General features: G+C 30.1%; 9 protein-coding genes across 14 annotated transcripts; 6 read left to right on the forward strand and 3 right to left on the reverse strand.

Annotated features, from left to right (window-relative positions):
• Positions 1-7,015: 7,015 nt before the first annotated feature.
• On the reverse strand, positions 7,016-56,948 carry LOC129977151 (zinc finger CW-type PWWP domain protein 1-like). Of its 5 annotated transcripts, none has more exons than XM_056090539.1 (11): positions 56,827-56,948; positions 33,344-33,518; positions 27,618-27,825; positions 22,590-22,698; positions 21,131-21,197; positions 16,333-16,428; positions 15,169-15,261; positions 14,936-15,002; positions 13,472-13,549; positions 11,390-11,467; positions 7,016-8,632 (listed from the first exon to the last, which is right to left on the reverse strand). In XM_056090539.1, the coding sequence occupies exons 2-11, from the start codon at positions 33,419-33,421 to the stop codon at positions 8,286-8,288; spliced, it is 1,221 nt and encodes a 406-aa protein (XP_055946514.1). In that variant the 5' UTR covers positions 33,422-33,518; positions 56,827-56,948; the 3' UTR covers positions 7,016-8,285. The 5 variants fall into 5 exon arrangements, with proteins under 5 accessions (XP_055946514.1, XP_055946512.1, XP_055946515.1 ...); XM_056090537.1 differs by lacking the exon at positions 56,827-56,948 and adding an exon at positions 43,803-43,852; XM_056090540.1 differs by lacking the exon at positions 56,827-56,948 and adding an exon at positions 37,736-37,795.
• On the reverse strand, positions 48,582-62,603 carry LOC129975112 (uridine diphosphate glucose pyrophosphatase NUDT22-like). Its single transcript, XM_056088052.1, has 5 exons — positions 62,346-62,603; positions 58,830-59,026; positions 56,864-57,026; positions 48,797-48,908; positions 48,582-48,670 (listed from the first exon to the last, which is right to left on the reverse strand). The coding sequence occupies exons 1-5, from the start codon at positions 62,601-62,603 to the stop codon at positions 48,582-48,584; spliced, it is 819 nt and encodes a 272-aa protein (XP_055944027.1).
• Positions 62,604-67,366: 4,763 nt separating this feature from the next.
• LOC129975117 (radial spoke head protein 9 homolog) lies at positions 67,367-89,615 on the forward strand. The gene is made up of 5 exons (XM_056088065.1): positions 67,367-67,566; positions 70,725-70,857; positions 75,794-75,923; positions 85,923-86,078; positions 89,455-89,615. Exons 1-5 carry the CDS (start codon positions 67,367-67,369, stop codon positions 89,613-89,615), a joined length of 780 nt encoding a protein of 259 aa, XP_055944040.1.
• A 13,290-nt stretch (positions 89,616-102,905) lies between these two features.
• On the reverse strand, positions 102,906-485,528 carry LOC129962736 (adenosine receptor A2a-like). Of its 2 annotated transcripts, none has more exons than XM_056076713.1 (2): positions 485,488-485,528; positions 102,906-104,839 (listed from the first exon to the last, which is right to left on the reverse strand). In XM_056076713.1, exons 1-2 carry the CDS (start codon positions 485,507-485,509, stop codon positions 103,626-103,628), a joined length of 1,236 nt encoding a protein of 411 aa, XP_055932688.1. In that variant the 5' UTR covers positions 485,510-485,528; the 3' UTR covers positions 102,906-103,625. The 2 variants fall into 2 exon arrangements, with proteins under 2 accessions (XP_055932688.1, XP_055932697.1); XM_056076722.1 differs by lacking the exon at positions 485,488-485,528 and adding an exon at positions 325,060-325,152.
• LOC129962760 (cystatin-S-like) lies at positions 148,850-154,881 on the forward strand. Its single transcript, XM_056076758.1, has 3 exons — positions 148,850-149,108; positions 152,293-152,406; positions 154,618-154,881. Exons 1-3 carry the CDS (start codon positions 148,920-148,922, stop codon positions 154,726-154,728), a joined length of 414 nt encoding a protein of 137 aa, XP_055932733.1. The 5' UTR covers positions 148,850-148,919; the 3' UTR covers positions 154,729-154,881.
• LOC129962770 (cystatin-C-like) lies at positions 164,452-170,189 on the forward strand. Its single transcript, XM_056076769.1, has 3 exons — positions 164,452-164,695; positions 168,280-168,390; positions 169,922-170,189. Exons 1-3 carry the CDS (start codon positions 164,507-164,509, stop codon positions 170,030-170,032), a joined length of 411 nt encoding a protein of 136 aa, XP_055932744.1. The 5' UTR covers positions 164,452-164,506; the 3' UTR covers positions 170,033-170,189.
• Positions 179,549-184,543, forward strand: LOC129962780 (L-cystatin-like). The gene is made up of 3 exons (XM_056076777.1): positions 179,549-179,788; positions 182,711-182,821; positions 184,308-184,543. The coding sequence occupies exons 1-3, from the start codon at positions 179,597-179,599 to the stop codon at positions 184,407-184,409; spliced, it is 405 nt and encodes a 134-aa protein (XP_055932752.1). The 5' UTR covers positions 179,549-179,596; the 3' UTR covers positions 184,410-184,543.
• On the forward strand, positions 190,470-195,392 carry LOC129962747 (L-cystatin-like). The gene is made up of 3 exons (XM_056076733.1): positions 190,470-190,745; positions 193,590-193,700; positions 195,157-195,392. The coding sequence occupies exons 1-3, from the start codon at positions 190,485-190,487 to the stop codon at positions 195,256-195,258; spliced, it is 474 nt and encodes a 157-aa protein (XP_055932708.1). The 5' UTR covers positions 190,470-190,484; the 3' UTR covers positions 195,259-195,392.
• On the forward strand, positions 203,539-211,742 carry LOC129962754 (L-cystatin-like). The gene is made up of 3 exons (XM_056076746.1): positions 203,539-203,764; positions 208,799-208,909; positions 211,496-211,742. Exons 1-3 carry the CDS (start codon positions 203,573-203,575, stop codon positions 211,610-211,612), a joined length of 420 nt encoding a protein of 139 aa, XP_055932721.1. The 5' UTR covers positions 203,539-203,572; the 3' UTR covers positions 211,613-211,742.
• Positions 485,529-564,052: the final 78,524 nt, after the last annotated feature.

Here is a 564,052-nt window from a genome sequence, read left to right on the forward strand (position 1 = left end):
ATTACGAAACTCCATCAATTTGAGTATCTCACTACTGTTAAATATTTTGCATTAATTATAATACAGTTTAATGTCTATTTACAATGTATTCAAAAATTGCAAATAAATATATAAATTTCTTTTAGAGTTAGGCTTAAAAGGGATTAAGTAATACTTTTAAAAAGTATTGCAACCATTTTCTTGTGATTTACAGTTTGTGAATATTTAGAAGAAACATAAATAAATTTTTTGTCAATTTATAGAATTTTGTTTCATTGCAGGTTCCATCACCAGACACTGAATGGGGTTCAGTGAGGAAAGCAGGGGTGTTTGTGGGACCCCAAAAAATCCCCTGAAACTTTTACGGACTTACTACCGACATTTTGGAGTTTCGAGAAGGGGGGGGGGGAAGAAATGAAAAATTACGATTATGAAGTATTGAATGACCTAATTATAAAAGTTCAATTAATTACTTTTTTTGCAAAATTAATAACCATTAATTTTGCAAAATTAAGACCTTTGAACCCAGGTCACGTGATCGCACATCTGGTCGAACGAAGTCTCTCCCTTTTTTTTCTGCCGCGCCTACTTGCCGAAAAGAATCCAGAAGAGAATGTCCGAGAAACGGGGGAATGAGTCATAACTCGCAATAAGGAAAGAACAAAAAAGAAGTTTTTTCCCCCTTTTCACGCATTATCACTGCCTTTGGAGAAAGAAAGGAAAAGTTTTCACCACACACACTGAGCCTGCGTTTTCTGCTTTCAAAGCAAACAAAATTACCCAGATCAAAATACATAATTCATTATTATTCCTACTTCCTTTTGAACGACTTTCCCCGGAATTTCCGGGTATCGAAGTTCAAAATCCCCGGAATTCCGGGGTTTCCCCGGAGCACAAACACCCCTGGGAAAGGTTTCTTTAACAGTTGGAACTTCCAAAATTGTTATGTAGAAATTGATGAGAAGCATATTTTAATTCAATCTCCCACTAAATGTGGACCCCAGTTTTACAATTATAAAGGACATCACAGTGTTCTTCTAGCATTATTTAACTGGGATTACTTATTCATTTACATTAACAGGGTGCGTAGTGAGAAACTGCTGTAAAAATTAAGTACTTTTTAAGCACCTTAGCCCCCCAAATTAAGCACTTTTATAAAGTATGCATATGTAAACTATGTATTTTCTAAACATAGTATTTTTTTTCTGTTTTATAATAATGCATAATTTTTATTGAAAAAAATTATTATAAATTAAATTTAAATGCTTATTTTTTAAATTTTAATATTTATTTCTGTATTTACACAACATCTTCTATTGTAAAATTATGCCCTTTTAAAATTGACAAAAGCATAAAAATGAAAAAAAAAAAACTATTAATACCAAAAAAATTAAGTCAACTTTTATAAGATTAACAATAAAGATATGAGAAGTTTTTTAACATTTCTTAAAATTAAAATAAAATATCAGATAGATACGATATTTCTGAAAATCTCGATAATGATGCAGAAGTTCAGTATGACCACAGATTTTGCATTTGATTTTTATACAAGCAACAACAATTAAGATCCAGCATGGCGGGAATGGAAAGAGTAAATTTCTTCTTGCACTCACTCATTCTATTAAGTAATTTTATTTGCAATCTTATATTCCTAAGAACCTAAAGAATTCCTATGATGATTCCTATTCCTATCATCATATGAATAGCAAAACTGCCATGGAATTGATGATAGAACAATGCCATGTTCTAAATAAGTTTTTAAAATCATTTTTAATAGAAAATAATAGCAGCATTCACAAATGATCAGACTAAAAAGAAACTGTCTTACTGCCTCTTATTTCTGTAGTAAAAGTCTTTTTTGAACGTTTAACGTACCTAGAATTTAATGAAAACCTCCTTTTTAACCTACAAGGAAAAAATTCTTACCTAAAAGAATTAGAGGAGAAACGTTATATAAATATTTTACGAGGAGAAAATGCTTTTAACAAGTCCCAGTTTTCATAAATAACAAAAACAAATTAATAAAGTAAAAAAAAAAAAAATTAAAAAAATCAGATATGTAGTTAGAAGCAAAATGGAAACAAATCAGCCAGAGCGGTTGAAAGTATCCGAAAAGCGAATATGGGTTTTAGATGTATTCTTCCCAATTGATTAAAACAAAAAACTGACTCAAAAGTACACTAGTAGTCACAAAATTACACACCAAATTTGATATATTTAAGTCACTACATTATTGAGTTATCGCGCTTGCATAGTTCTGAAAGAACAGACCAACATGCGACAAACTCCTTGTTGGATTTGGCAGATGTTTATATAATAGATATTAAATCTGTGTACCAAATGTTAACTATCTAGCTCTCTTCATTTTGTAATTACCACGCTAACTTACATTCGAACAGATTTCCTCTGTACTGATGTTTCTGAAAATTTGAACGAAATCTACACGTTTGATGTGAAGACGATATACCAAATTTCATCCGTCTAGCTCAAAGTGTTTTTGCGCTATCTTTGTCACAGACAGACATTTTTCGAAAATGTCTTTTCGAATTCAAAGAGATATGAAACGTGGGGATTCATTGAAATTTCGAGTACGAATTTTTTGACGAATTTACACATTGGCAGAATGTTTAGAATACGTATCTGAATTCACGAGATTAAAATAGCTCGAATACACAATATTTTGTAATTTTCATTAGGTGGTTGCTGAGCTATATAAGCAATTAAAAATTTGAATTTCTCATGTTAAATGATAATTTCCGTTTTTTCAATATATGAGGAATCTTTCACTTTTTAATTTACATTAAAATGCTGTTAGTAAGACTAAAGTTTTGCACTTTTAAAAGACATGAAAGTAACATTTTATATTTTTAATTAATTTTTAAATTTACGTTAAAAATATTTGAATAGAATTTCATAAAAATTTTGATGCGAGACTTAAAACAATGTTCTTCCAAATTTTATCCATCTACGTCAGATAGATGTCTGAATTTTACGTTCTACTACTAGATTCTTTTTTAAGAACTTGGGCGTCTTAACTTTGTAAAAGAATTATCTAACAGAAAGGAAAAAACCAGTTAAAAAAAGAAAACTGTAAACAAAACATGTCTTCCAATGCTGCTACAGATTTTTTTCCCCTTTTGGGACAGAAGGCTACCGATTATAGTTGAAAAGATAATTTTGAGATATCTTTTATTAATGAAAACACACACACAAATCTGTAGTAAGTATAAAATTTATATAGTGTGAAATATTTTGTTACAAACCTGTTATGTTTCTTCCCAACACGATTAGTTCAATCACTGTAAAGACCATTTTACGATCAGCTCTGTTGAGTGTTGATCGGGTGCCGCACCAATGATCTTGGAGCTTGGCGAAAAATAGATATTACTGGAAACTTCCAGAATTTTATCAATTGAGCCAAATAGGATCGTGTCCTGAGGTTTATTGTAGAAGCAGCATCGAGCCATGTATGGAGTTGCTAGTCATGTGTCGGCAGTTGGATAGAGCTAAAGCCAGGGCCGCCGCGTGGGTATTAGGCGCCCTTTATGGGGTTGTTTCACTCTTATAAAGTATTGCAAATTATATGTGAAACACTCTTTTATAATATTCAAAATTTGACATTCGAACTGCAAATCTTTAAAATTATAATATTAAAACATATTTGTCTTATTGTTTTTTATTATTTCATACATTTTAAAAACAAAACAATGATAAAACATTTTTTAAGTAAAATATAAAAATTAGAAAATATATTTAAATATTGATTCTCCTAGCTTTAACAATTACAAACGCTCGTATCAATTCCTTTATATTTAATTTATCCAAAATTTCGCTCTCTATGGATATAATTGACAAGTCCGATAATCTCTCCTGCGCCATGGTAGATCACACGTAGTTTTTTTTATAATTTTAAGTTTTGGAAAACTTTGTTCTCCAGTAGCCTAATTCTTTACAATGTTTTAAAATTTCATTGTCACTCCAGTTTTTTAAATTAGGTATATAGTGGTAGGATATTAGGTATATATATACAATTACTACCTTGAAGTAATTGTAATGTTATTTTAACTGACCGAGTCTTTCAGTAATTGAAGAAATAGCAGTCTCTAATATTATATTGCAAAATTCAAACTTAAATTTTTCTCTTGGTTTGTTCATCTTGAAACAGTTTCTTTTTAAATCTGTTTCGACTTTGTGGAAAATCAGTATCCACCCCTAAATCATCAGCAACGATACTTGCATTGGCAATTGCATGTTCATATGCTTCATCTGATCTACGATTATTTAGTTCTGATATAAGATTTTGTAAACTGTCAGTCACGATTTGTAAGTCACATTTAGAATTTTGCATTATTTTATTTACCACATTTACAAAATTTAAAATATCGTGCCAGATGTTAATGGAACAAATGAATTTAAACGAGGAAACGTTCTGAATCAAATGTTTTGCTTGAGTACTTCATTCCATGTCTCTTGTTTGATCTTCTTGAATATTTATTAACGCTCTCAAAAATCCCTTCAAATCGTTTTTCAACGGTCTTAAAGCTGGAAATCTACTTTCCCGTCTGGTATTAGAGAGTGGCTTTAAAGTTAGATTTTCTACATACTGTTGCAAAATAGACCAACGTTTAACGGATGAAGAAAAGTAGTTGTAAAGCTCATGCAGTACTCCGAAGAAATCGTTTCGAAGGAAATTTTTCCTGCATCATTTAAAATTAAATTTAGTGAATGGGCAGAGCAGGGGATATAGAGTGCCCTCGAATTATTTTCAATAATTTTTTGTTGCAATTCTTTGTGATTTCCTCTCATATTAGCACCATTATCGTAAGATTGGCCTCGTACATCTGATAAATTTAGTTCTAACGATTTTAAATGTCCATTTATGAATCCAAACAGACCCTGTCCAGTAGTGTCGTCGACAGATTGAAATCCTAAAAAATGTTCTTCAATTTGGGCTTTATTGGTTTCCTCGTTCTTAAACAAATCGAATTACAACAGTCAACTGTTCGGTATGACTGGCATCAGGTGTAGTATCCAGAATAAGTGAATAATATTTTGACGGCTTAATCATATGTGATAAATGCTTTTTAATTCCTTCTGAAGTAATGCTTATATTTCATTCTGAATTTCATCCCCTAAGTAAGGAGCAATGTTCTTCTTTTGAATTTTGTGGAGATGTTCAGCGATTATTGGATCAAATTTTGCTATGGTTTCAACCAACTTCAAAAAATTTTCATGATAACTGTGATACAACTATTTCGAAGAACCTCTAAATGCAAGGCATTGCCGGGTTAAAAATTGAATTAAATAAATAAGCCGTTCAATAACCGATTGTCAGTAAACTTTTTCTGCATCACAAAGTCCTTTTTGAGCTGCATCCATGGTACAAAATTGCAAGCGTATAATTAACAAATTTTATTTAAGTAACATTAAATTAAAAAACAATAAGTACTCTAAATTTTGGCGCCCCCCTGGCCCAGGCGTCCTTGTGTGGTGAATAATTTAGTCACCCCCACGCGGCGTCCTGTCTAAAGCAAAGAGACAGTGGAGAATTGCAGACATTTGGAGATCGTAGAGCGAAGCTACGCAAATTTCCTCCTCCTGCTGAATTGTCAGGCCACTTTGTGTGCTGTGGTTGTTTTTACTACCGATTACTACTTGTGGACAATTATTTGTTGTAGTGTGCTGCTGTGTGTTTCCTGTGTCCGTTTCGGTTGTATATTTGTCGTCTTCGTGTTAATAAAAGTCCTAGTCCGTCACTTAAGAACTGTTTATTTCATCGACCAACAAATCGCAAAAGAACCGACGGAAGTATCCGTAACAATATGAATAAATAAAACATTACTGATTAAAATATAAAAGCTACATTTTTTGAGTGTATATGGCAGAGTCACTGGGCTTTAAAAAAAATACCATATTAAAAAATGAAACCAAAGCTGATAAACGTTTCGTAATTATATCCGTTATTTAACAGAATTTCTAGTTAAAAAAAAGTATAAAATTGATTTAAAGTAACGTTTGGTAAAAATTCCAACAAGCAAATCAACAGCATAATATTTTTTTTCGCGTGTTCCAATTATAAAGAAACTTTTCAGAAAATAAGCATCTGATATGCATTGCAGTTTCAGCTGCTCTAAAACTTTTAAGATATTTTTTTAAAAATATTTGCCGCTTTTGGCGATCAGCTGGTTTACTGGGATTAATGCTCGATAAAATTTCAATTAAATGTTAAGAGACCAAGTTACACAAGTAACATATATATTACATAAGTAACAATTTAATAGTTACTTAAATCATAATATTATATATATATATAAACTATTTTTGTTTTAAATGCAACAGAATAATTGAATTAATAACATAGATATTTTTTTAAGAATGTACATAAATCTTTTTTTTCCCCCATTATCTTGTTTTATGTTTATTTCATTTTTCGATACAAGAATGCTGAAAATCACACTTTTCTCGGTTTAGTTCACATAAGAGTTAACTTAAACAATTTGACTTATAGCTAGCTAGCTACCTAACTAGGTCCATATATACTTTGGAGAATGAAAAAATGCATCTCGGAAGTACTTTTCTTGAAATTTAAATTAATTAAAATTTGAGCGACAATTTTGTTTAAAAATATCCAACCAAAAAGTATTACTGCACAAAACGATTCATCATTATCTTAAAATTCTAAAAATTATCTTTTCCATGATATTAAATTTTTCAACATATAAATTAAGTTTCTGTTTTCAATCAATTAAAAAAATATTTTTTAAGCCTGTTTTCTAACAATATCTTTCACACAAAATAAAAATCATCCGACAGGAACATGTTAAGAGTGCTTGGGCAAGAGCTGAAATTAAAAGATTAAGTTAATGCTTTTTACCTCTCATGCTCTTTAACTGTAAGTCACAGAAAATTAAGGACTCGGGTGTAATAAAACACAAAACATTTTTGTTATCATGATACAAATAATTTAATGATCACTTAACAACAACAAAAAAAAATTACAAAGCAAAATAACTTTTTTTAAAAATTCTTTTTCCACAGTTTATGAATTTGGGCATCAATTTTTGCAAATTTTTCAGTCATCAGTTTCATGGAGCTAATCCTTAACAAATAGGGAATGACATTTTTGCCTGATGTACATTTTTTAGCAGTTTCACTTTCTGTAAACATAAGTGAAAATACTTCCGATATATCATTGAATGCATTAAAAGACGAATGTGATGCAATAAGTTTTAATACCCATGAAAATTCAGCTTTAAATTACTGTTCTTTAATTAAAAAGTACGAAATCGGTTTATTTTCGGACATTAAATTTGACGTTTTCGGATTTGACATGTTATCTTTTCCTGCATTCCTTTTAGATACTAACTTCAACAACAACGAGGACTCTTTTGGACTGGCAAGCAGTATTACATGTTTTCCTCTTTTGGTATGCCTGTTTCCCCATATTACTTAGGCTTATTATCTTCTTACAAAGCGAGCAGTAACTTATAGAAACACATTCAAAAAATTAGGATTGCTTTTATTTTATCTGTTCAATTCGTATTAAATACGGATTTCGAACAGCTCATTGTTAAAAAAATCTCCAATCTACTTTGAATAAGCTGACAGTCTCTGAAATAATAAACAAACCATTCAATAAATTCAAGTATGGTAGACTAAATACCACCGCACTACTTCAGTAGCTTGAATGTTCCGGCCAGACAAATGTATTCTATTCTCTCATGCAGTTACAGAAATCTCGTGCATACTTATTAGCTGTGAATCGAGAGTCTTATGGAAAAAAGGACAACAGTCTCGCAAATCGAAACTGGACTGAAAAAAGAGAATAGAATAGAAAAGGGGAAAATTTCTGCATTACACAATCCTGAATGGCATTGTTTCGATTTCGGAAACTGTAATTACGATCTTTTATTCTTGCTATCTTTAGAGATTGGCATTTTCTAGATGGGAAAAAAATAACTAAGAAACTTAAAATTCTCTGCATTTTCTCGGTTTTTATGAAAATTTCTGAATTTCCCGGTTTATGTAGATTATTTTAAAATTCCCTACGTTTTCTCGGTGGCGTGGCAACCCTGACAGACTTTATAGCTAGTTGCTACAGCTAATGCACAATGATATAGTCAATTATAATTGCATGATTATAAGTATCAATAGTAACACTAAACCACCAAAATAAAATTTCCAACTCTCTTAATATATATAAACAAACTAAAATTAAAAATACATTTCAAAAAGATTGATGATGATAAATGAAATAATAAGGGAAAAAAATCACAAATCCATTACATAATAAGATTATTGGACACCTATTCCAAGAAATCATATCCAGCTAGAATAACATGAAGCGTTTTCACTTTGGAAGTGAATCGGCCTTGTAAACCAACATATTTTTCATCACTACGACATCGCTTGATTATCTCTTTCAAAAATCTTTGTAGATCAGTCAGATTTCCTACGCAACTGAAAGCAAATGTTATTATTTTTTTCTTCAATCTTCCATCAGTTACAACCATTTCTTTTATGGCATTTGCTTCAATGATACAAGTTCCACAAACTTCATTAATAAGTTGCTCTGCTAACGGTGGCAATACAGTATCTGACTTTCTGACGGTATGTTGAACACTGGGTCCATTTTTGGAAGGGGACCTGCAAACTAAGATAGAAGATTTGATAAATAATAAAATATTATCAATCGGTTAAAATAAAAACTGAAAGTATATATGTTATAGTGAAAACCAAAATCAGTCAAAACACGAATTAACTAGTTTCAGTTTAGTTTAGTTACAGTAACATACCGTTTAACAGCACTAGGGCTATTTTGGGGACGAGGACTACGTCTGAGCTGACAATCATGCTTGAAAAGCCTAAAATTTTATCGAATATATCTTTTGCGGAATGGAAGCTTTTCAATGATTTGCCCCTTCTTATGCTTGCACTACAAATTGCAAAACAAGATACAGTGATAGAAAAATTATACTCGCATTAGCAATTTACTTGAGAAATAATTTCAGCTCAGATGTTCTTTTAAAACTTTGAAAAAAGAAATTACAATTGTTGTTTTATTAACTTATGTATATCAGATGCATAAAAAGGCAAAAGTAGGTAATCATTGATAGACTGGAAGAAATGGCTTAATGTGCACTGCAACACATGTGAAACCAGCTAAAAATATCTTTCCCTACTTCACTACACACTCCCTAATGATAGTATTATCACCTCACCCTCCTGTGTAAAAATTGGGGAACTTGGGAAAGGCTATAAATGGCACACGCACACAGATTTTATTTTTAGAGTCTCAATATTGAAAAAACCAAATTTTCAGGCCAGAACAAGTAAGGTCAAACTTTTAATTTTGTGGGGAACTTGAATATATTCTAAAACTTTTAACTAAACCAACTGAATCTAAAATTTATGAGAGAGCTAATATTTAGAAACAAGAAAATGTAACAAGTTTTATTTACATAAAGTCTTATATGCATAAGAACATAAGACTGACGGATTTGGTTTAAAATTTTTATATGGATCTATACTTTAGATGCTAAAAATGCATGCAAAATTATACCAATGTAGTGGCTTGAATTTGAATTTACCCTGTTCTAGTACTCAGTCAAAAAAAAAAAAAAAAAAAAAAGTATGAAATTTACAAATTGAATATTAAGAAATTCCAGCTCAAAACTTTCTGTTATTGTGTTCTCAGATCGACATAACTCCAATAATGTGTTATTTGGAGGTTTAAATCATGGAGATTGGACAAAATCTTGCATTCAACTTTTCTTATGATTATAATTCATTCTCTTTGAATTACACATGAACAAATGAAAAAGGAATTTATTTTTGTTTTTTAGTCTTTTGGAAAGAGCAACAAAGGGCCTAGAAGTAACTTTGAAGCATTATAAACATTTTGCATTACTTTTATTTCGGACTTTAGTATGTTTATTTAAAGTAGTCCACAATGAATGAAATACACAATTTCTGCCATATTGTAAAAAAAGTTCTAAACTTTCCCACAAAAACTAAGTGAAGTAAAAATAATTAATTCACTAATGGCTAGTCATCGAATGATTGTGTAATATAATTAACACACAATCACATTTAGAAAAGCAATGATGAACTGTAGTTACAACTAAAAGCCAACATTTGTGGTTTTACATGAATACCATCTATCTAAATAAGCCAAAGGAATAAAAAGACCTAAGTAAATGAAAAGAATGTTTTTTAAATTCTATTATTAGTTTCGTAAATTGAGATAAAACCTTTTATTTATTGATCACCAGATTTATTAAATCCATTAAATATTGAAAGATCTGACACACAGAGAAAATACAACCTATAAAAATATAGATCTAGCATGTTGAAATGTGTGTTAGTTTTATCCAAAGAGAAATATAAACACCTGGATAAAAATAAGCACTTTTAAGGCCTATTTATTAGGAAAAGCAAAAATAAGCAGCTTTTAAGAATTTTTAATGATGCTTCACACCAGGGGTGGGCAAATTTTTCAGGGTACAGGCTACTTCTAATTTTTTCTAGGCGTGACGAGGTTAAAAAAAAATCTACAATATTTATTATTAGCTTAATAATAGATATGGAATATGTACTTATATACATAACATAATAAAAATAGCAAGTAAAAACATAATAATAATAACCACATATATAATAATATAAAATGAGGCATTTATAATCCAACAATTCAGAATACATAAAAAAATCATTTTCATCTAAAGTCAGTTCTTGTAATTATAGTTTGCAGAAGATTTAGGCTACACACAGTCCGCCAATCTTGAAATATCTCGGTATATAATTACTAACCGCTAATTTTGCACTGTATTCTAATTGGTAGTCAGTGAGACAGGAGTGATATATTAGCTCATTGTTGAAAACGCAGATTCGAACAGGTAGCTAGAGCCAAAGAATAATGTTAAGTGATAAGCAACTTTTTTTAAATCAAGATACTTTATTTCATCCTTTAGATTCCTAAAGTTATTAAGTTCTGAATTATGTGCTTTTGAAATTATGTCATTTAAGGAGAAAAAAATTCGTTTTCCTCAACAGATAAAGAAAATATAATGCTCCAAAAATATGTTTCTTTTAGATGGGTATCTTAGGTCTTAATAAAAGGAGTCACCCCAAAATGTCTTGGTGGCTCACTGATCGATCGCAATTGACTTTATGCCCATCGCTGCTTTACATCCTGACATTCTATCAAATGAATGGGTTTTAAACCATTAAAAACAAAAAACTTTGAAAGTTTAAACAGCTTTTAGGCATAAAAATTACAGTTAGTAAGTAAGAGATGCTCAGATGTGATAATAAAATAGTAAATTAACTGTTCTGAGTATAAATTTAAAAAAAGTAAGAGAAAAATAACCCCTATAAATTTTAAAAAATAATTTTTTTTTTGCATTACCAGTATTTTTGGAGGAAACAGACTTTAGCTCAGCTGGCACATCACTGCTGCTTCCATTTTCTTCATTGTAACATTCTTCTGAAATTAAAGAAATTTATAGAACGTTTCAATATGGCAATTAAGGTATCAAAATTTTACGAAAACATTCTAATTAATCTGAGATTCTTTTAATTTCTAGAAGAAATGATCGTAGTAATAAATGTAGGTGAAAAGTTCAGTCGTATTTAAGAAGTGCATCCGAAGTTATTTGCATTTTTTACGCGACAAAAAAAGCAACTAGTGAGGAGATTTGGTTCTGGTTTAAATGTAAACAATTAGATATAGCGAATTCCTCATATATTTATTTTTTAAAAAAATTACTTTCTTTCTGATACTTAAGATATCTTAACTCTTTGTGGGCTGTGCTGTTGCAGTAGAAGCATTTACATATGGTCATAGAAATCTGCATTTCTGCAGTGGGGACACTATTGTAAAAAGCATCACTACTACTGAGGCGACATGACCTTAGTGATAATCATGCTACATGGATAACGGATCAGTATGTAGATGTCGAGGTTACTGATATAAGGTTATCAATGTACCATGCAATCTGGCGATTGCAAAAGGTTAAATTTGTGAAGAATAAATGTTTTCATTTGCATAAATCAATGTGATGGAAGAAAAGTGGCGCTAGGAGATAAGTGGAAAGGATCACCACTTATCTTCTTTTTGCAAATTTAGCAAAATGAAGGGCGAAAAGCTGAATTTTTCTCAATAAAATACATATAGCTGGTTACAACAAAATTAGTTTAAACTGGAGACTAAACGGTAATACTAGATGTTAAAGACATCAGATATGTTAGTTATTGTATGAGGAAAATGTATTCTTCTTTCTTTTGTAAAATTTCAAAAATTGTAAGTTATGTACCTTTCCTTTCAAAATGAGCAATAACCACTTTATATATTTTGCAATAATAACGAAAATTTATTTTCATCGTGTCTTTTATTTGCAGTTGTATTTTACAACTGACTTTCTTGAAATATTCTCAAAAAATATGATATAGCAGCAATTTTCTTTTGTAAAGAAAGCTGTGATGATTGAAATATTTCAATCTAAAAACAAATATTCTGTTTTTTAAATTCTGAAAAAATATATTGAAATTAGATTTTGCAATTTATGATCTTTTAAAAATTTATTGTTCAAGATAAAATTAATCTTAAAAAAAAAAAAAAAATCTTTTTCAAAGAATGAATAATTTTTATTCCTGGTTTTTTTTTTTTTTTTTTTTTTTTTTTTTTTTTTTGCGAGAACACTAAGAAAAACAAAGTTATTTTAAAGCATTTCATTTGCTTCTTACTGTAAAAACGTCGTTTGTGAAAAAAAATTGTCTAATTCGGCGAATTTTGAAATTATTCTTATTAAATAATAAGGCATTTAAATTTACGGCTATGCCTTAAAAGACTTTAGTGTTCTTTGTAATTAAATAGAAAATAATTTATTTTTTGATGAGGAAATTTTTTTTTGAATTTTTTAAAAGAATGTTGTCTTAATTAATTAGGGTAAGTAAAAAATTGTAAATCTTTTGTAAAGTATTATATGTAGAAAAATGACAGAAAGCAAATTCTTTTAAAAAATTCAAAACTTGAACTTTATTTTATTCATTAGATTCCAAAAGTAATTAATTTTTGAATTATGGGCTTTTGAAATTATGTCATTTAAGGAGAAAAAAAATTCGTTTTCCTCAACAGATAAAGAAAATATAATGCTCCAAAGATATGTTTCTTTTAGATGGGTATCTTAGGTCTTAATAAAAGGAGTCACCCCAAAATGTCTTGGTGGCTCACTGATCGATCGCAATTGACTTTATGCCCATCGCTGCTTTACATCCTGACATTCTATAAAATGAATGGGTTTTAAACCATTAAAAACAAAAAACTTTGAAAGTTTAAACAGCTTTTAGGCATAAAAATTACAGTTAGTAAGTAAGAGATGCTCAGATGTGATAATAAAATAGTAAATTAAATGTTCTGAGTATAAATTTAAAAAAAGTAAGAGAAAAATAACCCCTATAAATTTTAAAAAATAATTTTTTTTTGCATTACCAGTATTTTTGGAGGAAACAGACTTTAGCTCAGCTGGCACATCACTGCTGCTTCCATTTTCTTCATTGTAACATTCTTCTGAAATTAAAGAAATTTATAGAACGTTTTAATATGGCAATTAAGGTATCAAAATTTTACGAATACATTCTAATTAATCTGAGATTCTTTTAATTTCTAGAAGAAATTATCGTAGTAATAAATGTAGGTGAAAAGTTCAGTTGTATTTAAGAAGTGCATCCACTAAAAACAATAAAAAAATAGATTAAAACTGATTTTCAACAAAGGCAAAAAGCAACCAAATTTCACATCTAAATTTGAAATTCGATTAAGTAAAAATAATGGTGAAGCAATGAAATCGAACTAAATTTTATGACAATAAAAAAGAATTATAATTTTTATTTAAAAATTAATTTTATATAATATTATAATTAAGAAAAAAAAATATCACAGTAATAAAATTTACATTAGAGCAATAAATAAAGAAATAAAATAAAATCTAAAGTTGAATTGAACAAAGGAAAAACAAGCAATTGATAATTTTGGTGAAAACAAATTCCACTTTCATTATAAAATTAAAAACACTGCTAGAAAGAAAAAAAAAATATGTTAAAATTTCTGAAAAGGGGGAAAAGAAACTTGTACAGTTACCAGGGGTGTTTGTGGGACCCCAAAAAATCCCCTGAAACTTTTACGGACTTACTACCGACATTTTGGAGTTTCGAGAAGGGGGGGGGGGGAGAAATGAAAAATTACGATTATGAAGTATTGAATGACCTAATTATAAAAGTTCAATGCATTACTTTTTTTGCAAAATTAAGACCTTTGAACCCAGGTCACGTGATCGCACATCTGGTCGAACGAAGTCTCTCCCTTTTTTTTCTGCCGCGCCTACTTGCCGAAAAGAATCCAGAAGAGAATGTCCGAGAACCGGGGGAATGAGTCATAACTCGCAATAAGGAAAGAACAAAAAAGAAGTTTTTTCCCCCTTTTCACGCATTATCACTGCCTTTGGAGAAAGAAAGGAAAAGTTTTCACCACACACACTGACCTTGCGTTTTCTGCTTTCAAAGCAAACAAAATTACCCAGATCAAAATAAATAATTCATTATTATTCCTACTTCCTTTTGAACGACGATCCCCGGAATTTCCGGGTATCGAAGTTCAAAATCCCCGGAATTCCGGGGTTTCCCCGGAGCACAAACACCCCTGAGTTACTAAACTGATATATAAAAAAAGATGAATTTTTAAAAAAATTACGATTTAAAAAGATGATTTTTGACCAATTGTGTTAGAAATTACACACATGAAAAAAAAACATATAAATCACATATAATTTCAAAAACATTCTAACTCTCTAAAGTATGATATATTTAGCCATTCTACGTGCAACAGTCTGCCTTGTAGAGCATTAACATATACACAAGATCATATTTGCTTTTGTTTTCAATATATATAAAATAATACCTAAATCAGATACTGCAGGCCAGGGCCCTTTATATAAATGCACAAAACTATAAGTTTGCAGGCGATCCTAGGAAGGATATAAAAAAATTGTTACATTCTTGCATAAAATCAACTACATAATTGTTAACTAAGTAACTGTTTTATGATTTTTAAATTTCAATTTTGTAATTAGTTAATGAATACACACATGAAATGATTTAAAATTTAGATCATAAAACAATATAATTAATAACCTTGATTGTCATTCCCAAGGCTTTTTCTGCTCGTTCTTTTGCTTTTGCTATTGCTCCGGCATATTTGTTCTTTCTAAGTTTCTGGAGATATCCCTGAAATAAGATGTTTTGAAAAATTAAATAATGCTGAAAATTGCAATTTAAGATTTATTTCATTTTATTTGTTTATAGAGTGAAAGCCATTTAGGCTAGACTCGTTAGTCTAATATCTTCCTTTTAATTGCTTTTCTAAAACAATTTCTAAATTTAATGAGTTTTTCAAATTAAAAATATATACTTACAAGTGAAATCTGAAATAAAATTGTATTTCAGTATAAGAAAATATATTTTCACATAGCAGAAAACAAGTCATATTTATAAAATTGGCAGTTTACCTAATATCAAACCATAAAGCAGATTTTGAAACCTTATTTTCATTAATAAAATTCATTCCAAATATAACAGACCGTGCATCCAATTAATAAAATTCTTTTTTCTTTATTCTAGTTTAAATCATATATCAGTGAAATGTTTTGTATACTATTTCTTCCTTTCTTTGAAAAAGAATGCATAAATACTATACAGAAAATCAATTCAACACATACATAATACTGAAAAGTTGAATTGTTTGACAATAATTAGTAACAAGTATTATGAAAACAGTATATACTTATATTAATATTATTCAAAAATATAAATACTCAATAAAAACATCACTTGCAAGTCACAAGTGTTGTGGGAATAAGATTATAAACAATTTCAGAGCAGAAAATGTGAATAAAAATTGTTTCAAAGTATTAGGAAGTGCAGAAAAAAGTGGTTCATTTAAACTTATGTTTAACAGCTTATTAGACAGATATAACTGATTTAATTATTGAAAATATATTTAATAAATGGAGTTTTATAGAGTTTTTTAATGTGAAAAAAAAATAGTTGAAATATCTAGAATATAATGTTTTTAAAGCAGTAATAAATCAATTTAAAATATTGCCATTTTAATAAAAATGGCAATATTTTACAGTAATATGGTATAATAACAGTAATATGATTTAACAATTAAAAATATTTTATATCAAAATTTAATTTTCAACGAGTTTCATTTCATTTTTTTGTCTTTAGAAACTTTTCAGTAGCGAAACAATTTAAAATATTATTTTGCAATAAAACAGAAAATATAATACATGCCTTTTCCGTTTTTGGAGTTTCTAAATAAGGGCAAATGTACATGTTAGGTATCCATGCATGAGTAGGCTTCTTATCCAAAAAGGTGACATTGTAGTACTATAATAATTTATTTTTAAATGTTTCAATTAAAATTTGTTTTATAAAAAATATAATTTGATATCAAATATAAATTTAATATAAAAAAAAACTAATATAATTCAAATAAAAAATAAAAAGCTCAAAACAAAGATCTTAAAAATAATATTTTCTAAACTTTTAAATGGGAAAAATTTTGGAGTTATTTAATTGTTTTTGATTCTACAAAAACGTATCTTATTGATGAGACAAAGACAAATTTTCAAGTAAAATATATAGATTTCTTTAATAATGACTAATCTACTACTGCAATTTCCATTAATTTAGAACCAAAGATTTGATCCACATTTTCTAATAGTTAAGAAGTTTTCCATTCCATCTTTTTTTAAAAAGCCTGTTTCTGATGATCTTTTAATACCTTTTTTTTTTTGCTCAATCTCATATTTTCAGAATTTAAAAAAACAAAACTAATAATTTTTATACACAATGGCAAGAGAGCAAAGAATTTTGTTGACAGTTAATATATCTATCGCTATATATAAAAAGCAAGGTTCATTTGTGTGTTCACTACAGACTAAAAAAAACTACTATACAAGCTTTATTCAAATTTTACATACAGATATATTGTAGAACGTAACATGATAATTAACAAAATGATTATTTTTTATTAATTACAAAAATTATTAATTAATTTTTAATATCTCTATCTTGAATCTTTCTTTTTCTATGTTGATGGAGAAAAGCTGCAGATTTTTTTCCATGTCAATGCGGTGAAATCTAATGAATTGGAAAATTATTCATGCAAGCACAGTGTATTAAATCTATTTTTCCCAACTGTAGAATTTTAGAAACTTATATACATGCCAATGAGAAACCAAAAAAAAAAAAAAAAAAATCCAAAGATTATGTGTATTTAAAAATTGAAACATTCAATAATATCCTTTTTTATATAATGAATGCTACATGAACTCTATAAAAATGCTTCAATCAGCATTTTCACACACTCTGAGTGGAGGGATAAAACAAATTCCTTTTCAAAGATAACTGAATTCCCTAACCTAAATCAAAATGTGCAAAAAAAATCCATATCAGAATCACATAGTATAAAATAACTGGGGAAAAATAATTTGTCACGCTTGTGTCGCACTGTAGATTGATGTAACTCATTGCTTCTTGCTTGTACATAAATTATGCCTCCCGGGATGCAATGAATTGAGTTTTAAAAATTCAAAAGTGTCTTCTCTCCTCAGCCAAGGAACTGCTTAAAAATATGTGTTGATTTTACATTACATATATATTATACAAGCATTTTATTTTCAGATCAATTTCTCTACTAATTCACAAAATGCTAACTAATTAGTCTTAATGATGTATTTGTTAACTCTTAACTGAGGAGACCGCATTTTCTTTACACTCAAATTAAATTTTCTAATAAAAGTATTTGTATGAAAATCTGTCAATATACTCTTCAGATATTTTTCTTGATATATAAATATGTTTTAGAAATTTTTCAAAATAAATTATCATTGAAAGAACCAACTGCCTTGGAACATTTATTTTCTCCTCAAATTACAAAGGTATATAGAAAATAATATAAGGAAAAATTCAACAATTGACAATGGGTAAAATTGAGCTTTTTTTTTATTGGCAGCATCAGTTTTCGAGGGCATTTTAAGCATTCAGGTAAAGCACAAGTATAAAAAGCAGCCAATAAATTCTGCAGATATTTCTTTTGGTATACTAATATATTGAAATTTTTTTTTTCCAAAATACATTATTACTAGAAAAATTAATTATATCGGAACATACACATCATAATCAGCCGAAGAAGAACTTTCACTGAAAACATCTTCTGAACAATTATCCTCACCACTAAAATCACTTTCTGCTTCACTTAAAATTCTCTGGAACTCTGCTTTATAACGAGGATCAGTAAGTTGGATGATGTTTCGAGCAACAAATTTTAGAGCCATCTGCTAAGCCTCTTATAAAACCGGAACATTAAAAGAGAGGTGCAGTCTTACGGACATCATGCTAAGAAATAGCCGAAATATTTAAAAAAGCATCTGCTGAAACCAGCTGAAAAAGTGCGCGTGTAGTAAAGATCATGAAACAGGAAGCTGCAGGGTCAATACATTCGATTGAGCTAAAAATAAAATAGGGGTGACTGAAAGTCCATCTTTAGCGGTCTGACAGACCGCATCTGCCCAGTTAAGAGTTAAATGTTCAAAATTTTTCCAGCACTTTGTGGATGATTATTACTTAAGCATTTCATTTCAAAATTAAAAATAATGTTTTTCAAAATTTATTGTATATATTATTATTATGGTCTGATTTTTCAAAAGGAAACTATGTTATGTTTGATTAGCAAAAAATGGAGACGTGGTATACGTCTATGATGTGGAAATTACAGGGAACAGCATCTAAATGCAATTATCATGAATTTAATAAGTAAACACAGTTTAGAAACACACATCTTAGTCAAAGGTTTTTCTACAGTATGTCACACTACCTTAATTCATACTGATTTAAAATTGATGAAGTGGAATTCAATTTTTATAGTATAAAGTTAAGTGATGATATACAAAGGTACATTAACAAAATATGCAACAAATGCAAGAGTATAAAATATTATCATTTCATCTTGTGGTCACAATGCAAGCATGTTCATCTAATTAAAAAAATAATCTTCTCACACTGCTTATTGTAGGTTTTCCATAAATTATATTTTGCATATGATGTTCTGTGATTGAAGGTTTTATCGTCTGTCTCTATGAATTAAGCTATGTGTTTCAATGTATTTCCTCTCTACATTGTTGTTGGTCCTTTACAGTGGTCTTTGCAAATATTTTATACCAACAGTTTTCACCATACATGTATTATTCCAATGCCATTTACTGTTTTTCAATACATTAATCTATTTAAACAGGAAGAAAAAAAAAAAAAAAAAAAAAAAAAAAAGGGCGATTCAAGAAATTTTTGCAAGCTCTCTTGTTTTAAATCATCATAATTTAAATCAAATACCTTCAAATAAATAAAAATATCTTTTTGATTAGATAAGGTACTATGAGGCTCACATATTAAAGTTATTTCTCTAATGAAAATATTACACTATATACTCAGAACCATCTGGACAACATTATGGTTTGCTTAAATTGCAGATACATCAATAATTGATGGCATTTACTATATGGCTATTTATTATTTTGAAGCCTTTCAGAACTAATCATGAGTCACTTTTGCAAACTTATATAAGCTTTGTTACTAGTACAAAATGTTGTGATTATGTAAAAATCCCAATGTTCCACTCATCATTACAAATACTTTAACAGAGTTGAAAGAAATATGAGCTACTGATGTTTTAAAATTTCATTTAACTGAATTTAAATTTTCTGTAAGAAACAAAACAGTGCATATCAGTGTATGTGTAAAATGACATTTAAAAACAAGAAGGAAAAATTAACTTGTTTTTCTTTTAACAGCATACAGACAACATGCAATATTATATATGTGTAAATATTAATATAATTGCTTGCACTTTCACAATTTCAGTTTAAATGACTATTCCAGTAAATTTAACAAAGTTCTTAAAAATACAGAATTAGTAATTTCTCAATGCATTCCCACTTGGGAGTGGGGGGAGGGGGAATCATGCTTTTTGGCACAATTTTTCCAGGACTTGACGATTGATAGTAACATGTTCCCCATTGTTCATAACATCTGCTGAAAGATGATTTTAAGGTGGGAATAATTAAGATATTGTTTAAGGCTATTTTAAAAATATCATCAAAGGCCTGACCTTTTTGGAAAAATTACCAATCTAATTGAAAATTGATGATGATTTAGAAAGAACCATGGCAAGCAAGATACACAATCCAAAGTGGAAGATAAAAAGCAGGAAAAAGAGGAACAGTGTGAATAAACTATAAGTTTATATAGCTTCCAAAGGCTAAAGAAGTAGCATTTATTTTATGCACATGTGGATTGAAAAGTATGGAAACTATAAATCTATATAATTTAGAAATTAAAGTAAAGCCTCAGATAAAACAGATATTTTTGGAAATCAGTAGAAAATTTGCCATATATAAAATAAAGAATACAGTTAGGTATCATATTTAGAACTTATTGCCTTTAAAAAATTGCACTTTGGCAATTGTACCATATTCTTTGGCATAGCCAAACCTGATTCAAAAGATTAGAAAATGATTATTTTTTAAAAACATGGATAAATTAAAGTTTAGGTGTTAGGGATTTTTATCCTTTCACTCTAAATGTGAGAGACCACAATGGCAAGTAATTTTTAGAACAATTTTATAAATAATTAAACAAAAAAAGCTGGATTTTGATCAGGATATAACAGAACATTTTGGAATGATGTAACACAGACTAATTTAAGATAAAAATTAGTAAATTAATTAGGATTTAAATTAAATTAAGAAATACTATTATCTATCTATATATATATATTTGAGAAAGAATTTGAAGAGTAAAAAGAAATTTCAAGGCTCTTACTTAATAGATATTTTTTTAGTTTTATAACAATAATCATACATACATAATATGGGTTTTTTAAAAAAAAGCAGCAACAATGATACATTTTGAATTATTAATGTGTCAAAGATACATAAAAACAAATCAAAAGTCTTGTTTACAATGTGGATGCTTTAAAATGTATAGAATATATCCAATTATAAGGACAGCAATAAACAATATATTTACTTACTACAGTATCCTTTTCTTGCCATGCATATTCATCCGTATCTGGATTTCCATCCACCATAGCTGGCCACCTAATTTAAAGCACACAGGATAGTTAAAAATGATAATTTTTAATTGCAGTGCAGATATCTGTACTATATATACTGTTAATCTTCAACTACTTAACCGATTTTAATCAAATTTGCACACCGTGTGCAGTTTGATCTAACTTAAAAGATAGGATAGCTTAAATCTCAATTTATAGCCGCAATATTATTTTATTGAAAATTTATTAATTAAAAACTAACTTTCCCGCCAAAAAAATCTTCTTTTTCCCCACGGCCAAATGAGTAAGGCTTCAGCTTTTTTCCCCAACAGTAATGAGGCTAGGCTTAAGGTTTTTCGGCTGATTATTTCAAACGATTCTGTTTATTTTTCAATGTTTGATGCATTTAAAACTAAACATTGTTAATTAATCGGTCTTTCAGATTCCTTCTGAAGTACTTTTGAATTAAAATAAAACAGAATAAAGGAAATTAAAAATTTCTAATCTGCATAGCGTTACCCCAACTGGCGTAGAAAAACTCACGCATTTGCGTTACCGTAACTGGCGTTGAAAATTCACGCATCCGCATTGTGTTCTGATTGTTGACAATATTATCAACGGATGATTCTTGATTTAAATTATTTTTAGGTTAGTTGTATGCTTTTGTAATTAAATTTTATTTATGTTAGTTATATATTTTTTGTACATGCTTATAGTTTTAAGTACATCATTTTTTAAGAAGTTTTTTTAAACCTGTTTTCGAACGATTATTTAAAACGATTCATTTTATTTTCTTAGTGTTTGATGCATTTAAAATTAAACATTGTTAATTAATTGATCTGCTCATGATGAATCTGAGAAAATTTTGTTAACAAATTCTTGAGATATTACATAAATTAAGATATATATTCTTTAGTGCCCATAAAGTTTAAATGCTCAGTGACTCTGTTTTCAGTAATCATATTATAAAAAAATGCTATGTTTCAGTAAAAAATATTATTATATTAATTGCAGATTCATCCTTTCCACTTTAATTTAAAGCATAAATTCTACGGACGCTAACAGAAACTTAGAGAGATACATATTACGTTATGACTGAAGGCGTTTATAATATTATGAGTAAATTATATGACTATCAAAATTTGAAGTTTTAAAATATTTTGATGATGAAGTTATTAAAGTAGGAATTGCATAAAATATTTAATTATTAAAATTTTAACGAACATTAAGATTGGTGAACCGGCTGGTCGCCAAAGGCGGCTAGTGTTATATATATTGTATAATGTACTATATATATTGTTATATGTACTATATTGTTAATGTAGAACACACACTGAATTTGAATAATAGCAAAAAGGGTTTCAAAGTATTGTTTAAAAATCCATTAACTAAAATCCACTACTTTAAGGAGAATCTTACAATTATGTAGTGACCTTACCAAGGATAGCCTTCTAATTTTGCCCATACAACTGAACCAGGTGCATACTCCAGATATCCCTCAGCATTTTCTTCTTCAGGATCAATGCAACTTCCTTTTCCTCCATTTTCTGTAAAGCAAATGCATTGATGTAATTAAGCACATTTTCAATAAATTTGATTACGTTTGCCAATTCCATATAATTAATACTAAAGTTCAGCATTTACATGAGACTAATATATAGTGGTATATGTGACAATTTCCTTAAATAAAACACTTACGTACAGAAATCGTTCTTATTACTTTTTGTTGAATGGCAACTGTCAAATGTAAACAAATGATTGTACGAATTTCAAATCGTTTTATAGAACGTACTTATAGACACACTGAATTCAACACTTTGCTTAGATAGTTAATGGAGGTGCAAAATATACTAGAAAGATTTTAAAGAATGTTTGCCCTGTCATCTAAAGGTCAATACCATCAGAAAAGATATAAAAGAAATCAAGATGCAGCTCCAAACAGAAAGTTTAACTGAATGCGAAAATCGGCTTAACCATCGCTAGATGGGTACACTATGAATTGCCTATTGAAATTGAAGTTCACATATTCCAGAAAGATAATCTAACAGAAAATTTTTTGTATTATTTTAAGACTCAAAATTTTTTTTTATGATATCAGTTTATTTCTGAACAATTTGACTCTTAATTTTAATAAAATTGTTTTAAGTCAATTTGGTAAACAATTAATTTGACACAATGTTTTTAAATGTTATGATGGAATTAAAATTTGTGTTCCATCAAAACTTTGGACAGCATACTTTTGCTAAGTATGAACTCCACAGTAGGGTTTTTACTCCTGTCTTTATTTCATAAAACATTTAAAAGATCAATATTAAGAATTCATGTTTGAAAAGATAATAAATAATGTAAATGACTTAAAACATAAAATCAGGAAATATAATAATTATAGTAAGAGAATTCTACAGATAGCTTATCCAACATATTATTAAACAATTGCATGTATTGCAAACATATGCACATACTGGCATTCATATTGCACTACATCTTATGTCAGTTTAATAATAATAAACTTAAATAAAATAATTACAAAACAGTAAACTTGCATATAAAAAGGATTTTAAGAAGTGCACATTTATCAGGGGTGTTTGTGGGACCCCAAAAAATCCCCGGAAACTTTTACGGACTTACTACCGACATTTTGGAGTTTCGAGAAGGGGGGGGGGAGAAATGAAAAATTACGATTATGAAGTATTGAATGACCTAATTATAAAAGTTCAATGAATTACTTTTTTTGCAAAATTAAGACCTTTGAACCCAGGTCACGTGATCGCACATCTGGTCGAACGAAGTCTCTCCCTTTTTTTTCTGCCGCGCCTACTTGCCGAAAAGAATCCAGAAGAGAATGTCCGAGAAACGGGGGAATGAGTCATAACTCGCAATAAGGAAAGAACAAAAAAGAAGTTTTTCCCCCCTTTTCACGCATTATCACTGCCTTTGGAGAAAGAAAGGAAAAGTTTTCACCACACACACTGACCTTGCGTTTTCTGCTTTCAAAGCAAACAAAATTACCCAGATCAAAATAAATAATTCATTATTATTCCTACTTCCTTTTGAACGACGATCCCCGGAATTTCCGGGTATCGAAGTTCAAAATCCCCGGAATTCCGGGGTTTCCCCGGAGCACAAACACCCCTGATTTATACATTAAAATATGTAACAATGTATTTTTACCAAAAATTCTGGTGGCTAAAACAAATTTCATAAAACCTATAGCTTCGACAGAAATATTTAAAAATGGATTCTATTTATTTTCATAATATTGTTTTTTAATGTATCATGCTCTTTCAGTTTTTACTTTGATGATCAGATATGAAGATTATAAAGTTTGCGTTTTTTACATTTAAAAACACTAATCAAGATACACAAAACATACACACACTTTTATATTCAATATTTCCTATTTTTTAAGTTTTTAATGCATTTCATAATTTTTATTATAATCAGCAAGGAATCTTGCAATCATTTTTAAATAAGACTCAATAATAACAGCCTCTTGTGTGGTATCAAAATTCATCAATTATTTATTTGATAATTCATTTCTGATATATTATACCACCAGAAACACATAACTATGTCAAAAGAGAGAGAAAATTCCAGAACACGAGGAAGCAAATGAGAATAAATAAAAAAATTATAAAATTTTATTTTATAAACATTAGAAACAAGACAGCAACAGTGAATTTTGAGCTACAGCTATCACACTGAAGATATGTATCGTATAAAAAGAATCTTACATAAAGAAATCCTTAAAATTGAGTTTTAAAAAATTTCATTCGTACAATTAGAATCTATCCAACAACCAAATTAATAATACAAGAAAAATTTTAAAACTAACAAAACAATCACAAGGCAGATTTAAATGGATGTAATATAAATATTAGTTACAAAAAAATTATGGTAGCTTTTTGAACTTATAACAAGTACTAAAAACCGACAGAAATACCATTCAAATTTTTGCAAAATTACAGTTCATTTACATAAATACAGGATTTTTTAAAATACTTTTCAGCATTATTCAGTGCCAGCGTCCTGGCCTAAGGGTAGCACATTTCCCTGTGATCTGGGCATCCCGGGTTCAAGTCCTGGTTGTTTTTCACCCTATGTTCTACCTGTGAGGTGTGTGAAAGCGCCCCCCCTCCCTGTGTAAAAAGGGTTCGTGCAAGCGAATGAGTGAATGTCATCTTCATATGAGCTAGAAGTCAGACATCTGCCCTCTGGTGCTCAGGGATCTTTACCCTCAGAAGCTACTGCATTCCCCTTTCCGTGGTAAAGCAGACATGACATCATCATTATTCAATATTTTTTCGTTGTAGCATTTGGTTTATTCCTCAATGGAAATTCCAACAATCTATATAATTACATATTTAAAAAAAAATCTTGTGCTCATCCTATCAATTTTTTTTCTTAGCTAATTATTTTATTTTAAAAATCATCTCAATTCAAAATTAAACAAATTTTTTGATTACTATATACTATATGACCTTGTTTCTTCAATTGTCCTCTTAAGATAATTTTTCAGGGAAAAAAACATTTTTTTTGAAAGTGAAAAAGAATAAATACATTTTTAGGTATGATTTTCACCGATACCTGGGAAAAGTGGATAGTAACATGAAATTCATCTAAAGTAAAAAACAAACATGAAATTCATCTAACTTAATTCTGTTAAATGCATAATTTTAAAATGTACGCATGATTCAAAACATTAAACCTAGTAACGAACTAATAATTCAGTTTAATAATCAAAATGCATACCTGGGAGGGGGGGGGGTAAGAAGAGATGACATTACAATTCTCTTTCTTTTTTGGACAACCCATTTTTGAGTTGGTTTGATGCCTGCATTTTGTATTTCATCACAATTATTTCACAAATGTTTTAAAAGAATAAAATATAAGAATTGTTACTAAATATAAAATTCATTGAGATGTCAACTGAGACACGAGATAATAACTCCAAATAAAAATATAAGAAACTTTAATGCAAAGAATTTTTTTTAAATATTTTTTTTATGTTAGAGATCGACACAAATTGTTGAAAAAGTGGCAGTTATCTCATTAATTTGAAGAAGGAATAAGTTATGTAAGTTTTATGAAGACTTTTGTCATTTTGAATAAATCACAAGTATAATAATTTTTTTAATAATAATCAACTGTTGCTTTAATAAATGTGAGTAAATAAGTAAACATTTTCCCCTTATCATTTAAGTATTTCAAAAGTGTTGTCAATATTCAAAACAAGTCGCGTAGATTTGGGTGCCCCTTCGATTGGCGACAAATTTCAGCGATACAGGGGTGTTTGTGGGACCCCAAAAAATCCCCTGAAACTTTTACGGACTTACTACCGACATTTTGGAGTTTCGAGAAGGGGGGGGGGAGAAATGAAAAATTACGATTATGAAGTATTGAATGACCTAATTATAAAAGTTCAATGAATTACTTTTTTTGCAAAATTAATAACCATTAATTTTGCAAAATTAAGACCTTTGAACCCAGGTCACGTGATCACACATCTGGTCGAACGAAGTCTCTCCCTTTTTTTTCTGCCGCGCCTACTTGCCGAAAAGAATCCAGAAGAGAATGCCCGAGAACCGGGGGAATGAGTCATAACTCGCAATAAGGAAAGAACAAAAAAGAAGTTTTTCCCCCCTTTTCACGCATTATCACTGCCTTTGGAGAAAGAAAGGAAAAGTTTTCACCACACACACTGACCTTGCGTTTTCTGCTTTCAAAACAAACAAAATTACCCAGATCAAAATAAATAATTCATTATTATTCCTACTTCCTTTTGAACGACGATCCCCGGAATTTCCGGGTATCGAAGTTCAAAATCCCCGGAATTCCGGGGTTTCCCCGGAGCACAAACACCCCTGGCGATATAGCACTAATTCTGGTTTCCATAACATTTTGTTTTCATTGACGTTACTGTTGGGATATTGATCTTGGCATATTTGTCCTCCTCCTTGGCGTCAAAAAAATCAAGGGGCACCCAATTGTAAACTTTTACCCCCCCCCCAAAAAAAAATTCAATTAACAAAGTAACAATATCTGTAAATAGCAAATGTTACATTTTCACATTGATTCCTGTGATACTTATATAATCTTATTTTCAAACAGCTGACAAATCATACAAATGAACTATCTAAAATTATATGGATTTGTCGACCAAAGCGTAAAAGATCGTTTGATCATTAACTTTGGTAGTTCACGACTTCTACAATAGTGATGATATATACAAATTCATATTCATAGTGTTAATAAATTATAGGAATATAAAAATAAGGACGAAGCTTTGATATACAGTCATTTGGCGCCTTTGTGAAGTTGGCAATTTTTCGGTGGCGCTTTTGCTGCCGTTACGCTATTGTTGCAGTTCGAGCCATATTCGGCCATTTCGCTAAAAATTGACAATTAACTTTTTTTTTTTTTGGCAAAAATGATTGTATATCAAAGCTTCTCCAAAATAAGTTACCTGAAGTAAGCATTGAACAGTCCCATTCCATTGGTACTTCATGCGACTCACTGTATTTTAAGGACTTTCGCCATTTTTTACACTTGGTGCATTCAATAAAAATACCAAAGTTTTTACTACCATAATACCTCATCCACTTTAAATGCCTCTCACGTGAAGACTTTTTTGGTATCTTCTGATTTATTTCAGTCATCCTTTTTAAAATTACCTGAAGAGAAACAGTGTATATTGCTTCTAAATATATATTAAAGTATAAAATACAAGTGGATATTATTAAACATAATTAAAAGATAAAACACCGAAAAATTGCTGAAAATAATTTTAAGCGAAAATTATATAAATGTTCATGATATAAATTCTTCACTATTGATTTATATAGAAAAAGAAAATAATACAGTAGAATTCAATACCAAGTCTTTGAAGTTATTCTATTTCTAAATAAAAGAAACCTCAAATATGAAAAGGCATTGTTTAATTATATGAAATAATATCTGGCAATATTAATTCATTGTTTTAAATTAATAATAAAACAAATAAAGGGATCTGAAACAAATGTCAAGTGTCATTAAGTGAAAATTGAAAATATACTGAAAAAATGCGCCGTTATTATATAATTAGATTAACAAAACAAGATATTTTAGCACTATTTTTACTAGTGAAGTGCTATTTTCTCTAAACAACATTAACATAAGTAATATCAGCAAAAATTCAATACAGTTTGGAATAATTACAAGGCCTCAAGATAATTAATGGCCTCAAGATTTTATAGTTTTTAAATCCTCTAATTTCTGAGCAAATAAGTAATCAATAATTCAAAATACTTAAACATCAATAAACAAGAAAACTATTTCTACTCTCTACTTACATTTTTATCTTGTTATTTTTAAAAAAAAGATTTTTAAACACCATACTTTTATTAAATATGTAAAATAGCGTCAATGGGAAACACATATAAAAATTTCTGACTAAAACATCTTTTATCCGTAGAAAAATAATAACGTTAAAACAGCGTGAGAGGTTTCCCGAAACTTTTTCACATACTCGAATAAAATCGTTATCTCCCCCCCCCCACCACCTGCATACCGACATGGCCATGATTGCTCGACCCCCCCCCCCCTCTTTCCCAAAGCTCCATATATGAGAGTTTACACTTTTAACTTACATACATGCATATGAAAGCACAGGCTGACAAAATATCAAGCTTTCGAGAGATCTGGTTCTAAATCTGAAAAGGTTCTATACTTAAGATGATTAATATGGATATCAAAATTTATCAGGCTCTTTTCATCTTACAGTTATTAGACTAATTTCTATTTGAACAGATAAACTTCCTCTGAATGCATTTCCTTCAAATTTTGATAGAAATAAAGATTTGCCAAAATCTGAAGTTCGATTTTTTTTGAGGATTATAAAATTTTTATTTTGTATTCTTCATATACGAGAAAGTAAAGAATTGATAAATATTCTAGTTAGAAAATAATTTATATGGAAACAGAATTAAAAGCGTATCAAAATATCACGAAGTTTATTGTTCTAACTATTAATATTAAATAAATGAAAGAATAATTTGAAGGAAAAAAAATCTTCAATAAAAATAACTTGATAGAATGACCTAAAATGATTATTCAAAATATTTACATACTGTTGTATAATATGAAGAATTAAAAATTTAATCTGACAGATTAACAGCGACATTTGCAAGTCACTCTGAAAATCTTCTATCAAAAGGTTTAATAACTTCATTGTTCAAATCGTCTGCGAAAGGAACTTTACACAAAAACAAGAAATGAATGCGCGGGAAACATAAATCTGATTATATGATATAAAAAAAAAACTATATTTTAAAATAAAAAATTAAAAAGGAACCTATTTAGAAGAAAAAATAATTTTTCTACTTCCATTAAGTTTGACCGAAAGCAATTAATTAACATTACGCTTTGTTAATATTATGACAAACTGGCTTGATTCATCCATATTTATATCTAAGTTGCTGGCATTTAACAAGAATAAAGTTCCATTATTGGAATTTAATATTAAAAAGAAAGAAATGCCATTAGTTTTTAGAATTATTTCCTACCGTAATTTTGAAGAAATTTTGGTTCGTTGAGGTAGAAAAAATCGTTTGCATTTTCCGTAAATGCAGCAGATCGAAATTACTAATGTTATATAAACAATAGCAGAATCCGAAGCGCTTCTGTATGAAAGTTGCTTGAATTTACTCTTGGTGAGAAATCAAAAATATTTAAGCTCAGATTTTGATCAACGAAAGAAAAAGTAAATTTTATATTATAGCCCGGGATTGCCATTGAAGCATTTTACAGACAAATTCTAAACAGATAATATGAAAACGTAAACTATATAATATGCAAATTATGTATTTCCTACATTACAGAAAAGCATATTAATTTAGAATCCATTTATTCTTTAGAAATACATACTTAAAAAAAAAATAAGGAAATAAGGAAAAATAAGGACTCTAATTCTAATGCTGCTTCGCTACTTACCGTTACCGGTATTCAACCTCAACTGTTCGATTTGTTCTATTCTTCCAAAATCAGCACGCCAGAAAAACAGAATCCTTTCAATACCAGAAATTCTTGATTCTTGTGAAAATCAAAATCGGAACTACGAACACCGGAAATTAAGTTGATTCTGATACTTCTCAGAATTTATCCCTTTTATTAAATAAACAAAAGATTAGAAGTGCTTTTTTTTTTTAATATTTTTAATTTTGAAAAAGACATTTATTTAATATCGTTTATTTATTTTTTATCAGTTTTTTTTTTAACGTCTGGGTTAGAATTTATTTCCTTCGCCTATTTTTATTCATTCTTTTCTTTATTTCCCCCTCCCTATTTTTCTTTAAATTAAGTCTGGCCTTATATTATGATAACGTTATTATTTTTTTCACTCTACTATCGATGAATAATGAAGATGAACCCAGTGGATTGTGTGTTTACTTCTTTTTGCATTAATCATCGTATTGCGAAAGAAAATGAAGCATATACGATTGGTGAAAAGTTGTGAAGCCTAGCATTAAATATGTCATAGCTAAGAAATTTGGTAAGAAATATCAAAGGGAAAGTGATAATTATGTCACTTCCTATTAATGCTAATGAATGATGAATTGAGGCAATGGCCCAATTTCGAGAATTAGTGTCTGGATTAAAATATTCACCCTTTCAGTTCATGCAATTTTGTGAGTTTTCAGAGGCTACTGGTTACATACACCATTTTGAACATCTTGATTCGTTATGATTGGAATTCTACATTTCAAGAAGATGTGCTATTTATTATATAGTAAATCTCTTTCAGACTGAAGTATGGTTACAGAAAATATACTTGCACGTCTGGTGCAATCTTTATTATCTCACAAAGGTGCAATATTTTGAATAATTTTAATCGCATCCCAAGTAAACACATTGCTATCTATATTGCTATGCGCTTATAGTTAAATTTATATGAAATGTTCAGGTGATCCAAATTACGTGTTCACATCTCTATAGAGAATGCTATTTAGTCAATTTCTCCTAAATTTCATACATATGTTCGTCTGATTAATTTTTTTTTTTTTTTTGTTAGGGATGAAATAACACTGCCGAGCAGGCACATACAGTGGCTCAAAAAATTGAGAGTACACCTTACTTTCACTTCATAAATCCGACTTTCAATATAAATAACACATTACCGGGAAGTGCAAACATGATTTTATTTTTACGCATAACAAATGGTTTAATTTAGAGTAAAAATAAAGAAAAATCAACAAAAAATTTCTAAATTGAAAATTTTCAGAATCATTTTAAATAAACATGCGTAGAACTTTGCCTCAAAAAATTGAGAATACACCAATGAAATTTTTGCATATTGCAAAAATTTCATGCATAGAAATAAAGTGTCAGTATTTAATTGCATGTCTTTTAGCTCTTATAATGGCCTCTAAATGTCATGGTACCGATTTGACCCATTTTTTGTAGTATTTGAAGATATTTTACCCTATTCTTCTTGCACCACTTGTTTTAAATGGGTTTTGTTTCTAATTTTGTGTTTTTGAATCCCTTTTTCGGGTATGGCCCACGAATATTCAATGGCATTGATGTCGGGGTACTGTGGTGGTGTGTGTAACTGCTATTTACAATGAAAAAGACACCATATTTTGAAGTTACGTGTATTCTGTTTGGGGTCGTTGTCTTACTGGAAAATGAAATTTCTATCTAAACCTAAATTTTTAGCACTTTCCTTTAGATTGCTTTAAAGTAAACCGTATAATATATAATGCCATCTATAAAAATTAAATTTCCTACCCCGGATGAAGCCATGTAACCTCAAATCATCACAGAGTCACCATCATGTTTAACTGTAGGACGTAAATTTTTTGGATACAAAGCAGTATTAGCAGTATTATTTCTCCGTACAGTAAGATGGTTGTCACTGCCAAAAATGTTGAGGTTTTTTTCATTACTAAATATAGATTTCTTCCAAAGGTTATTGGTCTTCAATTGATGAGTTTTTGCAAACTTCAAATGCTTTTTCTGAATTTGCAAGCTGGTGAACGGTTTTTCTCTAACAATGTTACTTTTATATCCAGCTTGTTTAATGGCATTTAGCACAGTTTCAGCACTTACACTTCTGCCTATGATTTGAAAAGTTTCTGCAACAAGTTGGATGAACCATATGGTAGCAGCAACCTAAAGGAAAATTTGGGTTTAGATGGAAATTCCATTTCCCAGCAGGACAACGACCCCAAACAGAATGCACGTAACGTCAAAATATGATGTCTTTTTCATTGTAAACAACAGTTAGACACACCACTACAGTACCCTGACATTAATGCCATTGAATATTCGTGGGGGATACTCGAAAAAGTGGTTCAAAAATACAAAATTAGAAACAAAACCCATTTAAAACAAGTGGTGCAAGAAGAATGGGGTAAAATATCTTCAGATACCACCAAAAATGGGTCGAATCGGTACCATGACGTTTAGAGACCATTATAAGAGCCAAAAGACGTGCAATGTAAAATTGACACTTTGTTTCTATGCGTGATATTGCAAAAATTTCATTGGTGTATTCTCAATTTTTTGAGGCAAAATTCTGCGTATGTTTATTTAAAATGCTACTGCAAATTTTCAATTTAGAAATTTTTCGTTGATTTTTCTTTATTTTTACTCTAAATTAAACCATTTGTTATGTGTAAGAATAAAATCAAGTTTGCACTTCCCGTTAATGTGTTATTTATATTGAAAGTCGCATATATCAAGTGAACGTAAGGTGTACTCTCAATTTTTTGAGCCACTGTATTTCTTAACATGGCTAACGGTTGTTAATGTACATTCAAGATGGCCAACATTTCTGTTTCATTTTCTCTGATATTTCCAAGTTTTATTTTAGAAAAATTTATCCAACTGTTTTCGGATGCATCTAAAATCTTCAGAATAATTTAGATTCATTTTCGTTCCTTTATTTATTGCACAATATGCTAAAGTGAATGCAGAATACAAGGATGTGATTCATCCACCTTTGTCCTCTATTTTGGGGACTTCTCATCCTTCAATCCACCGCCTTTTAAGAAATCTGCAGTTAATTATATAAAAAGAACTATCTTAAATATAAAATGGCGAAAAATCTTTACAAAGCACGATTCAGCAGCAAAAAACTACAGAAAAGTTCTCAGCAAAATAAATAAATAAATCGTGACAAACAATCAAAAGAAACTGCAATGAAAATACCTGGCAAAGCAACCAAATAGCTGAGAAATACTCCTTTAAAAAAAACGAGGTCCCAAGTATCAAAAATGTCTTCCACATCTGAACGTTGTACACAAAATGAAGCTGCTTGTTGTCAATATGGCTGATGATCAAAAGCAAGCTATGAAACGCCTATTGAGTCATGCCAATGAAAGACCTAAAAAAAAAAAAAATTATCTGAGAAATGCTGAAATGGTCCATCACCGTTAAAGAAATATTTATTTAATATTATTAAAGAAATATTTATTAAATATGCTAGTGGGGCATATTTTATAATGGAGTACTGATTATCCTTTCATATTAGTTGTCCTACATACATTTGAATTTGTCTTGGACAGTATACTCCTTAAAGTGTTTTCAGGAAATTCATCCGATTTACTGATTTCTTACTTTTATAAATATTTTGAAATATAAACCAATTGGGCTGACGCTTTGATAATTTTTTTATGCACATTAAATAATTAATTCATACTTTTTTACGTTTTCTTTCGCGCGCTGTTCCGTGTCACCTTTTGGATTTAATCTTGTCTGTTGGTTAATCACATCCCAACGACTAAACAAAATTTAATGTTGAAAAACAAAACAAAAAGTCATTTTCGCATATTAGGTTTAAAAAAGGTTACATTTTTGTATTTTCCCATATTTTTTTAAAACGAAACTCACATTTTAACGAACATATAAGAAAGTATTTTGAAATGAATATAAAAAAACAAATTAGGTTACATTTTTGATAATTTTGTTTTTCGTATTGCGCTGTTTCGTGTAGCTTTTTGGATTTCTTATTTTTATCCTTTGGTAAATCACATCATTGTAGTAAAAACTATAGTTAAATATAAAACTAATATTAAGTACGTATTTCACTGCAGACGATTGACGAGCCTTTTAGATTTTCTCTTTAAAAAAAAAAAAAAAAAATCCATTTAATATTTTTCCGAGAAACACAAATCCAATAAATTAACGATATTTTGGAAAAATATTTTATAATAGTAACGAGTAGACGAGATTTGCGCTTTGGATTACTAAGTTCTACATTGGTATGTGTTCCATATTGTAACTAACATTGTACAACTTAAAACAACGCTTCTTTACTATATTTTAGAATAGTTTCATTTGTTTATTTTACTATCAGCCAAGAAGAATTAATTTCTCAAGCTATCATTATAAAAGATAAATAATAATAATAAAGCAACGCAAGTGCAATCTGCAAGTTAAGTTGGAAATGTTAATATTAAGTGTTTAATTACTCAGTTTACTGTTTAGAGAATTTTTTTATTGTTTGCTTTCACAAAAAGATCATTTAAATTTATTTTTCGAAAATAAGGGCGAAGCCCATTTCTATTTTCCGCATATATATATATATAATAATAATTTTGGAATCCTGTTGGCTAAATAATATATATTAATTAGCCTGCAGGATTCCAAAAATATATATTATTTAATTCCGTTTTATTCTCTCTCGGGGGGCAAACATGATTATTAACATGAAGGAAAAACACGCCACACAAGCATAAGTAAAGAAGAGCAAAGAGGGAGAAACAAATGATCACGTCTTATATAAAATTGGATTTCTGGCCATGCGCCATTGGAATACATGTGTTGACCTTTGACACCTTTTCAAGGGCACACCGAAGTATCACTCTCATTTGAAACGTAGTTCTGATGGCGCATTATTTTTACAGAAGAATTAATTAAACCGAAAGTGGAATTGGATCACGAAATAAAAGAATATTTTAGAATGAAGTTACGATGGGTTAAATTAAGATAAAAGCTTGGAAATTAATTTGTATTAAATTAAGAGTTAAAAATATCATTATATATATATATATATGCAAAACACTCATAATCATAAAATTTTTACAAATGGCAAATTTTACACCTCATGTTTGATTTAAAGCCATATTCATATTCTTCATACATAAGGTATCTAATCCCATCATACAGCAATAGCTAATTTCTAAATCGTTAAAGATAGACATGTACTTATTTAAACAATTGTATTATTCATTTTTATTTATTTTCTATGCTACACGAAGTTAGAAATTAATACATTTGAATATTTAATGTTGATTTTTTGAAATTCAACATCAGAATGATACCCTATGATAATTTCTCAACAAAAGTTTAATTTTCAAGAGTCATTTCGGTTAAAAATAAGAGGCGAATTTAATTGTTCTTTAAGAATGAGAAATAAGCAAAACATTGCATTTTAATTTGATAATAATCAGATATATAAAATAATGATAAATGATTTCGCCTTTATAGACTTTACTTAGCTAATATGATTGTTTTATTTCGAGTAACAATATAATGGTTTTTGTGACATAAATGTTTTGTTTTATTTCCATACAAGTATTTCAATTTTTGAATAAAAATTATCCATAAATACATCAATATTACAATTTTAAGAATTGAAATTTTTTGATAAGCAATACATTTTACAAAAAGTTTGCATGATTTAAAAAGATTTTACTCATAATATTTTCAATAGTGTTTTGTTTATTAAAATACTAGCAGCCATTGGCGACCAGCCGGTTAGCGCATCTTAATCTCTTTATCTTAATGCTCTTTAAAATTTTAATAATGAAATATTTTATGTAACTCCTATTTTAATAGCTTCTTCATTAAATTATTTTAAAACTTCAAATTTTGATAGTCATATAATTCACTCATAAAGGCCTTCAGTCATAACATAATATGTATCTCTCTAATTTTCTGTTAGCTGCCGTAGAATTTATGCCTTAAATTAATGTGGAAAGGATTAATCTAAAATTAATATAATATTTTTTACTAAAATAAAGCATTTTTTATAATATGATTACTGAAAACAGAGTCACTGAGTGTTTAAACTTTATTGGGCACTAAAGAATATCTTTCATAATTTATGTAATTTCTCAAGAATTTGTCAACAAAATTTTCTGAGATTCGTCATATGCAAATCGAATAACTAAGAATGTCTAATTTTAAATGCATCAAACACAAAGAAAATATACAGAATTGTTTAAAATAATCAATCGAAAACAAGTTTAAAAAAACTACTTATAAAAATCGATGTACTTAAAACTGTAAGCATATACAAAAACTATATAACTAACATAAATACAATTTAATTACAAAAGCACACAACTAACCTAAAAATAATTTAAATCAAGTCCGAATCCGTTGAAAATAGTTGTCAACAATCAGAACAAAATGCGCATGCATTAATTTTCAACGCCAGTTGGGGTAACGCTATGCAGATTAGAAACCTTTAATTTCCTTTATTCTGTTTTATTTTAATTCAAAAGTACTTCAGAATGAATCTGAAAGATCGATTCATTAACAATGTTTAATTTTAAATGCATCAAACAGTAAGAAAACAAACTGAATCGTTTGAAATAATCGGTCGAAAAATGTTAAGCCTAACCTCATTAGCGTAGGAAAAAAAAAAAACTAAAGCCTTACTTTTGGCGGTGGGGAAATCAAGATTTTTTGGCGGGAAAGTTAGTTTTAATTAATAATTAAAATTCTAATTAAAAATTTTAGAAAAAAGGGATCCCAGTCACACATTCCCGACCTCCAAGGTATACATGTACCAAATTTGGTACTGTAGGTCAAACGGTCTGGCCTATAGAGCGCCAACACACACACACACATTGAGCATTATAACAAATATAGATATAGATATTGATTAAAGAAAGTTTTTTTTTTTTTAAAAAAAGAACGAAAATAACAGAATTTATTTGATGGAAAATTAGAATAAAAAATTAACTAATTAAAATAAGGAAAATAATTAAATTTTCAGCAATATGAATAAGATAATTACTGATCTAGAACAAGGATGGATGTTTCGGAAATTGAAAATAGAAACTGAAAATTTGAATACTAGTTACAAAGTACGATATTAAAGGATGTTTTTCCCCTTTACTCTTAATATGAATTAAATTACGAGTTCTAAATTGCGGTCATCTAATATCAAATTATAATTTTATTCGTATAAATAAAAAAGGAACTAAAATTAGGATGGACACCACAAAATGGAGAATTTTGGCAAACCGTATAGTTATTACTAAAATTATAAATATCAGGGAAATCTATTAATTTCATATAAAATTACGTATGGAAAATTAAACGCAAATTACTATATTCAGCGAAAACAAAACATAATTGTAAAATTACTAGACCACAGCCACTTATAAATAATACACTATGAAACCACACAAAATGAAAAGCTGTTGCAAGAAAATAAGCAATAATAGCCTAATAAATAAAATAAAAATAGCACTCCTTTTAAAATAAAAGGAGTGTTGCATAAAAATTAAAAAAATAATTCAGTGTCAGCCAGACTGTATTAACTTTTCACCCACAAACCATAGCAATAAAAAAAAAAACACTTACATATTGGTAAAATGCTTAATCCATTTGAATTAGTGAATTGAAAATCACTTTCACCATCACACAGAGAAAATTGGGAAACAGATCCTTATAACAAAATATTTTCTTTACTGTAGAAAGTTTTTGAAGTTCCAATTAAGAAAAAACAATAACATGAATGAATTGCATAATTTTTTTCTGGAAAATGGTTTCATACGCAACAACAAAATCTACAAAAAAAAAATGTTCCTTTTTAATTAACTTTCTGAATTGTTTTTTGAAAAATTTAGGGAAAAATATATACCTATAATGAATAACAAATTTGAAATTCAGAAGCATTCTGTTTAAAGCACCTTCTCTGAGGTTCAATGTAAAAGCAAATTTAAAAATACAGAAAAAAAAAAAAAAAAAAAAACCTGCGAAAGAAGATATTAGTAATAACATCCGTTTTGAAGATTCCTATAACCTGTTTCCCAATTACAAAGAAAAAAAAAGAGAGAGAGAGAGAGATTAGCAATAACGTAGTATATCACATAATTCAGCAACAATAAAATATTCTCAGAAGTGGGAAAATGACTTACTTTCAGCAGAATATTTATTTTTTACATCAAACTGATTCTGGATTATAATTCTGGTGCAAAATTTTAAATCTAGTCTAATGTACATGTACCTCTCAATATTAATAAATCAAAATTTATACTTTCAATTTTTTTTTTTTTTGTAACTCGAGGTATAATGGACTTGACATTCAAAGAGAGAAGGAGAAAAAAAAAGTTGCGCTATTTTTTCTTTTCTTTTTTTTTTTTTCTTCTTATAAATAAAAGATGACCACTACAGCTGAAAATCACAAGAGTAATGTGAGTTAGGTTTTCATTAAGTTGCTTTTTTCATAGAATGCAAAAATAAAACTAGTTTCGCTGAAAAAAAAAAAAAAAAACTTTTGTAGAACATATATGTATATGGAGATTAATCGTCTGCACTGCAGATCCGAATGTTTACATAAAATAAATTTTATTAACATTCTAAAATTATTTTGACTTCCAACATGAAACGCTAAACGGAGTCTTAATCTAAAAACAATGAATTAACAAATATGACCAATAGATTATTACTGTAATACCATAAATTATGTAAGAAATCATTCTGATAAAAATTTTAAACTTTTAAAAAAAATTTTAATTATTAAAAAAATCGTGCTGATAAATTTTTTAAAGCAATATATTGATAAACATATCGTCGGCTTGGTTTTAAAAAAACCCACGTAAGTCGAAAAAAAAAATTAGGAAACATTAATAATTGTTTAAAATTCACACTAGGATAACTAATTAAAGTTTTTATAAATAAACGATAAACTAATTTAAGAAGATTTAAAAAAAATAATATTCCTAGATTTTTTTCCTAGTTAAAATCCAAGTAAATAGTATTTTCAGAACTTTGAAACGTGTCTATTATATAGAATTTAAAACAAGACAAGTAGTCGATTAGTTTGTTGATTCAAAATCTGATGTCTCGGAATTTCAAGACAATTCCAGGGTGTGTAGTGAGAAACTGCTGCAAGAATAAAGCACTTTTTAAGCACCTTAGCCTCCCCCCCCCCAAATATAAGCACCTTTTTATATTTATGAATACGTAAACCTGTAAATTTACTAAGCTTAGAATGTTTTCTTTGTAATAATGCATTGTTTAATTTCCAAAAACGTTTAAACTTTAACATGTATTTAAATGTGTAAAATATTAATTTTAAATATACTTTTAAATTTTAACTTTATTTTGGAAAAACTACAGAAAAGCAACATCTTCTGTTATAAAAAAAAAAAAAAATCAATTGCAAGACTTATTGGACGAAAATGAGAAAAAGAGTAGAAAAAGATGGAAAATATTTTGATTGATATATATTGGACAAATTTTTCTCAATAAAGTGAAAAAATGATCAAAATATATACAAGTACCTCATATTTTCCGCTCGTGGGATCAATCCTCATATTTTCCTTAAACAATAAAAAGATTAAATATATATTTACCTAGAATAACTAAAATAAATTCTTTACCGTATTTGAATTTCACTGAAGTTCGTTTTTCGAGTCGCATGACATAGTACGTATTTTTGCATTGCCCTTTCGGGATAATTTTTCTAATATTTCAACGAACAACTCGGCACATAGATAAAGAAGTGGAAAAAAGTTGTTATCTTAATACATGTAGTCACTCCTTAAAACGTTTTCTTTGCACTTCCCAGGTGCTTAAATCACTTTTAAGCACTTTTTAAGAACCGTTTTCCAAAATTATGCACTTTTTAAACGCTTTTCCTGACGCTACACACCCTGCGTCTCTGTTCAGCTGGCCACTCTGGTAATACCAAGAAGAGACAGGATAAACATCAACAATGAAAAAGTGTTTTAACATATAGTAACTTTTATTGCATGTTAAAATTTTATTAATTAGGCAAAAAAGAGATTTGAGCAATAACTTTATTGCCATCCTAAAGCGGAACCATATTATCATCACAGATACGATTTAGTACGTCCTCCGATCCTTCGCTTTAGAAATTAAGATTCGAAACAAAACATATTCCACGGCAGACCGTAAGTCATTCGCTTAGAGGTGGGATACACGTTGGAAAATTCTGTCTTTTAAGATAACTAAATTCTAAACATTATTGTATAAATGTAGTTCTTAAAATATGCCTACAGTCAAAAGTCGGTAATCGAGGCAGCCAGAATGTTGAAATTGATATATGTTTGCCATAATATTTTGTTAATATAAGTTTGCCATAATGGACTTTGAATGGGTCTTGTGGGGGCGCACCATCTTGCGTGTTCATTGTGATGTGAGGACAATTTTTCTGTCGAAGCGATAAAATAATAAAATTCCGAAGCATCCACTAAGCATTCATTTTAGAACCAATATGTCATTAGCTTTGAGACCATATTTACTTCAAAGAAATGTAAATCAACGATTAAAGATGATGTGAAGCCGCAGCACACTGTCACCTTGGAACATACAACATAATTTGTTGATGAGCGTGAATATTTATTTACGCCAGATCAAATACAGCAGTTATGTGCCTTTACAGCACACATTTTGAAGCCACACCATTCAGTAGTAACCTGCTAAGGCATTTTTGATCTGTCAATGAGAATCGAAGCAAATGTTTCCAACAATTCATTATAAACAGAAAGTAATTGTTGATAATGGGATATGCTAAACGAATAAAACTTCATGACATTTCTCATAACTCTTCTTATTATCCTAATGGCATGTGCAATTCCTATAATATTGCTTCTGAACTATTGCTACCATGTGGACTTGTTGCTTCCAGCTTCAACCTCTTGCAATCGAGTTGGTATTGCGGTCTCGTATGGGATGCGAATGTTCCTCTCTTTAAAATGCAAGATTATTTTCATTAGATTTGTAATTGCCAGAAAGCCTCATCGCAATTCTTTTACCTGCTAAAATGCTTAAAGTGCAGCAAAAGCATTGCTGCTTCATTGATAAAGAAAAATAACGTTCGATCCGATAAAATCAGCTTCATAATGGAATCTTCATTTGGCAGAAGAATACTTTATATGCTCCGCATGTTAAGAAATATGTGAAGTGCCTATTCCGCAGCGTCCTTTCAGCTCTTAGCAGAAAAAATATGAAGGTTTTTTTTTTTTTTTTTCCCACTTTCAGAAATCGAAATTGAATACTCAGGAAATCATTTTTAAGAAATTTGGGTGACAATTATCATGTAATTTCCCTTATCAGCGAGGTCTAATCACCTTCCGTTTAATTTTGAATCACTCTTCATACATCAGAATGTGTTATACTTTAAAAATGATACATGTCACAAAAACAAGATAACTTATTTCAAGATAATTTTGATTCCGAGAAGACAATACTTTTTTACAATCTGAAGTTAGATAGTTGTTGCAAGAGAAAATATTGAACACACATTTCAAGTAAAAAAAAATGAAAGACCTTTTATTGGTTCCGTAAAGATAATGTTTATATTTAATTTCAGTTGGATTGCTTAGCTTTCATTTCAGGACCATGATTCCGTCAAATTGTCAGACCTTAAAAACGTTATTTTAATTGTCTTACATATGATCTGTTCATTGTGTACATGAATTTTTCTAAAGGCGACCAATTCCATTATATCATAATTTTATTCAAAGATATCATAAATTGATTAAAGGCGTATATGTCCGATTCCTCTATCTTCCAAATTTGGCGATATTGTAAGTTTCATTTTTATCCGTCTTGTAAATAAGATAAATATTAAACAGAATCCTTCTTTAGCTTTCAACAATTGAAGACAATCGCATAATTCGATGAAACAATAAAAACAATTTGGGTTATATTCACAGCAATGAAAATATTGCTGTGAAATATATCGAATGAATGTTTTTTAAATATTTCAAACGATGAAAATTTTAATTGTACCGATTTCAAATTTGCGTCATTGAAAATACAATTTTGTTGTGTGGGTGATAGGAGGGGGGGGGGAGTTGAAAACGGAGTAAAAACCGTTTTTATTAGAGAAAATTTTCGGAACTCATCACGAAAGAATCTAGCTTCATTTTTAGTTAATTAAAATTTCAATTCCCATCCTTCATTTTTGCAAAATGATCTGTGTTCTGAGAATGTTTAATGATCTTGAAATATTCGAAATGAACCAAAAGACAGAAAATTAGTTTAATAATATAATATATCAATATAGGAGTCGCTCATCAATTTAATTTTCACCAAAGACATCTAAGAATTTTGAATGAACAATAAAGGCATCATCAACAAGAATTTAAATAAATATATAAGATTCTGTGAAAACACATAAAATTGCCAAAAGCCAATATTTACACTGCAGACTTTTCTTTCAGTCTCTGGATTGACATAAAATGGACCGTATAAATAAATTACTGTTGCTTTTCTTGATTACACAATAATTTATTTGATAGTGAAGATTGTGGTCTGGGTGAAATGACTTGAAGACACATATCGTCTTTTATGTGGTTTATTGATAACATCAACAACAAAAAGCACATGATTACGCCATAGTGTAGCAGGCCTAGAGAACTACACATAAAATTTCTCGGGAGAAACGAGATCACACTCTCCCTAGTACACAAGTCAAGTTCGCTTCTATTGGAAAAGAAAAAATATACTAACATCAACAGTGAGATCACGTGGTATTTATATGATTGGCAACTAGCTCCACCCAAGATGACCACGTGGTTAACTGAATTCCTAACAGACCGAAAACAGTGCTATTATTTAAATATACTTCTCACACTGCGGTAAGAAAAACTTTTGCGCATGCGTAGAGGTAAGATCGAGTGCATTTACATTCAGATTTTTATAAAGTGAAGGTTAAATTTTATAAATCTCCGTAATGCTTAATTTTTTAAATATTTTATAAGTTTCTTAATTAACTGTGATGATTTGGCTGCATTACGAAGTGAAGTTAATAACAAAGTCACTTATTGCAAGCACACAGATTAATTTTGGAGACTTTGCTTTTCTCATGGAGCTGCATGCTTATTTGTTGTATATATGCGAAAAAGGATAACTAAAAGCATCATATATATAAAGAACAACACAGAATATGGGACTTAAAAGATGATTATAATGAATGAAATCCAAAACAAAAATAATAATATATGTAAATATCTGTTTTTAACTAAATACAATATTTGGTATGTATTTACAACTGCACTATTGATATAATCTGTTGTTGTTTCTAATGGCATTTGTCATAGACAAGTCCACTGACTTCATAATTTTTTTAATCTATAAATATACACAAATCTAGCAATAACAAAGTACTACCAGGTTCAACTAGTATGTTGTAAAATTGTGTAATGGGATGTGGCAGCAACGTTACACAATATAGTGAACATAGAGTAGTGGCTAAAATTACAGAAGCCTTTTGGGAAAATGCATTTTGGAAGTTTAATAGTTAATAACAACTGTATTTACAATAATATCATAAAGCTATACATCAGTTTAAAGATAATTTAATCAAGGTCGAAATGCATTTCATCATGTTCACTGAGAATTATTTTTTTAAAAAGTTATTGCTATCTAACCACAAGAAAGAAAGGTACCTTACTTCAGTTGATAGAATATAGAGTTTTGTGGATATACTTTTCCTTATTTGAGTGTAACCATTGACAATGATTGTTTAGATAGCTTATGAATGTGTTACTTTCACTCCACGATAGGGCGCTCTGCATTCTTGCGATGATAGCTAGAAGCCACAGTTAGTTCGGAGACGTCAGTCGAACTGGATTGGACCGGAACTCGAAGAGATGATCCTCTGAAAAAGCTGCAACTGGAATTTTGCATAGAAGAATTCCTCGGCAAATATCCAATGTACCACGCGTAGGTGGAAAAGATCATTTTGAAAACATCACGTCCTCTATCAAGTAATATAAATTCCGTCTTCATCATAAAATTCTCACTTCTCAACATCAAGTCTCATACCAAAAAAGACTAAGGGAAAAAACAAGCACCGCAGTCTCCTGTCACACATTTCAATCAATCAGAGATTGTCTTCATTTCCATTTCTCAAATTATTTTCCATCTGATTTTTTTAACTGCATCCTGGTCTACTATATCATAAAAAATAAGTGAACACAGATTATATGTATATTTTTACACATTTTATCTCTCAGCATTGTATTTCTAAGTTTATTTCTACAAATTATATTTCTAAGTTGAAAAATTATGTAAACGGTCTCATCATGATATAATTTCTTATATAATTGTAAATTCTGTATATAGTTATTTGTGTTTCGTTTTCCTACTGTAAATATTTTGTTAATTAAATAAAATTCCCGTAACATGCCCACCAAACCGTTCAGTAACCAGAATGGTCACGGATACGGGGGCATGAGACGGCGTTCTGTTCTGTAAAAATCATCATAGTCATCTTTTTTAATCAAGAAATAAAACAATTAAGTTATACAAGTGGACTGATGCATTAAAACCCATCACATCTGCAACTTTGGGGAGGGGGGGGGGGGCTCCGAGCCGGTACTGCGATGCTTCAGCTTTATATTTATTCTGTCTGTCTTATTTCTGAAAATGATTATCTCTATATAATATAAAAAGCTAATGAAACGATAACACACAGCCAATCACAGAAGACATAACAATCAGTTGCACCAAACAGCCAAGCAAAACACACATCTGGTGAAAAGCTACAACTCAACTCAACATAGCATCACTTCTAAATTCAAATTCCAAAGAATTTGTTTACATTGTTTGTGAGCATTAATTTTACTTCAAAATGGCTAATAATCTGAATAATCGATTATTAGCCATTATAATCGATATGTAATCAACACGAGGCAAAGAAATTTATTTTATAGCAAAGGCAGGCATTGTTTTCTTATGATATACAATGAATCATTGGATTCATTCAACCCCAGCAATGCACTTTTATAGAAACAAAAAGAATCAGCCGTATTGTTCTATAATGGAATACTCGATTTTGTTTGTGTAGCAATTATAAAGATTATTGCATAGTAATTATATAGAATTGGCCAGCGGTAGCGAACAGGCGGCTCTGCTCCTTAGTTTTAAATAATTTAAAGAAGTATAATTCAAAAATAATTGCCGAAGAGCTCGAAGAAACTGAGTCAGAAAATGATAAAATTTAGGAACTTAAAAAAAATTAATTGCAATTTCTGATGTGTTCAAGAATTCGTCCGTGGCGTCGTCAAATCGGTCGACTAAGGCAGCTAATGAACTATCTAATTTAGAAATTGAAAAATGAAATTGGCCCGATTCGGGAAGGAGATTAAGCTAAGAAAATTATTATTAATAATAATAATTACCTGGTTAACGAACAAATGTGCTATTGAAAATGTAATCAAGAGCATAAAACACTAACAATTTCTTTTCCTGAGAAACTCGAGGTATTGCCTCTTTTGAAAAAGCATTCATTACTAAAGAAGTTCCTAGAGGGTTACAAGTCGAGATATCAATTAACTTGTTAGAGGTTAAAAGCTAATACTATTTTAAAGTATGCAACTGAAAAGAATTGTCGGATCGGATTATGAGAAATTAAAAGAATTATTTTAAGCTAAATTTCAATCGACACGTTTCAGCCAGAACGCTTTTAGTAATTTCATAAATGCTCACTACTTACCAAATGAATCACACGTATAATTTGCATCGAAATTAACTGCAACATTAGAATACTATTGCCAGGTAAGGGAAATAAAGAAAGGTTTTAAAAAATTTTGTGATTCAATTGTTGCAGATAAATTATATGAAAGAACATAATAATCCGTGAAGAAAAAGCATGGTTTCCTAAAGCTCAATTAGGTCGCGAGAATGATTTATTTTTTTCAACTCGTGGTAAAACATTATCTGAAGTAAGTAATTCTAAAGAACACATTAACAAAATCAGGATCTCATAATCAAGTGATGAAAAGTGGGTTATTCCATTGAAATACAATTCAAAATATTAAATCGGAAAAGATTTGCTATATATGCGGGGGGAAAGGGATGAATTTCATTTTATTCATAACTGTGCAAAACGATTTGGGAAAACTAAAAATGAATGTGAGACAGGAAATGAATTTGTTATACTGGGAACTCAGTCAAAAAATATGATGTGCTATAAACTAAAATATGTTGATAATCTCGTAGATGGGAAAAGAAATTTCAAAAGATTCAGGAAGTGAGTTTATAATTGTGAAGAATCATATTTTCCTACCAAAAGAGCACCAGGAAATATATATGAGTAAAAACTTTTTTTTTGGAAATTTAATTTCTGCTGAAACTGCAATTTCCTCATTTGATTTTAATGAAGAATATAAATCTGTTGAGATTGAGGCAGTTGTAAGTAGTCAATTAGTAATGGAGGGAATTTTCTCGCTAAAATGTATGAATCTTATTGAGCAAAATGAACTGACAGAGTCCAGAATAAACAGTTTAATTCTAATTCTACAGAGATTAGGGGTAACATTATTATTATTATTTTTGCTGTAATAATTGGGACGAATCGCTTGATGGTTGTTTACGAGATGAGGTTCTATAATTAGTAAAAATTAGGAACCAACTAAACAATCTTGAGATACTGATTTACGTTTAAATGATGTGCTAAATGATGATATTTTAGTATAGTAAAAGTCTCGAGGATTGCCGTTCGCAAAGCAAAAAATTATCGGCAAACAAATAGATGAATGGTTACAAATGAGTATATCCTACATTCTTGTTCTAAATATGTATCCCTGTCATGCAAAAAACGCGATGGTATGCATTGGTTATGCATGGATTTCAGACAACTAAATAAAAAAGTAGTGAAAGATTCTTTTCTTATGTCTGAGGAGGAGGAAGTGGTGGATCATTTAGATGAAGCAAAAATCTTCTCAATCTTAAAACTTAAAAATTCTTCCATGTTCCAACTGAGGAAAAATGTACCAAATATTTGGCATTCATTTGTCATGCTGGTTTATTCGAAATTTTAAGGACACATTTGGTTTATCTACAAATTCTAGTATATTTTTAAAGATTTATACATCATGTTTTCAGGAATTAATTAGGGATAATACAGTTGTAATTTATATGAATGATTTTATCATACTTTCCCATAATAAGACAGATGGTTTGGATAAACTTAAACGTATTTTAAAAGTGGCTTCCAAATATGGATTAGAAGTTAATTTTAAAAAATGCAAATTCCTAAAACGAAAAATTGAATTTCTTTGCTATGTTAAAGAGGGTACAATTTGCCCCTTACCAAATAAAACTATTGCTGTTCAAAATTTCCTTGAACCTAAGAATATCAAACAAATGCAAAACTTCCTAGGTCTTCGCAGGATATTTCAGGAAATTTGAAACAGGATATTCTAAAAATGCAAAACCACTAAGTGATATGCTTCGTAGTGGTGTAGAATTTAGACCATTACAGAAATGGGCATTTAAAAGGCTAAAAGAACTTTCAGGCCAGAGTCCTGTACTCTAAGTTTTCCAGCAAGAAAAACCTTTTGAATTGCATAATAATAATCATGCTTTCGAAGTAGTTTTGTTATTACACTCAGATGATGGACAGTTACATCTAATATACTACATGCGTAGAAAGACATCATCATCATCATAAAAAAAAACCCTATTATGTGCTTGAATTGCTAGTGATTATAGAAGCATTGAAGAAATTTTGAAGTTATATCTTGGGGACAAAATTCAAGATAGTCACTAACTGTGCTGGCTTCCAAACAACGGTGGAAAGGAAAAGACCTGGCACCTAAGATGGCCACATGGGCATAACTGCTTGAAGAGCTCGAGTGTGAAGTAGTCCACAGAGCAGGTCAACAAATGAAGCATGCAGATGTATTGAGCAGGAGTGAAGTGTGAACGATCACCCACTCAGAAAACGAAATTACGGCTGAAATCACAACTGCACAAGAAGTGGACGAGCGTCTTCTATTTCTGAAAATTCCGGTTGAGAAATGACTAAGAGAAGATTATATTAGAAGATGCCTTGTACTTACAGGAAGATGGTCGTGAACTAATTGTTGTACCGGGAACGACTGAGCTAGAAATTATTCGTGGGATCTACAACAAAGGATATTTGTTGTACAGAAGACTACAGATTTTCTGAAAAGAGAATTTCATACCCCGAATGCAAAGAAGAAACGAACTAAGTTGAATGCCTCCTCTGCAATAAAAAACGAGGCTAAAGAGAAGGTCTTTTGAATCCATTTCCTAAGGACAGCATTTCTTTCAGCACATACCATATTGATTTCATTGGTCCCCTACCATCTACAAGCAAGAGGTATTAAGCAACACATATTTGCAGTAGTGGATGCCTTCATCAAACTCGTTTGGTTCTACCCAGTCAAAGCAACATCAGCAGCAAAGGCAGAGCAAAAACTCAAGATCCAACAAGCTGTTCTTCGGAAATCCTTCGAGAATTATTTCCTACTAAAGTTCTGCCTTCACTTCTAAAGACATTGAGCACTACTGCAAGGGCGAAGGAATTCAACTCATAAAAATTACAACAGGAGTACCGAGAGTAAACGGCCAAATAGAAAGGACATACAGGATCTTTATTACAATGCTTGCAAAATTGTCAATAGACGATCTCACCAAATGATTCAAATTCATACCAGATGTCCAACGAATCATTAACAGAACTATCAGCTGATCCACTAGATTCACTACCTCTGAGTTGATGACAGAAGTGAAGATGCGAAACAGACTTAAGAATCAAGGAAATTCTTGATGAAAAATTCCTGCATGCCATGATGCAAAAGAAAAGAACTATTCGTGGGGGGGGGGGGGGGCACAGCGAAAATCTTCAAAGTCGAAGAGGAGAGCTGACGCCAATATAATAAATGTCGTTGAATTATTCCACTCTACAAAATAAAAGACTTGGTAGCAATTAAAAGAAAGTTAAGAAGAGATCTGAAACTAAGACCCAAGTTCTTAAGACCTTACAAAGTGGTCAAGATAAAGCCACATGATCATTACGACATAGCAAAAATAGGATCTCATGAAGGGCCAGAAGCCACTTCCACTTCAGTTGTTTACATGAAACCTTGGACTGATGCAATTGCAATATGAGATCAATGCAATTCCAACTTTTTTTTCATTATTTGCTCTTTTTTTTTGTTTTTGTTTTTGACCTTTCTTTTCAATTCTCTCTCCTCCACCCCATTCATTTATGTGATGGCCGAGCGATGTGGTAATTTCACTCCACGACAGGGCGCTCTGCATTCTTTCGATGAGTTTAGCAAAAAAAGTTAGTTCAGAGACATCTGCCGAGAAGGGTTGGACCAGAGTTCGAAAAGACATAATCCTGAAAAAGCGCAACTGGAATTCTTGCATAGAAGAGTTTCTCTGCAAATGTCTAATGTACCATACGTAGGTGGAAAAGATCATTTTGGAAAAATGATCTTTTCCTTTAAAAAAAATTTCAATACATTAGTTTAGACAATTGTCCATGTATCTTTTAGAATACATGTTTCTGCTTATAAATAATATTACCTGTTTACTGAATATTACCGCATGTTGAGATTTCATGTTTTTGCCAGACATGAAACAGATGTCAGAAATATTAGCATTAGTTTCGGAAAAAAGCAAGCGTTTTCTTACGGAATTTCGAAAACTGAGATAGTGTTTCTTACTAAGTGATGACGTATGATCTCAAAAATAAAATTGCAAGGGCTATCCAGCTTCCAGCAAAATTATGTTGATATATTTGAATTAATCATCTCATTTCTTCAGCAAGTTTATTTTCAGACATGAAAAGGTTTTGTAATGAGTATTACTTGTGAAACCAGCGGGAATGGTCTCCTCAAAACTTTCTCACACATTCTTTAATAAAGGTATTATACCAGTGAATACCTTCCATGGCACTGGCGTACAATAGTTATGAAATGTTAACATTTGGCATGAATTTAGCATTGCTACTGCATCCATCGTGGGATCCTTGGCGAGGGTTTTGGCGATTAATCACTGGCATGCCGATAATAGTAAACGAAAATCGAATTTGGTTTTAGATGCTTTTTTCCCAACACAGTTTTCTTATGTATTCTTTGTTTAAACAAAATTAAACAAGAAATTTTGAACAAAAATTTTTAAAAAAATGATAAATACGATTACAAAAATTGGACGAAGGAAGTAATTACTAAGATCCACCTGTTTGAAGGTGATCTGTCCCCTACCAATCCTTATTTAAAAACAGAAACATGTGCAGTAAGCAATAAAGCGTTTAAATGTGTTGATCATATGCACAGGGCAATGATTCATTTTCAAGAGGGTAGGGGGAGGGGAGTAGGAGGATAAATGTAATTGTTTTTAAAGAAAATGTAGACGGATTTCTAATATACTCGAATATATATATATAATTTTCTCCAAGAACCTTGAATTTTCTTTTAAAGAAATAGTTTCAGGTTATTGAATAAAATAGTGTCAATATATTGAACAAAACTTTTGACAATTTTTATTCACAAATGAAAACTTAATTGTGGATGTCTATCACAGCAATCAATCCATATTTGATTCTGTTTTCATCATGATGGACAATAAAACGAAGGTGATAATAAAAATGAATTACTTGAAAAATTATATAGGAAATAAATAAAAGAAACATTCTAAAACTTAAGATACATTTCTTAATTATCTAAGAAATTTTTCGATTTCTGAGTACAAGTGAACATTATTCTGAAATAGTGCCAACAAAATATAATGTTTAAAAGAAATTAAAGACTAATTTAATCAAAATAGATAAAAGATTTGTTTCTTGTTTACATGTGAGTACATATATATATATATTAGGATAATGAAAATAAATTTACAAATTGCGCATCATTTAAACCCCGCGTTTGTTTAATTTTCTAAGTTTTCTTTAATGCTAAAAAAAAAAAAACTTTGATTATGTATAATTGTTTTTAGTAGCAAAATAATGAAAAATTTGAAATATATATTTCTGTATATCGATTGATACTACCTAAAAAGAACTTTAAGCCCAAAATATGGGTTTGAATGTATCACAGAAAAATGTTAGATTTAATATTTTAATCTGATACTATTTATTATCTTATTATAACTGCTGTTAATGATTATCTGCTGTTAATAGGAACCAATTAAAAGTGCTGAAAATATGATAAATTAAGTATGGCAATCAGCATACAGTTTAGATAAATGTGCACAAATAAATGGTTGAATACATTAAATTTAGAAATGAAAATTAATCTAATTCTTATTGAAAGTAAGTACAAATTATTGAATGCTCAGACTAACTACTAAAGAAAGCATAAATCTGGAATTACTTATTAACTAAGAAAATAATTTTAATTTTAATAAAACTTGTACACATGGATGCTCAAAGGAAATACTTTATTAAATTGGCTACATCTCTACTGATAAATTGAAAGTTTTTATATATTTATATAACTAAGAAAGCCTCAAAACCAGTTATTTTTTTATTTTGCTAACATTCAATGGATTTAACCCTTTATTTACTAATTATGTTGCCATCAATTTTTCAACTTCATTTTTGCACTAGTAGTTAAGTTTTCTTGCAGAATAATCCCAGGGAACCAAAGAAAAACATTTTAATTAATAGAAATATTTTAATTAAATTAATTAAATATTTTTAATTCCTACTTTTAGCTTATATCAACTTCTTACTATTTGGGTTACATTCTCCGTGTTCTTTAGAATACCATCAGCAAAAATTGTCATATTACGAAGATATAAGCCAGATTTAAATGGTACCTTTAAGTACTGTCAGTAAATAAAGAGTAAAGTAAAAGTTTTCAGTATATACATATTTGGAATTTACTAAGATTAAAATAACTGTGCAATAAAATTAAATCCCAAACTAATTTTTTAAGAAAAATTATTGAAAAACCAGTAAAAAATAATTAAAATTTTTAAATAGATATATATTAGTTGCATTATTGGTTTTGGTTTCCTGGTGCAAGCACCATCTAGGTCAAACTGCACCCACCACACATATGTTCAATTCAAATAAGAAGGAAGTAGAATACAATTTGAAAATATTGAAGTCATAAGTAACTTTAGAATTCATGAAAAAGGAGATGAAAGACATCATTATTCAACATGAACAAATGCAAAAAACATTAAAAAGTTAAAAATATTTGGGTGGTGTTTCTCACTTATCAAGTCTAGGAAGCTAAGAGAGAATGAACAAAAATAATAATGACAATTAAATGATGGATATTCAACTACAATATCTTTAACTTGAAATTTGGGAGAGTTAACAAGCTACAAAAACAGACAGATGATTTATCAAGATTATCTGCATACAAATGTCATGGAAGTGTTACACTTCTAATATCTAAAATTTTAAGGGTGGTTAAAAAACTTTTTTTGGGGAATTATTTCAAAATTTTCCATAATTGCAATTTTTTGTGAAGTTGGAAACTGTTTTTACAATTAAATGAATGCCCAGCTATTGTGATTATTTCAAACAAAAGACTTTTGTTTCAACATTGCCTCAAGATTAAAAAATACAAATTGTTTCCTGTCAATCATTATTCTACAAACTAGCATCACTTGAACATTTGAGCATAGTCCAACATTTGATTTTCACTTATCAATTACATTTCTTTTATATTATAAATAAAATTTGAGCTAATTCGTCAGAATAAAGAACAGCATTAACTCTGATTATTTTAAATATTTAGATTCCAAACTAATTTTGAATTAAAATAATACAAAAATACAAGCAATAATCAATGGAAATTTTGAATTATTGAGTGAAATTAAAAGAAAAAATAATAATAAAAACATAAAAAACAACAAATGTATATTTAAAGGATTACAGTGATTAAACAGAGAAATATTTTAAATCCTACAAAACTTACGATAAAAATAACACCACATTGAAAAATACATGAAGTGTTACAAAACATGAATACATATTTTGAATAACTTAAATAATTACTAATGCCCATTAAAATCTGAGAAATTACTTTATATAGATAATCTAAACTAGTACTTTTTATTAATTTATATACAGCTTGTATACTTAAACTTATTTAAAATAAAAAAAGTATAATTTAAATCTTATAACAATATACTTAGGATTATTTTTCATATCATTAAATTCACCTATAATGAGATCCAACATTTTGACAAAGTTTGATCATATTATAATCCAGTTTTTAGTTATGTTACATTCAGTTCAGAATTTGGATTATGCTAAAAAACGTTTTATAATTGTTTTAGTGTTTTGCTCAAAATTATTTTAAAATTCTTTCCAAGCAAAAAGTATTGAAACCAACTCTCCTGAAGATAACCTAGAATCAAAAGTTTTGTTATTTAAGTTTGTTTTAACATCTGACAAAAATTGTTTACACAGACTCTAAATTGAAATCAATAAAAAATAGGAGGTTCTGAAATTTAAGAAGGAAAAGAGGCCATTAAATCTTGCAATTGTTTTCTACAGAACCTAATCTGACCTTTGTGAGGAATTATTCTGGTATACAGACTGGTAAAGAAGTAATATTAAACTATTCTCATCATCACTTATCAAATCCCATTTTAATTATTTCTTTTTTATGTAGGTACATGATGTAAAATGTGAATAGCCTATAGCCAACTACAATCAATCAGTTTAGAGCATCTACTGAAAGGAAATGAATCAAATGCCCATTGGCATATTTAATACCTTGTACAAATCTATTGACCAATTTTGTAAGCATTAGATAAGTAACTGCAATTTAAATACTTCTTTTTAAAATAATTCTTGATATATAATTTCTAAAATTGTAAAAAGTACTTTAGCCATGATGTACATTATTAATTATTTATATAATAGTAACAATTACTCAAAGTGGATATATAGTTTTGGTTCAGTCTGTATTTAAGAAAATCTTAGTAGCAATTAAAGATATAAAAGGGGATACTTCATCCAGACTATCCTTCATTCTGACTATATATCAGGGATTTTATTCTAGAATAATCCTTGCAACAGTTACATGGAAAGTGAGAATGAAATCTTATAACTGGTTATACCTTAATCCTTTCAAAAGAAATTATGTTTCCTCATCAAATGGAAGTAACACAATCCTACATAATTATTATACTAATAAGGGAAGCAAGAACCAGCTTACTTATATGGTTCATTTATTATAAGTGAAATATCAAGTAAGAGATGTTAATCCCCCTGGAGATTCATATGAAAAGACTTTTCATACTTTTTCCAAATTTTAAGTTTGCAATTTATTATCACTTTCCAACATATAATCTTAGCTAATTTTGTAAAAAAAAAAAAAAAAAAAAAAAAGCATCACTTGCTAATGAGATGCTTACATAAAAAAACAGCACAAATCAGTAAAGCATACAAATTTTAATATTTTTTGTTTGTTCCATAATGTTTAAAATATGTTATGGTTTGATTATTAAATGCTGGGATAAAAAAAGGTTTAGAAATATAGAACTAATAAAAGAATATGCGAACATTTGGTCTTGGGGATTTCTATAATACAACAGCCATACAATTTTTGGTTGAAGTGCTAAGAACATATTTACTTTTTTTGACTACAATCAAATAATAAAACAAAAATTGAAAAATGCCAGAGTATTTAAAAAACTATTATTGACAAAGCAATTATAAAGTTAGAAAATCAATGATGATTATTATGATTTGAATATTATGTTAAAATAAGGAAATAAAATACTATGAATACCATACTATACTATTACATGGTAGTTACTAAGCACTATTGCCCCCCCCAAAAAAAACACATTACAAATTTGAATTTATCACTATTGTCTAAAAATATGTAAATAATTATTTAACTATTTAAAACACTAAATAAAACTAGAGTGTTTTTTGTCTTCAAAGTTTCATAAGGCAGAAACAAATTTTATGCCATCTATCAACAAATGAATAAATTTAAAGAGATTACCATTCTACAATTAAAATATATTATAAAGGAGAAAAAGCATGCAAGAAGAATGAAATTTTATTATAGTTTTCATACAAATGCAGCAAACAAATTTAATGTAATTATTCAATTGAGACAAAAAAACAATTTAAATACATAGTAACATTTTTGTCTATTCCCATAAATGTATCATTGCATCTTAAAACTATCCAACCTGTAATAAATACAAAATATGAAGATACATTTTTTTTTCAGGTTAATAAATAGAAATGTTAATAAAGTAATGAAAGTTAATAAGAAGATGTTAAAAGAATAAAACCGAAATATGAAAAAATATTAATATTTCTACAATTTGATTTTGAAAATTTATGCACTCTGAATGATGAAAATGTGTTTTATTACAAAAGTCAGTACTGGAAATCTTTTCATTAATTAGTAAAAAATATAAAATAAATGGAAAATATACAATTAATTTTGAAAATTGTCCAGGAGGTAGTTATGGGAAATAAGAATTTCAGATTGTTTTCAACAGTGATTAAAAAATTGTGATTATAGTGTTAAGGATTGATACGAAGCAACTTGCATTTGCCTTCCATTAAGAATATTTCTAAGATTAATTATCTTTTCACCTATAATATTTATTTCAGGAATGAATTCAATTATTGTATGGACATGGAAATTAAATATATTGTGTAAAAAACATTTTTTATCATAAAAAAATTAATGTATACTGTATTATACACAATGAAAATATAACTAGATATTTGACAAAACATTTTTTTTATAATCTATTTGTGACAATATATTACAATTTATTAATTAATTTTTCCAAGTGATACAAAAATTTAAATTTGCTATTTTTCGACATTTTTATCAAAAACAAATATAATCCTTTTAAAATTGTTTAAATCTATAAACAAGCTGTTTTACTGTAAATTAAGATATCTTAAAAATTTTAAATATTCAATATGGCAGATAATACAACATGAAAGAAATACAATATACCAAGAAGAGGGAAAAATAAATGTTGTAAAATATCTAATTTCATACACAGTCTTAAAAATATAAACAAATCTCATTTAAGAAACTAAGTTTGAAAGCAAGCAAATTTTCATATTCGAGCATTCTTATCACATACAGTAAATGTATTAAAAATAAATAGCTTCTCAGCTGTGAGACAAAAATTATTTGAATGCTGATTTTATTATAATAATTACATTAAAATATGCCCCAGAATAATTTTTACTTCAATCATTACTTCTAGAAAAGATAATAATTTTTACTTCAATTACTTACTTACTTAATCAATATTTCCATGATAGAATTACAAAATATATCCAACCACATAATTATATGTTTAGTCCTTTTAAAATAGATTAATGAATAATTTTCCATAGTCAGTCTTGGAAAAAATGAAAACAGTAAAGTGTGATTATATGTGATGAAAGAGGAAATTTTTTTTTTCTTTTAAAATAAAAATATTATTTTACTTTTTTTTTTTTTTTTTTTTTTTTGTAAAAATTCCTCAATAAAGGCAACTTTAGAGACAAATGCAATGCAAATTGCCCAAATTTCCATTAGATAATAGAAAAGTACAATCACATAAGTCAGTGTACAAAAAATATCAAATATAATTTTATAAAAAAGTTAAAAGAGGTGTTTTATTTTGACAATCAATAATAAAAAGTGTTTTGGAAAATTCAATCAATAATTAAATGATAAAATATAAAATTAAGCAGAAAATTTACGTACCCTATTTTGAAGAAAAAACTTTAAAGAAGAAAAGTACTGCTTTAGCTCCAAATGTCAATTGATCATAATATTTGAGCTTCTCCAAATCATTATCTAAAACTTCTTCAACAGGTATAATGATTAATTCAGTAGATTCTTCAATATCAACTTTAATTAGTCTTGTGTATAATTCTTTAATTTCATTGGTACTGAAATCACATCTGAAATAAAATTAAATATGTATAAAAATACAATTTGACAAACAAACACGAAATATGTTTTAAGCAAAGCGCTCTGAATATGCAAACAATTTTGTTTCCTTGAAAATATAAGATATACTCTTTGGATAATACTCTTCATCAGATAATTTACAGCTATAAAGGATTCATAACTGAAATATGAATGTAAACAGTAAAATAAAGTACTATATTCATAACAAATAATTCATTAGAAAAATAAAGATTAACCAGTGGGAGTGATTTTCTCAGAATTTTCTCATATATTATCAAATAAAGGTGTTATCCCAGAGAATGCTTTGCATGGCACTGGTGTACAATAATTACAAAATATTAATATTTGGTATGAATTAAGCATTTTCACCAAATCTATCATGTGACCCTTGACAAGATTTATGGATATTAATCCCTGGCATGAGGTTAATAGTATCTGAAAATCATATTTGCATTTTAGATGCATTTTTTCCCAACCGACTAAAAAAAAAAAAAAATTGACACAAAACTACACATGTAATCGCAAAATGCTATACCAGATTTGATATATTTAAGTCACCATGGTTCTGAATTATAGCATTTAGATATTCTTGAAAGCACAGACATGGACACAATCAGCCTCTTGTTAGATTTGGCACAAACTTTAAAAGTATCTACACTATAGATGTTAAGTCTATCCATTGAATTTTATTAATCTAGCTCTTTCCCTTTTGTAGTTAGTGTGTTAACTTAAATTTGAACTGTTAGACAGACAGACAGACTTCTTATCTGCAAATTTGGTATAAAGACTGTGTACCTAATTTTACTGATCTAGTACAAAGTGTTTTTGAGTTATCTTTGTCACAGACAGACGCATGAATGTTTTCCAAAAATACATTTTTCAAACTGAAGTAGGCCTAAAATGAGGAGATTCATCAAAATCTCGAGTTTGAATTTTTTGATGGTTACAATACTTGCTCTATATTACGTATAAGAGAAAGTAGAAAAAGGAAATCATTATAAATGTGGAACTCAAAATTTGCATTCCAAGAAAACAAAAGCAAACACATATAAAATTTAATGCTGTAGGTATCCCTTTTAAATAATTTCTTAACTTAATTTTATTTAAAAATATTTATTGGAAAAATGTAAAAAAAGAAGCACATGAATCAAGAAATATGCAATATGAGATGTAAATGTTATTGGCTGTTAATATTGTGACATTTTTTTTTATTGGCTGATAAATTCAGATCTTTAAAAGATATTAATTAACTAGATAATAATTTATTATTATCTTAATTTTCATTGAATAAATTTCATATTAATTTATTCAATACTTTGAAGGTTAAGAATAAGTGTATATATATATTTTTCAACATATACTAAAGAATACAGCACATCAAAATCATTACACTCATTTGAAAAATATTTACAGGTTTTAACATTTCATTAATCAAACCAACACCTTCCATTTAAAATATTTTTGTGTTTGCAGATGGATATGGGTTTGTAAATTAAGTAAGTCACATGAAAATGAAATACTTCTCTGATATTTGTCTGAATAATCTGAAGTAAAGAATAAGATTTTAATTCTGATAGTCACGTTTAACAAATTCTTTGGAATAAAATGAAATTCCAGACATGGATCTTCAGAAAATGCAAAACTAAACAACAGTTAGCAGTTTAATTTAAATAAAATATTAGATTTTAATATTAATTAAACCTGCACAGATTTTACTTTCCTCGTTAGTTAAAGCAATATTTATGTAAAGTAAAAAAATAGCAAAACATATATAAATTGAAATAAGTACATACTTAAGATAAAACTCCAAAGATGGGGTTCTCATTGTTAAAGGATTATAACTAACACCCAAAAGGACAGGTGAAGAAAGATTTTGTATGGGAATATTCACTTCTTCAGTAACTTCTTTTAGAATGGAATCAAATATTTCTTCAAGAATCAAAGATGGGTCCATATTCTGAAAATCTTCCCCAGCTTTAGCAATGACATCCTATTAAAAGTGAGCATTCTATAAATTTTCAAATGAACAGAATATGATTCACACATACACACATATATAAAGCAACAGCAGAATATTATATAATAATATAAAAACAGCAGAATGACATATAACAATACTAAAACAGCAAAATGCAATTTACATGTTATAAATTTAATTTATCCATAGCTTTAAAATAAATAATTTTTTACAGTATCTTTGAAAATCTAATATCAATAACTTTAATTGTCTATTGCATATTCACTACTGTTGCTCAACACATTGTTATCATTTGATTCTTTTTGCAATTCTTTAATTTTACTTTTTAAATACAAAGAATACCCATATGAATTGATAAAAACCTGTGGGTATGCTTTTCCTGCTCTCTTTTTCTAACTTCTATCTTCACAGCAATACATTTCCCTCTAATATACTTAAAGTATTGTTAAATTTTTTGTGATAATCAGTATAAATTACAATATCAAGTTACAAGTAAATAAATTTCTTGATACACACTATCTTATCTCTTTTAAGAGATGCTTACTGTACAAATAAACCTCTAAATGCTACATACTTTTTTATGATGTCTTTATGCAACATAAATTTCTACAAAATATATATGTGTTGCAAGCCAATAAATTTTCAGTTATAATCATAAAGATAGAAGTATCAACAAAATCAAATAAAATCTTTTTAAGTACTAAATGAAAACCATTTTCACTTAAATACAACCAGTTTTATTTAAATACAAATACAATATATAAAAACAGTAACATAAATTTAAAATGTGACTTTAAAAAAATCTTTTCAATTTTAAATAATAGCAAAAAAATATTTTCCCTTCTTTCTAGAACTTTTAAGAAATATTATATTAATCATTAGATCAATCTCAAAGTATTTAGTGAAATTAGAATTATAAGAAACTGTTATTCAAATAATTATAAATTATTATTTCAAAATATTATTAGAACAAATGCAACAAATTTTAATTATACTAAAAATAATTTTACAAGAGAATCTATAAAAGAAATGTAATGAAGATAACATTAGAATAAAGATTTAAAACATAAATATAACAAAGATGCTTGAGTAAATGTAATAATTTTCTAACAAGTAATGAAAACCTCCAGCAAATCTGCAATTAATAATGCAAAAATAATAATTTTTTAAAAATAAGAACTTTAAGGGGCATATTTGTTTGTCAATGGAATTTAATTTATAAATAGAAGTGGGACTGAAGTAGAAATTTAACAAATATAATTTCAAATTATAGTATTTTTCAGATATTTTAATTTTCCTTAGAACTTATGAAAGCAAGCTAATACAAAATTTACATATCTTATAATTAAATTTCTTATAACACAAAAGAAGATATAACAAACTAAAAATAAATAAGCACCAGAAAAAAAAAGAAACAATAGAAAACACAATTTTCTATGACCTATAATATTTTTCTTTTTCCATTTCAAATATTGTTTCTTATTGCAGATAGACATTGAAATAAATTTTTATTAGCATAATAGACTAATTGTAGCTATTCAGTGATAACTTAAGAAAAATGTTTAAGAAAATTAAGAACCATTGCATTATTGGAGAAAAACAAAATATATATTTCCATCTGGCCATTATCTCTATGGAAGTGAGCAATTTTATTATGTCAAAAAATAGATAACTAATCTTACAAATTTATGTTTGTTCAAATAAAAAATAAATAAATAAATAAGGCTTTTGGTTCTTCAGAGTACACAATAAAGAGAGGGGGAAAAAAAAAATCCCTGTGGTGCTCATAATGACCTAACAGACCCAAGTAGATATTCTCAAAGAAAAAATTTAAGATTGGGAAACAATAAGAGCTATCTAGTAGCAATAAGATGAACATTTAAACATACATTTTATCTTTGATATATTAATTCTTACACAATAGAAAATACTATTATGGGCAGCATTTATTTTCAAATGGACAATGTCAGCTGTTTTGATCTACCAATGATATGCAACCCTCTTTCTTTTTCAACTCACAATGACCAGATTGATAGAAGTGAGTCTTAAGAGAAAATGACCCCCTAACAATAGGCAGAAGAAAATAATTCAGAGTAATTGTATAGATCCAATTGATAATAGCTTGTCCAGCTGCCAGAAAGCTATATAAAAACTCATAGTCCTCTTAAAATTTAAAAACATAATACAATCATTTAAAAATACAGCAAATACTCTAAGCAGAAAGTCAGCAAACTATTTTAAAATCAAATTTCAATATAAAAGTATCCAAAATCACAATACTCTTTCCCACATGCAACTGAATGCTATTCCCAAATGAGTAAAAAATAATGGTAAATACTATTCTCAACAAATAAATGATTCCTTGGCAAAAAATATCCCCTCTGACACTTTACAGGACTGTGTATTTCAAAAAGTTAAATACATTAGGATTTTATTGATTGAAATTTGATATTGTGTAGCATAGCTTTTGTAATACAAGCTTGAATAATTACTGAATGCAATATGCTAAGATAACAATTATTTTCATTGATCTGTTAGCAGACTATAATCTCTAAGGAAATGCAAAAAGCAATAGCATATTATAAAAATAATTAAAACAAAAGTTGTGAAAAATAGAAGAAAATGAAATAAATAAATAATAAAAAAGAGTCTGGGAAAAAGTACATGATGTGTATTAATATTAGCCAGAATTCATATTTTTTCATATAAAATTAATGTCATTCTATTAGCAAGGCCTTAGACAAAAAATTCCTAAATCTTAATGATAACTCATATCATCAGATTTTAAGAATGAATATTGATACTAAAATAACAGTGTTCACATTAATTCTTAATGATGATTGGGACATCATTTATCTTAATATTATTTCATGAGTTATATAGGATGATTTCATTATATTGTACTACCCCTAGACAACGAAAGAAAAAAATGTCTTTTTCTGATACTTTATTTGAAGTTTAAGCCCTAGCTAACAGAAGGATATTTTAAATGTAAATGGTTTAGATAAAACCAGTCCTTCATTAATTTTTCTATATTATGAGTATACATTCATTAACTCTCTAAATCATTTATCTTATTATACAATATTAGAGTTAGAATTAGAGCCTATGTTATTTAAAATATGGGGTCCTTTAAGAACTTTACGAATACTAGCTCACTCTAGACAATTTTTTTAGAAGGAGCGCACTAAGTAAGTACTAAAGTGACAGATTTTGTACATAAATCTATCATTGTATCATTTACATCTCATAAAAAATGCTAGGAACTATTTATAAAAATAATTCTTGATTTAATAAAATTACGAAATAAATTATAGACATAATTATATACATCTGGTTCCGGATGGCCTCCTGGACGATCGACCATAAATGGGAATTCAGCACACTGTCCACTTCTTCTAATAAAAATAATATTGTTATCATTGGTTACAATCAAGGCACCAACACCCAGAGGATCAGATGCATAGGCCTGAGAATTACCATGATTTTGCAATCCTAAATTAATCAATATTTCCGATTCTGAGGCACAGTTTGTCCCAATAAAATCTTTATAAGATGTTAATCCCAACAATAATTTAATTTGAGGCATCCGACAGTCATTTCTTTCAAGAAGCTGGATTTGATGTAATCGAAATTTCGAACCATTCCATATAGAGGGACAAAGAATGCATTTTTTATTCCATTCATTTTCAATTTTGTCATTTATAAACGGAAGTGATTGTCTGTCATAGTCGTGGCTCCATTCCACTTTAACTGAGGATATCTCAATACCTTGACCCGGAGTGCATAAAATTTGAATATAATCTGTAAATTCCATATTAAAAAGATGAAATCAAAATGACCGATGAAATTTTATCTAATAATATACTTAAAGAATTTCGATAAAAAAATAATGATTGAGCTAATTATATTAGAGAATATGTTTTCTACTATGCGCGAGAAATAAATAACTATTTTGAATTTCGTAACTTTCGTTTATTTATTTACATGGTTGCAATTTTGAATTGCCAGATTTAATTTCATTATAGTTAGATGAGGAATGACGTTATTCTCAAGGCTGGTTCATAGAGCATCAATTCCTCATGTGATATATGAATTCATATCCAATAATAACAAAAAACACTGGGAGTAGTCTTCCCACGCTTTCTCACATACTCTGTAATAAAGGTGTTATCCTCTTCATATCGCATAAAATTTTGGACCTCCACGAATGCCTTGCATGATATTGGCGAACAACGAGATACTGATCATTGTTGCAAATTTTATTTATGTATTTACTTTGTTTCGTAATTATCATGTTAAATTATATGCAGATAGTTGAACAAACAGACTTCCTCTGAATGGATAGGAATAAATCTATAATTTGGTGTAAAGCTAAATACCAAATTTCACCCGTCTATCTCCAAGCGTTTTTGAGTTATTTTTGGGCCAAACAGGCAGACATAATGTCAAAAATGTGTTTTTTGAAATCAGGGAAGTGTAAAACGTGGTGATACGTCAAAATCTCGGGTTCGAATGTTTAGATGGTTGTAATACTTCCTCCATACTTCAGACACGAGAAAGTAAAATTGCTACCAATTTGGGGGAAATATTGGAAGTTTTGTACTTCAAGAATTGCACTGCCTATAATTTTTTTTAACATATACGCTTTCTTACTTTCTCGTATATGAAATATGAATGAAGTATTTTAATTGTCAAAACAATTCTTGAGTTCAAAAAACTTTTTAAAATTATGCCTCTCTGTCATTCATTCATTCTATCTGTCTATCTGTGGGCACGATAACTAAAATCGCGTAAAACTAAACGGCTAAAATTTGATGTATGGAATTGCGACCTAATTTGTAGATTTTTATAAATTTTGGAACGAAATATCTGTTTATTAGAAGTTTGTTTCATTAAAATAAATAGTTTTTAGTCAATTTATGCTATCGAAATGAAACGTTGGTTGAATAACTTCCATATGGGGTAATTCCGTGCATCAAATGCACCGTTTCACTCCACACAAAAATTCCTTTGTCTAATGGATATTTCATAAGTTTTATAGATACTTCGAAATTTTAAAAGGCGTATTTAAAAGTGATCTTAGTACTAGACTCGATTGAAAGTAGCTGTTGAAACGGTTTTATAGGGAGACCAAAAAATCAGAAAAGAAGTAGAGATCTGTAGAAATTCCTGGATCTACGTTATAAAAGACAAATTTCTGCAATTCTCTTTGTATGGGACGTAAGATTTTTTTATTGATTCCAAAAGAGTAAGACCTTGCTGAGAATGTTTTGAAGCTAACCAGGCTATTCTGCGAGCATAAAAAGTTGAATTTTTCTGAAATCAGTCAAATAAAAAAATTTCAATAAATTGCCAAATATAGTCAGTTTGAATTGGTTGACGTTATTTCTTAAATGCACTCTGCCCATATAGTGAAACAAATAATCAAACAAACAACAACAAAAAGAACCCAAGGAGCAAAAATTAACTAAGAGGAAACCATATTAATAGAAAAATGAATCTACAGTGTGAGGGAAACCGAATCTATTGATCTGAATTGATTGCGAAAGTATTGAGGCAAAAAGTCAAAAGTGATGAACCAATTTCATTCTTTAGAATCTTGAGCCGGTGCAAATAATGTCGTAGTAGTTCGTACTCTTAATGCTGGAGAGATCAAACTTTAGAAAATTGCAAAGAATGATGATGAGATTGGTTACTCAATTTGCTCTGATGATATTCATAAAAATTGTTTTGGGTGTGAAGGATATTGGAATTTGATTTTAAATTCGTTAATAATATTCGTTACATTAATAATTTGTTCTTTATTTTACTAAAATATGCGAATTTTAGATCAAATTGGATTAATATTTACATTTATACTTATAAAGTTTCTAAGAAATAGTATTTTTATTCTCTTAATTAAAAAAAAATTTAGCGCAAAGTCATATATACGATATTTTCCTATTCAATGTACGGAATTACTAGTCAAAGAGTTTACGACTTTTTTAAAAAACTGCCAATTTTAAAAATAAATAAACATGTTGAATAAAAAAAAACTGCTTTCACTTTACACTTAACGATTTTACTTACCGAATATTGCAAAGTAGTCAGTGAAAAGTCATATTTAAATCTGCTAGTACGAAATCTGCATTTGGTGCGAGATTATGGCATTCTTTCTTAAAATCATTGAGAAGATAAAATTTCGAATTTTAGAAAGGCACAAAATTATTTTTCTTGCGGAATAATTTGCTCCAAATTTATTGTGAAAAACGGCAAAATTGGGTTGATATCGAATAAATTCAACTTTTATTAATTTGTGTCTTTTGAAAAGCTGACAGTATTCTTTCTTTTGTCTTAAATAATAAGTGCATTAAATTTGGTGACAGTCGACATCTATTGTTTAGGGGGAGATGTAGGGCATATATACATACATAACCACAATGATTTTCGTTTTTATTAAGATTATAAATATTTCTGTAAATGCAATAGATGAAATGCCATTGACTAAGGCAAAGAGAAAAATTTATGTTTAAGTTAAGTTGAATTAAGCCAATAAAAATCATGATTTTGTGTGAATCGACAAATTATTATGCGAAATAATAATAAATGTTTATTCAAACCTAAATTTAAAATTCTTATTAATTCAGTGTTCGATTGCTAAGAAATAAAAGGAAGCGCTGTTTAAAGGTTTAAAAGAAATGATGGAGCACAGGATGCTCGTTCATTAGGATGAAGTGTTGCACAACCCATCTGAAATTATTTTTAGAATTTTTTTTTTTATTTTCCCTCACTTAGAATTCGCTAAACAATGAAGAAGAATAAACAAACCAGTGTGGGTGGTCACCCTAGAACTTTCTCCCATATTCCCTAATAAAGGTGTTATCCCACTGACCACCATGCGCAATAGTTATGAAATATTAACCTTTGGAATGAATTTTTTTTTTTGCAGAATCTACCGTGTAATTATTGGCAAATTTTTTGTATTAATTCTTAGCATGCGATTTATAATATCCGAAAATTGAATTTGCATTTTAGACATTACTTTCTCAGCCGATTGAATCAAAAATTTCACATAGAACTACACTTGTAATCACGAAATCACATGCTAAACTTGATATAATGAAGTCCTTGCACTTTTGAGTTATCGAGTTTAGAAGATTTTAAAATTACAAACCGCCAGATGGTAAAACCTTCTTTGGATTAGGCTCGAAATTTGGTAGGCGGTCTACACTATGGATTTTAAATTATATGCCGAGTTTTGTATAATTAAATCTTGTAAACTGAAATCTTTTCCTTTATAATTAACGAGTTAAGTTATATTCGAATAGCCAGACAGGACTTCCTCAGACAAGATTGTGCTCAACACGTAATAGAAATCTTCAAATTTGATTTAAATCCCTTATACCAAATTTCATCCGTCTAACTCAAAGCATTATTGAGTTAGCCGGATGCAAGCGAAAAATCCCCAAATAATGTAGATTTCCACCAAATTTCTTACACCAAATTTCCGTTTGGTTTACAATCCGTTAGCCGGGCGCAAGCGAAAAATCGCCAAATAATATAGAATTCCGTCAAATTTCTTATGCCAAATTCGAGTTTGGTTCACAATTGGCGACATTTGCGCCCAACTAACAGAAAAGTACCGAGTTATCTTTGTCACAAACAGGCAGACACTTTTCAAATAAATGTTTGTCGAATACAGGGAGTTTTGAAACGCCCAGACAACATTGCTGTTAGATTTCGAAGAAAGGAAATTCAATATTCTTTGAACAATTGAGTGTGATAGCATTCCAGATCACTGCCATATTTAAATAAGTGAGATATTGGAAATATTTCATATAGTCGATTATTTTTTTAGTAACTGTGTCTAATTGGTTAAATTTAACGTAATTATCCAACTGGAAACCGACTGTCATTTCATTGCATTCTCACCAATTAAATTTGGAAATATTTTCCGAAATTCTTATTTGATACTTAAGTCGCAACGTATTGAAAGACAAGGTATAGTTAAATGATAGGCGCATTAATATATCATGTAATCATGTCATTTCGTGCATATACTATCATAAATTAATTTCTTTGATTTGATCTAGTTTATTACAGGGCGATAAAAGTTTATGAATAAAATTTTTTGAAAATTCCTTTTTTTAACAGATGTGAACAACAAAATTGATGAAAGCAGGTGTGTCTAGTACAAAAAATTTCTGAAAATAATAAATTCGTTGGCAATATACGATGCTAATTGTATTATAATGCAAGTTTGCTAGCATTGTTATAGGATTTTATAGTACATCTGAAAAAAGATTTAATTACGATTTCGTTTCTTTACAAGAGGTGTTAACGATGTTGAAAAATAAGTTGAACTTAAACATGGAACATTTTTATTCATCTGGATTATTCTTAACAACAGAAGAACAGCTTGTGCTTCTAACATCTCTACCTGTTTTACAGCAAGAAAACAAGTTCTTATCAGTTGCATTTTGGGGGAAAATTTTTGGAACTGAAAATGATTACTACATTGCTCAAGGTCGAGGAGAGGACTTTATTAGAAATAAGATGAGCTTCTACAGGTATTATTTGCATGATAATTTGGTTGAAGTTTAACTTCTTATGTCCCTACTATGCTTACGATTATTTGTTTGTAAATTGATTGAAACGATGTGATCATTGAGTTTGTCATCAATGGTGGTTTGGCATTTTCCACTGTATTAGGAGGTGCTTTAAGATAGATTTCAAACAAAGTCGAATTTTCTTCGTTATTTTGCCTTCTTTTGTATTTTTGTTTTTGCTTCAAAATATCGTCTTAAATTAAGAATCAGGTACCTTTACTATGATAAGGTGTATCACACCTCTCAACAATAATCCAAAAAACCAATAACCTGTAGTGAAACTATTATACGTGAGGCTATAATGCATCTTGTTGCAAAATCATGATTCCACAAGAAATCTTGAAAAGATTTAAGTACGAGAATTTTGCCAATCTCGCCAAAATATATCAAATGGGGTGAACCGGAGTCTAACCCCCTTCTTCGCCAAGTTGTGATAACACGCCAAAGCTGGCAACTTCCAGATTGGCAAACCTATTATCTTTCACCTTTATTATGCGCTATGCTTGGACAATTGCTCCCTCGCTTTTGAACATTTCTCAAAACACGGCGCAAGACTGTTGTTGGCGAGTTGGCGGTTTTTGAAAATTGCGCCAAGCAGGGGAGTTACACTCAAATGTTCCAAGCCTTCTTCTGGTACCATCAGTTGGGTTACCTTAAATGACGAGCTATCCCCACAGAAAAAATAAAGTTTGCTTAAGATACCGTACTATTTAATTTAGCCTTAAGTGTGTGTTAAGATATATATATATTTTGAAACCCAGGATCAATTTAAAATAGAGAACAAAATATCGTGGCCAATTGTTTGCAAAACTTGAATTTTTTTTCAAGCGATAACTCTTCAGATATGGTTCTAGGTTTAAGATTGTTAAAACTAATATGATGAGGTCCATCGTCGTTATTGGTGACTGCAAGTATCGATTCTTACGGTTTTTATTTTTACTTTTAAAGTATGCAATGATTACTGTCGTCATTAAAAAATTCGAACTCGAAATTTGGACGAATATTAACTGATGAGACTTTCTTGAGATCGAGAAATCCATTTTTGAAAGTGTGTCTGGCTGTCTTTAAACATGATAACTTGAAAATGCTTTGAGTCAGATGCATTAAATCTGATATATGGTCTTTACATCAATTTCTACTCCAACAAGCATGTCCGTCTGACTGTCCGAACGCAGTTTAATTCTATAATTAAAAAACGTAAAAAGATAGTAGATGCATAAAATTTGGCACACATTTTTAGCATGTAATGCAAATCGATATAAAGTTTGGAACCATATCCGTAGAGCAGTTGACAGTCTGTCGCACTGTTTTTTGCATGCGCGTATACGCGATTATTAAGAGTCGTCACAACTTAGGTAAATGAAATTTGGATCACATTTTTAACAACTAAAGTGTAGATTTTTTTATCAAATTTTGAAACAAATTTTTCAAAAGGTTGAAAGACTGTTGATCTCATGAATGTGAAATTAATAATTCAAAAAAAAAAAAAAAGCCATGACTTAAATGCATGAAATTTGGTATATGATCTTGTGATTATAATTGAAGTTCTGCGTCGAATTTTGGTTTCAATCGGTCTAAAAAAGGTGTTCAAAAACATATTTTGTTTTCTGGTATTTGTATACTAACTGCATATTTGCATTTGGTCTTAAAAAATGAGAACCGTCAAATTCAATTTGCCGTAACTATTGTTTGCGAAAAGCATACAGATAATACAAAAGTGTTGGTTTCATGTTCATGACGTTCATGGTTTGTTCAACATCCCTAAATTTATGCGGATGCGGAGGAAAACATTTTATGGGCGAGTGGGCAAGAAAGTCTTTGGTGAACAACTTCCGCTAGTTTCTTACCATATGCATCTTTTAGAATTTAATACCTTTCTAGATACTGTCTTAACCGCATGTCATTGGCGATCATCCCTTATGAAAGAGCCTATTAGGGCGCTATCTTTAGAATAAATCTATGGTATACGGTTAATTCACAAGTGCCCGTGGTTGAAATTTAATTTAAGGTGGCCCTTCATTTTGCCAAGTATTTCAACAAAGCCAAGTCGCCAATCAAGATGGTCGAACAAAAAAAATAGTAATTTAAAACAACTATTGCCAGATCTATTGATATTTGATTTTGGTAACTTGATGTTGCCAGATCTCTTGATGATCCTTGGTGTGGTGAAGAGGTATTTTAATCATGTGGTTTTCTTCACTAACGGATGATAAATTGTGATTTTTACTTTTCCTTTTCTCGCATTGAATTATTTCTGTGCAAATGTACTACCTCCAATTATTTAATAGTTTGACAATTTCTCCAACTTACCATAGTGAGAAAAATCTGATTGTAATGCATTTACTTCACTCAGAATGAAAACATAATAATGCAACGGTTAGGCTTAAAAGCAAGATATAGCACATAAATATAAAACATTTAGCATATCACCACATGTATGTGAATTTACTCTGGAGTTGATTTGAGTACTGTGCATTTTGTCATAAATACTGTCCAAATCTAAAATATCACAAATTAATGTGTTTTCGTTTGTTACCTGCTCGTCCTTTTTGTATCTCTGAATACTCTGTTTTCCGATGTAGGAACAGTCCTTGCTTTTGAGCATGCGCCATTCCGCTTTGATTTTACCAAAATAGGGATGAGAACATAGATGGAGGAAGATGTATCTGTTATTTACCAAGAAATTTACAGACACATTACTCAAGTTTTGAAAGAAATCATAATGATGTGAATTAAAAAAATCAACACCTCAAAGAATAGCACACTTAATAAAAAAAAAATTCCAGAAAACGCTTTTTTTACTCACTGCTTATGACCCTTTTGGGGGTAAAATAATCCAAAAATGATAGGCGGAGTTTTGGAAACAAACCCTTGCAAATTCAGGGGGCATTTCAAGTCATATATACTTATTATATTTATTAAGCTGTTTCCAAAGCGTTTCAGTATATACATATAAGAATGAAACAGTTTTCGTGACGATATACTATATTTTTTAATCAAGGATAATTATTAACGCTGAATGTGTGTTTATTTGAAACAATATTCTGTGTTTAGATGTGCTGACATGAATGTTGAATGAATGATATTAATTCTTTTCACTTTTCTGTTTTTGTACAAAGTACCGACGGATATTCCTGGCGTTTACTGTTTCCACCACCTGAAGACAGTCTCAAGAATTTCCACTTGATCCGAACCCGATTCAATGGAGACCCTAAGAGCAAGCACAGATATTTTCATGATGGAAGTGAAAAGGTTTGAATTTTATTTTATTTCGACAAATAGCTGAAGTGAAAAAGTAACTCTGATATTTTCGAGTTCCAAATAATCAACTTAGAGTCAATTATCAGACCATTTAATCTCACATTTTGATGTGAAGTCATTGCCTTTTTCCCATCTGTAAGATGTGCATCCCTCAGCGGCTGGTTTCTTTTAGATGAGTACGGGTATCCCAATCCCAAGGTACCCAGGGATCCTTTCCCTTCCCTTCTTTTGGAAGGTGTAAGGTAGAAGAAGCCACCCGCAGGTGAATGCAGATGGGAGCTAAGAAAGCGGTTAACAGGGGATGGTGATTTTGGGCTGAGGATTGTTTCGACATAGCGTGCTTATGGAGAGAGGGGTTTTTTGTTTTAGTTACATTAACGTCCCGTTTGAAGCAACACTAGGGCTATTTTAGGACGGACCTCCTAATTTTGAACCGCGGTCAGATGACGAGGACGACACCTGAGCTGGTGCCCCCCTCTTCACACCAGCGGGAGGACGTTTGGTCAGGACGGATTTAACGTGCAACACACCCCCTTACACGACGGTTCTTAGGTGGAATCGGGTCTCGAACCTGAAACCTTCCGGTTCCGAGACCTTACCAACAGGCCACCGCGGCCTTATGGGGAGAGGGGAGGGATCAGACAAAGAGACTGTTCAAGTCTGGCAAATCGGTTGCCGGTGGAGTTGAATGGATATTATACTAGCAGTTGATCACAACAAATCTTATTGATATTGCCCTGTTCAGTGGTAATGGGGAAGTCGGCTGTACACAAGTGTAAAGTATGCAGATAATTAGAAAATTAAATCATATGGGTGTAGGACTCAGAAATCACTACCATTTTAGAACGCACATTTAATTACATTTAGGACGATTAGGATATATATACATTAAGATAAAAGAATTGAACATTCAGTAGATTTCGTCGAATACGTCGCGTCTCGTCTTTACTTTCGTCCAGATCCGTCTGATCTTACACGTCTTTACCCTCGTCCAGATCCGTCTGATCTGACACGTCTTTACTCTCGTCCAGATCCGTCTGATCTGCTCTCCGTCTAACCAGCGTCAACTCCGTCTAACAACCAGCAGATGGCGCTCGCCAACAGGCGCTCGTCACTACATGTAATATGAAAAAGAATTGATTCCTTTATTGACGTTCAAAGTAAGCTCTAAAATTAATTTAAAAAAACACTATTTGTTTGATGTTTTATATCATTTTAAGAAAGATATAAAACATCTGAATATAACTGGGGGAGTTATTAATGTTAAGAACAAAGACTGCGAAGCTTATGAGATTTTTCCAAAATCACTGATTAGTAATATTCTTTTCCCTTACTAGAAAAATCTGAGTTGTCCATGATAGGACCAATGTGAGCGAAATCAAACCGACAATAACAAAAAATAAAATTATTAAACGGGTTAAAAAATAATGAATTCATATTTTATTTTTACTTTCTTATATGCGAAATATGCAAAGAGAACATACTTTAATTGTTAAAAAAATTGAATTCGAGAATCACCCTATTTCAAATCTTCCTGAATTGGAAAACTACATTTTTGGAATTTTGTCTCACTGTCTGTTCACGAAAACTCAAAAATACTTTGAGGTAGATAGATCAAATTTAGTTTATGGTTTCAACACCAAATTTGTAGACATATTTTAAATGAAATCCATTCAGAGAAGGTTTGTCTAGCTAAATGTCTGAATATAAGTTAATACAATAATTACGAAACGAAAAATGATAGACAAATAAAATTTGGTATACAAATTCAACATCTAAAGTAAAGATATGTACCAAGATTTGAAATTAAATATATACAGGGTTCGACTGTCTTTTGGTCAATACTTCATAAGCGATAACCCAAAAATGCAATAATTTAAATATATAAAAATGAATGTATGATTTTGTAACTTCAATTGCATTTTTTTGTCCGGTTTTTGTTTTAATTTAATTTTGGTTTTAATCGGAAGGGAAAAAGGAGCCCAGAACATACAATCGCTGCCTGGTGCTTTTGCGTTAAACCTAATACAACGATTAATTGCCTAAAACCCATTAAAAATTATGCTCTAATATATTCTTTCGTAACCATTATTCGTAAATGAGCTGTGGTTTATAATACATATGTGCATTTTTACTTTCTCGTAAACCTAGAATAGAGAAAGGTACAGTAATCTTCAAACACATTCATACTCGTGATTGTGACGAATTGCCATGTTTTAAACATCCATGAGTTCAAAACGCATTTTTGAAAAATATCCATCTCTCTGTCTGTGACAAAGCTAACTGAAAAACACTCTGAGCCAGGCGGACGAAATTTGGTATATGGGTCTTTATACCAAACTTGTAGATTTCTAGCGAATTTTGTGCAAAATCCGTTCAGAGGAAGTCTGTCTGTCCGATTGTTCAAGTATCAGTTAACACGATAATCACAACACAAAGAGAGAGAGAGAGGTAGATGGATGAAATTCGGTACAGATCTTTAACATCTTTAGTGAAGACACCTATTAAATTTTGAGCCAAATCCCACAAAGGGTTGATCGTCTGTCCGTCTGTATTGTTAGAAATATGTAAACGCTTTATTCAAAAAGGCATTAACATAAATATATGAAATTTGGTGTGGGATTTTGTGTCAAATTTTTTGTTTCAGTCGGTTGGGAAAAACGAGTCTAAAACATAAATTCGATTTCTGGATATTATTAACCACATGCCAGGGATTAATCGCCAAAAAAACTCGCCAAGGAGGACACGATAGATTCAATGAAAATTCTAAAATCATGCCAAAGGTTAATATTTCATAACTATTGTAAGTGAATGTCGTGCAATTCCTTCTCTGGCATAATACCTTTATTAGAGGGCATTCGGGAAAGTTTTTGGGAAACCTGTCCCGTTTGTTTGTCTGCAATCATTAGAAAAGATTGTTGTTGTTTCTTATGTTGTTGCTGTTTCTTATGGCACTTGCCACGGACAAGCCCGCTGTTACGAAGACAGCGATTTTAAGCCGGAGGGAGAGCGTCTCTTGTTTTTATAGTAGTGCCAACTAGGGCCAAGAGTACGACTTTGCTACTCACGCATCACTCATTCGCTTGCACAACTCCTTTTTACAGGAGGGCGCATTCACACATCTCACAGATAGAATAACGGAAGAACAACCATGCTCAAACCGGGACGCCCAGATCACGGGGAAGACGTGCTACCCCTATGCCAGGACTCCGGCAGAATAGATTGTTGGAGAAATATGTACGGACAATAATCTCATCGAAATAACACAACGTATTGAATCATTCCTTCATTCGTTCCTTCACACAACGTTCCTTCATTCAATATAATTCAGCCTTCGAGGTATATTAATCACCATTATTATCACCATTTCTATGTGACACATTTCTTGGATAGAAGTGAGGTAGATTTGTTTGGACACAACAGAAACCAACAATTTCTATTATTAGTAAAATATTCTTACATTACTATTTTATTTATTGATCATATTTTAGTTTATATTCAAAAAGTTCATTTTGTAATTACAGTTGTAGTTCTTTATTAAATTTTTATTCCAATCGGCCGGAAAAGGGGGTCAGAAATCCACATTTGATTTTTTTGGTGATTATGTGCATTAACCATATGCCAACAATTAATCTCTAAAAGTTGCTCGGTAATAGGCTCTTTAGTAATTATTTCGCATCAATGGGATGCGGTTAATACACTAGTACTTTATTTTTTACCATACTACGAAGCATATAACTTCATGTATGGGACTCTGACGATAAAAATCTGAGCATTCTTGGTCTTCAAAGCCTTACCCAAGGTCCATGATTTTATCCTGCTGGAAGGGATAACACTTTTATTTGAAAGAAAATAAGAGATCACTCTTCAGCTCACTCCAGAATATTTAGAAAAAATAAAGTCCCCCAAAATTGTATTATATACGTTGGTTCCCTGTATCATAAATGCTATCATTTCTTCGTAAACATCCTGAAAATCTTTACCGAATCATCACTGCTTCTGTGTCTTTTTCTCTCCAGGTGGAAATTAAAGAATACAAATTCATGTATGAGACTCTGACACACACAAAAAAATATGAGCATTCTTGGCATTCACGGTCTTAGGGAAGAGAGAATCATCAGAAAAAATGAGAAAGGTTGGAGGAGACCATTCTTCCGCTCATTCTATAACGTTTTCAGAAAACAAAGTTCCTCAAAAGTTGTATTATTTTAGTTGGTTCCCCATATTATAAATGTCACCATTTCTTCGTAAACGTTTTGAAAAATCTGTGATCCATTTTCCGAATCTCCGCAGCATCTGTATCTTACTCTCTTCAGGTGGAAATGAAAGAAATATGAATTCATGTATGGGATTCTGACAATAAAAATCTGAGCATTCTTGATCTTAAAAGCCTTACAGAGGACACTTAATTTACCTTAGGGAAGGGAGATAACAGCTTTATTATATATATAAAAAAAAACTAACAGTACCCGCACAGCGTTACCCGCGGCATAACATCCAAGAGGAAAAATTAGCTTTAAACTGAAGTCTAGCTTCCACCGATATGACAAAGGCATGTCACGCAACATCAAATAAACATAAAGTTACATTTAGAATTTTTCAGAAATTTTTTGTATAGCACATATTTAGAAATATTTAGACTGTCAAAAAGGTAAAAATATGATATTTTCATACCTTTTCCAATAAATGCCCTACAAAATGGTACAAATATCACCAATATCAGTTAAGTATTTTTCGAGTTTTTCTCTTTCAAACATAGAGACAAACATTTCAGGAGACTTCATTTTATACTATGTATAGATATCAGAAATGTCACCGTTTTCTTCTTAAACATCCTGAAAATCTGTACCGAATCTAAATCTGTACCGAAGCCTGAAATTTGCCTGAAAATCTGTACCGAATCACCACTGTATCCTTCTCCCTCCAGGTGGAGATCAAAGAAGAACACCGCCTGAGCGCCTTTCTGAAGCTGATGGACTTCGAGACCGCCATGGGGCCCAAGAATTCATTAATGATAACACCGAAAGGGATCATTAGCAAAAATCCCTATTTTAAAGGTAATGTACCTCACCCCTCCGAGCACGGGGCCCAATCTTGGGATTAAGGCCGGCTCGATCGTAATCACTTAAGCGGCACAGAAATAGCTCTGGGAATGTCTCAGAAGGCTCTGCGGTAATGGTCCGAGAGTTATGTGTTCGGTCTCGTCCATTAAGAGGAACACTAACTATTGTGAGACAGAAAAAGAAGAAATCTGGGTTTAGAAGTGTTCGGTGATCGATGTCTGTCGCTCTGTTCTTGTGTTCTCCGATAAAGAGCATTCGAATTTCTTTCGGTTGAGTGGTTAGACCATTCGTTTAACAATGGAGTTCAAGGTTTTGTACATCATTCGTTTTTCCCGACTGAGAACCATCAGAGTTATTAAAAAATAATCGTGTTATGAAACAAATGAAAGGAAGGAATGAACTTTTCCGTCAGAATATGTCTTATTGATTGTTCGAAAATATGAAAAATGATCTCAAAATAAAAAGATTGAAAGTAAAATGTCCAAAACTACTACATTGTTGCAATGGTAAAACTTTGAAAACGGCAAAGAGTTTTCTCTGTCAGATTTAAAATTCATATTAATTCCCCCAGAAAAATCTCAATGTTAGCAGTGATTTGATATGTTTTGATATCTCGGTCCTTAATATTTCATTTTAAGAAGAGACAATCTGAAGATGGTTGCGCATAAGTTTCTACTTTTAAAAAATGTAAGTGATTGCTTTTGATTAAAATGAATTTTGTTTTGAAAAAAATTATTAGAAGCAGATACAAAGTAAAAGAATCAAAACTTTAATGTCATAAGCGATTCTGCCTACGAGAATGAATGAGTTTAAATTCTAAAACAGCAATTAGTTTTGTTAATAAATTGTGAAGTTCATTACAATTAAGCAGGAATCGAAAACAAACTCAACTTAATGTGTTTTTCAGAAGAGAATTATCATATAAATATAAAAAGGAAAAAAAATAATAAAGAAAAAACGGGAAGTTCAGTATGTACCTATATAAATTTGATATATAAAATATTAATGCATGTTTCTTTTATACTTCCTATACTTTTATATCGTTTTCTAAAATCATATTTCCCAAATTAGGCTATTAAATTGCGCAAATTCCGGATATGCTTAGTTTTAATTTTACTTTCTCGTTTACAATATATACAAAGAACATATAAAGCAATTTTCATATCAAAAATCGTCGCCAAGGGTTTGACGAATCATAGCTTTCAGCCCTTTCTGAATCTGAAAAATACATTTTTGGAATATATTGTCTTTCTGTCTCTGCACTAATCTCAAACACGCTTTGAGCTAAACGGATGAAATTTGGTCTGCATTTTTTAAACCAAATATGTATATTTCTATAAAACTTTAAACGAAATACGCTCACAATATATTTGGTTGTCCCTCTGTCCTAGTGCAAGTGAACACGTTAACACCAAATGATTTCGAAGTTTAAAAGGTAAAATACCAGAAATTTCGCAAAATTTTTAACCAATTAAAATTAAGGAAGCGTTTTCCCAACTTCCAAAGTATTTCTGTACCAGATTTAGTTATTCCAAGTCAGCCAGTCTGTCTTAGAGAACACCAAAATATCTATATTAATTTTTATTATTAGAATAGATCAATATGGCTGGAATTTCTAGGATTAAATTTAAAAAAATATGGCTGGACTTCCTAAAATAAAAAAAAAGCATTATTGTTCTACTTATTATAAAATTTAATTCATGACTTAGTTTCATATGACAAAATATAAAATAAAATTTTTTTGTACGAACAATATTTTTTTTTTAATTTTTAAATTTATATTATTTTGCGTACAAAAATCAAGCCTTAAAACATTAATACACTAATATTTTCGAATAAAAACGAGAATTTTCAATATTGTTTTTTAAATAGCAGTTTTTTTACATTAATTTATAAATTTGCATAAATAAACCAGGAATCAATCGTCATAATGGTAAATAGTGTGAATTTAGGAAGGAAACAACATGATAATTTATCAGTTGTTGACAGGACAAGATAGTCTTTTAGCATATAGATAAACTGAACTTTTGTTGAACTGAATTTTAGCCCTTTACACTGAGAAAAATAATTCGACGCATAATTATTCACCTAATCCGAGCACTTATTTGTTGTTCAGAAAAATAAATGTATATAATTGTTTTAAGATGAATTTCCCCGAAAAATTAATCTACATCTTCTTATCACTATGGAGGTAATTTTTGATGATCAAAATAAAAATAAATAAATAAATAAAACTTCAAATCATCATCTTGAATAGTGCTTGAGAAAAGACATCCGAGTTCAAAGGGTTAAAAATGAATATATTATGGCACGTGTTCGTGAGATTTTTGAGAATTAAGAATACTGCTGCAAGCAGGACGGAGCCCTTATACAACAGTACTGCGATATGGGTGTATCCTGAAGGAATGAATTCATCCAAACTTCCCGGATCTCAATCCGATGGATTTCTTTCTGTTGGAATGTATAAAAACTAGTTGCTTATAACTTCAGATGAACTACAATCGATGAGTTAAGAGTATGCATTGGAAGAGGATGCATACCGATGGGCATACTTAATACTATTTGCAATTCCATTGTCAGTTTTATCGATTGCCGCAAGAATTTAAAACTCTGAATTTGTTTAAATTTACATAGTGTACTCAATTTTAATCTCTACAATAAATTTTTTGAATACCGATACTTGTATAGAATACGAATGACTAATTTGAACTTAAATATCAAAGAATTCCCAATATTGAAACATCTTAGTGGATTTTATTGCGAAAAGATTTTTCCATGAAAGAAACATAATAGATGAAAACGTCGAATAGAATTCTTTGTAAAGCATGCATTGCTTTAAATTGCAAAACTTACAGAGGACAAGTGATAAATTGCTGCCGGCCATTATTTGCGTAAAAGATAACAGATGTATCTTTCAGTTTATTTGGAACGCAATTTTTAAAAGTGGAAATTCTCCTCTGTAACCAGGGCGAGCCGGCACGTTATTATCGGTTGTACCTGAACGAAAATGACCCGGAGCAGATATTTATGTAAGATGGTCGGAAATGGATCGTCTTTCGAGAATTATTCGGAACTTTTCCTGCGATCGGTTTCTTTTTCAGTAAGAAAGGAAAATCTGTAACATATATATATTTTTTTTGCGTCGGTAGAGTTTCTGGAACTCACTTTAAATAAATAATGGCAAAAAAGCACGCATAACCTTATTTATGCTAGAAAGATACTTAAATTTATTTTCTTCTTTGTTGAAATATGCAAAACAAAAATGTTATAATCGGTCAAAAATTTCGCCCTTTATCATTTTGCCAAATCTTCACATTCTAATGAATTTCTATGTAATGAGTGCGAACTAAAGATTTATGGAATTATGTTGAATAAAAGCACTGTAACACAGCAATCGAATGAGCAAGACGAATGAAATTTAGCATATCAGTCCGGTGGGTGAACAGTACAAGAAGTCCAAAAAATCCTATAAGTGGTAGCTGGGGTATTAGTAGGAGTACAGATGCTTTATTTTACAAGAAAACTCGAAGAACTGGTTGAAAAAGACAGCAGCTGTTGAAATCAACAGCACACTAGCCGATAGCAATAAATCATTAATTAAACAACAATACATAATAAGATCACTCAGTGTAAAAGAACTGGAGAATCATTCTGCAACTGGCATTTCGAAAAGAGAATTCCCTTTCATCTATACTTCTCCGCTAATATAGCCTTCATCATAGGATATAGAATTTTCTAGAAGAATCTCGTAGAAGAGAGATATTATCAAATGATATTATGCTCCCAAGAGAGATATTATCAAAATTCTTGTATTTTCTAAAACTTTCAATTTTGTAGCAAATTTCGTTGCCAAATGTTCGTATAGAGTTTGTTCAGTTTCCACTAAAAATACTAGGTGAATAATAAACAATATTATGAGAAAACAATAGTACAGATTTACAATACTACTTATCTTCTTTCCTGTTCGTCTATAAGTGAAAATGATAAATAAAAGCGTAACGTTCTAGACATAAGAAATTTGGTTTATGGTTTTATTACTAGAGCCATGCATTAGTATAAATGTATTAAGTATGCCCCATGTATTGAGTCAATGGGTCGATTATCTGCTTATTTATGCGCACATGAATGCGATAATTCAAGGAACACTGCATGTTAGGCAGATGAATATTTCTACATGAATTTGAAATTTTCCCTTTGTTTTAACTTCTCGATTCTCTCAATATACATCAGAAACTTTCCTCAACCAAATAAAACATCCTGACAGAATTTGGCTCTCCTGTAAATGCAATCCACCAAATGCGAATTTTTTTTTATTACCAAATATGTAGCAAAAGTTAACTCACAGAATGGCAGACATTTGGTTTCTCGAATTTTAAAAAAAGTTTAAAATCTGGCGATTCGTCAAAATTTCGGAGTGAAATGTTTTGGAAGTTACAGTAGTTTTTAGTTGCACACGATAAATGCATATACGGTAAAATAAGCAATGGAAGTGGTCTCTCCGAAATTTTCTTGCACACGACCTAATAAAAGGGTTATTACATTTACATATAAAATTATGTACCTTGGACAAACTGTAAGTCAACCAACCCGCCACGAAGGCACACGGATTTAAACCATAAAAACTGAATGACCGGACCGCCGCAACAACAACATTGGCGGGAACTGTAGTTGAGTCCTAAGGGCCGTCACCGGCCACGGTACAACTCTCCCCGAAGGAAGTACGTCCCGTCATCGATGGGAGGAGTAAGATCCCCCACCTATTATTGTACCTTCCAGGGTGACAAGATCACCAGGGACAAATTGTAAATACCAGGGACAAATTGTAAATGAGTACTCATATATTTATTTTCAGATTCCCATACATGAGTACTTTGTGCTGCTTAACATAGTAAAGAAAACAGAGGCCTTAATTTGAATGCCTTTTTGGCGACTCATTGGAGCCAAATGTTCACACAACAAAATAAAGTACCAAATTTCATTTATCGAAATGGTTACATTTTTGAATTATCACGTTTCCATTCATGAGAATGTGCAGGCGAGTGGATTGAAACTTTTGACTCCATATATGAATAAAGTATACTCATTAAATGCTAAGACTATATGCTTATTTTCATTAACTCATTTGTCATGTTCTTGAGTTTTCGCATTTATATGTATGCGGAAATACAGACTGACGGATGGGCGAATTTAATTTTCAAATTTGATACATATTCAGAAAGAACAAAGAGCAAAAAAATATCGGAATTAATCTATGATAAACGATAAATTTTTTCACTCCAAAAACCCCCCCCGCCAAATTCTACAAACGCATGCGCAGTAAGGAAATATATATATATATATATATATATATATATATATATATATATATATATATATATATATATATATATATATATATATATATATATATAATACAGTGCCATGTTGTTTTCCCGTCTGGACAATTACTTGCCATCGACCACCAAACAGCATTTTTCAGCTTTTATACGCATGTGCTGATTACTGGCCGTCTTATAACTGGCCGAGTATATACCCAGCATTAAGTTTAAAGCTAATTTTTCCTCTTGGATGCTATGCCACGGGCAACGCTGAGCGGGTACAGCTAGTTTAATATAAATCTACAAATTCTAAGTCTAACTATACAAATTCTACTAACTCGGCTAAGCGTTTATAAATTTCCGTGTTCAGATAGACAGATATAATTACAAAAATATAAGGAACCAAAATGTGGAGATTCCACAAAATTTCAAATTTTTTCACATTTACAATACTTGGTATAGAAGAAAGTAAAAATAAAAGTATAAATTCATTATATTTATCTCGTTTTAATAGCTTTAATTTTTGGTATTGTAACTTTGATTTCACTGACATCGATCCTGTCAAGTTTATATGCATGTAAAAATACAGAATGAAGAGAGGTCAATCTTCTGATGCATTTAGTTCAAAATCTGAAATAGATCTACAATTTCGATGCTAAATCTATTTACCAAATTTTATTCATCTAGCACTTTACTTTTGGGAGTTATCTTGTTCCCTTGTACTCGGACACAAGACACACAGACTTCTTGTGGATAGATTTCGTTAAAAATTTGTCAGAAATCTACAAATATGATGTACAGATCATGTATCAAATTTCATCCATTTAGCTCAAAGCGTTTTAAGTTATAATATTTGCAGTTAGATAGACATATGGCCAGACAGAGAGACATAATTCCAAAAATGCATTTTCGGACTTAATGAGATATAGAAAGAGAAAATTTGTCAAAATTTCGTATTCGAATTTTTTGACATTTTAATATTTTCTGAATATACACTTCTTATATCATAAATTAAAAATTAAGATCCTATTTGAAATACAAAATAAAAGAGAATTTTCAAATATTTATTTATTTGACCTTGAAAGAAATTTGTTTTCTATTTTAACATTTCTTTGAGTCCAGTTCATTTCACCGCCCCATTGGTGCTTGGCGTTTAACATTCTTCATTAAGACCGTTTACACTAACAGGCAAAAATCCTTCAGGATACTGACTTTTATGCTAAAATAGTGATAACTTTCCATTTTTCACTAATTTCCATTACATGAAACGAGATACTATTTATAAGTTTCGAAATTCGAGAGTGCTGATTATGGGTATTAAAATCGAACACTTTCCGAACTTTATGGTGAAAATACGGTAGCTAATATGGTATGGTGAAAATACGGTAGCGATAAATATCCGTAGCTGGTTTATAATTGGGTTTTGAGATAAGGCTGCGAAAAAGAATTTAACTCTCTGATGTTTAAAATTACGGAATCATCACAAAAAATGGTTTAAAAGTTCAGTCATTAAAGCAATCAAAACGTATAAGGAAACATAAATCTTTTGCAATAGGTTGAGCTGGACAGTAAAAGTTTTATGAGGTAATAAATTCGTATGTTTACGAAATTATTTCGAAGGTATTATATGTGGCATTGCAATGTTTGAAAGGGCAGTAGAATCTTTACTTCTTTTTATATTTCATTTCTAAAATCGTTATTTGAAGATATATGGCACTACATGACCAGAGGAGCATCTATTTCTGTCATTTTGTAGCTTAAATGCAGAGTATCCAAAAAACAACTCCGGGGTTTGTATACCTGTAACCGGAAGAGACTCCGAAGTTACACATTTTTTTAATTCAATCATAAAATTAGGTTAATATTTTGTATATGTACGTAAAGGCTAATTTATCAGTATTTTTACCATTTAATAGATTTCAAATATGTGTCCCGCTTGTGACACGGCACACATCCAAGCGGTATTCAATCTCTTCCAATGTCCTGGCCAGCATATCTGTAGTGATGTTTGCCACACAAGTTGCCTGAAATCCTGAATTTCCTCAGCGTCAACGAGATTTTTGACATGTCTCCAGAAGAAAAAGCCTAATGGAGTCAGATCCGGGCATCTTGGAGGCCAAGAATAGGCACTGTCCTTCCAATCCTTGTTGCCGAATCGAGTATCCAATGTTTCCCGTACACGCAAACTGTAGTGAGCTGGTGCTTCATTTTGCTGAAAGTAGACAGGGAGCATCAGCCTTTTGTCGTGGCGTCGCCATCGCACTGTGGAATTAGCATCTACTACGTTACTTCAAGGTCAGTGACGCGCGTCGCTACGTGGTGTTGAAAAAACGAACTGAAAATGATATGAATAAAATTTGAAGAGCTACTGATTTCTTCAAAATTTATTGATCTGACGAAACTCATATGAGTCGAATGATTCGGAACTCGATATGATTTTTTAACACCTCGGAGTTCTTATATGGACACCTTGTACTTCGCCATTTTCTATTAATTTATGTTATGCAGTTCGTCTTTGGTGATCATCCTTTTCGTAGAGAATATTTATTGTGTGAAATCTCTTACGGAGATTACATTTCCTCAATAAGCATTTTTAAATTCGTGATTATCGATTGTCGTGATCGTATGATTTTGATAGCCTTGAATATGTTCTGTACATTATGAACATGAACGCGTCTAATCACATATCGCATGACATAGCTGTCTTTGCCATCTAATATCTAATGGCTCATTGTCCGTGTCAGCTTCACTTTCTTATTCCGTACAAAATATATAATTTCAGCATTAAAATGGTGTGGTATATATTATATTCAACTATATTTTAGTTCGATTAAAACATATTGGCAAGTAAAGGAATAATAATCATTCAGCTTAGCAGGTATATTTCCTTTTATATTTAATATCCCAGAAGGTTTCATTTACAAATTTCACAGAACAATTTCCCGAAATAAAGAAGGAAATGCGAGAAAATACCATAGCTCCTCTGAGTCCTTGAGTTATGGATTGTACAAAGCGTTTTAATACTGGATAGAAAAACTAAAAGTTTTTTTCAGTAGACATCAAGAGGAACACAAATTGCAATGGAACAATGATGCCGTAAACCACGTAGAGAGCGTGAAAATTGCAAAGAATTCGCGCAAGTTTCGACGGGAAGCTGGAATAACAAACCGAATAATAATAACGGCAAAGAGATTGATTTAATTAATTAATTATTATTAGAGTTGTTGGAAATGGCAGCCACAGACATCATTACATGATTTACAACGTCATAAAAACAAATTTTGTAAGCGCTTGAAGATGTCCAATAAGCTTTTGATGTCTGCAGCAGCGACGAGAATCCATACACTGAGGTTCTTGTTTGTGTTCATAGGCATCGCATAAGCGATTTGCCCATTTGAGGGATGTGTCACGGAGTTCTTGAACTCGAAGTCGATTGAACAAGTGATATGTGTATTAACGTGGCACTAAGATTATATGGCAAGTGAGTGTGCTGTATCAAGTGAATATTTTTCAAAGAACAGTAAACAGATTAAAACTTATATTTCATAAAAAAAAAGATGGAGGAGGCATAATTTTTTCGTCAAAATCAGTCCAGAGCCAAGTCGGTGTGGTAAGGCTGTTATAAAAACTTAGTCCTGAATGAGATGGCAAGGTCTCTTAGCGTTCTTCGGTAGCATTAGCTCGTAATCTTTGTTTTTTTTTTGATGGCGATATTTTTGTTTCTACCTATTTTTTCGAAGAATCTAGTTGAAAGTTTCTTGTGGAATCCTTGCGTTGATTAGCCGAACTGTCACATTTTGCAATCGTCCTAATGCTGTGTTGTGGGTCCTTGCAGATGTCGCCCAAATAGGTGATACATATGAGATTAAGGGCCAAGAGTGTGGTCTTGAAGATTAGAAGCTAATTCTTCTGAGAAAGTTCTGACTTGGAATTTCAGACGGGATAAAACTTGGTTTCAGCTCCTTTACAGTTGTTCATAACTATAAAAGAGCTAAAAGATATGGCATTTGATATGGCTTTTGAAAGTTAAGTTTTTATCTAGTGTAACGCCAAGGTAAACTGCTCATTGCTCCATGGAACAGCTGTTCGAAACAACTTTGTTGGTGCTGGAGAGGTTCTTTTCCAGGAAAATAATATGGCTTGGCATTTGGTAATATTAATCTAGATTTTTCTCCTGGATAAGTCATTTCTCACTTAATGTAAGAAGCTCGGTGAATTTATTTAATATGAATTCAGGATCTTTGTCAGTGCATTGCTGAACTTGCTATCAACGAATTACCTTTAAAAAGGGCCTGGTTTACACTAAATTTGTTGTGACGAATCGCTCTATTGTTGTAACTTAGAAGAATGGATAGGGTGCCGGATGGGTGTCATTCGACCCATCATTCTACTTCTGCTCAAAATTATCAAATCTGTCGTATTGGTTCAAAACGAGATGTAAATATCCGTAAACCATAAAACTGAATTTGTATAATTGATTTTATAGAAAACGGAACTAATTGCAGACGCATAAGAATTATTATTTTTTTCATAAAAAACATCTTATAGTTATTTTTGTTTTGTTAATTTCGTTATCTTCTTGTTAATCTAGTTATAATTGTGTTTTTCCTCATATATCTTTTACCTTTGAATAATTCATTTTCAAATATATATATATTGATAATTTGTGTCATAGGGTTGCCTGTAGAAGATGCTCTGAAGCTGGAATCCTACTTGCACTACAGATTACCGGACAGTGACGTCAGTTTCGCACCCACGACCTTGATCTGTCCTCCAGGTGGAGACAGAGCCTTGCAATTCCTCGAGCCCATTAGCCGAGATTACCCACCTGGTAAGTAGGCAAGCTTTCATGTTCATAAAAACAGAAACATAAGAATTTGAATGTGAAGTCTAATCTCATTTCCATTACCTCAGATACATCATATACTCTATTGTGCATTGTTGTCCATTTGACGAAGGGCATATCCTATTTTTTGTTTGGAATTGGTAAAATTCCTCCCTTTCTGAAAATTCTCACTACTTAAGCAATCTCCGAATAAAGAGGAAATTCTGTAGTAAGTCTTGTATATGATTATCATAAAGGCCTATGCACTTGAGCCATGCTAATACGTACTACGAATTATACGGATTATACATAGTGTTCTAACTGTTAAAAAAAATTGAATTCGAGATTTTGTTGAATCTCTACGCTTCTGACCTTCCCAAATCCGGCATGCATTTTTGGAATTATGTCTGTCTGTAAACATAACTCAAATGCTTTGAGCTAGTAGGATGGAATTTGGTATATGGTCTTAATTCAGTATTTGTACATTTCTATCAAATTTTGAACGAAATTTATTCATCTGACTAAGAACAAGTGAACTAGAGAATATAGAGAATAGAATATATAATAAACCTACCAGATTTCATAAATTTTACATATTGAGAAAAATGCAAATCGCGGATATAATTTACTTTTTCTCATTGTAGATATTAATATTTTTAAAAATCTTATTCTGCCTTTTGAATGTTTTTATTTGGTGATCTGCGGGTCCCGGGTTCGAGTCCCGGTTCGGGCATGTTTTTTTTTCTTCTGTCCTCTATCTGTGAAGTGGGCGAATGTGTCCTCCATGTAAAAAGGGGCTGTGCAAGTGAATGTGACGCATGAAGTAGCCAAGTCGTACTTTTGGCCCTAGTTGGCGCTACTGAAAAAACAAGAGACGCTCACTCAGCTTAAATCGCTGACAAATCTGTCAGCGGCCTTGTAAAGCGCCTTAAGTAACAACAACAACATTACACTCGAATATACAGTATATGAATTTTGGGCTCCATTCTTTTCGTCTACTGTATCCAAAATTTTACAGCCATGTACAATTTTGCCCACAAAATTGAGAAACAAATTTTATTTATATAAATTTTGTGTTTTTGAGATATCACGTTCATAAACCCGCGATTATGCAGACTAGCAAATATCCCACCTTTGACGTAGTTGGTCCAAACTTTAATACGCATTTACGATTTCATAAAAAATCAATTATGACAAATTTCATTCCTATACCTTACCGTGTTTACATTCGTATGGATAGATAGACTTTCGTTTGAGAGTTTTCGCCCAAAGTTAGACAGGAAACTAGAAATTGAGTGTAAGAAAACTACATATGAAGTTTTATATCTCTGGTTCAAATTGTTTTTGAATGATCGTACTCGTAGACACGCAAAGATAATTTATAAAATAATTTTTCAGATTCTGGGAGATCTGGGACGTGGAAATTTGTTAAAATTTATTGTTTGAATTTTCTCTTCGCTTTGTATTTTCTCTTATTTTTTTCTTTTTATAATTCGCATGCAAGTAATTTTATTGATTCTATCTACATATTTTATTATAATTCATTGTTTCCTGATGGAAAAATAACATGCAGATTCTTGTTGATTCAGCTTTTGTTATAAAAGTTTTGTATTTTCTAATGGATAAGCAACATGCTGATTCAATATTACTGAAGGTTTGGTTATTTGGTTTGGTTATCTTAACGTCCCGTTTGAAGCAACACTAGGGCTATTTTGGGACGGACCTCGTAATTTTGAACCACGGTCAGATGGCGAGGACGACACCTGAGCTGGCACCCTCCTCTCCACACCACACCACACCACACCAGCGGGAGGACGTTTGGTCAGGACGGATTTAACGTGCAACACACCCCCTTACACGACGGTTCTTCAGTGGAATCGGGTCACGAACCTGAAACCCTCTGGCTCCGAAGCCGAGATCTTACCACCAGGCCACCGCGGCCCAATATTATTGAAGGAAAAAATAAGCTGATTCTTTTATTACAAATTTTTATAATGATAATAGAAAAATCTGTTATTCTTTCTAACTCATTATTTTTACTTTCTCTTTCAAGAAGTATAGAGATAATATGTAAACCTCAAAAAATTTGAACTTGTGATCTTGACTTGAGAAACTTAAGAAGAAGAAGATAAAAGACTCGAGAAATTCCACATTTTACACCTTTTTGAATTCGAAAACACATTTGAAATTTGGTATACGGTCTTTAAATCGAATTTTTAGTCTTCTATCAAATGGTGAACAAAATCCATTCAGAGGTAGGTTGTCTGCCCGGCTATCCGTTTATAAGTTAACACGATGAATAAAAAACCAAGACAATTAGATAGATAAAATTTTGTACATAGATTTAAACTCTGTAATACACCTACCAAATTGTGAGCAAAATCCAACAAAGGATTGACCGTCCGTTGGTCAGTATTTTCACTCGAAAATACATAAAATATATCAAGTTTGGTATGGGATTTTGTAACTACAAGGGCAGTTTTGAGTTAAATATTTGTTTCAGTCGATTGGAAGAAAGCGTCTAAAACTCAAATTCGATTTTCGGATACTTTTAATGGCATGGCAGTGATTAATAACCAAAAAACACTAGAGTGAGTGAATATTATACTAGCGCAAGATCCATTCTTTGGATAAACTGCGCAGCAACTAGATGAAAATTTTGGTGCTACGTCTTAAAACTCTGTTTAAAATGTTTATAATCTGTTTTTAAAAAATACAACTACAAATTAAGAAGAACGAAAAAAAAAAAAAAAAACTCTAGAAGGATTACATGATAGATTCAGTAAAAATAATAAATTCAATGCAAGGTTAATATTTCGTAACTATTTCACCCAATGCCATTCAAAGCATTATCTGGGATAGCATCTTTATTAAATGATGATGATGTCGTGTCCGCGTTACCACGGAAAGAGGGTGCAGTAGCTTCTGAGGGTAAAGACCCCTGAGCACCCGTGGGCAGAAGTCTGACTTCTAGCTCAAATGTTCTAGCACATAGACACACACATTCGTTTGCACAATCCCTTTTTACACGGGGAGCAAATTCAACTTCACACACCTCACAGATAGAACACAGATGAAGAACAACCATGCCCGAACCGGGATTCGAACCCTGGACACACAGATTGCGGAGAAGATGCGCTACCCCTATGCCAGCATCTTTGTTAGATTGTATGCGAATAAGTTTTGGGCAGATAATTTCCTCAAGTTTATAACAATTATTTATATTAAAGATTGGTTTATTCCCGTTTTTGAGATTTTTACCATCAACGGTCTTACCATCAGGTGTTATAATGATTTCTGCACATGTTTTTAAAGAGTTTTGATTAATATCTTGAACGAAGAGTAAATTTTTCCTTTCCATTTTTTTTCTTTGTTTCTGTAGGTTGCTGGTCACTCCAGAGTGACGCTTTGCAAGAAGTAGTGACCATCAAGAGTCTCTGGTGGCCAGGGTTCACTTTCTGCCATATTCCCGAAACTGGGGAGTACAACAGCATTTATATGGGATACGGAGAAAGAAACGACGACTTGCCATTCATGGTGTAAACAGCTGTAGTTGGCATTCGAAATTGTATGCTGTGTCTGAGATTTTAGTTAGGTAATTGTAGAGAATGGAATGGGGAAAAAAATTAATAACACTTCTCTTTCTTTAGTGGATAATTCGCTCATTTTCGAGTGAATTTTTCACTTATTCAAAATTAAAGTTCTCTGTTAATATGTTTTATTTATATTTAACAAGTTTATTAACACTATATCAATCAATGTGTGAGTTCTTCCAAAGACTTTCTTACATACTATCTAATAAAAATGTTACCCTCTGCAAAAAATCAAGGAGTTTGGGTAATTCAGGGTAATTAGTGCATGGCATTGGGGTACAGTAGCTACGACATATTTACGTTTAAAGTGAATTTAGTATTTTTTCTGAATCTATTGTTCACTCCTTGGTAAGTTTTTTAACGATTAATTGTGTTAATATTATTTAGAAATAGAATTTGTCTTTTAGAAGCGTTTATGACAAGCGATTGAAATTAAAATTTCACACAGAACTACTATTGCACAAAATCACATACAAAATCATTACATTTTTGAGTTTTCGCGTTTACATGCTTCTGAAAATACAGACCGACAGATGGTCAATCCTTTGCTGGATATGGCTCAAAATTTGATAGGTGTCTAGACTAAATGTTGAATCTGTGCACCAAATTTTATCTATTTAGTTCTCTTCGTTTTATAGCTTACATTCGAAAAGTTGGAGAGACAGATTTCTTCTGAATGGATACAAATTTGTTGTAAAGGCTGTACCAAATTTTATCCGTCTAGATTAAAGCGTTCTTGGGTTATCTTTGTCACTAAAAGACAGACAGAAAGACAAATATTTTTTAAAAAAGTGTTTTTCGAACTCAAGGAGGTTGTGGCGAGATGTGATGTGCGAGGATAGAATCTGGGACGTCGTGATTCGAGGTCCAGTAACATGACCACGATGCAAAAGCAATTCGTGCAGCGTAGCTGTTAACTGGCTTATAAGCTTTTACCACAGACTCTCCCTCCAATGAGTCTGAGGTGAGTCGAACGACATGGCTGTTGAGTGGTGATGTATTAGCTGTTGATTCTGACGCGCCTGTACCTATTTGAGTAGCACCAAGCGTTAGGGCGAGCGGTTGCTGATGCTGTTGCTGAGCCAAGTGAGTCTGACGACTTCGCTGAGGGTAGATGGCGCCACAACAGCTGCACTAAGGTTAATCAACCGAGGTCACCAGTGTGGCGGATCGGAACGAGCGAGGATAGAACCTGGGATCTTGTGGTTCGCAGTCCAGTAACATGACCACGATACCAGAGCAATTGCTCGTTCGGTGTAGCTGTTAACTGGCTTATAAGCTTCCACCACAAGGTCTAAAAGGTGGAGATTCATCACGATTATTTTGCGGATTACAATACTTTACCAAAGTTTTTTATATGAGAAAGTAGAAAACATGTGATAATATTTTGCTTTGTCCAGTGGCAGTATATTACAGCCACTGAGTTAAATGACTATGGTATGATAAAAAAATCCACATTATAGGAGATTTTTAATTTTATTACAATATACATAAAATATAGCAATCATCCTCACGATGAAAGAAGTTATAGACTAAAGCTCATGCCAGAGAATGGTAACATAAAATCTGCCATAACTAATTTCACATACTTTAATTTTCTGTTTGCTGTCTTTGCAGGAAACCCGAAAACTGGAAGCATAATTTTTTTTTATTAAGTTTCAAAATTTTAGGAGCTTAAATGCAGTTTGCATTCAGTTGAGACTCAAAAAACATCAATCTAAACTATATTATAACTAAAACTCTGCGAGCTCATAAATCTTCGTCTTTATTAAATTATAAATTAGCTGAGTTCAAGCTTCTGCTACTTATTGATGTTTGAATTTCGTTTTTGCACTGAAGCAACAGCTGTGGCGTACGGGAAGCTTCAAGGCTGACGATAGCCAGCTGCTAACACGTTGATAAATGATCCTTGAAAATTTTACTTATAACTTTTACTGTCTGACAGTATAGATGGCTTGTTTATTAGTTACTATTTTTTAATGTAATTTAAACTATTGCAGTCGTGTTTTATCGATTCAATTTTTAAAAACCAAAACTATAATTATCTTAACTATTTTTAAGAAAATCAATTAATATATTACTGTGTAGTTCAAAATTTATATTCAAATAATTTGATCTAGGTTGGGTTTTTGTATTCAATCCACTGATGATTCGCTCAGAGAGACGCTTATAGTTATGACCTAGAGGGACTGCATGAGGTGAACTTGTGCGAATGATGCAGTTCAGTTGTATAGATTAGTTGTATCCTACTAAATTATTAATTGATCCAGTTGTATTGCTGAGTTATATGTGGATTGTGTTTTAGAAGATATATAAAGATTCTTTTTATCATAAACACTTTTTATTTTCTCGTTTACGAAGTATAGAGGAAGTTATTTTTTCTTATGGCACTTGCCACGGACAAGCCTGTTGTTCGAAGACAGCCGATTTAAGCCTAAGGGGTAGTGCCTCTTGTTTTTATCGTGGAGCTTTTTTGGGCCAAGAGTACGACTTGACTACTCACGCATCACTCATTCACTTGCACAACCCTTATTTACAGGAGGGCACATTCACACATCTCACAGATAGAACAACCATGCCCAAACCGGGACTCGAACCCGGGACGCCCAGACCACGGGGAACACGCACAACCTCGATTTACAGGTGGGCATATTCACACATCTCACAGATAGAACAGAAAGAGCAACCATACCCAAAACGGGACTCGAACCCGGGACGCCCAGACCACGTGGAACACGCGCTACCCCTATGCCAGGACGCCGGCATAGAAGACGTATTTTATTGGACGGAAAATCTGAACTCGAGATGTTGACAAATCTCCAAGTGTTAGATCTCCCTGAGCTCGAAAAACACATTTAAAAAAAAATGTCCATCTATCTGTCTGTTTGTGACAAATATAAGAAAAAGATCTGTAATCGACATTTCCATTGAGATTTTGGCATTTCCGTGTTTCAAATATCTCTGAATCCAAAAACACACTGCTAATTTTACGTGTCTGTCTCTGAACACGATAACTCAAAAAACGCTTTGAGATAGACCATTGAAATTTGGAATACGAAATTAAGACCTAATTTTTTAAATTTTAATCACATTTTAAACGAAATCTATTCACAGAAAGTCTGCCTGTTTGGCTATTCGGGCACAAGTGAGCTTGTTAACTACGAACAACTAGGTTATCAAATTTGGTGTACAAGCTGAGCATCGAAATGATACCTTATCAAAATTTGAGCTAATCCGCCGAATGGTTCACCATCTTTCGGTCTTGTACATTTACATGTATGTAAACACATAAAACTCATAAATGTAGTGACTTAAATCATTGAAATTTGGCATGTTATCTTGTGACTGTGGTGGTCACTTCATAAGGCAGATAACAACATCTGAAGAGTCTGTACACTTTTGTCTAGTGGCTTTGTTACTCGGCTATGAACCCTAACGTTGCGAGTTCAAACCTCAACCTGCACAGTGACTTTTTCAAATTTTGTTGTCAATCGACCAGTAAAAAAGGTGTGAAAAGTACATATTCTCAAGACAGATTCCATAAAAGCGATTAATTGCGCAAAAGATCTATGTTTTGTAACTATCGTGAATACCATGCATGGTATTCGCGATCTTACTCAAGGTCCCCAATTTTAAACGAAGAAAGGAAATAAGACTTTTATTGAAAAATATGCGAGAAACTTTCGGTGTGACCACTCTCCCTTATTTCTATGCATTTAAATAGAAAAACGCGTTTTTAGAAGTAAAGAGAAATTTGAATATCGCTAGTATATGGAAGACAAACCAAACTTTCGTTCTCGGGAATAGGATTTATTTCTATCAAGCTATCGAGTCTCTAATTTGGGGGAAAACTCATGTTTCCGTCCAGTTTGTGTCTCTGCTTTCCAAAGTAAACTTCACACCTACTTATTATCAACAGGAATGGTCTCCCCGAAACTTTCTCGCATACTGTCTAATCAAAGAATGTGCGTGTTATTAAACGTATGCCATTGGCTTAGAATAGTTACGAAATAGTAAAAGCGTCCAGTTTTTGGCAATGAGTCGCTGGTATTCGGTTAATACATAAGTTCCAGAAAATCAAATATGCATTTTACGCATCTTTTTTTCCGATGTACTTTTGCACCAAATTTGACATAGAACTACAATTGAAGTCACAAGATCACATATATAATTACATATATTGAAATCCTTACGTTTTTGAGCTATCACTTTTACAAGTTTTCTGGTTATAAATTTGATAAAAGTCTCCACTTAAGATGTTGTCTAAATTTTTAAATTTTTTAAGTTATATATGGAAGAATTAAAAACGACAGAGAGTCAACCCCTAGGCTGATTTCTTGCCAAATTATATACGCATCTATTAAATCTGAGTGCCAATTCTGTCCAACCTGCTCATTTCAATTCGTCTTTATCACGGTAACTTGTATTCAAATAATCAGACAGACAAACTTTCACTGAATGGATTTTTTTTTCAAAATTTGATAGAAATCAACAAATGTAGTGAAGAATTCATATATTTAATTTCACCCGTCTATCTCAAAGAATTTTTAATTATTATGATCTCAGACAGACAGACATAATTCCAAAAATATGCCTTTGGGTGTCGTGCAAGTCCGAAACGCGAAGATCCATCAAAATATAGAGTTTGAATTTTTTGATGAATACAATGCTTTCTCTTTATGCATAAGAGAAATACGAGAAAGTAATAATAAAAAATTAAAATGAAATGTACGATCGCACATTTCAAGTTATCATGCGAGAACATTATTATTTTTTGTCATTATTTGTCTTAATTCATTTAAGTCATTAACCAGTTTAAACCGGTTTGAAACAATCACCAGACTTCTCTATCAATCTCTCTATATATTTAATAATAATTTTTTTTTAAACTTTTATTTTCAATTTTTCTAGCTGGCAAACAAAGTTTTGGAGCTCGACCGATTTTGAGATGAAATAATAGCTATGTTGCAATAGTTCTAAGTCAATCTTTTAAAAACGCATCTGCTGTCAAAGAAGCATACGTAATAATAAAGCAATACTGGTAAAAGCAGATCATCCTTTTAAAAACGGATCTGCTTTCAATGAAGCGTACATAATAATAATGCAATACTGGTAAAAGCAGGTAAAAAAAAATGTATGATGATGAAAATTGCCATTTATGTTTTATTCATTGCCTACGTGATTTTGAGTTTTAATATTTGTTGCATACGCGATTTCGAGTTTCAAAACCCCCTAACCAAAACAACATCATGTTCTCACATTATAATAATTTCTCGTATACGAGAAAATAAAAGTAAAACAAAAATCGAACGACTCCTTTTTAAATTTTTATTGTTTCTTGGTTAAATACAATAAGGAAGACATCAATGAAAAGCTCCTTTTACAACACACACTATACAAATATATTTTACAACATCGTACTTGGTACATACTAGCCGACAAGAGATTCAGTACGGAATGCAGAGTTAAATATCACACAGCAGCAAATGAGGCTTCAACTTGGTGCAAACTGACAGTCGATAAAAAAACATTACCATCCACAAGTATTCACAATTCATGATTGCTTTCACACAATAAAAAGGGTTTCAAAGTTTCCACTTATTTGCTAATAATATTTTTTATTGCAAAAATCTTTACATTTTCTTTTAAGTAGATAAAAATTATTTCGTAGTTATAGCATACAAATATTTTATTTTGAATAAATGTGGTAAATAGTGTTTAAAATATTTAGACTAACCATAAAAGAATTTTTACACAGAATCTTCGGATTTTTTAATGTCAATATTGTCATCATATACCGAATTTTTTTAAAAAAAATATCAAACGCAAATTTTATATGTTTAAAGGAAAGACCTAATTTCTAAACAATAAACTTGTATTTATTTTCCTAATATAAGAAAATTTTAAAAATTCTAACATCAGCTGCTTAGATTAATATCGTTTGGATGATTGGTGAGTTGATCAGCATTCTATTTTAAGAATACTCGAGAATTATTAGGGATGAAAATTGCATTTTTGAGCCATGGTCAGATAGTAAAAATTCACATAATTCAAAACTCACATAACTACTGTTCTTTTCAATATACCAAGACTACCCGTTTTCGTTGAATCTACTTCGCTAAGGGGTGAGACGTGAAAGGATGAGAGCATTTCCGGAATTTGATTTCCGCTCCATTAGTCGTGTCATTTCTAATCGCGCTATTTTATTTTAATTCAAAATTACGTGCTGATTATTTATATGGCTAATACAAGTAACAACAACAACAACAAAAAAAACATTCAGAAGTGGCATTAAAAATATTTGAAATAATATCATTAAACGTGAGCCGAGATTTTTTACTTTTGCTGATATCAAAAAATTCAATAACAAAAAAATTTAACATAAAAATTATTATACTTTTGTAAAAAGCCAAATTTTAAGAACAGAAATCCTCCATTTATACATCGTAATTTAATGTTTCGGTTTCTTACAGTAAATAAAAATAGCTCTAAATTATTTTAATTTGAATTAGCATTTTTTTCGGACAATATTACGAGTTATCCGCAGTTTTTGTGCATGAATTATCCGAATTAACCCTAATGTTAAATATAAATATCCCCTCCTTTTATCTTTCCTTTCACCCCTATTTTGATTAAATAAATGCGCCCTGAAGCATGCGCAAAAACACAGTGGGTTCTCGAATTCATGAACGGACAGTACAAAGAAGTTTATTTTCAATATTATCATATCTACATATCAAGCCTTCTGTGGAATAGAGCTTCTAACTTTGATAACTTAATAAATTTGTATATTATCCAAATTTGAAACTATCCGACGGCCATTTTAAGTGAAGCTCCTAATTTTGTATCTCATCTAGATGATGAGGACACATCGTAATTTTATATCCTATTTTCAGAATTTCCAATCACATTATCCAATCCAATTTTTCACCTTCTAAATGTCCTTAAGAACTAATCTGAGGATAATTAATACCTGATCCTGTACTCCTTTATCTATACTTTTCGAGCACATTAATATGAGAATATTTGTCACCTGGTCCACTGTTTTACCCTCTAAACATTAACCCAAGGTTATTTGACATCTGATCGTATGCTCCAATATCTGAACTTCAGTGTTACTTTAATCTGAGGATATTTGACTCAGATCCAGTATTTCACCCTCTAAATTTCTCCATCACAATAATCTGATGATATTTGACCACTGATCCTGTACTCCATTATCTAAATCTCAATGCTACATTAATCTGAGGATACTCGACATTTGATGCATTCATTTATCTTTAAACTTCTCCTTTTCTTCATCCTCATTTTTTAAAACCCATTTACCCTTTAAACTTCTTCGTCACATTAATCCGAGGATACTTGACACCAGATCCAGTATTTCACCCTCTAAATTTTATCATTAGATCAGTCTTAGGATACTCGACATCTGATACATTAATTTATCCTCATTTTTTACATCCTCATTTTTAAACCCATTTGCCCTTTAAACTTCTTCGTCACATTAATCTGAGGATACTCGACATCTGATACATTAATTTATCCTCATTTTTTACATCCTCATTTTTAAACCCATTTGCCCTTTAAACTTCTTTGTCACATTAATCTGAGGATATTTGACACCAGATCCAGTATTTTCCCCTCTAAATTTCTTCATTAGATCAATCTGAGGATACTCGACATTTGATGCAATATTTCATTCTCTAAACTACCCTATCGTATTAATCTGACCACATTTAATCAACAAAGATAAGTTATAACATGCATCACAGAGAAGTTTTTGTTGAACAGGGTCTCGAACTCGACATCTTCTATTCAGTCATTCATAAAAATTTGAATTAGAGACGAAAATCTAAGATTTTTCACATGGTTGTTTCAAAATTATTCACTATTATTCAATATATAGACTTTACAATTAACAGAGATGTATAGTACCTAGACGAAAGATTTATTCACAGGAATTCATTCCGAGAAATTTATTGTACTCTAGAATTCAAGAATGTATCATTACGTATAATTTGAACACCAATGTAATCATAGTTCAAAGTAGAGCTAACTAATAGTATTATGGTGGATTATGATAAAGAGCATATCAAATATATGTTAATAGGATTCTTTCTCTCCCAATTTGAATGACAAATGCTTTACAAAGTCACAATCTGCTTAGAACAGCAGAATAGTTCATGGTTTATTGAACTAATTAGATACTAGATGTTAGCTGTCCGACTGGCTCTTTTATAGTAATAAGACAAAAGGATTCCATGATATTATCGTTTATTATTTCTAAAGTTAGTAAATGAAACTCTCTCAATTGGGGAAATGCAAGAGAGTAACATTTTATATTACGTTATTTCTTCTTTCCTTCGATTTTTATTTCAACAAGGACTTTAAATAGAAAAAAAATTAATATGAAAACAAATTTTCAAACTTATGTTTTGTTACAAGTTATCTAGGATAAATTATTCTTAAATAACAAAACAAATAAATGCTTAGTTAATAAATTTATTATATATTATTTAGTTAATGATATATTAGTCATAAATTTATATTTATCATTAATTATATGTATCATAATTATTTTAAACTTGAAAATGTTCATAAATTGGAATCTAGCTTTTGATTCCATCGTGCAAAATATAGACATGTACAATGCAAAAACCGTACAAAACTCTTGATAATGCAGACGGTTGGGCAAAAGGTTACCACATTTAGCTTTTTTTACTTCTTGGCTAATAAATGCTCACAATGAAACTATTTTTTAACTAAATTTTTTTTTTTGAAATTTTAACGAATGTATTCCTGATGAACCAGCTTATCACTAAATGTAGATATTAAAAATTGAAGATGATTCATGCTGAGCATTTTTATGCGTATAGATTAAGCGATACCTGTATATTGATTGTATACCGGCTAACAATCGCCAAAAAGATCGCCAAACGCGTCTTGTTAATTATTGACTACGCTCGCCAATGACATGCGATTACGCTTGAAGTTCGTCAATGGCATATAGATAGAACACAAGTACCCATAAAGCGATGTAATCATAAAAACGTTTAAGAAGGTAGGATTGGTCTGGTAGAATCTATTCATCCAGAATGATATGTGGATGGTTTTCGATATGATTTTCGAATTTTTTCCAAGTAATTGGAATTAATGCATGTTGATTTTTTTCGCGTAATGCTCTTATGTGAGTATGGCGAAGAAGTGTGGTAGTATATACCGACTGAGTACCACCATTGTCATCTCAGTATTGTTAAAAATTTATCATGACTAGTAGACTTCGAGCAATTTCAAAAACGGAAAAAATATATTTTTAAAAGTCACTTTATCTTTATAGATAATCGCTTTTTTTTTGGTGGTGGTGAGGTCTTTCGATATTTAATCTTAATAAAATAAGGATACCTTTTTGACGTCTGTTGCACTTTTAAGCTGGGAATGTCTTATTATTTAAATTTTCTGCTCTATGATTCTGAACAGGTTACTCAACTTAATCAAAACAAATTTTGGATTGCGCAGTATTTTTTTTTAGTTAAGAAATAAAAAAATATGGAACCTTATTTAATTATGAATATGCGCAAATTATTCTCCTGAGCTGCCTTTTTGATGAGGTTGAGGTGTATGTATACACTTGAAACTTCGAAAATCGTTCAAAATATCGAACATTTTTTTTATTGCTTAATAATGTTCTCTGGTCCTTTAGTTTTCAAACGATACCAAGATGTTGTCAATATTCGAAATATTTCTCTAGTTATAATTATTTTTCTTGAGGTGCTTTCATTAAAAACTCTAGTTACGGTGTTTTTAAAACTCATTTTATGAAGAATATTTTTCTACTATGTTGCTTCATTCAAACAATCATAACTCAACAAGAAATTAACCAAATACAGTTATTTATATATAAAAATAATCTGTATGAAATAGCAGATGTTTTGTGCCTCCATCAAAGTTATATTTATAGAAATAAATTTTTAATAGCTGTTTAAAAGCTAAAATGACAGAAAAAATCTCACTTTTTCTATTTATCATTGATGAAAAAATTGTTTAAAAAACTATACATTTTTATAACTTGTTTGAGGCAGATAACATGAAGACTAATATTAGGCATAACTTCCAACTAGAATTGTGTGTCTGTACAAATTAGAATTTAAGATATCATGTTTCAAAAAATAGGCTAATTAACTCATTAAATATTATTTAATTAATTAATAATTAGTGTAATATGGTTTTTTCTCACTGAAATGAGTTTAAACATATATTAACCTACTGTAAAAAAAGTGAATTTTTAAAGTTAAAATTTAAAAATAAATATCTTCAAGTGTGTACGTACACCTTAATTCAGGCTTATAAGAAATTCATCAAATGTGCATAACCCATTTAATTTTGGCAGGCATAGCGCATTTTGGAATAGAAAAACTGACAACATGCAGTTAGATTCTAGATGTTTAGTGCAGTTACATTTGTCACAAGATTTTGACGTATGAAAATAGTTTACACATTCTGCTACTTCATTATCTATTTTTTTTCTACAAATTTAAAACTATTTTATTTTTAAAAGTGTTGAAATACATCGTCGTTTTTATAACAAAATATATTATGTCAAAAACCACACACAGATGAATATGCAAAAAAATTGACGTAATAACTAGAACTTGATACCGGCATATAGTATTTTGGGACAGCATATAACAATCTAACTCTACATTTAGCTAATCTACACAAGTACTTTACATCAATAAAATATTTTGGCAATTTTGACATAAGATATTTTGATATAATAACGACAATATTGAATCTTAGAATTTTTCTAGTCAGCTCATTTAAATTTGCGACTAAAATTATTGGTGAAAATGCTTCACCTTTTATTGAATATGAAAGCAACCATGGCACATTTTTATAATTCATATCCCTGATATGCAAAAATCAATTATAAAAAGGCAGTTAAGCAATGCAAGCATTAAAATGACTTATTTACAATTTCGCACAACGAGATGTAACACACACAGATATATATGTACAAATGAACACCAAAGCTCAAAGGAAGGAGGGATAACAACTGGGTTGCTCTAAAGTTCGCTATGTACAAACAAAGTTATTCGAAAGATAATATTTTTATAATTAACAAAAAAAAAAATGAAATAAAATTTTGGAACTATAAACAGATCAACAGTAGAGTCTCAATATTCATGCTAAAATGTGAAAATTAGACAGTTTGAGAAGTAATGAAAAATTCATATTTCATGGATTTATTTTTCATCGGGTATATTACTCTTTTTGACAAACCGCATTCCTTGTACATTTTTTAAACATTGATAAATTTGTGTATAGTTTTCAAACATATATCAATTTTTTTTCATTCACTACATTATAAAGCCTCTTTAATTTGATACTTTAAAGTGAAAAATGTCTTTGAATTATTTTCTGGAACTTACAACGTTAACCGTTTTAATCTTTTGTTTTCGTACTAAACTTTCTAAATGAAGAAGAACAAAAACGCTTTTTTTCTAATTTCTGTAACTAAAATTCGAAATTTTTTCTCGATTTTGAATAGACAAATTAAGTTAAAAATAAGTACAAAATATATTTGATATTTCTATTCTATATTTTCTTACAGCTTCAAAAATAATACAATGGAATTAAATAATTTTCGTTTTAAATATAGAATTTAATTGCATATAATATCGAATAGTGAAACTTATCTCCTCTCAGACATACCATTCATAACTCAAACATACCGCTTAATAACAATTTCAGTTGAGACATATTTCCTATATCATTATACTGGAAATCATTCGCTATAGTGTGGCTCTAACGTGAAGGCGGATGACCTTTGACTTCAGATAGACAAGTACATTTATTTTCAGAGAGGAAGTGTGGGGTTACTAATAATACAAGTGTGCACTTGAACTCGGAGCATATTCCTCTTTCCTTAGTTCTGCTGTTTTCTTCACTTGTTGCTCATGAGAGATATGCAACCAAATTTGGCAAATTTTGATTCACGGCATGTCCTAATTTATCAATATAGATTCCTCTAATATAATGCAGCTCTTGCGGTACGTAACCAGCTCATCAGAGTCAGCTATACCCATTCTGGTTCAATTTGTTTGTAAATAAAACAAAAATTTGCGCAAAAGGATACGTCAGGTGGAAAGAATATTCATGTTTAGTAGAACATCAGAATTTAGAATTGTTGTTGATACTATGAAATATTTATGTTTCAAAATAATCTAAATAACCAGATTTTGAAAAGCTCAAACGAACACCTGTACCATGACAATCGACCCATTTGTTGAAAGAAAACTTTTTGATTCGTTCTTATTTTAATTCTTGGTTTATTTGAAGAAAATGTTCTTCAAGAACAAAGCTTAATATACTTAAAAAAGAAAAAAAAAATGTACATTTGAAAAGTGAGGTAGTTTAATTTAAAAATAAAATAGAATGCCTTATATTTTAAATTAGATTAAATAGAACACAGACCTTCGAATAGTTGTGACTCTACTGTATTTTTCACATATGTTATTAAGTATGAAAAAAAAACTATCTTACAAAAGAACATTTCAAACACATCATAAAAGAAATTAAAAATTAATTGCTGACAAAAGACTAATAAAAAGCATAATTTAAAATTAAAAAAATAAAATGAAGTTGCTGCCATTTTTAAATATAAAAATATTATGGAATAACTACGAAAAGAGGTATCTGTTCAATTCGTATTCACAAAACATTTAATAAGATTTCTACTATCACAACAGTCGAAAGAATACTGATGCAAATACTATTTATCTACAGATAATACTGGTTTAGCATAGAAGCTTGTTTATTTACTCAAGTGAATACTATGAATATTCGGTAAGATTTAAGAAGAGCGCCAAGTTCACCAAATATCGAGCCAACCGTCCCAAGTTCGCCAAAATTTTGCTAACTTTGATGACAGGACACTATTCTAAAGTCTGGCCAAATATTTTTATAAACATGCATTTAATACTTTAGTCTGAGAGGTAATCTGCTATAGTTATTGCTATTGCTTATGCTTCATGAGAAATAATGCATGAATACAAAAATATAAAATATTATTTCAGATGGTAAAAAACAAAATGAGGAATTAGAAGAAAAATTAATCGAGATTTCAGTGGATTCAGTTATGCAATTGAATATCACCTGCCATTTTATGAATATAGGTCTGATTATTGCAAATTCTATATGTGAGTATAATTTATTATAAAGAATCTTCTGAATGTAGGTGTATGTTGTTATATTTAACTCATTGTCCAACAAACTACTTATAATGTAATTATTATGGCAACGTTAAAGGTTCTTTTTAATTATTTTTCGAATGCAACTACCTGTCAAAATACGAATTTAGTTGATGATTGACTACTGCATAACTGTGCCCACTTATAAGATATATATTAATTCAAATACAAGATCGTAAAAAAAATGTCATTATAAAAACAACTATAAATGATTTTTATATTATGCTCGCATGAGATAATAAAATAAATAATAGGCATGTAAAATGATCATAACTTTTTTTGTGATGATTCAAAACTTGTAACAGATTCTTGGTCGTGAAAGAAAATCTTAAAAAGTTGGCTGTTTATCAGTTCTGTTCTATTTTTAATACTCTAATTCTTGATTATAGTTACTTCTAATTATTAAACTATGGGGCAAACATCATTCACACATTTGATTTCACAATAACTAATTCGATTATTACTATTTAACAAATGATATTACATTCTAGAAGAATCGAGACCAGCTTAATTCTTCCTTTAGTCTCCTAGAAGAATACTTTTCACATTCCTGTAAAGTTTGGATGAATAATTCATTAATCACCCATCAGGTTACAACATTTACAATTTCCAAGTTACATGCTTCTTCTTTTTTTATAACTTATTTCGAGTAGAACAGCAAACTACTATCATGAAAGATTAAATATTCTTTTATAATTTGAAAAACCCTATCACAATTCAGCCACAGCCGTTTCTTCAATTGATCTCGTCAACATCGGAATTTCAATGAAGGTAGCGCACATGGTGTCTGCAGTATGGGTTGGATGATTCGGCGTGATTCCAAAACGAACATGTGACGCACAGCTGGCCAAGCTGGCATGTCTGACTGTTGGCTTGTGCAAAGCCCCACTCAGTTGTGGAAAAATGGTTTCCAAGATTCTCAAAGAAGCAAGACGAAATTCAGCACTTCTGTATCCGTACATCCATGGATCCGTAGCTGCACTGGCGATGGCAAGCAATCCTAAATAAAATATAGTTCTTTCATGTAAAGAATCTGTGAAAGCTACTGCCTGGAATGGCATCCACAGTAAACAGAAGAGCCCGACAGTGCCCGCAAGAGTCCTGCCATATTTAGGACCTGACAAAGGATGTTGCCGGAATGACAACTCAGCAGAAAATATTGCTCTGGCGTGAGATCTGGCCACAATATAGACATATCCGTAACTGCCTATCACTAGGAGGGTGCATGGTACGAACAAAACGCAGAACAGGAACATACGCGACGGCCAAAGGATCACAGATGTAAATGAACAATTTTGGGTGGTGGACGCACCTTTAGCAGAAAACCAATACAGCATGGGGAAAGACGACAGCAGGAATGAATAAATCCAAAATAGAGCTATGTATCTCACCACAGAACCGTGTGTTATGATATTATTATACCGCAGTGGTGAAGCCAGAGATGTGCATCGATCTACAGCAACAGCAGTTATGCTGAGCAGAGCCACGGAGCACAGTAGAATGAAGAGACAGTAGGGAAGCAAGCACAGCAGGATGCATTTCACATGAGTTCTAGTGAATTCAAAATATAATCCAGGAGGCAACAGCAGCCCTATCCCAAAATCAGCCGATGCCAATGAAGCGACGAAGTAGTTGCTTGGATTTCTAAGTCTTTTGAATCTGTAGACAGCTATCAGAAGCAGCGCATTGCTGCAGATGATGGTCGTGGACAATAAGAAGACCAGAAGCACAGCAACAGAAAGTTGTCCAGGAGAAGTCCACGGATCATTGTTAGAGGGCAGGACCCATTCCATTACCTCTGGACTGGTGGGAGTTGTGAGTGCAGAGCCACCTGGATCTGAGGGTGGGTCCAGATCGGGTTCTTTGATGGATATGGTTATATTTACCCTTGGTACCATGGCTACGTTTTCTTCTGAAGTAAAACCTGCAAGAAAAAATAAATGATCATTTATTTGATGAAGAGAATAAAACAAAAAGTTTTAAAAAAAGGCTAAGAACATCTTAAAGAATAATTATAAATTTATATGAAAAATTATTGAAATCATTTTCTTAATCTGTATACGCCATTCAAAAAGTTTCAAAAGTATATCCATTTTTTAAAATCAATGTTATTGAAGTATCCAAACGAAGTATGCGCAAAGATACTAAGAAATAGTCATTGGAAATTCAAAAGTGTTTTAAAATTTAAATCAGAAAAATATGATATATATTCCCCCTTCCAGTTTGGATATATTTGAACCATAATTACATTTCCACTTGAAAATTAGCATATATTTACATCTTCAGCCATCGAAAATTTACCAATTACTTTGAATTTAAAAAAAATTCTGTGTCAAAAAAAAAAAAAAATCATTGCCTTGTGCAAAAATTAATTAAACAAGCCGCGTGACTCAACAAAGAAACATTTTTTTTACCATTGCCATTTCAAATAATTAAATTTATTCATTAATATTTATTTTTAATCAGTGCTTTCCCAATAAATAAACAATACATTGCACTATAGACGCTCGGGTGGGGGGAGGCATTTTAAATGATACTCACTCATCTTTTCCAGCACCCAAGTTAATTCTTAATGGGATTTGGTTTAACTTCCGAGTTCAATTGGATTTTGCTCCTTTTTCTTGTAGGAAGAGCTTAAGTGATCCAGACAGCCAATCGATACTTTAAGTATTTATTCTCTTCGACGATAAGAAGCTTTCATTTTTAGATGCAGGAGGTCTGCTTTTAATGTTGCAATATTATTTAGCTTCATTTATAATAATTCGATATCTTTGTAATACTTTCTTGAATGTTTTTTGGTGATTAATTATTTTTCTTTTTCAAAAAGATAAAAAATTATTCGAAGTTCTAAAATATATAGTTTTCGGTCTTGAACATTTAACAGACGACAGATAATTTAAGAATTTTAATAATTACAATTACTCATTCAATCATCACAGTTCTTAATTTGAACTAACAAATAAGCTTAATTCCTCTTTTGGTATCTAATCATTTGAAAATTGAGAAATTAATATTATTTTACTTAATTTAGTAAAGTTAAAATACATTTCGATACGATTAAGTTACGTTTTGCCTCGCTGTATTAATATTTCTGAAAGTCATTCCTGAAATCTTGAGAAACAGACTCATAAATGTGATATTGCAACAAATTTTGGTAGATGGATAATATGAGAAATTTTACTTTCTTTTCTTTTTATTCTGAGTTTACTTTTATTTATTTGGAATTTGTTAAAATATTTGGGAAACATTTTATTAAATTCCCGTAACATCAAATTTTAAACTAATAAATATCATACCATTATTGATTGGAATTGTACAACCATTTTTTCATTGGTTGAAATAATTTTTACTTTTTAAATGCATAATTAATTTTTATTTTGCATTTCTATCAATTTTTATTAAATTTAATAAAAAAATTATGATTAATTTTTATATTTTTATAAAGTTAAATTCAAGTTCATTTTTTTACGATATTTAAATTTTATTTCGTATAACAGAATTTTAATTTATTGATTAGATGTTTTTGTTAGTTCTCTGATTTTGCATAATTTTTATAAATATATTATTTTAAATTTTCTTTCGAATAATTTGTTTGGCGCAAATCTATAATTTTAGTGATAAACATATTTTTTATTGTATCACATAATTATTTATTTTACTTAACTAATTCATTTGTATAATCCCTATTTTTTATGTATATCTGTATTTTTTTTACCATTATTGTGATAAATATATTTTAAACCCTATCACATAATTATCTATTTTAATTAACTAATTCGTTTGAATGATTTCTATTTTTCATGTATATCTGTATATTTTTTTCATATTAAACATTATTATAATTCACACAAAATGAAAACTGTACGTTAACACAATAGAATTAGAAAATTCATTTCAAATTTTGCAATTCTTAGTTTTAATAATTCATTGTATTTAAATGGAAACTTGAAAAATATTATCGTATGACAATTGTGTTTCTCTTTCTAATTTTAACAGTCAAAAATCAAACGATAATTAATTTTTTATTCAAAAATTCACACAAAAAATAAATATAAGGTAAAATGTTATCGATATGAACATCCACAACAAATAATCGTTGGTATATATTTAGATGCAATTACGTTTATCATGTGACTGTGATGTAAAATAAATTGAACTCATTTATTAAAATTTATAAATGAAAATTTGCTATTTAAAAGTAATATTTAATGACGATCGAAATTGTTGAAATAAATTTTGTTTGAATAAATAGTAAAACAGTTAAGAAGAAATTAAAGAATTTTAATTCAAAGAATATATTAAAGAATTTTAATTCAAAGAATATATTAAAGAATTTTAATTTATTCTTTGCATTTTGGCAACCAAGCAAATGCTATTAAATTTGAAATATACATTATCATTCATTTCATTCTATGTTTTTTATGTTTCAAATCATTAGACATTTCTACTAAGCATAATCTTTAAATATGATTTCGAGTATTTAACACCTTTTTTTTTATATCCGCAAGTCAGACACTTTGTAAAACATGTGTCTCTAATAAAAATTTATGATTTTTAATTAGACATTAGGTAATGTAATTGCACTAAATCCAGTATTAGAAAATTAACGAAAAAGAATCATGGTAATAAAAAAGAGGAGGAAAAAATCTTTAATTAAATATAAAATTATAAGCCACAACAAAGACCCAGCAAATAATTAGGTTAAATAGAAAATATAAGTTATGCACCGCCATTTTGCAATAATTGCTATTTTGGAATATCAGGTTCCACAATATTTCACTTCATCTCTTTCATCCACCCCTTTACCTTACCCTATCTCCAACTTTATTACCTTCGCTAGAGTGGTCTCCTAGACGACAAATTACACTTAAATATCTCTTCGAACAACGTAAATGTTCTAACTACCTTTATTGGAAATGGACGGCATAAAATATAATTAATGTATTCTGGCTAATTTTTGTTTCTCTATTTTAGAGCTGTAAATGCACACCCTGTAATTATATTCATTCCTTGTTTCGTTCCCGAGAACGAGTTAATCTGGCGAAACCAGAATCATATCCTATTTCATATCCCAAATATGGGGACTAAATTTGATAACGCCGTTCAAAGCTGAGCTTTTATAGCCCAATTCGTTTCAACAAGCAATTCCATTTGAATGACCGAATGAAAGTTAATTACCGTAGGATAAGTATGCGGCGTGGATTGTGAAAATTGCACAATGAAGCTGTGTAAGAGATATATGTTGACTTGGCTCTTCTGTTAATGCGAATTATTCATAAGTTTTTGGTATAAATGTTTCGAAATGGTATGTTTTATTCCAAAAAAAATACTTATTAAATAAAATATTTAGGAGCAGAAATTCATAATGAATGTTTGTTGCCATAAAGAAAAATAAAGAGGCAAGATTTATTTATAAAGATTAAATAAGATTTATTTAGAATAAAAGAGCAAACGATAATGATATAACTGACGATTTTATGGAATATACTTTTTTTCAAATATGAATTAAACATCTTATTTATTTATATGTTTTTTCGAAGCTGTGTGATTGAATCTGTCATTTAGATATACTACTAAATTTTACATAGTATGACACAATACACGTGTTCTTGAGTGATTTTGCGTTTTATTACATCTAGCACAGCATTTTTGAGAAAAAAAATGTATTATTGCTCAACTTTTGGAAATAATAAAGCAAAAGAAATATAGGATTGATGTTTGAAAAATCGCTTTTCAAATATCCACTAAATGTTATTAAAAAATTGGATTTTGAAAATTCGAAGGTACATTTTCAAGCTTACATCATACTTTTCAATATTATTTATTTTAGATATTATTAAATATATTTAGAATTATTTTAGACTAGCCGCCTTTGGCGACCAGCCGGTTCGCCAGTATTACCGCTCGCTACAATTTTCAATTAAATATTTTAAGTAACTGGTCTCTTAATAGATTCTCAAACAAAACATTTTTAATCTTCAAATTTTGATAGTCATTCCAAACTTATACTGTTGTTTAGATCGTTTCGTTCAATTTACTATATATATTTTCCTAATTTGATGTCATTTCCGGTAAAACTTCAACTTTAATTTAAAGTGGAAATGCTGAAATTGCAATTAGTATAAAGATATTTTTTAATAAAACCAAGCTTTTTATTTTTTTATCATTTTTATTGTTATTTTATTATTATAATTATTATTGAATATGAGTATTGCAAACAGAATCGCTCGGTATTTAAGTCTTATGTGAACTACAAAATATTTGTCATAATTTGTGTAATATCTCAAAGAATAATTCAACAAAAATTTATCAGATTCAGCATAAAATTCAGTTTTTAGTTTTTCTTCCAAAAGGATTGAAATGAAATCAATAATAATATTTTGTTCCGGCCTATAAATATATTTCAAAAATTATGAAGTCTAAATTTAATGCAGTAAGGTATCATATTCTGAGAAATATTCTGGACACACCAAATTTTAAATAAATGAATGAATGTTTCTATTTTCCACGATCAAATAAGACTTATTTATGAAGTTTTGAATGTTAAAAATTTAGAAAAACTCAACATTTTCATAATCTTAGGCCAATTAATCTTGAGAAACCTGCGCGCTGATTAGCGTATTTTCTTTGAAACGATCGATGAAAAATCTAAAATTATCCTTTTTTTTTATTGAATAGTGATATATAAATTTTCATAAATCAGTCCGTTTAAGTGATTGATTTAGTTGATTGGAAATTGACTCTTTTTATTTAAAATATTAGTGTTTCAAGAACATTTTTTTATTCGTGATTTCCACAGCAGAAGCTTTATGTAAAATCAAAAATTCGTTATTTATTAAAGCATTTATTGAATCAAGTTACATAAAATATAATCATTTTCCATTTAGACCATTTTAGAAGATCTGTGTCTTACTAAATGTTTACAAATTAGCTGTGTGGCCCTGATTTGAATGGATATCCTGTTCATATTAAACAAAACTTGCCTTAAAATAAAACTGATTTATTGGATTAATAATATAGAGAGTGTAAAAGATCATAAAATAACTTTTCTTGAATTTATTTTTTAGAAAAAAAATAGTATTTCATATTTGTTTCATTTCCTACAGACACGTGCCGAAAATTATATTTTTGCAGATTTCATTTCCAAAAAGATTTAATTTATTTTTAGTTGGAGCTTTAAAGAATGCGATGGCAACACTTTGAAGAAAGCTAATTTTTCCCGATGAATGCGAAACGTGCTCGTGCAGCTTAAATTTTATCCTTATATTGTACGAAAAAAATTGTTGAAAAATATAGTTAAAATATTTATTTAAAAATTCATTAAAAATAGAAATTTAATTTTAAGGTTAAAACATTGGTATCATTTAAAAGATAAATTTTTGATCTTAAACTTGATGTAAAAATCTTTTTTGTGCGGTAATATTTTCGGAAGCTATAGCAGAAACACGCCAAAATTTCGCTTAATTTTTAAATAAATAAAATTTTAATTAAAAATTCGAAAAAATAACCCCAGATGCACATTTCCGGCCTCCAAGGTATACACGTGCCAAATTTAGTAGCTGTAGGTTTGAATGGTCTGGCCTGTAAAGCGCCAACACACACACACACACACACGCACGCACGCACACACACACACACACACACACACACACACACACACACACACACACACACACACACACACACACACACACACACACACACACACACACACACACACACACACATTGAACTTTATTATAAGTATAGATTATTGGGACATTTTCTAATAGTTTCTAACCTCTTCATTATTTTTAAATTTATTATTTGAGATTAAATTTTAATGCAAAATTTTTTCATCAGTCACTTATTTATATAGATTTAAATATCTATGATTAAAAAAAATAAAAAACCATACATTATGAATCATTTATCATGCAAAATATTTACTATCATATCGCATTTATAATTTAAATTATTTTTATTAAAATCAGGAGAAATAAATGTGTTTCATTAAGGAAAGCTTTTTATGTTGATTAGATCTCTCTATATTATAATGGCACTTTATTCTAGCAGCAATAGTCGCGAGTTAAGAATTCACGAGTTAGCGAACTTTGAAATCCTTTACCTCAAGTAACAAAAGCAGGCCATTGATTTCGTATTTTTAATTTTAAGCTTTTTTTTAAACAAACTAGCTAAGAGCACTTCGATGTTAACGTCTTTTCAACAAATTATGTATAACTTAAGCCATTAAGGTACAAGAAAATGCGCTTTTTAGTATCTAAATATAGGGCGAATTCATTATTTAGTGCTTATCTCAGTGCAGCCAAGAAAAATATCATTCGTTATTCAAATTTAGCCTAAACATTTTGGTCTATATAATTATTTTAAGTGAATAAAGTGTTATAAAATTTTATTGAAAATAAATTTTGAAAAATTTATTAAAATTAAAGAAAAAAATTGCGTGAAAAAATAGGTTGTTGTCTTTGAAAAACTAATTAAAAAAAAATTAAAGTAGTGTAAGGTGCTTTTTATTTGGTAAAATGCTCTAAAGTTATAGAAGATATAGTTAAAGTATTGATTCATTTTGGATTAATTAGACTTTTAAAATTACTTTTCTAAATGATCACCTACTATCTAATAAATAAGTACACACTGAATTTTTTTGGTTTAGTTCCAATTGTCTACCTTATAGAGCATTTTGAATGATTTTTGCAAGCAACGATTTTTGCATATGCCAGCCTATAATAATTATCATATTACTAAGTTGTTGCATCGCCTGTTTTCGCCAGCTTTTGAGAAATTTAATGGACATTTCAAGCCATAGCAAAAATATTGAATAATATAAAAGGATAACGCTTCCTTTTACTGCTAACGTTAATGCATAAGTACGCACTGAAACTAGAATTGCGATAAAAGATATCATCAAGGAATTAAGTTTAAATAAAAATTTTAAACTTAAACTTTAGAATAATTTTTTTTGAAATTGCGCTACATAAATTTAAGATCTACATGATAAACTTAAGGGCCCACTTCCCCAACTCCAACTATTGCTCCAATTTCGTCAATTTTTATTTGATATGAAAGTTTAGGATTCTAGATAAAGTCATCATTTCCCGCGTGTCCCTACCCTGTTCTATTTCCGAGAGAAATCTCAAAACCTCTACTTTATAGTATATTTTCTACGAGAAAAAAATCCCACCTTAGTTCCCAACTCTATTTCTGAACCAATTTTACCAATTTTCAATTCATATGGAAGCTCATGACATCTAGATAAATCATCAAGCTCCCCCTCCCCCCACTTTAGCGAGAAGTTTTAAAAATATTACTTAATTGTGCATTCACTAAGGGGGGGGGAATCTCACACTATCCAGTCTCATCATGGTTTCGGTATTTTTTTTTTTTTACTTTCTCGCATGTATAGAATAGAATATATTGTATATATAGAATATATAGTATAGTATTGAAATCGTCAAAGAATAAGAATTCGAGAATTCCAAGAATCTTCACATTTCAGATCTTCCTGAGTTCGAAAGATACATTTTAATTTTTGAAAAATGTCCATCCGTCTTTCTGTGACAAAGATAAACAAAAACCGCTTTGTGCTGGAAGGTTGAAATTTGGTATGCTGCCTTTGTAGCAAATTTGTATATTTCTATTAAATTTATGCAAAATCCATTCTGTGCAAGTTTGTGGAGCATATATTCAAACATTCTCCGGCTGTTTGAATATATGCTTACATGATAACTTCAAAAAGAAATTAGGTAGATAAATTTTAGCATACAAATTTAACGCCTATAGAGTAAAAACATCTCAAATTTTTAGCTAAATCCAACGAGAAGTTGACCGTCTGTTCGGTCTGTATTCTCAGAATCATGTACATTCGATAATTCGAAAACGCAAAGACTCAAGTATAACAAATTTGGTATGGAATTTTGTGGCTATAAGTATAGGTTTCGTTTCAATCAGTTGGAAAAATGTATTTAAAACCCAAATTATATTTTCGGTTACTATTAACCGCATACTAGGGATTCATTACTAAAAAAATCGCCAAGGTTGGCACGATATATCTATTAAAAACATTTAGTTGAAACCAAAGATAAATATCTCGTAACTATAGTACACCAATACTATGCAAGGCGATCTCTGGGATAGTATCTTTATTAGAGAGCACGCGAGAAAGTTTTGGTTAGACTCATTGGTTCAGTTCAGCTATATTAACGTCCCGTTTAAAGCTACACTAGGGCTATTTTGGGACGGACCTCGTCACTTTGAACCTCGGTCAGATGACGAGGACGACACCTGAACTGGCACCCCTCTCTCCACACCACGCCACACCAGCAGGAGGACGTTTGGTCATGACTAATTTAACGTGCAACAGACCCCCTTACACGACGGTTCTTCGGTGGAATCGGGGCACGAACCAGAAACCCCCCGGCTCCGAAGCCGAGATCTTACCACCAGGCCACCACGGCCCGTTAAATCCACTGGATTTCTTTCATAAGAAAGCTCAGGACCCTAGATAACTCATCACTGATTCTAGTCAATATGAGCGCCAATAACAAGAGCAATTGCGCCATTTAATTCCGCCATTCTGCAAACATAGCTTGAAATGCCGTATGTTTATTTTGAAAATATAATTTAAAACATAACTTTCTTTTATGTGAAAAGACGTAGTTGATCAGTATTGGTTGACGTAGTTACTATTATCATGTTAGGTGAGTAGAGGATAGCCGAAGGCGGCTAGAATCATTTTTTAGGATTTATCCAAAATTTTTGTTGAATGGTTAATAAATAAAAATATATCTTATAAGATCAAAAAAGTATTAATTTTATACAGTTACTCATTGATTTTAGATCTGGGTTCATTTCAAATGAGAAGACTTAAAGCAAATTTATAAATTGGATTTAAAATCCGACAAGGAGCCTCTGTATATTATTTTCGTTTCACATGGGGTATAAAAATTGTACATAAAACACAAAAATCAAATTCTCATGCGTATTATATATAATTTGAAAATATCACTATATGTATGTTGTAAATATTAAAAATATAAATGCAACATGAAATTGCGCCTTTTTTACTTTTTTAAATATATTTTGAGTGGTCTTTAAGAGCTAAGAAGGTGTATTTTTTGATTTTTCCATACACATTGTATTATTATTTGCATTTGGTAACAGATAATAAAATAATTCTTTTAGGCAAAAACTGATTCGTGATGAGTTAACAAAACGACAATCACGTGTTACCCAATGTTAGTGTAGAACTGCATTTGTTAAAAAAAAGTAACATGTTGCAAATGTTTAAAATAGTTAACTGTCTACAGAAGCAAGACAATTCATATTAGCATAAATTTTATATAAAGAAACTATTACACTGAAAAAGAGAATTTTGTAACCTAGTTACATACTGTTCATCAGTTTTAACTTAACAGCAGATGTCGAGCATTCCTAGAGAGAAAAGCGATAAGCGACCTGATGTGCCGACTAGATAACATTTGTTGGATAGTAAGAGTTAAAGAAAATGATGCGTAAATTTTGAGAAAGTAAACGGCTTATCTTTGGAAAACAAATCTTTATTTAACATGATAAAGTTTTAAAATTGGAATGCTATCTATAAATTGTGTGCTGCTGAAATCGTTACAATCAGAATACGACGTTCCATTGGACTTAAGAATTATCCAATTTAAGACGTAGAAGGAACTTTTCAAATTATGTTTTTAATTAATTAAAAATAAGTCAAACATTTTAAGTTTTTTTTTCTATAAATCCAGCGCATTTTAGTACTCAAAATCTATTTCCACATATTTTGAATGTCAAAAATGGCTCTTAGGTGATTCATATTTTATTTCTACACAATATTTTCTTTAAATTTTTAAAAATTAATTTTAAATTCAATTTATTATTTGTTTTATTGTTGTACAGAAATGAAATCGGTCTGAATGCTTATTTAATTTTTCAAACTTTTTTTTGATAATATGAGAGTTATATACTAAACATAATAATGCTTCCTTTGGGTATTTATTAACTGCAAAATGTAATTTTTATGTTCGTTTTAATTAATATGATAATGATTTTTAGGCCCGTATTCTTTCTGAAATATAAAACTCATTAGCTCAGAGTTCATCGACTAATGCAATCAAGCTGGTCGATTACAAGACAAACGAATCAAGTCTAAACTATTACTAAAGTACAATATTTAGAATGAATTTCCCCCTGTTACCCCCTGTTTTATCTGTTATAGGAAAAATGTGTATTTTTGAAAGCCAATAACCTTTAGGTTTGTTTACGGCAGTATTTATTTTTATAGTATCTTGAGAAATCTAACATACATTCAGCCATGAATTTTGTTATGTAGGTAGTCATAATAGTAAGTGAATGCACTTCGACGTTCGAATTTTAAAACTTTATGAAGAAAATTCTTATTTGATATTTTATTTTGTTTTGAATGATTTCTGCACTTATTTACATATAGTATAGCTCTTAAAAATTATAGAAAAAAAATCGGTGCACTATCTAAACAATAACTAATAGATTTTCTACGAAAATTTATTTGTATTTCCCACAAAATTTATTAAATTTGAGCTTTTTAAAAATTGGTTTTGGTCCTGAAACATTTTAAGAATTTAAAACTGAAATTCCTATATCCGACAATCTAATTTGGCAATCTTTTTCATTTTTTTTAGTTTGAACAATACTTCTTAATTTATTATAAAAACTATCAAATTATATTTTGTCATTGATTTTTAATTTATTGATTACATATTGAGTTCAAATACTTTCTTTGCTATTCCATGGATATATTATTGACTTATTCGCTGATATGGCAAGGAGCCAAATTAGGAAATCAAGAATTACGATTTTTTTTTACAAAATTTAAATTCTAGTATCCTTTTTGAAGCAAATGTTTTAATTTCATTATTTCTCTCTCACTCTCTCTTTTTAGGGAAATATTAATTTCAGTTATTACTTTTGGTTTTTATCTTCTTCTGTTAACCAGAGGAGTCACGCTCATTGATTTGTGATGATAATTAACCACTTCATCGTCACAAAAAATAAACAAAAATTATTAAAATTACAAAATAAATATTATCTTTTTAAATTTAATAATTATTTTGTATTATTACGATTTTGAATTCCCTGCTGTTCATAATGCCACACAGGTTCCAGTAGTGAAAACAAAACAGATTCTTCTGAATTCTAAGACAAATCTATTGCGTAAGATTACGAACAATTCAATGGGTTGTGCAGATCACATTTCTAAGGGATCGAGACGTCATCTGAATTGATATCATTAATATCAGCCGAGAAATATTAACAAAATGAAATGGAACTTGCATCTCAGATGTGTTAGTGCAATTGTGAATGAAAAAAAAATTCGATGTAAAACAATTAAATACAAATATATTTATTCCGAGTTTAAATTTAAAGTACGTGAATGAATTCAAAAATTACTTTCCTTTTAAAATTATTGTTATGGATGCATGTCACCTTTTTTAACAACTAATTTCTATTGCTATTAAATCATAGTTAAATAAAATTGCATAGAATTTATATGGAGAGAAGGAGCTATAGATGCTAAATATAGTGATCTTGGAATCATTTGTAAACAACGCGGCATTGAGTGTCTGAAAATATGCTCTTAGAGGAAAGGAAATAAGATCTTTGTCTGGAAAGTGTCTGACTTCTTCTCAAAATCTTTTCACAGGAATCTTTTCACGCTCTCACAAAGGCTTCACTTAAAATTTTCCAAAGAGTTTGATTTAAGTATACCAGCAGTCTTTTATTCATCTTAAAACGTGACTTTGGAAAGCCACGCCATGCCGCAAGGTCACTAGTTTATGTAAAATCCGGTGCTTTTAAAGAGTTTTGCATATATGGAACGACATTCAAAGGAGTGTTGAGTTGTATTGTGTATAGATTAGTTTAAAAGATATATAAGAGTAGATGGAATAATATGTATAAGAAAACTTTAAGATTGTTTAAATATAATAGGATAAATGCTCTTTAATTCTTCGTAATTATTACTCTTACAGAAATAAAAAAGGAAATTCTTTTAAATATTGTAGCATGAAAATATTTTAATTTTAAGCTATAAGATTTTTTTTAGCTTGGTTGCATCTTGGATTCGTTTGTTTCTACCATCATTTAGTCTGATTGCGTCAGTCATTGCATGATGCTATATGATTTTTATTTACTCATATATGAAGGACATAAAAAGAAAGTCATTGTAACCGATCAAGAATCAAGTCCAGAAGAATCTCTTTCAGACATTTCAAACTTCCCCAAGTTAAAATATATATATATATATATATATATATATATATATATATATATATATATATATATATATATATATATATATATATATATATATATATATATATATATATATACATATATATTTGGAGGTAATTGTTTTAAGCTATATGATGAAATTTTGTATTTCAAAATGACTACTCCTACCCTCTGGAAGACACACGAATAAACTTGAATAACCGAACCGCCGCAATAATAACACCAGCGGGAACTGCGATTGAGTCGTAAGAACCTTCACCGGCCACGGTACAATCTTTCCCCAAGGAAGTACATCTCGTCATCGATGCGAGGAACCAGACTCCGAACTTTTACTTTTCGTGTACACACAAGGGTGGCGAGAACCAGCCAACATGCAAGAAACTTCTCATCCTCAATGACGAGGGACATGAAATTTGGTATATTGTCTTTACACGTGATTTGTAGATTTTTTTTTTTTCAATTTTGCATGAAATTTATTGTGAAGTAGTCTGTCTGTAAGTCTTCCGAATACAAATGAACACGATAACCCCAAAACGAAGATGATTATAATTATAATTAATATATAATAATAATAAATATAATAAATATAATTTAGTACGAATATTTCTTTCTCTGATTCAGGTCTAAATTACGATCTGCGGATGAGTGAATTAAATGCATGAATGAAGTGTGCCTCGTAAAAAGGGTTATGACGTGTGTGTAGCAAAGTCGTTCTATTGGTCCTAGACGGCGCTACTGAAAAAACAAGAGACGTGCCCTTGGCTTAAACCACAAATGACTTCTTAAAGACAGCGGGCTTGTCTAGACAAGAGCTATTAGAAACAACAACAACGAATATTTAATATCTAAAATTAAAATCCAAATCCATTTAGAACCAAAAGCATCTAGAGATTGACCGTTTGTCGGTCTGTGTTTTCACAAGCGTGTCATGGGACAGGTGTAAAACGCATTGACTTAAATATATAAAATTTGGAATGTGATTTTATGGTTAAAACTGTAGCTCTCTGTTGGCGGAAAAAAAAAAGCACATTTGGTTTACTAGCATTATTTTACTAATCGCAACCTTGGCGATTAATCACCAAAGATAAATTTCTAATTGGCCCTTTCGGAATTATTGTTCGCCAATGGTGCGCGGTTGGTAATACACAAGTACATTAATTAGTGCATGCGAGAAAGTTTTGAGAAGACTACTCCTGCTGGTTATGTTGCTCAATTCATCGAAAGAATGCCAGCTTAAAAACGTAAAAATGTTAAAAAAAAGAGAAATCGAAAATGCTGATTGGGAATTAATATTCCAAGAAATACATTTTTATTCTGATTTTAACAATGGGAAACTCACAATTGAGGAAGAAATAAAATTGCCTAAAATTCATTAGAATAATAAAGAGTGTTATTACAAATTGCCTATAAAATTAATTTTGAAATAAACTTTATTAATATTAAAGTTAAATATTATATGAAAAGAAATAAGTGCCTCTAGAAGCATTTTTTTATTATTGAAGAAATTGATTATATTTAATGTTACATACTATGCATTAAGATTTTTATACCACGCAAATTTACACAAATATATTATGGCATTCTAAAAATTTGTTTGTTTGAAATTTTTTTCGACGTGAATTGGAATAGATATCTTACTTAAATGGGAAATTTGATGTTATATAACAGAAGAAAGAAGCGAGAAAATATATTTAATGTAAAATACGTTGTATGATGTATTAAACGAGGTTCTTACATGATAAACTGAAATTAAGTATTAAAAAACTATATTACCAACAAATTAATGCTATTTCAGAATGAGATAAGCCATTTTTAACATTCAGATTCTCATGATCAATAATATTTTTGTACCTATCATCATTTCAAAAGCGCAGCTTGAAATTTCAATTTCAACCATAAACGAATGAAAGGTCTGCAGTGATTATTCAAATTCATGCCATTTTCCCCCCCGCAAGTGGCAATATCGTTTGCATGAATATAAGATAAGAAATATTTCCGCAATGCGCATGCGCTGAATTCATCTCATTTCCTGATGTTTAATAAAAAAGAATGACGCAAGTATATTAAAACTCCAAAACATTTTCAAGAATTTTTGAACTTGGAGGAAAACTGAGCAAGAACAAATCATCCTCATAATAATATTGCAGTGTGTCGGTAGACAACATCGCAGCTTCTTCATTGTCATCTAGAAAATGGTTTTCTTACATTGGCGAAGTTCTAAATTTCAACGGTAAATAACATTTTTGTGATTTTATGCATTAGATATTCATAGAATAATCTTTTTTTATGAGAAAAAAGGTGAATAAATTTCAAAAGGTTTCTTTTGAGTAAAAGTACAAAAATGGTTTATAAAAATTTATTATTTTTTTTTATCCAAAAATATTGGGCAAACGATATATTTTGAGCAGTTTGGAATAAGTGTTTTTATGCGGAATATTAATAGTTCTTGATATTAAAATTTATTTTTGAATTAATCCGACAACATACACGAATTTATTTAGATTTTCATCATCATCATTAGTTTTGAATTTTTCGATAGATTTTGAATAATTTAATAATTTATTTATAGAATATTTTATTTGTTACATTTTTTTACTTGAAAACGTAGAAAATTACATAATTATTTTTAATAAAAAATTAGTGATTCTTAAAAAAAAAACAAAAAAAAACAGATTTTTTAAATTAAATAAATAAAAAAAATGAGAAATAAAGATTATTTCTATGTATTAAACAGGTGGCTTCCCAGTATTAAAAACCGAAAGAGATTTTTGATAAATCAGACAGTATTTAAAAATTATCAACTTATATTTACTTTCTTGTTTCACATCTTATCTTTATATTCTGTATCAGCATTAAATCTTTCTTTTGATAGAATTTGAAGTTACAACTGATGGGTTAAAAGGGCAAGAAGTTGAAATGAGCTTGGCACGTTACGGTGGGAATTTTCACCTGTTGTAAATATTTACTCTCCTAATCAGTGTTTAATCCTGATTACTTGAGGAAAAGTATCAGGAATAGAATCATTTCTCGCTCATGTGATGCGATTCAAACACCCGCGTCAAATTAATTTTGGCATAATTTGTACATTTTGGGTGTGGGTTGCAGTATAATGAATACAACGTGCATTTAGAATGGCATATGCAGTCAGGGTTGTTTAATGACTATAGAGTCTATTGAATTTTCTTCATTTAATAAGATTATTAAATCTTACATCTCCTAAACTGATTATATTTTTACCGTACAAGCTCATTAATCAGTCATCTTTGGCAACCAGTTGATTTGTCGAGAATACCGGTTGTATTTATTTTGAATTAAATTACCTATACATGGTTCCACCAGAAAAGTATTTTCACCAGTCCACCAGTCATGAAGTTATGATAGACTTTAGAACCATGTGTTTTAATAGCTTTACAGTTGTTCTAATTTATAGTAGAAATGAACTTTACTTTTATTTCTTAATGTAATAATGTACCATGGCTTTATAGTGCCATTAAAAACATAACTATCTGGGTAATCTGCCTTCTACTTGTACGTCATCTTTCACGTTCTACATTTTTTTGTATTCTCATAAAAATTCCGAGGAAAATACACATAATCTTTCTTTAACTTTCAGCAATAGAAGATCAAATATTTGATGAAACAATGAAAATTGTTTTAGATTCATTGCAACAATATTATTAAAAATTCTGCAAAAGAAATCTAAAAAAAAAAGTTGAAAATTCGAAAAAAAAAAATAATGCTAAAATTAAATTGATATTATTAAAAAAATAAATGTCTGAACCATAAAAACGCCCTAAAATAATTTTCCCTATATATTTGATGGAAATATGGTTAAATAGCTCCAAAATTATTTAAAGTTAAGATTAAAATTAACAAAAGAAGGCTGTAACGTACATATTTCCATTCTTCAAAGTATATTTTGTCTCATTTAGTAACTCAGGGCCGAATGGCCTGTTTTCTCTCTCTCTCTCTCTCTCTCTCACACACACACACACACACACACACACACACACACACACACACACACACACACACACACACACACACACACACACACACACACACACACACACACACACCTTTAAGATAGACTTTCATCTAAAATATATTTTCTTGTATAAATTATTAATAAATGAATTTTAGTTATATTAGCCGAAGTAATTACATGGTTAGAGATTACCTAGTAATGACGTAGCCTACGTAACTGCATAGACCAAATAATTACATAGTTAATTACATAGACCATGCAAAGTAACTAAGCAACATTACATTACATAGTCTATGTACGTTATATTAGTTTCTGTAATTACGTGTTATCGTAACAGAATTTCGCTCCATATTTCTAGAATAAGACGACGTCGGATATCCGGGAAATTGCTTGTCACTATATTTCTTTAACCACTTAACTGTTTTATTTTGTTTTACTGTCTAATAAGATGACACTTTCTATTTTGGGAATATTTTCTTATTGAAATCCATTGAATGCTTGATTTATCTATGTATTCGAAGCAATTTTAATATTGAATTATAATCATTATGAATGGTACATTTTTTGCTTACAACTGTCAAAATTAAATAAATCGATGCAAGTATGGCATACGAGCAAAACAGTTAAGGTTTAATGTTTTATTAGAATATTTTCAATATTCTTACAGATTTTATGATTAAAACACACAGCATGCAAGATCAAATCAATGCATTAAAAAATCTTTAAAAAATGGCATAAAAAGAGACACTAGAATATTTCGAATATTTGAAGTTATACTTAAATATATATATTTTTAAAAATTTATATTCCACTGGCGGAATGATTTTCGCCACCGATTTCTCTTTGTATCGATATCGCATGTGTCAATATCTCTTCTGAATTCCACTTTTTATTCATAAGTTTTAATATTAATATCCCTTCCCTTTTGAAGTTTCCGAAATGCAGGTGCTTTATATTTTGCAGAGATACATGGGGGTGACATCAACATTCCTGACAGTTTGCCAATACGTTTTAAAGGTGACATGCATATATATATGAATACAGAGTGCCCATAAAATAACTTTTTCCGGTTTAAAGGCATGTGCAGTGAAAACTTACAAAAGGAATGAAACTAAATTTCATATGCAGGCTGTGGATGGCATAGATATATAATTCCCCCCCCCCCCAAAAAAAAACCCCTCTCCTAATATGAAAAAGTAAGATCAGCACATTGAATCTGTAATCCTATTTTTGATTAATACAAGAATATTATCTGAGACATTCATATTTCATATCATTCATTTCAGTGTGTGCACTTTTTTTTGCCAGACGGAAATTAATAGAATGTTGCATAATCTATTTTATGTCCGTCATCTTCAATTATTGATTTCAGTATTTTCAGATGCCGCCGAAATCTTTCCTACAGATCATCTTTGCTACTATTTGTTTTTGTTGTTAATTTTTCTTTGTTGTTTTATTTTTATTATGAGAGAACATGATGTTGTTTTGATTTGGGGTTTTTGAAGCCACAAAATGAACGGGCAGAAAATGGGCGATTTATCGCTTTTGAGGCATTAATGTTTCGCTTTTAGGGTCACTAGAAAATGATAAAAAAGGTTGTCCTATTTGGTTATGTGACAACCCAAGTGGTAACTTTTGGTCACCAACAAAAAGTTACCACTTGGGGTGAATGTCCGCCGTGTACCCGATTCTCCTGTCTGGTCAATAAAGAGCAGAGTCGTAAGAAGTTGTCGCCTAGACACACTTTTTTGTTACAAAGCTGTTATTTTTAAATTGTTCGTATTGAATCAAATTAGGTCAACGAATAAGCAATACTCATAATTTTTTTCACTAATTGGAATTATTAGCAAGATATAAAATAAACAAATGTATTACTATGGAAGAACTTCAACTTCTCAATGATATAATGAAGAAAAGTGTCTTTTCCTTTATTATCATATCCAGTACGAGAAATTAGATCTATTCTAGTAATAGGTAATTAAATTTATAGCAAATTTTTTCGCACTTCAAAAAGCTATGCAAAACTTTTCACAATGCAATTTTACTGCATTCTTATCGTTTTTAGGCATCACAAAATGTAGCTAAAAATCTTCTTTTGAAAATTTAAATCACAAATCTTACATTGTTCCAGTTTTAGAACGAACTTAAATTATGCATTAAAGGTTAGATTATAGCGTAAAGCATAAAACAGATTTGTACTTTTACGGAAATACTGCCGACTGAGAAAGGATTGTTGAAACCATTAAATTTTCAATAGGAATGCTATATGTCGTCTTAAGCACAGATGGAGGACTCCAGAATAATTTATTAGGAATACAGACTTCATTTAAAATTTACTTTAAAACAGTATTTTTTCTTCAACTTCTGAGTCGAGTACGATGTGGAGAATTTAAAACGGGAAAAATAAATACAGAAATAAATAAGCAGTCAGATCAAATAAAAGCGCACAAAAATGTTTCCATTTTGTTCCGCTTGTTTCACTTATAAATGCAGAATACCCAATAAATTCAAAATATATACCAGTAATAGGATAAGTATTAATGCCTTTATTATGAAATGTAATAAATACAGCAATAGTTCTAAAGCGTGCTTAAGCAAACGTATTGCAAATTAATCTCTAGACTTTTCGAAGGGCGTGGTAGGCTGGTGGTTATGTCTCGGATTCTTAAACGGAGGGTTGTAGGATCGAGACCCAATTCCACGGAAGAACCGGCGTGTAAGCGGGTCTGTTGTACGTTAAAGAGTCCGTGCCAAACGTCCTCCCTATGGTGTGATGTGGTGGGGAGAGGGGGTACCAGCTCAGGTGTCGTCCACGTCTTCTGACCGAGGTTCAAAATTACGAGGGCCGTCCCAAAAATAGACCTAGTGTTGCTTTAAAACAAGACGCTAATATTACTAAACCTAAACCAAACTCTAAACTTTTCGCTTAACAACAAATAACTTTTTTTTTCCCAAATCATTCTGCTGTATATTACATTTTTTTCCTCGTATACGTAATATAGAGAAATTATTGTAATCATCAAGAATTTCAAACTCGAAATTTTGATGAATCGCCACGTTTTAGATCTCCCCGTGTTCGAAAAACTCATTTTTGGAAAATATCCGCATGCCTGTCTGTGACAAAGATAACTCAGAAATGCATGAAGCTAGAGGAATGAAATTTAACATAAGCGCATTATACCAAATTTGAAAATCTCTATCAAATTTTCAGCAAAATACCTTGATAACAAGTCTGTCTGTCCGACTGTTTGAATATAATTTAGCACGATAACTACAAAACGAAGAGAGATAAATAGATAAAATTCGGATACATATTTAACATCTTTACTATAGAGTCTATCAAATTTTGAGCGAAATCAAACAAAAGGCCAACCATCTCTCGGTTTGCAATTTCAGAAACATGCAAACGTAATTCCTGAAAAATGCAATGACTTAATGATATCGAATTTGGACTTTAAGAATAGTTCTGTGTCAAATTTTTGTTTCATTCGATTGAGAAGAGCGCGTCTGAAAGCCAAACTCGATTTTTGAATACTTTGGACTCCATGTCGGGCATTAATCGCCAAATACTTGCCAAGGACCACACGATAGATTCACTAAAAATGCTAAATTGACGCCAAAGGTTGATATTTAGTAACTATTGTACGTTATTTCTATGCAAGGCGTTCACTTTGATATCTTTATTAGAGAATATGCGAGAAAGTTTTGGGGAGACCACTTCCGCTGGTTAAAAAGTCCCCAAAAATCTTTTTCATTAATTCTTTGCAAATATAATTTTATTTCGTTTTCTGTTTGGATTAGAATTTTTCACCTACATTAGTTTTATTCCATTAAGCCTAATTTATGTTGCATTCATTTTTTAAAGAAAATTATTTTGGGCTTTATTATTAACATCACTTAAATTATATTTTATGCTGATTTTTTTTGTAAATTAGATAATAAATGTATAAATAAGGAAGGTGAAAAAAAAAACTTTTATGCTTAAAAAAAAAAAAATCCACAATACATAATGTAATGTAGGCTGAAAACTTTTTCTTCGAATGTTTGCGATATGTGTCATTATTACTTCAGTATTGTAAATAGAAGCTAGAAAAACGCTTTCGCATTTATTTTTTGTATTACAACAGTAAAATTATTAACGTTATCAATTATCAATCTGATATTTGATTTTATCTTTATTATTAACTAGCCGCCTTTGGCTACCAGCCGGTTCACCAGTATTACCGCTCGCTACAATTTTCAATTAAATATTTTAAGTAACTTGTCTCTTAGTAGCTTCTCAAAAAAACTTTTTTAATCTTCAAATTTTGATAGTCATACCAAACTTATACTGTTGTTTAGATCGTTTCGTTCAATTTACTATATATATTTTGCTAATTTGTTGTCATTTCCGGTAAAACTTCAACTTTAATTTAAAGTGGAAATGCTGAAATTGCAATTAATGTAAAGATATTTTTTAATGAAACCAAGTGTTTTATTTTATTTATCATTTTTGTTGTTATTTATTTATTATTATTATTATTGAATATGAGTACTGCAAACAGAATTGTTCGGTATTTAAGTCTTATGTGAACTACAAAATATTTTTCATAATTTGCCTAATATCTCAAAGAATAATTCAACAAAAATTTCTCAGATTCAGCATAAAATTCAGTTTTTAGTTTTGCTTTTAAAAGGATTGAAATGAAATCAATAATAATATTTTGTTCCGGCCTATAAATATATTTCAAAAATTATAAAGTCTAAATTTTATGCAGTAAGGTATCATATTCTGAGAAATATTCTGGACACACCAAATTTTAAATAAACGAATGAATTTTTCTATTTTCCACGATTAACTAAGACTGATTTATGAAGTTTTGAATGTTAAAAATTTAGAAAAACTCAACATTTTCATAATCTTAGGCCAATTAATCTTGAGAAAAAAGCGCGCTGATTGGCGTATTTTCTTTAAAACGATCAATGGAAAATCTAAAATTATCCTTTTTTTTTTTGAATAGTGATATTTAAATTTTTATAAATCAGTCAGTTTAAGTGATTGATTTTGTTGATTGGAAATTAATTCTTTATTTAAAATATTAGTTTTTCTGAACATTTAAACGTGATTTCCACAACAGAAGCTTTATGTAAAATCAAAAATTCGTTATATATTAGAGTATTTATTGGATCAAGTTACATAAAATATAATCATTTTTCATTTAGACTATTTTAGCAGATCTGTGTCTATTACTAAAGGTTTACAAATTAGCAGTGTGGCCCTGATTTGAATGGATATCCTGTTCATATTAAACAAAACTTGCCTTAAAATAAAACTGATTTATTGGATTAATAATACAGATAGTGTAAAAGATCATAAAATAATTTTTCTTGAATTTATTTTTTAGAAAAAAATAATATTTCATATTTGTTTCATTTCCTACAGACACGTGACGAAAATCATATTTTTGCAGATTTCATTTCCAAAAAGATTTCATTTATTTTTAAATGGAGCTTTAATCGATGGATGGCAACACTTTGAAAAAAGCTAATTTATTCCCCATGAATGCGAAACGTGCTAGTGCAGCTTAAATTTTATTTTTATTTTGTACGAAAAAAATTGTTGAAAAATAGAGTTAAATTATTTATTTAAAAATTAATTAAAAATAGAAATTTAATTTTAAGGTTAAAACATTGGTATCATTTAAAAGATAAATTTTTGATCTTAAACTTGATGTAAAAATCTTTTTTGTGCGGTAATATTTTCGGAAGCTATAGCAGAAACACGCCAAAATTTCGCTTATTTTTTAAATAAATAAAATTTTAATTAAAAATTTGAAAAAATAACCCCGAGGTGCACATTCCCGGCCTCCAAGGTATGCATGTGCCAAATTTGGTAGCTGTAGGTTGAATGGTCTGGCCTGTAGAGCGCCAACACACACACACACACACACACACACACACACACACACATTGAGCTTTATTATAAGTATAGATTATTAACTATATTAACTTTCAAATATACGATCTTTGTTATATGTGAACGAAATTTGAGGTCAGGCATATCCGTACTAAACGATGTAGCTGTATATTTAGAAGGCAAAAACAGTTACGTTTTTCATGTGTCTGTGCCGTCATTACCTAATCCACCTAAAATTATTATGTGTTATATTAAAATTCAACATATTTATTTGTTAAATGGTACCAGATAATTAATTTTTTATATTGGTATGAATTCCACCTGGTTCATTTTTTTTTAAAATATCGAAAAGTTTTCATTTTTTTATTTGTATAAAATATATATAAAAATGTTTTGGTTTAAAATCTTATTTGGTGCATTTTATAAATATATAAAATATTACCAGACTGAAGCACCTGCTGACCTAAAAGTGGTTCATGGATCTGTTTTTGAATGAAATTTCGTCTGAAAATACTCTATTTGAAATGAATGAAATTTCGAACAGCTTTTGAAGTGAGTGTAAAAGGATTTCTTATGCAGACGATGCCTGAAAGCCGAGAAAAACTTTATGGATGCCAGATGTTTCCAGTATTTGCTTTATTTTTGGTGAAGGCACCATTTTCAACGGTGCCAAGAAATGAAATTCGCAAATATTTCAGCTAAACTTCTTGATAAAATTGAAATGCACTCAGCAATTTTGAAATCATAGTTTGTATTGCCATTGAATATTAGAAATGATTTTTGACTCATAAATAAAATTAAAAAATCGTTTGGCTAAAATCAATAGTATTAATGTTGGAAAAAACTTTAAATGGCATTAATATTTTAAAGAGAATATTAATAGAAATTATAGATTGGAAAATACAATGAATAGAATTTTCAATTTTGTTAATACTCTTGAAATGAAAAGGATTGCATTCTTTTATTTTATCATGCACTAAATATTGCAATCTTCAAAAATTTCATTTCGATGTTTCAGAACTCGTAAAGTAAAAGCACGTATTTGGAATTAAGTTAATGAGGACGGTAAATTAAAACTGAATGAACTAGGCAATAAGTACATACTCCAACTAACAAATATTTGCAGACAGTTAGAAGAAAAATCTATCACAAGATAAATCTGATTAATTGTATGCGTGCATATGAACGTACCTGAGAGCAAAAGCAACAGGTTAGATGAATGAATATTTTGAAATATTGTCTAAATTACAGATATGCAGATTTATATCAAATTTTGAACGAATCAAATTAAAAAACGGGATTCAAAAATGGTCATTCGTACAAATGAGTACCAGAAATGCAGAAAGGAATGCCTTGTCTTTTGAAAATAAGTTTAATTTAATCTCAAGAAATTTATTAAAATTCTCAGTATTAAAAATACCAATAAAAATCCATGGTTTTAAAGAAAAATAGTTTTCATGAGCTTTCGGCGGTGGCATCAAGTCAATAAGTTGCATGTTATTTCGTTGACTTATGTACGTAATTGTATGGCATTAACAAATCGTATTGAAATTATTTATTTCCATTCATAAAATAAATATTCTTTTAATTGGATGACCAGAATTTGTAATCATAAATTGAAATTAAAATAACTGTTTTCGACTGTTTTAAAACTTGACTATGAAATATTTCCCCCAAAATTCATCCACCCGCCTTTTACAGAATTTGATCTACGAACCAGAATAGACAAGATGTTTTTCGTTTGCATATAATTATATGACAAAAAGTAATAAAGTTGATTCATTTCATGACACAATTCACATCACAAACGCAATAGCTCACATTATTTAAACATGAGTTTGCATTAATAAATGCGGATGCCTTCATCATTAATGCTTTGTTTATATTTTAGTAAAACATTTATGTATAGAGAAAAATACGTTATCGATTGATTTTCGTTTATTCCTAAATAATTCTCAACAATTCCGAAAGTCGTTTTCATCTTTCCACTTAACAGAATGCAAGAATGTGACAATTTGATGGAATTATTTTAAGCCTACTTCAGTCTGTGTTGGGAAGAATGGGGCGATTCTTCCCATCTGAGAGAGTTTGGCAATAGTAAATTTAGTACTGATTTTTCACTCAATTTTTACTATTCATTAAATCCAATAAAAAAGTTCGAAGCAAAAACAGTTTTTGTTTCGAACTCGTTGATTTTTTTAAAAAAAATATCAATAAAAAATTATTTGCAGATTATTATTTCTTATGACATGTAAATCTGCTTATTGAGTTGTGGAATGCCATGCATGTGGCTTTAGACTGAAATTTTTGAATCAACAGTAGACGCAATATTTCTTAGAAACTCTGTAAACAGGGGTGTTAGCATTAATACGAAAATCTAAATTTCGGACTTTTTATTAAAACTAATAAAAAAAAGGAAAAATAGGGAAAAAAGTGAAAAAACGAATTTAAAATAACGAAGACAAAATTTATATAGCTTTCACACCTGCAACACTCTTTGAGAATTCCATCAGAGCAAATTGAACTAAACAATAACATTTTCGATCGATATTATTAAGCTAAAATCATGAAATATCTAAAACTATACAAGTAGGCTGATTGCCGTGGGACGGGGCCTTACTTGTATTAGAACATGACTGAAGCGAATCTTTCAAAGTACATGCTCCTCCGTTTGAAACATTATTTTTTATTTAATTATATTTAATTATTTTATTTTAAGTGATCTTGAACAGTCCTTAACTTATAGATTCAAAGTATTTTATATTTAAAACGAATAGCATACGAATTCATAAACAGAAAGTATCAAAAAATTTTCTTTAACACTTTTTATTTCATTTTCGTTGAGAAATACAGTATCATCTTGTTTTTACATTCCCTCTGTAACGTTTCACCACCTTTTGGTAACTTCTTCAGAATTTTTAGATGAACTTCTGTGAAATTTTCTCCCCCAGTCTTTTAAACCATGTCAATCGATGTGAGAGGAAACAAAAAATAGAAATTAAATGTCTTCGCTATCCAGTTAACAAGTTTCGATTAATGATGACGATGCGAGGAAGGACGTGGAAGTAATTTCCAAAATCTTCAATCACTTGAAATAGAAATATAGGTCATAAAAAAATAAAAAAAAAAGCAAGCAGAACTCTGTTTTGGATTATATTCAGTCAGAAGCAGTAACTGAGCTTTTCTACTTTCTTAAAAGTCTTAGAGAAATTACAGTAACCGCCAAAAAATTCGAACTCGAGAACTTCGAATGAATCTCAAAGTTTTAGACCTCACTGAATTTAAAAATAAAACATGTTTCGAAAATGTCAGTTTCTCTGTCTTCTATCTGCTACAAAGATAACTAAAAAATGCTTTGAGCTAGAGGATTGAAATTCGGTATGCGGTCTTTAAGTCATATCATTGACTCTCCGAATCGCCCGAAGGCACACGGATAAATAATGCTGAATGACCGGACCGCCGCAACAGCAACACTGGTGGGAAATGTGGGGGAGTCCTAAGGGCCAACACCGGCTACGGTACAACCCTTCCCGAAGGATGTACGTCCCGTCATCAATGGGAGAAGCCAGATTCCTGACCTTTTTGTGTACTTTCCAGAGTGGCGAGATCCAACAACCATAACGGAAGCATCTCATTCTCATTCTGAGGTACTCCCCCCCCCCGAGGGTTGTATGTGGTCTTTAAACCAAATTTATAGATTTCTATCAAATTTTGAGTTTCAACGTTCTGAGGAAGCTCATCTATCCGGATATTCGAAAATAAGTTAGCACAATGAATGCAAAACGAAGCGAGTTAGATAAGATTAGATCTGTAGAGACCTGTCTATCTTAATATCTGTAGAGACCTGTCAAATTTTGAGTCAAATCCAATTAGGGGTTAACCGTCTGTCGGTCTGTTCTTTCAGAAACATGTAAATGCGCTAACTCGAAAACTTAATAAATTATATAGATATAAAATTTATCATGGGATTTTGTGACTACAAGTGCAGTATTGAGTAAAAGCTTTGTTTTAATCTGTTGAGAAAAACGTGCCTAACGCACATATTCGATTTTAAAATTATATTAACCGCATGCCAGGGATTCATTGAGAAATAACTCGCCAATTTTGGCACGATACATTCAGTAAAAACACTAAATTCTCGCCAAAAGTTAATATTCCGTGATATTGTACACCAATGCCATAAGAGGCGTTGTCTGGGATAAAACTTTTATTAGAGAAAGTGCGGGAAAGTTTTGCGGAGACCAACCCTACTGGTTCGGGAATAAATATTTGTTATTACTAGAAATATTAATAAATTATACATTTTACATAGATAAAAAATATTTAGAACCATAGGCTATAACATATTCCTATTATTAAAAAAATTTCGAATAAAAGAATATTTCAATTGCCCATCTCCTAGCCACATGGATAAGTCGAGAGTAATATTAATAATTATTGTAATTAGAGTAATATTAATAATTATTATTATTAGAGTAATATTAATAATTATTCAATGAATATTTATTTTTATTTATTAAGTATAGGAATAAGAAGGAAATACTTTATAATATTTTTTGGGTATTTTTGCTAATATAAATGGTTTTTGTCGATTCACACTTTCTCGCCATTATTTGGTCCTTTGGAGGGGTAATAATGCATAGTAAATATCTTATGGTAATTAAACTGTGATACATAAATTTTTGGTATCAACTATCTAGCGATACTTTCTAATCCTTAAGGCAATTTTATAGCCTAAAATTATCTCTGGATAATGAATAATGGAATCTATTTCTGAATTCTTATTTTCATGAAAAGTAATTCAAGATATTAATTTTTTTTTGTTGTTTAAAATTTAAGAAGTGGTAGGAAAAATATTATGAAACATCCAATCTGAGAAATGGACCCAAAATTCCATGTCACAAAAATCTTGAAACGAACAATATTTTTACTTTTCAAAAACAAATGCTCTATCGTGCATTTTTTTGACACTAGCAGATGTCTTTACGGATAGGATTTACGATTTTCCGATATAAGATACAGATAAACTCTCGTCTTGCATTTTCTGCATTTTTTGGGCCTTCTGTGGAAATTCAATGATTCTGAAAGTCTCATTGCCGAATATTTCAGAACATTCAACACTGGCATAAACTTGAAAAAAGGAAGGAAAATGAAAAAGAAAATCTTGACATTATTTCAAATTTTTGTAGCTGAGATATCAGTTTTGGATATATATAGTAGCTTGGAAACTGAATTGTCACCTTTGAAAGTTATTTTATTTTTTACTTTATTTCTTTCTCGATAAATTAATTAGAAGGAATTTTAGGTTAAATACTATATTTATTTCAGTTTAAACATGAGCTATTTTTTAAAGAAAGTATGTTATTAAATTATAAAAAACTGTTTTGTCAGAAATCAATGTGAAATAATATTCAGTTGAATCTTTAAGCTTCCACGTTTTGAATATAAAATACTTTTAGTTGGATTTCTAATTTTGGGAAATTTATTTCCCCGCCATTTTGAAAAAAAAAATCGTTCAATTATTTAAATTTAATTGTTGTTCTATTAATTCTCTAATTTCTTGAATTCCTTTAAAAATTAATTTCTAATTAGAGATATAACAGTTGCAAAACATATAAATGCATTCAATATTTTTTTTGACAGAAGGACAATGCGGATGAAAATAAACCCAATAATTCAATATATATGAGGTATTTTCATTCCATTCAAGATGTCTAACAACCAGAGAAATAAAAAACAGATTTTTTGCTTGGTACTTGGAATTTTTTTTATTGATCTGACTGTATTTGGTGTCCTGAATTCAAATATGAAAACGATTTTTCTGCACTACATCTACTTTTTGAAATTTAGTGTAATAGATTTTAAAAAAATTTATTCTACCCAATATATAGAGCAGTATGCGTTATTTTATAAAACACTCCAAAAACGATAAAAAAAACTTTACAAGTATTATTGAAAAACGATTAATTAAAATTCTAATTAAAATTTTGTAATGTTATTTAATAGTATACTACTTTCTGCCGTATTTCGTAATTCTAATTCGAACTGGCAAAGAATTTTGAAAGTTTTTTGCAACATGTAACTTATAGAAGGCATGGCAGTCAAGAAAATGATCAGACATGTTAAAAAAACAATGCCACACGAAATATCTCGCCCCTTCTTTTTCCTGGATGATTTCTTTTGTATTTGCACTTTTGTTTTTGCATCGATTCATCATTCATCAGTGTCACGTGACAATAGTGGGCGGTGAACTCAAAGGAGTGAACTCTCAAATAAAGCTTTTATTAAGAGTGATTAAAGTAGTTAAAAAGTTTTTAAGTTCCAGTGTACCACTCATTATACTTACATAAAACAGAGAAATTCTAAACTAACTATAATTGTATGTTCTAACTATCTTTAATGCAGGTCATTCATTCTTTATTATTTTCTAGTATACAAAGAGAGCGTACTGAACTTCTAAAAAAATTTAACTTCATGATTTTGACGAACATCCATTTTTCAAATTTAAGTCCGAAAAGCATATTTTTAGAATCACATTCTTCTATTTTTTGAGTTACTACGTCACCGACACGATAATTGAAAAAAGCTTCGACCTAGATAGAAGAAATATGGTAAGTAAATTTTGCACCAAATTTGGAGATATCTGACAAATTTTGAATGAAACCCATTCTGAGACATTATGTCAGCCATGCTGTCAGGGTACAAATGCACACAATAACCACAAAACCGAAAACGCAAGATGGATCAAAGTACACAAATTTATCATCTAAACTATAGTACCAAAACAAATTTCGAATCAAATTCATCAATGGGTTGTCCGTTCTGTTGATTTATATTTTTTTAAGTATGTAAATGGAATAATTCAAAATTGCAATGAAGGAAATAAATAAAATTTGGAATGCAATCTTATGGTTATAAAAGTAGTTGTAGGTGAAATTTTGGTTTCAAAAGGTTAAAAACATGTGCCAGCGATGCATAATTGGTTTCCTGGTACCAGTGAGAGCGATTCATTGCCAAAGACAGCACGTTAGTTGCAATAAAAAAGATAGATTTACACCAAAGTTTGATCTTTCGTAACTATTGTTTGCTGATGATATGCAGTTAATACGCAAGTGCTGGTTTTCTTTATTATATACGAAATTCATAACTCTGATCTGTTAAAGTAAAAATCTGAGGACTCGTGGCGTTCACTGCCTTTCCGAAGAGCCACCATTTTGTGCAGGAGCAGCAAGAAAGTTTCAGAGAGACCCTTCTCATCAGTTTAGGGCACGATTGTAAAAGAAAAAATCCGTTAAAAATAAAATGTAGCTACGAATTAAAAATAGAATTTTCATAAAATTTGAATGAAGTTTAAATAGTTGTAAATTTGCAAGTAGAAATGGTGGGAGAAAAATAATAAAAGAAACATTCAAAAATCGGCTTTCTTGAGTATTTATACAATTTGGTATTTTATCCAATAATTAAGAAAGTTTTCCATTTTGCAGCATTTCCTTTAAAAGTGAGTCCAAAATAGGAAACACATCTATAATTTTGGTGGCAAAGTCCATGAAGACCAAATTTCACTCATTATGCTTATAATATTTTAGAATTTTGATGTTCGCATATACAGTATGGACAGATAGTTATTCTATATATAGAAATGATTCAAAATTTAGTACAAATCTATAATTTTGGTGATAAAACCACAGGGAAAATCAAATCAAACTAGCTGATTGGCTTTTTCAGTCATCGAGCTTGCAAGCACAAAAACTGATAATTAGACAATATTTTCCATGGATGAATTTCATCCGAATTTCGATTTAAACATTCAACTAGTGTGTAAACATCAAGTAATAATTTCTATATAACGCTATGTAATAAACAAAATGCCGGCGTCCTGGCATAGGGGTTGCGCTTCTTCCCTGTGATCTGGACGTTTGTGTGTTCGAGTTCTAGTGCGGGAGTAATTGTTCTTCATTAGTTCTATCTGTGAGATGTGTGAATGTGTCCCCCAGTAAAAAGGGTTGTGCAACCGAACGTGATGCGTGAGTAGCTAAGACGTTGTAACATTCCCCGTTTCCCAGTACTGATAAGACATTTACAGCTAGCTGTGTCGTCGCTGTTACTTACTAAACTCCTCGAGATCGCCAGATGTTGGATCTTTTCACCTGGGTGGTCTCGCCTCTGTTCATTAGCGACTACAGTGAAAGACCACATGTGAAATTCCTCGTCCAAGAGGTATTGATGGTACCTTCAAAGAGAAAAGGGTGTCCAAACATGTGGATGCTAAATGTTTTTCATTTTGAAAGGACCTTCAAACGACTCACTGGCGCCACTGGATGAGCATATTGCTGAACCCCGATTGGTCGAAAGAGAGCTCAAATGACCAATGTAAATTAAGAGGTGGAGATTGTCACCGAAATAAAGTGCGGAGATTTTTTTTTAGGGGGAGAGAAGAAACGAATTGCAGGCGGACTGTTGGACTACGCCCACGAGTTCGGAGTCCGAGAACCAACTGAGTTCAAAAAAGCCTTCGACTTTGACTGTTGTGTCTTCTACTACAGGTGTAAATAGCTATTTATTTAACCAAGATTAGAACAAGTTGTTCTTTTGTATATATAGGGCTGTAAAATAAAGAATTGCATGGAAATTCTGCTTCATTATTTGATCAGTCTAGATCAAGACATTACAACGTACTCTTGACCCTAGTTGGCGCTACTAACAAACAAGAGACGCTCTCTCCCGGCTTAAAATCGATGAATTCGAAATCAGCCGGCTTGTGCCATAAGAAACAACAATAATAAACAAAATGTAATAAATTTGTGTAAATACTATGTGATAAATTTGGTGCTCCATTCGTGTAACTGCTCAAATTTTTGTGATTTGTAGATAGAATGATATAATTCCGATTATATTTTTTTTCATTATCGAGGGGATGTAAAATATTTGTCTAAAATATTCATTTAAATCTCGTAATCGAAGTTTTTGGTGATTGCAATAGTCTGTTTCTATTAATTTTGTATACTAGAAAACTAGATATTAGGAAAAACTTTGATATTAGGAAAAACATTTAAAATTGTTTATTTTTATTTCCTCGTGTACGAAGTATTGAAGAAGAAAGTATTGCAATCATCAAAAAGCTCGAGATTTTCACGAATTTTCATGTTTTATACTTCCTTGAGTTCGAAAAACACAGTTTTGAAATGGTCCATGTTTGTTTTATCGGTTTTTCTTAATAACGTAACTCAAAAATACTGTGAACTATATAAATGAAATTCGATATATGATCTCTACTTCAAATTTGTACATTTCTATGAAATTTTTAACTAAATCCCTGATTTTCCGAATTTAATTTAACATTATAACTACAAAGCAAAAAGAGTTAGATAAATAAAATTCCATGCATGTGCATTCATTTGCGAAAAATGTGCATTCATCTGTAATGAATGCATATAAGCCAGTTAACAACTATGCTCACCGAGCAATTGCTTTTGTATCGTGGTCATGTTACTGAACTGCGAACCACTGCCACACAACTCTGCCGTTTTTGTGGCCTGATTGAAACCAAAATTTCAGACAGAACTAGAATTTTACTAACAAACACACATGCCAAATTTCATTTATCTGCTACTTTTTGGAGTTATTGTAAATAAATGTATGAAAATGTGCCGATCGAGAAATGGTCCTTTTGTTAAGGAATTTGATTCAACATTTTATGCAGATTTATGCTTTAAGATAAAAACTGTTTAAAAATGTTTCTCAAATTTTATCCATTTAACTCTCTATCTATATCGCTATTCACTTCCATTCTGACCACCAGCTAGATCAACTTGATTCGAATGGATTTCATTAAAAACTTTATAGTAATGTACAAATTTGTTGCAGAGGATATGTACCAAATTTCAATTATCTAATCTCAAGCTGTTTTTGAGTTATCGCGTTCAAAAACAGATCGACAAGCAGACGTAACTCGAAGAATGTTCAAGGAGGTCTAAAATGTGAAGATTCAAAAAAATTTCGAAGTCGAATATTTTTAATGACTACAGTACTTTATATACCAGAAATTAAAATGAAAATATAGTTTGTAATACGAAACAATTCATCTATTTTTCATTGCTGTTCGTTTTAGTGACTAAAACTTTGAAATGTTCGGAAGGATACATTTCACTTCAGTCTCTTTGAAACAGTTTTGTGACTTCATTGAAAACACTTTAAGGGCAAAATAACTTAGATTTTTAAAGGGTTGCAGATGAGTTTTCGTATATGAAGAAAGCTTCCGCGGGGTAGCTCGAATTAATCTAAAACTAAGAAAGTGGTGACCAAATGAAATTTAAAAAAGCATTCATAAAGGAAAAAAAAAATATTGAAACTGAATTAAAAGTAAATATTTTATTTAATACAAAAAGCATAAATTTCAACATTTATGTCTAACACAGGATTAACAAATTTGCTGACACCATCCTTCCTACACTGGGAATGAAGTGATAAAATTCCTTAACAACTGTGCATCTTTTTAAAAAGATACCTAAGATTCCCTTGCTTAAATCGACACGTGGCACAGAAATCCCTATCAGAATCTCGTAGTAAAATCACCGAAAGGAAGAATTGCGGTCACTTTTGCTAAACAAACCTCATTTTGTCTTTTCCCTTGTACACATTATGACTTCCATAGTAAAATAAATCGAATTTAAAATTTCAATTTCTTTTTCTCCGCCATGCATTTGCAAAATTATGTTGACATATATCAATATCTATATTTATCTTTCTCCCTCTCTCTATATATAGTCAATTTTATACCCAAATATCATAAATAAAATTTACAAGCATTTTGTTGATATAAAACACTCATTGATCTAGCTATATCTGTTCTCAAATTATAGCATATGATATATAATTGCTATAATTGGCCACAAAATGTCGTATATAACTAATAGCATCAGCTATTACATCAACATTTTGTGTTTATTATATACAATTTTAGACACGCGGTATTTTGATATGATGATATAAGCTACATTAAATGCATTTCTATATTAACTATTTAATGAATTACCCAGAATTCCATGTAGAAGGTGGTGATTTAGTAAAAAAACATTGGATGCGAAATGCAATGTTAACTTTTTAAAACCAAATTTTGGTTTTTATTTCTAAGAAATTCTTCTGAGCTACATAATTCTGTATAAGTTGTCTTTCAACTATTCTTTAGCTATCCATCCCTTTAATCCAACCGAAATAATTCAAATCCATAACAAAGAAATTCTTGAAAATGGTATTTATTTTTAATTCTAAGAAATGTTTCTTTTTCCAAGTTGTCTTCCAGCAACCATTTTTAAAAAATTCAGCTTTAAAATTCAACTTTTATTTTAAATTACATTCTTTTAAAATACATAGGTTTTATACTAAAGAAATTCTTAAAGATATGTATTAAATGTATTCTGAGCTTATTTAATGACATATTAATAAACAGAAAACAAAAACGCCATTTTGAGATGAAGTAATCAAATATTTATGAAATTTCCCCGTCTCTTTAATGCCATTTATATTTTTCTGAACCGACATGTGTAAAAGAATAATTCTGTGTTACGAAACCTTGTATCGTCTTTAAAAAAACTGAAGAAAGCTACAAGAAACTGTGATATACCCATCATTTTTAAAGAACTCTTCACTGATTGAATAAATGTTAAGATAGGGAAGAATATATGGACGGGAAATGGGAATGTTTAATATTCAATGTATTCAACGTGATCGATCACGTGTCGATCTCTTTCGATCTTCATTCATTTCGGAAAGTGAGACAGTTACTGCGAGACAGTAAATGGACTTCGATTGAGACGAAAAGCTCCTCAGTCACATCATCCGTCACTTTTCTTTTTGTTGCCATTTTCTGTCAAAAACGGAACTAGACATAATGCGCAATGGCTTACGGAAACGCGATGAAATATTTCTTTTAAAAGACAGCCAATATGATTTTGAATTGCAATTTAGTTTTAGTAAGTATATACTCTTATCTATGTACATCGATGAAAGTTTGAAATTCCTCGTAGATTAAACACAGTATTAAAAACTCAACAATACATTTGTAAATACTCGAAATGAGTGATATTTCACGCAACAAAACCAGAACAACAAAACCAAAAATTCAGGTTCAACTGGTTTATCTTATTAATTTTTTTTTTTTTTTTTTTATGATGACTAGGTGTGTGCCAAAAATAGCGCCACACCGGTAAAAAGCTTATAATTGAAATAAAAAATATAGAATTTAAATAACTGTCAAAAGATTGGCTATTCAAAAAAAAAAAAAAAAAAAAAAACGGAAGCAAAGGAAGGTAAAAACAGCCAAAGAAATAAAAAAGCCGGAACAACAACGACAACAACAACAAAAAAGGAGCAGGCATTAAAAGAAAATGTAGAGAAGCTTTACGTGGCTCAAGCAGACGAACCTACATAATATTCCACAGTAAAAGTATCATTGAAACATAATTAGTAAATAATAAAACTTATCAAAAATAGGGCGGTTTAAACTTTAGATAAATTTAGGGTGATTCCAAATCCATGGAGTGTAGATAGAGAATAAGAATATAAATAATACTCACATAGGATGTTCAGGTCGCGACCCATTTCTTCAGTCATAAGTACAGGGTGTCTCAATTTAACTGACACAAAATGTTTGATTTCTAATTTCTTTATACTAGTGAAGATATTTTAATGAAATTTTCAACGGTGACACATTTATTTAAAACCATCGTCTATTGTATTGGTATGTATGGATGGAAGTGACGTAAATAAGAAATGAAAAGAAAGACTAATCGTTTAATGTCGGCGTCGCTGACAAGTGCAATGTTTACAGAACGTTTTCAAAACTGTTTCCACCAGCAGCGGACAAGCTTGTGCCTTCATTCATTTATATTAAAAGAAATGATTTTTAAGGAAATGAATATATTAATGAAATGATTATATTAATGAAATAAAGGTACCATTGTTTAAAATTTCATTTAAAAACCAAGTATAATTAAGGAGAAATATGCAAATGTTGAAATTTCTGCATTCATACATATGATTAATTATTGCTGTATGCACCAAAAAATAAAAATTAAACTTATATTCGGCGATAGGAAACATGATTTGATAAAACTTTAAACCAAAATCTGCTCAAATGTGCAATGAATTTAAAAAAAGTTGATTGCACAATACATACGATCCAAATATATGAATCTTCATGTATACGATCGATCCAGCAATTTCTATATCTAGGAAATAATTTCATATTATCTTTGAAAAGTTTTCACCGTTTAATAGTTACCGTTATTGATTCTTATCATTTTATAACTAAGTCTATAACTTTATATTTCCTTCAAATTTTCTTGTTTGAAACGTTAAACGTTTAACAAGCAATAAAACAATAAGAAAGCGTTTATTGATTTTATCATTTTTTCTAAGCCTAAATTTCCTTCAAATTTTCTTGTTTGAAGCGTTAAACGTTTAACAAGCAATAAAAAAAATAAGAAAACGTTTATGATTCTTATCATTTTTTCTAAGCCTAAATCCTATTTCCTCCAAATTTTCTTGTTTGAAACTTTAAACGTTTAGCAAGCAATAATAATAATAATAATAAAAAATAAGAAAACGTTTATTCATTTCTATCATTTTTTCTAAGCCTAAATCATATTTCCTTCAAATTTTCTTGTTTGTAATGTTCAGAGTTTAACAAGCAATAAAACAATAAGAAAACGTTTACTGATTCTTATCACATTTTTAAGCCTAAAACATATTTCCTTCAAATTTTCTTGTTTAAAATGTTAAGCGTTTAACAAGAATAAAACAATAAGAAAAAGTTTATTGATTCTTATCATTTTTTTTAAGTCGAAAACATTACTTCAAATTTCTTGTTCACTGAAGGTCTTGTTATTAAAATCTTAGTTTCGGGATCGGGGAGTTCAGAACACAATTTCAGCAATGATCTAATGTTTAAGGACTTGGAGTACATTACATTCAATGTGTAATAAAACTAATGATTTCTTATGTGTTCAAAAGTTCTCCTACATGGGAGGAGTGGAAATTTAGTGAGGGATGCCAGCTTAAGGGTCGTCTTTAAAATATGGTTTAAACTGATGAGGGTCGTTCCTAAAATAACGAAATTAGAAATGAATATTAAGTTTAAATTGAAAAAAAAGGGGAGAAAAATGGAATAAAAAAAATGAAGGAAATGATGAATCCAGCATGAAGACTTTATCAAGGGTCATACTCAGATAGGATTTTTTTTGTGAGGGATTTGACATTCGTCCAAGGATTAATTCCTCGTGACCCAAAAAATCCCAAGAAATTGGGGTTTTTTTTTGAAGACAAAAATTAATATAAACGAAGCAATGACTTTAAAATAAGACAATAATTAAAAAAAATATTAATTTAGAAGACAAATAATTATAAAATTCAAATCCAAGCAAAACCACAACAAAAGCAAAACAAACTAAACCATTATAAGACATTTATGGTTTGATATGATCATAAGGCCCTCTATAAAGTCTTCAGACAAGACCCATCAATTCGTTCATTTTTTTAATTTCATTTTATTCATCTTTTAAAAGTTTTTAATTCAGTAAATATTTATTTTAATATATAATTTCACAAATATTGCTTTAATTTCATGGTAATGGTTCCTAAAATAACACTCATTTTGCTACAAAATGGAAGTTTTTTAACCAGAAATTAATCTCAAATTATTTTAGACCTTGCAAAATAGGGGATGCCACAGGTGTATCCCAAATATGTTTATAATACTTTCTTTTTGCTTAATTTATCGATATATCATTTCTTTGAAAAAAGGAAACTCCACAGTATTTTTTAAAAATGCATTCTTTTTTAAGAATTCAATTTCAAATTTACATAAATTTAAAATAAAAGTATATTAAGAAGTTTATTTGAAAATATATTATGATTTGAACTAAAATTTAATATACTTTAGGGAACATTCACTTCTTCGTCGGGAAATCAGAGAAATTCCTTTTCATAGTACAAAAGAGTATCTATTTGAACAGAAATCCATTTGAACCAAAACTAGAAGTATTGTTCATTTGACCAAGAAAACAAAAAGAAATGATGAACTGTAGTAATCAACTTGCGAATAATAAAAAGAGTTCTTCGTTATGTAGTCTTTTTGAACTAACTTTTAATAACACTCCAGTTAAAGCAAGACTCTTTCATAGCAAATAAATTCCAAGGTTGCTTACTGAATTTCTCGCCTTATTTAAAACACCCAGAAATTTTAAATGAGTGTGTTATCTTTCTCAACTCGTTTTACCGGAGGAAACATAATTGCATTATGTCACCATTAGCGAAACGATAACGGAGTTTGGATCTGCGTTTAACTTTAATGCACTCTACTTATAATACTATTTCTGCGATCTCTAATGGTACAGCATATTACTTTTTGTTGACTAAAAGAAACAAAGCTGAAGAACTGGAACTGAACGTGACTTAAATAGAGTTTTGATTCGAGAATATAGTTTTCGAAAAACTGATTCCAGTTTTCTGACTAATATGGTAAAAAAAATCTATTTCGTAACAAAAGAGTTATCATTTTATAATCCTTATAAAAACAAATATATATTCTTACTAGCCGCCTTTGGCGACCAGCCGGTTCGCCAATCTTAATGTTCGTTAAAATTTTAATAATTAAATATTTTATGCAATTCCTACTTTAATAGATTCTTCATCAAAATATTTTAAAACTTCAAATTTTGATAGTCATATAATTCACTCATAATATTATAAACGCCTTCAATCATAACGTAATATGTATCTCTCTAATTTTCTGTTAGTTCCCGTAGAATTTATACTATAAATTAAAGTGGAAAGAATTAATCTGCAATTAATATAATAATATTTTTTACTGAAACAAAGTATTTTTTTGTAATATGATTACTGAAAACAGTCACTGAGCGTTTAAACTTTATGGGCACTAAAGAATATCTTTCCTAATATATGTAATATTTCAAGAATTTGTCAACAAAATATTCTCAGATTCATCATGACCAGAACGATTAATTAACAATGTTTAATTTTAAATGCATCAAACACTAAGAAAATAAAACGAATCGTTTAAAATAATCGGTTGAAAACAGGTTAAAAAAAACTAAAAAAACGATGTACTTAAAACTATAAGCGTATAGAAAAAATATATAACTAACATAAATACAATTTAATTACAAAAACATGCAACTAACCTAAAAATAATTTAAATCATTCGTTGATAATGGTTGTCATGTCAACAATCAGAACACAATGTGCATGCGTGAATTTTCAACGCCAGTTACGGTAACGCAAATGCGTGAGCTTTTCTACGCCAGTTGGGGTAACGCTATGCAGATTAGAAATTTTTAATTTCCTTTATTCTGTTTTATTTTAATTCAAAAGTACTTAGGAATGAATCTGAAACATGGATTAATTAACAATGTTTAATTTTAAATGCATCAAACATTAAGAAAATAAATAGAATCGTTTCAAGTAATCAGCCGATAAATCTTAAGCCTAGCCTCATGACTGTTGGGAAAAAAAACTGAAGCCGTACTCATTTGGCGGTAGGGAAAAATGAAAATATTTTTTTTGGCGGGAAAGTTAGTTTTTAATTAATAATTAAAATTCTAATTAAAAATTCAAAAAAAGGGCTATCCTATCATTTAAGTTAGATCAAACTGCACACGGTGTGCAAATTTGATTAAAATCGGTTTAGCAGTTTAGGAGTCCATCGCGGACAAACAACGTGACACGTAATTTATACATATTAAGATGAAAACTTCGTATTCAATTTTCATATTGTTCAACTTAAAAAGATTTAAAATTAAAAAATATGAATATGAAAAAAAAAATTTGAAATCTGCTATTACAAATTTCAAGTTATCACTTGAGAAAATTAATTTTTTAAGTCAACTGGTATCAATCCGACTGAAAAACATCATGTCCTCATATGATTCATATTTCACAATCACTAACATTTAGAAAAATGATGTTTTGGACTATCTCAAAATCTATCGAGTTCTAAAGGTTTTTCTCAAAAGCAGAATTTTTTTTTCTAGAAGAGCCAGTTTAAACCGGCTTGAAACAATCACGTGACTTTCAGAATACGGATGCATCGATATTTAGAAAACGTTGTTTTTTTTTCAACTCAAAATCGTTTGAGATCTAAAACTCCAACCAGAAAAATCAGAAATTATATATATATATATATATAACTTATACGACTATATATATAACTTCTTACGACTCTTCCCTTTATTGTCCATACATGATAATTATTTATATATGGTGGACATTTGCCCCAAGTTGCAACTTTTGGTTGGCGATAACTCTTTGTTGGACAAATGACCAAATGTGACAAACTTCTTTATCATCTTCTAATAACCATAATAATAGAAAATTGACGCCTTGAAAGCGATACATCGCTAATTACCTGGTCGGGCATTTTAAGACTTCAAAACCCCCAAACCGAAACATCATGTGCTCACATGACAATAAAAAATAAAAATATTATAGAATTAAAAACATATAAATAATATTTAATCTAAACCTACTTTTGGGATATAAACTCCACAATGACTTTTTGGAAAATTTGTTAGTATTAAACTCGATCGAAGAAATTTAAAAGAAACTTGAACTTCTGTTCCGAAATATCATTATATGATAATATTTTATGCTTGATTCGTCTGCTTTTATATTACTTTTAAAGCTTTACTTTTAAATATGGCAACGATACCATGTGAATTAAGAGGTTTTTAATGTCATCATAATTTGCGTATTTGAAAAATCGGTAACTCAAATAATGAAAAGCACTGTTGCTTAATATATGCTTAATGTGGGTTTACACTCGGCCAATTATAAGATGGCCTGTTGGCAACGCATGCATAAGAAAATGCTGTTCGGTCCATGGCAAGTATTTGTCCCCACAGGATAATTTCATGACGCTGTATTGTATTTTTTTTCTTACTGCTCATGCGTTTGTAGTATTTGGCGGTGTTTTTTTTGGTGTGAAAAAAATTGACCCCTAATGATAGACTAATTCCGATATTTTTTGTTCTTTGTTCTTTCTGATGCGAGACTGTGCTTTTTTTTCATTTTATTAGTCATTTCTTTTTCAATAGTTTTCTAAAGTTAGGTATGTTGACCTTTATATTTTAATTTTACCATGTTTCCTTGTGTAAAAATCCATTTTAATATACGTAGTGAAAAAAAATTCAGAGACACCAAAACGGCAATTTATAGCCTAGCATGGAATGCTTGAATCTTTCTTATGAAATTGCTGCAAACATAAATCAGTCCCTTTCTGCACTTGCGCTGCTTACTGGTCTTCTTATAACTGACCGAGTGCAAACCCGGCATTAAAACATGCAAAAAATTTATTAAAATTCGACAAAAGTTTTTTTTTCACACTCTTGCGATATTTATACAAACATCTAATTAAAGCAAATATTAAAGAAGATTTCATTTGCTCTCTAAACATGATAATGAAAATATTTCACTCATTATATCTCTTTACAGTTCTCTGTTCGGAATAATTTGAGAAGAAAACTCAGACAATTAATTGTTCCAAAAACTACTTATTGTTCCTTCATAATCGAATAATTTACTCTCCAAAGCAATAAATGAATTCTTCTCTCCAACCATGCTGATGAAATAAATTAGATCATTCAGTAAAGAGAAACACGTCCTAGGAGAAACATCTCTTCATTATTGAATTCCTTGTGTATGATGTGTCCTGTTATGTCCTCTGAATGTATGATGAATAGAAGTGTTACTCCTCATAAGAAGAAGGAAGATTTATAACAGCAAATTCTTTCTAATCTGATGGTAGATATTATGTACCACGGTTTTATTAATGGCATTTACTCTGTGTTGTAGCTTGATCATCATTATCTGCTTAAAATATATTTTCTAACATTTAAAACTAAAATTACATGTAATTTAATATTTATGCAGCATAAGATAGATACAATATAAAAATGGATAACTATTTTTTCTAAGCTCGCATGCCTAGAATTCAGATCGAAATGACTACCACGAATTTATTGATCAAAACATATGTGACTACGCTCGGGATGAAGTTTTTGATAAAACGTTTGAAAATAGTTATATTTTTGAATATTATCATAAAAAAGATTGAAAAAATATCAATGAAATCAGTATATACAATAAAATGGCAAAAGGTTCCTTAAAGATTATGAAAATGGCATTGGGGGGCATTGCTAAAAAGAGATATAAAGCAAAAAGTCTTCTAGATTAGACATTTATCAAATGATTTGCTTAAAATTTAATAAATAAGATAGCTTAGGAAATGTATTATTTAGTTCCTGAACTAAAACATAAGCTGTATTTCTATCCATTCTTTAAATATTGGAATTTTCGAGCAATAAATAACAATAAATTTGCAGTCTTTTTTAGCATCATGGAGCATCAAAACAACTATAAAAATATTTCTAACTGAATGGATTATTTATTCCCTAGTTCAGGAACTTCTAAACATATTGAGAAATCAGTATACCAAATTTGAACAAAAAATATTTATTAAATTTTAATTTGTGAAGTTTATTATAAAAAATTCTATCAAAGATTAAAATTTAAGAATAAGTCTTTAAAGATATGAATTAAAATTAAAATGTAGGTAAATACAAATGTAAAAAGCAGTGCAACTTCCCGAAAAAAAGACTTAGAAACAAAATTCTAAAGGTTTTATAAAGAAACCTGTTCAAACATATAGAATATAAAACATAATGTCATAATTTCGCAAAAAATCGTTTTTTTAACGTAATCACCAACTTTAAAGAGATCTGACATCAAACGAACAAATGTATGCAATGAAAGGATGTAACGGATTCTTCCATGTGAGGATGCCAGGGGCAAACGTCCTCCCGTTGGTGTGGTGTGGAACTTTGGAGAGGTAGTGCCAACTCAATTATCGTCTTTGTCGTTTAACCGCGGTTCAAAAGTAAGAGGTCTATCCTAAAATACCTCTAATGTTGTTTAATATTACTAAACAAAACCAAACCAATCCATGAGAGGATAAATGTTCCTTTAATTAACAGGAATAATAAATTGTAATAAAATTTTTATTCATCCGTTGCTTTTAAATGCATATAACTCTTTCACCCGAACCAAAAAAATGGCAATGTCTTTTAGAAAGAAATCTCGCATCTGCATAAAACTATTTTCGTGATTTGGGTTGCTTTAATATTTTAGTAGAGTGTATGAGGTATTCAAAATTTGGAGGCACGACTTTTAATATTTGAATATCACAGTTATATTATTTACTAGCCGCCTTTGGCGACCAGCCGGTTCGCCAATCTTAATGTTCGTTAAAATTGTAATAATTAAATATTTTATGCAATTTCTACTTTAATAGCTTCTTCATCAAAATATTTTAAAACTTCAAATTTTGATTATCATATAATTCATTCATAATATTATAAAGGCCTTCAGTCGTAACGTAATATGTATCTCTCTCATTTTCTGTTAGTACCCGTAGAATTTATGCTTTAAATTAAAGTGGAAAGAATTTATCTTCAATTAATATAATAATATTTTTTACTGAAACAAAGCATTTTTTTATAATCTGATTACTGAAAATAGAGTCACTCAGCGTTTAAACTTTATGGGCACTAAAGAATATCTTTTTTAATTTATGTAATATCTCAAGAGTTGGTCAACAAAATTTTCTCAGATTCATTATGAGCAGATCGATTCATTAACAATGTTTAAATTTAAATGCATCAAACACTAAGAAAATAAAACGAATCGTTTAAAATAAACGGTTGAAAACAGGTTTTAAAAAAACTACTTAAAAAACGATGTACTTAAAACTATAAGCATATACAAAAAATATATAACTAACATAAATACAATTTACTTACAAAAGCATGCAACTAACCCAAAAATAATTTAAATCATCCATTGATAACGTTGTCATGGCAACAATCAGAACAGAATGCGCATGCGTGAATTTTCTTCTCCGGTTACGTAACGCAAATGCGTGATTTTTTCTACGCCAGTTGGGGTAACGCTATGCGGATTAGAAATTTTTAATTTCCTTTATTCTGTTTTATTTTAATTCAAAAGTACTTCAGAATGAATCTGAAAGATTGATTCATTAACAATGTTTAATTTTAAATGCATCAAACATTAAGAAAATAAACAGAACCGATTGAAATAATCCGCCGAAAAATTTTAACCCTAGCCTCATTACTGTTGGGAGAAAAAAAAAAACTGAAGCCTTTCTCGTTTGGCGCTGGGGATAATGGAAGATGTTTTTGGCGGAAAAGTTGGCGGTGGGGAAAATGGAAGATTTTTTTGGCGGGAAAGTTAGTTTTTAATTAATAATTAAAATTCTAATTAAAAATTCGAAAAAAGAAACCCCAGGTGCACATTCCCAACCTCCAAGGTATACATGTACCAAATTTGGTAGCTGTATGTCAAACGGTCTGGCCTGTAGAGCGCCAACACACACACACACACACACACATTGAGCTTTATTATAAGTATAGATTATAAATATGAATATTAGAAAAAGAATAAATTCTTAGGAAATAAAAACAACATATATTAACCGATTTTAGCGATAAAAATATTATTTATTAGTTGACCCGCCAGTTATCTTTAGTTCCTCAAACAAATCATGAAAAATTGCTGGGTTTATCAATACCCTTCTACCAATATTTTCTTATCTTAGTAGCATCTAAAAGTCGTTATCGCCAACATGTGGCAGATCTTCAGGAAGTTTCACTTATGACAGTACTTCACCTGGCAGCTGTTGTATATAATTCTGAATCACTGAATGAAAACATACTCATTTGTCGTTAGACCCCAGAGTCAACTCGTCAAAAAATGTTGAAGGTTATCACGTTGCTTTTCCTCGTAGCTTTGAGCTACGCCCTTCTTGTGGCAGCCGAAAAAATCGACCCCAACGATGAAGAAGTGGTGAAAGCCGCCAATGAGGTCGCCAAGGTGTTGTCCAAGCAATTCGCTGGAAAGTACCACCACAGGCTCGCAAAGGTCCTTAAGGCAAATAAGCAGGTATAATTGCATTTGATATTTTTCTATATCTTTTCCTCGTTTCATTGCTAGTCTACTGTAACAAATTTAGAGCAGTTCCCCCTGTTGACTTTTTAGCGTACGTCAATATTAAGATGCCACTTATAACTAACTAGTGATGAATTAGGCAAATTCAGCAAATACCTAGCCAATTTTGTGAACGGAGGGGTTGCAAAACGTTATTAGTCTAGTGGCAGCGTAAATAAATTTGTAAAAATTGCAAATTCTATGAATTATAAAATATTAGGGTAGTATTAATACTTTGTAAACTTTTATTGGCCAAGTTTCTTTTTTTTTCTCATTATGTTCACTTAGTATCAAATTTTGTACCTATCTTAATCTATCTTTGTATAAAGATGTATCATAAATCAAAGTTAATATATGAATAAACCCATATTCATTTTCACAAAGTTGATGAAATAAAAAATTAATCTAAAACGAAATATTAACAAGTTGATTATGTTAATTAAAGTGTGTTGAAATGTTGATATAAACTAGCCATTTAATATAAAATAAAGAAATCACCTCATAATGTGCACTGCCTAAGATCACAAAATGTCTAAATCCGTCGCTGTTTGTAATACCATAATGAAATGCCCTTCAGCCGCATTTGTGAAATAAACTAATGCAGACAACGAAGACTTTTCTTCCTCGTACTCGAGATAGATAAGGGAACTCAAATATTTTTTTGCCAGTGAAAAATACATCCAAAATATTTAAATTCAAATGCTAAAGAACTATTTCTTTGGTATTATTGACAGATTTTGAGAGTTATAATTGTTTCATAATGTTAATAATTTATAAGCATATTTCAACTTCACTATTATTCGTAGTTTGTACCTCTCTCCCATACTAACTTTTTGGTAATGAAATATAAAGTTACCTACAAAATCACTTTGCATCCTCATACTCGGGAAAAACAAGTGACTATTTATCTGTGTAATATTTGGTCTTTTTATTATTTTTTATCGAAATAAACTATTAATATTATTTCCTCCTTTATTTATCGCCATGCTGCCAAACATATATTTCACTTAATCGTAATATAAAAAATAATCGTTATTAATTTTTAGCATAATAATACTTAAGTTAAATATACTTGCATATTATATGATATCGTGTGGTTGAGGCTGGAATTGTTCAAAGGTTCTACAGAAATTAGATCTAGAGCTACCACATTTGACATGATGCAATTATTTCATGCGTCACACATGCTCCTTAAGAAAGTTAAAAAAATTTCTCAAATGTGTTGAATTAAAAATGAATTTTAATGTAAACATATTTCTTTAATGACTTCGTGGCACATATTGCAAAAACATTATTTTAAAATTTCAAAAAAAATTAAATTAAAATATTAGCTTTTCTGTGATATCTGTCTAATTTTTGTGCAATTTCTTCCCATCTAATTTTAATAAATTTTTCAAAAAATTTTTAGATGCCAAATTTTTATTAACGCATGGGAAAAAGAATTGTGAAAAAATAAATGCAAAGATGGGCAAATTAAGCCTAAAACGCAATGGCCTGATGTTTGAATACAAGTGTTCGAATTTGCTTTAATTTTTTTGTACCATGCTAGTTGCCATCCACGCTGAATAAAAATGCCATACATATTTGTAATTACCGCGTTTCCATTTTGCTTAATTATATTAGAAGAATATTTAAATTTTTTTCTAACCAGATTAAGGATAAAATAGCATAATTAAGCGAATTAAATTTTAGTTCTTAAGGTGAAATAAAAATGGTTTTCTATTTTAAATAGAATTTAGGTTTGAAAATTTTACTTTGAAAATATCACTATCAAAAACAATAACCTAAAAAATTAAGAGAAAAAAAGCAATTGAATGAAGTGAATACTTATGGATTATAAAAAATATTTTATCATGTAACATTTTAACACAATTTAAGAACAAGCATTGTAAGTGACATCTTTTTCTTTCAAGTGCTTCTTAAAAAAGCATGAAGAATGCTTTAAATTTTCTTCTACTGGAAAATATGTTAAAGAATTATAATAATAATAATAGCAATTTTAAGATAATATTTTTAATTATTCTACTAGAAAGTACAACTTTTTAATCAAAATCTTTTCTTCTTTTTCAGTCTTTTATTTAGAACTCTTTATTTTAAATATTTTTTGAGTCAATAGTTTTAAATATTTTTCAATTTAGCTTCCAGGTGGAGCCACTTTAATAGAATCAAAATTAAATTGAATTCAATGATCTATTGATAACTAAGGTTTGAAAGTACTTAAATAATGCGTGAGTTGTCATTGAGAGAACAGATATGTAAAAAGTGTCAAAACTCTAACACGTCAGTAAGTAAGCGACAGATTGATTTCAAAACTCCACCTTCACAAATACGAAAAAAAAAATTGTCAGATAAATTTCTCTATTCTATTATCTTTCACTGGGGCAATTTTCATTCTTTTAATCGCATCATTTCGATAACTTCTAGTAATAACTTCAAATGATCCGAAGAAGAAATTTATTTAGAATACCTTAAAAATTGGAAAGCTATTTTTTCCGTTACTTAAATTTCATTGATGTACTATTTATTAGTTATTACAATGATATATTACAATATTTTACGATTTTTCTAGCCTTATAGCAAATTATTTACTTTTATGATAATAGTTTTACTACTCGTGTATACTGAATTCGCACACATACAAAACTTGTAGTTTCGAATATTTTGAACACTTTTCCTTAAATAATAACAATAATAATAATAAAATACCCTACACAAATAACTATATACCAATAAATTACCCCAAGAAAATAGCAGAGAATTTGTTGTTCCAAATGAAGAATGTACCGTATTCGAAAGATGTGTTAAATAAGATACCATAAATAATTTCGGTAGCAATAATAATTACCATCTAGCATCTAAGTAAAATTTGTAATGGTACAAAACTTTTCTTACAATAATATTCACTGTACCATTTTTATTCAATTAACTTGTGATAACTTTTGTTACAATACTATTTAATACTATAATGATATTAATTATTATGTATAAGGGTAATTTTTTCTGATTCGTAAAAAGAAAAAAATTAGTAAACTACTTCAAAAATAAGGAATGACACTGAAAAATCAGAGCAAAGAATCGTTTTCAGATTAATTAAAAATTAATATTTTTTATTCATAGAAATTACTACTTTCTCTACTAGGAATTTTTGGGCGGTACCAACTTCGAGATGGACATCGTAGTCGGGCAGACCAGCTGCGAGAAAGACGAATACGCATACGAAGATACTGCTGATTGTGATTTCAGGACCGGAATAGTGAGTACATTTTGTGTTGATATAAGGCCCATTTAGTGAATACATTACTTTTTTTTAGTAATTCTTTTATATGTATTATTGCTTGGATAATATATCGTCATTTTGTCCATGCATCGAATCGACAGCGAATTGTATATCGACAGTATTGAAGAATTTTTCTTAGGTTTCTTGCATTTAAATACAAAGAAAGCCTCAAAAACTGTGTTTCTTTAGGCACAATTAAAAATCCGGCTTAATGTATTCTCATAAAAAGAGATTTGCATAACGATTGAAACAAAATGTAAAGAAGTGACTCGTTGAAGGAGTGATGTTTCGCAGAATGAATGACGAAGAGGAACAGTAACTTCACATGCTATATTGCTTGTATTTGTCTGTATTGGGAAATTTTTTGAAGAGAGTCCTTATACCTACATTGAAGAGTACTTGATTGGATAGTGTTGTCGAATACGACTCCGAGGGCCTTAAATCTACGAAATTGTCTATGGTGAAGATTATAGGTCTAGAAATAGACAGCGACTACATTAACGAAATGATGAAAGGACATAGTTTGAATTACCAAGGAGAGCAGAGTTTAATGATTTTGTTCTTTTGCGTCACCGTAATACGCTGTGGAGGCGATTTATTACGTGAGGAAGAAACAATAGACAACAACGGAGCAAATATCTTTCAGTGAAAAAAGGGAAATGCCGAAAACGTAGAAAATTATGGCATCATACGTTGGGAAGCATCGTCCTAATAAGGCAATAACTGTGCGCACTACAAATTCATTTGATGATAATGTGTTGCATTTTCGGGAAATTTTGAAGTGTAGCCACAAACAAACGTCTTTAGATTACATTCTAATATTAAAAAATATGCCTTATGAATAATAAATTTAATTATTATAAAATTATGTAAGATTATTTTTTTGGTAGGAAACGCATTGTCTTTTTATCCTATTGATTGGATTAAAAAAGATTGTTGCGCTTAACGAATTTCGCATTACTATTAAATTCGGGAACAAATTATGTTCTACAAGGGAAGTTCTATTGTACTTGCAAATAGCCAAATTGTGGGAAAAATTTCTAAGAAACTTTTTAGATTAAGAGACAGATACCTGATAATTCTACTTTGTACAGGATAATTGTACAGGATGACGGGATATCTTTAACTTGTGTCTTTTTGTACAAGGTTATTATATCGGAGAACAATATATTCAATCTCTTCTTAAAAGATTATTGCCTTCAGTAATGTGAAATGGACTTTTACGGTTCTTTGAAATTCCTCATTATTTTGGAAGCTTTAATGCCCCTTTTCCTTAGAAAAAAATAAAAATAAAAATCATTCGGTTCTAAATCGTTTCCTCTGTGAACGGGGACAAGGGCGCAAGTCTGTTGCAACAAAAGATCCTGCTCAAGGAGTTACATGGTTCGAAAGAAACAGACGACGCTGGAAATACGGACAATGAGTTGACCAAGATGCGAAAATTACGACTTTGAAGTGTTAATGTTTAAACAGTACCACTCAATGCTTTTTGCTTAAAACAAATCTCCTCCAGACTAATGTGGAGATTCAAAGAAGCATAAAGACCTACCTCACATCACCAATAACAAGATTTTTCAAAGACGGGGATCAAAAATCTTGTCCACCGATATGACCATTACCTGAATCATTACGACAAACATGCAGAAAAATAACCTTGCTTGTAGATAAATTTTGGCGATAAAATCATTTTTTAACAATCTTTTCCTTGTTTTTTTACGCCATTGGAGCTTGAAAGAAAAATGGTCCTCATACGAATTGGCACCACTTGGTGGAACGGAGAGCTGCTTGTTCTTTGCAGCAGGAATTTATTAATATTGCCGCACAAATCAGAAAAAAAAAAAAAAAACAGCAATCGTTATGGCGCAATCGCTGAAGCATCTTATTTCTGATTGATTGGTTCATGGCTCGATTCCTAGCCACAATGTTTTATCCAAACATTGGAATTTTTTTAATTTAAAATTTTATCTATTGTTTATCTAAGATCTGGAAGGTTCTAGACCTTTTTTAGATATTCAAATTGGATTGTTCTAGAACTTTCTATATGTGTATAAAAGCCGAGCCCTATCAGTGATGGTTCAATTCTCAGTCTCGTGCTGTTGTGAATTGCTTCGTTCTAATAAATCTGTTTGCTTAAACCAGCGCAGTAGTTCTTTACATCTTCGTGTTAATATACTTTTTCTTTTCCAGAGCACCTTCAAGAAATGCATCACCAACGTTTTCCAGAACTCTGACGGCACTTACAAGGTGGGTGCTAAGGGATGCATTCTGGCCACCAAGAAAGAAATCGAAGGAATCTAAGCAGCCTTTTCTTAAAAAAAAAAAAAAGCAAAAGTGCATGCCGCTTGAATTGCCTGCAGTTTCTCAATTATAGCACCGATTGTAAAATGTCATTTCTAGTGAATATCTGTATAAATGTGTCTGGTCATCGAATAATTAAAACTTTTCTTTATCCTTAATACAACGTGCTACTTCTTTTTGTAAAAACATTTTAATCTATTACGAACAGTGGAGGTGTTTTAGAACATTTCCAATGGTTGCTTGAGATGTATCCCAGAAAACATGAAACGGCAGAAAAGGATTCTATAAATATAACAATGGTTTAGTTATTATCTAATTTTTCAATAGCCTAAAAGTTTTCTGGTATACTTCAGTCCAATGCTGTGGTGTATCTTTCTTAAGAAGCTTATTTAAAGACTCTCTAATTTTAGCATAAGAATCAATAAGCTGATCATAAACATTTACAGACCAAAGAGACCTAGAAGATGTTTTACAGTTTTTGGAGGTTGTAATTTTTTTATACTTTCAATATTGTAGTTATCAGAAGACAAGTATCCTTCTTTGATCAGATTTCATACCCTAGAAATTAATTTTGTTTTCAATGAATACATATTTAAACCATTTTTACTTATTGTTTTATTTTTCTTACATTTGGAAAATTTATTCCATTATTTTTTTTTTTATAAAGCTGAATAACTTGGAAAAAAATCCTATTAAAGTTTTTAAAAAATCATACAGATTTTCTACAATATCATGAGCATTAAAGGTAGAAAATCGATCAAAGAAAATTCACAAACACATAAATGGTGAATAAATTAATAATTAGAAAAAAAAAGCCTGACGCAAGGGAATTTTTCCGTGTAAAATGTTTATCCAAGCAAGAAATGTTACATCAACAGTCATTAATTTAATGCCTTCAGCTGTTTTTGCATCCTTATAATATCAAACAATTTTAAAAAAAGAGAGAATTTGTTCCCGGAACATAATGATGATGCGAAATTCTCCCTCGGTATCTCTTTTCTGTGCATAATAATTTGAGAAGAAAATTCAGACAATTAGTTGCTCCAGAAATTGCGTATTGTACTCCTTGATTGTTAGATAATTTGCCCTCCGAAGCAATAAATGAATTCTTCTTTAACTCCATGGAGATGAAATAAATTAGATCATTTAGTATAGGAGAAACATTTTAGCGTAATTAAGTCTTTTATAGGAATATAACGAACCGAATTGCTGTCTGTCATTAGAAGGTTGAAAACATATATCGGTCATTAACAATTTTGATTCTTGTTGCACATTTTATGCACAAACATTCTATTTACGTTATATGTTTTGGTAATATATTTTTTGATATACTGTTTCATTGCATCACGTATTTCTAAGTACTTAATATAATCAAATCATTCCACGGATTCAATTGCATAAACAAATGTAACTAACAAGACGGTGTATATACGTTGAGTATTGGATATTAAGTTTTATAGTAAATTTAATTAAATTATAGTAATAAATCCCCCTCCCTACCGAGACGGACATCACGAGCTCGTAAATGCATAACCGTAAAAAAAGACGAGTTCTTTCTTGAACAGGAAGGGTTAAAATAATAATTTTTTATTCATTTGCCTTCAATCCCCTGATGGGATTTACTTCTTAAAAGTGAGGTTCGGTGGCGGTCAAGGATGATTCTTAAGGTTCCACTCGCAGTTCTTGCATTAATAATCCAACGGTTATCATTCAGATTACCCCTATGCTATGGCAAGGTGGGAGAAACTCTTTCTTGATTACACGTTGTTTGTTTGGCAAAATACTTTTTGATTTAATATTGCATTGTACCTCTGGTTTTTGAATTCTATTTAGAGCAAAAATATACTACAGCTGAAAGAGTTATTTTATAATAAACATTTCAGGACAAATAAATGTAAATATAAAATCAATGCAATAATACAATATAGCATATGAACAGGTAAGGTAATATAATAGTTTATTGCAACTGAGTTTTGAATATCGCAAAAGTTATAAATTTGGTTATTACAAAAAGAATAATTTCCGTAGAGATCACGAAAAATTCACACACAAAAAATTCCATTCGAGTCGACAGGATGTAAATCTGATTTACATTTTTCAAAATTTCTTTCATTCATAATGGCTATAAAAAGCATTCATAAAAAAAATTTAAAAATAAAAACCCTCAATCGATTGTACATATTGTGAAAAATACATAATCTATCTGTCTTTCTATACATTATTGTGTAAATAGTAATAAAAAAATAATACTTTTATTTTTTGTAGCCATAAGTCTCCGAGACAGTAAACAATAAAATAACCTTTGTCACCTTTTGATAAATGCGATTAGAGAATTCGGAATTTCAGATAATCGGCTTTAGCGATTTCATGTACAGAAAAGATAATTTAATTTAGCATTTCATATTTAATGATGAATGTATGTGAAAATAGTTTACATGAGGTGTAATGAAATTAAATAAGCCAGCTTTGATCAGCGTGAGGAATAGTATAGTAAGCAGCTTGTAAGAATTCTGCTCAGACAAAATGATCTTATGACGATTTTTTATTGGTTAGAACTCGGACAAGAAGCATATGTGAAACTAATGCTTTATTTTGAAAAGGAGCGTTAGCAAATATATTAATGCATATTTTCAAGTAGCTACAATTCTGTTTGTTTGTTGGGGAAGTATACTTGACAAAGAGAGTATAAAATTTATATTACAATTTTTAATTACCATAGTTAATATATTCAATAATCCCAAAACTATCTGCAAAATTTTGAATTTATTCAATTCTTTAATAAAATATTTATATGTATATCTTTAGTATTCTGTATAAGCCAATGGATCGTCCATTAATTTTGATTTCTCATTTTTGAGCTCTAAGCAAAGAGCCTTTAAAACTCATAAACGATTGAATTTAATCAAAGCTTCGATATTTTAGAAATTCATTACTCGTTATATTAAAAAGGTTGAAATAAAAAAGATTGCCGTCAAAAAGATGAAAGCGAAGAAAGTGGCAAGTGATTTATTTGTACTAAAATTTAAAAATATTATTCGAATTAATGAGGGGATGGTTAAAGTATGATGGTCTATACTAGAAGTTCGGTTGTCCTTTTTTTCATATTAATTATCTACTACAAATGTTATGTATGCTTGTTTTGGCTTTTTCACGATTCTCAGAGTCTGATTTCTATAGCTTTTACTGTTCTACCAGAAGTGTAATTACACGTGAAGTACACACGGCTAAAATAAATCTCAGGCAGATAAATTTCTGAATAATTCTCTTCTAACTTATATAAGCATCGAATACTTACTCACAGAACTCTTTTCATTCTTTCTGTAATGCTTCGATGAAATATTGCTTTCAGGTCATGGATTTAACAGAGAACTTTGAATACATTCTAAAAATTAAAGTCTGCAGTCCACAAGGATCGAAGCAAATAGTAGTCTGAAGGAGCAACTTTTGGTGAATACGACCAGTTGGGCAATATATCACAGAAAGTCATTCTAAAATTTCTTTCATTATTCTGGCAACATGTAAAAGAACATTGTCGAATTCGAAAACAAGCTGGCAATATATATCGCTTAATCTGATTGTTTTTTTCAATGCCTTTTCTTTTTAAAATTTATTAAGTGTTTACTGTGCAATTCACTATTTCATCAAGCCTTCGCAGTGTGTAATAAATCGTCATTTTTAAATCGCCGAAACAATTTTTTGAATGCTGTATTGGATATGGCATGTCTGCCATAAATGTCTACAACATCTGACGTGTTTCTGCTGAAGTTTTCTTTGATGATGTAACACAACTACTCCCAAATGCTGTTTTTACAAAAACAAATTCTAATCGGAAAAAAAAAAAAATCTTTTAAAAATTTATCTGAGATCGGAAACTAAATTTTAAAGGTTCTTGTTAAACCTTTCAAATACTACCAACGCTATTTTAAATACTACTAAAACAGTTTCAAATACTTCAAATAATACAAAATAATACTACTAACGCCATCTATTAAAGGTGAGCGGAGTTATATTTATACATTCTAGATTTAATTATCCCATTAATAATCTGATATCATTTTTGATAAGATTATGTCGAGGTTAGATCTGAATATGACTACACCAAAAAATTCATTCAGTTTATTACCTCTATCAAAGTATTTGAATATCTTTCGAAGTTTCTGTAAATTTACAATATTTTTTTAGAAGAGAAAAAGTTTCTTTTGGAATTTGTATTAAACATTTATTTTCGAGATTCCATTGACAGTTCACTTAAATTAAAAGAAGAGTAAATGTAAAGACGGTTTTCTTTCTATAAACATCCTATCACAACTTTTGTTTGGAACCTTAATAGTTTGAAAACTCCGAAAACTTTTGAAATACTTTTGGTAGTAACTGTAACTGCTTTTGAGTGAATTCAATAATTTTATTTTTGGAGTATAAATGAAATTTCTTTCATGATATTAAATAAGACCGACGAGAATTTTTCGTTTCTTTCTCCGTGCGTTATTCCTTTTATAGAATGCAAAAGTAAAAGAAAAATGTAATAAATAACTTGATAATATTTTAAAAAAAACTTTTCCGCTGCATTTACATTTTGTTCTATTTTTAGCAACAATCAAGTTAAAACACTACCCAACCTATTTCACGTTATTAAAAGTTTTACAAAGATTTTTCTTTAAATTTCTCACGGAATTTAAAAGTTTCTAGAATGTTCTATTTTCAGAAAGTTAAAAATGAAAATATGAATATAAAATTTTTCTGAACTCGTTTTACCAGGGAAACATACATGCATTATTTCACCATTAGCTAAAAATAAATCGAGTTAGAACCGATGTTTTAACGCTAATACACACCATTATAATAAATTTTTTTGAAATTTCAAATAGTCACAACATTTCGCATTTGAATGTTTAAAAATAACAGAAATAAGGAATTGGAAATGTGCGTGATTTAATCAAAATTTTGTTTCTAAAAAAACGTTTTTTTAAATTTATTTATTTAATTGATTTTCTAATTTCTGATTTAAAATGGTTTAATTACTTCCAAAATTAAAACTTCTATACAATATTAAAAAAACTTTATTATTGCATATTATGAGTATGCAATGTGAGGAAAAAAATCATGCAAATGTTCGAATTTCTAGTTTGAAATATCGTAATATAATTGATGTTTCGCATTTGAATGTTTAAAAGCAATAGAAATAAGGAATTGGAAACGTGTGTGATTTAATATGAATTTTGTTTCTAGAAGAACGCGAGCATATTATGTGTATGCAAATTCTGAAATATGCAATATGAGAAAAAAAATCATGTAGATTTTCGAATATCTAGTTCGAAATATCGTAATATTTGTTTCACATTTGAATGTTTAAAAGCAACAGTAATAAGGAATTCGAAACGTGCGTGATTTAATTAAAATTTTGTTTCTAAAAGGACGTTCTTACAAAACTGATTTTACATAACCTGCTTTCTGATTTAAAATGGTATAATTACTTGGAAAATTTAAACTACTATATACATTATTAAAAAAAATTGCATTGCAGCATATTATGAGTATGCGATAATATGTAGTGCGAGAAAAAAATCATATAAATTTTCGAATTTCGAGTTCGAAATATCGTAGTATAATCGATGTTTCAAATTTAATTCGTCAATATTTATATTATTCTCTAAAATTTGCTTTTAATCAAATAACAATGAAAATATGTACATAAAAAATTATTTTAAAAATCATCGAAGCACATATTAGTATAAATCTAGTAACTAAAATAATGAAAGTAAATTATTTTTGGAAATATCTTAAATAGTTATTTGCAAAAAAAGTATGAAAATAAAACATAACAACGAAAGGTTAATATTTGAATTTTAAAAGGGTGCAAAAATGTCCTTTGTGATTACATATTCCGAACTTATTGAGAGAAAATACAATTTTAATAATTTCTTAATTAATAATGTAATGGAAGTTTTGCAAAAATGTATTGTTACGAAATTCCCGGGGTTCGTTTGGATAGTGGGGGTTATATGGTGTGAAGAACGCTCAATCAGCAGGCGGCAGTAGAAAATAAAACAACGACGTTTATTTACACGAAGACACACAGGACAGCACAAAGACGACAACTATATACAGCACAGAAGACGATTATCTTCAGCCGAGACGTGCAACATACAACAGATTCTATAGCAGACAGTAGCACACAGCTTAGTTCAGCACTAGCCTAACTCCGTCGCTGCTAAGCTTATCTCTGGAAGGCCAGTTCTTTACCGTCAATCCCGACTACTCTTCGACTCCACTGGTCCACGACCACTCTTCTCTGTCGCTTCCGACCACTGGTTCACCACTACTCGGCAGCAGCAGGACTGCTTCCTATTATAGGTCTTAGGAGGCGGGGCTAGGCGCCTCTCAACCAATCAGGAACATTCTAGGCGTATCTCCTTTCCTACTGGACGGATCGGGAAAATTCTCGATGTTTCGGGTATAATTTATTTTGGCTCCAAAGTCGCCAAGTTTGTCGCCAAACTCTGGGACTCCCATGGAACCAACTATGCTGGAAAGCCGCATCACAGATTCGTAACAGTATCTTAGTGGGTATATAGGAGCCAAGAAGTCCTTAGTATCAAATTTAGTAGTTTTTATTTGATATGTTTGTTTATATAGTATTTTGAATGATTTTCTTCCATTATGCATGTCACAATTGACAAATAATATTCATAAGTTAAAATAAAACATTATTAAGTTAAAATTTGTCGGAAAAAGATAGTAGATGATTAGACAAGACTTTTGATTAGATATAAAAACTATCAAGTTTTTTAGCAATATAAATACCATTAAAAAGAACTATGGCAAATGAATCTAGCGAGAGTGGTCTTCGGAACTTTCTCGCATATTTCCCAAAGAATTTTTATCCTCCCTCCCCCCATAAAATTATGGATCTTGATTAAGACGACGAATATCTTTCATGGCACTGGCGAACAGCAGTTACGAAATAAAGATCTTTGGTGTAAATTGAACATTTTTACTGAATTTATCATGTGGATATATGTTTTAAACGCCTTTTTGCCAAATTTTGGCCAATGTTTGTTACAGAACAATAATTCTAGTTACAAAATGGCGTGTAGAATTTCATTGATTTAAGCAATTCCGTTTATTAGTTATTGCGTTTACACATCATTTGACAAATTTCATTCAAAATTTGATAAAATCTATAGATATTAAACTTGTGTACAAAACTTTATGTCATAACTCTCTGTGTTTCGAAATTATCGTGTTCACTTCTAATCGAAAAACAAGACTTCCTGTAGATGAATCATTTTTTTTAAATGGTGATTGAAAGTTTTTTCAAAATTTGACACATATCAACAAATTTGATCGTAAATCCATATACCAAATTTCATTCATCTTGCTCAACTCTTTTTGAGTTATTGTATTCAGAGACAAATGGATGAACAAACAGAGAGATGGTGATAATGCCATAAATGTAATATATTTCGATTTCAGGAAAGTTTAAAAAGTGGAGATTCGGCCAATTCTCGAATTCAAATTTTTTGAAGATTATGATACTTCCTCTATATTTCATAACAAATAAGCAGTTAAACAACAAAAATTTCAATTCGAAATCGGGAGAGAAATTGTAAGAGATGCGTATAAAAAGGACAAATATTCAAAAACTATAATCTCATTAAAAAAAAAAAAAAGAACCTTTTTATGTAGGTAAACCAAGATTTGAAAAATATTTTTTTTAACATTGCTGCTTTATATTGAACCATAACCAGACGGAACAACAAAATGAGTTTCTATTATAAATTAAATCTACCACAATTAAGTATTTTTGAAAATTCAGATTTTTAAATAAAAACAATCACTTTTAACTAACACTCTTACATTTTATAAATGAATTATTAGAATAAAAAGATTATATTTATATAAGAGTCTTACGGTATTTAATTATTTAAACATGAAAGATAGAAAAAGCTTCCCTTACTTCCAATGATCTCAAGCTTTTTTTCAAGCTGTTTTTGCATTCTTACGATATTAAGCAAATAAAACACAAAAATTATGACTAAATTTAGCTCCAGAAATAAAATAATGACGATGATATTATATCCCTTAGTATCAGGTTTTCTCTAAATTCTTTATGCATAGTAATTTAGGAAGATATTTCCCAGATGGTGCCTATTGTTTCCCCAAATAGACCAATAATTTGCCCTCCGAAGCAATAACTGAATTCTTCTTTAACTCCATGGAGATGAAATAAATTAGATCATCTGGCCGAGGATTGCATGCGCAGGGAGAAATATTTCACTATGATTTGAGAGTTAGGTGGAAATGAAGTGAAAGGAATTTTTGTCCCTCGCCTAAGATGGAATATACAATCTATTTATTAATTTTTTCAAAATTTTCAGATGGCAACCCCATTTTTTTATTGGAATGGGTTCTCAATAGAAAAAAAGAAAAAAAAAAAGAATTTAATATTTTCACGATTAACATATGATGGCTTTAAAAATGACTCTCTTATTTACAACAATCTTCAAGAAATATGCCCTCTGGATTTTCTTATATATTTTCCCATTATTCCCATTTATGCTTGGTTTATTAGATTAATAGAAAAAACATTGGCTTTTTATATTTTGAGTGATTTTGTCAAACTTTTTCTAGAGTTCTTCAATTCCAGTTTGGAGCGAACAATTTCCTTTACTTAGCTCTTAATGGAAGAGATATTTAACCGATAAGAGACATTTAATCAAAATGAAAATATGTGACAGTATAAAAATATAGACCCTTTATTTAAATTTTGATTATTTAATTTGACATATATATGTTATTCATTTAGTGATATAATCAGTTACTTCTAATTCTTTCTAAACTTGATTGGAAAATACTTATAAAATAAAGTCAAATACAACTTGCACTGAATTGGTCTTTTAAATTGGAAATATGAAATTGGCACGCATTTGTTGATAAGTTCTTAATTGTTTGTTATAAATATTATTTGTAAAGTATTATATTATTTGACATAAACAAACTATTGACATTACATTTATTAGATAATCACAGTTATTTAAATGTTGAACTGCTTCCAATAGATTAAAATTGCACAGTTATTACAAATATATTTCCACTGACATAAATAAATCCTAGATAATATGCCAAAGAAGCAATCCATTGTCCAAATGTATGAGTCGGCATATGGTCGAATGGGGCCAGGGACTCAATCATAGATTAAATGCCCATGATCGACTCAGAACAGAGATTGGTTGAAATATATTATATGCCCGCTGATTGCTGTTGAATTTTGTCATATTTATTTCATTTTCGTATTTACTTCCTTCCTTCCAAACATATATTCATACATTCTCTTAAAAATATTTTCTAGCCCTAAATATATTTAGACTTATTAAATTAACTGTAATTAAATCGATAAAAAGCAAATGCGAATTGGAATGTTATAAAAATAGAAATAAAGAATTTTCTATCAAAATTCTTATCAGAAAAAAAAGCACTTGAATTTTGAAAAGGAACTGATAACTAAACCTTGATGACAAAGAAAATATCTTAACTACAACGCTATTATCGCTAATATTTTTCATAAATCTAAAAAGAAATGTAGATTACTTCATTTATTATCAAAATTCCTCTCTCCAAAATTTTCCTATGTTATTGAAATTTGCGTTTTTTATCACGAACATATGGTCAATCTGTGGGAAATTTCACTCGTGCCTAGATTTCACTTTGCATATAAATCTCAGCCATTCAGTGCTACATTACTCTTTCGCCGTACGGTCCAAGAATCAACTTGTCCAAGATGTATAAGGTCATTGTGCTGCTTTCTCTCGTCGCTCTTAGCTGTGCCCTCCTTGGAGGATACGAAACCGTCGATCCCAATGATGAAGAAGTGGTGAAAGCCGCCAACGAAGCCGCCAAGGTGTTGTCCAAGCAGTTTTCTGGAAAGTTCCACCACAAGCTCGCCAAGGTTCTGAAGGCTAAGAGACAGGTAGATACCGTTTGCTATTGCCTTGAATTTCGTTTCTTCCCATTTCTTGCTGAAATAAAACCAAGAGAGTTCTTCCTGTGACTTTCTCGTCTGCATCAACATTCAAATATTACATGTAACGTATTAATGAGCTCCTTTCTAGTCGCATCTTCTTATTGGAGAATAAGGCAAATATCTTCTGGCAACGGACAATAAAGAACTTATAAGGTGACTTCTCATTCTCACTTAGACAGGGATTGAAGTACTCCCAGAAAAGAGGTAACTAGTTTTGTCCAAAATATTTAAAATCCAACGCTGAAAAATTAATGTTATTCTCAAATTTCGGCCTTAAATGTGTAATTTAAATCAGGCTTTCTTACATAAATCATTATAATCAATGAATAGCTCTTCAGCAAACGTATGCAGATGCAGTTTTGCAGTATTTTCCAGATATAAGAACACGTATTCCAGATATAAGAAAAAATTCAGAATACTAAAAAAGTTCTGAATCAATTTCACCAATGTTGATTGTTATTTTTATTCCCCCATTTTAACCAAAGATACATTAAGTTTCAAATAATCTGAATAGTTGTTGAATCGAAACAATATTCATAAAAGTATAAGAATGGGAAGCAAAATAATTTAGCATTGAAGATGTGTACATACTACAGAATATACATCATCATTAACATAATATTTTAGAGGATTATTCAATAAAAATTTCTATTATAGAATAAAAAATTCAACATATTACAATATGAAAGCAAAAATGCAGGCTAAAATAGCGATAATATATTTTTATATATTCAATTGCATTACAGAAAAACAGAAAGTGTGTTTAAAAAGGAACGAGCTTTAATACTTTTTCATCACTACTTACTCCAGAGATAAAACCTAATTGTAAATACAATAAAATTTCAAAAGATTATTAAAAGCTTGCTTTAAACAGAAACCTACTTAATAAGGAAAAAGCAAGCGAAAACTTCATATTGTTTGTCATTTTGCATTTTACTTTATAATTTCCATTTTTTTACTTTAAAAACCAAAGTATTTTAAGTTTGGTGCACTTTATCTTTTGAAAATTCTGCATTAATTGTAGATTCCGTAGTTCCTAGTGTTTTCACATATTATTTGTAAATATTTGTATTCCTTTTAACGACTTTGTTAGAAATTATAAGATAAAGCGGGTATGAGTGCATTTGCTATTTCTGTCTGGTTTGTTCTGTTGATGCGGGCTTTCGTCCGATTGTTTGTAAACTATCCGCTTTTCCGCTTTAGATTGGGCGGTTTTCTCTATCTTGGAATATCTTGATTCGAATATTGAATTTCATGATGAAATACTTATGGGAATAAGGAAAATAAGTTGAGTTTTTTTAATTCTAATAATGCCAAAATTGCAGTGAAATATATTTAAAAGTATCTAAATTTTTTAAAATTAAAGTAAAAGATTTTTTTTTTTCAAATACTCTAGTATCACTGAAAAGTTATTATTATTTTATAAATTTCAAGATGGTATAAAATGTGTTTTTGGCTTATGATATTTGTGGAAGCTCTGCCAGAAAAATGCTTAATTATAACTTTAATTTGCTTAAAAATTCCAATAAAAAATAAAAAAAAATATCTCCAAGCATCCCCAAATTCCAAAATATTAAGTGCTTGCATGTATTTTGATAATTTTTTTCACTTTAAAAAGGCATATATTGAGAAAAATTGGTAAGTTATATATCAATCAAAATATATTCCATCATTTTCAACAACTTTTTTCCATTTTCGTCCAAAAAGTCTTGCAATTGATTGCCTTCGAATTGTTTTGGTCTTCCAGGTCATTCCTTATCATTGACATCGAAATCACCATTCTTAAATCGTTGAAACCAAACCAACAATTGGATATGACGGAACGGCATCACCATAAGTTTCTCAAAGTGTCTGATGCGCTTCGGCAGCAGATGTCTTCAAATCAAACAAAAAAAGCAACGAATATCGAAAATGCTATTTGGAGCGTTCCGGGATTGGGGTCTTTATACACTGAATAACTCAATAGTTCAAAATGATTACAATAAAATAATGGTAAATTGGTAAAACCCAAAATCATTTTCGTTGATATAGATACTTCGCATGTTTATCAATAGATGTCGCTGATTAAAATATATGCAAGCACCTAATATATATGTGCCAAATACAAACTTCGGGTAGCACAGATCTAGTCTTCTGTCTTACAGAGCTCAAACGTAAGTACACTCACAGAGACACTAATTCTCTTTTATCCTAAGTACATATAAAACAAATTTTTAAAATAAGCTTTTTTTTTGAAAATTTGTTAACACCATATTAATAAAAAGGCGATAACTTTATATAATAATATTATTATATAAATTGTTGATTTTATATTATAAATTAAAGTTACTAACTAGCTTTGCTTCAATATTATTTTTTGAATAGTTATTTTTATTGGCGCTATTATTAAATTATTTATTGAAGAGTTTAGTAAGATGGATGCTAAATGCTTTTTCCAATATATAATTTAGTGGTTGCAAAATAATAATATAATGTAATTTAAAATTTCTACTGTTTCTAATAAAGATTCCATGAGTTCACAAAAAAACAAATTACACTTTCTTACATACAAACTTGTGTATTATTGTTTGATATTAATTATAATATGAAGAAAATAACGAAGAAATAAAGTTTATCATTAAATTATCTTAAATAAAAGTTTGTGTTAAACACAATAAAAATTTCGACAATGTTTTGAAACAAGTAAATATTTAATAAAGAATGTATAAAATATAATTACGAGAATCAACAATAGGATGGATAAAAATGAAATAATAAATAAAACATATTCATCATGGATTTTTTTCCTCGAAATTTCAGTTAATTTCAAGATAACTAAATTTGTTAAAACACATTGAATGAATGGTTTTGTACAACAAAATTTATAAAGACAAAAAAAGAGAAAAATTGGAAAACAAACAGGAAATTAACCGAATAAACAGTTTTTCCTAACAGCGTTATAATTTTTAATATCGCAACAACAAAATATGATAGTGTGACATGAGGAATAAAAGAATTTATTTCTTTTAGATGAGTAAAATTTGACATTGGAAATCGATCTAAGAATATGCTTTTCAATTATAGAAACAACCAAATGCATTTCTTATTACTAACATGTTTTTGTTAACTCGCTTTCTGTTATGTCTGTTTGTTCGGTGAAGATTTTGCATTCGATTTTAAATTAAATTCCCAATGCAATAAAACCAAGACTTTAAAACATAGCTCAGAACTGGATGACATAGCAATATTAACTCACTTTCTTGTTTGTCTCTTCGATACAAATTTTGCAATCAGTTAAAAAATTTCCTCACCGATAGATGGCGCCATGTCAAATCGTTATTTCATCGAGAAATTAGTTTAAAATTGATGGAACTGGAAAAAATATATTTAAATAACTTTTTTTATAAATTGTGAAGTTTAAAAATTTGCAATAATAAATTTTGAAGATTATCTATATGAGCCTTTAGACCTGTATGGGGCCAGGAGAAATTATTTGATGCATTTTAGTCCGTTTTAAAAACACGGTATTTAATTTTTTTTGTCTTCTTCAGATCGTGGCTGGTACCAACTTCCAGATGGACATCATAGTCGGACAGACTTTCTGCACGAAGGATGAGTACGTGTACGAAAACATTGTTGGATGTGACTTCCAAACTCACCAGGTAAGTATCGTTACGGAACTAAGCATTTTATTCTTAATACTTCAGTTCTCATTTATATGCATAACTTGAGCATTTCTTCCACGCAACAACATTAAATATCAACTAAGATCACAAATGCACAGGGGACACTCACAAAAGAAACAATAGAGCACTCGTGGTGTTCATGTACAAAGTCCATAATTTTAGACGGAGGGTGGGGATAACTCTTTTTTTAATATGTGGGAAGTTTCAGGAAGGCTGTTGTTATGTTCTTTTATCGACTCATTCCAATAAAAATAATTAACGCATATGTCGCCAAATATGTAAACGGATTTTCATTTCTTTGGCGGGCTCAACAACGGTGTTTTAATCAAATTACTCATCTCTCCGAAGATTAGAGTGGTGAGAAAATGTTGGTGCATAGGGTGGTGATAACCGTTTTGTAACTGACTGAAATACTCGTCTTATTTTATTTGTGACAACCTGATGATTCAGGAACACTGGAGGCTTCGCCAAGTCAGATTGATATTATTGCAAAAATTCAAAATTCCTCTAAACTCGACAACGAGTTCGCTGTAGTGAGTGTATGATGTAACACAGTCAACAACAGGCCTCATTAACAAATAACGACTTTATTACCACTAATACACAGACACAAGTATACAACTGAGACATACACAAGCAATACACAGCAGCACTTACAATAAAAAGCAGCCCACAAGAAGTAATCGAAAATAAACAACCACAACAGCACTCAAAGTGGTCAGACAGAACTCAGCAGGAAGAGCGAATTCACGTAGCTATTTACTAAGGTCTCTTCAAACGTCTGCAATTCTCCAATGTCTCCTAGCTTTAGCTGTGTCCGACTGCCTACTCACTACTATACGACTGGCTACTCAGCACATGACACAATGCTGCTTCAATACTTGTTTGCAAGACAAGCCTACAAAGTTTCGGCGCACGGCTCATTACAACAATCACTTCAATTTCAATCATGTGCTTGCACTTTGCTGGACTGATCCAACTAACTTGTTGTTGACTCACTATACGACTGACTTTGGCTTGTACGGCTGACTTTTTATAGCTTCCAGAGCAAGGCAGAATAGTTGCTCGAACAATCGAGTATTATAACTCGTCTTCTAATGGTCCTATCGCCAAAATTCCTGAACATTTTAATATCACCCATTTTGTCGACAAATTCATTGCCAAGTCGTCAAATAATTGCCAAATTTGTCGCCAAGCCAGGGGGTTATTGATCTGGCATCCATTAAAGCATATAATAGAGCTAACCTTAAAACTATCTTTCCTACGATGGAACTTACTGTGCTAGGACAGATTACAGATACATTACAGATTTGTAAGAGTATTTTTAGAAATAATCGCTCTCTCAGACAGATAGACAGACAGATTTTTCGTTCCAAAACATGTCTTCGATTTTTTCTGAGAAACTGTATATTTTAAGAGATTATCTTTTTCATATTTCAATAATCAGATACGACCCATTTTGCTGATGAGATTGTCGACTTTTGCTATATCTACATTTCTTTTCCAGAGCACCTTCAAGAAATGCATCGTCACCGTCTTCAGGGATTTGAAGGGCAATCACAAGTTGGTGAGCAATGGATGCATCCTAGCTACCAAAAACGAAGTTTTCGGAATATAAACAACTTAGCCTTTGAAAGATCCAAGACACAGATGCAGTTCAAGCTGCTTGAAGGCGACTGGTTATAATGTTCAATGTGAAAGAAACCATCTTAAGTGAATGTTTGTATTAATGCGTCTTGCTTTCTATTAAATAATATGTTTATTTATTCCTATGACTTCCTGATGTATTTTTTAGTGGTATCATCTAACTCTGAGTTTAATTTCGCTAACCATTACAGAAGCCTCATCATGAATTTTTTATTATGATTGAACACGAGCCACACATTAAGAAGGAAACGTTTCATTATTCCTGCGTTTATTGTACGAGTATCTGGAAAACCAAACCTCGCTAAGAAGGGATTTTTTTGCTGTTGTTAATTCGTGTTTTTTAGGAGAAAAAATTTAGATAAAATCATATACTGATTACACATAAATATTTTCAATCATACTTACATAGTAATTGGTCATTTAAATGAAAAAATCATGAATGCACTTCAACATTTTCTTAAGATAAGTCTTGTCTGCGTAAATAAAAACTGAATGTTTTTCTCAAAGATTTCCTAGGCATTGTAAATTGCACAGATTGGCTACAAATACACATTATAAGTAAACCGTATGAGTTCCTTGGTTTAAACAAAGAAAATCATATCCAACTTTGCTTTAAAGCCCAAATTCGGTAATGTTATTTGTATGACAAGTTGATTGGTTGAAACGATAATTGCATTGCATGCTATTGGATGTGAGCCAACGTATTCGTATTCGGATAATGTCATACAGTGCCATCTTACAACAGTTTGAGGCACCAATAGGTTATCGTCCTATCACAACAATGTTAGTATCACAAAAAATTTAAGAGAGGCACTATATGATATTATCAACATGAGAGCAGACAGGAAAGTCTCTAATAGCTAATTATTAAAGAATGGAGGGGGGGGGAGAGACTTTTGTGTTTAAAATCGTTTGTGTAGCTTTTTTTCAGGGAAGACACCTCAACCTAAAAAGCAAAACCTCATCTAAAAATAAAGTTTGGTCCAAATCTTTTGAGCCGTTTCCGAGATACACGAAATACATTTATATATATGAAAGGATTACTCGTTTAAAGTTATAAGTTATTTTATCCAAAAACGTTTTATAAAAAATTTATAAAAGGTTTCTTAATTTAATAGTTTAAAGAAATGAACATTTTTTGAACACACATACGTTTCACTCCTAATTTAGATCACAGCTCTCTTTCCATTTATTCAGTTCGAAATAAAGCATGTAATTTGAGGCTTTGCGAGAAATAGATAGATAATAAAGAAAGCTCTTTATTCAGTTTGTTCAACAGGTAGTGAATGACATAATTAAATACTTTAAAACAGAGAAATCAGACAGACAACAGAGAAAGGAATGCACACCACTTTTTTTCTAGTTTATTCAGCATATAGTGAATTATAAATCTAATATTAGAGGGGAAATATTTCAGATTAATAATAACGTAAATAATGCTGTATCCTTTTTTCTATTTTCTCATACATGTAATATAGAGAAAGTACAGTAATTGTCAAAAAATTCGAAAATGAAATTGTGACCAATATCCGGAGTTCGAAAAACACATTTGTGGGGAATGTCCTTTTGCATGAATGTCTATCTCTGACAAAGATAAATTGAAAACGCTTTGATCTAGATGGTTGAAACTTGGTATACGGTCTTTACAAAAAATGTACAGATTTTAATCACGTTTTAAATAAAAGCGGTTCAGAAGTCGGTAGTAAATATAATTTAACATGATAATTACAAAATGAAAAGATCTTGATAGACAAAATTCGGTACACAGATTTAACATCTATAGAGTAGACACATGAAGTTTTGAATCAAATCCAGCGAAGAGTTAACCTCTGTCTGTCAAAATATGTAAACGCGATAGTTTAAAAAAGCAGTGACTGAAATATATCAAATTTGATATGGGAGATTTCGACTACAAATGCAGTTTTGTGTCACATTTTTGTGTCAGTCGGTTCTGAAAAACGTGTGTAAAACACAAATTCGATTTTTAGATACTATTAACGCATACCAGGAATTAATCGCCAAATAACTCGCCAAGGATGACACGATAGATTCAGTAAAAATGCTAAATGCATGCCAAAAGTTAGTATGTCGTAACTATTGTACGCCTGTGCTTTGTGAGACGTTCTCACGCATGACAAGCTTATTAGAAAGCGTTCTGGGAAGACGACCCCTTCTGGTTATTTTATAAAGCCTGGGTTAAATCATATCACCGGATATTTAAGAAAGAAAATATTTTAGGATAAAAAAATAGCTAAGTTATAGATAAGAAAAATAAATAATTATATCTTCTTCCATGTCTTTTGTTCTCATAATACTAAAAATTTTCCAAATTTTAAAAATAATCCAATATGTTAACTCTTTGTGCTCAGAAAAGTGATTCGATGCATAAATATTCATCTAATGCAAGGAATTTATTTATTGCTGCGAAAATTTTTTTAATTGAATTTCTCAAAAAATTAATCTATATTATCTAGTATTAATCGATACTATCTTTCCAAAAATTAATCTATCTTTTTACACTCTGAAGAAATTTTTAACTATCAAAAATATAAAAAATATATATATATATGTGTATGTGTGTGTGTGTGTGTAATGACATTTTAAACTCTTAATTTAATCCAAATCAATTTCCAAGATTTTATCTTAACTTAGCCCATCGTAACTTCATTCTAAAATATTCTCTTATTTCGTGATCCAATTCCACTTTCGGTTTCATTAATTCCTTTGTAAAAATAATGCGCCATCAGTACTACGTATCAAATGAAAGTGATACTTTTGCCCTTATCAGAGATCAAAATATGTATTTCATCTACACAGGGCCGGAAATCCTATATTATATAAGACTAGTGATCATTTGTTTCGGTGTTTTTTGCCTTCTTTCTTACTTCTGCTTTTGTGCCGCGCTGCGTCTTCTTGTAAATAATCATGTTTTCCTCCCGAGAGAGAATAAAACGGAATTAAAAATACCAAGTTTCTTCACTGCTTCGAACCTGCATTCTATTTAAACCAAAAATATGTTAAATATTATTTAGTTGACAGGATTCAAAATAATTTTTTACACACACACACACACACACACACACACACACACACACACACACACACACACACACACACACACACACACACACACACACACACACACACACACACACACACACACACATTCTATATTTTTATCACTCTGCAAAAATTTTTAACTATCAAAAATATAAAATCAATAAATAAAACGTCAAAATGATTCATTTCTTTGAATGGTGCCTGAGAAGAGACTTCGAGCTTCGAAGGATATATATATATATATATATATATATATATATATATATATATATATATATATATATATATGAAATGGCATTATTCGTATGATGCCACATTGCATTTCATTTTTGATGACATATATTGATTTATTATTGCTTGAACAAATTTTCTATTGCCATTCAAAAATTTTTTCGTGATTTTTTTTTCTAAAAGCATTGTCAAGTTTGAACCATTAGAAGGTTCATTTTCTCTGCAGCTGCCTGATGAAAGCGTTTTAAATATATACACTCGAGTGCATCATATCGGCTCCAATTATCCTAATGGAAATGTTAAATAATATAGACGTCTTTTCCTTAGAAAATCGAAGTTAATTCAGATTCGTAAAGATTTGTTAAAAGCATGCAATTATATCCAGTAAATCCGAAATGCCATAGAATTGTATAATAGATGAGATATCGCTTCTAGTTTATTGAGGGTTTGCTTTTCCGATAAAGAGGACTCACTATTAAGATTGAAGCGGAAACAGCATTTTTAAATTTTTTTTCTCAGATATGCTAAAATCTTCTCTTTTGAAATTACTATTAAAATAAATTTCTTTCATTCTAATATCCTTTCGGATTTTTGTAAAGCTCTTTTAAAACATTTTGATAGGAATTTTTAGCTATTATTTCGTTAGCGGTGTGTTTAGAGATGGATTAAATAATTTAATAGCACGTCTCGTTTAAAGATGTGAAATTTTTGGAGATAAGGAGATAGGTATATGTACTTAATTGAAAATATAACATTTTATTACAATATATTCATAATGAAGTTCTCGGGATATCATAGTAATAATGAAAGAAATCGAAGCAAGGTTAATTAGGTTAAAGACAAAAATATTAATTTATAGAGGATAGTCTTACGAAATTCTGCAATTTGAATCAAGGATATTTGAAATTTATCTTATAATTTGCTGAAAAAATATTATATTCTTTTTAGAATGATGGAATTGCTGCTTAAAATTCCATTAAAATTTGTTCCATTATAATTTAATAAAATAAAAATTTTAACATTTTGTCATATCACCTGGAGTGATTTTCCTAAAACTTTTTCGTATATTCCCTAATAAACACTTGTTTATTATTAACCGCTCGCACGCCAATTAGAGTGCAATCGTTAACAATGAATCGCTGAGATGCGGCTCATATACAAGTATTAGAATACCGAACTTGTATTTCGGACCTCTTTTTCCCCTTCCATTTGAAACAAAAATTTGATTAAGGTCTTCAACATTTTAATCACAACACCCCATACCCGATTTCATTTATTTAGATAAATCCTTTTTTGAATGATCAGGTTTATATATATATATGCCAAAGTACAAACCAATAAGTTTCGGTTAACCTCTTAATAGACTTGTATCAAGATTTGATACTACACTACACCTTAAATGCTAAATAGGCTTACTAAATTTAATCTATCTAGTTCTTTTCGTTTTATAGTTTTTGAGTCAACATATATTAGGTCAGCCGTACTTATAGCCTTCCTCTAAATGGATTTTTTTCTTCTAAAATTTCGTGGAAATCTAAAAATTGGATATAAAGGCCACATGCAAAATTTCATCTGCTAAGCTGAAATCATTTATGAGTTCTCATGTTTCATAGGCAGCCATAATTCCAAAACTGTATATTTCGGACTCAAGGATTTCTAAAACGTAAACAATCGGCAAAATCACGAATTCGAATTTTTTTGACGTTTTTAATTGTTTTTCTTTTGTATACTTCGCAAAGGAGAAAGTAAAAGTGCACACATTTAGTGGAGTCATTGTTACTTGATGCTTTTTTTATTTTCACTTACGGACTGAAGTAATTTAAATATCCCCCTTCCTTCCCATAAAAAAGTCAAGCTCCGTTTTTCACATTAAAATGTTAAATAAACAGTGCTTTGTATTGTAGATACGTGTAAAAGGCCTAATAATCCTTTGAGCAATTCATAAAGTGCCATTGAGCCCCCATGCTCGAATATTTTGTGGTAACTCGAATTGTATAACTATCTACATCACAATAGTTCGAATATTTTTTCATAACTTGTTTTAATATAACAATAACTTGTTTGAATATTGCAATGAATGATGAATTGAGCTCGAATATTTTTTCATAACTTGTTTGAATATAACAACAACTTGTTTGAATATAACAACAACTTGTTTGAATAAATAATATTTTTTCATAACTTGTTTGAATATAACAACAACTTGTTTGAATAAATAATATTCTTTCATAACTTGTTTGAATAAATAATATTTTTTTTCATAACTTGTTTGAATATAACAATGAATGATGAATTGAGCTCGAATATTTTTTCATAACTTGTTTAAATATAACAGTAACTTGTTTGAATAAACAATATTTTTTCATAACTTTGTTGAGTGCATAACTCTAATCTACATCACAATAGCTCGAATATATATATATTTTTGTGTGTGTATGCAAATCCCATAATTTTTGTTTCGGGCATTAATAGCATGGAAAACTTTTAGTCAATATATTTCAATTTTTTACCTGGATAAAAAAGTCCCTTGGTACAATACCTGTACGATCGAGATAAAAAGTCGTCATAAGTAGTGAATGGGGTATTTTTAAAGGAAGGGGAGAATAATAATAATAATGTTGGCTGGTTAATGGTCACATCGCCGACGTCAGGAGGTACTTCTTTGTGAGGGTTCAGCATCTGAGACGATTTTAATAGTGTCTGTTTTGTATAGTTAATATTTGCATTATCTTGCATTAGTTAATATTTGCATTATGGTCTGGTCTTTGATTATTTAACGTACATGTAAATGGGTCTGTAATAAGTAACAAATAAGTAACATAAGCTAAAATAGGCTTATTTTAGAGCTCGCCTCCGCGAGTCTTCTTACCCTGTATATCAAGGAAATCATATTGTTCGTTTTAAAGTTTTTTTCCCGGCAAGTCATGTGACAGATTTCAAAATTAAATGGATATTATACTTTTTAAGTTTCAGTTCTTAAAATGTATTCAAAAAGATCATGCTGTGATAAGGTATGCGATTAAGTCCAAAGACCTCTATTTAAAATAATAATAATTAAAACAATTTTTTTATGTTTTTTAGATAAAATTTATGCAAGCACTTAATATATCATAAGAAAAATAAATTCTTAATAATTTTTTTTCAAATATTTAAAAAAAGTTTTTTACGCTAAAACCTTTTATAAAACACTTGAAATCAAAACAAACTGAATCGATACATCCTTCATATATATATTCCTATATATATATTCAATATATATATTCATATATATATTCAATATATACAGGGTGTTCATTAATTATTGTCGGGGTTTCCGTACCTCATAACTTTCGAATAAAAAATATTACTCAAAAACCGATTACGTATTCGTAAATTACAACTCAAAGAATTTTATTAATGATATTAAAGAGTAAAGCTTGAAAAGCTTGAAGAGTAAAATTCGATTTCCCTCCAAGTGTTCTCTATCATATGTGGGGTAACATTTTGGATTGCAGTAACAATTCTGCGATCCAAAGTTCATCAAGGGAGGGCACAGGGGTTTTGTACACAATGTTCTTGATAAACCCCCATAGAAAGAAGTCCAGCGGTGTTATATCTGGTGATCTCCGACGCCATTCGATTGGTCCATCTCTTCCACACCATCTATCGGGAAAGTTCTCATCTAAAAAGTCACGTATAATCATGCCCCAATGTGGGGGTGCACCATCCTGTTGAAATATCACATCTGGCTGATGTTGCTGCATCTGAGGAACCGCATACATCTCCAGCATGTCAAGGTATGTCACGGAGTTTATTGTTGTTTCAGCAAAGAAGAAAGGTCCAATAACTTCAGTATGTGATACAGCGCACGAAACATTCATCTTTGGGCTATCTCTTTCCAATTCTCGATAATCGTGCGGGTTCTCCGAGCCCCATATTCTACAATTATGTTTATTCACTTTTCCTGACACATGAAAAGTGGATTCGTCACTGAAGAACCATTTCCGAATGTAATTTTCATCATCTTCAATTCGTGTCAAAATTTGTTCAGCGAACTCAAAACGACGCGGTTTATCATTCGGGTGTAAAGTTTGCACAATTTGCATTTTGTAAGCATTTAGATGAAGGCTGTTATGGAGAACGTTCCATATCGTCGTATGCGGCATATGTAACTGCACAGCTGCTTGTCTCGTTGATTTTCGTGGATTGCGAGTAAACGTTTCTTGGATGCGAACAGCATTTTCCTGCGAAGTGCTCGGTCTTCCCACTCCCTCTCGGTGTAGAACGCTACCAGTTTCCTGAAATTGTGTTAACCAGCGTCTGATAGAATTATCCGAAGGAGGGTCTTTCTTGTACGTGGTCCTGAAGCGACGTTGAGTAGTTATGACTGATTTAGTTTCGTAAAACCACAATACACACATTGCTTTTTCTAGAAACGGTCTCCATTTTTATTTATGACGTCATAATTACCCAGACTGCAAATGCACTAAGATCGCGTTGTTGCCACGTAAAATTCTTTGAGTTTTAATTTACGAATACGTAATCGGTTTTTGCGTAATATTTTTTATTCGAAAGTTATGAGGTACGGAAACCCAGAATAATTAATGAACACCCTGTATATTCATATATATATTCCTATATATATATATTCAAGTATATATATTCCTTGATGTATTGAATTACAATCTGAAATCACAATTTTGTTTTGAAATTTTGGCATTTTTTTGAAACCTTAAACTTAACATTTTTTCACCACTGCACTGATATTTTCATTTAATCCCTAAACAGTATTACAAACAAATATTAAATCAACTTTTAGTGTTATATTTATTAATTGTGTCTAAGAAATAAAAATATTATTTAAAAAAAATTATTCGAAAAATACTAGGCTTAAAGTTTATGTTTTTATTTTTAAATAAGACGAAGAAAAGGATTTGTCGTCAATACTTCCTAAATTTGTAAGCTATTTCTTCATTTATTCGATCGTATATTAATTTAAAAAATTTTCAATTTTAGAATTTTGCTTCTTTGTTGTTTTCGCGACTCTAATGAACATTTACTGTGATCAGCTGTACAACTGGCGATAAAGGTTTTAAATATTTCTTAAACCGTTTTATTTAAAAATGCATGCTAACAAAATTCTAGATACTTTTATCAATTAATATTTTCCATTACTACTATTTAAACGTTTTCGTTGTGTTTAATATCAGAAGTTACAGTATCTGTAAAATTATTTCAGTGATTCAGAATTATTTAAATTTGAAACAATGCCCTCAGGCACAAAGAAGTTCATACTGAAAGTAATGTCTAATATATTTTAAATGAAATGAAATAGGAAAAAAAAATAATTTTTTTAGTAATCTAAATGCAAACGATAAAAAACGGTTAATTTATCGTGTTGTTTGTAATTTCATTTTCAGCAGCAAAGTTTAATTAAAATGTCTTTAATTTCATTTCTACTTACCGCAGAAATAATGTAAAAACGTTTTTAAAAATTTAAAGATCCAGGCTTTTAATAAATTTTAAAATTTTGTGATTTTTGAAAAAAAAATGTTTTTTGTTAACGCAGGCGTATATCTTAAATTTAAAACTGAAACTAATGGCAATAAAACTATTTTATGCTTACATGTTATGTACCATATACTTTTTCCTCAACTTAACTTCGAAATAAAAAGATGCTTCAACTCTATACAGAATAAGATAAAATGTTTATATAAATTAAATGACACACATAGTTATATTTATTCTGTAGTGGTGAAATCTCTACTTGATCGCATTACTAAAGTTATGACGTATTTGACTGCTATGACGTCATGAATACTTTGTCCTTTCTTTTTTACCAACTGAAGTACTCATGCCATTACTTATCCATTCAAGTATGCTATTTACGAACAATTTACAAAAATCAAGACAAAAGAAAATGGCTTGTGATTCTTTCGAAATCCATGTCTTTGTTTTAGGACATCTTAATTTATAGTTAAACTATGATAAAATTGTTTTTCACACCAGAAAGGTGTTTCATAAATCTATTATTTTCTATTAACGTTAAGACCAAAGAAACAGTGATATTTGAATAAAATCAGACTTTTTGATGCAAAAATTCTCATGACACGGAAAGTTAAACGTTATCATCAACAGGTGCTGAAATCCGGGGAAGCATCACCATCTGTTTATCTAATCAGCAAAGTACTAGATATATAAAATTCATTCTTCCATTGAAACACCACTATTCTGTTGATCAGGCCAGGATACTCACTTGTTCAAAATGCTGAAGACTATCTTTTTGCTGACCCTCGTAGCTTTGGCTACTTGCTCTCTCCTTGGCGGTTTTGAAGACGCCAACGTTGATGATGAGGATGTGTTGGCTGCTGCCACCCACGCCGCCAAGGGTCTGTCCAAGCAATTTGCTGGCCCCTACCACCACAGACTTGCCAAGGTTCTCAAGGCCAAGAAACAGGTGTGATAGTGTTCATAACTTTATCTTTATTCCCCAATTTTTTTAAAACTGTAAGATGGTTTATCTTTCGTTCACATATTCCAAGTTTAAACTCCATTTCATGAAAATCATTTCAATTTTGCAATAGTTATGCCAATGTACATCAAATTAATTATTCTTTGTAAAATGCAAAATATTTGCTTTATGTCCTTTTTTTTGCCTTTATTTTACATTTCATTGGTGTGTACCTGTATTCTTGTGTTTGGTGATAATAGTATATAAAAATTGCTTTTAAGATTTTGCTTTGACAAATAAAAAAACCCATTTAATTATAATATAACGAAAGTTATCTTAAAAATTTCAGTTAAAATATAAAGCTTAGTGTTAAAATATGTAAAACATGTGTTAATCCGTCAGGGCACGAGATCTCAAGGAACATAAAACAAGATAAAATTAAGTTTAAGAAAAATAAATTTGGGTTTCTCATGTAATTTTCATAATTAATTAAAAATTTAACTGCACTTATACTATCAAGCTTACTGTAAATACCCGTCTTAAAACGAATTTAATTTTAAAATTAAATATCTATTAAAATGCATGAATAATTGAATTAAATAAAATTTCATTTCAAATGCCAAGATAATAATTCCATGGAAAATTAATAGTTTGCATTTTAAAAACATATATTTCAATTTCATAGTCAAAAAATCGTTTGCTTCATATCGTTCTTTTGATATAATAACAAAACTAAAATATATTTGTATATTTTATTTATTTATTATATAGTTGTAAATTTTATATAAAAGGTATCAATTATTAATATGCCGACGACATCATATCTAATCATAAATATCCTGTTTCTGTTGTTACCATATCCATTGGGTAAGATAGTGTATTGTCATTAGAATGATAATGGAATATGGTCTCCTATGGTCCGTAAAGAGGAGACTCCAGTATGTACCAGCTGCCAGGTTCTGTTACTCTTACTGTTAAACATTATTTACTTTCGTATGTTTTAATTAGAACTTTTATTTTTGATTACCCTATAGTTCGATAAGGTTACTCGCAATGAGCCCTTTGTGAAAGGAAATTTTATTAATACAGTTAATTAAAATTTAGTTTTTCTAGGTTAATCCAAATGAGACCATGGTTATCTTACTTTAGAGTCAAGCGATTTAAATTAATTTTATGCCATATTGTATAATCATTTTTGATTTTGCATTTTATTCTATGTTTTCTAAAAATAATTGTTTTACATCCTAGCAAAGAAAAGTAGACATCTAATTTCATAATACTCTAACAACAATTTCAATGGAATTCTTGAGCTTGCTTAATGAAGCTGAAGTTTAAAAAAATTAAATTTTAACGAAGACAGATAAAATCTCATGTTTGTTGAAGCAACAGAGCTTATTCGTTATTTTACTTTATTTTTCGAAACAAAACTCGATTAATTTTTTAAATGAACTTTTTGTATTTTCCTCCTTTATCAGCTCTACTTTCACTTAACCCTAAATGATCGACGATGAATGACTAGGGCTTGCATACCAATGTTTAGGAATTTCTGCCTTATAATTTTAAGAGGATTGCAATAAAAAATGCATTCTTTTTTTAATTATTTCCGAAATAGCTATTTTGGGGAGAATTTACTTTACTCTAAGCGAATAATTACGATTTTGATACGGTTTCTATAACCTTATCAACAATAAATAAAGTGCGTTAAATTTAAATATTTTTATGAAATATCCGAACTTTAATAGAAATATGCAAAATACCAACGATTTTACAGTACTACAACATTAATTGGCATTTTGCAATGCGATTTTATGCAATCAGAATTGGCCTTCATTGGAAATGTTATTTATTGTTGACGCAGTCTTCTAAGAAATCTAAGTAGGAATTTTATACAAAGGCAGTATGTAATTTTATCGATGTTATTTTATAACAATATACCAAGATTTTAAACAATCGAAGATTAAAAATTTTTTTAAAGAGAAGATGCGATTTTATCTAATTACATTCAACAAGAAAAATTATCTCTTTTTATTTATCTTAAGACATTGCGCATTGTACCAAAAAATAAAAAAACATTTCTTTTCTCATATAAAATTGATAAAGTACCGCTCATAAAAACAGAATTGATTACTGTTTCGATATCTGTTCTTCATAATAAAAAATCTAAATTATGCATGGCCAAAACTGAAGAATTAGATATATTTCCAAATAACTGCAAAAACAACAATCTATTACTAATTAATTACTATCTCGAAATTAATCTCCTTTATCAATAATTACGCAACAATAAATGATAATCTTTATTTTTTAACAGCAAATCATATCCATTTTCTTTTATTGAGAAAATATTTCATCTTTATAAAAAGTAAAACAGCCAATTATCCACTTTTTTAGCTTAAATAAGAATATAAAAATAAAGATCTTAACATTGAGAATTAATTTCAATAGCTTGGGACAGTATAACATAAGTTTTTTGCATAATAAAAGGCAGCATATTCATCAGACAATTGTTTCTTTATTCGAAATTTTTCACTTAGCTGTGGAATATCAGATGAAATTTTCAATAACAAGAAAATTGTTTTTTTTTTATTTAATTAATCGTTTGGAATAAATTACATTCAATTGTTTGAAGACAGGATTGTGTAATGAAACCGACGCTTTATTATTATCAATAAAGCATATTATTCAAAATATTATATCTAATAAATGATGACAATCTTTCAGATTACTATTCATAGAAAAATCTGAATTACGTAAGCTTCTCATTAAAATTAAGCTCATTCAATATTCTGAATTTTAATTGTTCGCAAAGCAGATGTTGAAATTGTTCGATGTTTTTAAAATGTGGTGATTAAACGGAAAGTATTAATTATTGTTTGCTTTTTGTGATTGAAATTATATAAAGAATGACTTCTTTGGTGGTTGCTACAGGTGGTTGCTGGTGTGAACTACAAATTGGATGTGATCGTCGGTAAGACCAACTGCAAGAAAGAGGAAGTTGAATTCGAAGATACTGCCGACTGTGACTTCCAAGATGGCGTCGTAAGTATCATTTAAACCCATTTTGCAATCTGTTGACGTATTTAATAATTTTTTTGTGTGGGTCTTTTTAATCAGGAATAAAAGAGTATAATTCATCAGAAAAAAAGAGCAATAAGCTTTTATATAAGGTTTTTCGTCTTTAGCTTTATTTTTAAAAATAAATATAAATCAGAGCAAATAAAAACAAATTTTATATAAATACTACTACAGGATTAAAATCCTTTCATGCATAACATTTTTTAGCTAAAAACTTATTTCCTTTATTAAATAAATTGGTAAGATTAGAAAAATTAAAATATACCAAAATCATTTATCGTCTGCTTTTAATAAAAATCAGATTATCAGTTGAATCAAACGAGTTTTAAAAGACGATAGCCATTTTTCACCTTAAATTATTGTATTGATTATATTAGAATAAAAAATAAGTAAATATTAAATATTCAATTATTTTTTATACTTGAACAAAAACAACTCTGATCTTCAAAAGTTTATTTTCTCTAATTTGATTAATTTGTAGTAGAAAAAATATTGAAATTTTTATATTCAATCTGAGTGAATTAATGTTTTCCACAAATTAATTGATTCTACTGCAAATGATTTCAAAAATCTAAACGTGCTATAAAATGTTTTTACACCTTTCATTGAATATTTGATATCTAAAAACCTATCTATAATTATTTGATATCTAAAAACCTATTCTATTCAATTGAACCTATCAATATTATTATTTTATCGATTCTATAATTATCTTTTCCTATTACTTCACCAACTTAATGTTTTAGTTTAATTTTTTAATTATATAATTCCAATGAATTTCACATAAATATTCTAAAATCAGATAACATTCCTCTTATCCACATATTTTTCAAACCAATGATCAAGCATACATATCAGAAGGTAACAATTTAATAAATGTTTAAAATTATATTATTTAGATTTAAAATTATATTATCAAAATTTCGTCATAAGCCTTCTTCTGTTTTTGATTCGACATATTCATACACATACAAAAAAAAAAAAAAACATAATTTCGAAATAGAGTTTTTTTTTTTTTTTTTGAGAATCCCGAATGTCTAAATTTTAGAAATTTATCAAAATCCCGAGAAAATTTTTTTTGATGGTTTTAATGTTTTCTCTTTGTTTTTTGCGAACACGATATAAAAAAAACAATATCAGCAGCAGAAAAAAAAAATGCTATGTAATGATATTTAAAGACATAAAAACTGAAAAACATTTGACCGAATTTTTTCTGATATTTCTCAACTGGAATTTTAAAAAGTTCCATGGCTTTCTTAATTTTAAAATAACCAATATATAATATAGGATATGAGACGTGATTTTGCAAATTTAGTTTGTCACAATTAAAACTAATTTTCAAAAAAATTAATTACTTATTAGATTGATTAAATAGTTTTATAGCACAATTTTCATAATAAGGGGTTGCTATTTATTCGGTTGAAAATTAACTGTTCTTTCTGTTTTTCAGAGCACCTACAAGAAGTGCCAAGTTGTGGTCTACAGAGATTTGAAGGGAAACCACAAGTTGGTATCCACTGGCTGCATTCTCGCTTCAAAGAATGATCTATAAGCACCTGGCTTGAAGAGGCAAGTCAACTAGGAAAAGTCTCAGTTTTCCGCACAGAATAGAAGAGAGCACCTAATGTGTATGCTTGTGTTAATGTGATTGTTCTTCTAATAAAGCTGTTCATTGTTTCTTTTCCACTCTCTTTGTATGGATGCGTTGATTTTTTAAAAAATAATTCACACTTCACTTACTAATAAATATAGAGAGGTATAGTATTAAAAAAGGCTATACATCATACCATATAGAAAATAATTTAATTGTTCATTGATTCATTAAAAGAAAAAAGGTAGCTAATAGAAACCATCTTGCATCGAAGTTTTTTGATAAATGGAGTCTAACATTTTATTGTTTCGTATGAGCTTTTAACGGATGTTAGAAAAAAACGTTCATATTAAGCAACATGGGTCTTTTTCTAATTTTTTTCTGTTAGAACAATTCAAATTCTTATTCATTTGTCTCATCGATAACATCATTTCAAATTATCATTATGGCTGACTTTTGGATGATTTTAAACCCAGTTATAACTAAAAAATGATGCATTAATTTACATAATTTTGTAGAATGTTACCCAATGCAAAATATTTATTACGTTTAAAAAAAAGAAAAAAAAAAAACCCAGACATTTCTTTTGTTTGATATATAGTAAACTTAAAATCTTATACAATGAAATTTCACTTGCTGCATAATTTTATAGATTCTTTAAATCAGAATATTTAAAGAAGTTATATTTAACGAAAAGATTTATATTTAAAGATATTAATAATATTTGATATTAGTAAATAAAATCAAGATAAAGGAATTAATTGTAGGTGTAAACGATTGTTTTACTTTCTTTGTATTTCCTAGTATTCTTAATTGAGAGATTTATCGATCATGTGACGTTTGATGCATTTTTATTCAATTATTACTTATAATACTTTCATGAATTGTACCACGAGGAATAAGATATTATTATGGAGAGAATTATGAGTTTCTTGAAATAATTTAGAAATGTCACCGCTTTTTTCGTAAAAATATCACTATTTTCATTTTTTTATCTTTTTGGATGCATTTTAACTTTATAATGTCTATTAATTGGCATACTTTATATTAATATTGTTACGTATAAAGCAGACGATTAATGTTATAAGTTCGAAAATTCGAAAATTTTAATTTTTTTCCTCAATAACCTTACTAGCCGCCTTTGGCGACCAACCGGTTCACCAATCTTAATACTCGTTAAAATTTTAATAATTAAATTTTTTATGTAACTCCTACTTTTAATAGCTTCTACTTCCTCAAAATATTTTAGAACTTCAAATTTTGATAGTCATATAATTCACTCATAATATTATAAAGGCCTTCAGTCATAACGTGATATGTATCTCTCTAGTTTTCTGTTACCCCTCGTAGAATTTATGCTTTAAATTAAAGTGTAAATGATTAATATGCAATTAATATAATAATATTTTTTACTGAAACAAAGCATTTTTTTAATAATATGATTACTGATAATAGAGTCACTGAGCGCTTAAACTTTATGGGCACTAAAGAATATCTTTCTTAATTTATGTAATATCTCAAGAATTAGTCAACAAAATGTTCAAGTCAACAAAATGTTCTCAGATTCATCATGAACAGATCGATTCATTAACAATGTTTCATTTGAAATGCATCAAACACTAAGAAAATAAAATGAATCGTTTAAAATAATCGGTCTAAAACAGGTTAAAAAAACTACTTAAAAACGATGTACTTAAAACTATAAGCATATACAAAAAATATATAACTAACATAAATACAATTTACATACAAAAGCATACAACTAACCTAAAAGTAATTTAAATCGTCCGTTGATAATGGTTGCCATGCCAACCATCAGAACACAACGCGCATGCGTGAATTTTCTTCGCCACTTACGGTAACGCAAATGCATGAATTTTTCTACGCCAGTTGGGGTAACGCTATGCAGATTATACATTTTTAATTTCCTTTCTTCTGTGTTATTTTAACTCAAAAGTACTTCAGAATGAATCTGAAGGATCGATTAATTAACAATGTTTAATTTTAAATGCATAAAACATTAAGAAAATAAACAGAATCGTTTGAAAGAATCGGCCGAAAAATGTTAACCCTAGCCTCATTACTGTTGGGAGAAAAAAAAAAACGGAAGCCTTACTCATTTGGCGGTGAGGAAAATGGAAAAATTTTTTGGCGGAAAAGTTGGCTTTGGGGAAAATGGAAGATTTTTTGGCGGGAAAGTTATTTTTTAATTATAAATTAAAATTCTAATCAAAAATTCAAAAAAAGGGGCCCCAGGTGCACATTCCCGACCTCTAAGGTATACATGTACCAAATGTGGTAGCTGTATGTCAAATGACCTGGCCTGTAGAGCGCCAACAAACACACACACACATTGAGCTTTATTATAAGTATAGATTAAAATTGAACTTCAGAATCAAGCATTGGTAATTTTTTTTTAAAGTACGACCATTTCTGAGCACTGCTGCTTTTTTTGTTATATAATGGAATAAATAAACAAATGGACAGAAAATTAAGGAAATGCATAGCACAATATGCAGATCGGCAAAAGGTTTCTAAAATAATATGAACTCGTATTTACCTATGAAAATTTGAAGTTCAAAATATTTTGCTGAGAAAGGCAACAATACTATTTGCGAATAAAGTTTTAATCTACATTTTTTATAATGAATTATATTCTGGCCAACTATCTGATCGTCAGAAGTGGATGGTTTACCATATTTTGTAAATCGCTACATTTTGATACTCCCAGAATAAAGAAAAGATATTACAGCAGTAATTCTTATTAAAAACGTCGAGCTGATAAAATGTATTGAGGAATTCTAAAGGGAGGAAATTCCCACAGATGAATCTTTTGGCGATTATTTTGTTTTGCTTTTGCATGTTGCCTATTCCAGAAAGTTATAAATATATACGAAATGCTCCATGGTTTTTGTTAAATGTCAATGCTCTTGTGATCTTCGCGTTCCGGTAAATAAAATTAGAAAACAGCGGAACAACTGTCCAGTAATGATTCATGCTGATATCAAATGAAAGAATTAGGCCTGAGTAGCTTTATAGTGTAAAGTCTCGATCCAATAAAAGGTAGCGTTATGATCAAATTCTTTATTTACAGCTTTATTTGCATAAATTTACAGTTCATCATCTAGGTTAAATGGGTTCTAGGTTAAATGATTTTTATTCGACACAACAAGGATAGTTCTTCGAATACTTCGGAGAAACCTCTTAAGGAAACAGCTAGCCGACTCGTAGCGTTCTCGCAAACAGGCGTAGCTCCAGGGATCCACCGAAACTTTTCGGGTGGAATTCTCGACGGACACTCCGCTTTCTGCTTCAGTGTCCACGATCCTTCTCTTCCAATCTCCTGGAATTTTTATAATCCTGTTCCCACCCTCATTCACATCAGACCATTTTCCCGGTTATCCAATAATCGCTCAGCAGCAACTTCACTGGTCTACCGTCGACCGTGGGAATCCGTTGGGGAGCCACCCTCCACAATGTAAAGAATGCAGGTTTACATCTGTTTCAAATACAATGCAGGTGGGGTCCCTTATCTGGACTCGCACTAATTGCCCAGATGTCCTTACTTTAAAGGGGCTGACCACCTGGCACTTCTGGAAGCACTTACACTGCGGTAGGGCGTCGCCATTGCTGATACTGCTGCCTGGATGCTAATTACGGAGCGTGGGAAAAGAAACGTCACCATGGTCAAACAGGGAAGAAGCTGAATCATTACAATAGTAAAGTTTTGACCTCGGTTCGCAACTCGATTTTACTAAACATACGCCATATATGCTGGAATAGTACACGTTAAATCTGACTTTATAAGCCAAAAGTCCTCCCATTTGGGTGAGGAAATTTGAAACCCCAGCTCAGGAATAGTTTTCATCATTTGACCAGGCAACAAAATTGCGAGGTCTGTCTCAACACAGACATAATATTACTGTTACATGGAATGCTAATATAATTAATCTAAACTCAACACCAATCTTCTCAAACTTTCTTGATGCTAATAAATTTTAATAATTAAATTTTTTATGTAACTCCTACTTTTAATAGCTTCTACTTCCTCAAAATATTTTAGAACTTCAAATTTTGATAGTCATATAATTCACTCATAATATTATAAAGGCCTTCAGTCATAACGTAATGTGTATCTCTCTCATTTTCTGTTAGCTCCCGTAGAATTTATTCTTTGAACTAAAGTGGAAAGGATTAATCTGCAATTAATATAATAATATTTTTTTACTGAAACAAAGCCTTTTTTTAGTAATATCATTACTGAAAACAGAGTCACTGAGCATTTAAACCTCATGGACACTAAAGAATATCTTTCTTAATTTATGTAATATCTAAAGAATTTGTCAACAAATTTTTCTCAGATTCATCATGAACAGATCGATTCATTAACAATGTTTCATTTTAAATGCACCAAACACTAAGAAAATAAAATGAATCGTTTAAAATAATCGGTCGAAAACAGGTTTAAAAAAACTACTTAAAAAACTATGTACTTGAAACTATAAGCATATATAAAAAAATATATAACTAACATAAATACAATTTACTTACAAAAGCATGCAACTAACCTAAAAATAATTAAAATCATCCGTTGATAATGGTTGCCATGGCAACAATCAGAACACAATGCGCATGCGTGAATTTTTTTCGCCACTTACGGTAACGCAAATGCATGAATTTTTCTACGCCAGTTGGGGTAACGCTATGCAGATTATACATTTTTAATTTCCTTTATTCTGTGTTATTTTAATTCAAAAGTACTTCAGAATGAATCTGAAACATGGATTAATTAACAATGTTTCATTTTAAATGCATAAAACATTAAGAAAATAAACAGAATCGTTTGAAATAATCGGCCGAAAAATGTTAACCCTAGCCTCATTACTGTTGGGAGAAAAAAAAACGGAAGCCTTACTCATTTGGCGGTGGGGAAAATGGAAGATTTTTCTGGCGGAAAAGTTGGCGGTGGGGAAAATGGAAGATTTTTTAGCGGGAAAGTTAGTTTTTAATTATAAATTAAAATTCTGATTAAAAATTCAAAAAAAGGGACCCCAGGTGCACATTCCCGACCTCTAAGGTATGCATGTATCAAATTTGGTAGCTGTATGTCAAATGACTTGGCCTGTATAGCGCCAACACACACACACACACACACACACACACACACACACACACACACACACACACACACACACACATTGAGCTTTATTTATAAGTATAGATTACGATTCGTATTTTACAGCTTATATTAGGCATCATGAGGATAAAGAATCACGATACAACATGGGGTCTCAAACGACGTTTAGGGGGAGAAAATCGCAAATATATAGGGAGTCTGCAAACTGTTGGAAACTGTAAAAAATTAATAAAAAAATAACAAATGGTGTTCCAACTATGAATTTTTTTAAGTGAAAGCACATTCTTAAAAGCTATTTTTCATGCAAGTGAACATGCCGATTTGATAAACCAGGGAGTCGTATATTATTGAAAACGAAAAAGTAGTTTAGAACCCTTATCTACAAAAATATTAAAACTGTAAGAATGAAAGATTGGAAATATAAGGAATTTGATACTCTTTAATTTGATATAAGTCTGTGGTGTGAAAACCGAGGTCGTTTTAAGATATTCAAGAAAATCTAAAATGTTTGCCGGGAAACATCGCTGCAACATCGGCATCGATGTTTACAGAAGGTTTTGCAAAATTCTGCCGAAAAATTCTGAGAATGATAATAGGCATCAAGGCGATAAGAATTTAAAAACAAATAAAAGGTCGCAACCGACAGTGAAAATGTATTTGATGGAATATAGATACAGCCTATATTTACAGCTCAGACATTTTAACATAAGAAAGGAGACGATGAGAAACTTTTATAAAAATTGCTCAATTTTACCGCCGCGATGGTCATTACACAACCGACACCGACGTTTAAAAGACCGCCGGAAGCGCTCAAACATACCAGGTGTGCTGCCGATTTCGCCAGCAGCGACTACGATCCGTGCTACGAGACCTCCTTCTTTCCTAAAAACACCTGTTTCATGAAAATTCATCCTTTCATTCAAACACCACTATTCTGTTCATCAAGCCAGGATACTCATTTGTTCAAAATGCTGAAGACTATCTTTTTGCTGACCCTCGTAGCTTTGGCTACTTGCTCTGTAATTGGCGGTTTTAAAGACGCCAACGTTGATGATGAGGATGTGGTGGTTGCTGCGAAATATGCCGCCAAGGGACTGTCCAAGAAATTTGCCGGCCCCTACCACCACAGACTTGCCAAGGTTCTCAAGGCCAAGAAACAGGTGTGATAGTGTTCATAACTTTATCTTTATTTCCCATTTTTTTAAACTGTAAGATGGATTATCCTTCGTTTACATATTCCAAGTTTAAACTCAATTTCATGAAAATCATTTCAATTTTGCAATAGTTATGCCAATGTACATCAAATTAATTATTCTTTATAATATGCAAATTATTTGTTTTATGTCCTTTTTTTGCATTTATTTTGCATTTCATTAGTGTGTACCTGTATTCTTGTGTTTGGTGAAAATAGTATATAAAAATTGTATTTAAGATTTTGTTTTGACAAATAAAAAAAAACATTTAATTATAATATAAGAAAAGTTATCTTTAAAAATTTAAGTTAAAATATAAAGCTTAGAGTTAAAATATTTAAAACATGTGTTAATCCGTCAGGGCACAACTTCTCAAGGAACATAAAACAAGATAAAATTAAGTTTTAGAAAAACAAATTGGGTTTCTCATATATTTTTTATAATTAATTAAAAATTTAACTGCGCTTATACTATCAAGCCTACTGTAAATACCCGTTTCAAAAAGAATTTAATTTTAAAAGTAAATATCCATTAAAATGCATGAATAATTGAATTAAAAAAAATTTCATTTCAAATACCAAGGAAATAATTCCATGGAAAGTTATCCGTTTGCCTTTTTTAAAAATATATATTTCAATTTCATAGTTAAAAAAATCGTTTGCGTCGTACAGTTCTTTTGATATAATAATAAAACTAAAATATATTTGTATAATTTATTTATTTATTATATTTATGCAAATTTTATACAAAAGGAATCAATTATTATATACCGACGACATCATATCTAATCATAAATATCCTGTTTCTGTTGTTACCATATCCGTTCGAGATAATAGTGTATTTTCATTGCAATCATATTGGAATATGGTCTCATATGGTCTCTAAAGAGGAGACTGCATTATCTACCAGCTTCCAGCTTCTATTACTATTACTGTTAAACTTTATTTATTTTCGTATGTTTTAATTAGTCACTTTTACTTTTGATTACACAATATTTCGATAAGGTTACTCGCAATGAGCCCTTTGTGCAAGGAAATTTCATTGATACAGTTAATTAAAATTTAGTTTTTCTAGGTTAATCCAAATGATACTATGGTTATCTTACTTTAGAGTCAAGTGATTTAAATTAATTTTATGACATATGGTACATTCATTTTTTATTTTGTATTTTATTCTATGTTTTGTAAAAATAATTGTTTTACGTCCTAATAAAGAAAATTAGCGAAGACAAAAAGTTAACAATTTCAATGGAATCCTTGAACTTGCTTAATGAAGCTGAAGTTTTAAAAAATTATATTTTAGCGAAGATAGATAAAATCTCATGTTTGTTGAAGTAACAGAGCTTATTCGCTATTTTACTTTATTTTTCGAAATAAAACTCGACAAATCTTTTAAATGATTTTTTTTTGTATTTTACGCCTTTATCGGCTCTACTTATCCCTAAATGATCAACGAGGAATCCTTAGAGCTTGCATACCAGTATTTAGGAATTTCTGCCTTGTAATTGTACGAGGATTGCAATGAAAAAATGTATTCTTTTTTTAAAATTATTTCCAAAATATCTATTTTGTGGATAGTTTACTTAACTGTAAGTGATAATTAACGATATAAATTACGATTTTAATACATTTTCTTTTACCTTTTCGTTATAGAAACCGTATCAATTCTTTAAAAAAGGACGTTAAATTTGCATATTTTTATCAAATATCCGAACTTTAATACTTACAAATAACTTACAAAACACCAACAATTTTACAGTACTACAACCTTAATTGGCATCTTTGCAATATGATTACAACAAAATACATTATGCTGTTTTATAGCAAAATACATTGCAAAATTCAAATGAGTCAAATGTTTAAAATTTTTTTAAAAAGAAACGTTATGGCATTATTTAACTACATTCATTAAGAAAAATTATCTATAAATTATCTCTTTTTCTTTAACTAAAGACATTTTGCATCGTATCTAGCAAAAACGTTTCTTTCCTCATCTAAAATTTATAAAGCACCGCTCATAGAAACAGAATTGATAACTATTTCGATATCTATTCTTCATAATAAAAAAATCTAAATTATGCATGGCCGAAACTGAAGAATTAGATATATTTCTCAATAACTGCAAAATATTAATTGATTACTAATTAATTACTATCTCGAAATTAATCTCCTTTATCAATAATTACGCAACAATAAATGATACACTTTTTTTTCTTTAACAACAAATCATAACAGTTTTCTTTTATTGAGAAAATATTTCATCATCATAAAAAATAAAACAGCCAATTTGCCGCTTTATTAGATTAATTAAGAACAACAAAAATAAAGATCTTAAGAATGAGAATTAATTTCAGAATCTTGGAACGAAGCTATCATAAGTTTTTTCATAATAAAAGGCAGCATATTCATCAGATAATTGTTTCTTTATTCGAAATTATAGCCTTTACTGTGAATATCAGAAGAAATTTTCAATGAAAAGAAAAATTCTTTTTTTTCTTTATCTAATAAATTAAGTCCAATCGTTTGAAGACACGATTGGGTAATGAAACTATTGCTTTATTGCAATAAAGCATATTATTCAAAGCAATTTATCTAATAAATGATAAAACGCTTTCTGATTATAATTGAAAAATATGAATTTCGTGAGCTTCTCATTAATATTAAGTTCAGGCATTCTGAATTTTAATTGTTCGCAAAGCAGCTGTTGAAATTGTTTGATGTTTTTAAAATGTGATGAATAAACGGAAAGTATTAATTATTGTTTGCTTTTTGTGATTGAAATTATATAAAGAATGACTTCTTTGTCCTACAGGTGGTTGCTGGTGTGAACTATAGATTGGATGTGATCGTCGGTAAGACCAACTGCAAAAAGGACGAAGTTGAATACGAACATTCCTCCGACTGTGACTTCCAAGATAGCGTCGTAAGTATCATTTAAATAAATTTTGCACACTGTTGACGAATTTAATAATTTTTTTGTGTGTGGGCCTTTTTAATCAGGAATAAAAGGTTATAATTCGTCAGAAAAAAAAAGAGCAATAAGCTTTTATATAAGGTTTTTCGTCTTTAGCTTTATTTTCAATAGTAAATATAAATCAGACCAAATAAAATGAAATTTTATATAAATACTACCACAGGATTAAAATCCTTTCATGCATAACATTTTTGAACTAAAAACTTATTTCCTTTATTAAATAAATTGGTAAGATTAGAAAAATTAAAATATATCAAAATCATTCATCGTCTGCTTTTAATTAAAATCAGATTATTAGTTGAATGAAAGGAATTTTAAAAGACGATAGCCAATTTTCACCATAAATTATTGTATTGATTGTATTAGTATAAAAAAAACAAATATTTAATATTTAATTACTTTTTGTACTTGAACAAAAACAGCTCTGATCTTTAAACGTTTATTTTCTCTAATTTGATTAATTTGTCGTAAAAAAACTTTTTAAACTTATATATTCATTCTGAGTGAATTAATATTTTCCCCGAATTAATTGATTCTACTGCAAATGATTTCGAAAATCTAAACGTGTTATAAAATGCTTTTACACCTTTCATTAAAAGTGAAAAGTTAGTTATTTGATATCTAAAAACCTATCCTATTCTATTGAACCTATCAATATTATTATTTTATCGATTCTATAATTATCTTTTTCTATTACTTCACCTACTTAATGCTTTAGTTTAATTCTTTAATTATATAATTCCAATGAATTTCACATAAATATTCTAAAATCAGATTACATTCCTCTTATCCAGATATTTTTCAAACCAATAATCAAGCATACATATCAGAAGGTAACAATTTAATAAATGTTTAAAATTATATTATTTATATTTAAAATTATATTATCAAAATTTCGTCATAAGCCTTCTTCTGTTTTTGATTCGACATGTTCATACACATACAAAAAAAAAAAAAAAAAGAAACTCAACACACAAAAACTCAAAATCTCGAGATTTTTTTTTTTTTTTTTTTTTTTTTTTTTTTTTATGGTTTTAATATTTTCTTATTACATTTTTCGAAAACGATATAATAAAAACAATATCTGAAACAGAAAAAAAAATTCTATGATATTTAAAGACATGAAAACTTCAGTCAAAAAAGCATTTGAGCGGATTTTTTTTGCTATTTCTGAAATGGAATTTTTAAAAGCTCCATGGCTTTTCCAATTTTAAAATAACCAATATATAATATACGATATGAGACGCGATTTTCTAAATTTGGTTTGTCACAAATAAAACCAAATATTAAAAAAAAAAAAAAGATTAAAAATTTTTTTAGATTGATTAAATTGTTTTAGCTCACAATTTTCTTAATAAGGAGTTGTTTATTCGGTTGAAAATTAGCTATTCTTTCTGTTTTCTAGAGCACCTACAAGAAGTGCAGTGTATTGGTCTACAGAGATTTGATTGGAAACCACAAGTTGGTATCCTCTGGCTGCGTTCTCGCTTCAAAGAGTGATCTTTAAGCAGCTGCCTTGAAGAGGCAAGTCAACTAGGAAAAGTCTCAGTTTTCCGCACAGAATAGAAGAGAGCACCTAATGTGGATGATTGTGTTAATGTGATTGTTCTTCTAATAAAGCTGTTCGTTGTTTCTTTTCCACTCTCTTTGTATGGATGCGTTGATTTTTTAAAAAAATAATTCACACTTCATTTTTTAATAAATATAGAGGTATAGTATTTAAAAAAGCCATACAACATCACCATAAAGAAAATGATTTAGTTTTTCATTGATTCATTAAAAGAAAAAAGGTATTAATATTAATTCAGTAGCTAATGGAAACCATCTTGCATCGAAGTTTTTTGATAAATGGAATCTAACATTTTATTGTTTCGTACGAGCTTTTAATGGATGTGAGAAAAATGTTGTGGATGTGACGTTCATATTAAGCAACATAGGTCTTTTCCTAATCTTTTTTTTTTGTTAGAACTTTTTAAAATTCTTATTTATGTGTTTAATCGATAATATCATTTCAACTGTACAATGCTGACTTTTGGATAACGTTAAATTCAGTTATAACTAAAAAATGATGCATTCTATAAATTTACATATTTTTTATAGATTGTAACTCAATGCAAATTATTTATTACGTTTAAAAAAAAAAGAAAAAAAAACCCAGACATTTCTGTTGTTCGATATATAATAAACATACAATCTTTGCAATGAAATATCACTTGCTGCATAGTTTTATAGATTCTTTATATCAGAATATTTAAGATGTTATATTTAACGAAAAGAATTATATTTAAAGATATTAATAATATTTGATATTAGCAAATAAAAGCAAAATAAAGGAGTTAAATGTAAGTGTAAACCATAGTCTTTCTTTCTTAGTATTTCCTTGTATTCTTAACTGAGAGATTTATCGATAATGTGACGTTTGATGCCTTTTTAATCAATTATTACTTATAATACTTTCATGAATTATACCACGAGGTACAAGATATTAATATCGAGGGAATTTGTTAAAATAACATAGAATTAATACTTTCATTTTTTTTAAAAACATTTTAGATGCTTTTAACATTATAATATCTATCAGTTGGCATACTTTATATTAATTACGTTATCTATAAAGCAGACGATTACTGTTATAATTTCGAAAACAAATCGGTTGTTGCTTCTTGTGCCATAAAATTTCACTAAAAAATCCTTTTCTTATTTTAATTAAAGTTTTATCCAAATATTAAATATATATATTTATTTATATATAAGTTATTCAGCGGTATCAGTTTTGTTTCCTCACGTTTATCTTTCTTCGATAAATATTTCACGATATTTATTTATACAAGCATTTTAAAATAATATTTTTCATTATTTCATTAATTTTGAATACACATACGAGAGCATTAAACATATTTTTAGTCTATAAGCTGTCATTATCATAGCTGCGAATATTTTTTTTTAAAATGAAATAAAGATATGCAAATCAATCCTAAAACATTATCATATTAAAAAGTTCAGGTATAGAAATACGAATTTCTTCACATTGCCTTTATTTGAAGATTGATAACCTCTTTATGTTGTGTAAATATACGTAATTCATATTCGTGTGAAATGCTAACAAATTTAATTAAATCAGCAAATGGATGATTGCAAAAATAAGAATACAGTCGTACCTCGCTCAGAGAGCCATATGTATAACAAGCACAACAAAAAGCAAAAATAAATAAATAAAAAAAAAATTAAAATTAAAAAAAAAAAACTTGAAAGAAAAATTAAAATGAAATCTACGATAGCGAATTTCAACATTTCATGGGAACATTATTAGTTTTTAATTCATTATTTGCCTTAATTAATTTAAGTCACTAACCAGTTTAAACCGGTTTGAAACAATCACAAGACTTCTCTATCTGTCTTTATCCCTCCCACCCCTCTCTCTCTCTCTCTCTCTCTCTCTCTCTCTATATATATATATATATATATAATTTTTTAAACTTTCATTTTCAATTTTTTCATCTTGCTAACAAAGTTTTGGAGCTCGATCGATTTTGAGATGAAATAACAGCTATGATGCCATAGTTCTACGTCTATCTTTTAAAAACGCATCTGCTGTCAAAGAAGCATACGTAATAATAAGGCAATACTGGTAAAAGCAGGTCAACCTTTTAAAAACGCATCTACTTTCAAAGAAGCGTACATAATAATAATGCAATATTGGTAAAAGCAAGTAAAAATATATGCGATTAAAAGATGATGATAAAATTTGCCATATATGCTTTATTCATTGCCAACGCAATTTCGAGCTTCAAAACCCCCTAAACAAAACAACATCATGTTCTCACATGACAAAAAAGTACTATTTATTAGCGAGCAATGTTTTGCAGACTGATTGACAAAGAGCCATCGTGACATCATATATAGGTTTGGCCTCGGGTACCACTCTATTCTGATCCTTTGTTTGAAAAGAATACTTATTTCTACATCTCCGGATTAGGGATTGCAATACCGGACCAAAATTTCAATACCGGTATTCGGTATTTTTTAGATCTTAATACCGGGATACCGGTTTTAATACCGGTATTAGAAATTTTAGAAAAAGAAAGAAAACACAGGTGTTCTTTGTTTTATTTGCCAGTTTTATAAGCGAGTGTAAATATCACAAAAAATAATACGTAACTTATAAATTATAACAGTATATAAAGAATCACAAAAAAGTAAAGGAACAACTTATTTATTTAAATCACAAAAAAATTGTAAATATCACTATTTAGTCTGTAGTATTATTACAAATTTTTGAAATGTGATCTTAAAAAACATAATGCATCAATTGTACTGTCATTAAGCCTGGAACGTAATTTTGTGCAAAAATGACCAGCTGTCGAAAACGTTCTTTCGGCATCTACGCTAGTTGCTGGTACTGTTAGCAATGCGCGATATACTTTTTCCAAGTATTTACCTCTAAATCCCTCATCTTCAAATAAATCGATTTCTCGTCGGATGGTTTTGGATATAGCTGATTTCTGTATTTTGGTTCGTTGATTTTTTTTTTTATTTATCGCTAATTCTAATTTTTGTTCAAAAGACAATTCCTTTTCACTATCGACATTAGTGTCATCATAATCTTCGATAACTGAACCGAATTCTTCTGAATGTGGATAGGTTTGTAAGTAAAAAATTTTAAGAAAATTTACTATAAACTTAATCAGATTTGAATTGATTATTTTCTTTTCTTCTTTTTCATTTTCAATTTTAAAATCATTATAATTATGTGAATACCATAAGACATTTAATTTTTCGGTATGCCTTTCTTCTGTGCGATTTTTCAATGTAATATATAATCTTCAGATAGTGATGTGTGCTGTTCTTTCATGACTGCAACATGAAATTTATTGTTCCATTAGCTGTTAATAAATTAAAATCTCTCCGACATAATGCCTCTATAGTCAGTTTTATTGGAAGTAGAGCTGATAAAGTTCTGGATATTAAGTCGAATTCATTATCTGAGAAATTAATTTACAGATTTAAGTCGATTATTGCTTTTTGGATTCGATTTCTAAATTTCAAAAATCATTCCATCATTAGGAGTAAACTGTTCAACGCGTCTTAGAATCTATTATTAACATATATTCTGTTTTATTTTCAGTTAGTATATATTTTTGTAATATGGCATTTTTTGTAGGGAAACGTTTAAATATCACAACAATTTTTCGAACTTTATAAATTATAGGAAGCAATTCTTGATAGGTAAATATTTCATCCTCATTAGCAATATCTTCTTCAACAATTACATTGTCATTATCTTCATTGTCAATATCATTCTCACTCTTACTCTCTTCAATGTCGGAATCCGAAGTTTCTATATCCACAGTATTTGGATTCTTCTGTTCTTTATTTTTTTGGTATAATACATCTATTACTCTTAATTGAATTCCATGACCATAGCACAATTGCTGATTTGCACCAATCAACTTTCCAACTTTCTTCATAACTGTTGCTCCATTTGTCGTTATGGATACCATATCTTCGTTCAGGGATAATCCATGTTTCGCTAATTTAGATTTAAGCAATTAATTAAACCATTAATTAGCTAATTAATTTCGCCCATTAAGGAGACATAAAAACAAAAACGTATAATATTTTGCTGTGTTGGCGATCCCTGAACATATAGTGGAGACAATTTTAAAAAATTCTAGTAAATACCGAAAAACCGGTATTTAAACTTGTGAATACAGGTATTACAAAATTGCACAAATGGCACAAAATATCGGTATTCGGTATCCCGGTATACCGGTATTGCAATCCCTACTCCGGATAATATTGTCGAAAATCCCTTTACTGTATTTGAGCACGTGCCCTTAAATATTACCCGACGTGATTACGTCTCTGGTTATGGGGATAAAGGTGGACAGCAAGGACATCAATGAGATGGTGAAAAAATGTAGTCACACCATCAAAGAGTTTATGGAGTTCACCGTATGGTGAAAGCCATGGCCCTAATCAGGCAGTAACTATGCTTTCTACAATTTCATTTAACTCTATTGCAGTGTCTTATTTCCGACAAATGTCATTACATAACTTCCTTGTGGAAAAAGTATTCATTAAAGGTAATAGATTCCATAGTTATAAATTGGAGTATTTTTTTCACAATGCAACATATTATTCAGTTTAACATCGATTCCTTTGTGTTTCTCGTCAATGTTTCGGTTTAAGTTCAAGAATTGGGAACGAACTTCGCTCAGTAAGTAAGCTATATTGAAGAATTCCGAGAAACGATAATTTTTAGTAAAATTATCGTTTGTTATGTATTATAATTTAAAATTTAAAATAAAAATGTATTTTGGAAAACATATGCGTGAGGATTCAAATTGTATTAAAATTTTTTTTTCAATTGCTATTTATTTAAAATTTTTTTTTGCTTCTTTTGTAAATAATCAAAACTCCCATCAATTAAAATATGCACCCGATTATGGCTGATTTTGAAATCATTTCAAGCTGAAAGCTTGTCAAAACATATGATTTAAAAGAAATATACACCTCCAATATGCAAATTAACTATACCAATCAGAATCTCACAAATGCAAGAAGCGTTATTAGAATAATTTTAATTATATTGTATAATTTCCGGAAATGGTACAATGAGTGCAATTCCTTTAGATTTATGAAAATAAATATACGGAATCAGCAAATTTTTATGTATTTTTGTATCAGAATTTTTCAGATCAGTATGTAAGTATGCATACATCGAGAGAAAACAAATATTTTTTTCTTCAAATATCTTGTATCCGGATATTTTGATTCTTTGACAAAATGAGAAAAATTCTATCTCATGTCCAAGATTACCTGCCATTGCACTGAAAAACATATGATTTCAGGAGTGTCATGCATTTTCAATTTTGGATGTTTTCAGTTTCCTACAGATATATTCGATAAAATAGTTTGTAAGGGAAGATTCGTTTGCATGCTGGACTGAGGGATTCTTCTTTTTGAAATTCTCTTTGACCAAAGAATTTCTTATTTTAGAAATTGTTTTAAAAATATATCTAGAATTATTTTTTATACCTTGATCTTAATATGAGTTTCGGTACATAATATTTTACTACTTTCATAGGAAGGAGTTTCCTTTACTATTATTTTTTCAAAGAAAGTGTGACAAGAACACAAAGTGTGCAAGAAAAATGATTAAATTTTTTCCATCTAAATTTGTTTAGCTTGATAACTGTAACTTATATGCAACTGTTTTTAACTTAATAACTGTAATATATGTTAACTAGAAGCATATAAAATGATTCTGGCCTTTATAATGCCAGTACACAGACACATATTCATTTTTATTATTAGGAAATATAAAGATTTAAATTTAATTATGCACAAACAGTGAAATTGAAAGCTTAGAAAAGTAAACTTTCACTTTATATATATGAAGTGTTACAAATTAGAACTATGATTAGATTTGCATGAATTTCCCCAATAATTTATAACGCAATTTTACATTTGCTACATTTTTACAATTACATTTTACATTCCTCTATTCATTCAATTCATTTTACGGTAAACAAAGACACTTATAATGTAGAGAGAAAGAGATAACTCGTGCCTCTTTAGTCAATGACACTTATTCGTTTTAAATATTCATAGAAAAGAAAGTTAAAGATACGAAAAAAATGTCGCAATGTTTATAAGTTCATATCTAAACGACTGATAATATTAATGGTAATTTATATTAGAAAAATTATTATTTTTTGCAGATATGTAAACACATTGAAAAGGTCAATTTTAGCTAAAACTGGCATTTAAAAATCTTTTATTGGATAGACCAGTCTTTGAACTATCCAAAACAGGTTTACTTTTGTCTCTGCATCAATTAGAAGTCAAGATATTAATATTTTCGTAATGATCGGTAAACTGGAAGAGGACATTTAAATAACACCGATTAAAGCACTGATTTAAAGGGCCAAAAATATGTTAAAAATTTGTATAAATACAAATTTGGTTTTAAATACGGAAAATTTTTGCACTGAAAAACGCAAAATGCCAAGGACAGTTTCAACGGTGTTTTGTGGAAATTTGTATCTAAAGATGTCTTTGTTTAGCTCCGATTAAAGGCATTTATGTCTGTAATACATTTTAACGAAGGTTTTATAGGATTACCGAATATCCTTAAGGTTGTTGGAGTGTATTCTATTGCAAATTCAGTTAGAGCATTTACTGAACTCGACAAAGACAGAATAAAAGAATCTAAGTGTCATTCACTGCCAAATGCAAAAATTACCAGAAAAAAATAAAATTATTAAAAGCTGAGGAGAAAGGAGGTATAGCCTATAAATGTGGTGAATTTTAAATACGTACACACATAATTTATTATTAAAACACGTTGCTATATACTTTAAAGGCATTTTTCTCAAAATTGATTTTTACTTATTTTTTGCTCACTTCAAATCAAATAACTCCATCGTTGGACGTTGTCTTGATACTATTTTCTAGAGAATGAACTAAAAGAATATAGATTGAGTGAATATTTTTTAATTTACAGCCTACTGATTGAATAATATCGTCATAAATTTACTAAAAAAATTCATCACAAATCTCCAATTGGTTCTAAAATTTGTATTTATTATTATAACCATACGCTTGAAGTTCATTCCGTGGAGAAAAATATGAAGTTTATTTTGGTATAAGTTTTGTTCGGATGAGAGTAATAGTTTTTGGTGTAAAAAATTTGAAGTTTTTTAAGAATTTGCTTAAATTTATGCTATTAAATGCCAATTTTCAAAAATTATTAATATTTATTTCAAATATTGACATTCTATTGCTAATTTTTAATAGTCTTAAACCCAGAAATATGGAAGTATGTCTACACCATGTTTTTCTAAAAAACGTACCCCGAAAGTGTCCGGATACCTTAAAGAAATTAATCCATAAAATATTCAATAAAATTTTCGCTGCTTTTACCTCGATTGTACCTTTTACAACCTTTTAAAGTTGTTTACGAAAGTATTTCGAGTAATATAATTTTTTTTTGAATTACCGAAATTTATATAAATTTTTCAATGAAATGTCAAATTCAGAATATCGAATACAAGATTATTGTTAATATTCTTTTATTTAAACATACTTTATATTAAAATTTTCTCAACTGCATGCTGTGCGCCTTGTTACACATATCTAAAAATATTACATTAGATAAACATTTTTAATTCTGTTCATAGTTTTATAAAAATAGATGGCAGTTTCTTCTTTTTCTCTGTTTATTCTATGATTAAAAAAATAATATTTAGAAAATCGCAATGATAATGGTACAATTTCACATGTAAAAGGTGAATAGTGATCAAAAACCATTTTCGTATTTGAACCAAGATCGTATTTGAAATATTGTTTGAACAACAATTTTTCAGTTGGTGATATTTATTTTATTTGGCCCACATTTGACTTCACTATCCTTAGTAGCGTCTATATCAAGAAGGCCATTTTTCTAGAAATCTGTGCAATTTTCAAAACCCAACATCTAACAATAATAAAAAATTCCAAATTATCATTTTTAGTATCATCATATAATGTCCTTTTTGGAACTTTAAGTAAAGTATTGATAAAAAAAGAAAACATCCGTTTTAAAAAAATAGTTGCATAAATTAATTTCATTATCTTAGGAAAAGATCAGGAAAAATAAAGATTGCGTTTCTCGAGATCAAATAGCTTCGAGAGCAAATTTTATCAAGTTGTCCAAATGAAACACCTTATCGAGATCACGTGATAAGGACCTGAGAAAGATCACCTGTTGATCAGAGATATAAAAGCATGAATTGTCCATAGAAGCGGTACTCTTTTCGACAATTGCATCCAATATGTTGAAGCTTATCTTACTGCTTTCAGTCGTAGCTCTTGCTGTTTATGCCATCCCTGGTGGCTGGGTGAACGCAAGCGTCGACGATGGGGATGTGGTGGCTGCTGCCAACCATGCTGCCAAGAACCTGTCTGCTCAGTTTAGCGATAAATACCACCACAAACTTATTAAGATCGTCAAGGCTAAGAAACAAGTAAGATATCTCTACTAATAATAAAGAAAAATGTATGTGTATTTGTGTTAGTGCCATGCATTTTGTTTTGGAACTACAAAATTTGGAATTTGGAAAGAAGGTAATAATATGCTTTTGGGGAGAATTTTCAAGAGCTTTAATTAGAATTTCAATGAATTAAAACTGAAGCGAGATTTTGGAAATAACTTAGCAATAACTTCCAAGAATATTCCTATACAAAAATTATTCATACATCGTTTTAAAGCTTAAAAATTATCTCTTCAATACTAATATAGTCACTTCAAAATTCCTAAATCTGTATTTAGTTGACTTTTAAAGATATTTTTAGTCAGAATTTATAATAATAATTTGCGTTAATAAGATATATTGTCAAGAATGAAACCCAAATCGTTTTCATTATTATTTTTATTTTTCTATGCTATTGTTTTTCTCACCTTGTTGAAGGTCAAACTGTGAAGATTCGGCTTATTTTTTCATATTTAAAAAGCTTCTTTTTAAAACATGCTTTTAATAAAATTTTCAATTTTTTTTTATATATTATGACAATTACAGGTAACGTTTCACTTCAAAAATTAATTGAATTCTTTAAAAAAAAATTCCTCTATTTTTAAATATTTTTACATTATTGCTCTTTCGGCTTGACACTTTTATTTCTTATGTTGATTTTAAGAAGCTCCCTGATTATTTTAATTGATTTTAAGAATTGTTTTGGATAATCCTCTTATATATTATTTAAATAATGAAATATATTCTATTTAAAACTTTTTCTTTTTGTTTATATATATATTTTTTACTAACATACGTTGATTCAGTAAACACCTTACATGATTAATTAAATTTTAATCGTTTCTATTTCAGAATTTAGCTTCAAATTCAAAGAGAAAAATATAAAAAATTATAGAGGCTTATAGCATAAATTCACAAAATTGTATTAGGAGTCCAAAATTGCACTAGTTAATGAATACTGAAATTTTGAATTTAATTCGTAACTGGAGACTGGAGTCAAGTTGTTTATTGGCTCTGATTATCACGTGATATTTTGCCCCTGAACACAATCATCCCCTCAGTACCTTCAAGTTGTTTTTCAGCAATATGTTGGCAAAAGTCTAAGTATGAACCCGTGCGTATAACACAGTTATTCTTTTTAAAAGTTCTTGTTGTTATTTATGTAGTCGTTGATTCCATGTGTCTGAAACTGCTTTTATTTTGAATAATGCAAAAAGAATATAGTAATATTCTTAAAATAATATTTTAAAATATTGTATTCTTCCTTTTTGTTTATTAAATACTAACAGTTATTAACTCTAGTGTCATTCCGTAATATCTAAATGAAATAAATACTTATTAAGAGGTTTTTCTTATAACATCTTTTCAACATTTAATATTATAACATTTGACATTTTTAATATTAATAGTTTTAATATTTTTGGTAACTGCATGATATCCAGAATAAATTGTGTTTCCAAAAGAAATTCCAGTGCTGTTTACAAAAGACAAAAAAGAAAAATAACAATGGTGACATTTTTGACTCTATGTCTCTGGCTGCGTGGGGTAATTCATGTCTCCAGTAACGGGTTAAAAATATTTTGTTGCGGAAGACATTGAGGATTATGCAAACCCCCAAAAAATGTAAACAAAATTTTACGTAGTCAATTATTCTGGTGAACTTGCTGATTGCTAAAAGCGGTTAATTTAATTTCGCTTCATCTTGCCTTTTGGCCGAAATTTCTACCTGGTTTTAACTATATTGACACATTTTCACTGCACGAGTCATCCTCGAAAGTTGCTTAGCAACCTCCCGATAATTCTTATTTTGATGATTTTGTTTAACTTGATTTGTTGCTGCATGTGTGTGTAAACAGAATTCCGTAATCGATATTTCTACTCGCTTCCTTGATCTGCTTTTTTTGAAATGCGTGCTGCCGATGATAATACGATAATTCTGGAATTTAGTTGCCAGTTAATGATAATGTTTCAAGCATTTAGCGTTCAATTAATGATTCATTTCATACCCTATGGAAGGTTTCATATAGTAGTAAGGGTAAAAAATTAGTTTTAGACATTTACAATATTTATAAATGTTGATTATTAAATGTAATAAAGAATTAAAAAGTAAAAATAATGTAATAAACGTAAATATACTGTAAAAAATAGTGTTTTAATCTGTAACCTAAAAATGCTTTTAAAGATATGGATGCTTAATCTAATATATATTAAAAGCGATTAAAATATTCAACAATAAATATTTTAATGAATGAAATTAGGGAAAGATAATTTGAAATATTCATGAAAAATTAAAGTGTATTATTAAATAGTTATATTTATTGACCTACCAGTTGGCAGTAGATTCTGATTATTCTAATTCCTCGAAAAATTTCCTGTTTCATAACTTTGTTGCCATGGTTACCTCTACAATATATCTTTAATCGTTAAATTGTGATAGACATAAAATCGAGTTACTTTATTAACTCTACATTTGTTCAATGCATTGTATAAACGAACTGTTCTAATAGAATCGAATCTTACAACATTATAAAGTTATAAAATACTTAATAATGCTAATCGTAAGTTTCACTAACAGATTCATAATATAAATTGCACATATAATGAGAAGAATGTTAGTTTTCAACAATGTAGAAAAATCATAAGATTTAAGGTTTGATAAAACAGTAATTTTTTTTTCTTCTTTTTTTTTTTTGCAAAAATGAGATATATAGTTAAAAATTATAAATAATTATTTTTAACTCATTGCATTTTATTAACGACATACAAATCAATTTTGTGCGATCATGTTTTTAGAAGTTATTGCTAAAAATTAAGACTAAAAAAATCGCATTTTATTCTTTATTAATTAAAACTCTTGTGTAGTTCTGTACAAATTTCAAGAAATAACACTGAGATGTACATTGGAATCGGGTATTAGAAATCTCGCTTTGATTTTTTCCGATAACAATTCATTGAAATATTTCGCGAAAAAGAAATTTTTGTTGCAAATTAGGAAAAAAAATTATTCTTAAACTTTTGTATTAACAGAGTAAAGATAATATATAATATATAACATGTACAATAATATTTTTGAAAATTATTGCAAAAAAACCCTAAAAGGCTCGCATTAATTTTTTATTAATTAAAATTCTTATGAATTCTGAGCAAATTTCAAGAAATTGCCTTGAAGTATACATTGGAATCACATTTCAGTCACTGAGTGATTTTTCCGGTAACAATTCACTGAAATACGCTGTGAAAATGAAATGTATTGTTACAAGTTATGAAAAAATTACTTTTAATTTTTTCATATTTTATTAATAGTATAAAGTTCAATCTTTTGAAATAATATTTTTGGAATCTACTGCGAAACAAACGATAATATCTCGCACTATTTTTTATTAATTTAAATTCTTGTTAATGACGCGCAAATTTCTAAAAACCGCTCTGACGTGTACATTGGAAGTGGGTATTGGAATTATCACATAGCAGCCACAGAGCGAAATATATTGTGAAAATGAAATATGTTATTGAAAATTATAAAAGATTACTTTTAATTTTTTTAACAGTGAAATGATCAGTCATGTGTTATTCAGAAAAGATATTAATATATATGACATTAATTAAAATTCTTATTAATTCCACTCACATTTCTGAAAATTACTCTGAGATGTACGTTGGAAGTGAGTGTTAGAATTATCACGCTACGTTCGCTGGATGATTGTCTTAGTAAAAGTGTATTCACCCACCGATAAACGATATGTGCAATAATATTTGTGGACGATGTCAAGGGGCCGCGGTGGCCTGGTGGTAAGGTCTCGGCTTGTGAGCCGTAAGGTTTCAGGTTCAAGACCCGATTTCACCAAAGAACCGTCGCGTGTGGGGATCTGTTGCACTTTAAATCCGTCATGCCAAACGCTCTCCCACTGGCGTGGCGTGGAGAGGGGTGCCAACTCAGGTGTCGGCCTCGTCTTCTGACCGCGGTTCAAAGTTACGAAGTCCGTCCCAAAATAGTCCTACTTTTGCTTTACAACGGGATGTTAATATAACTAAACTAAACTTGTGGATGTTACCGCGAAAAAAATTCTAACATCTCGCATCAATTATTTTATTAATTAAAATTCTTATTAATTCCCAGCAGAACTCAAAAAATTGCTCTGATGTGTACTTAGGCATTTGGTATTGGATTCTGACGTTATGGTCACTGGTCGATTTTTTCAGTAACAGTGCATTCATACTCTTTCACACACATTCATCTTTATTATTAGTAGAAATAAGACAATTCAAAGATTAATCTTCGAGTTTAGACACAGATATGTTATAAGAATTGTTATGATTAACTAAGGACTAAGGATTGTTCATTGATGTTTGACCACATAAAAAGAAGTTCGTCACTTGGGATTGATATTTCTTCATTCTAGGAATCGAATGATGTTAAATTTCACTATATTTGTCACATAATAAAGCATACATAATCTTCAAGCATGTTGAATTCGTGGCGGATTGGTATGAGCGAGGATGGAACCTGGGACCTAGTAGTTCGCAGCGCAGTAACATGACCACAATACAAAAGCAATTGCTCATGTACAGTAGCTGTTAACTGGCTTATAAGCTTTCACCACAGACTCTCCCTCCAGTGAGGCGAACGATGTGGCTGTTGAGTGGTGATGTATTTATTTGCTGTTCAGTCTAATGTGCCTGTACCCATTTGAGTATTTGAGCAGCTCCAAGCGTTATGGCGAGCGTGTGTGGGTGAGTGGTTGCTGATGCTGCGTCACGTGAGTGTGACGACTTTGGGTTGCTGCGTCAAGTGAATTTGACGACTTTGGTTTGCTGTGGGTAGATGGCGCCACAACAGCTGTACGAAGGTTGAAGGTTTATCATCCGAGGTCACCAATGAGGTGGTTTGGTATGAGCGAGGATGGAACATGGGACCTTGTGGTTCGCAGCCGAGTAACATGACCACAATGCAAAAGCAATTGCTCGTGTTTCGTAGCTGTTAACTGTCTTATAAGCTTTCACCACAAATTATTTCTTTTTTCCCTGCAGGTGGTTGCTGGTATGAATTACAAATTGGATGTGATCGTCGGTAGAACAAAATGCAAGAAGAACGAATTTCAATATGAAAATGTGGCTAAATGTGACATCCAGGAAGGCATCGTAAGTTACCTGTTCATTTTCAGTTGTATAGTTATGAATCTGAGGATTCTTTTTATTTGCTGGTCGCCTTAGGCGACTAACTGGTTTTCCGTGAACATTGGTTATATTTGATTTCAAATCAATAATTTTTTTTGTAACTTTATGTTCTTGATTTCATCGAATGGCTTGATTATTGTAGCCGTGTTATTTTAATTGTCTTAATTTACGCTTTTTGTATACATGCATTTTTTTTCATGTAAACAGTCCCATAATATCCTTGTATTATATCAATATTAAAAATGTAAATATTCGGTTCAACTATTTTTAAATTTTCCGATATTGCAGCTTTACTTTTTTATTTGTTTGGCAAACTACACAGATATTAATCAGAATTCTTCTTCTTTAGATCTCGATAATGCAAAAATATCGTCTGATTAAAGATTTGATGGAAGAATGAATACGGTTTGAATTTCAGGAAAAACAATATATTGCTGGAAATCTGGCAAAAAACATTTCTTTTAAAAAAAGTGCCAAAATTTTGCAACATTTTTCATATTTATTAAATTGGCACATTCAAAATTTATTAAACTGTAGTTTTGTGTCAAATTTTAGTATCAAACGGCTGGCATAAAGTTTTACTGGAAAAACAATTTTATTTACAATTTAACGATGGAAATTAAGCATTTGATTTTTACTATGAACTTCACCGAGGCAGCGTGGTCTAGAGCATTCCCAAGAGAAGGAGAGAATAGCTTTTTTAGAAGCATACCTGGATGATGAGCTGCGCTTCAATTACGTCACACATAGCCTCGACGGAGTCTGTAGTTTACAGATATCTAATATGATTTATGATAGGTATATGTGATTTATGATAGACATTCACTACAAGATAATAGATTTGAAAGATTTTTCATCGGCGTCCATAGTTAAGTCATAACGATTACCAATCTGACAATGGTTAAGTCTGTTTTCACATTCGATTTAACTTAGATCGATTTCTCTGAGTGAATAAAGTTTTTGGTGATCCCTATCCAGAGCATTTCTAATAATATTTTGCAGCTTCATTAATTAGATAAGCGTTGAATTATGTACAACCGTAAAGACATTCTATGAGACAATCTGAAACGTCTATATAATGATTTGTTTACATTTGACTATTGCCATTCAACAATATATATATATATATATATACACACACACACTATTATTTACCAATAAGTATTTGAATACCTATGTAAAAGTGGATATCTGCGGTCCTGATCTACGTCACGCCCCCTGTAATTAAATATCGTGTAAGAAACATCAGTGATATTAGTCGCATGCAAGACACCTCGAAATGCAGAGCTATCTGACTTTGAGAAAGGCGTAATTGTGAGATATCATAGAAATGGCCGATCCTTAAGTGACATATCTGGTGAGTTAAACATTCCAAAATCGACAGTGGCGTTTGTGATTAAGAAGTGGAAAGAGAGTGGTGATTGTCGGAATGTGCTTCGAACCGTCAGACCCACGGAACTAACAGATAGAGACCGACGCGTGTTGTCCAAACAAATTCGGAAAAACCGCACCAAACTGATGGCCCATATACTCCAGGAGCTCCAACAAGCATTCGGGGTGATTGTTTTAAAAAATATAAACCGCAATACTAAATACAAACCGCGCTGCCACTCAAAAGCATTTGTATTGAAAAATCCAACCGCGCTTCTCGGGTGAATTGGTGCAAATCATGTCGAAATTAGATCATAGAATGAGTGGAAACAGATTCTCTGAAGTGATAAATCAAGTATGGATTTGGAATATGCATGGAGGAATTTTGGAATATGCTCCAAAATGTTTGACAGAAGTGGAATTATGGTCTGGAGATGTTTCCCGTGGTAGAGACTGAGACCCTTGATCCCAATTCATGGTAAGCTCAACTCCAACTCCTACTTCACTATTTTAGGCAACAACTTACTTCCTACGCTGTGGAAATTTTACGAGTTGGGTCATTGTTATTTCCAGAATGAAAATGCCACTTTTCCTGTTGAGAAGCCCACCATGGATAGGTATGATGAGAATGGGATGAACTGACCGGACTCGCTTACCCAGAGTCCAGACTAGAATCCTATAGAAAACCTCTGGGACTCATTGGATAGCCGAATTCAGAAGTGCAGCAGCCTTCCAAAGTCGGGAAAAGAACTTAACATGTCTTCTCCAAGCCGAAAGCAAGAAAATACCACTGTCCATCATCCAGACACTTGTGAAAAGCATGCTCCGGAGGGTTGAGGCTGTAATTGCCTCAGTTGGAGGCTCTATCGACTATTGAATATGAATAAATTGTGTTTATCTCTTTTATCGCAGATATCCAATGACTTATTGGTAGATAGCGTAAATAGATAAATAGATAAAGAATTATAAGCTAAATACAAAATATAGAAATGATCAAGATCAAAAACAAGTTTTATATATTGGTACATTAATAATTTTTAATTGAATAATTTAAATTTATTTTTTGATTTGAAATGAGTCTTTTCGCTACATTATGCTGAAGAATAGTCTGAACTCATTCGAAAGCCTTAGCGAAAGGATTAGGCTGTTCAAAATCAATATGTTTGTCTTCTTTTTCAGAGCACCTACAAAAAGTGTCAAGTCTCGGTTCATGTGAACCTCAAAGGCGAACATCAACTTAAGGCCACTGGATGCATACTTGCCTCTAAGAAGGACCTCTTAAAACATCACTTATGAGCCACTGAAGTCAAAGACACTTAGAAAAACATAGAAAATGTAAAATTGCAGTGTGATATGAAACATGTAATGTAAAAAGAATATCTGTATAGGTTTGTTTGATCTTTTAATAAAATTCTTCGGTACTCACTGTGTTTGCTTGCTTTTTCTAAATTTCATAAAAAGAGTAAATTTTTTAACCAATAGTGTCTATTGTATAGAAATGGGGTTCTGTAACTTATTCTACATTGTGCTGAGGTACATTTTGAAATTTTGAACAAATTTCGCGTTCTCTAATAATTTTGCACAATTTAATTATTAAATGATTAAAAATATTAATTAAATATTCCATTTTTATTTGGTAAATTTTAACAAAGAAATTGCTATCCAATCATAATGTTAGTTTTTTTTTATTAATTTCTTTAAATATGAAACTTTAAAATAATTTCATCATATTATTTGTTACTGTTTGTAAAGATTTAGTTAAATATACCTGAACAACATAAAGTTTTAAGATTAAAAAAATGATTAGATATACCTACAGTTGTAGTCATTCACAATTTTTTTCTTATGCTGTTATTTTCTTAATTGTTTATTTAATTTAAAAAATCATTTCATATTTTTTATTTGCCTTCAAATTCCCGCTTCCCTAAAAATGGTTCTAACATTCTAATGTCACAGAAGAGACAAATATCGTTGCATGTCTGGGAGTTCTTTTCTATATTAGAAGCAAGAAAAACACATATGCTTTACTACTACACTTGCGCAACAGTGAGAACCAGTGTGGTATTTAATTACATTACAATAAGTAAAAACATTTTTAAAAAGATCAACTACCTTATCTTAAATCAGAATTTACGAAATATTTATTTTCTCCATTTACAAGCCAAAAAGAAGCACGGATTCCTAACTTCACATTATTGATTCCTTTTAACAATAATTACGATGACGTAATAAGGCCAGTCATAAGTCTAATAAGTAAATCATAATCAAAAAGATAAGTTCATCTCTTTGAAAAGAAACATTCGCATTTCTTTGAATATCGAAATTGAAAAAAAAAATACTATTAGATTGTTATTAGATTTAGATGAAGCGTGCAAAATTAAATGAAATAGAAATTATAATGATGTGTTGAAAAATGTCAAGGCTTCTATGGAATTACAACAGCCACAGCATTTTTTGTATACCCCAAATATTAGGTATAAAGTTATAAATTATCATTGAAAAAAAACAATAAATTTTTATTATTCTGTTTTTTATTACTTTAAAAACAGTGCGATTTAAAAATTATTATTTCATTAAACTTTTTAGTTAAAATTCTATTCAAGAAATTGTTGAAGGATATGGTTAAGTTACGACCGTCATAATGAATTGGAATTATTCATATTATTAAATAAATCGATAGATTATGTCCCTAATGGAAATTCGATGAGAAAAAATGAAAATATTGTAAAAAAATAAAAATTTGTCAAAATTTTAATAATTATTTAAATTAGTTAGTTTAGTTATGTGTTCCATTTTAAAGCTACACTAGAGCTATTTTGTGACGAACCTCATAATTTTGACCCGCACTCAGATGACGAGGACGACATGTAAACAGGCACCCCTCTCCAAACTTTCACATCACATCAGGGAGAGGACGTTTGGCCCCGACGGATTTAGCATGCACCAGACCCTATTACATGACGGTTCTTCGGTGGAATAGGACCTTGAACCAGAAATTCCTGTTCCGAAGTCGAGACTCTATCACCAGGCCATCGCGGCTCAAGAAAATTTGTACAAATTATATAGTAGAGCATTATATTTTTACATACATGTTTGAAACCAACTTAAAGCAAAGACTATGGCACGTAAATAACTAAATCTTTCATAAAATATTAATTATATAACCCACAAAGAAGCAAAGCATATTTTCAAATAAGAATTTTTTTTTTTAACTTTCTCACACGTTTTTATTTGCTCTATAATATACAAATATCAAAACTGAAGATCCAATAAAAAAATTATCCGGTTTCCTTTGATCACTAAACCTAATTCTATTATGGATGCAGTTCCAATTGCCTTCGTGCACAAAATTGGTATGATTTTGCAGATCAATCCGCATTTTGCAAAAGATGCTAGCGGGATTGGTGGAACTGAAACATTCTGGAATACTATCTTATTAAAATTCTCTTCCCTTCTCTTCCCTCACATGAAATTATGGACCTGGAGCAAGGTTGTAAACACTATGAATGCTCAGATTTTTATTTTCAGGATTTGATGTATGAAAGTTGAGTGTTTCATAGAACAGTCAAGAAAACGAAATTTTCATTTTGGACAATCTTTTTCGACAGATTAAAGAAAACCTGTCATAGAATTACAATATTAGTATTAAAATCACGCACCAAATTTCATTTATGTAGATCTTTGTGATTTTGAATAATCACATTCATATGTTTTCTAAAGAACAGATTGATAGATGACTAATTTCTTAATGTATTTGGTTCAACGTTTGATACAGATTTACTTATTAGATGCTGGATTTGTGTACCAAATTTTATCTATCTAGCCCCTTATGTTTTGTAGTTATCACTTTCATATGTATTTGAGCAGTCAACTAGTCAGATTTCTTGATAATGAATTTCTTTAAAAATTAGATATGAATTTATAAATGTGGTGAAGAAACTACTTACTAAATTCCATTTGTCTAGCTGAATGCGTTTTAAAGTTATTGTGTTTAGAGACATTATTCTAAAAATGTGTTTTGTCGGAACAGAAATGTGAAAATTCGTCAAAATTATGAGTTTGAATTTTTTGGTAATTAAATTTTCTTTTTGTATACATCATATGCAAGAAAATAAAAAAGTTATAATGTTATAATTTCGCATAGGACAACTCTCAGTCAGATATTTAATGAATGAACAATGACGATTCCCATTTGAATGTGACATCACATGATTTTATTGCACGCGAACTTTTGACGAACATGAACAGTTTTCTACAATTAGAAGTAAAGATAATTTACAACTATTTAAAAACTGGCAATAATTAAAAAAATAAACAGAATTTACAATTAAAGGGAATAACAATTAGAACGATAAAAAAAACCCTGTTAGGTACAACCATTTACAAAATTAAGACACTATAAAAGTTGTTAGAGCAACTAATCACATTGATTACTTAAAATGATTCCCGATTCTCTTTAATGACTTTACCTTAGGAATAGACGCCCGTAATGAATACATTTCATGGATTTCGATAGACTTGGGTCTGTTGGGTTTATTCATTAGTTAAACAAACCCTGACTTCCATTTCATTATAGATATTTCATTAGAAATGAAGAGGCTTTGATTCAGGAATTTCTTTGTGGAACGACTTCACTGTTTATTAGAACACAATTTGCTAAGAAGTATTGCAGACAAATGACGTAAAATCTTTCGCTGAAATGCCTAATTGTAAACTTCTGTCACATAAGAGCACATAAAGCTATTGTTGCGAATATTGCCATTTTTTAAAAAAAATAAAGTGGAAATACAATTTAGTTATTTTAAATTAAATTATATGTATATACTAGAAGCTCGCAAAGACAATATGTACGCAAGGATTTAACCCTTTGAAGGGTCCATTTTTCTAGTCATATTATGTTAAAATATTTTTAGGCTTGAAATGAGAATAAGAAAAGAGATTCATTTAGCTTATTAGATAAATTTAATTTGATTCATTAATTAATTTGGCTAATTAATAATTAAGTAACAAATCAAGACACATCATTTTGTCTGAGATAAAGAACTGAAGCTCTAAGTTTCTGTCTTTCTCAAAAAATGTGTCAGAACTTACGCCAACCTACATAATTTCATACAAATATTGATAAATTTGGTGGGAAGCATATTTCCCACGGCCCTAGAAAGGGTTAAGGTAAGAATGTGCAGGGATCTAATTTTTGAATTTTGAAGCAAATTAAATATTCTGTATGTGAGAAACTCTAATATTTTAAAGATAAACACACTTTGCTTGAATTGATTAAAAATTAGTATATTATATTTTATGCTTCATTATACTCTGAATCAAAATATATAATGGGAAAGCTAACACATTTATTAAGCAGATTATTAAGCAGTTCAAAAGAGAATGAGTAGTAAAACTTTATTGTATCTACAGTTTAGAGAAATAAAAAAAAAATCATCATTAAAATTAAAGGAAAAAAAATGTATGAATTTTGATATGATTGTAAAGATAATTGATTGAATTTAAAAATGGTGTAAAATGATTTTTGTACAGCTAAATTCCACAGACTTATTGAGGGAAACTTCTAAAATTATAATTAAATTAAAATTAATTAAAAAATCAAATAAAAATTTATAAAAACTTCTTTTTATAAAGCATCTAATACCTGTTAAGTAACTCTAGGTTCAATAATTTGCCCTGTAGAGAGTTTGAACAACTTTGCGACTTCTGCATCACGTAATTGCGGCCTAAAACTATTGTTATGTTAAAAAAAAAGTAAGCCATGTAATCTTTGAATCGACTTATGAATTTGTTTAAATACTGTTTTGTATTTTACAATTCTTTATAAAAATATAATCCATCAAATTTAATATATTTCTGTCAATTCATAATCATTGACCCATTTCCGTGTTAGTTCTTTGATAAGGTAGAAAGTTTTACAGATAGCTCTGATGGATGAAGAATGGATGCCAAGCCAATGACCCACGTCATTATCGCCACATTTGACAACAATATGACGACATAATGACTTTGGCAATAAAAATGAAAGTTTCTAAAACTGCTGGAATTTTAACTATGCATCGATTAGAAAAGAAGCTACAATATTTTTCTAAATACTTCTTTTCCTATTGCGAAAATTATAAAGAGAGAGTTCCTATTGAGTCATTGGAGAATCACAGATGTTCAAAAGGCGTCAATAGTTGAGTGAAGTCTCTTTCCTGTGTGTGCTTTGTACTGTTACTAGGGTTTATAATCTATTTCTGCTTGTGTGCTACTGTTTAATGCAAGTTCTGTTGTTATCTGTGCTTTGCCTATGTTTTGTTTCGGGTGTAATTGTGTTTTCGAGTTGAATTTAACATCGTTATTTGTTATTGACTCTGCTGGATAGTTTCAACCAAACATGCTATGAAATACACAAACTTTCAAAACTCTAATACACCAATAAGTAAAAAGAAATGCGACTATAAAGTTCCATATTTACAACCACTAAATATTTAACACTTTAAAGGGCCATTTTTTCTAGTCATATCATGTTTAAATATTTTTAGGCTTCAGATTAGAATAAGAAAATGGATTCATTTAGCTTATTAGATAAATTTAATTTGATTCATTAATTAATTTGGTTAATTAATAATTAAGTAACAAATCAAGACACATCATTTTGTCTCAGATAAAGAACTGAAGCATCTAAGTTTCTGACTTACTAAAAAAATGTGTCGGAACTGATGCCAACCTACATAATTTCATACAAAGATTGATAAATTTGGTGGGATGCATATTTCCCACGGCCCTAGAAAGGGTTAAAGTAAGCAGAAGTGTATATTTCGGGATTCATATTGTCAGAACAGAATACTTATTTTATCATAATTCTCCCAAAAAAATTGAAACAAATTTGCAACTTATTGCATGAGTGGCATTAGTTTCTTTTTTTGCTTGAACTAAGGATTCTTTCGAACAACGGAACCTGAAAACAATTTCGTGCTCTAAATCTTTTGATCCATAGCAAATGAAACGAAGTTTTATGGCAGTTTCCATTATCAGATCACGGTTGCGTAATTGACATGTTTTTTATTCTATCATGAAGGAAAAAAGTGCATTCTTCACAAGTAAATAGATATAAAAAATATCGTTTCTCCATTTTTTGCGGTGTATTGAGCTTTCTAAATGAATTCTTTAATCTTGATTAAAACTGCAGCTAAATAATTAATTATATGTTATTATGTCATTTTAAAAAGTTGCGAGCTCAGTTCGGTTATTTTGCTTCACCGTATGAAATATTAATTATTTTTATTTTCTCGTATGTTCACATATAGAAATATGGTAATAGTTGAAATATTTATCCTCGCGATTTTAGCGAATCTTCCATGATTTTAGATCCGAGATTTTAGTGAATGACTTATACCACCCTGAATTCGAAAAGAATATTTATGGAATTCACTCTGTCAGTGAACACAATAATTCTAAAATACATTCATCTAGAGAGATATGAAGTTTGGTATATATTCCTAAACATAAACTTGTAAATTTAAGCAAAATCCGTCGGGGAGAAATCTGTCCCTCTGTCAGTCTGTGTGCATGTAAACATAAATATCATCACTACAAAAGGGAGTACTATTTAGAATTGAACAATAAACATAGAACATTTTTATTGGTTATCAATGCCCACTAATGGAACTTCTGTCCAATGCTTGGGTGAGGGGTGGTCAGCCATAGTTTTATATTGCGTTATCTCTCGACAGATAGCCGAGACGAGAAGGAGCTGAGAACCGTTAATGGTGTATTTGGAAAGTCAAGAACTTTTTTTAAAAAAAATGAAAAAATTTTGTGATTGTGGCTGGAGAACTCTGTTAGAGGTTTATACTCTTTAAGAATGCATAGTAAAGTAGTTGATATGAGAGTTTTTCAAAAATAGTATGTGAGGGAATATAGATGACCATTAGGGATTGCAATACCGGTATACCGGGATACATAATACGGGTATTTTGAGCCATTTGTACAATTTTGTAATACCGGTATTCACGTTTAAATACCGGTTTTTTCGTATTTACTAGAAATTTTTTAAATTGTCTCCACTGTATGTTCAGGGATCGCCAACATAGTCACCGGCCACGGTATAACCCTGCCCGAAGAAAGTACGTCCCCCCATCGATGGGAGGAGCCAGATCCCCCACCTTTTTGTGTACCTTCCAGGGTGGCGAGATCCAACAACCATACCGGAAGCATCTCATAATCATTTCGAGGTGCCCCCGTTGGTATACTACCAAACTTAAGAGCAAAATATGGCCTACATTTTGGAAAATCGTTTAAAATACTCCTCAAGACAGTTGGGTGGACTCAGGTCTACTAAATTTGCCATGCAATTTCTTTGGAAGTAGGGAATTAAGGACCATGTCCCTCATCGTAATTAAACCCGGTCCCTCGTCAGAACAGGGTTCTCAAAGTTTTTATTTGATTTTTAATTAAAAAAAATTAAGCGAAACGATATTTTCTTTTAATAATAAAAAAAAAGTTATCCTTGAATATTTCCTATCTTCAAGAAATAACATTCCCAAGACACAATTTATTCTTGCACAATTTTTATCTTTAAAGTTTAAGTCATTTGTCAAAGTATATTTTGCAACGATACTCTTCAATGCTTAACATACATGTGGTATGTTATGACGGTATTAAATACATTTGTGTGTTTTTATGTATATATAACAGCTGCTCTATAATAAAGAGGACATTTGAAAATTGAAATGGGAAACAAATCAAATCTGAAACATTACATACCACGATGTTTTGGAATATACATTCGAAATCTACTTTAAAATATTCATTTTCATTATTTATTTTTAATACATTTTTAAAATTTTTTCAGTTCAATACTGAAATTTATACTTTAAAGTGTACGTACACACTAGAAGATTTTTTTTTTAAATTTTAACTTTAAAAATCCAGTTTTTTCACAGTAGGTCATTAATATATGTTTAAACTCATTTCAGTGATAAAAAAAACCATATTGCACTAATTATTAATTAATTAAATAATATTTAATGAGCTAATTAGCCTATTTTTTGAAACATGATATCTTAAATTCTAATGTGTACAGACACACAATTCTAGTTGGAAATGATGCCTCATATGAGTCTTCATGTTGTCTGCCTCAAACAAGCTATAAAAATGTATAGTTTCTTTTAAACAATTTTTTCATCAACGATAAATAGAAAAAGCGAGATTTTTTTCTGTCATTTTAACTTTTAAATAGCTATTAAAAATTTATTTCTATATATATAACTTTGATTGAGGCACAAAACATCCACTATTTCATACAAATTATTTTGATATATAAATAATTGGGAAATTTCTTGTTGAGTTATGATTGTTTGAATAAAGCAGCATAGTGGAAAAATACCATTCTTCATAAAATGATTTTTAAAAAAAACCGTAACTAGAGTTTTTAATGAAAGCACCTCAAGAAAAATAATGATAACTCGAGAAATATTTCGAATATTGACAACATCTCGGTATCGTTGGAAAGCTAAAGGATCAGAGAACATTATTAAGCAATAAAAAAAAATATTCGATATTTTGATCGATTTTCGAAGTATTAAGTGTGTACATACACCTTAAATTTTTAAACATGAATCATGTTTCACAGTTCATTATTAAAAAAACGGAGAGCTTTTGACTCAATTTTTTTCTCAGATTCACACCAGATGTCACCTTTAATATAAAATGAATATTTTATTAAATCAACTCATCGACTGCTAAATATTTTCCTCAAATTAATAGATTTTATTGGTAGTGCACAAAAATATATTGTTATAATATATAATTTTGTTTTCCTGCGCATTTAGTCTAACAATAAAGAAAAGAGATCTACAAATACTTTTAATAGATGTGGCCAGTTCAGTACATCCACCATCTCGGCTATAATCTGTGCGATTTGATAACAAACTTTAAGTATTTGACGATGGAAAAGAAGGTTCTCGAAAGTTCAAGAATAATAGCAATATCTCTATTAAGAGCTGAGATTCGAAATATTCTTTTAGAAAATTCTACGTTATGTTTCTAGTCAAACAAATGAATTATCTCTTGAAGTGTTGCTTTTAGTGCGATATTTGTATCTATTGGCTCTCAACGATTTGCTGTCTACTAATGGGTTAATGATTTCTGCAAATGCTGTTTTTGTGTAGTATAAAATTCAGGCATATTTTGCAATCTGTATTTCGTATTTTCTGTTTTTAATAATTGAGCATTTGGTCTTCTTGCATTATATACCAATTAAACGATTTTCGTAACGTTATTTTAAAACTCTACCGCCTCAGATCGTAACAATATTTTAAAACTTTAGCACATCGATACATCGGTCAAAAGTTCTTTACAGAATTTCAGTTTTTCAATTTAAATGAAGAGTGCGAAAACAGTGTCTTAATTTCAATCTAAGGAATAAAAAAATGAAGGTTTTATGTATAATATTTAGCTCAAGGCCTTTTCCAAGCCGATCTTTAAAAGAAAATATTTTATATATTTCGCAGGCAATCAAATGTTTTTCTTTAAGTTTTTAATATCCACGATAAGAAGACAGAAAAACCTTCCATTAATTTATCTATTTTTTTTATCCCACAAGAGAAGGTCAAAGGTTTACAGTTAACTGATTATTTACCGAAGAAACAAAAGAAGTAAAGGGTGGGGGGACTCTTAGTAACACAGCAGACGATAAACATTCTTTTGTACACTTATGAATAATGTATGTACATACTCTTGTTTACATACAACAATATAATCATATTTTTTTCTCCGGGCCTCAAGGGCCAAAAAATAGTGTCTTAAAAATGTTATCTCTGTTATAAGGTTAACGAATTCAATGGACATTTCTGGTTATATGCCTCGAAGAAATTCTATGAAATAAATAATTTATATGTTGGAGTGGAAGAGTCATTTTATAAGCTACGAACTTAGGAAAAAAAATATTCGTTAAAATAATTTAATTTATTTTTCACAAGAGTTTTTTAGAGATATTTTGCTATGTATATTTTAATTATTTTGATCAAAATAAAGAAAGGTTCGTATAATGAAAATCGCAATAATTTGTATCCCATGTCTAAAATTATAAACTTTGTCGTGAATATTAACAAAAGGAATCATTGCAAAGTTATTTTCAGGACTGTCATTTATTAAGAAAAAAATAATATTTAAATAAAAATATGTGAAAATATTCAGTAAATACTTTTTATAAAGAATTGAATGCTATTGATATTTTAATATCGTTAAATATAATTACTTGGAATTTATATATAATATTAATTGAATTAAACAAAAAATTTTACTCTTCTTAAAATATAAATTATTAGAATTATATTGTTATTTTCTCATAGTATAGGTAAAGCATAGTAATCGACAAAAATTCGAACACGAAATTTGACGAATTACTACGTTTTAGACGTCGCTGAGGACTAAAACCCCATTTTTGAGAAATGTCCGTCTGTCTTTGACAAAGATAACTAAAAAACGCTTTGAATGATACGGATGATAGGGTCTTTATACCAAATTGGCAGATTTCTATCAAATAGAGCAAAATCAGTTCGGATGAAGTCTTATCTGTCCGGCTGTTTGAATATGTTAGCATGCTAACTACAAAATGAAGAGAGCTAGATGGATAAGATTCTGTACAGAGATTTAACAATTATAGCTTAGACACCTATCAAATCCAATGAGGGGTTGACCATCTGTCGCACTATGCTTTCAAAAATATACGCACAAAAATGCACTGTGCACTAAAAAACGCAATGACTTGAATATATTAAATTGGTATGAGATTTTACGACTGCAAATAAAGTTCTGTATCAACTTTTTGTTTCAGTCAAAAAACGCGTCTAAAACATAAATTTGATTTTAAAATATTATTAACTTTATGCCAAGGATGAATCGCCTAGAAAATCGCTAAGGATAGATTCAGTAAAAATGATAATTCGTGCAAAAGGTTTTTTTATTTCGTAACTATTATATGGCAATCCCATGCAATGCGTTCTCTGGGATTCCATTTTTATTAGCATCAAGAAAGTTTGAGAAGATTGGTGTTGAGTTTAGATTAATTATATTAGCATTCCACGTAACAGTAATATTATGTCTGTGTTGAGACAGACCTCGCGATTTTGTTGCCTGGTCAAATGATGAAAACGATTCCTGAGCTGGGGTTTCAAATTTCCTCACCCAAATGAGAGGACTTTTGGCTTATAAACTCAGATTTAACGTGTACTATTCCAGCATATATGGCGTATGTTTAGTAAACTCGAGTTGCGAATCGAGGTCAAAACTTTACTATTGTAATGATTCAGTTTCTTCCCTGTTTGACCATGGTGACGTTTCTTTTCCCACGCTCCATAATTAGCATCCAGGCAGCAGTATCAGCAATGGCGACGCCCTACCGCAGTGTAAGTGCTTCCAGAAGTGCCAGATGGTCAACCCCTTTAAAGTAAGGACATCTGGGCAATTAGTGCGAGTCCAGATGGGGGACCCCACCTGCATTGTATTTGAAACAGATGTAAACCTGCATTCTTTACATTGTGGAGGGTGGCTTCCCAACGCATTCCCACGGTCGACGGTAGACCAGTGAAGTTGTTGCTGAACGATTATTGGATAACCGGGAAAATGGTCCGATGTGAATGAGGGTGGGAACAGGATAAAAGTGCGAGGAGATTGGAAGAGAAGGATCGTGGAAGAAGCGGAGTGTCCGACGAGAATTCCACCCGACAAGTTTCGGTGGATCCCTGGAGCTACGCCTGTTTGCGAGAACGCTACGAGTCGGCTAGCTGTTTCCTTAAGAGGTTTCTCCGAAGTATTCGAGGAACTATCCTTGTTGTGTCGAATAAAAATCATTTAACCTAGATGATGAACTGTAAATTTATGTAAATAAAGCTGTAAATAAAGAATTTGATCATAACGCTACCTTTTATTGGATCGAGACTTTACACTATAAAGCTACTCAGGCCTCATTCTTTCATTTGATATCAGCATGAATCATTACTGGACAGTTGTTCCGCTGTTTTCTAATTTTATTTACCGGAACGCGAAGATCACACGAGCATTGATATTTAAAATAATCATGGAGCATTTCGCATATATTTATAACTTTCTGGAATAGGCAACATGCGGAAGCAAAACAAAATAATCGTCAAAAGATTCATCTGTCAGAATTTCCTCCCTTTATAATTCCTCAATACATTTTATCAGCTCGACGTTTTTAATAAGAATTACTGCTGTAATATCTTTCCTTTATTCTGGGAGTATCAAAATGTAGCGATTTACAAAATATGCTTAACTATCCACTTCTGACGATCAGATGGTTGGCCAGAATATAATTCATTATAAAAAATGCAGATTAAAAATTTATTCGTAAATAGTATTATTGCCTTTCTCAACAAAATATTTTGAACTTCAAATTTTCATAGATAAATACCGGCTCATATTATTTTAGAAACCTTTTGCCTATCTGCATATTATGCATATTCCTTAATTTTCTGTTCATTATTTATTCCATTATATAACAAAAAGAGCAGAAGTGCTTTGAAATGGTCGTACTTTTAAAAAAAATTACCAATGCTTGATTCTGAAGTTAAGCTTTAATCTATACTTATAATAAAGCTCAATGTGTGTGTGTGTGTGTGTGTGTGTGTGTGTGTGTGTGTGTGTGTGTGTGTGTGTGTGTGTGTGTGTGTGTGTGTGTGTGTGTGTGTTGGCGCTCTACAGGCCAGGTCATTTGACATACAGCTATCAAATTTGGCACATGCATACCTTGGAGGTCGGGAATGGGCACCTGGGGTCCCTTTTTTGAAATTTTAATTATTAATTAAAAACTAACTTTCCGCCAAAAAAAATCTTCCATTTTCCCCACCGCCAACTTTTCCGCCAAAAAATTCTTCCATTTTCCCCACCGCCAAATGAGTAAGGCTTCAATTTTTTTTTTCTCCCAACAGTAATGAAGTTAGGGTTAACATTTTTCGGCAGATTATTTCAAACGATTCTGTTTATTTTCTTAATGTTTGATGCATTTAAAATTAAACATTGTTAATTAATCCATGTTTCAGATTCATTCTGAAGTACTTTTGAATTAAAATAACACAGAATAAAGGAAATTAAAAATGTCGAATCTTCATAGCGTTACCCCAACTGGCGTAGAAAAATTCACGCATTTGCGTTACCGTAAAAGGCGAAGAAAATTCACGCATGCGCAGTGTTCTGATTGTTGGCATGGCAACCATTATCAACGGTTGATTTAAATTACTTTTAGGTTAGTTGTATGCTTTTGTAAGTAAATTGTATTTATGTGAGTTATATATTTTTTGTATATGCTTATAGTTTTAAGTACATCGTTTTTTAAGTAGTTTTTTTTAACCTGTTTTCAATGATTTAAGTTATTTTTAGGTTAATTTCATTAGGTTAGTAATTAAATTGTATTTATGTTAGTTATATATTTTTTGTATATGCTTATAGTTTTAAGTACATCGTTTTTTAAGTAGGTTTTTAAACCTGTTTTCGACCGATTATTTTAAACGATTCATTTTATTTTCTTAGTATTTGATGCATTTAAAATTAAACATTGTTAATGAATCGTTTAAAATAATTAACAAATTCATGATGAATCTGAGAAAATTTTGTTGACAAATTCTTGAGATATTACATAAATTAAGAAAGATATTCTTTAGTGCCCATAAAGTTTAAACGCTCAGTGACTCTATTATCAGTAATCATATTATTAAAAAAATGCTTTGTTTCAGTAAAAAATATTATTATATTAATTGCAGATTAATCATTTACACTTTAATTTAAAGCATAAATTCTACGAGGGGTAACAGAAAACTAGAGAGATACATATCACGTTATGACTGAAGGCCTTTATAATATTATGAGTGAATTATATGACTATCAAAATTTGAAGTTTTATAATATTTTGCTGAAGAATCTATTAAAGATGGAATTGCGTAAAATATTTAATGGTATGATCGGAGTTTAACTCCCTGCTTGGCACAATTTTTAAAAATCGCCAACAATGGCCTTGCGAAATGTTCGAAAGCAAAGGAGCAGATGTTCAATTATAGTGCATAATAAAGATTGCCAGCTTTGGCGCGTTATCGCAACTTGGCGAAGAAGGGGGTTAAACTCCGGTTCAACCTATTTAATTATTAAAATTTAAACGAACATTAAGATTGGCGAACCGGCTGTTCGCCAAAGGCGGCTAGTAGTCAATAAAAGCGTTTCTTATACAGAAACTTACTCAATATGTGAAAATAAATAAATAATTATCCTCATTATTGTCATTATTAGATAGAATAATAATTACAAAAATAAAAATGATTTGAGTTTCTCTTCAACAATGATATATATTGTTGTAAAAATCGAGGTAAATACTTTTTAAAAATTAATTAAAAATAGACAGGAAATTGCATCGCAATTGATTTGGTTTGAATTTTGTTTCATTTGAATTTTAAGTAAATGAAAAAAATAATTTCTCTTTTGAAATATCTTAGGGTCTTAGTGCTGAAAAGCGTCAAGATTTAATTTAATTTAATTTAATTTAAATTTGAATTAAAATCTAAAACACTCTCCTAACTGCTCAGTTTTACCCTCCAAAATATTTATGTCCCGGATATGATGGCTTTAGGTCAAAGAGGTCTCAGATAGGTCTAATATGAGAAGATTTTTCGAATTTTTTTGACGATTAGAATATTTCCTCTGTACTATGTTTACAAGAAAGTAAAAAAGTGCTAAAAATATTAAATAAAATAGGAAGGCAATCAAATAGTTATAAATTAAAAAGGCGGATTGAAAAATTAGATTTGACCGATAATATTTTTGAAATTTATGGAGTACTAACATAAAAATTTCGTTTTATTTTTTATTTATTAAAATAAATTTAAAAGAAAGACTTTTGAAGGCAGCGATACATACAAATAAACACTTTCGCTTGCAGAGTTCAGAATCCTATAGCAAAATTTTTAAAAAAACGATAATTATTAACAAGTTAAAACTATTTTAATCCTTAAGTGCTTATTTTTTATCCTCCGATTATGCTTAATCCTTTAATTGCAAAACTTAGCAACAACAGCCTAAGAACAACTTACCAACAAACAATCTTCCATTAACTTCGAATAAATCAAAAGCGCGAAGTAGAAATCTTAATTAAAGGCCCGAGAATTCCGTGTACTTTGCCAGGCCTATTTAAATTTCATTATAAGCTCAGGTACCGTCGTCTATCACAAAGTAACTTTCCCTCTGAGTCCAATCGCTCATTACATCGGCTTAGATGATTTGGAAAAGTAATTGTTATTCTAATTTTGCCCCGGGGCGCATACAAATCGGTACATTTTGTTCGGAATCTCATTTATTTATAAAGTGCATAGATGCATCTGTTAATGGATTAAGGGGTAATCTTGTAAAATATGTGCGGTGCTTTTAATGGTAGAGGAGATTTCAAAATGATTTTTAACTCTTTTAATTATGTCTGTTTGATGTAAGAAAATATTTAAAAATTAATGAACATAAGTGGTTGAAATAAATGAAATTTTCTTTTCTAAATGGAAGATAAAGCCCCAAATTTATGCTTTTTGTAAAATAAAATTTTGATGAAATAGGTTTTAGAATAATGGTCTTCTAATTTTGTTTAAAAATGAGAGGATACGCACATTTTTATTATAAAAGTGTTTTTATTGTTGCCTTTTAAGATTACCTTGAAGCTATCTTTTTTGTTTTTACTCAATAAAAGCATGCATTATTGAAATATAATGACTATTGACAAGTATAAAATTGTGTTTAGAGATTTCATTGATTAGTTGCAAAAAGGAAAGCCAAACCATGGATACTCATAGACCTCGTTTTTAATTTTAATAATGCTGAAGTCTATTTATGTTAATTATCTGGCCTTGTTATTTAAATAAGGTTCATGACATTCCATATATAAAAAGTGTGTCCCAAAATTAAGGCAAGATTTGAATTGGCCACCATTCGTACAGTAAAGTGTTGGCAAACCTATTAAAAAACCATTTAACAGCTGATAGTTTAGCGTTAGTAAAAATGGAGCATTGCACGATAGAACAACGAGTTTTCATCGTTGAATAATATTTTAAAAATAATGAAAGACTAGCGATCCAGTTCGAAAATTTGAGAATTGGCCCCCTAGATCGTGTGATTTAACACCACTGGATTTATTTTTACAAGGTGTTTTGAAATTGAAAATCTATGCCAATAAACTGAATTGAAGGAGGATATTCAAAGCTGCATCAATGAAATTCAACCACATTTATGTAAAATGGTCATGGGAAATTTCGCAAAAAAGTGCGCATGTGCCAGCAAAGCTCTAGGATGCGGAGGCCATTTGCCCTATGCATTATTACATACATAACCCTATCGTGTATACTTTACAATTCAATAAAAATGTAACAATTTAAAGAAAAAAAGTTGTGATATTTTTATTTAATTCAAATCTTGCGTCAACACATTGCTCTATTGTGTAACGTTCCATCTTTACTAACCCTAAACTATCAGCTGTTAAATGGTTTCTTTAATAGGTTTGCCAACACTTTACTGAAAAAATGGTGGCAAATTCAAATTGTCTTAATTTTGGGACACACTTTAGTTTGATTTCGCATTTAGAAAATAATTCTAATAATATGCACATTAACATTGAATAAATAGTTTTTCTCCCTTGTTAAAACCATGAAACTTTAAACAAGGAATTTAAATTTATTATTCAGTAATTCAAATCAAATTCTACTCAAATAAGTAATAATAGAATAAAGGATTAATTAAACAACAAAATGGTAAAAATTAATTTATATATGTAGATGTTTCTCAAAATGAAATAATTTGATCAAAGAGAATGTTATAATTCCTATAAAACAACAAGTTTTAGGCTAACCAAATTTTGAAAAAAATCATATTTAGTTGAAAAGTCCATTTTGTCTGACTGCACGATTACAACTTTTGCTAAACGCCAGTTCTGTTTCTTCCAATTTTTTTCCTCTTTAAGTTAGTCGTTTTGGGAGCTGACAAGTACAACATGATTTATGACCGGACTTTTAATATTTTTCACTCGCCAATGATGGTTTCTGAAGAAACTGGAGAAATGTGATTGAAAATTTAGTTACCAATTTCAATTTTGTTCAAAATCTAGTATGAAATGTCCAGTTTGTTTTATTTTATTCTATCAGAAAATTCAAATAATCATCCTTTTTTGTGAAAGCATTTACATATTACATTTTTTTTCGGTCTAGAAATGTGAAGTTCTTTTTTAAAAAATTTCTTTTTGATAATATTATCTTTTAAATTATTTTTATTAATAAAAAAATCAATTTAAATATTAAATATTTAAGGCTTTTAAACTTTTAAGTGAAAAGTATAAAAGCATCGATATGACTAAATGCTGTATGTGAAATTTCCCGAAATATTTTATTGACACAAAATACTTGTAATTTAATAATATTTATCTTTTAAATAATTGCATGTTCTCAAAAAATACCATATGTCACTTGTGGCTTTTGTTGAATCGAAGTGTTGTACATTTTGCATCTTAGCACATACAACATTTTGACATAATATTGACAGTAAATAAAGTAAATGGCAGTAAAGAAAAAAAAATAGCGCCAGCAAATGTGTTAAAAAATTAATATTTGAATTCGGTACTTTTTATCCGTTAAGTCGTTTTCGTTAACACTATTATCAATGCCGGTTTCAACACAAATGATTTTCTGACACCAATTTAAATTGGTTTCTGGAGATGTCAGTTTAAACAATTTATTTCAACAAAAGCTTTCGAAACTTTTTTCCACAGTGAATTACTTTGATTGAAATAAAATAGAATTTCGAGTCTAGAACTTAATTGATTCTATTGAAGGAAATTCTTTGGAATTGAAAATGATTTCCTACGGAATCATACAGACAGAAAAATTGTATCTTTACATTTAAAAATTAAATCCATTCTATGCAGACGATATAGTTGCTGCAACATTAAGTTGTTTTGACGGAACATTATTTGACTGCGTTGTTCTTGATATATGTATGATAGTATTAATTTTCAGTAAATTGATGCAAGAAATTTTGTATTGGAAATTTTGGAAATTAATTTCTATTCAATACTTTGGAATCAATTTTTTTTATACAACAACAGTAAGATAAATTTTATATATTCCTTGAGCAAATAATATAAAAATTTAATTCAAATTAAATTTAAAAAATATATAACAATTATGTTTAAATAAATCTTTACAATGAAAAAAAGGAAATGAAAAAATGAAAAAACTTTAAAAAAACATTAAAATTGCAAAAAAAAAAAAAAAAAAAAAAAAAAAAATGTTAAACATTTTTTTGAATGGGAATAGACAAATTAAAACATGAAAGCATTTTGGGATTGATTAGTCTGTCTTATATTATTTTTTAAAATTACTTTCAGTTGCAATAATAATAGCGTACACATTACATAAATCTGTTTAAAATTGTTATAGTGAATGCTGTTTAAATGTACTAACTAAAAGAAAATAAACTTCTGTTGTAAAATATAATTAAAATATTTTAAGAATTTAATAAATAGAGAAAAATATAAGGAAATGAACACTAATAAATGAGAAACATGTAAAGAAAAAAACATATATCTTATAAAATAGTTTTTGCAACCAATTTACGAAATAGTTAGAACAAAAGTAAACAGCGGCACTCAGAACTAGGAATTTTCTCTAATATTTCTTAATAATGTGTTTTATCTTTTCTTTTCCACATAAAAATTGTAAATCTTGGGCAAATTTGTAAAGTGCTCTGATCATAAGTGCTCTGATTTTTATTTCCATAGTACCATACAGGAAAAACTGGCATTTTGTAGTATATTGTAAAAAATCGAGCATTCATGTTAGGCACTTTTTTGTTACTAGATTGAAGCCAAAATTTGACACGTCTCTATCATTTAGGTGATAACGCCATCTAAATTTTAAATTCTGTTTCTAAATTGTTTTGGATGGTGTTTATATTCATGTGAAAGGTTCGCTCATCTAAATTGTTGTGATTTTGACGCCCTTTATATGCATTCTATGTGGTTTACAGGAATGGAGAAGCGTAGATAAATAAATTGCCAATGCTAGATGGATTTGGTTAAAAATATTTTACTAATATACATTTTAAATGCAAACATTTAAAACTGCATACCAGATTTAATTTATCTAGATTTTTACATTTTGTAGTTAATGTGCCCACTTGACCCTTATTTTGTGTAAAATAAATAAATCAGCAATTTTATAAGTACAGATATCTATCGTTGAATAAACCATGATTGTATCCGCATATTTTTGTAAATAAAATTTATTTAAAAGCATTTCAATGCTGTTTTGTAACCTTATTTTCCATCTTCGGGTTATCTACGGTTGCCGCGTGCAAATTTAGTGGACAGTAAGAAATTTACATTATTCATATTTTTATTCACTTACATAAGAAAGGTAGGAAAGAAATGCCCTCTGAAAAATCCCTTAAAGCATACAAAATTGAGAACATTTTTGTGATAAAAATATTTCCTGCAACTGGAAGCTTGATTGAAATATTTCTTGAAACTTCGATTGAATTCATAGCATAGATATATAAAGATACTGGAAACACATTAAGAGTAATAAAAATTCCTAGACTTTGTTACTTGATTCCAAAACTGTCTCAGATCAAATAAAAACTGACATCAAACCACTCCATTTATACTTTTTCTTTTCCAGATGGATATTTGATGAAAACGTTACTATTTTGGGAACAATTAGACTCCCCTACTTCATTTCATCGCCAAATGGACCCTACTGAAACGTATTATAACTGGTATATTTTGATAACTGAGACATTAAAGCCTCATTCAGAGTACAGGCTTTAATAGGAAAGTAAGTTTTTAGACACTGGCAGAAAGTATTAAAAAAACACCACAAAACACAGCAGCTTTCTGTTAGTAGATAATTGCATGAAAGTTTTACCTTCTGGTATGGATATATTTTCAGAAATAGCGGGAACTAGAAGCATTCTTTTTTTTTCAAATGTTCGAAGCAGATTCAGCAGCAGTGTTAAGTCTAGAAAAATCCAGATCTTACTGTCTGCTTTACGAACTGCAGATAGACAGTGGTATGCAAAAAGTAATAAAAGCAAGAATTCTGCGGAAAAACTTGTCGCAGAAGACAGCAAGGATCTTAAAAAAGTGCTACGAAAAATTATTAACTTATGTAAAAATTAACCTATCTTAACCTGACAAAAATGTGATTGAGTTAAAACTAATGCATAATTATGCAGATTATATGAGGATTTGTTAACAATATAAATTTTATCATAGCAGTTAGTTCTTTTATGAATCTTCGAAATAGCTTCAATATTCACAAGGAAATCTACCTTTATAAGTTTGCAACAGTCATATTTACATTAATTTTCGCCAGAATTTGTGTACATTAAGTATGCTGACAGATCAAACGAGAACAACTGTTTCAACAAGAATATTTAAGACAAAACAGAATTCTACATTATTATGTGAAGAGTGTTGTTAAAAGAAAAAAAAAAATGAAAACAGAAGTCATGGCCTAATGAATTATAATTAATTATGAATGACAGAATGGAATATAATGAGTTGCTATAGAGAAGAATTCATTCAAATAATAAATAATATCTACTAATGATATAGATGAATACCTGTGTCTGTGTTTTTCTGTGTATTGACCTACTATAGGACTATTATCAATATCTTAGATTTACAGATTTAATAGAAGATAATCAGATTGGCTTAGAAATATGGAAATATTCGATTCTTCATAATTTATAATTAATTAAAAACAAAGCAAAATAAATTTTTTTTTTACTAAAACTTCTAAAACTATTGCGACACAAAAATTATTTTAACACCAATTGCTGTTATCTTGCAATTTTTTCCCTCAATTTTTATTAATTTTTTTAAATATATTTTTGTCTATATATTTTATATATATGTAGACTACAAACAATTTATAGACTATATATGCAAATATATTTTAATTTTTTTCATAGTTTAGGGAAATATTTCATCGCTTGATTTTCTTCCGTTACTGAAAGCTAAGGGAAAAAAAAATAAAAAAAAAATATTATATTTATTATCTGTGCAACTTGAGTCTGAAAACAGAAAGTGATAACCCAATGCTATTAATGTCCTGAGCAAACACTGCTCGTTGAAGACGGCTAGTAATCACGAAGGGGGAACAGAGTTACATTATTATCATTATTTCTTCTAATAATAATGAGGAATGTGTCTATGTTTCTAAGTGTCTATTTGTGCTTTACTTTTCCACTCGCCTGCTTACTGCAACTAAATTATTAAATTTGGCACATAAATACCTTGGAGGATGAGAATGTGCACCTTAAAAATATTTTTTGGAATAAAATTTCAATTAAAATTTTAGCTAATTAAAAATTAATTAGAATTTTGATTGAATTTTGGCGCTTTTTCTGAATAGCTTCTGAAAATCTTCCAACACTTAACAGAATTTTACAAACTTTTAAAGATCTATTTTAATCAAAAATTTTCTTTTTAAAGATATTAATTTAATTGCTATGAAATTCTTTGATCTAAATTTAAATCACTTTTTATAATATTTTTAAGTATACATAAATACTTTATATAGTTCACATTAATATTTTAATTGTTGTGAATATGCGTTAAACTGTTTTCACAATTTCTTTCAAATATTTAAAAGCGCTATTCTTTCCATTATTGAAAGCTGAGAAATAATAGTTTCATTTTACATCTGTATGATTTACATTTCTATTATTAGCAGGAAAGTAAGCGCCAGCAAAAGGCAAGCTTTTAATATTTTTATTCTTATATAGATTTAACTTCAGATTTAAGCAATGACAAAAAGAACAATGCACACATTTTAAAACACTTTTGTTCTTTTTCTATGTAATTCTATAAATATATATTTCTATGTAATTATATAAAGAATTCAATAAAAATTTAAAGAAAAGCATAGAATAGAACGTCGTAAGATTTCGTCGTAAAAAAAAATCTAAAAGTAGTGTGGAAAATAGTAAGAGTATGATACTATCAAAATTTGAAGTTAAAAGCTTTTTGTTAAGGAAACAATAAGTTGCATAAAATGTTTAATTGAAAATCTTAGACACGATCCCAGTGAATCTCTGATCGCCAAAGGCGGCTAGTGATGAAATAATATGAATTTGAAAAATTAATCTTTCATTAGTCTGCTTCAGTGGTACTCATTTGTCAAAAAATAATACCTTCTGCATATCTCTATTTAAAATTATTAGTAACTTCAAATATAGCTTGACATCATTTTTGAATTCATTGCCCTTTGAAAACGATCGGTCATGAGCCTCAAAAAAGTATATTAATCTCTTTCGTAAATAAAAATTCAAGGAAAAAATCTGAGGAGTTTTCTATAAGGAGATTAAGCCACAGAATTATCTGATGAAAAGTTTCCAAAAGTTTATTTACGTTCGTAAAATAGAAACAAATCAAATATTCTATTCACAGAAAATATATAAATAACTTATTAATGGTTTGAGAACACTTATTCATTTCTAAGTGAAACGTTGAGCTTATATCTGTGAAAATTATAATATGAAGGCTAGTATAAATTGTTCGAATACTTTAACCTTCGCTGAATTTCACATGAAAGAAGATATAATCAAAAAACTGAAATCTGCTATCGCAAATTTCAAGTTATCATTTGAGAATATTCTTTTTTTTAAGCTACATATTATCAATCCGAAAGAAAAACATCATGTTCTCCCAAGACTCATATTTCGCAGTCGCCAAATTTAGTAAAATTTGATACCTCACCTTGTTGTTTCGCGTTCATTCCCGTTTTCTTCTATGTGCTTTTTCGGTGATAACTTGTTGCTACCCTTTTCTTTATTTTCCAGACAGGAGAATCGGTACATGCCGAACATTCACGTTAATAGTAATTTTTTGTTGGCGATAAGAAGCCATTTGTGATAATCTTCTTTGTCATTTTATAATAATCCTAAAAGCGAAAAATTGATGTCTCAAAAACGATAAATCGTCAATTTTCTGTCCGCAGATTTTGAGGCTTCAAAAACCCCAAACCAAAACAACATCTTGTTCTCACAAGATGAAAATTAGATCTACGCAATAAATCTGTTCTCACATGATAATAACAATAACACTCCAATGGCTTCAGCATCTAACGCCAAAACTTCTCTCAACGAATAATTTCAAAAATAAAATAACCCTACCACCACATCTTTCTTCTCTGAGCGGATATTAAACAAAAAGGCCCACCTTCTTCGTCCAATTTCTAGATGTATTCTGCCAAAACGAATAATAACCACTATCTCTTGATGGGGAGGCATACAAAAGTTCCATTCCATTTCGAGAACAAGCTTTAATAAGGAAAGTCAGCTTTCAAACGAACTGAAAAGGGTTTTTAAAAACAGCAGTTTCGCTGTTTGGGGGATATCTGTCGGAAAAATGGGTCTTTAGGGGGGGAGGAAGAGTTTTCTGGAAGAGCGGGGAGAGGACACATTCTTTTGTCGAAAGGGATTCTGGGAGGCAGTGAATGCCATGAGAAATTGCCATCGCGATATATGTTCTGCTGGACGTAGAGAGACAGTGATATGCAGAAAGCAACAGAAAGAATCCCGCTTTAAGGATCTGCTGCAGTGGGTAGCTCAGATTTGGGAGTGTCGCTCGCTTTTATTTATGAAGCTGTGTTTGTGTTCTGCTGTGTATATGAATGAAATAAAGAGAGAAGTTTTTACAAAAGATATTATGAATATTAGAATTATTTTTACTTTTCTTATTTTTATAAATTTTAAATATTCTAATTTACTACAGGAATTGCAGAATTGTACTTGGTACGACAACAACAACAACAAAAAAAATCCAAAAAACAATTTTCTGATTAACCTATGTATATAATCGGATTATATTGATTGATTACTCACAATAATTTTTGATTAACTGACCTATATAAGCTGATCGGATATATTGATTCGTGTGGTGTGGAAGCTTGGAGAGAGGGTGCCAACTCAGGTGTCATCCTCGTTATCTGACAGCGGTTCAAAATTACGAGGTCCGTTCTAAAATAGCCGTAGTGTTCTTTGAAATCGATGTTAATATAACTAAACTAAACTACACATATTAGATGATTGCCGTAATTGTTCTTTTAACAAATTTATATATAGACAGAAAAAATGAATATTTGCACGTATGTTTTGTATATATTATGTCTTTTTGTTTGATGTTGATGAAATTCAGCACACTTGCTTTTCATGGTAAGAGAGATGTTGCTACCAATTTTTCAAAGTCAAAAACTTGATTGCAATATAAGTTAATTAAAAATGAATGAATTGTAATTTTCAGGTATATATGCCAAAATTATTATCTCCCTAAGTGATTTTTATTTCATCTTAAAATTCCTCCCACCCAGAGGCATCTCAGAAATGAGGATAAGAAACTTCAGGTATAGTGGTTGGTTCTCGTTACCCTGGTGAGTACAAAAATGGTGGTCGTCGGCTACCTCCTTCCGATGACGTGATGTACTTCCTTAGAGAAGGTTTGTACCGTCGCCGGTGATGACCCTTAGGACTCAACCGCAGTTCACGCCAGGGATTCAGTTATTCGAGTTTTTCCATGTGCTTTCCGGCGGTTGGGAGTAGCCAATTTGGGGTTGTGGTTACCTTAAAATTCCTCCCAAGGGGGGAGAGAGATCTCAGATGTAAAGATGAGGCACTACCGGAATGGTAGTTGGTTCTCACTACCAAGTGTGTACAGAAATGATAGGGATCGACATCCTCCTTCCAATGATGGGACGTGCTTTCTGAGGGAAGGGTTGTATCGTGGCCGGTGACTCAATCTTTGTTCCTTTCAATGCTGTCCATGTTGCCATGTTCACAAGCTGACAGTCATAATTCCATTTTAAGGAGGGGGAGGGAAGTAGTATTTAGAAAGGTTGGAACGTAAAGATTTGTCAACAACTCGAGGTACAGCTCTTTATCTTAGATATTTCAATACCTTTTCTCTATATTATTACAGTAATTTCTCTTAGTGTATTTCGTATATTAGAAAATGAAAAAAAGAATTGATAATCAGTTAACATGTCAATAAATTAAAAGTAAATTTTTTTTCCAAAAACGAAAAGTGTCAATTCGGATATTTTATTTTAATATGAACATTTATTCTTACTTTAAATCTACTATTACTGTTACAAGACAGGGTCAAAAGTTCTTTCAGATATGTTATATTTATAAAAAAAAAGTTAACGAAAAATAAATTCTTCGAACTTAAAATATTCAATCAAAAGGCTTTAGTTTTTGTGTTAGCTTCAATTATTTATATAAAATAATTAGATTAAATATAATTTCAGATAGTAATTGTTAGAATTTCAATATTTTTACTTTGTTGTTTCTTTACACAAAGTGCACTCCATATCCCTGTCATTCGACAATCAAAAAATATCAACAGTTTTCACCATCATTGCAAACATTACTTACTTACATCAAATTAATTCAATTAATTCTTTAAGCAGATAATTATCGAAAGTCATTCGAGTATTTCTTGATTGCAACTTTCTTCCATTAAACCATCAATAAACAACGAAGAATCCATTATAATTATTAATTGGTTAATGGATTTTTGCTAAATTTAGTTCTTAGCTATTTTCCAAGGAGATTACATAGAAACAGCACAATTTTATTTATCAGAATGATAATGCTTTCGTATTATGCTATTTAATCCAAGAGAATTATTAATTATCTTTAAAAGAAATAAAAATAAACAGTTTCCGCTTCCTCTTCTTAAAAATTTCTGAGAAATAACTTGGAAAATCTAATTTTCTCGAAATCTATTAACTAATTAATAATTAATAAATGCGTCAACTAAAATGCGAAAATAAAATTAAGATTGTAAAAACTGTCACTCAAACTGTAAACCAATTTCATCTAATTTCCATCAATAAAATATTTAGGCAAGCGATGTGTGAACATTTTAATGCTTATTAATTATAAAAGGAAAGAAATGTGAGACGAAGTTTGCTTTTCTTGGGGAAATTATCAAAGATCTTTTAGACATTTGATCGACGTGTATTCAAAACTATAATATTAGTTTAACATTATTACAGATTATATTAATTAATGCTGTTCTTCAATTTCATCAGAAATTTTAAAAGTTTTATAAATTTAAGGGATGATAAATGATGCTTAAAAGTATTCTAAAATTGTTTTCCTTGATCTGACAAGATACTTGTAAGGGAAGGAGATTAGATTTCTTTGTATACTTGATGCCAATATCACCCACCGCAGATTTCTGACAAAAAAAAATTATCTGAGCTTGGTATGGTATACAAACAAAGCCAGGAAACGATTAAAATTTTCGGTTAACCCATAACTGGAGACATGAAATTCCTCACACGTCCAGAGACATGGAGTCAAAATGACTCCATTGTATTTTTTTTTTATTTTTTTTATTTTTTTTTTGTCTTTTGTAACCAGCATTGGAATTTACTTTGGAAACACAATACATTTTGGAAATCATGTAGTTGCCAAAAATATTAACATTAAAAATGTCAAATGTTATAATATTTAATGTCGAAAAGATGTTATAAGAAAAACCTAACCAATCTTTTTAATGAGTAATTACTTCGGTTTGATATTACGGAACGACACTAGCGTTAATAACTGTTAGAATTTAACATACAAAAATGAAGAATACAATATTTTAAAATATTATTCTAAGAATATTTCTTAATTCCTTTTGCATTATTCAAATTAAAAGCAGTTTCAGAGACATGGAGTCAATAAATAACATAAATTCATAAATAACAGCAAAAACTTTGAAAAAGAATCACTCGGTTATACGCATGTCTTCATGCTTAGACTTTTGCCAACAGACTGCTGAAAAAAAACAACTTGAAGGTATTGAGGGGATGATTGTACTCCTGCCTTCAGTTACAGGTTAAGCCTCCTGTTTTTGTAGATGTATTTAATCCAATGATACGGAAGATTTTGTATTCCCGAGACAAAAGAGATTTTTGTTTAGGAATTGGAAAGGCATTTGATACATTGCATCTTGCAAGTCCTATTACGTAGAAGAACAACGTAGGCACAATACATCTTTGAGGAAAAAAGTCTCCAGGGTAGAGCAATGTAAGTTACTTAATGTAGAATCTCCACTCTAGTAATACTTTCCAGCTAGAGAAAACTGATGACAACCCACTGTTCCTTCTTGGTGAATATTATTGAAGGTGCAACGATATTTACGCTTCGACACAAAGAACAGAAATGGCACGTCCAGGTTTACCTACTACTCCGAACCGCCCGGATGCACAGGGAAAATCTGAATAACCAAAAGGCTGCCACAACAACAGTGACCGGAACTATGGTTGAATTATTAAGAGCGTCACCGGTCACGGCACAACACTTCCCGTGGGAAGTATGTCCCGTCATCGATAGAAAGTAGCCTATTCTGCGCCATTTATTTACCCACCAGGGTGGGGAGAACCAGCCACCATACCGTAAGTTCTCATCCTCATTCTGAGGTGCCCCATGGTCGGAGACAAGACGAGGTTATAAAATCGGAATATGAAAAAATAAAAAGTGAATATGAAAAAAAAAAAAAAATCATCTAAAATCCATTTGATTCAGTACGCAGGAATATTACAACACGCATTTTGTTCGAACCTAATTTAATTTATTCATATTTAAAAATAAGTGCATTGTAATGTATATTAGCATTCTCATGTTTGTAATATTTGCTTATATTCTTTTTCTCTAAATGAGTTTTGGGTAATGTTATTCCAATTTAGAATTCAAGGATGAATTTGGAACACCGCATTTTAGGCATTAAAGTTATATTTATATAATGATGATTTCATAAGACTTTTTAATCAGAGAAAAAGAATATTCCTTTCAAAAAGAATATTTGTTCTATAAATAGTATTGTTATAATATAATGTTACCTCCCAGTACAGTTAGTTCTATCGAAGAAAAGACACTTTTACGGACAGCTCCGTAGGATGCCAAATAAATGTCGGATCAACAACCCCTGGTGCTTTGTAACAAACTTGGCAACACGGCGGCGAATTTGGCGATGAAATGTATGATACTAGAATTTGATGGAATTTTAACGATAGGACCAATAGGAGGCGAGTTATGTTTGATTGTTTCTAGAACCTTCTGTGTCCTACTCTAGAAGCTATAAAAGGCCAACAGTCCACGTGGAAGTCAGTTGTATAATTAGTCAACAATGAATTAGTTGGATCAGTCCAGCAAAGAGTAAGCGTTGTGTAGAGCTCAAGCGATTGCTGAATTGAGCTGTGTCACGAGTTCTGGTGATTATTATGAAAGCAGCATCAAGGGTTGTGAGGAATAGCAGTCGTGTAGTAGTGAGTTGACAGTTGGATACAGCTAAAGCGAGGGGACAGAAGAGAATCGCAAACGTTTGGAGAGACCGTAGATATTTGCTACGAAGATACCCTCCTCCTGCTGAATTCTTTCTGGCCTCTTTGTATTCTGTGGATGTTGTTCACTACCGATTACTAATTACCGGGCTGTTGTGTGTTGTAAATGCTGTTATGTATTGCGCGTGTTCGTCTCGGCCGTGTTTTATCAACTGTGTACTTCTATCTTTGTGTTAATAAACGGCGTCATTCGTTATTGAGGCCTGTCGATCGTGTTGCACCATGCACCTACTTCAGCGAACCCGTCAATTTTAGCAAAAATTTATTAGTAAAAATATTTGTTGATTTTTTTTTCCAAAACTAAGATTGTGCCCATTCTATTTACTTAGCAGAACGTATTTCATAGAAAATATTTCGAAATGATACGAAGTTAGGATGTTACCAGAATCAATGTAAAAAAATCATGCTTATGTGACTAGATAACAGTTTCTATCCCTTGGAGATGATTAAGATATTCGAAAAATGGAATTTAAGGTGTTCAAAGAATAAAATTGTGTCGGTTGTCAGATTGTTCATATTCACTTGAAATAATCTAATTCGGATTTCTCTATTTGATTGTTTAATAGATAAAAAAATAAGAACATAATGATTTTTAAAATATCATAACATTCTTAAAACAGTAATGTTGGACATGTAGGAAATTCTTTTGTTTTATAAAAGAAGAAAAAAATTAAATTAGAAAAATATTTTTTAAAATTGTTAATTGAAATTATTACCCATTTCTGTTTAGGAATTCAATCAAAATATTTTGCGCCACCTTCTTTCCCCCCCAAAGGAATATTACGTCTTATTATCTATGCTTTAATGCATACAATGCTAAGAAATGTTTTAAATAACTTCACTGAAATAATAGCTATAATGTCATATCACAAAATTGTTTTGATCAGAATTTTCTAAAATGAGACACAAGATATTTTTCTTCAATGTTTTTGATGATATTTAATTCGAATTTTCTAAAATGATAAACAAATATTTTTCTAGAATGTTTTTAATGGTATTTAATTCGAATTTTCAAAAATGATACAGAAGATATTTTTGTAGAATGCTTTAGACGATATTTAATTTGAATTTTCTAAATTGATATAGAAGATATTTTTCTAGAATGTTTTTAGTGGTATTTAATTCGAATTTTGGAAAATGATACAGAAGATATTTTTGTAGAATGCTTTAGACGATATTTAATTTGAATTTTCTAAATTGATATAGAAGATATTTTTCTAGAATGTTTTTAATGGTATTTAATTCGAATTTTCAAAAATGATACAGAAGATATTTTTGTAGAATGCTTTAGATGATATTTAATTTGAATTTTCTAAATTGATATAGAAGATATTTTCTAGAATATTTTTAATGGTATTTAATTCGAATTTTCGAAAATGATACAGAAGATATATTTGTAGAATGCTTTAGACGATATTTAATATGAATTTTCTAAATTGATATAGAAGATATTTTTCTAGAATGTTTTTAGTGGTATTTAATTCGAATTTTGGAAAATGATACAGAAGATATTTTTGTAGAATGCTTTAGATGATATTTAAGTTGAATTTTTTTAAATGATATAGAAGATTTTTTTCTATAATGTTTTAAATGATATTTAATTCTAAAAAGCATTTCTCTATTTCTGAAATAATAATGCCTTAAGAATCGATTTGATTGTATCGATACCTTATCAATGTAACTATCTTCCTTTTCAGATTATCAAAGTTCCGTGCACGAATGTGTCATTGAATCGTTTACTGAATGATACCGGAAGAATGAGTCATGCAACCGGAAGAGCGATTCTAAATTTAATCAGAGTCATTTCAACCAATACCGGCCAAGCACAATCATCATTTTACATATCTATACTATATATAGAATTGCAATTCACTGAATTTGATTTATTTAACAAATTATTGAAACTAATCCATTATATTAAAACTCTGTTCTAATGTAGAATATATTTTTAATATTTATTTTATCAGTATGGAAGAAATTTTTGCTATACATTCAATCAAACGATTTTACAACTTAGATCTATAATTATGCTAATAAAGCGATTTATTAGCATAATTATATTGTTCCAATAAAAGTAACTAAAGGCAATAAAAATTTGTAGAACAAGGTCAATCCTATTTTCTCGAAAAAAAGCAAAATTTTCTAAATTTGTCTCTTTTTTTCTTTTCAAAAAATACTAATAAAAAAACTTTTCAAAAAATATCATTTATTTTTAAATTCCTACAACAGATTAGTTAGAGTGGTCTCCGCATAACTTTCTCGCATTATCTCTAATGAAGAGGAATTTTTGTTTTAGAGTGTGTTTTTCACAATCAATCCGAGAAAAAATTGACGAAAAGCTACAATTTTACAAATATCAAATTTGACATATTTTAATGAATGCATTTTTGAGCTACACACCATTTACATGCTTCTGAAAGTACAGACCAACTGATGATTAATCCTTTATTGTATATTGGACTCAAAATTTGAATAGATGTCTACGTTTATGAATGCTTAATCTGCGCCCTAAGTTTTATCTATCAAGTTCTCTTTGTTATATACAACAATTATAGTGACGAAATAACAAACTTTGGCTTTAATTTAGCTTTTTACTGAATCTATCATGTCATCCTTGGCGAGTCATTTGGCGATTAATCCCTGGCATGCATTTAATAGTAATCGAATTTGTATTTTAGTCGTGTTTTTTCAAATCGATTGAAACAAAAATTTGTTAAAAATCCATGTTCGTAATCAGAAACTCCCATACAAAATTTAATCTATTTAACTCATTGTGTTTATGATTTATCTAGTTTATATGTTTCAGAAAGTACAGACCGACAAATGGTCTATCTCTCATTGAATTTGGCTCAAAATTTGATAGGTGCCTACACTATAGATGTGAAACCTGTATACCGAATTTTATCCATCTAGCTCTCTTCGTTTTGTAGATTTCATGTAAACTTATATTTGAACAGCCGGACAGACAGATTTCCTTTGAAATGATTTTTGCTCAAAATTTGACAGCAATCTGCAAATGTGGTGTAAAGATTGTTTACCGAATTTCATCCGTCTAGATGAAAGCGTTTTTGAATTAATTATCTTTGCCACAGACAGACATAAAAAATGTCAAAAATGTATCTTTTAAACTTAAGAAGGTCTGAAACTTAAAAATTCGTAATCGAGCCTACATTTTTTGAAAATTACAATACTTTCTCTGTACTTTATATACGAGAAATTAAATGAGGCTTTTTTGCAGTAAAACGATAACACGAAAAAATAATGCTTTGAATCAGACGACAAACGATTAAACTATTTCGCTTTGTGCATTGTTTATGTGTACCGGAAATAATCGTCTGCATTTAACGTCATTGGAATTAGTCTAAACAATCGCAACAACCGTTTCCATTTATATTAACTTTATTAATAGAAAATAATACAGTATTTTTTATCTAAAAATAGCAATGCTTTTCTTTCCTTTTTTGATAAGTAGTGAACCCGTTTTTTAACAAATGAGTATTGAATCTTATCTAAAAATTCAAATACTGCAACAACAAAAAAACGTTTTTATATAAATGGAATCTTCTCATTGCAACTTCACGCATTTTATATATATATATATATATATATATTATCTAATTTTGTATTGTGTTTGATTCCTTTAACTTTACACATTATTCTATATTTGGAACACTGTTATTTTTAAAATTTGTAATTTTCCTACCCATTTATTACTATAAATATTTCTCCTAAGTTGAATATAATTCTTTTTTATGAACATAAAATATAAAGATGTTGGAAAAAACAGAAATGATAAAAATGAGTTCTATTATCTAAGAAAGTCAACTTAATGCTTTTGTGCGTTCTTTCAAAACACTGAAAGTAATTTTAGAATTCTATTGTGCGAAATAGCTTATTTCAAAAAGCAGTTAGAAACCTTTTCTGCGGAATACTTAATAGCACTCACACTTTTAGAGTAGAGGGAAAGAACATAAATATCAATAAAAGTCAAGAAACTTCTGGAGTCTCGAATATTTCTAGAAGAGCATATGGCGGGAAAAGTGAAATCATTGTCACAGTAATAAAAATAAATGTTCATTTTTTTCTGTTAGGAATTCAAATTAAAACGATTTTCCGTAAAAATTACTCTAGACTGTCCGGGTTTCTTATTCCATATTTGCTTTCTGGTATTTCTACATTAGTATCTGATGAATAAAACATAACTTAAAAATATGACTTCTGTGAAAGAATTTTTTTAGGTATTAACTTTTTACTTTTGGTTATTTATAGTAATAATAATTATTTTTAAAATCTGATATTTAAAATACTTAGAATATTTTCACGTTTTTTTATAAATATTTAATTAAAATTTTCAAACTGTATTTATGGAAGATTTGTAATTAATAACTGTTTTTGGTAAATACTAATTTAAATTCGGCAATGTCACAAATTGACTGAATTGTCTTACTTATCATTATTTCTAAGTATAACTTCTGAAAATGATGGTAATACATTTAAATGTAATTTATATATTTAAAAAAATTGAATTTTTAAATGCCTCTATTTAACTACCTTTCGCTTTCTAAAATGGGATTTTACGTTACAGTTATTTACTTATATATTAGAATTTCAAAATTGCATATATTATAAGAATAATACATAATAAGAAAGGGATATAATTTAATAAAATATATAACTTTGAAATTCAAATACGTGGATTGTGAAAATAAGTTAATAATTTGTACTTAAAAGTCATGTTTAATTTAGATTTTTTTTCAATATTTCTGTAAAAATTAAAGGACCAAAGTACTGCACATTTTTTGAGAAAATATTTTACATTTTATTTAAATAAAAGACTGCTATATGTCGTTAATTTCCAAATTATGTGATAGTAAATGCAATATTCATAATGATTGAAATACACAAGGGAATAAAATGTATTTTGAAACAGGAGATTTTTGAAATATAATGAGCTCAAGTATATATGAATTAATTAGGAAATGTTAGATAAAAAAATCGTCTGCAAATTATTTCATCTTTTAAAAATTATAATAACTTACAATTATAATAACTTAACTTATAATTATAATAACTTATAAAAAATTATATTAACTTAAATTATAATAATTATAACTAATAAAAAATTGTATTTATGTTAGTTATATCTTTTTTGTATATGCTTATAGTTTTAAGTACATCGTTTCTTAAGTAGTTTTTTTTAAACCAGTTTTCGACCGATTATTTTAAACGATTGATTTTATTTTCTTAGTGTTTGATGCATTTAAAATTAAACATTGTTAATGGATCGATCTGTCCATGATGAATCTGAGAAAATTTTGTTGATATTACTTAAATTAAGAAAGATATTTTTTAGTGCCCATAAAGTTTAAACGCTCAATGACTCTGTTATCAGTAATCATATTATAAAAAATGCTTTGTTTCAGTAAAAAATATTGTTATATTAATTCTTTCCACTTTAATTTATAGCATAAATTCTACGGAAGCTAACAGAAAATTAGAGAGATACATATTACGTTATGACTCAAGGCCTTAATAATATTATGAGTGAATTATATGACTATCAAAATTTGAAGTTTTAAAATATTTTGATGAAGAATCTATTAAAGTAAGAATTGCGTATAATATTTAATTATTAAAATTTAAACGAACATTAAGATTGGCGAACCGGCTGGTCGCCAAAGGCGGCTAGTATCCAATAAAATAAAATATTTTTACCTTTTAGCATAATTATGAAAACGTATTTTTTAAAAAAATATTTTAATTTTTTTTTTATTTTTAAAAGTTAAGAATTTTTTACGTAAACCATAAACAGAATTTAACAGACAGTTCATCTTCTACTCGTCTAAAAATGATATGGAAAGTTTTAAATATAGTTATATATTTTTCATTGGATTAGAAAGATTTTTATTCATTTCATTATTTTTTTCTATCGTGTATAACTTTTATTATTACATTTGCACCTATATTTCTTATAGAATAACAGCAAAACGAAATGTTAAATAAAATGGTGGCTAGTACTAATAAGAAAAGGATATAATTTAATAAAATATAGAACTTTGAAATTCAAATACGTGGATGGTGAAAATAAGTTTATAATTTGTACCTAAAAGACATGTTTAATTTAGATTTTCCTCAATATTTCTGTAAAAAATAAAAGACCAAAGTACTGCACATTTTTTGAGAAAATATTTTACATTTTATTTAAATAAAAGACTACTGTATGCTGTTAATTTCCAAATTATGTGATATCAAATGCAATATGATTAAAAAACACAAGGGAATAAAATATATTTTGAAGCAAGAGATTTTTGAAATATAATGAGCTCAAGTAATTATGAATTAATTAGGAAATGTTAGATAAAAAAATCGTCTGCAAATTATTTCATTTTTTAAAAATTATAATTAAATATAAATGTTACGGTTATATTGGTATTTAAATAGAAATGGTAAAATAAATATTATGTGTTATAGTATTTCTGAAATAGTATAGTTATAGTATTTCATTCAAAATTCAATATAGATAATAAAATCCATTAAAATAATTGCGAGGATTTCGAATGGAATGGAAGATTTTTTTAAATTAAAATGTTTAAATGCAATTTGTTGCTATTTATATAATTATCTAAATAATTCTAATCTTTTATAAGTCATTTTTATTTGATTTTTTAAAACTTGGAAATAATAATTCATTCGTGTTTATATTAATTTTTGACCACAACTTTATTTCCTGAGAAACAGACCTAATAAATATTTTTTTCTTTAAATCATGCAATATCAATTTAAAGAACAAATAAATTATTTCTCATGCGAATGCTTAAACTTTTCAAATGATTCGTGTTGCCCCCCCCCTCACAAAAAAAGAATAGTTTTATCCCTCAAAGTAGCCATTCCTTTTTCCCTTCTGTGGGACAAGGAAAAAGAATCTGCTAGCCGAACGCACTCAGAAAAAGTTTCCAGGCGTATTTATTGTTATTTGTTGCTCCGTGTAGGAAGCCAAGTAGAAACGATTTCGATGAAAATCTCGCCTTATCGATCGAGATATGCTGAGGTCACCTTCTGGGGATCCAATCAGTGTCAAAATACGAAACCAATCCTTACATATTTATATCTTTTGATTATTAATCGCCATCGAATGCAGTGATTGCTAAAACAAATGTTTTATTTGCAACTTCAATTTTCAGCAATTTTACGGGCTATTTTCCATTTCATGTCTTTGTAAAACGATACATTATATAAATTTTTCTAGTCTTATAGAATGTTGATGATACTAAGTAATATTTTGAACATCTGAATTTTTATCATTTTTTTTCAATTATGATTTAAATTTGCACGAAAAATAATTTAATAGTAATTGAAAAATTCAAGAAAAATAAATAAATTTCGGATTGAAATTAACTATAATACATATAATGCCATGCTTAGTGTAATAATTATTAAATATGATTAAGTTTTTATAAGTAAGTTGATTTTAACATATTTTTATCAGTCTTGTCTACAATACATTTAAATTGTTATTTGATTATTTTTATTAATTTATGGAAGCACTATTAAGATTTTTAAAATCAAGTGTTAGCAAAAACAAAAGAAAAGAGTCGTAAATGAATCAGTAAATATTATTTGAAAATAAGTAATTTAAACCAGCGGGAGTAGTCTCCATAAAACTTTCCCGTATATTATCTAATAAACTTGTCATGTCAGAGAGCTTCTTATATGGCATTGGCATACAAAAGTTAAGAAATATTAACTTTTGAATTTAGCAGTTTTACTGAATCTGTTGTCCCATTATTGTCGAGTTATTTGGTTTTGCATGGAGATTGTAATATCTGAAAATTAAATTTATGTTTTTGATGCACTTTTCTTAACCGATTGAAATAAAAATTTGACAAAAAACTGTTTTTGTAACCACGGAAGTCCATACCGAATCTAATATATTTAAGGCATTGCGTTTTTTGAATCATCGCGTTTACACGTTTCTGGAAGTACAGACGGATAGACAGTCAACCAGTAATTGGATTTGACTCAAAATTTGACAGGTGTCTACTCTATAGATGTTAAATATGTGTACCGAATCTTATCTATCTAGCTCTCTTCGTTTTGTAGTTACCGTGTTAACTTATATTCGAACAGTCGGACAAATGAACTTCCTCTGAACAGAGTTTGTTTAAAATTTGTTGTAAATCTGCAAATTTGATGTAAAGACGGTACACCAAATTTCAAGCATCTAGCTTAAAGAGTTTTTGAGTTAACTTTGTCACAGACAGATAGGCATTTTCTAAAAATTTGTTTTACGAACTCAGAGAGGCCTGAAAGGTGGAGATTCGATAAAATCTCAAATTCGAATTTTCTGACGAAACTATGCTTTTTCCAAACAATGTATAATAGAAAGTAAATAGGTAACAATTGCAGGAAAATAAAAATTGATATTTTATTACTAATATTTCGATGGCAACAAAATTTTACACTGACGATAGATAGATTTTATTAAGATAAAACTTTAACATACTAATTTAATGCAAAGCAAACACATTTTGGCAACCTACAACTTTTACTACTCAAGAAACCGATTCATTATTGATAGACAATATCTGCCATTATTGTCATTACATATTGTGTTTAATAATAATAATATACTAGAAAAATGTTACTTTGCTGTTTTAATTCTGGCATATCAATCATAAATCGTTCAGGCATATCAATACATTATCACAATATCAGTAGCAAAGAGAGAAATTTGTTTAAATTTTTGGAGTATGTCTTGAATATTTTGCGTGCCGTTCTTTGAATAATACTTTCTTCTAATTTTAAAATATACAGGATGTCCCAAAAAGACTGAAAAGCGGTGTAATTCTTTACCTATTAGAGATAAATAGTCAATGTAAATTGTAAAGTAGTTCAAAATAAAGTATGAAATAACACCATGCTAATAAAAATAATTTTACCGTTAATTTTCCAAAGTTCCACGTTTTAAATTTTTATGTGACCCCTATAGACAAATTTAGTCTATTAGAAAGCTTTTTTATACAACAACATCATTACAAGAAACCGCATGCTCGTACCTCTGAAACTGAGTGAGTTATACTTAAATGAAAATTGAATGCGCTGCATATGGGCCATATATTAAAATAAAAATCAAATATGTGATATATAGATAAAACGTCTGATAATATACATTAAAAACAGTTTTGCTTGTTTACGGTTTATTCTAATAATCTTGTTTGATAGAAAAGAAAACTTTCTAATTGACCAAATTTCTCTAAAGGGGACATATAAAAATTTTAAAAGTGTAAAGGTTTGGAAATTATCAGGAAAAACTTTGTATTCTTGTCATCTTATTTTGTACCTTATTTTGAACTACTTTGCAATTTACGTCACTCATTTATCTCTAATAGGTAAAGAATTGAACCGAGTTTCAATCTTTTTGGTTAGAAATTCTGCTAAGACAGGGATAAAAACTGAAAAATTCAGACGAGCACAAGGTCATGGTGACTCGATGAAAAAACTTTGTTTTCGATGCCAAAAGGTTTGAGACTGAATTCCACCAAACATTGTGCTTGTGGATGCAGATCTCACATCTTTCCTCTCATTAAAAGTGGAAGTTTATACAGGGTGATTCAAAATTCATGGTGCAAACTTGCAAGGGAAGCAGAGAACAACGATACGAATAATATTCACATAGGAAACGCAAGTCAAAACACACTTTTATGGACATAAATACAGGATGTCTCAATTAAATCAAAACAAGATTTTTTGTTTCTAATTTCACCACTAGAGAAGTTATTTTAATGAAATTTTCAACAGAAGTACATTTCTTTACAATGATCATTTATTGTAATAGAAATATAGATAAATGGCCATCCAGATCTCCCGATTTAACGAACATAGATTACTTTTAATGTGGATATATGAGGAGTCTTGTTTATGAGAGTTGAGTCAATTCGAATATCAATAGCAACTGCACGTGTGCATGAAATGCCTAGCTTCTTTAGCAGTGTTTTATCAGCAACATAACTTAAAAATTAAAGATCCGCATCGAATTATCATTCGTTAAGTTAAGATGGAACTTTAATCTGACTAAACAAACTTATCTAAAGAGAAAAGAATTACAGGTTTTTTTTATCCACTTTCTTTTCTTTGTTTTAGGTTGTTAAAGTCACAATGCATGAAAAAATGTTATATCATTTCAGCCACGCTTTGTGGAGAGCGAACAAATTCCAATTACATTTTCATTAAAATCCTTGATGTTTGTACGAAGCGAAAATTAAATTTCTGCTGCCTAAGGGAAAATAGTCTCGAAAAAATGATCAGCATAAACATGTACCCCCCCCAAAAAAAAAGAAGAAGAAAAACTAAGCTACATTTTTTTATACCCATTTAGAGGAGGATTTCCTGGAGCTTGAAAATTAAGAAAGCAGTAATTTAAGAAATTTATGAAGCATTTAGGGGTGAAACTTGAATTTCTGTATTAAGTTGAAAAATAGAAATATTCAGTTAATTACCAACATAACTAAAATTGCCCAACTTGTGTCAAAACCATCTGTAATCACATTATTGAGAGAGCGATAACAATTTTTTAAAAAATTCTTAGCACAGTAATTTTGTCCTTATTTCATGTCTGAATTAAAGAAAAAAAGTTTGTGCTATTTTTGCTTCGCCGTTTTTGTCAATAACCATTTAAAGTACTTTATCAATAAAATCACAGAACTGACATAGAGAATATTTCATGAATTTCCAGAAAAAAGAAGAGATTTTTGACCCTCCATAATAATATCTCTTTTTTTATGCATGAAACTTATGGTATATTTATCGTTTGATAAAACAGATGCTAGATTACTGGATGTTTTTTCCTTCATAGAATAAACAACTGTTGTTTTAGTCAATTCTTAGTTTGGAATTCAGTTTAATTTTGTCCTTATTTTCCGCCCGAATTTTAAAAAAATATTTATGCTGTTTTTGTTCGGTTATTTTTATCTATAATTACTTAAAATATTTAATCCATAAAATCCCAATAATTCCATCGAGAATATTTCATAAACTTACCAGAAAAGAGAAGAAATTGCTTACACTTTATAATGATATAACTTAATTTTACATGGAACTTATGATATGCTTATCGTTTGATAAAACAAATGAAATGTTTGTTTGTTTTTCGTAAAATAAACAGTGCTATTTTAGTCATATGACAAAAATAGCAGAGCATATCTTTTAACATTCATACCTGTACGTTGTCGTATATTGTATTTTGCTACCATATAATTTTTTTCTTAGAAAATGTACAATTGGTTTTAAAAATTTATTAGTTGAAATATTTGTTAGTTTAATGTATATTACTTGAATGAGTGTATATCGATTCCAGCAGTATTTTTTTAAAGTTTTTTTCAGAAATGGCAGAATTTGTGGAAAAAGATAATCTTTTCCATCAAAACTAATATCATCTTTTTGATTTGATGACATCTTGGTAGTATTTCTTTGAAATGTTTCCAGAAAATTAACTGTTCTCTTGACTTTTTTTATTAATAGCAATTTTGATTTGTTGACATCCTTATTATGTTATAGCGAATAAAGAACCTTATTATTTTATATCATCAACTGAAATTTGCTGAATTAATTACTACAATGATAAGAATATTATATTTAAAGAAGAATATTAACCAAGTCGATTATGTTTAGGCATTCTTTTTCTTAAATTATAAGCAATGTTAATGACCATGAAACCAAGTGCTTATCCATTGTTGATTAAATAATAATTTTAATTAATTGACACATCTGTAATTAAAATTTAAATTAAAATAGTTAGATACGCTAATGTTTAATCTTAAAATATTAATAAAAATATTTAAAAGTTTTAATTTCTAGTCGAAAATAATTTTGTCGTCTATCATTATTTCATACTTAAAAATCATTTATAAATATATCGTAATATATGCAAAAAATGTTACTTAATAATAATACAATGTATATGAATATAAATGCATTAAAAACGATGAAAAGTATTTTTATAAAATGCACTAAGAAAATTTAAAAAAATTAAATTGGAGAAAACTTTGCACAGAAATAAAGTTTTAATAATAATAATAATAATAAATTTACTTTAAAATGATGAAAAATTAATTCTTTTGCACTAATATGCTTTGAAATTATCGAGGACAAAAATTAAATTTAAGTTAAAAAACATTATATTTTCAGTTAGCTTTTATTTAAAGGTCAAATTAAAATTTTAACCTAGAATTAACTAAGCTCTAAATTTGGCAGCTTTAATTATTTTTCCCTACAACATTTTGGACGGGTTTTGAATCAAATATATCACACAATCGAATTCGCAGATAGCAAATATATCAGTCCATAGACATTATTCTATTAAACTACTGAGAGTCTCTTAAAATTACTTTTTGCATAACAATGCATGTCATAAAAAATAAAAATACGTACATTAGTACAACCACTTTGAATTACTCGAAATTCTCTGCCTTTTTTTGTTTAAAACTTCCAACTTTTTCCAACAAACTGTTATTTGTTCAATAACAAAAAGGACAAATCTGAATTCTGAAATTCAATTCGGACATCCATTCTTCTTTTTTTTTTTCTAGTTTCTCAAACTCTGAATTTTGTTCTAAGCATCAGATGGAACATTTCCATCAAGACGTAACTTAAAAGTTTTCGACAACTGTTTAATGCAGTTGTAAAAAGGAAGAAATCCGATTTCTCACTTCAGTATGTAAGATTTATATCTTAAATATCAAATGTCTTCCTATATTTCACGAATTGGCAGATATTTTTGACGATGTCATTCAAACTTTACAATATGAGAATAGGCGATGACGAGATGCAGAAGTTCTTGAAGCGTTTTGACATGTGACAAATGACTAGAATATTGTTATTCACTTTCGTCTGTAACTTTTTGCTTAGTTCAAAATGTTAATAATAATTCAAATGTTAATGAATTTGAAAAGTACAAGATACAAAATATCAAAGTCTTAAAGCATCAAAATATTAAAAATATTCTCTAAACACAAATATTCTTTGGAATTTATTTTATAATTTAATTTTCTTTCTAATTCAATTCTTCGAAGAATTCTTTTTATTTCTCTTTTCATCAATTGATTTTTCATGAAATAAAATTAGTTTTAAAATTAGCAATGAAATCTGGTGATGGAAGGGTTTTAAATATAATAAAATTAATTTATATATTGCAACTTTTCATTGTAAAGATTTGAAAGATTCAATTTATATGCAAATTTGAAGAGCTTTTTTAAAAGGAGATTTTATTTCTCTTTTTAACAAACGATTTTTCATGAAAATTTGTTTTAGAATTAACAGTGATTCCTGGTGTTAGAATGATTTTGAATGCAATAAAATTTATTTATTTATTGTAAATTTTTATTCAAAGGTTGTATAATTCAATCAATATGCAACTTTTGAATAATTTTTAAAGGAAATTTTATCTATCTTTTTATTAAACGATTTTTGATGAAATAAAATTGGATTTAAAATTAACAATGAAGCCTGGTGTTGGAATGATTTTGCATATAATTAAATTTATTAATTTATTGCAACTTTTCATTGCAAAGGTTTGAATGATCCGATTAATATTTAACTTTTGAATAGTTTTAAAATTAAATCTTATCTTTTTTAATGAAACGATTTTTGATGAAATAAAATTAGTTTTAAAATCAACAATGGTGTTGGAATAATTTTGGATGTAATAAAATTTATTTATTTATTGCAACTTTTCATAGTAAAAGTTTGAATGGTTCAATTTATTCGAAACTTTTGATGAATTCTTTAAAGAAAATTTTCTCTCTCTTTTTTATGAAACGATTTTCAATAAAGATAAATTCTTTTAAAACATCAATTAAACCTGATGTTGGAATCATTTTGAATGTAATGAAATTTATTTATTTCCTATTTTCATTGGAAAGGTATGAATTATTCAATTAATATTCAACTTTTAAAGAATTTTTTCAGCAAAATTTCATCTCTCTTTCTGTCAAACGATATTACATGAAAATAAAATTAGATATATCAATGTTGAAATTTGCTTTTGGAATGATTTTGAATTTAATGAAATTTCTATCTTTTGGCAACTTTGTTGAAATTTTGAATGAGTCAATCATCATTTAATTTTTGAAGAAACACTTTTTTGATAAATACAAATTTTTTTAAATTTTATTTTCTTCAAAAAAATATTTAGTTTATTAATATTTCAGATATGCAACGGAAGGGAAAATCGATACCAAAGTGTTCGTTTCATTAATTTACATTTAATATGAATTTTTATATATGCTAAAAATGTCTTCGCTACTTTGTTATTATCAGTCTTGCAAATGAAATACAAAATAATTTTATTGTCATGAAGTCGCGATTCTGGGAAATTCTTATATAACCGGAAAAGTCACTCTTGGTATTGTACCAATCACTCGGTTTATGAACACGATAGCTTAGAAATGAAATAAAATAGATTGGTAAAATATACTATGGAACCTTTACGTTAAAGCTGTAAAATGTATCAAACTTTGCACAAAAATCTTTTAGAAGAAAGTCTGTTGGTCCTATAATTTGTCCATATGATATTAATTTAATGATTTAAAAAACGTATCTAGCTAAATGAATGGAATTTGGCCCCTGGTTTTATCATCTGAATTGTAAATAAATATATTTTGGACATGACTGACAGGAAATCAAGTTATTTATCTATTCGCGATTATTTGAAAGTGATAACTCAAAAACACAAGAAGCTAGATATATGAATTTTAGTAAAAGACTCTTACAGAAATTTCAAATCTGTATTCAATTTTGGATCTAACTAGTCAACGACAAGTTTTCAAAAGGTATACTCCATTTTCAAGTTTTAATTTCAGAAATGAAATCAAAACTTTTAGTATTTTAGAACTGACATGGGATTATTTGACATTTTTGATCTGTTACATTATTTTATCATTTTATCTGCAGATATTATTTTACTTTCATATCTTATCTTAAAATTTTTTAGATCATTTACAAAAAAAATTCCAATGTCCATTTCTTAACATGCTTTTTACATTCGAAAGATATCTTTCATTTTCGTATGGCGACAACGCTGAAACAGTAGTGCATATAGCTAAAAATACTATATCGTTTTCTAAATTTTTAGACGAAAACAAAACGATAACAGTTATAAAAATCTTCCTATAAGAAAAAAATAAGTGAGCATTGTAAATATATCTTTGCAAATAATACATGACATAAATCTAGAAAATTAACTTTAAGATATTCAATATAATTCAATCCATAATATCTGTATGAAGAATTTTGCTTCATTAAACACGAGATGCATCTATTATAACAATGATTTCAAAGCGAATAATTTCTTGATTCATATTATTTTGTCAATAAACGAATTCTCCTACCATTATTGCTTCTAAAGAAGAAATATTTGATTTCCTTTGTAAATATCATAATTGCTAAGCTAAAGAATCAACATATTTATGAGAAATATGAATAAGTTGCCATCCTTTTTTCGAGAAATGTAATTTGCGAGACTGTTCATAATACAAGTCGAATAAATGAATGCGTAATTATATCATTTTGATGCGGATAGCCAAGCAAATAAGGCGCCATTTTGAAAAGAATATCTGCCTTAAAGGCAAGAACGAGCGAAATGAGTGAATAACAACTTTTCAGGAAGAAAGAAACATAAAAATCCACTCCTTTATTTGTATTTCTGTGATGTTGCATATATTAAGTCAACAAATAATTCATATTCAGCATTTCTTTTATTCTTGTAAAGTTTGTGAATTGTTATTGAACAATTATGAATAAGAATAATCATGACAGCATTATTATTTTTTTGGAATAAAGTTTTATATCCTCAGAGTTTCTTTTTAAAAATTTTCTACAATAATGATTAATTACTGTTTCAAAGAATTTTTATTTTTAGTAATGCTTCCTAGCATTTGTTTGTATATTTATGGTATTTCTAATCTCATTCTGTTTAAAATGTATTTAACCCATGTATTGATGAAGACAGGAATTGTGGCGCTCTCTATTGGTGGATATTTTATACGGCGAAGCTGAAGTATTTATTGTATCGTTGCAACGTTGAGAAATCTGTTTCTAAATAAAATTATTAGGACATAATCTTCATCATTATATATATATATATATATATATATATATATATATATATATATATATATATATATATATATATATATATATATAGAGAGAGAGAGAGAGAGAGAGAGAGAGATAGCGATTTACTCTTTCATTTCTGCAGAGCCTGAAATGCCCATTCTAGTAAAGTACTAAAATCGCCTAGAACTTCCAAAATACGCTGCGATAGTTCTACTGGCTTCTATTAATTTTATTACTTGCAGCAAATGAATACACTGAGTGCTTTCTTGGTTTGACATAAATATTCGCTCTGAAGGAAGTAAAAATCTAGCCTATTTCCTTGTACATGCCCCCCCCCCCGCAATAGCACTGATTAAGCACCCTCTTAAGAACATGAACTGTCACTTATGCTTTTGAGGGGAAATAGTGAAAAAATTTTGTCTTTAAAATAAAAATTAGAGTACCTCAATATTCTGAGGTTCCATTCAATTCTATACATTAGCGATTATATTGAGGGGGAAAAACTCTACTATTTGAAGGGTTAATTTTGATACATATATACTATCAAATCCGTATTGTATTAAATATGATTTGTAATTTTAAATTCCATTTTATACATTAACGAATATATTGTGGGTAAAAAAACACCTCTACCATTTGAAGGTCAACTTTGATACACATATACTACTAGCCGCCTTTGGCGACCAGCCGGTTCGCCAATCATAATGTTCGTTTAAATTTTAATAATTAAATATTTTATGCAATTCCTATTTTAATAGCTTCTTCATCAAAATATTTTAAAACTTCAAATTTTGATAGTCGTATAATTCTCTCATAATATTATAAACGCCTTCAGTCATAACGTAATATGTATCTCTCTAGTTTTCTGTTAGTTTCGTAGAATTTATACTATAAATTAAAGTGGAAAGGATTAATCTGCAATTAATATAATAATATTTTTTTTACTGAAACAAAGTAATTTTTTGTAATATGATTACTGAAAACAGTCACTGAGCGTTTAAACTTTATGGGCACTAAAGAATATCTTTCCTAATTTATGTAATATTTCAAGAATTTGTCAACAAAATATTCTCAGATTCATTATGACCAGAACGATTCATTAACAATGTTTAATTTTAAATGCATCAAACACTAAGAAAATAAAACGAATCGTTTAAAATAATCAGTTGAAAACAGGTTAAAAAAAAACTAAAAAAACGATGTACTTAAAACTATAAGCGTATACAAAAAATATATAACTAACAAAAATACAATTTAATTACAAATACATGCAACTAACCTAAAAATAATTTAAATCATCCGTTGATAATGGTTGTCATGTCAACAATCAGAACACAATGAGCACGCGTGAATTTTCAACGCCAGTTACGGTAACGCAAATGCGTGAGTTTTTCTACGCCAGTTGGGGTAACGCTATGCAGATTAGAAATTTTTAATTTCCTTTATTCGGTTTTATTTTAATTCAAAAGTACTTAAGAAGGAATCTGAAAGATCGATTCATTAACAATGTTTAATTTTAAATGCATCAAACATTAAGAAAATAAATAGAATCGTTTCAAATAATCAGCCGAAAAATCTGAAGCCTAGCCTCATGACTGTTGGGAAAAAAAACTGAAGCCGTACTCATTTGGCGGTGGGAAAAATGAAAAGATTTTTTTGGCGGGAAAGTTAGTTTTTAATTAATAATTAAAATTCTAATTAAAAATTCAAAAAAAGGGCTATCCTATCTTTTAAGTTAGATCAAACTGCACACGGTGTGCAAATTTGATTAAAATCGGTTAAGTAGTTTAGGAGTCCATCGCGGACCAACAACGTGACACGTAATTTATATATATTAAGATATATATCCGTACTGTATTAAATATGAATATATAAAAATGCTATTACTAATGCATGGAGTTGTAATCCGCTCCTAACATTCTAATCAAAACCGAATGATAACAATTTAATCCGCGTTTCACTTCGAAAAATAATTATTAACTTACTTAGCAGATATTAATTTTCTGTATCCCTTCCAAACTTAAGCAAAAAGTTAAAAATTAATCACAAGGTTACTAGATACATTTCAAAACTTCAAATATGAGCACTTAATAACTATTCACTTTTGCTTCTTTGTCCTGCAACAAGATTAAAAATTCGCCTGTTGGAGGAGATTCGAATGCTCCACTGGAGCAGAATTTTAACTTAATTACGAGATAATTATGCCTCTGGAGGATATTCAAAGTGAAGGAAGCTGGAAGCGGGTTTCTCTTGGCAGTCAATGCGCGATAAAAGGTTCACTTTTAGTTTCAGTCAAGGAATTCGTGCGGAGAATATTTAGGTCTCTTAAGGTCGGAAGTGGTGTCTGTATTTGTCAAGACTTAGTTTGTCGAGTTTCGTTGCTTCATAAATTTATGAATATATCTTGCATTCCTCATGCGTCGCTGTCTACGAATGTAGACAAACTCCCATGTATCGGATTTCGAAAAATCAGAAATTTGTACACGAGGGAAGTTTTTTAGAAAACCTGGATTTCTTTTCAAGTATCTATATTTTGAAAGAATGTTTTTGCTTAAAGCAATTCTATTTACTTATTTCAATCAAAAAGCTCCCTTGGATTTCGATCATTTGAAAAAAATGTAAATTAAACTAGTAGTTTTTGGCGACCAGTTTGTTTTCCCAGATTATTAACTTATTAAGATGTTAAATTCTTAATATAGAATGCATTTCTTTAAAAAAGCATTTCATCTAATTTAATATTACTAAAACACATGAAATCAGTTAAAAGAATTTACTGCAATTTATAAAGCTCACATATTACGAAATAAAAGCGAAAAGGAAAATCTTATTAGAGATTGTATGATTCGCGAAAGCAAGTGCTTGAATGTTTTAATGGAGGGTTTGAATTCTAGCAAAGCATTTAAAAACATTGTTTCTAATAGTATATCAAATTGAATTTAAAATATTATTTAAGTTAAATGAAAAATAGTTCAAAAATGGAATTTATGACATTAAAAAGGCAATTATTTTTTAGTCTTAAGATAACACAAAAAGCACTTTTAATAATTGTTTTGGAAGATATAAGTATCAATTTCTGAAAGCAAATCATAGCGATTAAGGTAAGACTTAAGATTAATATACGGGAGCCAAAACTGAAAATTTTTGAGCGATTTAACGCCAAAAATAAACTTGCAATTTTTCCTTGCAACTTTGAAACCAGTTTGCTAGCCTTTCTGATATATACCCAGGATTATGGACTTCTAGAGTTGGCACTATTTTCATGTGCTTGGCGAGAAATCGTGCATTAATCTTATGTCGATTACTTAATCCGCCAACTGTTAAGCCTACTTTTTTTTATCTTGAATTGAACTTTTGGTTTGAAGCCTATTTCTTGTTTTCTTTTATATTTTCTTTCCTCTGATTAAATGTCCTCTTTGGTGACATGGCGAACTATCTTTAGAACGCTTCAAATAATATTTTGCAGCCCCATTTACTAGATAAGCGAAGCATTCGATTCAGTACAGTTCAAGGAATAAAGCAACTGAAATTCATTTTGTTTGTTTGTTTGTTTGAATGAGGGGGATTTAGGGATTTTTAGCTACAAAGGCTGTCATCCCAGAGAAATTCATATGATGTGTTGTTTATATTTAAATACTGCCATTCGATAATTAGTAATAAGCTCGATTTTTGGGCCACGTATACGATAGCGTTTTAAATATATGGATAGGAAGAAAGAACTATTTAACTGATTTTTGTTGAAATATAAATTAATAGAAAACTGGATGCTTCTCCTAAATAAAATAAAATAAAACTGTTAATAAGAATCGAACATTTTCAAGTTCTATTCTATGAATCCATTTCCTAACTTGGAGCAAAATTTTTACTTTAATATATTTTAAATACATATTTCTTGGAGTCAACATGTATTCTTCTTTGAAATCTATCAGCTCAAAAGAGAAATTCTATTTAATAAGAGAACAAAATGTGAGATGAAGAATATATGAACAAGCAAATAAAATTTATTTAGCATTTCTTTTATGATAAAATATATTTTCGTAGTGCACTTTACAATTTGGATATTTATTTATACATTTTTAATATATACTTATTTGATAGTTTCAATCTTTATCTTAAGCCTAAAGACTAATTATTATTTTTAGTAAATATAAAATATGCTGTATATTTGCCTGCATATAAAAATTTCTAGAAATCGATTTTTCATTCAAGAGCCTTCATGTTCGACATACTACAATTCAACTTTATTTATTTATTATTAAACACAATATGACAGAAACAACTATATTATTTATTTATCCAAGATTATATTATAAACCAATTTTCTATTTCAAATTCGTTTTTTTAAAATTATTTTGGCATAAATTATGATTGAGTTTCTGAAGTTTCTTTGCATCTAATTTAAAAGACTGAAATAAAATATAACAATTAACTTTATTTCTAGAATAATTTATTAACTATCTATTTCATATTTACATAAAAGATTCTAGAATTTTTTCAGTGTAGGTACTTAAAGTCCTTTGTCTTTAAAATAAAAACTAGGGTACCTAAGTTTTACCCTCTATCATTTGAAAAATTAACATTGAAACATATATACTATCTAAACACAACTATATAAGAAGGGTGTTTTAAATGCATGACAATGAAATCCGTTTTAGACATTCTAATCAAATCCGCAATTAATTTTCTGCATTCTTTCCAAAATCAAGCAAAAAGTTAAAAACTAATCACTCTTTATCCTTCTGAGATAACGTTGTTTGCATCAAATCAAGGTGGTCGATTAGGTCATCAGTTCTCAATGATTGCGTTGACCATAACCTATTCAGGAGTCTTATCTCTTAAAGGAATTGGCCATTGATCACAATTTTGCAACTTATCCCCAGTTAGATAAGCAACTTATTCTCAGATTTAAATGTTAATCATAAACATTACCAATCAGATTCGTTACTAAAATGGTTGAAAATCCAGATGAAATATATAAGGCGCTCTAAGGACTCTATTTACAACAACAAATTTCCAAAGCAGAAGACTTCATCAAATCATATAGAAAGCAAAACTGTTAATGATCGAATACACGGCCAGATTAATAATCGACAAATAAAAAAAGATGCACAGTTTCATATACTGTTCAATAATGAACATGATGTGAATCAACTCATTTGAGGAGATAGTATGAATAGTTGGCAATGGTTTTAAACCATAAACGGCCCATTCTGATAGGCCACTAAGGCGCACGGATAAACCTGAACGACCGACCCACCATGACAACAACACTGGCAGGAATTGTGACTGAGTCCTAAGGGCCATTAACGACCACGGTACAACCCTTTCCGTGGGAGGTAGGTCCCATCATCCTTAGGAGGTAGCCAACCCCTACCATTTCTGTACCCATCCGGGTGACGAGAACAAACTACCATACCAGAAGCTTTTCATCCTCATTTCTGAGGTGCCCCCAGATGAGAGACAATGATTTTAAAGTAGTATCAAAAGAAAAATAGAAGACTAGAATATTACCTTCATGCGAATTTATATAATTATTGTAAAAGTAGAAGGTGAAAATGATTGACATTGAAAATAATTGACATATAAGAAAGAATTAATTACTGCAATGATCTAAATATTACATATAATAATCGGTTCATCAATTACATGGAGTTAAATACGATTATATAGCCAAATTAATTATTATACCAAATTATTTATAAATTATGTTTGGTAGCTATTAATGAATAGCCAGGATAAAAGTATTCTTTCAAAATGCATTGCTGTTAGATATATTTCATTCAGTAGTTTAATTAATAAAAAATAATCCAGGAAGTAAACAAATCAGTGACCAAAATATTATGTACAAGAATTCGAATCAAAATTGTGTTAAACCAGGAAGGATTGTAAAGGGAAAACAAATTATTACATCAAAATATTTACAAATTATAAACGGGAAATATCAACGAATAGCCATAATAAAAGTATTCCTTTAAAATGCATTACTTGTAGATCACATTTATATCATATTTATTCAGTAGCGTAATTAATAAGTAATAAACTAAAAGTAAAAACCAATGCAATGACCAAAAAACTATACATCATTAATTGAAATAAAATGTGTATGAAAACCATGAAGGATATTAAAGCCATTATTATATCAAAGTATTTAGGAATTATTCTTGGCAACAGCATTTACGAATTATGGTGGCAACCTTATTTCATTAAAAACGTTGCTATTAAAGGAAATTTAACCACATTTAAAAGACGGTATAAGAAGAATGTTCACAAAATGCATGAATTTATAGAGCTCTCTTTTATCCAGTCTGTCTTTCAGACACATTGTTTAGGATATTTGAACGTTTACTGCATTAGGAGACACAAAATGACGTGCCCATATAAAAAAATACTACTTTTGTAGCAAATGCATGGGATGCACGGAAGCGTCTACATTCATCACACAGAAGTCCCAGCAGATGGTGGGAAACATTACGGAAATAGAAGAAAAGATGCTTCGCCTGATTCTGAGATCCGTAATTTGGGAGATTCCGATTCATATGCAATCAGCGATATCAGTGAGAAATCCAGTTTATCAGGCAACTATGTGAGAAAAAGAATGTACAACGGGATATTTACAGACATGCACCGGGTTTCCATGTTCATTTGTTTATATAATTTGTTTATAGAAGTGAATTTGTTCATTTGTTTATATTTATAGAAGTGAATTTGTTCATTTGTTTATAGAAATGAATTTGTTCATTTGTTTATATTTATAGAAGTGAATTTGTTCATTTGTTTATAAAAGTGAATTTGTTCATTTGTTTATAGAAGTGAATTTGTGCATTTGTTTATAGAAGTGAATTTGTTCATTTGTTTATAGAAGTGAATTTGTTCATTTGTTTATAAAAGTGAATTTGTTCATTTGTTTATAGAAGTGAATTTGTTCATTTGTTTATAGAAGTGAATTTGTTCATTTGTTTATAGAAATGAATTTGTTCATTTGCTTATAAAAGTGAATTTGTTCATTTGTTTATAGAAGTGAATTTGTTCATTTGTTTATAGAAGTGAATTTGTTCATTTGTTTATATATGTGAATTTGTTCATTTGTTTATAGAAGTGTAAGTGAATCAGTGAAAATCGCTACATAATTTAAATTAAATTAGGCTTTAATGTCAAAAATTTTAAATAGCCCATTTTTTGTTCTTTTTTGCATGCGCGCAAATACTATTAATCTTAAAAAGTATTTGAGGTACATTTGAAACAAGATAAATATAGGTAATCATAATAATAATAACTTTACACCAATTTTATTTTTCCTTGTATCATATTTAACAATTAATATAACTGTCACTATTGCTTCATACTAATTCAACTAACAATTAACTAATCATACTAATTTATTCAGCAATTAATCCAACTGTCATTATTGCTTCATACTAATTTATTCAACAATTAATCCAACTGTCATTATTGCCTCATACTAATTTATTCAACAATTAATCCAACTGTCATTGTTGATTCATACTAATTTATTCAACAATTAATCCAATGTCATTATTGCTTCATACTAATTTATTCAACAATTAATCCAATGTCATTATTGCTTCATACTAATTTATTCAACAATTAATCCAATGTCATTATTGCTTCATACTAATTTATTCAACAATTAATCCAACTGTCATTGTTGATTCATACTAATTTATTCAACAATTAATCCAACTGTCATTGTTGATTCATACTAATTTATTCAACAATTAATCCAATGTCATTATTGCTTCATACTAATTTATTCAACAATTAATCCAATGTCATTATTGCTTCATACTAATTTATTCAACAATTAATCCAATGTCATTATTGCTTCATACTAATTTATTCAACAATTAATCCAACTGTCATTGTTGCTTCATACTAATTTATTCAACAATTAATCCAATGTCATTATTGCTTCATACTAATTTATTCAACAATTAATCCAATGTCATTATTGCTTCATACTAATTTATTCAACAATTAATCCAATGTCATTATTGCTTCATACTAATTTATTCAACAATTAATCCAACTGTCATTATTGCTTCATACTAATTTATTCAATAATTAATCCAACTGTCATCATTGCTTCATACTAATTTATTCAACAATTAATCCAACTGTCATTATTGCTTCATACTAATTTATTTAATAATTAATCCAACTATCATCATTGCTTCATACTAATTTATTCAACAATTAATCCAACTGTCATTATTGCTTCATACTAATTTATTCAATAATTAATCCAATGTCATTATTGCTTCATACTAATTTATTCAACAATTAATCCAACTGTCATTATTGCCTCATACTAATTTATTCAACAATTAATCCAACTGTCATTGTTGATTCATACTAATTTATTCAACAATTAATCCAACTGTCATTATTGCTTCATACAAATTTAACTAAAAATTAACTAATCATACTAATTTATTTAACAATTAACCCAACTGTCGTTATGCTTCATACTAATTGAACTAACAATTAACTAACTACACTAATTTATTTAACAATTGATCCATCATTATGCTTATGCTATAAATTAGAATTTACCATAAAAAATTAAAGTTTTGCTACGCTTATTTAGATTATTCTGCATTGAAATGAATAACATTTTTTATTAACGAATAACACTTTAATATTAAATCCATTTGAATTATCATTTTCTTCTTTAGAATTGATTGTATGCTGCATATTGTCACAAAACTTTTGAGAAACGTTTTCTTTATTGAGATGTTTGATTTAAAATAAAACACACATGGATAATTAGAATCTTTTCCCCTTTAATAACGTGAAATTTTAGACGATCTTAGAAACCATTTCAATAAAGAGAAAAATAAAATCGTTTGCAATAAATTCTTAGAATATTTTTATGCGCAGATACATTTTTGATTTTTGCAGCTTTATCGTATCCGCTAACCACGTTATAAAAAGAATTACGATAATTATTTAAAGTTGCTTTAGTAGTAGCTGTAAATTATTTTATGTTCATAATTTTATTTTTATTGTTAGATTCTTATCGTATATTAATTATTAATAAAAGAATAATTTATATTCCCAATTAAAACAGTCATTAAATTTATTTTTAAATTATTTTTAAATACTTGCTGGAATAATTGTTTGATGTTTACTTTTCTGCTTCATTTAGTATTCATATTCAAGAATTCTTTTAATAATTCTTCATTTAATCTGAAACATTCAATCAATAAAAATGATTTGGGGCAAGTTTAGAAACGCTATTAAGTTTCAAAATGTTAAAAATATACATCACAAGTTTAATTAGAATTTTAATGAGATATTCAAATTTTAAGCATATTATGGAACACGATTTCAACGCAAAAAAAAGATTTCCATGAAATAGGTTTATTTTTTGACAAGAGTACATCATTATTTCAATGAGGACAACTAAAATTACACGAAGTATTGAAATGGATTATGCGCATGCGCATTATAAAATAATTTCATTATTTACTTTTATATAAATAAAATTATTGCGCTGAATTATTTGATGTAATCATTTTTACAAGTCTCTTGAGAAATAAATATTAGATGTTTTAATTTATTTTTTATTCTTATGACTGCACAAGTATGCAGTATTGTTTTATATTGTAATTCCTAAAGTTAATATATATGTCTTTATCAGGGAAGGTCACTTTTTACTAGTATTTCTGCTTTTTTATATATTTTTCTGATTTTTAATATAAAGAATATTTTAATACTTTCCAGTACATCAATAAACACTTATTTAATTTAATTTTATTCATATTATTTCGTCGTAGAATGTGCATATATATATATATATATCCCAGCTTTCCATATATATAGCAATTTGAACATGATATAATTAAAATTAGAAATAAAAAATGAAATGCAAAACAATGCGATAATTATAGTGTTCAAAGGCAGATTGAAATATATTTTTTTCATATAAAGCGAACATGATATTTGAAATGATTTTAAATTTCACTTTGACGAAAGGATCCCATGAAAATTATTTCTTGGCATATAAAGTGAAACTTGGAAATGCGTAGCATTTAATAATGAAAATACAGCATTCGGAATGGAGATTTAAATTAAGAAATAGGATTGGAATATTTCGCTTTGCTGACTCAAATTTCCGAAAATCCATCAAAAAATTTAATACACTTCAAAAATACTTGAGATTTGTTGAAGCAGTGATAAATCTGTAAAGTTATTTTTAGCAAATCTTGGAGAAAACCGAATTTCATGTTTATGCTTTTTTATATTTCTTTAAAAAATAGCACGGCAATTTCAATAGTTTATAAAGGTCATAGGGTCACTTCTTTTTAAGTTATTCTATTTGCTCATTTAATGTTTGTAAAGATGGTGTTTTTTTAAAATTATTAATTATTTTTTCACTTATTTCCTGTGAAGTTACAATTATGCAATTTTATGCGGCAATTCTTTTTTTAAATAAACAAATTATTTTATTACAATATTAAATTTGAGTTATAAAATTATATTTATTCAATATATTATTTTTGCAATTCGTAATGTTCGAAAAGAAACATGGCTAACTTTTTGAAATAATTATTTTGTAGAATAAATTAAGGATAAGTGCCAGAGGAATCCGGCATACAAATCAAATTCAATAATTCGCAAGTTTTTTTTAAAATTCAAACGTGGAATTCTAATCTTATTTATAATGGATTTTAAATTTAAAATTATAGTTTAGCAAATCCATATCTTGTGATATTAATTTTTGTACATTTATAATATGATTTTAATGCCTCATGCCATAAGAATCTCTTTCTCTCCTTTTCGTTGCAAAAACTATGTGTGCGTGTTTTTTAATTTTTAGAACACTAACAAAAATGATTATTTTTTTCATTTTTTTTCTATTTTCATTACTTTCTAACTTTTAATTGTCAATATATTTTGCAGCAAATTCATTTCTTGTTATATTCATCATTGCTTCATTTGTAGATTTTAGCTCCTCAAGAAATAAAAATGTTTTGCCTCCATTTTGTTTAAAAAATTTTTTTATGTATTTTAATTTTTAGTACAAAAATGTAATAAAAATTTTGTACTAAATGTTGTTTTGTAATGTATTTTAGTTTAAAAATATTTATTTTTGAAAACTTTTTTTTATTTTTATTACATTCTTTTTAATTTTCAATATATTTTATAATTACCTATTAAAGTTATAATATAATTTCATAGTATTTTTCTCTATTTCACTAATCGATGGCTATTTTTACATATATCCCAACTTTTAATTAAAATAAATTATTTAGCTAGCATTTAAGGTCTGAAAATATAAAAAAATATTGTATTTTCATAGAAATACATAAATACAGAAAATTTCTGATCTCTAATTCATCAGGAATTGGTAGGAAAATCAATTACAAACTTTTTTTTTTCACAAACGTGAAACATAATAAACTGAATATAAACATGCCACAATTCTGTGTTGAAAAAAAATCATAATAATTATGATAAATATATCGAATGTAGTGAAATAAATTGGAGTACGAGGAAACATGTTAAGAAACATGTTTGCTCTTATAGTCATCGTCATAAAAAGAACTACCGAAGGAGGAAAAAGTATGCCTTTATAAAAGAAAGTAACAGCAATGAAAGCCTCTAAGCATTGGATCAAACATCGGAATTTCCTTTTGTCCACAGTCAGAGGATTAACGTATGTGTATCCGAATCAGCGTTCCTCCTGCAAGTGCTCCAATCAAACATCGAGGTACTAGAATGGATGAAGAAAAACTAAACGGAAACTCAGAAGTCTAGGCTCACTTTAATGACAAGGGGAATAATGCTTTTTGAAATGGCATGGGAAATACTGTCTGGATGACATAATGGATTTTGAGATTGCTGCCGAAAGAGGATAAACATAACAAAAAGACACACTTGGTAGTTATCCTCGCAAAGTAATATAGTTTGAGTAGCAGAAATATGTATTAATAAAAATAGGAAATATGTATTAATAAAATCTTTACAGAACAGAATATGTAAATACAGAAATATGTATTAATAAAAACTTTTTTATGGGAGGTAATTTCAAAAGATATTCATGAAATGAGTTAATTAGGGCGTCAATATTTAAAGTTAATTTATTTCTAGCAATCTATAACAGTAACCATCAAAATTTGTTAGAAGAAAATAAGCGGATGGGGAAAGTTAGTTAGTTATTTATATTAACGTCTCGTTTCAAAGCAACACTAAGGCTATTTTGGGACGGACCTCCTAATTCTGAACCGTGCTCAGATGACGAGGACGACACCTAAGCTGACACCCCCCTCTCCACACCACATAAGCGGGAGGACGTTTGGCCTTGATGGATTTAACGTGCAACATACCCCATTACATGACGGTTCTTAAGTGGAATCGGGTATCGAACCTGACACCTCTCGCCTCACGAGCCGAGACCTTACCACCAGGCCACCACGGCCCTAAGAGGATGGGGAAAATATTCAGCCAATAAAAAAGTCATTTCCACATATGACCATTAGGGTATATATTATTGACTTCTTCCCATATTTTTTTATTCATATAATGCAGTAGTCGTTATAAACTTTATAAACATTTGTTTAAAATTTTTTTGAGACTTTGGTGCAGCCTGAAAATTTTAAATTCTGATTTCATTTTCTTGAACAGCAACTTCCCCTGTTAATGAGTAACCTAACCCTAGTAAATGAGGGGTTGCTGTTCAAGTAATCGAATCCTTAAAAATCAACGACATGCATGAATAAAAACCATCCAAAACTCTTCAAAAACTGATAAATGGTGTTACAGTTATTAAGTTTGACATCTCTGGCTTCAGTAATACTTCTTTTCGGGTATTACTGAAGTATTCAGTAGTTACTTTTCGGGTAGTAGTTGTTCAAAATGAAAGGAGTTTTTAAAATTTCAATTATATTTATAATTGGAAAATTAATAATTTTTTTAAATTTTTCTCACAATAAATTTGAAGCATATAGCAATACAAAAATAATTTCTATACAGTTTTAAAATTTTAAATGTCAATTTTTGGTTGATACCAATTTAATTTCCGCATAATTTTCGTTTAATTTTAATGAATCAAAAAATATTTAGCGCATTTACACATAAACTCATAAAACACTCATACAATTTTTTGCAATTCTAAGACACAAGACATATTTTGGAAGCACGAAGAATCTAATGTTAATTGATTTGACCTGAATGCTTAATTTTCTTTCGTATAATATAACGATGATTATATTATACGAAAGTAGATGATTATATATACGGAATACATAAATACGAAGTAGATGATTATAAAATTATGATACATAAAAAAATTTGCAGGAAACAAGATGTGACTTAGAATAAAACACTATTAGATAAACATTTGTTACGAATTTGTAATCTTGCTTTTCTAATTGCGTGATTTAATGGCAAAGAAGATAATTTTACAGAATTTTTAAAGGTTGCTAAAAGGATGATACAACAATCCTCCAACTCACAATGACTCAAGTGACAAAAATGAAGGATCCTGAATATTCAAGAATTTTGACGATATCTCCATTAGGATTCGAATTCCAACGTTTGATCAAACTAGCATTTGCGTATAGCCGAGAAGACAGAAAATAGTCGGTTAAAGGTTGCTAAAAGGATGATACAACAATCCTCCAACTCACAATGACTCAAGATATAAAAATGAAGGATCCTGAATATTCAAGAATTTTGACAATATCTCCATTAGGATTCGAATTCCAGCGTTTGATCAAACTAGCATATGTGTATAGCCGAGAAGACAGAAAATAGTCGGTTAAAGGTTGCTAAAATGATGATACAACAATCCTCCAACTCACAATGACTCAAGATATAAAAATGAAGGATCCTGAATATTCAAGAATTTTGACAATATCTCCATTAGGATTCGAATTCCAGCGTTTGATCAAACTAGCATATGTGTATAGCCGAGAAGACAGAAAATAGTCGGTTAAAGGTTGCTAAAATGATGATACAACAATCCTCCAACTCACAATGACTCAAGATATAAAAATGAAGGATCCTGAATATTCAAGAATTTTGACAATATCTCCATTAGGATTCGAATTCCAGCGTTTGATCAAACTAGCATATGTGTATAGCCGAGAAGACAGAAAATAGTCGGTTAAAGGTTGCTAAAATGATGATACAACAATCCTCCAACTCACAATGACTCAAGATATAAAAATGAAGGATCCTGAATATTCAAGAATTTTGACAATATCTCCATTAGGATTCGAATTCCAGCGTTTGATCAAACTAGCATATGTGTATAGCCGAGAAGACAGAAAATAGTCGGTTAAAGGTTGCTAAAATGATGATACAACAATCCTCCAACTCACAATGACTCAAGATATAAAAATGAAGGATCCTGAATATTCAAGAATTTTGACAATATCTCCATTAGGATTCGAATTCCAGCGTTTGATCAAACTAGCATATGTGTATAGCCGAGAAGACAGAAAATAGTCGGTTAAAGGTTGCTAAAATGATGATACAACAATCCTCCAACTCACAATGACTCAAGATATAAAAATGAAGGATCCTGAATATTCAAGAATTTTGACAATATCTCCATTAGGATTCGAATTCCAGCGTTTGATCAAACTAGCATATGTGTATAGCCGAGAAGACAGAAAATATTCGAGTGAATTCTTTCTTTGGAATGTTGATACACAGCGAGTTTGCTGTGAATAATTGGAGTTATTGCAGTTTTTTTAATAGCTATTTGCTGCTTGTGCGATGCTACATATTTCTAGCGAAGTTCTTGTATACGCTTCAGCTGTGTTATGTTATCCTGTGCTTCATGTTTTAGTATGAAATATGTATGAAATGTTTTATATGAAATATAACTTTGTTATTCGTAATTAAGCCCGTTGTACTTATTCATTGCACATCTATCTGACGAACATATTATCGTTCTTTTAAATCATATTTCAAAAAATATAATGAGAAGTTTGAAAATGATTGAACATTTGACCTTATATATTATCCTACAAAAAGAAAAAAATAACATTTCCTTTTTACGTCTGAAGCACGAAACCTTTCCATGGCTGCAGATATTACTTTCCAAGTTTAGAAAAAAAGAATCGAGGGGAAAAAATAATAAAATAAAAAGCAATTCTCTTTTCTTTATCCTATTTTCACGTCGATCGCGATGGATTACATATCCTCTTTTCGTCAAAACACGCATCAGTGTTCTTTACAAATTTCTTTCGTTCGATATAACCTTTGACTGGAGCTTTTGAAAAGGCGAAAAAAGCCAAAGCTCTTACTGAAATAGCAGATCCACTGACGCACTTCGAATGATAACAGATGTACGAATTTCTTTCGTTTTTGGTGGATGTATTGTTAGCGTGTCAGTTCGATAAGTCTTGCTTATCATAGTATTAGTATCCGTTTCTTAGAAATCATGATTTTTTGTTTTGTTATTAGGATTAAGTCTCAAGCTGAATGAAAAGAAAATCCCACGTAGCAGAAGGGATAGACGTAGTGATACTTTTCATTATAATATTTATCCGTGATATTTCTGAGTATTATGTTTATTTTTGTCTACATATGCATCGGTAGAAATTTGTTGTTCGATTCTCGAGAGTGCGGCTTAGATTTTCAAGTAAAAGATATTTTTAAAAGGGAAATACTATGAAAAAATAAAAATTTGTTAAGATAAAATCTCACGTAGCTTACTAAGTTATAAAGATTGCGTAAGAACTGTTTTAACATAATTTATCTATTTGGAGCAGCAAAAAGGGAAATACCTTTAAAATTGTAAGTAACTAATTCACTTAGAAATTATTTGTTAAAATTATACTTTTTATATAGATTATTTATAATATATTATTATTTATATATAGTATATTATTATATACATAATTTATTATATATTATTATTTATATTTATTAGAAATCTATTTGATATAGTTTCTTTTATTATCTTAATTATTAAAGCTTTAATATCGTCATGAAGAAAGTCATTTTTAGGTAATAATTAGGTTTTATTTCAAACTTTAAAGTAAATTTGAAGAAAATAAAAACGCTTTAAAGATAAAGATCATAATAAAGTACATTCAAAGGAATCGAAAACACCTCCTAAATTCATTCATTTCGTTCTGGAATTTTTTTAATGAATAATTTTACTAAATATAGCCAATAAACCCACATTAATCAAGCAAGTTAATTAAATGAAAGAACATAAAACTTTTATCCACTTATATCCTGTTCTGCAATTTCAAAGTAAGGTAAAGAAATAAGTAGAGAATTTTTTTTTAATTGTCAATATAATTACTTAAAAAAACCTTTACTATAACAATCCTCTAAAGAATATTCCAGAATACTTGTTTCTTAATTTGCATGGAATTAAAGTTCATACAGAAGGACTTAAATTAGGTTCATTTTGATAACCTACACTTAACGACCACGGAATCAATCGTTACGACAATGAACGCACCGAAGAGATAGAGCACCAAATATTGCAGGGTCAATATTATGACGAATACTTGATGGAAAAATGGTTTGTTCCTGTGCATTGTGCTATGTCGTTATTTTCAATATGTCATTAAGTCTTCAAATATTCACATGCAAAGGTTACGCATAACGACCCATCCAATTCTAGGAATTTTAATTTCCTCCATGGTAAGTAAAAACGCAGAATGGAAACCTAACAGGTTTTACAATAAATATAAAGACGCATATTTGCGTCACTAAAACAGCGACGATGACTTTTTCATTGCAATGAAGTCCCCATATTCTACTGTTTTTCTCATATAAACTGGAGCTATTTCAAATATTTTTAAACGTCGCTCTACTTTATAACTTGTAATATCGCGTGATTTTGATCGGAAGATTTTCTGGCAGTTGTAGATTTTTATTTTCTAGTATAGAGGAAGTACTGTAATCGTCAGAAATTAGAACACGAGATCTCCACCTTTTGAACTTCCATGAGTTCGGAAAACACAATTTTAGCATTATATCTATGTCCGTTTGTCTATCTGTCTTTGGCAAAAACACTTTGAGTATACAGTCTTTATACTAAATTTGCAAGTTTCTGTCAAATTTTGAGCAAAATCTGTTCAGAGGGAGTTTATCTGTCTAGCTGTTCGAATATATATTAACACGATAAATACAAAACGAAGACAGTAACATGAATGAAATTTAATACAAAAATTTTACACCTGTAACAGCCGGAGTCCTGCATAGTGGTAGCGTTTCTTCCCCATGATTTGAGTGTCCAGGGTTCGGGCGTGGTTGTTTTTCTTCTGTGTTCTATCTGCGAGGTGTATGTATGTGCCCCCCCCCCCCTGTAAAAAGGGTCGTGCAAGCGAATGTGACACATGAAGTAGCTAGGTCGTACTCTTGGCACTAGTTGGTGTTACTGAAAAAAAAAAAAAAAGAGACGTTTAAATCACTAACAGGTGTCAGTGAGCTTGTAAAGTGCCATAAGTCACAACAGCATATGTAATGCAGACAGCAAATTAAGTTTTGAACTCAAATCCAAAGAGGGATTGACCATCCGTAGGGCTGTTCTTTCAGAAGGATGGAAACGCGATAACTGAAACAACAATGATTTAAATATATCAAATTTGGCATGGGAGCTTTTGACAACATAGACAAACGTCCTCTGAATGGGTTTCGTTTGAAATTTGATTGAAATTGAGTACAAATGCAGTAAACCAAATTTCATCCGTCTAGCTTAAACTTGAGTTATCATATTCACAAACAAAAAGACATCATTCCAAAAATGTGTTTTTCAAAGGCTGGAAACTCTGAAATGTGGAAATTCGCGAAAAATGTAGATAATTTGATTTTGATACCCTGAAAAATTGATTTCTTGAATTTTAAAGCTGCATAAAAATGATTTTTATGTAAAAATACACCAAAATTATTGAGAAAAAAAAATATTTTAAAATTTAATAATTTTTTAATTAATTGAAAATCAAAATAAAATTTTGAAAAATCTTTTAATAGTGAAAAGTTACTAACCAAGATTTAACTGCCCACCCAATTTGACCTAATGTTTCTGCTTTAAAGTGCTTTTTGAACGTTTTTTTCATCACTTAAGTCGCTTCACACATTCCGCAATTTCTAAATTATTATTTGAAATTATAAAAGTGGCAGCATGGAAAACATTTAAAATAACAGAATAGATATTCATTATAAAAAAACTTTGCAGAAAAACCTTTTTATTGAGACGTTTATCTAGTTTTCAAGACTCTTTAGAACATATGAGCGAAGTCAGTAGACTCAATATTTGCATTTATGGTGCATTTATTTTTCCGACCAAACAATCTTTTGTATTCCTCAAGTGGAGCGTGATTTTGATAAGTTTGCTGATATTGAAATGATAGGCGGTACGACAAAAGATGGAAGTTATTTGTAGCTGCCTTTTCAAGTGTTAAACGAAAGTGCTTTACTTTAGCGCCCGCCAATACTGACTTTTAGGTATCTCATTCTTTTATATTTGAGTAAACAATGAAGGCATTCCAGCAGATTTTGAAAAAATTTCGAATTTCATTGCTACATTTATATAGTTATATTATTTTAGGTGGCTGATAGACACAAAGGGCTTAAAGCATCGCTTGCGAGCAAGATAAACACACGTATATGGTTCATTAAGTGTAAATTTGAGAAAGAGATACTTTAATTTTCTCTTTTACTTTTTGATAGATGAATTATTTTATGATAAAAAGAATGTTCATTCTTTACTTTTTTTTGAGAAAAGGAAAAACGAATAAAATTGGTCCTAAAGTATCTTTCTTTTTATACAAATTAAAGCAATAATCTTAAAACAATATATACTTTCTATTTTTCTCCATAACAGATTTTCATCTTTATATATATATATATATATATATATATATATATATATATATATATATATATATATATATATATATATATATATATATATATATATATATATAAAGATGAAATATAAAAGATGAAATATAAAGATGAAATATATATATAAAGATATATATATATATACAATTTTTACGAATTAAGCAATAGCGAAATGAAATTTAAGCCGAAAAGTAAACAAATACAATTTTAAATAAAATTATTTTTATAATAATTTAATAAAATCGGTTTAAGGTATCAGGATATATTTTTCATTTTTAGAATGGATCCTTTTTCAAGCTACGAAAAATTCTTAATTTTAATCCAAAATATCTCCGCCAACTTTACAGATAAATCCATCATTCTCTATCATAAAGATTTATTTAGCAAAATTCACCAGTTTTTATGCACAAATATTGGAAGTAATTGAAAAAAACATAAATTTTATAATTACTCTAAATTAATGATATAATAATCCTATAAAGCCCTATAAAGGGCTTTATTTTTTGATTTGAAATGTTTTATCTTGACGCGATTTCTCCAAAATCTTTCCCATTGATATTATGGTAAACAATTCATTTTTTATCACTATTAATCATTCCCTTTAAAACTACTTTTTATGCATTTTGTTTGCAAACCGCAAATTTGACATTCTAAGCTGTTTTTATTTTTTTCAACTAATTTGCTACTCAACTATTCAAATTCTTAAAAATTCTAGCTTTTACAAATTTTTTGGACTATCGAAAAATGGATCTGAAGCGTTTTTTTTTATTGAAACGTATTAAAATATGTTAATCCAAATCCGTTAAGGTAATTATGTTATCATAATTAACTTTTATAAATCATAAAGAATTTTTCCCCCTTTTAGAGTATAATGAGTAGATAGTGACCAATTAATCAGTTTTATTAAATTTTTAAACATCATTATGCTAAGCTTTATGTATCTCTTTGGAATCATCTACAGTTTAAATCCCTTTATAAAAACAAGAGTTAGAAATATAAAATGTAACGAAAATTCTGCTTCCTTATTTCATGCTTAAATCAATACCACATTTGCATCAAAAGTAACGTTAAAGTATCAGATAACTACCATTAAATGGAGTAAATAGTATGATTGATACAAATTCCATAAAAAATGTACCAAAACTATTTACTTGAGAAAAGCGTAATTATTTTTAATCTAACAATTCAAGCAACATTAAACTTTCCTTGAGAAAAGACGAATTCTTTACAATTAAATCTGAATAATTTGATAATTAATTAATTAAATAATTTGCTTATTATGTTTATCTTGAAGTGGAAAGGAGTTTAGTAAAGAAGATTTAATCAGACAATTACAATTTCCTATTTAAATTTAATTTATTTAATTCGAAATAATTATATTTTTTCCGGCATTCCTTGCTGTTATTTATATTGTGCCTGAACAAGCATGCTGTTGAAAAATAAGAAACATGATGTAAAGAATGCATATGCTTGTTATCTTGCAATTGTTATAAAAAATGAATCAATTAACTTTCACTGAACAAATTTTAAATGTCTGTTACTCCATTTTTCTGATTATTTGACATTTTAATTTTAACTCTGAGATGTTTTCGTCAAAACTATTCTCATAAAATTTATCTACATATCAATAATTCAAAAAGAAAAACAAGCGAAAATATCCGCAATTAATTTCTGGGGAAAAAAGTTTAACTTGTATTTTTACTCCTTAAAAATTATTTTGTTGAGCAATTAAGAAATGGAATAGAATAGAATCGTTTGCCGCTGAAATTAAAGTTTTCATCGTCATCGTCCCAATTTAAAGTATGTGACTAAGCTGGGTGTGAAGTTTTTGAAAAATGCTGGAAAATAATTATATTTTTGAATTTTTGAGTAAAAAAGATCAGAAAAACGTATATGAAGCCATAATAACGCCAGTTAAATCACAATTTTAAAAAAAATTGGAAAAGAAGGCTCATTTTGGCTATAAAAGAGGTACAAAGTAAAATCTTTTAGTTTAAAGGTTTATTAAATTATTTACTTAACATTTTGCAGATACCTTAAGAAATATATTACCTCATTCCTGAGCTAAAAAAATAAGTTATATTTCTAAACATTCTTAAATATTGGAGTTCGGTTAATCTATATCTATCTATACTTATAATAAAGCTCAATGTGTGTGTGTGTGTGTGTGTGTTGGCGCTCTACAGGCCAGGTCATTTGACATACAGCTATCAAATTTGGTACATGTATACCTTAGAGGTCGGGAATGTGCACCTGGGGTCCCTTTTTTTGAAATTTTAATTAGAATTTTAATTATTAATTAAAAACTAACTTTCCCGCCAAAAAAATCTTCCATTTTCCCCACCGCCAACTTTTCCGCCAAAAAAATCTTCCATTATCCCCACCGCCAAACGAGAAAGGCTTCAGATTTTTTTTTCTCCCAACAGTAATGAGGCTAGGGTTAAAATTTTTCGGCGGATTATTTCAAACGATTCTGCTTATTTTCTTAATGTTTGATGCATTTAAAATTAAACATTGTTAATTAATCCATGTTTCAGATTCATTCTGAAGTTCTTTTGAATTAAAATAACACAGAATAAAGGAAATTAAAAATGTATAATCTGAATAGCGTTACCCCAACTGGCGTAGAAAAATTGACGCATTTGCGTTACGGTAAAAGGAGAAGAAAATTCACGCATGCGCATTGTTTTCTGATTGTTGGCATGGCAACCATTATCAACGGACGATTTCAATTATTTTTAGGTTAGTTGCATGCTTTTGTAAGTAAATTGTATTTATGTTAGTTATATATTTTTTTGTATATGCTTATAGTTTTAAGTACATCGTTTTTTAAGTAGTTTTTTTAAACCTGTTTTCAATGATTTAAATTATTTTTAGGTTAGTTGCATGCTTTTATAATTAAATTGTATTTATGTTAGTTATATATATATTTTGTATATGCTTATAGTTTAAAGTACATCGTTTTTTAAATAGTTTTTTTAAACCTGTTTTTGACCGATTATTTTAAACGATTCATTTTATTTTCTTAGTGTTTGATGCATTTAAAATGAAACATTGTTCATGAATCGATCTGTTCATGATGAATCTGAGAAAATTTTGTTGACAAATTCTTGAGATATTACATAAATTAAGAAAGATATTCTTTAGTGCCCATAAAGTTTAAACGCTCAGTGACTCTATTATCAGTAATCATATTATTAAAAAAATGCTTTGTTTCAGTAAAAAATATTTTTATATTATTTGCAGATTCTTCATTTACACTTTAATTTAAAGCATAAATTCTACGGGAGCTAACAGACAATTAGAGAGATACATATCACGTTATGACTGAAGGTCTTTATAATATTATGAGTAAATTATATGACTATCAAAATTTGAAGTTTTTAAATATTTTGCTGAAGAATCTATTAAAGTTGGAATTGCATAAAATATTTAATTATTAAAATTTTAACGAACATTAAGATTGGCGAACCGGCTGGTCGCCAAAGGCGGCTAGTAACATAATATTTTCAATTTTTTTTCGGCATTATGAAGTTTTAGAAAAACTACAGAATATTTGTAACTGAATAGATTACTTATTTTGTAATTCAAGAATTGCAGAATAAGCAAATATATGCGTTAGATTTTAATTTATGATGTTCTTCGCCAGATAATTCTACTAAAGATTAGAATTTGAGAAAATAGCATTTACAGATGTAAAATGTCCTTTTAAAACATAAATGGAAATATAAAAATCCTTTTAACATCCAAAAAAATTGACTTAAAAACAAAATTAAAAAAATTTATTTCAAAATTTTCATTAAAAAAATCTTTAAACTCTTAAGAATATTTTTAAAAAAATACTTCTTTTCTGAAATAAAAATTGACTTTTCAACGAAATCATCTAAAGTTTTGGGACTTTTGTATTAGTTAAATAAGAATATAGCAATAATCAAATTTTAGGAAATAAAAATATATAATCTATAAAATGACATTAAAAGAAGCAGAAAGGATATTTCATGAACAAAGCTGGAATGGAAAAGATTATTTGAAAGAAAATGGGGGTATATTTTCTACTAAAGAAGATTAAACTGAACTTGAATTCTGACATAGAAAAAAGTGGACATCCTAATACCCTCTTTCTCTTTTTCTCTCTATTTAGAGAAATCAGGCGAAAAATAATAACGAAAAAATCCCGGAGATTTGTAATTTGTTGCATTATATTATTTTTTTGCTGAATCGTCCACCATTTTGAATCAGTAATATTTATAAAAAAAGAAGAGTAATCTGATCTTTATTCCGTCTCCAAATGTTTGCACATGTTTTTTATGATTGTAACTGCTTCTCTTCTATGAATACATTCTTCTTAGACTTTTATAAAATTGAACAGGAGTGTAAACAAAGATTTAAAAAAAATTTCTTTAAAAAAAATACTTTATTTTTTTAGTTTATTTGTAAGAACTGTGTCATAATGACCGCATAAATGTAGTTTAGCAAAGTTCTTCATTCTCAAAGGATGAAAAATGTCTAAAAAGCATTAACTTTACGATCATACTATTCAATAAAATTACATTAAAAAATTATTAACAAATTCTGATGCAAAAATACTTTTATTAAAACGTACAAATGTGATACACACATAAGGTATAACGGCCCATCATTTCAGAGATGAATAGTGTTATAAAACAATTTCTCAAAAAAAATATATTAAAAAAAATTCCGTTTGAGTAAATTTAAAAAACAGCCATCTGCCATTGATGACCAATTTCTTCACCTAGATTATTGAATTTTTAGACTGTTAAATTATTAATATAGGATTCATTTCTTTAAAAAATTTCACTTTATAATTTGATAGATTAAAGCACAATAATGCAATTAAAACAATTTACTGCAATTTACAAAGTGGATATTGTTACCGCCTTGTTGGCGCCTTTTGTAAGGAATGTAGCAAACCTACGCTGACTTGGCTTCAGCGATAAAATTATTGTAACCCTGCTGGCATGGGATCAGTTTGAAAAACAGTTTCGTACTGAGGAGGTCGTTGCACCTCGATGAAATAAAAAGTTGGCTTTCGAATTGTCGTTTGATTTTTAAAAGAATACAGTCCACTTATTAAAAAATTTAAATGAACCAGCTTAACTTATGGTAAATTCGTACCAGATATATTCCGAAATAAAAGTTGAAATAAAACTCCCACCATGAATTTAATAATTGGCAAGAAACAGGTGGTTGAATGTTTTGATGGAGAGTTTGAGTCTCATCACAGCATTTAAAAACATTGCTTCAGATAGTGTATCTAATTGAATTAAAAATATAAAAATTAAATGACAAATTGTACGAAAACGAAATTTATATCATCAAAAAGGTCTCTTATTGTATCTTAAGATAATACATAAAGTTTTTTTTATCATATAATTATTTGGGAAGATATGAGTATCAATTTCCAATATCAATTTTTTTCATAACAATTACAGCTACACTTAAGATTAATATACAGCTCCAAAACTGAAACATTTTGAATCAATTTCTCTCCAAATATAATCATGACAATTTTTTTACAACTTTAAAACCGTTTGTTAACATTTCTGGTATACTCCCAGAACTGTAGTCTTTTAGAGAGCTTTATGGATGATTGGCACGATTTCGACGTGCTTGGCGAGAAACCGTACATTAACCTTAAATCATAACATGATTACTTATATGGCAGTGGTTATACCCATTTTTGTGCTTGATTGAACTTTTTGGTTGAAGTCCATTTCTTGATTTCTTTTATATCTTCTTTCTTCTGATTGGATGTTCTTTGGTGACATGGCAAAATATCTACAGAACAATTTTAATAATGTTTTGAAGCTCTATCAATTAGCTAATCGAAGCTTTTGATTCAGTAGAGCTGCAAAAATGTACAATGATTTCAGTCTGAAATTTGTACGATATTTTGTTTATATTTGACTGTTGCCATTCAGCCATAAGTTATAAGCTCAATTTCTGTGTCATGGACGTTAGAGTTATAAATATATATATAAATGTTTAACAGTAATCATTTTATCTGTTTTTAAAAAGAAACGGACTTCCAAAGAGTAAGTTGCAACAAAAAAAACCGGATATGTATTAAAAAATTGATTCTATTGCGGAAATATGAAACTAGATATAATCTCGTAAAAACGCAACGAAAGAAAGCGGAAGAAAAAACGTCTGGAAAGTGAATTTCGCCTTCTATAGGAATGAACAACTGATCGACCACCAAACCTAAATAGATGAGATCTATACCAATCCAACTTCAAATTCCAGGAGAGAAAAGCGAAATTTTGCTTTCCGATCTCTCGCACGTCGCTGCTTTCGTCAGCAAATTTCCGTCTACCGTCCAGGCTTTGCAGTTCCTTCAGTTCTTGTTCATTCTCTTTGGATTTTCTTGTACATGCAGAAGTCGTCAAAAAAAATATGAACGAGAGATTTTGACGAATATCCAATTTTCAGATCTCCCTGAGTTTGAAAAACACATTTGGTCAATTATGCCTGTATGTGAACAAAATAATTAAAAAGCGCTTTGAGATGTACGGATAAAATTTGCTGTATAACCTTTACACCAAATTTTCAAATTTTTGCTGAAATCCATTTGTCCATCTGTCCATCTGTTGAGCTGTTCAAATTCAAGGTAATACAACAACTACCAAACTAAAAAAGTTGGATTGATAAATTTTTGTAGATCCCTTTAACACCTAAAGTGTAAATCTTTATCAAAGTTTAAGCTTGTTCCGTGAAGGGATTGACCATCTGTCAGTCAATAATTCCTTATTTATGTAACTCAAAAGCTCAACACAACTCAGAAACGTAACGACTTAAAAGACTGAAATTCTGTACATAATCTCGTAACTGTAATTTTAGTTCTGTGTCAAATTTTATGTTCAATAGGTCAAAAAAAAGTCAACAATAACGCAGATTCATTTTTTGATTCTTGTGCATTAAACGTATTCCAGCAATTAATGACCAAATTACTAGATTCAGTAAAAACGCTTGGTTTTGGTCGATGATCGATATTTCGTATTTATTTTTTGCCAGTTGCATGCAGCTGAGAGCCAGTTTCGTTATTATACTATGAATTAAAACTCTCATATGTGGAATTTCGAAAATAAAGCCCCACAGCATTCCCAGCCGAGTCCAAGGTCCATCATTTCATGCAAGCGGCAACGGGATAACACCTTTGTTAGAAAATATATAAGAAAGTTTCAGGGAGACCTTCCCAGGTCCTTATTTTTTTCTTCCTATTGTTTTTCATCACTCTCCCAGAACAAAGAAATTACAAAATAAGACTAAAAACAAGCCAATATTATTAAAAAAATATCAGAGAGAATTGCAGCTGCGCAGTAATAATTAACCCGCCGCCATTTCACACGACAACTGTTCAAAATACGCGCATTGCTTATCGAAACGTTATAGAGTTTTTGAACGAACCAATACTTAGTATCGTGATTTTAAAAAAAAGGGATACATTGGATGGAGACAAAGTGCTGTCTCCTCTGTTTTGCTTTCATTTTTAAATGGGACTCTAACTTCTCCTTTAATTTTATTATTTATGTTTATTTCTTCCAATTGTGGACACAGTATATTATTTAAAAAAAAAAATTAGCACTTTTGGTTTCTCAACCTGATTGAGCGAGATTTCATGAACAAATGTTCTTGAAAATATTAATATCGTTTACTTTCCAACCAAACTGATGTTATTTAATATTTTGAATTTTTTTTCCCTAATGAATTGTGCCAAACGTTACTTCCTTAACCCTTTAAAGGGCCATATTTTTCTAGTCATATTATGTTAAAATATTTTTAGGCTTGAAATTAGAATAAGAAAAGGGATTCATTTAGCTTATTAGATAAATTTAATTTGATTCATTAATTAATTTGGTTAATTCATGATTAAGTAACAAATCAAGACACATCATTTTGTGTGAGATAAAGAACTGGAGCTTCTAAGTCTCTATCTTTCTAAAAAAATGTGTCAGAACTGATGCCAGCCTACATAATTTCATACAAAGATTGATAAATTTGGTGGGAAACATACTTCCCACGGCCCTAGAAAGGGTTAATGTAAGCTGTGTTGGCTTGACAGAAAAACAAAAAGATAGATTTAAATTTTGCTTGGATTTAATTCTTCCGGAAAAAAGGGAAAAAAGTAAGCTTAAAATATTGTCACATCAGGCTATGTATTAATAATAAATAACCAGTTATTTCTTGAAAACTATGCAGGTCTTTTTTGTTCCATTTTACTATCCAGTTTCTACTTTCTCAGGTACGAAAAAAGTAATTATTCTCATCTTCAAAAAATGTGATTATTATTGAAATTATTGCGGTAAATTAACTCCACGAGAGGGCGCTCTGCATTCTTCCGATGATAGTCAGCAGCCAGAGTTCAGAGTTCAGAGGAGAGAGGGACATCAGCTGAGAAGGGTGTGACCGGAACTCGTAAAGACATGATCCTCTGATAAAGGTCGAAACTGGAGTTCTTGCGTAGAAGCATTACATCTGCAAATGCCCAATGTACCAAGCTTTGGGGGGAAAGATCCTTTGAACAACATCAACTGTCCATCTCCATGTAACATAAATTCCTTCTTCATTATTGAATTCTCACTTGTAAAAATCATCATAATCGTCCATTGTTAATAAAGAAATAAAACGAGCTAATCCAAGTGGACTGACGCATTAAAACCCACCACACCCACATTATTAATCGTCAATTATTATTGCAATTTGTTCCATTATTTAGATATAATTATTATAGTAGTTAAAAAAATTCGAATTCGAGATTTTGATGAATCTCCACGCTTTAGAATTCCTTGAGTTCGAAAAATACATTTTTGGAAAATGCATTTCCGTTTGTCACTCCGTGATAAAGATAACACAAAAACGCTTTGAGTTAGTTGTTTGAAATTTAGTATATATACCGTTTTGTAGATTTATATCTAGTTCTGATTAAACTCTATTCAGAAAAAGTCTAAAGACATTATAGAAATCCATATTATAGAACTTTATCAAATTTTGATCCAAATCCATTAAGGGATTAAACAACTATCTGTATGTACTTTCAGAAGCATATAACTCAAAAATACAACGATTTATAGATATAAAATTTTGCATGTTATTTTATGACTACAATTACAGTTTTATGTCGAATAATGGTTTTCATTAGTCGAGACAAAACACGTCTAAAATCTCTTTATTAGAAAGTATACTAAGATGTTTTTTGGTGACAAATCTCGCAGGTTTAATTAAGCATAAAATCTATTCTTAGCAAACTTGTATTTTCATTTTTTTGCTCCCTAATATATTAAAGACACGCGCTTTAATCTGAAACGCATTCCTTGTACAGGAGAAAAAATGACTTCCTCTCACAGCTTTTGGGACGTCTGAACAAATAAGTAAAATCTTTTATTTTTAGTAACAGCTGCGCCTTTCCTTTTATTGTAATCGCCCTTGTGTAACACAGGAAGTTGTATTTTTCATAATAGCATAAACCAAGTTTATTATTGTGACTTTTGACATTTTCGTTTAATATATTCAGAGTGAAACGTATATTCAAGTATTATAAAACTCATTAGTCTTTTTTATCATTTAGGCATATTTGAAAATAGAAGGACGAATTAGTTAAGCAAAAGAAGTTTTTTCCCCGATGATAATAAGACTAAAACAAGCAGACGATATTCAGAAAATTACATAAAACTTTTATTAAGTACTTTTTTCCCTTTGATTTTATTTTTAAAGTTGTTAATAACGTCTGTTTGAATTGCATACGCAATAAAATAGTTATATATATATGAATAAAAGTAGCTGAATAGTTTTAAGAAAAATTGAAAGAAAGAACTTTTAAAATAAAGAAGCTGAACTTTCGAAACATTTTGATATGTTTTATTTCTTGATAAACTTCCTGATAATTGGTTCTTTGAACGATACTATCGAAAATACTGAGAATATAGAACTTTGTATTAGTTAAAGATAGAATGCAAAAATTAAAAGAATGTTTTTCCACATTCTTCAGATTAATAATCTTCAGGCCATTGGTAAGAAATATAAAGAATTTATTAAAATTTTATTAATAAATTAATTAAAAATAGATTTTAAAAGTAATCCTTAAAGAAGCACGATTTTTAAATCTTATTAAGACTTTATTCATGCATAGCAAACGATAAATGATGCAATCCATGCATTGAAATTGAAGGGATTATGATTCATAAATTGCAATATAAAGTATGCGGTAACAATGCATAACGTTAATTTTTTGCACAAGATAAATTTAGTCTTTTTTTATTAATTTCGAATAATTTAATATTAGTATAAATTAATTATATTTTTGCTTGTTGTTAGCAACTTTTTTTTAAAAAAAATTAACAAGGCAAACGTTAATTAAAATTAATCTTTAACATAAACATTTTGAATGTTGTCTTCGCATTAATTAATTAAACTTATTTATAAAAAAATTACACAATTACGCTAGAGTAACTGAAAAGTAATTAAATGGTGGATTAAGATAAATGGAATGAAATTAGCATATTTATCAACAAAAAATGTAATTTATTAATAAATATATAATTAATAATATTTATCATTAATTATATCTGAAATTCTTATTTTTAAATTTTCAGGAGCATGAAAAAGATTTGTTCCACATTAAGAATTCAGAACTCCATCCGTAATATATCTAAAATTGTATTTTCAACAAATTTTCTGTCCTTTAAACTATATAACGGACAAATAGAGAATTATTTCTGCGTATGCGCAACAAAGTAAATCAGATTATAGAGAAATAACAGCACTTCAAGAAATCATTTCCTCTTTTTGAAGCATTAACAACTAAATATAATTTATTTGCATTTTCTCAAAAGATTAAAACATAAATTGCGTTATATTGCTAAAAGATTTACATATTAAATGCGAAATTATATAAATTACCCGTCATGTATTTAAAAAAAGTGGCAATGCCTGAAGTCGAGTCACCTTATTCTTAAGTAAGGAAAATTATGCATAAATAAATTAATAACATAAATAAATTGCAAATCAAGTCGTTCAAAATAAAAGATTGTTTTTTTTTTTGTATAAAAATAAGAAATAGCAGACGACATCATGCTGATGAAAGTATTAGAGGCATCTTATAAAAAAACTCCAGACGATATTTAGGATAATCAGTAAGAATAACGATGACAACTTATTAAATGCATATAAATATAACAATAATCTGGAGTAAAAAAAATTAATACTTATATTTCTCTTAAATTTAAAAATTTGATTATTTAATAAATCTGACTACTTTTTCGCACTAGATTTTTTTAAATTTAAAGGTTTGATCTAACACAGAATATTTTACTAATCCAATTATCTTTATTCAGAGGTTCTTTTGTGCACTTTATATATTAATAACACGTTTCATAACATAATTTAATTGAAAAAGCATTGGAATTTTTAAACACTTTTGCCTATTTTTGTAAAAATGCGAATCTGCAATCGATACAAAATTAAGAAAATAACTGAAATAAAAAAAAGGTTTTTTAAATCAGTATTTTTATTAAGGTGCCAAAAGTAAAAAATATATTTTTCTGGAAAAGAATATTTTTTTTGTAATATTTATTAATGAATATTTTTCTGATTGTCAAAGAAAAAATCTTACAACCGTGACGTGTTAAAAAATGAAATAAAGATATTAAACAATAATGAATGTCAAAATAAAGGAGTTATAAAAATTGAAATCCCTATATATCGAATCCATGACATGACAATATCTCTATATATCGAATTTCCATTTATCAAAAAATTTCTTAAATATCGAACTTTTTAATAAATCTTAGATTTTTAATAGAGAAACAGTTTTCAAACATTTCATAAAATTTCTATTTGTAAAAATCTTTTACATAAAAGATATATCTACTGCTATCAAAAAGTTGTTTGATATCTTTCATAAGAAGGAATAACTAGAAAAAATATTTCACCGCTTCCTACTATAATAAATATTCTAGAAAATCGCTTAAGAAAGTGAAATACAGATTTGCTATTGAATCGCGTGTTATTCTTTATCAATTAAGAGATCCTTTTCTAATTTAAGGCAGGATTTTATTTTATATTCAGTTTAGCGTTCGATTCTTTATAATACATATAGATAAACTTAAATCTTTCAGTATGAAAGTGAAATTCAATTTAATAAGGGACATAAAAAAGAAAAAGATAATTAAAATTTGTCAGAAAAAATATGAAATTTCAAAATATGCAGTTTCGATCATTTTGAACAATCATTGCTTTTTGTACTTTTTTAAATAAATTTATCTGATAGCTTAACACTTTTAGGCTTTCTGTAACCTCTAATCCTCCGATCAGAAATATTTTTATTCATTTCATCATATTTTTACCATACACAATTTTCAGGATTTAATTTGCACCTTTATCCCTTTTAGAATAATAAAAAATATATATATCCAATAAAATAAAATATTTTTACCTTTTAGCATAATTATGAAAACGTATTCTTTAAAAAATATTTTTATTTTTTTTATTTTTAAAAGTTAAGAATTTTTTACGTAAACCATAAACAGAATTTAACAGACAGTTCATCTTCTACTCGTCTAAAAATGATATGGAAAGTTTTAAATATAGTTATATATTTTTCATTGGATTACAAAGATTTTTATTCATTTCATTATTTTTTTCTATCGTGTATAACTTTTATTATTACATTTGCACCTATATTTCTTATAGAATAACAGCAAAACGAAATGGTAAATAAAAGGGAATATTTCTACCTTTTAGCACAATAAAAAAAACGTGCTTTTTTTACAAAAACAATATTTTTTATTTTTATTTTTAAAAGTTAAGAATGCTGTTTAGTTAACCCTCAAACGAATTAAACCGACACTTCATCTCCTACTCGTACATAAAAATGTTATGGAATATTTTTATATACAATATTATTTATTTGTCATTGAATCAGAGTAATTTTTATTCATTTCATTATTTTTTATCATATATAAATTCCACGATTTCTTTCACATCTTTATTACTTTTAGACTGATACAATAAAAAAACATATTCAATCCAAAATGCTTCAAGGAAAACTTTACAGAATTTAAGGTTTCCTTTTTTTCTGCGAACTTTAAGAGAAAAACTACAATTTAATTTCAGTAAACTAGTAGGAACTCTGTGAATCTAAAAGTTCGAATACTTATCTAATTTAGACATTCCCTTCATTCCACTGCCCGCAAACCATTAAAGATTTGGAAATTGCCGAGAAAGGCATCTCAAGAACAAATATTTAAAACAGAAAACAGTAATTAACTTCTCATCAAAATAAAAAATTTAAAAAAAAACATAATGTAGCTTCAATATGTTCGAATTGCTGTAACTAGCTCCTTGCACGTATTAATACTGGTTAGTTTCTAATAAAAATAAACTTTTCTAGTCAGTTTTCACAAAAAAAAAAAAAAAAAAAAAAAAAAAAAATCTTTTTAAATGTCGCCATTTTTTTTTTCTTTTTTACACGTAACAACAGACTGGAAGTTTGAAAATGCTTCCCACGTAAAATTAGAATGCATCATTAGTCTTCTTAAGTTGCATTTTATGTGCGCTTGACAGAGAAAAAAAAAGTTGTATCGCTTCCTGCAAATTGTAATCCAATAGATTCTAAACCAGACGGATGTAAAAATAGCTTTCGTTAAAGTGAAAGCGTTACCAATTTTCGCATGAAATTGGTAATTACGCATGCGTGACTGGAAACGACTTACATAATATGTAGAAAGGAATCCAGAAGTGTTGTAATGCTATTGAACAAAGAACGATTTAGCAAAAAAGTATCAATTCCCTCGACTATTAAAAAAATTATTGTATCATTGAGATTAATTTTGTTATGAGTTGGGTATGTTAGTTGGGTATGAGTTGGGTATGTTAGTTGGGTATGAGTTGGGTATGTTAGTTGGGTATGAGTTGGGTATGTTATTTGTTGGGTAGATTGTGTTATGAAGAATGTTACTGATGCAGTGCATTACCGATTATTCAGTTCGTGATTATCCGGCTTCCGTACTATCCGGCCTAGTTTTCTTTTATCGTAATTAAATGAAGCAGGCAAGACGCCTATTAAGGACTTTTTCAAAACATAAAACCCTTATGTTTTGGCTGTTATGTTTAGGTTACCTTTTCATATCTATGTAATCCTTTATCAGAGAAAAATAAAATCAGTTTCTGCCAATTTTCCTAAGAATTAGGTCTATGATTTTCGTTAATGCTTTGTTATGTTTCCTGCATTTAAGTTGGGCATTACACAATTTATGTTAAAATACGAACAGTTTATATCCTTTCCCTTACTTTTTCTCTGATAAGTTCTTGAAACGTGCAGTGCAGTATATGAACTACCCGCCACCTTCTATTTTAACTCGACACGTTACCGGCAATGGCTTCTGTGATTCACCAGGCTTTGGCTGCGTTCACATTGAAATAAATGGAGGGTTTAATACTCAATAAGAAGTTGGGAAATACATATTATGACTATGACTTTGGTATTGGTGGGCAAAGAAATAATTTCATAGAATTCCAGCCAATCTGGCTTTTTGTTATCCGGCCTACCCTTCCACCACATTAGGCCGGATATTCAGGAGTGTTCTGTAATTGTATTTTAATATGTTCGAATTTTTTTTTTATCTTTAGCTTATGAGAAGTTTCTAAAGAGAAAACTTTGTAAACGATAAGATACTCAACCATTAAGACTTTTTTTTTCTTTTTGAGTCCAACAAAACTATTTTTGGAATGTTTCAATGGAAACCGTAACTAATAAATTAAAACAGTTTGACTAATAAAATTTATTCGGTTTTATTTACATCATAATTATAGATATCCATCAAATTTTGATGACATTTGTGTACAGATGTTTATCTGTTTGCTTGTAGCTACGAAAACACGATAAGTAAAACAAATGAAATCTTTTTCTGTTGATTTTCTCATAGAATAACAACACAGTGTGGCTCTTTGTGTTTCATAGGAAAATGCAGAAATTTCTATGAAACTAATTCTAAGAAACCAAATTATTAAATCATTGATGGTAGAATGCGTTATGAAGAATGTTACTGATAGTTGTTTCTTAAAATTCAAATTATTTATAGAAATTTGAAATTATTTTAATTGCGCTTGTGCGAAGCTTCAGAAGAGAAAACAATGTAAGCTACAAGGTATTCGATCTTTAAGATTTATTTTTCTTTTTAAGTTCAACAAAATAATTTTTGGAACTTTCAAGTAGGAATCTTAAGTAATAAGCTTATTAACATCATAACTCCCACTGGTGTGTAGAGGGTACCTCAGAAATGAGAATGAGAAGCTTCAGGTATTGTGGTTGGTTCTCGCCACCCTGGTAGGTACAGAAAAAGGCGAGGGTCTGGCTCCTACTATCGATGTCGAGACTTACTTTTCAAGGGGAGGGTTGTACCGCGGCTTAAAACCTGCTGAAAGTTACATTTTCGCAAAGTAATGAAAGAGAAATTCGCGCCATTGACTGCGTTTTCAGAAAAGCAGTTTATTAATTCTTTCTATGACAACTGAAACGATCGGTTCGTGGGCAAATGATACGAGGAACGAGCAAGAACTCAAGTCATTCATTCACAATTGACCTATAAAAAAGAGATCTAAACAATGAGCAAACAATTTTAAGTTGGATCTTTTAATTGGAGAATCTTTCATATCTCTATTGACAAAATACATTAGAAATACCAATGGAAGTGGTCTCCTGAAAACTTTTTTGCATACTCTCTAACAAACGTATTATCCCAGAGAATGCCCTGCGTGGCATTGGCGTATTATAGTTAAAAAATATTAAACTTTGCCTGGAATTTCGTTTTTTTACTAAACATATCGTCTGATTATCGGAGAGAATTTTGGCGATTAATCCATGCCATGCGGTTAAAAGAACACGAAATTCGAATTCGGGTTTCAGATGCGTTTTTTCCTACAGAATGAAACGAAAATTTGACATAAAAGTGCACTCATTAGCACAAAATCCCATACCAAATTTCATACATTTAAGTCCTTGTGTTTTTGAGTTATCGCATTTATATGCTTCTGAAAGTACGGATCGACGGACGGTCAACCCCTTCCTATATTTGCTCCAAAATTCGATAAGTGTTTGCATTATAGACGGCGAATTTGTGAACGAAATTTTATTTACCGAGCTCTCTTTATTTTGCTGTTATCGTGTTAATTTATATTCGAACTGCCGGACAGACAGACTCCCCCCCTCCTGAACGGATTTTGTTCAAAATGTAAGAGAAATCTATTAATTTGTTGCAAAAATCGTATACCGAATTTCATCTGTCTATTTCTAAACGTTTTTGAGTTATCTTTATCACAGACAGAAAGACAGACATTTTTTTTTAAATGTGTTCTCAGAACTCAGGAAGATCTAAAATGCGGAGATTTTCGTCAAAATCTCCGAATTTTTTAGAGATTACAATACTACAATATTGTATCTATACTTCGTTTACAAGAAAGTAATAACGAAAATTTTTTCAAAAATCCTTCATTTTTTCACTATTTTGTGTTTTCTGTATTTGTTGTTCACTTTGTAACGCTACCTGTTACTGTAGGGTTTTCTGTACTGTGCATGTTATTTTAATGTATAAAAATGAAAAAATGGTGAATTTCTATAACAGCATAAATAAAGAATGTTCCCTTTTTGCAACGTCTCGTAAAAGGGAAGAGGGAATAAACGCTTCTTGCAAGGAGAAAATCAAATGCCTTTTATGATCATCAATCAAATTCATTCGACGTACGTTTTCCATTTGATCTGTATGTTTCATCGATTGAACTTTTTTATTTAATGATTAATATGCGTGTTCCTTTTAGAAGAAACTAACTTTGAAAAATGAATAGCTAACTTACTATTTATTAGTGGGATTGGAATTCTGCTATAAACTGAGAAAGCTCTATAATATACACTGTATATAACATTTTATTAGATTTGCTTTTTCTCTCTGCTTGTGTGGTTAATGTTACATCTTTCATTTGATTAATAAGCGCAACATCGTCAGCTTACGTTTGCTCTAATAATTTAATAATTTAAGGTACCTCCTAGGTGGAGACGTCAAATATAGGGATCAGAAACTTTTTGTATGATAGTTTGTTCCCGCTACCCACCTAGTGGGTACAGAAATGGTGTGGGATCAGATATCCCCTGCGGAAGACGAGACGTGCTTTCTACAGGATTGGTTATACCGTATCCGGTGATGGTCTTTAGGACCCACCTATACTATCGTGGCTTGCGGTGTTTTAGATTTATCCGTATGTCTTTGGCCAAGTCGGAATGATTATTTATGGTTAAAATTTTAAGATAAGCCGATTAACATTTGTACTTCAATGGACTTGTTTGAATATCAACTGTATAAAGTTAAACACATTGCTAAAGTTCATCAAATTTTCAAATAATTATGGCCATAATATATAGCGAATCTAAGAAAAAGTTTGTAGAGGCATGAAAATGAATTTTAAAAATTAAAATCAAAATAATTATTGTTTATATGAGTCTAAATAGAATTCTTATAGAACAAATAAATGTATTAAAAACATTTTCATCAAATAAAGAATTATTATTAATTTATCATTATTATTATTATTGCGAAGTATTTCTTAGTTCCAATTTATAATTTATAGTATTAAATAGTAAGGAATCTGAAAATAAATTTTTCTAAATTGAGTTACTACAATTGCCATTCAAATGGAACCAATATTTAATTAAATTGATCAACTAACACATAATTAATTTCTAAAAAAATATTTGAACAATGTATTGTAAAAGATCACTCAAAGGTTTGCAAATTTTAAAATTTCTAGCGCATAAGGAATCGAAGAAAATAATTATTACTAAATTTCATCAAAATAAAAATGAAACAAGTGATACATTTTTTTTCTTTTTTTTGGAAGAATGTTTTTAGTTTTTTGGTGCTTTTCAACTAAATAATTGATAATACTAAGAATTGGAGCATTAAATACTTCTTTGGACATGTTTTCTATAAAAGACAAGACAAAGGTAATCTCTTACAAGACCACATACTACAGAACGATCATTTCTTCATTTCATCTTCTGAAAAACGTTTCAAAGTGATTTCAATCGAGCATGCAAAAAAAAAATAATTCAGCCATTTCTTTTATTATTATTATTATTATTATTACTTTCATATTGCTCAAAACTCCAATTTTATGTTTAGATTCTTGTTCTTTTTAATCAAGCAGTCTAAGCCAAATACCTTCTGGAAGTACAAAATGAAAGAAATGTCAAAGATGTGTGTTTTGGGGCTCAACCGGATAAAGATGCTTAAGACACATTTTCTATTTAACTGCAGCCGTAACTGTAGAGAGCAGCATTTCCTAACGCGTTGGAATTTTAGCTCATCTTTCGGAGATTGTGACGCCAAAGGAAAAAGAAAAACATCTGCCCGGACACAAAAAGAAAAAAAATATTAATAAAAAATAAAAGAAAGATTTGCTTTCTCATTTTCTTCAAGCCGCTTTCAAGTTTAAAAGAACTTATACCATCGGAAGCAAGATGTTCTTTTTTTTTTATTTTGTTCGAATAGAAGAAACTCGCCAACAGTTAGAATTTTTTTCGTTCTTTCTTTAGAGAAAAGTTCAAAAAAGGGTATAAAGCACTGATTTTTGTCAGTGCTAAAGTTCTCTTTGTATGAAAGAGCTGAATACTTTTCCGAAAGTAGTGAAAAAGGATTACGTTTTTGTGTAGTAATTTTCTGGCGACAAATTGGATGAAAAATATTCGCCAAATATGTGGCATTATAGAGATATAAATTTAATAAATGATTTTGTTTTAAAAAGACGGTGTTCTGAAAAGTTAACTTCTTTTTTTTTCTCATTTGATTCTATTATTTTTCATTAAAAAATTCAAAAAGAAAGATTAAAAAACTGCATTCCGTTTGCTTTGATTGTTATATTAACCCCATAAATTTGCAAGTTATAATACATCAGTTCCTTTCTAAATAGAAATAATAAATTAAAGGAATATTTTTATGATATGACACCAGCTAAAAGATTAAAATAATCTAATTAATGCGTTGACCTTATAATTCATAAAACATAAACACAAATCAATTAGAAAAAGTAAACATTTATACAGTTGGTTAATCACTTAATAAAGAGTTTTAACTTAATTTGAGTATTTGTACATCGCCTTATTCCCTAGTTGACCGATCATATTTCATACAATATGATTGCGCTATTTTTATTGTGAGCAACCTATTTTTATCTAGGAGTAAAACAAAATATGATTTAAAGAAATAAGAAATGTTGTACTCGGTAAAAAAAATATAGTGAAACAGATTATTGACTTTATTAGAAAATGCTGAAAATACGGAGCTTATTTTTAAAAATTAATTATCAGTATTATTTAATTAAAAGCTAATTATTTATACATTGGCTTCAATGAAAACAATTCAATGAAAAAAAATAATTCAATGAAACATTCAATAACAATGAAAACATTCAATGAAAAAAAAAATAATGAAACAATCCAATCAATGAAATTCTATATATCATCTAACATTCTCAAAGGCTTTTCACACATATCAGAACTCTTTCAGATGTATCAAAAAAAGCACTTTCATTAGTATCTGAGAAATAATTTAAGAAAAAAAAATTATCAAGATTTTTACAGAATTGTATAATACTAGCTATCTTCAGTGATCCACTGCTCGCCCATCATCAATATATTTACAATAATTGAAAAACTCAAAGAATCATTTCCTCAGCCACAAAAACTGTATCAGTTATGTTAATTTTTATTTTTATGAAATTTAAGTCATCTGTTGTTATAAGAAGATCATATGAATTTCATAACAAATCAACGCTGTTCTTCTGTCAACTGCCTTACATTCCCGATATACATTTCAAAAACAGTACTTCTTTGTACCTTCTCTGTGAAGAAAAATTTTAACAAAGTTCTCCAGTTACAACCCTTAAAAAAGATATCATTGAACCGATTTTATCACATTTTTATTCGTATGAAAGCTTATGTGCTTCCAGATACGTTATGGTGCAGTATGGCCATATATGGCTTTTGCGCTAATAATCACCAAACCAAACTAATCCTTCTAAGCACGCTATCATGAATCATCTGTACCTTCTGCTTCAATTTGCGAAAGATATCACAAATTAAAGCTTAGATAGAGCTTCCAACATCAGGAACTGGACAAAATTTGGCAAATTCTGTCTCAATGAATTTTAGCACTCTGCAATCACAGCTAACAAATTAGATTGATCTATCATTATTAGATAATTGTACCTTAAAATAGTTCTTTATTTTGAATTGATAAGAGATATTTCATTAAAATTCGTTGAGATGATAATATCAATACCAATAGTATAGTTTCCGACGAATCCTAGTATTAATACAACTAATTTATTCACGTAAACTTTGAGAAACTACATCTTATCCCAACAAAAATATAATAAAAGTGTAGTTATAATAATATCGAAAAGGGCAACGTCGTGATGTTTCTTAGTTCCGAGGTTTAGCGGTATGAGACGCGCTAGGATAGAACCTGGGACCTTTGGGTTAGCAGTCCAGTAACATTCCGATTTTGCCAAAACAGCTGTTCAGGCAGAAGCGCTGTTACTGGCTTATATGCGATTCACCACATATGACTCCACATCAAAATTTGGAATAGAAATTATAATTTGTAAGTTTGGGGAAAGATTAAAATGAATTGAAACTAGTTTAGACGCGTGCATAAAGCTCTAATGTCATGCAATTTGGTTTAGTTATTAAATTAATTGTTATGATATAATTATTAATAGAAAAATAATATTTTGATTATTTAGAGGGGAATAGATAACTTAATTGGAATAAGGTTACAAGTGCCTTTCACCATAGGGACTGATTTAATTAACTATTTTGTATAATTATTGTTGAAAAAAATCCAGAAAATTTCATTGTAGCTATATAAAGCAGAAACAGAAAAAATTTGAAGGACTTTCATCCACCAGATTGGCAACGGAGTTAGAGAATTCTCCGTCGTTTAAGGACGAAGTAGATGTTACTCAAAAATAATGAACCATTCTGATTGGTTACCTATATTTAAAAGTGGAGAAATCTTTCCTGTTGTTGAGACTGAAGAATGTGTTAATGTTTAATTTGCAATATCTTTAGAAAGGGAAGTAGAGAGAGCATATAACTATTGATGAGGTATCAAGGGGCCATGAGCATTCATATGAAATAAAAATGATCGAAATCGGTACCATGGTTGTGACGGGAAACTCTATCAAGATATTTCCCTTAATTGAAATTTTAAGATTCTTCTCGATAACTTCGGTGCATCTAATTATACCAAATGTGATTTTTTTAATATGTAAGCATTAAAATTTTAGCTTTTCAATAATACCAATTTTATTTCGTCATAAATGTTTCGCTAATTTAAATAAGTGCTTACAATATATTTAAATATTTTTAGGACAATGCTTTTTCATTATTTTTTGTTATTACAGTTATACATACATATTTATATATATATGTATTTTAATTTAAAATTTTTTTTCTTCTTTATAAAACAAAGATAACGTTCATACAAATATATATATATATATATATATATATATATATATATATATATATATATATATATATATATATATATATATATATATATGTATGTATGAACGTTATCTTTGTTTTATAAAGAAGAAAAAAAATTTTAAATTAAAATAAAGGCAGATGAATGTAGTTTAAAACTTGTCTGTCTTTCAATATCTTGGACAAGACGTTCAAATTTTCTTCCATTTTTTTTATTTGTGATGATGTCACACGGCTCTCCATAACGAAAGTATTACATGAAAGCTGTAAGAAATTTAGCATTATGTAAACTACAACTTTTAAACTTTTTCTGTCATACCGTCATGTTATATATAGTTGCGTCGAGAGGTGTCAAGAAGCCCGGGGCCAATTATGTTTTTTCTTCTATATATCAGAATTCCAAGTTGCTGAAAACATCTATTTTTTTTTCCTGTATCATAAAAATTCTGGTGTTGAGAATATGAGCATCTCTAATGGATACACTCCTGACAGTGTAAAATATGTAACAAAATTGTGACAAAATGTAATATAAATCCTTCGCGTTCTAAAACACATTGTGACACATTCTGGGCTTAGTTTAGTTTAGTTATATTAACGTCCCGTTTTAAAGTTACACTAGGGCTATTTCGGGACGGACCTCGTCATTTTGAACCGCAATCGGATGACAAGGACGACAACTGAGCTGACGACACATCGTTCAACTTTTAACACCTTTTTGCTCATATTTCGGAACAAACAATCATACTGAAACTATTTTTACAACACTTTATAATCCAAAACATAAGTTTTTCATACCTCTGTGGATTTTTAATTTCTCGGTTAAGAGATATTTCGAAAGAAAGAATTGCAATTACCTAAAAAATAAAAAGCGAGACTTTAACAAATTTCTGCGCTTGAATTTAGTAATAATTTTTAGTAATACGATTTTCCTTTTAAAATATCATTTAATTTATAAATATATTCCTTAAAAAATTTCTACAATATTTTAATATTTATTTGTAAAATCCTATAATAATGTTCTTTTCATTAAAGCTTTATTGTTCTTATATCGCAAGTTGACTACTTCGACTCTCCCTGTGTCACACGAAAAAAATCTGAATGGCAGGACCGCCATGATAGCATTGGCGAGAAATGGCATTGAGTCCTATGGACCATTACCGGCTCCTATACAACCTTCCTGTGGGAAGTACGACCCCTCATCTGTAAGGGGTAACCGACCCTGCACCATTTCTATATTCATAACTATAGTTTCGGTTTCAGGCGCCCCCTGATGCTATATTAGGTCAAACTTTTTTAAAAACTGCCTCAGATTATTAAGGAATTTCTTCAGCATCTTACTGTTTACGATCTTTTTATCACAAATTCCTCAAAATGGTTTCATGCCATTTTGGAATATTCCTTTGATTATTATCTATCAATTAAGCAATTATTTGTTCACTAATGATTGAATTATAAATGAGAGTATACAATACAAATACAAAAAAAAAACGGAACAGTGTGTATGCCACTATAAAAAAAATTAAAAAAGGTTTTCGTAAGCATTTTTTTCCCACTAAATAAACATTTCATCTTATATTCTTTCTATTTTATGATGAAATTTCTCTTTTAAAGAGCCTAACCTTTATAGCAAAAATTAATTTTTTTCCGTTAAAAAAAAAAGCTGTGTTTAGATTCATTTATTTCTGCTATAGAGATTTAAAAGTTCACATCGACTCAGTAGATAACTGTAAAATTGACTCCATTGACCTTTTCCCAAATGCCAAATGAAACGAATTATAATCCTTCATCTTAAAGGAAGACACTTCAGAAAAAAACATGAACAGAGGAAATAAATCGTAGAATATCTTGAAATGGGAAGAAAAACTTTGATTCTTGTCATTGAACTCGTTCAACTTAGAAAAAGTTGAACGAGTTCAATGAAAGAAGAAAGAATAATAATTCTGATGAGCATAAAGAATGAAAAATTCTGATTTTCGAATTTTTCATTCTTTATGCTTATTGTAGGTATTTTCTAAAACATTTAAGGATTAAAGGAGTAAAAAATATTACTTTTTACTGTCAAGTCAAGAAATTAAGCAGTTTACATCCCATTATTCGTTTTTTTAATTATTATTTTTATCTTGATGTTACAAGAAGCTTTAAGTCTTCAAGAAGTTTTATTTTTTATTTGAAAGAAAGTAAGATGGCTTGTCAGTAACAGGTGATTTTCGGATTAAAAAGACAAAGAAAAATAAAGAATTAAAAAAAATCTTGAGACGGTTTTGATATTTAAGTTACAAAATGGAAGATCAAAATTTATGATGTACAGAATTTTCTGTCAGATATTTTCCAAAAGTATTGTTAGATTTTATAGGATAAATTATTTATTTTTTAAATATAAATTGTAAAAATTCTTAAGCAGAATAGGAACATTTTTTATTATTCAAAAATATATAAAACAGAATGTTAATTATAATTTCCAGAAATTATTTTGGATTAGTAGAAAATTTAATAAACAGTAGAAAGAGTTTCATTGTCGAATATTTTGTTAACATGAATTGATTATAAATAAAAAAATGAATAAAATAAAAAAAAGATCATGAATGCACATAGTTTAACATGTTATTCGAATTGGTTAACATAACAATTACATTGTTGCTATTGGATATGAGCTGAATGTATTCGTATTCGGATAGCACCTTCTCACACAATTTTGAGGTACCATTAGGGTATCAAACCTGTGGCAACAATGCAAGTACCACAAAAATTCACGAGATGGCATTGGCAGCATGAGAGCAGATAGAAAAAGGCTCTAACAGTCAGTTATAAAAAATAAAAATAAAAGTTTTTTTCCGTTTTCTCATGAAAGAAACCTATACAGATTAACTTAAAAAGCAAACTCTTATCTAAATATAAAATTTGCCCCTAATCGTTAAAGCCGTTTCCAAGATACACGGAATAAATTTATATATAGACAAGAATTGCTCGTTTAAAGATATAAGATATTACGAATGTTGCAATATTTAGCATAAGTTAATCATGTTCTCGAGAAAGATTGCTATATTTTTAATTATTCAAACATATAAGTTCCATTCTACTAAAGTTAATTAATAAATTCTAAAATTAATTAATTAAGTTTATTTTCGGCATGAAATCCTCAGTGGCAGAAAACTTATTTTTGAATTTCTGTTTTATATAATTTCTGAAAAAGTTTTTTATTAAGTAGGTTTTATAAAAATAAAATATCTCTAGCTTCGGCTCTCTTCAATATCTAAAAATCGTTTGCTAAAAGAAGAAAAAAGAAAAAAATTCGACTGTCGATTCATAATGTAATGTGCTCGCGAAAAGACTAGTCCTTCTGCTTTGGTTTTATTTGATTCTCTTATTTGCACTTTTTTGTATCTCCCGTTGCATTTACAGAAAGCATGCAAGCCCGTAACTGTGTTAAAAAAAGTGGTGATAAAACTTCTTCTTTCAAATTAGGGTGGGGGGGATTTTTTTTTTTTCTAATTGCATTAACGTCGGCAAAGCACGCACATAAAATATGTTTTTAAAAAATGAAATAAGATTGAATTTATCACAAAAATGGAAAGCATTATTTCAAATTATTTACAAAATCAATGCTGGAAAAGTTATTAAAATCAGAGAAAAAAAATTGCACAGAAATAGTGTCAGTTTAAAGCTATTTTTTTTTTTTTTATCATTTTAAATAATTATTTTTGTTAAAAATTTTTGCGATAATATATTCTGTAAATATTCAGAAAATGTTAAAGTTTTGATACATTTCAAATCAGCTAAAATTCTATATAAAATTTCGAAAAGTCCTTTGTTAGTGCAGATCTATTACGAAGAAGTAATTACGCTGCAAATTTCTAACCTCTAGGTCCAACCATTCGTCTTGTACAGCATCACATTTTATGCATTGCAGTTCTTATTCTCTCTATTTACAGATAGTAGTCAGCCTAAAAACTTTATCACCTCAATAACCTTGGCCACTACCATTTATTTACAGGAACATCCTAACAATGCACATAAATAATAGTCCATCCATTCCCCCCAAACTTGAAAGCTTTCAATAAATGCTTTCTCGATCCAAGTCCATCAACAAAATTCTCTTGAGAACAGGCGTCGATTGTAATGGATATTTTCTCATACATTGCAAGGATACGGGGTCTTTGAAGGGCATTAAAAGCTTCTACATTTGGAATGAGGAGTTCGCTAATTGATAAATCGAAGATATTTGATGGAATGTCTTCAGAGAAAAAACAACAATGGGATCAATAAAAAGAGAGAAACAGATCTATTCTTAATTTATGGATTGCTATAAAGAGCTGGAAAGGTGAAGTATCAAAATTATAAATAATAGAGAATTTCAAATAAATATTTGCTTTCGTTTTTATATGAATGTTACAGTAATTATTTTTCATACAAAACAGCAAAATCGTTGCTTGCAATTTGTTGAATCATGCATAGTTTGCTATAAAAAAGTATTATTACTTTCAGAATGTGTAACTTAATCGCCACAAATAATTTAATTTAATCACCTTATAATCCATTAAATTTGGCATAAAATATCTTGATTCATTCCATAAGTGTAATTAATTATAAATATTTCGATTTTAAAAAAAATAATTTTCTTCACTCCAATTGCATTTAGTAATTAAAATATTAACAATTATTTTATTATTTTCATTGTTTAGTTAATTTATTTTTAATTGAATTTCAGTGATTTTAATATTTTCTTAATATATTTTTAACGAAATGTCATGTTGTTCAATTATATTGCAAGCATTTATCATTAACAAAGAAATCTATCTCTAGGAATTGGCAATTTATCTCTACAACTTGGTAGTTTCTGTTTAACTTTTAATTAAGGGGAAAAATATTTGTTTAATCACTTTAATAATCTATGAAATTCCGCATAAAATATTTTGATTATACGAAAAAATATTTTTAATATTCTGAATTTTAGTTTTAATTTTTTTTTTGCTCCAATTTCATTTAATAATTAAACAACGGAGGATTATTTTATTATTTTTACCTTTCAATTGATTCTTTGTTTTTTTCCATCATCCATCGCTTAATTGATTATTTATTGCATTTGATTGTCTTTTTTGATTATCTTTGTAACGATTTTGATTCTCTTTTAAAGATACTTTGCTTAATGCCGGGTATACACTCGGCCAGTTATAAGACGGCAAGTACGCAGCGCATGCGTAGAAAGGCTGAAAAATGCTGTTCGGCCGATGGCAAGTAATCGTTCCGATGGGAGAACAACATGTCGCTGTATTGTATTTTTTTTCTTACTGCGCATGCGTTTGTAGAATTTGACGTTTTCCTTTGCATGAAAAAATTGATCCCTTAACTTATATTCATTTAGATATTTTTTGCTCTTTGTTCTTTCTGATGCGAATTTTTATTATTTATTTTTTTTTTCATTTTATTTCCCATTTCTTTTCTATAGTGTTCCAAATTTAAGTATGTTGATCTTTTTATTTTTTATTTTACCATATTTCTTTGTATAAATATCTATCATTTTAATACGATACGCAGTGAAAATGAAAAATTCAGAGATGCCGAAAAGTCAATTTATAGCCAAACATAGAATGCTGGAACCTATCTTATGAAATTGTGACAAACATAAATCAGTCGCTTTCTACACATGCGTTGCCTATTTGCCGTCTTTTAACTGGCCGAGTGTAAACCCGGCATAAAGAAACCACAATTATCGCCAAGTTAATAAGTTGGCATTACTCTGTTTCGCCATAAAATTCTTCACAAATAAAAAAATTATTGCTAAGACTTGACAATATAAGACTAAGTATAATTTATTGAATAATAATTTATGTTATTATGTTTTTAATATTATTTATTATTAGTCGCCTATAGCGACCAGATGGTTCATCGTGTATATTTGTTATATTTAATTCCTGGTAATATAATAATAATCGTTTAAATATAACTTCATGTCCACGATTTCGTAACAATTGAGATATTAAAGCTGCGTTATTTTAATTGTGTTATTTAAATTATTAGTGCAGATGAAACTATTAAATGGAAACTAATTCCATAACATCACAGTGCTATAGAAAACAATAACATCCTGTTTATCTTTTTCGAAATTTTATAGTATTCTAACTTTACTTTTTAAATCGTTGGTTGTAAAAAAACACGGATGTTAAGCAGAATCTTCTTTCTTTAGCTTTCAAAAATGGAAGAAAAATCACTCGATGAAACAGTTGGTAAAAGAATTAAAGTAGTTTTAAATTCAAGGCAACAATATAATTTCACGATGCAAATCAGGCAAAATATACATGTATAATTTTTAAAAAATTGCCAAAATTTAGTAAAAATTTACAAGATTATTAAATTGACATCATTAAAAACGCAATTTTTAAATTTTGAAAACTCATCTGTGCGCAAATGTATTTCCATGATACATCTTCGAAAAAATGTCAAGATTTCACTTAATTTTTAATTAAGAAAATTCAAATTTTTAAAAACTCGCTCCGAGGTGCACATTTTTATCCTGCAAATTATGTAAGTGACCAGTTTAGTTACTCAAAATCAAGCTTGTAGAGCACTAACACACACGTACACTTTCATATTTATTATTAGTAGATTTGAATTATCCAAATTTGGAAACTAAACAATTTCATTCCCAGTTCAATATTAAATGTACCTAGTTGTCTGCTGTTTGCTAATTTAAATTTATTCTAATGAAACTCGGTTCAGAATACATTAGAAAATATATTAAATATATTAAAAAATTATTCACTTTTAAGAGAAAAATAATTATAAGATCTTTGCAGTAGTGTTTGGTGAAAATTTACCAGAAGTCAAATCCTAATCTTATACATTGAAAATGCACATGAAAAAAAATGATGTCACAGATCAAAATCTTTTAAAAAATTTAATTCCAAAACTTCTTATTTCAGATACCAGCTTCAAGTACAAAACTTTTCTAAAACTCTATTATAGCCACTATATTATAAACGTACCGTGCAGTCTTACTCAAAATCACTAGAAGTTTTATTCCAAATAATTTTCAAAGAAGTTCATTTAAAAAAAATTGAAGAAACATTCGATATAAGTGAAGAAACATTCCTCCCCTTTCAATAAAGGTATATTTAGAAACCTGGTGACGTACATCATCCCGTTTGTGACATACAAGTAAGTTCATTTCGTGAGCGAGATAGTTATTGTGTCAAGTGAAGACTTTCCGATCTATCCTTGGGCGACAGCTTCAAACACAGACAAAGTTCCATGAGAAGGCGTGGGAAAGGTAAGTAGAGAATTCTCAACTTGTCTCTGTGAAAAGTGGATCGTTTTCTTTCCGGGCATTTAATGTCAAACTGCCATTACCAGGGTTTTCTATTATATCCTCTTGAAATCTTAAATTCCACAAATACAAGTTTTGTGAAATGAGAATTTTATAAAGGAATGGGAACAGTTGATGAAATGTATTTTTTCTTTAACAGGTCAAACATGATTTTCGTTTTGGAATTTGAAAAGTTGTATCCAAGAAATTGAAAAGTTCTTGTCAATTTCAATGATGACATTTTTTATCTTTAGAGGTCTCTCTTTCAGATGCTTTGGTATGATGTATTGTTGAGTAAAGGATCTTTGACATCTGCTAAAAAGTTCCTGAGTTACAGAAAAAGGACAGCTTTTATACACTTTTCTTTCGTTTGACATGTTTCCTAGTTGTAAAAAATGGAACTTTGTAATAGAGTTTCCATTCATTTTCTTAAGTTCAAAAGTTTCCAAATTCTAAACATTTATTTGTTCTTCTTGAAAATATACTATCTTAATATTTTCAATACATGACAATTAGTTATTCCACTGATTTAGTTAAATCATGTATTACCTTGTAGAAAATTTAAGAAATAAATTATTTCAAGACTTTATAATAATTAATTATAAATTAGTCGAGGCGGTTGAAAAAATATTTAAATAAAAAATCTTTTTTTTAATATGTTAACAAAAGAATTTTAATAATTGTTTTGATTTCGAATTGTTGCTTGTGAATTCATACATTTGTGAATTGGAAAATTCGAAACAAGAAATAAATAAATAGATGGAATTTATTAGATTGTCACAATAATAAATTCAGAGTTTGAACAAATTTTGATCAAAATATTTCAAGAGTAAAATGTTTCTCTCTGTACGCAATGGCTGAGTTTCACTTTGACAACTCTGTCTAGATAAAATAGACAAATTTGTATTTTTCAACTCTATATTCATTTAAACTGGTTATACAGTTCGTTCTTGGATTCTGAAACCCACCGTGCTTTTGCGCATGCGTCAGAATGCGTTTATTTATTAAAATAGGAGTGAAAGGAAAGATGAAAGAAGGAGATGTTTACATTTAACAATAAGAGGAACTCAAATTCTTTATCGTCTTAGGAGATGTGAAAATAGCGGATAACACGTATATTGTCTAAAAAAATATAATAACTAGATACTAAAGATCATTGCACATAATGTGAAGATTGCATAATATGTACTTTATTGAATCCGTAGTTCAATAAAACTCTATCTTTTAAAAATTCCATATAATTTTCTTTGTTCGTCTTTTTAACAATTTTAACGCTATTGCCATTCTAGAAAAATTTGACTAAAGCAAGCATAATAAAATTTAAAAAGAAGATAAATTTTACAAAATCGTTTGCTGTTGATGTTGCATGAAAATTAACGAAAATACAGATTATTCTGTCATGAAAGAGATGCAAGATAGTAGTAAAAGCAAAAATACAATCTAAAACTAATTTTTATTGTGAAATGTAAAAATTATGTTTTCATAGTCGAAAATCTAATGATCGCAAACTAAGTTAAAGGATCACAGGAGAAATAAATCCCATTAAGTTTACTAATGACACTTTTTTAGAAGTTTTCCTTTTCGATACTCCAGATAATTTTATAAATATCGATAGAACATTCAAATTAATTTTTAATTTTTGCGAAAAAATTCCAGTCAGACGGGCAGAAAAAATTCAAATATAATTTTATAATAGGATTTTAAAAAATTGGGGAAAATAAATTTGGTCCATGATTTAAAATATCGCCTAATAATTAATTAGCCTTCAGTAAAAAGCAACTGTTGCTTCTTGAGTAAACTTTTGAAGTAAAGGCTACTTAATTTTCCTCACCCTAAATAGAGCTAGTTTTTCTTGTAAAACCGTAAAGTGAAAATACTCACATCATGTCTGTAATATAAATAGCTCATTCATTGATTTTAAACTAATGCTTATCAAATATCTACGAAAAAATCACAGAAAAAAAAGATGAATATTTTTGGGAAATTAAAATATTATCTTGATAAATTTAATGCAGAAAATATTTCTCAATTCACCATTAGCATAAAATTTGTCATGACCGGAAAAATGTGTAACAGTAGATTTCTGATACAAAAAATTGGAGACTTCACAATTGATTTCAAAATTTTTATATTAAAAATATGCAATTAATTTTTTGTAATTCATTATTTTCTTTGATTTATTTGATAAAGACGTATTATGCTAGCATATACCACTATGACAGACAAAAATGTAACTACCATATATAATATATATAGTGGAAATAACCAGAAAATTATAATCGCATCAAAAATTGATGCATATTACGTATCTATGACGTCCTCTATGAAGACGGCAAATCAAAATCCTTCGAAAAATTATTAGCATGATTTTTCTAAAAATGCTTTATCTATCTATCTGGTCTTTATTGATATCGTTAAAATCAACGATAGCGATTTTTGTCTGTGTGTGTAGTAAACTTTAATGGAATTGGAAATATTTGAACCTTCAAAAAAATTGATTTCTCAATTTTAACCTGATAAAATAGGGATACTTTGTTGATTACAGAAATGTATAATTAGCATAATTTTGAAAAATTGAAAGTTTATAAATTTTCTCTTTACAATTAATTTATCATGATCTTCTATAATTGAAAAATCCAGTTATTTTGTTTGTGTCACAAAACATTATTTTCTTCAAATATCAGTACGCATAGAACACATTCTATTAATTACAATTGTATGACACTTTACTCAACAATATTTACAAATATTCTGCATCTGTTAAATCTAGTTTTATTTTTTCTGTGCAATAGTATTAATATTTAGAGATTATTTATCATGCAAAATATCATACATATTTTTAGATTTTCAAGTTATACGACATTAATAATTTTTTTTGAAAAATTTTTTATTAACACATTTACATTAAAAAACGTTCACGGTAATTCTTAAACCCATGCTCATATATTTTACTAATTTTGGAGTGATTTTACTCAGAATTATTCTTTCAGAGCGCACCGAGTTGTAGTTATGAACTTAAACGTTATCATATCACAACACATATTCGATTTGTCATTAAAAAACAAATATTTTAAGAAATAAATAATTTTCGACTGTTTTACAATTAAAATAAAACATTCGCTCTAATTTTAAATTTTTTCTCAGATATAAAATGTATATGCGAAAAAAAACTCTCTTGATTTACAACTGAAATTTTGACAATTATCGTTGTCGAAAACGTCCGAGTTCCCTTAATAAATTTTTTGCTGAATTATAACATTAAAATTATTTTGTTGAATATTTCCTTACTAAGATCAATACTTTACCTTTTTTAACCGGGAATATTTTTCGTGTCATTTCCTCTTTTGTTAAGTTGAAAAGCTCTAACTAAGAAAAAGTGCTTTGAGAAATTTCAGACTTTTTGCGGTGAAATTTAGTTTGTCAGTCTGAGTACTATGACTTCAGTAAGTGCAAGAAACTTTTACAATCCAGAATTTTCATATAAACCTGCTCATTGAATATAGGAACACATTTTATTTCTTTAAAAAGTTTTTGATATTCTCTAAGATTTAAAAAAGGGTTTGAATCTCCTTGGTAAATTTCCTTCATACTAATTATACACGACGAAATAAATTTGCATAGAGCCGTGGAAGATAATTCTAAAAAGAGAATTTTAATGTTTTGGAGTCTTTTTTTAATCGAATGAATAACAATTAATCAGATTGGAGTGTCCTCGACATTCAAAATTGCTGAACAGGATGTTTTCGTAAGTAAAATTTAATAACTGATAGAAAAAGTAGGACATATAAAACAAATGATTTATTTTAATAATAAAATGGTAGGAAAATATTTTTTCGTTAAGAATTCGTTTTAAATGGTAAATCGAATATATGTTGTGATGCCACGTGTTTCGAGTTCATAACCACAAATCATAGCCACAAACCATAAATAAATTTTAGAGCCTAGCAGTTTTGATAAACGCGCTTTTATAAGTGAAAGAAAAATTTGAATTTTCTTTATTTGTATTTTTTTTATTTTTAATCATCAAATTATGTTTAAATATTACAGAATATTAATATGAATGCTCCTGAAATACACTTCCAGTTGGCGCCAGTGGTGTGGAAATAAAATATATATGCAAAAATTGGTTAACTGATAATTAAATTCTAAAAACGTTAAAATAGTATAATTTGCGGATTTGTGGATTTTATTGGCACAAGAGCCATGATTTTGGCTATGCTGCGCCAAACTGTATTTTTCAGAATTAAAATATAAAATATATAATTTCAATTATAAAAACAATATGAAAACTTTTGAGAGAGATGAAGAAAACTTAAATATGTGGATAAAAACCTATTGATTTCAAAAATGCAAAAATTTGAGCATGTGGCGTCTTACCAAGTAAGAAAGGTAATGGAGTGTTCGTATTTTGAAAGAAGTGCAAACGTTGAGCATTGAAATTTGGACATTCTGACAATATATGTTGGACAGACATTTGACGGTCACACTGGGAACATAGAGGTGGTTGTTCACCTAGTAACAAGTGGCGATGGGTGAATCTCGTATGTCCAATACGTAAACGGGTTAATACTGTGTCGGCCTTTCGATTAGGTAATGAAGGCCACTGTTGTACATGAGGTTTAATAGTATGTAGTTTATTGTTAGTCTCAAAGTCCCATTGAGCTTGCCATTTGGAATAAAGAAGCCTTTTAGTGTGCTTATTTAAGTCGCTTACAGGACTAGATGTGACCGCTGGAATACTTGCCAATTTAGCAGCCTTGTCTGCCTCTTCATTGCCCAGAATTCCTACATGAGAGGGTACCCAACAGAATAAAATTATAAAATCCCGAGAAGTCAGCTTGTTAAAAATATCTAGAATTTTGAAAACCAAAGGATGATTATGACGACGAAGATAAAATGATTTTAGCGATTGTAACACACCTAGAGAGTCGGTATAAATAATAAACTTTTTTTCCTTTCTCTCTGAAATTTCTTCTAATGCATATAAAACCGCAGTTATTTCTGCCGTAAAAATTGAACAAAAGGAATGAAGTGTAAAAGAAATGACTGTATCTGGTAAGACAACAGCGAAAGAGACATGATTAGATGATTTTGACCCATCGGTATAAATTGGAAGAAAGTCTTTGTATTGCTGTCTGTGTTCAAGGAAAATTTGCTGATATATAACTTCTGTTGTCTCAGATTTGTTAAAAGTGTTGAATGGGTTTAAAAGTTGCATATTAAGATTTTTCCAAGGTGGAAAGTCATTTACCAGCTGTGGAGTAACTTGTAGGTTAAGTAGGTTTTCTGAAAGGAAGTTCTGGACTCTTGTAAAAAATACTGGTGCGGACGACTTTCTAGCCTCTTGCAGTCTAACTAAGTAAGGGCGAAGTTTAAAATCATAAAATGGATGTTTTATGTATGACTGAATTCTAAAATAATACTTTAAAGTCAGCATTCGTCTTCTTACATCAAGGGAAGGTTCGTAACATTCGATATAAAGGCTTTTCACAGGGGATGTCCTAAATGCTCCGGAACAAAGTCTGAGTGCTGTGTGATGAACTGGGTCCAGTTTTTTTAAAACACTTTTACTGGCAGATCCATAAATTTCGCTGCCGTAATCCAACTTAGAGAGCACCGTGGCTTTATATATTTTAATCAGAGTCTCTATCCGCTCCCCAAGCTGTAGATGATAAGACTTTTACGATATTCAAAGATTTTTCGCATTTTTTTCTTAACGATTTTATATGAGGGAGAAAGGTTAGCTTTTTGTCAAAGAGTATACCCAAGAACCGGATCTCGTCCAAAAATGGAATTATTTCCTCATTTAATTTGATTTCTGGGTTAGAGTGTAAATTTCTTTTACGGCAAAAGTGAACACCCGCAGTTTTTGATGTAGAAATATTAAAACCATTATTATTGCACCATTGTGTGATACCATTAACTGCAATCTGCAATTGTCGTTGTATAAAATTCATATTTATCCCCGTACATGAAATGTAGAGGTCGTCAACGTATAAATGGCCCTTCACAGTAGGCGATAGTTGTCTTAAAATACTATTCATTTTTAAAATGAAAAGCGTCACACTTAAAACGCTGCCCTGAGGGACACCTTCCTCTTGGATGAAGAAGTCTGAAAATTCGGACTGCACTTTAACTTGAAATTTCCTGAGTTTCAAAAAATTCCTTATAAAAATAGGTAGGTTTCCTCTTAGTCCATGATCATGCAAATCTTTCAAAATCCCGTATCGCCAGGTCCGATCATATGCCTTTTCGATGTCGAAAAATATGGCGACTAAGTGCTTTCTTTGTAAAAAAGCGAGGCGGATGTCTGTTTCAAGGGCCAGAAGATTATCGGTGGTGCTACGACCCCTCCGAAATCCACTCTGAGATGGATGAAGAATGTTATTGTTTTCCAGGTAATAAATTAGTCTACGATTAATCATCCGCTCAAGTAATTTACAAAGGCAACAGGTTAAAGCAATGGGACGATAGTTTGATGGATTCTGAGGATCTTTTCCTGGTTTCAACAAAGGAATTATTATTGCGTTTCGCAATAAGTATAATTTGCACTTTGAAGTATAATTTGCACTTGTCATTGGCAACATGCAAGTGCAAAAAATATAATCGAAATTTGGTATATCAAGAAATGAATGAAACATCGATCACAAAGTTCTTTCTTTATAAACATGAAATAATAAAATAGAAAAGCAAAAAAAAAAAAAAAAATGGTTTTGCTAACTTAGGAGGAGCTAATTGAAGGAATTAGTGAAACTCTAGAAAAATTTATTTCATTAGTCTATTTATTTATTTGTTTTTGAATGATTATAATATTTTTTTCTTATATATTTCTTACCTAAGTAAATAAAAAAAAAATAACGACTCATTTGAACGACATTTTGGAAACAATTTTGTACGTTTATCGCTAATGTTTCTATTCCAAAATTTTACATTGTAAATATCAAGTAATTTTTTGGGGGGGTGGGGGTGGGGAGGTGCTTCGGTCATTCAATTTTTAAAATAAATATTTTTCTCGTTTTAAAGCTGTTCTTTATTTTATAAAAATTTTCAATAATATAAAAATAAAACAAATTTCAGTTGTTTGTTTTAATCTCGCATCGTTTTTACATTCTCCTTCAAAACAATATAGAGAGTTTATGTAAATCGCCTTCTCTAACAGCTCTATTGCATTTACGAAATGGATTCCCGGGAGATAAACCTTCGGATAAACTTCCAGCTAATGCGGTTACTAACTATGTTTATAGGTTTAATGGTGACATAAAGATGCTTAATTACTTGGTAACCACCTTAATGGAGGAAGACAACGATCCTATGTTTCTCGGGGGAACTACTCTGTGAAGCAAGGATCTAGAATATTACAAATGTTTTAATGGACTGAACTTAAATTTTGTTTTACGATGTCCAAAGCTCTCACAGTAAAAATAACCCAATTTTAACTGACATCGAAACACATTTTTTATGGCTGCTCAATGAGATTTTTATCATTTCACTGAATAATCAATCAATGCAATGGTAACAATGCACTTGAGTTATATGAATGTAATTTCATCAAACTATTTTAATGAAATCTTAATTTAAAATTATGTTCTCCTAAACTGTGATACTGAAACCGACAGGATGGGTCTTTCTAAAAAAATTTCTCATGCTCTGTAATAAATGTGATGGGCCGCGGAGGCCTGGGGGCAGGGTCTAAGGTTCGAGACCCGGCTACACCGAAGAACTATCCTATATCGTTATATCTCGCAAACTCCATATGTTAGAGACAATGAGTTTTCACCATGGTAATCCTACGGGACTATAGAAGACCCACCCATGGAGTCATTTACTGCACATGAGCAGATGGTTTTAGTTATATCTCGTAAATTATATATATTAGAGACAATGGATTTTCCCCATAGTAATCTTACGGGGCTAAAGAAGATTTTCCACGGAGTCAGGTACTGCGCATGCGCAGATGATTTTTGTTGTATCTCGTAAACTACATGTGTTAGAGACATGGGGTTTTCATTTAGAAGTACCTCCGGGGATCCTCTAAGCCCCCAGATCTTGGATCCATTGCGCATATGCAGTACGTATTTTGATTAATATTGGTCAAATCAATGTCGGATCAATATCATAGAGTTCCTATGGGTCTTGCAATGTCGATAACGTCAACTTCCGATCAGACCAGAAGTTGTTATATCTCGGCTTCTATGCAACATAGAGACGAGTGCGAGCCGTCTAAACACTTGTCCCGATGATTAGAGTCGAATGACATTTTTACCGAAACTCGGGTCTCGAAATTTAAAAAGTCGAGTTACATTGCATTTGTTCGTATCGTTGGATTGTACTCGCCGAAATGCACGTCACGATACGAGTTTCACGTTGTTACTCCGAGCGATTCGCGAGCTATGGGCTCTCAAAGTTGTAAAAATGGGATTTTTCGAGTGAGGTTTTTGACCTCATTTTTGCGAAAACTCTCTTTACGACTGGCATCGATACACTCTACTCGATGTCCACTATCGAAAGATACCACATTTACGTCTATGCGACGTAAATGTGGTATCTTTCGATATTAGAAGCCTTTATTAGAAGCGTCATTAGAAGCCGAGTAACGAAAATGAGAACGGGAATAGCACATGATGTTGTTTTGGTTAGGGGGGGGGGGTGAAGCTCAAAATTGCGAAATCATAAATGGGGCGTCCTAAGTTTTCTCCCGATGAAGCCTTGCAAAGAAGAAAAGAAAGGAAACAAAATCTTCAAAGACAAAACATTCAATCAACAAAAACGAATGATGAAAATTTAAAATTAAAAGCCGATCGAATTAAACATGAACATAAAATAGCTTTACAACTAGAACGAAGAAAGCGTTAACATATGCCTTGTGTTGCAGATTCTCAATCTCAACACTCAACTTCGAACACAGAACGTGTCCATTTGGATTCTGAATCACAACCGTCAACGCAAAACGTCTCCGTTTCGATTCTGAGTTTCAAATATCACTTTCTAGCTCTAAGGAATTCGTCGAAAAAAATGTTCTCACATGATAACTTGAAATTTGCGATAGCATATTTCATTTTTTTTTCAGCCCAAGTTACTAGTACTCGAAAATCGAATTTGTGTTTTAGACTCGTCTTTTCCAACCGGTTGAAAACAAAATTCAACACTCAACTGATTAACAACTAAAATTAAAAATTTCCTATTGATTTGTAATATGAAAGAAATTAAAAGCAAGAATTTTCTCACTGACTTGTTTATCTATTAAAATCTTATTAATGTTTCAATTTAGCAATAAAAGATTTCACACACTATCCATTTTTAATTAAGTCAAAATTCTTGATTTACATATTATCTCAAATCAAAACACCACCATCTGCTTAGCACACATAATTTTACAAACAACCTGCTTATTAACAAACAGGTGGGTCTCCTATTACCATTGAACCGAGTCTGAAATAGTTCAAGATGTAGTATCCTGTTACATAACACGCTAATTGCTCTCGAAACAGTTAATTTCTAAACGTAATTTCGATTGACTTTGAACTCGATAACAAATTAACTCGCATTTCAAACATCCGTTTCGTGAAACTCGGTGCTCTCACGGAACGCTCATTTCAACATACACTCGACGCTGTTTACAAAATGGATTACGTTTGCTGGCCAAACGATTTGTTAACTGATTTCAAAACAATTAATGTGTTTTGAATCTCGGAGTTAAAATCGTTGCTGTATTTTCATGTCTTCGAAATGATATGTTCCGGTTTCTATACAAGAAAGAAAGTACTTTCTTTTATAACAAATTATCATGAAACGTACGTAAAATGTGAAAAAATATTCGACGGTTATTTTTTTGCTTTACGTTGTAGCTTTGACCATACAAAACTAGCAAAAAAAGGCCTATAAGTATTTTACTATTTAATTCGAATTAACAAACCAAAATATTTTTTTTTCTAAATGATTTAGATTAATTAAGATGGCAATAGTCGATTTTCAGATTTAAACCAGGTGGAATGGTCTCCTTAAAACTTTCTCGCACATTCTGGAATAAAAGTGTTATCTCAGACAGCAATTTGCATGGCACTTTCGTACTAAAATTTCATTTTTACTGAGTTTATCGTGTGATCCTTGGCAAGTTTTTTTGGCGATTACTCCCTGGTATGCTATTAATAGTACCTGAAAATCGCATTTGCGTTTTAGATAACTTTTTTCCTACGCATTGAAACAAAAATTTGACACATAGATACACTTGTAGTCACAAAATCGCATACCAAATTTGATATACATATGTTTCATATGTTTTTGATTATCCCTTTTACTTGTTTCTGAAACTATAGACCGACAGACTTTCAACCCTTTGTTGAATTTGGCTTAAAATTTAATAGATGTCTATTCTATAGATGTTAAATACCAAATTTCATTGGTTTAGATCTAAGCGTTTGTGAGTTATCATTGTCACAGACAGACTGACATTTTCCAAAAAATTGTTTTTCAAACTCAGTGCAGTCTAAAACTTGAGATTCTTGAGATTCGTCAAAATATCAAGTTCGAACTTTCCGTCTATTACTATATTTCGTATACAAGAAATTAGAAATAGTGGAAATTAAATTTGAAATATATGAAAAAAATTATTTCTTTGAAGTTATCGCTTTTTCAAAAATATCAACTAATACTGTTGGCGTGGAACACTAAAAAAATACTTTCAGAAATAAAAATAAAAACAAAATTTTGATTTCAAATTGCATTTTTACCAAATTTTTCTAAAATACAATTATTAGAATATCATTCTTTATATTAACTGACCCGAAAAACGCTTAACAATACTTTTAAAACAGGGTTATCTTTCCTGTACGCGAATTTGGTCTGATAAAAAATATACGGGAACTTTCCAAGGATCATGTTTTAACTACCAAAATTGAATTTTTTGTAAAAAGAATTCATTTATCATTCTTAAACTTTCATTGGGTATTTTCTTCTAAATAATATGCCTTTTATATTATTTTCAAACATCCTCTACCAGATGCAATTAAACAGAATGGAACGATCTTATACTTATTTAAAAACAAAACTATGAGCTAGAAACTGAAATAAAATTTCTATAAGATATTATACCACTTTTAAATTATTTGCGTTTATGCAAGAAATTGTAGAATATCGAGAATAATTGATCTTCTTTTTTTTATATCTCCAAAGCCGCATGAACTTACAGTAGTTCACTCTCATTCAAATATTTTAAACTTTTCCAAGGAATATTAGAAGCAATAAATATACGGAATTTTGACTAACTAAACTAATTAACTTTTTCAAACACAGCAGCTAAATGAATTTTAGCTGCTGTGTTTGAAATAGTTAATTAGTTTAGGAAACCCCGTTACGAGGTTGTTGCTGGGACTTAAGGCAGTTTACGACAGATATCTGTCAGAGATTTAAGCCGAGTGAGTGTCTCTTTGTTTTTCAGCAGCGCCAACTAAAACCAAGAGTACGACTCAGCTACTTCATGTGTCAAATTCGTTTGCACAACCTCTTTTTACAGGAGGGTACCTTTACACACTCCTTACAGCTAAAACGCAGAAGAGAAACAACCGTGCCCACGTCCGGACTCGAACGCGGGACGCCCAAAACACGGGAAAGATGCGTTACCCCTATGCCAAGACGTCATCGGCAGCGCGTAACAGGAAACCCCATTATGAGGTAAAAATAAATAAAATAAAATAAAAAAATTTAAAAAAAAACGTCAAAAGGTATCGAAAACAGATTTTAGGCCTCTAAGTTATTACGGACTATTTATGCAAGAAATTACCGATTTCAATTATTTAAATTTTAAAACCCATGTCTACTCGGCTTAATGCAAAAGATTTCGGATTCTAGACTGCTAAAAAATGAAGAAATATGAATGAAATGAAAAAAGAAAGAAAAAAAAACAATTAAGAACACAGGATTAAAAACAAGCTCGAAACTATATGCCTTTGTAAACTTAAAAAATTTAACAGTAAATCAAATCCTTAAGTGGCGAACAGAGTAAGGTCATACAATGATACGAGCGGAGGTCAGTCAATGTTGACTGGATCGGAAGGAAAAAATGAAACATTGGAAAAAAAAGCTTTAAGAGACGTAGAATATAAATATATGAAATCAAAAATATAAATAAATAGAATGACTATAAAATCATTTTTAAAAACGACTCTGAGAGGGAAAAGTTCTCAACCATCGGGATATTTTATTGATAATAGTGCCGTTTATCATGTTTCACAGACTCTACAGACAGCTTATTTATCTCTATTTAACAGCCTTTGGTGCCGGGAATACTGATTGTATTTAATTTCGATGTAATATCTTATGCATAACTTAATGTCCATGATTTTCTCAAAAAAAAAAATATATATACTGTGTGAGAGATATAAGTGACGTTTTACTGTATCTTAATCCGGATACAACTTCTTCTTAATTATTAGTAAAAACAGAGAGTAAATTTTTAATTTATGGTTTTGTTTTTATCTGCCGATCAAGTTATATTTTAACTCTCCTATTTTAAGAAATCAATGTTTCATTTAGTAATTTTATTATCCTATATATCGGCACTTTTAACTTTATGTTTAAAACTTAAAAAGAGCCATCGAACATTTTTAAGCCTAAATAACTTATAAAACTATGGTTTATTGCGATCATCCTTTGTTATAAACTAGACAGTAAAATAAACAGAATTGATCTATTCTTCTTACACCCTAACCGGAATCTGAGCATAACTTAATATCCCAGCCTATTCTGTTTGATTTGTACTCGGAAGCATTTACTCGTAACTATTCTGCGGCCGGCAAATTCTCCAGATTTATCCCCCCAACAATGGCATTCGGCATATTCCGCCGAGGCCAATACATTTACAGAAATCCAAGCAACGCTTTCCCGGTTGACATTTATTAAAATGGATCAGAACGACTGAGTGTCGGCCGTCAGGAGAGACAAATGTTTCCAGACTGCTAGTACTATCTCCGAACCCTAAGCGAGCTGTGTAGGAACATAATGTGATATTTATGGCATCATGCGCTTGAGAATTTGGTTTTTGCCGTCTGAGTCCCTTAAGTAATGCAGCTCACGATCTTGGGGAAGTTTTTAGGTGAAAATAAAATTGCGAAAGTGTACTTACTATCCAGACAGACGTAAAAATGTATTGCAATGGTGTATTCCTAAAATATGGTCTGGTACATTAAAAATATTTTTTGTTTTTATTTTCTCGTCTGTATGAGGGGAAAGTGTGTAGTGGTCAAAAGATACAATCTTGGGATTTAATTAATCTATAAATTTCAGGCATCTCTGAATCTGAAAAATTAATTTTTGGAAATATACCAATAATAAGTTTGCGAACATGATACCGCACAGCATAAGAAATTTGGTGCTCTGTTTTAGTACCAAAACTGTTAATTTCCATTGAATTCTGAACGAAATCAATAAAAGCTTGAATTGTCTGTCCTTTTACATATGATAAATACATAAAAATACTAGATGGTGTAAATTTGGTATGTTTTTACCTTCATAATTGTATGCGTTGAATTTTGAACCGACATTCGTAAGTGAATTGGCAATCTATTTATCGGTTGAGTACAAACATAATGATTCAGTATAACAAGTAAGATAAATGAAATATAGGATATGGTCTTGACTCTAAAATTGTAACAATATGTAGATAGAGTGATTATCGCAGAGGCCAAAATTATATATTGGACTGGAGTCATTGTGCTATGGTATTAATGCTCTGTATTATGTATCTATCAATAAAAATCGGTAAGACTTAAGATTAGTGTCTGATTTCTCGCCAAGAAAAGAAAACCGTGCCAAACTTCCAGAAATGCCAAATATCTCCCCAAAGTTCGACATCTTAGTTGATTACAGCAGCACGGTTGCAATTAAAGATTGTCAGGATTACATTTGGCGAAGAATATGTCACAAAAAACCCCAAACTTTGATTAGCGGTTATTAACTTTAAGTTGGGTCAGAAAATTGAAGAGAGAATATGTCAATTTGTAATAAGAAACAATTAAAAAAAACCATTCTTATTCCATAAATGGTTCTTTTTTAATTTTTCTGAAGGATAAAATTCTTTAAGTATGCCACTGTGGTTAGACTTAACATTAATCTTTTATTATTATTATTATTATGTAGCAACAGCTGTTCAGTGTTTAAATTGTCCTGTTTGGTACCTCTTTTGTAGAAAAATCGTGGATGTATTCACTTTGCAAGGAAATCAAACATTATGACCAAATTTCTCATGAATTTTGAGTATCAGTTCCATGCCCTTTTCCCGCGCTCGCACATGATGTATAGAACTTATAATTTTGATCCAAGCGCGTCAAAATTAAAAGACTTTTTAACAATGACACAATACTCGAACTTCACTTCACTCCAGTCTCTCTATATAAATATGATCTCCACTACAAATTGGCTAAAGGAAAATAATTAATAAAAATGAAACTTTAATATTTCGGTACTTTCCCGCTTGGCAAGACATCACATTTACGCGCCATGTTGTTCATGTTATTTGAATATTATTCATATTACGTCGCTATAGCGTCATCAGTTTTTAGTTAAAGTGCAGTGATTCGTGAGATTAGGTGGTTCATTTTTATTTTCTCTGATACAAAGTATAATAATAATATTGGGATAACAGTTTTTTCGTTATATCTCTCACTGTTTATATTCAAGTTCAAGAGAAAGTATAGTAATCAACAAAAAATTTGAACTCTAGAATCTTTGACGAATCTCCACATTTAGACCGCCCTCCCCTGAGTTAGAAAAATACATTTTTAGAAAATGTCTATCTGTCTGGGACAAAGATAAATCAAAAATTCTTTGAGCTAGACTGATGAAATTTGGTATATAGTCCTTATATCTAATTTTTTACCGTTCAGAGAAAGTCTGTCTGGGCGGTTCTCCGAAAATAAAATAACCGATAATTGCAAAACTCAGAGCTCTTGATAGATAAAATTAAGTATGCAGAATTAACATCTATAATCTAGACACTTATCGAATTTTGAGTCAAATTCAATGAGGGTTTGAATGTCTGGTTGTCTCGACTTTAGAAACATATAAACGCAATTAACTGAAAAACGCACTGACTTAAGCATATGAAATTTGTTATGGGATTTTTTTTTTTAACTTCAAGTATAGTTTTAGGTGAAACTTTTGTTTCAATCGCGTAGGAAAAACGCATCTAAGACAAATTCGATTTTTGGATGCTATTAACCGCTCGCCAGGAATTAATAGCCAAATAACTCGCCAAGGAGGACACGATAGATTTAGTAAAAATGGCAAATTCAAGCTATAAGTTAATATTTCATAACTATTGTAAGGGAATGCTAAGTAAGACACTCTCGGGGTAACATCTTTATTGCAAGAAAGTTTTGTGTAAATTACTCCTACTAGTTTATTTAGTTATTACTTATATTACATTTTTGCATTCTCGCTGATAACATAATGCTTCACAGTAATTAGAGTTCAAATTTTTGCTTCGAATCAGGAGTACAAGCCAAACTTTGGTGACAGTATCTGTTTAATGCATTTCACTATATTATCTTGCTTTGTTATCGCCAATATTTGACAATAATGTAATGTTTGAACAATTGGCGTCAATATTTTAATTTGGAGACGACTAGTGCCTACAATCAGTATATTAATTTATTTCTACAATTAAATCAGCTTAAGAATCTTCTCTTATAGTTACTAAATATGGCATGTTTGTTTTCAATTCTAAAATAAAATAAAGAAAATTGAACATACTTCTAGGCTTAATTTATTGATTGATTTCATGTCAATTCGATAGACATAATTTCTATCTGAAGATCACATATGAGACTTCATTTGTTCTGCTTGCTTAGCATTTGAATGATCGCGTTCACTTCCACTCTAACAGATGGACCGACAGTGAATCTATAGACAGATTTTATTCATAATTTTATTTTCATCTACAGATTTACTAATGAAACTATAGCCGTTGCTACAACCCAAAACATTATTTTCCTCTTTTAAAGAATAGCTTTTCAAAAAAAAAAACTTTTTAAAACATTATTATTCTAAAAACATTATTGTTTTTCCAACATTATTGTTTTAAAAACATTTTTATTCCAAAAATATTCTTTTTCGTAATGTTGCCATTCGTTGTCTACATAAAGTAATCAAAATAAATGATTTGCAGGGGTTGCAAAACCATAAGCCAAATTTCCTTCATATAGCTCCTAGAGTTTTAAAGATAATTCTTCCAAATGCACACAAACCAGAAGGACGGAGAGACATACTTCACTTATTTATATATACTCCAGAAGTTAGAGGAGATTAAAAAATAAGAATTGGCGAATTTTTTTTTCCCTTACTTGCACCCAATTCCGAATCTTGATCATTTAATTGCATCGTCTAAATACTTCAGTGTTTGATTTTTCGATGTCTGGTATCAAACTTTCTACAAATGTACCAGTAAAAAAACATTCGACTCAAAAAAGAAGAAAAAAAGCATGCATTAAACATTTTCAACAGTCCACAGAAAAAAGTCTCCATCAAGTTTTAGTCCGAGTTTACATGGAACAAATAGCTCAAGTTTTAATTAATCCTGATTTCCGTTACAGATTAGAGGTACCTAGTTGAACACATTTTTTTTTTCATTATAGAGTGTTTGCTACAGGAACAATTTCGAACACAGAACTTCAGCAAATAATCAGCTTAGAATTTTGCCCAGTGTATTTCGAATGCACCGAGAACAGATTCCGCTCTGTTTTTCGTCTTTCAAATATAGATTTTTGGAAGGAAAGGCAGTTTCATGTAAATATTTGATTCGTGAGACTTGAAGAAAAATATTAAAAAAGAGTTAAAAATTATTTCAGTGTACGTTAGAAACAAATACAAAAGATATTGAAAATTTCAAATTGTATTTTTCTCAGTAAATATTAAATATTGCAAATAATTAATAAGGCTTACGTTTGTTTGAATAGATTTAAAATGAAATAACTTTTATTCTTTCCTTAAATATTTTCTTGACATTCTTATTAGTTCTTTTTATATATTTAGAATTTTGTTTTAACATGGTTTAAACAAGCAGCTCAGCAACATCTGCAGGCTGGCCTAGTATTTGTAATTTATAGCACGCATGATATTTCAAAACCCTTTATATGGCAGCTCATTTGACCTAGATGCATTAATTAGACACACAGTTATTTCTTAGGTAATAAATCTCCCTTTAGGGGGGACATACACGATTACAGGATCCCTACATACAGGATTTACCAGATGTTGCTCCTACAGACTACTATTTATTTCGTTTCATGGCATTCATTCCCTCTCTGTAGAGATATTCTATTTCCAAGCAGATATCAAAAATTGGTTTGAAAACTGGATTGCAGTTTATCAACTAGAAATTTTTTCTTGGAGGAATTGCCCGAATGTAAAGGAAAATGTTACAATTTCTAAGGGGGAATATTTTGAATAAATAGCTTTTTAATTTTTATGACAAACAAGCAGGTTTTTTTAAAATTTAATTAAGCATGGTGTCACTTATACACACCCAAAAATTAGGGTAGCTTTATTTTTCAGATACTGTATTTACGCGAGTTCGCAAATTGTACAGACTAAGTCTATGGCAAAGGATACCGACGTGCTCTGATTGGTTTAGGCCTTGGCATCTTTTTGGCGATGTTTTGCCAAAAATATGCCATACCGAAATATATTTTTATAAAAATAAATAAAATATGTGAATTTACCCCCCTCCCCCTATTTTTTTACAGTTTACATGTAACATTAACCTGGAACACAAATACAACAGAAAAGATTTAAAAAGAAAAGAAACCTAAATTCAGGAAATATAAAAATTACAATTTATTTAAAAAAAATTTTATGTGTGTTTCTTAATATTATTTTGATATAACTAAAAAAATTAGCTACGAAATCACATATTACGTCAAAGCTTACATATTTATACGTTTTGGGCATTAAGTAATCATTTCCCCATATGTAGTTGATGGGAAAGTAACAAGCGTTCAGCAACAAGTTGCAATGACTGCATAAATTATCTAATTAAGGCACGAAAATCGTAGAAAAATAAGAATCATTTAATTGCTGCATCATATGTTGAGTAATTACTTTCATATAGTTTTTATACTTCTGTGCATAAACAACATTAGTTACTTGTATTACTAGTATTATTAGTAATATTTATTATTATTATTATTAATTAGTATTAGTAGTATTACTAGTAATATTTAGAGAAAACAATTACATTAATAAAAATTAGATCGTGTTGATATTCACTCATATCTTTCATAAAACTAATGAAAGGTACAAGGTTTGAGCCAAATAAGCGAAAACTACACTATTATGAGTGCAAAACATTGCCAAAAAGATGCCAAGGCTTAAACCAATCAGAGCACGTCGGTATCCTTTGCCATAGACTTAGTCTGTACAATTTGCGAACTCGCTGTATTTACGAATAAAACGTTATTTGTAAGTAATGTATATAGTAAATTACGTGTTATTTACAGATACACTGAATTAATGACCACTTCTCGTCTGAAGGTAATTAATTAGCATCTGGCGCAGCCAGTATACGTCACTCTCATTGAGATCAATAGTGCAGCTTTTATTTTTTTTTTATCCTTGGCTTACTTTCGGACTTTGTTAATTATGCTATATCTGCAGATAAAATGTGAATTGCAGGTTGAGAAAAAAATAATTTTTTCCAAATTTTAATAATTTTAAAAGATATACTTCTCAATATTATATATACATATTTCTCGCCATTATGCTTAAATACAGTTTCAAATCTTTCTATAATTATTTCATTGTCTTAAGCCCAGCATGCACTTTTTAAAACTTGAAATCCGGAAACGTTTCCTGTTTTTATAATAATGGTATTTTTATACATTTTATAACTATTGAATTATAGGTATTTATTACTTATAGATACTGCTAACTTTTCTTCTACTTGATAAATGAACCCCCTCAAAGCAAATTTTAGATTTTTTTAAAATTTAGAACATTTTTAATCATGTTTGAAGGGAAGGAAATTTTTATATAAACCTGAAAATTAGATATGTTTTAGAAAAAAAAAAGCATAATTGAATAAAATATTAATATTAAAAGATAATTTAAAATGATTAATCAAAATTCAAATTTTTGAACAGTTTAAATTTACTTTGATTTGAAGCAAAAAAAAAAAAATTGTTTGAGGAGAAGTGGAAGCTATGATCGGTCTTCGACTTTCAAGACATGAAGTAAGAATTTAGACATCTAAGATTAAAACGTTGTGAAGAATTATGTAGTTCCTTCATTTGATGCTTTTATTTGTTAAAAATCTTAAGGCAGTTAATTTTAAATTTTTTAAAAAACATTGTCGTTGTCAATTAAGTTATTTAAATATGACGTTGGAGTTTCAATAAGTACATAGATTTGTTTAAAATAACGAAAAGGCACCTTTTGGATTTGTAGAACTCATCAGGTTTGGAAATTTGGAATTTATTGCCAACTTGCCAAGGAGCGAAATTTTATCACAAAAAGATTCATATTGCTTTTAGCAAATCAAATAAATTAAACTCGAAACTAGTACACAAAACCAGATTAAATATAAATCATACATGTACATAATCAATCTCCGATAGAACATAAGGATACCTTAAAAGACATATTAATATTTAAAGCTTTTTTTAAAAAATAACGTTTCATTTCGTAGATAAATTTCAGTTTCAATTAATTTTTTTAGATATTTTTAATTCAAAATGTAATTTATAAAATGCAACAATTTTTATTTTAAACGCTAACAAATTGTAAAGGCAGTTAATAAAAATTAAGAAAATATTTATGGTTTAGTTTAAGCTTACATATTTCATTTCAATATTATTATACTTATTAATACTTGCTCAAATGAAACAATTTTTGGAGGGGGGGGAATCTAAAGACATCATATGCATCATCCAAAAAAGTTTATATTAATACAGTTAATATTTTATTCATATCTCATTAACACAGTTGGATAAGCAGCTCTTTTAAACTAAAAACAAACTTATTGATATGAAATGATTCATTTATTTCATAATTTTGTTAATGGAAAAATTCAAAAAGATTCTGGTAAAATTATAATTTTGTATTTATTATTTTCTTAAAAGGGAATTTTTTGCTTTACAAAACCGTATTTAGAATCTCTTATTCATCAGTGTTATTAAAAATAGAAAAGAACATCTTTTTATGCTTCACCCATCTTATGCTATTGAAAAATATCACTAAAATAAATAGAATGGCACACCGCATTCCAGAGTAAATATCACGTTTGTGTAATTCCAAATGAAATGTCAGAAAGGAAAAAGGAAATTCTTTGTTTTTCCTCGAATTCCAGATAACAAGTTCACATTCTTCTTTGTATGCCTTATTTAAGCTCGCCAGATAAAAAATGGTATTATGTAACTTACACGCAAAAGAAAAATTTAATTAAAAGCCATTTTTTAAGTTAAAATAAATGTCCAAAGGCAACTGAAAAATGACTTACACGCTTGTTTGTTTGATATATTTCGATTTTATTTAATGCATAAAAGCTATACATTAAAAACAATTTTTTTGCTGGTTTACAATTTATTTCAACTCAAAACATTCGACAAAATCAGATACTTAGCTTAATATTTAATCAATTAATTAAAAGGATTATTTACTGTGAAATTATGAGGAATGTAATAATATTTTTTCGTCTTCAAGTTTTTACTTCGTTTTTTAGTAGCTGAATGAAAATATAATCAAAATATTAAGATGTATTATCAAAAATATTTTCTCTATCTTTTAAGGTCATTTGCTTATCAATAAAAAATGTTTACTTCATTTATTAAAGGAATAACAAAAGTAAATCTTATTTTTAGTAGTGTTTCAAGAAAAAATTTTGTAATTCATTTCATTTTTCATAATTCATGATTTATTTTAGTAATATTTTTAATGATTCATTATTTAAATAAAATAACATCATGGAGGAATTACGAAATATTTATTGGGTTTTGAAAAAAGATATAACTTTAAATTTACAAATTATACATTTCGATGGTATTTAGGGGAAAGAAGTGGTAGATATTAAATTTTTCTTTTTTAAACTTTTGTTCTTCAAATATTTTTTTCTTTGATTTTTTTAAAATCTACTCAATTACAAATTGCTTCTAACCATTTTAAATACAAACTCCCGAAATCTAAATAAACAGCACAAAAAAAAACGAATAAAGAACATTAAAATTCATTTCGATTATTAATTATTAATTAAAATCAAAAGTCGTCTTAAAAAATTCTTAGTAACCATACAATCATTTTGCCAGTTACAGTTATACCGTAATGAAATAATTCATAACTGTTTAAAAATGTCCCGATTTTTTTTATTAATAGTAGTAGTAATACTGAAAGAATTCTGCAGACGATTTTAATCACTTAAGTAATTCTGCAGACGACTTAAACCACTTATTTAAAAACCCATTTTCTTACAATAAAACTAACAAACAATAAGGAATAATGATGTAATAGAAACCATAAATCTTACCTCACTTATTATATAATGTAAGTATTCGATTACTTCATAGGAAAAATTCTAACAAGCAGTAAATATCCTTTAGTACACCTTCACTTGTCAACCTTCAAAAGCACTGAAGTGAAAAAACCCGAGGCACGAAAATCGTCTGCGCACACAGTTTTGATTATTTTCATTCGAGCACCTGGATGAAGTCTAACATGATGTTTCCATTCTTAATCAAAAGTAACATAAGAATAGGTTATGTTTATTCTGTCAGCGATCGGTGGGTTTTCTGACACAAAACACATGCTGCAGAAAATGAGTGCCAGATATTGCATAAGAAAACTAAACCGACGAAGTTTCACGGATTTGTACCAGGTAGTGACAGCCAAGTTCGAGTTTTTTTATTTTACGGTTCATCAAACTAAGTTGTAATTTGAAGGTTAAGGTTACTTTGAATTTATTTATATTCAACAAGTGAGAAGCTGGTAATCAGATTTGTCTTAATATAAGGTCACGTGATTGATTTTATTTGTCGACATATATATGCACTAATAAAAGGAAGAATGCTGTGTATGTAGTATATGTTGTCATTCTACAGATCAAACCGTTTGACTTAGAGTCATCGAATTTGGAATATACGAATTGGAATTTCGAATTGGCTAACTGCTTGACTTGGAGTCGTCAAATTTGGCCTATATATAATTTGGAGGGTAAAAATGTGCATCTTAGAACATTTTTTTAAATTTTAATTTGAATATTAACAAAAAATTAAGATGTTTAATTTCGGATGTTTAATTTAATAATTTCAGAAAATATTTTTACAAAAAAAAAGTCATTTTTACATCATTTTAAAATTATAAAAATTTCATTTTTATCAATATCAGTTTCGTAGTCTTGCAATTTTAAATAAATTTTGGAATTTTTTTGGTTATCAAAAATAATTTTCTTTGTTGCAGTGAAATTCAAATACATTTTTTATTGCTTCATGAACAATTTAATCACACACTTTTCTTCCCATGTTGAAATCAAAAGATGAATTCTGTTTATTATCCGGTTACTTTACTTCAAAAATTAGTGAAGTTAGAGAAACCAAGAAAATACATGTATTCAAAAGATAGATGACCTGGATAGTTATACTTTTAACATTATTTCTATTTCATGGTACATGACTTTATTAGAAGGATTCATGTGTACGATATACAGAATAAATACAGAGAATTAAAGTCATATTACTTTGTCAATGACAATTCAATACTTTCTGTTATAAATTTGAGAGAGCCTTGACTAAGTTAGGCAAAAGAAATTCAACTGAAATAAAACTTTATCAATGTTCGCGACAAACCCATTGGTCCCTAAAATCAGCTAGCAGAAAATGAAGATGAACTTTTGTTATAGATCTAAGAGTTTCTATTATTTGTTAGCTGAAAATATGAATTCAAGCTGCTCCAAAAATAATTCAGACCAAAAGAAAATATATATTTATATCAAGGATATTTCAATATTCAGTTTTTAACTCTCAAATTTCCATAAGATGCCACTTTTTCTTCTTAACATATTTATAGTAAAGACGTAGTTATTTTGAAAATTTGCAACTCCTTTATTTTTTAATGAGGTAAAAGTATAAGGACAAGAATTCAATTGAAAGATGCAATATCATTTTACTCCTTTTTAATAACACTTTATCATGAATAACTTTCACATATATATGAAAAGGTTTCATGCAATTCTGCATTCAGTTAGAAATGGTCACTGGAGGTAATCAAAAAATAAACATTTCGAAGGAAAAAAAAAATCTAATAAAAAATGTTCATAAATAACCAAAAAAAAATTATACCTTTCTCAATAATTTTGGAACTACATCACTAAAAAAACACTAAAGAAATCAAGCATATAAGAAGGAAATGTTTCCATTGGTGGAGGGAAATAATGTGCTGAAAACAATTTTCTCAACAAATTCCGTTACACTTGCAACAACAAAGGAAAAAGGTAAAAAGAAAAATCATCCGCTGCAGAAATTGACATTCGATTCCTTTAATAAAGAAAACAATCTTACAATAAAATGAAATAAAAATATTTTGTCACGTATATTACAGGACGATATTTTTACTAAACAAGAAACTGAAGGCAAAAAAGAAAAGAAGAGAAAGCGAAACATGAGCATATCTTGTTTTCCCAGGCAGACATATAGCTAACGACAAAGCGTGTAGAGAAAAAAAGAAAGTAAAAAAAAGGGGGAAGAAAAGAAAAAAAAGAAAAAAAAAAAAAGAAAGAAAGGAACGAAACTTCAATGTCACTTTCCTTTTATTGCAAGTTGGGCTTATTAGTTTATATTCCAATCAAGCCGGTACCGTAGAAACTCTGTTCGAGGTTTTTGAGATATTGTAAATGCCCTTCGGTAAAGTCCAGCCTCAAAACTGGCATCTGAATTCTCTTTTCTTTTTCACTTTCCTGTTTCGTTCTTTACACTACTCTTCAGATACTCTTTCCTAAATTCCATTTATTTCCCCTTTTTACTCCGTCCATCGAAACCTTTTCTGGCCGAAACTTTGATGGATCTTTAAGGAACTACTTGTTTGGAATCTTTCCTCTCTTTATAGTAATTTTTTTTTCAAATTATATCTCTCTAAAAGTCTTCTCAGATATTTTTTTTTGATGCAAGGGATTACTTTTTTATCCAGAGAAAATATTTGCTTTTAATTATTTCGCGTCTGCTGCATCAATTGTAAACTTTGTTATATGGATATATTCCATTTTGAGACGATATTTCATTAACTATCAGCATCTGTAGCCAATAAGAATAGATCAAGCAAGAATAATATTTTAAAAATTCTTTTTAAATTAATGTGGTTTAAATTCTAAACGGATTTTAAATTCACATCATCAGGCTCTATATATAATACTGAATGTGCATTTATTTGCTTATTGTTGGTTTAAACTTTATAAAATTTCTAATTCTTGACGAATGGAAACAAAATTCTGTTATATTTTCCTTCGCACCTTATAAGATTAACTGTTATTAAAAAAAATTTAGAAAATTGTTGATTTTTTTTCAGCCATAAATTCAAAGCATATACTTAGACAAAAATTATTAGAATTTAAAGTCTCAACGTTTAAAAAATTAGCATTTCGGTAACATCTGTTGCGTTATAATACAATTTTTTCATGAAAATTGAACTTAATTCGTATTATTTCTATTGTTTTGTCGAAATTTTAAGGTTATTTAATTGTTTAATCATATATATATCATTCGCTCGTTTATATTAATGTTAAAGCTAAGATGAAGAAGATTTTAAACATTTTCATTTTTACTTTTATTAAGTTAAATAAAAACAAAATAAATTAATAATAATTAAATTTGCCTTATAATTTAACATTTTTAAGATTTTAATGCAACTATTTGACATATCACATAAATTTGACAAATCACATGTTTTTTTCTTTCTATTTTATTTTGTTGAATAAAGTTTTATCTGACATAGTAATTTTATCAGGTTTATATATTTGATTGCACCAACTTCAAAGCCTTACTTTTTAAAATATATCAACAGACATTTCCTCTTAGTTTTTCATTTTCTAACTACAGAAGGTTTTTGTCTTTCTTTAATCTCGTGATATCTAGAATTCATGATTTTTTTATTTCTGTTAAACAATCTTGCTTTTTTATTAGATTTGGAATTCTTCAACGCACTCCTTGCCGTCTATTCCTTGAAAATTATATTACTGCGTATTGTCTGAATTTGTAACATTGGAATTCTATTTTTAGTTGCAGCTTTTATGTGAAGATGTCTGCGTATGTTATTACATCAAATAATAAATCAAGAGGATATAATCTAATACCAAAATGTTTTTAATCTGACCTCTCTTGACATTATTAATATTCTGAAATAAATTTTAAATTCTTAGAAGGAGCAATATGAACATAGAAATTCATTATTTCTCCCAATTTCAATTAAATCTTATCAGCTCCAGGCAACCTTTTTATACATGTGCCAAATTTGGAATTTAAAATTTAGTTTATCTCAGATCTTTAAATTAGTAATTAATTAGACAAAGGGTTTGAAATTTCTTAAGGAGTTGAATATAAAATTGTACAACCTAAAAATATACGTGTTTAGCTTTTTCTTTCCTATACATAAAAATGGCAACGCTGTAGAAGCGGTGGGTACAATGGATAGTTCCACTGTTTAATAGACACAGATTGACCAGTGTGTGTGAGTTGTGACTTATAGCACTTTAGAAGCCCGCTGACAGTTATCTATCGGTGACTTAAGCCGAGTGAAGATTGATTGACCAGTAACGTTCGTATACCAATAAATTCCCATTATGGTTATTGTTTTTAAAAATTTTGGATACATTTAACGTCTTTAAAATTCCCAGATAACTGGTCAGACATAGAGTATCATGTAAAGTGTTTTCCAGGTTCTAAACAGCCATATTCTGATGTATATGGGATTTTTGCCATTACCGAATTAAAATATTTTTTATTATTGAAGTTCAGAAGTTTATTTTTAGAAAGTTTTAAAGAAAATTTCTTTCCATTTAAACAGCTGTAAATTAAAAAGATTTTTGTCTATTCTGTCCCTTGTTAGAAAAGAAAATTCGTTAACTTTCTCAAAAAGCTTCCCTAGTTTAAAAAAATGAAGTACATCCATTCACAGTTTCAATAGAAAAAATATATTTAAGGATGTTTTCGGAATATTGGATTCTTAAAATGAAAATTTAGGAGTATACTTTTGGCATTCACAATTATATCTTCTCATCTGACAGAAACTGATATAGAAATACAGATTTAAACCAATTACCTTTCGAAAAATTTTGAATTCACCATTTGAAACTAAAAATATGTGCGAATAAGTCATATTTCACAATCAGACCAACTGCAATTTACTCACATCAAATTGTCTAATTCCAACTAAACCCTGAAAATATTATTAGATTTCCTTTTTCTTCCATGACTCCACGAAAGTAATTTTTGCCTGAAAATGTTGTTTTGAATATGTTAATTCGTTCTAATATAACTTTGTTCAGTCGAAATCGATATATTTTTATTTAGACACATTAACAAAAACCATTAGATATTAGAGACTAGGAGATACATTTTTATTACAATGTCTGCATAATTTTTCTTATTTCGGAAAAAAAAGATAATTTGTCATACAAATTTTACTCATCAAATAAAACTTGCTTAAAGAATTGCATAAAAACAAACATAAAATCAAAAAATTCTGCTTCTAGCACTCACTTTCTGACTACATAACTTAACATGGCAGAAAAGAAAGTGGGAAAAAAATTGAAGTGATATTTTGCTTCGAGAGGAAAATAAGGCGTTAGAAACAGTTTTCTCTACATATTCGGTTACGGTTGTAGTCATGGTGTTATTCCATGGGGAAAAAAAATAACAGTCGTAGGAGAAATTGACATTCAATTCCCCTAATGAAGAAAATAACGGAAGAATAAAAAAGGAAATAAAAATATTTCGGCACGTATATCACAGACGATATTTTTACTGAACAAGAAACCTCGAGACAATAAAAAAGGGAAAAACGTAGAAGCGAAACTTGAACATATCTTGTTTTTTCAGGCAGACATACAACTAGAGTCGAAGCGGGTAAATAGGGGAAGAATGAAAAACAGCACAACAAAAATAAAGAAACACAAAGAAACTTCAACGTCATTTTCTTTTTATTGCAAGTTGGTCTTGTTCGTTTATGTTTCAATCAAACCTCCGGCGCCATAGAAGCGCTCTCGAGGGCTTTTGGGACATTGTAAATGCCCCTCGGTGAAGTCCAGCCTCAAAACTGGCATCTGAATTTTTCAGACAATTTTCTTTTTCTTCACTTTCCTGTTTTGTCTTTCATGTTTTGCAGCAACTTCGTCTCTTGGATTCCATTTATTTGCCATTTTTTTTATTCGATCCATCGAAATCTTTTTGGGCCATAACTTTGATGGATCTTTAAGAAACTTCTTGTTTTTAAGCCTTCCTGTCTTTTGTGAATTCTTTTTATACCGTATCTTTTTACGAAGCACTCTGATATATCTTAGTTCAAGCGATTACTTTTTAAACAAACGATCTATTTTTTTCTGTTCATTAATTATAAATTTTTATACAAGTTTTCGTTAGTTTTGATTTTCCATAAAAATATTAACTATTTGCTTGTGGGAAAGGTGATTGAGGTATTTTTAAGGAAATTGAGGTATTTTTAAATTATAAGGGATTTTAAATTTTAATCAGGGAAGTAAATCTACAGTTTGTTACGTTCTACTTCGTATTGATTGTTTCTAGATATATATTCTGTAAATTTAAAAGCTCTCTGCTGTTGTAAATCATCAAATAAAAAAAACTAGTATGTTAGTTAGCCTTCAGGGATAAAAAAATATTACTGAAGGCTGATATAGTTATTTCAAAACTATTATTAAATTCATTTTACTCGAAAAATAAAATATATAATTCATAGGTATAAAACTCTATAGAAACTTCTCATAGTAATTTGATAGGAATTTTAATTAAAATGTTTACAAAAAAATATTTTTTTATTATTGTAAAAAATATCGTTTGCATTTTGAAACATAAAATATGTTTTTTTTTTTTAGTAAATTGCTGTCAGTTTCTTTTTATGCATTGGAATACTACGAAAAATATATCTTAAAAATTAAATAAACATATCATTATCATCTTCTTTTAAAAAACTTTTTAATACCATGACACAGAAATTTTCACTTTCCGTTTTAAGAATGTCTTAGGCATTTGAATTCAAATGACTATACAAAATGTGATTATTTAAGAATTTCATTTGACACATTAATTTTCTCAATCTCTAATAATGATAAAGATGAATGTATATATGTCTGCGCTTTTGTGTTCGCTGGCGGTCTACAAGCAGAACTGTTTTATCTAATGTTGCCAAATATGAAACATATATACTTTGGAGATATTGAATAGGTGCCTCAAAGAAATTTTTTGACATTTTTTCTAGAATTTTAAGTCATGAAAAATGAAGCAAAGTTCTGGCGTTTCTTCGCGATAACTTTCGAAAATGTTGCATTACAAAAATTATCTTTTCGTTATTTTGAAGTTAAAAGTATATATATCTTTTCAATTATACCAGCATTTTGCCATATAAGTTTTTTTTATTTTCAATTAATTAAAAATATAATTTAAGCATATTTTACACGAAAGTGTTTGAAATAATTTATTTGATCGTTGAGATGTAATAAAAATCATTTTCGTTTTTGAAACTAATATTTCATCCTTGCTTATATCTTGTTGATGATTAAAGATTCGACTTATTTTTCATTGTTGAAAAATAAGTGTAAGGTATGCTTTCAATAAATCGTTCGATATTTCATTATATTAGTAATTAAGAAATGGTGAAATTTGGTGAATGAAATGGTGAATGGTTAATCAATGGTGAAATTTTTTGGAGTGCCACCATATATAAAACCGCTTCTAATTCTTATGCTCAGAACAATGAACAGTACTATAAAAGGCTTCTAAAATATTATGTTATATATCTATAAAAATATGATAGAAATATATATGTCTTTCAAAATAGTTTGCTTAAGAAGCCATTAAAACCAGATTATATAAAATATTTAAATGAAATTTTTAGCGATCAATAATTCCATCCAACCGAACTTGTCACCAAACGTAATTTGTCTGGAAAAAAGCCGAGTAGCATTAAAGATAGAATGGAATCAATTTATGATCATACGAAATACGTAAAAAATGGTTTATGTCAACTTATAATTGAAATTTTACAGTTGTAGCTTGTAATATTAAGAATAATTCTTTTTCCATTTAAAAAAAGGTGATTTTATTTTGGTTCTGTATATATATTTTTTTTAATTTTAGCTTATAATTCTAGTTCCATGTTAAATTAGGTTAGAATTAATCGAATCGAACTGAATCGATTAATCAAAGTAAATTAGATGTTTACACATTTTTATTTTTTCTTAAATTTATATTTATTTAATATCGTTTTCTATTTACATCAATATCATTTATCTCTCATCATTCTGTAAATATTAAGCTTTCTAACTTTTTTGACACTTCTTTTTGATACTTAGAACCTATCTAAAGCTTCTTATTTTATTTTAAGTGTAGCATAAATTTAATTTTGTGAAAATTATGTATAAAATTGATTTTCATTTCTCAAATTAAAAAAAGCAAATTCATGTGAAGTGAAAACTTACGTTAAATAATTCTCTAGCAACAAACATGTAATGTGTGTGTGAGTGTGTAAAAAATTGGTGGGAAAAAGATTTATTCTTAAAAGGATTCATTTTCATTGATTTCTGTAGTTCAGGATTATTAAAATAAAGCTTGAAAAACCGTGCGTCTATTTTCTCTTTACTTAACATTAGAAAGCAAAGCAATGTTGTAATTGTCCTTCTAAGATCAATGTGTAGAATGCGTTGCTGAGATTTTGCATGCGACTGCGACGTCACATTAACTAATTCCACTGAATTATACAAATTTAAAAATTTGATTTCCTAATATGTATATGTCCAATTTGTTAAAAGTTGAACTGATAAAAATAGTAACAAACGATATCCAGGACAATTAAATCAACCACACTAACTGCAAGATACTATCAAACAATTAACCTAAAAATAAAACATATGCTATAAGTAAACAATCCGCACTTTTTAAACTCTTTTTCGAAGCTGTAACATGAAATTCGATAGCACATCTTTCTCCCTAGTAGTTTCCCGTCCTCTAAGGCTAAAATGAACGCTTCTCCATCACGAACTAAGTATCACTGAGAATGGAAAGTCATTTAAAATAAACGCTCTGCAATGCAATAGCTATTTATAGTTTGAAGATGCCAGTTTACGAGCGAAAAGTATTAAAGATTTGCGTCCAAGTTTATTACGCTTTCTTTCAGCCGTTTCCATCTGAGAAAAATTATTACAATTCCCCGATCTCTTTCACCGTTTGCTCTGGGTAAATTCGACACCCTTTAAAAGTTTCTCGATTTAAATCGTTCCAATCTAAAGCAAATAGTAAAACAGGACGGATTTGTTAAAAGAAAAGAACATAGATGACGTTCTCACCAGATTTGTCATTTTCTGTAAATGCCAAACAATTTCTTATTTGGAAAACATCTTCCAGGTTTAAAAGTTTATTGTAAACAATTCTACAAAACTCTTTTGTTTAATTTTAAGATAGTTTTTTTTTTAAATCAAATGTTTTTCGAGTTATTATTTTGAATTATTAAAATAGTTTTAGAAAAGCACATTTGACAAAATGTTCGATTAAATGTTCAAAAAAATTGAGAGAGAAAAGAATGCAATTAGAATGTCGGATATAAGAATTTTAAAATTTCAGGAAAATGTGACTATTATTTAAAAAAATTCTCAAATTCAGTAAATTTTAATCAGAGATATAAAACAAATTTTCTTTAAAATGACAAATGGTTCTTCTTTTTGATAATGCACTGAATTTTTTCTGCATTATCTAAAGAACAAAAATTATCCAAAACAATATAAAGTATTAAATAAATTTTTTTCTGCACTACATTTTAAAATTCAAATGCATTGGGGCCACATTTAGGACAACTAGGACCAGATTTCATACCTGCAAATACAACTGATTTTTCCAGACACCGCAGACATCTATGCATCCACACACACAAGCATATCGTTCTATAAGTATAAATAATATTATTCTAGATGATATTAAAATCAAAACAGATCGATCAAAATGTCAAAGGTTAATACTTTCCTTGTTTCTTCTTTGTCTCTAGACAAATGATGTGCGCACAGTTGAACTCGTTTTGAGGTCAGAAATGTCATAAGAAAGAATTGGAATTAACTTATAGCAAAAGTAAACGGCAATAAGTGCAAGAACAGAAGACAATTTTCTTTCTGTTAAAGATAACATTCTAAAATGTTTTTAGTGAATAAAAAGATTTTCGCAAAATAAGAAGATTTGTAATAAAACTTTCCGTGAGTAATTTTTTTTCTCGGTTGTTTGCTGCAGCTGCTGTTATGTTCTCTTGAAATGGTACGTCAGATTTAATTTCGTTCTGCCAGACGATAGTATTAGAAGAAAAAAATAGAAATCAACGTTTTTATACTCTAGAACAAAGAAAATGCCATGAGACATCTTTTTTTTTCAAAGCTAGATTATAGCTATATATTTTAGAAATTAAAATATAGGATTAATTTCAGTAAATGATTTTTTTTAATAAATTCGTTCTCAAACAAAACTAATAATAATTTCTCAAAATTTATATTTTATTTTTATTAAAAATATTTCGTTCAATTTTTTCGTTGATAACCTAATTTTATTTAACAATATGTCATTTAAGAACAAAATTTCCATTCCAAATATGATAGTTATCCAATAATAGTGATACCAACAAAACATTTAATAAAATTAACTCTGATAATGTCAAAATTGCTTGACAAATACAATTACCCTACCATGTAACGTAATGGTGTCGTAAACAATAACTGTCTTATGTAATTATCATTAACTATACCATGTCTTAGGTAATGAAATATTGCAAACAGAGAAAGGAAAATAAACTAAGTATTTCAAAGTTATGTTTCTTTATATCACAGTTGTATCGTTTACAATATTCTATAACTCATAAGTTGATTCTCTTTATTTACTTATAGGAAACTTCAATGGAATTAACTATTGTGTAGTACCAGTCACATGACAAAATTGAATTGCATGTGTTATTTAACATTTGGTTATATTCTCCTACGCTAAGCTGGAAATTTACAGTTTATTTCACTCTTTCAGGGTGAATAATGGATTCCAAAACTAAATTGGAGCAACACATCCGTTGAAGGACTCATGAACTGTCTTGATTGCACTGTTTTTGGAACTTCACTTGCATTACCATCACAAAACTTTAAAAATAATCATATTGTCGCATTGAAAAAGGGACAGTAGAATCTCTATGGCCGAATGGTCATAGCACTGATCTCATAATCAAGAGATTGCGAGTTCGAATCCCGCTGGAGACAATGCGACTAACAGTTTGTGTAAATGTTTAATTCCTTGATTTTATATTTTCCTTTATTTCATATTCCAGAAGATTCTGGACATTACTTTAGTTTACCAGACAAGTGTTCTGGACTTTTCTTACTGTCTCCAGAAATGTATTCTGGAACTTTCCCTGCTAGTATAAAAGCAGAAGAGCTGTCAGTCACTGTGTTCTCAGTTCAGAGCTCAGTTAATAAATTGTTTTAGCTCTACTTCTTGTGTGCGTCATTGAATTCCTCATTAAAGTATCTACGTGACAATATGATTGGTTTTCTAAAAGCTATAAATAATTCTTTTTACTATTACATTACCGTTGTGTCTCTTTCCTGTTGTTTTGTATATAAAAGGTGTTATGTATGGTAATATCTAGAATTATAATATTTTTTAAATGCGAAATCTCGTAGAGAGACGTGTTTTTCTTTCTCTTTTTTCTGTAAAAAGAATATGGAGATAAAATATTCTATGTTCTTATAAACTGAATTCGCTATGTGTTAGACTCCCTTGCATTTTAAAAGCAAAATATTTGGAATTTGTACCTTAAAAATGAAACGAGGTGTTTTAAATGCAATTTTGTATACATTTATATTAATATTGTTGACATATTTCCATGAAATTCAACGTATGGTCATATGACCAGAGCTGATGGTGCATATAAAATTTTAGATCAAATCCTTCATTGTGGTGATAAAAAGCCAATATGCCTTTTATTTTGAGTACCCGAGCATGATAGCTTTAAAAAATAATACGTTAGATGGATTAATTTTAGAATATGCTGCTTACACGGAAGTTAAGAAAGCAACTTTTGCAATAAAACTGCCAAAGGATGGACTTTTCATTTGCTTCGATGTCATGTCTATCAGAACGCGATAAGCCAAAAATTCAATGATAAGAAATAGAATTAAATTTTATTCAAATTTCTCCTTCAGAGTATTACAACATGATAATATTTTATTCTTGATTCGTCAGTATTTATATTATTTTTAAAAATTTACACTAACTTATACAGAAGATATAATGAGTACACAAAACAGTACCTTTTATATATTCTTAATTCATGTGAAAATAAATTTAGTAATAACTAAGGCGATGGAAATTATTATTGTAAATTACATTTAAAAACATCTTTTTTTTAATTTATTAAAATTGTTCAGAAATATAATTGACATCAATGAAAAGCTTGTCTTTTTAAACTTTAAAGTGCTGTAAGAGTGGTCTACTCAAAATGAATGCCATTTATAACATTAAAATAAAAATTTAATTAAAATTTTAAAAATTATTCTTTGTTAGTATACATTTGCTATTCAAGAAGTAAATAGGCCAAAGTTTGGTATCTCTATATAAATCTAGCCTGGGGAATATTTTGAATTATTTTTTACATTGTACATGTTACATTTTACAGATTGTATGCCATCCTGTAAATATTATTATTTTAATAAATATTTATGTGGTTTGTGGCGCTATAACTGTATCAAGTTTGGGCGCAATCAGTAAATGCATAGACTCTGATAAGTACATGCTTATTTTTACGGCCCCAACCATAAATTACCAAAAATTGCAAACTTTCGTCAACGGAAGCCACTTACTATCTTGGCATCGTATTTATAATGGACCATTGCAATCTTGGCGAAATATGAAAATCGCCAAGTAAATCGGGGAACGCAATTATCTCGAAATCTTGGCATCTTATGTATAATGAACCGAACCTTGGCGGAATCTTATTTTATGCATACTGTAACTTGGTGATCTTGGTGTAATCTAAAAATTACCAACTAAACAAGGAAGTCGTAAAAATACATGCTAGGTTGTTTTATCTTGGCGACAAAAACTAAAGCCAATCCATTCCATTCTATGAAAGAATAATCTATATATACTTTTGAACAGAGTTACATCAGATACATATCCGAATTTCTATTCCATTCCATTTCTTTAATGTACCTCAGCCAGACAGCAATATATTTTTAAAAAAAGAACTGAAGAACGTAGCATCGATATCACATTAACGGAACAAAAGTCGAACATTTTCACAGCATTTTGCTTTTGATTTTACCGTTTCTTTAAAATAGATCATTTGCAGTGCAGTAAGATTTTTTCTGGGCAAAGGCGTAAAGAATAAATTTTAAAGATAAAATGGAACTCTTCAAATAAGTTTGACTTTTTTTGCTTTCATTTTTTTCTCTATAATTTTATTTTATCGATCTCCCAACTTACCAAAATGATTGAATTAAATGAATTGATAAATCTATTATTTATTCTTGAGGAATGTATAAAATATTTTACAAACTAATAAATTTTTGATGTTTTTGTCACCATCAAAGTATAATATTTGTTTCTTTTTTTTATTTTTCGATTCATATTTTAATTTTGGATCATATTTTCTTTGTTTTGTCTGATTGATATTAGAATTTTTGTTTTACAGGCAGATTCAGAAATGCAATTGAAGTTAATTTAGTGCTAGGGCTTAAGTACAAAATTCCTATTAATAAATTATTTATTTACTTAAAATTGTAAAACATTTTTTTTCTCAATTTTCCTATCGATATGTTTAACTTTAATATCGAAATAAATTATATTGAATAATTTCAAATCTTGGAAATTATTTGATATAAAATACCATATAAATCAAATATCACCATTTTAAAACGTTTTTATCACATATTTTCTTATTTCTTTCCATATGCAAATATGACAAAATAATAATCGAAAAACGATTCCCACTGGAATTCTTCGCTTTTATGTCTGGTCATCTAATCCCCATTTTGTATTCTATCAGCAAAATATAACGCCCACATTTATGGTATAAAAATCAAATCTATTTGCATTTTAGTTTTCGTATCGCATGATCTGAAAATTTTATGTCTTTTGTAAATTGTCTTTTCTGCTTTGCTCGGCTTTTGCTTCTAAAGCTTATACTAAAATTCAGAGCAGATGAATAATTTATTTTCGGCATATAAAAGATGCTTACTAAAATTGGAACTTTTCATTCCGAATGACAACAAATATAGTCACAAAAGTAGTGTCTACTCAGAATAAAGTGAATATGAGTGATTTGATGAAATCATTTACTAAGGAGGTACCGATGAAATTTTTAAATAACTAAACTCGTTTACTTACTTTATATACAACGTATCTTTTCCAGCTAAATCGATGGTGCTTTAGAACTTTGAAATTAATTATTTTGAGAAATATCTCGTATTGATTCTTGGATAAAAACACTAACTCCGAATTTTGCTGCTTGGTGGCGCTGGAAAAAAATCTTATCGAGTAGAGCATAGTCACTTTACTGCAATTAGATACCACTTTTGTGACTGTAGCTATTGTCGCTCTGATTCAAATTGAAGAAACCAGATTCAGTTAGAAGAAATCGGAGGAATATTTAGGCTTACTGTATGCAGTTGGTAATAGTTTATTGAATTATATCACTATTTATATTAATTATTGAATGTATCTTTCAAGTTTTGTTTATAATCGGGTGGCATCATTGAGTTTTAATGAATTCAAATGAAGCCGATAAAAGAATTTTAAAATTTTCTGGATCGAAAGAATAAAACTTAGAGAATATTATAATAGTTGATTCGAAACATTGTAGCTTAATTTCGGCGTGAGTCAGCTACTTATCCTTAATTATAAGATAGTGAAAACGTGTGCAGAAAAAATCTATTTAATACTGTCGCAACTCGAGTGAGTATAAATATGTAATTAAAACAATGAAAACTTTTTTTATAAAATAGACAAAAACCCTTTATATGTTATTAAAACTACAGGAAAACATTATGCGGAAGTAAAATAAGTATAACTAAATATATATATATATAATTTTAATTTATGATAAGAATAGTTTTCGAACATAAATATACTCCATAATAATTGAAGCGAAAAATTTAGACCCTGATTAATTTTTAATTAAAAATTAAAACCTTTCTTAGTAACAACCTACCATCAAAAGAGTAATTGTGTGCCAAATTTATTAACTAGGTATAGCGTTTTTCCTTGTAGAGCATCATGTATGTTGCAATTTACCGATAATAAGTTTATAACAAAAAAAAATATGCGCAGAAGTTTCAATTATAAATAGGAAATTAAAAAATATATCAATATAAGATCAAATAAACAACATTTCTTTCGTATTAGAGATTTAATTTTATGTATAATCGTTTACAGAATTGTAGCTATTGCTGTAAAAAATATTAACGAATGCGAATTAATAATGCACCAAAAGTCATAAAATTTATGCTAATGATATTTCTGATATTCCCACCAATTCTCTTTATCTCTTAAATTTAATTTGATATGTTTACTTTTATGTACAAAGTACAGGGTGTTTATTAAGTCCCGGACCCATTTTGATGTTTAATAACTCATAAAATAATAAAGATAGATTAAAATTAATAACATAAATGGTTAAATAGACTCAAAAAGTTTCATGACCCTTGTCAATGAACTTCCACGTGTGCCCCCTTCGTCGCACGGAGAATATCAAGTCGATAGTCAATTTCACGCCAGGTAGCGACAAGCATGTCGGCATCCACAGAGCCTATTGCGGTTGTAATTCTGGCTTTTAGGTCATCAATGTTCGACACTCTCCTCCTGAAAACGTTGTCTTTTACAAACCCCCAAAGGAAAAAGTCCAGCGACGTTATGTCAGGTGATCTGGGTGGCCAAGGAATTGGACCTCCTCACCCAATCCTCCTCGCAAGGACGTCCGGAACGTTTCTTATCTGCGATACTTCCAATTTCTGGCAAATTCTTTTTCCACCGCAAGATGCTGTTTTTGGATGGAGGATCTTTTTGGTAAATTCTTCTGAAATTTCTCTGTGCTTGCACTATCGATTTCGTTTCTATGAACCACCATAAAATCTGTGCTTTCTCTTGTGGTGTATGCATTCTCCTTAATATCCGCTCGAATAAAACATCACATACAAAAGTACTACATAGAACAAACACATCAAAAGTAAACATAACATTGCAATAGTTGCCAAAAACAAAAGAGAGAAAAATGCAATTAATAAGCAGACGATATTTAGAAAAGTACAGATATATAGACTGGAAAATGAAATTATCTGAAATTAACCACACGCGCAGATGATATTTACAAAAGTAAAAATATTCAAACCTGAAAAGGAAAATATATGAGTTATTCCATCAATAAATGCCATAAGTTTGTTTATATCTTTATTATTTTATGAGTTATTAAACATCAAAATGGGTCTGGGACTTTATAAACACCCTGTATATTATAATCGTTAAAAAATTTAAACTCTAGATTTCGGTGAATCTAGACACTTTAGAACTCCCTGAATTCGAAAAACACATTTTTGGCACTATGTCTGCCTTTCTGTGGCAACGATAACTTAAAATCGCTTTGAGCTAGACCGATGAAATTTAGTATATGGTTTTTACATTAAATTAGCAGATTTCAATCAAATTTTGAGGTAACCTCATTCAGAGAAAATGTCTGCCTAGTTGTTGTGTGAATACAGGTGAATTCGATAAGTATAAAACTAAGAATTCTAGATGGTGAAAATTTGGTATAGAGGTTTGGCAACTAAAGTGTAGCTATCTGTCAAAATTAAAACCGATTCTATCAAGGGAGTGACGTTCTTTCGTCCTGTATTTTCACAAGTATGTAAACCCATAATTCAAAACTACATCGATTTAATGTATGAAATTTAGTATGTGATTTTAGGGTTATAATTTTATATTTCTAAGTCAAATTTTGGTTTCAATCAGTTAGGGAACATGTGCCTAAAGCCTAATTTTGTTATTCGGGTATCATTAACCACATCCAACGGATTAATCGCCAATCAAAATATGATAGATTAAATTAAAATGCTAAATTCACCCCAAAGATTCATAGTTCTAACTGTTGTTCACCAATGCCATGCAAGCGTTCATGACCTTACCCAAGGTTTAACATTTTATACAGAATGAGTAGGATAGCACCTTAATTAGAGTGTATGCGAGAAAGTTTTGGGAAGACTACTTTTAATGTTTTGAATTAAAATTCAGATCACGCACAAGTTGATATTTGATGGAAATATCATCAACTGAATTTTCTTTATTAAGTAATCAAAAATATAATAATAAATTAATGCAATTAATTTTTGGATTCAGTGACCTTCCACTATCGTCAGATAAAATGTGATCTATATTTTATATGAATTACGTCTTTTTACGCTTCGATACACTATGTCTTTATGATTTTTCTAGAGTGAGCATAGTTTATTTCGGGAAATGTGTTATCAGGGATTTCTGCGTGCCTGTTTAGGCATGGTATTTTCAATCGTCTAATTCATTTATTAAAACATATTCGAGGAGCACTTATTTGATATATTCTACTTATATACCATTTCCGTGTTTTTCAATTATGTCATGTGATCATGCTCACTTAAAAAATGTCGAGTGCGGCACGCCAATTTGATTTTTTAATTCAGTGATAATTTGCAAACGCTCGCATGTATGTCAAAACACAAATTAAAGTTACATTTTAGATATAATACGTCATTACATTTATCATGCATTCAAAACGTCTAGCTAATTGATTCCATGGATATAATTATTAAGTATACAATATAATCATGATCTATACTCACAGATATTGTGGAATATTATATACTAGTCGCCTTTGGTAACCAGTATGTTCGTAGAGAATATTGATTGAAATTAATAATGTTACGAATCTGTGATGCTGCTTCCCAGCATAGTTGGTTCCATCATCAGAAAGACTGTTTTACAGTCATCTGTATTGGACGGAGTCCGGGTGTCACGTCGGAGGTCCCAGAGCTTGGCGACAAAATTGGCGACCATTTGGCGACTTGGTGACGAATTTGGCGACTTTGGCGCCAAAATAGATTATACCCGAAACATCGAGAATTTTCCAGATCCGTCCATTGGAAACCGAGATACGCCTCGAAAGTTCCGGATTGGTTGAGAGGCTTCTAGCTCCGTCTCCTGAGACCCATAAAAGGAGGCAGTCTGCAGCTGCCGGGGTGGTAGTCGGAATCGACGGTAAAGAAAGAGTCTTCCAGAGATTAGCAGAGCAGCGACGGAGTCAAGCTAGTGCTGAACTAAGCTGTGCGCTACTGTCTGCAGTAGAGTCTTGTTGTGTGCACGTCTCGGCTGAAGATAATCGTCTTCTGTGCTGTATATAGTTGTCGTCTTTGTGCTGTCCTGTGTGTCTTCGTGTAAATAAACGTCGTTGTTTTTTTTCTACTGCCGCCTGCTGATTGAGCGTTCTCCACACCATATAACTTCCACTATCCAAACGAACCCCGGAAATTCCGTAACAATAATATTAAATCACTCAAAGATAATTTAGTGTCTTGATTCTATTGACGAACATCTTTTGGGCATCAAATTTATATCTATATTATACCTTTCGTAATCCCTTGGGGGGCACCTCGTAATTGAGGATGAGAAGCTTCCGTAATTGAGGATGAGAAGTTGGTTCTCGTCACCCTTGTAGCTGCACAAAAGGGTGGGGTTGGCTACCTCCCACTGATGACGGGGCGTACTTCCTTAGGGAAGGGGTGTACCGTGGCCGATGATTGGCCCTTAAGACTCAATCACAGCTCCCGCCAGGTTGGACATCCAGGTTTTTCCGTGTGGCTTCGGGTGGGTCGGAGTAGTCAGTCTATGATTTTACCTTGCGTATATTTATTTTGTGTATGGAAGTCTTTAATAGAGTCAAGTTAAATGATGTCATAAAGCTCTTAAAAACATAGATAGCATAATCCCAATCGTTTATCTTTTAAACTGACGTTATTTTTTGCAAATTATAATTTCAATTTCTAACTCTTTATGTGAATCACAGCAATAATGAATGAGTGGAATCTTTATTTCCTTATCTTGCAGCAATGCAAGAAAATAACACAATTAGAATTCTATAAAACAATAGAAATGGTTTGAATTTTATTGCAACAATAATAATTTTTTTAAATATTCAAATAAAAAATATATATTACGAGAATTATCAAAATTCAGTAAAAAAAAAATCTACACAACTAAATTTATAATATTAAGAAATTGTTCTAAATTTAAAAATGACATAAAAACTATTTTTGCACAAAAAATATTTTGAAAATGACACAAAGAAAAACGCCAGAATCCCTCAATTTCTAATTCATTAAAATCTCTACATAAAAATTTTAATAAATCTCTCCAATGTGCACATTTTTACCCTACTAAATATATGCACATGCTAAATTTGTTTGATATGAATCAAACAGTCAGGCTCAAGGACGCAAGCAAACGCACACACACATCGTCCCTTATTATTATTAGAGATAATGACAGATATTTAGAAATATTATATGTAAATATACTATATGCATTTAACGAAGCATCATGGTATCAACAGTGTCACATTAATTAACATAATAATAACAACTTTCAATAGATCTTTAAATATTTGGAATTATCTTCTATTCCTTTTTGTAGAAAAATCCCCTTGTTCATGAACTTCTTCACAACATGGAAATACGAGAACCCATCACATATTTTTCTCGTATATGAAAGAATCTCTTTTCATAGAGGCTACTAAAGTCCTGGAGAAGTTAGAACGGTTAGTTATAACCCCTTTCCCTAATGATGCCAGATGATATGGGATCGTATGGGAAGATCCGAACACATCCCACGCTTCCTTATTAACCACCGTTTCCTTACTTTTCCTTATTATTAGCTTTCCGTATTTTCTTCCCATACCTTCGCGTTCGTTAAAGATGAGAAAAGACAGAAGTGAAACGAGTTCTCAAAGAGGGAAAGCTCATGGAATCAAAAGTGTAGACATTTTCAAGGCCATTTCACTTACTTTGTAGTGGAATTCAATGATTTAGTAATACAAGTAAAGATTCTTTAAATTTCAATTGTTATATATTCTGTTTTATCTTCATACTAAATTCAAGAAAAACAATGCAGTATCTGAGGAGGTAGGTCTACCATATAAGAAAAAAATCAGACATTTTCCCAATACTATCTCTTCATTAATTTTAGATTACCCATTTGTAATCTTTTTATAATAGCTGATACTATAAATTTTAACTTTTAATATTCGAATATGTATATATATAACACGTTAACGTACGCAGCTCAGAAATCGCTCTTACTACTTACTAGACGCCTTTGGCGATCAGCCGGTTCGCCAATCTTAATGTTCGTTTAAATTTTAATAATTAAATAGGTTGAACCGGAGTTTAACCCCCTTCTTCGCCAAGTTGCGATAACGCGCCAAAGCTGGCAATCTTTATTATGCACTATAATTGAACATCTGCTCCTTTGCTTTAGAACATTTCGCAAGGCCATTGTTGGCGATTTTTAAAAATTGTGCCAAGCAGGGGGTTAAACTCCGATCATACCATTAAATATTTTACGCAATTCCAACTTTAATAGATTCTTCAGCAAAATATTTTAAAACTTCCAATTTTGATAGTCATATAATTCACTCATAATATTATAAAGGCCTTCAGTCATAACGTGATATGTATCTCTCTAGTTTTCTGTTACCCCTCGTAGAATTTATGCTTTAAATTAAAGTGTAAATGATTAATCTACAATTAATATAATAATATTTTTTACTGAAACAAAGCATTTTTTTTAATAATATGATTACTGGTAATAGAGTCACTGAGCGTTTAAACTTTATGGGCACTAAAGAATATCTTTCTTAATTTATGTAATATCTCAAGAATTTGTCAACAAAAATTTCTCAGATTCATCACGAACAGATCGATTAACGAACAATGTTTCATTTTAAATGCATCAAACACTAAGAAAATAAAATGAATCGTTTAAAATAATCGGTCGAAAACAGGTTTAAAAAAACTACTTAAAAAACGATGTACTTAAAACTATCAGCATATACAAAAAAATATATAACTAACATAAATACAATTTAATTACTAACCTAATGCAACTAACCTAAAAATAATTTGAATCATTGGAAACAGGTTAAAAAAAACTACTTAAAAAACGATGTACTTAAAACTATAAGCATATACAAAAAATATATAACTCACATAAATACAATTTACTTACAAAAGCATACAACTAACCTAAAAGTAATTTAAATCGTCCGTTGATAATGGTTGCCATGCCAACAATCAGAACACTGTGCATGCGTGAATTTTCTTCGCCTTTTACGGTAACGCAAATGCGTGAATTTTTTTCTACGCCAGTTGGGGTAACACTATGCAGATTATACATTTTTAATTTCCTTTATTCTGTGTTATTTTAATTCAAAAGTACTTCAGAATGAATCTGAAACATGGATTAATTAACAATGTTTAATTTTAAATGCATAAAACATTAAGAAAATAAACAGAATCGTTTGAAATAATCCGCCGAAAAATGTTAACCCTAACCTCATTACTGTTGGGAGAAAAAAAAACTGAAGCCTTACTCATTTGGCGGTGGGGAAAATGGAAGATTTTTTTGGCGGGAAAGTTAGTTTTTAATTAATAATTAAAATTCTAATTAAAATTTCAAAAAAGGTACCCCAGGTGCACATTCCCGACCTCTAAGGTATACATGTACCAAATTTGATAACTGTATGTCAAATGACCTGGCCTGTAGAGAGCCAACACACACACACACACACACACACACACATTGAGCTTTATTATAAGTATAGATTACGGAATGGCAACAATCGAATGTAAACATATCGTTATGCCAAAATTTTAACAGACAGCTTTATTTAGCGTTTTTACAACTGCACTTAATTCGACATTTCCCTACTTAAATAAAGTAGTAATTTTAGTTTACTGCGGAATAACTTTAATTTATGCCCATAATAATATTTATTGCAGAATGATTCAGTTAAAATCATACTTTCAAGTCGTATCAAACAAACTGAGACTCTTTAAAAATTCATTCCAAATTAATTGTTTAATAGCCTAAAAAAATTTTGCCGAACAAGTTGGTCACCAAAGGCGGCTAATTTATTCAAAATCAGATAAATCTTGATTTGCTGGCTATCAAAGAATATAATCATCTTGATGTTAAGGAATACAAATATAATTGACCACATATGCAGTACGATGTGGACATAACAAATTCTCAACAGACTTTTTTCAACGTCAATATTTACAATGATGTAAAATTGTCAAAAGTAAATATAAAAAAGTATTTTATACAAAAATTGTTATTCTTTTAAACATTTTTGAAGCCAAATTACAAATAATACAAAAAAAATTTTACTTGAAACAAATGGCTGCCTATTTATAGAGCTTTGGGATAAGAAGTTCCAAACTTGAAGGTGACTTTCTATATAAAATTAGCAAATGTAAAATATGAAATCAAACTATACAAATCTTTAGTTTGGTTGCTTATAAACACTTCATCTTTCCCTGGTCCACTTAAAAGATAGTCAATATCTACTTAAACGCGTGGCATTAAACTGAATTGATACTGTGGCAAACCTGTAGTTTTGGCTTCGCAGCACGAATAGTGTCATCATAAGAAAGATCGTTGTACAGTCTGTCCTGTGCGTGCTGAGCGGGTGCCGCATCAATGACCTCAGAGCTTGGCGACCATATGCTGACTTGCCGACGAATTTGGCGACTTTGGCGACAAAATGGATAACACTGGAAAGTTCGAGTTTTTTCACGATCCATCCACTATTTGGTCTGGACCATCCACTGATTGGTCTGGAAGATTCTAGCCCCGCCTCCCGGAACTATAAAAGACAAGCACTCTCAAGCTGTGTCGTCTTCGAGAAAAGTCGTGTGAGTGAGTAGTCGGAGTCGGAAAGTAGTGAGTCGGCAGCTAAAGCGAGAGAAGACAGTGAGAACTTCAACCGTCTGGAGAGACCGTAGAGCCAAGCTCCGAGGATCCCTTCTCCTGCTGGATTCTGTCTGGACGCTTGGTGTGCTGTGGTCGATTACTAATTGTGGGCTACTGTCTGCTGTAGTGTGCTGTCTTCTGTTCGTCTGGGCTGTAAATATTTGTCGTCTTTGTGCTGTCTTGTTTTCGTGTAAATAAACGTCGTTGTTTTCTACTTCCGTCTGCTGATTGTGTGTTCTCCACATCATATCACTAGCACTATCTATACGAACCCGGAAATACGTAACAATACTCAATAAAAATTTAATTGTGAAAAATGAGCCAAAATATTAATGATAAGCACATCAGCACTAAATAATACATGTGCAACTCTTTTATTTATCCAAGACATTTTCAGATACAATTATATATTTTGCTTATTTGAGGCAAACATTTCGGGTCTATTTTACGAGAGAAAAAAAAACTGGAATTTATTTCGATTGTTTACATAAACAAAGCCATGAAACATTCACTCGTTTAAATCCTTTTGAAAGTAAAACTGAATTTTATGATGGTTCTGAGAAATTTTTGTTGAATAATTCTTGAGATATTACAAAAATTATGAAAATTATTCTATAGTACACAAAAAAGTTAAATGCTAAACGACTCTGTTTTTAGTATTCATATTTTTTTTTTTTTTTTTTTTTGTAAATGCTTGGTTTGAGTTTAAAAAATATCTTTAAATTAACTGCAGTTTAATCATTTCCACTTTAACTTAAAATTGAAATTGTACGAGAGCTGGCATAAAATTAAAGAGATATGTAGTACATTACGATTTAAGGCCTTTATAAGAGTATGAGTAAATTATAAGACTATCAAAATTTGAAGCTGGAAAATATTTTGATGAGGAAGCTATTAAAAGCCAAGGTATATAAAATATTTAATTGAAAATTTTAAAGAGCATTAAGATTGGCGAACCGCCTGGTCACCAAAGGCGGCTAGTGTTGACCAAAAGCAAAATTAATTAATATTGTTTTAATTAATGATAAGAACATCCATACTAAATAATGCAGTTGAGGTTGTGGCTCGGCTTCGGAACCAGAGGTTTTCTGGTTCGTAAGCCGATTGCACCGAAGAAACGTCGTGTAAGCGGGTCTGGTTCACGTTAAATCCGTTTGGGCCAATCGGTTCACTGGTCAATCACTCACTAGAGAGGGGAGTGCCATCTCAGGTGTCGTCCTCGTCATCTGACCGTGGTTCAAAATGACGAGATCCGTAACAAAATTGCTCTAGTGTTGTTTTAAAACGAGACGTTAATGTAATTAAACTAAACTTTGTGAATGAGAAGCGAAGTTTGTCATCAAAATTACTGTTTATCACGCATGTTCAATTCTATTATTTAATCAAGACATTTCCAGATACAATTATATATTTTGCTTATTTTTAAATAAAGTCTATCTTAGTAAAGAAACAAAAAAAATGTCAAACAGGTATTTATTCCGATTGTTTACATCAACGTAGTCATAAAACATTTAAGACCTTCATGCAGATTTCAGTCTTGTTTACGTTGGTCCTAGACCACGGGAGCGACGACAGCAACAAATGACATTTCACTCATGGTTGGCGCAGAATTATTCACGAATTCAGGAATCCCCCACGGTCAAGGGCCTCACATTTCTCTCACGCGGATCCCTCTTCATCCAAAATGATTGTTTACATGCTGCTAGGAGAGACAGCTTTTTTTTTTCTTGCCGAGTATGTCAAGCAAATCCAAGAGAATGAAATTCCGAGAGTCAAAGCTCAGGGACGCAGAAAAGATGCTTTACCCATCAAGAAAGGATTTCATCCATGAAATAATCCTTCAGGACAAAAAGGAAGAGTCGGGAATGATAAATAAAAAGGATGTTCCAACTGTGTGATTTTGTTTCACAGTAACCATGGGTTACTTTCGCGCGCTATGAAAGATAAGGCATGGAAAGGCGATTACCGATTCGTGGAGATATATTTCCCTGGCGAATTGGATTTTTCTTGTTGTGACGTGTTTTTGCTACAATCTCTATAGTAAAACAGCCCTCAGACTGTTCAGAGGGTCTCGTGAAATTTCGAACGAATGAAGTAGTGAATTCAATAAACCATCACGTCGTAAAGTTACTTTGGAGCATCTGCGTCAAATGACGCTTAAACACATTCCATTTGAAAATGTTTCCATTCTAAGAGTGTTGCATTTTAACATGCGGCTTGCCAAGATGAAATTGAAGTTCTTGATTATATTTTCCCACTGAAATTTAAATTGAATTTGTTATTCGATTTGAAAGAATGTAAGGCAGCTCAAGAAACAGCCGGTTGTCTTTCAGACGCATGATTGCTGTATATTTTCAAGTTGGCATTTTTGTTAGCACTGATTTTTCAAATCTTGTTTTGCCTTTTGTCGTAGCAACTGAGGTAGAAAGTTAACTATAAACGTTCTTTTTATCACTTTTTTCCTGAGAAATGACCATATAGATGCCATTTGATATCGCAGATCAACACATTTACAATAGAGTCTATTTTTTCCCATGAATTTTTGATTAGATATAAAAATATTTCAACGATTACGGGATTTTTTTTTTGTCCTGCGAAAAAATTTATTTATTCTATAAAAGTTGCAAATATTGTATAAAAATATTTTTTTAAAAAAAACTGGAAAATATCTAAAATGATATAGTTAAAAAATTGAATTTTTAATTAATGTAAAACTATTTTGGTGTGATGATATTTTCCAAGATTTATCAAAGAAAAAACTTTGCTTAGTTTTTTTTAAGTTTTGCTAGAATTTCAACACAATCAATTCCATGTGTACATAACTGAATGTACATAGTTAGAATGTAAATGTACATATCTAACCCTTAAAAATATCTACGCCCAATTTGGCTCTAAATCTAAAATTTTCCCTGTAGACACGCATACATTTGTTTAAATAATTAGTAGAGAAAAATTAAAAAATTAAATTGTAACAATAATCAATTTTGGAACAATGCAGCATTAAAATTAATTCGAAAACAGATGTATCTTGTAATATATGCTTCAGAGTTCGTTCTCTATTACATTATTGTGTGCCGTTACATTTTTTACTTCTTTCTGTATGAAATATGCGGAACTTTCCGAACAGCATGAATCTAAAAAACATATTTTTGGTGTTAGTCTGTCTGTCTCGCAGTTTGTCCGTTTCTGATAACTCAAAAATACTTCGAACTAGATGGATAAAATTTGGTATGTAGACTTACAATCAAATCTGCAGATTTCTGTCAAATTTGAAGAAAATCTATCCACAGAAAGTCTATCTGTCTGGCTGTATAAGTACATAGTGAACTCGATAACTACATAACAAAGAGCTAGGTACATGAAATTTAGTACACATGTCTAGCATCTAAAATATAGATATTTATCAAATTTTGAAAACTTTCGTGAAACGATTCACTGTCTGTCGATCTGCGTTTTCACATGCATGTAAATACGATGATTTATTTCAGCAAAATTCGGTTTGTTGTCTTGTGACTGCAACTGTCATTCCGTGTCAAATTTTGGCGACAATCGACCTACAAAAAGGCGTTTATAATACATATTCCTGCGATAAATTAAGTAAAAATGTTAAATTTATACCACATTTATTTTGCATAACTATCGTTCACCAATGTCATGCAAGAAATTCGTGTCCAAGGTTTAGAATTTTATATTGAAAAAGAGATATAAGACATTTATTGAATAGCATGCGAGAACGCTTCAGGAAGACCACTCCAGCTGGTTATAAAATAATCGTTACATTTTTTTAATTTTTTAAACATTAGCAAAAATGTATACAGTTGACAAAATGTTTATTTGTACACTTCAATTTTGGAATATTATAGCAAAATAAAATAAGGTAACTAAGTTAAAATTGCAGAAATATATCCTAGTGAGGTAAAATAATAATAAAATACTAACAAAAAACAATCACATAAACTTTAGTTGATTAATGAATAAAACTTTATAAAAACTATACAAAAAGAGTATTTGTACACTTTCTTAGTGGCAAATTTTAAACATAATTATAATTATTTTATAGAAATTTAATACTTTGTATGTATTTTATTGGCTTTTACAATTGCTTTAAGACGTCTTGGCATTGATTCGATTAACTTTTTGGTGATTTCTTGATCTATTTTTTCCCAAGTTCCATGAGTGCTTCTTTCAAACTTTTTTTACTTGTAATATTTTTTTTCCAGACTGGAGCATCCAATAGCATCCACAAATTTTCAATTGGATTTATATCCGGGGATTGTGGTGGAGTTTCAAGGCGTCTTGGCGCATTATAAAGCAACCATGTTTTAGTAACTATCGCAGTGTGTTTTGGATCGTTATCTTGTTGGAATAAGAAAGTGTCACCGATACCAATTTTCTAGCACTGTCTAATAAGTTATGCCGCAACACATCAATGTAACCTAAAGCTGTCATTTTTGTGTCAATAAAGTGTAATTTTCCAACACCGCCATGAGCTACACAGCCCCAAACCATCACATTTCCAATACCATGTTTCAGGGTCTGAAGTACATTTTTACTATCAAGGGCTCTTTTATTTTTTCGCCAGATTTTTCGGATACTAGGGGGTGAAAAAATTTCAAACTTACTCTCATCTGAAAAAATAACCTTTTTCCAGAAGTCCATCGGTTTGTCTTTGTATTTCATAGCAAATTCTAGACGCTTCTTTCTATTTACTTTAGAGATCATTGGTGTTTTTTTTTCTCGGAGTTCTGCCTTTTAAACCAGCACTATGTAACACATTTCTTATTGTTTGAGCGGTCACTCTAATGTTAGAAGATGCGAGAAGGTCATCTGCAATTTTCTGAGCAGAAATTTGTGGTTTTCTAATAGCTGCTTTAACAATACTTCGTTTATTTCTTGAAGTTAATTTACTCGGGCCTCCTGGCCTGCGTTCATTTTCAACGCGTCCAGTATTTTTATATTTTCTTACGATGTAACCAATAGTTGTAAAGGGTAACTTAACCATCTTTTGAATTTCGCAATAAGAGTTTCCACTTTTATTAAGGTTAACAATATGAGTTCTCATGTCTAAAGAGACTTCTTTTGATTTCGTGGCCATTTCTCAACTTTTCTCTGCGAGTGACCTTCACTGTTAAAAAAAATAACCTTCAATGTTTAAAAAATACAAACTATCCAAAAAATTAACTATAATGTGAAAAATTACATGAAATGATAGTAATACTTACCGGAGATATAGGTGTACAAATATACATTTTGCAAGAAATTTTCCAAGTTTGTTAGATTTAGATTTTACTTTCAATTATTACAAAATATTTTTTTTCGTTTACTTAGAAATAAACAACAAACTCATGCTTACACGTTGCAATGAATAAAATAGCTGCTTATATGTTTCTAAAACTTTAAAAAAAAGTGGTGTACAAATAATCATTTTGCCTACTGTATATGTCATAAACATCTACAAAGAAGTTTAGAGAAAATTAAACTTTGCCTTACAAAGAATAAATCATGCTTATAACTTATTTTCTCAGAATAGAATAAAGTTTATACAAATATTCATTTTCCCGCGCATTCGGTCTTATGATTGCTCTTTTTGCGATACAAATTTCAGAATTTTTTTTTTATTTATTTTTTAAAGTATAAAGTGGAAAATAAAACAAAGCAGATGATTTGATTCAAGCGGCGGAAACATTCTTCTTTTAACGACTTCAGAACGTTAAATGATAGCAAAAAAAAGACCAAAGCAAAGAAGCAACTAAAGAACAAATAAATTAAATAAACCCTTTCCTCCTCTTGCATTTTTAGTCCGCGAGTTAGTATTTAAATTTCTTTTTTCTTGGAAGGAATTTTCAGATAATTATCCACTAACAGAAGCATATTAGGATGTATTTTTATGCACATAGAATTCAAGAAGATGGAAAGCTAACTTTGAATAATTACAATAAATAAAAAAGAAAATCGCTATTTTGTTATTACTACAAAAATTGAAAAGATATCTTCAAAATCACATAGTTGATAATGAGGTAATAATGCCACATGTTTTGTTATGAAGTTAATTATTATTATTAAGAATTCTTTGCTAAAAATAATTGTGTTTGCAAACGATTTTTGTCATCTATTTAGCAATTAAATTTCATTGGATTTAATTTTTTTGTGTGTGTGTTTCGTCGTGGCAACTACTAGCGACTTTTATTATTTATGTTAGTGTGATTTAATGGTTCAATTATTATCATGTGTGAACATGATGTTGTTTTGGTTTGAGGTTTTTGAAGCCTCAAGATGCGCAGGCTGAAAATTGGCGATTTATCGCTTTTGAGGCTTTATTTTTTTTTCTTTTAGGGTTATTAGAAAATGAGAAAGAAGGTCGTCACATTTGGCGACTTGTCGCCAACAAAAAATTACAACTTGGGCCGAATGTCCGCCATTTACTTGATTCTCCTGTTTAGACAATAAAGGGCAAATCATAAGAAGTTATAGCCCGAAGAAGAAGGAAATGGAAATCAACTCGAAACAGCGAGAGCAGATATCGAAAGGTATATATATATATATAAACTTTTAATTTTTTTGGATGACAAGAAACGTTTTGGAGCTCGAACTATTTTGAGATGGAAGAAAAATCATTTTCTAAATATAGACGCATGTGTGATCTGATAGTCACATGATTGTTTCCACACAGTTTAAACTATTTTTTTACGAAAAAAACTCTGGCTTCTAGAAAAAAAAATTTAGAACTCCATTGATTTTGTGATGGTTAAAAACCATTACTTTTTTAAATGTTGATAATTGGGAAATATAAGTAATGTGAGAACGTAAGGTTTTCCTCTTCGGTCGCTACCAGGTGACTTAAAAAATAATATTCTCACATGATAACTTGAAATAGCTGATCTCAATTATTTAGGTTAAGCTTATTTTAGCAGTTTTTACAGTAGAATTGCATTGACTAATTCCAATTTTTTTATTTAATTTAAACAATACGATATTTTATGTTAATAATTATCAACCTTCAATTTTTCGATAATTTATAAGATTTATCTTTCTTTTTTAAAGTTTATTCATAAATAACATATGTACCTTTTAGTCTTTCAATTAAAAATATCTTTAATTAAAGAGTGCAACTGAAAAAAAAATCGTAAATACAAAAAAAAAACTCTTATTCAAAGATACGTACTTTTAACCACAATATAAGGATCTTATTTAAAAAGTTGCAAAAAAAATTGCCTGGAAACCAAAAATTGCTAAGAAAAAATAGGTAAAAAAATTGAATAAAAAATAACTGCCAAGTGCTGAACATAGTTTATTAACTATTCTTAATTTTATTTTGCCTCATTTTTTTACAGTATGAACATTTTTTCCACAAGAGTTATTCAATTGATTTTTTTTATTTTATTTTGAAAAGACTTTCATTATTTTTTTGAAGTAAAAGAGCATTTATTGAAAAATAAATGTGCTTTATTTAGCATATTTTTTTAACTTTTGTTACTAAAGAATATTTTGCACATGAATGGATATATTAAAATTTAATTAAAAAAAAGCATCAAACCCGAAATCGAATGCAATAATAAGAGCATCGAATGCTTTTTAAATGGAAGGAAAAAAAACAAAAATTTATTTGAGAGTTCGCTATTTTGTTAAATTTATCGTCAGAAAATATATTTTATTAATTTCACAAGAAATTTACATGGGAAAACTAGGCGACGAAAATAAGAATGGTATAAATTTGATTTGTTATTCAATTTTGAGTGTATTATGGAATCGAAATGGAATTTTGCAAGCATAATAAAATAGAAAATTGATTTCAAAGATAAATAAATATCCAATTACAGCGACAGAGTAGAAATAAATTGTTCAGAATCAATTTTGAAACGTTTAAAAATTAATTTAATAAGGAAATTCTACAGAAATTTGCTTTCTAAAATAATATTTCCATTATTGTTGCAAGAAAATATAGTGTACTCCGAAGTTTGGAATAAAAGAAAACATTACATTTCTTCTTTTTCTTCTTAATATTCTAAAATGAAATTTCCGAAATATTAAATAGCATAAGATTTATAGTATTATAGCCTTTGAAGATTAATTCTAAAGAAAAAGTTATTAAATATCAAATAAATGGAATCAATGCTCATGTCTTCATAGTTATATGACTAAGGAAAATGTTTATTTTATAGTCTTATACTACTACATAGCGTTGTTTTTAAACTTTTGATATGAATAATGTGTTTTGTACAATTGTAAGTCACAGATTTTTTTTAGCAGAGCCAAGTATATCATTCAATTCGTATTTGTATTAGTGTTTTCAATAACCAGTCCTTTTAGTTTTTTAATTATTTTTTTAATATCCCTTGGGAGGGCATCTCAAAAACGGGAATGAGTTTTTTCCGACAAGGTGGTTGGTTCTCTTTGCATTATTGGTTACAAAATGGTGTAGGAGTAGTTAACCCTTATCAATGACAGGACATGTCTCCTACGGTTGAAGTTCTACCGGTGATTGGATTAAACCTAGTTCCAGCCAATTCCGTCGTGGCGTTCCAGTCATTCAGATTTTTTCGAAGTAGCCTTTTCTGGTTATTTTAACATCACGAATATTTCACGACCATAAGAGGACACAGATTCAAAGTATGTAAGAATTAAACATATAAAAGTAATATCTAAATTCATTTTTTTCTTTTTAAATCGGCTATTTACCGATTCCGTGCTTACCCAAACTGACTGAATTCCCCATCAACTGCCTAAATTTTCCATCAAATATAAAGACACGTGCTAGAATTTCCCTTTATAGGAATTGTTCTCAGACAATGGCCTTAATACCAATATTACCAATATTGAGGCTATATTTTTCATAATAAAGTTATGAATCTGTGATGCGGCTTCCCAGCATAGTTGGTTCCATAGGAGGTCCCTGAGCTTGGCGACAAACTTGGCAAACATTTGGCTACTTGGCGACGAATTTGGCGACTTTGGCGCCAAAATAGATTATGTCCGAAACATCGAGAATTTTCCCGTTCCGTCCAGTAGGAACCGAGTTACGCCTCTAACGTTCCTGATTGGTTGAGAGGCTTCTAGCCCCGCCTCCTGAGACCTATAAAAGGAAGCTGCCACAGCTGCCGGGTCGTCGTGAATTCGAGTGGTGGTGAATTGAGGAGTCGTGGACCAGTGGAGGGTCGTCGTAATCGGGATCGACGGTAAAGAACTGGCCTTCCAGAGATAAGCGGAGCAGCGACGGAGTGAAGCTAGTGCTGAACTAAGCTGTGCGCTACTATCTACAGTAGAGACTTGTTGTATGCTGCTGAGTATGCTGTTGTATGCTGCACGTCTCGGCTGAAGATAATCGTCTGTTGTGCTGTATATAGTTGTCGTCTTTGTTCTGTCTTGTGTGTCTTCGTGTAAATAAACGTCATTGTTTTATTTTCTACTGCCGCCTGCTGATTGAGCGTTCTCCACACCATATAACTCCCACTATCCAAACGAACCCCCGGAAATTTCGTAACAATACCAATACTGGAAAAAGTAAATGAATAATTTAGTATGTAACTATTTTTATTTTATTTCCTTTACTTGATTCCTTGCTGCATTAATGTTATTATAGAAAAATATTAATGACATTTTAAGGTTAATTTACACTTAGCCAGTTATAAGATTCCAGTAAAATCACGCATGCGCATTGCTTCTGCGCATGCGCAGAAAGAATAGGCAGTAGCAAATGCTTATCTCGAAGGGACAAGTACTTGCTACTGTACAGTTTCTGCGCACTCTTACTTGATGGATTGTAGCTTGCTGAATGTAAACTCTACTTCATGTAAATCATATAATGTATAAACATCCAATGTCTGAAATGTTTATCAATTCCATTAATGAATTATTATCCCCAGATAAAGGGACTGTATAATTATGTATCAACACCACATCAATAAAAGTCAAAGCCCTGTAATGACACTTTTGTACCTCTGAATTACACCTCAACTTGCTATAAGGCGATGGTCGATCTTTCCAATTAGTATTTCTACACAATAATATTTTTCGAACTTATAGAAAAAAAAAAACTCCTCAAAATCGCAATTTTAAATAAAATGAAATTTTTAAAAACATTCCCATTTTTCCAAGTATGTATCTACCAAATTTGTTAGCTCAACGTAGAACCATCTGACCTGTATAGCTCTAACAAACAACACATATGCACAAATTCTTTTTCATGTTTTTAATAGAGATATGTGGATCGTTTAATAATTTGATTAGGGATTTTAGATTCAAAATTATTTCCATATTCGGTTTCTAATACGTATAATATGAATAATCATCACCATTAGAAATAATAGTGAAATTTTATTGCTTAACAGTTGAACTGGTACTTTTTTGGGAATCTTAAGTGCGTTGCATTACAATTTCAGTTAATAGTTCCAAATTAATTATGTTTTATATTAAGAAATTTGCTTACTGGATTTTTCATCAAATAAAATTAATGGTTACACTTTATTTGGCGTGTTAATTTGATGAGCGAGAATTAGTTTTATGATTTGTAAATAATGAAGTATTCATATCAAAATAAACGGCTCTATTTTATTGTTAATTATATTAAAATTAATAAAATGTATGCTTTATATAATATATCTTAACCCTTTCTAGGGCAGTGGGAGGTATGTTTCCCACCAAATTTATCAATCTTTGTGTGAAATTATGTAGTTTGGCATCAGTTCTGACAATTTTTTTAGAAAGACAGAAACTTAGATGCTTCAGTTCTTTATCTCAGACAAAATGATGTGTCTTGATTTGTTACTTCATTATTAATGAACCAAATTAATTCATTTATCAAATTAAATTTATCTAATAAGCTAAATGAATCCCTTTTCTTATTCTAATTTCAAGCCTAAAGATATTTTAACATAATATGACTCGACAAACATGACAAAATATGACATAAATTCGAAATTTCATATTTTAACATAATATGACATTTCGAATTTAGGGTGTTTAATAAACACCCTAAATTCGAAAAAACACATTTTTGGAAAATGTCCGTCTGTCTATCTGACTGTTCAGTTATTTTGTCTGTGACAAAGATAAATGAAAAACGCTTTGAACTAGACGGTGGAAATTTGATATATGTTCTTTACACCCAATTTTCAGATTTTTGGCAAATTTTGTGTATAATCTTCTCAGAAAAAGTCTGTCTGTCTGGCTGTTTAAATATAAGTTAACTCGACAACCACAAAACGAAAACAGCTAGATAAATAAAATTCGATATGCAGATTTAACATCTATAGAGTAGATATCTTTCAAATTTTGTGATATTCTAACAAGGAATGGACCGTCTATCTGTCTGTACTTTTAGAAACATGTAAACGCGATATTTCAAAAAAGTAATTATTATATATATCAAATCTGGTGTGGAATTTTGTGACTACAAGTGTAATTTTGTATCAATTTTTTTTCAGTCGGTTGACAAAAATGCGCCTAAAATACAGATTTTATGTTCCGATACTATAAAGTCAGCCATCTAACTCTCCGACCCGCCACGATGGCACACGGATTTAAACCAGAAAACTGAATGACCGGACCACCGCAACAGCAATATTGGTGGGAACTGTGGTTGAGTCCTAAGGGCCGTCACCGGCCACGGTACAACCCTCCCCGAAGGAAGTACGTCCCGTCATCGATGGGAGGAATCAAACCCCCCACCTATTAATATACCACTCCAGGGTGGCGAGATCCAACCACCATGCCGAAAGCATCTCATCCTCATTTCGAGGTGCCCCCCGGGGGGTTCCGATACTATAAATCAATATGCCAGAGATTTATCGCTAAAGATGGCACGATAAATTCAGCAAAAATTCTAAATTCACGTCAAAGATTAATATTTTGTAACATTTGGATGCTAATGCCATATAAGGCGTTCTGAGATAACACCTTTATTAGAGGGTATAAGAGAAAGTTTGGGGGTGACCACCCCCGCTGTTTTTAAAGTAAGAATAAAAATAGAAATAATATTCACTTTTCGCAGGATGATGAAAATAACAGGATCATTTTTGTAAATGCTTGCACCGGCAAAATTTATAAGTCGTTTAAAATTAATTTTTATGTCTGCAAAGACTTCAGAAAAATGTTCTTGTTTAAGAAATAAATTTTTGAAGCACATGCGAAATTATTCAAGAGACTTCCAAAAAGTCCTTCAAAATTTAAAAAAACGGCAAAAAAAAAAAAAAAAATGTCAGTCAGTAACAGGATTACAGAGTCCTTGCGGTGACTGGATTTCCAGCTGCTATTCTTCTATAGTCCTTTCTCAAGAAGGGTAAGAAAGAAAATTAGTTTTAAGACTTTAAAAGCAGAAAAGAAGGTCGGGGGCAATTTGCTTAGTTTTCGTCAAACAGGTACTATAAATCTTAATACATGTAGGTTGGTCTGGGAAATAACGCAGTTTGAAATGTTTCGGAAATGACATGAAAATTATTCGATTAAATCAATCATTTTTTAGTAATAAATAAATTTAATATTAGAAATGAGAGACCGCATTAAAAGAAAGATTGAACTTAAGTAGATTTCAGCACATCTCTTAAAAAGTGTTGCTACAAATCTATAATACTGCTTCATTGAACAGAGAATTTAGTAATAAGAAAAATACTTTTACAGATAGTTTAATGGTTAAAGAATGGGTGCTTGGTCAATAACTCTCCAGCCATGGTGACAATTTGGCGACTTTTGCGAACAATTATTTAGATTCTAATATATTTGCGAATTCTGGTGATATGTCAATTTTGAATTCCAGTCGGTTGAAAAACTCGATTTCCAGCGTTTCTTCCAGAAAATTCGATGCCAGGTCATTGGAGCTATAAAAAGGGGAGGGATAGAGATGAGTAGAGTAGTCAAGTCGAGAAACGATAAGCAAACGTAGTTGAGTGAATTTTCTTTTTGTCTCTCTTTGAAAATGACATTCATGAAAACATTACGACATTGGGGTTTTTTACTGCGATTTGTATGTTGTAGATTTGTGCAAATGTGTTTTTGTAAATGCTTCCTCTGCGTTTGGTATATTTGAGTAGTTTGATATATTGGTTATCCTTTATTGAGCCTGTTAAAACATTTCACCGATCACCCACTGGAAGGATTTTTCTGTAATAGCATCATACTTATGAAAGTAAATATTGCCTTATAAAAAATGAAAATAACAAAAATGTTTTGATGAATTTTCCCCCCTTTTTTTGAAAAGGACATCTAGAATATCTCAGTGTTTTGAAATGAAAGTATTTTAATTTTCTTTTCAAATAGTTAAGATATTCGGCAAGAATAGCAATGAGTGTCAGAGAATATAGTATAAACATAATTCTTTTAACATGCAAGAGAAAGAGAAATAAAGAAAGAAAATCCAATTAAAAAATATTTCTTTCTCCGCAGCATCAAGTATTCATTATCGCCCGAATCATCCGGGTAACCTCAGCCCCAAACTTAAACGCCCCCGCAGTCTGAATACTAAATCACTTCGCTTTCACGAAATCTAATAAAGACCGATGCACATTCCATGATTATGGGAGCAAGTTTTTGGTCCTATACCGACAAACATTATCCTCATAGAATGTCACATTCATCAAAAGTAAGACGATGAGATTCGAAAAATGTAATTTTCTCGCGACGCTCTTTTCCGAACCCCTTCATTAGTCGTGGGATGGAATGATTCTCAATTCAGAGCATACTGTCGCGGAATTATTACCGACAGGGAACTTGTTCACTAATGAATGAATTTACGACGCCATTTCTCCAAGAAAGATGGCTGAATTCCGAACATTTCAATCTCCTATTTATTAGAGGCGAAATTTGTATATCTCTTTGCACTTAATTACGAACATGTATAACTTCTGAATTTCAGTATCTTGACAGACTACACATTTCGTTGAAATCCGTACAGATTTGTTAGTGTTAGAACAACATTAGGTCAGTTAATTTTAACTTGGGTATTTGTATGATGTTATGGTGTTTTCAGCTGTAAATATAGTTTCGTTTAAGTTGTATCATTTCATACAAAATGATTTTACTGCTTGATTTTGACATTCATTTGAGAATTGGATACTGAAGTCTCTTAAAACAAGGTTTAGGAGTGAAAAATTAAAGTTTCAATTAATTTTGATATGGCAGTAAAAAAATTTATTTAAATATTTTGGCACTAAATTAATTATTCCTTTTTAATGTTGGTAATACTCATACTAATCGATAACTATAATAGTTAATAAAGGAAAATTTTGTACACTTCAAAAGCATATTTATGTAAATACAAAATGTGTACATTTCTCTGGACAATTAATTATCATATATGCAAGATTTCCGAGATTGAATGTCCTGAAAGGCTCTTATTTCGTTGAAATCAGTTCATATTTGTTAGTTTCAAAATGGCATTATGTCAGTTAATTCTGATTTGGTCGCAGTTTGCTGCCATAGAGTTCACAATTATGATTTCATTTGAGTTATCCCATTCAATACAAAATATCTGCTGTCATGACGTTCGTAGTTGTAAATATGGTTCCATTTTAGTTAGCCCATTTAATATAAAAACATCTGATTTACTGCTTAACTTAGATATTCATTTGAAATCTGGCTGCTGAAATCTCTAAGAATAAGGCTTAGTTAGGAAGGAATTCTTAACAGTGCAACTAGTTTTGAAGTTGTTTAAAAAACTAAATAGGCTTAATATATTCTTGTACTATATGGTTTGTGCTTTTTAAATATTGATAATAATTTTGAATGTTAAATTAAATTCTTAAACTTGGAGTTCTTTTTAAAATAAATAAAAACTATGAATGAAGAATTTTGTACTCAAATATCTTCACAATATTTTTTTTGAGTTCTTAAAAATGACATGCAAAAGGAATCTGGACATGCTATCTGACATCATGGGCAGTTTTACCGGAAGGTGAAACTATGCGATTTCATAAATGCGCTAACTAAATGTTTAATCAATATATTAATAATACATTTAGAATTATAGTTAAAAAGCATATTACATTTCAAGTTTTATTATAAGCAGCAAAATTCCGATGAAACATATAAATTTCGTCTAATGGACAAATGAAAAAAAGGATATCTGGATGAACAAGCGAGAAAAATGAAAAAGAAACACAAATTAACTTAAAACATCGCTGTTTTAAGATGTTTTGTATATGAATTTCCTTTAAATTTTTAATTATTAAAAATACGTCGTATATCTACTTGATCTTATAAACTTGTTTTTTAATTAGATAACAGTGATAATTTGGACACAAAAAATAGGTTTGTCTGAAAATATTTAAAGGAAAATAATATGCACGAAAAATATTAATGCTCTCATTATTTAATAAAATTTTTAAAAATTTGGTCAAAATTTGTTATCCAATTTAAATATTTTGAAAATATTAAAAAAATTATATTTTTTAAATACAAAAACAAATATTTTTAAAATTTTATAGAAATTGATGAAACAAATCTTACGGAAAAAATACGCTATAGAGGAAAAATGCTAAAATTTTGATTAATTTATAATCAAATTTTAAAAAGTGCTTTCTTACTGAGCACCTACTATCTATAAAGTATATATACGTTACTGGTGGTAGTTCTAGCTGAAAGATTTGTTCTATAAAGGATTTGAACAATTGTTTTCTTCATGTTTACATTTGACCAATCGCCATTTACAAATAGGGCGCCTAATTATCAATATTATCATGATAAAAACAAATTATACTTTAACATTTTTATAAGAAACATAATTGATTTACACAAAAAAAAATCTTAAAGCGAAAAATAAATGAATTTTTCTTAATATAACGAATAATAAACATACGCACGAAATGTTTTCGAAATTTAGAACAGAGAGATATATTTTAGGAGTATCACATGAAAATGACTCAACTAAAGCGAAAGGTACATCTTCTATTTAACAATTGCCTCTTTAAACAGTTTTTAACTTCCATAAATTATATCTCTACTGAGAAAAGAAATTCCTAAAGCAAAATTAAAACTTTCAAAATAAAAGAATTATTTTTAATATAACAAACAATAAACACGAAATGTTTTCAAAATTCAAAACGGAGAGGCATATTTTAAGAATATCACATGAAAATGACTCAACTCTACTAAAGCGAAATATACTTGCACGCCATCTATATGACAATTACCTCTTTAAACAACTTTTAACATCATTAAATTATACCCTATGCTTCCCATTGCTGTCCAACAAATGTTAAAAGTTGCTCTCTGTTTACACTGAACAGAGCAACAAATAAATTTCACCAAAAGTCAAGTAATTTCCGGTGTCCTCGGGGGAGGTATAACTCCATTACAGGTGTCAAGCATTGCCTCTAACCCCAGATACCGCTTTCCCAGGGGAGTCCTTCAGTCCAGAGGCCGAGTGCCTGCACATCACATTAATTAAAAGTGTAGCCAGTCAAGTGTATGGTTTTCGAAAGCATATGCCTCGATGAGTTGCATAAAGTTACCATCCGAACTTGTTGTTCAGATCAGAAAATCAATTTCTGTCTGTCTGTCTGTTTACGTCGTTGTACCAGACGACTGGAATGGTACCTAAGGCGAGGCAAACTAATGCTGAGATTTTATGATAATTAAAATATTTTATTGGCCCTCTTTGTTTGATATGGGGATTAAGTTTAGTTTCTGGTAATTTTGGTTGTTTCATATAGTGTGAAGGATAAATGTGAGCTTGGGTGGTTAGTTTTTATATTGCGTGAAATCTGTTAAAAATTCGATAAAGTGAAATATTTCTTATTAATATGTGTTTAAAAGAAAAATAATTATTAAAATGTTAAATACTATGTGGCTATTGTTTTCTCCTGTGAATTCTTGTAATAAATATTGATGTTTTTAAAAATTAAATTTTTAAATTCACTTCAAAAGTTAACAACTTTTCATTAATCAATTTCAATTTTTTGTATAGACAGAATGACATAGTATTTTTTAAGATATTTATTTCATCCAATACGTTTTACTTTCTTACTTAAAAATAATTCAAACAGAAAATATTGTAAATGTAAAAAATGTCAATCTCAAGATTAATTTTAATCTTTACATTATAGATCTAAAAAATATATAATTATACTTATGTCTGACTATCGCTTTATTTATTAGTGAAAACGATAATTAAATAACAATGAAATATGATATGTAGCCTCTATACTATATTCGCTATTTCTATTAAATTTTGAATTTAATCCATTCACGGAAAGTTTGCCTGTTCTGTCTGTCTGAGCGATTACAAAACATAAAATGCTAAACGAATGAAATTTTATACACAGTTTTAAAATCTAAAATAATGATCCAAATAAAATGTTGGACACACCTGTTCATGAGTTCACCCCCTCTCAGACAGTACATTCGAACGTATGTAACTGCGATTACTTAAAAACAAAATGTCATTAATAAATATATTTGATACGAGAGTTTATTACTAAAATTGTAATCTTGAGGCAAATTTATTTCAATAGGTACGGTTAAAAGGTCCGAGATACGTTGCTTCCAGCGTAACAGTTAGTCAGAATTATCGCTGTCTATACAGCTTAGTTCTGTGACAACGGGTGACTGGCTGTAATCAAATAATTTAAAAAATACGTTGTTTCTCTTCAAATGTCCGTTTTTCTTCATTGTGCTACGAAATACAAAACGCTCTTGAATTTAGGATTTTTATGCAACAGAGAGAAAAACACCTTTATTAGGAAATATATGAGAAAGTTCGCTGGAGACCATTTCCACTGATTCTTGAACGCAATAAATTGTTACACTTTTCTTACATTCCAGAAGTAAATTTTTACTCTGTATAGTTTTTACAAAACATCAAATGTTTATTGGAATTATTATTAGCAATTTTGTGGATTAAAATCTCGCTTCTGAATTTTTATTAACTTTCGGGTTTTTTTTTAAATCCTCTGCTCTATTTGAAATAAAATATTCTGCAAATTTTAACTTGAATTAATAATAAATAATCAAAGATGATATAAGAATAGAACAGAAAAAGCAAATGTGAAAACGATTTCTTAAACATGAGCGAAATCCGAATATTTACAATGAATTATGAAATACATAAAAAAAAACTAACAAATAAAAAATAAGAAAATATTGCCGAATTTGGTCGAATCAGAAACATTTCTTTCAAGTATGATATGAAGCATGGGATTTACGCACCCAAATATCAGAGTGCAGTGGAAACTTGTCCATTATAATGGCGATCAAAAAGAGCCAAGAAAAAATTTCGCCAATTTGGCGATTTCAATCGTCAAACTATATAGCATAGGATTCGCACGTCACCGAATCTGACAATAGATTAACTGTTTATTAGTTTCCACTTTCACAGGTTAATCAATGCGATAACTCAAAAACGCGACGAATCAAATAAATAAAATTCGATAGGTGATATTTTATTTTCTCATATTTCTAACTATAAACAATTCTAAAAAATAATCTATTTATTTGCCAATAATGTAATAATAAACAAATTTATGATTTTAGTATTGGTTAGAAGGGCTATTTCATCCTTTAGAAGGTGGTTCCGAACGCACGAAGCCAAGTGTTAGTTAAGCGAGTTAATGAAATCTGGCAATGGAGCGTAAACAAGGGAACAGCTGATTGCGAGACTCGGCATTCCAAACGCCCCCGCTCAGAAGCAGCTGATTACAATGAAACTCCACAATTGAGTTAGTAGAAGTCGTTCCATTCGAAAAGTGATGCCAGAGGTGCTTTAAAAAAAATTAAATTCTATACCCGTCTTTGAAATATATTATTTAGAAAAATAAGTGATATAGGAATGAAATTAAGGAAAATAATGCATGAAATAAAAAAAAATTCGGTTTAACAATCCGAAAAATTTAAAAATTCGTTAAATGACATATAGCATGTTTAATTTTCTGAACAAACGAACCGAGAAAACTTAACAGTATAAAGAAATTTTTCATTTTTGCTTCGTGTTTCATTTATATCGTTAAAATTTGATATTTTTCTTAAATAAACTTTTATTATTATTATTTCACCATTAATCAACAAAAAAAAATGAATTCCTTTAAAAACTCTGAAGGAAAAATAAAAGCATTATGTCAGCCATTCAAACAATTACTTATTTCATAAAAACAAAATTTTATTTTTCAATTAGAAATAAAACAAATCTGAATAAAAATAATTTTTTTTCACTGTCATATAATTTCTACATCAAAAGCAATAACTTTTTAATTAAAAATGCGATCTATTTTAGAAAATAAAAGTCAAAAATCTCTTCAAGATATATCTTTATGAAATTAAACTTTTTCATGCATCGAAATAGGTAATGTATGCAAGCTATAAATAAAAACCATAACTATCCTATAAAAAGGTTTTTAATTTTTATGTCAGTCATTCCTTACAACTAGGTAACATTCTACATTTAAAACACATTCAGGTTTTTTTAGGAGATATCCTAAGCGATTCATTTCGTTAATGGTTTTTCCAGAGCAAAAAAAAAAGCCTTAAGTATTATTTCCGCTAAAGCAATTTATTCCTTACTTAAAGCTAAAATGCTATTATTTAATTCAAAAAAATTCCAACTAGCCGTAAGGAACTTTTATTAAACGCTTCTTCCTTAATCTTCTTAAAAGCGTTAAAGAGAACCTTCGAAAACGTGAATTAAATAAAAATGGAATTCAAGTCATTCTAAAAAGAGCGGGGAAAAAATAGAATTCGTAAACTGTTCTCAACTCGCAACAGTTCTTGAGAAAAAGAAGCACATTTATGCATGAAAAATATACGATCGATTTTTAAAAAGTCGAATTGCTGGAAATATCAGCTATTTTTAACTTTTTTTTGCTGTTGCCAACTTTTGAATAGAAATCTATATCACGCAAGACATCCATGGCTTTGCTAAAGCGCCGCATAAGAAAGATGCAGAAGCCATTGAAATTTCCCACAGGAAATGACTCCCTTTTCCCAGTCAGTTCGAACATTTTTCGTCATTGAGAATCTTCTTTAGAACTTATCTTTTTCTTCGCCTGATTGGTTCGGAAATGGACGGACAATATTTTATGGAGCTTGGCAAGGTATCGATTGAATAAATAAATATCTTAATAGCAGATTTCCTGTAATATCTTATTCCATTTCAAGATTGATTTAAAAACTTGCAAAAAATATGCAAAGAGAATTCATTTTAAGTATTTTACAACCAGATTTGTATACAAGTCGTTTATTTTCCCATTCTCTTCATTTTCATGTTATCCTTTTTCCTAAATCTAAATCGAAATACTTTTCCCAAAGTTTGATTATATTGAATTATAAATCACTCTCAGACTAAATTGTATTGCTTCAATTCTTAAACTTAAATGTATTTAGGAAAGAAATTAAATTATTTTCCACACTTACACAATTAATTGTTTTTTAATATAAACTTATTTTAAAATTACTAGTAATATCGTTAAAATATTGTGTTCGAATAATGTTTTCAAAATTTTGGTTATAGTTATTTTACAGCATCGAATAAAACACATTCTAATTTAATTTCTATTCTAAACCATTCTTATCAAATTTAAAATTTATAAGGTCTAAATAATTTATTTAGTTGCTAAAAAATCAACTGAAGAAAAAGACATTGTTATTGTTATTAAAAGGTAATCATAAAACAGCCATTCGAATAACAATTTTCGCAAAATAATTGGAACGAGCTTATTTTATGTACTTATATTCCATAAGAACTTTGTATCATGTATTTTTCTTTATATTCTATTTTTTCCATCGAAATAATTTTCAGGATAATTTTAAAACATTAAATAATAAAATTCAATAATGTGAATAATTTACTATAATAATTGATTAATTGTAAAAATATTTTGTACTATACTATAATCAAAAATTTATTCCTAAATTAAAGCTGTTTACATTAATATTTACGATTTATTTCAAAATTATATTTTAATAAAATTTTAATGTTATCTCTGCGATTTAATTTGTGTGGAATTATATCTACGAAATGATGAATGAAATTATTTGTTTTTGATTTTGAAATAGAATAATTTTATATGGAATTTCAGTTATGCATGACATAAATATTCATACGAACATTATAAAAACATTCCTTTTAAAATCAAAAATGGTTATATTTAAAAAAAAAAAATAAATGAGCATTATAAGTTTTTAAAAAAGTAAAATCTTTAAAGTAAGTAAAAAGTAAGTAGCTTTAAAGTAAGTAAAAAAAAATCAAAATCTGGTTATATTTTTAAAGGGTATTACAAGTTTTTAAAAAAGTAAGAACTAAATGTTTAAAAATAAAAAATAATGCCATAAGTACATAAAAAAACATTTATGTATATTATGTATTTGCAAAATGTATTATTTTATAAATAAAAAAAATAGTTTAACATGAGGCAGCAAAACTTAAAGAATTTCATATAAAATGAAGAAAACTCCAATATTGGTATTTTTTTTATTTAAACGCCCAATCGCATCAATTTGTTTATTTAAAATATCATACTGTCTTTAATAAATCATACATCAGCTTATATTAAGCTGTATTATAACTGAATTTTTTAATAATAAAATCATTTGATGAAATATATATCGCACTCAATTTATTAGAAATTCTTGGTGCATTTAATAAAAAGCATTATATTTGATATCATTTTTAATGCCACTAACAGACAACTCTATGCTATTTTTATGCTCTCTTTCTAAATATCATCATCAATTTTTATGTTTTCTTTCTAAGTATCATAAATTTATGTAACTGCATTGAATTAATCCAAATGATTTGTGAAAGTTGCAGATCAGATTTCTATGTGCTTCCTAAATATTTTTCATGAGAACTTGATTTATTTTTCCCAGTGAGCACATTTTTATTCCATATCTTGTTTATTGTTATGTATCTATTCATCATGTTTTGTTTTCTAGAAAAACATTAAAATAAAAATGTTATTGCATTTGTTGAAGAGAATGGCAGCCATGTTTATTTCATAAATAATGCCAAAATATCTTCCTAATTTAATATCATAAAGTGAAAATTACAGTAATATATTATTATAAATCGTCTTCGAGCACTTTTTCCAGCAATACAAATCGTTTGTAAAGAGAATTTTTCTTTTTTTACCCGCTTTACTCATAATATGGAATACTGTTTTGTCAAACAAAACAAATTGTTTTTCTTAGATGTTCTAATTTAAGTTAGCCTTTCTAATAAAAGTAAAATCACAGTTCTGGAAGACTAATTAATTGTTTAATCGTAAAAAGAAAAAAATGTTTTATTCGTAATTAATTTTTTATTCGTAAAAAGAAGAAAATGTTTTATTCGTAATTAATTTTTTATTCGTAAAAAGAAGAAAATGTTTTATTCGTAATTAATTTTTTATTCGTAAAAAGAAGAAAATGTTTTATTCGTAATTAATTTTTTATCCGTAAATTATTTTTTTAAATTCATTTATTACAAATTAATATCTTTTCTGGTGTAACATCAATTTAAATAATGGATTTTCCATTTCTCAAAGTATTTCATTAATATCAAATAATTTTGCATTAATTAGAATAAATTAAAAAAATTAAAAAATGGAAATTTTGTCATTTTTATAAGTCAGAATGAATGCTAATATATGATACATCTAAGCTAAAATTCTATATTATTCACTTTTATTTCTAATTTTTGTCTAAAATATTATTGAATTATATTCTAAAACTTTAAAAAATAGAAAATATAGTATTAAGTAAAATAAAAATATTTAAAGGAAAAACTATTAAATTGATCACAAAATAATAAAACTGAAATTGTTTTTTCTCAAAATAAATACATTGTATCTAGGTTTTATAAAAATCTGCACCATTGCATAAAATAAAATTGCTTATATTCTGAAGTCACATAGAAAAGAAAACACTAAACTGATAATATATTTTTTTTCAGTTCGTATTCATCAATAAAGACATTATTTAATTGATGCCTTCAACTTTAAAATTAGAAATTTTTATGAGTATCGTGCTCCGATTTTTTTTCTTTTTTCTTTTAGAAAAGAAGAGAAACACCCAAAAAACTTGAACTTGATCTAATATAATTACTGAAAAGGGTAAACGACTTATTTCAAGTCTATTTCATAAGTTTGTTTATGAACATTGTACTCGCAAAGTTTTTCAAACATTTGCTAGCATAGGCTCTGGTAGCTATAAATAAATCCAAATTTAACATTTATAAACTAAATGCTGGCTAGGACATAACATTCTTTGTTGTTAATTGACAGAAACGTTTATAATAATATCGTTAGTATTATGATCAAATTTAAGAAATTGAAAATTCAAGATCAAATCTGTGAAGACGAATTCATGCTATCTTCATAGAAACCAGCAGAGGTAAAAAAAAATAACCAATACTTCAGAACAGTATTATTTCTAATAGCATGGATGGCATCATATTGTAAATTTCTAAATATAACCAATACTTCAGAATAGTATTATTTCTAATAGCATGGATGGCATCAGATTGTAAATTTCTAAGAAATAACCAATACTTCAGAACAGTATTATTTCTAATAGCATGGACGGCATCAGTTTGTAAATTTCTAAGAAATAATCAATACTTCAGAACAGTATTATTTCTAATAGCATGGATGGCATCAGATTGTAAATTTCTAAGAAATAACCAATACTTCAGAATAGTATTATTTCTAATAGCATGGATGGCATCAGATTGTAAATTTCTAAGAAATAACCAATACTTCAGAATAGTATTATTTCTAATAGCATGGATGGCATCAGATTGTAAATTTCTAAAAAATAACCAATACTTCAGAACAGTATTATTTCTAATAGCATGGATGGCATCAGATTGTAAATTTCTAAAAAATAACCAATACTTCAGAACAGTATTATTTCTAATAGCATGGATGGCATCAGATTGTAAATTTCTAAAAAATAACCAATACTTCAGAATAGTATTATTTCTAATAGCATGCGTGGCATCAGTTTGTAAATTTCTAAAAAATAACCAATACTTCAGAATAGTATTATTTCTAATAGCATGGATGGCATCAGATTGTAAATTTCTAAAAAATAACCAATATTTCAGAACAGTATTATTTCTAATAGCATGGATGGCATCAGATTGTAAATTTCTAAAAAATAACCAATACTTCAGAATAGTATTATTTCTAATAGCATGCGTGGCATCAGTTTGTAAATTTCTAAAAAATAACCAATACTTCAGAATAGTATTATTTCTAATAGCATGCGTGGCATCAATTTGTAAATTTCTAAAAAATAACCAATACTTCAGAACAGTATTATTTCTAATAGCATGGATGGCATCAGATTGTAAATTTCTAAGAAATAACCAATACTTCAGAATAGTATTATTTCTAATAGCATGAATGGCATCAGTTTGTAAATTTCTAAGAAATAACCTATACTTCAAAGCAGTATTATTTCTAATAGTAGGGGTGGCATTAGTTTTAAGTTTTGAAAGTGGAGCTTGACGTAAAGGATTGATTTTAGATCAATTAACTCATCGGATTATTTGTTGAATAATTTATGTGAAGTAAATCAAAACAATAGAAGAACATGTATCAGAAATAAAATATTGGGAGCATGTGTTAATCTCTATTTTAATCCACAAATATGAAGAATTTAAAAATATAAAGAATAAGATTTATCTTTTGGAACTCTAATTCTTTTCAAAATAATTATAACTTATTGGTAATAGCTACAATTTGATATTTTATGTAGCCACAGTTTGATTATCACTTTCACAATACGAATTATTTTTAATTTATCACAAATTTGTATTAAAAGTTTAAAAATGTGATTCCCTAATCCAGAATATCGTTGCGTGGTAATGTTTTTGTCTCGATTTGTCTATTTTTATTTTTTTTATATTTTACTTTTTATTATATAGCAGTGATAACGTGCACACAAAATTAATGTTCGTTGCTTATATCCGTACATCGTGTGTAAGTATATATCCAGTAATTAAAACGAAGAAAAATATCATTAAATATGCTTGAAAATGGTTTTAAAAATCTATTAAAATTAGTAAAGAAAATTGTTTGAAAATAAAATAATATTGCTGAAAATAATTTTTTCGAATTTAAAGTTGCAAAATAATATTTTAAGGCTATAATATATTAATTTTTAAAGAAAAACCGAAATAAAATTTTGAAACAAAAACTTTTCATTAAAGCTCACCTGTTTTCATAAGAGTAATTGTGTGATAAATTTGGTTCATTCTAATTAAAACGATCTGTCTTATGGATAAATTTGAAAGTTTTTTTCATCATACATGATTCAATTCAAAAATATTATCATGCCAATATACTGTTAAAGAGGAATCCAAAATCCCTCCATGCGCTGCATGTTGAAAATTCCAATAGGCCTAGTCAGGTAAAGGTATAGTTTTTTCAACACAAAAGCACAAAACATAGGTAACAAAGCACAACCGAAGTACCGCAATAACAATACTTGCTGTAAACAGCAGTATAGAAGCAGCTAATTGCTATAAAACATCCACAACAGCACAGAAATCTCAGAGAGCAAGCGGAAAATGCAACTCCAAGGAGAGACTTCACTTGACTACTTGTTTCAGTTCATCTGAAATGACTTTCTCCACACATCTGACTCTTATTTTCTGCTTCTCAGCCTTTTATAGTTACCACGAAAGGGTAAATAAGCTTCTACGTAGATCTTTAGTAGAATTCGAGCTTTTCGAGATATCGCCGAAATTCTCGAATATTCTGCGTTCTGCATTTTTGTCCAAAAAAAGACTCCGAATTCGTCGTCACTTCCAGGGATAATGGATTCGGCATCCGTTTAGAAGCCATTGTTATTTCTATAAAATTATTTTCCTTAAAGAGGATTTAACTATTTTCCTTAACCTGCAGGGAAGTAATATTAAAAACTCTAAAAAAAATTCATAATTAAAGCAGTTTTCTTACATATCATTTTGATCAGAATTTTTTTTCATCACGCATGGTTCAATTTAAAAATTCTATGCCAATCTATAAATGTTATCTTACTAATATATTAATCAAATATAGTACAAGAGTTAATGTTGGCACAGGAGAAACAATGTCTATAAATATTGAAGTCCCACATTACAAGTTGAACGGTTTTCTTCTCGATCTAGCGTCTCATTTTATTAAGAATACAAAGTTCAAATATCAAATTCCAAAAAAGAATTCTATACTGCAGTTTGCTTTTTATAAGCTTCACTTAACTTGAGCAAAGAATGTTCTTCGTCCGAAAGATATAACTTGTTCCGCAATGTGGTCGTAAAAGTTTCTGTCTTGTTAAACAATTCATCAATAATTAATTCACATGAAATAAAAGGGATCGTATATTTGAAGAATTGAGTATCTGCCTGATATTTCATCACTAATTTTATATTTTTGTAATATTATGCAAAACTTTTTATGATTCAAATATATCAAATTAATACATTCAACACGATGTAAAAGTATTTTACCATAGCAAAACGAGCACGTTCAGATTCTAAAATCAGGAAATATTTATTGAAAACAAGCGAGGTGAAAAATCAGCTAAAAAAACTTTCACTTAATTTATGTACATATTGTTAAAGGAATTCTAAAAGCGATTTTGGATTTGATTACTAATAATATTTTGAATAGTATCTCTGTTTAGCTTAATGCTCGAATTGTTTATTTAATTACATTTATTGAAGTATCTGCCTTTGGCAACGATGATCGCCAAGATTAATATTTGATAAAAAATTTAATTATAAATTTATATAATTTGATTTTAATAACATTTCCATCAAAATATTTTCACACTTCATAATTTTATAAATTATAACTCATATCTATTTTAGATATATACTATGCGTTTCCTTAATTTTCTGTCTTTATCTTTATACATTCAGTTATAAGGGATTCACAGTTAAGAGCAGCAGAGTTTAAAAATAAACATATTTTTAAAGAAATTTTCAAAAAAAATGTGTGTGTGCGCGCATGCATAGGTGTGTAAATATTAATATCTTCTACTACATCCAACTTAGTCTTTTATAAATTCAATTCTTTAAATTTCTTTTACCGTAAACGCAAATAACATTTTTCTTCATGGAATACTGCGATTTATTAAAATTAACCTAGCTTAGCAGGACACGTAAGTTGATAATTCCATAAAAAAGTTCACAAACTATTTTAATTTAATAAATATTCCTAATAATGAGTTTGATATCTTGGTTAAGTTGAATTCAAATTGATAAAATGTTTATATTAATAAAAACAAGGGATTTTAAGAAAAAAAAACATTCGTGGCCGTCCTCTTTCTTACTTTTTCACACATTTCCACAATATACATTTTTCTAGTTTAAATTCGTCAAAATGGAGAAATTTTTTTTTCTTCCTTAATTCATTTTATTCGAAATTCGATCCTGATTTAAATTTTGATTTTAAGGTCAAAATTGCAGTAATATATTCATTCAATAAGTTTCCATTTAACATATTCACATATCTAATTTATTACGTCTTCAGTTAGAGTGTTCACATATGTCTGAGCATACAGGCATGCAGGTTTTTGTTTTTGCTAACTATTTGTCCTAAATTTAATACAAATCTATTATTTTGATGTTATGAAGAATCAATATCCGACTTGTTCCCATTTTACTGAATTATTTTACTCTGGATCAAGAGGGTAAAAAAAGAGAAGAAAATTCCAAAATGTTTTTTCGGCTTATTGAGATGAAAATTGTAAAGATTTATCAAAATCGAGAAATCACGTTATTTTTAGAGTTAGAAAATTTCCTTTCTAGAATTTCGTGAATGGAAAAGCGAAATAACAATAACAAAAATGAAACAGATGATATTTAAAAGTAATCTATAATGAAATGAAATACAGAATAACTTTAACTTTAACTGCTCCACATTCAGCCAAAAAACAATTCCAGCCTGAATAATTAGTGATGAATACGTATAACATATTTCTAAATGATTTTTTTTTTTTTCATAAATTTTCAAAATTTCCCTTGAAAGAATGATCCAAAAAGATGCTAAACCTTTTGAAAAGATTTTTAAGAGCTTCGAATATCACAAATTAATTCTCTGAAGCTTAACACCGTTAGATTTATTGCTATGATTTTTCACAAACAATATTCCAAAAGATTTGTTAATAATCTTTTCATAAATATAAGGCAACTTTATAAAAATATATATTTTATCGTTTGCAAAACCATTTTAATTTTAAGAGAAACTTTCCGTTGCAAATCTGTTGAAAATTTTCTTTCAAACATGTCCACATTTTAAAAAAATATATTTTACCAATTTGAAATTATTTGAAACTGTAAATAGAATGCCTGAAAAGATCCATTTTTAAAGTTAAAACAAAAAATTTATTTATGTAACACATATGAATTGTAAAACAATAAAAGTTGAAACAGCAAAAATAGAAGAAAGTAGAAAATTTTTAAATTGAATAAATTGCTTTTCGTTAGAAATTTAATCCTTTCGCCAACTTTATACATATATATTTTTTTTATCATATTGGTTTTATAATGGAATTATTACTGAGCTCTTAGTCATCTTTTGTTTTCGAATGAAATATCTCAATAAAATATCAGATATGAATATTCTTACGCTTGTTCAGAAAAAAAAAAGTTCAGTGTCAACGTTTGACACAACTTTTTTTTTAAGAAACGATACATTCAACTCCGGAACCTATCATACTAAACGATTTAAAACAGAAATTTTTCTTTTGTTTTTATTTATTAATAAAAATATGGTTTACTGGTGCTTTCACAATACCATCTCAAAAACGGATTTGCAATGTTAAAAATGACAAGTCATTTTATTTATTTAATTTTAATAATTAAATGTAATAAAGAGAGTATAAAATCTTTTGAAAGTTATCAAGCATTTTTTTAGAAAATATCCAAAACTGCGGAAAATAAAAATGACAATTTTTTTATTTATATTTTTTTAGGTTATAACAACGGAAGAAATTAAAAGTGACTCAATATTTTACAAATCATATACAATCATTTCCATTATGTTATACGCCTTAATTTTTTCATATTTATTGGTGTAAAAAAAACTATATAAAAATTATTCATCTAGTTTAATTTTAGTATCACGAAAAATTTTAATTTTAATTTTAAACGGAAAAACTAAATTTGCACTAATCCACGTACATGCTGAACCAAAGCACGTTCAGAACCAAGAACAGAAAGAAAAATCGTTAGAATTGAAGTTTTATGTGTTTACATAGTATGTTTTATAGCTTACTTAATGTAGCCAAGAATTATACAGTGCAAAATTCAATAAAATAAAATTCTTTTAATTTAATAAAATAAAAAGCTTCTGTTCAATGAAATAAAATTCTAAGTATTACATTAAAAAAGTAAAAGGCCAAACTCAAAGAGAGATAAAAGTGTTTAAAAGCGCGCAAGTTTTCGAAAATTTCCATGCTTGTTTATGAATCTATCCTTGTTTCTGAATTTAAGCATTAACTGTTATTGTTATAGTATTCTTTAATCGTATTAAAAATCACGCTTTAAACATTAATCAATATGGAAAATATACCGATTCTTCATCCATTCCTATAATATATCTTTCATAAATTCATTCAAAATAGAAGAAATATACCGATATGAAACATCAGCCCAACAATAAAAATATATTTGAATTCCATACAACAAATTTTAAAATCTATGTAAATTTAAATAAAAGATATACATAAATTTAATCGGCATCGTAAAGGGTATACCAAAATTAACCCAAGATTTGAATTTATCATCATTTGTGTAGTAAAGTGTTGGAAACCCCATTTAAAAAATCATTTAGCTGCTGAATATTTTAAAGTTATTAAAAATAGAGAGTCACCCGATAGAACAACGTGTTTTCATTGTTAAACAATATTTCAAAAAGAATCAAAGTCTGGCAGCCACAGTTCCAACAAGCCCACAAGCACGCGTGAATTGAAGGAGGAAATTCAAAGCTGCATTAACGAAATTCAGCCACATTTATACAAAATGGTCATGGAAAATTTCGACAAAAGAGTGCGTATGTGCCAGCAAAGCCGTGGATGCCATTTATCCTATGTGTTATTTCATACTGTTACGAATCTGTAATGCGGCTTACCAGCAGAGTTGGTTCCATAGGAGGTTCCAGAGCTTGGCGACAAACTTGACGACTAATTTGGTGACTTTGGCACCAAAATAGATTATACCCGAAACATCGAGAATTTTCCCGAACCGTCCAGTAGGAACGGAGATACGCCTCGAACGTTTCTGATTGGTTGAGAGGCTTCTAGCCCCGCCCCCTGAGACCTAAAAAAGGAGATGCAGCTGCCGGGAAGGGACGGTGAATTGAGTCGTGGACCAGTGGATTCGAAGAGTAGTCGGAAGCGACGGTGAAGAACTCGTCTTCTAGGGACTAGCGGAGCAGCGACGGAGTAGAGCTGCTGTGTATACTGTTGTATGCTGCTGTGTATACTGTTGTATGCTGCTGTGTATACAGTTGTATGCTGCTGTGTATGAAGATTGTATGCTGCAAGTCTCGGGGCTGAAGATAATCGTCTTTTGTGCTGTATATAGTCGTCGTCTTTGTGCTGTCCTGTGTGTCTTCGTGTAAATTAACGTCGTTGTTTTATTTTCTACTGTCGCCTGCTGGCTGAGTGTTCTCCACACCATATAACTCCCACTATCCAAACGAACCCAGAAGATTTCGTAACAATACGTAACCCTATCCTGTTTACTTTACGATTCACTAAAAATATAACAATTTTAAAAAAAAACTGTGTTTTTGTTTAGTTCAAATTTTGCGCTAACATGTCCTATCGTGCAACTCTTCATTTTTACTAACCCTAAACTACCAGCAGTCAAATGGATTTTTAAAAGAGTTTCCAACATTTTACTTCAAAAATGATGCCAAATTTAGATTTTGCGTTAATTTTGAGCCACTCTTTAGAAAATATAATATATTTAATCTTAGTGCAAAATGTATGGAAATTATCAAAGAAGAGCGCCAAAATTTCGCTTAATTTCTTTCATTAATTAAAATTCCAAAGAAATATCATTGCGAAGTACACGTTATCACAGTCCTGAGTGCTAAATGTGGAGCTCTAGCTATGTGTGCTAAATTTGGAGCTCTAGGTTAACTTTATGGACCATAAACAGCCATCACACACATAGAAATACATTATTCTTTATTATTTGTAAAAATAGAGATAGTATTTTACATACGAGAAAATAAAAATTCAAACTAAAACAATCGAAAACATATACGAATATTAATAAGAATGGCATTGGCAAACCGAGGCATTTATCGCTACCAGTTAACATCCCTGCATTTGCTACAACCAAACAATTACGATATATATTTATCTTATCACAAGTAAAAGTTATTGCCCACTAAGTACTAAAACATAAGTTTTATATCCATCACAAATAACCCTAATCGTTGAGAAAGACATAAGGGATTTTTTTTAAGAACCATAATCATTTGCTGTTCGTATGTATCGTTAAACACGTCGGCGGCGAGACACAAGGGAATCTTTAACCCCTCGACCACCCCTTTTTTAAAGACAACACTCAAGAAAAGACTTAATCGTCTGCAGTTACCGTCATTTTGAGCCAAACAGGAAAGAATCCTTTTCAATGAAAAATCTCCTCCCGTTAAAGCGTCGCGCAGAAAAAGCTGCCTAATCTGCTTTGGGCGGCAGAAGTAATTTTTAATGTAGAAATGACCCTCTGAGTCTGTTCTACCTGGGGAACATTTCCGGGTTAAAACGCGGATTAACCTGTCTGGTGGTTAATGTACCGTTTCTTGATATTTCTATCTGTGGTTTTTATTTATGATGATGGACATTGGAGTTTCCTAATTTGAGATTTTTAAGGATGGGAAATTGATAGTTGCAGAAATAGAACAAAGAATTTGCAAGTAACGGAATAAAATGAAACTCTCAAATAAAAAGGTAGTTTTTTTTTGTTGTTTTTTTTTTTACTTTCTTATATACGCAGTATAGAGAAAGTATATAAAAACTCGAACTCCAGATCTTGAAGAATCTCCACGTTTTAGACGTCCCAGAGTTCTGGTACATTTCTGGTAAATGTCCGTCTGTCTGTCTACGATAAAGATAACTCAAAAATGCTATGAGATGGACGGTTGAAACTTGGTATACGATTTTTACACCAAATTTGCATATTTCTGTCAAATTTTGAGCAAAATCTGTTCAGAAACAGTTCGTCTGTCCTGCTGTTCAAATATAAATTAACACGATAACTACAAAATGGAAAAAGCTAGATAGATAATATTAGGTACACAAATATGACATCTAAACTGTAAACCCCTGTCACACTTTGAGCCATATTCAACTGCTGGTTGATTGTCTGTACTTCCAGAAACACGTAAACGCGATAATTCAAAAACGCAATGACTAAAATTTATTAAATTTGATATGAGATTTTGTGGCTACAACTGAAGTTCTATATCAAATCACGAGTCTGAAACATAAATTAAATTTTCGGATACTATTAACGGCATCCCAGGAATTAATCGCCAAATAACTCGCCAAGGAAAACATGATAGATTCAGTAATAATGCTTAAATTCACACCAAAGGTTGACTGGACGGAGGGAAGAAGGGAGGGTTGCAAACTCGATTAGAAAGTTATTGCTGATAAATAAATTCGTAGCTGTTAAACATATTTTTGTTACATTTTGCAATAATAAAACCGAAAACTTCTGTTAAATTTTACTTCATATTTATACCGAGTTTTTAAAAGTTGTATTAAAATCTTTCTTAGGCTTTCTTACGCAAAAATTCTAGAAACAATTTGATTTCTTTGGATAAAGATGTGTTTTGCTTTAATTTCAATGAAATTTTGAAACTGGTATAATTTTCCAATTCACTCTAATTACAGACGCAAGTGTAACATAAGTAAGAACAGCGCCCAATGAATACACATAATAGTTGAATAGTTTATCAGTCTGATCTGAAGCCCGATGACTAAACATAAGCCCACACACTCGAATTTAAGAATTTACTAATAATTAGTTAGGAATCTAAATATTAACTTTTCTTGGAGTTTTAAATTTGCTTTATAAGTACATCTAATATTATTGGGATTAATTTTATTATTTTAAAGGAATTAGATATAAGTCACATAATTGTGACTTATATCCAAATCCTTTATTCTAATATCTAATTCCTTATTATTATTAAAATAATTCCTTTAAATTCCTTTATCGAATTCTAATTCATGTGCCATATAAGTCCCATAATATATATATATATACAAAAGTATTAGAATCAAGTTAATAGGAAAAACAAAAAATCAAATAAAAATTAAACCAAAAAAATTATAAAAAATATAAAAAAAGAATCCAGCCTGAAGACTTTTTCAAGGGTCACCCTCAGGCAGGGATTCAAAGAAAGGGATTTTTTCTGTGAGGAAATACAGACATTGTCTAATAATGATTCCTCGTGACCCGAAAATCCCCTGAAATTATGCTCAAGAGATATACCATTTTAACAGAAAGGAAACAAATTAGAAGAAATTAACCACAGCAAAGTAAAAATACAATAACAAAAATAACAATAAAAACAAAAAATAGCACTAAAATTAAAAATTAAAAACGAAAAGGCCAGTAAATACCCTCAACAGCCAAGGAAACTTTAAACTATCGATTGTGATTCCCTGTTTTTAAAAAACTAGCGGTAAATTATGTAAACAGATGTAGGCTCCCAGCGCCATCTATTGAGTGATCCAATATGCAAGGAAAGTTCTATTTTTATTTAAGCCAAAGGATTAATCCCAAACCATACCTTGTTTAATTAAAAAATTGACATTACAGTAATTTCTAGGAAATTCATTTTTAATTAAATTTTTAAGGAGGTTGTTTGATGCTTCAATATAAGAATTTTTATTATTGCAAACCCTTTTGATCCTGTTAACTTGTGAGAAAATTAGATTTTGGAAAATTTTAGAGTTTAGATTGGAATGGTAGTTACATAGTTTTGTTATTTTAAAGTTGAAATCATCCCTTTTATCGTATATACCAACTATTGTTTTATCATTAGCAATTTCGATTTTTAAATCCAGAAAGGTAGCCTCAAGTTGATTTTTATTTGTATCTTTTAGAATTAAATCTTTTGGATAGCAATTAGTAATAATATTAGTATTGTCGAAGTTAATCAAAAGTAGGTCATCAATATATCTCCACCCGTTTATTAAATTATATTTAATTATTTTTTTCTCATAGTAATGCAGGAAAATATTAGCTAAAGCACTTGAGAAAGCTGTTCCCATATCAATATGATTTATAAAACATCTAAATATTTAATTTCCAGGAAAATCATATTTTTGCTAAAAATTAAATGAAATACAAATATTCAAGCATTTTTTTAAAATAAAAGCTATTTTTCTGTTACGTAAAATTCATTCAAATAATATTCATATTAAATTTGCATTCTCTTACAGTTATTTCATTTAAAGATTCATTATTGAAATAAAGAAAAGGTTTTTGAAGTTGAACTTTTACCATAAAGAAGTAATTGTATTCATTTATAAACAGAAGGTTTGATCAAAAAATGTGCATTAAAATATATAATAAAAATTGTGCTCATTAAAATATTCAAAAAATAAGGTAATTATTTATTTATTTTTATTTTTATTTATTTATTTATTTAAAGAATGGATTCTTTAAATGACCGTACAGTTAACAGTTAACCGTACCGTTAATATACATGCAATTTATATTAACTGTAACTTAATTCAACAAGTCTTTTTTTTAACTTCTTCATAAAAGAATTCTTTTCTTAACTCTATTATGTATATGATTCTCTTTTTTTTTTCATCAAAGAACAAAAAAGAATTTATGAATCCAGAACTCCTATAAAAAAGATTAATAAAAAATTATTCAGTTATAAAATATTCTAGATATGATGCGAAAACGGTAAGCTGGAATCAAGAAAACGTTTAAAGAAATATAATTTATTTATTTTTAAGCACATTAATAGATAGTTTGCATCAATTTTCTTTTTATTTTCAAAACCTTTTTAGAATATTTTTTATGCCTGCCAAACGATTTTTTCATATATAAATAGTTTCTTAATTCTTCTGAGAATTAGCAGCTATTTATGACAGGTAATTATCTACCATAGTCTCACATCACTGTAAATAAATCATTAAATATTTATGCCTTATTAAACTTCTCAAAATAATAATCTAAAATGAGCTATTTTTAGATTATAACGTCAAAAGATAATTGATGTTTTATAACATTTCTGAATAAATAATTACTTTTTAATAGGAAATTATTTCGATAAAGAAATTAGATAATGAAATGTTTTTAGAATAATTTTTATAAACTTGACATTTACTGAAAAATAAAGTGAAAACTTTCTTTTTTTTAAGATATTAAGAATCAATGTAAAATTTTTTATGTTTCAGGTAACAAATAAAGAAAAGTTCGAAAATCAAAAATTAAATTATATCTGATTAATTATAGATGAATGAATGAATTAATAAGATGGAAATTTTATGCTGATTTGAAGAGCATCTTTCAAACTTAAAGACATTAAATAGTTTAGAAAAATGGATGAAAAGTTCTTAAGATTATAAGCGACAATAAAAATCAAATTTGTCACCATCTTTAGAGAGTCTTCAGTATTTTTTATTTCTCAACTTTAACTGTGAAAATAATTCGAAAATGTTATATAGTTTTAAATATGCAAAAGGTTTATTATTGACGCTGAAATTGAAATTTTCTGACTTGTACTATTTGAAAAAAAATGCTTAGCTAGTGATACTTTAAGTTGTTATTGTTTTGTGTTTAAAGCCTTAATGCTAACAATTATAAATTTCTTAATATATCGATGCAGGAAAATATATTAATATATCGATGCAGAACATGCAGGATGCATTGTACTTAAAAATTATCTAATTTAATAAAATGACTGTTTTTGTGACTATTCTATAGATTAGTTAAATTAGAATAAAATTAATTTAAATATTGGAGCTGAATGTATTCCTACTTTTGTATTCTTACAAAGTTTTTGTGTTCCTACAAAATACAATTATAATATTTTAAAATTAATATCTCACTGAAAAATGTTAACAATAATCTATTTCAGTATTTTATAAATTAGTTTATCAATTAAAATATGTAATTATTGTATGTTAATTATTGTAATTATTGTTATACATATTAAACTGTTCTAAAATTCCTATTTGGCTATATTAACCTTTTTCCTTTTTAAAAATGTTATTCAGAAGGATTTAATAATCTATACTTATAATAAAGCTCAATGTGTGTGTGTGTGTGTGTATGTGTTGGCGCTCTACAGGTCAGGTCATTTGACATACAGCTATCAAATTTGGTACATGTATACCTTAGAGGTCAGGGATGTGCACCTGGGGTCCCTTTTTTTGAAATTTTAATTATTAGTTAAAAACTAACTTTCCCGCCAAAAAAATCTTCCATTTTCCCCACCGCCAACTTTTCCGCCAAAAAAATCTTCCATTTTCCCCACCGCCAACTTTTCCGCCAAAAAAATCTTCCATTTTCCCCACCGCCGACTTTCAGTTATTTTTTTCTCCCAACAGAATTGAGGCTAGGGTTAACATTTTTCGGTGGATTATTTCAAACGATTCTGTTTATTTTCTTAATATTTTATGCATTTAAAATTAAACATTGTTAATTAATCCATGTTTCACATTCATTCTGAAGTACTTTTGAATTAAAATAACACAGAATAAAGGAAATTAAAAATGTATAATCTGCATAGCGTTACCCCAACTGGCGTAGAAAAATTCATGCACTTGCGTTAACGTAACTGGCGAAGAAAATTCACCCATGCGCATTGTTTTCTGACTGTTGACATGGCAACCAACGAATGATTTAAATTATTTTTAGGTTAGTTGCATGCTTTTGTAAGTAAATTGTATTTATGTTAGTTATATATTTTTTGTATATGCTTATAGTTTTAAGTACATCGTTTTTTAAGTATTTTTTTAAACCTGTTTTCGACCGATTATTTTAAACGATTCATTTTATTTTTTTAGTGTTTGATGCATTTAAAATGATACATTGTTAATGAATCGATCTGTTCATGATGAATCTGAGAAATTTTTGTTGACAAATTCTTGAGATATTACATAAATTAAGAAAGATATTCTTTAGTGCCCATAAAGTGTAAACGCTCAGTGACTCTATTATCAGTAATCATAGTATTAAAAAATGCTTTGTTTCAGTAAAAAATATTATTATATTAATTGCAGATTAATCCTTTACACTTTAATTTAAAGCATAATTTCTACGAGGGGTAACAGAAAATTAGAGAGATACATATCAGGCTATGACTGAAGGCCTTTATAATATTATGAGTGAATTATATGACTATCAAAATTTGAAGTTTTAAAATATTTTGCCGAAGCATCTATTAAAGTTGGAATTGCGTAAAATATTTAATGGTACGACCAGAGTTTAACCTCCTGCTTGGAGCAATTTTTAAAAATCGCCAACAACGACCTTGCGAAATGTTCAAAAGCAAAGGAGCAGATGTTCAATTATAGCGCATAATAAAGATTGCCAGCTTTGGAGCGTTATCGCAACTTGGCAAAGAAGGGGGTTAAACTCCGGTTCAACCTATTTAATTATTAAAATTTAAACGAACATTAAGATTGGCGAACCGGCTGGTCGCCAAAGGCGGCTAGTTAATTAATAAAATTATTTTTTAATAGAGCATGTTACATGTTTTAGTAAAGAATATGTTATTTAAACATTATTAAATACTTTAATACCTATTTTAATTATGGATAATAAAAACAAAATAAAATTTTCTGTTATTTATTCTCAATTTCATTAAATTATTTATATAGATTAAAGTAAATCTAGATGTAAATTATAAAAGTTTTGAAGTTATGATTAAAAAAAAAGAGAATTCCAATAACAAAGAATGGAAATTTATATTAATGTGAAATCATGAGTTTAAATTCTGTTTTATTATTTCGTATTGGTATGCAAGATATGTTGTTGTTATTTTCGTTTTTATTAACCTAGTCATTAACGAGTGTCAAAAAGAGTAGAAATTAATATCCTTTTATTTAGTGAAAGGAAAGATAATAAACAAATGCAACATAATTATTTCACAAAACAGATACTTTTTTTCCTGTATTTTTTGCTCAACTGTTCTAACAACGCTAAATGAGAAAATATATGAACATATAAAAAAAGAGAGAAAAAACGTCAAGTATTTTTTTTTTATTACCATGTTGAGGTTATCTCACACTGTGAGTAGGTTTAAATGTTTTCACATTTGAACATTCCAGCCTATGAAAATAAGAAAGAGGAGAACAAAAAGATAATAATAATTTATAAATAAGTTTAAACTCAAATTTTTATCATCAGAATTTTTTAAAATAATGAATTATTAATTTAATTCTTTATTTATTTAATTATAGAAAATCAATATATAAGTACAAAAAATTGCTAAAGATAGCAATTAATCCACTGTGTCCTGCAAAATCCCGTACATAAAATTTAAATAAAATAAAATATATTCAAGCTTATATCTATTATCTACAATATGTTTTTCATAACATCGCTATATTTCCAAATAATTTTTTAAAATGTGCAAAACTAAAATTATCCGATTTTGCTAAATTTTTCAAAGAAGAAATGCTATGCCACTTGGCAAAATTTTGAGTGACTGACTATTTTTAATAATTTTCTAATGCCATTTCTTATTTATGAAATGCTTTTTCACTTTTTCTAGAAAACTGCAAAAAAAATATTTTAATTCAGAAATAATTTTTAATGCATATCAAAATTCAAATTTTTATCATTATTAAAAACATTTGAAAGATCACAGGAATATTTTTTTATGAAAAACACAAAAATTTCAAAAATAAAATGACAATAGAAAAAGCTATGTTCCTACTTACAAATCCAAAATATTCCACAAATATATCCATTTAGATCCTATTTTGATAAAAATTGATTATCTTGATTTCTTTGCATTTTTTTATAAATAAAACCAAAGTAATAAACTTTAACTGTGATTCTTGTAATTTCGTTTAATTAACGTAATGTAAACAAGAAATATCAATAAGATACGACTTTTATACTCTGTTTATAAATTAATTACAGGTCGGAGTTCTTCACAGAAATAAATACAACTAACTGGAAAATCTGTTTTGAGATTTTCCTTTTTCCAGGAACCGTTCCTAACAGCTTCCCCATATTTGGCACTTGAGGCAAAGAACGCGTCACTTGAACTGCACCTGCGACAACAAGTGTTGAAAACGTGATAAGGAGACATAATAATCTTATTTAGATTTCTGTCCCATTCTTCGGAATTCCGATCGCACTTGTTTGACGAATCAAATGAAATTTTGCACGGCGATACATTTTACATCATCATTCGTATGAAATTATTAAAAATGCTTTACAAGCCTCAAGAAGCAGGAGAATTGTGTTCTTATTCTTATCAGATATAAATTTGTGTATATTCTTTTGTATATTATTAAACATGATATGTCAACTCATTATGCCAAGAAATTGAATTATTTAATACTCCGAATCAATAAAAACGAAGGAAATCCAGAATAATACCTTATAAATATTTTTGGAATGGATTGTGTGTGGGGGGGGGGAGTCTAAAACATCGTGGAATACATTTATGAGAAATTCTCTATAATTAATGAAAATGGCCACAAAGTCTTTCCAACTTAAAATGAAACCAAAACTTAGTTCTTAAAAACAATCAAAAGCTTTCTTTAATCGTCTTTCGAATAATCTTTCGCAAAAACACTAACATGTGGTCAGAAGCCACTTCGTCCGTGCGTAATGTAACTGTACCTTGCCAGCTATTATCATAAAAGTCTATTATTCAATTGACGATTCATTTCTGTAGTCATTTGATTCTTTTTTGTCACAATTTTATAATTATGATTGTGAAAAGGAATTGTTAAGGGGAAAACTCTGTTCGGTAGATGTACGATTAAGAAGTTCAACAGACTTATTGAAACATGAATGCATCATACCAAACAATACTATTCCAAAAAGCAAACACAAAAAAGTAGAACAAAGGCAATAAGTCGTTATTGAACAACCGTAATAGCACAGAGTGTTCAGAGAGAACTCACTGAAGATCAACTCTAAACAGCGACTTGCTCAAGTACTGACATCACATGACTCAATTGACTCTTCCTCTGTTAGTCTCTGCTTTTACACCTCCCCTGATTGAAGATTGAATGTTCTAAAACAACCAACGCCACAAATGGAGATATCCGTAAGATTTTCGAATCTTTAGGATCCTTAATTTTTGTCGCCAAATTGCCAAGTCTATTTCATAAGCAAGGAAACACGATAATTCAAAAAACTCAGTTACTTAAATATATAAAATATGGTGTGTGATTTTGTAAGATCTTAAGATATAAGATTGCAATTTTATCTTAAGATTGCAATCTTATATCTTAAGATGCAAGATTGTCGACTGAAACCAATCTTACGTTTTGGTTTCAGTCGGTTGGGAAAATGCGTCTAAAACGTAAATTCGAATTGCAGTTACTATACCAGTTATTAATCGCCAAAACACTCGCCAAGGATCGCATGATAGATTCACTAAAAATACAAAATTCGCGCCAAAGATCTATATTTCATAAATATTGTACGCCTTTACCATACAAAGCATCTCTGTCTTACCCAAGGTCCACGATGCTTTGCAGACAAAAGGGACAACTTTATTTCAGAATATGCGAAAAAATATTATAATGGCCACCTCCATTGGATTTAAAAATCAAATAGCTGCAGTACATTTATATATCATGAGATCATTAAGTAATTCCCCTATCTTTTATATTCACTATAGCGATTAGTAGTTAGGTGTCATCATAATTAGTTAATGCACCTTTAAATTATATATTTGAAATTATCAGATCTATGCATATAACATTCTATCTTGACACAGGTATGAATTTTCTTCATTAATAAGATAGCCAAAATATTTATTCATTTATGAATTAAAAAATGAATGGTAACATTCTAACATTTTTATTACTTTTATTATTTCACTTAGGATGTAAACCTCTTATATATTTGGGTTCTTCTTATACGAATATTTTGTTAAGTTTATAAAACTTAATGTAGCAATCTTAAACCCATGTTACGCAAAAAATAACAAATATTTATGAATATATTTTCAAAACGCGTGCCTATGTTTATATTTTGTAATATTTTTAAGCCATTATTTATTCTCAGCAACTCTGATTCCTTATTTCTCAGTCAATATCATATTAGAAAAGTAGTATTCACTTGTGTGTGACAAAAATACCGAATTTATTTCCTCCGGGAATCGTATCAAAGAAAAAAAATATTTGCAAAGCTTTACTTAGTATCGCTGCGCAAACCCCAATGCGAGTTTTATAAATCAAGCAAATATATCTTTCGGATGTTTCTTTTGAATATCAAATGCACATTTCTTCCAAATATTTGGGTTCTTCTTGTACGAAAAACGGTCTTCGTCGCAAATGTTTTACTATGAATTCGATGGAATATGCTTTTATAACGGAAAGGGATTTTCCCACTTTAATCTATTGTTCAGATTTTATTTTATATTGAAAGATGCGATGGATTATAAAAATTTTTAAGACATGAAATTAAACTGGGATTTTCACGTTTTGTAGTTTCAGAATTGAAATAAATTCAATTGATTAATTTTTTTTCTAAAAGATGACAACTATTTAATTGTCGCTGCTCCTAAATATGGAATAATTCATTTCTTAAGCCTTAAGTTAAATAAATCGTGACAATAAGGTGTCCGATAAGGTTTGGAGAAGAATTTTTAAAAAATGGTACTAAACATTTTTTTTTAGTTTGAAATAACTAATACATACTTGAAAGATCACTGACTTATTAATCATTATTTTATTTATTGTTTTTTGGTTTTGAAAAAAAAAAAACGCTAATTAAATGGAAATTTAGCAAAATTGTCAATGTTAGAAAAAAAAAGTAAGTTAAAAAAATAATGGAAATGTTTAATTTTTATTTCTCCTACATAGAGCTCAAACTACATAAACTACATTTACAAACTACATATAACAGAAAACAAAATATTTTAATAAATAAAATTTTAAGAGTCATTTGAAATTGTCATTTATGATGCCTATGCTTCTCCTATGCACAGTCATTCCTATGGAAACTCCTATGCATTAAAGGAAATGTAAAGGATTGGTCAATAATTCATATGAGTTAAAGTACCAATTAGTTGGGATTATTTACGCTCTACTATAATCCGATTGGAGAATATTATAAACCGGGTTAACTAGTCAATACAGAAACGGGCAGTGTCGCTTAAAGTCTAATGAGTTGCTTACATTACAAAATCTCAGCAAAATCTGTGAAATTGGAATAAACAGATAATGTTGAAAGCAAGAGTTGAAAATTAGTTTTTCAGTTTTTGGCTCTTAGTAATTGTTCCCAAGTTATTTCTTAAGATAGAAAATATAAATATTAAAATTTCAAATGATGATGGCAATATAATTTGCCAAATAATTTGGAATTACAAAATTGGCCATGATTACAAGATAATATATATTCAGTGTGTCGCAAGCAATTGATTTGAAAGTCATTGGGATATAAAAAAAATAATAAAAATACTAAACACCATATAATAAAATAATTGTGGTAATTTTTTATATGTTATAGGACATAAAATAATCTCAGTAGTTTTTTATTTCTCATCTTATTTCTTATGTTTTTCTATTTTTCCTTGTCTAGAGAATTTAGCTACGGGAAACAATTCTCAAGTTCCAAAGAAGTGCAATGATACAGAAATTAGAGAATGTGGCTGAAAATGACTTGTGATCCAAATTTTGATCTTCATATAAATGACGGCAAAACTCTGTATTTGCACAGACTAACTGACTCGAAGGACATATTAAATAACCAGGTTCTATTTCTTTTTATTCTTCTGAAAATAAAATGAGGTACTGAAATTTTTGAATGTAGTATAAAAATTCATTCGAATCTCTTTGAATGTGATAAATCTGCTGTTGGGTTAGTAAAAGTTCTACAATTCTGTATCGTTCATATTATTTTTAGTCTCAATAATAAAGTAAAAGTAAAAACAACTTGTTTGTTTTTAACACATTGGCTCAACTTGTCCTTTCTATTATAATATCAATGCCGCCTTAATTCAAAATTCAGGAATATGATCCTTTTATTAAAAATGAATTTGTTTGCATTTTTTTATGTGATGAAAAATGGCTTATTTTGTTAGTTTCCTTACTTTATTCTTGAAAATATCTGGAAAACCGAATTTCGCTCACCAGTTTTTTTTTTTTTTTTTTTTTTTTTTTTGAAGCGGGCGGGGATTGTGTTTTTTTAGAGAAAATATTTTGATACGAGTAGCATACTGATTAAATTAGAATATTTTTCAATCTTAGCTACATATGAACTGGGCATTTAAATAAAAAAAATCATTGATGCATTTAGTTTTACATGTTATTCGAAACAATTTGCTACATTGCATCGTTCATTTTACATTTTATCTATCATTATTTATATTTTTGGATTTACATTCAGTTTTACGATTATGAAATCGTGTCCGCGATGGCACTGTCAGTATGAGAGCAGATAGAAAAAGGCTCGAATAGTTAATTATAAAATAAGTTTTTTGAGCAAAATCTCGTTTTTTCACGAAGGACAACTATATAAATAAACTTAAAAAGCAAACTCTTATCTAAATAAAAAAATAATTCGATCCAAATTGTTAGAACCGTTTCCAGAGTACACGAAATAAATAAATTTATATATATACAAGAATTGCTAGTTTAAAGTTACGAGATTTATAAAATTATTCAATACTTAAATAAATGGGATTGAATGATATAAATGAACAATATAATATGTTTCTATAAATATGATTAATCTGTTATTATTACTAATATGATAAACGATTTATTAATAATAAACGATAATCCATTATGATAAACGATTAATTATTTTAACTAGTTATTTTTAATAAGAGCAGGTAAATCATATTAGCCATAACAAATGTACCACATCGCATATTAGGAAGATTAAGCATAATTTAATAAAAACTGCTTTATGTATTAAATGCCATTACATCACTTGCATATTTTTTTATTTTAGGCCTACAACTTTTAATTCAACTTCCATTTTACTCTTAAATAAACATTTATATCTAAAAGAAAGGACAATACTCCCTAGCTATTTCTGCCATTTCGTTGAAAATCCCAATATCTGGCAGATATTAAGATTTCAGATTTAATATAGTTTTTAGCATATAGTATTAGTATTTTAGCATATTGCCAAAATACTAAAATAAATGGGGATGTAAGACTGTATCTCTATTTTTTTTTCAATATTTAGCTTTAACATATCTCTTTTTCAACAGCAATACATTTAAAAGAAAAATTTTTCATTTTGAAAAGTGGAGTTTTTCAAGAAATTCGAGACTACTGACAAAACTCTGACGTATCAGATTCTATTCTGTCTTTCAAAATAGAGAAAAATTTTCCATATTCTGATGCACGAAGTTATATAACTTTTGAAAAGGTACATAGCGTTGATATATAAGTTTTTAACAAAAAAAGAGCAGAAAAACTATAGCAGATATTAATCCAGATAGTTTGTTTATCTTAGTTGACGTTAAACTAAACAGCAGCGCCACCTATAATCAAAGAAGGCTACAATGAAAAAAATTCTTTCTTCAGTCATTCCTTCCAAAACAGAATTTCCACTTTCGCACCATGTTTGAGAATTTTTTTATTTACCTATTAACACCTATTCTTAACGTCACCTTTACTGAGAAAAACAGGAAATAATTTCCGTGTGTGGGTGTTGCAGTTCATTTAATCTTGTGTTTAATCAACTATTAATATTTTATGATTTGAGTTTACAAAAATGAATTGCACTTCTTCTATGAAAAAGCACATATGCAACTAGTTGATATACCTGCTCGAGATTAAAATACTTTCATTTATAATTTTTAAATGTGAAATTACATTTGTGTAAAATATTATATCATCAAGGAAAAAATATTTCATTTGTTCACAAAATCATTACATACCTTGGCATCGTTTGAATTTAAGCTGTGAATTTATGTTTTTTTTTTAATTATCGTTAAGTTGCTATTCTAACTTTCTCACTATTCAGACATTACTTATTTTTTTCCTATATTAGAGGAGAATAAATTATTACTCACTCTTCTAGGATATGACATCGCTTACATAGTGTTCTGTAGAAGCCTATGGATAAAGGACAGATTTAGAGCAAGTGATTCTTTTATCTAATTAAATCATCTTCCAAATTCTTTTATGGCCAATCAAACGAAAATTTCTAAAGAATATAGAATAAAAAAAAGTCGAAATATGAATGTATTAAGGTAGCATGTTTCAAAATCTCATTGATGTTTAGCAACGGCATATATCTATAAATTTCCTTATTTCAAATCGTTTACAATTACTTAAATTTTGAAAAATTAATAACAGTCGAAAAAAATAATATAGGAATGAATTTAGTATCATTTGATGGGTCGCAGACCCTACATTTGTCGTAGATGATTTTCTCGTTGATCATACGATTTCGCCGTTTGTTATGTTTTAATATGGTACGTACCTTGTAGCCTGAAACGAAGGGCTGTCATCAAATGTCTGCTTCTTTTTGCCATCCAAATGACTGATGGACTGCTTTTGCTTTCTACTAAATGATTGACATAAAACTGCTTTTAAGCATCGTTAAATTCCTATTTTAAAACTAATGTCAACATTGTCAAAAGGTATGCATTTGAACAAAAGAGAACATTTTCAAAAATAGTGGTAGAACAGCTCATAAAAAGTCAGTTAATTTTTACTTAATTAATTTTTGTACTTTGAAAAATCAGCAATATTTTTTTTCTTGTCTTATAGAAAAAGATTCCAAAATTTGGCTGAGTTAGCCACAGTTGCTTAGAAGATGTGGAACGTAATGCAGAGCACAATGATTTTTTTTTACATTAAGATAGAGCCGGGATATTCTGGTTGGTAGGGTGTTGGATTCGCATCCCCACCGGTCTAAGACTCTCAGTGTGTGTGGTGGCTGGTGCACGTATAAATCTGTCGTGGTTACAAAGCCCTCCATGTCGAGAGTAATACCACTGGCGATACTTTTTCAGAGATGATCGTTCTCTGATCCAGGTCTAAATTACCCTCTGTGGATGAAAGAACGAAATGCATGAATGAAGTCCGTCCCTTAAAAAGGATTGTGACGTGTGAGTAGCTAAGTCGTACTCTTGGCCCTAATTGGCGCTACTGAAAAAACAAGATACGCTCACATGACTTAAATCACTGACAGATAACTGTCAACGGGCTTGTAAAGTGCCATAAGTCGCAACACAACAACATTAAGATAACATGATCTAAAAATATATCCTGCATAAAAAAATATAAATATAAACCAGTGGTAGTGTTCTCCCCAAAACTTTCTTGCATGCTATCTAATAAACTTGTCATGTAGGAGGACGCCTTACATGGCACTGGTGTACAACAATAGCGAAATATTTTTTGGCTTGAATTCAGCATTTTTACTGAATCTATTGTGTCATTATTGGCCTGTTATTTGGCGATTAATCCTTGACATGCATCAATAGTATCCAAAATTCGAATTCATGTTTCAGATACGTTTTTCTCAACCGATTGAAACAAAAATTTGACACAAAACTGCAATTATAGTCGAAAACATTTTACAAAATTTGATAAATTTAAGTCGTGCTTTTGAATGATTGCGTGATGAAATCCTAGATGGGGCCACCTCTTGGCGACTTATTTGAAATCTCGCCAAGTTGACTACTAATTGAATATTTGTTATTATTATTTTTCAATTAAAAAACGATACTTGAAGGCCAGAAATAATAATAAAATAAAATAAATATAATAAAAAATAAATATAAAAAATAAATATAATAATTAAATAAAACAAATAAATAAAAAATAAATATAATAAATAAATAAATAATAAAATAAAATAAAAAATAAATAAATAAATAATAAATAAAATAAAAAATAAATAAATAAAATGAAATAAATATAATAAATAAATAAATAATAAAATAAAATAAAAAATAAATAAATAAAATGAAATAAATATAATAAATAAATAAATAATAAAATAAAAAAATAAAAAAATGAAATAAATATAATAAAAAATAAATAAATAAATAAATAAATCCGTCTAAATTGCCACATTGGCGACGTTATCGCCACTCGTTTGGCGAGAATTCAAAAAGACGCCAAGAGATGGGGTGTGCTAGGATCCACCCGATTGCGTTTACATGTTTCTGAAAGTACAGACCGACAGACAGTCAATCCAGTGTTGGATTTGGACGAACTTAACATTTTACAGGTGTCGAAAATATAGATATTAAATCGGTGTTCTGAATTTTATATATCTAGTTCCTTTTGTTTTGAAATAATCGTGTTAACTTATATTCTAACAGCAGGTTAGACGGACTTCCTGAGAAAAGATTTTACTCAAATTTTGATGAAAATCAATGAATTTGGTTTAAAGAAATTACACCAAATTTCATTTATCTAGCTCAAAGAGTTTTGAAACAGGTAGATTTTCAAAAATATGCTTTTATAATTAACGGAGATTTAAAACTTGAAAATTCATCAAAATCTCGCATTCGTATTGTTGATGATTACTATGCTTTCTGTATACTACATATACGAAAAGGTAAAAAGATTATATAAATATACAAAATTAAATAAGTTGGTTTCTTGTCGAAACAGAAAGCTTTTTAGTTTCTTAGTGAAGAAAATATATTTAATTTATTGTTTTTTAAAAACTGCGTTTTCAAACAACTAGGAATTTTTTCCTATTCATTAATATTTTTTATTTATAATGTTTAAGCAGTTTTCCGGAACGTTCTAAAAGTACCTACAAACAAAAACTTTCCATACCAAAAAGTTGCAGGAAAAAGATTGAAATTGTCTAAATCCTGTCATATTATCGATATCAACAACATCTTACACAATAAAACTCGTTATTGGGAAAAACCAGAAAAGTAAACCACATAGTGGAAACATCTTTCTTTTTATTTGGAATAGAGGTCGCACGTGAGCGCAGACTGTTGACACATGCGTTTGCTTGTACATAACAGGCGTACGCGTTTTTACGTGAAGCACACGAACAAAATCACGCAATAAAAGCTTCAGGTGGCTCCGGTCTTCTTCGTTATTTTGAAGCGAAAGTTGACCGCCAACGAATCGCGCGCATTTTATCTCTACACAGGCATTTCATGACTCGAGTCCGATGTTGACACAGATGCGATGCTTAGAATTTTATTATTTTTCGCATGCGAAGGATTCTGAAAAACATTGAGAAGTTGCGTTCCTAGAGGTATGTTTACGTTAAGGATATAGAATATTCAATTTTCGTAAAGGAGCATGTTCAATCATTTTAGCGCAAATTGAAATATTTGCTTTAAGCATTTCATTTATCCAAGCGGGATTCGACTGAAACATGGCGGTGTGAAGATTTTTGTATGTTTTATTCTTTCTTGTCTGATGGATATAATAATGATATGGGTCGAATGGCTGTCACTCCGATGACAGATCATTAAGGACAGTAGTCCGTTATTTTAGCGCAAAATGGAATATTTGCTTTAAGCATTTCATTTATCCAAGCGGTATTCGACTCAAACATGGTGGAGTGAAGATTTTTGTATGTTTTATTCTTTCTTGTCTGATGGATATAATAATGATATGGGTCGAATGGCTGTCACTCCGATGACAGATCATTAAGGACAGTAGTCCGTTATTTTAGCGCAAAATGGAATATTTGCTTTAAGCATTTCATTTATCCAAGCGGTATTCGACTCAAACATGGTGGAGTGAAGATTTTTGCATGTTTTATTCTTTCTTGTCTGATGGATATAATAATGATATGGGTCAAATGGCCGTCACTCCGATGACAGATCATTAAGGAGAGTATTCAGTTATTTTAGCGCAAAATGGAATATTTGCTTTAAGCATTTCATTTATCCAAGCGGTATTCGACTGAAAAATGGCGGTGTGAAGATTTTTGTGTGTTTTATTCTTTCTTGTCTGATGGATATAATAATGATATGGGTCGAATGGCCGTCACTCCGATGACGGATCATTAAGGAGAGTATTCAGTTATTTTAGCGCAAAATGGAATATTTGCTTTAAGCATTTCATTTATAGAAGCGGTATTCGACTCAAACATAGTGGAGTGAAGATTTTTGTATGTTTTATTCTTTCTTGTCTGATGGATATAATAATGATATGGGTCGAATGGCTGTCACTCCGATGACAGATCATTAAGGACAGTAGTCAGTTATTTTAGCGCAAAATGGAATATTTGCTTTAAGCATTTCATTTATCCAAGCGGTATTCGACTCAAACATGGTGGAGTGAAGATTTTTGTATGTTTTATTCTTTCTTGTCTGATGGATATAATAATGATATGGGTCGAGTTGCCACCACTTCTATGATAGATCATTAAGGAGAGAATTCATTTATTTTACCGCAAACCTAAATATTTGTTTTTAGCATTTCATTTATCCATGCGGGGTTCATCTCAAACATGGTGGTGAGAAGATTCTTGCATGGTTGATTCTCGCTTCGCTAATGGATATAATATTGTTATGGGTGAATGACTCTCACTCCGACGACAGATCATTCAGTGATTTTAGTTCAAATTAAAATATTCTTTTTTAAGCATTTCATGTATCCATGCAGGTTTCACCTGAAACATGGTGGTGAGAAAATTCTTGTATGGTTGGTTCACGCTTCTCTGGTGGATACAATAATATCGAGTTGCCACCACTCTGATGATAGATCATACCTCTGTTTAAGAGGTGGAAGTAAATGCTGCGCCTATAATTCCTACGCTACAATGCCCATTTTAAATTTCTTGGCGAATCTGTCATTCAAATCACCTTTAAGATTAAATGGGGAAAAAACTCCTTATGGTTAAATATTTTACATATTTTTAAAGTTCCGAGCACAGCTGTGCTATTATTAAGCACAGCTTATACCAATATTTTATAAATACAGAGTATTATTAATAATAGGAGTTTTCTTATTACAGAGAAAAATTGTATTATATTTTCTTTGCTTAAAGTTTCTATTTCTCACTAACTTCAAAATCAGAAAAAAATATTAATAAATTCTTCTACTATATGATATGTCTGTAGTGTTCTGATCCCTTTTTCCTGCTTTCTAAGAGGTTATGTTCCGATCTCTGATTGTTAGGAGAATCGATGAGATAAGTACGAGGCCTTAGATAACACCTGTAACATCGAAACAATTGGACATCGATTGTGCATTGGCAATCAGGTAAAACTGATCAATATATTTTAATTGGAGATGAGATTCCTTGTTTGAGAAGTTGGTGAAATCTTTAAAATTGTATGATTCATTTTGACTATTGACCACCGAGGGACTGCAACGTCTAATACTTTTTATGTCACCATAATTATTTTCTGTTTATACCTATATTGTCCCATCTATTTATTAAATACTCTCAATAAACTTGAATAGTGAATACCAAAGCATTTACTAGAAGCATGCATTTTGCAAACATTAAACCACTAATGCTACAATGATTTTCAGGATGTAAATTAATAAAAGATCAATCAGTTATAAGAACATTGTTTACGTTAAATTAAACGGCTTGAATAGTTAGAGAGATAAAAAAAGCATATAGAGCACATGATTAAGTATTATATAGAAATGAGAATATTATTTCGAAAAAAATATGGCCTTTTATCTTTTCCAATGAGAGGTGCCATCTCTTCCTAATTTTAAGAATCATAAAGATATTAATAAATATTTCTATCACATAATATAATATTAGCAATCGAGTTAATTAAATACCAGTTATTTAAAGGAGCCTAGCAAATATCAGTGCAGATGGTTATGATCAACAATCCGCATTTTAGTGTGGCATAGAAGTTGAGAGAAGTGTTGACTCAGATTTTGTCACCTAATTACAGTTCATAAATAAGAGGCCTGTCCGGACATATTTTTCGTGGCGTTTCCAAACGAGGAGTTAATATAGAGAAACTAAACAAACTAAAACAAGGAGATTTCATTTTTTATGGGTATTATTTTGTAAGAAGTGAAGTATTCTTAAGATTTCATAGGGAATTCAAATCCAGGTCGCTGAAAGTGTAACATGAAAATACTGTCTGACTCTCTCAAAAAATACTTTTAAAAGTTTTGAGAAAATTAGTTTACACGAGCTGAAAATAACAAGAACACAAAAAATTCTATACATTTTTTGCTATAATATTTGAAACTAGTTTAATCAATTTTTCATGCCAAAAATGTTCTGAATAGATTCTCATAAGATACAATTGCACGGATTTTAATCTTATGCATACTGTTACGGAAAATATCCAAAATTTATGAATTAGGTGTACGATTAAAAGTTCAACGGGCTCTGTAAGGGATAATGAAGCTTAATTCTATACTAAAGCGTGAAACATAAGTAACAAAATATAGATGAAGGAAGTATTAAACACCACTTGCAGAAATCTACAACACACAAGCAGCGAATTATTACTAAACAACAGCAACAGCGAAACGAGCTCAAAGAGAACTCGATGGAGAGACTTCGCTCGTCTGTTCGCTTAAACTCTACTCAAATGATCGACTACTACTATCGACTGTCAGCCTTTATTTTTATAGTTTCCATGACATGGCATGGAATGCTTTGGAAGATGCGTCGTAACTTAAGTACCAGTGCAGCTACCGCCAAGGTTCTAAAATATTATGTGTGTATTTATGTTGTCAAAGTCGCCAAAATCACCTCAAATATGAAAGCAACATTACAAATTCATAGTATTCGTAATTTGAATTATAACACTTATATTAGTCTGAAACTTTCCGGAAATTGGTTCTATTTTTCATTTACATGAAAAAAATTCTTACTAAAATGGAAATATTTTTACATGTGCCTAAAAAGACAGGCAAACAGAAAGGCCACGAACAAAAAATAATTGATAGAACAAAAACATGAACACATTTTACGATGACTTTGGAAATTATATCGAACCAATTTTCCTTGCTGACAATATCTTAAATTGTTTCTCATGCCGGCCATCGTATGGACTTTGATTTTCTGCATACATTAAACTAAAAAAACTTAAAACTTCCCAGAACTCTGTCTATTTTTTTTCATTGACATGAAACACATTTGGTCCCTAAAAGAAAATATTTTCTCATTTATTTAAAAAGGCATAAAAAAAGGTATTTTTTTTTATCTGCTTGAAAACGCTTAGAAATCAGAACCACCAAACCAAATACTTTGTTTAGAATTCTTTGACGATAAAAACAAAAAAGAAGAAGAAATCGTTTGCACTTCGAAATAGATGTCTTCACGCCACATAAACATTATAGAGTTTCTAAAAGAAGAAAAATAGATATATTTTATTTTTTTTCTCTCATGAATATCTTTTTTTTTTCGCTGTAAAAAATTATTGTTCTTTTTCGAATAAAAGTTTCACACCATGCCTTTATCTTCGCTTTTCTTTTTAGTACTGTCTGGGGGAATTAATTCCGACAAGCGTGGAAAATGTGATTAAAAAGCTTTTTACTAAATTATCATTCAGTCCACGAGCTAAATGCTTTAGTTTCAGATTCACTTACATGTTAGTATCAAATTTTGTAAGAGAAAATTGTGTCTTGAAATCGCAAATGTTCAAAACAACATTTATAGAGACTAGATGGAATAACAGATACTGCGGAAAATAACAATTTAAAAAAGAAGTATATTTTCTGAAAGGGTTTTTTTTTTGTTTGAAAGTTAGTGAAGAAAATCGTTTTTGTTTTAAATATAAACTAATAAATACGTGCAGAAATTTTCAAAATGTATAATTCAATATCCCTTTCCACTCTTTGAAAAATTGTGATTCATTTACTATATTGTAGATAATGGTAGAAATTTAAATATAAAATTCTCAGAGATACCGCATTGAAGTAGATGTAAAAATGGGTTTACATTAAGCCAGTTATAAGACGGCCAATAGACAGCGCATGCGTAGAAAGGCTGAAAATTGCTATTCGGTCCATGACAAGTAAATGCCCCGACGGAACAACATGCCGCTGTACTTTAATTTTTTTTTCTCCTTACTGCGCATGCGTTTGTAGAATTTAGAGGGGGGGGGTGAAAAAATAGATCACTTATCACAGATTAATTTTGACATTTTTTTCTCTTAGTTCTTTCTGGTGCGAGGTAGTGTTTTTTTAATTTTATTTCCTATTTTTTCTATAGTTTTCCAAATTTAGGTATGTTTACTTTTTTTTTTATTTTACTGTGTTTCTTTGTGTAAATCTCCATCATTTTAATACGATACGCTGTGAAAAAAAGAAACATTCAGGGACGCCAAAATGGATATTTATAGCCAACCATGGAATGCCTGATCTATCTTATGAAATTGTAGCAAACATAAATCAATCCCTTTCTACGTATGCGCTGCCTATTGGCCGTCTTATAACTGACCGAGTGTAAACCCGGCATAATGACAAAATGTGCTTTGCTAGCCACTGTCTATATTTGGTATTTAAAAGAAATTGTTAAATTAAATACCTCTTAAAAAAGCTAAATAAAACTGCACTTGAGGAGAAACGAAAATTTTCAAACATAATTCGGCTCTTTAAAGCATTTGTTTTTGAGACTTATTAAGAGTTATAGCAATCCCAGCATTCAATGGGAACTGTCTTCCGATCATTTAAATAGATATGATAGATAAGATTAACTCATGTTGCGTCAAAAAAATGTTTTTTAATTGAATTACCCATGCAATGACAGTGTATTCCTAAAAGGGTTGAAATCTACTTAAATGTGCCCACATTGCCAGGGGCACCCACCAATAAATTTAGTTTGCAATAAGAATTAAATTAATCTTTTAATTTATGCCTGCATGATGGCAACACGTAGATAAAAGTTAATTTTTCGCATGCATGCGTAATGTGATCCTGCAAGTTGAATTTAATTTTTTTTTTGTGTGCATGTGTAAAATAAATTATTAAAAAAATAATTTTAAATGTTTTAAAAACTTTTTTATTGAAATTTAGTCTAAATGTTAATAAATTGGTATCATTGAAAAGATAATTTTTTGAACTTTAAGATTATCTAAAAATCACTTTTGTGCTGTTATATTTTCGGAGGTTATCACGGAAAGACGTCAAATTACTCTGAAGTGCACAAACTCCTCCTCCAAAGTATATATATAGTTACCAAATTTGGTAGCTTTAGGTCAAAGGATGTGGCCTGTTGGACACAAACACACACACACATACACACACATGCAAGCACAAAATAGCAATCATTTTTATTGTAACTAAAACATTGATATCATTGAAAAGATTTTTTTTTAGATAAAATAGCTTGAAAATTAGTTTTCTGCGGGAATATTTTCGGAAGTTCTAGCAAAAAAAAACATCAAAATATAGCTTAATTCTAAATTAACTAAAATTCGAATTAAAATTTGCAAAACATTGTTTCAAAGTCCACATCTCCTCCCTCCCAATATGTGCCGTATTTGGTAGATACAGATCAAACAGTCTGGCCTGCAGAATGCCTACACACACGCGCACATACAGTTGTCTTTATTATTAATGGAGATTGAAAACCTTTCAACAAAAATGAGTAAAGAAAATAATAGCGAGTTAGAATGTTTTTTCCATCTGTAATTTTTGCAAGTAATCTGCAATTTTTCCTAACTCTTTATTGCGTGCTTCCAAAACACACACTTACTTCCCACTACTCAATGCATCTTCGCAAATTCAAACCATTTATCGCCATTTTTTTTCTATCTTGGCGCTATAATTAACCGAAGCTCGCCAGCAATTTAACTAACCGGCGCATCATAATCCCTTGCCATATTTATACAAGGTCATGTAATGAAATTCATGCTAAACTTCACTCGTTCCGACGCAGCATGGAGTCCGACACGCGGCGAATCCTTTAATGTTTCACGCGTCGCGGGACTTCGCATGAGAATGTAATTTAAAGATTTGATCAGGGAATACCCCTACCAGTGAAGGTTATTGCTTTAAGGTAGATGAGCTTTAATAATGGCAGCTCTGGTATTGGATATTGCGTGGGTGGAGGGCCATTATTGCATCAAAGAGATACTTTCCTTATAGCATCATCCAAATTCGTCCTCTCAGTGTAAAATAAAGTTCTTTAAAATTATATTAAACTGATAATCGATTCAAATTATGTAAATTATCTGAAACACTTTTACACTTTCTTAAAGACAAAGAGAAGGTATTGTAATCGTCAGAAAATCTTGATATAAAGTTTTTGACGAATCTCCGTGTTTCAGGTCTCTCTGAATCTGAAAAAAAATTCCGGAATTATTTCTATCTGTCTGTTCACATGATAATTCAAACCCGCTTTGAGCTGAACAAAGAAAAGCTATTATGTTATCTATATATAAAATTGTTACATTTCTATCACCTTCTGAGCGAAACCCATTCACAGGAAAAGCAAATGAACACAACAAATTATAAAACTTAAAGAATTAGACCAATAATATTTGGTAAATAGCTTTTGAATCTAAAGAGTAAATCCGAATGAAATTTTGAATTATATCCTTCAACGTGTTGACTGTCTGCTGATCTGTGAGTTTGCGTGCATATGAAAACGATAATTCAGAATTGCAAAGACTTTAATAAATGAAAACTGATATGCAATTATGCTACTAAATTTGAGTTTTACTGTCAAATCTTGATTTTAAAAAGCAAAACATTGAAATGCATATTCGGTCTTCTATATGTTGCGAAGAACAAAATGTTCATATATAGAATTCTGGAAATAAAACTTCAAGCATTTCTGGCATTTATGAAGTTTCTCTGCCATTTTTAACCAGGAAAGAAATGGAATAACACTTTTATCGGAGAGTATTCGGGAAAGTTCCAAAAAGACCACAACCACAGATTTAAATTAGCGACTTCCCTTCCCCAGTCTTCTTGTATTTTTGGTGGTGGGGGACGGGATTTCGGAGAATGAAATTAATACTAAAATTCAGATGAAATCCAGATATGAATGTTCTATTGTTGGCACTTATAGTCCATTATTTACAAATTATATCTTGTAGCAGCTCTTTTTTCCCTTGAGCAGAGAGCTCCCCCTTGTGGAGTTACAGAGAAGCAGTTGAACTGGAAACCTGCATCCTGAGGTCGACTTTTTCCCATGCGCAACCCTTGCGCTAACGCCCACTGCTTTCGGCTAGAACCGGTGGAATCCCTCCACCATACTGTTTTCTTTAACCTAATTGTCTATGTGTGTTTGTACATTTTTTAGTGTAGATGTATTTGTGTACATTAAAAATATTATATTTAAAACCGGGCAGTTCAATAGAAAATCACAACACACTCACTATAAGATTAATTTAATGGCATTAATGGTCCATTTTAAAACAAACTCTCATTAATGCTCCAAAACTCTTTCAAAATGTATCTCTTAAATTTTTCATGGTTCCTCCTATTCAGATTTCCATTTCACAAAATAGGGAGAAAGACATTTGGCATCCGACGTCCAATTTAACGACTACCAGGCCCTTATACTTTTGTATTTTTGATGGTAAACGAGAATCCAACGAGAAACCCTAAACTATTAGTCAAAGACCTTACTACCAAGCTATGCAAGTGAGATCGTCCCTAAGATCAACAAATAATAAGGCGTCTTTGGAAATGCAAGTAATTGGAAAGTCTCTAAAGTGATGCCATTAATAAGGTTTCGATGGTCGTGTAAGAAATAGAGTCTCAGAGGTGATGCAGAGAGTACAGGTCCTAAACACTAAGGTATACTTTCATGCACTAAAGTCTCTCAGATTAATATGATTATTCATTATGGGATCCTTAAGATTATGCAAGTAATAGGGTCTCTACAATCGTGCAAGTAGTAGCGTCTGTGAGATTATGTCATCATGAACTATGATGAGAACCTATGAATATGCAAGTAATAGGTTCTCTACGGTCATGGAAGTAGTAGAGTCTTTAAGATCCTGTTCATTAATCTGGTATCAATGGTTATGCAAGTACTAGGGTCACTAAAATCATGTTTTTAATACAGCACCTATGGTTATGCAAGTAATAGGGTCTCTATGATAGTGCAAATAGTAAGATCTCTGAGATCCTGTCATTAATACGATATCTATGATTATGAAAGTAATAGGGTATCAAGAATCATATTATTAATTATGTAAGTAATATCTTCTCTATGATCATGTAAGTAGTAGGGTCTCTAAGATCATGTCATTAATACGGTGCCTATGGCTATGCAAGTAATAAAATCTCTAAAATCATATTTTTAATACTGTACCTATGATTATACAAGTAATAGGGTATCTAAGATCATTTAAGTAGTAGCGTCTCCTTGATCGTGCAAGTAGTAGTCTCTGAATTCATATCGTTAATAAGGTACTTATGGTTATTCAAATAATAGAGTCTCTAAAATCATGTTATTAATACGGGGCCTACAGTTATGCAATTAATAGAGTCTCTACGATAGTAGAAATAATAAGGCCTCTATGATCATGTCATCAAGAAGGTACTTATGACTGCGCAAGTAATAGGATTTCTACGATCTTGCAAGTATTAGGTTCTCTAAAATCATATAATCAATACGGTATCCATGAATATGCAAGTAATAGGTTCTCTACGATAATATGTCTCTATGATAGTGCAAGTAGTACGGTTTTTAAGATCATGTCATTAATGCGGTATCTATGGTTAAGCAAACAATAAGGTCTCTATAATCGTGCGAGTAATAGAATCTCTGAAACCATGTAAACAAAACAAGATGATTAAAATAATTTCTGATTAGAATCTAAATTTTACCACTTTTTCTGAAAATGTAGAGTTTACAAGCATTAATTATTCGAAAGCAAATTATTGAAATCAATGATTTTTGCTTTTTCTTCACTACCGACATGAGAAAATTACATTATGAAAGGTCAAAAAAGATTTAATGTCTTCATGTACTTGATTTCAAATATTTAATATATTCCGGTAGAACCTCATCAACAGAGCAATTCTGAAAGAACCTTACCGAGTTCACCTTAATTGCATCGGCATTACGGAAAAACTGGAAGAAGGGGAATCTTAAGTTAATTAAGTCATTAATTTTCGCTCAATCTCATTAACTATTTTCATTCAAATAGAGATTTACTGACTATTTCAATTTACACATATGAAAGAAAACATAATATAAAATGACATGTTCTAATTTAATTTACCTTTTGTTTTAAATTATTGACTCCAGAGTGGATTTAACTTGCTTTTATATCCAACTATCGTTTTTTTCAGAATGTTTTTTAATAAACGCTCTAAAACAATGCTTTATAAATTACGTAACAAAATCAGATTAATTCCCCAAGGGCCAATTAACTTGTGAAAATACTGCTTATAAAGTCCGAAATATACTTACTTAATCTCAGTACAAGTTTCTAAACGGAATAGGAGTTTTATTATTTCTTTCATCCGTATCTAATAAATTTTTTAACAATTAATTAACCTAAACAAAAAAATTCACTAATACATTACGTCTTATTTAATTACTTTTATAATTGCTTATGAAATTACATAGGAAAAAAAATAATAATAATAGTTTATTTTTATTCCTTCCGTTCGGATACACTTTAGTGCATTTAAAGATAGAACTTTGATATATTTCTGTAGTTCTAAATAAAATTTGAAGCAGCAAGGAAATATTAATATAAACGTTCTTGAATATATTATATTTTATTTAACCCATTATCAAAATAAATTAATTCCTGGTTCCTGTAAAAGTAACGAAGGGAAAACTAAATGCAAAAATATTTTGAAAACAAGGAATAAAATTAGAAATTCAAGATATTTTTAAGAATTTCAGTTTTTAGTCAAAGCTTGGATAGCTTGTTGAAAATCAAATTGAACAGGCTAAATTGAACTTTAAAACTAAATATTCATTTCATATGTTATGCTTTATATGAATGGGTAATTTTCTAGAGAATCAAAAGTCAAAACGATTTTTTAAAAAAATTAAGAAAAAAATTTAAAAAACAATACTTATCAGCTTCTATATATGAAACCCTACATATTGCCTAACTTAAATTTATAAACATTTTAATAAAAAGTTAATACTAGAAACCATAATGTAATAAATATTTAAATATTGTTACGGAAAATCTGTCCAATGTAAAAAGAAACATGTTCAATGTACATAACAAAGTTTCATTCTATAAAAAAAAGCATAAAACGCCGATAGCGAAATAGCTACGCGTATACAGATGTAACCTCTTTCGTCTAAATCAACAACACACATAAACAATAAATCATTAACCAGAAAACAGCTGGGGCAAATAACTAGACAGTTCGCTCTGTTATCAACACTTTATAGAGAGAATTCATAAGATTAACTTTAGTCTCATGCTTTTTGTAGATTTTTCAACAGCATCAAAAATCTGGAAGGAAAATCGAAGATCGACTACTAAATGAGAAATAGATAAAATTCTACATTTAACTTTGAATAATCTTTATTTTGTCGCCAAATTCGTCGTCAAGTTGCCAAATTTTCACCAAGTTTATCGCCAAAGCCAGATCTTTGACCCAGCGAACCATTTAGCATATATTAAAATATCAGTAAAACTATCTTCTTTAATATGGCACTAACTTCGCGTGAAAGCAATAATACAGATTCATAACATTACACAATATTTTATTTTGCTATATATATGTTTACAATTATGTTAAAATTAATACAATTAGAAATGTATTCTAATAAAAATTATTAAAAATAATTTTATATTAAAATGACGTGAATGCATATTTTTAATTAAAGATTGCAATCATACAATACTGCCATTACAACATCGATACTATTTAAACATTTATCGTCTTTCACTGTAATCCCTAGCATTGGCATTAATGAAATTCATTTAGAAACAATGTGAAATATAGAATACTGAAGCTGTTGATGGTTCAGATGGAACGGTCTATCGCTTTTATAATCTTTGTAATGTTTTGGGAACAAATGCTGTGAAATACTCCTCAAAGCTTACTTGAGAATTATCTTTATTATAAAACATAATTACAGAGGAGAGGAAACATAATTATAGATAGTTCCATTCGAACCATCAAGTAAATTGGTGTTACTTCAGATAATTACAGCTTACACATGTTTCGAAACAAATTGTCAAATTGCACTGGGGGAAACGTTTCATTAATGCTTGAAATATTTTAAATTAGTATGTATGTTGTACAAATGTTGTCACTATTAACGTAATGTTGTCGCTTTTAAATGTCATTATTAATGTAATTTTATCACGTTTAAATTCCACAGTTACTGTAATGTTGTCACGTTTAAATGCCACAGTTAATATAATGTTGTCACGTTTAAATGCCACAGTTAATGTAATGTTGTCACTATTAACGTAATGTTGTCACTTTTAAATATCATTATTAATGTAATTTTGTCACGTTTAAATGCCACAGTTAATGTAATGTTGTCACGTTTAAATGCCACAGTTAATGTAATGTCACTTTTAAATATCATTATTAATGTAATTTTGTCACGTTTAAATGCCACAGTTAATGTAATGTTGTCACGTTTAAATGCCACAGTTAATGTAATGTCACTTTTAAATATCATTATTAATGTAATGTTGTCGCGTTTAAATGCCACAGCTAATGTAATGTTGTCACTATTAACGTAATGTTGTCGCTTTTAAATGTCATTATTAATGTAATGTTGTCACTATTAACGTAATGTTGTCACTTTTAAATGTCATTATTAATGTAATTTTGTCCCTTTTAAATGTCACAGTTAATGTAATGTTGTCACTATTAATGTAATGTTGTCACTTTTAAATGTCATTATTAATGTAATGTTGTCACTATTAACGTAATGTTGTCATTTTTAAATGTTATTATTTATGTAATTTTGTCACATTTAAATGCCACAGTTAATGTAATGTTGTCACTATTAACGTAATGTTGTCACTTTTAAATATAATTTTTAATGTAATTTTGTCACGTTTAAATGCCACAGTTAATGTAATGTTGTTACTACTAAATTTAATTTTATATATTAGAGTATAGAACTTACAAAAATATTTATATTGTCAATTAATTTCTAAATTTGGAGCGTATAATTAACCAATCAGAATGCTGTATGTTTTTGTTTTTTTGCACGTATAATTTAAAATAGTTTTTTATTTGGTGTGAATAAATGTAGGGTGGCATTGTTAAATTTATATTATTGTTATGGATAAACATTTGACCGCAGAAGATGATAAAATATGACGCTGTTAGTCTTAGTGAGCTGACAAACGTTTGTCACTCTAGCTGCCTCCAGTAGAAAATGAAATTTAAAAATATGTTTGATTGACTTTAACTTTTCATTTCGGGAATTTGAGCTGTTATGAAGTTCTTTGAAAAAATAGAAAAAATTCGAAATGATCTGCAAAAGTTCTTGGCTGACAAACATTCCGCATTTGTTTTTCAAAAGAGTTTGTTTGACATTTGAAGTAGAAAATTCTTTTTTTTTCTCCCAGGAAATGAAAAGTTCAAGTTATAAAATTCTAAGCAAACTAAAAAATCCAATTTCGGAAGTGGATTCAAAGAAAAGTCGCCACTATTTTCTTAAAAGCAAATTTTTTACATCATTAATCTGAAGGGAAATAATTCCCAGAACTTCCTATTAATCCTCATTAAAATAATTAAAGTCATGATGAGATGATAAAAAATAATTTTATTCTAAATAAGAATCGAAAGAACATAATTGTCGAACGTTGCTAAAAAAAACTAGTGTTTAAACTCCAAGCCTTTAACTAAATGAAAGCATTTAATTTCGCAAATTAAAAGGATTGCCAGAAAATAATTAGAGAAAGTAAAATAACCGATTAAGAGGTGATTTATTTTAATAAAAAAATTAATTTGACTTCCTCTGTTACTTCTTTGAAGTGTCTTTACAGTTTAGATTTCTTTTTACTTAGGTTAACGTCCCATTTCGAAGCTTAGAAAAGACTATTTTGAGATGAGCCTCATCATGTTGAGACGTAATAAAATGTCGTGGATGTATTTCGAGTCAGTTTCTCATGCTTCAGATATCTATACTATACCAATGAAAGTATACTTGAATTCAACAGATACACTTGCAACAGTCCCTATACAATTTTTAATGAAATTGAAGGCATGGAACATTTGATAAATCCATTTCTAAAACCCATACATTTCCTGGATACAATTCCTTCAGATAAAGTTAATTTAAGAAAAGTAAGTTTATCGTATATATTGTGAGAATAATAATGAAGTTAAATTATAATCGCATAATTGCCAAACCACCACGGCGATTTAATTTTGGAATCTATTTTGCATCTTATCAGAGACAAAAGATTATGACTGCATTGAATAGCTTAAAATGGTATGCAATTAGCTACACGCTCAGTTATGCGTAATGTCAAATTTTAATCACTATAAGGAATTTCATAACAAACATTGTATAATTTACAGGTAAATTATTTTTACTTCCAAACGTGAAACCGAAAAAATTACTAAAGATACATTTTTTTAGGCTTTAATTTGCAGTTCGTAACGAATTTCTTTATTACGAAATTTATGGGATCTAGCATAGGTTATTCTCAGATTCACTACAGGTGGCGCTACTCGAATGGAATCAAACTTCAGTTATATAAAACAGTTAAATACTAATTAATGTCTGAAAAGTATGTATTGTATTGAAGGGCGCATAATCTTCTGTCATATAAGATAACTATAGTTATAATCATATAAAAACACTGATAAGTACAAAACTACAAATAATTTCTGTGTGTGTGTGTGTGTGTAAATGAGAACTAAAACATCAAACAATATGCTATTTGGGCCTTATTTTATTAAGGAAGACCCAATATATTTGGTGCTTATTTCTCCGTTTATTTAGTATATACTTGATATAATCCTGTGCAACTTACATGCCTGTCATTTTTCATACGCATATTTAAATGCGAATTGCAAATCTTTTTTTGCAACATCTCGCTGTGTTTCCGTCGCCGTTTGACGCTCTTTTTTGAAACTTAAAAATCGCTGCTCTTGAAAAGAAATCTTCATCAAAAAAGTGAAGTGCTGTTTGGGAAGTCCTGTTGCTCTGCTGATCGTTGAGTGACGGAATGTGGTGCTTTGAGAGACAATTTGGAAAGAAGAAGAGCTTGGGGATTAACGCATTGTCGTAATGAACCAATCACAACTTGATCCCCTAAAGATCTGGTCACTTGCATCTCACCAAACCATACAATTGTTGCAATAAATTTTGCAAACTTTTCAATAATTTTTCGAAGGTAATTCTTTGCAATTTCTTTGGCATTAGCGATTTATTTATTAGATGTGTCAATGACCTATAATCATTTTCGATACTTCATCCTTACATATGGAATTGTCAGTACCACTTATAAATTCTATTTTGACTCACTACTTTTTAACTCTTCACTGTGAATAACTACTTTTTAACTCTTCAAAGGGGCTCGCTACTTTTTAACTCTTTTCTGGGACTCTCTACTTTTTAACTCTTCACTGGGACTCACTACTTTTGGACTCTTTCCTATAGTTTGACTCACTACTTTTTAATTCTTCAAAGGGGCTCGCTACTTTTTAACTCTTTTCTGGGACTCTCTACTTTTTAACTCTTCACTGGGACTCACTACTTTTGGACTCTTTCCTATAGTTTGACTCACTACTTTTTAATTCTTCAAAGGGGCTCGCTACTTTTTAACTCTTTTCTGGGACTCTCTACTTTTTAACTCTTCACTGGGACTCACTACTTTTGGACTCTTTCCTATAGTTTGACTCACTACTTTTTAATTCTTCAAAGGGGCTCGCTACTTTTTAACTCTTTTCTGGGACTCTCTACTTTTTAACTCTTCACTAGGACTCACTACTTTTGGACTCTTTCCTATAGTTTGACTCACTACTTTTTAATTCTTCAAAGGGGCTCGCTACTTTTTAACTCTTTTCTGGGACTCTCTACTTTTTAACTCTTCACTGGGACTCACTACTTTTGGACTCTTTCCTATAGTTTGACTCACTACTTTTTAATTCTTCAAAGGGGCTCGCTACTTTTTAACTCTTTTCTGGGACTCTCTACTTTTTAACTCTTCACTGGGACTCACTACTTTTGGACTCTTTCCTATAGTTTGACTCACTACTTTTTAATTCTTCAAAGGGGCTCGCTACTTTTTAACTCTTTTCTGGGACTCTCTACTTTTTAACTCTTCACTAGGACTCACTACTTTTGGACTCTTTCCTATAGTTTGACTCACTACTTTTTAATTCTTCAAAGGGGCTCGCTACTTTTTAACTCTTTTCTGGGACTCTCTACTTTTTAACTCTTCACTGGGACTCACTACTTTTGGACTCTTTCCTATAGTTTGACTCACTACTTTTTAATTCTTCAAAGGGGCTCGCTACTTTTTAACTCTTTTCTGGGACTCTCTACTTTTTAACTCTTCACTGGGTCTCACTACTTTTGGACTCTTTCCTATAGTTTGACTCACTACTTTTTAATTCTTCAAAGGGGCTCGCTACTTTTTAACTCTTTTCTGGGACTCTCTACTTTTTAACTCTTCACTGGGACTCACTACTTTTGGACTCTTTCCTATAGTTTGACTCACTACTTTTTAATTCTTCAAAGGGGCTCGCTACTTTTTAACTCTTTTCTGGGACTCTCTACTTTTTAACTCTTCACTGGGACTCACTACTTTTGGACTCTTTCCTATAGTTTGACTCACTACTTTTTAATTCTTCAAAGGGGCTCGCTACTTTTTAACTCTTTTCTGGGACTCTCTACTTTTTAACTCTTCACTGGGTCTCACTACTTTTGGACTCTTTCCTATAGTTTGACTCACTACTTTTTAATTCTTCAAAGGGGCTCGCTACTTTTTAACTCTTTTCTGGGACTCTCTACTTTTTAACTCTTCACTGGGACTCACTACTTTTGGACTCTTTCCTATAGTTTGACTCACTACTTTTTAACTCTTCACTGGGACTCTCTACTTTTTGACTCTTCACCGGGGATCACTATTTTTTAACTCTTCACTGGGACTCACTACTTTTTAACTCTTATCTCTAGTTTGGCTCACTACTTTTTAACTCTTCACTTCGATTCAATGCTTTTTAACTCTTCACTCTAATTTGATTCACTACTTTTGACTCGTGCCTTTAAAAATCTTTTGGGAAAATGCTTTCTTCGGGTACCCACGATGCAAATTGATGGTGGTGAACTTTACCACCATCGGTAGAAAATTGTTTAAAGCTTTTAATCTAGAATTTACATACAAGTGCTATTTGAATTTGAACTAAATGAAATCAATATTGATTATACATTCTCAATGGAAAAAAATATAATTCATTTACATCTGAAAAATATTTTAAAAGATACGGACTTTTTTAACAAGGTAACATGTTTAAAAATGAAACTATTTCACATATTTCCCTTTCGCTGACTTCCTATTTCCAAGGTAATATATCTCTTTCCAAAATGATCCATACAAATGATAAGAACAAAAATATTTCCATATACCTGCTGATGACGTCATTTCTATTATACTCAGTAGATTATTCTTTAACCATAACCGTGTTTCAGCACGTCTGGAATGCCATTACAAAAATCATTTCTCCATCCTGTCTCACCGGCGGTGTTTCATTACACAGCAACAAATGCCCGGAATGGTCCATTCATACTTCTGGACTCCGTTTGTCCCTTTCTTTTTTCCCTGCGAATTCTCTTCACTGGAGAACATTCGAATAAGATTAATGGGCATAGTTAGAAGGCGTAGGGAATTTTCCTGATAAACGTGAGTGGAAAAGCAAATGGTTCTTCTGAAAAAAAGGGAAATCACATCCCGAATGTTGCAGTTCTGGCTTTATTTAGAAGAGGAAGGTGTGGATTTTTTTTTCGGTATCTAAAATGTAACACGTTTAAATTTTAGCACTTTTTTTTCAGAATAAGAAAAATGTTTTTTTTATGAAAATATCGAATATATTTTTATAATCTAACTAGCCGCATTTGGCGTCCAGCCGGTTCGCCAATCTTAATGTTCGTTAAAATTTTAATAATTAAATATTTTATGCAATTCCTACTTTAATAGCTTCTTCATCAAAATATTTTAAAACTTCAAATTTTGATAGTCATATATTATATTATAATATTATAAACGCCTTCAGTCATAACGGAATATGTATCTCTCTAATTTTCTGTTAGTTCCCGTAGAATTTATACTATAAATTAAAGTGGAAAGGATTAATCTGCAATTAATATAATAATATTTTTTACTGAAACAAAATATTTTTTTTGTAATATGATTACTGAAAACAGTCACTGAGCATTTAAACTTTATGGGCACTAAAGAATATCTTTCCTAATTTATGTAATGTTTCAAGAATTTGTCAACAAAATATTCTCAGATTCATTATGACCAGAACGATTAATTAACAATGTTTCATTTTAAATGCATCAAACACTAAGAAAATAAAACGAATCGTTTAAAATAATCAGTTGAAAACAGGTTAAAAAAACTAAAAAAAATGATGTACTTAAAACTATACGCGTATACAAAAAATATATAACTAACATAAATACAATTTAATTACAAAAACATGCAACTAACCTAAAAATAATTTAAATCATCCGTTGATAATGGTTGTCATGTCAACAATCAGAACACAATGCGCATGCGTGAATTTTCAACGCCAGTTACGGTAACGCAAATGCGTGAGTTTTTCTACGCCAGTTGGGGTAACACTATGCAGATTAGAAATTTTTAATTTCCTTTATTATGTTTTATTTTAATTCAAAAGTACTTAAGAATGAATCTGAAAGATCGATTAATTAACAATGTTTAATTTTAAATGCATCAAACATTAAGAAAATAAATAGAATCGTTTCAAATAATGAGCCGAAAAATCTTAAGCCTAGCCTCATGACTGTTGCGGGAAAAAAACTGAAGCCGTACTCATTTGGTGGTGGGGAAAATGAAAAGATTTTTTTGGCAGGAAAGTTAGTTTTTAATTAATAATTAAAATTCTAATTAAAAATTCAAAAAAGGGCTATCCTATCTTTTAAGTTAGATCAAACTGCACACGGTGTGCAAATTTGATTAAAATCGGCTAAGTAGTTTAGGAGTCCATCGCGGACAAACAACGTGACACATAATTTATATATATTAAGACTAGCCGCCTTTGGCGACCAGCCGGTTCGCCCATCTTAATGTTCGTTAAAATTTTAATAATTAAATATTTTATGCAATTCCTACTTTAATAACTTCTTCATCAAAATATTTTAAAACTTCAAATTTTGATATATAATTCACTCATAATATTATAAACGCCTTCAGTCACAACGTAATATGTATCTCTCTAATTTTCTGTTAGTTCCCGTAGAATTTATACTATAAATTAAAGTGGAAAGGATTAATCTGCAATTAATATAATAATATTTTTTACTGAAACAAAGTATTTTTTTGTAATATGATTACTGAAAAGAGTCACTGAGCGTTTAAACTTTATGGGCACTAAAGAATATCTTTCCTAATTTATGTAATATTTCAAGAATTTGTCAACAAAATATTCTCAGATTCATCATGACCAGAAAGATTCATTAACAATGTTTAATTTTAAATGCATCAAACATTAATAAAATAAAACGAATCGTTTAAAATAATCGGTTGAAAACAGGCTAAAAAAAACTACTTAAAAAACGATGTACTTAAAACTATAAGCGTATACAAAAAATATATAACTAACTTAAATACAATTTAATTACAAAAACATGCAACGAACCTAAAAATAATTTAAATCGAGTCCGCTTCCGTTGAAATGTAAACAATCATAATACAATGCGCATGCGTGAATTTTCAACGCTAGTTGCGGAACGCAAATGCGTGATTTTTTCTACGCCAGTTGGGGTAACGCTATGCAGATTAGAAATTTTTAATTTCCTTTATTCTGTTTTATTTTAATTCAAAAGTACTTAAGAATGAATCTGAAAGATCGATTCATTAACAATGTCTAATTTTAAATGCATCAAACATTAAGAAAATAAATAGAATCGTTTCAAATAATCAGCCGAAAAATCTTAAGCCTAGCCTCATTACTGTTGGGAGAAAAAATTGATGCCGTACTCATTTGACGATTTGAAGATTTTTTTGGCGGGAAAATTAGTTTTTAATTAATAATTAAAATTCTAATTAAAAATTCAAAAAAAGGGCTATCCTATCTTTTAAGTTAGATCAAACTGCACACGGTGTGCAAATTTGATTAAAATCGGTTAAGTAGTTTAGGAGTCCATCGCGGACAAACAACTTGACACGTAATTTATATATATTAAGATATTTATAGTGATATAGAAATTTAACTTTAAATAAGGTTATTATTAAAAAGGGCACATTTTGAATAATTATTGCATCACTAATAATAATGAGATCGATAGTCTGCTGTTGGCATTCTAGGGGCAGGTCCGTTTAACATAGAGTTACTGAGGGCCAAATGTACTTAGAAAGGTAAAAAATGAACATTTTAGAAAGCCTTTTTATTATTTAGTTAGAATTTAGTTTTAATTAGTTAAAAGTAAGGCTAAATTTTGGCAATAATTTTAATAGTATCAATATATGAATAGGATTTTTTTTTCATTATTTCAAAATTCAAAAAATTATCCTTTAAATTATATCAATTTAGTAGTCGAGCTATTCTTTTAAAGAATTTTGATATTGAAGAAATAAATTTACAGTTTTAAACAATATTTTTCATTTCCCAATGAATTTCTATTATCATTGCTTCATCAGTTATACAATCACGTGATTTTCTTACTTTGCTGAAAATTAAGGAAATAGATTTTGTGTATTACCTGCGCAGTTTAAATGAAGAATAAAAAATGATGTCACATCATGTCTAAATGCAACTTTAATTTAGAAGATACACAACCCTGTAATATCATAGGACTTGATTTCCTAGGAAGGTTCAAGTATGCAATAAACAGATAAGGTGTAAGGCAACTAAAATGGCATTGCTTTAATGCCTATCACAATCTGATGTTTAAAATACCATAAATATCAAATTATGCATATGAATTTTAATTGAATTTAAACACGGGCTATATTTCTAGTGAACTAACTGGTCACTAAAGGTAACTAGTAAACTTTAAGAAATATACATCGAAGTTTCATAATCCAAATTAATAATAGCAAATGCAGTTATGCCCAATTACATCCGTTACAACTCCCCTCTCATTTAACATCTAAACGGAGACAACTTAGACCATAAAGTTGGTCTCAAAGTATAGTAAAACGGATAGGAATTACTCGACAAGACAACTTACAGCGCCGTCCATCGGCAAGTCTTAGATTTAGTTGTCCAACTTTGTAAACAGTAAAAGATACGTGAAAAAAGTCAATTAGAAGTTTGTAGAGCACTTTCTATTTAGTACGAAAAGATACCTTGCGCACATTAATATCCAAAAGAGAATGCAAAAAATTAGCTTTTCCTTGGTTGCTATTTTGAACACCATGGCGTCGTCAAACGCTAGCGAAGCGAGAAAATACCACCTTTCAGTCTAAATACGAATCTGTTTTGCAGAGCAGGGACAACACACGCGATTTACATTAATGAGATAAAATCGTCTCTACAAACACACAGGTATTTTTTTTCTCAAATTTTTATGACATGATAATTTTCGAAAACCTGACTAAACGAATTTTCATTTTTTTACATTTTTTCTGAATATTGATCTGAGCAAGGTGTCATTTTTTGCTAAATCGAGAGTTCTATACAATTTTCTAAATGACTTTTTTCTCGTATCTTTTGCTGTTTACGAGAGAAGACAGCTAATTCCATAATTCTTCGATAGATGGCGTTGTAAGTAAACTCATTGGGTACGCATAGCTGTTTTAGTATAATACCTAGACACCAAATTTATGGCCTAAGCTGTCGCCGTTTAAAAGTTAGAAGGTGTGTAACATATATAAGTGGGAACCCATTTTGTCAAATACAAAATTTTCATCTTCCTGTATTACTAATGCGCATTTTTTTTTTTTTTTTTTTTTTTTGAAAAAAATATGAAACTTGTTGATAAATAAGGACTCAATCAATCATTCGAAACACAGCTATTAGGTAAATTATTTATTCTCGTTTCACAATGGCCAGTAGTTTATTCCATGAAGATTAAACAAGAGTTAAATATACAAGATTTATCGAGTGTCTGTAGATGTATTAATTCCACCAGCGTTAATAGTCGTTTCATAAATAGGCTTTATAAGAATTATCTGAAAAGCGAAGAAAAAAATTTCGAAACTTTAGGACATTCACAGAATTTCACACTTTTATTTATCGATTTGGGGTACAAAATTTTGATTGTTTTTTTTTTGTGTTTTTTTTTTTTTTTTTTTGAATGACAGTCCTTTAAAATATAAGTGTAATTTTGGAATGATTTAATGAAATCAATTCCATTTAAGGGCAAATATTAATGAGAGATTAAACTCAAATCAATATCTACACATAAAAATTCTCATTAAACATCCACAAAGAATGATACATTATGTATAACAAAATTTTTAATTAACTATCATGGAATAAATCAAAATAATAAAAGGATTAATATTAATTATAAAAATAATTAAATTTGAAAATCTCCAAATCGTTTGCATTTATCGATGTGAGAACAACTGTTGCCATTCCTGAGTTTAAAATGAAAGTTTAATTTATAATTATGGTTTCCATTCCTACCAAAAGAATGAGAAAAAAATAATTTTAATATGCGTGATTTGTAAATCTAATTAATTCCATAATGCTTTTAAATTCTCCGTTCCTTAAAATAAAATTGGAAATTCTTCGCAATGCGGTGGAAGAATTCTATTTTTAACCATCCTCGTTTCCATTTATTCCATATTTACTCGCGTATTTGAATGAATGGCCGATTAAATCGCATTTAAATTGCCACTTTTCCGAAATAAATTCCGAATTCTAATATTCGCTTGTGTTGGCAATCCATTATTCATAAGGAAGGCAAAGTAAACCTTAATCTTTTGTCTGATTTTATGACCTCTGTGGAAACTAAATCGATTCCTTCGGTTGGAAGACAGGAAGTTCTCAATGCGACAGGCGGCCTTCATAAAACGTTTATGTTAAATTGAAATTTCAAATACGCTATTCAACAACGAAAACTATTAAAACCGGACTCTCTGACGATGAGACTTCAAAGTTAGAATTCCTTTAATTTGGAACACTTGAAAATTCTATTTTGATCCCAAGCGAAAAGAACTTCGAATCGCTGAAAATAATTTTAAATCATTTATTATTGGCAGAGGTATGTTACATTCTGTGTTGTGGTATCAGTTTTCGTTTCGCTACACTGAGGTAATCTTCTCTCCGACTTGGCGATTATTAGTGGAAGTGAAGTGAAGTGACACTCACGTGAGCCACCAAGAAACAGAATGAATTCATTTGATGTTGCAGGTGAGTAACAGATAATAATGTGACTACCATCCAAACATTGTTTATATACATGAATATTTTTGATATAATCGGAAATCTAGGTCATTAAAAATCAATAAAAGAATTGTTGAAGAGGCTAAAAAAACCATTTCACATCCATTATTTTCCTTGCAAAGAAAAAAAATAAATTCACAAAAAGATATAAAGGACTTAGTAACTAATCGCTGAATTTAGATTTAAATTTGAATTTTGGCGTGATTCTGGAAGGGAAACGAGCCGTAGTGGTCTCCGCAAAACTTTCTCGCATACTCTCTAATAAACTAGTCATGCCATAAAACGAATTGCATGCATCGGCGTGCAATAGTTATGAAATTTTAACTTTTGGTGAAAATTTAGCATTTTTACTGAATCTATAGGGGCATCCTTGGCGATTTATTTGGCGATTAATCCCTAGCATTCGTTAATAGTTAACCAAAAATAAAATTGATATTTTAGACACGTTTTTCTCAATTGATTGAAACAAAAATTTAGCACAAAACTGCACTTGTAGTCACAAAGTAAAATATAAAATTTCATATATATTTAAGGCATTGCGTTTTTTAATTATTGTGTTTACATGTTTCTGAAAATATAGACAGACAAATAGTCAACCATAGTTAGATTTGGCTCAAAATTTGACAGTTCAATACTCTATAAATGTTAAATCTGTGTACCGAATTTCATCTATCTAGCTCTGCTCTTTTTGTAGATATCGTGTTAACTTATTTTCGAGCAGCCGTACAGACTTCTTCAGAGCAGAATTTATTCAAATTTTGACAGAAATCTTTAAATTTGTTGTAAAGATTGTGTACAAAATTTCATCAGTTTAGTCAAAACAAGTGTTTTTTGTCATCTTTGTCACAGACCGAAAGACGGACAGACATTGTCCAAAAACGTGTTTCTTGAACTCAAGGAGGTCTAAAATGTGCAGATTCGTCAAAATCTCATTTTCGAATCTTTTTGACGATTTGCATGTTTGACTGCGGAAATAAAAAAGTAAAAAAAAAAAAGAGAGATTATGTTTCAGTGGCCTATTAATTTATTTGCCTCTCCAATAAACATACAACTCCTTCATTCAGTGCAGGTATAGCTATCGTAAACATCTGACGCTTTGTTTATAATAAGCACAATTTTCATGAGCTGAAATAAAACGTTTTCGTTTGGTTTTTTGTTGTTGTAAAAATGAAAAAGAATAAATAATAAATTAAGTTTAGATTTAATTCAGATTTTAATTATTGAACAAAAGTTATTCGAACTACGACAACTCAAGAATTTCATTCATCACTAGATAAAAAAATTTTTTTATTAAATCTACGATCGCAAATTTCAAGTTATCATGTGAGAACATTATTATTTTTAAGTAATAATTTGTCTTAATTAAAGTCATTTACCAGTTTAAACCGGTTTGAAACAATCACGAGACTTTTCTATCGGTCTCTATCCCTCTCTCTCTGTCTCTATATATATAAGTATATATATAAATTTGATAATTTTTTTAAACTTTCATTTTCAGTTTTTCTAGCTGGCAAACAAAGTTTTGGAGTTCGACCGATTTTGAGTTGAAATAATAGCTATGATGTCATAGTTCTACGTCAATCTTTTAAACACGCATCTGCTGTCAAAGAGAAGCATACATAATAATAATGCAATACTGGTAAAAGCAGGTAAAAAATATATGCGATTAAAAGAGGATGATGAAAATTGCCATTTATGCTTTTTTCATTGTCTACGCGATTTCGAGCTTCAAAATCTCCAAATCAAAACAACATCATGTCTCACATGATAAAACAGTGAGGCAAAAATTTTTCTCAAATTTCTATTTAATTTTTTTTTAGTTATTAAAACGTGGATTATGAGAATTAAATATTTTATGCCTAGTTCGAAAAATACTACCCAAAATACTGGCATACATATTTATGGACCAACATGTAGAAATTAAATATCCATGCTTAAGATAATAGTAAAATTCAGCCAAATCAATCTCTCAGCTCTAATTACTGGTCTTATCCATTAATTTATATTTCATATGAAATATCATGATTCTTAAATATATCATCATCGCTTCCCCCCACCTTTTCACATACAGAGACCACCATTTTCCAGAAAAATTGGAAAACAAATTCTTTATTGTTCATCCTGTAACCTCTTATAAATCTTTCAAAAGCAACTATAGTACCTTTTTTGGACAATTTTTATTTCAGTTCATAATGTTCAGCTCATAATGCTTAACTAAGTAATTTATAGTGGCTTCATGTCATTTTGAAGAGATATAGCAAAATAAAACTTTAACCTTTCTACGTCACATTCTCCTCGTTTAACAGAAAAACAATAATAATTTTATAAATATTGACTTCATTTCTAGAAAACCGTACCTTAATAATGTTTTCCATACAAAGCTGAACCATTTGCAAACACTTGATCCATTACGCAACAGATTTTTCATTCTGCGAAATTTAATACCCAGAAAAAAATTTGAAATAGAAATTATCCATATTTTTTTTCCAAACCTAGCTATGAAACTCATAAAAGCTTTCGGAATTGTGAGTTAATGACTTGTTTTATTTCTTCAACGAAATTAACTGTTACGTTAATTTTGAAGCTGTTAATAACTTTTCCTTTAGTAAGTGAAACTTTTTTTTCCCATTCATTAAACATAATTCAGTAACTAATAAAACGAAGTTATTCGATTTTAATAAGTTCTTTAATTTCTAATTAAAAAACCAATCCTTAGGGACAATTTTTTTTTTCAAAATTCATCTTCTGAAAATAAAATATCATCATACATTATTCTTACATGAGATTTAGCAAAAATGAAAGCCAGATTTAATATCTAAATTTTAAAATATCCCTTTTTTATATTTTAATAAGGCAAAGCAATTTAATAATTCTTGGATTTTTCTGACGGAAATATCATGCAGATATTTTCAAAGAATATCGAAATGAAGTGCTTAATCGAAAATAAAGTGCTAAAAGCCAACTTATTGTTGGAATGATTCAAGCTGATAATCGAACTTATTGCTAAACTTCAAAAAGAACATTGTTAAAGTATTTCTGACATGGATTTTTTTTCACTTTGTTCCTAATTAAATTTTTAATTCGTTTCAGATTAATTAACATTTTGCAAAGAAAGTACACGTTTTTCTAAAAGCAATATTTCGTAATTTTTTTTTTAAAAAAAATTTCGAATATTTTTCGGAATAATATTCGGTTGTAAAAGAAAATATTTCCTATGCTCTTTTTTTTGTTATTATTATTTCGTTCCAAAAGAAATTAAATTAACCTGAAAAATCAATTAATTATTTAATATTACTTCTTCTGACTTTAATCTTAATTTTTATAACTTTATTTCTTAATAACTGAAGTCTTTTTGCCATCATTAGTTTCTCAACACTTAATAATTAAAAACAGTATTGTTTGTATTGCCTTAATTTTTACATACAATATCTATCATGTTTTCATAATGTATTTTCAATTGATCCATATAGATACAGAATGCTTGTCATCACTATTGTATCGAGATAACGTATGTCAACTTTGTCAAAATATATTATTGATTAAAAATATTTGTATAAGTTAATTGCATCTGTCTTTGTATTGTCGTATGAAATATATTATTGTTTTATGTTGTTAAAAAATGCCATATGTCTATAATGGTTCTGGCATTTGCATATGATACATATTATGTGGTTTTGTGTGGTTTGTGACATAAACCCTTTTTTATATATTAGTGACATTAAATATATTTAAATGTCTATTTGTAAGATTAAAAAAATTTCAAGATTTATTTTTATTTTCGTTTTTACGAAAAATTTCATTTGTTGGCGAGACTATTTAGAACTTTTAGATCTAAAGTAATTTATTTCAAACCATTGTATAGAAGTAAATATAAAAAAATGTATTATAAATTCTAAATATTGAAAAAAAGATAAATGAAATATAGCAAAAAAAGAAAGGAAACATCTAAGATGCATCAATTTTTATCTTAAAAGTCTTTAATTAGCATTACTTTATTCTAGCTGTTATACACTAGGATGAAACGCTTTCTTCATGTCTGTTTTTAAAAGTTAATCACTTCATAACTTTACTTTTAAGGAAAAGGAGAATATCATTTCCCCCACACAATTTTTAAATCTTGTAGCTTTTATAAACAATATAGACTGCATATGAAATCCTTTTTGAAACTACCAAAAGATAATTTCTTTTATGAATTATTATTTTTAAAGAATGTAACATTTAATTAAAAATTGCCAGTGATAACGATAAATAAAATGAAGAATTTAAAATAAATATAATATATTTATTCAATAGGAATGGCAACTTTAAAGTTAACATAAACTTTTATACATCATTTTGCGATCTTATATTATTCTAATCTTTTAAATACTATATAAATATTTATAATACGTTTTTAAATTTTAGGCGAAATAATGAAAACATATCTATTCGTAATAAATGCTATTTATTAAAATTTGATATATCTAGAAAAGATATTTACATAAAAGTAATAAATTATACATTTTCTGCTGATACTTCTACTTATTTTGCTGATGGGATTTCGAAATTCTAGACAACTGTCAACGAAAAATGGTAAGGAGAATAGAGATTGAAACGATCAGAAGTAAAATATTTAGTCATATTTCACCGAGAAATAATTTATGATCCATAGATATAGTTATGATAGAAAATATCTTACATTTTTTTTCCCTTTTGCTCCATTTCCTATAACAATATCATCTATAATAGCAGTAGCAATTAGTAAATATCTAGATCAAACATTGTAGAAGCGTTTCTATGTAATGGAAAACAATAACCACATACAACCCAAAAATAATTTTAAAAATGTATTCGAAATATCTTATTCACAGAAGCAATGAGTGGAATAAAAATATTTATTACAAGCAGCCGTCAGCGACCAGCTGGTCGCAAAAAGTTACTTGGTAGCCAGGATGAATGGTTGCTGAAATTATCAATTCAGTTATTTTGTGTAATTTGATCTTAATAGTTTTCTAAGCAAAATATTCTTTAAATTCAGATGTTGATACAATTATGTCTATCAACATCTGAATTTAAAGAACATTACTGCATAATTATAATTTTTGTTTTCATATATTTATTAATATTTTACATTAATTAATTTTTATATTTATAAATTTATTAGCTATATATTTATTAATTAATATGTAAATATATGTAATGTGTAATATAATATATATAATAAATAATAAATATATGTAATATGTAAACATATGTAATTAATATGTAATATGTAAACATATGTAATTAATATGTAAATAAGAATATTTATATAATTATAATTTAAAGAATAATATAATTATCATTCTATTTATTTTATCTTTATACATGGAATTATATCACATGAAAGTGAGATAGTGCTTTAAAATGGGTGCGTTTTAAAATTTTTCTCCATACCTTGATTTTGTAGTTAACGTTATTTGTAAGTACAGCAAAGATTTTTATTTTTCAAATATATTTTTAAAATCCTACTTCATATAGAACCTACTCCAAAGCCAAATATGATTTATAAGTCAAATCTTAATCTATATCTTGATTTTCATAAATGAAAAAAAAATACCAAGAGAAAATATTAATAGCAAAAATAAAAACGGTTGGATTTTCTCTTCAATAAAAAAAATTGTTGTAAAAAATCGCTAAAACTTTTTTAAATATTAATTAGAATTTAAAAAATATATATTTTACGAATGTAAAATATTGGTATCCTTGATTTTTTTTTTTTTTTTTTTTGTATTTTACACTGATGTAAAAAGTATTGTTGTGCCGTAATATTTTTCGAAATTATTGTAAAAAAAAATCCGAAATTTCGCTTGATTTTTAATTAATTAAAATTACGACTAAATTTTTTTTAATCGTTTCGAGGTGTCCATTACTGTTTTCTAAAATATATATATGCTCAGTTTGATATTTATACTTTAAATGGTCTAGCCTGTAGTGTGCCATCATACAGATACAGACATATATTCTAATACATATATACAGATTCTTCTATAGTAATAATAGATGTAGAATTTTAAAAAGAAACAAGTGAATTAAATATTTTTCCATTCTTTTTCATGAAAATCGTTGACCTTGGGTTCAAATCAAATCCAAAAATAAAATCAAATAATGCAGAAAGGCCAAAATTCATCTTAATTAAAAAATTTAATTAACATTTAAAAAAATCGGTCTCAGGTATACATTTACACCTTCCAGGATATATATGTGCCAAATGTGACAGCTGTAACTCAAACGATCTGGCCTATAGAGGCATACATACATTCATCTTAATTAATATATATATAATTAGATAGAAATTAAGGTACTAATTTTTATTTATTCTTGTTTTTTTTTTTTTGTTTTTTTTTTGCAAAAGCGTTTGTCTGGAAAAAATTATATTGTCGTTTTCTTTCAAATTATTTTTATTAGTTTCTTTCGCAATAGTCTTCACGTTTGGATACGAATAAATATATGAGAAATATATTTATACCCATAAATTATTTTTCAAAATACATCAAAAAAGCATTCTCTAATACCTAATACATTATAAAGACATTTTAAACGCTAAAATGAATAAAAACGAATTGAAAGCAAAGCAAAAACGAAGTATTAACAGGTAACATACGAAAGAGATTTCTATTTACATCATTTAACCATAATTTAAAAAACCACAAACTTTATTTACAAAGCCAAACTGAAATGGTTTTACTAAAAATAACTAAATATGCTTTTTATGTCATCGCGAAAAATAATAAAAATAATTTGAATAATTTTAGGTTAGAAAAAATTTATTCAAATATCATAATATGATAATTTTCTCTTTTTATTTAAATCGTTTGCAAATAAGTTTTCCTTTTCTTTTTACACATTCTTGAATTTCAAAGTACAGTAAATGTTTGATGTTACCAACAACTATATTATTTTATTCAATTCTTCTAAAAAAGTTTTGCATTTTCTGGCTTTTTTTTAAACAAAATTTGACTACAAGCGTTTCAACTGCACCAAACGATTTTTTTTTCTCCAACAATCGTTCTGCTTTTATTCTTGTGTATTATATAATAATGTCATTCATTCTTCTTCATTAAATCATGTTAACCTGTAACTGGAGTCTGGAGTCAAAATGACTGCATGTTGTTCATTAGCTCTGATTATTAAATGGTATTTTGTCATCTCCTCAGTACCTTCAAGTTGTTCTTTCAGCAATATTTTGGCAGAAGTCTTAGTATGAAGACGTACGTATAACCGAGTTATTCTTTCCCAAAGTTGTTGTTTTTATTTTTGTCATCATTGACTCCATGTCTCTGAAATTGCTTTTAATTTGAATAATTCAAAAGGAATGAAGAAATATACTTAAAACAATATTTTAAAATATTGTATTCTTCATTTTTGTTTGTTAAATTCTAACAGTTATTAACATTAGTGCCAGTCCGTAATATCTAACTGAAGTAAATACTCATTAAAAGATTGTCCAGGTTTATCTTGTCACATCTCTCCAACATTTAACATTACAGCATTTAGCATTTTTAATATTAATATTTTTATTTTTTTTTTTGGTTAACTACATGATTTTCAGAATGTATTTTGTGTTTCCAAAATAAATTTCAATGCTGTTTACAAAAGACAAAAAAGAAAATTAATAATGGCGTCATTCTGATTCCTTGACTCTGGCTGCGTGAGGAAATGCATGTCTCCAGTTATGGTTTAAGAATGCCTTTCATTTTGTTCCATAGTTTCTGTCTTGAACTATATTCTCAATATCTTGCTCCATAATCCACCTATTATATTCAAATTTGAATGGCAACCCCTTCCTCCAAGCATGGCAGACAGATTTCGGTTTACTGTGAAGGGCACAATGGAAAACGGAATGAATGCTGCCCAGTGGTCACATTAACTACGAATCCTGAACCAAACCATATAGTGGTCTGCATTACCGATAAAATGGTCTACATTACTGATGTCACATCTTACGGCAGCTGCATCGCTAATAATTCTCATCAGTAGAAATTTGAAATGTAAAGTCCATTTAAAAGTGTAACGAATTATTTTAATTTAACTTAATTACGAAGTTAAATCAATGATAAGCTAGACTTTCTTAATATTTATTTATTTGCATCTTTATATGCAAATTTATTGCATGTAACTTTAGAAACTATAATAAGTTGTTTAAACTTGAAATAATCGTTTGGTATCATTTTATTTTTTACATATTCATTTATTCATTTGCCAAGCGTTTCAATACACTTTTAATGAATTAAATTTAAAAACTCGTAGATTGAGTTAGAATAAATTTAATTCCAAGTTGATAATTATATTCTATCGGTCTTAAATATGCGAATGATCTAAAAATAGCCATTAAAATTTGACTTATTATGATGCCACCAATAACAAGCTTAAGTGCATTGAAAATTTGCTAAATTCTTTAGCTAGTTCTTGATTACAGACGAACAGCAGATGCAATATTCTATTGAGAACTTTTGAAAAAGATATAAGCAGAATTGATTTTTACAAAGTATAAGTATCGTCAAAAAATTCGAACTCGAGATTTTGACGAATCTCTACGTTTTAGATCTCCCCAAGTTCGAAAAACGCGATTTTGGAAAATGCCTGTATGAGACAAAGATAACTCAAAAACACTTACAGCAAGACAATTGAAATTTGGTATATCGTCTTTATACTAAATTTGCAAATTTCTATCCAATTTTGACTAAAATTTGTTCAGAGGAAATGTCTATCCGGCGTTTCAAATATAAGTTAACACGATAATGAGAAAACAAAGAGAGTTAGATAGATAAGATTTGGTACACAGATTTAACATCTATAGTGTAGACGCCCCATCAAATTTTGAGCCAAAACCAACAACGGGCTGACTGTCTGTTGCTCTGTAGTTTTAGAAATAAGTAAAGGCAATCATTCAAAAGCGCAATAACTTAAATATATCAAATTTGATATGGGGCTTTATGACTACAAATGAAGTTTTGCATAAAATTGTTTCAATCATTTGAAAATAAATGTGATTTGATTTTCGATACTAATACCCACATGCAGTGATTCATTGCCAAAGATCACACGTTAGATTTAGTAAAATTCTCACCAATATTTCTTAATTATTGTATTCCAAAGCCATGCAAGGCGTTTTCTTGCATGACAAATTTATTAGAGACTTACGAGAAAATTTGTGGGGGGCACTCCAGCTGGTTCATGGATATTTTTAATATTCATTAAATTCATATTTCAACTGTGTTTTTCTCTCTGTATCATTTTTTGTATTTTAACTATTAAAAGGAAAAGATTTATTGTTTTAAGAGAAAAATTTTTTAATTAAGTTTAAATACTGAAAAAAAGTTATTCTCTCTATAGAATGTTGTGGATGATTATGGTTTTTCTTTTTTCTTATTCCTTAAGTTTTTTCCTTTTTTTTTCCCTTAATATTCTATGTTCTTACTGTAATAAAATTCGGCCAGCATTCTAGTGTTTAGAAAGGGTAATAATAATTTTTTCTTACAAGAGAATTTTTAAGTTTTGGAAAAAGAGTGAAATTCTATAGGGCATTGCGAATGATTATGGTTTTAATTGTAAATCTACTGCTGACTAAAAAAAAAAAAAGAAGAAGAAGACGAAGAAACGTGTTTATTTTTACATCTTATACGTACTATTACATTTTATAGTATCTTACATTGATTCGTCGTATTGCCCACCTAATTAAGTGGTCTTTCACATTTTCACCTTATTATTCGACATCTGTAGTCTCAAACACTTGCCTGATTTTGACAAGTATTCTATCAATTATGAGGAAGCTAATGATTTTTTTCAAAAATATTTCACATTTTTGGGAAAGGGTGAAATTCTATAAAAAAACTGAGAGCCGATTATGGTATCAATAGTACATCTACTGATAATTTAGAAAAGAATAGAATTCAAGAAATAAAGTTCAGGATTCAGATTACCTTGCATAATAAGTGCTCATCTTTTTTTTTTCCTTATTAATTGACATGCTTATTGTTACATACTTATCCGATTTCTGCAATACTAGTTTATTTTGTATTACTTGAAATATTGTCATCTAAATCACAAGCACCGTTGAAGTACCAAACCGAAATCTTATCAGAAAGAAAGACCAGGGATTATCATAATTCAACGATCTTTAACAAACGAGGCTTTAAGCTCAGTGCTAAATGGTGTGTGGTGGCTTAGTCGAATCACGGTCGAATGAAGATTAATTATATCGACAAAAGTGAAACGTAGTATAATTCTTAATTGTATTATCACGTTCTTTCCCAATGTTCTCTATAAAAGGGTGATAAAATGGGTGTAAAAAAAGCTAAACAAATAAATGAAAATTTAAGAGTCATTTTTATTTGGAAAGGAAATTTGAACTCAAGACATTTCTACTTCACATTTTAACTGAAATCTGATTATTAGAAGTAAAAAGAAAGCCTTTTATTTTACGTATTTGTCTATATATTGACCTAGTTTAGGAGCACGAACCATTTGTATTCGATTTTCTTTCTCTTAATTAGAAAATATTAGATTGAAACGAAAATAATAGCGGTTTTTTCCCCGAAAATTGTTATATCTACTAATAATAAAAATTAATGAGTGTGATTTAGCTCTCGCTCTCTCTCCCTCTGTCTCTCTCTTTCTCTCTCTCTCTCTCTGTTCTCTCTCTCTCTGTGTGTGTGTCTCTCTCTCTGTCTCTCTCTCTCTCTCTCTCTCTCTCTGTTCTCTCTCTCTCTGTGTGTGTGTCTCTCTCTCTGTCTCTCTCTCTCTCTCTCTCTCTCTCTGTTCTCTCTCTCTCTGTGTGTGTGTCTCTCTCTCTGTCTCTCTCTCTCTCTCTCTGTCTCTCTCTCTCTCTCTCTCTCTCTCTGTGTGTGTGTGTGTGTGTGTGTGTGTGTGTGTGTGTGTGTGTGTGTGTGTGTGTGTGTGTGTGTGTGTGTGTGTGTGTGTGTGTGTGTGTGTATGTGTGTGCCCGCGCGTTGCTGTCGTGGCGTTACAATCATTCAATTCAGCAATATGGCTTTGGTGACTTGAGTATACTTATAATCAAAATCTTCTGTAAGACATTGTTTTTTTATTTTCGGGAACTTAAATTGGAGAAGAACTCGTTTTGTTTATCACTGGAAAAAATTATTCTGCTAGTGTAAAACTGATTTCTTTTTCTCCAAATCAGTAAAGGACTTATCTTGAAGTAATAAATGAACTTTTATATTGACAGTACTTACATTCCATTTCATTCAATTATAGTTTGCCATCTTTTTTCAGGAATTTTATTATCTGGCATTTGTTGGTCCATATTAGAAAAAAAGGAACCAAAAAATTTTTATTCTATGCATTTTACATTTTCCTTCCCATTTTCATGCCATTTCTGGAAATATAAAGAAATGATCATTTGATGACGCGTCTGGATTCGTGATGGATGGTTATATCACTTCAGAAATTAATTCCATTATTTTTATGATTTACAAACGATGTACGTGATCATCTATTGTCATAAAGAAACATAGTTTTAAAACGATTTACGAATTCATGACATTTTTATTTTACCACAATCGAATTTTAGTAGTTTTTAAAAGCACAGACTAAAAGCAATTAAAAATATATAATACCTTTATACTTCCACAATAAAATGGCATAATCTTCTTTAAAGATTTTCAGCTTTTTGATCTGGTTTGTGCTGACTCTTCACGATTTTACCATAATCTTTTCAAGTGATCTTATGACAAACAATCTACTATTCATCGCCATTTTAAATAGGGTTTTAGAAAACTGAATCGTTTCCAATACTTTTAAATATTAATCAAAGATGTGATACGCTTTGTAGATTGCATTTCTGTTCGCTAATCCGGAACTCAAACATTTGACTTATTACCTTAATCCCACAAATTCTTTTGAATGGTTTTTTTTCAACTTAGCTAATGCTCTTCTCTTATCAAATGTGCTAAATATGACAACCGAAACGGTTGTGACAATTGCTTGATCATAATAACTTAAATAATTTAACAAAAAAATTAACTAGTTTTTAAAGAAAAATTAGCAAAAAAAATTAATAAACTGTTCTGATAAGTGAGTTCTGTTTATCCTCAACATCATGAAATAAATCCGCTTACCTCTTTATAATTATCAGCAACTTTCTTTCCTAAATAAAAGTTTAAAAAGTAAAATATGATGAAAAACTTTTTTTCTCATTTTAAGCTAAAATGAATACAATGAAAACACCTTCAAGTAAAAATCATGCTACGCTTGCATCAAATGTAAAGTAAATGCATAGATAGATATCATCAAAAGAAATGAATCGTACGACTGATAGAAATTGCCAAATCAGCAACAGAAATCCTCTTGAAAAATTAATCCATCATAATAAATGTATTAATGTCTTCCCTCTATATCAGGTTGTCCCCTCACCCTCTTCCGATCCTCGCACAGAGTTACAAAGTCCAAAGCAAGAGCAATTTGTGATTTGTTCTGTAATAAAGGAAATCAAGTATGCATTTTTGACTGGATGAAAAATATGACACATTTAAATTTTGGTTCCAGGACTGAAGATAAAATTTCATTTATCCTTACGTTTTCTTTACATTTTACCCTTACGTCTTATCCTTAAGTTTTCCTTGTTTATTCTTATCGTTAAATCCTTATTTATCCCTAACTTTTCATATGTGCAAATATAAAACTAACAAAGATATTCTCTTCGACAGATTTGGTTCCAAAATTTAATAAATATCTGTAATTTTGATAAGTCTTTACACTAGATTTCAGCAATATAGCCCATTGCGTTTGCTAGTTATAGTGTTCACATGTATGCTGGACAATTGGAAGGATATACGTGTTTAAACATACTATTAAAACATAAGTGTTTTAATAATATGACGTATTAAAACATACGTGTTAAGACGTCGATAAATTTCGTGCAATTTTTGGCAGAAATATACAAATTTGGTATTAAGGCTACATACTAAATTTCATAGTTCTAGCTCAAAACGTTTTTGCTATTCTTGTTTACGAAAGGGCAGACATAATTCCAAAAATTTGTTTTTATTGCTCAGAGAGACGTTAAATGTATAAATCCTTAAAATCTCAAAGGGGAATTGTTTTGCGATTTCAGTACTTTATGCATTTCGATATTAAAAGAAAAAAACTAAATTATGCTACTAAAACAGGAATTATTTTTTCACCCATCCGATAGTTTATCAAGTGAATCTGTGAATTATATCCAGGGAAAGTTTATTAATCATTTTAAAAAAATATTTCAAAGTCATAGCAATATAAAAACTCGGAGATTTTTAGTAAAACCGTATTTTAAGAATATTTACACATTATTAAACCATACTTTAAGATCACACGTTATTATGTCCGGATCCAATTGCTTTTACCAGAAAACCCATTCTTTTGCTCTTCAGACATATATGTATTTCATTCTTAAAAAGAAAAAAAAATCAATTAAATTATGTAGCTAAAATAGGAATTGTTTTTTTGTTTTTTTTGCCAATTTAATAGTTTTTCCAATGAATCTACAATTTGTCACCATGGGACAAATGTATCAAAAAGTTTCCAAAAATATTACTTTTGCTAAAATCACATTTAGAGAATATTCACACATTTTGTTCAAACATAGCGACCACAAGTTATTATATTGGAATCCAATTGTTTTAATACTTTTTCCTGGCAAACCATTTTTTTAGACTCCAGACATATATATATTTCATTCTCTGATTCCATTGCCAATGAAAACCACTGATATCCCTGCACTGATGTGTCGGTGGCATGTCAAAAAACAATCAACACTGCAACAACTGATGAAAAAAGCATTGCCTGTGAGAAATGCCAACCCATAACTTCTCCGCCAAGAGCAGAGTAAACCTGCCACCAGTCTATAAATCTTTGCCTTCAGGGCCCAGTCAGGGGCGCCAAGTGACCACTCGTCATCTTTCCGGGGCGCTGAGCGAGTTCTCGTGTCCCTCGATGCCATTCGTCACTTCACCACTTCCCTCGGTGGGTCGTAAAAATGAACCGTAAAAATCCTCCTGAAGAATGAGAATCGGTTGGAAAAAAATAAATAAATAAATGGATTCGCTAGACGACGAGCCGGAGATAATGGCACGGACAGAATGCTCCTTTGGTCAGTTCTTGAGATTTATTATAGGCTTAAGTGTGTGGTCTGGTCCAAGAAAATTTTTATTTGTTTGTCAGTTTGTTGAGGATTATGATTCCTGTCGTGTTTAATAAAATTTATCCTATATTTTGGGTCATGCTCGGTGATATGGAATGATTTGTTGATGTGTCTTGTCTGTCGTTTATTAGAAGAGATTATTTTGTGGTAAATGTTAAAATAATATCTGCCTTAAAAAACATCTGGTTCATGTTCATTGGATATAATTTAAATTAAATCTCTAGTACATAACTCGATGATTTTCTCAACAAGGCATAAGTTTGCTTATTGAAGTCTAGTCTTATAAAATCTCGGCACCATTCAAAGCTGAAATATCCATGCGATCTATCACAAACAGCACGTTGCCTTTGCGGTTAAATAATTTCGTTCATATAAAGTGCGTATATAATAAATATTATCTTTATACCTCGGCTTTCAACAGTGAAAGAAAATCAAGCGATTAAATATTTGATGAAACAATGAAAATCGTTTGAATTTTACTGCATCAATGAAATCCATTGTTAAAAATAATACAAGGAATATTATTTAAAAATCTGATAAAAGAATTAAATTACACAGCAATAAAATGGCATCATTAAAAGTACTATTTTTTTAAAGGTTTACACCGGTGTAATAAACATTAAATTTGTGCTGAACATTTTTTGGGAGTTGTGGAGGAAAACTTCCGAATTTCGCGCGATTTTTATTAAGAAAAATTCTAATTAAAATTTCAAAAAATTCACTTAGAGATACAGGTACCAGTTTCACTTTCTAAAGTATATCTGTACTGAATTTGACAGCTCTAGGTCTAGCAATCCTGTAAAATGTCGACAAACACGATCAAACAAGCATTTCTTTCTATTTATGTTAGAAACGAATTAAAATATGAATAACGAATAATAAAAACGAATTAAGGAATGTATGTTTGAAATTTATAAGTAGTACTAAACTCAATGAGGACAATTTCCATTAATATCAGATTATTACCAAGTGATTTTTTCAAGGAAAGGCCACATTTTTATTGGTTCCGGTTCAAAATAATTAAAGAGGGAAAATTATAATCTTTAAAAGAATTCGATGGTGATATTTAAGTAAAATTCCACTTTTTAGACATCTCTGGGACGGAAAACAACATTTTTGCAGTTACATCTACTTCTAAAGTCATTAAAGGTAAAACGCAACATGACGAATTTCAGTAAATGATTTTTATTTTTAAATTGATCATATGTGCTTAGTTTTGAAAAATCTACATTTACTAATTTAGTTCTGTTTATCTATGTATAGGTGAAAATTACTGCTTAAAAACTCAGCAAACTAGTTAAATGAAATTCGATATGGAATCTTGATACCAAAATTGCATCAAAATATAAATTACTTTTACACCTGTATCAAAAATAATTATAAGAACCTTTGGATTCTTACTGATAGCCGCAGCTCAATGGAACGACACCTTAACAATTGGACCTATGTTGGAGATAAAGCAAGTTTGTCTATTCTTCAGAAGTTGAAGCTGATTTCACTTCAACTTGATATTCTTTTCCAGTGAATCCCATCTCATGTGGATCAACTTGGTAACGAAATAGTAGACAGGCTTGCAAAGGAAGGAAGCAGCCTAGCGACTTCATCTTCTGCTGAGCTCACATACTTGGAACTGTTCTCTCAGGCGAAATTCCTAAATAAGAAGAATTGGATGGTTCCCTCTACTCATGATTGGTATAGAGCCAATAAGCCGGGGCAGTCCTTAAATCTTCCTTGTGATAGAAAAACCAACACTTGCCTGTCGCGCCTTGCCAGTGGCCACCTTAAATGTCTTTTCTTTTCTCAGGGTGAAAAATCTTACCCTCTTTGCCTGAAATGCTGCCAACATCAGGCCTCTGCTGAACATATTCTGGACTGTTTAGGTTTTCATTGGGGAGAAATTTATTCTTCTCCCTTTCACGTTTTTGACTTTCTTCTTGTCAACGGATTTTTGGATTTGGTCTGACTAAGTCAGGCCATGGAGATTAGCAACAACAACACCTGTATCAAATTTTATGCAAATTTGTTATCAATTATCACTTGTATCAAAAAAAATATTTTTATCGAATAATATTAATTCAACATGCACATTAGATTATCTTTAATAATCGACAAAGCTAAATATAAAAAATGGCGTGTTGTGTCAATTAGTGTAAGAGTAAATTAAAGATAAATATTCAAGGAGGGTTCATTCTTGTGCAGTTTCTTTTTTAACAGTGGTTGTGGTCTTCTCAAAACTTTCTCTCATACTCTTTAATAAATTTACCACGCCAGAGAACGCCTTGTATGGCATTGGGGCACAATAGTTACGAAATATTAATTTTTGGCGTGAATTTATCATTTATACTATATTTATCGTGTCATCCTTGGCACGTTTTTTGGCTATTAATCTCTGGCATGCAATTTCTAGAATCCGAAAACTAAATTTGTGATTTAGACACATTTTTTCCAACCAATTGAAACAAAAAAAATTCACAAATAACTGCAATTCTAGTCGCAATATTCCATATGAAATCTGATATATTTAAGACATTTTGGCGAATTGGTATGAGCAAGGATAGAACTTGGGAACTTGTGGTTCACAGCCCAATAACATGACCACGATACAAAAGCAATCGCTCGTGCAGCGTAGCCGTTAACTAGCTTTATAAGCTTTCACCACAACATCGCGTTTTTGAAATATCACATTTATTTTTTTTTTCTGAAAATACAGACTGACAAACAGTCAACCTGTAGTAGGATTTGGCTCAAATTCTAACAGGTGTCTATACTATAGATATTAAATCTGTGTTCCGAATTTTATCTATCTAGCTCTGCTCGTCTTGTATTTATATTCGAGCAGCCGAATAGACGAACTTCCCCTGAACAGATTTCCCTCAAAATTGATAGAAACCTACAAATTTGGTGAAAAGACCGTATATCAAATTTCAACCTTCTCACTCAATCGTTTTTAAATTATCTTTGTCACAGACAGACAGACGGTCATTTTCCAAAAATGTCTTTTCAAACTCATGGTGGTCTAAAATGTGGAGATTCAACCAGATCTCGAGTTCGAATTTTTAGTACGAAAAGTAATAAAAACTCAAATGTCTTTGCTTACATTTCATACAATTTTGATATTGTTCTCTTAGAAAATCTAATAAACATTTCTTGGATTCAAACTTTTAAAGGAAACTTTTCTCTCAGTTAATAGTTTTCAGTAATCGATTTTATAAGACAAACTTTTAAAAACTCCAAGTGATTTATGTTATCTTTCAACTCTCCTTCAAAAATAAATTACTTCAGATCGCAGTGACAAAGTGTAGTCAAAAGACGTTCTTGTTCTTAATGGCCATCTGTCCCTGAAAATAATTGATAAATTTACACTTTTCGACAATACAACGGAAGCAATAATTCAGCAGCCTAATTTATGACATCTCCAAGAGTTATTTTTCTTCCGTTACCGCATATTACAGAAAGATCGAGGGAAAAAGGAAATTTTTGCCCTAATTTCGTTTAAATATAATAAAGAAATTACTTTTTTTATTTCGTTATGTCAAGCCAAGCAGAAAAACTAATTTTCGCAAATTTATTCATTATATAGTTTTGAGATGGTGAAATCAGGACATAATAATCGACTTTCGATGAACAGAGTGTGTTCTGGAAGCTCAGGAAAAGTTTGCATAATAGCGATAGTGAAATATGTGGTAGAAAGAAACTGCAAAAAAAGATTAGATAACTATATAAAGACTGTTCTTTTTTGAATTTTGAGAATTTAATTTCAAAATATAATTTAGAATCTCATTTATTTATTTTGAGGCTTAATAATGAAGCATGGTTTAGCCAGAATAAAAAGTAATATGTGCCCTTTGGTTGATTGTTTTCAATAATTTCATTTAATCATATAAAATTCCGAAGAAGCATTTGTTTTTTGTTGAAATATTTCTGTATCTTTTTTGTATAATAGAGGTAGAATTTCGTTTAGCTATACAAGGAATTCAATTTATTCATGTTCTAGCAAAACAATGATACATAGAGATTTTATAAAAAAAATATAATTTTCATACTGTTACGAAATTTCCGGGGTTCGTTTGGATAGTGGGAGTTATATGTTGTGGAGAACACTCAATCAGCAGTAGAAATGAAACAACGACGTTTATTTACACGAAGACACACAGAACAGCACAAAGACGAACAACTATATACAGCACAGAAGACGATTATCTTCAGCCGAGACGTGCAGCATACAACAGTATACACAGTAGCTCTACTCCGTCGCTGCTCCGCTAGTCCCTGGAAGACGAGTTCTTCACCGTCGCGTCCGACTACTCTTCGACTCCACTGGTCCACGACTCAATTCACCGTCTGTTCACAACTACGACGATTCCACTGGTCCACGACCACTCTTCTCCGTCTCTTCCGACTACTCAATTCACCACTCGACTCACCACTGGTTCACATTACTCTGCTCTGCCGCTTCCGACTTCTTCTCAATTCACCGTCCCGGTTCACGACTGCCCGGCAGCTGCGGCTGCTTCCTTTTATAGGTCTCAGGAGGCGGGGCTAGACGCCTCTCAACCAATCAGGAACGTTCGAGGCGTATCCTACTAGACGGATCGGGAAAATTCTCGATGTTTCGGGTATAATCTATTTTGGCACCAAAATCGCCAAATGGTCGCCAAGTTTGTCGCTAAGCCCTGGGTCCTCCTATGGACCCAGCTATGCTGGGAAGCCGCATTACAAGTTCGTAACAATACTTTAATCTAGAGACAATATAAAAATTAAATGCATCAAGCTTTTTAATTGTATCTTATGAACACTAATTATTATGTAAGCGCACATAATTGAAATTATATTAAATTTTAAGCAATCTTGGCACATATCCTGTGTCAAAAAAAATAATAGCTTACTTGAAGATATGATTAATTCCAAATTGAACTTTTGTATTATTTATAAAATAATATTTATAGATTTCGAAACTTAATTGAAAATATTAATACTTCTCAGCAACGACCGATTTTTATAAAGCAGCATTCATACGCTTTTTACTAAATCAAAATGTAAATTAAGGAAACATTCTAGAAAAAAAAATTTAGACACAAAAATAAAAAATAAAAATAAAAACTAATGAAAAATTGAGACTGAAAGCTTTCTTATATTCGTTACAATTATTTCTATCACACATGTTTTCACACTTAGACTATTTTAAAATGCACATAAACTTCCTGGATATTTTATATTGCGGCAACTCACTTTGAAAGCGTGATTGTTTTCCAGCAACAACATTGCATCATTGGTAAAGTAGCATTTACAGATTATTTATTTCGCAGTTTCAGCAATAAAAAAACTTTCTGCATTCAAGCTATAATTTTATCTTATGAATTTCGATTATTGCAAATTCTTTCAATCATATATTCTCAAAATTACTGCTGTGGTGACCTTTTGAAACATCCTGTATTGCACAGATGAACGTTTATTCGAAAGAAGGATTGCTTTTCAATAATAATCCATAAAATATTAAAAAGTATATTCACTCAAATAAATTTCAATTGAAAAAGACATTCCACATTCAAACAGGCGTTTTAGACAAAAATTATTGAAAATTACATATACTAATTATGCTATTTATAATACTAATCCTACTTTATATGAATTCTTTCTATGAAATATTGTTCCACAGTAGCAATTACTTTACAGTACAAATAAACTTTCTGTACATCCAGTATACGTTCGAAAGTATGACAGTTACTCGACAGCATATCCATGAAATAACATTTATGTACAGTATTTGTTTTTTAAACAGAAATGGAAACTACAGAGACAAATGCTGTCTACTAAAATCAATAGAAATATTACAAAAGGCATCAAGCTATCTCTTCCTTTTTATTCTAATTCTTTCAATGGCAGTAATTATTTTTTTCAGCTGTCTATGACCTTTTCAAGGACATCCGATATCGCGGAGATGAAAACTTACATGGAAGTAGGATTGCTTCTCAACAAGAATATATGAACCATAAAACATTATTTTAAGTCATTTTTCAGTAAAATTAAAAACTCAGGATATCGATAAGATATTTTCATAAAAAAAATAATTTTAAAAAAGTTAACTCCATCAATCTTTTATATTCTTTTTAATTATTCTTTTTATCGAGTATGATTCGCACATGCAATTATTTTAAAATGCATGTGAATTTTTGTACATCCTATATTGCATAATACCGCACGTTGAAAACATGGTTGCTTCTCAGCAAGAACATGTCAATGTCCATAAAACAACATTTACAGACTGTACTTTTTTCACAAATTCAGAAACAAAAGCGATCTTCATTCAAGCGACTGTTTTTCAGAAATAAGTTTTATCTATCGAATCCTTTCTACGAATTGTTTCGATCGCATATATTTTCTCAAATAATTCTATTTATTAATTACCCATAACCTATCTGAACATTTCATCTTTTGCAGACAAAATTTTATTTCAAAGCAGGATTTTTTCTCAGCAATAATAATGTATTCATATAACAACATTTACAGATATATATACTAATTAAGATTGCCAAGAATAAGAGCTATTCTAACAAAACAAAATTAACAATATATGTTAAGTTTTCTGGTCTCCTTTACGAGTTCTTTCATTAAATTACAACTTTTCAACTGCAGAAAAGGAATAAATCCCAAACATTCTTGCTTTTTCTTTTCACAGAAAATTTTTTTTAAGTAGATTGACATTACTTTTTAAAGGACATTATTTGCTGTAAAAAGGAAACATGTTTGATCTTTATTTTCCCTGCTACATTGAGAAAGATTTGTATTTGCTGTAAAATTTTACAAAATTGTGAATTTCACTTCTGTGTACAATACAAGCTTTCAATGCCATAAATCATGCAAAATGCCATGACTCACAAATGACAGAGCTAAATTTTAGATACTTGATAATAAACATCTTTGGCATTCATAATCTGAGGACCGCTATAATGGCATGTTTCGGGCACCATGAATATGTTAAAAGATAAAATGAGATTTGTTCAATGATTCAAAGGTACATTCAAAATAACATTGACAAGGATGCTAAATACTATTTGATTAATGCTTTCTTCTTACAAATCAAGAGAATACTTCAGTTTATGCTGACACTTGTTGGAAAGGAAAGTTTGAAGAAATCTGCCCAAATTTCCAATCAGGCTAATGTTAGGGACATTGGAATCTATGAGAATAAAACTCAAAAAATAGGAAGGTTGCTTTAATGTTAGCGAAATAGTTTACTTCATTCAAAATCTTGATAAAAATTAAGGAAAATTTTTGGTAGTTATATTAAAACTCGATTTTATTTGCAGATTTCTTGGTAAAACTAGACTGAGAACTGTTTCTTTTTAAAAAAATGTATCTAGGCACAAGAAAAGTGCTTTTGCTATCTCTTTACTTCAGGGTCTGATATTCAAGGTTAAACTTGTACTGTTACTTGTCTTGCATATGATTTATTCGGTCTCAGCAGAATTCTATTAGATCATGAAATAAATAATTAATTGCATCCGAGGTATGTCAACCTGAAATTCCTTGCAAATTGTTGAAAATGGGGATTTCAAAAAAAAACTTAGATTTACATACCGGAACATTTAAAACATTTACGGCAGCATTACTTTGTGTCTTGTTGAGCAATGAATAGTTTTATCTCTCATTTTAACAACTTTATTTCTACATTTCTTTTACTATAAAATTTTATCTCAACTTGTAAATGAAATTTTTGTTACGTTCTGATTTTTTTTCTTATTTTTATAAAATTCCAAAGATACTTATACAAAGCAAAATCAATTTTTGAAGAATAATCAATATATTTTTAATTAAAAATGTACATGAAATATGTTAAAAGATAACCTTCAATTTTTAGAAGAATTTTTAAAATTTTGCATTAGTAAGAACCATAATAATCACAAGTTGACTACCCCCCTGAGGCACACAGATACATTTAAATGACCGGATTACCACGACAGCATTGGCGAGAATCGAGGTTGAGTCCTGAGGGCCATGATCTCTCCCGTGGCAGGTACATCCCATTATCAGCCAATCCCACACTATTTCTGTACCCGCCCGGGTGGCGAAACTACCATATCGGAACTTCTCGTCCTCATATCTGAAGTACCTTCCGGTGGAAGCAGGAACGATAGTAAGTCATATCACTGACACTCCGACCCGCCCGAAACCACAGGTATATAGAAAACCGAATGACCGGACCGCCGCAACAGCAACTGGCGGGAATTGTGGTTGAGTCCTAAGGGCCATCACCGGCCACGTTACAACCCTTCCCAAAGGAAGTACGTCCCGTCATAGATGAGAGGAGCCATATCCCCCATCTTTTTGCGTAGCTTCCAGGGTGGATGGAGCCAACCACCATACCGGAAACATCTCATCCTCTTTTCGGGGTGCCCCCCGGGGGTAGAAACGATAATAAATAAAGCTATGTTTGTGTCTTATAAAATTAGAATTTTCCAATTTGCTCTCTTTTTACAGTTAGCGAACAATATATTTCCGGAGTTACAATCTTTTAAAACCGCTCAGAAACTTCCAAAACACCCTGTACCGCACTAAAGAAAACTTTAAAAGTTGCTTCTCGGCAACAATGTTACATTGTCCGTAAAACAACATTTACAGACAGCATATGTTCCACTCATTCAAAATACAAGTTGGAAACAACCATTCTTTATGAGATTCCCTTCCGTGGTAAGGGGCATCTGTGACACTAACTGGAAGTTTGAGAGACATTAATTAACTCTTACAGAAATATCAATTAGAAATTACGGACAGTTTACTTCAAATGTAAATTTCCGGCCTAATTAAGTAGCGTCTGGGATCCTCGCTAAGTTAATTTCCTTGTTTAAAGTTATATTTCCAGACGAAATAACGAGAGGTTCAGCTTCTGTTTTCTGTATTTAATAACAAGTAATGCATTTATGGAGAGTAAATGGCATCATGAGTTATTACCATAAAGTACGCTCTTTGCAAACGTATTTCCCTTTGCTGATTTCTATCGAGGCCTTGTTTGATGAGTTTGTTTGAATGGGCCGCCGCTCATTATAAATAGATCCATCCATTATTAAGCGTTTTATAATTGCAAATGAAATACATTGTCCCTATTTGTCTTGTTTTATAATTATAGAGGTTTATCTCATTAGTTTAGAAAAGGGGAACATTCTATTCATAGATCAATTCTGTAGAAATCAATGATTTGATCAAGGATTGAAATGATTTCGAAAATATGCATTAAAGGAAAGTGTTTTATTTATCCTGAAATAGAATTCTTTCATTATGAACAGAATATTATTCACAATATCATAATCATGACTCTCTCTCTCTCTCTGTGTGTGTGTGTGTGTGGGTGGGTGTGCGTACGTGTCTGTCTATCCGTCTCTCTCAATACCCTTTCACGTGGCAAGATCCAGTCCATAGTAAACCATATTCACAAATACCAAGACCTATTCAAGACTGCACATTAGCTGAGACCAAAATGCCACATGTCAAAATCAGCCGAAATTATAACTTCAAAAGTCCCTCAAAAGTGCAGTTCTCGCGAAGGAAATCAAAACCACAGGATTCAGACGGACGCCACAGATTTCTGACTCTTTAGTGATTACTTATATGCTAATATATGTCATACAGATATTCTCAATGTAATTTATCAATTTTTCAGTTAGTAATCTCATTTCCCTGTAAGTTCAACTCAAAGTCACCATTTGTTTAAGTATTCTTTTCCCTTCTATCCAGTTATTACATCACCAAAAAATTGAATATAGTCATGTAGGATTTGGCACCAATGTGATTCTCTCTGGAGAACCCTGGATGGTCTGTCGTCTCTTTCTTTTTATCTTCTTTCTTTCTTTTTTTTTCCCCCTTCCATCTTGTGCTCATCCAACTGGTTAGATAACTTAGTGTTATAGGCACCGGGGGCACAGGATGGCGTTATGTTATGTCCGTCTCTCTCTCTATGTGTGTGTGTGTGTGCGTACGTGTCTGTCTGTCCGTCTCTCTCTCTCTCTCTCTCTCTCTGTGTGTGTGGGAGTTCGTGTCTGTCTGACCGTCTCTTTGTGTGTGTATGTATCTCTCTCTCTCTACGACTCCCTCTCCTTCTGTGCGTGTGTATATGTGTGTGTATTTCGTTTTCTATGTCTCTTTCTATGTTTGGATTTCTGTGTGTGTGTGTGTGTGTGTGCGTGCGTGCGTGTCTGTCCATCTCTCTCTCTCTCTCTCTCTTTTTCTCTGTGTGTGTCTCTGTGTCTTTCTCCGTCTATCCCTCTTTCTCTCTCTCTCTCTCTCTCTGTGTGTATTTCTATTTATTGATCTCCGTCTCTCTCTCTCTCTCTGTGTGTGTGTGTGCGTGCATGTCTGTCCGTCCGTCTCTGTGTGTGTTTATTTTTCTCTTTCTCCGCCTCTCTCTCTCTCTCTCTCTCTCTCTCTCTCTCTCTCTGTGTGTGTGTGTGTGTGTGTGTGTGTGTGTGTGTGTGTGTGTGTGTGTGTGTGTGTGTGTGTGTCCTCAAAACTGCAAATTTTTTCGAACAGATATACTATGACGTATGCACCTCGGAATGATTTTTTTTAAGAATATATTCAATATTAGAGTTTTTCCATTGATAATTCTCAAAAACTATTATTGTACAAAACTGATTTCTATATCTATTTAGTTTTTTTAAATTTTCATTTTAATTACAATAATTTAGCTACTGTGAAATTTTCTTCTAGATTTTAACAGCTTTTTAAACGATCTTTTGACATAATTTTCATTGTTGTAATTAAAGTTCGAACCATTTTCAATGTTTCATCAATTACTTAAAGGCATGATTTTCTTTCATTTTTGGAAACTTAACGGAGAAAGATTTTATTTATTAACCGCTCAATTTACATGAGGGATCCAAAAGTGAAATAGCATTATAAGGAACTTTAACATCCAAGTAGAAGATAAATCACTCAGACAATGACGTTCTTAATGGCACTGTCATTTCGTGAAACCTGACACCATTAGAGCTATTAAGACATTAACAGCATACACGGAACAGGTGTAAGGTTATTAAAATAATATTAATTTTTATACAATTTTCAATTAAATTTGCTTTGTTGAGAGAATCGAGAACATCAAATTAAAAATAAACAAATATTTCCTGCGAACTAGATGATCTTTAAAGGTAGCTAGTACAATAAAACATAAACAATATTCGTAAAGTAGTTAAATGTCTCTAAAATAGAAATTCCAATTTTTTTTCGATTATTATGAAAATATTCGCTTCTCAATAGATGCAAAAAAAATTACAATAAGGCCACACTTTCCAAATAAGGAAAAAGACATTTAATGTCACAAGAGACATGATAGAAGATTTTATCTGTAAATTATTGACTGTGTAACATAAATATAAAAAATATTTGTAAAGTAATTAGAAAAAAATAGAAATTTCTGGAATTAGATAGAAGATTTCATTTGTACGTTATTGATTGTGTATCAAAAATATAGAAAACATACTTGTAAAGTAATTAGAAATAGGAGGAATGTCTCTAAAATAGCTATTCCGGTATTTCGCCGTTTTTTATGAAAATATTTTTGCTTCTCAATAAACTAAAACAAATTACAATAAGATCACATTATAAAAATAAGGAAGAACGAAATACAGTGTCATAAGAGACATGAAAGATGATTTCATCTGTAAACTATTAGATTATGATTTAATCTCAATTTTGTATCGCCGCGTCTTCATTTTCCGTTTTTCCACGGCGTTGATTAAACTTTCTTTTTTGTTCCCAAACTCATTAACCGTTAGATAGGAACATTTCGGCAATTTGCAGACAAATGAAGGAATTAAGCAGGCAGGTATTTTTTGCACGTCTTTTCAGGGAACGCTAAAAATAACCGGTATAATCCATCTCTGTAATGCTAATCTGCATGCTTAAGAAACAAAATTAAAGATTTTTTTTGTTATCAATAAACATTTTTTTATTCCACCAAAATAGGATTTTTATATTTTCGAATACATAGTTCAAAGATTCATTATTTGATTTCAAAAATAATTCTTTTAAATAACTCAAATGAAATGAAAAAAATAGCATTTCCTTCATTAAGAGATCTTGCAAGTGTTTAAAGATCTCACAGATATGAATGGCTTTATAAATAATTTATATGCAACATGAGAGCCATTTTTAAATATCAAATAGCTTGTAGCAATCTACACTTAGTTACATTCAAATTATGTTCGACATGTCTCAAGATTCTGCACATACTTTAAGAGAATACTAGAATATTTTAAATATATATTAGCCTTGAAAAATGATTTGTTTATTTTAATAGAGCATTTTGCATGAATAAGGAGACTTTTTTTTCAAACAATTTATAGAAATGCATATTTTCAAATCTGTTTGAAATGTATATTTATGAATAAGAAATATGGTTTTATGTGGTTCTGCGGCATTCACGTTTTCGAAATTAAAATATCAGATGTCATTTAAATCAGGTGGTATTGTTATTACTTTTCTTTTTGAACAGATCAATTCTATAGTAAGTATATGCAAATTTAACTGTTATTTTTGAGACAAATAAGCAAGTTCTGAAATTTACAGCAAAATATTTTTAAAGGGAGGTGTAATATAGCGGTATCTTATAATTTTTTTCTGAAAATTTTCTTTTGAGTGAAATTCTAAATTCTAATATATAATAAATTTCAATCGAACTACAATTTAGGAATCAAAATAAATTCTCAAAGATAGCTCACTAGATGCCGCTGAGAGTCAATGTTATGAAAGACAGAATAAAAAGAAATTGTTTAAAGTCACTTCTTCTTTTCTCAGAATGTCTTCCAAATAGTCATATTTAATAGAAAATCGGAGTTTTTTTTAATCTTTTCTTTCTATAAAGAATGCGTTTATATGAAAACCTTTCTAATTATTTTCATGGATGTAATCTTCAATGTAATGAGATCAGCTAATGCTTTTAAGTTATCGTCGATCAATATTTAAATAATTATTATACTATTCATCAAATATTAATACACGTGATTTCTATCTTTGGGTTCCTCAAAAAACGTCTGTTTATCGGAAACCAAAAGAATTGATTAACCAAAAAGGCTTCCTTTTTTAAAGATGAAAGAAGAAAAAAGATAATCTTTATCCACTTTATTCACTAAATGCTAAACCATATCATCTTCAACTTTGGATTAATAAGACAATTTAGTCCAGAAGAAAGAGAACGAATTTAATAATCTCAAATATACAATAACACTTATTTCAGAACATAAAACAAGGGACAGCTAAATCTGTATCTGACATTCTTTTGAGTAAATAGTGCTACTGTGTTACTTCTAAACGTTTTGACTTCAAAATCATATCCATTATATTCCTGTTCCAAGTTCTTTTCATTAAAACAAAAAAAATCGATTCAAAATTTATTTCAGTTTAAAGTTGAATTTAAATCCAAACTGAAAAATTTAAAATAATTTTGCTCAACATAGCAATAAATCAATTTTTCTTTCAACTGTATGGGATAATATAATTTAGGTGTTAATAGAAAATGGCAAAATATTTTATTTTTTGAGTTTTTCCAAAATATGCCTCCTTTTATTTTCTACTTTTCTAAATAGATTTTGTAAAAAAAACATTCTGTTGATTATAAAATAACTGATGAAGCGAAGCAATTTCATATTATAATAAAAAAAAGTATTTATAAATGATATATATACATTTCTTATCTCTTCAACACATTGGCTCATGAGCGATAAGATGTATTGAACATACCATTTGCGCAGTTCATTTAAAACTTTGGAATGAGCAGGTAGCGCCATCTGAAGGCATGATTGACTATTACATCTTTTATTCAATTGTATGCTGACATCAAATGTACTATATTAATACATCTTTAAAAATAAAAGCAGTTGTTTAAGTCCATGTAACAGCCAGATAATGATTCTCCAAATTAAATTAATTGATTTAATCGAAAAAATATTTTTAGCAAACATTAATTAATTTTTTCTAATGCATCAATTTAAAAAAAAAACAATTGCTGATATTTGTTCTATTTTAAGATGATAAAATTAACGAGAATTTCAAAGCTTTTTACAACTTATATAGTAAATATCTACGAATAATAAAGTTGTGTGCATGCGTCCGCTTTCTTGCGCTCGCACTATTTTTTTTTTTTTTGTGTGTATGTATTGGCGCCTTACAGGCTAGCGGGTATTAGATCTTATTACCAAATTTGTCACGTTTATACTTTAGAAAGCGCGAATTGAATTTCATTTTCAAAAAAATCAGCATTTTCTTTCATGACATGTTTAATAAGTTAAAATTTAAAAGAATTTTAACATTTGATTCATGTCATGTAAATGGATTAGTTATATTTGAGAACGTTTCTCAGGTCTCATGTACGTGACTCATGATTCGAACAACATGACTATTTAAAATTCGAAATTTAAAAACAATTTGCTAAGAAAGCCATTATGATTAATTTAATGAAATTAATTTTAAATTTAATGAATGAAATTAATAATAAATAAAATTAATTTTAATAAAATTTGAAATTTATAAAAACCTTTGCTAAGGTAGCTGACATGATTTAATTAATTTAATAAACTAAGCCATTAATTTTAATGAAATTTGAATTTTAATAAATGAATTTAATAATGAATGCAGTTAATGAAATTTGAAATTAAAAAACATTTTGCTAAGGAAGTCAGTATGATTAAATTAAGAAGTTAAATTTAATTAATTTCAATAAAATTTTAATTTTAATGAATTAAATTAATCATAAATGAAGTTAATTTTAATGAATTTTGAAGTTTTAAAACATGTTGTTAAGGAAACCATTAGGATTAAGTTATCATCAGCTGATTCAATTGAAATTGGCTAGAAATAATTCTATCTAACCAACTGGTCCAGAAAAGCGGCTAGATATCAAACAAATTAGAGCATCAAACTTGCCCAGCTGTAACGTGTTAAAACTTTTATAAGATTCCTATCTGTATTCACTTTTGCCATTGTAACCAGATTTTTTGAGCAATAATCCAGAATGTCTAAGAACTGAAATGTAGAATCCGGATACAGTTTAGAGGATGAGGTATTAGATAATATTTACAAATCATTAAAAAAAAATCAGAAACAACGAAACAATTAATTGCCTTTTAAAGAAAGGGGAAAAAAGAATGAAGTTGCATAAATAAAATACTTTTTAATTTCTTTATTATTTTTCTATCAGGCTCATATATTAATTCAAATAGTTCATATTCAACAATTAGTAAATATTAGAAAGAATTGTTTAGAAGCCGACTTAAAAAAATGGAAAGAATTAACAGTTATCTTAGAATTAATTATTTTTTAATAAGCGTAAGAAACTACATTTAAGAATATTTTATATAATTGCAGAATGATTTTTCACTCTGGGACAATGTTTCTTGAAAGAGCATAGAGTCTAAAACAATTCTTCATATGAGAAATGAAAACACACAATTATATTTCATTTCAAATTAACTTTTTCAAATACCTTTTCAAATATTCTAACCTTTCTGCAATGCTATTATACTTTAAGAATCTCGGAAAATTTCTAAAAATTTTCAATTATAAAGATGTTTCATTTTTTCCGTAGAAATAAACAAAGAATATCACGTGACTAACTGATAGTAACAGATATTATTCAATTCAAGTCCTGATAATACTCCATGTAACTTTTTTTCTCAGACGAATACTTTATGAAAGTGAAATAGTTATCAAATTCGAAATATGTACAGAAACATAGTCACTGGAGGAAATCGCAAACGAGGACTTGTAATCAATATCTATATATTTGCATGATCGATTGCAAAATTATAGTTACTTCGAATGAAACATCAAATCAACAAGTTCTGCCGGTATTTATTCTTTCGTAATATCCCAAAGTGGGGGGGGGGTGAGGGGTTACCTCGTAATTGTGGATGAGAAGCTTCCGGCATGATGTTTGGTTCTCGCCGCCCGGGGGGGGACAGAAAAAGGTGAAGGTCAGTCTCCTCCCATCGATGAAGGGACGTACTTCCGTCGGGGAGGGTTGTACCGTGACCGGTGATGGCCCTTAGGAGTCAACCACAGTTCAAGCCAGTGTTGCTCTTCCGATAATTCCGATTTTTCCGAATGCCTTCCGGCGGGTCGGAGTAGGCAGTTTGTGGTTATTCTTTCGTAATACAACGAGTTAAAGAATTATTTGAATGCAATAGCGTAAGCTGATAAGAAACATTCGAGATATTCCATTATAATTAAGAACATATCCTGCAAACTTTTTTCAATCAAGTTCAAACAGTCGAAACCCGAGACAACCCCAGCTATTTCATAAAATCTAATTGCTATTGTTTTGTAATCTCTTTTAGTAAGAAATTTCTCAAATAATCTTTTCCTATAGATGAACATACTTCCAATTTCAAAAACATTATAGACGTGATTTTTTACTTATGTTAGTCAAATCGTAACCTCTGTGAGAATATCTTTATCAATTTTAAAAATACCAATTTTGCGATTATTTAACTAAATTAGTAAATCGAAATCTCTGAGTGAACATCTTTTCAACTTCTGTGAATGATTATTATTATTAAATTAATACAGTCTTTATGCAGACATAGAATTCTTTATGCAGACATTTTTTTGGAGTTAAAATTATCATTTCTGGATAATTTTATTTCACTTAAGTATTGAAACGAGAAGCACACACGAGAAGGCCTGGTTGGTAGGGCGTTTGATTCTCATCCCTTGGCTTGCAAGTTCGAACCCCGCCGACCGAAGACTCTCCGTGTGTGCTGTGGCTGATGCACGCATAAATCTGTCTGGTCACAAAGTCCTCCGTGTAGAGAGTAATACCACTGGGGGCACTGATTCAGAGATGATCGCTCTCTGATTCAAATCTAAATTAAGATCTATGGATGAGTGAATGAAATGCATGAATGAAGTCCGCCCCTGTAAAAATGGTTGTGACGTGTGAGTAGCTAAATCATACTCTTGGTCCTAGTTGGTGCTACTGAAAAAACAAGAGACGTTCATTCGGCTTAAATCGCTGACAGATAACTGTCAGCACGCTTGTAAAGTGCCATACGTCACAACACAACACATTCAAATCGAATCTTCTATATGTTATATATGTATATATATGTCTATCTTATATATATTATTCCAATCAAATCTGCTATGTGGTCATTCATTGTTAACAAAATATCCTTTTCGTTATTATTCAATTCATTTAGTCAAATTGCATCCTCTGTATGGACACCTTTTTAATATTAAAAATATTGCTTTTAAGATCCATTGGTTAAATAAATCCAATCCTCAGTAGATTTAACTTTCCAATGTTATAAATATCATCTATGAGATTATTTAATTCATTTATTTAAATCAACTTATCTATGCGAACATCTTTTCAATGTTAAAAAGAATTCATTCAGTTTTGAGACATTATTTAATTAAGCTAATCAAATCGATTCTTCTGAATGGACTGAACTTCACTATTAGAAATACCATTTCTCTAATTATTTAATTAAACTAGTCTAATAGAATCCTCTGAACGGACAACTTTTTCCTGTTAAAAATATCATTTCTCTAATCAGTTAACTAAGCCAATCAAATCGATTTCTCTAAACGGACGACTTCTCACTCTTCAAATGTTATTTCTCTATTTATTTAATTAAGCTAGTCAATTTGAATCCTTTAAGTAGACAACTTTTCACTGTTAGAAATATAATTTGTGTAATTATTTAATTAGACTAATCAAATCGAAACTCTGAATGGACAACTTTTCATCTTTAAAAATGTCATTTCTCTAATTATTTAACTAATCTGATTAAATCGATTGCTCTAAATGCACAACTGCTCACTGTTAAAAATATAATTTTGCTAATAATTTGATTCAGCGACTCAAATGGGATCGTCCGACTAGACGGTTTTTCTCTGTTAAAAATATCATTTCTTTATTTATTTGATTACGCTAGTCAAGTTTAGTTTAGTTCAGTTATATTAACGTCCCGTTTGAAGCAACACTAGGGCTATTTTGGGACGGACCTCGTCATTTTGAACCGCGGTCAAATGACGAGGACGACAGCTGAGCTGGCACCCCCCCCCTCTCCACACCACACCACACCACACCAGTGGGATTAAGCTAGTCAAATCAATTTCTCTAAATGGATTTATCACTGTTAAAATTTCATTTCTCTAATTATTTAATTAAACTAGTCAAATCGAATCTTCTGAATGAACAATTTTTCGCTGTGAATTGAATTCTTTGAATGGACAACTTTTCCCAGTTAGAAACATCATTTCTCTAAACATTTAATAGTCAAATCAAATACTATATGAGGACGTTTTTTCATTGATAAAAAGAACATTTCTCTTATTATTATGAGTGAATATTTCTTCTGCATTTGATTTAACACCGACGTCATCATCAAATATCATTCCAATTATAAATGTTTGCGCAAAAATCCACTGAACCATAAATAAAAAGATGCCTTTTTTAACCCACGCTCGTGATCCCATCGTAACGTACCTAAATCACGTTCCGCTGTCCCATTCAAGCGCATAGCAACCCGCCAGCCTCGGGAACCCCGGCGCAGATAACGAAAGTTTATATCCTCTCTAACGGAGATTTAGATTTCTTACTTTAAAACATTCTGCCCTGAAATGGTCCAATAACTTTCTTAAAAACTCTTATGGAATCGAGGAACATGGCAAGCAAAATGTTTGTTTTTAGATCATCCGTCTTCTGCAGTTCAAACGCTCCTTGCATATGAAACGCTAAACAAATTTTATTAGATGCATACTCCTTGAAAGCTATCTAAGCGAGATGTGCTTCTTTTTTGTGATATGAGAAATCGAAGCAAAACATTTTAGAAGAATTTTAAAATTATGTTGATATTATATTTTGATAATTTTTTTGGACGCAAAGATATATCAATATAATGGATACGAATTTGTTATGAATGTATATAATCAAGCCTCTATATATAGAACATGAAGTTTAAAGGAGGGAAAAATTCTATTGTAGGGAATTTTGATATGTAAGTTTTTCAGCATACAAAAATATATGGCGTTTTTGAGTTAGCGAGTTTACCTGCGTGTATGTCCAGACTGACAGACAGTCAATCTATTGGCGGTTAAAAATATATACAGTACACTCCCGAGTATCCGGTTCATGACTATCCTGATTCCGTACAATCCGGCCTAGTGTTTTTCTTTTTATCGTAATTAAATGAGGAATGCCAGGCTTCTGCTAAGTCATCTATTACGAATTTTTTCAAAAATAAAAAACTGTAAGTTTTGACTCGTATCTTAGGATTAACTTTTCATATCTATGTAATCATTCATCAGTGAAAAATAAAATCAGTTTGAGCCAATTTTCTTAAGAGTTAGGCCTACGATTTACGTTAACGTTTTGCTTATGTTTCATTATCAGTGAAATGCTTATGTTTCATTATCAGGGAAATGCTTATGTTTCATTATCATTATCAGTGAAATGCTTATGTTTCATTATCATTCATCAGTGAAAAATAAAATCAGTTTGAGCCAATTTTCTTAAGAGTTAGGCCTACGATTTACGTTAACGTTTTGCTTATGTTTCATTATCAGTGAAATGCTTATGTTTCATTATCAGGGAAATGCTTATGTTTCATTATCATTATCAGTGAAAAATAAAATAAGTTTGAGCCAATTTTCTTAAGAGTTAGGCCTACGATTTACGTTAACGTTTTGCTTATGTTTCATTATCATTCATCAGTGAAAAATAAAATCAGTTTGAGCCAATTTTCTTAAGAGTTAGGCCTACGATTTACGTTAACGTTTTGCTTATGTTTCATTATCAGTGAAATGCTTATGTTTCATTATCAGGGAAATGCTTATGTTTCATTATCATTATCAGTGAAATGCTTATGTTTCATTATCATTCATCAGTGAAAAATAAAATCAGTTTGAGCCAATTTTCTTAAGAGTTAGGCCTACGATTTACGTTAACGTTTGGCTTATGTTTCATTATCAGTGAAATGCTTATGTTTCATTATCAGGGAAATGCTTATGTTTCATTATCATTATCAGTGAAATGCTTATGTTTCATTATCATTCATCAGTGAAAAATAAAATCAGTTTGAGCCAATTTTCTTAAGAGTTAGGCCTACGATTTACGTTAACGTTTTGCTTATGTTTCATTATCAGTGAAATGCTTATGTTTCATTATCATTCATCAGTGAAAAATAAAATCAGTTTGAGCCAATTTTCTTAAGAGTTAGGCCTACGATTTACGTTAACGTTTTGCTTATGTTTCATTATCAGTGAAATGCTTATGTTTCATTATCAGGGAAATGCTTATGTTTCATTATCATTATCAGTGAAATGCTTATGTTTCATTATCATTCATCAGTAAAAAATAAAATAAGTTTGAGCCAATTTTCTTAAGAGTTAGGCCTACGATTTACGTTAACGTTTTGCTTATGTTTCATTATCAGTGAAATGCTTATGTTTCATTATCATTCATCAGTGAAAAATAAAATCAGTTTGAGCCAATTTTCTTAAGAGTTAGGCCTACGATTTACGTTAACGTTTTGCTTATGTTTCATTATCAGTGAAATGCTTATGTTTCATTATCATTCATCAGTGAAAAATAAAATCAGTTTGAGCCAATTTTCTTAAGAGTTAGGCCTACGATTTACGTTAACGTTTTGCTTATGTTTCATTATCAGTGAAATGCTTATGTTTCATTATCAGGGAAATGCTTATGTTTCATTATCATTATCAGTGAAATGCTTATGTTTCATTATCATTCATCAGTGAAAAATAAAATAAGTTTGAGCCAATTTTCTTAAGAGTTAGGCCTACGATTTACGTTAACGTTTTGCTTATGTTTCATTATCAGTGAAATGCTTATGTTTCATTATCATTCATCAGTGAAAAATAAAATCAGTTTGAGCCAATTTTCTTAAGAGTTAGGCCTACGATTTACGTTAACGTTTTGCTTATGTTTCATTATCAGTGAAATGCTTATGTTTCATTATCATTCATCAGTGAAAAATAAAATCAGTTTGAGCCAATTTTCTTAAGAGTTAGGCCTACGATTTACGTTAACGTTTTGCTTATGTTTCATTATCAGTGAAACGCTTATGTTTCATTATCAGGGAAATGCTTATGTTTCATTATCATTATCAGTGAAATGCTTATGTTTCATTATCATTCATCAGTGAAAAATAAAATAAGTTTGAGCCAATTTTCTTAAGAGTTAGGCCTACGATTTACGTTAACGTTTTGCTTATGTTTCATTATCAGTGAAATGCTTATGTTTCATTATCATTCATCAGTGAAAAATAAAATCAGTTTGAGCCAATTTTCTTAAGAGTTAGGCCTACGATTTACGTTAAAGTTTTGCTTATGTTTCATTATCAGTGAAATGCTTATGTTTCATTATCATTCATCAGTGAAAAATAAAATCAGTTTGAGCCAATTTTCTTAAGAGTTAGGCCTACGATTTACGTTAACGTTTTGCATATGTTTCATTATCAGTGAAATGCTTATGTTTCATTATCAGGGAAATGCTTATGTTTCATTATCATTATCAGTGAAATGCTTATGTTTCATTATCATTCATCAGTGAAAAATAAAATAAGTTTGAGCCAATTTTCTTAAGAGTTAGGCCTACGATTTACGTTAACGTTTTGCTTATGTTTCATTATCAGTGAAATGCTTATGTTTCATTATCATTCATCAGTGAAAAATAAAATCAGTTTGAGCCAATTTTCTTAAGAGTTAGGCCTACGATTTACGTTAACGTTTTGCTTATGTTTCATTATCAGTGAAATGCTTATGTTTCATTATCATTCATCAGTGAAAAATAAAATCAGTTTGAGCCAATTTTCTTAAGAGTTAGGCCTACGATTTACGTTAACGTTTTGCTTATGTTTCATTATCAGTGAAATGCTTATGTTTCATTATCAGGGAAATGCTTATGTTTCATTATCATTATCAGTGAAATGCTTATGTTTCATTATCATTCATCAGTGAAAAATAAAATAAGTTTGAGCCAATTTTCTTAAGATTTAGGCCTACGTTTTACGTTAACGTTTTGCTTATGTTTCATTATCAGTGAAATGCTTATGTTTCTTTATCAGGGAAATGCTTATGTTTCATTATCATTATCAGTGAAATGCTTATGTTTCATTATCATTATCAGTGAAAAATAAAATCAGTTTGAGCCAATTTTCTTAAGAGTTAGGCCTACGATTTACGTTAACGTTTTGCTTATGTTTCATTATCAGTGAAATGCTTATGTTTCATTATCATTATCAGTGAAATGCTTATGTTTCATTATCATTCATCAGTGAAAAATAAAATAAGTTTGAGCCAATTTTCTTAAGAGTTAGGCCTACGATTTACGTTAACGTTTTGCTTATGTTTCATTATCAGTGAAATGCTTATGTTTCATTATCATTCATCAGTGAAAAATAAAATCAGTTTGAGCCAATTTTCTTAAGAGTTAGGCCTACGATTTACGTTAACGTTTTGCTTATGTTTCATTATCAGTGAAATGCTTATGTTTCATTATCATTCATCAGTGAAAAATAAAATCAGTTTGAGCCAATTTTCTTAAGAGTTAGGCCTACGATTTACGTTAACGTTTTGCTTATGTTTCATTATCAGTGAAATGCTTATGTTTCATTATCATTATCAGTGAAATGCTTATGTTTCATTATCATTATCAGTGAAAAATAAAATCAGTTTGAGCCAATTTTCTTAAGAGTTAGGCCTACGATTTACGTTAACGTTTTGCTTATGTTTCATTATCAGTGAAATGCTTATGTTTCATTATCATTCATCAGTGAAAAATAAAATCAGTTTGAGCCAATTTTCTTAAGAGTTAGGCCTACGATTTACGTTAACGTTTTGCTTATGTTTCATTATCAGTGAAATGCTTATGTTTCATTATCAGGGAAATGCTTATGTTTCATTATCATTCATCAGTGAAAAATAAAATAAGTTTGAGCCAATTTTCTTAAGAGTTAGGCCTACGATTTACGTTAACGTTTTGCTTATGTTTCATTATCAGTGAAATGCTTATGTTTCATTATCATTCATCAGTGAAAAATAAAATAAGTTTGAGCCAATTTTCTTAAGAGTTAGGCCTACGATTTACGTTAACGTTTTGCTTATGTTTCATTATCAGTGAAATGCTTATGTTTCATTATCAGGGAAATGCTTATGTTTCATTATCATTATCAGTGAAATGCTTATGTTTCATTATCATTATCAGTGAAAAATAAAATCAGTTTGAGCCAATTTTCTTAAGAGTTAGGCCTACGATTTACGTTAACGTTTTGCTTATGTTTCATTATCAGTGAAATGCTTATGTTTCATTATCAGGGAAATGCTTATGTTTCATTATCATTATCAGTGAAATGCTTATGTTTCATTATCATTATCAGTGAAAAATAAAATCAGTTTGAGCCAATTTTCTTAAGAGTTAGGCCTACGATTTACGTTAACGTTTTGCTTATGCTTCATTATCAGTGAAATGCTTATGTTTCATTATCAGGGAAATGCTTATGTTTCATTATCATTATCAGTGAAATGCTTATGTTTCATTATTATTATCAGTGAAAAATAAAATAAGTTTGAGCCAATTTTCTTAAGAGTTAGGCCTACGATTTACGTTAACGTTTTGCTTATGTTTCATTATCAGTGAAATGCTTATGTTTCATTATCAGGGAAATGCTTATGTTTCATTATCATTATCAGTGAAATGCTTATGTTTCATTATCATTATCAGTGAAAAATAAAATCAGTTTGAGCCAATTTTCTTAAGAGTTAGGCCTACGATTTACGTTAACGTTTTGCTTATGTTTCATTATCAGTGAAATGCTTATGTTTCATTATCAGGGAAATGCTTATGTTTCATTATCATTATCAGTGAAATGCTTATGTTTCATTATCATTCATCAGTGAAAAATAAAATAAGTTTGAGCCAATTTTCTTAAGAGTTAGGCCTACGATTTACGTTAACGTTTTGCTTATGTTTCATTATCAGTGAAATGCTTATGTTTCATTATCATTCATCAGTGAAAAATAAAATCAGTTTGAGCCAATTTTCTTAAGAGTTAGGCCTACGATTTACGTTAACGTTTTTCTTATGTTTCATTATCAGTGAAATGCTTATGTTTCATTATCATTATCAGTGAAATGCTTATGTTTCATTATCATTATCAGTGAAAAATAAAATCAGTTTGAGCCAATTTTCTTAAGAGTTAGGCCTACGATTTACGTTAACGTTTTGCTTATGTTTCATTATCAGGGAAATGCTTATGTTTCATTATCATTATCAGTGAAATGCTTATGTTTCATTATCATTCATCAGTGAAAAATAAAATAAGTTTGAGCCAATTTTCTTAAGAGTTAGGCCTACGATTTACGTTAACGTTTTGCTTATGTTTCATTATCAGTGAAATGCTTATGTTTCATTATCATTCATCAGTGAAAAATAAAATCAGTTTGAGCCAATTTTCTTAAGAGTTAGGCCTACGATTTACGTTAACGTTTTGCTTATGTTTCATTATCAGTGAAATGCTTATGTTTCATTATCAGGGAAATGCTTATGTTTCATTATCATTATCAGTGAAATGCTTATGTTTCATTATCATTCATCAGTGAAAAATAAAATAAGTTTGAGCCAATTTTCTTAAGAGTTAGGCCTACGATTTACGTTAACGTTTTGCTTATGTTTCATTATCAGTGAAATGCTTATGTTTCATTATCAGGGAAATGCTTATGTTTCATTATCATTATCAGTGAAATGCTTATGTTTCATTATCATTATCAGTGAAAAATAAAATCAGTTTGAGCCAATTTTCTTAAGAGTTAGGCCTACGATTTACGTTAACGTTTTGCTTATGTTTCATTATCAGTGAAATGCTTATGTTTCATTATCAGGGAAATGCTTATGTTTCATTATCATTATCAGTGAAATGCTTATGTTTCATTATCATTATCAGTGAAAAATAAAATCAGTTTGAGCCAATTTTCTTAAGAGTTAGGCCTACGATTTACGTTAACGTTTTGCTTATGTTTCATTATCAGTGAAATGCTTATGTTTCATTATCAGGGAAATGCTTATGTTTCATTATCATTATCAGTGAAATGCTTATGTTTCATTATCATTCATCAGTGAAAAATAAAATCAGTTTGAGCCAATTTTCTTAAGAGTTAGGCCTACGATTTACGTTAACGTTTTGCTTATGTTTCATTATCAGTGAAATGCTTATGTTTCATTATCAGGGAAATGCTTATGTTTCATTATCATTATCAGTGAAAAATAAAATAAGTTTGAGCCAATTTTCTTAAGAGTTAGGCCTACGATTTACGTTAACCTTTTGCTTATGTTTCCTGCATTTAAGTTGGGCATTACAGAATTTATGTTAAAATGTCAATAGTTTATATCCTTTAACTTACTTTTCCTCCAATAAATACCTGAAACATGCAGTGCAGTATATAAGTATATATAAACTACAAGTACAGGGCCTTCTATTTTAACCCAAAACGTAACCGGCAACTGCTTCTATGATTCACCTGGCCGTGGCTGCATTCACTTTGGGATAAATAGAGTACTTAAAAGAAGTGTATAACTTATACACTTCTTTTAAGTACTCCACTTGGTGCTACACTACTTAAGTACTAAGTAACTTATTTAAGTACTTAGTACCCAATAAGAAGTGAGGAAATACTTATTATGACTTTGAGTTTTGCTATAAAAACTTTGTCTTCTGGTATTGGTGGGCAAAGAAATGAGAACTCCGGCATATCCGGCTTTTTTGCTATCCGGCCAGTCCTTCCACTACATTAGGCCCGATACTCGGGAGTGTACTGCAAAATCAAGCTTCAATATATAGAACTTGTAGTTTAGAGAAGAAAAAAAATCCATTGTAGGGAAATTTTGATATGTAAGTTTTTTGCAATACAGCGTTTTTGAGTTATCCCGTTTACCTGCATGCGCATGCGCAGATTGACAGTGTATCCGTTGCAATATTTCACTCGAAATTGACTCCAGAACAAAAATCACTCCAGAACAAATTTCTCGTGAATAGAGTTTGCTCATAATTTGATAAAAACCTCAAATTTAATATACGTATCAGATTTTATCCGTTTAGTTCAAGGTGTTTCTGAGTTATTGCATTCATAGAGAAACGAACAGACAGACAAAATTTTTAAAAAGATGTGCTTTGGGGTTGACCGTCAATATTTCGAGGTCAACCTTTTTGACTATTACAATACTTTTCTCTTTGCATTCTTCGTGTCTTTAAAAGTACGAAGGTTGGAATCTAATCTGAAAAGTTAGAATCCCATGTTAAGCCTAAAAATGCTAAATGCTATTCAGACGAGTGTTGAGGTAAAAGTAAACACAATTTTCTTCGAAACAGATTCTACGTTTATTTTTCAACATTCTTAGATAGTTTTTGTTATAAAAGTATCTGTATCTCAAAACTCTAAACAATGAAAAAAGGATATGCTTGCATATTGACTTTTTACTTAATTTTGTTTCTAAACTATCATAAAGTATGCAATCAAATGTCTGTTTCAAACGTATAGTTTTCACAAAAAAGTAAACTTTCTTTTCATTCAATTTCAAATTCTTATTTTACAATTTTTATCTGTTATGTTGCTTTAATAATGTAAATATTAACCTCGTCCTGTGTTTTTATTTGAATATTGCTGTTTTTTTTTTTTTTTTTTTTTTTTGTAAACGCCATTGCCAAATTTGCCCAATTTTATTACTAGAACATTTTATATCAAAAACATTTTCATTTTTTTATTCCTTCAGATTCATTTTAAATCAATTGCATTATTTTTTCTATTTATATATTTATATAAGATATGCTTTTAAAATAACCGAATAAATCGAATCAAAAACCATCGAATTATATCTTTCGAGTCATTCTTTATAGGAAATAGAGGGAAATAAGATTCTTTTGATTTCCTTCCGGTTCCCAAAGCTTTTTCAATGTCCTATTTAATGCTATTTAATAAATGAAAAATAACTCCCCCGATTCCATTTTTTTCTGGAATGTCTTTTGATTTCAGTTGATTTGATATTTTATTGTTCCTGTTTTTCTGCTAATATCGAGTTATTCTCAAATTTCATGAAATCTTAAGATGCTTTTACCGGAAATAAATAAGTATTGACTGGAGGAAACAAGTATAGAAAGTATGTCTGACATTTTATAGAGGGATGTTCTTTTGTTACTAGAGTAAAATGAATTGATTCGTAAATCAGATTATTTTCTGGAGCTTTTATTTATTTTTTTTTATTGTCGTTTGGGCTGGGATCTTAGCTTAACTTTTTAAGTGAGAACAAATCTGGTCCTAATAAAAATCTAAAAGCAGCGTTAAATCTTAGTTTCTAAATGGAATCAGACTTCGAATTAAGACAATGACAAGATATGAGAGGTAAAAGAGTCTCGATAAATTCTTGATAAATCTTTACATTCTCTCATAAATTTACTTTGTTGCTTAGTTAAGATAAACAAAAATACTTAATTACTATATTTCCTTGTCAAATGGAAAAATAGTTCATGAAATACAACAGGTGGAACTTTTAGTGATACTTCTAAAAAAAGTAGTTTTAAATGGCATGAGAAATGCATCATAATTATCGAAGAAACCCTGATTTAGCAAAACACTATTTGATGAAAATTAATATTTATTGTAGAACACATATTTATTTCACATTTAATATTTTCTATGGATATAAAGATCATTGTTTGTTTTTGTTTTTTTTTTCATTTCATATTTATGAAAGATTTTAAGGGGAATATTTTCAAATTCATTTGGCAGAAAATATGAATTTATGTTAAAAATTTTAAAGAAATTCTAAACTCTAGAGGTAGCATCTAGAATGATAAGGTTTATTCTTGGTTCTCTAATATTTATATTATTTTTAAAACTTTACTCTTCAATACGGCAACGATAAAATACGCAAAAAAAATGTTTAATATTGTTTCAAAGTGCATAAGTGTAAAACCAATAACTATAAGTACTGTAATAAAATTTAATATAACTAAAATAAGATATAAGATGTTATATGCAAAATCATTGGTAAGTCTTTCATGTTAACAAGGCAAAATGGCGAACATCTCTAAAATAATTACTGTACCTGACGGAATTTATACCAGAAAACAGAATCCGCAGAATTTTCGGCATTAATATGATACCATCTAACAATGCAACAACAAAAAATTTCAATATTTTCCTAACCTTTAATGGAGAAATGTCTCGGCAGAAAGCGTCTCCAGCTTGTTCGAAACTTAATTAGTTATAATATATATTATGATACTTAAAATAATTTTTTCTTAAATTTACTAACATGTGGCAATACTAGTATCAAATTAAAATTTAGTTAAATTAAACGATTAACTGATAACTGAGTTTCGAAATTATAAAATGGTTCGTTGCCATGGGGAGCACAAAATTCCAAAGCTTGATTACATCAGTTCACATTATCAACATCATTATCACGAAATTCCAAATCTTTAGAAAATTAATTCACACTCTCCATATTATTAACACAAAATTCCTTATCTTGAACACATTAATTCACATTATGTATCATTAGTATAAAATTCCAAAGTTTAGCACAAGAGTTCTCTTTATCGACATCATTATCACGAAATTCAGAAAATTGTGCTCATGAGGTCGCAATATCGACTTCATTATTACGAAATTTCAGAACTGTGATACATTAGTTCATATTATCGACATCATTTAACATAAAATTCCAAAACTTTAAAAAAAATTAACACCACCGACATCATTATCACAAAATTCTTAATTTTGAACACATTAGTTCATATCATTGACATCATTAGCACAAAATTCCAAAATGTAGCATATCAGTTCATATTATCGACATTATTATGACAAAATTCCAGCATTTGAGCATCAATAAATTATCTCCTTTATATTCTGATTCAAAATTTCCATATAATCTTTAACAAACCATCCAATTTCTGGGAAGACTTTTATATTCAAAATCATTAGACAATATTTCATATTAATAAGGCAAAATGGCGAATATCTCCAATATAGACCAAATTTCCATCAGAAGACAGAAGTAGCAGAATTGTCTACATTAATAGAATACCAGATTCCTTCTTACAAAGCAACAATAACAAAAAAAACTGCATATTTTCGTAACCTTTAATGGGAAAATGTCACGGCAGAAACGGGAAAGCTTCTCTAACTTGTTCGAAGCCTAATTAGCCGGCGAAAATGAGCTTTCATAAACGAAAGTGATAAGAAAAACTGTTTCGCCTGTTAACTTCTTTTAATTAATTTACAATTTATCCTGAACCAATTTCATCTCTTTCAGCTGTTGTTACAAGAAAATTAAGGCGATGCCACATTTGCTATCTGAACAAACTCTTCTGTTTTTCTTTTTTTCCCGAGCAAATGAGCCGTGTGTTCACTTCTACAGCGGAATTTAATTTAGAGAGAGATCCTTCTCCCATCAATAAGCGTCTATGAATAAGGAGTTTTCTGCTTTTTTGTATACAATGTAGAATAAATGTTAAAAAATGGCAAAGTAAAGTAACATGTGAATTCGTTGAGAGTGAATCTGTCGAGTAATATTAGTTGCGCGTTGCCACACGGAAGCAAAGACTGGTATTTGTATTCGCACATATTTATAGACTAGCCGCTTTTGTGGAATAACTGATCCGTCAGGAATACTGATTATAGGAAAAACGTTAAAGTTAGCAAAATAAAATAACACTGATATTAACACTAATAAAATAACACTGATATTAACACTAATAAAATAACACACACATTATAAACTCATTGATAATGTCTCTATAAAATAATATTAATTGTCCCTTGACATTGGTAGGCCAAGATTTGTATTTATAATCGCACATATTTAGAGACTAGCCTTCTTTGGTGAAAATCTGGTTGGCCGGGTATACTATCGTACCTTGACTTTGGCAAGGACAAAATTAGACTCTGCAAATTCTGCATATAGGAGATTCTGCATGCATGCGTGTGTGCGTGTAAATGTGTGTATGTTAAGCTTGTTAAGCTTCGTGTGTGTAAGTGTGTGTATGTTAAGCTTGTTAAGCTTCGTGTGTGTAAGTGTGTGTATGTTAAGCTTGTTAAGCTTCGTGTGTGTAAGTGTGTGTATGTTAAGCTTGTTAAGCTTCGTGTGTGTAAGTGTGTGTATGTTAAGCTTGTTAAGCTTCGTGTGTGTAAGTGTGTGTATGTTAAGCTTGTTAAGCTTCGTGTGTGTAGGTGTGTGTATGTTAAGCTTGTTAAGCTTCGTGTGTGTAAGTGTGTGTATGTTAAGCTTCGTGTGTGTAAGTGTGTGTATGTTAAGCTTCGTGTGTGTAAGTCTGTGGGTGTGTGTAAGTGTGTATATGTTAAGCTTCGTGTATGTAAGTCTCTCTCTCTCTCTCTCTCTCTGTGTGTGTGTGTTAAGCTTCGTCGGTTAGCCCTTTATTTACCGAATTATTTTACCATCAATTTTTCAAATTTGTTTTTGAACCATTCATTAAATTTTTGTACAGAATAAATCCAGTTAAGAAGAAAAAAAATTTTTTTAATTAATTATAATAATTTAACTAATAACTAGATTTTTTTAATATAGCTTTTTGTTGGTACCTACTGCTCTATATTGTAAATAAATTCCTAATCTTCTTTTATATACTTTTATAAAAAATAGTTATATTATAAATATATCAGCCTGATTTAAATTTTACTTTAAAGTACCGTCGATAAAGGGTTAAAAAAATAATCGAAATATGATGTTGGCATATTTTATCTTACCACTATATGATTGGTTAAGATAAAATATTTGATTCCATAATTCAGTTCATTATAAAATATTGGTTCCACAATTTGATATCTATAGCATGCCAAATTTCATTCATCTAACTGTTTACGTTTTTAAATTTTTACATTCTAATGGACATGATATGGTATGACATCATCTCATACCTCAGGTATCTACAGCTTTAAAAATTATCTAATCATTTGGAAGAATATGGGACGGATAACAGTCACTATTAAGAAACCAGATAGCCTTTTTTCCTTAACGGATGTGGTAAAAAATAGAGAGATCTCTATGATTTGAGCATAAAGAGTAGATACTAAATTTCATAGGTACTCCCGACATTTTTAAGATATAGTACTCACAAAAAACAAGCGTAATTTCTAAATTATAATTATAATTTTTTTAATTCTGGGCAGTATAAAACAAAAAAATTCTTCGAAATCCTAATGCTGAATTTTTTAGCAATCATAATATTTCCTCTTTCTATAATTAGACTAAAAGAAAGAGAAATAAATCTAAATATCTGTCGGGGTATCAATAACAATAATATATTATTCTATATTCAAATATCTTTTATTCCAAACCAATTTATAACATATACATCTGCACAAAGAAACAATATCTCCAGAAATAAAAATGTGATGAATTTCTAAATAATTTATGGGCAAAATCTGTTCGCGAAAATAGGATCCTGGAAATTCCATATAACACCGAATTTAAGTAAAGGAATATTAAAAATGCATATCCATTCTGACTAACTACTTTTTACTTCGTTATCTCGCTTTCAGGAGCTATTCTTGGAGCATCTTTCATGGAGCTTGGAATAGTCGGGTTATCAAATATTCAAGGAGGTATCGATTCTCCGGAATGAATGACTTTAGGCTTAAGCACTCTTTAGATGTTGCTCTGATTTCAAGGGCAGAATTGGAAGAAAAAGCATGTGCTACCTACCTTAGGAGAAAGTAAATGAATAAATATATTTTTATATCATATACTTCTTAAAATTTTAGATTGAAAATGTGGAATTGTGGTTCATAAACAATGAGTATCCATACATTTGTTTAACTAGTAATTTCTTTTGGCAACTATCTAGTCCGCTGGGACTATTATTAAACTGCAGTTGATGACAATTCAATCTTTTATGCACAATTTGATATTTTTAGTTCATTCAACAAGCTATTTTTAAATATCAGATTTTGGTAGATATTTGAATCATATTATTTGCCTATCTTGCTTATTGTGTGTGTCACAGGAAATATTGGTTATGTTTACATTTCTTCTAATCAAATATATAAACTTTTTTACGATTAGTATTATCCCAAAAGAAGCATTTTTAATTATCAAAATTGTAATATGCATTAATGTGAATCATCCTAATGGAAGCAAGTTTCAGGGCATAATGCTGTTAAAAAATGTACTAGTTCATATCATATATATATTCTAACTTCCACATATGGAAATTTCACCTTCTCATCCCTCGTGTATTCAATCACTCAAATATTCACAAAATAATAAAAGGCTCGATTTTTCTGCTGTTCTTGAGAGTTAAAGAAGAAAGAATCTGCACATGATCAATGCAGTTTTTATAAGAAATACGAAAGTGAATTTACAGCACTTAAAAAACCAATGTGCAATTTGAAGATAGATTACCCGAACAGTTGCATTTTTAGAAGAATTATGATATCAAGGAATATGATCCCATCAGGCAGGTTTAATGTACCCAATAAAGATAATAGATGTAAAAAATAAAACTATTAAAATAAAACTGCTTTGATTTGCTGTTTATCACAAATGGAAGCTTAAAAATACTTCTTTGAAGAAATCATAAATGTTAAATGATGCGTAAATTATTTAATTGAAATAACATACATTCAACATTCTTGACGAACCAGTTAATCGCCAAAGGTATTTCTCATATTAAATCCATTGCCATTAAAACGTGCAGGGACTAAGCAATTCAAAACACTAATCAGGATACAACAGTTACAGTTAAATTCCTGCATTTCTTATGAATCAAAACAACAACTTGCATAATAATCCATCGAAGAAGTTATGTAAGAAACTCTGTAGAAAAGTTATTAAACACAGAATGAAATAATCAGGGGGAATTGATGTAATTAATGAAATAGCCTAATTCTGGGAAATAAGCAAATATTAATCAACCTATTCCTAAATTAATTTAATGTAATTCAATACTGAGGGTGAAAAGTTGATAGAACGAGTTTATTGACCTTTCATTCATTAAATGTTATTGAGATTGCTCTGGAATCATTTGTCAGTCGAAGGCGTAACACTGATAAGGGATACATAGACGTATCAGAAGTATTATCACTGACGGTACCCGTATTATTTCACTTTCCATTAGCATATATCAGCATTTTACAACTACCTGTTAGATTACATCCACAGACTGACATTCCGAAGAGCGATGCCCCCGATGATGTGGTTATCTAACCTTCTTTTGTTTGTGCATTTACAAGGTTAAAATTCTAACTCGTCTGAGAATCGACATTTAAACAGTACCAATAATAAAAATGAATGCGTGTGTCTGTATGTGTATTGGTGCTTTACATGCCAGGTCAATGGACCTACAGCTGCCAAATTTGGTATATGTATACCTTGGGGGGGGGGTGAGAATGTGCACCTCGGAGTAACTTTTTTTTAAAAAAATTTAATTAGAACTTGAAAATTAATTAAATATTAAGCTGAACTTTGGTACTTTTCCGTAATGTTATTGCAAAAAATGAATTTTACACTATTCCAATGGTTAAAAATTATCTTTCCAATGATAACAATTTAATAATAAATTTTTGCTGAATTTCAGCAATGTTTTTAAAATATTTTTGTCCGATTTCCACCAATATATTAAGTTGTTTCCCTGAAAATCAAATCATTTTCATTGTTTCAACAAATATTAAATAACATAATTTTCTTAAGTTAAAGAAGAAGAATTCTGCTTAATATCTATGTAATTTGCAAGGCAAATGAAAAAGAGAAGTGAGAATTTCTTAATTAATCTAGCAACTTCTCATTCACCTAGTTGCATTCGCATATGAATTCTATGTAAGATGAATCAAAAGATCTGAGACAAATTTCAAATACCTGCATTTATGGTAATAAAATATTCATGGCAATTCACACCACATTATTCCATTCTTTAACTCATCCATCATTCAAGAGCATTCTACGCAAACTTCACCTCAAGACACCCTGGCCCCGCTCCAGTACATCCCAAGCCACTTTCTCTATGTTCCCGATCCTTTCTCTTTCTCCCCATGACCATTCCAATTGACGCGGAGAAATGGATTACTGCAAATTAGATGTTTGTATCTCCAACCTCCCACTCCATAGTATGCCTAACACTGGTGATCAATTCTGGAATGTTTTCATTCTGTCTGATGTGTTTTCATTTAGGAGTGTTGGCATAGCATGAAGTAGTCAAGAATGCTCAGAGTATGTCGATACGAAAAACTCATTATAATCGTAACATTACCAAGGGTAGCATTTTGATAGAGCAGCAACACATTAGATGAAACAGGTCGTTATTGATTTTCTTATATACTTTAAAATAATGATTTTATTATAAGGTGTTGTAACCGCCTCATCCTTACCTAAACATCCGAAGTAATCTGAATGGCTGTCATTACGATCACACAGAAAGTAAAACTGATATTGAGTTCTAATACTCATCACCACCAGCGGAACGACCTCTACAGCAGGAAGTATATTTTTAAATGGAAGTACTGGTAATTCGACCCCACATCCAAATAGCCAACAGATAATTACATCCAAACAGCCAGAATCAGCCAATATAGCAGATGCCCATATCTTGTGTCCCCCTTTTGGGAGATAAATATACCAAGATGTTGTATTATGAAATACTCTCTAATGGCACTCACAAAGTATTCAAAATTAACATGACACTAATGAAAAAAATGTAGATGAACGATTTTTTTACATCTATTATTCTTAACAAATTTCTGAAATTGTATAAGAATTTTGACTCCAGCTTGTTGAAAGTAAAAACTTTAAAATTCATATTCAGTTACTTAGCTCTACTATGAAAATTAAAGTAAAACTTTTTATATTATGCTTCCATTTAAGGTTTTCTATATATATCTTTCACATTTTGATACATTTTAATGACTAGATCACATCGAATACTAACTTGGGTACAATAAACACCACAAAATGACATTAATCGGCCTAATCGAACCCACAACAGATGGTGCCTTCTATTTTGATTTAAAACCTCCAGAAATCCAAGAACCAACGTGCTTATCCAGTAATCATATAAACGAAGCTTATCCAGTAATCATATAAATGAAAACGCTTATAGTTGTTGTCATAACTATAAACGAATTACCCCTTTCCTGCCATAGCATCCAAACTGATTGGTCGTCCTCAAGACAGCATGGAGGAAACAAGAAATGGAGTTCTAACCACCAACCACCAACACTGACATCGAATTAATCTCTCCCATTGGAAGTAGTACCGTCATAAAAGTAAAGGTAACACACCCCACACCATTATTATACCATCAGGAGAAGCAAAAAAAAAACTTTTACTTAAAGACGACTTCTTCTTATGCATGGTGTCTTCTAGAGTCCATGCATATGCTCAAAATAATGAGTGAAACGAAAGTTACAATCAGCATCCCAACCGTAAGTCCGATTTTCATTTTATATGAAAAGTCTTGGCCCTTCAATTTGTCGTCAATGATTGCCTATCCCTGTCCTTCCCCCATTTTCTAGAGAAATCATAAAAACACTACTTCACTGCATAGTCTCTATGGGAATAAAACAAAACAGAATCCCCCAGCAGCAATCACTCTACAGATTTCAGCAATTTTTATTTCAATTTAGAGCTCTTGACGTCCTTAGATTAATTCTTTAAATCCTGTTATCCTCTATCCTCCTTTCTTGAGAGATATCGCGAAATAAAACTTTGACAGATCCTTTGGCCTTAATAGTTCATCGATTTCGCCAATTAATTTCACCACTTTGCGAGCATTCTTGATAATCATAATGCTTTATGTTTATTATGTCTAGAAGTAAAATTCATAATAGTTCCTTCATTTGGTTTGATAAGATATAGTTCATTAAAATTTCTTGACATTACTAAATGAAAGCTATTGATATTGTTTACGAACAGCTGGTCATTTAAGACGACAAGTGTAAGTAAAACAATAATGCAATTCTAATTATTAAAGAAACCTGCTTAGTCACTGTCTTTAATGAATAATTAATTTAAGCTTAGTTTATTAGGATTTGTAAAAAATCAACTCAGTTTCACTGAGAAAAATCTATTTTCTGTATCTTTCAGACACAAGACTTCTAACTTGAAATTTTAAATATTCTCATTAATTAATCTCTCCTCTTTCATTATTTGCCTTTTATAATGTGATGCCATTTACTTTTCAGAAACTTTAATTGAAGTAAACGTATTCGTTTCAATTAATTTTCTCAGCGAAATTAATTATTTTTTATGACATTTAACTAAGAATCTTTCAAAAAAATCCAATTCATTTATTTCTTATTTCGTGTCATTACAATTTTGCGAAAGGTATCTATTTACTTTCATAAGCAATTTAGAAACAAAGATATGTATATTCAAATCGAGAACTTTGATTATTGTTTATTTATTGTCGTGCGTAGATTATTGCCATGGCAACATTTGTTGCCATAACAACGAACTGGATATATTACCTTCATTTTCAACTGATATTTTTTAGAATAAATTGAAATTTAAACTGCCAGAGGAATAACTTCGGAAAAATTCGACAGAATAAGGCTCTATGTTTAATGGAAGAAAGTTATTTAAATCTTGATTAACATTGCAATATTCAAAAAGAAAGCAGGTGCGAAAATAAAATGTTTTGGGGCATAAAAATTGCAATGTAGATACTTTGAATTATTATATCACTGTTACGTCAAAATGTCGTACGTCAACTTTACCAAACAAGTTATTGATGCAAAAAATTTAATAAAGATAATTACATCGCCTTTCAAATGTTTATCTATTACTAAGCATAATCGTTTCTTCAAAATATCAGACCTCTCTTGTAGCTCCGGTTATTACAACAAAAGTCCACATGCATTGCCATGTGTGATTTAATGAGATATTGTTTAAAGATCTTTATATTATATGCAAATTAACCGAGCATGATTAAAAAAATCATTTAAAACTCTCTACATGGCAGATTTTTGAATCTACAGCGACCAAATTTGACATGCAGATCCTTCTTGGGTTCTAATTGATCAGTTATGATTATAAATTACTAATATATAAGCTATGCTGAACGCTTAGGAGCCATTTTCTCCGAAATCCAATTTGATATTAATTTGAAACTTTGATACCACAATTAAATTTCGGAAGCTTGGGTTTTTTTTTTTTTTTTTTTTTTTTTGTATTCATAATTTATATTTCATATACACACAAACAGTTCTAAAAATTTGTTTACCAGACATAAAAAGTTCAACATTTGAAAAAATTCTTCAAAATCTCGAATCGAATATTTTAGCCGATTACTCTTCCCCCCCCCCCTATAATATACGAAAAATGAAATGAGTGCTACCTCAATACTTCATTGCCTAAGCATTCAATTTGACTATTCATTGATAATTAGTATAATAGAATTTCAGTATTTACAGAACGTGCTGAATATTACCTGAACCGTAGAATTTATAAAGAATGTATTGCAAAAACAACAAAATGTCGCTTTTTCATGCATAAAATATGGGCAGACAAGATAACGTATTTCGGAAAGAGATAAGGTCAAACAAAATATTCTATCCACATATCGATATTTCGAAAAAAGTGGTTTGAAAAGTTGGAAATCTGAAAAGGTGACAAAAATGGTTTGCATTAATAAAATGCATTTGCCATAATGTAGAGTTTCCATACATCAATAACTGGATTTCAAAATAGTTTACCAAGTTTTTGTGAAAATAGTTTATATTCTTATATATCTTGCTTTGTAGAATTTTATTACCATTCATGGCAACAAAGGAATTTGTTACTTTTTTTTTTGTTTATATCGTCTTCTAAAAATGAATATTAAAACTTGGTTCTGATAATTAAAGGGATTTCTGTTAAATGTCCTAAAACATTTCATGTTATAAATTTTAATATAAATAAGATTCATTGTGATTATTTAAATATCATATACATTTGTGTTTTCAAGCCACTTCTACATTTGGTTCAAATTCGATCAAATTTTATACATTTATTATTTAGAACAAAGTCACTGCCGAATTTATTAATTCAATTCAATTTAATGCTATTCAATTAATCAGAAATTATAGGAAATTTTGCAATTTTTCAGCAGTATATTTGAAAAGCATTATTCTACAGGAAATACTTTTGTACCACCTTGAAATTCAATACTTAATCCTTTCAATGATATTTATTCCAATTTCTGTATAATTCGTCATTAAAATTTTTATTATATTTTTCTCCAAATTTAATAAATAATTGAAGAAATGCAGACGATTTTGAAATTAAAAAATTTATTGATCAATGGTGAGACTTTAAACCATTTTTCCTTTTTTTAAAAATATTTCTGTTTTATTTTTTAGATATTCTTGGCAACAGTTTTTATCGATTTTTTAATTTAAAAAAACCGTTGCCAGAACACGTTAAAAGATATCAGCAAGATTTCTAAAAGAAAACTTTTAAAGCAGACAATAAAAAATGCATATCAAAAATAGATATTTATCCGGTTTATTTTCATATTTTTATTAATGAAAAATTATTTTTTTAATTAAACGCCTCAAAATATTTATTAAAATATTCCTTACACTACAGCATTTTAGAACAAAATTCTGCAGTTTAAATTAATTTTAATTAAAATTATACTTATCTAAGAGATATTAATAAACTGAAAATTAATCATCAAAGGTTTTAAAAATCAACTAGATCATTTGAGTTCTTGATTTGATTTTTAAAACGTTTCAGGTGATAAAAGATTTTTTTATGTTTGAATATTTTACGCAAAAGTAATTATAGTATAGTGTTAAAAGTAAACATTGAAAATATTAAGCATGAAAGTATTTTCATCCCAAACATTGTCGGATATTTCAGCTAGTGCTTTATTAACGATTAAAGTATTCTCCCTTTAACTACAAGATAAAAAAAAAGTTATAGCCCGAATGCATATGCTAATGCGAAATGAAAAGCAAATAAAAAACAAACTACTATGTCAGTTCTCCGCCATTTTCTCACGTTTCAACGCATATCGCTTCGTTCCATTGTGACTTGGGTTGCTCGTGTACCCGGCGTCGAAAAAAAAATTAAAGAGTTTTGAAAAGCAGTGTGTTAATGCGATATTAAATTTTAACTTTTAAGTTCTATCTATTTTACACAAAACCGATAGAGTGCCACCAGAAAAGCTAAATACATAAAAAAAGATTTTAAAAAAAAGTATTTTGATATATTAAATCTTTTAACGTATCGATACATTTATTTAATATCTTATTTCAATATTTAATAAATTTCATAATTTATCATTAATAAAAGAAAATTTACAATCAAGAATTTTATTTCACAAATTTCCCACCAGATGACGCCTCTCATATGGAATCGCTATTTAATTAAAACTGTTCTACAAGCCAAAATTTGTAGGAAAAATCAAAATGCTGTATTGTCACAGGAAACAGAAACTATTCAAATTTTCATATCTAAGACGTGTGCAAAAAAAAATCGACCAAAAAATTTCATTTTTAATAAACATAAAGATTAACTTACATAAAAAATTTCAATAAAAGTTATCAAAATTTTTTTTTAAAAATTCAAACCACTTGTTCGGAACATTACAACACGATAAAATTTTAGTCTCCATTCATCTGTTTTTATAATATTTTTAAGAATTTACTCATAATCTTATCAGCAGTAATAAATATATTGACTGTAATAAATACAAAATTATGTATTTATTATAATTGCAACGCGCATAAGTAAAAAGGCAGCAACTAAAACAATCACAATTTTTGTAAAATAATCTTTAAAATCTTTGAAGAATTTAGTAAAATTAGAAAAGACTAAGCGCAATATATATACATAAATTATTTGAAGACTAATTATTTTTAAGAAGGAACTCTACAACTCTTTAATATTTTTATAAAGCACACTACTCAAGAAGTAACTACGGGCAAAATTTAGTATCTCTAGCTCCAACAGTATACCCTATAAAGCATTTTAAACAACTTTTAATTATGCATATCATTAAGCAATTTACAGAAAGATTTAACCGATGAATAGTGTTGCTTTAGTTTAAAGCATAATTTTAAGTTACATAATTATGTAGGTATAATATTAATAAAGCATTATTTTATTATTTCAAATGAATAGAGCAAGTCTAAAGGAAGAATGATTTGACTTCATGCACTGAAAACGATTTCACGTGAAAAAATATCTAAGAATGTGTGGCAGTCATTTCGAATTTTCTGGAAATACATTTTTCATGAAAGTGCTTTAATAAAAAGCTAAGAGCGGCGCAACTGATTGCCTTAAAATCCAAAAATGTCTGTTATCATAATGGAAAAGAGATAATAATTCCAGAGAAAATGCTTCGATGGAGCAGACCAATTATTCTGCACGCACAGAATTTGAGATAACATCGCTCAAAATAATGCTAATAGCGAACAGGTAACTGTAACTGTCTTCGCAAAAGAGGGAATCCATCATTTCGCAGAAACTTTAAAAAGTTAAAAATGGAAAATGAGGGTATCTTATTAAAGGGAATTTCTGATAAGAAGAGAATTATAATTTTGTTGAGATAAAACTAAATGATCGTATTTAGTGAGGGCTATATGCCCCGATAAATGAAAAATTACTCTTCATTTTATTTTCATGCCGTTCCATGACATAGCTGCAAATGTTTCAAAAATGATGATTTATATAATGCAAAGTAAAAAAAATAGCGATTTCTTTATAATAGAGTAGAAAAATAAGTGGTTTCATATAACGCTAAAATAACGACTTCCATAACCTTAAACTGTCTACTCAGACCCGCCGGGAGACACCCGGAAAAATCTGAAAGACTATACCACCGCAACAGCGACACTGCCGAGAACTGTGGCCGAGTCCTAAGGGTCATCACCGGCCACGGTACAACCCGTCCCTAGGAGAGTACGTCTCGTCTTGGCGAGAGCCAATCACCATGACGGAAACTTCCCATCCTCAATTACGAGTTGCCCCCCCCCGAGGGATTATATGAACACACGATAAAAAGCTACCGATTTTTACTTTCTCCTCTACATAATGCAGTAGACTCCCGATTATCCGCGGGCGGGTTATCCGCGGAGCGAATTATCCGCGCCTGCCACACTAAGTTTTTTTTTTTTTTTTGCTTCCAAACAAAGAGAAAATGTTTCCAAAGCAAGAAGCAAACACAAATGACTGATTTCTTCAAAAAGGTGCAGTTTTACAGTTATGCTTTTTTAATTACATAATACATTACAGTATTAAAATACTACATATGTATTAATTTTTCTGTGTATCCTTGACGCCTCTCGTAAGTACAAAGCACTTTTCTGATTTCATTAACAAAATGCATTTTAGGTAAGTTTTGAGTGATATACTAAAATATTAAGCGTTAGTTAAACATTTCCTGCTGTTTATTTTACGTTTTATTGTACATAAAACGATTTTTCAAAGTTCGAATAACTGTTTTCTCTTTTGTTATACCCGTTTTTAGCTTTTTTCGGATTATCCGCGATTTTTGTTATTCGCGGAGGCCGCGCCACCCAATTTCACGGATAATCGGGAGTGTTCTGTATAGAGAAAGTATAGAAATCTTCAAGAAATTCGAACTCGAGATTTTGGCGGATCTTCACGTTTTGGTCTTCATTAAGTTCGAAAAAAATATTTTTGGATAATGTATGTCTGTCTGTAACTCAAAAACGCTTTGAACTAGGGGGATGAAATTTTGTATTCGGTCTTTAAATCAAATTTGCAGATTTCTATCAAATTTTAAGTAAAATCTGCTCAGAGGAAGTCTGCCTGTCTGACTGCTCGAATATAAGTGAACAAGATAATTACAAACAAAGGGAACTATATAGATAACATTCGGTGAACAGATTTAATATCTATAATGTAGAGACATGTCAAATTTTGTGACAAATCCAATGACGGGATGACTGTCTGTCGGTCTGTACTTCCAGAAACATGTAAAAGCGATAACTGAGAAACGCAATGATTTAAATATGCCACATTTGATATGGGAATTTGTGACTACAAGTGCAGTTCTGCGTCAATTTTTTTGTTTCAATCGGTTGAGAAAAACGCGTCTGAAACTCAAAATTGATCAGATACTATTAACGCCATGCAAGATTATAATCGCCAAATATCTCGCCAAGGATGCCCCGATAGATTCAGTAAAAAGTTTATGTTTCGTAATTATTGTACACCAATGCCATGTAAGGATTTCACTGCTATAGCCCCTTTATTAGACTGTGTGCGAGAAATTTTGGAGGAGACCATTCCCGCAGGTTCTATAATACGATGCAACAAACATATTTTCATATAAAATAACAATTTTTATAAATACAGGGTGTTTCAGTGAACCGTTTCAGAACTTCTAAGAGGGGTAGGGTACATTCTGACAAACCAAAATCATATACCCATGGGCGGTCAGAAATGCATTCCTGACGCGATAGATGGCGTTGTGCGAAAAGTCCGAGCTTTCGTGCAGATAATCTTCATTTCGCACAATAACGCCAAGTTAGTAGGATGGATGATTACACGATCGCAGAGTTAGCCGATATGCATTTGGCGTACGGGGCTGCAAATTGTATTGGGCCAGCAGCACAGCGTTTGTATGCGGAACGATATCCGACGAGGAGTATTCCCAGTCATAATTTCTTTGCAAGACTACACCAGAGGTAGGCCGAGAAAGGTTCATTAGAAAGAGCTCATAGGGACAGGGTAAGAACAACACGGACTGCAGACGCCGAACAGAATGTGCTGCAGCATGTACAGGGGAATCCAAGAACGAGTGCACAAAGTGCAACAACCGCAGTTGGGGTTTCCCATTGCAGCGTCTGGAGGATTCTCCGAGCAAAAGACATGCATTAAAAGGATTATGTACCTCGTATTGCTTTCTCACAGTGGTACCTGGGAAAATGTGCTACAAATCTCCCTTTTCCTGCTGAAGTGTTTTCCGATGAGGCATCCTTCACAAAGGAAGGAATTTTCAACACCCATAACGACCATATCTGGGCGGTCGGGAACCCCCATGCAATACGACGTCGTGCAGCACAGAATCTATTTTTGGTCAATGTATGGGCCGATATTGTGGGAGATCACCTCATCGGACCTAACCTGTTACCGGGTCATCTAACCGGACCTATGTACTTGCTCTTTCTGCAGAGCCCATTTTGCCACAACTTTTGAGAGATGAACAGATTTCTGCATCGACGCAACAGACAATGTGGTTCCAACACGATGGAGCCCCTGCCCATTATAGCGGAGATGTTCGTAACTACCTGGATGTCACATTTGGTCAACGGTGGATCGGACGTGGGGGTCCCGTGCGTTGGCCTGTTCGGTCACCCGACTTATCATGTCTTGATTTTTATTTCTGGGGTCATATGAAATCGCTAGTTTATGACACCCCTGTTGACACTGCTGAGGAGCTCGTTGCAAGAATCGCAGTAGCTGCCGGAGAGATTCGAGATATGCCTGGAGTATTCCAGAATGTTCGGATGTCCATGCGTCGGAGATGTGAGGCGTGCATTGTAGCCCGTGGAAGAAACTTCGAACACTTACTTTAATCCATGTACCCTTTGCTTCTTTTCATGTATTATTAAAACGATCTCTCATTTACGGTATCTTTTCTTTATGGTGCTTCTTTATACAACACCGCTTCAGGAAAGCATTTCCAACTCCACATTGTTCTATGATTTCGAGTTGCCAGGATGTACCCTACCCCTCTTAGAAGTTCTGAAACGTTTCACTGAAACACCCTGTATAGTAAAAGCGGTTTCATAACGTATTATATATATATAAATTATATCCATATAATACGATTAAAAACATATATTATGATTTTGATGCAATGACGATTTCATAATACGATGTAATAACAGCGAATTTCATACAATCTAGTATAAAAATATCGTTTTATATTGCTGTATTGAAAATAGTCAGTCGAATCTCCGTGGCCGAATGGTCATAGCACTGATCACAATGTCAAGAGATTGTAAGTTCGAATCCCGCTAGAAAAAGTGTAATTCACAGTTTCTGTAAATATTTAATTCCCTGATTTTATGCTTCCCTTTATTTCATGTTAAAGAAGATTCTGGACATTACTTTAGTTTACCAGACAAGTGTTCTGGACTTTTCTTACTGCCTCCAGAAAAGTATTCGGGAACTTTCCCTGCTAGTATAAAAGCAGATTTGTCAGTCACTGTGTTCTCAGTTCGGAGTTGAGTTAATAAATCGGTTTAGCTCTACTGCTTGTGTGTGTCATTGAGTTCCACCCTAAAGAATCTACGTGACAATATTAAACGCAAAATCAATTTCCTTACAGAATGATTCAAAAACAAAAACTTCCATATAACATAAGAATTGCTGCAATTCTCTAGACGAATCGTAACCTTTAACCCTATTATATTCTACAAAAATTAATATGACCATAAAATTGATGTGTCTGGATTCAGTTTCTACTAATGTGAAGCCAAAATTTTCAATTTAACAATCAAGCTTTTCTTTGCATATTTTATAAAGATAACAACTTATATGCAACACGGTACAAAAATGGTTATTTTCATATAATATAAATATAGTGATTTTTCATAAACATGTGCAAAAAAAACATTTCTATAACATATTATAATAATATAACATAGTGTAAAATAAGGATTTCCATCTTACAGCATTGAAGAAACAACTATTTCCATATAACATAAACCAAATTCCATACAGAACGACACAAAAACAATTATTTCAATATAAAATGAATTTTGATTAGATTGTAAGTATTCTTAACTTTCAGGATATCCAATAAGAAAGCATTCAAGAATTATTCAAACTGTACTGAAATTATAAATACAAAAATAAAGACGATTTTTTGTAGTAAGTGACAATTCAACTACACAACAACAAGTAACTGGCAATCAAAAAAGTTATTAAATATATTTTATCAAAATAATATAATTAAACTAGCCGCCTTTGGCGACCAGCCGGTTCGCCAATCATAATGTTCGTTTAAATTTTAATAATTAAATAGGTTTAACCGGAGTTTAACCCCCTTCTTCGCCAAGTTGCGATAACGCACCAAAGCTGGCAATCTTTATAATGCACTATAATTGAACATCTGCTTCTTTGCTTTTGAACATTTCGCAAGGCCGTTGTTTGCGATTTTTAAAAATTTCGCCAAGCAGGGGATAAAACTCCGGTCGTACCATTAAACATTTTACGCAATTCCAACTTTAATAGATTCTTCAGCAAAATATTTTAAAACTTCAAATTTTGATAGTCATATAATTCACTCATAATATTATAAAGGCCTTCAGTTATAGCGTGATATATATCTCTCTAATTTTCTGTTACCCCTCGTAGAAATTATGCTTTAAATTACAGTGTAAATGATTAATCTGCAATTAATATAATATTTTTTACTGAAACAAAGCATTTTTTTTAATAATATGATTACTGATAATAGAGTCACTAAGCGTTTAAACTTTATGGTCACTAAAGAATATCTTTCTTAATTTATGTAATATCTCAAGAATTTGTCAACAAAAATTTCTCAGATTCATCATGAACAGATCGATTCATTAACAATGTTTAATTTTAAATGCATCAAACACTAAGAAAATAAAATGAATCGTTTAAAATAATCGGTCGAAAACAGGTTTAAAAAAATCTACTTAAAAAACGATGTACTTAAAACTATAAGCATATACAAAAAATATATAACTAACATAAATACATTTTACTTACAAAAGCATGCAACTAACCTAAAAATAATTTAAATCGTCCGTTGGTTGTCATGCCAACAATCAGAACAATGCGCATGCGTGGATTTTCTTCGCCAGTTACGTCAACGCAAATGCGTAAATTTTTCTACGCCAGTTGGGGTAACGCTATGCAGATTAGACATTTTTAATTTCCTTTATTCTGTGTTATTTTAATTCAAAAGTACTTCAGAATGAATGTGAAACATGGATTAATTAACAATGTTTAATTTTAAATGCATAAAACATTAAGAAAATAAACAGAATCGTTTGAAATAATCCGTCGAAAAATGTTAACCCTAGCCTAATTACTGTTGGGAGAAAAAAACAACTGATGCCTTACTTATTTGGCGATGGGGAAAATGGAAGATTTTTTTGGCGGAAAAGTTGGCGTTGGGAAAAATGGAAGATTTTTTTGGCGGGAAAGTTAGTTTTTAATTAATAATTGACTACCCCTAACATTTAGGGGGATGAAAAATAGATGTTGGCCGATTCTCATAGATACCGGATATGCACAAAAAATTTCATCAAAATCGGTCAAGCCGTTTCGGAGGAGTATGGCAACGAAAACTGTGACACGAGAATTTTATATATTAGATATGTTAAGAAAATATTTTTAAAATACCTTTTGAAATATCACTAGAAGTACCATCGTTTTTTTTTTCTGAAAATTTTGATTTGATAGTGTTTGACATTGTTCTATAAATATTCATCAATTAATCTCTTACGTTTTAAGGAAATAAATAAGTTCAATCAGTATTTAAATATCTGTAAAATCTATTCAAACATTAAATCTATATAAATATTTGTAATAAATTTGCAATAAGGGAAATTTTTTAGAGGAATTTTCTTTATCTTTCACACCGTTATAATAGCATTTGTACAATAAACTATTTATATCTCAGCTCTAAATTACCAAAGTTTTAAGTTTTTAGAAAAAAAAAATTTACCGTATTCTTTCCTAATCAAACGTAGCTCCCAATTTGCAAAAATTGCTGCATTCTTTAAACAGAATCTAAATTTAGAAATACATTTTACAGAGACATATTTTCATAATCGAATTGAAAAGAGCAATAAAAAGACATGACGTTCGTCGCCTTCATTTACCGGCGTTTCCAACAGCTTCATGTAGCCGAAGTTGAAAAAGGAAATGTGTGTCATTTTCAGAGCTTGGCTCGTTTCATTCTATTACTCTTTCAAATTTAGTTGCAACAATTCTTTGAAATATGTCGTGGATATATATTACTTGATAGTCTGAAAGATTCTTTCTTTTTGCGATAAATTTACTGAACTGGGAATAATCTTAAAATATTTATACACCAAATGTATTTATTCTATATGTTTCTTTGCAAACTTTAAAAATGCATATAAAAGATTTTTTTATTTAATTGTTAAATGCATTAATGAAATATTTCTTCAGAAAGTTTTCATTATTTGATTATCGTTTGACATTTTTATTTAATTATCGTTTGGCATTATTTAATTATTTAACAATCTTTATAAAAGTGAAAATATATTAAAACCGTTATAAGCTGTGCATATTATTAATTTTAATAGAATGCTTGATTCTCTGTAATGTGCGAAATGGTGGAAGACCTCTATCGCCTAGACTTAATTGCGCCATTTTTTTAAAGCTCAACATTTTCTCTGTCATGAATATAAGATCAAATTAACCTTTACATTGGCCGAATGTTAGTTTTACGCACACAAGTCCTATAATCATGTCAAACATGAAAATGCCCTTACTAAAAAACATAATATTACCCTTCTTATTGGAAACATTTTTTCATCCGAATTTATTGAGTTTTTTTCTTTTTTTTTTAACCCGCAGAAAACATTCTTCTTGTAGAGAATTGTCATCTTTCTGTCAACAAAACCACTTTCAGTATTTTAATTACCTTTAATTTTAATTCAACTTTTGCAGATGATCACTTTTTAAAAGATTTTAAATCATTTTTGGAATTCGCTTATATTACACAAATCGTTCGGTGAGGGGCATGGTGACCGAGAGCCAACAGACTGGATAGAAAAAAACAACGTTATATACCGAGTATAACCAAGAAACTGTGAAGTACAAGTAACAAAAACATGGCCAATATGTATATGTTACAGAAAATGTAATTAATCCCATTAGTATACATTATTAACAACGATTATACAAAATCACCAGTTCATTACACTTACCAAAACATATACAAAAAAACACTTGAAGCAACTAATAAAAAAAGCAGACAGAAAATCTTTAACTAATAACAGTAATGCGTCACATTCACCAACTCGGTCAGCAGTCTCAACTACAGAGAAAGATTAATTCTTCGTGTACCTCAGCTTATATAGTCTCCCGACATGGCATGATGTCTCATGTAATTTTCCAGAAAAATTTCTAGATATCGATTACTATTTGGGAATTAGTCATAACTCTTGCATTTTACAGAACCCTTTTTATCTGAGATTCTTCTCCAAATTTGTCGCCGTATCCATCAGTTCCTTTCCATGTGAATTAAGCAGTCTTTGTGTTTGGAATGTATAAGGTATTCTCAACTTAATGGCAATATTTTAAGCAGTGTTCATGTTTGGAATAACTGTGATGCTTAGTCAAAATAATAAAAGAATACGAATCCATTCTTCAAGCTTTGAATTTCTGCTAATTATCTCATGTTTAAACAAAATTCACGGTTATCCCTTTTTTTTAATATGAAATTTTGGCAATATATGCAAAAATTACAGCAATCTTTTACCGTTAGTGTATAATGCTGCACCGTATACTGCCTTCCATATGCGATAGGGTAGGTTCTTGGATTAAAAATGATTTAATTTGCAGTCAAATATCTGAGAAGTATCAAAATTATGAATACAGAAGAGCAAGAATATGTGATGTCGGAGATCTCTTTAGGTTTAGCTGTTTCCTGTAACTCGGCCAGCTTTGACACTGAAACTCCAGGACATTTATTCACCTTACATTGTCTAGCAAAATGAAGGATTGAACTTTTTGGAAATATTAACGTATTTCGAGAACTCAATTTTGCCAAGCCTCGAAACGTCGCATTTCCCAATCAGACAAATGGTGCTAAATTCGGTCACCAAATCAAAATCGCCGTAACAATATTAAAAGCAAGATCTCCAAGTAGCACGGCGTGAAAATAATTTTTTTCCATATAAAACGGAAATTCAAGTGGTTATTTCTATATGTTCAAGTGGTTATTCTATAGTGGTTCTAGTGGTTCAAGTGGTGGAATGTTCAAGTGGTTATTTCTATATAACAGGATGTTAAAAAGATTTCAATATAAAAAATTGAATGGAAATTTCTATACAACACGATATAAAAACGGAAATTTCGATACAACACGGAGTAAAAGTGATGATATCTAAATATGATTTTAAAATATTTGATTTCCATATAATATGGCTCAATATACTAACAGCCCTCCTATAAAAAGTTATTATAATATTATTCTTTTAGAATAGTTCTGTTGAAGAAAACGGAAGGAATTAACTACGTAAGTTGAAAAAAACCGAATCTAATAAAAGACAATTAGAGTAAGGACGACGGAATACATTTCAAATAATGAAAATATTTCATAAAAGAAATCAATAGAAGTGTCAAGAAAAATCGTAAATTTATTTTAAAACTCTCCAACCAATATTTCTCCGGAGAAAAAGCAAGTGATCATTACTTCAACTATTTTGATTTTCATGCAATTGATCACTTCTAGTATTTCTTTTTGTTATCTTCTTTATAATTCATAAATATATCTATAATTTACCCTATGTTATTGAGCTATTCCGAGAGTTAAACACGATTAATTTATTTTTCGTTGTTTTTTCCTTAAATTTATAACTCTTTCTTTTTTCATGTATTAAAATTGCCATTTTCAACTGCATAATAAATCTTTTCAGATAATAGATTGCAATTTTATATCCGCCTCACTAGATTAAAAATTAATTATAATAAATGAAAATATTTAAATAAATTAGAAGCATCTCTCAGAAATTTTAATTATATAATATTTGAAAAGAAGAAAATATGAATTTCAAAATAAGATGTTAGAAAGAAAAAAAAAATATCATCGGAATTTTCCATTCCATAGAGATTAAGAGTAAATTATATATATATATAGTACTTTTCGATAATAAAAACTAATATTCTCATGAATTCATTTTTCATTGTTTTTTCCTAACATTTATAACTTTTTTTTATGTATTCAAATCGCCATTTTCAATTGCATAATAAATCTTCAGATAATAGATTGCAATTTTGTATCCGCCTCACTAGATTAAAAATTAATTATAATAAATGAAAAATATTTAAATAAATTAGAAGCCTCTCTCAGAAATTTTAATAATACTATATTTGAAAAGAAGAAAATATTAATTTCAAAATAAGATGTTAGAAAGAAAAAAAAATATATCATCGGAATTTTCCATTCCATAGAGATTAAGAGTAAATTATAGTACTTTTCGATAATAAAAACTAATATTCTCATGAATTCGAATAATTTTCTTTATGAAAATTTTATTTTAAACTTCTTAAAATCAACCAGTTTGCTATATCTTTGCAATTGTCTCGATTTTAAATACAAAATCCATAACTGAAAGAAGAAATTAAAATCCAAAAAGGAACATCAAGGATTGTTGAATTTCTAATTAACAAAAAATATTATTATCATTTGAAGATATCAGTGACAAATATTATACTCTCATTATTGCTACATGTGTATCTTAATATCATGTATGGCAAATCCACCAGATGCAATAAATTATTATTGTATAAGTCAGCTGCTGTAACAATAACGGTCGAATTATTTTTTTATATAGAATGTAAATTTTAGATCTGTTGCTTCAAATTTTCTCGATAAATAAAATTCTTTCTTAATACAATATTTAAAAAAATGTAATAATTTTTAATATTTGGCGTTACTTACTTAATATATTAATTTTTCACCTTTTTTTTTTTCTTCTAGAATATTAACAGCAGAAACTTTGAATTAAATTTTATTTGCAAATACGAATCCTTCTAAAATAGTTTATAATAAAACAAAAAATTACATCATGTTATTTATTAATATTATTTTTTCAATACATTAATTTTTTTTTTTTTTTTTTTTTTTTTTTTTTGCAGAATAGAAGCTGCAGAATCGTTTGCATAAAATTTTCTTTGCAAATGGAAGTTTTTCTAAAATCTTTAATGTAATACAAAAAATTACAGTTTTATAATTTTTTTGTGTTGTATACTAATATTTCTTTAGTTTATTTCATTTTTCCACAACATATTAGATGCGAAAACTATTGCATCAGACTTTCTTTATAAATGAAATACTTTCTGAAATCATTGAAATAATTTTTTTTAATGTATCACAGAAAGAAATTGTTAAGACATTTTATACCAGATAATCTGTTAAACTTTCTGTCAGTTTTATCTAATATTTAATCGGCTAGCTGATACTTTAAAAGTTTTTTTTAGTAAGATATTTTTTTCCAAAACTGGAGTTATAATGTTATATAATTAGAATTTAATAATAGTTTTTTGTTTCTGTTTAATGCTTCTGTACTTAATAATAAAAAAATAGTAAAAATGTATTGTTTTGTCAAACATTTTTAGCAACAAATGTCTAAAATAATTATTAAAAGTAAAAATCAAAAGAGCGCAACTTCATAAGAAATATGAAGAATTATATAAGAAAATAAATACTAAAACAATTAAAACAGGGAAGCCAATGTATATGGAAGCCAATTACTTCTTCATTTTACAAAACAAAAGTAAAAATAATCAATTTACTAAAAGTTTCAAATCACCTATCTAACACTTTTTTTTTAAATGTCAAACTACGCAAAAAAATACTATACATATATCATTTGCACAAATAATGCTTAATATATGGTTTTTATTAAATAAATTTCTTTTAAACATTTGTTACAATAAAATACATAATATTGGACGTCATTAAAAATTTAAAAAAATGCTATAGGAATTAATATATGAAACTTGAACGCTTCTTCTACGAAAACATTTATTTAAAAAATTTAAAAACTCAATTTAATCGATGTTCTATGCTCAAAACAAACAAAAAATAACAAAAACGAGAATAAAAATATTATTTTTTATAAAAATATAAGTTGCCTTTTATTATTTGATAGTTAAAATACATTTTAAGTTCAAGTATATTCTATAAGACTGCAGAAACTTTTTCTCTACAATTTTAAAATCATATATCAAACGAAAAAAACTCTAATAAATTTTATCTAAAATTCTTTAAAAAATTTATCATTTAAATTCCCGATTTTTCCCTAAAAACAACTTGTTTGCATGCAACTTCCTTACCTCCCTGCAGAGCGGGCAGCATCTTCTCAAGTGGCGGCAAAATTCCTCTTCCCAACTTTATTCCTTTTCCAGAAACGGGACGTTCGGTCGCGAGTTCTTCTCGGATCAACCTCCAGGGATGCTCTCTCCGCATCCTTTCCTTCAGAGTGAAAGATCGGATGGGAGGGGAGGAGCTTCGGCCATGACGTCATCGCACTCCCATTGGTGAGAGTGTGACGACATCATTTGAAATGTTTTTCTGAACACTTTCTTTCGATGAGTTATTCATTTGGGTGATTTTTTTTGCAGCCTTGACAGTAGGGTTGAGGGCATTGAATGGAGAATTTCAGAAAGAGTTGAATTTTCTGGTGACATTCGTGTTTCATTCACACCTGGAATTCATTAAAACAATGCAATACAGCTGCTGGTCGCAAAATTCGAGGTTAAAGATGAATTAGTTCATTCAGAGCATATTTTTATTGATTTTTTTTAGATAAGCGTCTAATTTTTGAAGCTATAAGAGGAGTGTTTGGAAAAATTTTGAACCTTAATATACAGGACATATAAACACCTGCTCCCATTCTCCAAACTTTCACATTACACCAGTTTATGGATATTTGATCCAGGAAGGCAGGCTAAATTTGAACCAGACTCATATATACAAATTCATTCAATAAAAAGAGTTGAAAGAATGGATCCATAGAAATGTCATAAAATAGAATGATTAGGAGGTGCCTTCAATTTCATTTGTAAATATATAAAAGCATTTAAAAAATCAAAAATAAAAGAATTTTCCAAGCGCACCTAGGCATACTCACATATTTCCCTTATTAGAAGGGTCTCTAGAGAATACCAAGCTTCTTTTCCTTTGTTCAAAATATCCCTGGAAAATCTCAGAATTCAATGATACGTCGATTCTAAAGCGTATCCAAAAATTGAAGCAAGATTTGAATTTGCCATTATTCATGTGGTAAATTGTTGATACCCTTTTTAAAAAAATCATTTGACAGCTCACTATCTTAAAGTTACTAAAAATAGAGCGTTACACGATAGAACAATGTGCTGAATACTATTCCAAAAATAATGAAAATCTGGCGGCTATAGCTCAAAAATTTGAGAATTGACCTCCAAGATCGTGTGATTTAACCCCATTGAATTTCTTTTTATGGGGTTATTTGAAGTCAAAGATCTATGCCAACAAGCATGTGTGAATTGAAGAAGGAAATTCAACACTGCATCAACGAAATTCAATGGTCAATGGATTCAATGCAAAATGGCCATGGATAATTTCGACAAAAGAGTACGTATGTGCCAGCAAAGCCGTGGAGGCCATTTTCCTTATGTGTTATTCCACACATAACGCTATGCTGTATACTTTACGATTCAATAAAAATATAACAATTTTAAAAAAAACTGTGTTTTTTTTATTTAAATTAGATCTTGCGTTAACATGTTGTTCTATGTGTAACGTTCCATTTTTACCAACCCTAAGCTATCAGCTGCCAAATGAAGTTAAAATTGGATTACTTAATAGGATTCTTTAATAGGGTATAATAATACTGCACGAATAGTGGCAAATTCAAATCTTGCATTAATTTTGGGACACTCTCTAGCATTCTCGAATCCATATTGGTTAGTGTAGCTTCGCATGATTATTTTGCAATTCAGGAGCAAAAGAAAATCGCAGGGAGCTATACTTGGAGGCTAGACAGAGATGGTATCCTAAAGAAGTAATCAAATTGCAGTCAAAAAATTACTGATATTCATTACTAAATGTGCATGACTTTGAACTGAGTTTTCCAAACTATCTTCTTAATCACAAATATTTTGTTAGAATTGTGTGCACAGACGATTTTTCCAAGTATAGTTCATCATTAATCTTGTGGGCAATGAATCGATGATTGGAAAGTTCAAAAGAACTCATTCGTCATTTCAACATTTCATAAATTTCTTATGATTTTGTTTTTCAAGTAAACAAAAATTTGGTGTTGAGACGTTGATTATTAATCTCAATCTGCAATAAGAAAGACACATGTTGTATTACAAAAAAAAATCGCATTTTCAGCTACACGCTTGATTTAACGTTTTGACGGTTTGTAATGATTTGCAACTTTGTAATAAATATCGTAGCCTAGTAATAAATATAATCCATCAGCAAACCAAAAGACATGGCATGATAAATATCAGCGAAATCAAAACCATGATTACATTGAATAAAAAAAAAGAAGTAAAAAATAATTATTTGTGTGTGTGTGTGTGTGTGTGTGTGTGTGTGTGTGTGTGTGTGTGTGTGTGTGTGTGTGTGTGTGTGTGTGTGTGTAATAAAATTAGAACGTTTACTACAAATGAAATCACTTAGAATTTAAGTTGTATTAAAATAGTTTTCATGCTTCTAAATTTTCTAATTTGGCTCTTTGCCAAATCAGCGAAAAAGTAAAACTTCTCCTAACGGATCTGTGTTTTCTGCCCCTTATCAGGGGGAAAAAATTTCTTGAACTCATAAAGAAAACAATTTATTAAAAATCAATGCTTCGATGCTCGATGCATGAATTGTAGTTTAAATTTTTAAAAAGTTTCAAGAAAAACTGAACATTTTGAAAACTTTTCTAAAGTAAATTTATACCACACATACAAAATAAATCTCTTTAGAACGACAATTGCTTGGTCTCTTTGACAGCAAACTGATCTTTCTTTCTTTCTTTTTTTTTTACAATCTCTAGAAATGAAATTATGAGCAAAGAAAATTCTCGAAAATACATTTAGAACAATTCAAGATATAAAATAAAAAATTTTCTGCAATAAAGATTAAAATTCAAATTTCGAGGTACATAGAATCTCCATTATGTCTACAAATGGTGGATATTTTAGATAATATATATGACTATATATGGATATTTATGATTACACACGGTGGATAGATAAATTTGTCTAAATATAGCAGACAGAACACAAACAGTTCAATTTATAAAGTGGAAGTGTTTCAGTTTGCCCATTAATGGAGCACTTTGCTCACATTTCGATACTTCATTTTGAATTATACATTAATTTTCAACAATAATCTGCAAAAATTCTTTATTCTCTTCAATATTTGAAGACAGATTTTAATTTTTTTTACTTATTGTCTTTTTTCTTTTTTAAAAATCAAACCAATTACAAAAATATTGTCAAATTAAACCACGTATTACCTTTATTAATTCTTCCGGTGGTCAGAGCACAAGTACCATATTTTATTTTGCAGTTTCGTAGTTTCAATGCGATGACCACCATTATTTGTTAATATTTCCACTTTTCTCTAATGACCTTCGCATCGTGCTGTTGTCAAAGTAATGAAATCATAAAGCGGCCTTGGCAGAGATCTTTAACCTGATTTTTAGTGAATTTTCTTTGTAGGTTGGCAATGAATGTAATATACAACGCAATCGTTGATGTCACTGTCAAATGCAAAATAATTTGTGAATGTGATCTAAGGGCACGTTTTATTATACTGGAATGGTTACGATGGCGATTTCTTAAGTAGTTGTCTAGAACCATAGGCAGGTCAATTAAAAAAAAACTGGAGAAAAATTAAAATGAAATCTACGATCGCAAATTTCAAGTTATCATGTGAGAACATTATTATTGTTTAAGTCATTATTTCTCGTAATTAATTTGTCATTAGCCAGTTTAAACCGGTTTGAAACAATCATGAGATTTCCCTATTGGTCTCTCTCTCTCTCTCTCTCTATATATATATATATATATATATATATATATATATATAATTTTTTTAAACTTTCATTTTCAATTTTTCAAGCTGGCAAACAAAATTTTTGGATCTGGACTGAATTTGAGATGAAATAACAATTACGATGCCATAGTTCTACGCCAACCTTTTAAAAACGCATCTGCTTTCACAGAAGCATCCATAATAATAATGCAATTCTGATAAAAGCAGGTAAAAAAATATATGCGATTAAAAGATGGTGATGAAAATTGCCATTTGTGCTTTATTCATTGCCTACGCCATTTCCAGTTTCAAAACTCCCTAACCAAAACAACATCATGTTCTCAGATGATAAAATATTATTTGCCTAGATGCAAAATAAATAAATTTGTAAAAAAAATACAAATTCTATGATTTATAAAAGATATGAATTGCAATGTGTGAATATAGTGAATTATTAAAACCATTATTAAATAAATTAAAGCATTATTAATTACTTATTTAGTGACCAGTATTATAACGGAACATTAATTATTAATTTAATCGATTACGTAATATTCCACTGGATAAGTTCCGTAAAATAATAGATTTTATGTTTATATTTTAAGTTTATAATACGATTAAAATCTATTATAAAATTAAATATCTTTATTTGTCAGGAAAGCATTAAGTAATAATTATGGATAATTTTTCAAAACTTTTATTATTTCACTCAGTTTTTCTTGCTATACAGTGGTGGCCAAAATTGTGGACACTTTTGAAAATCATTAAGTTTTCTAACTTTGTATGTTTATAGAAAATATTACATTTCACAAAATACAAGCTCTTTCATATCATTTTAAAGAGAATTCAGTGTTGATTTCAATTCAAAAAGCAAAATCTAAATATTTGCAATACAAAAAAAAAGTTATTTTTACTTTAATCCGAATAACAAACGCAGTCATGAAGTGGATTGTAAATTCAAACTTTCCAGGCAAATCACTTTTCTTGTTCTGGGAACCAATCAAATAACTGCTAGCAAAAGCTGACATCATGTTTAAAGTTGGAACAAGTCATTATTGTGCTTTTTTCTGTAAATAAAGGCCGCGGTGGCCTGGTGGTAAGGTCTCGGCTTATGAGCTATAGGGTTTCAGGTTCGAGACCCGATTCCACTGAAGAACCGTCGTGTAAGAGGGTCTGTTGCACGTTAAATCCGTCATGCCAAACGTCCTCCCGCTGGTGTGGTGTGGAGAGGGGGGGTACCAGCTCAGGTGTCATCCTCGTCATCTGACCGCGGTTCAAAATGACGAGGTCGGTCCCAAAATAGCCCTAGTGTTGCTTTACAACGGAACGTTAATATAACTAAACTAAACTAATGTGTAAAAGGAAGATTATTTTTTATATAATCAAATTGCAATTTTGTTAAACTTTTTAATATATAGTTGGAATTTTTGTAATTATTTCTAGTGTTAAGTCATTCATCAAATAAAATAATAGATCGGACACCCAGTAAGAGAACTAAGAATATTATGTTAAATGAATGTGGTCTTTCTGATGCTGAAATTGCAAAACGGGGGGGGGGAGGTTCAGTGACTACATCTGGAATCTGAAGGTTTTGTTTACGATATCAGGAGACAAATTCAATAAAAATAGAGCATCAAATGGCTGAAAAAAGGTGCACCACATCTGTGGAGGACAGAAGAATAAAAAGACTATGTCTCCATGATAGAAGAATGTCATCAGCGGCCATCAGAAGTCAATTGAATGATGTTGGCATTTTTGTCAGTTCAAGAACAATCATGAGAAGATATTAGATGTTGGACTAAGAGGTAGAATTCAACGAAAACATTCTTATCTCAATTTACAGCAGCGTATAAAGAGATTACAGTGGACAAAGGAACGCAATAATTGAACCGATGATCAGTGATCTCAAGTTATACGGAGTGACGAAATAAAGATATTGTTATTCGGTATTGATGGTGAAAATATGTAGGACACAGAATAGGCGAAGAGCTACATCCTGACTGCATTCGGGCAACTATGAAGAATTCAGTTAGTGTTATGATTTGGTCATGCATTTCAACAGACGATACTGGTCTCCTTCAAGTTATCGATGAGACATTAAATGCTAGAAAATACATTGACACTATTCCAGAGCCAAAACTTACGTCTTCCATCAGCTATCTATTTCCCAAGAATGCATCATTTATTTTTCAGTAGGATTCAGCTCCTTTCCACACAGCAAAATAAAGAATGAGTGGTTTAATACATAGAGTACTGAATTGTTATAATGGCTAGAAACAGTCCTGACCTCAAAATTATTGAGAACTTATGACGCTGTTTGAAAATTCTTGTACATATGAAACGTTCATCAAATAAAAGAGGATTAATTGAGGCTATAATTGTTTTCTGGCGTCAAAGAATAACGAAAGAAGAGCTTAACACTTTCATCAGCTCAATGAAACATCAGTGTGAAACTGTGATGAAAAATAAAGGCTACCCTACTAAGTACTGATAACTCAATGCAGTCATCAGCATCTAATGTATCTTGATAATTATTGCCACTCAACTTTTTTTTTGCAAATATTTGAATTTTGCTTTTTGTATTCAAATCAGCATTAAGTTCTCCTTAAAATGGTATGTAAGTGTTTGCATTTTGTGAAACGTTACACTTTCTATAAGCATACAAAGTTAGAAAACATAAAAATTTTCAAAAGTATCCACAATTTTGGCCACCACTGTACATATTAAAAAAACGATAAAAACAAGAATAATTTTTCTAAGTTGCTATAACACGAGGTGTAATCAATAAGTAACGCATGTAATTTTTAAAATAAGATAAAAAAAATGGGATGAGTATCAATATGAACAGAAGTATTTCCAGTTTAGGACTCTTCGACATAACCACCATTCATGTAGAGGCGTTTGCTCTAGCGTTGGACCCATTTGAAACTTCAGGCCTCGTCTCACAGAACGATGCCGACTGCAAGAAGAGTTACTGTTGAACAGCCCGATGGATTTCACCTTCAGAATCAAACTTTCCAAACCAATGAAAATCTGTATATTTCATGTTCGATGTGTTTCCAGGAACACATTTTCCCCTGGGAAGATTCAGTAGGGGAGTTTTTGGAGCACCTACCAAACAGCCAGTGCTTGGAATTTCCAAATTTTTAACTATTTGGACCCATGAAGAGGCTCCTAGAATTTTGGAAGCTTGACTCTGAAGGTGACTTCCAAACGGACAGTGCAACAGTGGGTCTTCTAGCAGTCGACGACATTCTAGGAGAATTTCAAACTGGTTCAAGGCTAGAGCAAATGTCTCAGTATGAATGGTAGTTATGTTGAAATTGGCGATACTTTCATTTCCGTTTCATATTGTTATACATTTCGTTTTTATCTTCTCTCATACGTTGTAGAGAGAAGGTATAGTAATCGACTAAACATTGGAACTCGGTATTATGACAAATCTCCACGTTCTAGAACTTCCTGAGTTCGGAAAACACATTTTTGAAAAATGCAGGTCCGCCTGTCTGAGACAAAGATAATCCAAAAACGCTTTGAACTAGACGACTGAAATTTGATGCACGATTTTTAAGCCAAATTTCCATATTTCTACCAATTTTGTATAAAATCTGTTTAGAGGAAGTTAGGGTTTAACGGTTTTTCAAACCCGGTTTTAAAAAAACGGTTTTTTAAAGTAAATTTGTCACATTTGAAAACCGGTTTTTAAATTAAGAAAACCAGTTTTCCTGAAAGCCTGGATATTTCTCTTCTTCAAATAAACAAATATTTTGAATTTTGCCTGCTGGGACCGATTCGTCTAGCAACTGAAGACTTAAGGCGACGAGGTGACAATTTATTAACAAGTAAAGATATATTTGAATTTCTGTTAATTGAACTAAAAAATTTAAACATTGAAAAAAGTTTGAAATTATTAAAGCGCGTCTCAAAAATATATGGACAGACGATTTTTTGAAGTAACAGTTCAAAAAATGAACCAATTATGAAAAAGATAATAATCATCTGTAAACATAATATAAGTTTATTACAACAAAGAAATACAGTATAGCTTTTATAGAATATGTGTAAAAAATAATAATAAAAATTGGCTGTCCCAAACATATATGGACTTTTCAAATATGTTGTATTTAAATTCAAATTTTGGATCCATTGCTTTTAATTATATTGAAAATCCTATCAGGCGACTTCGAACTAAATTTGGAAGAAAGTGCGGCTCTAAGGAGAACCAACTCTGCTCTACTTTTTGCTTTAATTCCTGAATAGTCGAGAACCGACGACCATGAGCATACACATCCCGTGCAAGTACCCGCCAAAGGTTTTTCATGGGATTCAGGTCTGGGCTAATAGCTGGCCAGTCTATAACAGTCGCTTGATATGAGTAAACCACACTGTTGTTGAGTGCGAGATGTGAATCGACGCATTATTCTGTTGGAATTTCCAGTTTTTTCCTCCTAGGATATTTCCAATTGGAAGTAGATTGCTTTTGAAGACATTTTGATAATCTTCAGAGGTCTGTCGACCATCAAGAAAAGCAATATCGGTTGTTTCGTTGAAGCAGAACGTGCCCCACACCATGAGAGAACCCCCTCCTTGTTGTCGACTAAAGAACTCACGAGGTTCTCGTCGTAAATCATGTCAGTAGTATGCTCAGCCATCAGGGCCATCTAAATTGAATTTTTTTTCGTCACTGAAGAAAACATTTAACCATTCATCCGCCCAATGCGTGTACTTTTTAGCCCAAAGGACGCGTGCTTTTCTGTGGTGCATTTTCAACACAAGTGTCGACGCATTCTGCGATATCTATGAAATTTGATTGACTGTATGCGACGATGAACAGTAGATCTTGAAATTGGAAACGCTGAAGTCCTCGTAATTTCACGAATAGACTTTTTCTGGGTTGAAACTGCGCGCAAAATCTCTCTGTCTTGTCGCTAGGATGTTTATCTTGGTCTTCCTGAACGATTTTTTTACAATAGAATTTGCATCGTTCGACAAAATTTCATAAATTCCAGATCTGCTACGCTTTATTTGTTTAGCAATATCAGAAACTTTAACATTTTGAGTTTTTAAACGCCAAATTTTAGCTATATCAGCAGCAGAGAATTAGAACGTTGCAATGCATTTTTCAAATACTCGAGAATTGAAGAACGAACTGCAATTTTATACTCCGAAGTTGTTACGTCAGATGTATAGACAGCAGAATATGCAAATTTTTTTGGTACAGAAGAAATAGAAGCGTTGTTTTTTCACTGTCCATATATTTTTGGGACATCATATTTTGAATTTTATTTTTTTACACACAATCTGCGATACAAGTATAATATTTCTGTATTGTAATATACGTATTTTATGATTCCATATGCTAATTATTTTTTTCGTGATCATTGCTTTATTCTTTCAGTGGTTACTTAAAAAAATCGCATGTCCATATACTTTTGAGACGCACAAGTAGAATTAGCAGCTCTTTTTGCTGTATTTGCAAAATCCACAAAACATTTCTAGTTCAGCGAAGAAATCTAGTGTACTTTCTTTAAAAACTTCAAAAACCGAAATTATTAAGTTATCTGGAAAGACATTGTCTAGAATATTTCCAAATTCTTATGTGGAAACAGATTCTGATGAAGAGCAAATCGAAGAAACTACTCATCAGAGTAATACTTTTTTAAAAGAAACCATGGACAAATCAATTCATAAATTTCTTGAAGACCCTGAAGAAAAACTTGCAAATCCAAGGACAATGAAAGCTGAATTTTCATTATTTGAGGCAACGAATAAAAGAAAAAAACTTAGATTTGTTATTTGATGCCATGAAAACTATAAAACCAAGCTCAGTAGCTAGTGAACGAGTATTTGCAATATTGTGTTCAAAATAAGAGCAAGACTTAGCCACCGTTCAGTGGATACTTTGTTCTTTAAAATCCTGTTTTCTTAGGAGATATTAAAATGAGTGAAAATAATATAAATATTATTTAAATTTTTTGTTGAGTTTTTGTTATTTTGTGTAAGTAATATACATATGTAATTCTTAATTTCTTATATTTTGACTTTGATATTGATTTCGTTTTTTGTTATTTTATATAAATTAACTAAAATATTTTTCCCAATTCAATTTTTTGACAAAAATTCGAAAACCGGCTAAAACCGGTTTTTTGGAAATATTGTATTTGAAAACCGGTTTTTCAAAAAGTCGGGTTTTGTTCAACCTCTAGAGGAAGTTGGAAGTTTTAACGTAAATTAACACAATAATTACAAAACGAAGAAAGCTAGATAGATAAAATTTGGTACACAGATTTAATTTCTTTTGAGGAAAGAACTGTCAAATTTTGAGTCAAATCCAACTACGGGTTGTTTATCCATTTGACTATACTTTCAGAAACATGTAAACGCGATAATTCAAAAACACAGTGGCCTAAATATATATCAAATTTAGTATGGGATTTTGCGACTACAAGTTCAGTTTCGTGCAAATTTTTGATTTAATCGACTGAAAAAAAACGCGTCTAAAATAGAAATTTGGTTTTTGGATACCAAACAGTTCCAAAATTAAATTATCCTTACACATATATGTTTTATGTAAGCAAGAATTATTTTTTAAGATTATATAATAATTAACTAACTACTAGACAAAAATTAATCTCTCTATTTTACAGATGCTTTCTACACAGTTGAAGAAATTTGATATGAAGCTAATATTAAATCATGCATGTCTGGTGGAAGATCCTGGAATCAGCCATGACTAAAAAAAACTAAAAAGATGATTCCAGAAAGCTATAACTATTATTCCTAATTTTACACTATATCGAACTAAGACAGGAAGCAATTAGGTGGGAACTACGATTGAGTCCTCATAATCATCACCGGCCACGGCACAGCTCCTCCCGTAGGAGGCACATCCCGTCATCCCTAGGAGGTAATCACCACACGCCCACCAGTGCGGCGAGAACCAATCACCATATTGGAAAGCTTCCCTTTGCCATATCTGAGGAGCCTACCAGGTGGAGGGGGTGAGGTGATTTTCGCGATATAAAGTGGGGTTTACATTCAGCCATCTACAATACATCCAGTAAGACCACGCATGCGCTGAAACCATACATTAGCAAATATTTTCCCGTTGAGATAAGAGCCTTGCTATTGTTCGTTTCTTTAGCGCACGCGCAATATTTCTACTGCGCATGCCTGACTTACTGGAATCTTATAACTGGCTGATTGTAAAGCCATCTTAAGGATAAACAAACCCCAGCAAAGCCAAGGTCAAGCGGGTATATTAAATGACGTAGCCACAAAGCAACCCCTCATAGCAAAATGACAATAGCGATACTTGTCAATGCCCAAAATCGGAAAACGACATAAATTCCAAAGTCCTCTAGGAGAATACGCCAAATGTCTCAAGCAGATTCACGGTATTGTAATCTTTCTATTTCTAATGCAAACTACACGCATATTAAACAGAATACTTCTTCTTTAGCTTACAATATTACAAGAGAATCACAGAATTAAGTATTTGAAAAAATAATGAAAAATAAAAAAAAAAAATTCGAACTTCAGCCCAACAATAAAACCGCTTGTTAAACATGCTGCGAAAAAGCATTTTCTTTTTAAAATCGCAGAAATTTTGAAAAAATTTATATAATTAAGTTGGTATTATCAAAAAGGCAATTTTTAAAATTTTATAAGATATAAAAATTAATTTGTATACTAATATTTTCGAGAATTATCACAAAAAAATTAATTAAAATTTCAAAAAATGAGTCAGAAGTGCACATTTTTACCCTCTAAAGTATATCTGCACCAAATTTGAATCAAACGGTCTATTCTGTAGAGAGACAATAAACACATAAGCATTCTCCTTGATTATAAGTAAAAGTTAAATTTATAAATATTTTAAAAGTATCAATAAAATTATAATTTTTTTTTTCATTGAATTCGATTTTACGTACAGAACGTAGTTACTTCTTGGGTAGTAAGTGCTCACTGACAAATGCTTTTTCAAAATTTTAATTAAATTTTTTTAATAAAGGGAAATATTAAGTTTATTTTAAATAATTTCTTAAATATTCGCAACAAAAAAAAATTGTACACAGCAATAAACTTCATAAAGCAAATGTTTCAGTATGCCAAGCTTGTTTTGAATAATTTTTCTCTCTAATTTTAGAATTTTTTTCAAAATATTTTAAATATATTTAACGATAATTTTAAATATAAACCTTTGACGATAATATTAAATATATATATAGTTAACAATAATTTAAAATGTATTTAGTAATAATTCTTACTGGATTTATACTCGCATCTGTTAAGACGATATTAAGTAAATTTTATGTATTCTCATTATTACTATTATATAATGAGAATTTTATAATAGTAATAATGAGAATACATTCATTCTGAATCATTATTACTATTATATGATTCAGAATAGTTTCGAAAAATAAAGCGCAGATAGACGAATCAAATCTAAAACATTATCATGTTGCGATGTTTTGGATTAGAACTTCGTATCTCCTATAATTTTTTTTCTTTCAAAATAGTCTCGTGAGTATTAAGTCAAAAGAAAATGCTTCTATTTTTAAAACTCAAACTTTTTCCATCGCGTAATTATACCCACCAATGCAGTCCCTTTCACTTTTTATTTTTCAAGCAGCGGGAAAATTGTAGATTATTTCGAAGTCCCTATCAACGAAGTAGAAATTTTTCACATCCCAGGAGTTATTACAATTTTAAATGAATTCATTTTGACTCGGTAAGAGTGTCTTTGGATAAAATATTCAATTTTCTTAATTAAAATTCTTTTGAAATATCATTTCCGGCCATGAATGTCTATTCCGACGAGACTTCAAAAATAAAAGAAAAAAATTAAAACGAATAGAGTATGGAAATCTGTTTATTTGAAAATAATTGACGATGCATTAAAACGAGATCAAAATTACTGTGCGTTTAGGAATAGTACTTTTTTTAATAAAGGGTTTCGAAAATGAACGCAAGGTTTCTATTTGACACTATTCGTGCAGTTAAGATGATATAAAAACAAACGAATAATGCCTAAAACTATCAAGTTACGATGTTCCGGTTTAGAAGTTCGAATTACCATCATTTTTTTTTCATAAATGGGACATATAATCATTATTTAATGCTACGATTGAAATTAATTGAAAGCTTTTAAATTTAGTTGGCCAATCTTTATAAGAATTTCCTTCGGAAAATTAGTTGCCGAACAAGTAATTATATGTTATTATTTAAAAAACAAAATTAATCGAAATTAAAAAATTGAAATTGTTTTTTTAATATATTGACAAAACTTACTCTCTTTTGATTTTCCTTTAATCAAAATACCATTTAAAAAAGGCAATAATATATATTTTTTCATAATTATTCAGGAATAAAACAATTTTTTAACATTATTATTTTGTTTAAAAAGTAAAACATTGCTAGAAATTCGCTGATAGAAACTTTACAAATGCATTAACTTTAAAAGCTGATGCCAATTTTTTAGAATTATTGTTACAAAAGAAATGAGAAAAATAATGTATTGATTTTATATAAAAACTTCCTTACGACATCATTAATATTGTTATGATGGTATTGCTTTTATCAAGTGACCTCAAACGTTTTTATGTGTGTCTGAAAACGATAATTTGTCAAATTTTATTCCATAAAAATCTATGGCAATATCTAAAGAGTTTTTCTTTTTACATTAGAATATTAATCACAATGATTAAATATTCACAATTACTATGTCTTAGTAGAATTCATTGTCAGAAGTCATTAATCTAAAAGAAGATTTTTTACTTCTAAAAAGATAAATAAGAATTCTTTTTCCAGATGCATATATTAATAAACGAATTTTTAAATGCTTACATTTTTATTGAAGTGAAAAACAGCAAACGACATTTTTAAATTTCATTTTTATACACTAGAAAATATTGGTTTTTTAAAAAATATTTAACACAAAAAATTAAAAAAGTAAATTTTTACTGAAAGAAATTTTAATAGATATTTGCTATAAAACAAAGAATATTCATGCAATTTTAAGAAACAAATCAAAATTACATATTCATGTGAAGAATTTTAATCCAAAATAAACAACAAAATTAGAAAAATGTAATTTAAACAGGAAAAAAAGGAAGTTTATAATTACATTTTGTATGAATAATTTTTTTTGTCCTTTTAAGGAACTTCTTAAAAATAAAATTGCTAAAAAATTCTAAAATATATTATATATTATGAAATAAATGGATGAAAATATTCCACAATATTCAACGATAAGTTTTACACTAGTTTTTTATTTTTAAATTTCCGTGTTAATTACAAATTCTTCATACAAAATAAAAACTTAGTATCTGATGTTGCTTCCAATTAAATTTTAAGAATTTTTTACAAATAAAAATATGAGGTGATTAAAAAATGTTTAATTATATGAAATGTAATTAATTCTGAGTGCCAAATATAATCATTATTTGTAATTTTTAATGAAAATATCATGAAAAAAAGTTTTAAATGAACTAAAGGTTAATGCACTTCATATTTTTAAATGCTTTTAAAATCTATACTTTCTTGTTCTCAAAAATCGCGATATTAAGAAAAAATTGTGTTCTGAATTTGAAATATTCAATTGAAGGCTATATGTTTTGCCATAGAAAGATAATGCCGTACGTTTGCCTTATCAAAATGAGAATACGAAAGATCGCTTATCATTTGCATTTAATCTGTTGCAGATTTTGAATTAGTAAATATTGTTTTCTTGCTCTGCACATTTCAAAGTATGCAAAAGAAATTTTCAGTTTTCTTATTGGAAACTAAATGGATGTAATGTGCATAACGCAAGGCTTTAACGTCAAAAATGGAAGTTCTGTAAAATAAAAATAAAAATAATAAACTATGATGCTATCTCTACCGAGGTGCCGAGATACAGAGATTCTTCTAGATAATGTTGTAAGTTTATTGAATTCTCTCTTTCTAGTGTTAATCTCAGTAAATTTTAAAGTAAGCAAAAGAAATGTTCAGATTCCTTATTGGAAGCTAAATGCATGTCATGTATATAACGACTGGCCTTAGCGTCAAAAATGAAAGTTCTAGAAAATAAAAAAAAAATTATGGAGATATTTCTGCAAACTTCTTATTGCATGTACATAACCGAGATACAGAGACTCTTCTAGAAAATTATGTAAATATGATGAAATCTCATTTTCAAGTGTTAATCTCAGAACCAGCTCTCTAATTGCTTGTGTTGAGCTATTTCCTACAAACGGTGAGTGAGTCTTTCCCTTCTGCAAGTTTTGTTTTTTGCGAACATTTATTGCGTTTTATTATTTGTTCTTTTGCTTTCTTGAGGAATAAATTGTCGCTATTCGTTATCGAGATCTCATCGGACGCAAGTGGCACAATTCAAATAGAAAAGAATCATAGCTATAAATGAATTTAATTATGCACAAACACTACATAAAATAATTGCAAAACAGCAAAATGAAAGAAAAAAATTTACTCGGGGGAAGGGGAACAGTTAAGCTTATTCGCGCCCTCCGAAAACCAAACTCAGTAGTTTTAAACATATTCTCTGGTTTAGTTTAGATACACTAACGGCCCGTTTTAAAACAACACTAGGGCTATTTTGATTCTGAGCCGCGGTCAGATGACGAGGACGACACCTGATCTCGCATACCCCTGTCCCGCATCATCAAGAGGACGATTGGCCCCAAGGGATTTAGCGTGCACCAGATGCACCAGACCCGCTTACACGACGGTTCTTCGGTGGAATAGCGCCTCGAACTCTTGAAGGTCTTGAAACCCTCCGTTTCCGAAGTCAAGACCTTAGCACCAGGCCACCACGACTGGTATTGTCCGATGGAATTGTACTGCTGCCGTTAGAAGGTATTTTCTACCATTTGGTTCCAAAAAATGTATAAAGACAAACACATCAAACCCAAACTTTATTAACATATGATGTTTAAAATTAGATTTAATTAATTATGATTTAATTAACAAACCACAACTATCCATTATCTTTTGACATCGATATTACATAGATATGAAAAATCCATTATCGAAATCTGTTCGTGTAAAGTGTATTATTCATAGCATAAAGATAAAATGTCTGGGACAGGAATTTTGAGGCTTGATATGAGTTGTCGTATCTAAATTCCACTCTGACTCCCTTCCCACATTTCAAACGTCGTTGGTTTATCTCTGTGAATGAAATGAATTGCAATCGATTTCCTGAGATGTTTGAAACGGCCACTTTCAACTGTCGACCTAACCATAAAGGTGTCCGATTAAGTCTGCAATGTGTCTGTAATGTCGATATTATTGCACGGGTGGATATTATTCAACAGCCTTTTCATGAAAGGAATAGTAACTGGTGATACAAAGAGAATAAAGGAACAAGTTTCCCAAATTATTTGTTTATTTTAACTAAAAACAGAAAAAGGAATGGTTGCTTTTTTTTTTTTTTTTTTGAGTTTTTACCTTAAAAAGAAAGTATTGGAATGGTAAAAAAATTTCGACCTCGAGATTTTGACGAATTTCAAAGTTGCAAATTTCTTTGAGTCTGAAATACACATTTTGGCTTTACGTCTGTCTGTGTAAGAACGTGATAACTCTAACATGCATCAAGCTTGATGAATGAAATTTGGTACGAGGTCTTTACATAATATTTATAGATTTCTGCCACATTTTGAACTAAATCATTAAGATAAAATCTATATTGTTGTCCAAAACATGTGAACAAGTTAATTTATAAAGGCAAAAAGTTAAGCGAGTGCAATTTAGAACAGAAATTTAGAATATAATTTAATTTAGTTCACGGGTTCACTCTGTTGGCAGGGCTCTCGAAAAGTACTTTCTCATGAGTGCAAACAAACGCTGATTGATTTGATTTTGGGAGCATTTATGTGTAGATTTATTGTCGGTATAGATTGTTGGGTTTTTTTTAAATTGTGAATGATTAATTTGGAATGTACTTTTTCTATTTCACCTTGTTATTTCATATGAATGAAGAATATGAATTCAATTGAATCAGCTCAGCTGACTGCATATTGAAAGGATATATATATGCTTTTTAATTATATATATATATACAGTGGTGGCCAAAAGTGTGGACATTTTTTGAAAGTTTCATGTTTTTCAACTTTGCGTGCTTGTAGAATATATTAATTTTCACTTAAATACAAATGTTTATATATCAAATTGAAGGTAATTTAATGTAAAATTTAATAACAAAAACAGTATTACAATATCTGTATTACAAAAAAACGTTACGCTCATTTTAGTAAGATCTATCTTAGATTTGCATTTTTTTAAAGTGATACTTACACAATCAATACTTAGTAGGATAACCCTTATTTTTTAAGACAGTTTCACAGCGTCTTTTCATCGAGTGAACGAGTGTTTGGAGTTCATCTTTCGTAATCACATGGTGTCAAGAATCAATTATAGATTCAATAAGTTGTCTTTTATTGGAGGGACGTTTTTTTCGTACAAGAATTTTCAAACGTTGCCGCAAATTTTCAATTGGATTGAGATTAGGACTGTTTCCTGGCCATGGTAATACATCTATGCCTTTATTTTGAAACCATGCTTTGCATACTTTTGCTGTGTGGCATGGAGCTGAATTCTGCTGAAAAATAAATGGTGATTTGTTGGGGAAGAAATCCCTGATGGAAAGTATCAATTTTGGTTCCAGGACAGTTTCGATGTATTTTTTGGCATTCAGGATGCCATCAATCACTTGAATTCGGCCCACACTATCTGCAGAAATACATGCCCAAATCATGGCATTTGTTGTAGTTTTTATAGTTGCTTCAATGCAATCAGGATGAAGTCCTTCACCTACTCTACGTCTCACATATTTTCTACCATCACTACCAAAGAGCTATATTTTAGTCTCATCGCTCCAGATTACTTGCTTTCATTGATTTTCTGACCATTTAATGTGTTCTTTTCACTTAACTCGTTTTTCGCGTTGCTTTTGATTTAAATATGGTTTTTACCTTGGAATTCTAGCTTGTAGTCTAAATCCTGATAACCTTCTTCTTATTGTTCTTGAACTTACTGCAATACCCGCTGCATTCATTTAACATCTAATGGCTTCTGATGAAATTTTTCTATCTTGAAGGCATAGCCGTTTAATTTTTCTATCGGCAGTAGCACTTGTGCACTTTTTTCGGCCTGATTTGGCCTTATTTTCCACTGATTTCGTTTTTTCATAACGTAAACAGAACTTTCGTACACCAGAACAAGTCACTGAACCACCAACTTGTCTTGCAATTTCAGCATAAGAGAGGACAATTTCTCTCAATATGACAATTCGGCTTCTTTTTGTAGATGTCCAATCAGTTCTTCTTGTTGGTGACATTGTTTAAAATTAGTTTAATTAGAAAAAAGGACTTAAAATATTCAAAAACAGCAATACTCTATTTAATTGTACTTGTATGCATCATTCCGCAAAATATTTCCACAACAATAACTATTTTACATACCAAATAACCTAAACTATAGTTACAGACATTTGATGGGGTTCTCAGAACAGTGTTTGTGATTGGCTAGTACGCTTTTATTGCAAAACACGTCATTATTCAAAACGATTTGTGTTTGTTTGTTCTACTAAAATGAGCTTAACTTTTTTTGTAATACAGATATTATAATACTGTTTTTGTTATTAAATTCTACAATAAATTACCTTCAATTTGATATATAAACATTTGTATTTAAGTGAAAATTAATATATTCTACAAGCACGCAAAGTTGAAAAACATGAAACTTTCAAAAAATGTCCACACTTTTGGCCACCACTGTATATATATATATATATATATATATATATATATATATATATATATATATATATATATATATATATATATATATATATATATATATATATATGGAATTCGCCTTCCAAAGGGGCGCTTATCTGATTTAATTTAACTCTTCCTTTAGTTATATTATCACAGAAAAATGAAAACATCGTTATATGTTTTTGAAAAATGTTTCATTGATCTTAAAAAAATAGGAAATAATATCAGTTTTATTAATTAAGTAAAATGGATTACATTTAGCAGAGTTTTTTGAAGATGCAAACATTCTATGGAAAAAAAATATATACTTTCTAATCTAAGGACTATAAAAATTTCCGGAAAATTTTTATACTCCATCAGTGTTTATGTGATTTTATTATTTATAATATTTTGTTTTTATTTAATTACTTTATTTGTATTTTTGTTTCTTTGTATATGTATTCATACAGTAAAGATTAATACTGAACATAGATGGCGCAGTATGCGCTAACCCATATGTATGTTTGGAATGTGGGGAAAGCGCACTTAAGCTGTTTTTGAAAACACTTCTCCCTGAGAGTTGGTGTGAAACTGGTGCAAGTAGGCACCGCTCGCTCTTTTGTTAGCGGCAAAAAGAAGTATTCGTTCGCTCTTTGTTAGCGGCAATTTCTACTTTAATTGTATATAGTATTATGTGTTACCTTATATGTGTGAAGTCATCGTCCATGTGTTGTTATATGTGTGTGTGTGCAAAATAAATAAGAAAAGAGACAAGAAAGCATCTTTCCTTGGCTTAAATACACACAACCAGCTCTACATATAAAATTGGAGGCACCGACGAGATATCAGCATGAGAAACAGATAAGTTTCTTTCATTTGTTTCTTATTATTATTGATTATTAGTTTGATGTTTTTAAAGAGAAGAACATCTGAAGAGTTAATAAGAAGTTCTCGAATTGCGAGCGAACATAATTTGCTTTAGTTTCGGTTCCGTTTCGCAAACGATTTGTTATATAATTTCTTTTCAACATGGACGATCCGAAAAGATATAAGGAACACATAACGCAAATTAAAGTAGCAAGAGGCAAGGTTAAGGCCTCCTTAACTAGATCAGAACATTCTGCAGATGAATTGGAATCAAGAAATGAGGTAGTGATTCGTTTGCAGAGGTTAGAAGAACTTTTGAAAGAATTCGAAAAATTAGATTCAGAATTAACTATTGAGGATTCTGAAATAGAGGAATTCGAAAATAGATATTTTTCCTTGAAATTAAAGTTTCAAAATAAAATTGATGTCTTTAATATATCTCAATTTACTTCTGCTCAAACACAAAATTCTTCAGTGCAATCTATTTCGAATTTTCGTTTGCCAAAACTTACTATTCCAGTGTTTTCTGGTAAATTTGAAGATTGGATGAACTTTAAGGATTTATTTGTATCCACAGTTCATTCGCAGCTTTCACTAAGCAATAGCCAAAAATTTCAATATTAAAGGGTTTGTTGTCTGATGAACCCGCTTCTTTAATTAAGCACATACCGTTGTCCAATGATTCCTATGAAGAAGCATGAGGAAAATTAATGGACAGGTATGATAAGAAGAAGAAAATTATTAATGCATTAATCAAAACATTTTTGGAACAAAGAGGCATCTCTCAAGCCAATTCAACGAATTTGCGAAATATAGTTGACACGAGTGATGAGGTTTTGAGAGGGTTAAAATCTTTAGGAGAAGAGGCATCTAGCAGAGATCCATGGCTAATTCATTTGTTATTGCAAAAATTAGATCCTGAAACAAGAAGACTTTGGTCCGTGAAAACTTCAGAAATAGAATTTCCTACGTGGGAAGAATTCTTGGAATTTTTAAATACCAGATGTTCATCTCTTGAATTAATGGTTTATAATGAATCTGATACTAAAATTCCTACTAAGTCTAATTTTGTTGCATGTGAAAATATTCAAAGAAATAAAAGTGATAAAAATTGTTTGAAATGTTCGGGAATGCATAAATTGTTTAAATGTATTAAATTTAGAAATATGGATCTGAATGCTCGGAAGAATTTTGTAAAACGAAACTATCTTTGCTTTTTATGTTTGAATTCTCATAAAATTAAGGATTGCTCTAATAGTCATTTAAAATGTACCATATGTAAAGGAAACCATAATTCACTCTTGCATGAAGATGTTAAAAGGGTAGTAAATAGTGCACGTGTTTCAGAATCCGAACCCGAACCTAACGATCAAACCCCAAAACACCCCTCCGAAGACGACATCCGCCCAGGGGGAGAAACGCAACGCAATAAATCAGTGGAACCTCAAAGGCCTGTTAGTTCTAGCACATGTCTAAACAACTCCAAATTTATAACCTTCCTCCCCACGGCAAAGGTTTTACTGTATAATAGTGGGGGTGATTCTTTCTTATTCAGAGCTTTACTATATAGTGGTTCGGAGTCCAGTTTTGTCAGTGAAAATGTAATAAATATTTTAGGACTAAAAAGAAAGAATGCTAGAGTGTCTCTAAGTGGGATAAGTGGGGTTCAAGCAGGAACCACACGTGGCTCAGTTAATTTAAAAATTGGGTCAAGATTTAGTGAAGAATGTGTGACAGTTAATGCTTTTATTTTAAATAAGGTTACTTCTCAAATCCCAGTTGAGAATATTAACATTAAAGAATTAGATTATTTGAAGGGCATCCCTCTGTCAGATGAAGATTTTTCAAAGCCATCCGTATGTGATATAATTTTAGGTTCTGATTGCTTTTTCTCAATCCTTCGTAATGGAAAAATTAGTGGGTCTGAAGGACAACCAATTGCGCAAAGCACAATATTTGGATGGGTTGTCGCAGGTCAGATTCGAAGAGATTCTATTTCATCATCGTACACACAATCGCATCTGATTTCTGTTGAAAGTGATTGTAACATTGATTCTGTTTTGCAAAAGTTTTGGCAAATGGAAGAGTTGCCGGATAAAAAGTTTCTTATGTCAGATGAAGAAGAATTTTGTGAAAATCATTTTAAATCGACTTACAGAATAAATGATCAGGGTCGATTTGTTGTAAGATTACCTGTTTATAAGGACATTAATCAGTTAGGAGATACAAAGGGAATGGCTATTTCTAGGCTTCTAGCTATGGAAAAGAAATTTAAGTTTGACTCAGAATTTGAAATGGAATACAAGAGTTTTATGAGAGAATATGAAGAATTGGGGCATATGTCACCTAATAAAGATTTTGATTCTTCTAAACCGGATTGCTTTCTTCCTCATCATGCTGTGCAAAAGAAAGACAGCATTACAACCAAATTTCGAGTTGTGTTTGATGGATCCTGCAAACCGCCTAACTTTAATTCGTTGAATTCAGTTTTGGGGGTAGGAAAATTATTGCAACCAGATATATTTACTATTCTTGTCAGATTCAGACTAAATAAAGTTGCTTTCACTTCCGATATAAAGCAAATGTATAGACAAATTTTAATTGATTCAGAAGATCAAAATTTGCAAAAAATAGTGTGGAGAAATTCACCTGATTCCACTATTAAGGAATACAAACTTTCTACTGTAACTTATGGAACTTCATCCGCTCCATTTTTAGCTACTAGATGTTTACATCAAATAGGCTTGGATTCTCAAATTATAAATCCTGAAATATCTAAAATAATTCAAAATTCCTTTTATATGGATGACTTGATGGCTGGAGCAAAATCTAATGAAGAAGCAATCGCGTTAATTCAAAAATTGTCGGAAATTCTAGATGTCCGAGGATTTCACTTAAGAAAGTGGCGTTCTAATTCTCCACATGTCTTAAATAATTTAGCTGAATGCCTGAGTGCTAATGAATCTAATGTGGAAATTCATCCCGAAAACTGTTCTAAAACTCTGGGACTTATTTGGAACTCTTCTACTGATTGCTTTGTTTTTAAAATTGACTTCAATTTTGAGAATGAAATCACCAAAAGATCTTTTCTGTCACAATCAGCAAGGCTATTTGATCCTTTGGGTTTTCTTTCACCCTGCACAATATTAATAAAACTCTTTTATCAGCAGTTATGGTTGCTGAAACTTGATTGGGACAGTGCCTTACCGGAAAATTTTGCAGTTAAGTGGCGTAAATTCAAAAAGGAATTTCAGCAAATATGTAACATTTCTATTCCGAGATGGCTTCTAACTACAGAAAAGGAAATTACTCTTCATGGATTTTCGGATGCATCGGAATCAGCATATGCCTGTGTAATTTATGCGGTTCAAAGAACTGATAATGGTGTTACGAAAGTCACTATTTTAGCAGCTAAAAGCAAGGTAGCTCCGCTAAAGCCTGTATCCATTCCACGGCTGGAGTTAAATGGAGCTCTCCTGTTAGCCCGATTATTATCTGTTCTAGTTAAAACTTTTAATGATCATGTTATTAATATATATGCTTGGACAGATTCTCAAGTTGTTCTTTCCTGGTTGTCTTCACCTCCTCGAAATTGGAAGCCCTTTGTTGCCAACAGGACTTCAGAGATCTTGGACCTCATCCCTCAAAATAGATGGAGGTATGTGCCGTCAAAGGAAAATCCAGCAGATATAGGATCCAGAGGTTTGTCTCCTAAGGATCTGCCAGACTGTCGTCTATGGTGGGAGGGCCCTACTTTCCTGTCATCATCAGAGGCTGACTGGCCAAAGCAACCAGTATTCAAAAACAATGACTCTGTCCTTAAGGAAAAGAAAAAAACTGCATGTGTATTTGCTGCAATTTTGAAAAATGACTTAATAGATTCATTAATTGAAAAATACTCGTCATATACTAAGTTAATTAATGTATTATTTTTTTGTATTAGATTTATAAATAATTGTAAAACTGGTAAAGTTAATAATTCTACAGGTATAATTGGACCTATAACTTCAAAGGAAAGAATTTTTGCTCGTAATATTATTGTAAAATATGTTCAAACTGTATTTTTTGATGCTGAAATCAATTGTATAAGGTCAAACCAACGAATGCCAAAGAAAAGCCCACTATCAGCACTTTGTCTATTCATTGATAAGGACGGGTTGCTCAGAGTGGGAGGGCGTCTTCAAAATGCATCTTTGCAGTTTAATGCAAAACATCCTATCATATTACCTAACCAGCATAAATTAAGTATTCTGATTGTACAATATTTTCATATTTTAAATTTGCATGCATGTGGTAATTTGTTAATGGGTATTTTACGCCAAACATTTTGGATATTAAATGTTAAAAGAATAGTTAGAAAATGTGCATTAAATTGTGTTGTATGTTGTAGATTTAGAAGTAATATGTCAAAACAAAAAAAATCGGAGATATTGCAATTATTAAAGAAGACAATATTCCCCCAGCAACATGGCCTCTTGGTAAGGTTGTAGCTATACATCCTGGTAAGGATGGGGCCATAAGAGTAGTTACATTAAAAACTTTGAAAGGGCTTTTTAAAAGGTCTATAGTTAAACTGTGTATCTTACCTGTGCATCAAGAATGACTTCTTGATGGGTGGGAGTATGTTTATGTGATTTTATTATTTATAATATTTTGTTTTTATTTAATTACTTTATTTGTATTTTTGTTTCTTTGTATATGTATTCATACAGTAAAGATTAATACTGAACATAGATGGCGCAGTATGCGCTAACCCATATGTATGTTTGGAATGTGGGGAAAGCGCACTTAAGCTGTTTTTGTAAACACTTCTCCCTGAGAGTTGGTGTGAAACTGGTGCAAGTAGGCACCGCTCGCTCTTTTGTTAGCGGCAAAAAAAAGTATTCGTTCGCTCTTTGTTAGCGGCAATTTCTACTTTAATTGTATATAGTATTATGTGTTACCTTATATATGTGAAGTCATCGTCCATGTGTTGTTATATGTGTGTGTGTGCAAAATAAATAAGAAAAGAGACAAGAAGGCATCTTTCCTTGACTTAAATACACACAACCAGCTCTACAATCAGCAACAATTACAATATTGCAACTATTAAATTTCGTTACATATAAATTAATGCTTCTTTAATGACGTTGTCGCAAGCACCACGAATTTACCGAGACAATACTAGTTATGACGCTTTTGTATCATCATGCACTCTCCCCTCTTCCCTTTCACGTTCTCAATATTATTATGCAAAATTGTTTCTTTGCTCAGTTAATCTCATACTAAGGAAAAGAGTTTTAAAGACATTCTTTAATAGATACTGAAAGGATGCCAAATTACTGACTACCTACCTTGGCGGCAAACTTTCAACCATTTGGAGACTTTCGTGACAAAAATGAATGCTCAGAAAAAAGCAGAATTACGTCGATATTTCAATTGAAAGCCTAAAGTCTAAAATGTTTCAGAAAATTTTATATTCTGTAATGGAGATTATATAAGCAGAGACATTCACAAGAGTGTTGATCACAAAATGAGCCCTCTAGCTGTTATCTGGGCATTACTGCTATATTCAGTCTGCTTGTGCAATGAGTTTCTACTAGTGCTGTTTCTTGTTTCTTCTGCCCTTTTGGTATTTATCTTACCTCCATTTCGGTTACTGCACCCAGAAAATCGAATATGCATCTTGGGCAATTTTATATCGACCGATTTAAATCAAAATTTGACATAGAACTACAATTACAGCCATAAGATTATATACAAGATTTCATTTATTTAAATTATTACGCTTCTTTGTTATTGTATTTAAATGCATGATAAACTAAACTGTCATTTAGTTGACTCTTCGATAAATTTGGTTCAAACTTTGATAAGAAATTGAATTTCAGATGCTAAATTTCAGTGAACTAAATTTCCTTTATGTAAATGGTCTCATTTTTGAAGTACCGTATTAAGATGCTTGCAAAAGTACAGACCAGCACACAGATAACCCTCTAAGCGGATTTGATTCTAAAATTTGATACGGTTCAACATAGATGCTATAATATGGAGTAAACTTTATTTCCCTAGTTCTTTACAATTTACATTTATCGCGTTAACTTGTACTAGGACTGTTGAACAGATGTGTTGTGTGTTGTTTCTTATGGCACTTGCCATGGACAAGCCTGCCTATATAGACAGCGACTTAAGCCGGTAGGATGCATCTCTTGTTTTTTCAGTGGCGCCATCTAGGGCCAAAAGTACGACTTTGCCACTACACACGTCACAACCCTTTTTACGGGGCGGACTTCATTGAGGCGTTTCATTCATTCAACCACAGATCGTAATTTAGACCTGAATCACCCCTGATGCAGTACCCCCAGTGGTATTACTCTCGACATGGAGGACTTTGAGACCAAGACAGATCTTCTTGTTCTTGCATACAGCCGACCACCCCGCCACCACTGAACGTAGCAGTATCGACAGGATTTGGTGTGGCCGACTGCTCCAAGACAGATCTATACGCGTGCCAGCCACCACACACGCGGGGAGTCTTCGGCTGGCGGAATTCGAACTCGTAACCCAAGGGACGCGTACCCAACGCCCTACAAACTAGGCTATCCCGGCCTTATATAATCTACCAGTTTGTTCATATATCCAATTTCTTCCAGCTAGCTGAAGGCGTTTTTAGTTATTATTTTTTTCCCCACGAATATATCTAATATCAAAAATGTTATTTTTGAACGAAAGAAGGTCGGGAAAATAGATCATGTAAATATCAAGGTCGAATTTTTTTGACGATGACTTTAATATATTTTCTTTACATGCTTCGTATACTAGAAAGTAAAAAAGGAAATGACATCTTGCTAAACTAAAGCCAGATCAGATAGAAATCTTTAACCAGAGGAAAAGGTATCTCCAAAGCTTTCTCGCATACACTCTAATAATGGTGTTATCCCATAGAATGCATTGAATGACACTGATAAACAATAGTTAAGAAATATTCATCATTGGCATGATGAATGTTTCTTAACTATGCATTATTTCTTAATTGGCATGAATCTAGCATTTCTGCTGAATCAATCTATGATCCTTGGTGAGAGTTTTGGCGATTTACCCCTGCCATGCGGTTAATAGTATCTGAAAATCAAATTTGTGTTTTAAACGCTTTTCTTCCAATCGAATGAAACTAAAATTTGGCACAAAACTATTTGTAACCACAAAATCCCATACCAAATTTAATACATTCAAGTCATTCAGTTTTTGAGTATCACATTTACATGTTTAGAAGTACATACCGACAGACGGTCAACCCCTTCTTAAATTTTGCTCAACATTTGACAGGTGTCTACTCTATAGATGTTACATCTGTTCACCGAATTTTATTTATCTAACTCTCTTCGTTCTGTAATTATCGCGCTAACTTATATTCGAACAGCAGGACAGATGGACATCCTTTAAACAGATTGTACTCAAAATTTGGCTGAAATCTAGAAATTCGTGTAAAGACTGTATACGAAATTTCAGTTTTCTAGCTCAAAGCATTTTTGAGTTATCTTTGATTATCAGGCAAACAGACGGACAATTTCCAAAAATATTTTTTCGAACTCAGTGAGGTCTGAAACATAGAGATTCGTCAAAATCTCGAGTTCGAATTTTTTTAATGATTACAATATGTTCTCTATCATATGTATAAAAGAAATCAAAAAACCAGGAATGCTTGAAAGCTGTTAATTGTTTAAAAATCAAACAATCATGTATTCATATTTTGTTACGATCATACAAGAGTAGAACTATCTAAACAAAAACCTCTCAACAATGATTCAATAAATAAAATTCCCAACAATTCCAAGCGAAATTTCCAATAAACTACGTCCCAACAATCCAAATCACTTTGCAGTTACCCCGAAATTTTCCTTAGAAATCTAGCCCAGTTGAACGTCATTCGGTCAGTAAAATCCCGGAAAAATTCAATCCAGACAAAATTCTTTTGAACTAGAAATCTTTTTTCATAATAGAAGATAATGCCTGTCATAACACTGAGCCTCCTCGACACGTTCCTACCCTCAGTTTTTACTTTAAACCTGATATCGGGGTACAACAAAGAGTGGAAGCTGGTGTCTGAGGCTGGAGATATGGAGTTTGTCATCAACTATCTGTCGCACGCCATTGTGAGGACAGTACTGGCGGTGATGTTTTGCATCCTCTTCCGACTTCTGCTATCCAAATGTCTGCGCAGTGAGGAAGTCTTTCGATGTCTGGCTGTTGCCACGGATGTAAGTATAATAAATATAATATTATCGTTTGTGAATTCGTAAACAAATAGAGTGGGCTCGTATGAAGAGAAGGAAAAAGGGTGAATAGTTGTCATACATCTAGATTAAGAATCTCGTATTAAGTGCAAAATGAAAGCAGGATTTTCCAAATGGAAGGATAATTTATCTTAATTTGTCTCCCATCTGGACTAAGCTTTCTTATTTTGGACTTCATATATTATTTTATAACAAAGAAAAAAAAGGATTTTTTGTCGGTTATATCTTGTGGTAAAGAAATTTTGCATTCCTTTTAGTACTTCAAATATGAATGCTTTTTTAACAGATGCAAACTTTAAATGATACTCTACCATTGCCTGAGCTCCTGAACAGAGAAAGTCTAGCACTGTTCAAAGTGGACAGTATCTTGCTAGTATAAGAAAAAAAATGCAAAACGATATTTTTGTCTAGTTTTTTGTTCCTGATTCATAGACTCTACATTAGACTGAGCCAATGAATATATTTATTTTTCCTGTTTATTTATTTATTTTTTATTTAGTTACTTATTTTTTTTTCAATTTTTTTCATTTATTTATTTATATTATTCTTTTTGTTTAAAATTTTACCTTGATTTTTCTGTTTTCAATATTTAAACTGTTTGTTTTTGGTAAATTTTATTATTTACTAATTATGTTTCAATGATACTGTTACTGTGGGATATTATGTAGGCTCTTCTGCTTGAGCCATTTAGACCTTCTCGACTTTTTCTTTTTATGCCTGCTCCTTTACTTTTTATTTTGGCTTTCTTATTTTCTTTAGCTGCCTTTAGCTTCCTTTGAATCTAGTACACATGCATATGAAAGACTTTTTGAATAACTAATCCTTTGATAGCTATTTAAATTATTTTTTTTATTTTAACTATGTGCTTTTTACCGATGTAACGCCACTTTTGGCACACACCTAATAATCATCAGAATATTAAGTGTAAGATAAATTTTAACATTTATGTAGGAGGGGTTGTTTATTTCTGTTTTACAAAAGTAAATTGCATACATATTTTTATTTATATAAGATGGAAAGAACATTCTTACCAAAAATGTATCATATGAAAGAAGAATACAAAAAGGAAAAGAAAGAATTATCGTCTAAGAAGTAATCTCCATAGTTATTTAAAATATTTAAACATCGTTTTCGATTTTAGGAAAGCTAGTTCAAAACCATCGAGAGTTGTCTCCTTCAAAACTTTCTCGCATATTCTCAAATAAATTGTCATTCTAGAGAGTGCCTTACGTGGTATTGGCGTACAACAGTTATGAAATATTAACTTTTTGTATGAATTTAGCATTTTTACTGAATTTATCCTGTCATCCTTGGTAAGATATTTGGAGATAAATCCCTTGCATGTGCTAATAGTATACAAAAATTGAATTTGTGCCTAAAACACGTTTTTCCCCACCGATTGAAACAAAAATTTGGCACAACACTGCACTTGCAATCTCAAAATCCTTTGCCAAATTTGATATATTTAAGTCATTGAGTTTTTGAATTATCGCGCTTACTTGTCTCTAAAAGTCCAGACCGATAGACAGTCAACCAATAGTTGAATTTAGTTCAAAATTTGACCGGTGTCTACAATATAGACATTAAATATAAATACCAAATTTTATCTATTCAACTCTCTTTGCTTTGTAATTATCATGTTTTCTAATATTCGAGCAGCCGGACAGACGGACTTCCTCTGAACAGATTTTACTCAAAATTTGACAAAAATCTACAAATTTGGTGTAACGACCATATACTAAATTTTAACCATCTAGCTCAAAGAGTGTTTGAGTTATCTTTGTCATAAACGGACATTTTTCCAAAAATTGTTTTTTTTTTTTTTTTTTTTTTTTTACTCAGAGAAATCTAAAATGTAGAGATTCGTCAAAATATGAAGTTCGAATTTTTTTTGATGAATACTATATTTTCTTTATACTGTGCATACAAGAAAGTAAAAAAAAATGGGTGTTTTCGAAGTGGGGAGATTGGTTACTTCATTTTTGACCTCTTCAGATGTTTGGTTTTGCTGTTTCCCAAATGATTCTGTAAGGACAGGAATAGTCGGAAGTAAGGAGACAAAATGCAAAGAGATTTTGAATGGTCCAGATGCTCCTTTCCAATTCTCAAAATTTTATCTTTGAGGCTTTCATAATGTGCAGCCCAAAGCTATCTTGGTGATAAAAAAAAACCTTCCTTGCAACTCACAAGATATGTCTTTTCTGCGTCAAAGTGTTTTGATAACCGTCCAGTTCTACAACCAAACTTCTGACCACTAAAGAACTTCTTCATGTGGTCCAAACAGAAGAAAATCTGAGAATTCCAAGTCCATGCTGTTTTTTTTTTTTTTTTTTGCAAGTTACAAGAACAATTTTTCTCTGTTTGTGTAAAACTGCAAAGCTTCAGTTAAGAGTACCCACCATGAAATTGGAAGCCTTAAGATTTTATCTGTTTGGACCCATGAATAGGTTCCAAACAAGTTTGCCTCTGACGCCAACCTCAAACAGGTCCTACGACAGCCGATTCTATTCTCAGCCAACAGCATTCTATATGTCTAGGATTTTCTAGCTGATCCACTCCTGGGATAAATGTCTCAACCTGAATATAAATTGTGTTCAAAAGTAGCAAATTGGCAATACTTTCATTTCCATCTGTTATAATCATTCGTTGAATTTTTTTTATTATGCTCAATATTATGTGCACCACTTTTTATACCCTTTTGCATACTCCATTATTTTTTTCTGTAAGTCAGTCCTGTAGATTGCAGCAATATTGCATTTTACATTTATAAACTGAAATGAAATCAATTCAAACAAGCAACCATATATTGCACACTCAGCAAATACTAGTCATATAACATAATATGACTGTATGACTGTACCATCAAGCACTGTACCACGACGTTCTGTTAACATTTTGAGCAAACTTATATAGAAAAAAATCTATTCTTTTTCTGCTTTTCACTACTTTATTGCCTACTTTAGAGATTCGCTGGGAATATTAAGTGTATTTTCTAGCAATTGAATCTATTATGCATAATTTAACATTCATGATTCATTCATGAAAATACTTTTATACATCAGTGAAGGAAATTAAACCTGTGTTAGTTTAATAGCCTTGTTCTATTCATTGTGTATATGAATTGTATATGTATTGTGTATGTATTATGTATGTGTATTGTGTAGAGATTCAGATCCCATGGCATCATGACATTAGCTTGAAATCGTAGCATCATTGTTAAAAATAAGGCAAAAAAAGTTGGGAAAATTTTGCTAGAAAAATTTAAGATTATTTTTAAAAAAAACTATTTTTAAAATCTTTAAACGGTGTGAAATTTATTAATATGCAATAATATTTTCGGAAATAATCACGAAAAAACGGCAAAAATTTGCTTAATTTTTAATTAATAAAATTTTTTTAAAAAAAATCACACCGAGATGCACATTTTAAACCTGCAAGGTATATATGTGTCAAATTTGGCTGTAGGTCAAACAGTCTGGTCTATACAGCACCAACAACACACACACTCATCTTTATTAGTAGTAGTTTTAAATTTGACACAAAAACAAAAAATTCAAATCTAAAATGCGCAGTAGATTCTAAATTGAAATGCTTCGAGATACCTATTCTCACCCTCTAAATTATATATGCGTTAAATTCCGTAGCTGCACATCAAACAATTTAGCCGGTACAGCTCCAATACACACAAATCCATCTTAATTAATTGTAGAGTTTTAAATTACAATATAGAAACAAAAAATCAATTTAAAATGAGCAGCAGGTTCCAAATGTTAATCTTCGATTCTCATTCTGCGCATATCACGTGGAAATGAACTCATTCTATTTCATAATTCATACACCGTATAAACCATATTTGATGCAAAAACTTTGTTCAATACATAAAAACATCCTACGAACTCAGTCGAAAATCAAACAAGCGCCATTTTTCCGAAACAAAATGTTCCATCCAATTAAACAGAACCGAAAATTGAAGCATTCGGAGAGTTTCGGAGATTAAATCGAATTTCTATTTCGGAACTTTGGAAATTCTTGTTAACATCAGCAGCAAGTAGGGTGCGGAATCAACAAAAATCTTGTAGACATTACTCGCACACTAGTGGGTGCTGACATTAATGAGTTTTATGACGGACTTCTACAAGTGTAGGTGAGTTGTTTTTTTCCTTTTTCGTGTTCCTGTTTTTTCCCGCCTTTTCTCCCTAAGGGAAATCGTCCAAGATGCGATGGCAGGAATATACGGGAAAGTAAGTTTTTTCCTGTCAATCGAGAAAGTTTTTTGGTAAGAAACTTGGTTGTCATCAGAGCGACATTCTATAATTTTTTTCAAATCATACCTTCATTTTTTTAAAACTAGGGATGGATTTTAAAAAGCTCTTGACTATCTATACTACTATTATAAATATGAAAGTTTGGATGGATGGATGGATGTTTGTTAGTCCATCACGCCAGAACGGCTGAATAGAATTGGATGAAATTTAGCTGACAGATTGATTATAGTCTGGAATAAGACGTAGGCTACTATTTATTCCGTTTAATTGAGTGGTTAATTGTTTATTAATTAAAAACTAACTTTCCCGCCAAAAATCGCCAAATAAGTAAAGCTTCGGAGATTTTTTTTTCCACGCCAATGAGATTAGGCTTAACATGATTTTGACTATTATTTCAAACGATTGTTTATTTTCTTAGTGTTCGATACATTTAAAATTAAACATTGTAATGAATCGATCTTTCGGATTCATTCTGAAGTACTTTTGAATGAAAATAAAAAAGAATAAAGGAAATTATAATGCTTTACCCCAACTGGCGTAGAAGATTCATACATTTGTGTTGCCCCAATTGGCGTTGAAAATTCGCGCATGCGCAGGAGTAACAAAATATAAAGCCATTGATGCTATAAATTCCAATCTATTTCCACGCGTATGAAGTCGCGGGTAAAAGCTAGTTAGGAATAAATATCTTTACTTTTTGAGGTCCATAAAAGTTGAAAGTATAGTACTTTATTTTGAGAATTTAATGGCTCTTCAAACATCCTCGAATGTTAAATAGGCATTTTTGAAACCTCAGTCTATGAACACGGTAATTCTAAAAACTCCCAAATGAGATGGATAAAAATTTGGTACACGAATTTTCTACAATCTGTTGATTTCCCTCAAATCTCAGACAAAATCCAGCAATGAAAAGATTCTCACTCTCTCCCTGCTAGTCTCTTCACAGAGTATATTTGTGTACTATTAAAAAATTCATTGGTTATATATAGCGACCAGCAGAAAAATTTGAAGCAAACCGTTGACCAGAAGTGCCCAGAATGGACTACTTTGACCACCCGGTAGAAATTCTTGGAACTTTCCGGGGATGTTTTAACTCGACATCCATATATTCCTGACATGGCACTTCGCTCTATTATCCGCTACGTTTTTTTACCAAAAATTACTGAAGAGAAAAAAATTCATTTATCTGGAGGATTACATACAGCATCTTGAGTTTTTTCTAGAAATAAACCAGAGACATTCTAGAACAATGGGATTATGAAAGCAGCTAAATGATTAACCATCATTATTGTATAAGATGGTGTATATATTTCTATTAATAATAAAAGAATGTGTGTGTTTGCGCGTGCATGCATGTGAACAAGATAAAGCAAAAACGCAAAAAATGGCACAAATGAAATTTAGTATAATGTTTTATTATAAAAATCCTTGATCAGTATCGATTTTGGGCCAACTTCTTCAATGACCTGACTGATTGTTGATCTGTCTGTATGGGAAAACGATAGCTCTAAAACTCAACCAACGAGATGAGAAAATTTCGTCTCAAGTGTCGTCCTCTTCATCTGACAGAAGTTCAAAATTACATGGTCAATCCTAAAATAATCCTAGTGTTGTTTTAAAACGGGACGTTAATTAATTAAACTAGCTAAATTAAACCCAACTTCATCCACAAATAAGAATTACAAATCCTTTCAAGTTACTCTGCATGGTGTTCTCAAACGAAAGTTATTTAGTCCATATTAAAAATGCCAGGGGTAATCAGTTTATGGTCTCTCCACGTGGAAATCGTAATTTTTGTCCTTTTGCAGATCGTGTCGTATGTGGTGGCTCAGCTAATTCCAACCAGCCTCATCCTAGCATTGATCGTACTGCTCAGCTATGCCATAATTGCGTGCCGTTTTATTTACGACGTCTTCATCACGGGGCATAGCCTCGGCTGGCTGTTTTACCAAACAAGGTAAGCATCTGCTCACATTCATTAACCATGTTTATCATTACTCTGACATACCCAACGATCATTAACAAGCATATTAGTTCCAATATATATAAAGCTTTCTATTTTATCCTGCGGCATCAAAAAAGGGCTGAAATATATTTCATGGATAAAAATTTTGTTGGCAGAATCTTTTTCTTTTTTTAAAAAAAAACTTTCTTATGAAATATATAAAGAGAAAATATTGCGATTGTCAAACAATTCGTCTTCTATATTTTGATAAATCGCGGCATTTTAGATCTCCCTGATAGTCATAATTTTGAAAAATAAATGTTTGCTACTATGTCTGCCTGTCGCTCTGTCTGTGAAAACGATCATTCGAAAAAGGCTCTGAGAAAGATGAATGGAATATGGCATGCAGTCTTTACGCCAAAAACGTAGATTGCTGCCAAATTTTGAATTAAAAAGTTCATAGGAAATCTGGTTGTCCGAAAACAGGTGAATACGGTTACCATAAAACATAAAAAGCTGAGTAAATCATATTTGGTACACAGAGTTAGCATTTCATGTGCATATACATTTCAAATTTTGATTCAAATCCGATAAGGAATGGATTGTCTGTCGGTTTGTACTTTCACATCAACATAACTTCTTAATCCAAAAATGCAGCAGTTTGCATAAATGAAATTTGGTACACCGTTTAAGTATCTAATAAAAATAGATCTATCAAATTTTGAATAAATTTGACAAAGGATAAACCATCTGTTCGATGTCGACATTCTCATATATATAAAGGAGATAACACAAAAATGCAATAATTTAGATTAGTAATTTGGGGATGATGATGTCGTGTCTGCGACACCACGGAAAGTGGGTGCAGTAGCTTCTGGGGGTAAAGACCCCTGAGCACCCAAGGGCAGAAGTCTGACTTCTAGCTCATATGAAGATGAATCTCACACATTCGCTTGCACAACCCCTTCTTACAGGGGAGCACATTCACACACCTCACAGATAGAACACCATGCCCGAACCGGGATTCGAACCTGGGACGCACAGATCATGAGGAAGATGCGCTACCCCTAAGCAAGGACACTGGCTCAAATTATGCGCAGCAGCTTCTGCGGGTAAAGACCCCTGAGCACCCGAGGGCAGAAGTCTGACTTCTAGTTCATATGAAGATGAAACTCACACATTCGCTTGAACAACCCCTTTTTACAGGGGGGCACATTCACACACCTCACAGATAGAACACCATGCCCGAACCGGGATTCGAACCTGGGACGCCCAGATCATGAGGAAGATGCGCTACCCCTAAGCAAGGACACTGGCTCAAATTATGCGCAGCAGCTTCTGCGGGTAAAGACCCCTGAGCACCCGAGGGCAGAAGTCTGACTTCTAGCTCAAATGAAGATGAATCTCACACATTCGCTTGCACAACCCCTTTTTACAGGGGGGCACATTCACACACCTCACAGATAGAACACCATGCCCGAACCGGGATTCGAACCTGGGACGCCCAGATCATGAGGAAGATGCGCTACCCCTAAGCAAGGACACTGGCTCAAATTATACGCAGCAGCTTCTGCGGGTAAAGACCCCTGAGCACCCGAGGGCAGAAGTCTGACTTCTAGTTCATATGAAGATGAAACTCACACATTCGCTTGAACAACCCCTTTTTACAGGGGGGCACATTCACACACCTCACAGATAGAACACCATGCCCGAACCGGGATTCGAACCTGGGACGCCCAGATCATGAGGAAGATGCGCTACCCCTAAGCAAGGACACTGGCTCAAATTATGCGCAGCAGCTTCTGCGGGTAAAGACCCCTGAGCACCCGAGGGCAGAAGTCTGACTTCTAGCTCATATGAAGATGAATCTCACACATTCGCTTGCACAACCCCTTTTTACAGGGGGGCACATTCACACACCTCACAGATAGAACACCATGCCCGAACCGGGATTCGAACCTGGGACGCCCAGATCATGAGGAAGATGCGCTACCCCTAAGCAAGGACACTGGCTCAAATTATACGCAGCAGCTTCTGCGGGTAAAGACCCCTGAGCACCCGAGGGCAGAAGTCTGACTTCTAGTTCATATGAAGATGAAACTCACACATTCGCTTGAACAACCCCTTTTTACAGGGGGGCACATTCACACACCTCACAGATAGAACACCATGCCCGAACCGGGATTCGAACCTGGGACGCCCAGATCATGAGGAAGATGCGCTACCCCTAAGCAAGGACACTGGCTCAAATTATGCGCAGCAGCTTCTGCGGGTAAAGACCCCTGAGCACCCGAGGGCAGAAGTCTGACTTCTAGCTCAAATGAAGATGAAACTCACACATTCGCTTGCACAACCCCTTTTTACAGAGGGGCTCATTCACGCACCTCGCAGAAAGAAACACAAGGAAGACAACAACCATGCCCGAACCAGGACTCGAACCCCGGACGCCTAGATCACGGAGAAGACAAGCTTCCCCTAGGTCAGGACGTCGGCTCAAATTTTTTTCTGAGGGTAAAGACCCCTGAGAACCCGAGGAGTAATTTGATAAGTGATCTTATTGTTAACTGTAGTTGTGTACTCTATTTTGATTTCTTTCGATCGAAAAAAGTCGCCAAAAATAGGTATTTTGTTTTCTTCACTACACTACAAAGGGCAGGATGTTTATCTCCGGGGCAATAAAAATAAAAATCTGAGCACTCGTGGCGTTCGCGACTTTGTCCAAGATCCAAAATGATATGCAGATGGAAATATGCTCTTATTAAGGGAATATGCGAGACTATTCCGGGAAGACCACTCATACTGTTTATACCCAATCATCCCATATAATAATATTCATAATTTTATGAGGGGGGGATTGTACCTTTATTTAGGAGTTTATAAGAAAGTTTTGAGGAGACTATCCTCCCATCCCCCCCCCACATTGGATTTTAAACAAAATGTTAAAATAATAAACTAACTTATTTCTGTGGTCCACTGTATTTTAGGAAACTGGCTGAAATATTTCATTCAGATGAAAAGTATTTTTTGCAGATTTCTATGAGATGAAAGATAATAGAATTGTATATTTTTAGATTTCACTGCCCATTTTCTACAGAAGCATTCAAAACATATCAACCAAACTTTAAAGCTGAGCCAAATTTCAACGGACGAATCATTTGTATGCTGGCACACGTAATCATAAATGCAGCTAGAAAAATGACCAATACCAAAAACAAAATATTCTGTATGTTATACTGAGTATCTGCTGAACATCGTTCTGGGAACGATGTTTCGTTAATATTCCAAGAATATTCGATGTTTTTTAATCATTTATGTTGAAAGAAATTTTGGAACGAGCAGTTTTAGGAGAAAATGATCTCCGACAATGCAAATTCCAAACCTTGAAGTTAAAGTGTTGTTGTATGCCTTGCTGTGCTGTTAATTGTTATGATAGTAATCAGTCTCACAAAAATTATAATTTACTATTTTCTTCATCTTTAGAAATTATTTTATAACATTCGGATAGAATGCATCGTTTTTGTCAACAGATTAAATGAAATGGTCTATAAATCCTTTTATGAATAAAAACTACCTGAATGCGTATATATTCAGAAATGACTAATAATTAACTTTAAGAAGACTTTTGGGATTAACTTTTTCTAGCACAATAGGACGCATTTTGTGCTTCTTGATAAATTACAGGAAACTGAGTATAAAATTTGGAAGTATTTCTTTTTTGCAACATGGATACAAAATTTTATATATCTCTACTATATTGATAACAAATCCACCTACCAATACCATTTTCCTAACCAGTTTCGTTTAGAAATATAACCATCACATGCTTGCAGATATGCAAATCAACAGCCAGTCAACTCTTTTGCACAATGGGTCAAAAACTGTATATGTATCCACAATTCCAATGACAAATCTATCATTTTAATTTCAACGTTTAATTATTTGCGAATTTTTGTTACCATATTCCAATACACATGCGCGGACAAAACAGACGTTTTTTTCCTACTAACACATTTCGTTCAAAATTTGACAGAAATCTTCATATTTTATAAAACGGCCTTGTAATGAATTTCACTCTTGTATCTAATCGCGTTTTTGAGCTATCATATACAATAGAAGCCGGATATTATTTCCCAAAACTCGCATACTTTCTAATAAAGGTGTTATCCCGTAGAACGCCTTGCATAATAACATTGGGGATCAATAGTTACGAAATATTCCCCTTTGGTACGAATTTAGCATTTTTATTGAGTTTTTTAATCCCTGCCATACGGTTAATAATATCTGAAAATCAAATTTGTGTTTTAAACGCGTTTTTATAAAACATTGAAACAAAAATTTGACTCAAAAACACACTTCTAATCACAAATTCACGTACCAAATTTGACTCAAAAACACACTTCTAATCACAAATTCACGTACCAAATTTGACTCAAAAACACACTTCTAATCACAAATTCACGTACCAAATTTGACTCAAAAACACACTTCTAATCACAAATTCACGTATCAAATTTGACTCAAAAACACACTTCTAATCACAAATTCACGTACCAAATTTGACTCAAAAACACACTTCTAATCACAAATTCACGTACCAAATTTGACTCAAAAACACACTTCTAATCACAAATTCACGTACCAAATTTGACTCAAAAACACACTTCTAATCACAAATTCACGTACCAAATTTGACTCAAAAACACGCTTCTAATCACAAATTCACGTACCAAATTTGACTCAAAAACACACTTCTAATCACAAATTCACATACCAAATTTGATATATTTGGTTTTTGAATTATCGCAATTACATGTTTCTAAAGGTTTTTCCCACCATTGATAAGTGGTGAACCCCTTGTTGGATTTGAGTCAAAATTTGGTATGTGTTTATTCTGTAGATGTTCAATCTGTGTACCGAATTCTATCTGTTCGTTTTGTAGTTTTCGTGTTAACTTACATTCAGTCTGACAGACTTTACTTTTTATTACGTAGGTACTTTAATATGAAACTCAATGACACACACAAGAAGTAGAGCTAAACCAATTTATTAACTCAACTCTGAACTCAGAACACAGTGACTGACAGATCTTCTGCTTTTATACTAGCAGAGAATGTTCCAGAATACTTTTCTGGAGACAGTAAGAAAAGTCCAGAACACTTATCTGGTAAACTAAAGAAAGGTCCAGAATCTCCTGGAACACGAAATAAATGGAAGCATAAAATCAAAGAATTAAATATTTGCACAGACTATGAATCGCATTTTCTCTAGCGAGATTCGAACTTACGATCTCTTGAATATGAGACCAGTGCTATGAACATTCGACCATGGAGAGTCGACTGCGTCTTTTCAATGCGGCATTATTATCGGAGTGGATTTTGCAAAAAAAATTGATATAAATACAGTATAACAAATTCCATTCGTCTATCTCAAAATGTTTGAGTTATTTTTATCACTGATAGATGGACGGAAATTTTCCCAAAATGTGTTTTTCGGAAACTCAGGATGGTTTAAAACGTGGAGATTGGTTCAAAATTTCTAGCTGGAAATATTTCGACGATTATAATGTTTTCTTTATAAAATGTATATCAGAAAGTAAGAATTTATTTTCACTATTAAAGGATTTTAAAAAATGCGGAGATGCATCAAAATATGGAGAGTCGAGTCTTTGACGATTATTTTTTACGAACCAAATAGTCAAAAAAGTCTGGGTTCCGTGTTTCTACAAAAGCAAATACTTCTTGATATCAAATATCACCATTTAACTTTTTTCTGCAATATAAATTTCATTTCTTCTTAACAATTTGAGTGCTGTTTAGTATTAAGTCTGTAACTGTTATGGGTCCCAAAAATAGATCTCTGATCTTGCAGGGCAGACAAAGTAATAATAACCTCAACAATAATTCGTAATCTTACTCTTCTTATCTTCTTAGAAGAAATTCCAAGAACAGAAAAACATGTCCATTAGTTGAAGTCAAAAGTTTCTTAGAATTTCTCATGGCTGGCTTCATTTAGTCAGCTTAATATCCCATTTAGAGTTATTTTGAGACGAATTTCGTCGTTTTGATGACAACAGCGACACTCGAAAATATTCTCTAAAATTTTATATGTAGCTGGGTATGTGTGTTTAATCCAAGGAAAAATGCTTTCTTGTCTTTTTCTTATTTATTTTCGCACACACACACACACATATAACAACACACATGGACGATGATCACACATATATAAGGTAACACATAATATATACATTTAAAAGAAGAAATTGCCGCTAACAAAGAGCGAACGAATATTTCTTTTCGCCGCTAACAAAAGAGCGAGCGGTGCCTGCTTGCACCAGTTTCATACCAACTCTCAGGTTGAAGTGTTTACAATAACAAAAAGATACCGGGATAGCCTGGTTGATAGAGTATTGGATTCGCGTCCCTTTGGTTGCAAGTTTGAACCCCACCGGCCGAAAATTCCCCGCGTGCTTGGTGGCTGACGATGGTATAAATATGTCGTGGTCACAAAGTCCTCCATGTCGTGACGAATACCACTGGGGTTACTGAATCAGGGGTGATCGTTCTCTGATTCAAGTCTAAATTACCATCTGTGGATGTGTGAATGAAGTCCGCCCAGTAAAAAGGGTTGTGACGTGTGTGTAGTTAAGTCGTTCTCTTGGCCCTAGATGGCGCTACTATAAAAACGAGAGACGCTCCCCCACCGGCTTAAAATCGCTGTCTTCGTAACCGCGGGCTTGTCCATGGCAAGTGCCATAAGAAACAACACAATAAAAAAGTTTATGTGAGCCTCTCTCACATTCCAAACATACATATGGTTAGAGCATACTGCGCCATCTATGTTCAGTATTAATTTTTACTATATGAATAAGTATACAAAGAATAAAAAATACAAATAAAATAATTAAATAAAAACAAAAATTACAAATAATAAAATCACATAAAAATCATACTTATTTACCTTTTAGAATAGGTAAAGGTTCAACCACCATGATATCATGATTGGTAGTTAATATAGTATTGATTAGCTGATTACCGTGATTATCTGGACTGATACGAACCGTGACCATTTTGGATAATTGAAAACTAGAATAATAGAAGCTGAATTTCAAGTGGTGACTTTTTTTCATTTCGGTTTTTAAAATAGCTTATTTGAGAATATTAAAAAAAAAATCCTGTCATTGTATCATGCATTAGCATTTTATTCATTGCAAATTTAATTCATTGAAAATGGCTTCCTTTAATGTAGGGCTACTAAGAACAGAAGAGTCCAATACAAATTTTACTGTATTTAAAAATGTTGCAATAATGCAAAAAAAAAAAAAATGACTCGAAATAGTGATTTTTTTTTTATCACAGAATATACAGGGTGTCTCAAAACACTTGACCGCGGCTTTTATTCCTTAAATATAGATCGTAGACATATACTTTAAACTACAAAGTTACGTAAAAAAAGGTTCACAATGTTATGAAATCGATTAAAATTTTCAGGGGATTAAACTTTAAAAAATACAAAATTTAAATTTTTATAGGGACCTCGTACAAAAAAAATTCCCATGAAGTAAAATGTGCCTCATCCTTTAATAAGGTCATGTACAAAATTTCAGAACTTTATCATGAAAATTCTCAAAGATATGTTAAAACAAAGTTGAAGAAGGATCAATCACAAGTATGTTTACAGCTTCAGTGCAGATGACGCGACGCAGGATTGCATCATAAGAAAATTAAATATGCTTCATATCTAGGGATTGCAATACCGAACCAAAATTTCAATACCGGTATTCGGTATTTTTTAGATCTTAATACCGGGATACCGGTTTTAATACCGGTATTAGAAATTTTAGAAAAAGAAAGAAAACACAGGTTCTTTGTTTTATTTGCCAGTTTTATAAGAGAGTGTAAATACCACAAAAAATAATATGTAACTTATTAATTATAACAGTATATAAAGAATCACAAAAAAGTAAAGGAACAACTTATTTATTTAAATCACAAAAAAAGTGTAAATATCACTATTCAGTCTGGGGTACTATTACAAATTTTTGAAATGTGATCTTAAAAAACATAATGCATCAATTGTACTGTCATTGAGCCTGAAAAGAAATTGTGTGCAAAAATGACCAGTTGCGGAACACGCTCTTTCGGCATCTACGATAGTTAGTGGTACTGTTAGCAATGCGCGATATACTTTTCCCAAGTATTTACCTCTAAATCCCTCATCTTCAAATAAATCGATTTCTTATCGGATGGTTTTGGATATAGCTGATTTCTGTATTGTATTTTGGTTCGTTGAAATTCTTATTTTTCGCTAATTCTAATTTTTGTTCAAGAGACAATTCCTTTTCACTATCGACATTAGTGTCATCATAATCTTCGATAACTGAACTGAATTCTTTTGAATGTGGATAGGTTTATGGGTAAAAAATTTTAAGAAAATTTACTATAAGCTTAATCAGATATGAATTGGTTATTTTCTTTTCTTCTGTTTGATTTTCATTTTTTAAATCATTATAATTATGTAAATACCATAAGACATTTTCTATTTCGATATGCCTTTCTTCTGTGTGATTTTTCAATGTAATATATAATCTTCACATAGTGATGTGTGCTGTTAGGAGTAAACGGTTCCAACGTGTTTTAAAATCTAATATTAACATATATTCTGTTTTATTTTCAGTTAGTATGTATTTTAGTAATAAGGCACCTTTTATAGGAGAGCGTGTAAATATCTTAACAATTTTTCGAACTTAATAAATTATAGGAAGCAATTCTTGATGGGCTAATATTTCATCCTCATTAGTAATATATTCTTCAACAATTACATTGTCATTATCTTCATTGTCAATATCACTCTCACTCTTACTCTCTTCAAAGTTGGAATCCGAAGTTTCTATATCCACAGTATTTGGATTCTTCAATTCTTTATTTTTTTGGTATAATACATCTATTACTTCTAACTGAATTCCATGAGCATAGCAAAATTGCTGATTTCTACCAATCAACTTACCAACATTTTTCATAACTGTTGCTCCATCAGTCATTATGGGTATCATATCTTCTTTCAGGGATAATCCATGTTTCGCTAATTTTGATTTAAGCAATTAATTAAGCCATTCATTAGTTAAATAATTTCGCCCGTTAGGGAGACATAAAAACAAAAATGTGTACTATTTTGCTATGTTGGCGATCCCTGAACATATAGTGGAGACCGTTTTAAAAATTTCTAGTAAATACCGAAAAAACGGTATTTAAACTTGTGAATACCGGTATTACAAAATTGTACAAATGGCTCAAAATACCGGTATTCGGTATCCCGGTATACCGGTATTGCAATCCCTATTCATATCTTTAGTTTTAAATACAAATTTTAAAATCTATGCTTCCTGAAAAATAATTTAAAGTTTTATATCACGAATGACAGAACATAACTTAAAAATAGCAGTCAGTAAACTTGTAAAAAATCTTATGTGATCTTTCATTAAAGTAATCTTTTCTTATGTAATCTTTCCTTTATGTTATGTAATCTTTCCTTTAAGTTATTATTTCTACACATTTTTAATACTTTTGAACCAATAAATAGTAAAATTATTATTTATTTATTCGATCATTATTTTCTTTGTTAATTTGTGTACTACTCCTAAAACACGAACATCCGACATGATTTTTTTCTCTTTGCGAATTCATATCCAGGATCGAAAAGTGTTTAAGTCAACATTTATGTAGTTTTATATCTTTGAGACTTTTTGTGATAAAATGCTGAAATTTTCGCACATGACCTTATTAGAGGATGAAGCACATTTTACTCACTGGGGAATTTTTTTGTATGGAGTCCGTATAAAAATTTAAATTTTTCACTTTTTAATGTTTAATCTCCTGAAAAATTTAATTGATTTCATAGCAATTAGCACCATTTTTTACACAACTTTGTAACTTACAGTGTATGTCTACGATCAATATTTCAGGAATAAAAGTCACAGTCAAGGTTTTTGAGACACCCTGTATATGCCACCTTAACTGAAAAAAACATTTGCACCAAGAATTTATACTTTTATAAATTTCCAGTGATCAAAAACAATTTCAATGTTTCCGCCACAACATACCTCAAATTGTCCAATCGATCTTTACATAAACCATTCAGTATTTGTTTCCAAGTCCATATTGTATGCCAAATGCGCTGTTTGTGCCACAGCTGTTTCAAACGTCGATATCCAGACAGAAAACAATGCAAGTGCCATTCAAACCACAAATCATGGCAAAAGTCTGGCGTTATATGGTGTATCGATTAGGAAACTACGAGCGAAGGTTTGGGAACTACTGGACTGAAACAATGAAAGATGGCACTATTTCCAAACTTTTATCGATTTTTCTTTCTTGTTTTCTAAATTTATATGTTTTTTCCCAAGAAGTTCCATGCAAAACTTCGTCAATTATTTTTAAAAACATTTTGGAAATTTTTGTATTTATTATGTGATAAGGAATTTTTTTAAGGCAATTTCGAATCCGAAACATCATATGTTGATATTATTTTAAATTTGACTCCTCTGTCTTGATGCCACCATTTATTTTGAGAAATTCTTTATATCAACACCCCATTCCGGGGTAACAAGAGGACTATTTTGAAACTGACCTAGGAATTCCGAGATGTGGTCAGATGTCGAGGATAATGCCTGAAGTGGAAGCCTCTCTCTAAACTTGCTCAATAGCGGGAAGGAATTTCCGCTCCAACATGATTCATGTATCCTAAGCTAGCATAATTGATGAATTTTGGGCGGAATCTGGTTTCGAGTTCGGAATTCTTTAGTCCTGAATCGAGGCATTATCACAAGGTCAGCGTGACCTTTCATGAAATAAAATAAAATTTTATAATATAAAATAATTTTTCATATATAAATGAAAAAGTAATGTTGTAAAATAAACAGCACGAACTGATCCTAACAGCGCGCAGTATTATGATAATGGCATTTCTTCTATTACTGAAATATGTGAAACAAAACAAAAAAATATCTATTAAGTTTCAATCTTTTTTCTCGTATCAGCCAGTTTAGATTAAGTCACCGCAATGACAATTCTTTTATAACTAAAACTTTCTTCCAACTCAAATTTTGAAATATAAAAATGAGACTCTTTATGCTATTATTACAACTAGTGAAAAGAAAAAAATCTACCCATATTTTGTTGGCTTTATATTAATTCAGAAAAATCCATGCTGACAATAGAAATAATATATAGGATATCTCTTTTATAATATATTAATAAATATTTATAAAATTTACCAGACGCCTTCGGTAATCCATTGATCACTCACGATATTAATAGTATTCATTTAATAGCGCCAACCAACTTTGATGGCCTATTTATTATCACGTCAAAGAAGAAGTAAAATTCCTAATTATATTCACGATAAGCATACAGTATTCTGATTGGTTATTTATGTTTCCAGAGTGGCGAATAAAATTTGCGAAATCTCTCTGGTTGTTGAGGCTGCCTAAGTAATTTTGGGATATTTCTCGTAACAAAAGAATAGAAAGTATTGGGGGACAAGCAAACTTTGATGGCGTATTTTGGTGTCGTTAGATATTCCAATGCAATAAAAATTTGAGAAATCGGTACATTACTTACGGTTGGGAGCTCTGTAAGTGGTTTCTTCATGAAGAATACATAGCGAACCATGCTTTCGTGATTTTTCTTACAAAAAGAGAATAATCAGACAAGCAACAATTGCAACAACCAAGTTTTTGAATAAGTATCAACGATACACAAAGTTTAATGACCTTCCTGTTTTGTTTTGTTTTTTTGTTTGTTTGTTTGTTTATAGCGTTTTGAACATCCTGCATCCGTCTTCTACTCCCCTCTAAATAAATAAATTACTTCATGCAAACGAAAATTAATCGCAAAAATGTTTATTTAGTAATCCAAAAAAACAACATTCCAACATTTTTCAGTATGTTGTCTTTATCGAGATTAATTAGAAATCTGTTATAAAAACGTGATAAATAACGAATAAAAAAGGAAAACGAAGCTAAAAGCGTTGCTTTAAATTAATAATTTAATTAAAAAAAGAACGAAAAACATTTTTATTTACTGATGAAAAAATTATAATTATTGGAAGTAAATTTAGCAGCTGTAATCAAATTAATAATTAATTGATTTTTATTACTAATTTTATTTTTATCACTGTCCGAATGAAAAGAAAAGAGTGGAGAAATGACTCATTTTTATAGCGAAACGTTGTTCATAAAAAAATATTTCTTTTCCCAAGAAAAGTTAAGAAATGTTGCGTTAAAAACGTCTATGTTCTTTGAAGAAGGTTAATTAAATCTGAAACTAACTTAAAATTTAATTATGAATACGATGAAAAACTCCGTGTTAAAAATACCTTGATTTTTTTAATGTTTCGAAGAAATTTCAATTATTAAAGAACTATAGTAAGCTAGTTTTATGGAATTTAATCATTAAGTACTTCATTTTTAATTTATATTCTTTGAAAATCTTCTGAATGTTATTTTCGTCGTAAGAAATGCTTTGTTCAATTAAAACTACGCAAAAGATAATTTCCAAATTTAGATTTGAAATCTGTTTCTCAGTTTCATTAAACACTTGATATGATATTGGGCGGTGTTTTATTTCCGGAGAATTCCATTTTATTCAATATCAGTGGAAGTTCATTTATAATAAATTAAAGAATGATGTGGTTTTCATGAAGCTGTATTAAAAATTTAATAATTTCTTCACTTTATTCATTTCTGATATTTCTGATTAAATTGTTAAAACTTTGCTCATTTTTTTTAAGTCTTTGTTTTTAATTCCATGTTAGAAGATAAAAATGTTTTATAAAACGAAGATAAAAAGGCTTTCTTGAAAGCGATTAAAATAAGTTCGTTGAAGGGGGGGAAGGAAATTGTTCTTGAAAAAAAAATTTTAATTTTATCCTTGTTTAAGTGATGGATATGAAATGCCATTTTCAATTCTTTTCTTGGATAAATGTAGAAAGAAAAAAATTGAGGAACTCTTTGGCTGATGTCTTGGATCTTTGAAAGTGAGATTCATTTTGAAAAAAAAAATTGTGCTGCAAAAAAAAAAAAGATAGCAGCTTTTATCTCAAAGATACAGAATCTGACAACAGTTATGCAGTAGAGATTTAGTTTAAGAAATATGCGTTTCAAATGTCTTTTCCCTTCAAACCTACTCTGCCTGATTTTATTATCTAAAATCTGTTATATAATTATATAAAGAGTAAACAAGAAAAATCATTTTAAGGTGTTTGCTTGTAAATGTTTTTAAATGTCATTTTTAGAAGAGATTTTTTTTGTGTCTTGTATTTATCTATATTCTGAAATGTAAATTCGAGTGTTTTAGCATTAGTTTTATTGATACCAGTCAAGACTAGGGCTGTGTCTATTTTCAATTTATCGGAAAAAATCTATATTTTTGAAAAATTGAATTTTCGATGCCAGTTTTCGAAAAATATCGATCTATCGATATTATGATCATAAATAATGATTTACTATGAATCGCGATATGGTAAATCGATATTCACAATTTCGTTTTGGTTACCAATTAGTGTTTATTTTTGTTGGTCTTCATTCTTTTTCACCTTCATATATAATTTTTGGTAATATTTTTATAAATTCTGTCATAATCCAAAATATAAAAATACTTGTTTTAAACTTGTCATTTTGGAATAAACTGCTTTCTTTCCCTAACTAAACATTACGGAAAAATAATTGCGATTATCAGAATGTTGTTTACTGTCCTTTGTTTAATAGCTAAACGCTCATCTTCAGAAATAAAAGCAAAAAGGATTCATTCAGATTAAATACACAATTTTATTCGCAGCTTTTGCGTACTCGCATAAAAAAAAGAAATTACTTTATATTTCCGCTTTAGACGGGCGATCACGACGAATTGTGATTTTGCTTGTTAAAGGCATTATTAAATCGTTTTCTTTTTTTTTTATGAAGAATGAAAGAAACTGAGTTTTTTTTTTAATTAGAAGTAAAAAAGATAAAATTTCAAAAATTATTATATTGAAAAACCCTAATATGATACATTGTAATAGGCAGACATTGGCATTAACACTCTTTATTAAACGAGTTTTAACGCAATTATTTTCTAACTATTTTTATTGAAAAGAACACGAATATTTTTATTATATAAAACGAAACTTCCCGTAATTGGAGTCATTCTAATTAGTCATTATGTTAGGAAATGCTATTTATAACTTATAATAGCTATAAATAAAAAATGATATCACGATTTATCGAAAAATATCGATATGTGTTGGGCGATATATCACGATGATAAAGTTCCACCATTGCCCAGCCCTAATAAGGACTGGAAATTTTATAAAAGCTGTTAAAAGTTCTACGATCACATGTTTTAAGACTTATATTTTAAACATTTAATTCTAACCAGTTTTTTTTTTTTTTTTTTCAGTAAAATGAAAGTATTTCAAAATCCTTATCTGACGGACCGATGAATTTATAAGACATGACAAAAATGACTTCGCTTGTTATTTAAATATGTGAATAAACAATGCATTATATGATAAAATAAACAATCCCTTATCATTCGGCATTTAACACTTTGTTATATTATATTTACATTGTATAAATTTTAAGAAATTTTTGAATCAAAAACTGATTTTTTGTTATCTTTTTGAGTCTACTAGTCATAAAGTAGAATGTGCATTTTGTGTATATTAGTGCTTTTTAGGTTCGGAATGTTTGATCTAGAGCGAATTACCACATTTAACAAAAAAAAAATTATTTGGAAAGTAAATATATATTTTTTCGAAATTTTAATTAGCTTTAATTAATTAAGAATTAAAAAGATGCCAGACATTTTTCGTGATAACTTTGCACGAAAATCATTTTTACATTATTTTAAATTTCAAAAAATTATTTGAGAAATTAATTTTTTATTTTAAATCGTTTTATTTATTTTTTTAATTATTAAAATTCTTAGCTTGCAGTTTCTTTCTGAAATTCGATACTTTTTATTTTCTCGTATACTTAGTATAGAGAAAAAAAGTATAGTAATCGTCAAAAAATTCGAACTCGAGATTTTGATGAATCCCCACGTTTTAGACCTCCCTGTGTTCGAAAAGGAAATTTTTGGGAAATGGCTGTCTGTCTGTCTGTCTTTGACAAAGATAACTCAAAAACCTTTCGCTTTAGACGGATGAAATTTGGACACTAAATTTTTAGCTTTCTATAATATGTTGAGCAAACTCCGCTTAGAAAAAGTTTTGTCTATACGGCTATTCGAATATAATTTAACACTATAACTACAAAATGAAAAGCTCTATTTAGATAAAATTCGATACACTGAATCAACATCTGTAGTCTAGACATCTGTCGAATTTTGTGCCAAATCCAACAAGGGATTGACCGTCTGTCAGTCTTACTTTTTAAAACATGTAACCACAATAACGTAAATATATTAAATTTGGTATGTAATTTTGTGACAAATTTTTGTTTAAATCTATTGGGAGAAAAATGGCAGTCTCAAGCACAAATTCGATTTTCGGATGCTATTAATAGCATTACAGGGATTAATCGCCAATTAACTCGCCAAGGATGACACAATAGATGCCGTAAAAACGCTAAATTCACGCCAAAGGTAGTATTTCGTAACTATTGTATGTCATTGCCATGCAAGATGTTTTTTGAGATAACACTTTTATTAAAATGTATGCGAGAAAGTTTTGGGGAGACAACTTCTGCTGGTTTAAAAAAAAATGTTAACATAATCTCCAACAATATATTTGATTGTTACAATAAAACTCAACCTTTTACAATGTTTCATAAAAAATAGAATTTGTTTATTATCTACACGATTTATGTGAAATCAGAAAATGAAATCGCTATACCACAAAAGACAGTGTGAAATTAAAATATAAATTACCTGGATAATTACATTTTCAATGACACTATGGTGTCATCTGTTTTTATTCATTAGGATTGTTCGTGTGTAAATGTAAAATTATTAAAAAAACGCGGCTTTTATATGTGGAGAAATAATGAGCATTATACATAAAAGATTTAATTTAAATAAAACACAATCTATATCCCCAGTGCACCAGCTAGTTGTCAAAGGCAGCTAATTAAAATTATTCCATAATATCATTCTACAGTACCATTAAAGGCATAAGTACATCTGCATCATGGTCATTGATAAAATTAATTTCGTTTGTCATATAAAAATGTCACTAAAAGTTGCACTATAAGATACTTTTACGCATGCGCCTCTTATCCAAGATTTTATTTATAACGCTATTTGTACGATGTTTACATTTTATTTATTTATTTGAAAATTCTTTAAAACGACAAAAAAATATTTTATTGTTCAATTTTATATATAATATGCAAAATTATCATAATATAATAAAATGCAAACGAGAATTATAATAATAATGCAAAAGAGAAAGTTGATTGTCATATGAAAATTGTTTTTCAAATTAACTCTTAGAAGTGCTGAGATTTTAAAATCATAAGACTGCGAAAATTCGAACGGACATTTTTAAGCTTAATATGATACTATGTATTGTGTTCTTTTAATTTTTAAAGTTTTTTTAAGCACACTGTTTTACATATTTACTAAGTAATTTCGGAATAAATAAAATTGATAATCTAATGAATATTCATAGTAAATTGAACTAGATATATTAGAAATTCATAAATAGTTCCTTAAAAAAAAGATTAAAACTCCTTGAAAAACCGCAATGAAGAATGATTTGAATAAAAACAAAATAATATTAAAGAAATAGAAATAAAACAAATTTTTATAAACTAATAAAAAGTAATGTATCTTGGGACAATTTTTAAAAAATTTCACTTTTGAAAAGTTTAAATTTGTGCATTTTAAACTTTATTTAAACCCGCTATTTCAGAAGTGAACAACAATTATTTAATTAATTATATCTTGTTTTAAAAAATTCGGAATAATGTTTGTCACATAGTTGCAAGTATCCCTAATAAAATATAGCTTTTCTATATTAGGCCTGTGGACAAAAAATAAAAGAAGCACTTACTTTAAGAAATAGACAATATTTATTTTTCAATTTTATTTAGAGCCAGTTGCCTTTGATGATCGTGTAGTTCCTTGGAATATTGGTTATATTTAATTTCAGTTAAATCACATTGAAAAAAATTCGAGTTCTTGATTTCCCTCAAATTGTCAGATAATAAAGCCGTATTTTTTTAATTGTCTTTCATATGTTATGTTCATTTTAACATGAACTTTCTAAGGGATACTGGTCCCATGACGCTATAAACGCTATCCATCTGAGTTTCACGTTACTATAGCTACACTTTTTTATTTGTCTTGTAAACTTCAATGATATTAAACAGAATCTTCCTTCTTTAGTTTTCAGCATTGGAAGAATCATAAGATTAAATATTTGTGGAAACAATGTAAATGGTTTGAATTTCAACAAAACAACATAATCCCTTATTGAAAATTAGGCAAGAATTGTCAAAATTCAGGAAAATTTTCCAGATTTTTAAATTAGCATCATTAAAAAGACCCTTCTTTAAATTTTTAAACTGCTTAAAATTCATTACTATGAGCTAATATTTTCGAAAATTATCCAAAAACGTCTAAATTCAGCTTATTTTTTATATAATTAGAATTTCAAAAAAATAGTTCCGAGGTACACATTCCTACCCTCCAAGGTATATATAAGCTTAATTCGTAGCTCTAAGTCAAACAATTTGGCCTATAGAGCATAACACACATACAGACATAAAAACATTTATAATTATTAGTAATAAAATTTAAATTTGTTAATAATTATAATTGTTGGTATTTTCACATTTTTAATAACCTAAAGAATTTATTTAGTTATCGTTTTCTTTTCTGACCAAAATTGTTTCAGAGTTTGTAAAAAGAAATTTGTCGGCTGGATACAATGGATCGCCTGATGTGTTTTAAAACCACATACACCTCATATAAGCTTTATATATCTTGAACTTTCATGAAGAAAAATACATTATTTGTAATGTATACTTTTATACAAAAAGTAGTGCGAAATACTGTTTGTGACTGATTACGCACTAGAGCTAAGCTTACCTTTATATAAAGCATATTTAGAATTTATAATTTACACCTTTTCATTGAATATAAAAAGCTGTATAAAAATATTTAAAAAATCAAAGCATTCTCAACAAAATACTTTTGCATTATAAATTTTAATACTCATATAACTCATACTATTTTAGAAACCTACAATTTTCTTTTTGCTCGTGGTGCTATGAATTTCTCAAATTTTCTGTCTGTGTCTTTGTACATACAATTATACCACAAGAAAGAGCAACCGTGTTTAAAAATGGGCGCATTTAAAATATATTTCGACATTGATTTCAAAGCTAAACATAAATTGTAAGTACAACAAATTTCATTAAAAGCAAGCTATAAAGCAAGCAAAATAAATTGTATCTTTCATATTTTGATCATCAATAATAGAGAAAAAACCCAGTATGAAATATTAGTAACAAACAATTTGGATTTTACATTTGAGTTTCACCAATTTTCACGTCAATAATGAAATAAACGGATACAAAATAAGAAAAGAAAAATACAAAATAAGAAATGAATTTAAAGTTGAGAATAAATAAAAGGAAAAAAAAAGGAAACTATCAATCAAAAAAAGCAATCATTACGAAAATAAACAAAAAGTAAATATTTCCAGAATCAAAACTAAAAACATGCATTGTATTTAGAGAGCGCTACTGCTGCAGCATCTAAAACACAAATGAATTTAACCAAATTAAATAAAACAGAAAGTTGAATTTAGTTTTATGATAGGTTTATAGCATTAATAGATTTATTTTCTTCAAAAAAGTTTTTGAAGTTTTTATTTTTAACTGTTATGTTCTTTGCTTTTATATTTTATTGATGTTTTTATAACTTCATGCTTTAATGGTCTTATTGTAGTTCGGTTTAATTCAATTTTACTGTGATCTTGCTAAGATGTGAATTTTTAAATAATATTTTGCTTATTATTGCGCAATTTATTGTCTTTGATTTTATGATATTAGTTCTTATCTTCAAAAACCTCAATTTCTTGGGATTTTCAGGTCATGAGGGGTCAGTATTAGGACGAAAATCAGACCCCTCACAGAAAAAAATCCCTTATTTGATACCCTGCCAGAGGGTGACCCTTGAAAAAGTCTTCAGGACAGATTCATCATTTCTTTCTCTTTTTTTGTCCTTTTTTTATTTATTTAAACTTAATATTTAATTAATTTGGTTAAGACAAAAAATTATATTGATAAAAAGATCATTTTTTTTTCGTCGCAAGGCAATGCAATGATCATTTTTATGCTGTGTTTATCGTAAATCATCACAGAAATAAAACAACATTTTACAATTTTAAATTCATTAACATTTACATCTTTTAAAAAAACCTCCTAGAAGCGCCTTTCCATTCTCTCCAAACTGTAACTGTATTTGTGGTATCTCTAGGCCAAACGATCTGGCTTATAAAGAGCTAAGAAACACCAATACATACATACATCTTTATTAAGAGTACAAACTATCATAAAATTCTAAATTGGATCCTTTCAACGATACTAAATTTCATTTTCGTGTAATTTTTTTTTATTTTTGATTAATTTTTGAAAATTTATTAAATAATTGAATAGAAGCAAAAGATTTTGAAACATGGAAATTTATAAATAATCCGTTGCGAGGCAAAAGAGGAAGTCTGAATTAATCTACCTTTTCTTTCGCAATTTTGTTTTATATCTTTAAATACTATCGGCAACGTTTTCATTGATTTTTAAAAGTTTTAAAACTTATTTATAATAAAAAATTACATAAAAAGAATTGTTGTATTATAACTATTTATAAAACTTTTGTTTATGTAGGAAATCAATTTATTGCTAATATCAAATACAATTTTAACACAAAGTAAAAGTTTTACTCATAAAATAGTGAAAAGTAGGCAAAATTTTAATGATAATGAATTAAATTATAAGTTTTTCATTTGACTATTTCAGTTAGCATAAAATAAAAAATAATCAGTTATTTCAAATAATAAAGGCAATTCTTGTTCTCAACATTTTGAGTTACACAATAAACAATAGATTTCTATAACTACAGTTGTAGAATGTCATTTCTCCTTTATCATGTAAACATGAATTGTCTCCATTGAATCCGACTCCGCGCTGCAAGCAAATGATAATTATCAAAGGAAACGAAGCCAGAATTCCGTAAATTACACTTGAATTCTCTTTTCAGAAACCTCGTCAAGAAATGCGAGAAAGAAGAAAGAAAAGAAAAAGCTCTCAAGAAAAATAGTTTCTCCGATTCCAGTCTCTCCCAATCCTATCAGTTTTAATAATAATCAGACTTACTTAGGATGCTTTTTTTCCAATCTCCATTAAAAATTTGTGCTCAAAATAAAGAGATTTTATTTCGCGACTTTATGTATTTTTTGGAATAAAATTCATAAACAAGATAATATTACTGCATTGCGTACGACGACGGCGCTTTGCTAGCTCTATGTGCTTCCAGAGCCCGAACATTGTTGAAAACTCTAGAAGAATGCTTGGCAAGCAATAGGATTCATATATGCATATTTTTAATTTGCATTTGGTATTATATTTTTAAATATTACTATATTTTACACATGTATTTATTTTACATTTTAACTATTATTTGTTTCACATACTAGAATAATGCTTTACAGTGTGATATTTGGTAAAACATATTCCCTTGTGCAGTGCAAGTTTACAGTGCAGTACAGTTTGTACAGTGCAAGCAATCGACACGATTTACAGCAGTATCTTGTTTTCAGACATTAAGGACCGCTCATGAATTTTCTCGTGTTTCGCGTCCCATCTGTTACGGACTGCTCACGAGTTTTCTCGTGTTGCGTGTACCGTCTGTTATTGCTTCCTAAATAATAAAGTTGTGATGATTTTAGAACGTACGTTTGTCCAAAAACGTGTTGTCCCAGGCGTTTTCTTACAGATTTCTTTGCGGGCCTTAATGTATTAAATATTTGCCTCTGATTGGTTATACAATGATTTAGCCGAAGAAATATGAAAACGAGATATCTCGTGGCCCGGTCACAACGTTCGGCTGCTAAAAACGAGAAATCTCGCGACCCGGTCACAACGTTCGGCTGCTAAAAACGAGAAATCTCGAGACCCGTACGCAATGTGTTAATAAGATAAGTTTTGGATAAGTGTTGGATACTGGATGAATAGGAATGAAAAATATCATTATTTATTTCTCATGGACGAAGTATATAAAGATAAAATACAGTACACTCCCAAGTGTCCGGTTCATGACAATCCGTACTATCCGACCAAGTCTTCTTTTATCGTAATTAAAAGAGGAAGGCAAGGCGTCTATTAAGTCATCTATTAAAGACATTTTCAAAACCTAAGAACTATAAGTTTTCATTCTTATTTTCGGTTACCTTTTCATAACTGTGTAATCATTTATCAGAGAAGAATAAAATCAGTTTCAGTCAATTTTCTTAAGAATTAGGCCTATGATTGACGGCAATATTTTGATTATGTTTGCTGCATTTATGTTGGGCAATACGGAATTCATGTTAAAATATGAACAGTTCATATCCTTTAATTTTCTTTTTCTCTAATCAATTCTTGAAACGTGCAGTGCAGTATATAAACATATATCAACTACCCGCACAGAGCCTTTTATTTCAACTCGACACGTTACCGACAACGGCTTCTGTGATTCAGCAGGCTTTGGCTGCGTTCACATTGTGATTAATAGAGGGCTGAGAACTCAATCACGAGAAAATACTTATTATAACTGTGAGTTTTGGATAAAAACTTGGTCTTCTGGTATTGAACAAAGAAATGAATTCAGTGAACTCCGACCTATTCGGCTTTTTTGTTATCCGGCTAGTCCTTTCGCCACATTAAGACGGATACTCGAGAGTATACTGTATTGTAATTGTGAATAAATTCGAGCACGAGATTTTGACGATTCTTTGGGTTTCAAACCTCCATGAGACCGAAAAACATATTTTGGGAATTATGTCTATCGATTTGTGAACACGATAACTTAAAAATGCATTGAGATAAAGGAAATTTCATATATAGTATCTACTCAAAATCAGTAAATATTGGCAAATCTTCAACGAAATTCATTCAGATGAAATCTATTAAACTGGATTTCCTAATATACGTTAATATAAGACGTTACAAATATATATACTGTTACGAAATTTCGGGGGGTTCGTTTGGATAGTGGGATTTATATGGTGTGGAGAACACTCAATCAGCAGGCGGCAATAGAAAATGAAACAACGGCGTTTATTTACACGAAGACACACAGGACAGTACAAAGACGACAACTATATACAGCACAGAAGACGATTATCTTCAGCCGAGATGTGCAGCATGCACAGCAGCATACAACAAGACTCTACTGCAGACAGTAGCGCACAGCTTAGTTCAGCACTAGCTTGACTCCGTCGCTGCTCCGCTTATCCCTGGAAGACCAGTTCTTCACCGTCGATTCCGACTACTCTTCTCTGTCACTTCCGACTACTCAATTCACGACGACACCGGCAGCTGCAGGCTGCTTCTTTTATAGGTCTCAGGAGGCGGGGCTAGAAGCCTCTCAACCAATCAGGAACGTTCGAGGCGTAACTCGGTTCCTACTGGACTGATCGGGAAAATTCTCGATGTTTCCGCTATAATCTATTTTGGAGCCAAAGTCGTCGCCAAATCGCCAAATGGTCGCCAAGCTCTGGGACCTCCTATGGAACCCACTATGCTGAGAAGCCGCATCACAGATTCGTAACAATACGTTAATATAAGACGTTGTCCTAATATAAGACGGTTACACGGTTACAAAACAAAGAGCTTCATGGATGAAATTTGGTACACAGATTTAGTATTTAAAGTATAGATTATCTAAAATTTGGAACTAAATACTTCAAGTATTGGGATACGATGGCCTGGTGATAAATTCTTGGCTTCGGAACCAGCGGGTTTCAAGTTCGACAACCGATTTCAGCGAAGAACCGTAGTGTAAAAGGGTTTGGTGCGCGTTAAATCCATCGGGTCCAAACGTCCTCACGCTGGTGTTGCGTGGAATTTTGTGGAGGGGGGGGGGGGTCCCAGCTCAGGTGTCGTCCTCGTCATGTGACCGTGGTTCAAAATGACGAGGTTCGTCCCAAAATAGCCCTAGTGTTGCTTTAAAACGGGACGTTAATGTAACTAAACAAAAAAAAACCTTCAAGGGTTTGACTGTCTGCCCATCTGTACTTTCACAAGCAAGTAAAAGTTAACTCAAAAGCGCAATGATTTAAATATATGAAACTTGGGAGAGTAATTTTGTGACAACCATTGTAGCTCTGTGATAAGAATTGGTTTTGAGTGGTAGGGAAAAAAGGTGTCTAAAATACACTTGTAATTTTGATATTTTTTCATTAACTACATCCTAACGATTAATCGCCAAAAAGATTTGGCAGAACTCTAATACGTTCTTCCTTAACTATAGTTCGATAATGACATAGAGTTAATAATACACAATATGCGAGATAGTTTCATGGAAAATATTCCTTCTAGGTGCATGATAATAACCAAAGCACACACAAAAAAATGCAATATTCAAAAAATTTGACTTTGAAGTCTTGACGAATCTCCACGTTTCCGAGCATTCAGAGGAAGTTTGTCCGACTGTCTGTATATGTAAATATGATAATTACAAATCGCAAAGAGCTATATAAATAAAATTTGGTACACAATTTTAATATCCAAAAAATAGATTCTTAACAAATTTTGAACCAATTCTGTTAAAGTTTTGACTGTCTGTTAGTCAGTACTTTCCTATGACTCAACACAATAACTGAAATAAATGAAATGTGATGCTGTGGATGCAACTGCAGTTCTTATGGGATTTAGTCAGTCGGATGAAAGGTGCCCAAAAAAATAACTTACCTTCTTTATTCTTTCCCGTATACGAAGTATAAAGGAAGTATTATAATAGTATTACATAAATTATAAGTATTATATAAGTTTTGAACCAATTCTGTTAAAGGTTTGACTGTCTGTTAGTCAGTACTTTCCTATGACTCAACGCAATAACTGAAATAAATGAAATGTGATGCTGTGGGTGCAACTGCAGTTCTTATTGGATTTAGTCAGTCGGATGAAAGGAGCCCAAAAAAATGATTTACCTTCTTTATTCTTTCCCGTATATGAAGTATAAAGAAAGTATTATAATAGTATTATATAAATTATAAGTATTATATAAATTTTGAACCAATTCTGTTAAAGGTTTGACTGTCTGTTAGTCAGTACTTTCCTATGACTCAATGCAATAACTGAAATGTGATTCTGTGGATGCAACTGCAGTTCTTATTGGATTTAGTCAGTCGGATGAAAGGTACCCAAAAAAATAATTTACCTTCTTTATTCTTTCCCGTATATGAAGTATAAAGAAAGTATTATAATAGTATTATATAAATTATAAGTATTATATAAGTTTTGAACCAATTCTGTTAAAGGTTTGACTGTCTGTTAGTCAGTACTTTCCTATGACTCAACGCAATAACTGAAATAAATGAAATGTGATGCTGTGGGTGCAACTGCAGTTCTTATTGGATTTAGTCAGTCGGATGAAAGGAGCCCAAAAAAATGATTTACCTTCTTTATTCTTTCCCGTATATGAAGTATAAAGGAAGTATTATAATAGTATTACATAAATTATAAGTATTATATAAGTTTTGAACCAATTCTGTTAAAGGTTTGACTGTCTGTTAGTCAGTACTTTCCTATGACTCAACGCAATAACTGAAATAAATGAAATGTGATGCTGTGGGTGCAACTGCAGTTCTTATTGGATTTAGTCAGTCGGATGAAAGGTACCCAAAAAAATGATTTACCTTCTTTATTCTTTCCCGTATATGAAGTATAAAGAAAGTATTATAATAGTATTATATAAATTATAAGTATTATATAAGTTTTGAACCAATTCTGTTAAAGGTTTGACTGTCTGTAAGTCAGTACTTTCCTATGACTCAACGCAATAACTGAAATAAATGAAATGTGATGCTGTGGGTGCAACTGCAGTTCTTATTGGATTTAGTCAGTCGGATGAAAGGAGCCCAAAAAAATGATTTACCTTCTTTATTCTTTCCCGTATATGAAGTATAAAGGAAGTATTATAATAGTATTACATAAATTATAAGTATTATATAAGTTTTGAACCAATTCTGTTAAAGGTTTGACTGTCTGTTAGTCAGTACTTTCCTATGACTCAACGCAATAACTGAAATAAATGAAATGTGATGCTGTGGGTGCAACTGCAGTTCTTATTGGATTTAGTCAGTCGGATGAAAGGTACCCAAAAAAATGATTTACCTTCTTTATTCTTTCCCGTATATGAAGTATAAAGAAAGTATTATAATAGTATTATATAAATTATAAGTATTATATAAGTTTTGAACCAATTCTGTTAAAGGTTTGACTGTCTGTTAGTCAGTACTTTCCTATGACTCAACGCAATAACTGAAATAAATGAAATGTGATGCTGTGGGTGCAACTGCAGTTCTTATTGGATTTAGTCAGTCGGATGAAAGGAGCCCAAAAAAATAATTTACCTTCTTTATTCTTTCCCGTATATGAAGTATAAAGGAAGTATTATAATAGTATTACATAAATTATAAGTATTATATAAGTTTTGAACCAATTCTGTTAAAGGTTTGACTGTCTGTTAGTCAGTACTTTCCTATGACTCAATGCAATAACTGAAATGTGATTCTGTGGATGCAACTGCAGTTCTTATTGGATTTAGTCAGTCGGATGAAAGGTACCCAAAAAAATAATTTACCTTCTTTATTCTTTCCCGTATATGAAGTATAAAGAAAGTATTATAATAGTATTATATAAATTATAAGTATTATATAAATTTTGAACCAATTCTGTTAAAGGTTTGACTGTCTGTTAGTCAGTACTTTCCTATGACTCAATGCAATAACTGAAATGTGATTCTGTGGATGCAACTGCAGTTCTTATTGGATTTAGTCAGTCGGATGAAAGGTACCCAAAAAAATAATTTACCTTCTTTATTCTTTCCCGTATATGAAGTATAAAGAAAGTATTATAATAGTATTATATAAATTATAAGTATTATATAAATTTTGAACCAATTCTGTTAAAGGTTTGACTGTCTGTTAGTCAGTACTTTCCTATGACTCAATGCAATAACTGAAATGTGATTCTGTGGATGCAACTGCAGTTCTTATTGGATTTAGTCAGTCGGATGAAAGGTACCCAAAAAAATAATTTACCTTCTTTATTCTTTCCCGTATATGAAGTATAAAGAAAGTATTATAATAGTATTATATAAATTATAAGTATTATATAAGTTTTGAACCAATTCTGTTAAAGGTTTGACTGTCTGTTAGTCAGTACTTTCCTATGACTCAATGCAATAACTGAAATGTGATTCTGTGGATGCAACTGCAGTTCTTATTGGATTTAGTCAGTCGGATGAAAGGTACCCAAAAAAATAATTTACCTTCTTTATTCTTTCCCGTATATGAAGTATAAAGAAAGTATTATAATAGTATTATATAAATTATAAGTATTATATAAGTTTTGAACCAATTCTGTTAAAGGTTTGACTGTCTGTTAGTCAGTACTTTCCTATGACTCAATGCAATAACTGAAATGTGATTCTGTGGATGCAACTGCAGTTCTTATTGGATTTAGTCAGTCGGATGAAAGGTACCCAAAAAAATAATTTACCTTCTTTATTCTTTCCCGTATATGAAGTATAAAGAAAGTATTATAATAGTATTATATAAATTATAAGTATTATATAAGTTTTGAACCAATTCTGTTAAAGGTTTGACTGTCTGTTAGTCAGTACTTTCCTATGACTCAATGCAATAACTGAAATGTGATTCTGTGGATGCAACTGCAGTTCTTATTGGATTTAGTCAGTCGGATGAAAGGTACCCAAAAAAATAATTTACCTTCTTTATTCTTTCCCGTATATGAAGTATAAAGAAAGTATTATAATAGTATTATATAAATTATAAGTATTATATAAATTTTGAACCAATTCTGTTAAAGGTTTGACTGTCTGTTAGTCAGTACTTTCCTATGACTCAATGCAATAACTGAAATGTGATTCTGTGGATGCAACTGCAGTTCTTATTGGATTTAGTCAGTCGGATGAAAGGTACCCAAAAAAATAATTTACCTTCTTTATTCTTTCCCGTATATGAAGTATAAAGAAAGTATTATAATAGTATTATATAAATTATAAGTATTATATAAATTTTGAACCAATTCTGTTAAAGGTTTGACTGTCTGTTAGTCAGTACTTTCCTATGACTCAATGCAATAACTGAAATGTGATTCTGTGGATGCAACTGCAGTTCTTATTGGATTTAGTCAGTCGGATGAAAGGAGCCCAAAAAAATAATTTACCTTCTTTATTCTTTCCCGTATACGAAGTATAAAGAAAGTATTATAATAGTCGAAAAATTCGAACTCGAGATTGTGATAAATCTCTACGATTTAGATATTTCAGAGTTCGAAAAAGATAATTTTGGAAAATGTCTGCCTATCTATGACAAAGATAATTTAAAACGGTTTGAGCTAGATGCTTGAAATTTGATATATGGTCTTTACTTCAAATTTTCAGATTTCTGTCAAATTTTGAGCAATATCCTTTCAAAGAAAGTTTGTCTGTCCTACTGTCCTATCGTAATTTAACCCTTTAAAGGAACATTTTTTTCTAGTCATATTATGTTAAAATATTTTTAGGCTTGAAATTAGAATAAGAAAAGGGATTCATTTAGCTTATTAGATAAATTTAATTTGATTCATTAATTAATTTGGTTCATTAATAATCAAGTGACAAATCAAGACACATCATTTTGTCTGAGATAAAGAAGTGAAGCATCTTTCTGTCTTTCTAAAAAAATTTGTCAGAACTTATACCAACCTACATAATTTCATACAAAGATTGATAAATTTGATGGGAAGCATACTTCCCACGGCCCTAGAAAGGGTTAACCCGATAATTACAAAACGAAGAGAGCTAGATGGATAAAATTCGGTCCTCAAAATTAATATCTATAGTCTGGACTCCTATTCGAATTTTGAGCCAAATCCAATAAGGGATTGATCTTCTGTTAGTCTATAGTTTCAGAAATATGTAAACCGATTATTCAAAAACGCAATGCTCTAAATATATCAAATTTGATATGGGGTTTTGTGACTACAAATTCACCTTTGTGTCAATTTTTTTGCTTTTTTACTCTGTTAGGGAAAACGTTTCTAAGACGCAAATTCGATTTCTGCATATTTTTAACAACATGCCAGCGATTAATCGCCAAAGTATTCGACCAGACTCCCACGATAGGTTAGGTAAAAATGTTAAATTCACGTCAGAAGTGAATTCGTAACTGCAGTGCGCCAATCTCATGCAAAGCGTTCTCTGGTATATCACCTTTATTAGATAGTATGTGAAAAACTCTTGTGAGACCACTATGCTTGGTCAGTCTTGTAAAATAGTGATCAATCAATCCTCCTTTAGCTTTCGACAATGGTGGAAAAACACGCGATTAAATATTTGACGGAACAATGAAAACGGTTTAAATTTCAAGGCAACAAAGTAATCTATGAATTAGAATTTTTCAAGGCAACAAAGTAATTCTAATTAGAATTTTTTGAAAATAGACAAAAAAAAATATGTTTGAAAAATGACCAAAATTTAATAAAAATTTGCATGACTATATAAAAATAATTTTTGAACCAATAAAAAAATAATTTTTGTGCGATAATTTTTTTGAAAGTTTTGGTGGATAAAAGTCAAAATTCAGTTCAATTTTTAAAAATTTCAAAAAAATCGCTCCGAGGTGCATATTTCCACTCTCTAATATAATATATATATATACTCAATTTCGTCGAAAGACAACACACACACACACATTCTTCTTAATGATTAGTAGAGCTTTAAATTGCAATACAAAAATTTAACAAAAAATTCAATTTAAAATGAGCAGCAGGTTTCAAATGTTAATCTTCGATTCTCGTTTTGCGCATATCACGTGGAAATGAACTCCTTCTATTTTATTATTCATACACCATAAAGAGCGATGTATAAACCATATTCGATGCAAAAAACTTTGTCGAATACATAAAAACATCCTACGAAATCAGCCGAAAATCAAGCAAACGCCATTTTTCCGAAACAAAATGTTTCATCTAATTAAATGGAACAGAAAATTGAAGCATTCGGGGAGTTTCGGAGATTCAATCGAAATTCTATTTCGGAACTTTGGAAATTCTTGTTAACATCAGCAGCAAGTAGGGTACGGAATAAACAAAAATCTCGTAGACATTACTCACACTGTAGTGGGTGCTGACATTAATGAGTTTTATGACGGACTTCTAGAAATGTAGGTGAGTAATTGGGTTTTTTTTTTTTTGGAGGGGGGGGAGTTCCTTTTTCCTGGGGAGAAATAGTCCTAGATGCAACAGAAAGAATATATGGGAAAGTAAATTTTTTCCTGTCAATCGAGAAATTCTTTTCATGAGAAACTTGATTGGCGTCAGAGCGATATTCTATAATTTTTTTCAAATTATACCTTCACTTTTTTAACAATGGATTTAAAAATACGCCTGACTGTTAGGAATAAATATTTTTACCTTTTGATGTTGACACACCCACACATTCATTATTATTAATGCCGGGTTTACACTCGGCCAGTTACAAGACGACCAATAGGCAGCGCATTCGCAGAAATTGACTGATTTATGTTTGCCACAATTTCATAACATAGATTCAGGCATTCCATGCTTGGCTATAAATTGCTGTTTTGCGGTATCTGAATTTTTCACTGTGTGTCGTATTGAAATGACAGGACATTTACACAAATAAACATAACAAAATAAAAAAAAAGCTCTACATACCTAAATTTGGAAAACTATAGAAAAAAATGGCAAATAAAATGAAAAAAAAAACACAACCTCGCATTAGAAAGAAGAAAGAGCAAAAAATGTTGGAATTAATCTACGATAAGTGATCCATTTTTTCCCGCCAAAAAATCCTGCCAAATACTACAAACGCAGGCGCAGCAAGAAAAAAATACAATACAGCGGCATGTTGTTGTCCCGTCGGGACAACTACTTGTCATCGACCGAAAAGCATTTTTCAGCCTTTCTACGCCTGCGCTGCCTGCCAACTGGCCGTCTTATAACTGGCTAAGTGTCAACCCTCATAAGAGTAAAGATGAAGTTATAACTACGTATTTCAATTTTTTCAAACAATTTCAAGTGAAATACAGTGTATCTGAGAAAGGTATTGTTATGAAAATAATGATCCATGTGGAGTTTCACTCAAGAAGCTATGTGCGTTATATTACATAGACTAAATGCAGTAAGTTGCAAAAGCAAGAACTCTTCTGCAACTTTAAGTTCCATAATAATAAATAAAATTGTATAGTATTAATTACACAATATAAGTTTATTATTTGTAGATTCGACCATTTATTTATGCGTATTGTTACTTATGCTTTCTCCTGTTTTGAGATATAATATGCTTTAATAATAAAGTACGATTTAAAAAGTTGCATATTTGTCTTATCGTAATAAAATATTGTTATTTAGCATTCACCTTCCGTGCATGTATTATACTTTCGAGTATCCGGCCTAATATGACCGAAGGGCAGGCTGGATAAGAAAAAAGCCGGATAGATCGGAGTTCTATGAGCTCATTTCTTTGCCCGCCAATACCAGAAGACAAAGGTCTTTTTACCAAAACTCACTGTTACAATACGTATTTTCTCACTTTTTATTGAGTACTGAGCCCTCCATTTATCTCAATTTGAACGCTACCTCGGCGCGGTGAATCATACAAGCAGTTGCCGGTAACGTGTCGAGTTAAAATAGAAGGTATCTGTACTGTTAGTTTATATATGTTTACATACTGCACTGCACGTTTCAAGAATTGATTAGAGAAAAAGTAAGTAATTAAGTTAAAAGTAAGTAAGTTTATAAGAGAAAAGTAAGTAATTTGAACGCTACCTCGGCGCGGTGAATCATACAAGCAGTTGCCGGTAACGTGTCGAGTTAAAATAGAAGGTATCTGTACTGTTAGTTTATATATGTTTACATACTGCACTGCACGTTTCAAGAATTGATCAGAGAAAAAGTAAGTTAAAGGATTTAAATTGCTCACATTTTAACATAAATTGTATGCCTGACATAAATGCAAGAAACATCAGCAATGTTACCAATGCAACGTTTTCTCTTCCTCCTTTAACTATTATGAAAGAAAACTAGGCAGGATAGTACGGAAACCGGATAGTCGTGAGCCGGATACTTGGGAGTGTACTTTACTAAGTGTCGACATTTGCCGGTGTAAATGAGAAATGATATATGACAAAATATTCGAACTTGCAATGCCAAATTTATTATGTATCGACTTCCACCGGAGAATATCGACTTTTATCGAAATTGAGTCACCCACAGTTATATACACAAAAGATAACAAGAAGAATTTATTGATACAGACATATTTACAGTGTTTCTTCGTAATCAGCCCGTTTTTATGTTTATTACCTCAGCTTTTATCTTTTGTTTTAATTTATTACAGCTTCTTATCGTCGACAACGAACAAAATCAATGATCCAGCGGCAACTGAATGGTTGTCTTGAGTGAAAAGTCTGGAATGTTTCCAGATTATTATTTTTTTTTTATGGCAATAGGATTCCAGACAAACTCTCAGTCATATACAAATGGTCTTCTCGATATCTTCTTATATTCATATTTATCTTCTTCTTAAAGCATCTCCTTTATGCTTTTCCTTCTTCCACAAAATATAAATACGAATCAATACGTTCAGGGATGGCTCCTACTTTGAAGCCATAAAGGATTTATCAAATTGCGCAGATGCGTAATTCGATATAACTAAATGATTTAATTATTAGATAACTAACAATTTTTGACAACCAGTTGAACAGTAAAAAAAAATAATAATAATAACGGATCTTTCCCACAGTAGTTCTCTACGAGAACGGCTCAGTCCATTATAACCACAGGTGGGGAAAGAGGGAAAGTGGATAGGGAATAATTTAGTTTAGGGATAATATCAATAATATAACATTTTATTTAAAACGATTATATCATGTAGAAACTTTTAAACTTGAAAATAAGATAAAAATAGTTAAACAAATGCAACTTCAATTAACCTTAGATATTTCTTTTATTTAAAAAGTGAAAATCATCCTGTTGATACACCCACGAATTTATGAGTGATATCCAATAACATGCATCTCAGAAAATACAAGTTATACTACGATACACTTTGTATTATTTGTGTAAGGTGTTAAACCCCCATTCCCCCTTAAACATTGAAGGTCACTTGATATAACCAATAAATGTTAGTCCACCCATTTTGTCATTACTTACTGAATGAAATAGAAAAATTCAGTTGTATATACTACTTTCATACATATTCATTTTCTCGTTCCATTTATTAGCAAAATGAATAACATACACCACATTAATTCGTCGAAGTGCAGTAGTAGGGGAAAGGATGAGGATTATCCCCCCCCCTTCAGAAGTAATGACTGGATATGGGAATTTTGAGTCTTTATTTAAAAGCAGAAGCTCCGGGTATCTAATTTCTTTTGCTTTCCCTCTCCATATACAAAAATAATTCAAGTCCCGTATATGTTTGTGGTGGAATGAGATCATTATGATCCGTGCAATGGAAGCAAGAGGAGGTATGATTTCGGGAACACTTCTTTAATGATCACATTTCACACAAAACAAACACAAACACGAAGACAAGACATGACATTCACGCGCGTACCTGTACAAAAAAGCATCACATCTCATAATAATTACAATCGTAGTGCACCATGGTATGCGTACCTAATCAGCCATCGCCATCCATTATCTAAAAGAGGAGATAGAACAATGCAACTGCTACGTGATTTTATATTTCATTGACTCTGTACATCTCCTAAAAATTTACCTTAATTGAAATTAACTTTATTTCAATAAAAGATGAGTATGTTTTTAATAAAAATTTTGAAAACCCGAATCTTATCTCTATAAGTTGAAAACTGTAATTGATTCTATGCGTAAAATATTGGTCCCTCCTGCCCCTCTATCTCCATATGTATAAAAAATATTAATGTTCATCTCTCCCAAACCTTATTCTTTTCTTTGAGCTTTCTTATTCTGCTTTTTAAGTGTAACAAAATCTTTTATAAAACTGCCCCACAGCAGGTTTATAAGCATGTACAGGCAGAGCTGTACTTTCCCTTCTCAAAACAATTGAAAATTGTTAGCGCTCTTATACCATTTAAAATAACTGCATGATTCAATCCTCCGCAGATTTCACTCAGTACTTAGGAATCATTTCACGAGAGCAGTCTCCACTTTTCCCACCTGTAGTTATAATGGACTGACCTGTTCTCGTAGAGAGCCACTGTAGGAAAGATGCGCTAGTAAAAAAAATTAGTGTTTAGTAACAATAAAATCCCTTATGTATAACTCATTCGATCCCTTTCAAAAAGGAATTATATTGCTTTCTCGCATCGAAGTAATCGTCAAAAAATTCGAACTAGAGATTTTGACGCATCTTCACGTTTTAGACCTTCTCTTCGAAAAACACATTTTTGGAAAATGGCCGTCTGTCTAACTGTCCATGACAAAGATTAATTAAAAACGCTTTAATCCAGGCGGATGAAATTTGGTATATGGTCTTTGTCATGTATGCCAGGTAGACCGAGAGACGATACGATTCGTTTTACATACAAGCAAAGAATATTTATTAGTATTAAGATGCACAGGCACGAACGAGCATAACAACAACTACACCGAACAAGTACAAAACTAAGAACTACGGAACACAAAAAGGTAAGAAAACAGGCGCGCGTCACACAGCCTGGAAGGTTTTACTAATCTGGCTGTTGCCAGATACATAACAGTTCCTTTCTCTAATCTGGCTGTTGCCAGATACATAACAGATCCTTTCTCTAATCTGGCTGTTGCCAGATACATAACAGTTCCTCCCCGACAAAATATAGAGTCACAGGACCAGTCTCTCTGGAGGTCTCCTGATTCGGTTTGAGCGTCGGAGTGGCACATCAGTTTTCGGCTTTCCGGAAGCGTCTGGTACAGGGCTAGGTGGCATATCATCACTTGGAGTGGCAGATACAGGTACATCCTTAGGTTCAGGGACAACTTCAGGTACAGGTGCAGGCGGTTCCAATTCAGCAACATCATCGGATACTGGCTCATCTGGAAAATTCAATTCTTTATCGTAAATTGGAATTTCAGTAGCAGCTTGAGATAATTCAATCGACTTCCCACATTTCCTTATTTGATCTACGTGTCTCTTCCAAATTTCAGTTCCAACTTGTATGCTATAACTCAAAGTTCCATCTCGGTTTATAATTGTTTCAATTTTCCATTTGTTAGGTCCGGAATAATTTCTTACGGCTACTTTCTCCCCTTCCTGAAACTCACGCAAGATAGATTCTGTGTCAAGTCTCGAACTCTGTTTCTGAACAACTTTGTCTCTCAAATTTGGTTTTAAAAGATCAAGCCTAGTGCGAATACATCTCTTCAAAAACAAGGCACTCGGAGTTTCTCCCGTGAGGGAATGTGGAGTTATTCTATACTGTAATAAAAATCTTTGTAATTTCACATTTAGATCTCCAGAATCACCTCTACTCGATTTCAACGAAGCTTTGAACAACTGCACTATTCTTTCTGCCTGTCCGTTCGAAGCAGGATGGTAAGGTGCTGAAGTTATATGTTTAATATTATTCAGTTTCAAAAAATGTCGAAATTCGTAACTAGTAAAACTTGCGCCGTTATCACTAACCAAAGTTAAGGGAATTCCATAATGAGCAAAAAGAATACGAAGATGATGAATTGTAAAACTAGCTGTAATATTTTTCATCGGAATGACTTCTATTCACTTCGAATATGCATCAGAGACTACAAAAAACATTTTCCCCATAAAAGGACCAGCGTAGTCAACGTGTATCCTTTGCCAAGGTCCATTTGGCCATTCCCACGGATGTCGATTTATCCTTGCTGGTTCGTTCCTCGTTGCGATACAAGCTGAACAGTTCTGAACAAAATTGGCTATACTGGCATCAATACCTTGCCAATAGCAGTAGCTTCTAGCTAAGGCGTTCATTTTGACAATTCCAGGATGTCCAACATGAAGTTCTTCCAAAACTTGATTCTAGTATTTTTCAGGAATGCATACTCTATGACCATACATTATGCAACCATTTTGCAATGAAAATTCAGATTCTCTACCTTTCCAAGGCACAGGTAATTCAGTTCCAGATTTTAAACTTTCATACAGTTCGAACAATTTCCTATCAGTTTTAGTAGCTCTAGCTATGTCGGTTGCTATAACAGGCATTAATTCAACTTGCGAAATATTTGTCACGTCTGCTTCAGTCAAGTACTCACAGTCCTTGTCAATTGTTAGTGGTAACCGTGAAAGTGCATCGGCATTGCCATGATTCTTTGTGTTTCGATACTTGATTGTATAACTGAATGCTTGGAGAAAAAGTGCATAATGAACCATTCTTGTTGCTGATAGACATGGTAAACCACGATTAGGTGCGAAAATTGATACTAGGGGTTTATGATCGGTTACGAGATCAAAATGTCGACCAAATAAATATTGATAAAATCTCTTTACTCCCCATACGATACTCAATGCTTCCTTGTCTATCTGCGAATAATTACGTTCCGTTTTAGTCAATGACCTTGATGCAAACATGGCTGGTTTTTCCGAACCATCTGGCATAATGTGACTTAAAACTGCTCCTATTCCAACTGGTGATGCATCAGTTTGTAATACAAGAGGTAACTTAGGATCATAATGGCATAAAATTCGGTCTGAAGCAATTTCTTGTTTCAATGCCTTGAAAGCTTTTTCACATTCTGCAGTCCACAAAAATTTAGTACCTTTCTGCAGTAAATTATTGAAAGGAGCGACACGAGTAGATAAGTTGGGAATAAATTTTCCGTAGTAATTGACTAAACCCAAAAAACTCTTCAAATCAGATACAGTTTTTGGAACTGGTACCTTCATAATTGCATCGATTTTTTCTTGTGTTTTTTGGAGGCCAAATTTATCAATTGTATGACCACAATAATTCACAGATTTCTTAAAAAATTCACTTTTCCGCTTATTTACTCTGAGACCATATTCTTCTAGTCTCTGCAGTACCAATTCTAACCTTTCAAAATGCTCTTGATCATTTCTCCCCGTTATGGTAATATCGTCTAAAAATACGTGTACCCCCGCGATGCCTGACAAAACTTGTTCAATGGCTCTCTGCCACACTGCCGGAGCTAAGGCTATACCATAATTCATTCTCTTGTAACGGAACAAACCCTTGTGAGTATTGATCGTCAATAGATGTCGGTCCCGCTCATCAACTAACATTTGAAGGTATGCCTCAGATAAGTCGATTTTAGTAAAGAACTCCCCTCCTGACAGTTCAGCAAAACTTTCCTCGATACGGGGTAAAGGATACTGCTCAATTTTTAGTCCCGGGTTGATAATCACCTTATAATCACCACAGATTCGTAGGTTCCCATTCTGTTTGATAACAGGAACAATTGGTGTAGCCCACTCACTATATGTCACCGGCTCAATGATGTCTTCTGCAACTAACCTCTTAAGTTCAGTTTCTATTCTTTCCTTTAAAGCAAATGGTACTGGTCGAGGTTTAAAAAATACCGGTTTGTAATTAGGTTTCATTTGAAGACGGCAACAAAACTTTTCCAGTTTCCCGATACCCGGAGAAAAAATTTTCTCATACTTTTGAAGCAAGATATTTAATTTATTGGGTCAAGAATTACAATTTTCAACCCGAACTGCTTTAATTGAGCTCCAGTCCAATTGGAAATTTCTCAACCATTCACGACCAAAAACTGCGTTTACTTTTGCATGTACCAAATAAATAGTTTCTGTATTCATTTGATCTTTGTATTGAATTTGCACCACTGCTTGGCCAGCTGATGTTATCATAGAATTATCGAAATTCCTAAGCAATAATTTGGTAGGCTTAATGGCTACATCCGGACAAAGTTTCTTAAATTCATTCACATTCATACAACTAACAGCAGCTCCAGTATCTAATTCAAATAAACATTTATTCCTTTCAACAAAAATTTCTAATAAAATCTTATCCCTTGCATGTCGTGGTGATTTAACGCTATTAACTGGTACAGTTTCAGAACAAGATTCTATTTGTTTAACTGTTTCGTTACGTTTTGAGCGGCAGACTTTTGCCAAATGCCCGTTCTTTAAGCAATTCCGACACTGAGTGTTCTTGTGCTTACATTCGTGAGCTAAATGTTGAGTACTATCACATCTGTAACATTTCCGAGATTTATCAAACTTCTTTGTAGGTTCAGATTTCTTAAATTTAGAAAAATCTTTTTTGATAGTTTTATCTTGCGAACTATGTAATTTTTTTATCAATACCATTTGATTCTGAATTTCACACACATCTCTCTGAGCAGATTCCATTGCGAATGCAATGCTCTTAGCTTTTTCGTATGTTAACTTATCCTCTGCTAACAGCTTTTTCTGTATATTTTCGTTTTTGAGACCCATCACCAATTTATCACGAAGCATCGTACTTAAATTGTTCCCAAAGTTACAGTGTATCGACAGTTTTTTTGTAATTCGGCACAATAATTTGCAATGGACTCACCTTCAAATTGCTTCCTCTTGTAGAAACGAAACCGTTCTGTCATCTCCAGTGGTTTAGGATTCAAATGTTCCGAAAGTAATTTTACCATATCTTGATAAGTCAATTCAGAAGGAATGTTGGGAGTGGCCAGATTCTTTAACAATTTATACGTTGTTGCTCCCATAAGGCTTAAAATAGCAGGGACTTTCATTTTATCTTCGATCCCATTAACAACGAAGTAAGATTCTAAACGTTCCACATAACTGGACCAGTCTTCCACAGACGCATCATAAGATTCAAAACTAATGTTCGAGTATCCCATCCTCGTCGCCAACTCTTTTGTCATGTATGCCAGGTAGACCGAGAGACGATACGATTCGTTTTACATACAAGCAAAGAATATTTATTAGTATTAAGATGCACAGGCACGAACGAGCATAACAACAACCACACCGAACAAGTACAAAACTAAGAACTACGGAACACAAAAAGGTAAGAAAACAGGCGCGCGTCACACAGCCTGGAAGGTTTTACTAATCTGGCTGTTGCCAGATACATAACAGTTCCTTTCTCTAATCTGGCTGTTGCCAGATACATAACAGTCTTAATACCAAATTTGTAGATTTTTATCACATTTTGAGCAAAATCTATTCAAAAGAAGTCTGTCTGTTCAGCTGTTCGAACATAAGTTAGCAAGACAATTACAAAACGAAGAGAGCTAGATGGATAAAATTCAGAATACAGATTTAACATCTTTAGTATAGACAGCTACCAAATTTCGAATGAAATCCAATAAGGGATTGACCGTCTGTCGGTCTGAACTTTCAAAAACATGTAAACTCAATAACTGACATTTGGGCGTGATCTTACGGTTATAAGTATAATTTTATGTCAACGTTTTTTTATTTCAGTCAGTTGAATAAAAGCCTCTAAGACACAAATTCTATTTTTGGATACTAGTAACCGAGTGCCGGGGTTAAACGCCCAAACACTCGCCAAGAATGACATTCAGGCGATTATCATTCTTGGGGTCATTTCATTGAGATTGAGTAAAAATTGTAACTTCACTCCAATGTTTAATATTCCATAACTGTTGTGCACCAATGCGATGCACAGCATTCTCTGGGATAACACTTTTATTAGAAAATATGCGAGAAAGTTTCGGGGAGAGCTGCTGATTTTAAATAATGACAGACATTATAACCGCGTTATTTTAATAGCCTTATACCCATTCTACTATTAACCTTCCTAATGACTCAAGTCCCATGACGTCATAGTGGGGTTTATATATTTTCTATTTACTTGTTGTCTGTCGCGGTAACTTAGTTTCATTTTCTGATTATTTATATTTGATTTGATTGAAATCTGATGAGAATGAGATTTTTGGCAACAAAAACGGTTATCGGCCAAGATAATTATCAAGATCTTTCTTTCTAATGCCGGTTTACAATCGGTCAGTAAGCAGCGCATGCGTAGAAAGGCTGAAAAATGCTGCTCGGTCGATGGCAAGTAATTGTTCCGACGGGACAACAACGTGCCGCTGTATTGTATATATATATATATTTGGCGTTTTTTTTTGGCGTGAAAAATTAGATAACTTATCATACATTAATTTCGATATTTTTTGCTCTTTGTTCTTTCTGATGCGAGGTTGCGGTTTTGTTTTTGTTTTTTCCATTTTATTTGTTATTTCTTTTCTATGATTTTCCAAATTTAGGTATATTGGCCTTTTTATTATTTTACCATGTTTATTTGTGTAAACATCCGTCATTTTAATACGATACACAGCGAAAAATTCAGAGACCCCAAACCGGCAATTTATAACCAAGCGTGGAATGCCTGTATCTTTCTTGTGAAATTGTAGCAAACATAAATCGATTTCTTTCTACGCCTGCGCTGCCTACTGGCCGAGTGTAAACGCGACATTAGATTTGAACAATGGAAGAAATTAATCGAACGGCAGTCATTTGGTGAAATAATGAAAACGGTTTGTTTAATTGTAACAATGAAAACTGTTGATAAAATTTACTGAAAAATATGTTTTTGAAGCATTGTTCGATACTCGGGGAAAAAATTGCATATCACGTTTTTAGGAGAAAAGTTAAATTCTCGTTTAGTCTTCAATTAATCAAAATTTCAAAAAAAATCACTATAAATTACACATTCTCAAAATTATATAGCCAAGTTTAATACTTCTTAATCGGAGGATCTGGCCTGCATAGCCCCAATATACACACTTCTTTTTTATTATTATCATTTTTTTTATTCATTGGAAAAACAGATCTGAAAATAATAATTAGATTTTTAACCTGATGTAGCTAAGTTTTTTGCTAGTAAATTTATCTCATTAATGCTAAGCAATTAATTTCAAATAAAAATGGAATTTCAAAATAAGTTTTGTAATTATATTTCATGCAATCTTTGCTTTATAAAATTTTACGCAATTGCAATTGAACAATATTAAAATCCAAATTTGGATTTTTGACATGTAAAAAATTTAACAATGCAGGCCGGGATAGCCTGGTTGGTAGAGCGTCGGATTCGCGTCTCTTAGGTTGCGAGTTCGAACCCAGCCGGCTGAATATTCCCCGCGTGCTTGGTGGCTGACGCGCGTTAAATCTGTCGTGGTCACAAAGTCCTCCATGTCGAGAGTAATACCACTGAGGGTACTGTATCAGGGGTGATCGTTCTCTGATTCAGGTCTAAATTACGATCTGCGGTTGCGTGAATGAAATAATGTGAATAAAGTCCACCCCGTAAAAAGGGTTGTGACGTGTGTGTAGCTAAGTCGTACTTTTGGCCCTAGATGGCGCTACTATTGAAACAAGAGGCGTCCCCCTTGAGGCTTAAATCGGCTGTCTTCGACAGCGGGCTTGTCCATGGCAAGTGCCATTAGAAACAACAACAAAAAATTTAACAAATAATGACAATTTTGATAACAAGTTTACATACCAAATTTAATTTGTGTAAGTCATAGTGTTTTTTGAGTTGTTGCATTTAGCTCCATATGAGTGAACAGACCGATAGACGATCCACTTCTGGACAGAATTGATTCAAACATTAATGCTAAAACTGTTAACCGAATTTTATCGATCTAGTTGGTTGTTTGTATTTTGTAGTTACTGTCTTCACTTGCACTTCGGCAGACAGGAAAACTTTCTGAGATTGAGTTTCGTCCAAAATTTGACAAAAATTTATAAATTGGAAGTTAAAACCGAGTATCAAATTTCACTCGTTCCAACTCAAAGTGTTTTGAAACTCTCATGATGATACTCACGTTGAGGGGTGTCATCAAAACGGATTTTTTTTTACCCCCGTAGGCCATAAAGGCTTTATTTCAACTGAGAATGAAATTGTATTTTGCTTCAAGTAGTATTTCTTTCAAATAGCTGGTTTAATCGAAATGTTAAATTCCATTGAGTTTTTATTCATAATGTATTTTTACGCTCACTTGTGATTAAATATTGCATCGAAACGCTAGAAACTCAGAAGAGTGGCAAACTGCTATTCATAAGAAGTTAAAAATGTTTCTTTAATCGATGGTTTTCTTTTCTTAGTTCAACTATTTTTATGGTATTAATCCATACTTTTTACTTTAATGTCTGCCAACAATTTTTTCCTTTGCACAAAATGAGCTGATGCAATTTTTTAAAAAATCTAAATTTCAAGGAATATATAAAAAATATATTGTTATATTGTATCTGTCTTTAGATTTAAATTCATTCTTTCAGTTTATAGTAGTTATTTTATTTAATATTGCGTTGATAAAAGGAAATTTTCTGATTTTTAAGCATACGTGCAAATACATGGGTGTTTGTTTTATTTTTCAAATGTGATGATTTTTTTAAACTTCCTTAATGAACTGTAGAAAATAATTTCTTTAAAGTCTAAAAACACACATTAAAAATATATTTTTTAAATTATTTTTATTTGAAAAGTTATTTATATTTATTACGTCCATTAATGTACCTCAAGTAAATGAAAACAAAGAGTAAAATAGACCACAAATAAATGTTTGTGTAAATTTATTACGAATATAAAGAGCCTGATAATATCTAACTTAACTATCTTATTTCTTCAATAAATGGATAAAAATAGACTGGAATAAATACATATATCTTTGGTAAAAAATATAGAGCTTAAAAACATTTCTAAAAAATATAAATTGGAACGTCAAAAATTATCTATTTATTCCATATTTCTTTTAAGCAATATATTTTTATTGGCATGTTGTTGTGTATTCTTCTATAAATGATAAAATTTGAATGGATAAATGAAATCGCTTTTCGTGAATCTTATATGAAGTACAGCTCAAATTCGAATTAAATGTTTTTATAGAAATTTAGTGCAAAATAATTGCTTCAGCGGTGTATGAGCATCCAATAATTTGTAAATATTGAAAAGTGTTGGATTCCTAACTATCCCAGGAACTCGCAACATATTATTATTTTCGTTGTTAATTCCACATTAGAAGAAAATTGTATCAAGAAGCTTATATATATCTTGCAGCAAAACATCTATATTGCTCGTTCATTAATATATAGAAGAATGGGATACAGTCACGTTGGAATGATGGGTGTTTCTTTAAAAACAAATAGATAATTATCACAACAGGCGAAATTTAAAATCTGCAATTAATGTTTTATTTTATATTATGAATTTTTTGTGATAATTATTTAGTGTTAATTGCTGTAATTGGTAGATATAGTGAATCTTTTTATATCATTATGTACTATAAATGTTAGCAATTTTTTTTTTAATGAATTTTTGAGATTGTTAAATATTGTGAATTATTGGGCTGCACCGGTTCATGATTAAGGTGTATGCACACACTTGAAACTTCGAAAATCATTCAAAATATCGAATATTTTTTTTATTGCTTAATAATGTTCTCTGATCCTTTAGCTTTCAAACGATGCCAAGATGTTGCCAATATTCCAAATATTTCTCGAGTTATAATTATTTTTCTTGAGGTGCTTTCATTAAAAACTCTAGTTACGGTGTATTTTAAAACTCATTTTATGAAGAATGATATTTTTCCCCTATGTTGCTTCATTCAAACAATCATAACTCAACAAGAAATGAACCAAATATAGTTATTTATATATCAAAATAATCTGTATGAAATAACGGATGTTTTGTGCCTCCATCAAAGTTATATTTATATAAATAACTTATTTATAGCTGTTTAAAAGTTAAAATGACAGAAAAAATATCGCTTTTTCTATTCATCGTTGATGAAAAAATTGTTTAAAAAAAACTATACATTTTTATAACTTGTTAGAGGCAGACAACATGAAGACTCATATTAGGCATCATTTCCAACTAGAATTGTGTGTCTGTACACATTAGAATTTAAGATATCATGTTTCAAAAAATAGGCTAATTAGCTCATTAAATATTATTTAATTAATTAATAATTAATTTAATATGGTTTTTTCTCACTGAAATGAGTTTAAACATATATTAATAATCTACTGTGAAAAAACTGGATTTTTAAAGTTTAAAAAAAAATCTTCAAGTGTGTACTTACACCTTAATACTTCAAATTGTTATATTTTCTAATTCCATTACACTTTTTCTATTTAATGAATGCAACAGAAAGCTCAGCAAAAATGCTTTAGTCAGCGATTCCCATGCTCCGAGTGAAAGGATAAAATATTGCTGATCTAAACAAATTTTTCTAAAGATTCCCTATGATTCCCTTACCTGGGTCGACGCGTGTAAAGAAATCCCTATCAAAATCTCATGGTATATAAGACCAGGGATAATTAATTTCTCCCTCTTTTATCTTCTGCTTTTGTGTCGCGCGGTGAACACACATGCCTGGTCCGTGCTGCTTGTTCCTCCCGGGATGGAAATAAAGCGAACTTAAAAATTCAAAGTGTCTTCTCTCTCTACTCGACCACGAAACTGCCTTCTGCTTTCAAAAATTATGCTTACATATACATGTAATGATATTTTAAAATTTAATTTCATCCTAATTACTTTCCAAAGTTTTACCTTAATTCAGCCCATGTTAACTTCTAATTCCTGATCTAATTCCACTTTTTTTATTTAATTAATTCAAGAGAATCTCTATAAAAATGCCTAAATCAGCGGTTCACACGCTCCAAGTGAAGGAATAAAAACTGTCAACCTAAGTGAATTCTTTTTAAAAGATCCCTTGCCTAAATCGATACGTGTAAAGAAATCCCTATCAGAATCTCATGGTATAAATAACTCGGGGAAAATATTTTATCTCCCTTTTTTGCTTCTTCTGCTCTTGTACCGCTGGTGCACGGACGTCAGTTCGCCCACGCCTCTTGTACATAAATTATGCCTTCCGGGATGGAACAAAAGCGAAGTTTAAAATTTGAATATGTCTTCTCTTACTTCGGCCTCTGCTTAAAAGATTAGGTTTACATATATATACAGCTAATGGGAATTCCTTTACATACAGTTCTTACCAGAAATTAAGAGAAAACCTCACTGTTTATATTTAAACTGGGCAACTACTCGTATATCGACACTATCACTCGGCTATCGAAGTTTAGATCCCGCGAAACTTTCTTCCCATATAATATTCCTAGAAACATCTGACTTTTGTAACCACGCACAATAAACGAACGCAAAAATCTGACTTGAATGAACGATAATTTGTATCCATCATGGGGATTCATGACCGAACAAGGCATAGAGAAGGGTAGAAAAACTCTCCCGCTCGCATTTTCAGTGCATCTATATCGAAAAACCCATGCGCTTTTACAACAGCTTTCTGGTCTCACTGCTGTCGATTTTCGATAAGTTTTACACACAGAATGAAACCACCCAAAGGGTTAAAAGCCCCATACGTCACTTCATATAAATTTAAGGCCTGGATAGCCTGGTTAGTAAGGCATTGGATCCGCATCCCTTGGTTGCGATGGATACAAATTATCGCATCCCTTGGTTGCGAGTTTGAACCCGCCGACCAAAGACTCCCCGTGTATGTGGTGGCTGGTGCACTTATAAATCTGTCATGACCACAAAGTCCTCCGAGACAATATCACAGGGGATACTGAATCAGAGGT

The sequence above is a fragment of the Argiope bruennichi genome, chromosome 1, assembly GCF_947563725.1.
Source record: "Argiope bruennichi chromosome 1, qqArgBrue1.1, whole genome shotgun sequence".
Lineage (NCBI taxonomy): Eukaryota > Metazoa > Arthropoda > Arachnida > Araneae > Araneidae > Argiope > Argiope bruennichi.

What these genes read in the sequence shown, in the direction of transcription:
- LOC129977151 (XM_056090539.1), bottom strand. Translation starts at nt 33,421, where the DNA reads ATGTGGAAGACATTTTTGATACTTGGGACCTCGTTTTTTTTAAAGGAG. An exon ending in TGTTTCCTCCAAAAATACTG is followed by an intron (nt 11,468 to 13,471) that starts GTAATGCAAAAA and finishes CTTTAATTTCAG; the next exon opens with AAGAATGTTACAATGAAGAA. An exon ending in TGTTTCCTCCAAAAATACTG is followed by an intron (nt 8,633 to 11,389) that starts GTAATGCAAAAA and finishes CTTCTATCTTAG; the next exon opens with TTTGCAGGTCCCCTTCCAAA.
- LOC129975112 (XM_056088052.1), bottom strand. Translation starts at nt 62,603, where the DNA reads ATGCCTCAAATTAAATTATTGTTGGGATTAACATCTTATAAAGATTTT. An exon ending in GAGGCCATCCGGAACCAGAT is followed by an intron (nt 59,027 to 62,345) that starts GTATATAATTAT and finishes CACTTTTAATAG; the next exon opens with GATGTCATTGCTAAAGCTGG. An exon ending in GTATGAATTTGAATCATTTG is followed by an intron (nt 48,671 to 48,796) that starts GTGAGATCGTCT and finishes TCGCCCTTGCAG; the next exon opens with TAGTGCTCAATGTCTTTAGA.
- LOC129975117 (XM_056088065.1), top strand. Translation starts at nt 67,367, where the DNA reads ATGGAACATTTTTATTCATCTGGATTATTCTTAACAACAGAAGAACAG. An exon ending in CAAAAATCCCTATTTTAAAG is followed by an intron (nt 75,924 to 85,922) that starts GTAATGTACCTC and finishes TTTGTGTCATAG; the next exon opens with GGTTGCCTGTAGAAGATGCT. An exon ending in TAGCCGAGATTACCCACCTG is followed by an intron (nt 86,079 to 89,454) that starts GTAAGTAGGCAA and finishes TTGTTTCTGTAG; the next exon opens with GTTGCTGGTCACTCCAGAGT.
- LOC129962760 (XM_056076758.1), top strand. Translation starts at nt 148,920, where the DNA reads ATGTTGAAGGTTATCACGTTGCTTTTCCTCGTAGCTTTGAGCTACGCC. An exon ending in TCCTTAAGGCAAATAAGCAG is followed by an intron (nt 149,109 to 152,292) that starts GTATAATTGCAT and finishes TTTCTCTACTAG; the next exon opens with GAATTTTTGGGCGGTACCAA. An exon ending in GTGATTTCAGGACCGGAATA is followed by an intron (nt 152,407 to 154,617) that starts GTGAGTACATTT and finishes TTTCTTTTCCAG; the next exon opens with AGCACCTTCAAGAAATGCAT.
- LOC129962770 (XM_056076769.1), top strand. Translation starts at nt 164,507, where the DNA reads ATGTATAAGGTCATTGTGCTGCTTTCTCTCGTCGCTCTTAGCTGTGCC. An exon ending in TTCTGAAGGCTAAGAGACAG is followed by an intron (nt 164,696 to 168,279) that starts GTAGATACCGTT and finishes TGTCTTCTTCAG; the next exon opens with ATCGTGGCTGGTACCAACTT. An exon ending in GTGACTTCCAAACTCACCAG is followed by an intron (nt 168,391 to 169,921) that starts GTAAGTATCGTT and finishes TTTCTTTTCCAG; the next exon opens with AGCACCTTCAAGAAATGCAT.
- LOC129962780 (XM_056076777.1), top strand. Translation starts at nt 179,597, where the DNA reads ATGCTGAAGACTATCTTTTTGCTGACCCTCGTAGCTTTGGCTACTTGC. An exon ending in TTCTCAAGGCCAAGAAACAG is followed by an intron (nt 179,789 to 182,710) that starts GTGTGATAGTGT and finishes TGGTTGCTACAG; the next exon opens with GTGGTTGCTGGTGTGAACTA. An exon ending in GTGACTTCCAAGATGGCGTC is followed by an intron (nt 182,822 to 184,307) that starts GTAAGTATCATT and finishes TCTGTTTTTCAG; the next exon opens with AGCACCTACAAGAAGTGCCA.
- LOC129962747 (XM_056076733.1), top strand. Translation starts at nt 190,485, where the DNA reads ATGAAAATTCATCCTTTCATTCAAACACCACTATTCTGTTCATCAAGC. An exon ending in TTCTCAAGGCCAAGAAACAG is followed by an intron (nt 190,746 to 193,589) that starts GTGTGATAGTGT and finishes TTTGTCCTACAG; the next exon opens with GTGGTTGCTGGTGTGAACTA. An exon ending in GTGACTTCCAAGATAGCGTC is followed by an intron (nt 193,701 to 195,156) that starts GTAAGTATCATT and finishes TCTGTTTTCTAG; the next exon opens with AGCACCTACAAGAAGTGCAG.
- LOC129962754 (XM_056076746.1), top strand. Translation starts at nt 203,573, where the DNA reads ATGTTGAAGCTTATCTTACTGCTTTCAGTCGTAGCTCTTGCTGTTTAT. An exon ending in TCGTCAAGGCTAAGAAACAA is followed by an intron (nt 203,765 to 208,798) that starts GTAAGATATCTC and finishes TTTTCCCTGCAG; the next exon opens with GTGGTTGCTGGTATGAATTA. An exon ending in GTGACATCCAGGAAGGCATC is followed by an intron (nt 208,910 to 211,495) that starts GTAAGTTACCTG and finishes CTTCTTTTTCAG; the next exon opens with AGCACCTACAAAAAGTGTCA.
- LOC129962736 (XM_056076713.1), bottom strand. Translation starts at nt 485,509, where the DNA reads ATGCTGCCCGCTCTGCAGGGAG. An exon ending in GCTGCCCGCTCTGCAGGGAG is followed by an intron (nt 104,840 to 485,487) that starts GTAAGGAAGTTG and finishes TTTTTCTTGCAG; the next exon opens with GTTTTACTTCAGAAGAAAAC.